Genomic DNA, 537,216 nt, shown 5'->3' on the forward strand with positions numbered 1-537,216 from the left:
AGTAATAAAACAAGGTCATCTTGGGATGATGGGGCAGGCATAGTTGGAGACAAGTTGTGTACTTGTGAACACGTGTACCAGCGCTAGTGAATTTTAATGACTTGATCCATCATATTTTAATTACATAAATCACTGAAGTGCTGACTTCTATAGGTATTACTTTCTGGAGAGATACAAAATGCATCACGGGCTGGAGATGATGTTTACCTGTGGGAAGGGACTGGAAAGCTATTTTGCCTGGTACGATAGACAGGGAAGGAGATAATCGGAGCCAGCCAGGTGAGTCAGGCAGAGAAAGATTGCAGCATAAACCCCACAGATGTTGTAACCACTCCATCGCGTTACAACATGAAGTAAACCAGTGAGCCAGTCCACAGGAGCTCGACAGGCCGGTGATGCAGGGTCTGGCTCATAGGAATGTGTGACTATTTAAATGCAAGTCATGGAGCAAAGCAACTTCCCCTATTTCAAATTTTTGCAAGCTTATAGACTAAATCTCTCCACTGCCTCTCCTCACCAAGAGCAGAACTGCAGCATGTAGCATGTTTGAGACAGATGCTGAAATCTTTCTTGTGAGCACGAAAATGGTGCTGCAGGGCAGGAGCAAGCACCATGCTACATCACAAGCCTCCATGGATGCTGAAGCTCCTTCCTCCCATCACAGGCTTCAGGAGAGTAACCTGGAGTCACAACTCCACCACAACAAATCTCTAATATATCATTTATTAAATCTCCTGTCTCTTGTTTCACATGTGCATCTGTGCCCATCAAAGGGCTCAGACCCCACAGAGCAAACAGGGACCTCCAGAAAGTGCCTGAATCTGGTACTGAACTCAACGGCCTTGGGTTGACTCATGAACACTTGGGTTGGCCTGGGCACAATATTCCTTAACTGTACCTTGGAAATTCTGGCAGAGCAGGCTCAGGCAGACGCAGGGCGAGCTTTCAGGACCAGGGAGAGGATTTGATAACCCTGAAGAGTGCCCAGAGGCTCCAGAGCACACAGACACATATGCCTGAGAAACTCATCTCCCTGTAGCAGGGGAGACAGGGCCACAGGCTCTTGCAGAGTGAGTTGGGGCTCCCCGCTCCTCCCTGCTCCTCAGGCAGCTCCCCTGGTCAGAGGAGGCAGATGGCCACAGCTCCCCCAGCATCATCTGCACACCCCACAAGGATGCTCAACACAGACTGAGCACCAGCAGTGGAGAGCAGTGGTGTTGCCTTCCCACCCCGCCAGCCAGCGACTGGAATTATGATAGATGAATGTGAGCATAGGAAATTTCATTACACCCCCCTCCCTCGCACATGTGGGCACAGGACAGCGCAGCCCTTTCTTTGCAGTTGGCAGAGAAAACAGCACAGCCCTTCACCAGCAGCTCCTAGCGGTCCCTCGGCGTGGACTGAGCCTTGCAGCCGTCACACACGGGCTCGGTCCTGTCAAACAGACCCCACACGGGACTTCAGCCAGGATTTTCCTGCTCTTACTTGGGCAACTCTTCCAGGATACAATATTGAAATGGAGCAACCCCCCCCACACACCCAAACTCCAAAATAGGATTGTGGAACAACAGTCCTGAGAGTGGCCCAAGAGCATGGGGAGGTAGCAGGGTCAGTTGGTGCTCAGTCACTGCAAGTTTTCATTTATTCAGATTCAGATAATTTTAAATCTTTCCGATGGGGACAGAATAACCAAACGTATTAAACACTGTTGCTGTTTGGGAGCTGCTGGGAAGGAGGTGTGTGTGTTTGGGATGTGTGTTTGTCTGCAAAGATTTGTTAGTTCTTGAAAGCAGTGATTTGGGAGAAACTAGCAACAGTGCAAAGTCATTATAGATGGAGGCCGGAGATGTTGCAGAGATTGAACTTGTTACAGGAATATTTTATAGCCCACCTGACCAAAACCGAACAACTGGACTGTGAAATGATTGAGCAAATAAAAAAAAGCAGTAAAAACGCTAGAGTGATAGTAATGGAAGATTTTTAACTACCAGAGCATAGGCTGGAGTCCATTAAGTGCATGAAATAAGGCCAGAGGTATGTGAGAATGTGTGGCTCACAGTGGATTTTTTTTTTAAAAGAACTCATTAAATGCCCCAGCAGTAGTTATCTGGGTATTAAATAACACAGAGAATAAATACATCTGCCCCAATGCTACTAAACTGGTTATTATTAAGAGTTGGACCTAAAGGACTGTACACATGGACTGCATGAAAACAAACCCCATCCTGAGCACACAGCCCCCAGGAACATTTCTGGGTGCCATCTCCAGGTCCCTTCTCCATAACTTCTGGTATGTGTGGACCAGCATCTCCTCCCCAAGCACCTTCCTGTGAGGGCTGCTGTGAACCAGTGCCCTGGGATATGCCATGACACAGGGGCTAGAGATGGAGATCTGGGACATCAATAATAGTTAGAGGGGCAACTAAACAAATGTGAAAGCAATTTTTCATCTAATTAGTTTCTGAATCTTTTTCACTAGTTACATAAATGTTTCACACCCATTGTAGATGTTCTGATTTGTCATCTCAGGATTTACCAGGGAAAAACAGGAAGAAGCATACTGGTGTTATTTTGAGGTAATGGAGTGGTGAACAGTGACTTAAAGACTCAGGATCTGTTCCTGCAAGACAGACGCTGACAAATGGTTCTCAGTGTATGACCAGTCTTCCATCTCATCACCTCTAATACTCTGGAAAACCTTGCCCAGCTAAGTTTTCAGTTCTGCCTAGCAAACAACTGCTTTTCTATGCTTGAATTCCCGGTGACTCATCATTACAGATTTGTGGAACTTGGGAAAACTGATGATGCTTCAGCTTTATAAAATTATTCTGGGTTTTTTTTTTTGGCCCATCTGTATATTAAAATTTACTTGATGTAAAATGTCAATCTTCTTTAAGCCCCTAATCCCTACTGAGATCTAGGGAATAGAGCTATTTTCACCTGGAAGGTAGGGAAACATTTTGAGTTATTAGAGGTGGAATTATTTTAAACATCTGTGAGATATACAAGGCTCTCAGCATGTGTTACTGCTTCCATGCGACGTCTGGCAAATGTTACAGGCACCACTCCTCCTAACTTATGCTTTCATTAAAAAAAAAAAAAAAAAAAAGTAACAAAAAAAGAAAACCGGGAGGTTTTGAGGGCAGACTACATGCTGTGTTAGCATTGGAGCCGGGACCTGCCCTGCCTCGGGATGCTGCAGGAATGGCTGCACCTCCAGCAGTGCAGCGCTGGGAATGGCCTGGATGCAGGAGGTATTTTGAGGGGTTGAGGAGAAGCACTGGAAGATGTATATTCCCTGTGCCACCCTAAGATAATTAGTCTTGCTGCCTCCGCTATGTTTTTAGGATTGAATGACTGGTCCTGTAATCAGTTGCCTCTCAATAGTCACCTCAGACCAACGTCCCAGAGACCCTGGGAGATGCTCCCACCCCTTCCCTACACACTCCTGCAGCACCGACAGCAAGTGATGGGCTTTCCTACCACGGGAAGGAGTCAAAATCCACTGCCTAAAGATTAAAAGGGACACTGGGATGGGATGAGGCTGCTAAGTCTCTGCTTAACACCACATAATCTGATAAAACAATGTCTTATAAACATCTTATATTTCTCCCTCCTGCTTGTCCTGCTGAAAGGCACATCGGTCTCAGAAGGCTGGGAATCCAATTGTGATCAGAAAATTTATTAATGGTCACTTTATATCCATTTGTTTCTCTGTCAACATTGTCCATTAGCTCTTTTTCCCTCACTTGTATTCATTCCCTTGGCATTTATCAGTGAATGATCATATCCTACCTGAGCATTTATCTTGCTGGCCTAAACAATCCAGGCTCTTGTATCCTCTCCTGAAATCGTGACTCCTAGCGCTGGGGCCCGCCCTGGATCTCAAGTGGGATCAGAGCCACACATGGCAGCTCAGCAGAAGCAGCAGGATGCCCACAGACAGGAACACCTCACTAGCACTATTCAAAATACCATCACGGCATCACATCATGGCTCAAAATCCTCTGGGACTGCTGAGCATGTCCAGGTTGCTCTTTCACCTACATGCCCCTAACCTGCAAGACTCAGCTTATCACAGAAATTGTCACTGTTTGTCCCTAAGGGCATATACTCAATCTTCTACTTTTCTGCTATTCCAGTCCCAAATTCCTTGTATACCACATCACGAGTTCTTGTACTGATGATGTTTTTAATTTTGTGCTATCTGCAAACTCAGCTAGCATTGTCCTCCTCCCCAAGGCCATTATTGGAAAAATTACACAAGATAGTGTCAAGACCAGTCTTTGGGGAATATTACAAGTAACCTTCTTCTGATGTGATGTCTTCCCTGTTAATGCAATCTGGTTTCATTTTCCACCTGTTGCTCATTCCTTATCAACCTTTCAGGTTTTCTACTAATCTCCACTGCTTCCATTTTAACTGATAATTTCCCATGTGGTGCTACATCAAATGCTTCACTGAAGTCCATAAAGATGAGACCTATTGCATTTTCTTTGTCAAGAACATCAGTTATCCTATCAGAGGAAGATATCAGGTTAGCGTGGCATGCGATACAATGGACAAAAAAGTTGTGTGTTATTCTAGTTTCATTTATACCCTATTTTGTAAATTAATTAATTAAAGCTTTTAATCACTGGTTTTCTACAAATAGCACCTATAGCCTTGTATACAGTTGAGATCAGACGATCAGGCTTTGGCTGTTGAGAACATTTTTCATCCCCTTGTCCTCCCACTCTCAAGTGCAGGTCCTATGTGTGCCAGTCCCCAAACACACAGCGCTGTCTCAAATTAGACAAATGTAGTAACCCTTCCTACTCCGAGCACACTGAGCAACCTGAGTGTTGCTTCTACTTGAGACCAGATAAATAGCCACTCAGCCTCTGTCCATACTATCACCTCTTTTGAAAACACACACACACACACACTGATTTTTGGGGTCATCTGTTGATTATTGCATCCTATCCCCTCTGTATGGCCTTCATGTCTTGTTATGTCTTCTTACCCCTAAAAAGCCTCGGTATCTCTTTTATTTTTCCTTGCAAAGTCTATTCTGGTTGAGGTTTTGTCAGCTTACTTTATCCTTACACTTGCTGAATTCCTTCCAGCACCTAACTATATCCTTAGGACCTAAGAGTTTATAAAAACAAGTTATGCATCCTCTGTCTGTGTGCATCTGTTCCCGTCTATAAAGGAACTCAGTTCATTCATTTCTAAAACCATCTGCCTCATTTGATAAGCTCCTGCCACGTGCAAATACCTGGGAGAGTTGAGTCGGCCTCCATGCCTACTATCACACAACTAAACAAGAATAAGGGGTGCAGTAACAGGATCGCAGGCCCAGCATGGGAGTAAATACATACAGGTTCTGCTGCTTGCCCAAGGTGTCAGGTACTTTCCCTACCATTTTGTGACAGTTTTAGTACTATTTTGGAGGTGGAGCCAATAAAGTCAAGCAATACTTTCCTTGGGGTTTATGCAAGTTCCTAACAGTTCTTGCTAAAATCCATCGTATTGATGAAACTCACAATGCTCTTCGGTAAAAAAGCAGTATTTGCACTCCAAGTTTCAATAATGGGATGAAGTAGCATTAGAAAAAGGAGACAAAAAAGCAGCTCATTCACCCCAACCACTGTAATACTATAAGAAACGCTGATCCTTCTCTGCGAGAACAGAATAGTGAAAAGCAGCCAGGATTGCACAACTACAAAAGATTTCATTCTCTAATTGTCAAAAAGCATTAAACATCAACTGTTTATTGTGTAGGAGAGGAAGGGGGAACAGCCTTCAGTGCATCCCTTCACCAGAGGTTGTCCCTAATTGTCATGCATAGATTGCAACCAGAGGTTACTGAGCGAAATTTGTTTGCATTTATTAATCAAAAGGAGTCAAAGGCACACAAAGATATCATCAAGGCTCCCTTGTGCTTGGGGAGGCTGACAACTAAAATTCTTGATGAAGTGTTTGCAGAATGTTTGCAATCTGTTCACAGCCTTTTTACTTTGCAGGTGCAAACCTTTCTATCTGTTACATCAAAGAAACAATTGAAAATTAAACATAGTAAACATCGCTGTACAGGTTTTAATCTCCCATTTCTACAGGACAAAGGGAGTGGTATAATTAATTTCAAAGCAATGTTTGAGTTCTTTCAATATTCATTTGTGCACATTAGCATGTCATTAGCTATGTTTTAAACATTGATCCTTATTTCCTTCTCCCACACACCTTTCTTTTAGCCCTTTGCTGTTTTTTTGGTTTTGTTGTTTTTTTTTTAAAAAGGGGAAAGTTGTACTTCCTGGGAGATGTCTTTCATGCTAAAGCATCCATGCATAGATAATTATCTTACTCAATGAAATAGATTGGGGGAATAATGTATGGCTTTTGAGGTAAAGCAGAGGCAGCAGAAAATAGATGAAGAGAGATAATTCTTTTCAGTGATTTTAAGAACTTGCAGGGGCAAAGACACTCTCACTGAGTTTTGCTATCATGCCTCGTGAATAATGTATTTTATTATATCCATTGTGGTTATCTTTTAATATGTTAATAACACTTCTAACACTCTTCCCCCCCTTGTTCTTTTATGTAGTTTTAAAACTCTTTCTTTTATTAAGATGTAACAAATGGAGATGCAATCAATAGATACTTATTCTGTTGGTGACTAACTAGTAAAAGGATTTTCTTGTAAGTTTAATTTTAAACACAGATCTGTTTGAACAATGTCTACAGGGTAATTTCAGCCATCTATCTGCAGCATTTCCTGTAGCATTTCCGAGCTAACTCTTAATAACATCCTCCCCCTTAGGTATATTAATTTTATACATCCTGAACAGGAGATTGAACAGTCCTCGAACAGCCACGCAAGGTCACTGACACTAACAAAAATAGAACCTTTCATTGTGCTTTTATCAAGTCACGCTGGCATTTATATTAGCCCGTGTGGGCCTAAACAGCACGTATATTTGCTGGAGTTTAATATACAATTGTTTTCAAGAATCATTCAGCTCAATTTGTATTGAAAATATTACTTGGGAAACAATGAGCCTTTCAGACGTTTTGGCTGTCTTTCATCTAAAGCGTGTAATTTTGGTGTTTGTAGTGAGGTATGAAAAGTGCCATAAGTGTATGCAGGCTGTCAATCAGAGAGGAAGGGCAGCCAAATCCAACCTGTCCAGTCCTACAAGGACCACTAATGCACTTGCCACGGGTAGCACCACCCTGAAGCACATAAGTGGGAACTGGTGAGTTTGCACTGGTGAAGCCGCCCCTTGATGAGTGGGTTCAGTTCTGGGCCCCTCACCCCAAAAAGGCCATTGAATGGCTCGAGCGTGGCCAGAGAAGGGCAACGGAGCTGGGGCAGGGTCTGGAGCACAGGTCTGCTGGGGAGCGGCTGGGGGAACTGGGGGGGTTCAGTCTGGAGAAGAGGAGGCTGAGGGGAGACCTCCTGGCCCTCTGCAACTCCCTGCCAGGAGGGGGCAGAGAGGGGGGATGAGTCTCTGGAGCCAAGGAGCCAGCGCCAGGCCCCGAGGGAATGGCCTCAAGCTGCCCAGGGCAGGGTCAGGCTGGCTCTGAGGAAGGATTTCTGTGCAGAAGGGGCTGTTGGGCGTTGGAATGGGCTGCCCAGGGCAGGGGGGGAGTCCCCGGGATCCCTGGAGGGGTTGAAGAGTCGGGCTGAGCCAGCGCTGAGGGATCTGGGGGAGTTGGGAACAGTCAGTGGCAGGTTAATGGTTGAACTAGGTGATCTTCAAGGTCTTTTCCAACATAGATGACTCTGTGATGCTGAATTCCCCCAATGGGCAATGGACCAACCTGTACAAAGCCTGCTCCCCAGCCCTGCCCCAGCACAGCACAGGGGCCACCTCTCCTCCTGTTAAATGTAGTGGTGAACACCCCAGCTGCCACAGCGGCACTCCAAGCTGGGCAGGTGACAGTGGCAGGCTCCCACACCTCTCCTCACCAACCTCTTCTTGCCAAGAACCAGCCTGGGCTTTGAATCTCCATCTCATCTGTGATTTCAAACAGGCACAGGGCTCAGCAAGAGCCCTTAGCCCAGGGACATCTCATAAAGCCTCCAGAAAGGTGGATCTGTCCACTGCTTTCCACTCCTGACTGCGTTGGGTGCACACCTTCTTTCCACTCTCTCCATAATTACCATGAGACGGTCACCAGGAATGGTCCAGCAGAAAGGATGACTCGCTAGGTCTTTATTTGTGAACCGATTCCTTGCATTTACATGCAGATACGGTACATGCACCATCAGATTGCTTCTCAATAACACGTATGTTGGTGATGACTAACAAAGCAACACCGCATAGCACCAACCCCTCAGTCTGAGTGCAGCTCAGGGTCACGGGACAATGCAGGTGACAACACAGGCAGTGGCAATACAGGCTAGTGAGCTGACAAATGTCCTTGGGGCAGGCAAAGAAAGAGGTGGGTATTTCATAATTATTTAATTACATGAACATCTTCACTCTCATTTCAGGCTTTTAAGCAAGAACAAGTAAATGCACACAAAAATGCTAATTAAGCCTGGATGGAACAAGAGGAGGGATTCAATTGTCATATGAACCATAAGAATATTGAACTCTCTGAGTCCTTCTGTGCTGTTCACAGGAAGGAAGGAGGGAAAAACTGTTTAAGAAGACAAAAATACCTTACTGAGTGTTTCTGAGTTTTGTTAAGTACTCTAAGTATTCCCATCCTTACTGACACACATGCAGGATAATTAAATGAGTGAACAGTCCCCTCACAGTCATCTCCTTATGCCACAAACAACAGCAAGAATTTTACTTTAGATATATCTATTCATAAGCATGATGAAGACCAGCTGACTAAATACCAGGGACATACCTATACAAAGGTCAATCTGAAGTCTCGCTACAGTGAATTTTTCAGTCTTTCTCCCTGATTTTACCTATAACTTTGCTGAGTTTGCTTATCTTCAGGAACACGTGAAATCAAGGACAAGAGACTATGCAGACAAAGCTTTGAGTCGGTTCTTATTTTTATCAGAATTGTTTTGCCCAGCCCTCTAAGCGAGATCACCCAAGTGCTCAGAGCACCACAGGAGCCCACAGATCTGAGCCACCCCTTGCAGCAGCATGATCCTGTGTGGCTGCATACGAACCAGAGCAGTGTTTGCCCCAAGGTCCCTTTTCTCCTTCCAAGCAGCCTATGTTTCTGCAGGTGACCCTCACCGCACTCCAGACTCCACGTGATCAAGTAGTACCTTGCTCCAAATGTGGTTCTTGTTGACAAGATGGGGATGACCCATCTGACTGACTTCTTCTCCATGCAAATATCATCCCCAAATCCCAGGTTTGTGTGGGGCTCCTTGGCCAAGGTGTGCTTGTGAAGGGCAATTTTCAGCAGAAGACTTGCAGAAGTGTGCAGGTCTGTGTGTATATTAAGATTCACAAACCTGTGTATTTGTGCACACACATTATCTAACAGGACTGACGTTTTCCACTCAGGGTCAGCACACATTTCCCAGACATATTTGTTTCTCCTAATGTTACAGAACTTAATTACAGAACCTCAATTTTCATACATTCAATTCATTTTCATACAGAGCGGAAGCAAATGAAATTGTCTTTTTTTTTTTAAATGTTTTACACTCAACGGGTTGTTGTTGTGATGAAATGAAATTAAATATGACATAGTTCTGAGAGAAACAGCTCCTTCAAAACAAAAGGACTGCTTTAGGTCAGTGTTTTAATTGTACGAGTATGCTCAAAGTCATTTTAACAGGCATTTCATGTGGCCATACTGTCCCATAATTGAACCTATAAAGTTGCAATGAGAATTTTCCATTTTAATTTACAGAAAGAGAGGAAGAAACCAACAAAACAAAAGCCAGATCTCTTGTTGCAAAGCAAATCACTGAAGAAGGAACCACTTCTGGAGGCTCCCTGAGCAATCCCCGTCCCCACTGCCCAACTCCCCTGCCCTGTAGTGGGACAGCACCTGCTGCCCACTGCTGCTGCTCGCCCAGATTTTAGGTCTTTCATTCTCTTTTCCTACAATTTATTGCAAAAGGCACATTTATCTCCCAATAGCGTGGCAGTATTAGAGTTCCTGACTGATCAGTCAGCCTTGCCCCGCTACCTGATGGTTCAGCAAGCAGGGCCAGCATTGGCTGTGGATCCTTCTGCCCGCTCCTCACAGCTCAAGGTCCTCTCCATCAACAAGAGGTACAAAGATGCACAGGATGGCCCAGCTGATCCAACAGCCAGTCCCACCTCCATGCAACGGGGGACATCCTGGACTTGCTCCACCTTTTTCTTCATAATCTAGCAAACTGTCAAGACTCAAGATGAGAGCCCACGAGTGGCAGAAGCAACACCAGATAAGCAAAAAGACCGTGGCCAGGAGCCCGTCTCTTTTTTGATGACAGCGAGCCATTCATCTGGCCCAACAACCACAACTTCACCCTGCACCCACCTGTAGCCCATTTTCTCATCCCACCCCTATGAAAGCTGTTCTTCCAAGAACATATCAGGCTTCTACCTTTGCTGTCATCACCACTGACATCTGGCCATGTCACCTCACTCACACCGGAAGCCAGTTCCCCCGAACAGCGCAGCCATGTCCCTCTATTCCCCTTTGTCTTCTGGATAACAATGCCATGAGCTGTTTCTGCTACTCTTCACAAAGCCTTTGCAACACACTCCTGAGCTGGAGCTTCCTTCCTCCTTTCTGAAATTTCTAAACTCTTTCAAACACTCTTCTCTTTCCATCCTTTTCCTGGTTTTACACCAAACACACCATGAAGCAGACTATCCCTGTTCTGGTTTACACCATCACCATCGCTGGGTACCATATACCTCCCCCTGCATCCCTGTGCCTGGCAGCTCCTCCTACCAAACAGGCAAATTCAGAGAACGCACCCAATTACCAGCTGCTTTGTTCTCTCCAAAAAGGCTCAGTTTCAGCACGTTATTTCATTTTGTTTCACCTAGCAGTCTCAGATGACTTTGATTACTCATCTGAAGAACAATAAAATAGCTTCTTACCAAGAATTTAAAAAATAATATACCTTGACACAGTTATTTAAGATTGAAAAGTCGGGGGTGTGGAAATAATTATTTTCAAAAGTAACTGAGTGAAGTCTCTTACTACACAGACACAAAAGAAACACAAGCTACTCCAAAAAGAAAATATCATTGAGACTGAATTTATAGGAGCTACAGGTTTGTAACTAAAATTAAAATACAGAGAAGAATATTTGATAATAAATAAACTCAGAGATGCTGCACTGCAATTAAAACCAATCTACTGAGAGGTGCATCTATGGAAGTGCAATCAGATGCTACAAAAGTTTATAAAATAGGGCATAAATCTAATTAATCTAAGCAGTAGAGACAACCCAGTTTGAATGCAAAGCATTCCCATTTGTTAGTTCCTCAGTCCCAGAAACACTTCCAGAGCCCAAGAACACCAGAGAAGAAACTCCTTGGGTGTTGTGGCACAGCTACAGCAGTAGGAAGGGAAATGATGGAGAACCTGAAGCCAGTTTGCTTCTGACGTTAATGTAAGGCAGGGAGAACTTCTCTGAAGGCCCAAGAATATAAAACGATTCTCACTGGGCAGAGAGTTGGGCCACTGCCTTTTTGAGGTATGTGCAGACTCCGAAGTTTCCACACATTTTCCACGATTATTTTGCACCCCCAAGTTACATTCAAAGGACACAGTGCACACAGCAGGGTCAGTCATCTGAACCGTGTTCCTACTGCACATCCTCACTCACACTCTCTTTTTACAAGGATGTAAGCTTATTAATAAAGGTGCCATTCCATTACCTTTATATCTGCAAAATTTAGATCACAGACAAGCTCTTCCCTGAACCAGAGGCTGAAATGGACACAGCTGAGAAGACAATTTAGGAGAGTCTGGGGAATAAGCTGAAACCGGCAAACATTTGGAAATAATACCTACGGCTTAGATTAATCTTTTAAAAGACAAACAAATCCTCGAGTCTGATATTTATAAGCAAAGAGTTAAATTTTTGGAGCTTGCAGAGATAACTCAAGTGACCACCAGCTCCAGAGAGGAGGGCTACTCACTCCAAAGTAGCTCCAGCACTGTTATTCCAAAAAGCTGCTAAGCTGAGGGGCTGGTTATGATGGGCTGTTATTTACAGCATAGCAGTCGTCGTGTAAACCCCATGGTGGGACTACATTGTTTGTTGCTTTGTTAAGTGCTCTGACATCCCACATCAGGAAGGACGTGAATAAATGACAATACAATGCATATGGAAAGGGGGCACAATGGAAGTAGTTTGCAGTTTATTTCTGGGAGTCAATAACTATTCTTTTAGCTGTAATTTTTAGTCTTTATTATTACAAGATACAGTTATTTGTAAGTGGGTGAACAAGGAAGGGCTTCACGTACTGTAATGTAATGATGCTGTCACACTGTTATAGTATTAATCAGAGGATCTAATTTTATGTGCAGTCCAAACACCAACAAATCTTTTTTAAAGGTATTGATTTTATTGATTTTAAGACACATTGTAGCTTTTGGGACAAAGACAGAGGAAAGTTCTACACAGACGTTGTGCGGCAAACGAACAGATGTAATTACTACCACCTTGTGTTTATAATGCAGGTTGGCTGTGCTGGTGCTCTACATGAAGTCAGGAGTTCTGTCACTGATTTCCACAGAGCAGGTTGGAGCTGGCTAAAGGCAGTGTTAGAGAAATATCAAATATTCTACATGTTAGAGAAAGAAATGAGCAAGCATGGAGAGCTACAAGCCACTCTGGTGAAAGTGGAAAATAAATGTGAACTGGGGCTCAAATTTACTGAGATTACCAGGGATTCAGGGAGCCACCCAGCATCAGTCACTCAATGTGGGTCTGAATTCCCAGGTGAGAAAATGTGGAATATACAGTTGAGGCTTTTTTTCATTTTCATTAACTTCTTCAGACAAGGATTTTCACTTACTACTTGGTTGTAGATTTCAGCCTGTCTGGTGTGTCTAGGGATCATTGCTAATGACAGCTAAAAAATACAAATTGATCTTCCCTTAAAGTTTCACTGAAACAGCTCCTCTTAAGAACCTGCAAAGATCACCTGTGTCTAAATGGGTAGGTTAGGATAAAGGGTATCTCTCTACTTTTCTACAGAAGGTGAAATAAAGCCAAAGAAAATAATTATTTCATGAAGTTCATAAATTGAAGGCCACAGTAGAAAACCTGAAGGTCTCTCTGTTTCTGCATATTTTTCTAGCTGAGCTCAAGCACCCCACCCTAAGGACTGTGTTGTGCACATATTGGGAATATAATGTAGTAACTGTAGGAAAAAACAAGATTGAGAAAGGTTGTTTTGGCTTTAGTGGGAGGACTGACAGTAGAAGGGATAAGGGCAGAGCAGATCACAGACTTTCTGAGACACCTTCTCAACCTCTGTTAACGTTTAATTAATCTCTGTATTTGGACAGAGGCCTTCTGGTTTCTCTCAGGAAAACATGGTACCTACCACCAAACCATAAAGCCACCTACACTTTCTTCAAGTATTTTCTACAATCTGGAACCCCACAGGACATATTGTCCAGCCCAGAAATGCTCCAGAGCTTTCTCATGAGGACACTGACATGAGTGATTGGTTCAAATTCAATTCATCATGCTGCTTGAGCTCGTATCTCTGATTTCTCTCTAACATAGAGGTCTTTGGACGATCCAATTCCTGCCATGGGGGAACTTCCCATCAAAGACTGCTGGGAAAAGGGGAGCCACTACCACCGTTGCTCGAAACCTCCTCTCTTTGATTTTGGCAGCTGCCCGACATCAAATTCAGACATTTTATTTACTAGTGAACTACTTCTAGTTTTGACATGGAAAAGTATTTCAGATTTTGTTTTGTTTTTCATTTTGGTGAGGAAACATTTTCAGTTCAGATTGGAAAGGACTGTTAAAATAAATTAACTTCATTTTTGTTCATTTGCTGAACTGGCAAATACATTTTTCACACTCTTCTCCTGTGGTCCTGCCATCAGGACATGCCAGCATTCTGCCATGCTCCATGATTGCCTCAAACAAACAGTCTTTCCTCCCTAAAATTCTCTCCTGTATATCTGAGGCCAAAACTCTCTTATCTCATAAATATTAGGAAGGCTTCTTGGAACACTAGCGAGGATGATAATAGAATGAACTTCAGGAGGAACATGATGAGTATTACAGAGAGAAATCTCCTTAACTTTATTAAAGGAAATCACTCGCAATAGATTTTAAGCATAATCCTTCTTGTTCTTTTCTAATACTGGTAGGAACCACTGAATACATCTTTTAGATTCCCAAGAAGACTTTTGTGAGACTTTCTTTGCCTACAACGTCCTGAAACAGGTCCTGCTGTGGGTCCCCTCTGTGGTATCTCCAAACAGACTGCTCCATTTCTGATTGTGCTGCTACAAGGTACAACGAGACGGTAAATCACATGAGCAACTGGTTTGTTACTTACAAGTGTGTGGGTTTTTTTTAAAATTAAAAACTATGCAGATTTAAATGCAATCAAAAATGTCAAAGCTTCTCAGGATTCACTAAAAAAAGACCGTGTCTGTTTGGGATACTTTAAGAAGTGCTCCAAAGCACAGTCCTGGCTGACGCCATACAGACGACACCTTTTCCACCTCCTTACACTTTCTCATAAATTACCAGGTTTCCAGGACTCATTCCACTTTCATCCCTACTCACGCAGACCTCATTTCCTTAACCCATCATGCTCTTCTCCATATTCTCTCTTATCCCCTTATGCCAAGGACAGCAAGTGAGGGTGCAGGTGGAGGATGGAGTTTGTTGCTACCTCTCTTGGAAAGCACTGCTCCCACAAAGCCTTCCTCTACGTTTTCCCTGTGACTCAGGTCTCCAGTTAACACACTCCACACAGGGTTTTTCTGAGGTCTACAATGTATGTGCATGCACCGCCAGGGACTATTTTTCACTTCTTACTGGGGCAGAGGAGTTTCTGCAGCAGCATTTACAGTGTTTTAGAGAAACTCGAGCATGGGGCTGGCTTGGGGCCGTATGCTGAGCGGGATGAAAGGCAGACACAGAATCACAGAGGCAGGCGTTGTGCGTAACCTGGCTGGCAGAGGACTAGAACAACTAGGGTATAATAAGATTATTACAGTGCAAAGTTATTCTGTTGAGATAAGGAAGAATTTTAATGACTTTTGTAGAAGGTATCAAGCCATCGTTAGCCAATCAGTCCGACTTTCCAAGACGGCTGATTTTGCATACGTGGGATTGCTTTGCTTAGAGGCTCCCGGACAGCTCCATGATACTGTGTGACTGAAAGGGAAGATAAATCTATCAATCTCTATTTTAATTTCAATACAATTGCCTTATTACAGCGTTATGTGAGGAATATGCATGGTACTTCCCAAGGGTTTTGCTTTTCCCAATAGCAAATGTCTCACTCACTGTTTGGGCAGAACGGTTCTCTTGCTAAATTGCTCACAATGCAAGCTATTATAGAATAGAGGTACCCTGTGGGTATGATTGAAATTTATATGCAAGGAACAATCAAGAATGCCAAGTGCACTGGATAAACTGTAGGTAGGTGGCAGAAGGCAGATAAGCAGCCTAGGAGGTTTAAGTTACAGGATCTTAAGCCGTAGAAAGATTCATTCTATAATTTACATTACAACCAGTTTCATTTGTAGAATGAATAATGGAAAGCTCATACAGATAAGTATTTGAGGTCCAATCCTGGGAGGTGTTGAGCACTCAGCTCCCACTGAAGTCAGTGTTCAAGCCAGGCTTTTTAAAATGTATGTCTCTGCAGCACAGGGGAGCTAACTTGTTGGTTAACAGCCACTGCAGATAATCAAGGCTGAGAAGCAGGGCTTCCACAGTGCTGCTCCTGCTCCCCCAATCTAACACATTTGCTTGCTTTAAAAGAACACTGCATTTTAAAGATATAAATCACTTCATGAAAAAGTACCGAGTGAAGGATTTATTTACTTGAAAAACACCAATAAAAACATTTAAGTGTTGCTATAGGAAACTATCCATTTTCCTTTTGCTGAGTAGACAAAGATTTATGCATATTTGTATTCATATATAAATACCTCTGTTCAAGTCTAACTCCTAACTAGTAAATCTCCAGCCTTCCCTCCTTCCCATGATCTCAGACCTTCACAGGTAGAAGGACAACAGCACTGAAAAAGTGATGCACCCCAGGAAACAGCAGCCTGTTTTCTGCCCGCCAGCTTCAGTTGTCACTTCCCTAGTTCCTGTGCCCAGAGGAAATATTGATGGGCTCACGGGCAACACTCATCCATGGGTTCGTGGGTCTGGTTCTATGGATCTGTGGGCTAGGAGCACGGTACTAGGTCCCAGCTGCATTAAAAAAATATTTTGGTTTGCTACATTTATTTTTCAGCAAGTTAAACTGAAAAAAACCCTATTTTGAGACAGCTTAAATATTTTCCTAATGCTTTAACTGTCCCGAAAGCATCTCCAACTTAAAGAAAGTACCAAAATTGTATACCCATTAATGAAGATGAAAGAAGGTGAGCAGTGAGTTGAAAGAATCTCCTCAAGGTCACAATAATTTGCTTTAGAGTTGAGTTCTGCTTTACACAAGCCACCAAAGTTTTGAGGAAATGCAGATATGGGTTTGATTTTGACCCCTACCCATATGTTATTAAATAAAGCTGAGAAAGATTTATAAGCAGGGTATAAGAACATGAATGTGTTCTTAATAAATAATTATTATGTCATTTGAATGAAACATTGCAATTTCCTTCAAATATGCATTAGCACAACAAAAAAAGCTTGAGAGGTATCAAAACTCCTGAAGCATAATGCATTATGCATTTCGTATTTAACATTTACCCTGTGAAACAGCCAACGATATTTGGGAAAAAAACATTCAGTTTAAATCACGAAGACATTCAGGAGCTGAAATTACACTCTCCCATCTGCGAGCTCCAGCAGCCCCTGTAAAAGGGGATATGCGAGGCACTCCAGAAGGGCGGGAGGCAGAAGGGACGATATAAAACTTGTGCTGGAGGGGCCGGTCCCCGCGGCAGAACAAAGGCAGCGGGAGATGCGGTGGGGAGTGAGCGGCAGCCGCAGCATCGGGAGAGCGCGCGAGCGGCGAGCACAGTCCATAAAGCCACAATGAATGGTAATGACAGGCAATAAAATACCCTTTTAAAAATCCAGTAAAGGATAAAGACTGTAGACTGCAGCATTGACTGGCAATGCTGTAGCTGCAAAACATCAGCAGATTAGCATAAAGCATGGCAAGAAAGTACAACTAAAAATTATTCAGTCATACCAAATGCTTGCAGAGAATCTAGGCCAAGCAAGCAATCAAAATCAAATAGAAACAAGGTATATGTAATCCCACAGTAAAAAGATTGAGCAACAGTACATTGCCAAGACATTTTAATACTCCTTTAGCCCACAATTTTTGAAAACCATTAATAGAGCTATAAAAAGTGAGGAAAGCTGCACAATGCAGTTCAGACGAACACGGGGGTGTAATTCTACACCGATGTAGCACCAGTGTTAATATAATTTCTCTCATGTTACACAAGAAGCCCAGCAAGAGCATCATAAAATGCAATATGTGTTTTCTCTACTAGCTTAAGTGTCTTTTAGCATAATTATTCCTGATGCTTCAGTTATGGAAAGGAACGCTACCAATCTAAGCAGCAAGAAGGTATTTATTTGCCCTTAAGGTGCAATTACATTCTGGAAAATGGCTTTTTTTTAATTCAATGATGTACCTCTTTTGCGTGTTAGGGGTCATATACTGCTAAGACCACAGTCCTTGCAATTACATGTTTACTCCTTACAAAGCTTAAGTTATGTATGCTGAGGTGTTGTTTGTTTAACCCTCCTGATTTTTCTCTGTTCTTTTTTTGCAGCTCATGAAGCCCTAGGATAGTGAGCGATATCTATTGTGGCACATGGAAAAGCATCAAATCATAATTTAAAATTCCAAACACTAAATCTTTGTGCTGAGGATGCTCAAGGCAAAAAGGCCACCGAGTGGCTTTCTCTGTTGAATTCACAGAGCTACCAGTTAAGGAAAAAACCCCCAAACCAACCTTTTATTTAATTTTTAATTTCAGCAGATTTGAAGCTGAGCCAACCGTCATGATTCATCCCAGGGAATCTCTCCAAGGAGAGCCAAAACTTTCCATGCAGGCTCTGCAGTGAGCCTGGCTCACTTGGGACACATCTCCTGCCCAGCCAGGCGGCACCACTGCCCAGTGACTGCTCAAGGGTGACAGCGCTCCCTCCCCAGCAACAGCCACCAGTCTTGCCAAAACAGCACGTTTGCTCTTCTGTGTGGTTGAGAGTCTTGGGAGGCAAATGTCAGCCTCTGCAGATCATAGAATCACAGAATGGCTTGGGTTGGAAGGGACCTTAAAGACCATCCAGTCCCACCCCCCTGCCCCGGGCAGGGCCACCTTCCACTAGCCCAGGTTGCCCAAAGCCCCGTCCAACCTGGCCTTGAACCCTTCCAGGGAGGGGGCAGCCACAGCTTCTCTGGGCAGCCTGTGCCAGGGCCTCACCCCCCTCACAGGGAAGAATTTCTGCCTCACATCTCATCTAAATCTCCCCTCTGTCAGTTTAAACCCGTGACCCCTTGTCCTATCCCCACACCCCTGATCCAGAGTCCCTCCCCCCTTTCCCGCAGCCCCTTTCAGCCCTGGGAGGCCGCTCTAAGGTCTCCCCGGAGCCTTCTCTTCTCCAGCTGAACCCCCCAACTCTCTCAGCCTGTCCTCACAGGGGGGGCTCCAGCCCCCCAGCATCTCCGTGGCCTCCTCTGGCCCCGCTCGAGCAGGTCCGTGTCCTTCTGCTGTTGGTGCCCCAGAGCTGGACCCAGCCCTGCAGGGGGGTCTCACAGAGCGGAGCAGAGGGGGAGAATCCCCCCCTCGCCCTGCTGCCCACCCTGCTCTGGGTGCAGCCCAGCACACGGGGCCTTTCTGGGCTGCCAGCGCACGTTGCTGGCTCACAGTCAGTTTTCCATCCACTGATACCCCCAAGTCCTTCTCCTCGGGGCTGCTCTCCAGCCACTCCTCATCCAGCCCCTTTATTTGACGGTTGGGGCTGACTTGCGCAACAGAGGAGTTTGGGGAGACCATGATCTCCCGGGATGTCAGCTTTGCATGGCTCAAGTGCCATAAATTCTACTAATACAGGGTAAGGAATAATAGAAAGAATCACTTTTTAACTTCAGGAGAAAAATAGAACTGTGCAAATGACATTATAGTGATACTGCAAATCCAAGTTCACATCAACCACTAACCACTCCAAATTATAAAGTATAAAACAGATCACCAAAGTTACGCCCGAAGGAAACATCATTTTATGCAGTAAACTGCCAAATGCTGAAAATCATGAGTGGAAACTGAAATCTATGTGCACATCTCTCTGTGGATGTGTACATGAAGCAGAGGCTCTGGTGTTTGGTACCAGATGCAAACATACAGTTACTGAACAAAGAAAGACACTACCAGAAAAAACTTCACAAGTTTTGGTAGTTATTCAACATTTATGACTTGGGTGTGTATGGCCCTACTTCCAGTTGCCATCATAAATTACATTTTCCAGTCAAACACTGTTTCTATCAAAACACAAAAATGGGGTGAGAATTCCCTGGCGTCAAGGCCAGCTTCTCATCCAGGTAGCCCCAAGACTCATGGATAAAGAAGGAGCAAAGGTTTTAGTGTAGCTGGAAAGAGGCAGGACTTTTCCCTTCTGGATCACATTCTTTGTGTAGTGCAAAGATCCTCTGGTGTGTAAAATTCATGATAATAACAAATACATGGCTAGATCTGCTTTTATTAAATAATTAAATTTTTCAGCTTCCCCTCTAAAACTGTATGCTTCAGTGAGAGGATTTGGAAAGAACATGAAAAATAATATTGAAGCAATTCCTTAGTCTCCTGCAACCATATGTAGTTATTTAATACTATTAAATACTAAACTCTTTTTTTTTAATTTCAATATTTATCTTCTGTTTTTCTCAAGGAAAAAAAAAAAATAAAGATGCCTGCACTTGATTCTCTGATTGCATAAAACTGTGTGCACTAAGCAAAGAAACTTGTTCCTCCCAGCTAAAGCCAAAATCTCCGCAGAAAAGATGGATCATGTCCAAAGAGTTGTGGACAGGGAAAGATGGAGGCAGAATCCTCTTGGTGGCTCTCCAACTGCCCCATAGCTTGGCCTTGTGGAAATGACACACGGGGATTGCCCGAACTCGGGAAGCACAAAGGGGATTTTACCATAGTGCTGGGGCCTTGGAAAGGGCCTTCAGCGGCTCTCGCTGCTCATTTCTTGAGTTTGAGCATAAGCTGAAACTGAGCCCAAAGCAAAATTTCCCACCACCAGACTGATACCCAAAGGGCGAGCCCGGCGCTCGTGGCAGTGCTGCAGATTGGGGTGCATCCCCTGAGCTGGTTCTTATTATCAGCCAGAGCATCTATGGGCACCCCAAAATGCCTCTCCCTCTGGCTTGCAGGGGGGATAGAAATAAACGTGGGCACAGCAAAAAATACACGTGCTCCTTAACCCAGTTTCAAGGAGCAACACAGCACCGCCTTCAAAAACCTCCACTTGGCAGCCACAGCTATTCCCAAACTTTGGGTAATGGGCAGAAAAAAAGAGTTTTTCACAGCAAAGTGAGGAGCAACAGCGGTCAAAAGAAGGCATCCAGGCCGTTAGTTTTGAATGGCACACGGAAAATAAGCAGGAGCACGAATGGGGAACTCTGCCTCCTTCCCTGACACCGACTGTTCACACTTGTGCAGCACTTAGTTCATGCTTTACCTTAAAGTGCTATATTTTAACCATAGAGGAAATGTGCAGCAGCTTTCATGCTCCTGCTGTGTAACCGTGGGCAAGTGCAGTCTTTTAAATGGCAGTCACTGCAAGCGAGGAATGTTATTTTTGTATGGAAAGGCTTTCTGGCACAGTACTGACGATTAGTGAGGGAATAACAGAGAATTAAAAGAGGGAACTAAGTCTCTCTTCTCAGACATCTTCCTACTGTTACCTCTCTCAATATGGACACGTAGCTGTGTCTAGAAATGAAATCTGGGACAGGGGATGGTGGTCACAGAATGAAGTTTTAATAATATGAACCCTGGACACAAGTTAAAAACTTGTAACTTGGATGGTTTTTGCATGCACATGGAGTTGTGGCCATGGTTATGAACACATTTACACAATTTCCAAGAAAACAAAGAAGTTGGGAACTGAAAAAAGAACCCAGTCCTTTTTACCATTCAGGGTCTATGAATGAAGTTGGGAATTTGCACTCTACCTTATTCATTAAAATAGAAACTGCCATCACTTTAATGAGCAGCCTGAGGGTGGACAAAGTGCCTTGAATAGCTACGTACCATAGAGAACTTGGCATCCTCACTGAAACATAATGTGGGATTGCAATTGTGGGATTTTTCCAGTGAATACGAAGTGATCAAAGATAACACTGCCCCAAAAAGAATTAAAACAGTGCAACATTGCATCAAGTTACAGCCAATGTCAATCATTACATGCCTGAGTGCACAGGATCTTTTAAATAATGTTATAGACATGCTGTGGCATTCAAAATATTCACTGAATTTCAAATTAAAATGCAAAAGCATGTTCCCCGCTCATCTGACCAGAATAGTGAACTCTAGGCACATCTTTCCAAATATTGCTCTAATGTCACATCATTTACTGGAGGACAGGCTAATATTATGCAGAGCTGGATGATGGGAGGACGGTCACATTAAATGGATTCCAAAAAAGTTACCTTCAGCTTTGCTCCTGGGAGATGAGAAACTAGCAAAGATGGAGTTACAAAAGATTGGGGAAGGAGAGGGAAGGAGAGGACTAATTGCAGACTGATCACCTTTCCTACTGTGAAAGAAAAAACCCTTCGCACAATGCAGAACTTGAACTCATCATTGTGTAGATGAGAGTTTCTGGCATATAATGCCAGCCTGAGCTGCTTACTGGAAAAAGTGTTGCTTTATTTACATGCTAAAGGGAACCACCTCCTAGCTTTGGCCTGCTGATAAGCAGCCGTGGTGTGGAAGAAAAAGAAAGAGAACAGTAAGCCATTCTGGAAAAGGAGAGGGTGGGAGGGAATGGAGTAAAGACACACATCAAAGGAAATATTTATAATATGCCTTTGTGGGGTGAAATGCAGAAGTCTTTTGCAAACATAACAGGGAGCCCAAAGTAATTTCAATTTTTAAAAAGGTCAGCGAGGAAATAGCAAAGAAAAAACTTTAACCAAGCCCAGAAATAGCAATAGAAATATTGGAGAATTTGACTTCAGAACCTCTATGAAAACTGCATGCAATTCAGTCTTCAGGTGGAAAGAAAAAAATACCTTTAGCAAAGTCTACAGAAACCAACCCAGAGTAAGATAATACACAGAGTGTACAATTGCAATTAAGGGGAGGATGGAGCGAGCATATTTAGATCCAATGAAACAATGATCAACAGAAGTGAAGGGAATAACTATGTGTCACCCACTACCATGTTCATTCTGCATAAATTGGTCCAATTTTGCTCTAATTTCCAACACTGCAAGCTCATGGATTTGCACAAAGTGCAGATTAGCCCAGAATCTGGTTCAGAAGATGATTTAAATTATCTCAGTCTTGAATAATCTCATGGCAGTTAAAGCCAGATTCTCATGTTGGAGCCCTCTGTCAAGCTCTGATGCCTGGGAACCATCCTGAGGATCCCACCACCTGGATCCAAGAACCTTCCACCATCTCCTGAGCATGGGGATCATCACCTTTTCTCTTCAAACGCCCGTACCACTTTCAAATCTATGAGTAATATGCAGCCTAATTTTCCTAAATGAATTGTAATTACAGTAATTCATGCCTATAGCAGATGCCCATTTGTGGGAGGTTTTTGCTGTGAGAGGCATTGTATCACCTTCTCCGTAGGTCTATGGGTTGAGAACTGATCTCACGGAGCTCTTATGTATCAGCTCTTCTGCAATGGCCTTGTTTGGGTATGGTTTTTAATTATCTAATTTCATCATTTATTTTTCTATGAACACAATTATATTTTATTGCCAAGATTGACTGCTCGATGTCTAGAATATGTCTGACTTCGCTCTTTGTTTTAATTGTTTCTATGACAAGGTTTATTCTGTAATGTTTGTTGAAATGAAAAGTATATCACAGACTTACATGATCTAATTTAAGGCAAATACTTAATTTAACTTTCTTATAAATAAGAAATGGAGAAATAGGAACAAAAAGAGTTTTAAATGAACAAACTTTAGAACTGCTTATTTGAAGTGGTGAGGAAGCATGGTCTAATGAGCTGGGCACTGGACAGGGAGCCAGAAACCTTCAAGATCTATTTCAGGTAAGACCCGGATTCAGACTATTGTCTCAAGCAAGCTATCAAACTCATCCAAGGTTGTCCAGTCCTCTGCCTGACAATACTTAAAAGACCAAAATTCGATGTATGTTTTGATCATTTAACTTTATGCCACATTTCATATCAACACTATTTTCAGCCTCAAAAGAAAATAAAATGTAATGGGTTGGATCTTCAGCTATTACTTTCACACAGGCACAGCCCACAGAAAGAATAAACAGAATTCTACAAACAAAGCAACGTGAGTTGTTTTACTCAGTCCTTCTGTTCCTGTGTCTGGGATCATCCTGTTTGTACATTCACTAATGAAAACCAAGCCTCACGGACAGAAGACCTACCTCATCTAGGGTCCATTCAGGGCAATGGCATGCTGGGTTTAGAGCTAAATTCTGCCAGGTCTATATTCTGCACTAAGGCTTGCCACTCACAGACACACTCATTTAGGGCCAGGATTCCCCAAAAGGCCTAAGTGCTTTAAGTGAGTGCATATTGCCATCTTCCCAGTCACCACTGGAAATCTCAGCTGGACAGTGTCTGATACATACTATATGATATATACATATATACTATATGGAGAAATAACAAAATACAGAGAGAAGGAACATGGCAAGCAGAGCTGAAAACATGGTAGCACAAGCCGGAACAAAATAAAACCGAAGATTAGGTCATTAATGCAAAGCTTTTAGGAGCAGTGTGCCAGACTGCATCTCTCTCCTTTCAATTAGAGGTTACGTGCCCTGGCAGGGATTTGGTGGGAGTCAGAAGATAGGGCCTCTCAAAGAAACAAGATGCTGCCAATTAGCTGCTTGGCAATGTCTTGCTGCTACGGGAGACAAGGGCTGCCGGTCCCACTTCAGTCTCAAATTCAGTGGGAAATGGGGGCTGTGATCTGCAGCCTCTCCCGGATACTGCAGCTCCCAAAGCCCAGCCTATGTGGACCTGCTGCCCCCCACTTACCCCCCCCCTTCCCCCTCCATCCACCCTCCTCAGCACCTGCACTGTAGATTGCTAATCCTTCTGTTAAAGGACAAAAATCCATATTTGATGGCCAAGTCACCGAAACAATGATAAAAACAAGAAAAAAAACTCCAATCCTGAAATCAAAGAAAAGAAACATTCCCCTATATAGATTCAGAAAAACGAGTCAAATTCCGTTTCTAAGATGCACAAACCCCAGGATGCCCAGCTGTGCATAGAGGATTTTCTAAGGAGGTTCCCTGATCACTACCTGAGGACAGAGGAGAGTGGTGCGGAACCAGCTGGAGGGTCACGGGAAAGCTTTCTGGACCCTAAAGCTTTTCCTTTTGCTCTGCCTTTGAGAGAGTAAACACAGACCATACACAGTCAGAAGTTATTTTTAAATTTTCTTAATCTATATTAAGAAGAATAAACGGAATTCTGCAAACAAAGCAACGTGAGTTCTTTTATTCCCTATAAACAATGGGGTTTACATTTAAGTGCTTATATGACTTTACTACACCTCAGGTCACAATTTAATCTCTCTTTAATTTAATGCCCAATTTAATCTCAATACGACAGCTAACAATTAAGAGAATGCATGTGGAGCCACTTACTGTTTGATTGTATTGGTCATGTATCGACGTCGGATACAGTACTGTTTTCCTGTAGATCATAAAACTTCAGAGCAAAAGATTGCACAGTTGAGAGAAATGTCTACTGTTCTCAGCAGCTTTCAAGATTAGGACTTTAATGAGCCATGACGGGGTACATGCATGTATGTGTTGCAAAACCCCTATAGTTTTAATAATACAATTAACAAAATGTTCTAGAGTGGACATTTTCAATGCATTACGTCAAGTACAACACACTTTTCTATATTTAAATCTCTGTCCAAAAAGCAGAGTCTGTAATAAAACCTTTATATACACTGATCTTTCACAAACTTCGTATTTTTATGGCATACTCTGAACATGCAAACAAGGAAGGGCCAGAGGTCCCAAACATCAGCGTGCACATGCAATGCTGTGGCAGAATATGGGAACAGCCACGCGGGCTCGGACCTTGAGTCCATCATTTATTTGCTCTGCTTCTTCCTCTTGGCTAGTGCAAATCCACCATTTCCAACAGGATAAATGAGAAAAAACATCTCAGCCGGGTTGTGTATTGTAGAGGTGGGAGAGCAAGCACAGGCTCTGCTCTGTGTTAGCCATGTTTGCAGATTTCCATCGGTTTAAGTCTTTCATAGATTTAAATCCATGCATGTGCCTTATCCAACCCAACTGCAGCAGGATTATTTCTAATGCACAACTTTGCCTTGACCTTATTTGTCATGTTCCAGCATTTCTCGGTACAAACCTTAAAACTAAAATAAAATTACATTACATTTTAAAAATCACACCCTGAGTGATTTTATATAGTAAGCTATTTATTTTAAAACAAGATTAAATATTGCACCTCACTGAAATATTTTCTCTTAGCAGAGAGCACTCAGATGGAAAATTTCATACATTTCAACTGATTTTTTGCCTGAATGGTTTTCACATATTTTTCTAAAACCTAGTTGTGTCAAATGATTTATTCTCCTCTAACAATATGGTACAAGTAGCTAGGAAGATGCAAGTGCTGAAATGGTTGACGGCAGTTGGCCAATTAAGTGCTCTACAGTATTCTGATTTTTTTTGTGCTTGCACATACTAATCCTTTTTTTAATGTATTGAGGTTCTATCCAGCAGAAAGAATGAGCTAACTGCAAGGCATGCCACATGAGGAGTTTGAAAATGTACAGCAACATGCTCGTATCCAGGGGAGGTTTAGCCAAGTGTGAAGTATAAAACATATCTAAGAAGAAGCGAAAGCCGAGGGGAGGGAAGGAAGTCTGGCTGGGGCTGCGGGGCGCCCCGGGAAGCAGGGGCAGGCGCTGCCTGTCCTCACTAGCTGTAGGAGGGCACCGAGCACGAGGAGCCGGCCAGGAAAGATGCCTTGCTCGGCCTCTGTCTCATCAACTAACGAGGGGCAACCCACGGGAAGTCTCCCCGCTGACCTGCAGCACATCACGAGAGGAGGCGGGTAGTGCTGCTGCCATGTCGCCACGCAGAGCGAGGCAGCTTCACTCAGCACAGCTCTGCTCGTTCCAGACCCCTCCAGTGGGGCTTTTTCTGCTGCCTCATTTATCTCCAGCTCATGAACTCTATGACTAGACAAAACTCTTCCTCAGAAACATCACTCTGTCCCAAGAACAATTTCTTGGTCCCAAGAAAAAAAAAGAGACAATATAAAATGTGGTGAACTATTCTTATCTGTATTGGAGGGGTCTGTATTGGAGTGGTAAGAAAGGTGGTGCTGGGTTTCAAATACTGTACAGAAGTAGTAAGAAGTAACACATATGTACAATACAAGAGGAGTGATAGCAGCAGACTTTTGTAAGCACTAAGTCTGCTAAAAGCCAAAAAAAAAAAAAAAAAAATCTAGTTTTATGTGGAATTTTTTCAAAACTTTAACCTTTGTGAGTTTTTTAAAAAATCAACATATTTTTCAGAAGGGTTTCCACTGAATCACACCTTGCTTCCTCTGCAACCTTTTCCTCAGCCTTACTGCTGATGAAGTAACCCCCAAAACATTTGGTAGGTTTCTGGGAAGCAAAAATAAAAAACTAAAATTTCAATGATAAAAACGTAAACTCCAATTTCAGAACCTCTGTCCTACTCAAACTGCTCATTAGGGAAGAGACACAAACACTTGTCAAGTACAGGGAAGACACCAAACCTCTGAAGGCCAATATGGAAGACAAAATGCTGTGAAGAATGCTGAAACGATTTACAACCCAGACCAAATTTATTTATTACATATCACTTTATCTAATTCCTCGCCTGGTGAAGTTATCGCTGCCTTCAGCATTGGGTGTTGATGACAGAAGTATTACCACTACTGCTACATATCAAAACATTGCTATAATTTCTCTCACAGATCTATACCAGTCACAACAGGTCGCTGTGATTTTTCCAGATAAAAAACCTGCAAGAAAACTGCTTTTTTTCTTGTTAGCCAGCTGGAGTAAAAGCAAGTGACAGCCAGAATGAACAGACACTCGTGGCAATTTCAATGAGAGGCTCTTAATTACAAGTCACAAGAGTAGGGGTCATCTCCTCTGAGGCCAGTACATTTAAATGCTTCCCTCTGGGTTACACCATTTCAAGAAAATGTATTTGCCTATTTAGGACTTAAAAAAATTTAAATAAATAGAGTCAGCAAACAGGGTCCCCATATTTTTTAAGGTATAAATTTTTGCAAGTTACAACTGCAGCTTTGACCTTTTGGAAAGAGTCTGAGTTCTAGCTAGTATGTGTAAAAATGAAGAGATATTTATTAGCATTTAAGGACTACATCTTTGAGAGCTATGCATAAAATAACATCACTTCATCACTCTGTTGCTGACATGGGTGCTGATGCTCCTAAAGAGAAATGGCTTTCTGGGTTTGGGCAGGCCCAGCAGACTCCTTTCTCCCCCACTGAGAGCGGGAGGGTTGGCCAAGTGAAAGCCTTGCTGGTGATGGGAGGCAGCTGCACGGCAATGATCTGCTGTTTCCACCTAACTCTGGTACAAGCAAACAGACAAGAGAAGGTCAGCTGAAAGAGGTATCTGAGGTGACACTGCCTTCAGGCTGTGCGTGCTGGAGAAGCACACACTGCACTTTGCTCCCAACCCGGGCCGTGGCGCAGCTCTTGGTGGGATTCTCTCCTTCCACAACACCCTCCTGTTCCCAAAGAGAAGCAATGTTCCCAGCATTGCTGGTGGACTTCACCAGCTTTTAGTCTGGTCCTTCTCTGAGGAGGTCTAACTGTTAAAACAGGAGGAAAATGGGAGCAGACATTTTAGCGCTGATGATGAACTGCAGCCCGAGTGAGGGCAGTGGTGGGGGAAGGCCAGGAAATCTGTGCTGGGAGGGAATGCTCCCAAGAGCGAGGAGGATGAGCTTTGTGCTCATCCAAATCAGACCTGGGTGAGGAGCTCATGAAAACAAATTTTCAATACATTTCACTCATTTTCTTCTGCTCGTGAATCTGTCACCTCAAGTGTATTCCTTACATGAACCAGAACTGGCTTGCTAGACCAAGACATGGCTCTCTACTTCTGGGTACAGATTTATTAGGATTACAACCCTGTCTGAGCGGCATGATATATGCTACTGAATAAAGGAGCGATTAGAGTTACAGGCTTTGTATATCAAGCATAATACAAAAATATTTTCAGTCAGTACAATAGTACTACCTCCCCTTTTTGAACATAATTCAGTCCAAATTACATATATGGAAAAAAACAGAGTTGCTAAGGATGATTTATTAATTGTACGTAACACTCCTGAAGGCAGACTGGGAATGGAATTCAGATGGATGGACACAGAGGAGGATTAAGCTGATAATGGCAATGCACAATGCAACTTCTCAGTCACACTCTCATCACATGAAATTATTTTCACATATTTATACAATAGCAGGAACTGTCCTATAGTTTCTCTCTTAAGCATTGCAGAAACTGAAATGCTGGTGGGATAAAACTTTTGTGCTTACCAGAGGCTTTCTGAAAAATTCTTTCATATCAAAATTTAACAACTAAGCGCAGTATTCCTAAAGCTAATTCCTAATTCCATAAAGGTCATACAAATGCTCAAGTGATTTGACTGGGAAACTTGCTCTTTGGTTAAATTGTGTAACATCAGGGCTAGATCGACCCCTTTCTGTATTAAAAAGGAAAATAAGGAAGCAGCCAAGGGAAGTGTGAAAAACTCCACAAGAGATCACACTTTTGCTACCTGAAAATAAATGTCAGGAATGGCTTTTTTTTTTTTTTTTCCTATGAGATTTAAAACTTTCTGTCATAGAGCTTACTTTAGCTCATGATTTATGAGTACTGGGAAGAAGTGTTCTACATTGGTCTGGCTTATCCATTAACTGGCCATGTTGCTATTTCTTGCATTTTCCCTGCATTGGCCATTGCCAGAGATAGGATGCCAGAATAAACAGGCCACACTCTGGTCCATCAAGGCAACTCTTCGCTCAAGGACAAGAAAATCCTCTTACTCAAAGTAGGAGGACAGAGCACATTGTCAAAATGCACACAGCAGTTTCAGGGATTAGATCTCTTTGTAAAAAAATAAGATCCAAACATAAGCAGGGAAATTTCAAGTAAGAAGACTGTAACTTTGGATATACACACCTGACATCTGGTGTTGTGTGGTATAGGTTGTCCTCTACAACTAGGTGAAACACCACACATAAAATTAATGTTAGATTTACTTGTACTGCAGTGTGTGGAGGTACTCAGCCAAGGCTCACACAAATGCGTCTCCCATCAGCTCTGCCCTTGTGTCCGAAGAGGAGCAAGGATTGGTATGAGAGCCATGAATGGACTGCAAAGTATTTTAAATTTGTAAATAGCGGGAAATCCCAACCACATTACCAAACTCACAAGCAACCCTCAAAGAACTAAATTAAAGCACCTCATGTCTCTCAGCTGGGGCGTACACCAACCTGTGAGGGCCTTGGAAGGGCCATTACAGCACAGCAGAGACCTCAGCGTTCTGTCCTACCAGCACCTGCCCCTAACTCGATTTCTAAACAATCTTTCTTCCAACAGGAACAAGGAAAGACCAAAGAGGAATTTCGTATTAGTAATTAAACCTGAAAGGAAACTCACACTCTTTGATCCTTCCAGGTACATGCGCTGGACTGTTCCCTTGCAATTAACCTATTTTGGAGAGGCAGAGGTGGAAGAAAGGCTACAGATGTGATTAGACAAAGAGCTGGTCCCCGTTACTGTTGCAGATGGTGGAAGCAGAATCCTCTTTCTTTTTACACTATCAATTAAGCAATGTTGCCAAACCCACATCAGCTTCTCAGTCAAACATTTAATTTCTCAGCAGTCTGTGTGAAGTTTGAAAGCTACAGTATGTTCTGCCAGCGTCCTCCAGAAAGCTGCTTTGCATTGTTTTGCTTAAATGGCTACAAAAGTGCTGTCAAAGAGACACTGTCAACTGCAGCTTTTGTGTTTATGTCTTTTTACTTCTGGAAAAAAAAAAAAAAAAAAAAAAAAAGAAGAAACAAACAAAACCTCTTGGAGTTGAAAGAACTGATTTCTGCTTGTTTTATCAGTCCTTTTTACATTCTTTTGGCAGACATTGGATTTTCCTCTCTGCTATTCACAGCGCAAGCATATTCAATATTGAATAGACCTTTTTGACAGTTTTGAACCTGTTCCATAAGATTCCAAATGCACTGATTCATGGGGACTTGCAAAGTTCCTACAACATAAAAAAAAAAAAAAAGTCTACCCTGCCTCAAGAATTGTTTTGCATCAGGATAATTTAAAACTTCTGCTCCTTCATCTGTATGATTTCTCAAAGCCAGCAAGAACACTTTCATAAATGATTTGTCTAACTTACAGAGAGGGATACAACGATAAATACTCACTGTCTAGAAGTCAAGAAAATCTAATTACGTGCAATATTATACAGGTTCTTCTGCCTTTCAATACCAAAATGGGGGCAAAATGCTGGTCTCTGAAAAAATAAAGTCCACAGATTCTCATATTTTAATGAGTACCAGTGAGAACCCACCACTGAACACACACATTCAATCACACATGCTGCATTTCAGTACTATGGTTGCAGATATTTTTATTATTATAGCTCCACAGTTTGTCATATTTGGAGTTTCCCAGCAGCCTGGGGATATTTTCTTCCTTGAGTATCCCCTCCACTCCCCTAACGCTGCCTCTCTGAAAACTAATGCCATGGCAGCAATATTACTTATGGTTAAAACTGCTCCCGTTTTCCTACTTCAGGGGATAACTCCAGCCTGATCTTCACTTTGGAGAAGCAGATGTGAATCTGTGTAAATTAATAAATGACAATACTGATGATTAGAGTAATGTGTTACAAGTCTAAACGTGGGGTAGCTATTCTCAGTCTCTTACAAACAGAGAGAGTGGTGGTTACATTTTCTGTTCCATGGCCAGTGTAAAGGAAAGAAATAAAGCAGTGGTTCCCAATGTGTTGTCCACAGATCCACTGGAGTCTGCCGACTTCTAATTCCCACATAAAGCAGTTAAGTCTACGGTCACTGAGCTTAAATTCAATACACAAGAGCCCACATGTTCTAGTGGAAAATTTTTCTGTAGCCCACAAACAAAAAACGGATGAAAACTCCTGAATACTAAAGCACATACAAGTCGAGCATTAGATCTCTCACATATGTCCTCCCAGAAAAAAACTCCCATAGAAAGCACTAGGAATTAAATCTATAGAAATGTAATACAGCTCTATGGAATTTCCTCTGAAGGCCTATAGAATTTAGTACAGCAGGGAGTCCTTTTCAGAGCCGTTTTTTCATACAACTTGCAGAAGGATATAATTCTAATGAATGGTTTTTTAGAAAAAGTCATAGAATGACAATAATCTCCTATTAAATTATTTTCCATAGGAGTATTGACAGCAATAGCTATTAACATTATTTTATAAAACTGGAGAGATATATTGATCAGTGGATCCATTCTGCACTTCTGACACAGAGAACTCAGACGATTTATGTTGCTATTCATTGTCAGGCAGACGGTTTTGTTCTTTCTTTTTTAAAAACATCTGGAGACCCATGAATAATTACTTTAATTAAAATAAGAGACTCTTTTATGTGCCCTCCTTGGCAAGAACTTTGCTTTCATGATATCTGGCAAGTCCACTACTGCTGCTGTATAAATACAGCAATGTTTATTGGTCATTTGATACTTTCCATGGATTTTTTGTGATTTAAGCTATCATCTCCCTTGGGAATTCCCAGCTCTTGGACTTTGAGCCTCCCCAGGTCACATGGAAAGAAGCAGTCAGTACAGCAGGGCTGGGCTGGCTCTACGATGACCAAGGGACTGGCTCCATACCTGTGACAAGCCTGGGCAGAGCACAGTTCCCGCAGAGCCAGTGAGGTAGAGGCAGCCAAAGGGAAAAAGGAGAGGGAACATCCCTTTTGTTTGGAGGTGGCAGAGAGGAATGCCATGGCTGAGGAAATCCCACTGCCTCTGAGGGAAGGTTTGTACTCCTCTAAGACTTGATCTGCAGGGAAACTGCAATAACAATAAGTATTCAGTGATAACAGGAGATCCATCCATCTCCCCACCAAAGGAGACAGAGGAATTTCAAACAAGGAACACCATCAAGGTCAGAAAATCTGTGGGAAGACCTACACAGGACTGAAGAAAATTAAAGCCAAGTGCTCTGCTCTGGAAGCTGGCCAGCCCCACAGCAGCACAGTGCCAGAAGACATCCATCCTGAGATGGACCCTCTGCTTCAGTTAATTAAGTAAACCTCAAGCTTTCCTTCTAAAACATGATTTTCTTGTTTCAAAAAAGTCTGTCTCCATCTTTTTTCTGCCCTTTGCAATGATCCAATTTATAGAACTTGTTCTACCTTTTCCTTTACTTTCTGCCATACAGTGTTATCTGCAGTTGTCCAAAGGACCATAACTCATACAGGGCACAAGAAGGCACTTGCGCTAAGGTGTGGGTGACAAAGGAAAGGGGGAGAAGAGGGGAGAATACAGGCTACAGACTGTCCTGAAGGCAAACGCAGGCACTCAAAGGCAGATTCAGAACATAGGATCAGAAAGAAGAGCCTTAAGTCAAACCTTAGTGGGTTGTATGTGCTTATGAAAAATATACGTCTTCATTACAGCCAGGGATACTTGATCCATTTATCTCACTTTTTTGTTTAGAAAAACAAAAGCATTTTTAGAGTCCCTGCATATATTCAAGGAACAACAAACCAACAGTTCACTTATTCTGGCTTCAGTTAAGTTAACCGAGGGACATAGAAAACTGAAAAATCACTATATCATTTTGTAAGAGCACGCTTTTGTTTGCAAGGAGTTATTGCTATAGGGCGAGATCAAAAGGATTGATGAAGACTGCAGCAAGAGTGGTCTAGAGGAGCATCCTCTGCAGGAGGAACACCACATAATTGAGGCACAAGGATCAACTCCAAAGTACCAGGCATTGATGACAAGGTTATTTGCCAAAATGAATAGCCCCGAGATCAAAAGACACTGACTTGTTACAAAATTGCTTTGACAGAGGGGGAAGGAGGAACATGCGCAGCTGGTGCAGGCTTACACAGGGCTTTACTAATGGAGTAGCCTGGCACAGAGGTTGGAGAATAGCTGTTGTGCCCTTGCTCAAGGGGTGCTATTCTGCTCTCAATGCACGTGCGCGTGGTCAAGCGTAAGTTTTGCCAGGAGCAGGTTCAGCAGGTGGTAAGAACACCCAGGAAGGGAGTTGGCAAAAAGAGTTCTTGCACTGGAAATCCAGATTCATTGTGACTTTCCCAGGCAGACAGGCTCAAAGAGACTGAAAACGCGGGTCTACAATAAACAGGCTGTCACTTGGTACTTGAGAGAGTGGAGTCTGAGGCTGAGCCTACCTAAGGGCTTGAGGAAGCTGCCAAGCACAAGTAAGGTAACATCCGTTGGACCAAAAATGAAGGAGACAAGCATGTGGAGACAGGCTTCCAGTCCCAGAAACTCCTCCCGCCCCAACCTTCTCCACTTCCAGTTGAGAAGTATGGTGGAAAAATTGTAATGAAAAAAACCCTACATGCTTTGTAGCGCAGGGTTTTGTGAAGTGATTAAAAAATCCTGCAGAAAATATCAAGTCTATTTGGGTTTGACTATTTTCTCTAGATCCTCATTAGTTTTATCCTTCTCATCTCCTTTAATGCTTTCCCATAGTGAGGTGGCAGAGTCAATCTTGTAAGGATCTATCAGACAAAAGCAAAAACCTGGGGAAGGAAATGGTGTTTCTGCCTTTGATGATGCAAATGTATCTTGAAAGAACTTTTTTTCTTTTATTTCTTGTTGTCTCCTCAGGTGTCCTTCATTTTGTCTTCTTTTCCCTCACTTACCTAAATATTGGCTTAGTGTAGGGAAGCAAAATATTAAACTCCACCAAATTTGGGGAGCTGAGAACCATGAGCACACGTCTGACTCTGCGGTTGTTTGGGGTTTTTTGGTTTGTTGGCTTTTTTTTTAAAAAAAAGAAAAATGCCTGTGCTCTACATGCTAAATCCTAGCCCCACAGAAGTCAGTGGCAAAACTCTTAATGCCTTACTTCCCTGGGAGCAGGATTTGGCCTGACAGGAATGGACAGTAGCTAAGCCTGCCACCTCCCATCCCTGGAGATCTTCCCAGGGCAGCAGTAATCAAAATAATTCATTTGCAGTTCTAAGCCTTTGATGCATGACTGCTGAGAAAGAAGATTTGCGAAAGCTGTGACAAACTTACACCTCAGCTTTCAGAAAAGGAGAAAAAAAATCTGTTACTGGAAAATTTGCCAATTTTTTCCCTCTAGCCCTTAATGCACAGCAATCCATTTGACCATATAATTATTACTTAAAGAAAAGGAGTTAGTACAAGAAGTGTAATTTATGGGCATGAATGAGGAAACAGATGAGAAATACAGAGGAAATATTAGAAGAAAAATACAGAAATAACATATAAACATTGTTGTATACTGCTGTCAAAGCTAAATCAAAGTCATAAAGGAAAAATTAGACGTTTGTGTACACAGATTATGCCACCATCAGTTTTTGTTGGAGCAGGAAGAATCTTGGCAATCAAGATCATCTGATAATTACCTTTCTTAATGCATTAAATTCACTCAGCTTCACCTTCAGGCATTTAGCTGAAGAAAATAATGACTTACATCCTCATGTTTAATGGTTAAACTCTATTTCCAAGAAATCTATTACATGTGGTGTCAACTAGAAACCCACACAATAAAACATCTTTAAAAGATGTACTGATAGAAAAGAATGGTGTTTTGTAACATAAATAGCAGTTGTTTGCATCAAAACATTTTAACGTGCAGGCTTTATTAATACTAATGAAAGTTTGATTGTCTTTGTTAATTACCTCCCCGCCCTCCTTTGTCAGGATCAGCTGCAGAACAAACCTTCTCCTGCCAGCATCTCAGGATGCATTAGACCTCATTAAACATCATTTTTAAATGAACATTTCATTTAAAAGAGATTAATTTTTAAAGTATGCTAGTGCTTGAAAATGAATCTGTAAAATTATACAGTTGTAGAAGAATACATTCACCTCCTAATTCACCAGTATTTATATACAGATAAGTCCAAGTGATGCTACTAACGCTGTTTTGAGACTCTATTTGATAGTATCCTGGTTCACAAAGGGACTTTTCCGAGTGGCTGACCCCCTTTCCACAGAATGTCCAAACTAGCCTTGGGCCAGTAGAGAGCTGAACATACATCATCTTCCCAGTCATATAAGGTCTGGAAAGGATAAATTTAATCTGAATCTGCTTTTAAACCCTTTCTACATCTGAGGACACAACCCTCGCAGGCATCATCTCCAAGACAAAGTCCTGGCAGCATGAGCCTGATCTCAGGGGAGCAGATGCTCAGGCCAGCACGTTCCCCAGCTGCTGGAGACCTCCTTCCCAGCACACTCCTTTCCCAGATCCTATCCACTGCTATTTCTAAAGGAGTTACGGAGTTTTACCTTCAAATACTTTCCAGGTAGTTGTTGGGGTATTCTGGGTGTCTGAATTGGTCACAACAGGCAGGAACCAGCCTCCTGATATGGCTTACTACCATCATCTAGTTAGCATGGGAGAAGAAAAATGGACCACTGATATTTTGTAAATACAGAATGAAAAAACATATTTACATAAAGTTTGGGTTGGCCTTACAGAAAATTTTGGACTGACCAATTTTTGGGTTTTTTTGGGGGGTTTTTTTAATGAATAAATAGTTTGTTACTGGGAAAATGGTCATTTTGACTTGAGGAAAGGCTGAGAGAACTGGGTTTGTTCAGCCTTGAGAAGAGAAGGCTTAGGGGAGACCTTATCCTCATATTCCAGTATTTAAAGGGTGGCTACAAAGCAGATGGAGACTCCATTTTTACAAGGAGTCCCACGGAAAAGATGAGGGGTGATGGGTACAAGTTACTCCTGGGGAGATTCTGACTGGACAGAAGAGGAAAATTTTTCACAATGAGAACAGTCAGCCACAGGAATAATCTCTTCAGGGAAGCGGTGAGTTCCCCAACATTGGGCACTTTAAAGATTCAGCTGGACGATGTGCTGGGCCGGCTTGTCTAGACCGTACTTTTGGGAGAAAGGCTGGACCAAATGATCCTTGAGGGCCCTTCCAGCCTGGTATTCTGTGATTCTAAGTGAGGTTTTTCTGTCTTTAGCATGCATAAATTCACATGCTTTGAGAAGAACTTGAGAAGATAGTTCTTCCCACCTGGATGCCTTTTATCTGATGGTAGGTTTCCTCTACAGTGTAAATTAGACCCCTCTGAGACCAAAGGACCTAGAAATTTAAGGTAATTCTTCTCAAACAAGGGGGCTGTGGACTGTGCCATGTCTCCAGCGAACTCCACTGAAATATGGAGATTGAAATCTATCAGTCACACCAATGTGAATAACTACTTTAATAGCGTATAATGAAATAGAATCTGTTACAGGATTTGGGAAAAGAAATTAAAGATTACTAGGACAGCTTATTTTCTCCTGTGCTAATATAAGTCTGGTGACTCCCACAGGACTACTGCCTGACATGGGCCTTAATTTAAGTCAACTCTTCAGGAGAGTCTGGGAGTACACATGGAAATTTTATAACTTTGCCGGTCTCATTGAAGCTGATGAGATTCAGGCATTATCTTTGGGCACAACAAATACTAAAATGTACGCTGAATTGGATTTCACTTGCTATCATTTTAAAGTGTTCTTGTTTGTTTTTTTCAATGTGGACTGCTTAATTAGAAACACAGGTGCATTCACTCTGCTGTATTTTGCTTCTCAATTTAAAAAGCTAATTTAAAACTACTGATACAAAGTAAAACAATTACTTGCTGTTTAATTGGTTTTACTAAGAGTCATTTTAAATTAATACATGTTTTTTGGGAATCCATTAATTCATTTTAATTACACAATACAAATATTTATATGTTAAGCAAGCACCCATAAAATTAATATAGGAAAGGAATAAAGGTATTATCAGTTATTAAATATCACTGCAAGTTACTTGGGGAATGGACAGCCTCTGTCACTATCGTAATCGTGTCAGTTACTAATGATTGGCCATTATAAATAAGATTTTCCCTTCTCTTTTATGTCATCATTTTAGATATTTGTTGTACAGACTGACAGACTAACAATTCAAATACTTTATCTGTGACTCAGAGCGTAATTCTACCCTACCAAAGTCAAGACTCCAATGTATTTTTCCACGGTCAACACCTACACAGTTACAAATTACCAGTAAAGTGGAGGTGAGTAGTCCTGACAAGCATGTGTCAGAAACATTTTGTGCTCCACTTGGAAAAAGCAAAACTTGGCCCAAGAGAGGCTGTTTATCAGCAATGCTATGCAGCACTTTGGCTACAGAAATGCCCCAGTAGCTTTCCTTGAGCTCTTATGGATTGTGCTGGCAACCAAAAGCCATTTTTATCACATAGTTACTTGCAGTTTATGATCACATATTATCTGCATATGTAGAGGCATTATCTCTCTCTTGTGCAGGATTCACAGAGAATGCCATTAAGTCGGTCCTTCAGCTCTCTCAGGTAAAACGGCCACATTTAAAGCTTGATTCGGTGCACATTAGTTACTTAAGCAGATCCCCTTGAGTTTACTGCAGGAGAAAGGCAACCCGGATTTGGTCATTAAATTTTGATTCTTTTTGCTCATCTTATTCACACAGTCAAAAAAGGTATTTGTATCATTTTTCTTTTCAATGGATGGAATAAAATTAGCTGCATAACAAGCACCCTCGATCACGAACTATATAAAACAATGCATTTATTCTGAATTCCAAATACACAAAAGAAGTAAGACGGTGGATGAGAAAATAAACCTGCCAAAAAAAGAAAGGGTCCAATTTTCCATCCGTAGTACAGATCATATTCCTAAAATGGCTGGAGTAGTCTAAAAATATTATTCTAAGGGGGATATCCTGACGGTGCCTCTGATGTACCTACCTTAATCGCTGACTGACTGAGATTTTAGGCACCTGCACCAAGGGGCACTGAGCAGGGGCAGGCAGGTTCATCTCATATAACTGCTTAATCTTTAATGCAGTTAATGGAAAACCTGAAGAATCAGAGAGAGCAATCCAATCTGTCTAATGTATGCATTTCCTTCTTCCCAACAGCTATATACAAAATTTAAGTGCCTCTAGACAGCAATCCAATCCACTAAAGTTAAACATAAGAATGGTCATACTTCAGATGAGACCACAGGTCCATCTCAGGCAGAGGCCTGTCTTCTAGAGTGGCCAGCCCAGCACTCCCATTCACTAACTATTTGCAAATGAAGGGTTTTTTGAGCAAGAGGTGGGTTTTATAGATTTACTATCCCCTCAGTGGGCTTCCTTCTGATGAGAAGATGAATGTCTGCCTCTTTGAAGCTATAAGGAAGCAATAGGAAACACCAGGTGCTGTTCTCTACCATGGATCCAGGTCTTCTAGCTCTCATCACCTCTGAGCATGCTCATCAATCAGATCAGCGGCAGTGGGGCTCTGCTTTTGCATACTAGTCTCAGGACAAAAGGGGGTGGCCCTATGTTCTAGGCATTGGGGGCAACTGAATCGACCTCATGAGAAAATGCTCTCTCCAGGAGATAATCAGATTGTGAGGACTTTGACTTTCTTCCCAACACTGCAGGTGGGCATAGACAGCTCAGGAGGCAGCCAGAGAGGAGCTCAGACAATATCTCACCCCCACCAAACACCTTGCACCAGCTGGGCAGGCAGCAACTCTTGCATTTTGGGCCATGTGTCCATGCCCGTTTTATATGACACCATCAATGGCTACAAAAAAATCCAAATGCAAAACAAAGGACTCAGTGCTGGCTATAAGGCTATGGGCCCAAAGCAATTTCAAATTTCGCAGGGAATTAGCAAATGAATTTAGGTGCCTACCAGGTCAGACAGTCCGGGGCAGCCGACTGGACTGGATTGCAGTCTGAGACCCTGGGCAGAATGGATTACAGCCAATATTAATAATTGCTTTACTAGTGGTTAATTGAGGTTCTTTGTTTAGTATCTCCAAATTATAATTTAGGGTCTGAGGCATCTGTCATTTTCTTTCATGGAAAATGAAAGCACCTGGATGACAGTATTGCTATTTTTCAGCTCTTGTTGAGACAAACCAGTTTTGAGATCTCAGGGTCTGTAACATGCTTATTTTATGTAGTTCCATGTATTCCCTGTTTTTTTGGTCCTTTGGAAATGGTCAGAACCATGAATATACTCTGGGTCACCACCCTTCACCAGGGGGAATCATTCATCAACAATGCAACTGATTTTGTTTACATTAAAAAGGAGAACTCTACACCACCATTTTTCCACTTTATTTATGCAACAATGTAAAAGCCCAAACCAACTCAAAATTATGCAGAATTCTAGGACATGAAGCATCTAATTAGATTCTGATTTTACCGCTTCCTAACACCCTAAGTCAAAATAGGCAAACTATGAAGAACGTGAAATAATTGCAATTATGATCAGATAACATGCACTGTACTTGATTTTAGAGTGGTTTGGGGCTAAATCTATCTTTAGCTTTTCCCCATGTTATAAAGGCCCATTTAGACTAGTAATACTAAACCCCAGTTCAGGGGAATGCACCAGCCAGCTAGGTGGAAGTCAAAGTTGCAGGGGTGGTTGGAGTATTTCATTCCTTTCGTGCATGAGAAACTCCTCTGCCTAAGAAATAGCAGATACTATTCGGTTGATGTTACCTCTGGCAGAGGTTCATGGAAAGCAGTGGTAAAAAATACTGATCTGAGCCCTGCTTTGCTGAATTTTAATGACCATATATCAAGATAAGAGAACTTTAATTACTTATACCTGTGCAACATTTCATGAGATCTACTATAAGCCTTAAGTTCAATCCATTTGCTCTTAAAATCAGCTTCTTAAATAATTTTTTTTAAAAACCCTCAGCTCAGCTGTACTCTTTTATCCTTTATTTATGCTTTGTTTAAAATTACCAGAGTTGATAAAACTGAGTGCGGCTGCTTTGCACCTTTCAGAAGATGTGTGCACATTAAACATATTGGCAATATTTATTTATTCTGCCATCTGTCCCACTCTCCCCACATTTTCAACAGTTTGGCCTAGAGAGGGCCAAAAATCACCTGAGCATCATAAAACGAGTCCCCGGCTGTCAGCGTAACACATTGAGACCACAGCTGCTGTCCTGCTGCCTGATTTAATGAGGTTCCTAAAGTACGTGGACAAGTATTCGGGCTCTTGGTTGCCATGGCGATGGGAGCGGGAGCTTTGAGCGGGTGTCAGCAGCATCCCGATCAATATGAATCAGCTGCCGGCCCATCAGCCGCGGCGATGTGGTGGCCACGGCAGTGCAGACCCAAGCCCGCCTCTTTGCCTGCACGGGCACGCCGGTGCGTGCGAGGTGGATGAGCAGCTCACTGCTGGCTCAGCCTCGCCAAACCGGGCTGCAGCTCAGGACACGGTATTTGTCGAAGGAGCAAAACTCTGCACTGAGATAAATGTGCTATTTTTTGCCCTGACTGCTCAGCCTCTCATTATTTTGTAAACCTTGTGTTTCTTATTCCCCCTCCAAACTCGATCACGCGATCAAGTACCAGGAAAAACTTGGTCAATACCACGTTCCCCAAAGGAAAAGGATTCTTCCACACTTGACCCAGACATCTCTGAATTTCCCATCGCTTTTCACAGCATGTTACTGTACTAGAATAGCAACATCTAGCATCCACATTCCCGAGGCCAAATGATTTTTACTGAGTCAATTCACCTCTTTTCACAAGACAAACATTCATGCACAATCTGTGTTTCATGTAGATGTTTCCTCACCCAGAAAGAACCGAAAACCAGGGTAGCAATCCAGTGACAGAGAGCAAACATGCCATACCAGATAATTCAGGTAGGATTCCCACACATTTCCACCACAGCAGACAGGGACAGACTTTTTCCCCATAGTTTAAAATACACTTAAACAGTTTAGCTTTTTTCTCCAGTGCAGAGACATGAAAGGGGTAATTTAGCTATTTAAGTATACCCAGAGGACTCAAACCTGAATGAAAGGTGGACTCAATCACCCCCCAACAGTTAAACCTATCTTAATGATCAGTTCAAATCTCCGTTTACCACCTGATAGCCTTTCAAGATTATTCTTCAGATCCAAAGGAAGCGGCTTCTTGCCCCTTTCCCACCCCTTCTGACAAGCACACCCAGACGTTATCTTTCAGCCCCAAATATTAAAGACCAAACAGCACCATATCAGACGGATTAGTCACACATGTTTACATTGCATTGGCCATTCAACTTAGCTTGTCCTCAGATGGATCTTAACAATAAAGCAAACAGTTACAGTGTGTAACAACCAAAGTGTGTAATCAAGAGCTCCGAACAAAGAGAGGAAATTAAAGTGTTTGGAGTTTAAGTAGCATGGAAAGCAGCATAAGATGTCACCAAAGTCGGTACCAACTGGCATTTAAGAAAGTATCATGTTAAGTCTCAAAAAACGGTATAAATATTATGCAAGGATAGGTGGAAACGCACATCATAATGACAAAAATGTAATCCTGCCAGGAATCACCTTAGAAAATAGGATCCACATTTCAAGCAAAGAAATTCCCTAAATAACCCACTCCTCTCCATATGAAAAAGTATCAATAATAAGACCTGTTCCTGACATGGTATTTTGTCACTCATTAAATCCTCTGCATCCAGAGAGGAAAAAAAAATTCCAAAGGAATTCGCATGGGGAGTAGGAATTTCCTTCTGTAGAAACTAATAACATCATTTTTGCTACAGTTCTGAGCAGATGTTACAGCTTAAGATGCTCACCAAAATGAAGCTTTCAGTGCTAAGCCCTTAGGAACTATGTTGCACAAGCAAAGCACTCCGGACAGCATGGTACGTGTCACTTTGTGGTATGTCACTCATTTAAGTTGGGTAATAGTGCAAACACGGCAGACAAAGCCTACGCACTTTGATTTACAGCTAGCAATTTATTTTATGCAATTTACCACAGCGAGAGGTATCATTAGGGATTTCTTACAGACTGGATTTCCTCATCAAAATGTTAACGTCTTCAGAGACAGAGCGTTGTTTTGTAAGTTTTCACGTCTAATTTTCCTGTGGCAGCTAGGGTGGCCAATGGACGTCAACAACTTGTAGTATCATTTCAGTTAAAGGAATTTGTGACTTGGAGCCAATCCCAAACATGCTGATCTACCAAACAAAATCCACTGATCTGCTGGTGCTAACTACCAGTCCTGGTTAGTCTTAGCAGTCATAGCAAGAGGAGATAAAAGGCAAAGGCACACCTACAGTCCCTCCAGTGAGAAGTGAAGCATTTCAGCAGTGCACCACAGTGATGTAGCTCATATTGGCAAACCTGTTCTTGGCAAGAAGCTACTTCTGGCATGGCGCTTCATTTAGTATTTTTCAATCAAATTGGGCTTTATGGCATCTTTGTGACATCTTTGGCTTACTTCAAGTCATTGGCATGGATTAAATCAGAAAAAAGAACCTACAATTCAATTGGAAACGGCACTAAGGGCTGGTAACACCCTGGAATCATATGGGCTTCGGTGGCTGGTCATGAAATGATACACTCAATACTACACAGCACCCCACTGAGTCCATTCATGCTTGCAACCCAAGGACAGTACCTGGCTCCACCAGGCAAAGTCAAGGCTAGAAGATCAGATAACATAACCTGTCCACTCAACAGGATGTTGATACTACTCAGATTGCCCAACCTATCAAAATCGTGTTGGCTCTACCTGACAGCTTGTGTAGTATTTTCATGATGGCCAATCCTCATTTAAACAAGAAATAAAACCAATGAAGCTGACCTTCTTGTCATTTCAAAGGCAAAAAAGCCTATTTTACTGAACTCAGGGGAACTTGGTTTGAGGTTCAGAGTAGGCCTGAAGGAAGAGGTAACATATTCCTAACAAAACCTGACTCAGCTGCCCAAGGACAGCCAAATGAAGAATTGCAATGTTGTCTAAGACATCCCACGTTCTATAGGAGCAGACAGACAGGTAGAAAAGCACCATCAACCAATCTGCTCATTGTATTTCATATTGCACTATGAGTCTTCCCTTCCACTAGGAACCTCTCACCTGGTTTAAACTTCTCAGATTGACCAGACCAGAGCATCCACTGGGATGGGAGAAGAAACCTTCTATAATACAGCACTAGGATGAATGAATCAAAACCACCCCTGAAAACCAAATGGTGCTATCTCCACTAACACCGCCAGACAACTGTCTTAAAACTTGATAGCATAATCCTACTCAGTTATTTCTGCAGTAGTAATTTCCACACAAAGCATTTCTCTAAAGCTTAGTGGTCCAGAAAACTCTGGTTTGGGATTATTTTTTTCTTTCAATTTCATGGAATATACAGAAACTTTTAAAAAAGTTTTGAAATGTTTCAGATTAAGGTTGTTCTTACAATACACAGACTTCAGATTTGTTATAGTAAATGAGAGCTCTGTTCTATCTTCCACACAAAGACACAATTCTGAATTCTCTCCCAGCTTGGATATTAAAAGTTAACTTCAAATCCCTTCATGAAATGGATGTTTATTCTTGGGTTTTTTATTTGCCATTTTTGGCATAGTGTGATTTGTTTTATGTTTACTTTTCCCCACCATAGCTATAATCTCCTCTTTCACGATAGTGAAGTGTTCTCTAATTTGCTTTTATTTTGCTTCATACACTCATTGCACCTCATAACAGAGCTTCGAAGAGCTCCCATTCTGCCGAAAAAGTTCCTATGGAGGCTGTACTTGCTATAAAATATGATGAAATTAGTTAAGCGATACGATTCCCCAAACACGCATCACTGGCATCAGTCTCCATGACTCTGTATTACAGGGAAACATCAGTCCATAATAAGACCATATACAACAGGGAGTGATGCGATCAGAGTATGTCCTACTGAAATACTTGTTCTTATGAAGTCCATGAATATTGCTTTTAAGTGTAAAAAAAGTAATCTATTCTAGAGAGAGACTTATGAACAGAGAGAGGGAAAGAATACTCTCTGATCTCTTGAGCCGAGCTCTCAAGACATCAATGACTATGCACTCATTTATAATCTCCACTAATTTACTGGCTGCCCTAGAGACACACTTTGGGAAGATCTACTGTATCTCTCTGCTTTGCAACAGGCAATAAAATTGTAACCCCTTATAATAAAGCGGTCTAAATAATGTAGTCATAGCATTTAGCCCCCAATTCATCAAGGAAGATGCCACCTTCCACTCTACATTCAAGGCATTAATATTCATCACCAGCATGGGCAGCCTTGGCTATGTACAACAAGTTTTGTGGTAGATGTCCTTTTCCTGCACGGTGTGAATGTCTCTATATTTAGTGTTCAGGATTAATGCCATGCTGAGCTCATGATGGGAAGTATCTAAATGCAGTTTGCTTCACAAAGCTGGCTCTTTGGGCAGTCAAGTTGTTGTCATTACAGGAGACTTCTGTTATTCAGGTTTATTCATCTACAGCACTGGGCATACACGGCAGCATCTCACAGCTGTGGCTACACGGGGATATGTAGTGCAGGAGGTACTTTGCAGGGGAAGAAAAGCTCACTGCAACCTCTTTGGCCAAGAACTAAGACCATGGGCTGCAGGTGTAGAGTTGCATTGGCAGAAGGATCCAGGTACCGGTGCTGAGCGTGAGGGGCAGCACCGCCTGCACGTCCAGCACTGAGCACTCTCACGCCTCCAGCTCCAGCTCCTAGAGCTTCAGTAGCACCGGTTTCTCCTTGCCACACCACTCAGACAGGAAAGAGGGCTCTTACTGCTTTCTACTATTCACTCTAAATCTTTTAAACTTTCTGCTGACTCTCAGGCTCAGCTCAGTCCTGTTTTTTCCTTGTTCTCAGCTCTCTCTCCCCACTCCTTGGTGGCTGAGCCCCACCGGAAGGCACAAAGCCCACAGGCCGCGATGGAGGCAGCGTGCCGTCTGCTGCCACCACGCCATTCGCCCTGCACGCGTGTCATACTCTTCCCTCCACCCTCCCGCATGTCTTGTCAACTGCGATCGCAAGCTCGGCAGGGCAGGAGCTGTCTGCTGTTCTGTGTTTGTACAACAGTCAGCCCTTAGGCACCATCAGGAAACACGTGAGTAAAATAAACACTGGAAAACCCATTTGTTTCAGTACTGAAATAGGGTTTACTCAGTCCTGAAAAGCAGCAGTTCAGGGATAAAACAGAGTAGTTTTTCAGGAGTTCACAACTAGAATACAAGAGTTTAGGCAGGAAGTTCTGTTGAATGTTGTGTCCTACAGTCATTGCTGGGGAATTGAGAAAAAGCAAACATAGTTTCTTAGGGTAGAGTACAGCCAGGCTAATATAATTAAACTTTTTTTTTTTTTTTTTTTAATTAAGGTGCCACCCAGTGTCTAGCAATCACAAGAGTTCACATCTCCCACAAAAAAGACCCATCTTTTCTGCCCCCCATTGCAGCACAGAGGGCTCCTCCACTTTCTAAGACAGGAACAATCCTCTGAAGTTTGCTCTCAGCAGTGACAGTGGGATGCTCTGCACTGCTGCAAAAAACAAGTCCAGAAAACCCAAACGAAGCTCTCAAAAAAGCCCCAGAACTGACAAACATTTTTTAATATTTTGGCCTAAATAATGAATAAGGCTCCCAAACAAACACACTTCCAATTAGCCAAGATTATGAATGTTAGAAGACTGTAAAAGGATAAAAATCAAAGCCAAATTTAACAGCATTATTTAGCATATGGTACAGATAGAGGAAGAATAATAAAGTAATTCAAAGAGCTAAAAGTCCCCCATTATAGCTTCTGAATCTGTAGATCCTTTGTACAATTTCAGTGTAGCACATGTAGAGAATAGCAGCAGAAAAGAAATCCAGCTATCGGGGCTGCAGGAAATCCCACGGGAGGCATTTTTCTCAGTTGAGCATCTAAACTTCATTTTGCTGAAATAAAACAGATTAAATATTTTCTGTAGTTTTAGGAAGGAGGCATAAAGCAACACCAAGAATCACAGATCTCCTCTGCATTCACTTTCTGAAACCCAAGGCCACTCTGGAAATGCAGTCCAACACAGAGCAGGATTAATGACAGCACATTTCTGTAAGCTTGGGTTTGTCACGTCGAGATTGGCTTCCTATCCTAGCGTACCTGTCTGGGAATCATTTGCTTAACAAACAACACAGTGCACACACACAGTCTCTCGGCGGGATGCTTTCAGCTCTATCTGTGGCTGAAATGGATAGCAAATTGCCCACTTCCAAGCCAGTCAATACCAAAGCAAAGGACAGAATTGCCGCTGACTTTAAAGAGATCTCGGTTGTAACAATGCAGGTGTAGCTGACTTGGTTTCTTTCTTATGAAAAAGCCCCTTTTTGGTGTCAGAAATGAAATACCACCACCATATGCTTCTATACCTGCCCACACTTGTTGATGCACGGATGCGAGAGACAGCAGATGCACAGCATGGGAAAGGAAAGAATACACATCTGGATGCCAAAAAGCATTTACTGCAGCAGTTGCTCTGGGAACTGTCTTTCCCACTGAGTAGCCAGATACACAGGGCTGGAAATATTACCGTAGGATAGGCAGTTCCAATAGCAGATTAAAAGTTAACAGAAGGAATAGAAACACAGTGGTATTTGGGTAAAGAGAACTAGAAGCACAAACACACTTCCTGTCCCCCAGATCAGACATGTGTCATTGAGGGAGTGAAGTAGAAAGAACTGGATTTTCACATGCAACCCAAGCCAAGAGGAGACAGTGCAGATGAAGCACGCTGCTCACCTGGGAGCTTGGCTGGGGAGGAATAGGGAGACTTTTGCAGAGCTGAGGCCAGACCCAGCCAGCGGGTAGCAACACCTTTGAGGTTTGAGGGGCCTGAGTATGGCAGAGACATGTAACCTGCAAACAGGCAGCCTGGCGCAGCGACAGGGCTCTACAGCTCCTGGTGCACCCACACCACCTCCTGAAAGCCCGGGCAACAGGATCTGGAGCAAAGGCTGATGCCAGATCCATGTTCTGGATGTTCCACATCAAGTGCCAGAGAAGGACCACAGACTCCAGACTGGACAGAGCCAACATTTCCCCTCCAGACTCCTGTCTCACACTTACTGAGGCTCCCACATCTTGCAGATCCTGCTACAGACAGATGGACAGGAGATTTCTCCTCTCCCTGGTCACACCTGTAGAGGTTTTATGGGAAATAGCTTAACCAGGTTGCAATGCCCATAGGGGTAAGAAGCTGCTTCTCCCAAGAAGTAGGAGATATGGACCCCCTGGAAGTGTCTTCACTTGGCCCCTCAGAGCTGCAGTCCCATGGGCTCCCCATTCCCTATCCATGTCAGTGCTGAGCAGCTGCAGAGGAAGCCACTGAGATCTATACATGCTGGATACACACATACACAACTAACAATTGTATAGGGTCACATAACAAGAATCTACCCATATGGAAACTCATTCCACGTATGGAATAGCTCTTGTAGTCACAAAGGAGAGGGAGCGGAAACATCTTTTCTGGTAGAAAGGGCAGAAGCAAAGGCCTGGCGTGATTTCCCTGCAGGCTTTCTGCTTTCTTGTAACTGCTGGTGACCAAAATTAACAACCAAACAGCCAAAGCTAATCACTCACTCTGTTTTCAATAAGTGAGCTATTCATACCTGTTACGGATTATACCTCACATTTATTCTGAACCTTTCATCCTAAGAATTTAAGTGTTCTTTACAGAACTGCAACACAGAAATGGGACCCAAACCACTAACTTCGTTAGAATTAATGATTAATATTACCCAGAAGCCAGCCCTAGACCAAACACCAATGCATACAGTCATTTTCTCAGATAGAAACAGAGATGCTCTGTAATGTCTCTTCACAGCAATAGGCTGGAGGGAAGAAGAAACCCAGCGTGATCAACTAACAAGGAGGGAATATTTAGGTAGGCAACATTTAGCTTTAGCTACAGGAGGTACGCATATAAGCTTCAAGAGAGGCACTGGAGATATTATTCTTGCAGGTCAGTTTATTGAGATATTACTGTCATAAAATGACATCCATGGCCATCGTGTAGGCATCTTACCATCACAGGTTTATGTCACAGGTTTCCCAGCTGCACAGGCAATATTGAAAGTTCACATCCTAGAGATATGAGAACAGGGTTTGGCCAGAGCTGCAGCTGGGCCATGCCCATGAGGAGCAAGATAGAAGGAAAAAAGCAGACAGTATATTTGAAAAAGAGAACTGGGGTACAGGAGGGGGAACAGGGGCCCTGGGGAGTCTGGCTGGTACTCTACTGACCACAAGATGGAAAAGAAAGAGATTTACTGTTGCTCTTGGGGAGCACTCCTTACACACTACTCCTGGTGGCCATACCTGCTGTGTTTTCCCTCTGGGGTCATGGATGCTTAGCAGTAGAAACTGCTGGCTATCCAGGGGTTTTGCTATAGCAAAACAAGCAATGGATAAGGACCATGGCCATTTCGCTCTCCATACGGTCTCCTGCTCCAGGCAACTGCCTCATTTGCTTGAGCCTAGAGGGGAACCTGCTTGGTGTTATCAAGATGTCAAAAAATAACGTATTCAGTACCAAAATACTCCTCAGCCTGACAGACAAGAGAGCATGGTATACTCCACTGCTTAAGCCGCCCTGGTAGAAAGCCAGAGAAATGATGCTCAAATAACTGAAGTATTATGGATCACACTAATGAAACATAGAACTTGATCCTGTAATTTGTCATGGATAAGTTGAGCTATTTCTTCCATTCATACCACGTCTTTCTCAACTATCCATTTTGGGAGGGCTGAATCTCTGTGACTATGGGGGAAAGAGCTGAATTTAACTCATGGTATATAACTTTCGTAAAGGGTGTATACAACAATGTGGCTATTCAGTAAGATGCTCAAACGTGTATTGATATTTTGATTTTTCAAAACTATCTGGGGTTTTTTTAGGGTGAAAAAATGAAATGTAGAGCAAATGTAACCTTGTTTATGTCCTGGAGTGAGCACACACATGGGAGAGCACAGCTCACTTCTCCTTTCTGTGGCTCTAGGGCCACCTCATCCTCACTTTTCTGCCCCAGGCCCTTTTTGCCTCCGAAGTATTTCAGTGCTGTTGTAATCTCTTTGTCAACTTTGCAACAACTACCATTTTTGAAATATAAACAGTAGGACTAGGACTCCTTCCATCCATAAGAAATCTTTCTTTCTGTGCCTCACCCCTACCACATACCAGAGTATTTAAAGTGAGCAGGATGTAGAGAAAATTTTGCTGTGGCCTCTCCATCACTGAGACAGGGTCTATTGTCTCTAAAGCTTCACGATAGCATCAAATCTCACTGAAGACTTTCAGTGGGGAAACCAAAAACTGTTCAGAGTGGTTTTTTAAGAGTTCCAATTTTTTGGTTTTCATTGTATTAAATATTCATATTTGCTACATTAAATGTTTTCTATTTCTGCCTTGCTGCACTACGCCCCTATTTTGGAATTTCAGACACCTCTGGTGTGAAAATTAAATCTCCACTTTAAAGTTGGGAGAGAGGAATTATATGCCATTTGCTGGAACAGGTTTCACACCAAAATGAGAGCGTGGAACATGCTTCTTCTTCATAATTACCATGGAATTTGTGCAGAAGGAATCTGACACAATCAACAAAAATATGAACGAGAAGAAATGTGTGTTAATGAAATATCATGTACTTGGAATCGATACAAAGATCACGACAACTCACAGGAAGAACACACATTTCTGGGAGTAGGAAACTCCAGCTGCAGTCATGCTGTAGGTTTAGCAGAAATGGCTCTATCACTGAGCAAAATGTCACGGTATAAAGTGATAATATATTGAATTAAGAAAACTTTTGGAAAATGATACTAGGGGTTCTTTTCCTAAATGGATAGTCATGTTTAATTAGGTTTAAGAGAAAATATGGCAAGGGATCCTCACACAACAGAGCAGAGTGCTGTTAACTTTGGCTGCTTCCTGAATTTTCAATGAGATTTCTACTATAAAAACCTTTTTGCTGTTGAAAACATTAAGGAAAAATTGCCTTACTGATCAAAGAATGCCCCCTTTTGGATCATCCCGATCACATAGACCGTAGGTACCACATCAAGGCAGCTCTGATCACTACACTCATGGATTAAGTCTTTTTTTCCTTCTTGGAAGACCATGCTGTTCACTTTATGTCCCTAACTCATGAACATATTATATACGCAGACTGATGTTAACTAGTACTATTTAGCATCTGTCAGCCTATCAGTGCACCAAGCCAGTTGTTTGTGTCATTTGCTTTTCCTGACCGATTTTATAATTCATTTCTAACTATATTGACTTTTCAGCATGACACTGAGCTTCATTTTGAAAACAGCAGCTAGTAAAAGTTAATGATCCAAAAACGTTACTATTTTAAGCTCATGGTGGACCAACCAATCATTTCTAACCACTGAGTTAAGGGTTTTGCTTCGCAGACATGCAAGAACACAAAGCCTGAAGGCTGCAGCAGCCACACATCCCCAACCTCTCTGTGCCCTTCTGTGCCCTGTGTGGGCAGCACCACCTCCAAGTACTTGGTACTTGAGAAGTTACCCCTCACACATGAAATACAAGCTCATTACAATCCCATCTAAGTAATACCTGCCCTTCTTCAAGGGCTATCCCAAGGAATTTACCCCAAATCTATATACAAAATCTAACAGATTTTGCAGCCTCAAAGGCAACTACACACATGTGCTTTGTAGATGGGTGAAAACCCAAGGAGGATGCCAGGCACCTACACATCCTGTCCCCCTTCTAAGCAGCTCTGCAGCTGCCTTGCAATCTCTTAACAATCTTTGACTCCAGCACCTCAACATCTGCAGGAGGAGCAGAGTGGAGGGAGTAGCTCTGTCCCGTTCAGGAGCTTTGCAAGTAGGTGATAGTCTCATTTTTTTCTTATCTATCTCCAGTTCCCATTATAGAAGAGATGGGAACTTCCTCCTCCCGTCTAGGACAAGATAATTCTCAGTGGAGCAAGTGCTCAGTGAGAGGGGAGCGCTGCAAGGGGGGCACTGGCAGTCACCTCTGGCCTTTACGAGGGTGAGAGTGACTGACAGATGAGCCAGGACTAAATCTCTGAAGACAAATCTTGGGGCTTTGACCTTTAAACAATATAAAACCCCTCAGAAAAACTTAAATTCAGGGCTTAAACTTCTGAGGAGCTCCTTAGATCATTTCAGATCCTGGGGCCCAATTTTATAGCATTTCAGCACTATCTTGCTCTGCTGGGAAAAAAAATCCAGATACTACTTTTAGACAGAGAATTAAGAATAGGAAGCAATATGGGCACATTCTAGCAACTGGTAAAATTATGCCTTGAATTAAACAATATAAGTGGACAACATAAAGCAGAGCTGTTCTCATTTGTTGTTGTTTTGGTTTTGGTTTTTTTTAAGTGCCACAGATAGAGCCTTTATTACAGCACCACATTCCACCTCGGGCAATGGATGTCCAATTGCATCTTTTAAGAAATATTGCAGAAACACATTAACACTGAAATTAAGTAACTGGCACTATTTGTTGCCCTTGATTTTTGAATTCTCATTGGCTTTTATTTTCTTTCCCTCCCCTCAACAGAACAAGATAATTAGACAGAAGCAAATAAGATGTACAGAGCTAGAAAACAGAAGAGCCTGACATGTGTAGTACATGCTGTCAGCCATATGGCATTCTATATATATTGTTACAGATGAAAATTGTACCACACACTGCGCTGTACATTAACACTGGAATGGTATACAGTAATTCATGTGCATAAACTGATACTATCCGCTGTGTTGGCTAATAGATTTTTGAAGTTTTCTCCATAGCATTTTATTTTAAATGACAGTGTTTTCTATTAATGGGTGGGCACTGTCAGTTTGTTGACCCCGGTCAGGAAGGATGTCTTTTTGTTCAAATGGCAGCCATCATTTCTGTGAAGTGATGCATGTAAAAAAGCCAGTAAATGCAATTCACCTCACACGCGGCTGTCACTCAATTTGACATCTACATGTTGGAGTATTTTCTCAAAGTTTTCTCCATGTGACCTGCAAGTTAAAGATCAGGGAGGTTACCTTCATCCAGCCCATCCATGTGTCAATCATCCCCACCTAAAAATGAAAGTTACAAATAAACTGCAGCTACTATTTATACTTGGCTGCCTGTCCCATCTTTTTCATGTCAATCTTGCCGTTTCTCATTATAGCTACATCATGCTCCCCCCCCTCACTTCTTTGTGTATCCCAGATTAAGTTTCTTTGTTTTTCTGCTGCTGTCCTTCTGAGCGTGTAAAGTCCTTAATGTCTTAGCTTTCTTTTTTCCCCTGTGATAACTTAGAAAGGAAACGTAGCAAGATATTAGTGGTCATTTAAAGCAATGCATGGCTACAAATCAAATACAAACTCCCTCCTCCATGGGGACACACAAGATGCCAGGGAAGTAAATGCAACTCTGCAGTCACCTGAAGCTGAACCATCCTTTCTGTGTGAATGATGCAAAGCCTGTTGTTGGAGCAAGCTGAGAGATCTGCCAAAACACAGAGCCAGGGACCTGTCTGTTGTCACTGCATGGGCCACCCACGGGGCTCCCACGGTGCAACACTCCTCTGCCAGCGTCAGTGGGGACGGACCAGCTACCCACCACACATCGTGAGTCTCTGCTCCCCTGCAGGTCCTCGCACAGAAATCCACTTACTGAGGATTTGTGTGCAAGAGAAGGAAAAGGCTCTGTGGAGTATTGGGAGGCATGAGATTAAATTTGATTCCAAGTGGGAAAACAGACAGCTCAATAGTTGGAGATCCCCAAGACTCACATCCTAAATGAAAAAGGTGTTTTCCATTATCATTGGTGTATTATTGTCACGGTCCATTAGAGATGAGGCATTTTATACACACTGGAAGCTGGCTTGAACAGAATTACACCAAGGAAAAGAGAATATTACTAAAAAAGAAATTATTACTGAAAACCGTCTCTCCCAGTATTCAAACTTCTCCCTGTACTTTAAAATGATGCTTCAAAAAATCATGACCTCTTCTTAATTAACACAGGCAACTCCATTCCCCAACCCCTGAAGAATAACCTAGACACTGCCCAAGAAATCTTGAATAACTTCAGCTGGAATAAAACTTGATGGGAAGATAAGAGGACACTCCTTCACACTCAAACATCTTGGGGTCAAGCTCCTTGTACTATCCAAGGACATCTACTCATCTGAAATATCCACAAAGTACAATCTAGATGAGAAAGGGGAGAGCTAGGGAACAGCTCCTTTTCAACTACAGAGCAGAAAAATGTAATTATTTATTTTACTTACGTTTTGTTACTAAACATCTAGCTTGAGTCTGGGACACTTTCTTTGTTTCACTGTTAAATTCCAGTTCACACGGGGAGACAAGGTGAGTCAGGGCGAGGCAGACAAATGCAGAGCCTCATCTCCATGCAGGCAGCAAACCAACTCACGGCCCTGTTCAGATGTGGTACATGGGATTTTCCAGCCTTGGACATGTCCAGGGAATCCAGAGGGAAGAGAATATTTTCTGCCTGTCTTCAAAGGAGTGTACTTTCAAGCACTGTCTTGTGGGAAGTGCCTTATCTGGCAGACAAAAATAAGCTATTGCAGTGCAAAGAGCAGAAAATACTTTTTGGCTTGAAACATTATGCCAGGGAGTCACTCTCAGAGTCTTTCTCTTCCGCTCCATCAATATTTGAGTACTTCCTACAAAGAACTGGCTGCATGAAAAAGACACATGGCAAATACGTGAAAATGTCTCTGTATATCCAAATATATATTGAAATACCTCAGTAGCTGGGTTATTTTCCTTAATGGTGGGAAATGCAAACTCCAGTCTTCTTGGGCAAAAGAGAGGGCTGAACCTAGCTCTGCTTCGTTCTAGGCAAGTGCTCTGTCTCTTGAACGTAAGCAGGTTGGGACCATCACTTCCCTAGTTTCTTCTTTGCTTTCAAATATTTAATTTGAAAAGGGAGGGGGGGAAAAAAAAAAAAAAAAAAAAGGTTTGATCTAACTTAGTATTTCTCTCCACTGTTTTACTCTGGCTGCCAAATCTGGGGTGGGGGAGGAGGTCACCCAGCCAGAAGCACAATGTGTTCAGCCTGCAGAGCGGCTCTGCTGTGGGTCCAGTGGATGTGGGTCTTTGGGCCTGCCAGATGGAGCTCCACACCCTCCACTAAGGGCCCTCAGCTCATATGCTGGGACTCACCCTCTAGCTGTACATGGCCACAATTCTGCTCTAAATAAAAATCGGTGGAAATATTGTCATCCTTTATCTCAGAGCACCCATAGAGAGGTTCTAACCTGCCCCATACCCCAGAGCAAGAAAGAGTGCCCAGACTTCTCTTTCTCTGACCTGTCATGTTCTGCATAAAGCTGCAACTTCTCTATTCCACTTGCTGACCCTGTAGGAGCTTACCAGGACTTCACCACGCTACTGACGTTGGCACGGTTACCTCACTGGTTTACGTGCACTTCTCCAGTGCAGAAGACAGACAGTCCATATATCACATTCACGTGGCCACACTATGCAGCGATGAACTGACTAGATCAAGTCATCATTCGGTCTCTGGTCATGCCCACCTAGTTCAGTGGTCTACAGCTTGCAAAGCAGCCCCGAGAACCAGCTGTGCTGAAGAGATTCTGGCTATTACAAGACATCTCTCTGGAGTAAGTGCACACAACAGACACCTAATGTCTGCTGAACTGTCACACTGAGTCTCAGCTCCTCACCGGTTCAGTCCACTCCTAGAAATTCAGAGGGGAGGTAAAATGTCCATCTCCTTCAGCTTGGCTCTCTTGAGGGCAAATCTCCTTCTCAGATAGGCTCCAAAATGTGAGGAATTCCTCCTGCTGACACAACTCAGAAGTGAGGATGGTATTTTCATACGGTGGCTTGTAGGAACTGTGACTGTGTTAAATGACCTATTTTACAGCTATTTTGACTGCATTGCTGTTTACATTTCAGACTTTCAAACCGACATGAAACGGTCTAAGTTTATCATTTAATTAAAGAATGGCTCCTGGAAATTTTGATTTAGGAGACCCAGCATTTGAACTTCCATTTGCAGCCCACGCTCACGGACCAAGGGGTCTGTGCTCCCCTCAGTTCACATGAGGGCTCAGGCACAAAATTCCCTGACATGGTGACTGCCCTCATCATTTTCTTGTGCCTCAGCTGGAGCACAGAGGAATGGACTGAGAAACAGGAGGAGTAAAATATTGTCGTGAACTTTTAAACTAAAATAGCAATAGAGAGTTAGATAATTAAATGGGAAACCAGACCCAAATGTCAAATAAGGAGGGAGACATCAAAGGGAAACAGCAATCTCTGATAAAGATCAAGAGAGAAAACTAAAATTTTTATGGCATATGCTGACAAATGGCTGAAGTAAAATATAACAAAGTAACTTGGTTTAGCAATATTTCTACAGATTGTCTGAACTACACTGCTGCAGAGATCAAAGGATAGAGCTGGAAACAAAATGCCAAAAGAAATGACACACTCCCCTCTACCTCCTCCCCCCACTTTAAATTCATATTTCAAACCTAAGACTCAGAAGTTGGAAATTTGTAAGAGTTTCTGGAAAGGTCACTCCATCAACTGAACAAGTGGGAACTTTTAATTTGAAATTTCTTTTTAGTTTTGTTCCCCCCCCCCATTAGAAAGGTGTTCAGAAGGCAGGTCCAGCCTGTCTCTAGCTCAGATCTTCCCTCAGCTGAGCACCAGATTGCTCTTGGGATGCACAGTTCTCCTCTGCATTTCTGTGTATGACTCAGTCACATGTCTTCAGCAGATGGGTTTTCTGCATTTTTCCCAACAATGCTCCCATTGTTCTTATTGAAACTTTTCCTCCTGCTTTGTGCCTAGTCCTCGTTATATGCAGATTAATCCGCTGGTTCTGATGATTGTGCTCCTCTATCAACAGTTGCAATTGGTGTTCATCCTCTAAAAAGAGAATAATCTCTTATTTTTGGTTTGCTTTGTTGACTTGCTCATCACTTTCTCATACACTCTAGCTAAATATATTTGTCAATTGAGGCATTTTGAATATTTTGTTAATAAAAAAGCCATCTGTAATTTATTTAAAGTTTATCTGCAGTGATCACAAATGTGTGACCTTCTCCATTTCTTTTGTTCATCTTTTCCAATTACTTAAAATTAAAAATGAAATTTCACGAGGAAAAAACCTGATTTTTCCATCCTACTTGAAAGCCACCTCTCAAGATAGCTGCTTTTCTGTAATATCAAGAGATTGGGAGATAAAGATTATCTCTGACTATATTCCTCTCCTACAGGAGAAGAAAGGCTGTTTTAATAAATGGAACTCAGATTCTTCTTCCTCAATGAGAAATGATTGCACTCAAAAATAAGATAGTCAGGTGAAATCCTGGAGTATATGTTACATGCAAGACTAAACTAGATCTAATGACCCTTTCAGGCTTAAATGAAGTAACAGATTTGCCGGAAGTAGCATATGGGCCATCTACTTTCTGCAGACGCGTGATAGTTAAAAGGAAATTGCAAATACATCAGAGGGCAAGGTTTAGCCATTTGACAGGAGGCACAAATGTTGACAGATAAAGTGGTTTAGCCAGTTTTAAATGCCTAGTTTAAATACAAAATTACTCTTCAGTTAGTTCTTGAAAGCTGGAATAGAGTACACCACCATTCTGCACCATAAAATGTGTGCAAAATGCTGTAAAGTCTCCGGTGGAGCTTTTGTCATTTTCTGCTGGATCTCAGTGTTTCACCTTGTCTGCAGAGTTAGTAAATACCAATTCCTATCACCAGCTACACGAGAGTCAGACAGCTACAAGCAGAAGACAGATCACAGGGCCAAACTCTTGAGAGCAGGAAGAGGATGTTTATCACTACACAAAGCGCCTCCATTTGCAAAGGACATGCATTATATGCAACTCAGTTTACTATGTAAAAAAACCCCAACCTGTTCACATTAAGGGGGTTGTTCAGAATCACAGGTGTTAATTGCTGCAGTTTAGAAAATGTGTGTACGTAAAAGAAAAGGCAATGAATTGAACTGGTGGAAACTCACCATGACATTCACCAATTCGACCTTTATCATCAGATATTAGCAGAGATAAGCGCATTCTAACTCTTTTTGATCCTTTAGCTTACATGTTTGCAATGAACAAAATTCAGCAAAATAAACTGTTGATTTTCAAAAGCTATTTGTCTCCTATGTGTAATATATGCTGATGTTTCCTCCCTGTTGAATTATCTTTTGCCGTTCATTATGCTGTCTTTCTTCTGATGTCTTTATAGTTCTGTGTCTTTTTTTTTTTTTTTTTTTTTTTTCACTGCCTCTTAGGACTGCAGAGTCAAAAATCAAATGTGGTGCCAGAAGAGACAACTGCCATTGGATTTTTCCAGGGCTTTTTAATTTGCTTCTGAAACATCCTGATATAAATCCTTATCTCACTGGAGTGGTACGAGCCTGGGTTGATACAAGATACGGATGAAAGCAAACTTTGGCAAATTACTGCTTAATCACAAAATAATCAAATTTTGAGGGGCTTTTTAAGGTCATTTAGTTCATCCCAAGTCACAAACAGGATCATGGTACCTAATGACTTCTGAGGCCAACCAGCTTCCACAGATGGAGACACCACAACCTCTCTGTAAGATCTATCCCAATGCTCCGGGTACTTACTGTAGAGCCCCTCTAGATGTAAAATCATTTAAAATAAAGTTTCTAGTGAAGTTCTACATTCCAAAATAGACAAAACTCCTACTAACTAAAAAAAAAAAAAAAAAAAAAAAAAAAAAAGAGAGTTTGGTCTGTGTGAAAACTCTTCATTCATGGCTGTGTACTGGCAGAGATTTTCAAACTCTAAAGAGCAAGGAAAAAAGTCTATTGTTGCTGATGACAAGCAATAACCATTCTTGGTTAGACAATAAAGTTTTTTATTTTAATTCTCTGTGACTTCAAGACACAGTGTATCAAGTGGTTTTGGTTTCACACTTCACTACCAGTTTATTCGGAAACAGAAGAGGCAGCACATAACAATACGCAGCATTACAGGACACTTCTAATGCACAGACAAATCCAAAATACCTGTTTGCAATTCCATGGAAAGTTTTCTACTTAATTTCTACACTGTACATGTATTGTGTTAGGGAAGCATAAGTGGCGGGAAATTGTTGCTCAGTGATAGTAATTAATGGTAGTAATTAAGTTTCCAGATTATAAGGCAAATGATAATGAAGTGTTGATTGTTGCAGGTGAAAGAATGAGTATGGCACTATATCCAACTGAGAGTTTGGTACCTGAAGCTCTAACAAGCTCAAAACTTAATAAACTTTTTTTCTATTCTTCTTTTCCAGCTAAAAGAAGTGGAAGATAAACAACAAACTCTAAATAGATACTGATCTCAGTTCCACCAACACTACATAACTAGTACAAAATTAAATCATTTCAGTACAGTTTAAAGCAGTATGAGTACCTTGCAGACTGGTCTTAAATCTTGTTTTCTGATCAAATTAATCACCAATGCATATCCGCCTACAAATTTCAATGTTCATCATTGATAACACTGTAGTTTCCTCTCAGTTTTAACCATTTTTTTTTTAATTTTAGGCAGAAAAAAAGGATTTTAAAGCATCTTTGTTTCACATTCTGGCTATTCTTTGGCTAGAACGGGATTTGTGATTCCTTTTACTGTCCAAGATTATATTTCCAAGAATTATATGAAGTTTCAGAAAGAAAAAATACCAGAAAATGAGCAGCACTAAGTTGTTTACAGTAAAAACAGGAAAGAGAGAAGGGAAGGGAGGAGAGAAAAACAGTAAATTGACTTTTGCTGATGTCTGAAGGCCTGATCTAGGGTTAAGTGTTGCCTAGAGCCATGGTTCATCTGTCCTTGTTCAAAGTTCACCCGGGAACTCCCAACACGAGGGTGCTGACACTACCTGTAACCCACCACACCAAGCTGTGCTGCCAGTCTGCTTCCTTTCCACAGAACAAGTTATACCAAGCCCAAACATACTAATGATAACAGCAAAGGCAGCCCAGGGGCAGGAACTGTGATCTTGCCAAAGTCCTGTCCAGGGATCTCCTTCCCAGCTTGGAGGAGTGCTGGGCACAGAGCGGGGCAGAGCAGAGGCTCGGCAGCATGCTTTGGAGTAAAACTTCTGAGAGCTGCCTCCAGGGGCAGGGAAGAAGGGTTCTAATGGCTGGATCATATCATATACACAGATGTACAAAAGGAACCTGCCACTGTGGCTGCTACGCGAGCCTTCTGCTGGTTAATGGTGCTGCCACTGCAGGATTGGCTTTCTTGTATTACTGAGTCAGTCTGTCAGAGATACACGGACAGAGAAAGAAAAGATAAAAAATTTGATGGAAAATGTTCCATTTTAGTTTAGGCAACACTTTTTCTGGCGAAGTCTCCTTTTTAGCACCACCATCTATGATAGTCATCCGCTCATGGCAGAGTGCAATGAGACCCACTTGGGCTGGCTGCCACAGGGCAGGCACACAAGCAAGGCAGGGTGGGGGACTCCTCCACCTTTTATAGAGCTTGTGTCCATTCAAATCAAGATAATAATAAGTATTCACTCTCATGCTCCAGGCAGTAAGATGATCGCCGACAGGTCTCGGAGAAGAATTTTCCCACAGAGCCATGCACAGAGGCGGTGAATATTTCTGTGAGCTCTGAGGTTTGCCTGCAGTCTGTTGTCTCCACTTTGAGATGTCAGCTGCTGGTAGGGACTGGTTAGTGCACTGCATGGATCTCCAGTCTATTCCAGTATAGGCACCAAAGCCACACATTAAAGTCAGAGATCACAACTGATGTAAGCTATTCCAAAAAAATCTTAACTGTGCAAGAAGCCACAGAACAGTCGTTACTTAAAAATTACCAATTTGATAAATTCAGTACATCTGGAAATCAGCATATACAGGCACTAAAGAGTTATAATTAATCTCCAGCAACCATTATCAGAACCACTACCAACGAACAGTTTACTGCAGAGGACTTAAATGCACTTGTTCAACGAAGGCAAAAGAAGAAAAGCCTTTGCAAACACCTACATGTGCATGTCCACAAGGTCCCTTTTAACCACAATCCATTGTAAACCAAACATTAAAATATTATGCTGGAAGGATTCAAAACCTCAGAATCAGGTCTGCAAAAACACAGAACTGAATTTGCAGTTCTTTTATTTTTCTCTGTTTTATATGACTTTATGGTAGACCTTTCTCCACAGCCACAAATACTTTATTTCCTCTTACTTTATTAAATAAAAGCTGAGGCTCTCAGAAATAAAGAAGGAACCTAAAAATCTGGAATGTGAGCAATGCAGCAAATAGAGCAAGGCTTGCAATGAAATGTGTAAGTGCTGCCAGTACTGTGATTGTCTCTGAAGACATATCGACAGACTGCTAACGCAACGAAGAGGGCACTGAGGCAAACTCAAGGAACACATTCCCCAGGGAGAAAAAAACCTCCAAAAAATAACAATACAAATTTTAGGTCAAAAATTTAATCTAAAATTACAGAATATAGTTCACAAGGAGCAAAAAGCAAGAGATGTTAAGAAGAAACCTACGGAGGAATGTAGCCTACAGTAGGATTATAGGCTTTTGACTGATTCTTACCATGAGTAAGGATTAGCTTTGATTACACAACAGCTCTGTTACTATTAGTGACTTGCTCACTTGCCAGTGGCAATAAAAGCAATGCAAAATGTATTTAGTTAATTTTGACACCAGAAATGCAGCCACAGGGCAGTTATTTAACCACAATTATGGGAAAAGAGTCCCATTTTTTATCTTCCAGAAGTAGATGTAGAGTTCAGTTTGTACTAAAATCAACATCATTATGCATATACTGCCATTCCTTCTAAAATCTCCCCTTGCTCCATGTAAATAAAACCAACCAACCCTCTAACCTCAATCTCTCAAGCAACGCTTCCAAAGCACATTAGGCTTAAAAAAGCCACTGTTCAGACTGAACCAAATCTTTTTTCAGCAGAAGCAACCAAAACTATTTCTGTACATGCACATCTCCCATGGGATTCCCCAAAACTTGAAATTTCCAGCTGTTCACTGTCCTGGTAGGTGGCTAATTCAGCTACAGTGCAACCACAATAGCAGAAAGCTAACCTACAGCATTCATTCTGTCCAAGGGCTTGCTAAATTCTTGGTCAGATGATACCACCACAGAGGGTCATAAAAAAGACAGAGCTCTATAATGCAAGTACTATGACAAGTAGATAAATGCACAAGTTGTGATCCCTCAATAAATTACGTTAAAGTCTGAATAGGATTCACTAACTTCCCAGAGACGCAGCAACTCAACGTAAAATAGGTTTTAGACTGCCTTTACAGCACCTCTCCTCCAAACAGTCATTAGATTTAAGACAGATCCCATTCAGCCCTTTTCCTTTCAAACTGAGTGCCCTCCATGCTGGGTTGTAGACGGCTGTTCCTACTAGTGTTCACTGGACTCATTAATCCTGAACAGGAAAAATTACCAATGCACCTGTCCCATCCATCTAAAACTCAAATAAATCACTTGAGAGATGAGATTTGAAATTCCCTCTTGAAAGGAGGAAATCGAACATCCATCTCTATTTGTGCAGCACATTTACTTGTAGAATTGCTCTGATCACAGCTATTTCCAAGACATTTTGGTGTTCAGATCACTTCCCTCCTTCTTCTGTCCCTCCACCCTTCACCAGCTACAGCTCTGAATCCTGTGGGGGATCAGGTTTGAGTTACACTTGCAGCTCTTCACTTGGTCTTGACAAAGCTGATACTGAGATCACAGAGGATTAGCAAACATGGGTAGGGACAGAGGCACTTAGAGACTTGGGCATCTTCAGGTCCATATAACCAGTAAGTTTTTGGGAACTCCATTTTGGAGTTCACCATTAAAATTTACTCAATATTTAGATGCCTGTGGGTACAGTGTGGCAGCCAGCTGAAGCATGCTTAGCTCTGAAAGGGGTGATCCTGACCCTCTTTCCATCCTGAGCATGAATCTCCAGTGTTTTTTCTGTTTCAGCTTTAGTGGTCCATGCAAGAAACTAAACTTTCTTCTTCCTTTCTCAGATGAGTGTGCTTTCATCGGCATCAGCTTGCTGATCTGAGTGCCTGCATGATTACTCAAGCACTGCTGTCAGTGCCAGACAGACCAGGACTGTGAGCCTGAGAACCAGGAGACAGCCCAGACTGCTCCTTTTGGCAGCATCATGGACTTAAATCATTTTAATTCAGTTGCAAAATACATTTTTAAATGCTTTATAATATTGCCCTGATCCCATCAAAGACAACTGGGAAGACAAACACACAAAAGTCTCTCGTCAGTGTACTGATTACTGGTTATTCCACGTGGGCAGGTCTCTGCTCCCAGGTCTTGTTGCCATTCCATACAAACGCTTCCACTCCCAAAGGAATGAAAGTGAAAACAGTATTGTGGCTTTTGCTTTTTACTTAATTACCATCATTGCAATGGGCATTTCAGCAGAGAGGTGTAAGTTCAGCTCAGTTTCTGGTAGGAGGGTTGTTCAAAGTGAGGTATATGATGGAACCTTAGCTGTATTTATTTAAAAGTAAAATATCTGCTAACTTTATCTATAATACCTGTGGAAGCCTGATGCAGGTGACACTTTAATCTACTACTAATCTAACTGATAAATACCTCCCTGTTTCAAACCCAAATTCTCTGAGGCCTCTAGAAGGAACAGAATCCTGCTGATTAGGGACAGTGTTAACACCTGCATTGACTATCCTGGATTTTCAGAGAAAGGTTCTGATACCAAAACAAAAGTTTAATTCTTTTAAGAGCTCTTTCCTTCCTCATTACTTGTATGGCCAAGATGGAAATTTACTATTAAAATTTTCTAAGAAAAAGCATCCAGGGAGAGAGTTTGAATTACTGTGATTAACCTCATGTATTTGTCTGAGCCTGGAATCACAAAACTGTAAATAATTACCTTTATAGAAATCAGACAAAAGGGTTGTAAGTACAGAGCCCTCTATTTTTTTTTTTTTTTGTATACCACACTATAAAGATTTTCTGATACCATAACCAGGTGAAAGGGAGCACGCATGATCCCTTCTTTCTTCTGATACGCTACTGCAGATTTATTAATAGTTTGTTTATATCGATTTAGTTCCTTTTTGTGGCCAGTAAAGGAAGTCTTTCTTCGAAGGCACCAAGACTGATGTCTTCCTGATCTTAAATGATGGAGCTGGTATACTGCTGACTAACTTTTTGTATTGCTTATTTATTAATGGGCGTACATAGCTAACATTACTGTGCTCAAATCACATTATGCTAAGTAAAGGTAAATATTTTTTTCTGGAGTCTTTGCAGGTGGAAGGGCCTCCTTGGGAGATTTGTGATAAACATCCATGCCCTAAGACAGCTCGTGTACACGCACGAAGTGTCCTCTTTGTACCTCCTGAGAGACGAGTTGTGTGTTGAGTTATGGAAAAGTTTACAGCAGCACCATCTACCGGAGAGCCCCTCATTCTGTACCACACCGTGCGTGCCTTCTACGTGTGAAAAAAAGCAAAGAAAGGAAAAGTTGTGACAACAGTTTCAAGTGGAAGACCTTGTCCACCGTTGTATGTGGTGCTCAGAGGGGCCCTCATGAAGTCTGTGCTACACAAAGATGTCTCTTAGGCTGCTGCACAGCACTGGACTCTCTCTTGGTCCTTCAGGTTACTAGAAAGGAAGAGACAGACAACCCGGGCTCCTTTCACTGCACACAGGGTGTGAGAGACAATCCTCGCGTGAACTGTGTGATACGGTGGAGGTAGAGGTGGTAGCTGTGTGTTTGTGGGAGGAAAGGAGAAAGCCTGGCTGCAACAGGTGATGTGGGAACATCTAGCCCAGCTCTTGGCATCAGTACCTTGCAGGTTTGGTCCTTTAAGAATTCCTGTGTTACGGCTTCCCTTTTGTTAAACACAGTAGATACTTTTCACCAAAGTAGTATTTATAAAACACCATGAGATCACAGATTAAAAAAAAAAAAAAAAGACTCTGTGGAGAGATCAACAGACTTGGGTTCTGCTCTGGCTTCCCTGAACACACTTTTAAAAAAAAATCTCAGAATTGCTGAAATTCTGTGCCTAAAAACTGTCTTATGTAAGGGAGCAAAGGCAATAGGACGTAGAACCCGTAAGACTGATCCTTATTGCTTCCCTAGATAAACCAGGTTACTCACAGTCTCTTATTCCAAAGGATCAGTCTAAGAATTAAAATAGGCTAAGGAATGTGGGTTGGAGATATATTAACACTTCTTCTGATGCACACCTATAAATGTATCACTATCACCTAATTTAATGGATCCGGTTCTGCTGAAAATGAACCTGTGTTCTAGGCCAAACTGTCCTCCACTTTATCTAAAGCTCCACCATTAAATTCAAAGGCAGGCAGGCTGCTCTTTAATGACATTCAGCTATTTATATCTCAGTTTTTAAATAACTAGAATTCTCTTTTCCCTGTGAATAGGAGCAGACCACAGAACATTTGTGCATGTGTGCAATTAATACAATGCACAGTGTTGTTCTATGCTTTCTGGAAGTGCCATCCTCTCAGGTGGAATTATTGGGATTAATGTAAGGACCATTAAAGGACAAAGCCCTTCTTAAAAATGGAACCAGACCAATTTGTCTCTCGGTTGCCAAGAAATGCATTTAGGAAAAATCAGCTACTTTGCATTTAGAACATGAGATGATTTAGTAAGGTCAACATCCAGCAAAATGGACTGAAGTGCTAAAGTGACTGCTGCCACGGTGTAATTAAGACTCACATCTTAAAGGTTATAAAGCAGATATACCTGTATTCCACTGGGGTTGACTCCACTACACTGTCTAATTATTTTTTAAGAACAATGGCAAACCATGTCAGACATCTTGCTGCTGATTTAATAACGTTAAGCTTCTAGGAGACAACCTCTATCTTTCAGTTAAATCTGAAATAACAAACAGGGCATTTAAAGAAAAGAAGAGAAAAATTCCAACTATACACCTTTCCTCACGCAAATACCTCAAAGCACATAATACAATCTACAAAACATCAAAGAATCAATCTGAAGCTTAAATACACACCCACACAGGAAAACGTAATGAAAATTGCATGGTTCTTTTACTAAATTTACCAGGTTTTATTTGAATTATTTTGAAAGCTTTTTATTTACTTGAGTTTATTATTCATTATTCAAATTCTTTGGGGAAGTTTTCTCCCATAGCTGTAATAATGTATGTTAGCTCTTCCATTTCCACTAAATCTTTTCTAATATAGGTTGATCAGAAACAAGTAAAGCAATTCAGGTAATGCTGTGCATAGAATTGACACAAGACATTATAATAGTTCAGTTCTACTTTTATGCATTTCTGAAAGCAGCCTTATATTTAACTACTAAAGGTTATACATCTGAAAGGTTATCCATTCACCTTCTTACAGGGACTTCAGGATCTTTTTCCTGAGGGTTTGGAATGATTTTAGAAAGTATCTGTGTTATATCTGTGTGGTTAGTTATAATGATTCATTTAAATATGCTTCAATGCAACTTTAAAACCTAATTTCTTTATTTTTTTATGATGTCCAAACACCAACGTATATCGGTTCCCTCACAGTTTCATCGGCCTCTATAATCTTCAGTAAGTAGCTAATTTGTTTCATCTGTAAATTTTACCATCTTTTTGTTCACACCATATCCTGAATGTTAAGAGATTGAATGAGATGTGATATAAATCCTTGGGATACATCTTTGCTAATTTTTTTGTCACACTAGAAGTTGACTGTTGTTCTGATGGCTTGGGTTTTTTTTTTCAGATTATAAAGTAGTTACAAAACTGAAGAAAAATTAGTTACCTCCATGACAATTTAGTTGTTCTACCAGCTTTCCATAGACATTTGAAAGTCCAAATTTATTAGACTAGATTTATTAGACTTATTATTTATTAGATTTATTTCCTGTCTACTAGACAGAAAAGGTATGATTTTTCAGAGCAGCTATATTTTTTCCCAGATGTCTTACAGTGCAGTTATGATTAGATCTGGTTGGAAACAGGAATTTTCCAATTTTTTTTATTTTATTTTATTTTATTTTTTTTTAAGACAGAAACATGAACTTTTCATCCAAAACCCAAACATTCAGTTTTCCAGGGAGAGGACCTTGATGGTGTTATTGGGAAGGCTGGCAAGAATTGAAATTTTCCAATGGAAAACAAACTGCTTCTGCATACATACAGACAAGATTTTGCCAGAAAAGGGGGCAGTTATTCACAGAAAGTTTTACATCATTCCTACTCATCGTTCCAAGTGACATCCCTACACCAAAGACATGCTTACTTAATCACTTGGGTGTTTACTTAAAGGTACACAGAATTTTTACTGAACGCCCATAACATGGCACTGTACCCAGCAGGTAGTACGGTGTATTTTATTTAGTAGTTCTAACATTTAAATGTTGAAGTCCATCTAGTTTAGCTTATCTGTTGTTTTTCAATTTTTTGGTTTATTTCAGCTCTGTAATTTTTGACATATCAATATGCAGTCCTGCTCCTGTCACTTACTCCCTGCCACTCTTGCTTTTGATATAATTGAAATAATTTGTTTATCTTTCTATCTTCAGTTGTTTGCTCTTCAATTTCCTTCTTAGTCTTGCTTGACTTTTTCCTCTAATAGTTTGTTCTTTCTAGTGGATCCATTTGGGCAGGATTTCCATTTTCTCCATTTGGCTTGAATAACCTCTTAAACTTTACCAGCAGAGGAAAAATCTGCTATTCTGATTGAGCAATTAAGATTCTTTAGGCATGTTAATGAAAGGACACTGACAAGTGACTGAGCTATATATAATCATAGCCTTTTAGAAATCGCCACCAGAAAAAAAGTAAAATAAATTCACTAATACTAGGTCTTTTAAACCCCATTAGAGAGCAAAGTCTATGAGATAGCCTGAACATCTCATCAGGTCATCCAGGTTCTTTTCTGGTTTTATCTTCATGACGAGCTTCTCATTGCCATACATGAACTTTCCAGATGAGATTCACTCATCTGGTTATTTCCCTGGGGGATGGGAAGAGCACAGCTCTAATTAACAATCTACTTTGATATGAAATAAATATTAATTGACTTTTATAATCTGAAGGTGTCTACAATCCCTGTCTTATACTATTAAGAAGAACTGCATTCTCTTCACTTTTTTTTTTTTTTTTTTTAAATCTTAGATGTTTGTTTTCCTTTTGCTATTAAATGGTCTTTAAACTTGCCTAGGCAACAATACAAACCTTCAACTTTTATTGAGAAAGCACTGGGTTTTTTAGTTCCTTTCAAGGCAGTTTCAATGCAGCGGTGCAATACTACTATGTCTCAACCTATACAAAATGGGCATTATATTGTATTTTTATGTCTTCCTTACCCATTACGCTTTCTATGTTTCCATTAAAGAGAGAGCTTATCTCGCAAAGATAAATGCTCTGGTAAAAAACAGATGCAAAGCCAGGAAACGTTCAGATTCAAGGTATCGCTCAACCTACCGTTCTGATCAGCAATTCAGGATCCAAAAATTCATCATATGCTTCCCGGTCTACTTTCAATACATGGTGTGTGGTTTATTTGCCTGGTGAGTACATTTTGGTGGGGGGGGAAGTACCTAATCAAGACGTACTAATCCAAACTATGAAGCGCATAAACAAATCTCCGTAAGAAGAGACACCAAAATTATGACAGATGTCAGTTACGTCACTTAAAGGACAACTTGAAAACGCTCAGACGCTATGGTTATGAAGATGATATAAAGTTCACCTGTAAACAGAAAATGAAATGGTATTCTCTATCTCATACAATTAATATTTTAAACACTTTGTGGTGAATATGTGTTACTTACTATTGAAAAGGAAAAGAAACCTAGCATCACTCTAACAGATTAAGCTTTTTTTCCCTTCTTCTTTCTGCTTTGAAACTACTGTAGCATGGAATGCTACTTATCCCATATTTTTCAATTTTCTGATTTCCAGAAAAATCTGTAGGATCATATTTCTAAATTAACGATCAAATGTAAACACTTAAATTCCTTAAAAGTAGACCAACAAGAGTAGATATTAGATACAATATCTATCTTTTATAGTATTTTAACATACTTATCAAAATGTTTAAGAAACATGGATTTACCCCTGTAAAATATATATCTGGAATTAATCTAACAAATGGCTGTCACTGCTGCTCAACATTTAAGGGATAAAGCACCACTTCTCAGGAAGTCAAAGAGATGGCTTACCAAGAAAGCAATTAGAAGTTATCAGTGCAGGGGAATAATTAATACTAAGGACAGGAAATGGGGCACGGTAGTCCTTGAAGTGAGGAGCAGGGGTGGAAGAAGAAAAACATACTGCAGAGAGAAAATGAAAGTTCTCGTTTACAGTCTGGTGCTATTTTTCCCCAAGTGGACCTTTTCTTCTGTGCCATGTTTTCCCTTTAAAAACAGTAGTTTCCTTATACAACATCCACAGAAATCATCTTGCTGCAAGAAACCTCAGGAATACCATGTTAGCTTTTCAACTTCTCTTCAGTAAGAATAATGGCAATCTGGCAGAAATAAGAGGCAGGCATGAAAGCCCAGGGAGGATTTTTTTTCTTATCATCACACCATCACATCTGAAATAATTCCAGGATTCAAGCCAAGATCTTTGACACAAGTATTTGTAATGTTGAGCTAAAATACCAAACCAAAATGCAGTCAAGTTCTGTTTGCTAAGTCAGAAATCCTCCTGGGGGGTTTCTAGATTTATGTCTTCAGAAGATGAAAGAGAAAAAGAAATCCAGAAGTTTTTCTGAACTGATAGAGCTTCAGGATTAAGGGTGATCTGCAGACAGAACATTTTGCAAGGCTTTTCATCCCTGACATGGCAGCCATTTCACTTGAATGTTCTATTTCTGTAGCCATGAGGGATTTTTAAGTTTGCTAAAACAACTGAGCACATTCTTCAAAACAATACAGTGGGTCTTTCTTGTGAAAGCAAAGCTAATCAAATACAGCATCCTGTGCTATTGATGTCAGCCAGCAAGCCAGTCATGGCACTTCTACATTCTCTGCTTTTAGGCCAACAGGCATATTATGAACTGTTCTCTCCATCTGTTCTCAAAGCAAATGCCAAGATGGTCAAGGTGTCAGAACATCGCACTGAAAAACGGATCAAAGAAGTGACCCAAGCTGCCATGCCAGGACTAGAGTCTTTGCAGAGACTAAATCTGTAGAAATAAAATACAACAACAAATCTAGAAAACATTTCTAAGATAACTCAATGGGCACAGTCCTGGATGGAGTTTGAGGCTTTCAAGCAGAGTTTACAACGCAAATGAATCAATGAAAGTTAAAACAAACAGTGAAAAGAACTGACCCCTTTACAAGACAAAGTTAAAAGCAGAAATTGTGCTGATAAGTAAATTTGAGTTCTTAAAATACATCTTTAGAGCTGGTGTTGATCTACTGCAGAGGCATCCCATTGCCCCAGTGAAGATAGAAGCCAAATACTGTATTGAAAATGGCACCAGGCGACCACCTGTGAGGCAGTTCCCTCTACACACCTGAACAGCCCCAAAAGCTCTATCCTAAAACACCAAAAGGTGTCATTAAGGGAACACATAATGTGATCGGAGAGGACTGGTTATTTCTTTGAAAAGTATGTTAGCCTCCCACATGGCTACAGTCCACTCTTTCTAACTGGACATTAAAGATATTCTCACTAGAGAAGGAAAGAAGGGAAGGTATAAATAGGATGGTGTCACTCAGACCTTGAGGGGCTGGAAGAAAAGGAGAGGAATGGTAAAGGAGGGAGTGACTGATGTGGACACAGTGCAAGAAAGAAAGGAGTTTCCACCCTTTAATGGAAGCAAAAATCACTTCCCACAAAACCAAGCGTGCAGTTTGCTTAAAATCTTTCTTGAGAGCAGCATAATTTCTTAGAGGCTGGGGGAAATGATACTTAAATAAGAACAAGTATCTGCAAAATGGAAGCCAGGAAAGAATGATGAGATGGACACCTACATGGATGTGCCTGTGCATCTTTGCTCTCTATATGTACTCATGTTGTAGAGGCTCCTTCTCAGCTTTGGGATGTGCTACTCTCTTCACCTGGCCTGGAGAGCACCACAGATCAGCACAGATCAGGGGAACTGCAGGTAGTACAGCTCAGCACTGCATGTTCACTCTTCCACCTGGTATGTCACCTCTAAGAGGAACTGAGCACAGCCTGGCTAAGTTTTGCCTTCCTGGGGAACCACACTGCCCAGCTGAAGCTGTCAGAACCCATCACCTAGTCTTTTGAATCTGGGTGTCTAGGTCAGCTGCCTGCTAAAAATGTCCATGCCTAAGCCAGCCTTACTGACCATGATTTCATGGCTAAGCCGGCCTTACTGACCACGATTTCACTGCCATGGAAAGAGGCACCTGAACAGGAGTGGAGGTAGCTACAAGAGGAGATGAGGACCTTCCTTTTGGCAAAAGCAGACACCACTACATCACTCCCACTCCACCAAAGATGGCAAGAACAGCAAATCCAACCTTGTAGGGTTGTCCATCTCTCCCCTTAATGTAGAAGGAGGAGCCGGTCTCTGGCACCTCATCAGAGGCAGCAAAATTCAATTTTACCAGCGCTGCTGAAACACCTGGATGAGTTCTGGACTACTGTGCCCAGAAAAAAAGTTTAAACTGGTTGCAAAGTCTAGATCATCCAGGCAAGCACTGAAGTTTTCAGTGAGTTTTATTCCATAGCGACAGGCAGAAAACACCTTGGATTCAAAACTTCCATTTAAATGTAAAGCACTGCATTTCCCTGACTGACCAGAATAGGCTATTATGATTTGTGTATTAAAGCCTTGTGTTTTCCACCTATCGAGTGCATAAACAACAGTTTAACCTTTATTCCAAGGCATGTACACCCTTCTACTCCTAGAAAAATGAATTCATGTTTAGCAGTCAAATCAGTATCAACCTGACCTTTAAACACATCAGTGTTTCTTGGAAAAATATTATGGCTGAGATGCCTACTGTGGTAAACAATATTAGCTGCTCCAACCCATTGTTGAGCCATGCTGTGCAGAGCCTTATCAAAATAAGGGGGTGGAAATCAGCAGGGACCACAGATCTTCTGACAAACTCCACAGGATATGAAGAACAATGTAAATGTAACAGTACTGGCAGATATATTTCTATATTACTGTTCCAGAGATAACAGCTAAGGTGAATCATTTCCCACCACCTACAGTACTGAATTATTTCAAATTCTGAAGGGACCATATTTATTTCATTGGTAGGTAGCAATTTACTTAGCTGAAGATCATTATATTTATGTGTCTGTGAAATCCTCACAATAATTATATATTTGAGATGTCTCAGAAGTGCTATATATATTCTCATTAGTCATGTACTTCCAAGGATATTATCATTTTTTTTTCCTTCAACAACCTTTGCAATCTGAGTGTGAAGTACTGCACTGCATATGAACCTCGATTCTTATAGTTTTCTTAAACTCCAGTTTAATCAAACAGCAGGGTGGCCTATATTCAAATGCAAATGCTAAGCGTGCTATGAAATATCTTCATTTCCTTAAATGACTGCACTGTAGAGCTTATTTAAAACAGACCACACTGTGCAACAAAACAGAGGAGGACATGGGAAAGAAAGTCCTCTGTTTGATATTACTTTTGCAAAACTTTTCCAAAAAAGGTCATGAAAATGTTTAGTGCAGGATAAGGAGATAAAGGCGAGGGGGTTTCCTTGGTTCCAAGCCTATCTTTGCCAAGTAGTTAATTATACCTCTCCAGGGTGGAGAGAGGTCCATTTATTCTCTTCAGTGCACTTCAGAAGACTCATGTGAAAAATATTTTCAAAACACAAAACACTGTATGAGTCTAAATGTAGGTGGTAGTCAGACAGCCCTCAGACCTGGGTAAGAGGATCACATGTTCCTTTACCCCACAGCTTGTCACCCTCTGCGGTGTTCCTGCAAGATCACCAGGTAATTTTTTTTATTCCCTCCTTTTTAAATGCAACAACGAGAAGAGGTGCCAGGCTGACAGTCCTGGAAACTGAAGGTCCTTGCTCATGATTAATGTTAATACTCCACCCTTTTGCATAAAGTTCAAGCCAAAGAAATCCAAGAGCTTTAAAGATATTAATCACTCGCATCACTACTCTCATTCTGTCTAGTTTCTTATTTATTTGAATACCTTCCACAAGCAAAAAGGAAATGGCGTCAGTTGTATTTTCCTCTACCATCCTTGCCAAAAACAGATAGACTTTGTAGTTTGTTTCTCCTGGTTTGGCTGACAGATTTTTCTTTTTCCTTTTTGAAAATAACTGAGTACAAAAAGATGTTAATGTAGAACTTGTGTGCAAGGTCATAACAATTACTCCTTAGCCTTAGACCTACCAAAATGACAAATTACAGTTAAAATAAACAACGAGCATACACAGAAGACACAACATTATGTCTTATGCATGCAATGTAGCAAGTGACAGTGGACAAAGCAGACGCAGCCACTGTAAGCTTGTTATAGTCCAGCAGCAATGCGCTACAATTACCAAAATCAGGAAGGAAAAGGTTAGAGGTTAAGTTCTACCTCAGACTGTATAAGCAAAGGTTGAAACAAAGATAAACAGTTCTCACTCCTTTTGCTGGTTTGGGAAATTGAGTAGCGAGGGAGATGCTGAGGAATATCTTGCCACTCTCTGTGGAGTGATGCTAGTTATCCTGGCAGAGCACACTGGTGCCAGAGACCGCCACCCTCCGAAAAGCCGTGGGGCTGAGGCACAGAAAGGCAGGCAAACACATACTGAGCACTCTGCAATGTAGTAAAGCGATTTCCGTGGAGAACATCAGGAGATGTTTTGGCTTGAATCATCATCTCTTCTTGATCATCAACCCATCGCTGCAGTAACCTTTATTCTTCCCTTTGCCAAAGACACTCCTTAGTGCAGGCATTTGCCATGAAAATTAAAACTCTATCCTATTTTTAAAAGTTTCAGATCACTGAAGACTCAATTAAAAGAGCATAACTACAAACTTTCCCTACCACCCTTATAGCAAGCGAAATTCAAAAAGGAACTGACTCTGAGGAGCTCGCTGCACCCCTCACCTTATAGATCTATCTATATATATATACACACACGATCCTGTTGACTTTGGTGGGGCTGCTTCCATAAATGAGGAGTGCAGCTACACATAGAATCTACCATTTCTCTCCAGGTGAGCACCTATTCTCACCAAAGGCATAGGAAATTTTATTTTATTTTTTTTTCCCCACACTCTATGGTTGTGAAAACAAGCATTGAGCAAATGTAAATAAGCATGACTTGGCAAATAGACATACCCATTGTGAAACCCATCCACAGCAAATTAATAAGCCTAAAAGACTCTCACAGTTTGAAACTGTGCTTCCTAATCTATGATCGCTGCCACATTTATTTTATTAGGATATAAAATAAACATCACACCTTTAAACTTTTCACATTGCTAATAAATCAGCTCGGAGGGGATGACTCTCACGAGAGGATCATGCCTGTGGTTAGCAGAGTCCCACAGATACACAAGAGATGCAATTATGCTAGAATAGCCAATTCTACAGCTCTGACACGGCTTATTATTTGACTAGCAAACAAGGAACTTTTTCAACTTAATTGCAACCTTGCTTTTCTACCACTGATCTTTTTCATCCTTCTTTTCCTTTAACTTTGGCCTTCACAGAATTGTGTTTTATTTTAATCCTTTAGTTGTTGATGTGCCCGTTTCTTGGGTCTGTGTTTTGTTCTTGGTATGGATATGCACAGCTTCAGAACAAGGTAAGCAGTGGTTGCTGATAAGATTTACCCCATCACAGCTCACTTGTTAGAAATTTGTGATTCAGATTAAAGGGATTTGCAGCATTAATTTGAGCCATGCACTGGTGGAGATTCTTAACTATAGTGGTGCCATGCTGCTGAAACCTATGAAAATACTCAGTTTCTGCTGAAATGTTTATTTTTGGATGCATCTTCAGATGGCAATGTTCCTTGTATCATAATGTACAGATGTTTCACAAGGAATTTAAAACTGCAGAGAACAGCTCTAAATATGTATCAGTAATGATGTGCCTGATCTGCTAGCGTGTGAGAGCAGCTGAGCTTTGACCAGTGTTAAAAGCAGAGCTCATACTCCCCTGAGCAGCACCCTGGGTCTGTGGAGCTGCAGGTCCTGAGCACTGTCTTAGCCACACACCAAGGACACAAACTTGTTCCGACTGTAGGTAATTTCTGTCCCCTGTAATGTAACACTTCGATCGCCCTACGCATAAGGAACAACTGATTTTCACTAATTAACAAATGGCCCTGGCACAGGGCCCAGCTGCCCGTGCACTGGTACCGGCTGGAAAGTGCACAGCAGAGCAACCGCTTTCACAGGATTGGGCCTTTAAAGGTCAAGTAATTACCAGCCTTTCAGAAGCATAAACTGCCTTTAAAGTCAACAAAGTAAACAAAAACTATTAGGAGATTCATCCAACATAGATCTTTTAACTTGTTATCTCCGATACATGAATTCATTCTTATACTGTTTGCATTGCAATGCATAAAATATTAAAATTAAAAGGCTCAGGGACTTCTGAGAGAGAAAAAAAAAAAGTAAAACTATTTTAGATTCAGAAACATTTCATCAATATGGAGTGTATTTGCATACTGGAATCAGAGACTCCTGATTATGCATGTTTATTGATATTGGCTTTGTTTTGATTAATGATAAAACTATGATACGTCTTGTGAGGTAGCAAAGCTTGAGGGAGCTTAATACAATATGAATGGTTTGTATTTTAAGAAATCCTATTTATGCAAATAAGCGGACATTCACATGCATTTTGCTCAACCATGGTTGTAACAAAGCTCTAAAAACATTCTCTTTTATACTCTGGGTAATTTGGGGAGGCATGTTTAATACAAAAATGCTGCATAACAATTACTTTTTTTCTTCATTATGAATGACTTCCATTATATCACCTTGGACAAAAGAACACGCTTAAATTCCCACTGTGTCTAATTTATTATTACTGCTGAAGATAGCGTTTTGTGTCAGAGTGCATACAGTATTTCTAGAAATGTATTGCAAAAATCCTACTGGGGGGAGTTAAAGGGAAGTGGGAGTGGGGAGAAGTAGGGAAGAAATAGCAAAACATAGCTGGCTATAAAAGTTTTTGCATCTTTGTAAAAGAGCAATGTTGGCATGTTAGCCTACAGTCATGCCACTCAGGAAAATAGGAGAGAGGTTTTCATTATACAAAGAAAGCCGTAGATACTCATGATCAGAACACAGAGAAAGTGCGATGACAGACATCTTATGTGGAGTGCACTAAGGACATCAACGGTTGTGACAGATTATATTCCCATTTTAGATACCAGTATTTAGACCATACACTCGGCAGCGGGCTGAAGTTATTCTGACTTTATCCAAGAAGACACCTGCACATCAAGATAAATAAAATTATCAGATGGCCTGTGTTCTGACACATGAACTGTTCTTGCAGATCTCAGCAGGATCTTTGCCTGTATGACAGCTGCCATATTGGCTTCTGATATCTATTTTGGCAGTAAGATCAGCATCTAGATAGTTTAAATATAAGAGCAATCAGAGAATAAGGGAGAGAATGGAGGTGAAGATGACCTTCCTCCTTAAGGTATAGTTTTGGGACAATTTGATGACCAAAGCTGTCTCGTAAAAGAAGGATATGGAACAAAAGTGTCCACAGACCCCATGACAACTTATTTTTAGAGCACAGTAGGGTTTGCCCTCTGTGGGCTGTTGGGGCTGGGGACAACAGAATACCACTCTTCCACATCACCCTCCCACGACCTCAGAATAATTGTTTCCACAGCAGTTTAGAGCTGCTTCATGCTGCAGGAAATCTGGTCGAATCCCTTCTGCAGGTGCTTCTGTGTATTTGGAGAGCAACTCGACCAGTCTCAGAAGGAAGAAGTGGGGTCAGCTGAACAGCAAGAAAGGGTCAGGCTGCCACACGGTCATTCCTGCATCTCAAAGACTGCATTTGTCTTAGAAATTGTGCCTCTTAATGTCTTCACTGCTTAACAAGCCCTCTTCCACTTCAGGGACTTCGTTATATGAGATAGATGAAACGTTCATCTTATTCTTTCAGCTCAAGATGCTGGAAATTTTTCTCCACTTTCAGAAGAAATAGTATTGCCCATCGAAAGCCTTCGTTCTACAATTATTGCGGGAAAGCAGGGCTCCCAGGTCGCAGGACAGCCTCTGCTTAACAACTCAGCAGGGATCTCCCTTTTGTGAGGCCTCGGGGTCAAGAACAGCAGAACCAAATGGACAGACTGGGGAGATCACAACCATTTTCTGAGAGGGTGTTTCTGAATCTTGCAGTCTCTTGGTGGGGACCTCAGCATAAGCTCAGCATGTAGGAAACCATCGCTGTAGCAGGGTCTCTCCCAATTACTCTGCAAGAAGGGATCATCTAAGCCGTGGAAGTACACACACACACTTCTTCCTCTAGCAAAACAAGTTGCATTCATTTTTCCACTCACTTGAACAGGCAAATATGGATTGAATGGAATTGAAAATTTCATAAGGAGTTATTTAACCCAGAGGCTAAAACTCTTTTATATTGAAGCCTGATTTTAACTTGAAGAATAAAGAAAACTGTAGCATAAATTAGCACATATTGAAAACTGAACATTGGAAAAGTAAAAAGTTGAATTAAATCTAAGTAGTAAACTAAAGAACTAATTTTGTTAATTTGCTGGATATTGTCAGTGATTAAATAAGTTACTGTAGTCATATTATAGGCTCTCAAAGGCAAAACAACTGGATTGAAAAAAATCTTTGAACTTTGTAAGCATCAAAAGTGAACAACTGGAACAATATTTGTGTCTGATTCAAGTTGTTGCATTTCTCTGACACTAGGTATCAATCTGATAATTCAACTCGCTACAGTAGTTCTTACACTAATGTAACGCTTACATATCAAAATAAAGCTGTTCAACACCTCTGCCCTCCTATGGTACCTAACTGTACTGCATGTTTTTAAGATTAAATGTTAATTCTATTTCAAATGATATCAAGTTTAATTTAGAATGAAAATTAACACCACACATGCACAGAAAACCTTCACAGTAATGCTTAAAAGCTGACAACGCGGAGTTTAACACCAGGAACAAAAATAGGATTAGGCATTTTTGATTGAAAGTATTCTGCTTCTGTATCAAGTCTTCTCCCCACCAGTCCTCTTTTTTTTCTTTTTTTTTTTTTTTTAAAGTCTTTAAACCTGGTGCTTAACTCCATCCATGAAATATTACGCAATATGTTGATCATGCTGGTTTTTAATTTCAACTCAACTGAAGAAGCATTGTTAAAAAGAATCACTATATCCCAGGGGAATCAGGAAATTAAACTTTATTTATTGGGTTTTGACTTTCCCATAAGTAGATACAGCCATATACCATCTGATTACCATCTGAGGGGAGGCACAGCTTGAAAAAGAGCACTGCCAATGTGCCACTGGGCCATTGATTAATTAAGCAATAAGATGAGAAGGTCTGTCGCTTAGGGTCATTAATGCATGCCTAAAATGCCATTTGAGGCATGAATGTCTGGTTAGTATTACAGAGCCTGATCCCACAAGAATTTACATCTGAGCACAGTACTCGATACTTCTGTTGGTCTGTTTGCATAGTAGGCACTACCATTTGTAGGCATTAGAATATACTGGACAATCTTAAAACACGATTTTTATTTGGGGGAGGAGGGGGGGATGAAATGAGAGAGGAAGATTTAAAAAAAATACTTCTGTCTCACAAACAGCATGCTTTCAGTGACCAAATTTGTCTTTCATTCCATAGAATATTGAAAGGGATCATAAAAACATCTACACAGCCATTAGTTTCTTAAAATAACATGCTAGCAGGCAACTAGGTCTCTAATGAAGCTCTAAAGACTCTATAGCAAATCTGCATGCGGGCAAAGAAGTGCTGGTTACAGCAAAAGTCTAGGAGACAGGACTCCTCCATCTTACAGGCATGGCTTTGCTGCTGACAGAGCAATTGCCCTCAGTACAGCATGCCACAATTAAGTCATCTGCAAAATTAGTACTACTACTTAAATACTTCATGGGGCTACTGTTAAGAATTAGTTCAATGCTATTATAGTGCTTTATGATGATCATATCACTATTTCTAGACATCCCACAGCAAGGAGAGAGAAAAAAAAAAAGGTATTCCTAAAATTCTTCTGATTTTCTGAACTGGTTCACATAATCTGGAGAAACAACCACTCTATATCCCTCCTGCCAGAGCTGCTACATTTTGTATGAAATGGTTAAACACAAGGCTTGAAAGCAAGCCCAGGGTTTTCTCTAGTTCAGTGGTCTGGGCACTCATCTGTGAGCAGGCAGACCTGAGTTCCAGTCCTTGCTTCTATTAATGTTTACTTCAAATTTAAAAGCCATACAAGGACCCCAATGCAGGCAACCCCCTCTCTCTGGTGGGTGTTCTAACCCCTGGGCTAGATCGTCGTGCTCACTCATGTATACATGTGAACTTGGTGATTTAATGAACATCTAAATATTCCATGCATATGAGACAGCTGCAGGAAGAGGAAAGTAAAGAAAACTTGCACCCCTGTGTAATAAGCCATAACCATCTCCCTGAAACAATGCAAGAACAGAGGAAAGAATAGAACCTATTTCAAATGGGTGTTGTAATAATTAAGTTCTTACACACAGACGTGATAACAGCTGCTCTTCATGTACCCTCTGAAGAACTTGGTATGTTTGAACATTCTCTCAATTTAAAGCACGGTGGTGACATGAGAATAATTAATTTGTGGATCTTTTCCCTGATGCAGGCTTGAGCTTGGTGCTGTCAAGTCTAAGGCACTTTAGACTTGTCCAGAGCAGCATTTTAAGCACCCATGGAAGACTTTGGGGATTTGAGTGTCTCTAATATCTGCCATCAGATTAACCCAAGTTCAAATATATATAGTCTCTGTAAATTCTACACAGTTTCCATTTTTGCTGCATACAGAATTAGCTCCATAACCTCAGAAAGAATGAGAAAATGTAAGCTCGCTCAGCTTGCTTTTTTTTTTTTTTTTTTTCTCCAATCCTGTTTTACAGACTGTCCAAACAGATGATTTCAACCCAATGGCTTCAGGAGAGATTAAGGTTTTAAGAATTACTTCCCACGAGCAAGCCGAGAGATGTTATTATTCCCTCAGTATTGTAGGCTGAACCTGCAATACAGTGACCAACTTTGGGCTGCAGCGAAACAGGACACGATCCAGCAAAAAGTAAGATGGTCAGAGGTACGTGACTTGTAATGTACAGAAAGTCTCCTCACATTTCAGAAATGATAATTTGAAATATTTCACTTTCAGGTGAATACACTGAAGTAACACAAATAGTGATCAGACAAGAAAGCAAGCTGGTAACATGCTTTTCATAAATGCTACACAGCTGCCTGCCTGGATCATAAATTGGGTGCTTTAATGACTCACTCCCATCCACTATTGCCATACATCCAAATTAAGGTCAGGTAGGATTACTTCCCTGTTGAATAGACTTCCCTTTAACTAGATATTCCAGAGAAAATATTTTAACAGCTCATTATTTTATTACTTTGTTAGGGATGCATAAAACAAGAAATTTGGGATGAGGCAGCTCTATATAGTGCTTTCCCCCTCCAAATTCAAATGGGTCTCTGTACTTGCTATCTACTGCTTATTAAATAATGTAGCAGCAGCAGGGGAGAGCTTAAGGAATAATAATAATAAAAAAGTTTGCAGACTGTGATTTGAAGATAGAGATGCCTTATCCAAAGTTTCTAATTAATTTCAGAAAATGTATTCCTTGTCAACCAGCATGGCCACTGTATCAACATAAAAATTCTTATTAGATCCAGGCCTACACTTTCAGTTCAACATAAGCACCATCACACTTTGCTCAGCTAGAGAGAAGTTAAACCAATATAAGGACATTTATAGAGCTGAATATCATCCACACTTGAACTATATTGCTGTAAATAAATCAGAACCAGTTTTGAGTTTAGACAGACGTCCAACAGTATTGCTACTGTGTAGCCCAGGGAAGGAAAAGGGCTCATCTTCAGTGCAACATTTATATCAAGTTACTTCACTCAGACTAACCTTGAGAGTACACGGTAAGAAACAACATTTCAGCTACACGGAGTGATTCGATTATGAACACAGAGTGATTAGATTAGCAGCAGATGACTTGGAAGTCAAGCTGCTGCATCCCCATCGAATTACTAGCTCATGATCAGCAGCACTCCCTCTTCCACCCGACCCTCCCTACAGGCCAGGCGGTTCAGGCTTTAACCATCTCTTTAAGCCTCTTTAGACACCAAGTAAACAAAAGGCAAAATTTAAATCTTTCCTTCTGTTGGTCCTAAACAAATCTGCTTATCATACAACGTCAATAGTTTGTCTATCAGTGTCAAAATGACTTATAAACATTTCATAGATCACAACATTTCATAAATGCAACAGCTATAAAGGCTTGAATCTAGCTTACCAGGAGGCCGCGTGGTCCAAGAGACAGCAGCTTCGTGAGACCCTTTTCTCAGGTCTAGTTGTCAGCAAACAGGGCAGAAAAAAGAAAAAAACCAACACAAATACAGTTAAAACAAGTGGACATAACCATGCAGGTACAAGTATAAGACTGTATTCCAACACAGATACACCAACTCAACACAAAACCCAACCTGTCCTCAACCAGGGTACAGAAAGTTAAGTGGTAAAGTTGCTACTTTTCAGCTCAGCCATATTAATCACCAATTGTAGACAACCGAGGGGTTCAGGTGACGAGTAGCAGCTCATTAAACCAAAGGAACTTGCAGCCATCTACCCAGCTCCTTGGTTTAACTTTTTTTAATCAAATTTGTTTGAGTTCTGTGAATTTTGCTAACATACTGAAAACACTTTTAAATTAGACAGTCCTTAAACTGATGTAGGCTCAGGCGAAAACACAGAGGGCAATGATACCTCTCCATTCAAAATGATTATAGTGCAAAGCCTGTTTCTGTAAAGACGTTTTGGCTGTGTTAAAATTGTTGATAATACCATTCAAGGAAATTTTGAAACAAACTCACTTGGTTTTTGTTTGGTTTGTTTGGGTTTTTTTAAACAAAACAAGGTACAAAAAAGTCCATCTTTATCAGCACCACCTAGAGCATAACCTCTACTTCTCTACAGTAGTATTTGGCTGAGTTAACCCATAATATGCTCATTCTGGTGAGCCTACCTACACCTATCTGATCCTAACTAAATACCAGCTGGGAGCACTTTCCTGACCACCTTGGAAACCTTTCTGGGAGTCACCAACTTTAATCCCCTCTTTTCTATCCCCCAAAAGCAAAAAAACCCCATATTTCAAAAATATTTCCACTCAATAGGGCCTTCTTCTCAGAGATGTTATTGTCACAAAATCAAATAAAATTCACAGAATGATCTCAGTTGGAAAAGCCCTTGCAGCTCCTCCAGCCCAACCATGACCCTCCCCCTGACCGTTCCCAACTCCCCCAGATCCCTCAGCGCTGGCTCAGCCCGACTCTTCAACCCCTCCAGGGATCCCGGGGACTCCCCCCTGCCCTGGGCAGCCCATTCCAACGCCCAACAGCCCCTTCTGCACAGAAATCCTTCCTCAGAGCCAGCCTGACCCTGCCCTGGGCAGCTTGAGGCCATTCCCTCGGGGCCTGGCGCTGGGGCCTTGGCTCCAGAGACTCATCCCCCCTCTCTGCCCCCTCCTGGCAGGGAGTTGCAGAGGGCCAGGAGGTCTCCCCTCAGCCTCCTCTTCTCCAGACTGAACCCCCCCAGTTCCCCCAGCCGCTCCCCAGCAGACCTGTGCTCCAGACCCTGCCCCAGCTCCGTTGCCCTTCTCTGGCCACGCTCGAGTCATTCAATGGCCTTTTTGGGGTGAGGGGCCCAAAACTGAACCCACTCATCAAGGTGCAGCCTCACCAGTTTGAGTACAGGGGTAACATCCCTTCCCTGTCCCTGCTGGCCACGCTATTGCTGACACAAGCCAGGATGCCATTGGCCTTCTTGGCCACCTGGGCACACTGCTGGCTCATGTTCAGCTGGCTGTCAATCAACACCCACAGGTCCCTCTCTGATTGGCAGAAAGGCTATGACTCTGGAATTTATCTGGGGTGTTTATCATTCATTTTGGAATTCAGTGTATTGTATCTCATGTTATTTATCCATGAAACACAGGCAAAGCACGAGATATGTGGGAATTACCTGTTTTGTTCAACCCAGCACAGTGTATTTCAGTTTGTATAGAGGTTTCACAATCTCTCCAGTTTGTCCTCTGGAATTTTTATCACAATATAACTGAGAATATGTATTAATCCACAGTTATTTAAAAAAAAAAAATATCAATCCATGCTTGAGTCAAAATGTGAAGAAAAAAAAAAAGAGGGGAAAAAAGAAATCTGGAATCTTTCTATTGGTGTTTTAAGGCATAACAAACTACAGCAATTTATTTTGCCATATCCAGTTGTAATGCTAAACCACAGATAAACATTACTAATGTAGCAAGAATGTGTTTCTTCCTTCTGATGGACGTCCAAGATTGCCCTCTTCAGTATGCCAAACAGCATGGGGTACTTCATTTACCATGTGATTGGCACACGCTTTAGTTTTGAATCAGTTTGGAGACAAAATTGTTGGCTAAAGCTCTGGAAATTCTGACTCTTGAGTTGTCAGGCAGGCTGTCTTTACTTTGAGAAAAAATAATTCTTTTTAATAACACTATGTTACTTGGCTTTTTATCTGTTTTTACATTGTTCATTAATATTTTGTATTTCTACGTATTGTGCAGCACCCCAAGAACTTTAGTAGGGGCAACTTCATAAAAAAAAAAGTCTATTATTTCAGCATGTGCTAATAAAATTGCTACACGTTTAGGGAAATATTCTAGCACAATCTATTTTGATGGCACACAAAAAGGTCAGCCATTGCAGGCTGATACAAAAAGATGTATCTGTTCACTGAAAGGCAGAAATAATTTAACATAGCTCATTTTCAAGGCTTCTCTTACAATGCAGGGAATTCTAAGGGTTGGGGGTTGATTTTTCTATTAATCTTGTAAACAAAGAAATTATCCCCTAAACTTATACTTGAATTTTTTTAGTCAATATTATTTTGCATAGCAACAAGCTCATTTCTCGTATATTTCAAGACACATCATTCGGTCTATTATTTTATTGATATTAATGGAAATGCTCCAAAAGAGGAAAACACATTATTTGGAGGTCTGACTCTAACGTCTTCCATATCCTAAAGCCAGTAAGAATTCTGGGAGTGGAGTGCTTGGAGGATTGGTTCTGAATTCACTCTTTTAGGGACATGTAATTATAAAATAACGAGTTCTTTCAGATCCAGCCCACCTCAAATGTTCCTGGTTCCTGCAGCCTTCACACTTCCAGCTTGAGCTTTTTTTCCCCCTGCCACGAACAATGCCTACATACATACACTCGTGTCTTGTGAGCGCACACCCAGGTGTGCAAACATTGTTTACAACATCCTTTCTTTTTTTGCTTATACAACCGCTGTGTTAAAACATAACATGACAGTTATTTTGCACAACAATCTAATGTGCAGCTTCTTTTTAAACCAGTTGCTCTAATGGCTACCAACTCGCCTTCATAGCCATGAAATCTTTCAGAAAAGTTTCTCTCTTACCTGAACAGGTGGTTTTGGCTCCCTGTTGTGGTAAATCCTCCCAGATCCAGTTCCATTACATCCTTCTGTCAACACAGATGCTGTCAGCTGCTTGAGGTACAGCCATACCACTGATACTGAAGTTGAAGGAGCTTTTGTATCAAGATGAGGGTCAACCAGTATCAAATAACCCAAGGACAATCACTATCTCTGTTCTCCTAGTAGAGGTATTTATAAAAATATGTAGAATCCTGCTTTTCCTTATAATGCTCCTCTTCATTAAAATTTTTATAGTAATGTATGTCTTGAATGACAGATGATTGTTGATCTCAATGAACTCTCAACTGTACAACCGCATTCACTTTACACAAATGTTTATTTCATCATCCATTTGAGTACAAAGTAGTTCAGATCTTGAGAAAAGGCTCTAATGATGCTAAGTCAGTGCTACAAAGGTGTTTTTATAATTCAGATGGCTTGTTTGGCTGCAGGTTTTTCCATTCTCAGGAACGGGTTTGTCAGTACAACATTTCTCTGAGTGGTGTTTTGGATACCGCCTACAAAATGGGCTCTCTGTATTTAGATCTTTCACAAACGATGTCTGATAAATGGTTAAACCATCCTCGCTGCTAGGAACGGATTCGTGAGCCCACAGGAAGAAGTTCTGTGAGTTCTGTTGCTGTCTCTCTGGTTCCACTTTTCTCCAGCCCATACCCTAGAAAAAGAATTGAAAGAAAAATTAATGTAAACATATGACTTACAATCACAGTTTCACAGGCAAAGCCTGTAACAGTCACTACCCCACTGGGAAGTTAACGAAGCTGTTACCACAGTGATTTCAAGAACTCATGGTTGATCTTCAGCAAGTTAAAAATAATATTGTCAGACTTGCCTGTATGAACATTTCTGGTTGCATATATAATGGGAAATCTGTTGACCTTCCACCTCTTAGTACTAATAAACCACTTATACTTTGCATTTCTGTAGCGTGCTGTATACTCAAGGCTATTTAGCTATACTCAGCTAAATTAATCTTCAGAGTAACCCAGAGAAATAGGTTAATAATTTTATGTCTGGACTGCAATAAAGAAACTGAAACAGACCATGAAATCTGAATCTTCAAAGCTATCCCTTGTGTGTCCAAACACAGAGAGACATAGCCTGATTTTCACACTCCATAGCTTGCAGGAAATTTATTTGGAATTATGGTTGATCAATATCACTAAAACTATGAGACGCTGCATAAAAGTGCACAGAAATGGAGGCTGCTCAGTGAATAATGACTACCAGAAAATCTAGGTCTGAGAACCTAAAGTCAGACAAACTTTCAATGTCACAGTTTGCTGCTTCCTCCTCTACTCATGATCTTGTGAACAGCACTATTTCTTTTGCTGACTAGAAAGATGTCAACAACCTAACTAAAGCGGGAAAAGATGAACCCATTGCACATACAGAAAAGCCCCAAACAATTTAAATTCCATTCAAAGTTGTGGCTTTTGCAACATACATTTGAATAGGTATATTATAAAAAGGTGTGGATTGGAAAATAATACATTCTGGAGATATATTGTGGGTGTCCTATGGATTTTGGTTAAACCTGTGATAAAGGTGAGTCTGAACCAAATATGTGGGACTTTGAACGTGGCTGAGATCCCTACAAAAGTCCATCACAATGCCAATCACTTTTAGCAGACTAACAGGACATGTAACAGGTTACAAAACCACGTTAAGACATAAAAACCAGGACCACTAGAAAACACCTGTCAGAGACCCAAATCATGGGTTTCTGCTCCCCTTGATTTCTGCCACTCTCAATGACCTCGTGTGTGGCTGTATACCTGTGTCAGCCCCAGGAGGCCCATCCCTACACTAATAAAAAGTGGTTTTCTTTGATGTTTACATTTTCCTCTTCTCACAATTTTTAGCACCTAGAATTTTTGTAGGGGGGAGAAAAGATACTGTGTTTAATCTCTGACAGACTGAGAGATATGAACTTGCTTGATTTTTTTAGTGCTGGGTACTTACAAAATCAAAATACTCTCCTACGTTCTGTAGACAGTGTCTGTTGTCATGACAAGAAAATGGGAAATTGTTGTTCACCGCTCTCTAAAAAAAAGAAATTATAGCAAAAAAATATGAATTTTCACATACCTTGGAGTCTACTAGTCTTAGTTCTTACATTCTGTGACAGATGCTGAAATTACACCTGCCTACATTCTAACACAGTAGTCATATTTGTATGTTGAATCTCCAACTGCACATAATTTTATAGGACTAATGTGGACCCTCTCTATTTTATTTCAGTTTTCTTTTACAAAATTGTCAGGAGGATCTGTGCTCCCTTGACTTGCTGAATATATACATGATTAATATAACAGTGTGAATTTTCAAATAAGAAATGATACATTCTGTCTGCAAGCAGCAAAATACTAGATATATGTCAGGATTGCCTTGTTTGATTCATTAGTAAGCCTAAAGCTAATTAAAATGAACTACAAAAGGGACCTCAAAACTGAATTAATCTATGATTTATGTACTGAATGTCATGTACACTGCTTGTTGCAGGGGAAGTGGAGGAGGTATTAATTGCATAACTAATTTATAATCTCATTCTTTAACATAATGTTCATCCAATGTCTAAAATGAAACTAGAGTTTTAGAAGAAAAAAAAAAAGGACAACAGCAAAAGAACTATTTTGAAAGCAATCTAACATATTTATTTTTGTAAAAGTTTGTTTGTTATATATCATTGCAATATTATTAAAATAGCTAAAAATTGAAACACTGAAAACACTTCTAGAATATTAGATTTCCTCTGTTCTTCCCGAAGCGTTATTTTCCTGCTTCATGTTTGGAACCTGATGTTATTTCTGTAAATGCTGTAGCAATTTTTACTTTTAACATTGCGGAATATATTTTTCATTGTCCAACTGTAATATTCACCTCCAAACAGAAGAGCAAATTTTAATGTAACCCAATTTTAAAAAAGGGTTTCTGGGGTAAGTGAATCTGAATCGTTCTAAAGATAAATGTAACTGGAGGCCTGATCCAGCAAGGGCAATCACCAAATACAAAATTTGCCTGTGTGGAGTCAGCTGCATGATCATATCTTAGGGTATTTGGTATACTCGACAGGCTCTCTACCTTTTTTAGGTACATGCCACGCGTTCATTTGTTTCCTCATACAGATTCCACCAGACTGTAGTTCAATGGATAAATAAATTCAACAGATACATTCTCATATATGTGTTTAAAAATAAGCACCTTTTAAGTCAGTAAAATGTAAGACTTACTAAAATATCCTACTGCAATTACACGTCAATCTTAACATTTTAGGAATAGTGTTTATTACTAGTGCCTATGTGCTGCAGGAAAATAGAAAACCAAGATGGTAAATATTGAATATCAGCTCTTGGAAGGATTTCCCATATTAACTAATTGTTAAAAAAAAGCTATTACAGAAGAATTATAGGACTATCATGTAGTAAGAAATAACAGATAATATAAGCTTAAACAGTACTATATTTCTGAGAAAATTAATTAACCTCAAGCCAGTGAGTTCCCTCAAAGAGATTAGACATCCAGCTTCACATGCAGTGAGCTTCCAACACTCTATCTGGACTTTTTAAAAATGTCACATAAACAAACTTCCTCAGATTGTTCCTGTGACATCATATTTTAGCCTTTACTGTATCTTTACCTCTGATGTAATTTTATTTCTTGATTTATGACAGGTAGGAACTCCACTAATTGTTTAACAGTGGTAAAAAGTGTAGCTGGTAAATACAAGACATAAACCATCAGGTGAACAGTCATTCTAGTGTTGATAAAAGGTCCATCAACCTGCTTCTCCTTTTCAGACAGTGGCTAAGACCAGATGCTCCACAGACAGGTATACGTAATATGAACATAATATATACTCATGTTACAGTATAATCTTCTTTTCTTTTCACTAGCCCCAAGCTTACCTCTTAAATATTCCTTCCTAGCCCATTTCTGCGCTTCATTATAGCGAAATCTGTGAAATGTACTCAATATAATTGCTACGCTTATAGAAAATGAAAATAGAAAACGTTCTGTGCACAAAGTGGGTGGGTAAAGCAAAGCTTGTGTGATGATAAAATAAGGACATAAAAACATGCTTATGAAATTGTAAAAGTTTAAATACTTGTGATTATAAAATACTATATTTTGTTTCCATAATTGTCTCAACTCTCCTCATTTTTAAGAAAGCCTTAAAAATAATTTCAAATGGGAAGCGTCTCACTTTTTAATGACCAAAAAGATAATCCTTTGCCTGAATAGACAGAATTTCTGACGTTCAATTCAAATCAGATCATTAGATTTCAGTTAAATGTTCTTATAGGGCTTTACACACAGGTTTTGGACCACAATTGGTCCTAACATATTTTGGCACATAAATGTGTCTCAAACAGCTATAGTAGCTATTAAAAGGGAAAAGTAACTGATGCTGGAACTCAGCAATAACTACAGCAGGGCTCTGAGTATCCAAAATTATAACTGAGTAACAGCAAAATGGGTTTGGTCCTTAGCAGAGCTAGCAATCATTTCACTCCCTGAGGCACAAAGTCTGCCAGTCCGCTATGACTGCTTTGCTAACTACCCTAAGTGCTATACTTATAACTTAGCAAGTGATAACTTGCAAAAAGGAGCTCTGTAAATTGACTGCAGTGCCACAGTAACTCACCTGCTCCCGAGTTCTGTACGCTCGCGGCAATCTATCCTCAATATTCTGAGCCACTCCTGAGTGCTGGACCTGCTTTAGCGCAGAGCTTGTAGCTGACTCAGGCTGACTCTGGCATACTCCAACATGAGCAAACTAGAAAATAATGACAATTGTGTCCCATTAAAAAAAAAAAAAAAAAAGCAAGCCAACAACAATCAAATAAATCTGATCAGAAATGTGGGCAAAACCGGATTTTCCTTTTTTTTTTTTTTTTTAATTATTTGGATTGCAGCAGCACCTAGCGGCCTCTGGAAAAATCAGGAGCCTTCCTCACACATCTCAAACCCTACCATAAAGACCTCATGACGCAGATCTGTAAAACAGACAAGAATCTTATTTCTCTAGGAACTTTCTGAAAATTGTTTATACAGCGATAACCCATCCATCAAAACCACTCCTGCTATAACGTCTTTTTTCCCCCCCACGCTGCTCCTGTTGTACGACCGAAGGTCTGAACACACAAAACTTTTGGGGAACAGCTCAGCCTGAACCCACGGGTTCAGAGAGAGAACAGCTCAGCCAGGCGAGCGCCGCAGTGCCCTGGGGTGACCCGACGTCCCTCTGACGAGGGCTGCGGCACTTCTCCCGAGGGCGAGAACTGAGGCAAACGTCAGCTGGCATTTTCCAGAAGATAAAGAAAATTGGCTAGAGCTAAATGTAAAATAAGAGACTGCCAGCACTGCTGGAAAACTGAAAAAAATATCCTGCCAGTTTGCTTTAGCACACTTCCTCTCAATACTTAGGGCACTTTTCCTTGTAAACATCAGGAACGAGAACCCTCGTTTCTGGCTAAAGGACAGAGCCACTCTCAACACCGTGTTTATCCCAGAGTTTAAGGATAAAAAAGGAACATTGGGGCTCCCACCCAGCTCTCACCCAGGTGCCGGTGTGCTGCTCGCTGGGGTGGGACCACCTGCCCTTGTGCATGGCCACTATCCCTGGTCCGGGCACCGCAGTTGCCATGGCGGGCACCTGTCCTGCTCAGAGTGGGGAGAGGAACACCCCCACACCCCGAGTGTGTCACTGATTCTGGTGTTTCAGTAAGATCCAAAGCAGCAAAGGCAACACTGCCTTTCCTTATTTGCTTTTACCAAAACCAAGTTGGTTAAAGTATTGAATGCTGTCTTAAAATGGGAGAGAAATGCAGTTCTGTTTAAAAATTAATTAGTTTTGTGCAATTACTTCAATGACACATTACAGTCTGAGTGGTAATACCTGAAGAGGGCCATTTTTGAGAAAAAAACCCAAAGACATTGGGTATATTATTTTTAAGATGTAACCTCATGCTCTTTTAAAAATCCTTTTACCCATAGACACTTCTTAATCTCATACACAAATATTTGTTAAGAAAAAAGCCTGATGGCACCTAAAGGATATTTTTGCCTTCGAGTTTGGGCACTGACTTGTACACATCCATGCTATTTAACTGTCAGGATGCTCTGGCAATCAGCACAGGCAGGGCTCCAGGAAACACAACAGGGACTGTCCCCCACAGGGAATTCAGGGGGGGGGCTGTCCTGCTGGGGGCAGACAGAGCTAGATGCCATCTGCGCCGTGCCACTTGCCCACTGGCCAGGAAAGTCCCCAGTCCATTCATTCCTATTACAGATACAGTCCCTAAGATGGATATAGCGGGCCTTTTTTTTGTGGTTTGTTTTTTTTTTTTTTTTTAATGTATAGCATTTGTAAGATGTTTTTATGGCTGGGGAAGTGGAGAACCAACCAAAATGTTGAGGCTTGTTTCACAGAAAGGAAAACTAAGGTACAGAGCCCTTGCTTATGGTGAAATGAGCCTGTGGGTGAACTGTAGACAAGGCAGAACTTGTCACTAAACCAAGCACAAACCAAGATTTTGCCTCCTCAGCCTCAACAGACTATAAAGAACATGACAGTCACATGGTAAGTGACCTGCTTTCCTCTATATTCAAGGCTGACTTATGTGGGAACCAGACACCACGGCTGGCAAACGGAACAATAAAAAAATATGTTACTTGTATTAGTTAATTATGAATGATTCAGTCATAGCCATTTACAAAGTGCAATTACAAAGCTCCTGCGGGAAAATCTCACTGTAAGACATAGGCAATGATATTTGGGAATGCTAGCTGCCATCACAGAGCTTTTCAGGGCTTTCTTCTAAATTCTTGGTTTCTCTAAGTATCTGTTGAACTTTTGATCATACAGATAAGATTATTTGGAACTTAGTATTAGTGATGCCATACTGCAAGTTACTTTTAAATACAAAAGTAGGTGAATAACTTTTATGATGATTTACAGAGGCCAATGTAAACCTTGTTTATGAAAAATAAGCTGTTTCAGATAATGCAATTTTGGTTAAGAAAAAAAAGTTGTAAACAATCTGTAAGAGCAACATATTTTGAAACACTTTCATGATTGTATTGTCACCTCAGCACTGACTGTAATGAACTGTACCAAGGTCTTGAACGTGCCAGGATCAGATGAGAAGGCTGGGGAGACAGTTCAGGCTATTTTTATGACTAAGCCAGTGATAGAAACAACTAGAGAAGGATAAAGAGCGTGACAGGCAGAGGAACCTGTAATTTGTTTTCATACCATTCTAGTTATTTTCAGACTCTATAACTTCAGGCCCATTATTGCAAACTCAAACAGCACTTTGGCTTTTAATATTACTCCACTAGAATCTGTCTTTTTCCTGAAGGGCTGCAACAGTTTTCTATTTACTGCTGTTTTCCAGTGAGATATGGGTAAAGCTGAAAAAGTTTAAGGATGAAACTTAAAAGGTTCTTTCCTAACACCATAAAAGGATTCTAAAGGAACATAAGGAATATATAATTAAATTAAGGAAGAGTTGAGCCAGTCTGCAATGGCAGTAGGCATAGGTCCAATATAATAAAAATTTGACTAAAACTGCTTTAGACCATTATCTGAAATACTCCTTAAGTAAGATTCTATATGTGTATTTTCATACCAAAGCGTATTGTTGCATTTATACTATTGTTGTTACTACTAAAAGACATATGCTTTGTGTTAGTAAAAATAAGCAAAAGTAGAGTATTTTAATTTGGTTCACAAAGGAAACGAGGCTTATGCAACTGCACTTTCCATCTCTGAGATGTCTTAATTTTCAAATCTTCAGGCCATTTTCAATCGACTTTAGGAGAAAGAATGAATTTCAGAAATGACCAGGACCATTTAAGCTTCATGAGGATCAGTGGTAGGACAGGAAAGTACCCCAGAAAAAAAAAAAAAAAAAGCAGGCCCTGACCCAGCTGCTGTATGTTGTGTGTATATATATATATAAACAACACACAGTATATGATGACAGGCTGTCAGCATTTGTAGTTCCTGACCAGTCATGAACTGTACAGTCTCCTGTGGCATGGGGAATAATGAATAACATCTAAGAGGAAAACAGTAAATACTAAAAATCCTTTGGGCACTATTCAAGGCACCATTTGCTTACTCAGGCGGTAACATCTAAGCCTTTGTCAACGTCAGCGTACAAGCAGAGGCCAGCACGCAGTTCTCGATCCCCACGCTCCGAGGAGCCCACCACCAAGCGCTCACTGGTTTCATGAAGGTTACACTTAGTCAGCATGTCTGCAAACCCCATCAAGAAACTCTGCTGGCCCCATCCCTTACCTAAGCTACCTAACACAGCAACGTAGCGGTTGTTTCTCAGGGTACGGTTCGGACAACCCAGGACAGCCGGGCTCCGGGAGTCCTGGGCCTGAGCAGGTCCCTGAGCCTCAGCAGCTCCTCGCCGCACAGAGACGTGCCCTGCAGACCGCAGCACCTCGCTCCCCTGCTACGGCAAAGCGGCGTAACCAGGCGGGCTGCTAATGCTGGTGCAGCCCCACCACAACCACCCGCTTCGGCTCAGCGCCCTAGGGGCCGGGAAACCGCCCAGAAAAGCCAAACCAGCACCTAAACCGGGCGAGAAGCAGCCCCACCGCCACCCGCCATTCCCGCCCTTCCCCTCAGGCCTCCGCGCGCCCCCTCGCGCGCCCTCCGATTGGCCAGAGCCCGCCCTTCCCGCCCCTGGCGCCTCCTGGGAGGTCTCGGGAAATCTCGCGAGATGTGGCTGTTCCCGGCGTGAGGGCTCCCCCCCTCCGCTGCCCTCCCCGCCGGCAGCGGGCGGTGACAGCGGCCTGTGCCCCGCCGGCCGGCCCCGCAAGGCGGGCGGGACATGGAGGAGCTGTGCGGCGTGGGGGCTGCTGCCCCTCTGCGGGGAGACGCGGAGGAGCCCAAGCAGGTAACGGCGGTGAGTGGCGGGGACACACGCTCCACCCTGCCCGGGCCGGGCTGGGCTGCGGCGCGGAGGGGGGGGGGATCGGCTGCCGGTGCCGCGGTGGTGAGCGCGGGGCTGTAAACGCAGTCCCCAGGAATGTTTTACGTTTCCTCATAGGCATGTGTCCTCCTTCTAGTTTGGCCAGTAAGGGAATGCTATTGTCAGGGTTGGAGGAACGTACTAATTATGATTAAGCTTTAATTGGAAGCAGTATTTCTGTTGTTACGCTTAAGTGCAGTGTGCGGCATTGTATTTACATAACAAGTATCCTGTGGATCTGTTCTTGCCTTCACATATAGCTGTTCAAAGCTCTTCACTGTGACAGCTGTGTTTTGTTGTATTTGAAAAGAAACATGCAGGCATAGGGCTTACTAAGGCAGGAACGTGTTTAGCTTTAGTGTCGGTTAGTGAAAACTTACTTTCAGGGCGTTCGTGGGACTTTATATTTTTGTTTCAGCTTTTCTGGGTAATTTCACGTTCCGTGTGGAGCTGGCTTTAATAGCACTTCAGCCTTCTAAAGTGGAGCATGTGCTTGGCGCAAGTGTTGGGAGTCAGGGGAACTCAAATACTCGTGAATAGGTGCAGGAGAAAATGAAGAGCGAATGCCAGGGCTTAGGTCACTTAGCATTAAAAATATCTTACCGCAGAGCAAGTCTGATACTTTAATTGCTATGATTTTATACATAAAATACCGATTTCCCTTTGAAAACTAGGGATCGGTATTGTTTCTTGGAGGCAATGAAGTGAAAAGCAGTGCTGTGGTGAAATACTCCTCTGCCCCCCCGCAAGCAGCGTTTGCCCGTCTGCAGGAGAAAACGGATTTGAAGCTTCCACCTGCCAACTGGTTGCGTGAAAGCGCTAAGCTGGGACCAGCAGGGACAACCATTCTTGGCAACAGCAAAAAAAGTAAACCATTTTCAAGGTAAATAACAGCAGGCTGTGTTTTTTCAGGCCTTTAAGAATAATTTTAACAGTAATCTGGATGCTGTGTAACTCAAAGTGTGAAATACAGGCTTTACCATAGCAACTAGCTTTTGCTTCTTATTAACCATTCTCATTCTACTTTTTAATCCTTACTTCTTACCTATATACTATAATCCTGTCTTCTTTGTAAATGATTAATGATGCTGGTAATGCTGTTGATTACTCTTTTTTTCTAATTGCACGTTGACACCTTGCCTGAGACAAACTGACTTCACGTTCTTCACTGGTTGGCTGTTGTCAGCTGGCCAAAATCAAACTAGACTGGCTCAGCCAGCCATTCTGCTTTTGATAACAGGTGAAAACGGAACAAAAGTGGTTGCCCTTGAGAGTTACAGAGCCAATTTATAGCTCTTCTAGATCTTTAGAAACTGGACCTAACTAATGGTTAAAAGTTGGTTTTGGTCATGTCAGGAGCGAACACAGAAGATGAAATAAAGGGCAAAACCAAAAAGCAGTGTTAACTTCCAGTATGGATGTTAAATATTTGGGATGAGTTGAGTTCAGAGTGTTTATAAATAGGAGGCTTAAATCCTGTGCTGAACAAGCAAATTCACACTAACTCAACTAGGTAATGAAATTTCACAGTTTGTGGAGGGTCTGTGTTTAAATCCTCATAATCTGTTCTAGGAGATGTAAATGTTTGAGCAGAGTAACATGTTTCTCAGGGCTTCATGAGTATTTCCTGTTTGTTTTAGATATTTGTTTGTTAAATAGAGGCTGATAATCTCTCTGTCTCTAGTATCAGCATTACAAAGATAATAGCAAAAGTATAATTTTGGACACTTGGACATCATTTATTTGGATTATAGCCATATCTGTTTTAATTTTAAAGAATGATCTGTATGTTGAAATACTGTGATCTAAATAGCTTGTAATTTAGAGAGGCCTTAATGAGGGTGGATGAAGATACAAGGATGTGTCTGTTACATGTAGGCTGGTTTTAGAAAACATAAATAAGAGGTAAAATGAAATGACTGCTGCTAAAATGAAAGTATTTAATATGCTTAATGCTTTAAAGAGAAACTCTTTGAAAAACTGTTCTTGTATTTAGTGTTAAAAAAAAATTCAGTTTCTCTAATTTCCTATAGCTGTCTTAAAAACCACTTTAAATAGTTCTGATTTTCTTGTTTTCAGCAAAACTTAAACTACTTTTAGAATGTTTTGAAGTTGGATCTAAACACTTCCAAAGATATCTCTGAAAAACTTCTAGAATGTAAATATGAAATGATTTTGTTCCTTAACTTTAGATCTCATTACACCTGGTAACGTTAAGTTAGACTTTTTTTTCTTCTTTTTGATGAAGAAAAAATTTTCAAAGCTTTAGTAAGCTTAAAAAACCAGGTCTCTAATGTCACACTGCATCTGTCTTGTAATATTTTCTAAATAGCTTTGGGATGGCGTATGACTTCATTGACTCAGTTGGAAATGATGTCGATGTTGTGTCTGATTCAGAGGTATGTATATTTAAATTCTATCATTCAGACTCTTATGTTGTATAAACCTTATTCTGAGATGGCTTCTGTCATCTTTGTGTCCTTTGAAGAAAAGATCCCCTAGTGAAACACAGACAGGTGACCTAACTTTTGTTGTGTCATTTAAGAGAGTTTTGATCACTGAGTAAGAAATGTAGAGGTGAAGTCATATTTCCTATGAATTTCTACAAATACTTTTCAGCTAAAACCTGTGGTTTAGTGAATGCAACACATCAGTCTTGCGATGTGGTTGTCTTGTGTGTTTGAACTTAGTTTTTTTTGATGTAAATTATTACTCAAAATTATTTTTTTCTATTCTTATCTAGAAGAGGTAGCCTCACTCCAACCTTCTAACTCCCTCTGATTTTTGCCAGCTTTTTTTGGTGCTGGTAATATCTGTAGCATTCGGATGAGGCTGTTCAGAAGAGGGAGTGTGCATGCTCATCTAGTGTCTTAGTGTTGATGTTTGGCAGATTTTTATTCAGACTTAGATCTTTGTCCAGATTCCTCTGGATATCTGACAAAGTGTTGGTATTCCTGTGGTGAAGAGAAAGCTTTTCAAATCCAAACTATTCACTTCCATGGTTTTTTGTCACGTTTGGTGATACCTGATTGTGATGATCTAAAGGGAGATCATGTATAAAACATGTATGTAGTTTATACCAACTACTTGGTCTCTTTATCCCTGTTGCTCACGTTCTCTGACCTCAACAAATGCCATTTCTTGTGGAATGACCTTAAAATCACTGGCACAGGAAGGTTTTATTCACCTGCCAATGCCTCTCCAAATGTTAGTAGTGTATTCTTTGCTTAGTTTCCTAATTGTATCGAATATTATGTCTGTTTTCTTTTCTCCTGCAAGAATATTAAAAAACTTCTGAAGATACCTTATAGCAAGTCACATGTGAGCATGGCAGTACATCGCATTGGGCGGACACTCTTGTTGGATGAGCTGGATATTCAAGAACTCTTCATGAGATCATCTCAGGTTAACCATTTGGGTTTTGTTGAGTGTGTTATATAGTCAACTTGTATTATTTCAAGAATAGTGTAGTCCCAAGAAAGCATATATGTATCAAAATTCCTGAGAACCACTTTTGAGTACAAAACGTTTGTGTGAAGCATATGCTGCTATTCTGCAGCGTTTGGCTCACCCACAAACTGCAGCTGATGTTTATTATTATTTATTATACTGTTAAGAACCATTTTCAATAAATGACCAGTCCAAGACTTCAGCTGTGAAATTATTTTTAGGGTTTCTTTTGTTGCTGTGTAAGAGTATTCAGAACTTAATAAGGCACTTGATTTACATCCCAGTGTTTCTCAATACTAATTTCATATTTATGATATTGCCTAGACAGGGGACTGGACATGGCTGAAAGAGTTTTACCAAAGGCTCATTGATCAAAAGTGGCAACGAAAAAAGAAGAGTAAAGAACATTGGTACCAGAAGGCTATACTTTCAAAATTTTTGTATTACAGGTAATGTTATGTCTGCATGAATCTTAAATTCTGTACCCATTGCTTTTGCCTGATTTCTTATCTTGCAGTAAATGTTAAAATTGCACTGCAATCTGTCTTGCTGATTTATACAGAAGAAATGGAGGGATGAGATCGGGAAATAACATGTAAAGATTTTTAATGGGAATTGAAGCATTTTAGAATAAAATTGAAGTATTGAAGTATAAAATCGTGTCACCTAATTAACTGCATATCTCAATATTCCTTCTGAGAACTGGGAAGAACAGCTTACAGTGTGCAAGGTAGATCGACACCTGTAATATTGTAAGAATTTGGAGCAACTTGCCACTATAGCGATCTTTTTGCTGATTGTCAGAGTCATTGCTTGAGAACAGAGTATCAAATATAACAATTCTAAAATAGATTCTGTTTGCATATTGTCATATGAAATTTTTAATGTTGCTTTGTCAGCATTAATGGTGATGGAGCTGCTCAGCCTGTTCCTTCCACTTCAAAACAGCACCAGGAGGGTCCTGTTTCAGGTGAGAGTGATGAAGCAGGAAGGGCCTCCTGGCCAGCTCCTTTTGAAATGCCTTCTTCGTTATCTGAAGACCCAGGTGCTTCTAATCAGGTTAGTGTATACAATGATTTTAATGGCACCTTAGTTTTTGTTGAGACAGGTGTATTGGAACCTTTTCAGAGGTGCTGCTGCAGTATTCATTGCTGGGAGAAATGAACTCAGGCATTAGAAGGACTTGGCAGTAAGTGCAGTTTAGCTTATGCCAGTGTTTCGGAGCTCAAAATTTCAGAATTTTTTTTTTTTTTCTGTCACTGTAATAGTAAATACATGTTTATCTATGCATTTTTGAGGAACAAAACATTTGGTTAGGAGTAGTCATCAATGGCTTTACCTAAAAATAGAAAAATGTGATATTCAGAAGGTATGTACAGAAGCTTAAGGTTTTGGCCTTTCTTTTTAAATCTGTCATTAAAATGATTCTGGTGTGGCCCTGAATTTATTAGGGGAAGAGGAAAGTGATCTCTGAAAATGTTTGCAGAACACTTCAGCAACATTTACAAACATTTGCCATGAGATCACACAAGCGACATACACACACATATATATATGTATAGTAATTATGAAACAAAATATGATTAGTATTAGGCCCCAGTGCAGGGTTTCAGTCGGCGGCTAATCTTATTTATGAAAACTGTTAATTCCTGTGGTTTTTTAATTATTGATTAAATTTTTGAGAGGTTGAACAATCAGTCTACATTAATATAATAACGTTTCTATAGTTACATTTAGTATTACCAGTGGGTATGCCAGGTGACTTGGTCAGCTAACCTATGAAGGCTCTAAACTACATTAGTCATGAAATTGTAACTGCACGTGCTGTGGTGTAGTAATATTCTAAAGTGAAGTATTTCTAAAGAAATATTTCAGTACTTGAAAGCTTTCAGAAAAAGGGCAACTTCTTCCACCTTCTTCAGGAACTGTTGACTAATACAGCAGACTGTTTATCACAAAGAAGCTGTTGTGTGTTTTTTACAGTGTCTTTAATTTCTAAATTAAAGACCTCAGGATAGAGGTTTTACTTTTGGGGACTGATAATCTGGTGCTGACCCTGAGGTAATAAAGAATTTCTGTAAAAACTTTGATTTCCTTTCCAAAGGGTCTGGGAATATAAAGTACAAAACTTTCGTACTAGCTATAGAAAAGGAGCATTCTAGTCACTGACTAGAGACATTTTGTAGTTCAATACATATTTATTTGAAGATGTTAGGGGTAAAGGTTTTTCCCTGATATGCTTTTGTTATATAAATTTTTTTTTTTTTTAATGGCCTAACTTTACCTCAGCAGGAGAATCACTCCTTATCCTTGTGCTTTTCACAGGGAAGTGTGCCTCTTGAACCCTCATATATAGTGGGGCATGTGGCCTCAGCCCCCAAAGAACAAAACCTGACTACTTTGTTCAATGACGGGGAAAACAGTCAGGTATGCTATATGTGAAATTTGAGCTCAAACACTGAACCCCCAATTTAATCAAACATTTAAAAATTTGGTCTAAATTGGAACTAAGAAAAACTAAGTCCCCTGTAGAAGTAGCTTTTGTGGCATCTGTGATCTCAGTCTTTTTAAGTTAATGTGAATGCGTAGCATAGTTCATCGTGTGCTGTCTTTTATTTGCTGCTTCTGCTTCTTGCTTTCTCATAATTCCACAGAATGTCATAGACAACAAGTTTTATATTAGTGATTTATAGACTTTTTTTTTTTTCTCTTAATGAAGGGACTTAAAAATGACTTTGTTCGTAATATCTTGTGGACCTTTGAAGATATCCACATGTTAGTAGGATCAAACATGCCTATATTTGGAGGTGGAAGATACCCTGCTGTGAGCTTGCGTCTCAGGTGAGTTTTGAAGTTAATGAGAGGTATATTCTAGCCTTGACTAACGTTTGCTTTGCTTCCTATTTAGCTCTCTGCATTATGTTTGGTTAACTCTTTTTTTTATGTGCAGTTTAAAGAATAAAATTCATGCTTTTGACTTAAATGTTGATGGCATTGTAAAGTGTGGGAAAACAGAGGCAGTCCCAATGCTGTGCTGCTGCACTGGGACTTGTGGTGCTCTGCTGATTTTTCTGGCTCTCTCACTAAATCTTTATTTGCTTTCCTGACTTCAGTGTGAATGTGAGTGTTAAAACATCTCTATACATCTAGTCCTTACATTCACTGTATTGCTACTTTTATAAAAGAAGGCCATAATATTTCTCCCACGGGGATTCTGAATTTCAGTAACTACTAGTTGGGCATAAGTACTTAAAACTTGTGTCTACAGTAGTTTTAAGTTCAGACTGTCTTACTGTTCACTAATACTTTACATAGATCACTTGATTCCCAGTCTTTGTGTTCCTGCTTATGCATAGGCAGAGAATGAGCAAAAACTTGAAACTTGTTTGGTGTATTTGTCACCCTTTTAAGAGACACCTAGGAATTAACAGTACCTTGCTTTGCAAGGAATTGTCTGGGAGAAGGCTTGTGCTATAATTAGTTGCAGCTAATACTGCTTTTCCTTTAGAAGTTCTTAAGTATTTATTATCTTGGTAATAGCGTGATATCTGAAACTTGTTGAAGTTTCAGTGTAAGTGTAGGCAGAAATTCAAAATTGCTGAGTGTATTCCATTGGAGAGATCAGTACATCTGTTTTGCTTGATATAACATTGTTTGCCTCTTTGTAACGGTTATTTTTGTAGTATGTATTGTTTTAATACCCATCCAATCTTGGGTGACTTAAACCTAAATCCTATTAGTAAACATCCCTCAGTTTTTCTGAAGAGTAAATAAAGGCTTAAATAACACTAGAAATATCTGTCTTTAGGGATAACAACAAGCCAATAAATGTGCTAACAGGAATTGACTATTGGTTGGACAACTTAATATGCAACGTACCAGAGCTTGTGATGTGCTTTCATGTTAATGGAATTGTTCAGGTAAGTCTGGCTCTTTGCATTATGCCTAGTTAATCCATTCTTCAGTTTCTGAAGTTGCTCCAGGTCTGGTTTTACTGTTCTGACAAAAAGATTACAAAAATCCTTTATTGCAGAATGAGAAGCATCTACTCAGCTTGCAAGAGTCATCCAAAAATAGTGTTGTGAGGTGTTTTTTTTTTCCTCCCTTCCATGCATGCAAGATTAGTTCTTCCCCTGTTGTATGAGGGAAAGCAAAAATAAAAAATGTAGCAGCAGATACGTCAGTTTCTTGCATCTTAAAATCTGTATTGTTCATTTGCCAAGATAAATGCGTACTTTTTAAACCTCTTTTTAAACCATGCATACCAGCTGAGTTGTACCTGGTAGCATATAGTTACTAGGCTGACGGTTTCATTGAAGGAGTAGGTAGATGTTGCACCTTCACCATTTTTGTCACCTTTTTTTCTCCATTGACCATGTTTATCACAGAAGTGAATCCTCTTTGAAGCTTTTATTGAGTAATGTAATCAAGATGTGCTTGCTTTCAAAGAAAATCATAGAAGCTAACTCGAAGTTTCATCACACTGTTTCATAATAGTAGCATTTGTTTCTTTTAGCAGTTGATAGAGACACTGATTTATAGATTTAGGGGGGTAGGTGGCAGAAAAGCCTCCTAATCTTGAGTTTTAACATACATTCCTTACAGAAATATGAAATGATCAAGACAGAAGATATTCCCAATTTGGAAAACTCTAATTTTTCTACCAAAGTGATAAAAGATATTGCTCAAAATATCTTATCTTTTCTGAAATCAAATTGCACCAAAGAAGGACATACTTACTGGTTATTTAAGGGTAAGTAGATTTAGATCCATTTGGAAAGATTTATGTTAATGTCATGTTGATTAATGGAAGGTCTTATCTTTCAGCAAGTGGGAGTGATATAGTAAAGCTCTATGACCTAACCACCCTTTGTGAAGAGACAGAAGACAAATACCAAAACCCTTTCACAATGCCAGTGGCAATTCTTCTATACAAGTGAGTTTTTTTAATAATTTTTGTTGTAAAAATTAGTTCTTAGTACGGTTCTGTTAAGAATACAGACTAAAAATTATGATGAAGTGAAAATGCATGAAACAGGACTTTTACACGTAAGCTTGGTAAGCCTCAGTCCCACTAAATCAAAACAAACTTTCTCCTTTTCACTATTTCTCCCTGTAAACTCTTGCTGAATAAGTCTTATAGACTCACCATAAAGTTTGGGAGATCTACATTTGCCCTAGTACTGTTTAAAGCTTTTTTTATTTCTTCTAGCATAAAAAAAAATTCCGGGGATTTACTGTTTTGTTCAACTTTCTTTTAGAGTTGCTTGCAATATGATGCTGAAGAAAAATCAGAACAAGAAGCACTATGGCACTATCAGAACATTGCTCCTTAATTGCCTTAAATTACTGGACAATGGCAGACATCCTCAAGTAAGAACGACATGTGTTCTTGTAGCTTTGTGTAAATATAATAGAAATGCTGTGTTTGTAATATACCTGGTAATATTTTGTGTGGTATTTCCTCCTCCCTTTGCATGGGAGAGGATTTAAATTTATTTATAAACTTAGAAATTGATTTATGTTTAAAGAAGTCCTGGGCTATTTTTTTTTTTTTTTTTAAGTTAGTAGCCTTTGCTTACCCTCATTGCTGCATGAGTCTTCTGTCCTGTTCTAAAAAGGAACTTGTCATTACATTTGCTCTTTTGTTCTCATTCCCAAAGACCCCTTTTGGAACTGTACAGACACTGAAGCAGACCTTAGCTAGACATTGTAAAATGTGAATATAAGAACATTTTTACTCTAAAGGAGGTTGAATGCTGGGACAGGTCAACCAGAGAGGTTATAGAGTCTCCATCCTTTGAGATACTCCAAGCTTGTCTGGACACTGTCTTGAGCAACATGCTTTGAGCACAGGAGTTGGGTCAGACAGTCTCCAGGGTTTCCCTCCAAACTCAGCTGCTCCCTGGTGGGTGGGAGAGTTAGAAAACGGAACCTCAAACTCTTGGTCTCTTCATTAAATGTCCGTTGTATCAGCCCTCGGTAACGTTGAGATGCTCTGCACTTCCTGAAGCCGTAAGACATGAAAAGGAGATGAAGCTGTGTTGACCTCCGTTGTTCTAGATACCTGATTCTCTTCTAAGAAAAACAGGAATCCAATTGATCTGAAAGATAAGTAGTTTATTAAAGATTAGGGAGGTAAAGAAGGTGTGTATGTCTTAAACTTAAGTATTTCTGCTACCAGATGCACTAGTTTCCCTTACAGCTGCAGAAGATAATGGAGGTGCTGCATTCTCACTGGGATTTTGACCAAGTCTATTCACAATCTCTTCATTGGCTTAAACTGAGAAATCTGTACGTTCAGAATGGTGTAAGGGAGTATCAGTTTGTTGAACTGAAGAAGTAAACTGGGATACTGCAGGAGGCTTGATAGTTGATTGGGCAGGAGCTGCTTTGTGCAGGCTATGGTACACTGACATGGTAGCTTTACATTTTTACTGTTTACAGGCAATATATCCTAAATTTCAAAATGAAATATCTATCCTGAAGCTGAAATCTAATCCAAAATATAACTTAATTTACATGAAAGTGGTGTACGTTTAAGCTGCGTTCAACTGAAAATTGATCCTCAAAATGTGTGAAAAATCAGAATTGTATTTAAAATGGATTACAGGATGTGACATGGCATATATTAACTAAATTAGAAGGAATCTACAAAATACTTATTAAAGTTGTGGAAAGCTCTCAAAATCCTACTTAGTAGCTCTTAAAAATTTATATTTTTTGGTTGCATAAGATCCTTACTTTGTTTGCCTCTTGTGATCCACAAGCTTTTAGGACAGGTAATACTTGTTTTTTACGAGTTGGTTTTTATTCTTTTCTAAACTTGATTGGGCTTGAATCCTTTTCCCTTTCTTATATGGAATTTTTTACTCCCTAAATAACTTTAGTAGGGCAGGAGAGAGTGGTTTTTTGAGCTGGTTAATTGAATTCATACCCCTGCACAGTGGTGGCCTCCTTTGCCTTCTCAGCAGTTGTATATTGGTTCAGAAAACAGCCTGGTAGAATAACTAGTTTTCTGGGGTTTTTTTGTAACACCTCTGCAAAGAGCCCTCCAAAAATACCCAAGAAGTGTAAGATGTTGTTTGGTTGGCAGTTCAGCCAAATGTCTAATACCCAAAGGTTCGTGTTCTGATGGAAAGTTACTTAACATAGCGTACATGGTATAGCAGCTCCCGGGGAGAACTTCTGTCTCGGTTCTCTTGGTATGAAATTGCTGGACTTGCTGTGGTCTGGTCTCACTAAACTCCTGCAGAACCAGGAGCCAGAACGTGCCTTTTATTACCAGAACCAGGAACTGTAATTACCTGTGCTGTCCTAAATAGAAGGCTTCAGTGGCGTTAAACGTAATATCTTTTTCGAACAGTCAGAAGTTGAGAGGATGTTGGGAAGTGGAAGAAAGGAATGTGGGCACAATTTTTTTTGTTACTTTTTTCTTTTTATTCCCTCCACTGCCCAGCTACCCTATTGCTGTGTTTTTTAGAAATTACTCTTTACACTGTTCTACATTCAGAATGTTCAGGAAGTGCAGGAGTTGGTATCCCCAAAGTGAATTTCAGGGGAGTTAACTGCAAGTCCTTCACTCAACTGTCACTCAGCATTTGGGGGGGAAAAAAGGCATCTTGAAAGCAAGAGATTTCACTGTAAAAATGTGTTTTAGAATATATGTCCTGTCATAATCACTTTGTGCATGAAGCAATAATGCAAGTCTTTTGGCAGCCAGATCCTTCTTAAGTGCCTAAATCCAAAAGTTCAAGCCTGAAAGCTATTACTAAGTGTTTGCATAATCCTGGAGCTACACAGGAGTCAGTAATTTAAGGTGGGGCCTAAGCACTTGATATAAAACTGTTCATTCCAATTTAGGGACCAGGTGCCCAAAACCAGGTCACTTCAAGGCATGTAGGGGTGTTGTGTGCTTCTTTTGGTTTGTTGGTTGTTTGGGTTTTTTTTTAACTGGATCTGATCTAAATTTCTTAGCAAACTTGACTCATCTCTTAGTGTCAAGATTCCTCATGGTAGGAGTGAGAGAACTGTCTGAGCAAGAGTTCAGTCTTCAAGTAAACTTGAGGTGGAAGGAAAAGGGCTTAACGTTTATTGTAAGGATTATTATTGTATTATTCTTACTGGCTTAATTGTTAGTGTTTTATAGTTCCAAAATAACCTTTTTCTCTAAGCACTTCTGCAATTTGAGGGGAAAAAGTGTGTGCCTGTAGGGTGTATATATATTTCTCATTTTGTTGTCTTAGTACGATGCTGGACTGGGTTGGCTTCCAGGTGTTCATGTTCCTTCTCTTCTGAGTGCAAGGAGGAGAGGTTATGGAGTGATATGCACAGGACTGCATAGTGCAGTTAGGCAAGAATTGAGGCTGAAAAATCTTGCCTCAAGGCTTCTTATTTCTGTATAAAACCACACTGAAACGGGGGGGAGTGCAGTTTGGTTTAGGGTATCCCCAGTCTGTGTTGTATTTTTCCTGACTTACTGTATAGTTTTATTTCCTTTCTCGCTATAAAAAGCAAGCTACAGTTACCTCTACAAGTATATGCTGTTTGTGCCCTCATGTCTGGTTTGACCTCTTGAGTTTCAATTGGAATCTAATTTGGGTTATCAGGTTTGGTTGGGTTTTTTTGTCTTCAAGAAGTTGAAATTTCTGCTCTAAATTTTTAGTGCTGTGGATGTTTCTGCTGCTACCAGATAGCTTTTAAATGCATGTATCTAATATCTCCTCAGTCATCGATGCATTTTGAAACTCCAGCAGTTTCTAGTATTAAAGTACTTAAAGGAATAAACGGAAGAAGCAGGAAGGAATAAAGTGCAGACTCCCGAATGCTTAGCCTTACCAGTACAGAGCTTTCATTACTTCCTCCTTTTTCTCCATGTGACAGCAGTCCAGAGAAAAAAAAGGGTAAATATCTCCTTATCATCAACTAAGAAGATAGCTGCTGTTTTTTTTTTTTTTCTTATGGCAGATTTTTACCTTTCTTGCCTGAATTAGAACAAAAGTGGAGAAGGTAAAACCTTATCTGGAAGGAGCAGAGCTGCAGTTTGAGGGAATCTGTAAAACTTAAAAGATGTGAATAAACAGGGAGTTTTTTCGGGTGGCACTCAAAAGAAGTAAATAGGGAGATCAAGAACTTCCCTTATTTATTTTTCTTTTAAAGGAAAAAAACCAAAGCTGTCTTAGACCTGGGTGGCCTGTATTCTCAATTTTACTTTTACACCCTCACTTGTAAAACAGGAGACTCAGCCCTTATAAGGTGGGTTGTGCAACCAAGTGTGGGCAAGCTTGATTGCAGGGCTGCATGCACACACATGGGTAGGTGACAAAGTGTCTGCAGTGACTGGTTTCTTAAATATTGTTAAAAATTCAGTGCTCGAGCATATGGTCATACTGCGTGTGTGTACGGGTTGTGTTTACACGTTATCAAATACATACTTGCATGTACTGTTTACTCCTTATTCTAAGAAAAATTAGATTGATGTTGCCTCTCAGAAAAAAAATTAACTTGAAAATAAATCGCTATTTTTTTTCTCTTATTTGAAAAGATTATTGCTTCAGCAAACTACATGTTATCAGAGCTTTTTCAGTTGGATGAACCTAAAAAAGATGACAGTACGGACTTCCCTATCAATGGAAATTCTGATGAAAGTTATAGCGAGGAAGAGGAGGAAATGCCAGACAGTGATGAAAACGGTTCTTACAGTAACAGTTCTGATCCACCAGATGACAACAAAGCAGTGGCTATAATCAAATCTGTTGGAGAGTTATCAGTACCAGAAAAATACAAGTCTGTTCATCGAATACGTGTAAGTGAAGTTTTGGATTTTTTTAAGGGTTTTCTTGAAAGATGTAGCAAGGTTTGTTACTGAAATTCAGTTTCCTGTTAGTTTTGTCTTCAGGTTAACTGAAGCATGAGGCAGTGGGGAAGGAAACTTCTCATTAGCTGCTCGTAAAAGTTAAGATTTTAAAATTTTACAGTATAGCAGGTTTAATGTAGATTTTTTTCCCCTGCCATCTTTCACATCTTTCGTGTCCTTTGTGACATGAATCTGCATAGCTGGCCACAGAAAAATATTCCTGTTATGGCAGCAAAGAAAATATTGCCAACTGTGGCCATTGTAAGAGCTGGAGGTGACCACAAGTTTCTGTGGATACCTCTGTTATTTAGTAATTTTTTCTGGAGCAATATTAATGTATGTTTGTTTTTCTGGGAGCGTCAGCAACTTCATGTCCATGGTCTTTGGTTTCCCTCTTTGATTTGTCTTTCTGAGGTAACTGGTCATAATACAGCAACTTGATTTCCCTGAAACTTTGGTTATAGTCAGTTTTGAAAAAGAGATGAAGCTTTACTCTGCACATGTGTGTATGTTGTGTCTAAGGGGACAGCTGGGTGTGTAACTTTAGTATTCCTGAAACTTCCTTGACATACATGTGCTTCATAAACAGATCAGCAGAAGTGCAATGCTACTACCTTAACAGCACTTTCTATGCATTATTATTGAAACAAAATAGAGGAATATGAGAAACCGGGAAGATCAGTGAAGAAACTGTTCATAGCATTTTACTTTTCTGATATTTTTGCTTGTCTTGCTTATATAGGGATGTGATTGTGAAATGAGTCTTATTGACCAAAACCTAGACTTTTTTTCTAATGTCTGTGCTGAGTAGCAAAGAACAAGATTTTCTAAAAAAAATTGTAACTTATTACTGTCTTAATTTCTAACACTTCAAGATCCATCAGCTGAAAATGGAACAACTTGTACAGGTGCAGAAGCACTCAGTTTCCCCTTTCTTCTTCTTCTACTCTACTCCAGAAGAAAACTATATAGCCCCCCCTGACAAAAAAAACACAAATAGTCAGACCCCCCCAAAACCAAGGCACTGAGGTGTTCAAAGGAGATGGAAGTGCAGCTTTGATTTATAGGCTGAGGAAATTATTTCTGTGTAGTATTAAATCTCCTCTTCCCGAGTCTGTATTGAGGACCATCTGTGAACGCTTTTGTAATGACTGTTATGGAAGAGAGTCATCTCCTCTTTGATTGTCTTTGGGATTACCAGGAGAGACCAAGTGTAGGTGACTGGCTATATGAATTGCTCACTGAGAAAAGGGAAGGAAATACTGTGACACTTTATAATGTAGCATTCAGATGTTCCAGCAACAGGTTTTCTCAGTGCTCTCTCTCATTTGTGTTTTCTAGCCAGTAATTTTAACATTTCATATCTTTAATGTTTATTCTCTTCTTATTCCTTCCCTGCTGCCCCCTCACTGAAGCCAAGTTGTGCCTTTCCTGTCTGCCATGGCACTGAGGAGCGCTGCAGGCTAGTGCTCAGCTATGTCCTGGAGGTAAGTTTACCATCAACTTTCTAAAGATGTTTGACCTAGTGCCCAATTACGTATCCTGTATTTGCTAAATATAGCTTTCAAGGTGAGTGAAATGATTCCTTCTTCTTGTAGGGCTTGAAGTCTGTTGACAGCAGTGTTAAAAAAGAGGGTGACCTTCCTGCAGCTGACCCCAGCACTCCAATCCCATTGAAATATGAAGATGAATCCACCAGTGGTGGTCCTGAGTGTCTGGAAAAACAGATAGCGTTGTTTTTAGACAAAAGTAAGTTGTATTGTTGTGCAAATAAGGCTTTTTCAGTGCCAACGAAAAGCGCTGCTACTTTATTTTGATTATCAAAATGGTGTACTGAAGTCACTAATTACACAATTGTATAAGCAAAAGTAGTGTACTGAGAATTGGAGAACGGTCTGTTCCTTTTTAAATTTGAAAGGAATGGCCCATTTGGCATATTTTGCATATCAAAGCATCTTTTATTAGCAAACACATAATTTTACTGCACCCTGTTTCGTTGTGGCTTGCAGATGACTTCCATAAGGGCCTAGTATTTTGGGGTTTGGTGTGTGGAGCACTGTAAGTTGTGTGGCTTGTTTTTAAATCAGTCTTCTTTTTTTTTCTTTTTGTGACTTGGAAGTTTTGTGAAAGAGTTTTTTACCTCTGGCAGGTTTTTCTCCAACGTTATTCTTGCTGCTGAATTACATATAAAATGGTAACTAGGATGTTGTTTTTGTTCTTGCACCTATACAGTTGTGGAAGGAAGCAGCAAATAAAGACTGTTTTCTTTCCTTAAATACTGAAATTTCTGAAGTTTCAGGCTATAGTCTATTTTATTTTTCTCTGGAATTCCATAAGAGGGTATAGGAAAGACTCTTCTGAAAGTAGCAGAGTTCTCTGCAGGGTGAGAAGCCATATAAGCATAATCCAGAAAGAAATTGAAGTCTTGCATACTTTTACAATTCTTTATTCTTTTTCTTCCCTTCCCCCTTTGAAAATCCCTAAAGAATAAGGAAGTTGAGTTTTGAGTCATTCATTTAAGGGTTCTCATGTTTCTCTTGCAATTTTGTGATTGTCTCTTGAATGTCAGTGACCCAGAGATGGACGCATGCTTGCTTAGTTTTTATCAGGTATGTGACTGCAGGATTTAACACCTCCATCAGAAAGCTCCATTGTGTTTCACTCTCCAGAGTCCTGTTAATCTAATTTTTACCAAGATCTACTTTTACCAAGATCTACTAATTTTAAATAATTTTTACCAAGATCTACTGAGAAATTTTACCTAGGTCATCTCAGCAGGAACAGTGTGCTTATTTTGTCTCTCCTGCAGCCAGGCTCTTGTCTTTTGCCTTCACAACTTGGAACTGATGACACATTGCAGCTGCTTGCCAGCTGGCAATGTGAATGTCTGAATGTTAACTTTCTCTGTTTAGAAACAAACGTTTCCAGGGGAATGTGGGAGATAAACATTGCACAGATCAGGAAAATAAAATTTCAGTTGATTTCTGGAGCTGTGCTTGAGTGCCTTGAAGTAGCAATGGTGCTGCTTGTTCAGGTTGTAAGGATTGAGTTCAACCAAATGTAAGGGAGAAACTTCTGTTTCTCCAGTATGTGGGTTGTTTTCTGTGACGCAAGTTACGTAGTTTCTCTGCTAGGTGTGTATATTTACATCCATATAGAAAGGGTAAGTGCTCTTAATTCTTGAAGATAACTATTTCTGAATAGTGTATGTTAATTCTGTGTCCTTGACTGCATGAGGTGTTAGTGTATTAGGTTTCTTTGTCCTAACATAAGCATGTAGTTCTTCTAGAACTTCTTGAAGATAGTGGGCTGCAAGTCAGGCCTTGTAGGTCTGTCTAGACATAAGCAGGAAACTCGCTTCTGTGTGCAAATATGGTCAGGACAAACTTCTGTCCTTTGGTATGCCTCACGTCAGTAGCTTGTTCTTTCTGGTTCTGTAAACACTGTGGCATTGAAGGAGGAACCTTCATAATCTTATTCCGAGGAGGTCTTGATAGGAGTGTGTGAAAGATGTTGGTTTTTCCTTGTGGGAAGCACCAGGTTATCCACTTCCTTCTGTGCTGGAGGCTAAACCCACAAATGGAGGTTTTCTCACTTAGAGACTATTCATACAGAAACAGAGCCTATCTCCTAAGGATTTGGTGGAGAACGTGACAAATTATGCCTGTGGCTTTCCTGTTCTTTTCTACTGCTACCTAATGGAATAGTCTTGGCCACTGCACCTCTATCTCCAAAGCTGTTTCCAGTCTGAGCAGTTAGCTGTGGTGTTACTGTGCTCACTGTATTCAAGCATCCCACTATCAGGTGGAGTACGTGGAAAAGTTCCAAGTATTGGGTCCATTTTTCAGATGAAAAATGTAGTGGCAGACAAGTTGGCATAACTCTGCTTGTGCAGAGCTGTAAGAAGGCAATTTCCATTCTGTCTGCATGCTGATGAAGTTGTGTCCAACCTCTGGCATATGTTGCAGAGATGAGATTTACTGATGAGGTTCTGTTCATGTTACAGTGGGCTCGTTTCAGAAGGGTAAGCATTCCAGTCAGTCAGGAATGATTCCTGGATCGTGGCAGTATAAAATGAAACTTCAGCTCATTCTGAAATCGTCAAAGGCTTATTATGTGCTATCTGATGCTGCTATGGTTCTGCAGAAATACGGGAGAGCATTACGATACATCAAGCTGGCTTTACAGTGCCATGGTAAGTTGCTAAATGTATTTGTCATCTGTGCCATCGCCTGTATATATCTTTCATGATATCAAATACTTCTCTTGTGCATGATTTATCCTAGTGGCATGCAGTGACAAGTCTGACAACTGCATGTTCACTTAAACTGAGTGTCTAGCTCATTACTCAGGAGGGAAGACTGTAGTAACAATAACTCCTGCCTCTGGTAGAAAGGTGCTCCCAGTTTGACAGATTGGGAAACTTAGAGCGTAGATTTGGAGCTTCGGAGCATTAAAGTTGGGAGAGTCAGACCTGGTGCCAAGACCAAGATAGAGTTCTGTGGTCTAAGTGTTGTCACTTCAAGCAGATGTTTTTTTCCCTGGAAATGCCTGGTGGTTCCCATTTCATTTAAATATATTCCTGACTCTCAGAAATACAAAACTTGTTCATCAGCTGAGTTGGATGCTCTTCTGAAATGAAATACATGTTCAAGTATTACCAAGGAAAACAGAGGAAGTAAAATCAGGCTGTTTAGAATATTACTACCATAATGAAAATTAATTGGAAAATGCCATGAGCCTAGTACTGTAGTGCTGCTGGTTTGCTTCCTTATTTGTAGGTCTTGGGGCAGGAGGAGGCTTATAAAGCAACAACACTTGATCTTAACACAGAGCATTAATATGCTTATCAATAACTCAGAGCTTTCATTCTTCAGCTTTCAGTCTTTTAAAGACTTGAGAATCAAGTTTAAACTGTACCTTTTGGAAATTAATTTTTCAAGCTGTGTCTCATTTGAGTTGATCTGTAGCAAGTCAGTTTTCCTTTAGTCAAACCTGAGATTTGCATTTGTAATGTCCAAGGTGAGCAGTGAATCTGATAAACGTAGCTGCTCTTTTGAAACCGTCAGCTGTGCAGAGCAACTCTGACTTTAAAATAAGTTAGTTCTTAGAAGAATGTGTGTTGTCTGCATATAGAGAATACATGTGACAGGTAATGTAAAAACCAGTTACAGTTGTCAGTCTGTGTCAAACCTTTTGACGTTTAATTCTTTTCTTTCCTCCTCCCTCATCCATGGGATTTTTTTTCTAATAGATACCTACTGTTGTCTCTGCGCCAGCATGCTTCCTGAAGTATTAGTATTTCTTTGTCAGTGTTTAACACTTTGTGGAGATATCCAATTAATGCTTGCTCAGAATGCAAACAACAGAGCAGCATATCTGGAAGAATATAATTACCAGACAAAAGAAGATCAGGAAATATTACACAGTCTTCACAGAGAATCCAGGTGCCAAGGTATGATACTGATACAAGATAACTGCCATAATTCAGTTATATGACAAACAGAAGTAAATTCATGTGCTTCCTCAAAACTGTGCACTAGTAACAGTTCTAGAGGAGAGTTTATTATGCTTCAGTTCTGTTTTCTTCAGAGAAAGCTTATCATGTCTGTCATACATAAAGAGGTTGTCAAGATACTGTATGACATGCCTGAAACAGTAAAATAACTAAAGACAGTGATTGTTTAAGTAATGGTAAATTTTATGTATCTGTAGAAGTTGTGGGATTGTTCTGACATGGGTTTTCATCTTTCTGGGCTTTCTAGACTATCGCAGATTTACATTTGTTTGGAAATACTGTTTGACATTCAGGTTTTGCATTTTGTCTTTTAGTGTTTGCCTGGGCTACGGACTTGTCTACAGACTTGGAATGCCAGCTTTCCGTCAGCTGTAAATGTTACGAGGCAGCTTATGAAATTTTACTTTTCAGTAATTTAAAAAATCAAAATCCAGAGCAGCATATACAGGTGCTAAAGAGGATGGGTAATATCAGGAACGAGATTGGAGTGTTTTACATGAACCAGGCTGCTGCAGTGCAGACTGAGAGAGTGGGCAAGTATTCTTTTTTTCCACTTCTTGCATCTCACAGATCTACAGCAGTGATCATCCTCACTAATAGTGTGAGGAAATCATGAGTATTTCTGATTATAAAGACATTTAAAGAACTTTTACAAAAAAAGTATTTACTGAATCGATGTTACATAACTTTAATGTCCATTGTAAATATTTGTCTACAGTAGATTACTGTGACTTGTCCACTGTACTTAATTGAGACTAAACTGGATAATGGAACCTATAGCTTTGGAGATATTCTTTTAAAGTGTGTAGTATGCCCTCAAAAAATGACAAACTTAACCCTGTTACAGAAGGGAGGGTGTGTTCCATTCTTGATGTGTTTGGTTTAGCCCAGTGTGACCAAGCATAAGCTTAATTTAAACATAAGAATAGTTTCAGTGAAGTCAGTCTATGAATTTTTTGGTAAGTAAATCCTTGGAGGCTTTGCTTTTGCTTTTTTGGGTGTTTTATTGTTTTGGGGTTTTTTTGTTTGTGTTTGTTTTGGGGAAATTGAGTTTTCCTAAACTTCCTTGTAAGGTGTTTGGGTTTATTTTAAAGCAAAATCAGTAATGTCTTGTCTACAACTGAGAGTTGTATAAACTAGAACAAATCAGGTGCTGGTGGTTCATTATAAACAGCTGTCTCCCAAATACCAGCTGTTTTCGGTGATCTTTGTCCAATTAATATTTGATGAATTTTGGTTTGGACCTTTGGTTTTGTAATTTTACACAATCTCCGTGTTTTTGCAGAACTACTATGTAGCTGAAGTCAAAGCTCAAATACTGAATTTCACTAAAACGTCCCCTTTTACTTGTTTCATACTGTGAGTTTATAGAAATAGCTGCAATACTGTGGATAAAAAAATAATCCGTATTTTTATCTTTTTGAAAGTATAGTATGTGTAGTAGCGCACTTTAGGTATTACGATGTTCACATGTTTGAGGTTTTCCTAAGAGTATTTTCCATTAATTTGGTCTTCAGAATAATTTACCACCTGCAAATTCTAAACAACATAATGGAAATGTTTTTTCAGTATCTTTCAAGAATTTGAATGAGATGGTAAGCCTTGTGTCTTAACCCTAGTGAGTAAAAATGTATCGACGACAGAGCAGCAACTCTGGAAGAAAAGCTTCTCTTGCTTTGAAGAAGGGATTCAGAATTTTGAGTCAATTGATGATGCAACCAACGCTGCTCTTCTGCTCTGCAACACGGGGAGGCTGATGCGAATTTGTGCTCAAGCACACTGTGCAACCGAAGGTGACTTCAAAAGAGAGTTTTCCCCAGAAGAGGCCCTTTATTATAATAAGGTAACATCATACTATTTTTGGAATGGCCCATACCCTAATGTGTCTTTTACCATAGAATATTTGTAAGTATCTTTGTAAATAACTGTACGTCTTGATGTAATAACTTGGGATACCTCTCCTGCTTTCATATTATCCTAATCCTTCCTGTTCAGGCTTAAGTTTTGTTGTTGAGGTTTAATTCCTTTGCTCTGATACATGAAGTGCTGTGATGTTCAGATCTTGATGTTTTAACAGACTGCAGTACCACACACACAAGGGAGGTCAAAGTGCTTGGTTAAAGTTACGACCCAATCAGATGTGTGGGAAATACTGAAGATCACTCAGATTATTTTTGAATGCTTCCTTTGACAATAAGTGAAGGGAAATTAATTTCCAGTTGCTATAAACTTAAGCAGTAACCTTGTATGTGTATTGTTTTATAACCTGTAGGCTATTGACTACTATCTGAAGGCATTAAGATCCCTAGGGAAGAGAGATGTGCATCCAGCTGTTTGGGATTCTGTGAACTGGGAGCTGTCTACTACGTATTTCACTATGGCAACGCTACAGCAGGATTATGCTCCACTCTCTCGAAAGGCTCAGGAACAGGTAACAAAGAGCATTTGTGACACCATCTGGTAAACTAAGCTATTGCCTCCCTGAAAAAACTAAACAGTGAGGAAAACTGATACTGGAATAACTTGTAAACCTTCATGAGACTGAAAAACTTCACTGAAGTAGTTCTTGCAAACCATGAAATGTTTAGCCACTTGCATTTTTAAGGTTTTGCTTGATGGAAAAGTAGTGCTGCAAATAGTTTTAACTCCTACATGTGCACATAGTGGTGTTCTAGTTTCAAAGTAATCACACCACATCTTTTATTTTGTAGATAGAGAAGGAAGTGAGTGAAGCCATGATGAAGTCCTTGAAATACTGTGATGTTGATACAGTGTCTGCACGACAGCCTCTCTGCCAGTATCGGGCTGCAACCATCCACCACAGGCTTGCTTCCATGTACCACAGTTGCCTGAGAAACCAGGTATTAGTACAAACTGTTGTGTTTTTCTGTAGAGCTTCCATGCTTAACACATCTAGTGTGTGTGGAGATTGGTTAAATAATTTAAATAAATATATTCCAACTACAGGTAGAATAAATATCAAAGAAATGTGAGGTGGTTTACTTGCAAATCACTGTGAAAGACAATATTACATTTAAGAGCAGTCTGTCCTTTCTGGCTTTAAAGTTCTGTCTATGCCAAGTAGGTGCATGATCTCATAACAGAAGCCATTGCTAATAAATAGTTTCTTTGGTTTGGTTTTGTGTCCAAGCCACTCTTCTGACACTTAAGCACACAGCCTTCTGCTAGAACGCTAGCATATGATTTATTAAAGCCGACTTGCATGTCGCTTTCAAATTTATTTTTTTCCAGTTATCATTCTTTATAGTTAACTTAGTTCCAGTTGGTGTGAAGTTGTTTGTATCGGCTATGAAATGACAGTAGCTTCAACGATGTCAGGCTGGTGATGTGTTTTAGAAACGTGCAGATGTTTAGATGAACTGTTCTGAAATGAGCTGGGGAACGATTGTTGGTACCTCGTGTACCAACACACACAGGTTTTTTCTCCAATGATTACCTCACTGCCTGTGACTTACTGTGTGCCCTACCTTGAGTGCAGGTTGGTGACGAGCATTTGAGGAAGCAACACCGTGTACTCGCTGATCTTCATTACAGTAAAGCAGTACGGCTTTTCCAGCTCTTGAAGGATGCACCCTGCGAGTTCCTTCGTGTGCAGCTGGAAAGAGTGGCATTTGCAGAATTTCAGATGGCGAGTAAGTCTGGCTCTGTCTTACTACAACAGCTTTCCAAACTACCATTACCTATTTAATTTAATTTTTAGATAACTTTGTATACAAGAGCAGGAGTAATCTGCTTCTCGGGATCAAATTCTCTTCAAGACACACATATTTTTATCTTGCTCGTTTTCAGTTGACTGGCACAGTACACACTTTACTTGTGAAAACTCTTGAAATGTTTGGATGGAAATAAAACTGCAATCTATAACCAGCCATTTGTGTCCTCTTTTTTTTTTTTTTTTTTTTTTTTTTTAGGTCAGAACAGCAGTGCTGGTAAATTAAAGACTTTGTTTGGGGCCCTAGATATAATGGTGAAGACCAAGAGTGCGTTCCAGCTCATCAAAAATGAGCTTGTGGCAGAAAGTGAACAGGTAAATGGAAGTCAAGTGGTTTGATAATCTGCTCCCTTGTGTCTCATGTTCACGTAAAACTGGTCATTTGGCAATTAAGATAAACATTTCAGTAGAACTAGTTGCTTAAATAGTGTGGACGGGGTTTGAACCTATTGCAGTTCACTTCTAGCCTTTAGTGGAAGTGGATAAAATAAATAATTACTATAGCAGAAACCTTTCACCCAGAGATGGATTAACACATGTTTGTGTGTGGATGTATACTGACCAGCTGTCTGAATGGGGCTCTGCAATTCATATTATTCCTTAAAAGTTTTCTTAAAGAACTTAATATATGTGCAGTATAAATGGGAGTTCTCTCTATGTAGTGTATTTAATATTGAAATATTAAAATGTGGAAGTTTTTCAGTAGCTAGTGTTAATAGTGTTCTTGATGCCTAAATAAATAAATACTTGCAATATGTGCTGACACATGTTCATCCCTTGCTGGCAGTTTGAGCAATAGATTGAGTAGGCAAGTCCCTATTGTCCTGATGTTTTTATAACTAAATACTCCAGTATATACATACACCATAGACAGCTGCTGTAACTTGTGTACGGTGTGGGTCTGAGCTCACTGCTGAAGCCTCATAAACAGGGTGTTGTAGCACTTGGGGTGCTGGTACCCTCCTGTAAAGAGTTAAGCTGACCTGCAAGTGCTTGTCTGACTTAACTGAAGCGTGCTGAAATGGTGGAGTTGAGTGAAGTGGCTTTTATTTTTTTTCCTCATCTTGTAGATAAGCAAGGATAAAAGTAGTGCTGAGAATACGTCACCTAACGATCCCTCTGCTGGTCTTAACAAAGAAGAAGTATTGAAACTGCTTAGTATTTTTGAGTCCAGAATGTCATTCCTTCTCCTCCAATCCATTAAATTGTTAACGTCAACCAAAAAAAAAATTGGGTAAGTTGAACCCGGATCTGTGTGTGTGTAGATGTGATTCTCATCCATAAATCCATACAAACTACGTACTCCTAAGCATGCAAGAAAGGGTGATGTCTGTTCTGTTATGGAGGTGACTCTTCTGTATGGAGAAGGAGCTGAGATATGCCTTGGCCATCAAAATTTTGCACGTTTTCTGTGGGTTTTGTACGTAACTGAAGAAATACACTCAGTAAGGATGTTTCTTGGTTATCTAGGCAGCTTTTTCCTCTCCTCTTTCCTGATGGCAGTCCAGGACTGAGCAAGGAGAAGAAAGTCAGACTGGAATGGCTGTATTTAAGTAGGAATGGCTGTATTTAAGTAGGAATGGCTGTATTTAAGTAGGAATGGCTGTATTTAAGTAGGAATGGCTGTATTTAAGTAGGAATGGCTGTATTTAAGTAGGAATGGCTGTATTTAAGTAGGAATGGCTGTATTTAAGTAGGAATGGCTGTATTTAAGTAGGAATGGCTGTATTTAAGTAGGAATGGCTGTATTTAAGTAGGAATGGCTGTATTTAAGTAGGAATGGCTGTATTTAAGTAGGAATGGCTGTATTTAAGTAGGAATGGCTGTATTTAAGTAGGAATGGCTGTATTTAAGTAGGAATGGCTGTATTTAAGTAGGAATGGCTGTATTTAAGTAGGAATGGCTGTATTTAAGTAGGAAATACTTAAGTAGTAGTTTGTAATAATCATCTGAAATGCACGAGTACAGTTACGAATCACTGATGCTTTATCATGCTCTGTGATATCTAACTTACCTTTTAGAGGATATAAATTCTGTGTGCTTCATAGCTATAAATTCGCACACAAAGCAGCTTAACTTGTACTGCCATAAGTTTGCTGGCATACTTTTTTTTTTTTTAATTTAAATCAGACTGTTCAGGGAATGGGGTACATGTATGTGGCGTCCTTTATCTTTACCAACATCAGTCTTCATCTGTGATAGAGCCCTTGAAAGCAGGGGAGAAACTGTTGTGTACTGCTGGGCTTTTGATATATCTTGATAAAATATATTGGTGACAGCACAGTTTAATAAGAAAAATACTTCAGGATAAATGTAGGCACATCAGTAATGCTATAAATAGAGAGGGATGTATATGGGGAAGATACTGGCTTTAAAGAATTTTCTAATGCCTAATGGAGTGCAGTGAAAACATCATCTCATCTTGCTGCTGGGATTCAGAACCACCCTGGTTTCTCCTTTTTGTGTTGACCTTGAAGTGCTGTTGGGATTAGCTATGGCAGTGTAATTCCTTACACCACCGTTGGTCTGTTGGTTTGATTTGAATGTGTGAAGTGTTGCTTTTGGGATCGAGAAAATAGTTTATTCCCTCAGATGTGTTTGCAGAAGCTACAGCAGCATACTGTTGCTGTTTCTATTGTTACATGAAGTTAACTTACAAAAAGTGGCCTTAGCGTAGTTCTAGAGAATTCTGTTATGGTTGGAAGGAGTGTTAATGGTTTTTCAGATTGAAGCACTGCAGATGCAAGTGCTGTTCTGCTAAAAGTAAACTGTGAAATGATTTCCTGTCTGCTGAGAGTAGGAGACAGGTACACAGGAAAACATGAGACAAGAAGAAAGCCCGTGTGCTTTCTTAGCGGTGGCTTAGGTGCAGTATGAGGTGCTTTCCCCTTTTAAAAAAGAGCTTCCACAAGGTGGCAATCTGAATATGTGAAATGCAGAGGATTAAAGTATAATTTGTTTGTAACCAAGTGGATGTCCCAAGGAATGGAGTAAATTTTTTTTAGTTCTGTTATCTCATAACATGGGTAACTGTGGTAAAACCAAAAACTCGTGGGTTTTTTGTGGGTAGTTTTCCTCCTGTTTACTTTCCCGTCGTTGTCTCTCTCGAGTGGGGCTTTGGAGAGAAGATTCCATGACAGTTCTAATATGAATACTGTGAAATGGGAGTGTTGCTGTTATGTGTTAAACTTTTTTCTTTTTAAACAACGGTGGATTGAGGCTAAGCTTAAAACTAATTTTTTTAACCTTTCTAGTACCTCGTGTACATCTTCTGTACATTTCTTGAGTTCTGCTTTGTAGAAGATGATAATGTTTGCCTTCTGTTTTAATAATAGGCTGAAAAGAGAGGAAATTGGAGCTCACAAATGCTATTTCAGGTGCATTTTGGCAGACAACAGGAGAACATGTGGTAATATTAATGTTTGATAGTGAAACTTTCAGGCTAGCCATAAAACTGCATGAAACCAGAGTTTTACCCTCTAAAAGTTAAATGCAGTTCAGCATAACTGAACTTGGCTATGTAAATTGAAGAAAGAAGTAATTGAAAGTAATGCTTCATTCTGGGAATTGTAACTTCTCCTGGAAATACTTGGCATGTCAGTGGGTTTTTATTGACTACCTGTTCTGTTTAATAAACAAACCTGTCTGATTTCTGCCAAGTGTTATGAATTTAATTTGCTTCACCATTTCTTGGTAATTCCTGAAGCATTTGCAATTAAACTGATGCTGCTTGCCCACATACACGCCTAATTTATTTATAATACCAGTGGCAGTGGTGTTTTTTTCTTGTTTGTGACATTTGTGTATTAGTCTTGGAAGTTACATGTAGCAGAGGAGGGGTGACAGTGCTGAAGCAGACAGCACATGGGTGATAAGTGATTTACAGTATTTGTCAAATGGAGGAAATGGGTGGGAGCTTAGACTACAGCCTGGCAAAGGAGAAGTGCTTTTGTGGAGAGGTATTTAATTACCTGAGTGTGTCCAGAGAAGGGCAACGGAGCTGGTGCAGGGTCTGGAGCACAGGTCTGCTGGGGAGCGGCTGGGGGAACTGGGGGGGTTCAGTCTGGAGCAGAGGAGGCTGAGGGGAGACCTCCTGGCCCTCTGCAACTCCCTGCCAGGAGGGGGCAGAGAGGGGGGATGAGTCTCTGGAGCCAAGGCCCCAGCGCCAGGCCCCGAGGGAATGGCCTCAAGCTGCCCAGGGCAGGGTCAGGCTGGCTCTGAGGCAGGATTTCTGTGCAGAAGGGGCTGTTGGGCGTTGGAATGGGCTGCCCAGGGCAGGGGGGAGTCCCCGGGATCCCTGGAGGGGTTGAAGAGTCGGGCTGAGCCAGCGCTGAGGGATCTGGGGGAGTTGGGAACGGTCAGGGGGAGGGTCATGGTTGGGCTGGAGGAGCTGCAAGGGCTTTTCCAACTGAGATCATTCTGTGATTCTGTATTGAGCATGGAACAGTCTCTGTCGTAGGGAAACAGTTTGGATGTGTGGAACAGAGGGAACGAGGGCAGAGCGCAGGCTTCAGACTTGACCTGGAAAACAAAGCCCACAGCAGTTTGGAGGGGAGAGCTTGTGGCAGGGGAGCAAACAGGGCACATCTCCCGAGCACTCAGGTGCCTGTCTCTGTTTGGCATCATCAGATTAGACACTAACTTGGACAAAAGCACAGAGTTTTGGCATGGAGACCTGGATTCGGAGAGTTTCTAATGTGACGTGGGATTACGAGTTAATAAAACGGCCAGACTGGAGCTGAATAAAAATTGGAACATCTTATCTCTCCTGCAGTATGAACAGGCTCCGACTGCGGCGCCATGAAACGGCGGGAGATGGAACTGAGGAAATAAAACTCAAATCAAAACACCAGCCGTGGGTTTCGCAGGGATAGGCATCAGTGTTGTTACCTAATAATTGGTTTGATAATTTGCAGAATAAAATGTGCTCAGTAGCTTGTAATATCTGTTTTCTTTTCAGGGGCATTAATGAAGAAGAAGTTGTTCTTAAAACAAACAAGCAAGTTTACTCCCTGCTGTTGCGTGCAACTGCTAACAAAAGCATGACTCTGCTGGAACGAATAGAGGTAATCCTAAATTTACTGGAACAGCTGACTCAAAGTAACGAAGCCGGTAATGGAGGAACTCAGTGACTGAAACGCTGCTCAGCAGTAGAACCAGTGCCTTGCTCTGCATGGGATCAGTGGCAGTTTTTCCCATGTATTTGTATTTATTGAAGGTGATAGCACCACTGTTAGGCTGTACATCTGGGAAGGAACAGGAATTTCCTTTTATCCTGCGAGAATTCTGCAAGGGTTTGGTTACTGGTGTTTCTTTGAAATGCCAGTTTGGGGGTCTGGATAGAAACGTAACAATTTTTTGTGTTGGGAGAAATTCCTGTTTTTTCCTCTTGCAGGTAATGGGCTTTGCAGTGATATAAATGTTTTGCATAAAAATGTAATCTCACAGTTGCTCTGGTTTGATATTTAATGAAATCTACCTTGTGAGCAAGGCTTCGCTGGAACGCTTTAACCGGTAACGATGAACCAAAGTTGTACAAGGAAATTTCTGTTGAATATGTGGACACACTACTTTGATTACAGTTACTATCCTGCACAAAAATCTGTGCCTTTCTAGCTTTGATGGAAGACTCTTGCAAACGTTAGCCATCACTGGGACTTCATTTTGTGCCAGAAAGTGAATGGTTTTAGCTGTGTTTGAATTGATCAAGAATAGTATTATCTTTTTCAGACTTGAAACTGTGAATAAATGAGAGCATATTTTTAAATAAAAGTTTATTTATTAAATATAAACTCACAAATGGACCTGTCTTGCTTTTATTGGTTATGACCCTCATCAGAGAAGCAAACTGCTCAACAGAATTAAAACTATTTGAAAGGCAGCAGGGGCTGGAAAAAAAATCTGCAAAATCAGGACTAACAAATGAGTGTAGTCCTAATCTCAGCATGTGAGGACTCTGCTTTTTGGAAATATGTATTATTTAAAGGTAAAATTCTCAGAAATAGAACATTTGATATCTTAATGTTTTTCTACAAATAAATGTGCTTCGTTATTGTATAATGATGGTATAAACATACTGTTTATTTACAGGTATTAACAGTTTTTACATGTGTATGTGCATGCATATGTGTTTTTAAAAAATCTTTCTGTAATTCACTACTTGTGTATTAACTGCTTAAGCTGCTGGTTTTGAGGAGGTGATTCTTACTCTCATGGTGACAGATACAGAATGATGCCTTTTTGTACGGGGCATGTTTTCACCCAGAACCCCCCAGGTTCTAGCAATTTCTATCCTGGCAATTTAGATCTGGTTTTACAAATGCCTTCAGATGAAACCTGGTTTCTGATGCAACCTCTAGAGCACAGATGCACCCAAGAGAAGGAAAACTACCTCATGAAAGGATGAAGGATGATGGGCTTTGTCTGTGTCTCCGCTGTTGCTTCTGATTTTGAACGATGGATTTGAAACAAAAGTCAGAGAGGGAGCTTAGGCTTCTGTGTCTTCCTGCCTTCCACCCTCCTTGCTTTTGGTGAGGTCCAAATTGCAGAAAAATGCGCGGTGGGTTTCTGAATAAGATAGCTAAAAGCACTCTGCTTGAAATCATTATCAGGAAGCTGGGTGAGGGGCAGAAGAAAAAAATCTTCAGAGCAGAGCTGAGGGGTGACTAAGCAAGGGCTGAGATAAGTAACAGTGTCTCAGGTGTGGAAAATAGAGAGAGATTCCTGGTTAGAGAAGGAGTTCCTGATCTGCTCTCCTCCTGGGACTGAAGCAGGTGCTGAAATCGGCTTTTTTAGAAGAGATTTTGCCTCCCCAAATGTGTTTTACTGGCAGTGCAGAGCTCCATCTTTTCTCCTGAGAAAATCTGAAGTAGCAGGCACTGTTTAGGGAGGGAAGGGAAAAGGGGTAGAGGGGTAGCAGGCAGCACTGGGGAAGTTCTGCACTTCCAGAAGAAAAAAAAAAAAATCCCTAAAATAAGTGTTGTAAAGAGTAGTTGGAATAAAAGACTCTTTACTCCTTCCCCTGTCCTGCTGATTTCAGAAGCAGCTGCCAGCAGAGAACCTGTATATGCTGCAGGTTCTTAGTGTTGGCACAGCACTGTCAGCCAGCTCAGGAGAAAAGTCTCAGCCTAAGCCCCGAGAACCAGCAACAGTCTCTTCCTGTGATTTGGGGGGAGTTGTTTAACATCCTCTTGCTTCCCTGTAACCACACGGAAGTGATATTTTACAGTACTTCAGTGAGTGACACACAATAGGTCAGGTCTGTAACCTGCCAGATTAGTTACTAACAAGTCTTAAGCTCTCTCTGGTTTATAAATGCTGTAGGGGTTGGGTAAGACTCAGCTTCTGCACTTGAACCTCTCTGGTTTCTTAATGACCGGGGCAGCAGGAAGCACGGTCTCCCCATCGTGTGTGTGCAGGGCAGCCAGGCCTCTATGTCAGCTAATTGGGCTGGAAAGGGCTAAAAAGCCATACAACTGTGGCAATTCTACCCCCTTTCCTCTTTTTTTTCTGAAATAGTTCCTGTGAACCAAGCTCTAGAGCTGCTGTTTTTCACTGACAAACAGGAAATAGTTGTGTAGGCTGAGTCACAGCCAGTGGTTGTGTGGCCTCTGCCCGCTCTGCCTCTCCCCTGGCAGCTCCAGTCCTCCACGTTCACTTTGGTTTCAAAGAATCACCCAGGTTAGAAAACACCTTGAAGCTTGCTCCTCCAGCCCAACCATGACCCTCCCCCTGACCGTTCCCAACTCCCCCAGATCCCTCAGCGCTGGCTCAGCCCGACTCTTCAACCCCTCCAGGGATCCCGGGGACTCCCCCCTGCCCTGGGCAGCCCATTCCAACGCCCAACAGCCCCTTCTGCACAGAAATCCTTCCTCAGAGCCAGCCTGACCCTGCCCTGGGCAGCTTGAGGCCATTCCCTCGGGGCCTGGCGCTGGGGCCTTGGCTCCAGAGACTCATCCCCATGTTTGCTGCAGGTGAGGGAGGCTGATGCGCTCTGATGTGGCAGATGTAGGGCAACTGTCCCTCCTGCTCCAGCCCCTGGTGGTCTCGGTTTTATATTGTTCCATTAAATGGCATCAGTCTGTGTGACTGGGTGGCGATGGCGACAGCCAGCTCCTGCTAGAAAGCCGTATAGAAAGTGGTCTGACACCACAGCGCTATCCCGCTGAAGCTGGATGTTCACCAACTTAACTTCAACTGCCTTTTTTTTTTAAAAAAAAGGGCAAAGTCAACACTTGCTGAGTAATCATTCCCTCCCTTCTTTCCCCAGGGCCTGTCTCCGCGGGCCTGCTGCTCCATCCCATTGCCATAGCGATTCTGGTACGCTACAGGATGATGTTCTTTAACAATGAAGTTTTCCTCCCACTGTTCAACATTATCTTCCAGCAATTATGATAGTTCGGAGATTGTATTTCATCTCAAGAAATTGAACTCCTTTATAAAGCAAAATGGTTGTCTCACTGTGCCCAGGCTGACTGATGACTTCACACACACACACAATTTGAAATTCCTTCAGTTTATATTAACTGGGTTCAGAATAACTCTTATTCTAGGTATGGAGCATCTTCCCTAATTGGAAATTCAGGTCATATACTCTGAATTAAGCTAATAGAAACGTACAGCAAATGAGGATTTCTCTGTTACTCTATGAACCTCAGCGCTATACTAACAACATGAATGACTTTCATGAGGATTAGAATTGAATATATTATGATTTAAATCTTTTATGAATTTCTCAGCATTAGCGAGGTAGCATTAGTGCTAAACAGGATTACTGCTTCTCCTTTCACCAATAAACAATTAAAGCATAAACCACAGCCAAAACAGACAATTCTAACGCCATTATTAATGATGATAAGCCAGTTTATTTCTCTGTTAATAATCCTCCTTCATTACAGGAACAGAAACCAAAATCTAATTTTTTAAGACCCTGTACCATAAGGATATTGAGTGGCAATAGCTGATCTGCTATTAGCTCCACACAGTGCAGCTTCACTGCAAGAATTGTCCTATTCCACTGAGACTCCACAATCACCATTTTCATATAAATATTTAAAAAGCAGAACAATGAACAAGGAAGCTTTACCACAGAAAATACTTCAGTGTAAGTATGCTTTTCTTCTACAAAGGAAAAAGATGTGCACATAAAACTGATTCTACAGAGAAATGAAAACCTGACCCTGTGTGCCAGGAGATACCTGAGGTGATACATTGAACTGATTTCAACACGCTGCTCTGATGCAGATCAGCCTCTCACAACTAGTTTTCAAGGAATACCCACATAAAATACGCTGCACACACGAGAAAAGGGCAAGAACTAGATGCTTTAAGAGATGCTGGACGCATTCTAGATTTCTTAGATATTTAGATGCAAACTTCTCACACCAGGCCCTGACAAGGACAGTGTTGCATATTCCTGAAAAATACTTTCTTGCAGGACAACAGGTCTGCAAAATGGGAAACCCGGCTACAGCACCACATTCGCCTTCAAATGCTTCTGTGCTCTTACTCAGGCAAACAGCAGTTCTGTAGGTGAAGTGCTTCTTGGATCCCAGTGGCAAGGGCTTGGGGAGTTGGACTCTCTGCAGTACAGCTCACTGGGATTCCTGCTGCTTCCATCGCTTCCGCCGTTGTTGGCCCGATAGCAGCGAACTGAAAGGACGTTGTTTATGGTTAGAATGGTGCAGGCAGGTGCAGCATCACCTCTTGCTGGTTACTCAGGTACAGATCACAGAATCCCAGAATCATCTCAGCTGGAAAAGCCCTTGCAGCTCCTCCAGCCCAACCATGACCCTCCCCCTGACCGTTCCCAACTCCCCCAGATCCCTCAGCGCTGGCTCAGCCCGACTCTTCAACCCCTCCAGGGATCCCGGGGACTCCCCCCTGCCCTGGGCAGCCCATTCCAACGCCCAACAGCCCCTTCTGCACAGAAATCCTTCCTCAGAGCCAGCCTGACCCTGCCCTGGGCAGCTTGAGGCCATTCCCTCTTCCTTCTTTGCTGACACTGTGTCAACTCGCATGTCTGAGCTTACGAAACAGTACTCACCATCTCACCTTGAAGATTTTCCATATTAAAAACCACCTATCAATTGAGCTACTTGGAAATTACTTAGGCATGATGATTATTTACCTCACCATTACAAACATTTAAAGTTCTTATTCCCACAAAACAGGAAAAGTGAGAGGAATTTCAATATGCCTCAGCCTGATTCAAGCAAGAACTACTCACACCTTCATATCACTAACAGAAAATCAAGCCTATACCCAGTGGAGACTGGGTGAGTTGGGGAAAAAAATTCTAGGTGAAAACTATTTTATTTTTAAAAGGCTCTCGGCTATATAATAACATTTGTATTCGCTATCTATGTGTTTGCTGTAACCAGATTTTCAGTGAAATAAACAAAAATGAAAGAGAAATTGAAGGTTTGTGACAGGTGTAACAGCCTTCCCATTTCTCATTCCCCCACGACAAAGTTACCCCCTATTGTATTTCACCAAGATACCTTGATATGGTTGATAAAATCCCCTGAAAGCTTCTGAATGTGCTGGAGGCAAAATTTAACACCAGATGGACTGAAGAACACGACGCTTGCTGGAATTCCCTGAGTAAAAGGTAACCATAGGTTGGCATCGATTATTCACTGTTCCTGCAGCATATTAATACACTTCCACATAAATCCCTTCAACTGTCTCTATATGGACGTGAAGTGGTTTTATTGGTGAGAAACAGCAGTTAAACCAAGGGAAAGGACTTCCTGCAGTGCAGACAGGCTGCCGATCCCCCATTCTACCACAGAATGCTGAAATTAAGGGGTGACTTTAACCAAATACTTTGTCAAACAAGCACTTGCTGATAAATGTACTGGAAGAGTTCTGGAGCACGGTCATTTTCCTGTTTTGCAAGAAAACTCAGCAAGTTATTCCCCTAAATCCATTCCCATCTATCTCAGTTCTGCACATATTCTCTGTTTCACAGCTAATGTGGTTCACCTTAAATTCTGCTGCCCTGAGATGCTCTGGCAAGGATGAAGTGTTGCCTTAAAACTGCAGACCCCTGGAAGGGCTTTCTCCCTCTCAGGATAAGCCTGCCTTGAGAGAGCAGCAGAAACATTCTGTAGCCAAAAGAAAACTGCAAAATTCTGTCTGGAGTGAAGGTCCCAAGCTCCTGAGCTCGTGGACCCAAAGCACATGCTTGCTTTATCATGATTTTCTGTCTGACAAGAAAGATACACTCGTTCCACTCAAACTACATCTGTTGTTATTTTATAGCGCATGACTTGGAAGCTAGGCTTAGCTCAGGGAGGCCAGAATGACAGTTTAACACAGTGCTGTTCATTGTCTCACAAAGTGCTAAACACTTGTCATTCTGTGTCAGCTCTCCACACACTAAACATATAACCACAATATCATCAGTTAAGAGCAACTCAAAAGCGCATGAGACACATTTTAACAGCTTTACACTGAAACTAACATCTAATTACAGCAAACAAGGAGTTCCACAAAAAGAGTTCAGAAAGTTACAACATGCATATGGACGACTGACTTACTTTTATAGCTGCTATAAACTAAATATGGTGGGGATCAGATCTGCAACGCCCACCGAGGAACACCAGGATACTACCATGTATCAGTCAGACTGGCCGTGCCATAACCTTTTAGGACCTCTTGAAACAGAACTTTAAAATCAATATGTAATTTAACAAGACATTAATGCACAGATTTTAAAAAGAGGTGCAACACGCTCAAGCATGCCAGGTTTCTGTAAGAAGGCAAGGCTGTATTTTGAATAAAATTAATTCCTACGTATCATGTAGGCTCCTACAAATGGAAAATTCAGAGAGCCAGTCTTGAAAAAATAAAAGCAATTCTTGCTTAATGACATTAGAGGGTTTTAAAAAGAGAAAAACATTAGTAATTCTAGCAAATACATCTCAAGACATTTCTCAACAGCATGTCACCTGGAATTCTAACACTTCAAATGAGATAATTAATACAGTCATAGATTTGGGAATCAGAGAAGAAACACTGAAACTATGTAAGGCAGATTACTCCTGAATTCTGATTTGTAATATACAGCAAAGATGTCCAGTGACATTTCAGTTGCACTAATAAAAATGAGTAATAAAGCTGTTCAATCAATATCCTCTCTAAATGCAATTACTGACACGGTATTACTTAAAAAGCAGTCTCGTCCGGCTCAAAGGAATAAACTGAATATGTAATTATACGTGCAGTTATTTCCCAGTGATTCCGAACGTACATGTATTTTGAAAATGAGACAAAACGTGAAAGGTTTTGTTTTTCTTCTTCAAATGGAGGCATCGTGTCTTTTTGGGCTGGTTTATAATCGCCCTAACAAGTAACTGAGAGACTCACTATCTGAAACTTTCCCTAAAGGATCTTCTTGGTCATCATCAGGGAAACAAAACAAGCAGCCTATGCAGGATGCTCTTGTACCCCCACAAGTATCATTTACAGACAGCTGGAAAAAAAAGAGTATATTCTGCTAGGTATTACCATATACCTCCAAAATTCTCAAATTACATCAGCATCCAATACCTGCTGTGAGAAGTAACAGCTCAAAGATTCTTGCAGGCCAGTGTGTTGGGTTGTTTGATAAACAGTAAGGCTTTCCAGAGGTACTCCTGGAATCAGGATATACATTCATAATTAAACAGGGTTTCATTAATTTCTGCTTGTTCAATAAAACACTCTCAACATAATAACTGCACTTAAGTGTACTATTTTAGGCTAAAAAGATACAGAAAAAATTCTGTGAGAGATTTGTAGGTATTTCTACAGTTGCGAGATCTCCTAAAGCATCTGTAATCAGAGGACCTGGAAGCACAGGGGAAAACTGGCAAGTCCTGCAACATTTCTGTGAATAAGCTACCTGTCACCTCGCAGAAGGGATCGCAAGTGAAGAACAAAGCAAATAACCTTGCTCGTGTCACACTACAGCTTGTTCCCAGAGCTGTGGGCAGCAAGCCAACCTCAAAGTTTTTATTCCCGTCCTCTAACTTCTAGCCAACATAAGAACAAATTCAATTTTTACTTATTCAAATGTGGTTTAGATACAACTTTTTTCATAACTGACTAATTAAAATGAGGCTCCAAGGGAAGTCCAACCTTTTTCTCTAAGTGCTGTAGGAAGTACTTCCCTTTTCAGGGCTCCACAAGGAAAAAGAAGAGCTGAGGAATCAGGTTTCTCTCCTGTAAACACACAAACAAGAAATTTAATTAACTTATCTTTTTAATAAAGACTAAACAATACATTTAATACATTTTAAAGGTATAAAACACTGAACACTGCAGTAAATGCCATGTGCTCCACCACAGACACAGCCCTAAGATAACTGAAAACATTTGCAGTGCAACTGCATCTACAATTCAGAGGACAGAGGCTACTTAGCATGTAAATTAAAAAATATTCCATAACTATAATATAAATACATTGGATAAAAAGATCTCATGAAAGATAAACTGCATTTCTATTCCTCTTGCCATTCTACACAGAAAAAAAAAAAACTACTGTGCAAGTTATCTCCTCCTCCTCCACAGGAACACAATCTTCCTCAATTTTTCTATTTAAAATCTTAGTCCCACTCAACACATGACAGCTCTCTCTATATAAAAGAATGCTCAGGCAAAGAAGAGGACAGAAATACTGTGCTGAAGAGTTTCAATCTGTCTTAAGGAGACCTTAGAGCGGCCCCCCAGGGCTGAAAGGGGCTGCGGGAAAGGGGGGAGGGACTCTGGATCAGGGGTGTGGGGATAGGACAAGGGGTCACGGGTTTAAACTGACAGAGGGGAGATTTAGATGAGATGTGAGGCAGAAATTCTTCCCTGTGAGGGGGGTGAGGCCCTGGCACAGGCTGCCCAGAGAAGCTGTGGCTGCCCCCTCCCTGGAAGGGTTCAAGGCCAGGTTGGACGGGGCTTTGGGCACCCTGGGCTGGGGGAAGGTGGCCCTGCCTGGGGCAGGGGGTGGGACTGGATGGGTTTTAAAATCCCTTCCAACCCAAACCATTCTATGATTCTATGATCTGAAATTCTATTTTCTTACTTCCTCAAAAGAAAAATTATTACTTCCACTGCCAGGGTGGAACTGGATATCCTCACGTGCTCTTGTCCTTAAAAATGGAAGTCACCTCCAACTTTAATTAATGTTACATTGCCAACATGTGGAAGGCCCTTTTGGAAGAACCTTTCTGATACACGGCTCTTTGTCATTTAACTCCCATCGCTTTTGTATGTTTCTAATATGTTCTCAGAGGGGTAAACAAATTCTGCTTAAAAAATACCAGCAGGTAACAGCATCCCTGTTGCCATCTCTCGGGTTTACACCTCCTGTCCCTGTGCACTCTGCGGGCACCCACACACCTGAGAGGGGAAAGGGCAAACACTGACAATACCCAGCACGTGGTGAATGCAAACACCTGGCTTGGAAGAAGGAAACAGCACTGACTATATGAGATTCTCAGTAATTTGCTAGGTTTAGGGCTTAAACCAATTGTTTTGGAAAGTCTTTCACCACTAGATTTTATCTAATAAAAGAGAATATTGACACTTTGCAAAGATAAAGAGCATTTTAATCGAGGAAGAATTAGATTTTTAGATAGGGATTTAACAGCAGACTTTTTTTTTGCACAGAGTTTACCTATTCTATAAATAACAAATACGGAGAAAATGCCAAGATTAAATTCTACACAGCTGCACACCACTGCATTCATCTTTCAAAATAAATGAGAGTTCCTCAACACATTATTTTATTACTAATTCATATGTTTAAGAGATGACTACTAGAAAAATAAACACTTTTTTTTTTTAAGTGCTGGAAGTAGACTCTTGGTTTATAACAGTAAGGATCAGAGATGCCTCGGGGTAAAAAACAAAAGGACAGCATAGTAAAAATCGAATGGTAAGACCCTCACAGGAGTCCACACAGATATATTTGACTGTCCTAACTGTACACTGAAGTTTTATTAGAAACCATAGATATGCTTGTAATAAATTATAGGAAGGAAGACTGAACTTGGGAGAGAATGTAAAAGAGATTTTAAAATAGTAAGATCAAACCTAAATATTTCAGCATTAATCTGCTACAAGTCATGTCAATTAATTGAAATGTCAATGTGGTATCTCTGAAGAAACACTAATCCTTTTTGACTTGTGTTTACAAAGCGCAGAATTTCTTTGTAGGCCTGAAGAATACAGCCAAGCATTGGCCCCGGTGGTATCTGCTACTTCTGTACCCATGGTACACTGTAATAAAACTAAAAAAATATTTGCCCTGGAAAGAGAGCAAAGCTAGCTAACTAGTTAAGGAGTAAATTCCTTTATTTTCCCAATCACTTAAGTTGAAGTGGGTAGCAAAGCGCAAAAGGTGAATAACAAAAGAAATATCATGGCTTCAGATTTTATTTTTATTCTGACAATAAATTCTAATGATAGAAAAAATTTAGAGCTATCCTCTTCACTTATTTATAATTTTATGGATAAACAATAAATATATACATAATAGGGAACATGATGTAATTTAATCTGTACTGCAGAGGTTGTTATAAACCACTTGATAAATCGAGAGTGCATAAATATGCACAATCCAATAAATCACCGAGTATGACTATATTTATCAACAGCAGGCAGTCTCCAATGATTGAAATCCACCGGTTGGTTATCAGAACTGAAGGCTATTCAAAGGCAGTCATTTCTGCAGGGATAATGGAAGTGCTGCAGCATTCTGTTAATTTAAACAGCCTGCTGGTGTTCCGGGATGAGCCGCCCTCGGGATACTCTGGGTAAAAGGCTCTTCTTTCCCAGCCGTGGCTACCAGAAGGTGCTGCTGGCTCTGGACTGAAGTGCCCTCACCCTCTGTGACTGCCGGATCCTAAGGAACCCTGCAGGAGTGTGCAGGCAAAGGGGGAATGGCCAGGGCAGCCAACACGCTCACAGGTAACGGGGTCTGGGAACCAAGCTGCTCCCAGGGGAGGAGGACGAGCCAGGACGACCCTCAACTGGACTGAGAAAATAACCAAGAAGTTGTGATGCAGTAACTGGACCCCTCACAGGCTCACCAATGAGGAATTTTTCCACTCCTGGTACTACACCCATCGTTTCCTTTAGACTGAGCCTAAGGTTTTTTCACATCCATACAACAGAAGAGATGGGTATTTTTCTCATTTGCCTTCTCAAAAAAACCCCTCCAACTGCAAACATTAATTCATTACCAGAAGCAGATTTCCTAGCACTAAAAAAACAGCTAAAACCTTTGTTTAAAAATATCTGTTGAAGAGTAGATATGGGATATTCTTCACTTATGGCATTTTTGTATTGAAAATTTCCTTTTTAATTTTCAGAATTTATTATTTAATCTTATGTTGGCAACTATCATTTTTATCCTGAAATACTCCATATAGTTACAATATTTTATTTGCCAGTGAATAAAAGCACTCTGCCCATAAAAAACAGTACTTGCCAGCTCCAATCACATTTTTCTTTTACCTATGAATCTCTGCTACTACACAGACTGCTAATCAACACTCTCTTTCATATCTAACTTATGCCTAACAGCCAAAAATAACGTGTCAGGGTTCTTGACATCATTTCCACGAGTGAAGCCTCTAGCACTGTATTCAGCAAGTTCATCAAGTGTGGTCAGCAGACGGGCTTTTAAACCAGCAGATACATTAATTCATCCAACATCTAGAATAATTGCACTGACTGTCAGTTGTTTCTCCACAAAGGCAGCCTATTTAACTGGAATAACTCTGGTCAGATAGTGGACGCTGCATCAGCCGCTAGATGAAGGTTTCTGTGTCCCTTTTTAAATTTGGGGCAGAAAGTCCTTCAGTGAAGGACATCATACCTTTGTATCAGGCTGAGAGTTACCCTCTAATGTCGCTGTGAGACTCCCCTGTACAGCTCCCTGTGTCTCACAGGAGCGGGGACGCACCCCAGGTCATATAAAAGTCCAGAGAAGGATCTGCCAGGATGCTGCTGAGACACTGAACCTCAGGTGTGATTTTCATCTGGTACAGAGGTTATTTTAGCTTATTGAGATTATTTTAGTTTCAGAGTGCTTGGGGACTAATTCTGCTGATTTGTTTTGATAACTGTTCCTCTCAGGCGATGCTCAGACAGACGCTCTGAAGGCAGCACACACCTCAGTCCTGGATCCCCTGAACACCACCACCTGTGCCAGAAGCTCTGAGGTCAAACTCACTGCGCTGGCAGCTCCTGCTTCTGACATTCTTCACGCAACTTCTAGAACCCAGGCTGTACAAAAACACAGCTTTTTTTTTCCCCACAGCTTGTACCAACCCATCCAGCCAAAAAAATATTCAGCCCCTAAGCCTAAAAATGTCTCTTATAGTATTACTATTGGAAATGTTAAGAAATTACAGTACAAAAAGAATTAGGAAATAGACTAACTACACTTTTAAATTACAATCTGATAATACATTTAGAAGCAGCAAACAAATCTGCATTACAGCTTCAACCATAACGAAATGGTTAAACAAAACATTAACCATCATCTTAACTAACACTTCCCGCAACTTCTTCAAAACCACTCTCCTTTGGTGCTGAAAAACAGATTCCTCTGAAACTACATCTTTCATTCCGAGGAAGGGAGTTCCCCTTATCTAGTCTGAACCATGCCATGGTGAAAAATCCCCAGCATCAACTGGTGTGAAGCAAGGGAAGTCAGGTATCCTGAAGTTCACAAAGAACCAGCACACCTATAGTTACAATCATTATGATTACAGCAATTCTTAGGAATATTATGAATATATTCTTATGAACATAGCAATTTCCAATCATTACAGCTCAGATCTTTTAGTGAAAAAAAACTTTGTCTACCTGGTCATATAGTATTATTAATCAATTACAGAGTCGATGATTTTATGTAAATTAGTATTTTGTATAGGTATTTCAAAATATTTTTTATCATCTTTTAGAGACATCACCCACATTCCCAGAAGTTGAATTCACAAGTTCTACATAGAAGAGATATATGCAGTATGTACTTCACTTCAGTGTACACTTGATTTCATTTATAGGAAATTCTGTAACAATGGAAGGTATATTAGCTTAACTTAAGTAGAATATTGCAGATACTTACTGGAGCAAATATATTCAGCTAATTTTTCAGCATTTCCAGACTTTTCTCCTTGTGGAATCAGACCAATTTCTTCCACTATGACCAAAAGCAGCAAAGAATGAAATCAATGGAAAGATTTCAGATTTATTATCACAGAAACACGGGTTGAAAACAACTTAATCCACGCACACAAACACCTCTCTGAAAAACAAAAAATCAGATCCTTTGAAGGAGAACCATGCTACGAAACATTCAATTTTTGTTCTAGAAAGGCATATTTGAAAAAAGTACAAAAGAAGAATTTTGGGGGATAGTTAAGCTGTTTTGGAGAGTTTTTAACCTCTCCTAGCTGAAGCAGTGAAACAGAAAGCACTGACTCTGCTGAAGGGGCTGCAGATCCTGGCATGGCTTGGTTGCAGGTGGCTTCCCAGTGAGTGTTCTGCTGCTCTTTGTAGTGAAGGCTGAAATCCCATCGGAAAATCTGAGAGTGTAACAGTGGTCTTACTTAAGTAAGTGAGTAGATAGAGGAAGAATTCCAGAGAAGTTGCTGGGCTAGTGGAAGGTGTCCCTGCCCATGGCAGCGGCGTTGGAACTAGAGAATCTTTAAGGTCCCTTCCAACCCAAACCATCCTGTGATTCTATGAATTTGGGACTTGATTGACTCACGTTGCTTGTTATATGACACTGGTTGGTGATCCAGTGTTGTTACCAGCCTGCCTGAAAAAATGTGCTTTTTATAGAGGTAGCCACTCCTTACCCAAATTATTTTTGGCTTAGAAGCAGAAAAACATCAAGACTTTCAAAATTCTCAAATGCTAAGTCTTTTCATAATATTTCCCATGTGGTTCAGTGGAAGCTACAATGCATTTTTACGGTAACAAAGGCTTTCACAAAGTAAAATCTACACTGCATTTTTATTATGCACTGAAGATACGTATTGCATCAGATTAAAACCAGTGTCAAGAAAAATAAATGTAAACCGCTGCCTTCTGTTCAGCAAGTACCTCACAGGAACACTGAGGGAACGAAGGGCCAGAGCATCTCACTTCGTACAACCTCAGACAATCACACTGCAAGCCCTTTCATCCAATTTAATTTCCAAAGTGAATGACAAAAACCCCACATGCAAATTAAGAACAAAGAGTTTTTTAATTTTTTTTTTGGCCAAATTTTTCAAGTTGATATTGTCACATTACAATAGCAGTAATGAAAAACCAGAAGCTAGACCTTTGCTTTAGTAAGTATATACAATTCTAGTGTGTATACAATTACCTGTTTTCAAAACAATCCATTTATAAAACTTACCTACATTTTTTTCTAAGCACCCTTGAATAGCAGCTAATATTCCAAAAATGGTATTTACAAGACAGATTTATCTAAGACTTCTATTTTTAAACCCCAGCTTACCTAGAGAAGCTGTAGCTTTTCCAACCACGTATGCTGGTTTGGTATTCCATCTTTGTTTAAGAGATTTTGACCAGGCTGAAAAACATTAAATTAAATTTAAACACCTGGCAACAAAATACGAATGTGAAATGAATATTTGGACTTCTGTTTAATCTACAAATACAGCAAAATAATAACAACTAATACTCCACTATGTATTTCAGCAAATCTGGATATACAAAATGAATTTTTAATGTAATTTTTTCCTTGTGTAAATAGTAGTCTACAACATGTTTTTAAAACCCTAATTTGAGTAAACACTTAGCTGCTTTTGTTAAGTAGCATTTTTAATGCATACTTGCCCTGTGCCAAATTACATGCAACTTGCAATGTTCATTTATATTTTGGCATTAAGAACTTAAAAAAGCATCAAAACTTGTAGGAAAAAAACAGCACATAGTACATAAAGGGAGATTTAGACATACAAGCTGGCATTTAAAATTGAAGACAGGCAAAACCCAAATATAATCTTCCATGACAACAAATAAAGTGGTAAAAATCTATATCAATGCATTACAGTACTCTATATAGCAACTCTTACACAAGAAAAATATAGAAACTGATTGTATTTAAAAAAACCCACAAAAGTAAGTTATCAGCTCAGAAGTAAAATGTACCAGAGACCAAAATAAAATTACCAAGAAATGGTTTTCTTCCTTCAGGCAATAAGTATGTTATATTACACTTCTTGGACCCAACTACCTCATCCCTACGCCTGAAATCCTAATGGGTCAAAAATAGATACTCGGTTACTATCTTGTCTAAAAAACACTACATCATAGGACACCAAGTTCCGGCCCAGTATCCTAAAAAAAAGAATAATTAGAAATAGAGACTAATATAACAGCAAAAAAAGATCCGAGGGAATTCTCCTAAAGAAGGAAAAAGGTAGGGATTGATTAGCTTTGAAAGGAACCCAAATAGGAACTAAAGACTCGCATTATTGATTCAGAGATGTATTTCAGCAGCTCCCAAAAGCCCTACTTGAAATTAGGAATGAACTCTAGGTAAGAGATTACATTTGACCAAAAGTCCTAAAGCACAGCCCTCTGCTGTTGAAAATGCTAAAACAACCTTACTCAAGAGTGTAACCTTACTCACTGTGCATCGATTACTACGACGACAGCCCAAACATGGGGCTGATAAAGTAATGATACAATTTAAGTGTACACAGAAACTCAGAGCAGAAGTGATCACTTAGCAGAAGAATTTCGAAGAGTTTCTAAGGATTTGATAGATCATTGGTACAGTAATTTCTATTTAGCACTCTGCAGGATTCTTACAACTAATCTGTTGGCTTTTATGTACGACCGTTTCTTCACCCCGTTTTAGCAAATGCTTAATTTACTTGAGGAATTTTACATTCAAGACAGAGAAATTTTTTTCTGCAAGACTTCATATGAATAATACAAGCACAGAAGTAACAGTGGCCAGTTTCTACAACATGCTCCTCTCTTTCAGGGAGAAAAGCAGTAAGCAAAAACTAGGCCCTGCAGTATAATATTCCTTATGCATGAGTTTCTGTTTACAACTACTTTTAGCATCAGCAAAGATAACCACAATCAAAAACCCCCACACTAATTAACAATTTGCACCAAAAGCTTTCCTTTCATTTCTAACAGCATAAATGTGGAAAATCCAACACTCAGTCCCTTAAAAACTCAATTTAGTGTGAGGCCTTCTGATGCCAAAAGAACTATGAGATAAAGCATTTTTAAAAAAGGCATACTCCAAACACCTACTGGTGAGAGAAATAAAATTACAAACTTCACAAAATACCGAAACAGAAAAACCAAGGAGTGTACTTACCTTCATTTTTACTATTCTCTTTTAAACATATCTTGATGGCTTCTAATGCTCTTGGACTGGTAAAAACTAGGCCTCCATAACATTCTGGATGAGAAAGCTACTTATAAACAGTAAATATAAGAAGTAAATTGAAAAAAAAAAAAAAAAGGAGTAAATAAAATTAAAAATTAAGTTGATCAATTCTTTATAATCTTGTGACGAACAAAATAGCTTCAATAAATATCTGAAACAGGCAAATATTTCATTAATATCAGTATCCAGAGTATTTACAGGAGAAATGTATAACAAATCTTAAATTCAGAATGACACTTGGACAGATTATATTAATTCTGAGAATCTGTAGGAACGGACAAGGATTCCCACCACTGAAATGAGCTGGAAGGATGGGAGAACAACATAAGAGGTACTTACAAATTCATACAAGAGAAACAAACTGTTACTCCAAATAGTAACACAGAGGGTCCTACCCAGACAGCTCCTTGCTCCCTGCCCCCTCAGAGAACAGTTAAGGTTACTATCAGAAACTCAAAGGTCAGCACAAAAAAAGGAAAAATGTTCTTGGATCACTTGTAAATGCAGATCATGATACATTCAAACACCTAACAAAGTCCAGTGCTGTTGGAGATTGTCAATAAAGGAAACTTGCCTCAGAAAACCTTTTCAACTTTTTAAAACTAAATACATTTATTGAAGTATGTAGAGAGAGAACAGCAATTATGCGATTGTATTCCATATAATTAGGAGATGCTGTACACAATTTCAGTACGATGTAAGGGTGAACCTCAGGGAAACTTTACTTGTCACTACAGTCTGATAATTTTTTGTTATGACAAAATGCCCCACTACCTGTAACCATCTAGGGGCCATCCACCTAAATATGAATTCTCTCTCACCAACTTAATTCTTCAACAAGTATGGGCAACATACTTGATGTTGTATACAATGTTGTATTCTGTACACCTGTGTTTGTGGAAGCACAGAAAGAGGTACCACAAAGGGCATTATTAAATCAAGACAAGACACGGCATCTTGGCAACCGTGGCCTAAATTCTGTTGCAAATAAGACAACTGAAATAATTTAAAACGTACCTTTTCAAATAAGCTTTCAAGAGAGACAAATTCAAATGACAAAACTGGAATCAAAGTTGCTTCAAATCCATATAATCCTAATTCCTATCAAAAAAAGGTTTACAGCTCTTGAAATAGATTTCAAACAGTAGCTTTTTCTTTTTCAAAGAATTGACTAAGTCAGGGCAATTATTTCTTTTTACTAAAGTAAAATATAAAAGCATCTTATTTGCTTTTACTAGAGAATCTAGTTTGGTTTTGTTAGTTCAGTATTACAACATAATACTAAAAACAAACAGCTATGGAACTGAGGCCTCCTACATAGCTACTGCAGAGTTACAGTGTACACGTAACCGCAGTCCCTAAGTGATAAACAATCACCTAGTCCTGCAAATATTCCTGTAGCCACATGACTAAAGGCAACAGCAGAAAGGACTACAGCAACAGTAATATTTTGTGCAGTTCTATCTTTGCTGAGAGCTTTAACAATGAACTCAATACTCATGCCCCACAACTAAAATACTTTTTTCAGTAACAGCAAATTTTCTAGCACGATTTTTTTTCTTAGTATAATTTCAGACACGCACTCCCCATTTTTATTAAGCACATTTTTCACTTGAAACAGTTAAATTCATCTATCTTACTGAATGCGCGATACTATTATTTAATAGTGAAGTGACACAATTGCTTACATTTTATAAAGTTTACTCACCTTAATATATGGATCTGGTCCTGAGTCTTTGTCTTTGGGATCCTTCAGCAACAGAACCTTCATTATTTACCAAATAACTGCATAAGAACTCTGAAACACAATAATGGAATTTATCTAAATTAGATCTAGAGGACTTTCTACTGAACAGTGACTTTAATAGCTCAGTTTCAATGAAACTGAGTTGCTAACAGTTGCACTGCTCCCTACACAATGAGTAAGCAGTTAACGTACATTCTCTGGACATGAATACCCACCCTGATAAGCCCAACAAATAACATGCTGCCTTTAGATAATACTGCTTAAGGGAGAAACTATAATGGAAGTCATCAAGGAGAATCCATTTCAAAGGAGAATATTTTGTAAAAGAAGTAACAACCCCTACAATGCAATCATGTGCAGCAATATAATAAGCTCCTATCTATAAAAACATATTCTATTCTATTCATTTCCATGCTAGTTTTCACCCTATGCTCATCATAATGAGTATGCAAGGGCTTATGTATCAAGCGATTTAATTGGATGCATTTGGGGTCTTACCCTTTTCATGGGGGAAAACATGTGCAGGGCAGTGTTTCAATTTATTTTTTTTTTTAAATACAAACATATGCGTGTGTATATACACACATTTATACATCTGAACACAATAGATATAATATTCATGGGCCTTCTTTGATATATCTACAGTAAACAAGGAACGGCTGAAAAAATACATTCTGCCATCACAATGGAAGATGATAGTTCTTAGTTCCTTAAAAGTTGACTTTGGTCAAAAGTTTTACCAAAAGGTTGTCTTTGGTGCTGAATTCAAAGCCTGTTACAACACACAAGCAAACATACCAAGCATCAAAGTAAACAACTGCAGTAACACAAACAAGAATCCATTCTCCAACTGCACATTAACCTTAATTATCTGTGTTACTCTCCTGACAGGTTACATACTATCAAATTATCTTTAAAATGAGTAATTATGAATATTTAATTGTACAGAACATCTTAAATGCTATTCGTTTGCATGACATGCATTGGAATCCTCAAAACTTCAAAGACAAAAAAACAACCTGTTTGGACAAAAATGAAAAGAGAAAAGACAAAAGGCAGCTTTAGACAACACTGGACAAAACAGGGTCTGGTACAAGTAACCAAAGCTCAGTGACCCACATTCATCTATAGCCAGAGCACTGCAAAATACAGGTGGTGAAAAGGGCACCAAAAGCAAACCACCGCCAGGAACTCAATACCCGTGCTACTACATTAATTTTGTGCATTTTAAACTTCATTTTTTAAAATCTAGGTTTTAAAATGGGGTGTCACTATGGAGGTGTTTGATTCTGAACGTCTTACCAGTAGACATGGAAGTGCTCATTTCCACAAGACGCCCAGCACTCAACAGTGACACAAAGGGAACTGGTGGGGCTTTGACATTCTGCAATACCAAGACCAGTGAAGTCAAAGGGAACGACTAGAAGCGCACACAGAAGAAGAAACAAGGACTTTGTTGAGGGCTGTATTCTCAAAATGAGTAATTCTCACTGGTCCTGCCCATGGCTTTCAAGAGCCTGGCTCCCAAATACTGTTGATCATCCAGTTTCTAGTAGCTTGAAGGAGGTAGGGATGAGTGACTTTTCTCAGGCACTTTAACATCGCAACAGTCGTCACTTCAAAAATCCAACATTCTTGTAAAAACATACTTTGAGCATAGCTCTTTGTACTATAGATTGTTGTTCTGATGTTACTAACAATCTGTACTGTCACTCCCCCTTCAGTGTTTACACTCTTGAGTATGATACCCTTACATTTTTACTAGTACTCTTAAAGTCTAACAGCACTAAGAAAAATGAGGTTAACTCTAACCTACCACACCTTCCTATTTCCAAACTACGTAACGTTTAATAACATTATGAAGTCATCAAAATGTAAATGTAAGGAAAATGTCTAAGAGAAGACAAATTTGAGCTAGGGAATCTGTAAGTTTGCGCATTCATGAACAACATGTATTTTGATCTGCTTTTGGTTTTATTGGTGACAAAATTAGTCTCTTTTTTCCACAGCCATAAACCTCTCAGACCGTTCAGTTCCTTCTGCCTACCTAGTTCAGGCAGGTTCACACAGGTTTGGTGAGAGGTGTGAGCAAATGAAAACTGGTGGAATATCCCCATTTCCAAACACCAGGTCCTCACCCCCAACACTTTCTTCGCACGTGTGCCCTACCCCTGCGTACACGCCACCGCGAATCGAGGCAAAATGCCATCGGAACAGGCAGGCAGAAGGCAGACAAGATCCCCAAAATGGACAAGCACGTGAGCACATTTCCAAACCAAAAATAAGCCAATATACATTCAAGGGGGGAAAAAAGTTAAAACTCAATTATGGATTGTTTTTGAGGGAAAAACAGACAAGTTTTCATAACTTGCTGCAACGATGTGGGGGTCCCACTGCACTGGGAATGGTAAGAGAAATACGGTATTTTTACTGGTTTAGTTGTGTCCTTGAGATGTTATAAGGAGTGCCCTACAAATGACTGAAATACAATTTTTGAAATAGCTAGGTTTCTGCTCAGTAACTTCAAGTCAAGAATCCTGACAAACATTCCTCCTGAATCAAAGAGCTTTAAGAGAAAGCACACAAGACACGCAGCATCTCCGGTAATTTTTGATGTATTCCGAGCAAAGTACTTAAAATACAAAGATATATTTTAGATATCTTCTATGTTTTATCTATAAATTATATCTTACATATTAAATCAAGAGAGGTATGCACAAACATCTAAACAACCATTAAATATTTCTGTTTAGAACAATGAGTGGCTTTAGCAGAGTCCAGCAGTGCACAATCTCTATCTGGAAAAGAGAATAATCTTGTCACAGTTTAACCTCAGCCAGCAACTAAGCCCCAGCTACTGTGAAGAAAATCCACTCTACCCCAGCCAAAACCAGCACAAACCTTAGTAAGTTTTACACCACCAAGTCTTTACAGGATGATGCTGCTGGCCACCCACTTTTGGCTCACTAAACAAGCACTTTGTTTGCCTGAGCACCAGTAACAACCCTGCAGAGATTGTTCTCCAAATATCCAAAGATGTTCAAAAAATATCATTTAAAACCCGTTAGGCTTGTAAACAGCTAATAAGAGGACAACAGGTTTTTTGTCTGGAGCAACCAGACACAAAGATGAAGAAAAACTTGTCAGTCCGAGGTCTGGGAACCATCTAATTAGTTCTGATAACCACCTACAGGAGTGACTGGAGTGTTTGAGGCATTACATCATAACTGAAGACTAAAACCAGTTTGGTGCTAATTTCTGTGTCCACATTACTTAAGTCCACCTTAATTAAGAAGAAGGGAAATTTTACGTCACATTGCATTTTCAGAATATTATCCTTACAGACATAATTGGAATGCTTCCCATTCACAGCATCACACATCCTGTGCCTTCAATTAAAGTATAAAGCTGATTACAATGTGTATCTCTAGGTCCCTGGTATTAGTACAGTAAAAATGAGCGATACTCTCTCATATTAAAAAAACCTTTGCAGATTTTTGATATACATCCTCGCACAGAAAGAACATGTCTGTGGGTCACTCAAATTTCTTTTGAAAAGCTGTCCCCAAACTAATTGCCAACTATCTTTAATACGGAGGACAGCTTGAAAAAAATAAATAAATGGGTCCCTTTGTTTCTTGCTGCTAAGTGGCACTGAGAACTGCAAAATTTATTAAACCTTCCTAATACTATTCTAATTCTAAGCAACCGTATGGGTCACACAATAAAGTTTGATTGCCAAGTGCAGAGGGAATTGTCTGTTCCATCATAAACATAAACGGAGATAAATTTTGAGATCCTATTGAAAGACCATTTTTTAAAAAAACCTCTAGAAATTCCTGGGCTAGGATTTTTTGATGCTATGCCTTTCTTACCAATATTCTTTTACTATGATTAGATGGGTTTACTAACCAGAGAAGAAAAAAGCCTACGTCTAAGGCTAGTCATGAAGTGTGGTTCAGAAATCTATCAAAGTCACTGATAATATAATACATCCATCATCAAGCACCAACAGATTTGAGGATAATTCCTCTATTTGGATGTCTACGTCACAAAACTCAACAGCAATTTACTCAAACCCTTCTAGTACATCATGGACTTATAGCAAAAGCAATGTTAGCAATTAGAGCCATTCTTGACTGAAATAGTTTCAAAAATAATATGGAAAACCGTATATAGATACCAACTGCATCCCCACAGCACTAAAGGGCTTTGACAATTCATCTTTGTCCACACCAAATTCTTTCCCTGTGTATCAGTATTCATATTTTGGCAATGACCTAAGGGCTGCCAAGGCAGACAGCTCTCAAAAAAAATAATACAAAAATAAACAGACATGATACTTTAAAGAAACATGCAAATTCTAACCTATTTGGTTTGTATTTATAAAGCCAAAATTACTCCAAGCCCTGTGCCTTGCCCTTCTGGCTGGCTATAGTGAATGCCCAACACTCTTCTCCGAGTGATCTCGGTAAGACCTACCTTTCTTCATGAACAAGACATGAAGACTCAAATGGAATACGGTCCACATGAATGAGCTCAAACGTTAATGGCCACTTCTACACTTTGTTTTCTCAACTCATTTTCCTAACTGATGATTTTATAAAACCCACATTCACATTGTGTTTACTGTATTCTACCTCACTGACTTTTCGGTTCATTTGTCTGGTATTATTCATAACTAGTCTGGGAATTAATTTTTAAAGCTGTAAGCACTTGATTCCTTTTTTAATTTGGCTTTCAGTAATGGGACTAATGTCATAGATGCTCAGGACAGATTTTTCGGCCCCCGTACTCTATTTCAGCCTCTGTTTGGCTCTTTTTTTCTTTACAACATAACTGACAGGTTCAACAGCAGCAGGCCACGGACAGAGGTGGTGGGTGAGAGGGGAAGAAATGTGAGGCCACTGCTTGCAGGGGACAACTATTTTGTTTGCCTTTAAACAGAGGATGCTTCAGCAGGGCAGGGAGCAGCAACAACTAACACGCACCTACGCTTCCACGTACCGTTTTCAAGCGTGCTCGGAGTCCCGATGCCTTTCCCCGAACACCCGTATTTCTTTCAAAGCAGGTGACAGCACCAAGAGGGAATCGCGGGTTTTAGGAGGGAGGAGCGGGGCGGCCCGGGACGCGCCCCCCGCTCCTCAGAGGGGGCCGGCCCGGCCCCGGGCGCCCTCCCCGGGCCTCCCGCCCTGTGTGTGACCTACGGCCCTCAGGGCCGCCTGGGGAGCGGTGCTGACCCGCCGCAAGGCCCTTCTCCCCCTCGCCGCGCCGCTCCGGCCCGGGCCCTGCCGAGCTCTCCCGGGCCGCCCCGAGCCGGCACCGCGCCTGCCCGCGGCCGGGCCCTCCGCCGCGGCCTTCCGGCTGCCGAGCGCCTGCGCGCCGCGGAGCATGGCCACGCCGGCCAAGCGGCGGGCCCGGCCCCAGCGCCCTGCCGAGGAGCCGGAGTCGGAGCCGGAGTCGGATTCGGAGTCGGAGTCGGACTCGGAGAGGATCGATGAGGTGAGCGGGGCCCTCCCGGCGCCAGCGGCCTGTGCGCGGGGCCTGGCCCGCCCGGCCCTGCCCGGCCCCTCTGTCGCGGCCGCCCCGCGCCCTCCCCTCCGCTCCGGAGCCGCTCGATAACTTGTAAAGCGGTAAAAAACGAGCAACCGGCCTCAAAAACCGCTGGGGGGTGGAGGGAGGGAGACACACACGGGGGTTGTCCGCGCTGTGAAGCCGCTTGCGGGGCACCCGCGGGTCGGGGCCCTGCGTGGGCCTGTGGGTTCCCGTGTTAAGGTGTGGGGGCGCGTAGTGGATGTCCGTAATCGGTGATGTGAAGTGTAATTCGGTTAGTTCTTGTGGAGAGTCTTAATTTTTTTGTGTTCTTTTTTCAACATTGGAATCCCCGAGGCCGCAAGGAGTCGAACAGATTCGGCCCTTGCCTGTAGGCCTGTTCACTGAAGGCAGCCCTCGAAAATTGGGCTTTCAACACTGATTTGCTCTGATTTCCTTTCTGTATAAGAAAGGGAGAAAAAAAAAAAAGAGAAAAAAACAAAACAAAACAGACCTCACAGAAATCATCAAATGTTAATTTCTTTCATTAATAACTTTCTTTATATCTCTGCACCTGGACATATGTGAAGATGCATTATTTAGTTGTGAAACACACACTGAGGGAGGAGCCCCCCTTTCTAGGAAAGGAAGAGATGCGCTGACACTGAACTCTTAAAATCTTCAGGTGATAAGGCAATCTCATTTTCACAGGGGTTAAAAGAGTTAAAGAATAGAAGTATCTATGGGTTTTAACTCTGTACATTTCAAATTAAATATTTTGCTAACCTGATTCACTTTATCTTTTTCTTAGATGAGGTCTTAGCTTATGCTAAGAAATAAAAACCCAAAACCTACCTTTTTTAAAAACTATGTCATGATTAAAAGTGTAGGTTTAATTGAGTTACTAGTCATACTAACATGATGGAAGAGCACATTTATCTTTTGCTAGAAATGTTAACCCACATTAAATGGGTGCTGACTTTGAGTTTACATGTTTGTAATGTTCTTGAGTAGCTCTGCTAGTATTTTGTGTACTGTTCTGTGTTTGTAAACTGATACAAGATGTTGCCCTGGTGTCTACACACTATGAAATTAAGGCTAATGGCAATATTTTTTTGTTGTTGTTGTTGTTTTTTTTTTGTTAAAGTGCACAGCATTCCTGCATAACATAGGTGGGACCCTGGTTTATATTGTGGTGTCTGTGGATGAAGTTTCTTGACTCTTCAGTGACAGGAGTTTTGGGGGTGGTTTCTGTGTGTCCCTGCACTGCTGTGCCCTACCGTGTTTTATTTGCAATTGTTTGTGCGCTGGGTACCATTCGCAGTATAACACTTAGTTTAATTTAGTAGTCCAGCTTTTGAGGATGATACATCACTATTACATCTATTTCAGCTTGGAAGTCTTGATACAAAGGTATACTGAATCTCCCTCAAGTCTTCTGTAAGACATCAAGGTGTGCATTGCTACTATTAAAGACATGTGCTGGGCGTTTTTAACTGTACAAACTCAGAAGTTGGTAGAGTCATGTACTTAAAGGGAGTTTGTTTCTCTGTAATTCTCAGCATTTTTAATTTAGCCATATGAAGCCTTTCTCTTCGCCTCTTACCACAAGTGGAAAAAAGGAAAATCTCTTCCTTTATGCAGATATTTTCTTCATAGAAAGGAGCGTGGGGTAGTTCTGTCAATCTGAGCACAACAATATAATTGCCAGGTAGGACCTGGTTGCTGAAAAGGAGCTTTGCTCACCTCTGTGTTGTATGTAGCAGAGTATAACAACTTGCTTTGCAGGCTCTTTCTTTGTTTTGGATGCAGCACAGGGGGAGGAGAATAAGCACACAGTAGCAAGACAGGACATTCAAAATATATGATGAGTCTTTATTTGCTTTTTCTTTTTTTTTAATCGATGAAAGATGGAGGGTTTGTAAACTCTCTCATCCAGGGCTGTTATTCTGGGTAGTGGAAAAGCCATGAAGCAAGACCAGTGCTAGAACATCTAGTGCTCCTGTGGTTTATATCAATTTTATGGCTATGATTTGCACAGTATTCAGAACCACTGTAAACTGTGTTTTGGTCAGAATTTATTGGCTTAATCATTCAGTGAGATCCTTGAATTTTAAAGCAGTCAGAAAGTTCCTGGATGCCAGGTGTGAATGCTCTATACACCGAAGATACAATCTGTTTTCTTATATAGGTAGCTTCTCGAGTAAATAATGTGCTCTCAGTTACCTCTGTGGAGCTTCATTGCTTTACTAGACCATAGAAGAATATCTGAGCATGTCTCCTGATTTTTATTACACCACCACCACCACCCCCCAAGGGGTTGTATATTTGTTTTCTACACTGTAAACAGATTTTTAAGGCTGTTCTCCCAGTGGACAATAAAGACCATGACCTCGATATGGGATTGGAGAGATTTGTGAGTCTTAATTGGTGACAAAAGTAAGGCTCAGTTGTTTGGAATGTTCAGAAAGTGGAATCCAAACCAACAATTAAAAGACACAAAGTAAATGTGGATGATCTTGAACAGAGGTTCACAGCAGAACAGGTAGGCCAGGCAGCCTTGGCAGGCAGTACCATTAATACAGAATACCAGTAAAAACCTTTGGTAGGTGCACAGCATTTGTTCTGGAAGGAGAAGCAGGAGTTCACATTCTGGTTTTGCTGTGACTGGGTCTCCTGTGACTACTGAACAGACTTCCAGAGTGGGGTTAATGGTACCATTAGGATTTGAGGAAATAGCAGAGGTATGGTTTTGGATGTAATTGTTTAAATGTTTGCAGCAATCTTCATCTTTAGCCAAGGCATTACACTCCAGTCCTGCAGTTTTAAGAGTTTAACTGCCTGGATCGAGCCTCTCTACAGTAAGAGTCTATGCGGTTACAATAAACATAATTGTGTGAACCAGATTGCAGGAACAAAGCATTAAAGGTTTGTTCACAACAGTTTGTAAGTCGGTTTTAAAAAGTTACTTTCACAGATGCTCTTTAAAGATACAGAAGAAATTATAACTTAACAATTGCTGAGATTACTGAAAGATGGAAATAAGTACCAATTCTGATGTCGACCATTACTTGTCTTCAAGCTTCTTATACTTTAGCTTTGTTTTGATACAGTTTCTTGCCAAGTATTTTTGATAATCTCTGTTTTACTTCTTCATAGGAAGTGAATATTGAATTCGAAGCACATTCCATATCAGACAATGACTATAATGGGATAAAGAAATTACTACAACAGGTACTTTGACTTCTTATTAACTTGGTTGATATGTCTATTGATAAAGAGTTAGGCAAAGTCATCAGTTCACATTATCTGTGTTGATTCATAGTTTTACTGTCCTTCAGCTCATGACTATTCAAATAATTACAGACACAGTGAGCATGTATCTTCTAAACTATCGTTTCAAGAAGTTTACCCAACGAACTGAGGGCTGTTCTTCCACAGTGTGTATAGTCTTTCTATCTTCATTGTGTTAGCTGCTCTCCAGAAAACTTGGTTCAATGTTAATCAGCTTCCTGGAGGTTTGGGGTTTTTTTTGTAAATTATGGCCCTTAAAAAAACAGACAAACAAGTGATGTATCTGTTTGACATGGCAGCTTCCAGTCTTCTTTTGGCTGTTTCTGTTGGAAACCTGTGCTCAGCAAGAATTCAGATCATATCAAGCTCAAAAGGATAGCAGATAGGCAAAATGCCAGCTTGTGGAGGGGCGAGGAGCAAGCGCTTAAAGAAGCTGGTCTTCAGTCTTGACAGTATTATATTGAGGGAAGTTAAATAAACTCGCTGGAAATTGAAAATGGAACAGAACATTGCATAACAATTTAGAGAAATTACTGACTTCATTTTCACCTAAGTGACTCATGATATATCATTAGGCCTAAAATTTCTTAATACTTGTTTCTTCTCTTCCAGTTGTTTTTAAAAGCGCCTGTTAACATTGCTGAATTAACTGATATATTAATACAGCAGAATCATATTGGAAGTATTATCAAGGTAAGACAGAATTTACATTTGTAAATGAAATACAGTACTTTTTATGTTGAAGTGACATAACAGACTTTCAGAAAGGTATGCTGTCTTTGTAAATGGTATGCTTTTTTGCTTTGAGAATAATTCATAGAATCACAGAATCATAGAACAGTTTGGGTTGGAAGAGTCCCTCAAGATCATCCAGTCAGGATGTTCTATGGGCAGGGCCACCTTCCACTAGCCCAGGTTGCCCAAAGCCCCGTCCAACCTGGCCTTGAACCCTGCCAGGGAGGGGGCAGCCACAGCTTCTCTGGGCAGCCTGTGCCAGGGCCTCACCCCCCTCACAGGGGAGAATTTCTGCCTCAGATCTCATCTAAATCTCCCCTCTGTCAGTTTAAACCCATGACCCCTTGTCCTATCCCCACACCCCTGATCCAGAGTCCCTCCCCGTTTTCTTGTAGCCCCTTTCAGTCCTGGAAGGCTGCTGGGAGACCTTAGGGTCTCCCCGGAGCCTTCTCTTCTCCAGCTGAACCCCCCAACTCTCTCAGCCTGTCCTCACAGGGGGGCTCCAGCCCCCCCAGCATCTCCGTGGCCTCCTCTGGCCCCGCTCGAGCAGGTCCGTGTCCTTCTGCTGTTGGTGCCCCAGAGCTGGACCCAGCCCTGCAGGGGGGTCTCACAGAGCGGAGCAGAGGGGGAGAATCCCCCCCTCGCCCTGCTGCCCACCCTGCTCTGGGTGCAGCCCAGGACACAGCTGGGTATATATGGTATATAAATATTCTATGGGAGCTGAAATATTTCAGCCTGGTTTCAACCAAACAAGGAAGTTGATTTTTTATTTTGGTTGGCTTCTTTTTACATATGGAATGCTTTTCACTTTTCTGTCTGAATTTTGGTGTAGTAAATTAATAATGCTGAAAATGCTATGGAGAAGTTTGTCACTATCTCCATTATAACAGGACCTTGTGCTTTCCCTGCATTCTCAGGATGTACAGAGATACAGAGTGAAAACATCCTGCGTGCAGTTTCATTTTGATCAGGGTTCTTTGGGCATAGGAAAGGATCCTGCAGTGAGTCCTGAGCACATTCTGCTCTGGCAGTGGAGTGCTGCAGGGGCTGTGTAAAGGCTGCACTCTGCAGTACTGTGTAGTCCTCAAGATGTCATGGCCATGTTGATTTCAAACCCAGACAAGCTGCCCCCACAGCACAGCTGTGCCGTTGTAACATGTTGCATGGTAGCATTCCTATACAATCCCTTTTTGTCCTGTGCCAACAGTTTTTCCACCCAAGTTTAATACGATCGTTATATTACAACTGCGTGACCCCCCAGTTCTTTCCCCAAGTTTTTCACTGCAGTTTTATTGAGCTTTTTGTTTCACTCTCTATCAAATCTCTATTGCTCTACGGTTTTTAAGACTTTGCAGGTTTATTTCCCTACGTTAGAAACTGAAGAAAATTGGTTTTGCTTAAGATATTGCCATCCTGTGTACCAAGATGCTGCTTATTATATGTGAGCTATCAAATTTTAGTGCCTTTCAGAAGATCCTGCTGTAGAAGATACATGGCCTGGCTCTCTCTGTAGCTGGCGCTAAGTACACAGAGACATTCAGTGATATGACACTTTCATAACTGTAACCAGAATTTGTAGGTTGTGTGTTTGTACAGATTAGCTGGATGGTTGTCATCTGCTGAGCATCTTCTGGAAAATAAAAAAAATCTTTTGCTGCAGAGTGGAAATAGAATGTCAATACGAGTTGTTGTTTTTTCTTTCATGAAACAGCAAGCAGAAGTCGAAGAAGACAGTAGTGATGATGATGACGAAGATGATGATGAAGTCTTTGGTGTTATAAGCTGCTTAAACTTAACGGAAAGGAAGGTTGGTATGCCTCATTAACACCTAGACAGTAATAAGTGAGACGGCATCCTGCTTTTCTGCCTTGTATAACAAGCCTAGGCAGCCAGATCAGGATTTTGAATTCCAGCATGCAGGACTATGGTCTTAAAATTTGCACATCACTGAGCTTTTGGATTGAGTCCAGCATAACTTGCTGAAGGTCAAACATAAAGCAAAGAATGGAATAGAGAGTTAAAACTAGGTCTAATAGTAATTCGAGGGTAGCTGAACTGTCAGCCTTTTGTATTTCTTGACTTTCATCTTTCGTATCTTTTGAGTTTTGCTGTTGAATGTACTTGTGTTGCAGCTCCTCGCTGCCTTCCTATCAGTTAAGAACCTTTGTTTGCCCTCAGCTTCAGGGTTGGTAAATAATTTCAGAGAAATTGTACAGTACTATAGAGACTGCTTGAGGAAGTTACCAGTAGGCCTGTAGAATATTCCCTTGAAACTCACATTCGAGGTTTTCTTGTGTAAATTGTTCTATAACGTAAAGAAAATATACCTTTTGATTCTAGGGTATGCAGTGTGCTGAACAAATCAAAGAGCTGATTCTAAGTCGGTGTGAGAAGAGCTGTGAACAGCACGTGGTTGAACAACTGAATAAACTCTTAAATGACAGTACTAAGCCTGTGGGTCTTATACTAAGTGAAAGATTCATTAACGTTCCGCCACAGATTGCTCTGCCCATGCACCAGCAGCTTCAGTAAGTTTGGGGTTTTTTTGACATGATGTTGAATAGTACTTTTTCTTCATATTTTTTCAGAAATCTTATGTATATAGAAGTGTGCTAAGACAGGTGATACTATAGATATAAGTAAGAGATGAATAGAAAAAAATATCATGTCGTATAAGGTCTTCAGTTAATTTTTGAGCATTTTTTTATATATTTAGGCTTTTCAAACTCATTATACTTTGAGACAGAGGAAATCATTTAAGAATATGTGCAGTTCTACTCCAGAAATAGCTGTGTGTATATTGTAGTTTATCTTTGTATTGCAGATTATTTTCATATTGATCTAGGAAAATGTAAAAATGAGAACTTTTTATAGCGTACTGATAACAAGCAGCTTGGATGTTTCTGCTCATGTACTAATGTCTGGCTGTGGTATGGAAGATTTGGATTGTGGGACAGTGTTTTGATTAGTTTCAAGTAAATGAGTGAAACAGGTTAGGTGCCGGTTGATCTCTGCCAGTTTATGGATTGATATCATAGCCTGGGTGACAGTAAGTAAATAAATCCACTGAGATACAACGCTACGCTGTTTCAGTGCCATGTTGAGAACCAGGAAATGATGTTGGATAAGGAGCTTCAGTACTCAAACTAATGCTTTTTTCTTTTTCCTGCGGTTTTTTTTTTTTCTTATTTTGCCTCATGTGAGGTGAGATTAGAAGTCATATTAAGTTGAGAGCTGTCATGGCTCATGTAAACAATAAAATAGACCTTTAAGCAATTACTACTTTGATACGAAGGCAAGCGTGTAGATAGGGTTGGTCAGGAAGGTTTTTAGAGAAAGACATGAGGTGCTTGAAGGCTTAGCTTTGAGGTTTACCACTAGCATGGCACCTCTCACAATTCGAATTCAGATCTCAGCCTCTTTGTCTTAAGGGTTTAGGATCTGTTGCAGTGACAACATGTGTAACACAAGGATGGACAAGAGTGTTTTCTGGCGCTTCAGTTATAGTTCCTCATGAGTAGTGTGATGTATTTTCAGGAGAGTTGCACTTAGAATCGTTTCACAGACTTTCTACCATAAAAAATGGTAGAATAACATAAAAAATGGCTTATATTGTGAGGTGTGGAGAGAAAGCCATATTTTTATTGTTTTAAAATGCAAATAGTATGTTTAAGTACTGGGAATGAATACGCAAAATTTGTTTTCTGAGGCACTTGTAAGAGAATAGGCTGCAATTTGACCATCCTTTCTATACTAACACATTCTAAAGTTTATTTACACACTTGTTGAGGGTTTAAATTGTGTATGTAAATGTATTTTTAATTTGCATGTGTAAACATTTATTTATCTTCAGGAAAGAGTTGACTGAGGCACAGAGAACAAACAAACCTTGTGGAAAGTGCCACTACTATCTTCTTATCAGCAAGACCTTTACAGAAACCACCAAGAGCAATTCTAAGAGGAGGGAAGGGAGAAATCAGCAAAAGGAGGAATTAATGTTTGCAAATGCAGAGGAAGAATTCTTCTATGAGGTAACATGGGATTGTTTGAATTTAAAATCTTTGGTTTTCTTTACATGTTGGCAAAAAAGGTGCTTCACCTTAAATTCAAGGGAGGCTTTTAAAAGGATATAGTCTTCTAATCTTTTAAATTAAATCCAGCTTTTTTTAAAGTAGTGTTGAGAGATGAGCAAGCAACCTCCCTCTGGGTATTGAGCACAACATCTTTTGTATTTAGAGAATCATGGAAAGGTGTGCTATCCATACATTCAAATTATTAAATTCATCCTCCACACTGACATGAATTTACTAATATTTGTATGGGGTCACAGTTAACCTGACCATAAGATGGTATGGCATAGACTGCCTGTGGCAGAGTTACTACCTGATAGGGTTTCCAGTGATATGAGGATAATGGAAGAATTCCAAGAGCAACTGAAATAAGCAGAGACTTTAGAGGAAAGATCGGGTGTTACTTTGTCTTGAGGCCAGTGTCTTGACCTCAAAGAATCAACAGATTTTGTCGCTTTACTCATACAGCAATGCTGAAATGATTGAATTGAATGTAACAATTTTTAGACTTGTAGAAAAACTGTGAGTGGTATGTCCACGTTTTTAGGATGAACAACTGGTAATAAATCTGGATATTGACTTTTGCAGCCTAGCTAAATGTCCCAGGCCTTCTGAGTTTAGCAAAGTTTGGAATTCCTTTTTTTTGGAGAACAGTGCAGTTGTCTACTTTAATCTGAATAATAAAAAATATCAAAGACTTGTTACATTGCTGTGTCAGTTGAACAGAGAAGACTGCGTGTGTGAAATGCAGGATGTGCAGGTTAGCTTGAGTATCTGTCAGTGAGATTCAAGCTAACATGATTTACATGACAAGTATTCAAGAGTGGCAGCTCAAATGACAGGTAGCAACTTGCAAGGGTGCTTTAACCTCATCGAGTGTTGCAGCTTTAAGCACTTAGAAGAATAAAGATTAAAAAAAAAAAAAAAGGAGTCTCAGATAGAGTCTTGATCGGCATCTGCAATGCCTGTTAATACTGAATTAATGTTAATACGGGATGGTTGCACTTAAAGATTTGGGGTCAGCGGCTCCATGTCCAAGTGTTGAGCAGTGGTGAGTGGTGTCCTCAGGGGTGGGTGTTGGGACCGGCGCTGTTTAACATCTTTGTCAGCGACATGGGCAGTGGGATCGAGGCACCCTCAGCAAGTTCACCAACGACCCCGAGCTGTGTGGGGTGGTGACACCCCGGAGGGAAGGGATGTGCCATCCAGAGGGACCTGGACAGGCTGGAGAGGTGGGATGTGCAAACCCCATGGAGTTCAACAAGGCCAAGGGCAAGGTCCTGCCCGTGGGTCGGGGCAATCCCCAGCACAAATCCAGGCTGGGCGAGGAGTGGCTGGAGAGCAGCCCCGAGGAGAAGGACTTGGGGGTATCAGTGGATGGAAAACTGACTGTGAGCCAGCAACGTGCGCTGGCAGCCCAGAAAGGCCCCGTGTGCTGGGCTGCACCCAGAGCAGGGTGGGCAGCAGGGCGAGGGGGGGATTCTCCCCCTCTGCTCCGCTCTGTGAGACCCCCCTGCAGGGCTGGGTCCAGCTCTGGGGCACCAACAGCAGAAGGACACGGACCTGCTCGAGCGGGGCCAGAGGAGGCCACGGAGATGCTGGGGGGGCTGGAGCCCCCCCTGTGAGGACAGGCTGAGAGAGTTGGGGGGTTCAGCTGGAGAAGAGAAGGCTCCGGGGAGACCCTAAGGTCTCCCAGCAGCCTTCCAGGACTGAAAGGGGCTACAAGAAAACGGGGAGGGACTCTGGATCAGGGGTGTGGGGATAGGACAAGGGGTCATGCTTTTAAACTGACAGAGGGGAGATTCAGATGAGATGTGAGGCAGAAATTCTTCCCTGTGAGGGGGGTGAGGCCCTGGCACAGGCTGCCCAGAGAAGCTGTGGCTGCCCCCTCCCTGGCAGGGTTCAAGGCCAGGTTGGACGGGGCTTTGGGCAACCTGGGCTAGTGGAAGGTGGCCCTGCCCAGGGCAGGGGGGTGGGACTGGATGGGCTTTAAGGTCCCTTCCAACCCAAACCATTCTGTGATTCTGTGATCTCATTTCCTTGCCTCTACATAGTTAGTCCTGTGTTAGAAGGAAGCAGCTGTTGAGGCTTTATTTAGATTTGGTAATGCAGTTAAATGCATCTCTCTCCGATCTCTTCCGAAGATACTTAACAAATTCAAATCTCTGCATATTTCCTTTTGGATACCTTTTACTTTCAAACAATGGTCAGAATAAAAGAACTCTTGAAGATCCAAACAAGTAGATATCACTTCACTTTTTTTTTTTGTTTCTATTCAACTCAGGGCAAGTATAAAAAATGCTAAAATACTGAGATGAAAATATTACTTCCTATTTCCTAAGGCAACCTGTCTACACAATTCTGTTTGTCCCAAGCCAGATCAAGTGAGGGGAAGATGCAGGAAATTAAATTAAAAATATACTTTGAAATGTAAAGAAGTTTTCATTGTTCTTTATTTTTTCTTTTCAAAGCTTTAAAAATATTATTCTACAGTATTATTGCTTTGTCAAGAGACCATTATTTTTCATTTCTGGCAGTGGCTACAGGATAGAGTACTTGCACATGCATCATACAGTTAATGGCAGAGGTTCCTGTGTGTAATCATTCGTAACATTCTATTAGCAGCTATGGTATGGCTGTAATTTTATTTCTTGGGAAGAAGAAAAATATAAGTGGGTGAATTCATTGTTAGCTATAGCGAATATTGTTGTAGCCTCTGTGCAGTAACAAATTCAGGAATTTCTTTTTGTGTTCCTGCCACAGCAGCTTTACCAACTGAACTTGAAAACTCTGTGTAAACATGTTATTGTAAAACCAAAGGGGAGAAGCCTGGATGCCCGTGTGCCCACGGGTGTTATGTTCTAGAAGGTCTATTTTGTATTTATCTCTGTTTTGTTATTTTGAGTGGCATTTTAAAGACTAATTGTGTGCTTTTATCTAAATTGCAATAATTTTCAGCTCAAGTGGATAGACTCAAACTGGACGTGATTTTCTTTTTAACAGTCTTTCTAGTGTTTTTAATAAATTCATTTTAAACATTATGGAGGATATTGGATTAGGTGGGTCTCCGTACTTAATACTGTATATGTGTTAAATTAGTGTTGGAGTGTATATCCTCCCTGATCATACATAACATTAATTAGTTTGCCATAAACCAGTATTAAATGTGGTGAGGCAGACATTTAGAGCCATATAAAAGCGAGAGAAGCCATTTTTGCACTTGTCAGTTCCCTGTGCTTTGTTCTGTTCCTTAAAATGTAATTGAGGGAGCAGAAGAAAAGCTCTATTATAACCAAACTCGGAACTGATTAAAGATTTAGGGCCTCCATTGGTCAAATTGTTGGTTCTTATGCAAAGCCACTCAATTAATATGATCGTTCTTCCAAAATTAAATGTACAACCTTGAGATTTTGTTAGTAAATAGCAAACCTAAAAGGAGACTGGATCTTAACTTTCCCTGCAAAGGGGAGAGGTTAGATAAGTTTTTCTACTTAGAAGTTCAGTTCCTACTTCTTAATCTGACTTGTGTGAGAACTAGGAATGTTTGTTAGGTAAGTTTTTTTCTTATCCATCAGGTATTTTGTCTAGAAAAGCAAAGAACAATCCCTTTTTTTATATCTCTATGCAGTATATATCATGAAAAGAAATAATACACGTTATGGACATCTACCTATGTGAAGAAGCATCCTTTATACATTTTTCAGTGGCTCCAGCCATCTAGAGACTTTCCAAGAGCTTTTTGAAATTCTGCTCAGGATTCACATTAGTGCCCATCCCCTTAATATTTAATTTCCATTGGCAGTGTGAAAGAGGCGATTACTGCAAGACATATTCTTACAGATATGTTAATTTTTAGGACTCTGAGCAGTTTTAGAGTAGACCATGAGAAGCACAGAGCCTGTTTGTGGCTACAGGCCTTCCATGTCTTGCCCACAACAAGCTGTCATCTTCAGTGCAGGCTCTATTCTACCTGCACTCTCTCCCCGTTCTTTTTATCTGGGTTTTGGCTGATCTGCCAGTTCTCAAAATTACACAGTTAGTGACTTACTCTTATTCCAGGATTGAAGGTCTGTTAAGATACCTCTGTTACTGGTCAAGAATCCCTGCTAGTTGGCACAACTAAGGGTTGACATTTCTTACTGTGGTAATATGGAATAAAATGCTGCCTTAAAACCATCTAAAATGAGGCACGTACGCATATAAAGAGGCATCGTTGTGGGTTTTTTTTTTTCCTCTTGAGTCTTTTTTCTGATACCAAACCATAATGACAGCAATCATTTTAGAATGTAATATGAATTATGTAAATTCTGTGAAAAGCAAATAGTTTAAAACACTTCGAAGTGGATTCTCCTGTAGGTTTTTTGGTGGACCTTTTAAGAGGTGAAGAAATAACTTCTTAATAAGCATGTCCATAACAGGGTAATTATTTTTACGTTGTTTAGACGATGTATTATCTTCATGCTAATTAAAAATTTTAATCCTAATGCATTTATTTCTGTTGTTTAGAAAGCCTTTCTGAAGTTCAACTACTCTGTGCAAGAGGAAAGTGACACCTGCTTGGGCGGCAGATGGTCCTTTGATGATGTACCGATGAAACCTTTGCGGACTGTTATGATAGTTCCAGCTGATGGAATTAATGTAATTATGGATAAACTCAGAGACTATCTCTCACTTTGAACTTCCCTATAAACACCATTTTTTGTAAAGCAGCCATTCAGAACTAGGACTTCACGATATTTTCAGAAGACTGCTCTTGAATTAATGGGTTTTTACTGCTCAAATGCTTCCTCTGTACACTTAGAGGACAAATAGGTGTTTCAACTAAAAATATCCATCAAATTAATATTTTTAAATACTGTATCTTATTATACTTCGGTATCATCATTAAGCAGTCAATAAAAACCCAGTGTTACAAGAAAACTTAAAGTTTGCTCCGTATGTTTTTAACCAAAACAAAATCCTATATTTTTATTACAAAACAGTGCATACAACTCCTTTTGTTAAGAAAAAGTGCTTTTTCTAGATATTTCTTCTGTGAAATACATTTATGTCAACAGTTTGAAATAATTGCATTGGTTAAGATGGGGCTGTATATTGCATATACTGCTTTTATTTGTATTTGTCTGATATGCAATAGTTCAGTCTAAAATCACTGAATAATACATCTTTGTTCAGTGGGAGTTTGGGAAAATTTTTCATTTTCTTTGTTGTCATTGTTAGTTTTCTGTTCCTCCTTCATGGTTGAAACAGGTGACAAGTGATTGATCACTTCCTGCAGAATATCTTTACTTTCACTAGGAGGAAGATTGCTAAAATAGTACTGAGGTACCAGCTCCACGAATCTGGTGAAGAAATAAGACAAAATATTATTATTTTTTTAACTGAATTTTGAAATGTTTGAGTAGCTATTTCTAGGCTTGTACAAAAGCCATCAGCAACATGCTGATGCATACAGCTACAAAGCTGGCATTTCAGCTCAAAACCAGAACTCTCTGCAAGTTGTCAGAGTAGTTTGTGCTTTCAGTAGACTTGCACTTAATGTACTTAGGCTGCACTTCAGGTGATTGTTGTTCAGTTTTCAATGCTGCAGGTTGCATTAAATAATATTTTTTCTGGATTTGGACATTTTTACTTCGATAAAATTATTAAAAAGGCTTTCTTATAAACATTGGAAATAGAAAAGATAGGTTAGTGAAATGTATATTCTCAGTTTAAAGAGATGTTTGCAGAAGACTGTAGTCTTGCATCCATAAATAGTTGGTATGGGATGATTTAGCTGGCTGGGTACATAAAACCTGTCGAGAAAAAGATTTGCTGGAAAATAGCTTTTCAGGGAACAAAGAAATTTCCAGCTAGATTAATCACGTAGTACAGTGCTGTGTGAACTCTTCCTTCGTTTTTTTTTCTGTATATCTTTGTAAGAGCCTTCAACAACTTGTGTTTTTTCAACAGATGAACTGATTAGTTACAGTGGCAGACACTGAGACTTCCTTCAGTACCTGAACAGATCAGCACACGTTAGGAAATACAAAAGGCTCATTGAAATGTTTTGTTTTGCATGAGAAGAACAGTAAGGGCGTGAGATCACAGTTCTTCCCCTTCTTTAATAGTTCTGAGCTCTAATGCAGTGAGGTTTCTGAAGGAAAATGAACACATCAAGCAAAGCTGCACACAGTGACAGAACAAACAGAACCATACTGACAACAGAGAAATATCATTTACCCCACATATGTTCACTAATGAATGTAGAAGGTGTGAAAAGCAACAATTTTTCACCGTACCAGTGATGTCCACTCCTGTTGCTTGATTAGGTATGAAGATTGTCCTTTTCTCTTATGCCTATTTTACAGATTTTTTTTTTTTTAATTTTTTTTTTTTTAACCCACATCCACACCTGGAGTGAATCAGTTATGCTTGGAATGTTATTCTTAACAGAACCAGAAGGTAACTGTTTTTATGACAGAGATAAAGGAAAAGGAGTAGATGACCAGAGTTGACTTCAAGCATTGCTCTCAGCATACACACACAGCCTTACCCTGTTTGTGACTTAAATTATGTTTTTTGTGGTAGAAGTATGAGTGAAGAAAGTTTCATCACTGTTAACTTACAGATTGGGTGATATCTCAGAGACGACTCTGATAGAATTATCTTCTGATATACTAAACTCGTGGAATAAAACCCACTCAGGAATCCTTCTGGTGTTACAATATGATGAGAAGGGATGAAGCTGGGCCACTTGTCTGTGTGTTAACATTAAGTAGTTACCTGAGCCATCTACATCACGAGCAATCTAAAAAAAAAATAAAAAAAAATGCAGAGAGTTATCCATTACTTAATTAAATGCACAAGACACAGATCAATGTTTGCCTATGTATATTAAAACCAGGAATTAAAGTCATATACTTTCAACTAGAGAGCCTAAACCTCTTCCCAAATTTCTGTGGGAAAGCTAGGGACTGGATGCTATGCAATGAGGCTTAAAGAAAATGTTGATCTGTATATCTGAAAGGAAACTGTAACAAATGAGGGCAGGCTTATGCAGTAAGTATCTGAATTTGGTTTTGATGGGTCTGTGAAAACAGATGTGTTCTTAAAGAGTTATAAGACTTTAGAATACAATGTGTGGCAGGGCACTTGAAGTCGTAGTTTGGAGGGGTTGTCTTTAGGTGAAGCATAATGATGTGAAGAAAAGCATTATTTTAAGTGGGATTAAATCTTTCTTGTATATGTTTACACTTACAGTACCTCATTTGGTTGAGGTAAAGAAAGCTGTATATTAGGCATACCTAAATGTATTCAATGAGCCAATTCTCTGTTTCCAGGATATTTTCCCAAAAACATCTTTAAAAAGGAAATAATATCTGAGAGAATATTGCATGTTAAAGAGTTTTTTGAGGTAAGAAGAGTTCCTTGAGTGAAAGTAATATTGAGAGTTTTCCTCTTGAAGTGAAGTGTGTGGACGTCACACTGTGATAGGCTGAACCCCAGAGGGAAGATTGGAATTGGCAGAAATGTTTGATACACCCTGGAAGAAAATGGCTTGTATCCTTTCTGATGATCGAGAGATTTCACTACCAAACTTAAGTCTCTGAAAGCATTCTATATAACTTAACAGTGGAGTAAGATGAAACCACAATATTTTCCTTACGTGCATAAAGTAACCAGATAAGAGAGATTTCTTAATGCTTAGTATATTTTCCTTTGATCCAAAGTCCGGTTCTGAAATGGGCAGTTCAATGCGCTTCATAATCTCTACTAGTTCGGCTCTGATAATTTCTGCCATCCTCAGTGCAGAACAGCTTAGAAAATAATCACGACACCATTTCTCATTACTGTAGTCTGTGGAGGAAAAACAGTATTTTGGCTTAAAGCAAAGTCTTACTGATAGGTACTATCCACAGAGATACTGCTCTGTAAAATGCTCTTTGACTGTTACAATAGATTAAAAACATTTTGGAGCGAGTAGCTGTGTCAGAGCTGTCCAAAATTCTGATAACAAGAGCCATATGGACAGCTTAGGCTCACTGATGTTGCTTGTAAAGTGAATGGGCTATACTTGATATCCTTACTTAGTTTTTTAGAATTTTAGCTATATCTTTCTGAATAGAAATAGTCAAAATCCCTTATTTGGTCTGTAAAAAGTAATAGCTTCAAATAGAACGAGTAGCAACTCTATTTTCAGGCTTTTTGGATTCAGATCAGGATATAGAACTGAAATCACATCTGCAGTGCTAGTGATGATCCTACCTGCTTCTCTTGAACCTCTCCAGCATTCAGCATGACTGAACGGGAGACATGTTCTGTTGTCATGTCCTAAGTTTTTATTGAGTATTTGCAAATTTATTAGACTGCTGTCTAAGTACTGGGCTTGGCCTAAATGAACCTGAGCACAGGAAATTGCTCTGAAGAGCTTGTGTCTGCAGTGCAGTCCCCTGGCTTTTATTTGGTTTCCTGTAAATGTGAACTTTTACTACTTTCAATTTTTTCCCTTAAACTTTCCTTGTAGTTGACAGCTGTCAGAAAAACACCAGAATTGTTACGCTGCTGGGGGAATCAAGTCCCTCCTCAACTGTGTTTGTCGTTTCACATCTTAAACCTGCATTATGTGCTCTTACAGGAGGAACTATCAGTCTGATTTTGTACAATGTCACTTCAAATGACAACAGTGTTTACATGTTGGATGAGGTACACTATCCTAGGTCATTTTCAGTCAATAAACTAAAACTAATACTCATTTGCAATGGCTACTATCTTAGGTTTCTCCCTGCAAATTAGCAATTCTAGAAGGAATATATTCAAAAAGGGTTTATGAGCTAAATACTGTCTGTTCAGATTTTATTTTTTTTTTTTCCAAATCGGTTACAATGTGCTTCCTTTTGTCTGGTGTGGGTACACTTACACATGCTCGCGGAGTTCGCACTGGCTTCTTTGAAGGCGTTGAAGATGTTGATGAGAGTAAAGTGATCTCCTGCGGGGTGTGAGAATTTTCGCCAGCAAGTAAGAGCAATCTCTTCTGTTCCAGGAGGTGCGTGTAAGAAGCAATTAGGAGCTTAGAAAAAAAATCAAGCCAGTGGTTATTAAAACACGTAGGTGCATGCACAAAGAGCAACTTCACTGGTATTTTTGTTTTCCTTTCTCAATTCCCTTTAATCTTGCTGCTGAAGAGCTGAATCTATTGAGTTCACTAAGGTTTTATTTATGTGGATGTTCTTTCAATCTGTTTAGTTAATTTTGTGTTATAAACACAAAAGAAGGTGAGCAGCTTACCCCTAGACTGATACCAAAACCACCTCCTAATGGCGTGATCCAATTTATGGAGAACCCAAGCGTTCTGTTTCTTTAATATAGGAAGAAACTAAGTATGCATATAATGCCTCTAATTTACTCCAGTATGTTGAAATTTGTGCCTTCCAGTATATTTTATTTCTGTCACGGTACTGTGCTACATAATTGTGTCTTTCGAGATAGTTGAGCTTTTTAAAAACAAAAGTGTCCCTATGCTCAATCGTTTACGTTTGTTGTATGTACTTAAAAATATTATCACGAGTCTAGACCCACTATTAAAAATCAAGCCAGCTCAGGTATGAAACCAAGTAGTTCTGTAAGGAGAACAGCCAATGCAGCTTGGTGTCCTGTGGGTTCACATCCTTGCTACTGAAGACTTCTCACCAGTTTCTGGGCCTGGGGTGTTCCCTCTGGGCAGGGCACCGTAATGCCATGCCAAAACATCCTCTACAGGCAAGGTTAAGCTGTGGCCGTTGAGCAGTAGATAGCTCTCCAGCAGTGGTTCTGGACTAGGGTAATGCCATAAAATCAGTACCAATGTGCAGTATGGTTAAGAGGCTGCTGTGGAGAGAAGCGAGACAGCTAAATATTGCTGGAGCCAACATCACTATGTAACACTGAGACCTGAAAGAATATAAGTCTAGCCCTGTCCTGCACTATCTGGTGGGATCCTGAGAAGTAATCATCATTATTTACTTCAGGAGATACAGTCCTCTCAGTTAACCTAAAATCTCTCTGCATTTTTGATGCGTTAATATTTCAGTAGCAGCTGTCGCAGAATGAATAAGTTTTAAATATCTGGGGTTTATGTGTTGGTTTGAAAGCTCTGTCACATCAAATGAAAGAAGTTCTATGCTTAACAGCCTTTTAATATAAATGTTCTTGCTCCAGACTTCATGTGTCCCATCCTTAGGACCAGTTGGTTTGTCTCACAGTGCCATGAAGGAACAGAGTGATCCATGGTATGAATACTTAAGGTTATGTTAGTTTTATAAAATATTTGAAGTGGAGAAACGAGATCGCAAAGTAATTCTTTGCAGGTCAACAGCTCAACATCGTTTATAATTAGAAGTTCCCCTAATTTGCTGTTCCAGTCTGTAACAAATGTACATGAATATGAGATAAGACAGTTCGTTTTGAAGGGGATGTTCTGTGTGTGCTTTCTGACAAAAGGCTGGAAGCTAGTGGGGCAGCTGAAGCATGGAAATGGAGTGCTACTTAGGAATTCAGTACTTGTGTTTCATTGCATGCTTAAAGTCAAGACTTAAACAGCCAAAGATACTAATTTACTTGAAATAAGCAGGATGTGAATAACAAAAGTTTGCCTTTGGGTTGCCCTTGTGAATAGGCTTTGAAAGAGTCAACGTGGATTTGGCAGGTGGCACAAGCCACGCACTAAGACATTATTTATGAATACCTGTTACCATGGCTGCAATGGTGAGCATTTCATCAACACACTCAAATTCACATGAAGCCAGAATTGACTTTGACAGTTGTGGATCCAGGGGAAATTCTGACATAATAATTCCAAATTCAGAAAGGTTTCCGTCGTTATCCAGGGCTGCTAGATAATCGAGATCTTCCAAAGCCTGCATGAGGCTTTCAGGAGCTAATAAAAAGGAAAGATAATTCAAATTCTTGAGAATGGCTACATAGAAATGAATATCTGAATTCTCATTATAGTATTTGAGTGTATATTTCCCGTGTGAAAATTAGAGAAGTCAGCTTCTATCGTTTGACAATGAGTAAGAAGAAAAAGTAATAAATAAGATGAAGAGAAGGCTGAGAACATTCTGGAGGAAGAAAATAAAGGGTAATTGTAGGGCTGCAAATAACTTTGTTGGTCTTTTTTGAGTCAGAGCAGCTTTTGTCAAAAGTCCAGACACAATGTGTATTGCACCCAGACTATGTCAAAAACACCTTCCACTATTGACAATTTTCAGGTATTTTTTTGTGTGCGTGTTTGCTCTTTTTAAAGAGGATTGGTCACGTCTGAGGGGTGCTGAGAGATATGGAGCAGCTCTAGGAAAGAGGGCTGTAACCAAAAGACAAGCATTTACAGAATCTATAGCTGCCGCCTTATTCTTGCATGTATTTGGAGTTCTCTTGGTTGCCTTTTTTTTAATTTTTTTTTTTTTTTTTACATAGTTTCTCATGATGTCAGAAGTAAAATGGGAACATAGTAAAGAGAATGTCTCCCTAGCAATTGGCTGTACTTTCTCACTGCACAAAATTAAATGTTCTGTTTTCTCTTATTGTGGGTTATAACTTCCCTAGAACTTCCACAGGTAGAAGTGACAACAGTGAGGCAGAAAAAATAGTGAGTGAATATAGGAAAATAATTAAGTAGGCTGAGAGACTAATTCAGGAAAAAAGTAGGAAATAAGTGAATTAGGGCCACACGATGTGGGAGCACGAGTATGGGATGGATTGAACAGAGGTAAGCGTGAAGGATATAATGTGTTAGAGTTTGAGGTTTTAAGATGGGGACCTGAAGAGTGAAAAGAGAGGAGAACAAAGACTGAAGTGATGGGTTTGTATGTTAGATAAATGCAAGCGGAGTCCTACCAGGAGCATTTGGGAGGGAGGTTTGCTTCTGCACACGCTGGACACCGAGCTGTCAGGCTCAAGTGGTTCACGTGTGCTTTTTCTGAAGACTGCTGGAGTATCAACAATTCATTCATTTTTGATCAATGGCATGTTAAGCTTATTCTATGAGGAGTACCTCCACAAGTCATAGGTATATCTTTCATGGATGAGGGTGAATGAAATCAACAACACACAAGATCTGAAGATCCAGAATATCTCATCAGTATTTCTGAAGAGATCAAATGATGGCATTTGCAGTAGCTCTTCTGAACCTCTCTGGATGGGAGTAAATAATGAAGGAGTTTGATAAAGACTCCCTCATTAAGTATCTTGCTGGATTTCTCCTTTACCTTTTTTTTTTTTTTTTTTTTTCAGTCTTTTTCTCTTGCTTTTCTATGCCTGAGGCAGTGGAAGACAGAATCCGCTTATGTGTACCCTAGCCCTTTTACTATTCTTGACTGCTCTTTCTTTCAGTAGATGGTGCCAGAAGAATGTGAAGTGTTATTCTGACCTTTATTTTCCCTTCAGATTTTGAAAAAATTAGTCTGTTTTCTCAGCAAGACTTTGTTCTGCTGAAAGAATGGTGTAATGAATTCAGACCCTCACAGTTGAAGTGAAAAGAAAACATGTCTGAAAGGACAGGATTAAGCAAATCAGTACTTAAAATGACAACTTGAGCAGGTCTGTAGGAAATCTGCTGTTGATGGAAGTAGGTCCCTTTGGCAAAACAAGCATAGAAGAGCTACGGTGGGTGCAGTTCTGGGGCTGAGAGGGTGAACCTGAAAGCAGAGTAGGAGTTGTCAAGCCTACGCTCTCTGAAAAGTAGTTGCTAGAGCATGAAAGAGGGTGGAAATTTGGAAACTCTTGAAATGTGAAGGCTCTTTCCTCCCAGCTCTTTTCAAAGGTAGATTTCTATTCCAGGTCTTATTGTAGTGGTCAATATTTTTTATGTATGCCAGTTCATTTAAATTTGTATTTGCTCTCCTATCACTGCAGCAACCTTCTCCATATTCCAGCTTAAGGAGCTGTTTGATAATTTCTGTTTTATGGATAAGTTAAATTCTAGTCCCACTGAAGTTGGTGGCAAAAATTCCACTACAACAGGACTTGGCCTCATCCCCAGCCAAGCATACCCAGCACTGGGAAACTAATGACAGCACTGGCAATTTTTCAGGCTTCTGTGGGCTGCTGTCAGTTTGCATATTAATGTCGAAAACAATCTCTAAATACAAAACCCAAACCACAGCCACAGCTACCCACACAGGCGGGGTGTGTATTTGTTCTTGTATCTTCATTAGTAGATGACTAGAAATAAATTCTTGCTTGAATTCATTATGAACGGGAACTTGTCTTTGGCAGGCTACTTCTGCATCACGAAGATTAAAAGCACAGCAAAAGCCTGTAAGAAGCTGGTAGGTCCCATTTAGCCATAACGCTGTGCTTCAGGTGCCCTGCCTTCCCGCAAGAAGATCTTGAGTTTGGGTGTTTACTTCATGGGCAGTGAACTGTTCGTTTATTGCCATCGCTCTATAATGAACTAGTTCTAATGAAGTAAAGAAAAAAGTAAAATGGAAAGTAAGCAAGCACCTGTTGGTTTTAACCCTTTTCTATTACTAATGTCTGAAGGAAAAAAATAATTAATTCCCCTTATATGAGGTTTTACAGAACTCCAGCATGTAATTCTGTTAGTGCTGTGACAATTTTAAAACACTTACTATTAGTTTTCAGAGGAATTCTCTCAGGAGTCTGTAAATTCCTATTAAAAACGTGGATGTGTTTCATTTCAGTATTAGAGTTCCTATCTCTGCCTGTACAACATGAGGGGTGTCTGTCTAGAGAGAACATTTGTTATCAGACATAGGAGGTTTAATGGGATAAAAGATGAGCCGTTGCAAAAGCTAAGGCACCTGAGAAGAAAATAGGAAGTTTAAAGAAGCGAAAAGTAACCACTGATGAAGAATAAGAGTGGCAGGAAATAGATGTCAGTGATTGAGAGTACAGGGAGAGTAAAATGGTCATTCAGATATACAGTAATTACTAGGAAATCATGGAAAGCTAATTTCCAGAATCAACAAAGGAGTTCGTGCTAGAACTAACAAAATATATGGTTATATGGCAGCCAATTTCAATCCCCCGATAGCATCAGTAATTTGCATTTTTATGCCCTAGAGTTAGTTGCCTTGAGATTTATAAGCACAAATTACTTCCCTATTTTGCTGTGAGGGTTACAACAAAAAAAAAAAAAGAAAATAAGACTCCTGGAGTTTTATTGTGCCACAAAGGACAAGATAGTAAAGGCAGATTAGAGCAGGTGAAGAAACAGTACAAAAAAAAAAAAAAAAAAGAAAAAGAAAAATAGAATAGAGCTTCCAGATATGGGTCTGCATTTTGAGGCACAAACTGAATCAATAAAAAGCTGTTGTAAGAACAGCAAACACTCAGTTGAGAGTTCTTTATGGTATGGTTCCATTTAAATAAAAGCTATAATAAACCAAAAGTAGTGTAAATGTTTAGATCTGGAAAGCTCTTTTTTAAAGAACAGAAACCTGCATTGTCTTATAATGATTTCTAGCAAGCAAGGGTCATTATTTTTAGGGCTGCTTGCCAACACCAACCACTGCTGCCGTCGAGGCAAACCGCAAGGCTTTGTGACTTGACTGCTGCTTTCACCGGAGCAAAGTTAAAAAGAAGCTCTCAAGATGTGTCCTGTGCTTTCAGCAAGAAACTGTCACGTTCCTGGCATTTTAAAAGGTATTTCCTTATCTGATATTTTCTTTCCCTTGCCTGTGTTCTTTGGCTACTTAACACTGGTTGCTCTGGATTTGTTTCAGGAAATCTGACCAGTTTTGTATAAATACAGAGTCTACTCTTGATCATACTTAGGTTTAGTAAAGCAAATATATAACTAAATGTTATCATTAGCACTGAAATCTTTTATCTGAGAGTTTCAAGTTGACTTAAAATTCTATTCTTCATTTGATAGTTTTTTGTAACTTTGACACGAACGGAGTAAGTCATGTTTCTAAAGGTAGCTGTGCCTTTAATCTTTTCACTGTCACATCCTACATGGCTGAAATGGAAGTGCTGAAGGTGTGATAAAATAAATACAAAAGTATAATTGCATAAGGAAGCAAGGGATTTAGCAAGTTGCCCAAAGTTCTGTAATGAGCGAATATTAGAGATAGGAATGAAATGTAAATTTAATTATTTTTAATAGTCCGTTTAACTGCTATATCGTGTTTACCTGGAGGATCTACAGGTCCTGTGTTCTGGTCTCCTACTCTATGAAAATGTTGAGTCTGTAAAATACCTTTTTCTGATAGATCTTTACCTTCCACAGAAATAACTGTTATATAGTTAGAGCTGACATGAATGTCAGCTGAAGGGATGTTGTCTCTGAAGAGCTGATTCACTGCCTGGCAAACCACACGGTTTTCCAGCTTCTGTTAGGCTTAACAGCATGAAGAACGGCCAAAGTAATTACTGCAGGGAGAATAATTCTGTGGAATGGCTTTTTCTGTTATTGTTTTTTAACATTGCTCCTTGGATAGCAAACTGAAGATATGAAGAAATCTAGTGCCAAGTTTTCTTCAAATTATGCGAAGGTTTTTCTTCTGCAAGGACAAGCTTCTGTGTGCGGGTTTCATCTTGATTCTCTTTTTTTTTTTCCCCTAAAACTTCTGAGGTAGGATTTTTTAATGATTCTGTCATGCTCTGAAGCCACCAATTCTATAACTATTCTTTTGAAATTATAGTTATAGTTGATCATTAAAAATTACTTTTCCAAACTCATACTCTGCAGTCTTTCCGTTCCCCCTTATGCTGCTTCTTCACTCCTCCAGGCTGGCTGGGAATGGTCCCTCCTGTGCCTTTCTGCCAGCAGGGACAGCCGGGATAGAGGGTGACCTGCATTTTCCTAACACAAATATACCAAAAAATATCCACACAGCACGGATAGCACTGGCTCTTTGGTGAAGTTGGTTTTCCATCCGCTTTGTGTGATCCTCAAAGCACATATATGACTGTTCAGCGTGTATATCCACAAAGAGTATAATTGAAAGTATGTTACATAATGGCAGAAAAAGTATTTTTAATCACTTTGGTTTCTTTTGTTGCTCTCTAGTAAATGACATGAGAGTCATCCAGCTTTAACAGGACTTGGCTACCCCCTCTCATTTTTGGGATGCCGTTTGGGATACCAGCTCCCAGTCCAAGCATTTGGCTACCTTCAGCGTGGTTTAGAATGGTCAGTGGGAGGTTAATGGTTGGACTGGATGATCTTCAAGCTCTTTTCCAACCGAGATGATTCTGGAATTCTGTGGTATATGCTCAGTTATGGGGCTGTACATGCTGCCCTGACTCCCATTCCTGAGCCCTCCTGTCCCCTGGATATGGGACTGCTGCTAAGGGTCAGGTTCTCTGGTCCATACTTTGCTCCCTCTGTGTGTTTGCTGTCTGGTCCTTACCTCCTCCAATTCCTTTTATGCTTTTCCACTGATTTGTGCAGTGCAGACTATGAAGTATGTGGCCATGTCTATGCTATCAGAAAGCTTTTCATTAGGTGATATATAATACTATTTAGTCAGTGAAATTCAGAAATTTAAACATCAAATAATCAACAAGTGAACTTCAGATAATAAATTTGCCATCAAGTGATCTCTGTTGAGCAGACCTTACATGGCACATAGAGTTTCTGTCTTTGACAGTCTGTTTCTAATGAAAAAAATACACAAACAAATTACTTTCTGAAACAATTTGAGATTATATGCATTTATAGAACTCTTATTATTATGGATATTCCAGAAATATATCCTCAGTGGGGTTATAATAACATAGTTCTCAAATGTCACGGTACCCATGACCATCCACAAATATTTCAATCTGAAAATTGTTTATAGTAATTCTGCGTGAATGCAGAATCTGCAAACTGCGTTCACCTTGATTTCTCACGGAAATTTTACATGGTTTCATCATCATACTGATTTGCCTAGTTTAAATAAGGATTTTCCAGTGATTTACAAAAATACATACTGTTGCTGTAATCTATGGGAAAGGAGTTCTTTTGTCCCATGATATAACAGAGTAAGGATCTAGCTGATTAACTGATAAAAATGTAAACACATCCCTATTAGAGCGGCACAGGAATTCAAATAATGCACTTTAGAACTGCAGTGCCAAATACATTTTCATATGGCTCATGAATTCTAAAAAGGGTAACAAGTCTGCTGCATTTGCTCATCTCGATTATAGCGTGAATTAAATGCAGCAGCTGTAAGCCTGACATGTTTGTTGCTTTCATAATGCAGTAATGAGTCAGAGTTAATCCAGGCTTTTATTTTTCCTCAAAGAGCAGCAGAAAAAAAACAAAAAAACCAACCTTGTGCACATTGTGGTTGAGCAGAAATAAAATGTTTTACTGATGTAATTTTTGTTTCTTATCTTGCTGTATGTTCTCTGCTTCATGTACAGGGAATGGACGCTGAAGTACTTCTCTTTGAATTCTTGCTATGAATTTCGGTGTATTTTTGATTTGTTTGTTCACCAGTTCATGTTCATATGTCTCTCTGTCATCTCAGTGAAAACATTATTTTGTTTAGGAGAAATTTACCTTGGATTAAAAAACCCCCAAAGCCTCCATCTGTTTCAATTGCAAAGAAAACTTGAGGATGTTAGCTGAACAAAAACGGTGCGTAGGAAAGCCTGTGGCATGTGTGGCATGTGGAAGATTCTGCAGTGTGTTTACTCCCTTTACTCAAAGGGAAATCAAGTCCAAGGAGGTGAAGAGATATGGAATAGTCAAGCCCAGGACAAACTGTGCTGAGGAGAGATAGAAAGGCTATTTGTATTCTTCGTGTTTGTGTGCTCTGAACATCACTTGATCTGGCCAGGTCAAATGAAAACACAGAAAATATAGAAAATACTGCCATGTCATTTTGTTGGCTTGTTTGTGGGGTTTTTTGATCCAGTTGATCTTGTGCCATGTTTGGTTGAGGGTGGGCAAATTGACTTTGTATTTATCCGTAGTAGTTGAGAATAACAACTGTTATGCCCTGGAGTTTTTCTTAGGGTTGGAAAAGCCACACTGTTTGTGAGCTCTGTCGCTCATCTTTTTCTCTTAGATCTGAACACCATCTCAGAGACACCTCCTCCTCTTCCTCAGTCTTGCTCATCACTTGGGCTTACTGAAGGCTTATGCAACTAAACTGACTGGAGCAACGATACTGAAGCCTTTTTGGAAAACTAAACTCTCTTGCTCAGAAGAGGATGGATGCTTTCCATGTGTGATAGCTCTTCTCTTTGCCTCCTCCACAACCCTCTCCTGCAGTACATAACCCAGAAAGGTGTAACATCTGTTAGCAATGAAAAAGCTTCAGGGCCACCCTTTAACTTGGTACCAGAGGTGCCTGGAGCTGGGCAGGAAGGACTCCGTGGTGTGGCTTTAGGGCCACTCTCTGCTTCTGTGTGTGGCAGGTTGGGGCAATCTCAGCACAGAATTGAGAAAACTTGGGCTTTCACAGGCTGAGATCACTGACCCAAAGCTCTCGGGAGGATGAAGGACCCAAAAGAAGGTTTTATGTGCTTGAAAGGTATGTTTTGATTTCTGTAAGTTCTTATAAATAACTAATTCCCCTTACAAATTTGCTTACTTCAGTATTCTTGTTTCTTTCAAGCAAATGGATTTCACACTAGGTACTTCAAACTGTCTGTATTCTGATCGTGTGAGCTTTATAGTCATCTCTGGAGAACTGTGGTAGGCATATAACTTAAGTGTTAATAGGAAAGAGGTTTGTTCCCTGCTCAGATTTGGGAAAAAGAAAGCCCCAAGGCAAAGAAAGCCTGAATGTGATCTATCCTAAGATAAAGGAAGAGTTGTTAAAGCAGTGTTTCAAATATTTAATTGTGTGAGGCCTTAAGATGGGAAGAAGACCAGGAAATTGTACAGACTTTCTCATCTCCCTTTGTGGGATTTTTTTTTTTTTTCTTTGTTCAAACAGTTTGTCTAACATTCCTCACACTGTTTCAGTAATTTCTCAAAATTTTCAATACCTTGACCTCGCGTTTTGAGCTGGTTAGCAAAAACTTTTTCATATTTGATGCCCATCCAAGTTAAGCTGATGCATTCATCAAATGCCTTTACAATTTTGTACACATCAGCAGGATGCTTTCTTCAGCTGCATTATCTCAAAAATACAGACAAAACTTAGAATTCCTACATCTGTGAAATCCTTAAATGCCTCTACCATTTCATTCTCTCTGAATATCAACTGCCTCTATTGTGCCTTTAAATCACAAAATACTGAATGTTTTTCCTAATATAACTTTACTAATTCATTGTACAGTTCAAGAGCAAATTTCTTCATATCCAGTAACGGCACTAATACATTTTAGGATATTTCTTTTTTTTTAGTAAAATACTTTCTAAATTTAAATAGAAGCCAACTGTATTCCATAATCATTTTCCATGAAGGTTTCCTAGATTCAACGCAGGAGGTGACACTCACAAGGCCAAAACATTTTGGTTCTCATCAATCTTGAATTAGTTACCACTCAGACTGACAATGTTTTTTCACATTTCCTCTAGGCATGTTTCTTCCAAAGAGGCAGTCAAGGGGAAAACAGAATAAATTCTACTTAAAAATTCCACTTACAATCTATCACAACATCCAACAGCGGGAATTAAACTCCTTATTACTGATTAATTACAGTGCACAACACTTAGAAGGCAAGTGACCATTCTAATTTTGTCTATGTGCATGAGAAAAGGGAGGATAATACAAGAATTTTTCCTCATGCCCTGGAAAATTATCGTAATGAAGCTAGCCATATGTCACATGATCCTCAAAGTGGTGGAATCAGTGCTATTTCCCTCACTTTAATTGGCTTCAAACCATCAGCAGAATTTGCAGTGGTACTTGGGTTTTAGGTCTGTGGTAGGTCAGAACAGAGTAAAATATCCTTCTGTACAAAAAGTATAAAGATATGAAGTCAGAAAAATTTTAAAAAATAAGCAACCACTTTCTTCATACTCTTACCTCAAAATTCAGCATATTCCCTCTCTAGTTTCGAAAGTTTATTTGGGTTGATTTTCTAAATAATATCATCCTTAAGTAACAGCTTATTGTAAATTTGAGGTGGGAGATGCTGGAGGATAAGAAGAAAGCTGATTTCCTCCAAATATATCTCCTAGGTAACAACAGTAGTTTATTTGGATTGTAAACTTTTGATTAAAGGAATATATTTTGTTAGATATCTGTACAATGCCCTGTACAATGGGACACAAATTTTCTTTGTGGGTTCCAGGAAGATAATATGAAAGCTAGATGAAAAGTTATTTGGAATATTGATTTTTTTTTTTTTTCTATTCCAATTCTATTCAGATACTTTATGGTCTTTTTCAGAGCAAACAGTTCATACTTGGTACCATTTTTCTAAGTGCAACTATTGCATTGTGAACTGTTCTGGTGGGTAAATGGTAAAATCAGTAGCGATATTATTACAAGTACTTAAATAAAAAACAATACAGTGAATAACAGGGTGAAATTAACCTTTAAATAACTGCAAAAATAAAAGTAAAAATATGGAAAATTTATGCATCATCATTACCTGGCCTACTTATGAAGTCACAGTGTCCTAAGCCTGCTATATCCATCCTCTTCAGGAAGAGAACCATGTTAATTAGGTTTGATTCCTGTATTTTGGCTGGTAGCTGTGGTTTCATTTCTTTGTATGTAAATTCTTCAGGATACAAGCAGAAGATTTTTCCTGGAAGAGACGTTAGGAAAATTACCTTTTTTTTTTTTTTTTTTTTTATTTCATTGCCACTTCGATTCTATTAAGAATTTGAGCTAATGAATTGAAATTTTGAGCTAATAATTCTACCTGATGGAGACATGCCCAGAATTTGTTTATGCATCTCTGCTTGACTTTTGCTGATAGGCTGCGTTATAACAGAGTCTGCTCTGATTCTAGGATTGTACACCTTTAAATGAAAGAGATATTAAGCATCAGATAAGTGTGTGAAGACTACAAAAATATTAATGGTCTTGTATTGAATTTTTTGTCTAGGTCATTTTACAGAAAGTGTAGTAACAGTTTCATTTCTTTTTATGCTACGTATTTCACCAGCTTGGAAATGAGAGCAGTCAGCACTTTGATAAATTGACAGACACGTTTTGCAATAACTCTGTAAGTATACTCTAAGATAAATGTCTTTTTCTGAAGAAATGTACTTGAGAGCACAAAATGTATATCTATGCTATCATCAAGAAAAGCATCAAAAAAGATTATTTATTTCTTCCAATGACAGAATCCCAACGTTGTCTGATGACATTTTGTTCCATAACTCCAGGTTTTTGTCTTAATGCTGAAATCTGTCGATTCAGTACAGGAGACAAGGACACTAACAAAGGTGTACAATGCCCCGTTTTATTTTTTTCTTAATTGTGCTTTATTTTGATTAAACTGATGAACTAATTCACTTGCTGTTCTGACCACTAGATGATGTCCATAAGCATCTGGAGTATAGGCAAGACATTAAATAAGGCAACTTCCTAGTCATGTCATCTGAATCGACTTTGTCTACTTTAAGCAGGGTTTTAATAAAAAAGATAAAATGTGCTTCAGTACAGGGAACAAATTTCTTTTCCTCAAGGTAAATTTATTGTATATCCCAACAGCGAGACTTACACAGGATTTTTGTTCTGCACAAACCTTTGCCTGTTCCCTCTATGTTCAACTGACTTTCAGCCATATGGATTGAATGTGAATTTGAGCTGCTGAGGAATGAACATTAGAGGACTAAACTTTAACTGTTAGGACAAAATAGTTGAATTAAAGGGTAAAAATAATGTAACCCATAGAGGTGTTGAAACTGATTTGTTCCCATTGCTTCATATTTCTGATTCGCAGAAGTCTGGAAGCACTAAAATTTGCTTTGGGCTTCAGATTACCATGGAAATGAGATTCATTTCCATCATTCAAGACAACTGTAGCTTCAGAAATAAGTTGAGTTATGCATGGCCTAATCAAAAACTGCTTTTTAGGCTTTCATTTGTTTCATACAAAAGTATGACCTTTTTTTTTTTTTTTTTCCCCTTGAATTGAGGCTGACTTAGTTTATAACCTCCATATGAGAACCTTTAAAAATGACAGTGTCATGTATCTGGAAGGAACACAAGCAGCTTTAAAAAGGAGTGATTCCCTGTGTGGGCATCTCTTGCTGTTACATGATCTGTGGCACTATGCTGATTACCAAGTTGTTAAATGAGAGATGAGGTTAATCTACTAAACCGGGTAATTTGCCATTAGGTAGCCAAGAACTGATTATATTTTGCTCTGTCTGTAAGATACTCAAGAGATAATTATGACTGATAGGCTAAAACTAAGGTGAGATACAGTTTTCAGAGGAAAAGTCATTGGTTTGGTGCCCAGATGAGTGGCAGTTTCAGCTGAGAGTGTTAATCTGGCTTTAGAAAGTTGAAAATTTTGTTTTCTGGTGGAATTTAGGAAGTAACTATGTTTTCTTGCTTGGTTTTCACATGACGTGTCCATGAAATTTATTTAAAATGTGTTAACACGAATGTTAATACTATCATAGAATCTGACTTATGAAAGAATAAAAAAATATTTGATCCTTTAGAAACCATTTGCATCAACCTACTAAATGCACATTTCCCTTTCCCCCACCATGAAAAAAAAACCACTTTATGCATAGTTTATTTGACATACTGATTCTGGTTAACTTTACCAACCTTTCTTCTTTCAACACCAACATCAATGACAAAGGTTACATTTTTAATCCAAATCAAAGATTCTCCAAAGCTTGTGGTGAGTAGCACTTTTCTTCTGTATTTTTTGCAGCATTTCTGTTTGTCTTGATTTGGTTTGGGAATTAGATCTTGTTTTGTCGGGTATAAAGGAATAGGGATGAGTTCTCCAAGGTCAGGGTTTAAATTAGACTGTTCCTGTCTAATCATTTGGTAAGCTTTTTCAATTTCCTGTAATCAGGAGAAAGATTTGTTTATTTTTTTTTCCCTCATGAGTATGAAAAACAAATCTCAATATTTAATTTTAAATAATTTTTTTTATTCTGAAGTGAATTTTAACTATGTATCGAACTATCAAAGCATTTAAATCTTACATGATTAATAATTAAAGGGAAAAAACCAGAGAACTAAGTAGGTACAGTCAGTACAATCTCATACAAACTGTAGACCAAGGGAAAGCTGGGCTGGTTTTTGAAATTTCTTTCCAGCACTTTTCAGAATAGTCTTCTTTAGCTTTAATCATATTTAAACCAACAGTGGGAGCCGGTCACTACACTTTATATATATAGGACATGTAGGATGCATCCACATCAGTGATTTAGTGCCAAAGAGTTTGGTAAAAATTTGCCATGTGTGTAGGGCTGGCAGTGCTGTAGCAGATACTCGGGTACCCCCTCGTGTGCCCAAAATGTTTTCTCTTCTGCTGGAACCAAGGTGGGTGCCCTGAGTGTCCTCTGGGAGAGAGCTCTTTACGAGGGCACAGCGTGCGCCGGGGCTGGCAACGGGGTGCCCTGTGCTGCTGGCCACGGTGCGGTGTGCACGGGTTCCCCTGAGTCGGGAGAGATCACAGCAAATCCCTGCTCCAACCCCCTCTGATCCCGGCTGTCCCCATGACTGGAAGGACTAAAGTGGCAGAGCCCCTGCTTGGGTCACTGTGGGAAATACTGTTGTGTTCTTAGTCCAATTACAATACATAAAAAGATCAAAGTATGCAGAAACCTCCCTACTTTACCTTAATTATTATGTTTAAGAAGATACAAGTATTGTTATGGTTTTTATTGTGTTTTGTTTTTTGTTTTTTTTTGTTTTTTTTTCCCTAATGATTAATAAACTCTATGAAGACTTTAAAAAGTCAATAAAATGTCTCTAAACTGTGTTAATGGAACATCACCTTTAAGACAGTCCACAAATTCAGAAATCGAATATAAATTGCAAAAAAGGGTTGTTTATTGTTGTTTTTAGTCTTTAAAATATAAAATCGTTTGTGTTTGTGAACGATTTGTTTTAAAGGTATACAAAAATCGATCATAGACTTGTTCAGTTTGAAAGGGATTTTTCTTTTTCAAAAGCATTTTTATTAGCAAACATTTTTCAAAATTGAAAAACCAGATTGAGTTTCTATTTGACAGTGCCACTACATTCATAATAGTTACATGTTGAAAGTATTCTATAAAAATTCTTATAAAGATATGACAGTGGCATCTAACAGCAAGGCTGTCATGAAGACAACACATAAATCTTAATATTCTTAGTTTATTCATATTTTTGTTCGGTTTAAAAGACAGTTGAGTGCTAGGGAACAGTGAGCCATTAACAATATATTAAAACTTTAAATCACGGTTAAGCAAGAATGCATGGGATGTGAACTGTGGAGTAACAGTTCATAACGAGTCTTTTGTTCATCGTGGGAGCGAGAACTAAGTAATCTCGGTAAGAAAGAAACTGTTATTTTAGTATTGTGTGGGACTTGACCATCAAATAGTTTTTCAGCAGAAATAAAGCTTTCTTCCCAGCCCTTTGAAAGGGAAAGACTATGTGTTTTCTCTCTAACATTACTTACTGTAAATATGGGAACTGATACAGAGAATTCATTAATTCATCATTTGTAAAATTGGTGTCTATAAAGTTTACAGCTGATCCTTAGCATTATTAAAAATGTTACATGTCCATCCCTTTTTACAGTGAAAAGCAATACCACCTGGGTAGATGATGGTAATTGGTCTGTGCTTGTGGAAACTCATTCTCTTCTGGAGCTACTAGGGCAAATTTGTTGTTCTAAATGAGATTCAATGTTACAAAGTGGAAGGTTGAAGATCACTATCGGGAAATTAATAATTTATAAGAATTTCAAGTCTTAAAATGTTTATTTGATGGGCAGATTGCTCTGACAGCTATAAAGTACTGTGAAATTTTTTTCAGGAGGACATGATGATGCAGCAGTGAATTTGGGGTGTTACTGCTGTCTTGAGGGATTTAGAGATGCCGCTATTTAGAACAGCCAAGCCCATGCAGATTTCTGCATTATCTGTAGCACATCTGGACTGACATTTGCCTCCTGCTGTGGTGCACACAAATGTTTGGGAAGTTTCGAGCCATAAAGGAGGATGGAAGTGGAAAAACCTTGTAGGCAGGTTTAAGGTTAAAACATTCATGTGAAGCAGGACATCTGTGCAAACTGGATACGTGTCCCTTCCTGCAAAACACGGGTAACACAAAGTGTGGGGTACCCGATGCCAGAATAGGTTGCCTGTATCTATGGCCCCGTCCCTGTATGCCACCTTTCCTACTTTTTGCATGATGCAGAAGGATGATGGCCTTTCTTTAAGCCTACAGAAAATCTACAAATTCCTTGTATTAGCTTAGGCTATATAGATAATACAGTGTTATGTATACCATAACTTCTTCATAGGAAAAACCTGAAATGATAAAAACTGTTGGCACTGTCTGCTGTCTTAGATACTGGCAGCAAGATATTTATAGATCATATAAAAACACAGATGTAAATTGTTGCTTGATTCAAATCAGAAATATTGGAATTGGTTAATAACTTACTTGCTCACATGCCAGAAAGATCACAATGTCACCCTTCTCTTTTGTGTGGTGTATCTCAAAGAGCAGTTTTAGTGCAGACAGAAAGTGGTCTTTCTGAACGCTGCAAGAGTATACCACCTCTGCGTGGTGTTTGTTTTCCACCCTTATGATGGGGATGCTGCCATAATAATTCTGCAGTTTGCTGGACATATGAGGGGCAGTGAGTATTACCAGCCTCAGTTCTGGTCTTGAAATCAAGACATCTTTAAGTAAGCCAAGTAACGCATCTGTTGCAACAGTTCTTTCGTGCACATCATCCAAGACGATAACACCATAATAGTTCAGAAGAGGCGTAGACATCATTTCCCTTTGGAGCATATCATCTGTACAATATCTGCAACATATGAACAGAAATCTCTGCAAAGTTTCCTGGAATATTCAGATTTGATTGTAAGACATTAATTCAGGGTCTTGGGGGCAGCTTGGTTCTTTCTTTTCTAACAAGACAGATTTGGTAAGAACAGGGAGTCTATTTTGTGGACGATATCATGATCTCAACTGTATGTTTAAATCCTCGAAGTAGCTAGAAACGCAATGTAATTCAGTCACACTAAGTGGACCTATGGCTGAAAGGATGCTCTAGGCAAAAGAAGAAATACTTCTGCCCTAAAATCATAATTTATATGACCCTTCATCTTCCAAACCATCTAAGCATATCGCATGCCATAACCAATTCTTCATTTAGGAGCTAATACTTTTAGATGAGGAAAAGGTGTACATGTGCACTTGAGGCAGTGCCAGAACCAAGATGACAGATTAATTCATACCGTAAGGCCCTCCTTACTTTTATCCCTATTATCCCTGCTACTGAAAGTTTTTTGAAAGGACATTGGTTTTTGCTGTGTTGCTCAGCAGGACTTTGAATTCTTGAACCAGGTTTCAAAGTGTGAGAGGACAAGCTTCATCTCGCTTTCACGTCAGGAGCAGCTGCAGGAAGATGTGCTGCAGGATGAGGTTTACTCCGTAAAAGAGAAAGGACAAACAGGAGGAAGAGCGTTTGAACTTGATTTTCAGAAGTGGTGAGTATCCTCTTCTCCACTGGAAATCAGTGGCTGGGAAAAAGGCTTATGATCTAGATTTTATAGTTTGTGCCTGCCATATGAAAGAACCAGAGGAAATAACTCCTAACTTTCAGAGAGGCTCAAAATCTGAATCCCTGTGTTGCTGTTGTCACCTGCCTATATTTAATACATTAAGTGCATTTCTTATCTCTTAAAAATCCTCCTAAATGCGTTTTTTCTCTCATTACTGAATACACTCTCTTCTAGCCATGATTTTTGATTGCTTTTAAATTCCAGCTTTACTTTGTGATAGATTATCCCATGTTCTCTTATGGTAATGAACACTGCTGTACTGGAAAACAGAGAAAGAAAATATAGAATGATATGGAGGTTACTGAAGTGCTTAATGAAGTTTTGCACAGATGATAACCTTGCCCACTTAAATCTCTACTACAATTTAGCACAGAATAGCTCCTTCAAGCCTTTTAGAGCTTAGTGATTAATCATGAAATCTCCAGTATCTGCATTTAAAAATATTATACTCAGCTTTATAAAGCAGTGTTGGGGTTTTTTTGTTTTCATACTGAATGGAAAAATCTTTTGCAACTATAGCAATGTTTCCCCACAGTGCTTAGGTTATTGTGAGAGACAACTTGTAAAAATAGGTCCCGAAAGAAACAAAGACTGAGAAAAACAACCGGAGAAAGAGATAAAGGATAGCTGGGGGAGTGAAGGCCCTCTGAGCTAAGGATTGTCTCAAACACTCACAGATAATGAAACTATAGTTGTGGGGTGGATGGTGTGGAGGCTGAAGCTGATCAGGCTGCCCCAAGAACACAGGGTGCAGCTGGAGGGGAGAGCCCTGTGGGGACAGGACGGTTCTGCTCCGGGGCACCTGGTCAAGTTTCAAGGGCCATTGGTCTGGTGAATGACCTTTGCTTTGTTATCCATGAAATATTAAAGTTAACACCCCTGGATATGCTAATGAAGGCTAACAAGATCATGCTAATTACATCATCCCATGAAACACCTTACCCCTCCCCATCCATGGGTATGTAGGTGTGTGGGTCGACCTATGGACCCAAGGAAAGTGGGTGTAAATGGAGGGGGGGCAGAGCACGGAGAGGGGGAGCCTGGAGAGTGAATGAATTGAAGAAGATGGATGCCTCCTGGAACCCTCGCTGGTGGGACTGATGCAGGCACCCAGACCACTGATCTCTATTTCTCTGCTCTCCCCATCTCCCTCCTTTCCTTTTTTCCCTTTTCCTTCACTACCATTAAGCAATGCAAGGCACACTCTATTGCTTGCCGCAATTCGTTATATACTTAGCCAATTATATATCTAATATATTATATTATTTTTATAGAAAAATATGTATTATGTAATATTTAATATGTTTATCTACATATATAATATTTTATTATATATATTATTATATATAGTCCTCTATAACTCCCTGAAAGGAGGTTGCAAACAGGTGGAGATGAGTCTCTTTAATCAAGTGACAAGCGCCAGGCCCCGAGGAAATGGCCTCAAGCTGCCCAGGGCAGGGTCAGGCTGGCTCTGAGGAAGGATTTCTGTGCAGAAGGGGCTGTTGGGCGTTGGAATGGGCTGCCCAGGGCAGGGGGGAGTCCCCGGGATCCCTGGAGGGGTTGAAGAGTCGGGCTGAGCCAGCGCTGAGGGATCTGGGGGAGCTGGGAACGGTCAGGGGGAGGGTCATGGTTGGGCTGGAGGAGCTGCAAGGGCTTTTCCTACCGAGATGATTCTAGGATTCTGTAATTATTGTGTATCCAATTAGTACATTGTGGGCAGTTAATAAATGTTTAGACTTTGAGACTTGTCTCACCATTATCCACTCTGTTGGGGATTTACAAATCTGAGTCACTTGTCTCCCTCATCTGAGCGGGACGTGACATTTTTCTGTCTGACCCCGTTCATGGAGTGGTGCAATGAAGAGCCAAGGACGGGAGTGCCTGCACCTGCACACTTTTGCACTTGTAAAGAACTCTAAACCACATAATAGCTTGAAGGCATTAAAAACCAAACGCACAAACCTCAGGATAGTTTCTGTGGTACAGCAGCTTTCAAATGGGACAAAATACCCCACTTCATGGCCAACATTGACATCCATTTCATCAGCTACACGCAGTGCCAGCCACACCGCTGTCTGCTTGTGCACCTGGGTGCATACGACCACGCCGTGTTGGTAGCGGGCAGAAAGGCAGTACTCAGCACACCACTGAGGAATCTGTAAGTAAATAAGAAAATGGATGCATTTGGTATTTTACACATGGAGCAGAGGCTGTAACGCATAAGAAGTAGACAGTGTGGAAGAACTAAATCAACCTGGGCACCCACTGCTTACCGTCTGCCTGACTACTGACAGATGAGCTGAGCCTAACGCAGAAATTACCTGCCTTGATAAATGTCAAGATCCAGAATCTCTGAAATAATCAAGAGCTGGAGTGACGTGGGCTAGAAGATTTAGCTGGGAATTTCTCAGCTGGACTCAGCTTAGTTTGAATGTATTGCAGGAAGGACAGAGTTGGCCTCTGGGGAGCAGGTAGCACTGGCAGTGTCATTCTTGAGCATCTGCTGATTGATCCAACAATATTAGAGCAGTTGTTGTCAGGGGCTGCTCAGCTGGCTCAGCAGTAAACCTGCCTGTGCTATATCTTACTCAGGTGCTTGACATGAGAAACATGTCCCAGGAAGAAGAGGATTTCAAACTGACAAATACCACAACAAATGTATGTAATTTCAGATTTATTACTCTATAAACAAAGATAACTGAAAATGAACTGCTCCAGAAACTTACGCAGTAGCTCTCTAATGTATATATTTACAGTAGAAAATCAACACATGGAAACATTATTATGTTGTTGTAATAAGAAAGTAAAATCACGTTATAAATATTATTTTAGTGAAAGTATTAGTTTTCAAATCCTTAACATATATAAACTGGGTGCATCAGCCCTCTAATGTATATATTTACAGTAGAAAATCAACACAAGAAAATATTAGTGTGTTATTGTAATAAGAAAGTAAAATTATGTTATAAATATTATTTTAGTGAAAGTATTAGTTTTCAAAACCTTAACATATATAAACTGGGTACATCAGCCACATATAATCTATTTCCATATAGTTATTTACATTTTTAAGAATGTTTAAAAAACAGCAATGTGGCATCTTATTTTTAAGGACAATTAAAAAAGCTAACATTTCTTAGCAAGTAGTTTATTATTATACAAAGTTTGTTTTGTATATATTACAGTCAACAGCAAGGAGTAGAGACTTTGCACTCCCCAAAATATTCTGGGCACCAGGTGGGTGTTTATGCTTTTTATAGGAACATAGGAATTTTCAGTGAGAAGTGTGATGTCTCTGGTTCAATATATGATCTCTAGCTGTGTCCAGCATCAAAGTCTCTGGCAGGTATGAGATGCCCTGCAACCGTAATTATCCTACAGCTTCACCTGCAGGAAAGTTTTCTCCTGATCCCAGTCATAAACAATAATATTTTGGTTCATAACACTTGCTTGGAAATTCTCTGCTTACTGTGGTAACAGACTTAGGTTGTTATATATTATTACAACAGAATTTGATAGTCCTACTGGATATTTGTGTATTTAGAGTCAACTGAGATCTTGCCTTCAGTGATGTCTTTTAACATGAGTTTTGTCAAGTAATCGTGTGTTCTTGGAAAAAACATTTGCTCTTGGCTGAAGTGAGGGAAAGACCATTCCTTGACCCTGAGAAACAGCCCTCCTGATTTCAATACTTCATTCTCTGAGAACTTTTTCACCTTCTCTTATGACCCGCCTGCAAATCCACTATATTTCTTTCCTGATACAGCACATATCCGAACAAAAACACACATTCCAAGTAAGAATATGCATTGAACCCAACACAGGCATTGCAGAGTTTACCTTTTCCACTGAACATTCAATGTGATGATGGACAGAAGGAGGATAAATGACAAGTTTAGTCATTATTAAGGAGGTGGCAATAAAATTCTCCAAATGAACAAAACAGTGGCCCGCCAAATGTACAAGGAATGATTTATTGATAAAACACTAAAACAACCTGAAATAAGTCCTAAGGTATTTTACACTTAGCCTTGCCCTCTGAAGACAGTGAAAATACACCTGTAATTTCATCAGGGAAGGATTTTAGCTGATGCATTCTGTGTGTCATTTGAAAGTGTGTATTTGATAGGTTTTCAAGTTGAGATGTGATGTTGCGATATTGAAACAAAGCAAAAATTTACAGTGCGCATATTGATACAATAATACTTTATACATAATTTTTTTCAGGTTATGTGTATATTTAGTTCTGAATTTTGATCTATAGTAGCTAATGCATGTGGCTTGTGGTGTTCAGAAAGGGCTCGATAGTTTTAAATTTAGTATTTAGTACAAAAAAAGGCGTAGTTTGAGATTTTTGTTAGTTGTTTATAACAGTGTGTCAGACAGTCAGTCTGAGAAGTGTTACTCTTCAGTGCTCAGCTTGCCCAGAAGACATCATCAACCAAGTAACAATGCCTTGTAACGGCCAGATGTAAAGTGTCAATTGTGAATATTTGAAGGAAGTTATTTAAATGTATGATATCATGTACATAATTTTCATTTTTATATATATGATGTATATATCTTTTAAATCTATATTGGACTGCATTAATCTTTATTCACATTCTGTATTTCAGTTTCCATCTTTGGCCTTAATACCTCAGACTGAAATACATGGCTGCACATCTGTTTCTACACTGAGAACTGCTAAACTCAGTACAACCATGTGTGCGTACACTGCAGCTGGGCTCTTCAGAACTGGATGTTATTACATGGTGATACCCTATAGTACTCAGCATAGCAACAGCCCACTACTAACAGAAACCAGATACTAGTATAATACAAAACTGGATATTGATGTACCTAATCTAAGTAAAGGGCAGCAGGAGTGAATAGTAAATTCATTGCAAAAGGATTTTTCTGTTTCAAAGTATGTACTATCAGCAAAATGGTAATAGTAACTCTGAAAAATGTACAACATTCAACGTTCTAAAAGTAACAAAAATCCCCCCAAGTATGTTGTACTGACCTGGGAGCTCTTGCCAGTCTTAGCATCTCCAGACACAATCACAATTTGATTATGAAGCAAACTTTCCATAAAAGTGTATTTCTCTTTCCATACTGGAAGTTCTTCTCTTTCTTTCATAAGTTTATAATAACGGGAAGAGTAAGGCAAGCCATCAAAAGGATTAAGCTCTAAATCTTCTCCGCACACTAGTACTTCCTCTTCATCACCATCGCTGCAGTCAAGCAATTCTGAAAAGCAGTGGATCTCTGGAGAAAAGGTTAAAACCTCCATTTTTCTTACGTATATTATTCCCAGCAAAAACACATTAGTAATGGGAGGAGTCCTTTGTGTACTGATCGATCATTCAGGCCCCCCAAACCCTAGGAAATCCATTTCTGCTTCCTTCAGGATTAGTATTTCCCAGCTCTTCAGTTTAAAAGTTCAGGCTTGGGGTCCAGCAGCCTTCTTTTGTGTCAGTGGTTTAATAACCCGAATGAGCCTCGAGAAAACAACTTTAAAAAATTGTCCAAACTCTTCAGAATAGCAGCGATTAAACCAAAAGGTGTTAAACAGAAGCTGAGTAGTTTTTGCACTTTAGTAGCATGTTAAAGCCAGACCATGAGTACCAGCCAGTGTGTTTGCTCTTGTCTGCGGCTGCTCGGCCAGGCTGGAGGATAATTGGGAAAGAGCACGCTGAGCCTGACCTTTATCGCTCCCGCCTGTGCCCCGGCTGCCGTGAATAAGAGGCTACAGGGTGATTATTGTGATTGCAACGGCGGTCATGTGGCCAGCTAATCCCGGCACAATGGGCTTCACCCCTGGGTGCTGCGAAAACAGCACAGGGGCTGCGAGCGTGCAGCTAACGGGAGGTAGCTGCCCCGTGAAAGCCTCCGTCAGGAACAGCCACTGCTGTTATTTTATCGTCTTTGCAGTATTTTACAAAGTCGGAGTAGTGAAGAGTCTTTTTATATACTGTTTATACTGTTTATTAACTCTACTTGGAAATCTGGCGAGTTTTTAACAGCTTTTGCCGCCATTAAAAATATAAAATATACTTAATACATTAAAAAAAGCAGAGAGATGCCAATTTTAATCCTTCAAGGGCACCAGAAGTGGCCTTGAAAGATGGAAGAAGAAAAAATTACTCGCATAAAGTAACTCCAACTCTTAGGCTCAGAAGTAGCAAAGTAAAGTTTCCTAATCTTGACTGACTGTACTGTAACACAAATATTACATCACATTTTTTACTTTAGTTCCAGACCAGCGTCCTGTTGAACAATGATGCTGATAATGTCTTGATGAACAGACTATGAGCACAATGCTTGTATGATTTTTCTATATCAAGCTTTTTCTGCACTAAGTAATATAACAAAAGTTATTGCTTCTTCATACAAATTTTTTTTGTTTCATAGCTTTGGACCATATTGGGTACAATGTTATTAATGCATTCTCTGCTGACAGCAGCATAGAAAACCGACAAAGAGAAGTAGGAGAAAATCTTTTGTTTATCAGTCTGAATATCTCAATCCAAACGAGATAAGTCTAATTACATGCTGCTCACAAACCAGGCTGATTATTGGCACTTAGAGTGGCTGGCAGCAAAGACTGACGGGTTGCCCATTTTGAGGGCCAAAACCAAATGTGATCTTCTGGAAAAACATCGCTGAAAGGCAAAAGGACCAGGTGACATACCTGCCCCCTCTCTGGCATTACAGTACTGCAGAATGTGCTTCGGGCTAACCGCCAGGGAGGATGTACCCCATACCTGTGAAGATGACAGGATGATAGATCAAGATATCTTTGAAGATGACAGGAGTCTGGTTTTTGTGTTCAATGACACTGAATTAGGTCACATTCACCTGAATTTTTCCTGTGATCTTTGTGGATCCTTTCATAACTAATGGTTCCTCTGATTCTGCGTTACACCCTTCCCTATTTTTTTGTTGCATACTCACTGCCATTGAGATCTCCAGCTCTCGTGTGCTTGAAATCACTCTATAAGGCATCAATGTTAGGAGGGGATTGAAACTGCAGTCCTACAGAGAATTTTGTTGTGTGAAATTCAGCTTAAAATGACGTGAAGCAAAAAGGTGAAATGTTATTATCCTGCATTTTACTTGTTTTTCACATGCTTAGCAGCAATATGTGCTCTCTGCTTTCCTCAACTGCAGTATAGGCTTGTGTTCAAAACATTAAGAACTGGACAGCAATATTTTCTGGTTCACTGAACAAATTTGAATGGTCATACCACAGCAATATTTTTTGGTTTTCCTTTTTTTTTTTGTACGTGTAATGGAAGAGAGCAAATTTAAATGTTACTAAATCAAGATGAATGTTTACTATTTGAAAACCAAACACTATGAAACTAATATTTCTTTCAAGATACTGAGTGCTTTCATCGAACAGGTTGTTAACAGGTTTACATTATTTATCTTTGTTAAAATTCATGTAAAAGCTCTATCCTGATCTTTGGCCAGGTATCTGATTGAGTACTTTGAGCCTCTTCCTGGAGCATCAGCCCAGCAGCTTTGCAGCCAGCTCCTCTGGCAATCGAGGAGCCTAACAAACAAAGCCAAGCACGGGGTTAGGGGCGTGATTGAGCGTTGCCTTTGCAAATTGAGACATCTAAGCAGTAGCTCTTTGCTGCTCAATATGCCTCATGGCTATAACTCTGCCATTTTCTTCCAGAGTGCTGCTCTTTCCTCTTCTAGTCCTTGATTTTGACCTCCTGATGTCTGTCTATTCTGTCCTGGTTCCCTGTTGCTCCACCTGCTTTTGACAATTCTGGTAGTGCCACTGCAGTTGTTCTTGGCTTTGGTTTTGCTATTTAGCACAATCTTTTCTTCCCTGTGGAGCGTTGCACCCTTTTCTGATAAGCCTTCTTGATCATCTCTTTTGATTGTTGCCATTATAGCAGGTCCTTAAGGATTTACAAGATATACTTCTTAACATAATACAGAAAGATTTAATTAATTCTAATAAATAACAGAAACACTCGCTGCAGATGAGTGCTTTTAGTAAATTAGAGTATAAGCTGCTTTCAAAGATATCAGTGAGAACTTTGCTATTGATTTAAATATGTTGCTGTGCAAGTGCTTATGATAATGTGCTGTAGGAAAGCAGTAAATGCCACATAACACATTCTGTATCTTTAATAACGCCTTGCTAATATATAGGTAGTGTTTGCAGCTTTAAATCTTTCAGAGGAGGAGGATTTTCTGTGTGTAATTTATACAGAATTTGGGTTTGTAATATCAATGATATGACAAAGTTCGTTCTTCTCTGTTCTGTTTTTCTTCCCCCCTTTTGGCAGCAATAGTTTGCAATAGCAATGGGAATTTAAGGATGTCACTTCTTTTTTTCCACAAGAATGTTTTTTAAATAGAGGGTTTCAGATTAAATTTACTTTATAATGAAGCAAATGAAGCCTATGAAATATGAATGTGAAATATATCACATTTTAAATAGCAAAATTGTAGTTTATTCTTGTTAGATGAGAACCAGCAGATGCTGTCAAGAACAGTTCCTCTTTCCATCCTATTTTCCAGCACAAAATCTTTTGATGCCAAATCCCTCCAGCACTCCTGTGTGTGTCCACTGGGATGTGGAACTGCATCTTGCAGCTGAAAGTGGAGGGGTTGTTCCTAACCTTGAATTACATTTGTCCTGAAGGCTTCACTAATTCTCCCTGTTAATGTAAAAAAAAAAAACCAAAAAACCGATGTGTGCTGGTAACATATTTCTGTTTGTGTGCTTGGTACAACGCCCAAGTGCTCCCCCTGCACTTTAGACCAGAGCTGTCATCTGTTCGAACTCTTTGTTTCTCTTAATGAAACCAAGCAAGGGTTATGTGGAGCTCAGAGGGCAGATGGCCTCCACAAGTAGATGTCTTTCTGGTTTACTTACCCACATCGCTTAGTTTATTCCCTGGGTCTGGATTACCTTGCTGAGCCTCTCGTTTCCCATGGCCTGAAACTGGTGGCCTCAGCTGTGGGACTCCAGGACCACGAACCAGGACAGCCGGCCTGCCACGGCAGGGCTAGCAAGGACGGGAGTTGGGCGATAATTAGATTTTGGCCCCTTTTAAAACCTCATTGAAGAGCTTTTCTGTGATAAACATAGGAGAGGGGACAGGAACAGGGGTCTCCTTGTGTCTAATAAAAGCTGAAGCAGTAACCTGTATCCATAAACCCACTGGACCTGATTGCAGGGGGAGGCAGCACTAGTAGAACCCGGAGGTGAGAACATCACCATGATTTATGGAGTCCTATTACTAAAAATGACACTTTAATAGTCTCTGCAGGATTTTTTGGGGGGAGGGGTTGCTTTTTATACTGCTATGAATATGAGAACTTGGTGCCTGGCCAATAGACAGCAAAAAATGTGGAAAAAAACCCCCTCTCATTGGAAGACACTGTTAACTTCTCTGTTGGACTACTGACAGCAACATTTAACCTTGATTATGCTGTGACTATACTACAGTTTATTGAGCAACCTGTAAAACCAAAACAGAGAATTTCCATAATATAAGAGAGATTGTAGCGGTACAGACGAGTTACACTTCTACTGTGTTTTAATTTCCACTTAAGGTTTTGTTGGTGGTAAAATATTATTAATTTTTTGTTACTGCTTTTAAAAGTACTGCCAGCCGCTGATAGATTGGTCTAGAACAAATTGTTTCAAGTCAGCAAATAAAAAAAAACCACCCTAGATTTAACTCACTGCTTGCCCAGTATTGAATGAGAATGTTACAGGTTTTGAGCTGAAATTGTGCATGTGTTAGCAACATATTTGCTTGGTTATGAGATTCTTCATTTTCACATTTATGTGACAGTGAAGTAAAAATATGTGGGACACTTCTTGTTTGTTGGGGGTTTTTTGTTTGCTAATTGTGGACTGTAATTGAAATTCACTTAAAAATCACAATGTAATTGTTTTACATGTTCAATAATTTTGAAAACAATAACAAAAACATAATAATTTAAATTTACAATCAGATTTATTAAAAGGAAGCGTGGCCTAGTAGCTAGTGATGTGAGAAGATAGTTTCAGATTAGTATAATCCTACAAGATTCAAATCAAGAAAATATTTTCACATGGAGTCTGTAATGGTCAGAAGCTCTATTATCATTTCAGCAGGCTCTGGGTACAGTGAAGTGACTTTGCTCAGTTCAGTAGGGGCAATATATTTAAACTGCTTGAGTATTATTTCTACCAATGGGTTACAGTGAGTTCAGGACTTAATATTGTTTGTCATAAGTTGACGTGAAATTTGAGTAAGTTTTATTTTTAAAAGGAGAAAAAGTAAATGAAATATACAGATTCAGTATTTTATTACTTGTTCCATATCCCAGCCATCCCAAATCAGTATCAGGAGCAATTCTAAAGATTTTCCATTAGTGATATCAGTATCCTTTTGTAGATAAGGATACATAAAATGAATTTATGTACCATATAAACCTGAACAATACTTCTGGAAAGACCTGGCATTTTGTCCGTGGGGAGTAGCAGGTGTTAGGTTCCCGTTAGTGCTGCAATTATCACACCTGCTGAGGGGTTTTGCTGAGTCTAATGAGCATGTTCATTTCTGTGATGGGCAGTGAGGAAAGAGTTTGGGAGTTTGTGATGGGCAGTGAGGAGAGAGTTTGGGAGTTACAACCATGTCATCTCCAGGAAAGGAGGGATGGACCAGATTGGTATGAGGCTGAATGCCCTTAACTTTCATAATTAGGAAAAAAACCCCCAAAAAAAACTCAAAACAAGCTTTTCTTCTATATTACCATATTTATCACCACCATTTGCTTAATAAAACCATCGGCTATCTCGTTATCTGTTATATAGCTGTGTTAGGACATTATCCACAAAACTGTCAGCCAGGCATCAGATCTGTTTGATTACTCTTCATTTGAATGATGATGTGAAAGGCAAGCTAGTAGCTATATGCATCTTTGGCAAGTACTTTTCTTCCCGAGCTGTTCTAGAAAATGGCTTTAAGTGTTATTTAAACACCAAGACATCTTAAGAAGACAGATGATAGGAGGCCTAAATGGAATTTTATTCTAATTTATTGATAGTTTTTTTAAATGTAATGGGATATCTTCATCTGTTTTCTATTGTCTTTATGTTGTTTAGAAAAAGCAAGACCAGCATTCTCTTCTCGATTCATTAGTATAATATTCATGCTTACGGTAGACTTAACGCTTTCCAGAGCTGGAACAGCAGGAGGAGGAGGAGGAAGAAATAGAGATAATTCACAGGGAAGAGAATAAAGGATGTTTTGAACTTGGATTTGAAATGAGATGAAGAGTGAGCTAGACAGTATTAGTACAGTTTGTTCCAGATGACAGGAACTACAGACAAGAAGTTTGGGTAGGGGCCAAAATGTCTGATGGGGCGGCAACAAAAACTAGTGCTGTAACAGTGAGGGGAAGAGAGAAACATCAGGCTGTTTGTCAGAGACTGCTTTTGCTTTCTAAACTGATGAAAAATATTCTCTGGAAAGTCTCTTGGAACAAGTTGGGAACTATGTTTGTGAAGTTATTAGTGATGTGGCTATATTTTTCTTAGAATGAGAAGGCTGAAATATTTTCATGGCCTGGAATATGAATTTCTGGATTTTTGGGTAGGTAAAGCGGAGCATATGGAAGGGATATTGAGCAATGAAAGAGAAAGGTGTGCAATGTAATGGAAAATGAACAAGGTGAAGCATTTACAGATAGTGGGAAATAGTGGTGGTGATAGATTTATGGGCAGCTGACAAGGGATCAAGTGGAAGGCAAAGCTTTAGTCACCCAGCAGTCAGCAGGCCTATGCAGCTGATGAAAAGGAGCCACGATTTAACCCAAGGATCTTGAGAAGGAGTTATATGGGTTCTTCAAGTTACCTAACCCAAACCCAGAAGATATTTCCAGCTGTAGAAGAGGTTACTGATTGACGAGCAGACCTGCTGTGTCAGCCGTGTGGCTGGGCAGTTGTTTTGTGAATTCAGGGCTTCAGTTTTCTTTACAACTTTTGGCAGCAGGCGTGAAACTTTTAGAGTGGTCATGGCTGCTCTGATGGATGATAGAATGAAGAAGTCTGTACTCTAAAATGAATTTTCTGTATTCTAATATATTCCAACTGCCTCTTTAGGACTTGATTGATGTAGCTATTTTTTATATTTGCCCAATAAAATGCATTACACGCGCCGTCCATCCGTCTGTCCCCCCCTCCCAGGTGTTTTTATATCTCAGATGTCTGCCTTTCTCTACACTGAGGTTTATTCCTTTCTCTGCGGGTATGGATTTCTAATGTTTTAGGTCATGCAGAATGGAAAAAACGTGCATAAAGTTAATCTAGTTTATTTCTTAATAGAAAAAGAAAAAGCATTTTGTAGCTGCTTTGTTGCAAGTACAAATTTTATTGATTTTTTTTTTTTTTTTCCTCATGTTCCAAAAATTTTATTTATGAGTACTTGTTTATTCTTACTAACTTTTAAGGAACTTGTAACATAATAACTTATTTAATGAAGCATGAGATGTGAAAGTGTTGTACATTGTGGATGTCTTCTGATAAACGAATACTGCAGTGCTGCGCTACTGCAAATAAAAACAGAGGCAAAAGGATGAGAACTTTGCCTTCATGAAGGGGTTGACTTTGCGCGCTGAGGTTGAACATTTTTTTTCCCAGCACTGTTTGAACTGGGCTGAAGTTGACAGGGCTGTTTTCCTCTGATCACACAGTTACTGTTACTGGGAACTGGCAAAGATCAATATGCTCCGAAATAAAAGTTTGTTTTGTTTTGTTATGAGGAGATTTGTTTTCATGTGACACTGCCCTGGCTCAGTGCCTCTCAGCTGCACTTGGTCACTGTCACTGTTGGGTTTCATTACAGAGTTGTTGTAATGCCATGATCATTGACTTCAGACCCAGAAAATCCCATGTCATTGCTTTGGCCACCATTTTGCGTTGATTTTGCCTGAGGTGTTACAATATTCCAACCCTAATCAGGCCAGTCAGTTTTGTTGCAGACATAAATGGAGTCAGCCTTCATTCTTTGGCTGTTACCCTGCAGTCATTATTCAAGACAAAATGTTAGGGAAGTCAGTGTGAATTGGCGTCATTATACTCTGCCAGATCAGGTCCTTCTTGTTGTTGTATGTGCAGATATTATTTAATATGAATGTCTGCACCATTGCAGATGCAGAACTAAATGTTTGGCCTTTGAATTTAACGGGAGTTTTGCCATTGATATAAATCAAGCCAAATTTTCTTCCAGAAAATGTCGTTAATATATCTGGGAGATATATGTGGTTAAAAAGGATTATGAAAATGGGTTTATTTTCTCAAGGTAGAGTAACCCTTCTGTGGGGTCAAAGTTAATTACGGTTTTCAGATGCAAGCAAAGAAGTAAATGTTAGATAATGAGTGATCTCTTGATCTTGAATTTCTGTTTACCTCTGTAGAAGGAAGCAAATATCATTTTTCACGTTGATTAAGAAAAATACCTGCTTTATTATTTTTTTTCTTCATTCTCGGTAACTATGTTGCTCTTTCTAAGAAAATTTCACCTTTTATGTCACCTTAACTTTCAAAGTTTCTAGAAAGATAACTTTGACTTTTTCCTTTGATAGTGCTAAAGCAAACTGCAGTACCAGAACCTTTTTGCAATGTTAGGAAGGGCTATGAGGTCATGATAATGAAATCTGGTGTCTCTTATAATAATAAATACTTTGATTAAAAATTTTTTAGAGCCTCTGAAGCCAGAGGCAAATATATTTGCCTTCTGTAGCGGTAAAATTTAGTATTTTTATTTTACAGATCAGAATATGATGGGATTGACTAAATGGTATTTTTTTTTTTAAGATCTGCACATGTTTTCACGAGCTTTGAAAGAACTGTTGAATATTCAAATTCACCTACTCGTTAATTCTTCACTCTTTCTTTTCAGTTACTTTCAGTCATGGCCTTTACTGAATAAATCATTAAGAACAGTTTTATGTGAGTGGGGCAATATATCACAGTCTTGGCTCTAGAAAGGTATAAAGCGGGGGGTGGATGTGGGTGTTAATTGGTTTCTTTTTTTTTTTTTTCTCCTGTAGGTAAAATATGTCTAATACTAATCACAGTGTTGTATATGCTTTCCTGCTTAATAAAGAGCAATGCACGTTTGATGAAATAACAGTGAAGTGAGACAAATGTGATTCAAGTTAAGTGGCGGTGGGGAAAAGCTTTTCAGAAATATAGTTAAAGCAGTAAAATCATACCCAGTGAAATCTGTGGGCAGACAAGCTTTGGTTTCTTAAGTGAAAGAAACTTTTTTCTTCACTTTTTTCCAGTGACCAGATTATGTAATAACTTGAGCTAAAAACCCCTCAAACCACACACTCATCCTTCAACCCCTCTCCCCATCTTAATGTATGATTTCTGGTCTCCAGAGCAGGAGCAGTGACGTTGCATCCAGCTTTGCTCTGTGCCTAGGGCCACAACCCGAGTTGTGTTCACAGAAGCTGCTGAAGAGAGAGAGAGCCCAAAATGGGCTAAAATTGACTTTTTTCTCCTGTGCTTATTGTTATTCAGTGGGTTCAAGTGTAGAAAATTCTGTGATTTCCTTGACCAAAATGGCAAGATTTTTTTTTTCTAATTCTTTACACGTACAGTGGTTTTAATAGCATCAATACAAGGAAATTCTCAATTAGTGATTAAAACTGTCTTATCCATAGCAATAGTTAGAGGATGTGCTATTGCTAAAATACATCCAGTGGACAGAGATTTAGCTAATTTGCCTCTTAACTATTGCCAGTGAAGACAGTGTTTTCTCTTCCTTTAGAGAAAATGAGATTTAAGTGAGAGCAAATAAGGAAATGGAAATGGTAGAGGTATGTATATGGTAATAGAAATGCAGTGTGTGTGTGCATAATATATTCCTTTATACACAAACAGCTGTAAATGTTTTAGGTTAACTTTGAAGAAAAATAGGCTCACTGTTCTTGTAAAACTTTGCTATTCCAGGCTGCAGAAAAACCATAGGTGGGAGTGAGTGGGGGAATAGAGACTTCTGATAAATCATTTGTTTGTACTGCTTCTCTGCGCTCCAAAAATAAAGAGGTAAAACGGGATTTGAAAATCATTCAGGAAATGTTTGACTTTTTAAGTTCCTCTGAGCAGGACCTAGTTACCTAGACAGGTTGGCTGCAGAAATGTAACCATAAACCAGGGGTTGGATTATGTGATCCCCATCTCTTTCTGAAGGTTGCTTTGGCCAGAGAACTCTAGCTGGATGGAGAGCTCAGTTCCCACGGGATGAGGTTGCTGTTTTTCTGTTTTTTAGGTTTTCTGAAGGTGGTTCAGAATGTCTTGTCTTGAAGGCTTGTGCTCAGTAATACACCATTCTCCATTGTATGCTTCTGGAAACTATGCAAATTGTAGTTGACAATGTGTGAAAGTATAATGGAGGAGGAAGCTTAGAGGACTTTCCTTTAAATGAAATGCTGCTTCATGGCTTTGTAATGAGAGACAACTCTTCTTCAGGGAAATGAAACCATTTTATCAAAAGGGCAGGCACCTACCACGATAGCTCAGGTACTTCTAAGAGTAAATTTAGACTCTGTAATAATTCAGACTGTATGTTGAAAGGGAATGTGCCCTGAAAAAGGGATGTCTTACACAGAGGGGATGTAAAAACTTGCTCGAAGCATTTATACCGCCTGAGTGGAGAACATTAAATCAGGTAGTTATGCTGTATGGATGTTGCTGAACGGAATTACTTTCCATCTAAGCCCATTGCTTTTGGTGGTTCCCATGTTGTATGAAAATAATAGAAGTTTTACAACCAAGGGGTATAATTAACTAATAACATGTTAAGAATATATTTGTAATGTATTTTTGTCATAAGTAGCTGAGTTGATGTTTAGCTTACATAAGCTTAAATGGAATGAATGCAGTATAGTGTGAATCAGAGGGAGAATAAATAATGAGTGGGTTTTGTTAAATGCAGCAGGACTCATGTTACTCATTGGCTTAAAAAAAAATACAGCATTCATACTGTTTTGGTACAGCTCACAGAAAACACTACCAGCTTTCTCATAGTAGTTTCAAACCGGTATATATCTTGCAATGTTTTAAAACAGAACTGAAGAGCAATTTACATTTTTTTAAGGTTACTCCATTCGCAGCCTCTGTAAATGGAAACTTCTTCAGGAAACCTAGCAATATTTTTACAGAGTTCAGGTAATATTTATATTACTGTCACCTGTAGAGTTTGCTTTATTTTCCTTTGTGAAAGAAAATTTATGTAAAAGTGATGTTTTTAAGAGTCAGCTACAAGTGTTGATACGATTGGGCATCCCAGCTCCTCAGGGGCGTAGGGGTTGTTTTCAAAGTTTGACTCACCCACTGGCTTCCTGAGAAACACCTTCTTGTCAGCCAAACATCCTAATAATTTGCAAAATCCAAGGTTTTCCTCATCATTCAAAATGCTCCTTCCACTCTTCTGCCATTTTTATGGGATCTTGTTTTCCCTGAAGGTCTATAATGCCAAATTTTCTTGTCTCTTTTCACCCTTCGTAGATTTTTTTTTTCTCATTTACATATTTTTCTCATTCTATTAATGCTTATCAAGAGTCACGTTTTGTTTTCAAAATTTTCTATATCCAGATTTTTGTTATTGGAAGTAGCTTAACCAGAAACAAAAATGCTGGCTGGGTTTTAAAATGGCTTGCCTTAACTGAGTATGTCTTGCCTAATTTAAAATTCCTGCATATGGATTTTTGTGGTCCTCACTTTTTTTGGGGGTGTGTTTGTAAAACAGTGCTTTGCAAGTACAGGGGACCATGTGTTTGTCATCCAGGCTGTAACAGCAGGAGAGCAACTATCGCTGCTTTTTGCTGTCATCCCCAAAATAGAGATTTTCTTTTTACACAGTGAGGAAACTCAGTATTTGAGGTGGAACAGTTATTGGTTAATTAGGCAGCTCTTTGTAGACCCATATGTGCATGATAATTTACATTATTCTTTAACATTATATATTATAATACCAAAATGTTTCTTTTGTCCAGACTATGTGTATATGCCTTTTTTTTTTTTTTTTTTTTTTTTTTCTTCCCAGGAAAATGGGAGGGAACTTCTGAATTGTTATTCAAAATTTTTGGTCGTCTTGTTTCCTAGATTTGCTTGCTTTGTGACTTGAGCTGCATGTTGGCATGCAGCAGCCCAAAACCTTCCTGCAAGCATCTTGGATTTTTTGAAAAGAAATTCAGTAAGAGCAGCAGTGTGTATAGAAAGATTTATAGTGAGAAGTAGAGACTGCATTAAAATTGAATGCATAGGCTCAGCATGCTAGTATGGCAACCATGCCAGACTTCTAAAGTAATCCAATGCAATAACTTTAGATATTATTACTCCATGAAATAGTGAATTTAAGAGTTGATTCTGCTACTTAAATATAGATGCAAAATACGTGCGTAGTTTTGATGTGTACTTATGGTTCTCCAAACACCTATTTTAAGTACAAGTGCAAAATCAAATGACAACATAATTTATTATTGAATGTCCAAAATTCATTTTCTGATATGTGAAATTATTTATACACACTTTATTATAAAAGTAACTCTTTGAAATATTTATTCAATTTTTAGGAGAAAGAATCATCAATAAACCTCATCCTCCAGTTAAAGAAGTGATACACCACGGTATTCAATTGCTTTGGGCCCCAGAAGAAGCGACAAATAGAAGAAGATGATAAGGACAGTGGTTAAAATACGCAGTTGAAGAAAGGTGATCCAATGTTGCAAACTTATGGGGTCATGTATGTGTTGGTACAAAGTTCATGTGGTACTGTCCTCAGATTTTTAAAGTATTTTAAAGCCAAGAGTGATTGAAGTGCTGAATATTTGCTGTAAATGTATCTTTTGCAGAATTAAAATGTAAAATTAGAATTCCACGTGACGTTATTAACATTAAAAATAATTTCTTGATAAGTATCTTGAATAATAACATTTTTACTTTAAATATTATCAAGGCATATTTTTCTACTCTGCTGCGTGAGGATTATTTATTTTTTTCAGAAGGGGATGTTGCAAGTCCTGAATAACTTCAGAACTATTGCATAGCTAGGAATCTGCCACATCTTCCTTCTTCAGCTCTGTCATGGTGTGATTTCTTACACAGAGTCAGTCCGTGGAGGGATAACACGCACAACTTCTGTTGAATTCACTGGAGCTGTTGTTTGGAGGGGTTTTTTGTTTGTTTTTGTTTTTGTTTTGTTTTCTTTTGTGGTTTGTGTTGGTTTGGGTTTTGGTTTTGGTTTGTTTTTTTTTTTTTTTTTTACCCTGCTTATGTGTTAGGTATCTCCCAAATAATATCTTGGCAGTTCTGGAATCACTTGTAACAAACCAATACTTTCCATACGATATATTCACTTTTCAGGTGCTTTCACAAATGAGTACTGAATCTTTCTGTTTCCCTTTCCTTTGAACTAAATATGAAGTGGTGGTGATAGTAAAACTCAGAGTTTGCTGGTTTGGTTATAAAGACTGCATACTTTGGTCCTTTTCCTACAGATGGATGTGTTTTGTAGTGCCACGTATAGTGACACCCTTTGAAATTTTACGTAGGAAAATTTGTCACTAGGTGGCAGAATTAGACTGTAGCAGTACTAACATTTTTTATGATTTGTCCAGTTGACTGCTTCTTTCTATTTCATAAATACCACTTTGACTATACCCAGCATTCAAAAATAATCTAAATGTTAAAATAATTTCTAATAAATGCAGCTCTTTTGAAGGAGGGTTTGTTTTGTTTTGTTTTGTTTTGTTTTGTTTTAATACCAGGTCTAGTATGCTGTACCTCAGAATTGTAAATAGTTGATTAATACTTCACTTTGAATCTGTGGTAAAACCTGCTGATCTACTGAAATCTTCACTCCCACATTTTAGAAGTATTTCAATATTTAAGTTTGCAGATGATCTGTAAATGAAAACATACTGTTCCCTTTCAGTGTTTTCCAAATATATATAATATTCAGGTATTGCTTTAACTATGTGTGCAGATGAGGTATTTCTATGTGCAAATGTCTTTTCTTGTCTCTAAATGTCATTTTTCTTATGGGAACACCTGATTCACAGGCACGGTTAAGGTCAATTACAAATTAGGTTTTCCTGTGTGGGACAATTTTAAATCTCCCTAGTCGGCGACATAAGCAAAACAGAAAAAGCTCTGCTCTAGTTGGAAAAACAGTGATTATAGCATTTGAATTCTGATCTTAATTTATGACTTAGCTTATATTGAAAAAAAAAAAAATCACTGTATTCCAATATAGATTAAATCTTGGTGCCTAGATTTGACAGATGCATCCGTATGGGAGCAGTGATGCAGAACTTGAAGACGTTTTGTTTTGAGGGATAATGCATAAGTTTTGAAAACATTATAGAAACATCTCTGATCACTTGCTGTGTGCTGAAATGTTTGGAGAGTGTTTGGAATATTTGAAGGAACATATGAGACTTTCTTTTCTTTTTAGAGGATGTGCTACACAACGTGCTGTAGGTGGCTGGGAGCCAGGACTGCCCTGCAGATATTGATTAAGGGTCACTAGCCCTAAAGGAGCTTTTATTTATAGTCCAGTTATCTCTCTGTTCCCTACTAAAAAGTAGTACAGATTATAAATTATAATGGAGTGACTAATTCAAGGACTCCTTAGACAGATTAAAAAAAAATTAAATAAATAAAATGCTTAAAGAAATACATTTTCTGAGCAGACATTAGAGGAATCATAATTTTACTTTAATACTCAGATTAACTAATATGGACTAAAGTTATTATTTAGATTAAATTATAGTTATGATAGTCTCTAGAGTGCTTTCTGACATAATTTTAAAAACAAAGAGTAAAACTTGATTGCCTTCTTTCTTTTTTTAATTATTTTTTTAAATCTTTTTTCCTGAGCCAAATATCGGTTGTTGAAGGTTGTTGAAGGTAAGCAGGTGGAAAAGCAGCTGTGGGCTTTCTATGTAGCCTATCTCGTACCTTCTGGATTTAGGGAGAATATTATTATGATATAATATTATAATATAAAAATAATAAATTAAATTATAAATTATATAAATTATATAATAATATAATATTATTATATTACCGGGAATGTTCTCTCAATGACAGTGTAGACATGCATGCTGTTCCCGGTGGCTTCCTTAGCATTTTCTTATTGAGGATAGAGGTTACATTTCTTTACAGGTGTCTGAGACACTGCGCAGTGAATACCTTGCCTGGCCCATGTTGTACTTCTGAAGTTCTTAAAAATTTCTGTTGGAGGTGCCCAGTGGGATGAGACCAACTGCAGAAAGGGGGTTCTTAAGCAGACAGAGGCGAGAGTAACTTCTGTAACTAGCAGATGTTCAGCCATCATGAAAATAATATGAAAATCATTAACAGTGAAAATAATAAATAGGGTTTTTTTCCTAATAAACATTTTCAGGCTTGACTAATGTCTACTTGGAATTAGGCAACTCATTTTCAAGTTTTTCAGAAATTCTAATTTTGCCTTTTTTTTTAGCTAACACCTGAAATGACTTCAGGAATTGGTCTCTTCCCATGAGCCTTTTTCATTAAATCCCCAAGTTGGCATTGCAGATGTTTTTTCCACAGTGACGAAGAGCTCTCCTAAAAGGTGAACATATGTTTTTATAGATGCTTTTGATGTTTAAAACTGATAGAGTTTAAGAATTGTTGTATGGAATATTTGAGAGACTTAGATGCAGTAAACTAAGCTTAAGCAGATTCATTTGTTTTGAAGCAAATCTTCCAAAGATGAGACTTATTTCTTCACACATTTTTAACAAACCTTCAACTTTTCAAGTAATCAGAGCTTGCTTAAATTTTTTTTTTTTTTTTTTAGCTGAAAATATTAATGTACAAGTTGCCCAGACCATTACAGGCAGCTACTAATCTCTGGCATAACCTAAGCAATAGGATTTTCTTTTCAAATTCTTGCTCGTGGCTCAACTGGAATAACTGTGGAGAATCCACTGCAGTAGTAGGCAAATTGTTTCAGAGATTAATTACCCCTGTTAAAAAGCTACACCTTGTTTCTGGTGTTACACTGCCTTAGTTTCAGGCTCCAGTCAATGCATCTTACTCTGCCTTTGCCTAGTACGTTGAAGAGCTGAGATGTCATCATCAGCTTTTGCTCCCTGTGTAGATACTTTCCAACTGCAGTCAAGCTTTTTAGATTTCATCGCTGCACAAAGCAGAAATCTCCTTAAGTAGTTTTTTTGTAGATTGGTGGCACTGCAGATTAGACCGTGCTGGGTCATAGCAGTCCTCAGCTTGATCTAACACTCAGAAAGTCTTTAGTAACATGTTAGTTCATATGCTCTAATATACATATATATAACACATGTGTGTTTGTGTGTCTGTATACACGTGTGGACTAAATAGAAAAGGAAGTGTAGTTTAAGCCTGAAACAACTTGTTGCACCAATTGTTTTTTGTTACAGTTTATTTCTGATTAACATTCAAAATATTTGAACTCTGATTTTTAAAATACCGTCTGCATATTACGCACAACAAACCAGAATAGGTTTCTAATTTGTATTCAGCTGGAAAGATGTTCAATAAATCAGGAAAGAAACTACTCCATTTGCAAGAAGTTTTCTCTCCCCCTTTGGTAAAGTACAAGAGAATTCTGCTTAAATGAAGCATGCAATTTTAATCAATTGTAGCCTAAGAAAAGAAGACAAACAGCTGCTGCTTGTTAATTGGTGAATGTCTTCACCAATGGACTCATCATTTATTCACTGCTTTCGGTGCAGCCTTGAATTCTGTAAATAAAGGTGTTATCACCATGTGATGTGACTGCCTGCACATTCGCAACTGAGTGGCTCAGATAATACACAAAGAATTTATTTCGAAACACAAATATGTGACCTTCACCCTCACAGATTCATTGTTTTCATCTAATAATCACATTTCCTGTGAAAGGTCAGATCTCTTCTGTGAAACCAAGGGGAAAACATATTTAATCTCGCTAGCTGAAAGATTAATTTAAAGAATTAATTGAAAGAAAGATTTGTTAAAAATTATACCAATCTGTGAAGATTTCCCACTCTGAAAAGGGCTCTCGCGCAGAACCACAGACTCGTGTGGGTTGGAAGGGACGCACAGAGATCATCCAGTCCAGCCTGCTCAGACCAGACCTACCTACAGCAGCTCAAGGCCTCCTCCAGTTGGGTTTTGAAGCTTTCCAAAGATGGAGATCCCACGGCTTCTCTGTGCTCCAGTTCCAGTGTTTTACTGCCTTATGGTAAAATAAATTGTTTCCTTGGATCAAGTCAGAATTTCCCACCATCCAAGGTGAGCGTGTTACCACCCATCCTTTCACTGTGCACCGGGCGGAGAGTCTTTCCACCTTCTCTGCACCCTCTGTTCGGTAGCTGAGGGCAGCTGTTATCTCTTTTTTCCTCTTCTCCGTAGGTCTTCATTTAGTTGTATTTATTTTCTACAAGCTCTCTAACTTTAATATATAGCTTCTCTTTTGGGTTGGGATTTTGTCTTGCTCCCTCTTTCCAACTGCTCATTTGCAGGTTTGCAGCGGAGTTGCAAAGTTTTCCAGGGAAGTATAAGACTTTAATTCAACTTGACAGAAGTTTGCGTCTTTTCTTCTTCTTTCCTACCTGTTCTTTCATACTTTTTCTCTCTTGTTTTTCTCCCTTCTGTATCTCCTTTTCTTTCCCTCCTCGCAAGCAATTTCTGCAGTTAAGCACTGTCACTGGACTTAGTTGTTATGTTCTTATCTTGTGTTTTGCCCTTGCCTCTAGGTTTGTTCTCCATATTTTGGTTTTGCAGCTTGTTTCTTTGAGTCTTCATTGTCCTTGTTTCCCCTTCTCAGGCATGGAATGGCTGGTAGAAGCCTCTCTACATGATTCTGGGACTATTTCAGTGTTATGTATTTACCTGAAAAATATTTGCTTTGGGTTACCTAGCTAATAAACACAAAGAACTATAAAAATCCAAACATAAGCTCTGGTTTTGTTTTAATAAAAAGAAGTTAAAAATAATTGGCAAGCAAAAGGATATAAACACTTCCTTTGGTCCTATTTTGTTTCTTTCAGAAGCAATTTTAAAGTCTCCTAAAAAGGCCATATCTGGAATCTTTTGTCATATGAGTGATATCAGATCTTAGCACAACTTTGAATAATATATTACATGAAACATAGCTAACAGAAAATTGTGTTATGGGTTCTGTTGTTGGAGTAAGTAAACTGGAAACCAAAAGTTATCAGAACATTGTATTATGAAACGTGAAGGTTAATCATCTACCAGCAGTAGCTTAATACTATATGACTAAAATGAATGTGTCCAACTATTTTTTTGGAACAAATGCTTTGTGCTTTATTTTCCATAGGAGAACAAATGAATGGAGAACAATTCCATCAGCTGTTAGGGTAAACGATGTAGAGGCAGATTTTTACATTCTTCAGGGAGGGCAAGAAAATATTCTGGTCTAAAAGAACAGATTTTGAAGTGTTAAATAGCTTTATTATGCTATTTAAATGTTTTAATAATGGCATTATACAATATTCTGTAAATGTTATTTACATTATAATTGCAATTATAATGTTAAAATACCACAAATGACTTGCTATTGTACTTTCAAAATTCAATTATCAGTCTATCTTCTTTCATATCTGGTTTAGCTGTTACATTTGCAAATTTTATCTAAAACTTGTTTTGCAAGCATTCGTATTGAAGCAAAAAGGGAGAGAAGTGGAAAAGATGTATATTGTGAATATATTTCCTGTATGATACATAGAATCTATATGACAGATAAACATTGCTGTATATATCTAGAATCATATCAATATCTATATTAAAATATATGAAGTACTTTTTATGTCATTGCTTTTTCATATCTGGAGATTGTTGTGATTTATAATTAGTTTAGATCACAGTTTAAAAAAATACCTTGTTAGTTTTTGTTTTGGGTTGTCTGATATTTTGCAGACCTTACTATAGGTGTTGAAGGTGAAAACAATTAAAGGCGCGTTCAGACCCCTGGCTGGAGGTTACCATTCCCTTACTCCATGCGTAGGATGCAGGTTCTCATCTGCTTAGTTTAAGCCACTTAGTTTAATATCCAGTGAATATGGTTGGAGCTGGTTGAACTTGCACTGAAGCAGATTAGAGTTTCCTTGCAGACTCTCCGGAGGGGATGATTATTTCCAGCCAGAGAATTGGTCTCAAGCAGCTGAGGGATAATAGCACACAGCCCCGTAGCTGTGTCTGGCACAATTGTGCGTCTGTGCCTTCATGTCCGTGTTGTTCAGGAAATTGGGGGGCTTTGATAATCTGCTTTTGCCTCAGTTCTGAGCACTGAACGCTGTAGGTCAGAAGTGATGTCTTTTAGGTTGGGCCTAAAGAGAGGAAACTTTTCCTATATATATATTACTGAAGGTCTGTATGTACTTGGCTCTAACCAATAGTGATCTTTTCCCCCTTCACAAATCCATGCATGCGTTCTTAGATTTGCAAAGAAAGAAATAAAATAAAATTAATATCCGTATTTAAAATGTCTGTCCCAAGTAAAACTCCAGCAGACTTCCACATAACACGGGACCACTGCCGGATAACCAGCAGGCATCCTTTTCTGTGTCAGACCTCTCCCCTTCATGTACATTTTGTGAGCGAGTTGCTTGAAGAAAACCTATTTCTCCTTAGTCAAAAGCAAAGAATCACTGTACATCACTGGACACAGCACTGTGTATCCTACTGGTTATCTTCCCTTGTGTCCTGAAAGTAGCATTGTGCTATTTTCACTGAAAATCCAAATTGTAGTCAAATGCCAGTTTCTGTTTGTTGAAGGTCAGTTTTCAAGTCCCTTTTACTGACGGATTAAAAAGCTGCAGTTAAGTAGCTCAGGCAGGTGAGTTCAGCGTGCTGGATGTACAGAAGCACTATTTAAAAGCCTAATGCCAAAGAAAGAGGGAGGTGGCTCTGAATTAAATGAATCTGCGATAAGCAGTGCTCTTCATTTACAGAATTTAAGGAATTTTTTTGCCCTCCTTTTACAGAATTTAAGGAATTTTTTTGCTCTCCTTTTACAGAATTTAAGGAATTTTCAGTAGACTAGATGATACCATCCCAATAATGTCACTTTAGGTCTGATGTTCTGTAGGTGGGTAATTACGTCTTTAATTTGGAGGCTGTTACCAAACTCCACCTCCATGCTGTGTATGGGCATCAGCTCGGTAGTACAGAACCTCAGCCTAAAGACTTCTCTTGGGATGGGGCAGTTGTTTCTTAGATAAGCTGTAAATCCATAAAAATCTTGTGTGCTGATTGCTGCATTGTTTGACACCTATTCAACCCTGATGGTTGGCAATCACAGAACTGGGGAGCCTCATAAAATTGTTGTTAGCCTCCAGCAATCCTATGCTTAAAGTCTGTTTTCCTTGTGATGATTTTTGTTAACTGTCTTGGCTTTTTCTTCCCTGGGCTCTGGTCATCCACAGAAGTTATTTCTCCTTGGTACTCTTCGGCAGCTCACTCATGTGCATGTTCCTGCAGTGTTGTCAGATTTACTTATCTGGTGAGACAATCACCCAACTTCTGTAGGGCTTTCCCTTGGAGCATCCATGTGTCGGTCAACTCCCTTCTGCTGATTTTCCCATTATTTTGGTAAACAGTGCTGGTTTTACTGGGCAGATTTATGCCCTGCATGCAGCCGTGCTGCCCTGCATGGACATTTGATAAATGGTGCAGGAGGGAATGGTGGTGCTTGGTTTCTTTTGTGACCTGTCCATCCTTCTTGGACTGATTAAAATGTTTCAAGAGCTGGTGGGCTCACCCTCTTGTATATATTTTCTTACACATATTGTCCCAAAGTTTGTGAGATTTCTTTTGTATTCATTGAAGAAGTGGATGTTACTATCTACTCTCTTTGCCTGAAAAAAACCCCCACATTGCATCATGTTTTCATCTGTCAAAGTACATATTTGCCGTGAAGGAGCTAGGGTTTGAAAACTCCCTGAGCTTACAAAGTATTTTCTAGCTAAAATCACTGTGCAACTCAATGGATACAGGGTGTTGTAAAACAAGATAGTTGCTGTTGCTTGCTGAGATAATGTTTTTAGACTAAATATCTGAATTGTGGATGGCATTTACCCACTCAGCCAGCTTGTTTGAGCGGGGTACATGACATGCTTTCAACACTGTCCCATGGGACCCACGTGCAGTTCTTTCTACAAATCCGTTTTCTGCAGTGTCAGCTGGACTGTGACTCTACGGCTGACTGAGGATGATGGACAGTGATCATACTTGCATTTTGCTTTCAGCTTAATTTGCTTTATTTACAATTTTACTACATATTTACAAAATATATTAATGTGGTGTAGAATTATTATATCAGTGATGGGTTAAGCCAGTATAATACTGTATTTTGAATCCCATTATACATTGCTATATCCAAACCAACAAGCCTTTTAATGTGAATTTAACCATAGCATAGCTGAAACTTTGCATATTAATTTCCATGGAGGTTGGTTTGCTTACTGGTGGGATAAATACATCCTAGTACCTGGAAAAGCACTGGGATAGATATAAATGATTTCTCATTTAGAAATGAAAAAAAAATAAACAGAAAACTTCAACTATTGCTAACTGGAAGTTGGTTTGGATGTGATTGACACAGAAATGTTATCTGGCCAAGTGCTGCATTGAAGGCTCGTTAGTTGAGAGGGTCCTACAGTTTTGTTAATTATAACCTCTGAGAGATAAATGGAGATAATTAAACAGCAATCAGATTTGGGTCTGAGTCTAATACACAGAACTGACAAAAGATAACTGTCTCACTAAAATAAGAAGGTTTTCTACATCAGCATAGTGAAATTTTTGGAATAGCTGTCCAGCTAGCAGGGGAAAAATTCTTATTACGCTAAGGACTGTGCACTAAATTTTTGAAAGGCATAAGATAATACAATTCCTTGTAATAGCGGGAGGGTGGAATTCATGACCTGGCGGATCTCTTTAAGTCCTGCATTCATAAATTTTAAGATACGTGTATGTGTATATATACATCTACTTTGTGTAAACATATAGTATCACGTGAGAGGTGCTGCGGATCCATGCTAAGGGACAGGAGAACAGTCACAGGAGCAGTGGATGTCAGCTGAAAACCAACATAATTATCTGATATTTTAATCATTTAAGAAAATAAGTAAAAGAATAATCTCTGATGAGATATTTCTTTAGCTGAAGTACTACAATATTATAGGGTTCTTTCACAGTAATTAAATTTTATTTGAATGTATTTATTTATTTATTATGAAATTGTTGTATCTATTTTCTTTTCCTATTACAGTTAAGGTTTAGAGAACCAAAATGATTTTAAACTAAATGAAGTGGATCAACCAAGAACCACTGGTGTGGTGATGTTGAGAGCATCTGAAACTCAGCATTCAATAAAAAGAGGGAAAGAATAAGAGTGAAAAATGCAAGACAAACACTAATGTTTTAAACTTCACTGATGCCTTCAGTCTGTCTAATCCTATAGATGCTTAAAGTCCAGCGATGATCTGACAGTGGACATGAACTCAAGCAAGAGAGTTTCTGGCTGCGTATGAGAAAAAGCTCTTCACCATGAGGACTGCCAAACAGTGGCATGGGTAGCCCAGAGAGGTTGTGCCCCATCTTCATCCCTGTAAGTTTTGAAGACCAAACTAGATAAATCCCTGACCAACCTGGTCTGACTTCAGAGCTGACCCTGCTTTGAGCAGGAATTGGACTAGAGACCTCCTGAGGTCCCTGCCAGTTTTTACGATCCTATGATTAAGGGAGTTCTAGACATTTGCTGAAGAAAAGCTGCCGAGTTTAAGATCTTCTGGAGATAAGGCTTAACTAGAGAGCTGCTGGAGATGTTAAACAGCTGCTGAAAGCTGTTCCAGGCACACACACTGGACTGTGCTGAAGCATGCAAAGAACTATCGGAGATCTCCAGCAACAGGTTGTAGAGAAACGCAGTAACAAACCTCCAGAGAATAAAAGCAGTTTAAATACCTTCACCTTTTTAGTATGGAAAGGGTGTTTTAAGAATTTACCCAAGGAAAAAGAAACCTATTTTCAGAGCCACGCTCTGTCACTTTTGGAACAGCAGCATAAGTCCAGGTCCTTTAGGTTTCAGTAGTTTCCAGCTGATATCTGGAAATAGAAAGGTCACACCCTTGTGCCAGAGTAGGAATTGAAAATTCCGTAGGAAGAAGGATGACATTTGGTGTAAAATGTAGAAGTTGTAAGGACATCCCCTTTTTGAACTAATGGATAGTTAAGGCAGTAGGAGAGTTGAGGTTTGCCTGTTTCTGTGCTTTTGTCTGCCCTCTTACCCTCTTCTGAAGCGAGGCAGCCCTTCAAGAGGTCTCAGAAAGCTCTTAGGTGTGCAGCAAGCTTTTAAAATATTATTTATAGTGTTATTCCTTGTTTTCATAGTCATGCATTTTCAGTTCTCTCACCTATTAGTTAGGCTACCGCTGGTACGTTTTGACTCTTATTTATCAGAAATTTACATAGTAGTCAATACACCGAAATTTTTTTTAAGAGTGATAATGATGTCCTGGTTTTGCAGCAGGTTAATTCCCTTTTCTTCTGTATTTTTAACATTACAGGCTGATGTTAGCTACTTTTGCTGGTCGCCTGGATGTGGTTAAGTACCTGAGATCACAAGGTGCTGCTTGGGAAGCCAGAGATCTGGGAGGCTGAGCAGGTTTGTGCTGGGCTGCTGGTGGAGGATGCTGTCGTGTTATTGAATGGATGATGGACAATGGCTGTAATGTGGGTGTTTCATCTATACATTTTGCAGAGAAGACAAATGTGAAGAGGTTAATTTTTTATACTCATGTTAGTCCTGCAGTGACATATTTCTGAATCCTTTGGGCAAAGAAGTGCTGCTGCTAAATGGAAACTAGTGGATAAAACCCTAATAAAATGAGAACAATATATAGAATAACCTCTAAGTCTTTAAGACAGTGATGCTTCTATTGTAGTGGTTTTGTAATTAGATCTCTCTTTAGCTATATTTAATTAATGGGAAAATAACAGTTCCTTAATAGGAAACAGGGAGTAAGGAAATTTTCTAATTAGTAGTTGATACAGGATATAATATAGAACCTTCCTTCCCTCTAATTACACATTTTTAGTTTTAATAGAAGTATGATATTTTGTTTTATTTGCAGGTATCCATGAGACAGAAGATAGGCAGGACTGTCTGTATTTGGTTTCACAACATGGGGAGACACAAACATGCATTAGCAAACAAAATTGGACATATTTAGTAATGGCTCAGTAAATATTAGCAAATGGTTGGTATAATTTAATCAACATGGTTGCAGTTGATAAGGTGTTGAAAAGCTCTGATCAAGACTGCTGTGAGGCTAAATGAAAAGCTGAAGATTCAGAGATAGGGATTGATGGATATAATGTTATTCTAATTGAGAATAGTGGAGAACCTAAAGCACTGAGAAATTAAATTGATGACCTGTAAAACAAGTTTAGATTATGAAAAAAAGTCGGATTGATGGAGGCTGCTGCAGAGTGCAGACAGAGCAAGGGGCAAGAGAAGTCTGGGTATGTGTTGGATAAGCTTAAGTTTTACCTCATGGTTTTCTTAAAGATAGTCAGGATAATATGTGTTATAATAATCTAGGTGTCACTCAAAATTTATATGCCATGGGATAGAATTTAGTCTTGTATTCCAATTCTAGAATTGAGGGCGAGGCTGGGTTTTTCTTCCCCCTTACAAATCTGCTTTCTCCCCAGTGCTGTGTTGCTTGGGAGCTAGGAACTGTGATGAGATTCTCTGTCCCTCAGCTCACACCCCTCTGCTCCCAGCACTAACCTAAGTGTATGGCTACTCAGTTCTCTGGGGTGAGGGAGAAATGTTGCTGGACTGTCGCTGGAAGAGAGTAGAAGGGTGTAAACTATGAGATGGGGATTTGGTGCATGTAGCAATGACCCGGCTCTGCAGAGCAGGATGGAGCACATCACCCTCGTTATTTACTGGGTATTACTGTCCCAGACATCAGTAGCTTGCCAGAGTTTCTGTCTTAATAGTTTTAATGCTGCTGGATATTGGTTATACTACTAATTTGATGGCTAAGGTGCTTACAATTACATAACTTTTATTACTTAATGTATTTTTAATGCTGTATAGTACAACATGCTATTCGTGCTTATGGTTTGATGCTTTTAGATGAGAAGGAAGGAAAAGTTATTTACTGGGAACTGCAGTTCTCCGTGAGGCATTGCCCCTGGACACGGTCTGCTGTGGGTGAACGTGTCCCGGGGGGTGAAGTTTGGAAAACTTCCCATTTAGCAGTAGCTGCTGAGAGGAATTTGTCTTGACTTCTTTCATGCTGTTTCCAGAGTATAAAGGGCACTAATGTTTTCTGTTCCTCAAAAGGCAAGAGGCTTTGAAGAAGAAGGGCAGGATGCGAGATCGTACCTCTCTGAGAACTGTATTGCATTGGGAAATAACCTTTCTTTAAGCTTTAGCCCATTTTCTTGTTGTGCTGTGGCTGACGTAGGGCTGCTATTGGAGTTGAATATTGACTGGAAAACTACCAAATTTAACAGATTCCCTGGAATATCCTTGCAGCCATAATGTTTTTATTGTTGCATTTCTGCATCCTCAGTACTTGCAATAGGCACATTGTGTAAGAAAGGCATTGAAGTCGCTTGGTATCTGATGAGATGAGCTTTGTTCAGAATTAATAAAATTTCTGAACCAATTCTATGTCTGTAAAGCATTCCAAGACTCCAGTGACTGTACTGTCACTCAGGATAGAGATTGTTACGACTTTCGATTTCCACTGTGGCTGTGTCATAGACTTCTACAGAAAAGTTTTTCCTTATTTTTTTGGTGTGCACCGTTTGTAGCTGTACCCATTCTAATAGAGTCGGCTGGTAAATATGTTTACTTGGATGAGTTTCTGATAGCACTAACTGAGCCCTCAAGTAGGCCTTATCGACACAAAAACCAATTTAAAGCAGCTGTGATTAGAACTTGGTGCTGGAAATAGTACTAGCTTTGCACCAGTAAAGTTTTTTGGACAGAGGGAATTGTTAACAGTCAACATTGGCTGAAGTGGTGAAATAAGGTTAAATTAAAGTTCCTGCAGTAACCAGACCTCTCACTGGAAAAAAAAAAAAATTGGTTACAACCTTCAGAATCCTCAGTACATTCCAGATGAGGGCAATGTGAACAGTCAGCACTGAGATGGTGTTCAGGTGCAGCTTCACAGACTGAAGCAGCAAGGTCACAGGGCATTTCAACAGTCTGGAAAAGTCAAAGCTGTAGGAGAAGAGAAATCTGAAATGTGAGCATATTGAAAGTGTAATTCATCTATTCCAATCAATCCGTTTAACTCTCTTTCCTGTTATTTATAATAGTGCTTCTGGAGATTGTTAATGTACATCTGAAGTTGCAAAGCTTCATGGCAGAAATTAGAGACAAAGGAGAGGGGAAAAAAAAAAAAAAGATTTCTTAGAGAGGCTTGTATAAAATCTCCTTTGTAATGACCTTTAGGTTTTGGATTGGCTTGAATAGCTGAAAAAAAAAAAAAAAAAAAAAAAAAAAGTGTCTGGCAAGAGAATTGTGCTCCAGCAAAATTTGTGCTGCTGTACTCTGGAGTTGAAAGCTGACACTGGGAATTACTCAAGTAGTAAATCTGGAATTTGGCTTTATACTCTGGCCTGACATAGCAGATGTGCTGTACCCAGAGTGTGCTTCTAGGGACCTGGGGCTCTCCTCACTTAGAGAAATACCAAGTGTGCCCATTCGTGGGAATTACTCAAGTCTGTGTGCCTCGGAAAAAACAAAGATAATGCTCAAAAGACAGGCCTGGCTGAAATAAGAAGGGAAAAAGAAGCTCGTTCATCTAGAGAGTTTAGATAAAATTGTCTAGGGGAACTGTAAGTCTATCAAAAAGACAACAGAGCACAAAGAGGACACAAAAAAAAAGAAGGAATGAGTGACAGAAAAAGCCCCCAAAATCTTAAAGGGGGAATATGTGAAGAAAGGGTACGCTGGATGTGGAAGGGCCGAGATTGTACAGACTTTCTTCCAGAGACCTGAATAGCAAAATGCGAGTCTGAATGTGCTTATTGCAGGGCTGTGAAGGTGCAGGTGTGTGCAGTGTGGGTGTTGCCAGGTGAAATGCTGGGGTTTCAACCCCAAGCCCCAGATTAAGGTTGACACATGGGTGATTCCCCCAGCCCTTCCCAAAGGGGGGTGAGTTTCCCTTTAGGCTTCCCCCCAGGGTGGGGCCTTGCAGGGAGAGTAAACGAGCCCCAGGGGTCCCGCAGTGAGTAACCCAAGGTCAGGGCTCCCCCTGAGGGATAAAAGCTGGGACCATTGCAGGAGGGGCAGTGTCTGTGTGTGAGGGGGATGCCCTGTGCAGAGTTCCCTGTTGGGGAAGGACCTCCCGTCTCCCCGGGACTGGGCTCCACTCAGGTCTGGCTTTTGTAAACGCGGGCTGTGGAGAGATTCAGTGTGTGGCTTCCTTGGTCTGATGTGTTTGGCTGGTTGACTCGGTTGTCTCCCGTCCCTTCTATGGCAGACTGCATGTCACCATTTATCCCACCCGTTGCTGGTCGTGCGGTGTCGTTGTTGGGGTCAGTGGGATTGATGTCGATTATGTATAATCTGACTGACTTGTTTGTCCCCCCAGCGCTCCCCCATGGACTGACCCTTGTGTATCAAATACAATCTGGTTATTGGTTCATCTTTATGCTGCCTGTGTCCTTTATGCTAGGCCTGATAATTGGTCAAACACCAGGACAGAGGGATCTCTGAGAATGTTGCAGTATGTGCTCTCCCTCAGGCGTTGGGTGAGGATTCCTCATGCTTGAAAGTGGAAATGCAAACTTCATAAGGTTAAGAACATATGAATCTTATTAAAACTATTGTCCTGTAGTTTGTTATGTCTTACTGAATGCTTGAGAATGATGGAATTCTAGGTGATCTCTCTGCTTCACTAAATCCAGAGGGTTTTCTGTCTTCAGAGCTGTTATTTTTCTTCAATTTGGGTTAGTAATTTAGGGTAACAAGTTGAAAAGAATTGGAAAGGGAAGAATAGTCCAAAGTTTATCCAAAATACATTTTTAGGGAAAAGAATTGTAAGTGCTAAATAAATATATTTTTCATACATTCCTAATACACTTCAGGACTATGCTAGTGATAAACAAGGAGTTTGATTAATTTTGCAGCTGTTCCTGACCTATCTTTTTCTATAAATATGTAAGTCTCATGCAGGCTACTTGGGCATTACCTAAAAATTCTTTCAGGCCATCTGTTTGATGCAGTTTCCAAGTTCCTAGGCTTTACTTACTGCCAAAATCAAATTAATGGTTTCTGTACCGATCTAATGACTTTGTGTTGCATCCTTGTGTGGGCTGTAAGTAGCAACGGGGGCGTTAAAGTGCTTTGGTACTTTATGCTTTGTGAAAACCTTAGTCCATACTTTAATGCCAGTCACCAGCACCCTGGATTAGATTGGTATGGAATGTAGATTATACCTTTCAAACAGGATTTAGGGTTATTGTTTCAGTATGAGCTCCTTGGGCTCCAGGAGCAAGTACCCAGACCTGTGGCTGCAACGGCTAGCTGTTGGGATTGTTGTCTTGGGTATTTTTTAGGATCTTATTTCTGATGTTGATGATTCTGCAAAGTATTATGGTTCTCCTTCATGTCTGTAGTCGTGATTGGGGCTGTGCAGTATGAATGTGTGTTGGCACACGACTCTTCTAAAGTGCCCTTCATCAAGCTTACAGCTGTCCGTATTACATGGCAATAAAGAACTTGGTCTGTTGCTGCTGGAAAGTGGAGGAGAAACTCCTGTTAAAATGAGATAGCTAAAGTAAACGTAGCTTTATCTCTCCTTTTTTTTTTTTTTATTGTTAAAAGGGATATGCTATTGCTTTTGCCTTTCGGTATTATAAAGGACTCCTGGAAGACTAAAAGTTTTCACAGGCAGATATGAATAATTCCTATATATTGATTTTCTGACTCTGGGTTTATTTTTTTAATGTATTCCCTTCTCTGTTTTTTATGATGTTTGTTTGTTTGGAGCTTGGTCAATTTGTTAGAAGACAAGAAGAAAAAACGAAGAGAAAAACTACTATTTCCCTATCTTCCAGCTCAGAGATGGTGTCGTGGTTAAAACCCGGTCAGCAGCTGAACACCACGCAGCCTCTTGCTCACCTGCCAACATCCTGGAGGACGGAAGGTGGAATTGGAGGTGTAAAGGGAGACTCGTAGACTGAGATAAAAACAATTTAATTGAAATAAAATAATTTTTACTGATAATAAAAATAATTATGATAATAATAATATTAATAATAGAAAATACGAATGAGTAGTGCACAATGTAGTTGCTCACAACCCCCACTGACCGATGTTCAGCCCATTCCTGACTAGCTATACCAGAGGAGAGAAAATCCCAAAACCACAATCCCAGAAGTGAAAGAGAGTCTCCCCATCAACCCTCATCTCTGTACTGAGCAGGATGTTGCAGGATATGGATTGTTCCATTGACCAGTTTGAGTCTGGTGCTCTGCCCGTGCTCCCTCCCAGCTTTTTGTGGACCTGCACACTAGCAGGATGTGGGAAGTTGGAAAGTCCTTGATTTCTTAGCAACAACAAAAAACCATCAGTGTATTATTGACATTATTCTCATACCAAATCCCATCCTGAATCCAAAACACAGCACTATTCTAGCTACTAAGAAGAAAAAAATAGCTCTATCGCAGCCAAAACCAGGACCGATGGGGGACTCAGATAATTTTGGTTTTTTCCACAAAGAAAGTGAAAATGTGAATACTGGACCTCAGTTATATCCTGCAATTTGCCTGTTTCACCTCTAATACTCGGTTTTCTGTGTCCTTGGCACCCAATAAATTGTGCCTCCTTTTCAGCATGCTTTCCTGTATTTAAGCATATCTGTGGGATTTAGAGTCAGCTTTCTTATAACAAAACCAAAACCTTCTTGCATGCAGAGTTAGATGTAAAGCAAGAAATTCAAATAAACAAACACACTTTTTGGCATTCCCCTGAGGATATTGCAAACTGTCTTTAAGCTGCTGAAAATTAAACGCTTTTTTTTTTTTTTTCTTCTCTACTGCTTCCCTCTCTTCTTCAAGACCTTTTTCACTTTCATGACCGTCCCTTTAGTAAACAAAAAATTAGCATTTCTACCCAACCTTGTTAATACTAATCTTTAAATTTTCCAAGGAAATGCTTCTTTACTTCAAATTATGAGCACAATGTTTGTGCAGCAAATTTAGCTTCAGCTCGAGAAGTGAAGAAAATATACAGTGTGCTGAGGCATCTAATATTCTTTCAGAAAGGTGTATTAGGCTATGTAAAAAAAATATACTTTACCTTTTGGCTTTCAGAATTAAAAATTTATGACTTTAGTAGTAAAATAATCTGATATAAAGGATCTGAGGTCTTTTCAGACCTGTGTGACAGTGACACTGATGGGAAGGTAAAAATGAATTGCCACTGTTCAAGTCTACTCAGAAAAAGATTCTCTTCCCTTTAAAGGTGTAAAACTTGTATTCTTGCTTTTGACTTTGCGTGGTATTAAATAATGTCATAACTTACTTTAAATTATTGAATTATTTTATGTCAGGTATTGTACATACCCTACGCTGAAAGAGTCATTGAATAAAACCTTGGAGAAAATTATATTTTTATATCAACACAGCTTTAGCAGGAGGCCGTGTCGACTGCACAGAAAGAGGGAAATGGTGGTTAATGCAAGTAGACTGGTGAGGAATATTTGTATTTTAATACAAATTGCATTAAATTTTCCCAGCAGGAGGACTATGTAGCAGGTAATAGGACACTGTAAACTTTGAGAACAGGAGTAGAAATGATTTGTCTTAACCACAGCTAGTATTTGATGGTTGTCTGCGTGTTACAGCATGAAATACATGTAGACTAGCATTAAAACTTTTTCTTATTTTTAATGCTTTGTAATGCTTTCCAGTTTATAAAATGAAGTGCTATAGTGCTGTCAGGTACTTGCTTTAATGTGTTTTAACTGTACGTTAAAATACTAAGTTTGCTCCAAGAAGAAGTCACTTTCATTTTTTGATAAATTCCAATCAATATTTGTTATCTTTCATGATATTGAAAAATGTAATGTAGCTTTTTCTTCTTGTTTGTTATGTTTTTTCCCAAAGATGCTTATACCACTAATCCTCAACACATCATTTGTTTTAAGCCATGATGTGGACAAGTTGCCAGAACAATAAATATCTTCATAGAAAAATGCTACTGAAAATTGAATGGGGAAATTAAAATACAATTAAAAAAAATAATTCCGTAAATTATTTGAATACTTTACAAGGAGAAAGCTTCTGAAATTGTTGCAGAAACACTTTACTGGGCAATATACTAGTATCTCCCTGTGATATTACTTTACTATCTGTTTCTTAGGCATAGATGGCTCTAGAAAAAGGACCATATTTCTAGGATATGCTTTCATTTATTCCTATTTTTTTAGGTAATTTTTAAATGAGGAAATATTTCTAGCATTCCTTCTACTTTGGAATAGTATCTGCAAGGAAGACTGTTAACTCAGCATTTTAAAAACAACAATCAAAACCTTCCAAAGAAACCACAGCAAATTATGGAGCCCAGTTTTCTGTTAATTCTTCTTTATGTGATGCAGGCTTCAAACTACAGCAGTTTGGAAAGTTTTAAGAGAAACCTGGACATGGAGAAAAGGCTCCAATTTGACCAAAGCAAATAAATGGGAGGAAACAAATCAGGAGGATGCAAGTGAGACTGGGAAGCTGCTGCAAGAGGCTTGGGCTGGGTCATGGAGATCAGGAGGGAGCTGCAAAAGTCAGTCTGGCTGTGACGGAGTCAAGATGTGCCAAGATGTGGCACAATTCTGTGGTGTGTTTGCTGGCAGCAAACATCTGTAACACTGATAATCAAATATAAATCTTCTACCCACTGCTGCTTCTGGAAGCCCATCCATTGCTGGTGCTTATTACAAAAAAAAAAAAAAAAAAAAAGGGTGGTCAGGTAGATTCAGGCATGCCATAAGGTCTGATTGTGTATTTTGGGGGTTTAAATCATAGTCTTAGATGTCTTTATAGCAAGTAACATCAAGATTGCAAAGCCAAGCTTTGAAAAGCACAAAATTAAACGTGCTTTTAAAAAAAGAAATAGTCTTTTCCTCCAAATAAAACATAATATATATCATAATCAGGTTTGGTTTTTTTGTTTTTTTTTCCCCACGGGATCATTCACACAGCAATAATGTAAAATAAAAGTACTAGTATGTACGCATTGCTTACATTTCCTCCAGTGGAAAGGGTCTGCAGGTAACGATTCCCCCACTCTTGCAAATTTGCCAAAACCTGAAGGGTTTTTAAAATTGCTGGCATGCTCCCACACGGCTGAAAGGCAGCTAATGGGAGTCCAGGCAACGCCACAGTCTTAAAATCTTGAAAAGTGCCCTGTCTAGTGTACTCGCCCGAAGGTAACTCTGGCCCATGGAGAAGCAGGTAAGCTACTGCTGCAGTACTGAGTTTCTGCTCTGTAATTGCTGGAATAAAGGCTGCTGCGTGAGACTTTCTGCTTAATGGTAATCACTTTATTTTCTGTGTCTCCTACATGCTCCTTCTGTGCTCCGCTCTGAGGTTGTAGTTTGCAGGATAGCCAATGCAGCTAATGGCTTTTTTTTTTTTTTTTCTGAATGGGTTGCTTTTCTTGATTTAACTGAAGTTCTTTTATACTTAACAAATCTCTCCTTTTTCGATTCTGTTTAATAGAAGGAAAATCTCCTGGGAATATCTACACGTATAAACATCCATGACATGTCAGTGAAAGGTACCTACAAGGAAAGGGCAATCTATTGCAGAATATTTTCTTTTGATAAGTGTACTTGGAGCAGTGAGAATGTACACGCAAAAAGGTGTCCTTTTCTCTTAGCACGTTGTATGTTACGTTGAGGAAACTGGCATTTTCCTAACCATTTGGGTAATTACATAGGAAAAACACCAAATATAATTAAGACTGTATTTACTGATAGTACTTAATGAGCAGATAGTTCAACTGTCAAATTACCAGATTGTGTTTGCTTGAAGAACTTTCAAGTGGAAGATTCTATTAGAAATGTAAAATATAAAACCTGCTGCATTGGTAAAAGTCCTCTACATAGCATAGATAGTGAAAAGTTTAGCAAACTTTTTTTTTAACAGCAAGGACTGTAAATGAATGGCTCATAAAGATGGTACGCTGGTCTGTCTGCATCCATACCATGAGCAGTCCACAATAACTTATTAAATAGTTAATTACCATGCCTAAACGTTGTGGCAATAACAGCTTTTCAAATAAAAAAGTATGCTTAGTGTTTTTAGGTAGCCTCCCTTAAAGTGTTTTTAAAATGTTTTTATTCCTTCTCTTGGTTTGATTGTTTAGACTCATAGGAAGCACTTTGTAGCGTTATATTTAAAAATACATAAAATTATTCTTCTGCTGATGCTACGCACCAGAAAGTTGTGTATTCCTAAGTACGTTAAAGGATATAAATTGATATGTAAAAATTAGACATGTAGTAAAACATTAAAAATTTATTGTTCATTTGTACAGACCCACAATACCTCTATATTGCTTAAAAAAGAAAAAAAAAAGAATAACGGAAAAGAAATAAATCTTTGTCCTGATGATGATGTTGGGTATTTGATTTCTGAATCTAACTGCATTCCAAGAGTTCAAAACTTTATCTCAATATGCTCTAGGTTTTTAATGCTTCTCTCTTAAAGGTATTATGTGAAAAGGGCAGCTGCCTATGATGTGTCTTTAATTTTTGGTACTGCGTGGTATAGTTATCTGGAAGGATGGGCTGTGTGCAGAATGAGTTTTTGCATTACCAAGTTTATAAAATTATGTTTTGGAGAATGTTTGCAGGATAAGAATTAACTTGTTTACAGTTACATGGTAATTTAGAGTTAAAAAATACTGGTATTTGATTGGAAGTTGATAAAAGAGAACTAATGTTGTACACTCAAATGATCAGAAGAAACCAGAATTGAAGATAAGAATAAAGCTATATATGTTTCTTTTGTGAGCTTTTGAAAAAACTCTCAAATTATTCCATGAAATTAAAAAAAAAAAAAATCTTACTACTTATTTTTTTTAAGCTATCAGTTATCAAAGAACACTAAACCTAGGAGGTTTGATGGCTAAATATGCATTTTTCTTTTGGTTTACTGCATATTTATTCCTCTTCTTTGATGGTGTTTTGTACTTACTATTCTGTTGATCAGGATAATAGCAGCACTGTCATGCAGTGCTTTAGGGAGAGCAAACTATGTTCTTGCCTTGCCTCTGGAAAGGGCACTAGCCTCTACCAGTGTCTTGTGTTGAGTAGGCAGGAGGCTGAAATATGTGCGTGGAAAAAGGAGATGGAAAGGAAGAGTAGGGATCCCTACAAGAGTAGGGATCTATTGAGAAGATCTGTTCCGCAAAGATACATTGAACGTTACAAAAAAAAAAAAAAAAAAAGGATTTAAAGGATGATGTAGCTTAACTTTTAAATCTCCTAAATTACGGTTTGCTGAGCATAGAGATAGATGAGTATCTTAGGACAGGACTTAAAGGCCGGGCTGACAGCACTTTGAAACCAGATACTGCAGGTCAGTAGTAGATACACGGAACAGCTACCACAGAGTAGCCAATGTGGCATTTCACATCCTGGCGTATCCCCCGGTAATTGGTTTGCTGACACTGTCCTTAATGTCAAACCATTCATCTGGTTTTCACAATGGAATTTTACATGACATCTGCATGTCTAATCATAAAGACACTAATTCGGTATGAAAACAGCACACAGCCAGCTACTGCTCACATCCTGGGGAAAAAAAACTGCAGCAAAACAAAAGTAGTACTTGATAGCTCATTAGGTTCCCCCCTGCCCCTTCTAAAAGCTACAGAACCTTTTCTGCCTGTAGTATTTTGCATCTGAATATGTATAAATATATTTGCATACCTGCTAATTGGAAGGATTCCAGATTACATGACTGTTATATACATTGCACCTACTTGTCTGTTTTGCTATGAGAAAGGAGATAAAAAAAATAAAAATCAGCTTGTAGTATGCTAGTAACTACCTTTTGTTGGTTTTGAGTAATGGGAGTAATTGTTCAGGTTTGCTTGCCCTTGTTTCAGATGGGGGCATTACGATATTTATTTTCTATTTTTTTCCAAATGGCTACAAATCTCTAGCTTTAACTAGAGATAGTAACTCAGATAACATGTACGTGTAATCATGCACTCTTAAGGGTAAGACCACATTCCACATCACTGGATACATATGCTTCAGCTGCTTGTTTTAGCAAAGTGTTAATAGTTAATAAATTTGACATATGCTTTCCTGCTTAGTAATCTGCTTGGTTCACAGCTTGTTTAAACATATTTTCTCCCAGATTGCACGTGCTCGCGCTCTCTCTCTCTCTTTCTGAATTGTTAAAGACAGTAAAAAGTATTATGTTAATGATGCCCCATTGCCTCTGGGTTCCTGCTGCTCAGCTACAGAAGCCAAGGATGGCCTCTCGCCTCATCCATGGTGAACGCCTGGACTTTCCCGTCCTCTAGCACCAGCAGACGTGATGCTGGGCAGCGTGGAGGGTGCTTGTGCTGATCGGGAATACACTAACAGCCAGGTATGGGGCTCTTTGAGAGTTACGAGCCGGTAAAACCATCCAGGCATTTCAATCTTAGACCTCTGCCTGGCGGTGGGGACACAGAGCAGTGTCCTTTTATCATTCTTCTGTCATCTTCCTCCAGATGTGAACACTCCAGACGTCCACACTCCAGTGTGGGTGTTGTTTCTCTAGGGGGGGGAGCAGGCACCCACCTGCATGTCCAAAGGGCCCTCAGCATCACCCCAGCAAGGTCCCAGCTTTGCTGTGCTCGGGTCCCGGGACTGTGGTCTGTTCTGGCCTCGGTGTTGGTGAGATGGCTGCTGGCTCTTACAGGGACAAGACTGCAGGGATCCCTCTATGGATATTTCTATTTCTGTACTTCTAAGACTGAACAGGTGGGTCACCTTTATTTTCAACCTAAAGCTTACTTTAAATCTTTAAATTTACACATGTGCTAAGTCTTACCTAGGCTGGTGCCGTTACATTCAGATGTTACAACTTCTGATGCAGATAATACAGACTCTTTAGTCATTTAACTTCACCGCCTTCTTTCGCTACTTACAGCTTCAGCTTGTGATTTTCAGCATTTCGATGCAGCCCGATGACTTGCCATTCTAAAAATGGGAGAGTATTCAACCAAGCAAACTGAGATCATGTGTCTCCTTCAAACTGAGATGCCCCCTTCACTTCCCCCTTTTTAGATCTAAAGCTTGTTGACAGGAAGAAATTAGTGTTTTAAATACAAAAATATGTAAATGATGTAAAAAGCATAATTTTGGTTTCAATGGCATTGCTGAGCCTAGGGTGAGTTACCATCCTCCTGTTGTAGTGATTCTCCATACATAGAGCACTGTTGTTGCTCTTAGAGTTGCTTTAAGAATTTAAATGCTTTTGGGAAGCATTTACTTTGCTACTCAGCAGCAAACTAAACTATGGTTTATTTTGGTTTCTTTAGTTTATCAATAAACATAAGTGCTGTATTGCTACAACGGGGAATAACTGGGAAAATTAAATACAATTACACTCACTGAAATGAGATCCAAGTTTCTATCAATGCTTTTATTTTTGCTTAAAGAAACAAAAACTACAAGCAATGAGGAAACTAACCTATATAAGGTAATACTTCCTTCTCCCTCTACTCCAACTGATATTTGAAAATTGTTTTTATTACAGCATAGGTGAAACAACTGTATTCAGCAGTGCTACTGAGAAGGTACAGAAGCGATCAGGTGTAATGCTACCACATAGTAAAGAGATGATTTTTTTTTTTTTCCATGTTTCCAAGTCTATGTATTAAAATAGGCATTTTGATTTGCACATTAAGAAACCCAGAAAAAATATTTTAGAAGTTAAATACAAAACAGTAGTAAATATGCGAAATACAGTTGATAAGCAGAGCGATGAGGCAAAAGAAATAAGTATAATAGTTGATTCCTAAAATGTAAATCTTTGTAACACATGGCTTCCCCCCCCCGCCCCCTGCTATGCGACATAGTGAGATACTACTACCTTACACAGTGTAGGTGAATTTCATTACCAAAGCATCAAGAAGTTAATGACACTGGGAGGCCTGATATCTGCATTAATATGTACTAACCGTATTGTGTTTGAGGAAAATGAGGTTAAAAATAATACAGTTTTATGATATACAGTACTTCTTCAGTAAGAGAACTTGTCCAAAGTGAATTCATCCTCTTTCAGCACAGATTTCTTGACGATTTCAAACAGTAATGTGAAAACTGAAATTACAGTACAACTACTAACACTGAGTGATACTTTGGTTAAATACATACGTTACACATTGGTGTGCAGATATCGGGCATTTCACCATGTTCCAGAAGAGATTTTTTTTTTTTTTTGTACCCTGACATATTTATTCAAAAGTTTGTTGTGAGCCATCGAGATTGAGTTGTTTATACATTTGATTTATCCATGAGTATCGGCACTCCTTAAAGAACAGATCAAAACTAAACACACTACATAGGACCAATAGAGCAGAATCATTCAAGTTCAATGAAATATTACAAAAAAGGCTTCCTTTTTAGGAAAACTCAGCTATGGTAAAAATATCTACTACAGTGCACTGCACTGTAATAAATATTCAACATAAATTAATAATTTACAAGTACCTGAGCAAGTATACAGAGCACCATAGCACAGCACAGCACCAAAGGCAGTAGCTCAGAATTCTTAAAAATAATGCTGTTTTAAACATTAAAAATTCTAAGTATTGTCATAAAAAATGAACTCCAGCTGGAGTTTAAAGATAGTGCAAACTTCTGTCTTCACTTTTTAAAATAAAGGTGTCAGATTTTCTTGTCATTTCACATCAGCAGTGTTGCTGGACCTGGATACCTGTGGTGGATGCTTAGGAGCTGGTCTGTTGGAAAGAAAGAAAAAAAGCAAATTTTCATTTAAACTTTTGTTAGTTCTCACTGCCAAGCATCATGCTTGAGGCATGAAGATGAAGGGTGAAACTTCTTCGCGTTATCCAAGTTAACTTCAGACACGTAGCATGGGACTCATACTGGGAGGAGATCAGACATATTACTATATACACAAGTCTCATCACGAAGTGTAAATGGAACCAGCAGACTCCTTTTTTTTTTCAGTTCATGTTTTAATTGCTGCCTGGCCAGTGGGATAAGCCAGCTGAATGTTTCAAGTGTTGTTCTTTAAACTCTTTACTTCTTTGGGCGCTCATCAATTTTGCACCTGTTCAGAAATGCTGCTTAATGTTGTAGAATAGCAGTTAGTTTCAAAAATTTGTAGTACTCATCTTAAAATATTACTACTTTCAGAATAACTTACTAGAATGGACAGCCAGGACCTTAATCAAAGTTCACTCTTACAGTCTTTTTGCTGGAAGCATTAGGAAACTAACTTGATTCTATTTTTAATTTTTCTGAGCAGTTAAATGCCTCATTAATAGAATTCCTGTAGCTTAAAACACTGCTTTTTGTCTTTCTTTGAGCTTACTTTTTTTTTCCATGGGAAACTGAAGAATGTTGGGTAAAAAAAATATCATTGGGCATAGGCCCAGTGTTAATGGGCATAGTTATTTCCCTTCCAGATTATTTTTTTCATCATCTTTTTCTTTGAAGTGTATGACTTGTGTGCTTCCTGAACATTTTGGGTATTATTTTCAGATGATGTAAATTGGTGTGCCATCGTGAGATGTGTGATTGGAAAATTGTGTTTATTGGTGATTGATCTTAACAGCGTTCAGTTCTCAGCCTGATTCTGTAGGTGGTCTGAGTAGGGAATTTTTTTCTGAGAGCACTTTGTGCTTCTCTTGAAATCGATGCTTATTAACACCTTTCTTTTGCAAGGAATTGTATTTATTGGGCAGTTTTTTGTAAATATGAGGTCAGGTGCTTACAGTCAAACCTTCATACGTAGTAAAACTTCTCTTACTCCTGCGGAAGTCAGTGCAGTTGTGCTGACATACTCCCAGTGAGAATCAGTCCGATACCGTGTGCTTTTATATAAGTAAACAGGAAACGGTTGTTGCGTGGCTGTCAGCAATAGTTACAACAGAGCGTAATTACTGAAGACATTTTGGACCTGTCACTGAATGAAGCGTTGTAAATCAAGGCGTTCAGATCAGGAGAACTCACCTCAGAGGAGTAACGTGAGGCAGAGCTTTTGTGTGTCCAGACACTGCTGTGCACGCGCTGCTATAGCGGGCTTTGGTCAGAGGGTCTGCTGGTAGGGGCTTCCGAGGAGGGTTTGGTTTGTGCTTTTCCTTTTATAAAACATAAGGTTGTATTAGTCTTTGGGACTGACACAACATACTTAACATAGCAACAAATGAGCTAAACTGAAGGTAAGTTCAGAGTAGTTGTGAGCAGATATATTTAAATGAGTAAGCCATATCTTATTTTTAATAAACAGGCACTTATATTTTAAAACAAAGCTTTAATACTATCTTTTAATTATTTTGTTTCTTTTGGGTTTTGTTTTTTTTTTTTTACTCAGAAATCCTGGGTGCAGCTACACTGGAGTTAAACATTAAGATTAATTGGTGGTAAATGAAACAACATAGATGGATTACATAACATTGTAAAAGTAGTTATATCAAAAGATGGAAAGACTAGAAATGACTTTAAAATGCAAATTCAGATGACCACAAAACCAAACTGCTCAAGTCCAGTTTGTATTGGTAGCATCTGTGGAATTGTTTTTAGAGATGCTGCTGTGCTTTCATTCTGTGGAATTAAATGATTCATTAATAAAGAACAGAAGTCATCTGCTGTCAGGCATGAGCTAATGTCTCTTCTGTGTGGTCCCTGAAACACTGCAAACATGGTAACATCTCTATTTGTGGTCTTCATTATGAAGAACTGGGATAGATTAAGTGACTTGCTCAGGGCACAGAAAAACTCTCCAATATATCCAAAAACTCACTGCAGATCCTTCTATTATTTGAACTGCGGAGTCATGCTTTTTCAAAGTAATTTTACTCTTAATTATTAGTTTGCCATAACTATCATTAGTAAAGTTGACCAAAAAGAACAAGAGCAGCTTACAGGCATAATATACTTTAAGATCCCCCGAAAAATGTAATCAAAACAAGCAATCAGAGGCATGAATTGCTCATTAACAAAGTACAAGTTTTCATTATTCGCTTTGAGCATCCCTTTGTCTTCTTAGTTTTCATGGCAAATGTTTGCTCTTTCAAGAAGAAAAGGCAGGTTGACTACCCATAGGCATTTTGATAAGGAAGAAAATATGGGAGCTTAAGTAAACTTCATATATAGTAATTTCAAATTTACCACAAACTACATTTTAAAGCTGTATATAACGTCCTCCTTCTTTTTCACTCTTGGCATAACATGTACTAGTTCTTGAGTAAGTCAGAAATAACAACATGAAAAAAAAATAAATTCTTATTTTCACTTATAGCCAAATCTCATATTCAGTATAAAAATTAGTCTTGAATCCAGAAGAACTTGTACTACAAACCAAGATAAACATATCTTCAATAAGAAGTTTGTCTGTGAGCTCTGTCTTTGGGGGTTAAAAGAATTGCAAAGATTATTGAAATAATCAGGCCTGGAAAAATGATAAAATAAACGGCACGCTTGTAAATATGTAGCTTTATCTCACAGGGCTATCCTGTTGAAAGTCACGGAGGTTGATTAGATGCTAGCAAAGGAAATTCTTCAAAACACAATAATTTCCCATGATACAGAACTAGAACCTTAAAACTATTAAGAGATGTTACCATCAGGAATTCTTAACCAAAGTTTATTTTGTGCACTACATTTCTTACACAATGAAATCTTATTGTGTGTGTTTTGAAGTGGAATATACCAGTTTGGAACAAGTTACATCACAGCAGAAACTGATGCTTTTTCAATACCTGAATTATCTGTACAGTAGAAGATAAATTGGATTCTGTAATAATTTTGTTAAAAGTTGTAATGTTTATTACATGGGAGAGTATATGCATGATCACCTCAAGTGGACAGCATTTAAAAAAAAAAAAAAAAGTAACAAACACACAAACATCAGCATTATAAAGACAGCAAAAACCAAATGTGTCTTTGAACACCATAAAGCCTTTAATTCCCTTGAGTGCCTTCCCTCGAGGACTTTTACACGGTTAATCACACGAAATAGTCTGATCACATGAGCATTCAGCAGTTTGCCTGATCAGCCCCTAATTGTTATTGTATGATTTGTATTTATTCCTTAATTGGCGAATGCTTAGGTCCCATAATTGGGAAGAGGAACTGATACAGGCTCAGCAGGCTAGAGGCAAAGGTCTGATGAGCTCAAGATCTGGTAAGGATGAACGAACAAAAAGAGAGCAGAACTGTCCTTGTTTATTTGTTTGTGTTTATTAGCTGTGTCCTATGTCTAATCACCACCTGCAACACCTGATAGTAAGGAAAGATCAACTTTCTGAGAAGCTCAGAGCAGCTGATTGCTGATGGGACCCTATCAGCTGCTTTTTTTTCCCTTATTTTTGCAGGGGAAGCTGGATGAAATGGCTGATCTAGAACAGTTCTTCAGCTGTGGAGTGAGCACCTTCTCACTGCTGAGCATGATGCCTAAGACAAACTCATTCTTTAGGGCCTCTTATTCCATAAGAAGCAGCCATGTGAGGAAGTACGTTGAAATAGAAATCTCACTATAAACATAACTCTGATGGGTACAAAAGCCCAACACCTGACTTTTTTTTTTTTTTTTTTTTTTTTTTTTTTCCCCAGAGCTTGTAAAAATGTCATCCTTGAGTTAATATCCTTAAGGAGGAAGCAGCAAAGTGGCTTGTCAGAAAGTCTGTGGCAAGATGGTAAGAGAGGGTAAAAGGAGGAAAAAAAAAAGAGGTAATTCAGATAAAAATGGAGATGGAGACTGTGTAATGGCTGAGATGAAACTCAGAGGAGGAGCACTTCACAGAAAGGAGATGCCAGCACTGGAAAATGCCACCAGGAAAACATATATCCTTAGAAGCAAAGGAAAAAAAAAATACTTGAAGAAATAAATCCCCTCCCCCAAACCGATTACAGGAAGGTCTTTTATATTCTTTATGTGCGACAGGAAGATCCAAATTGATACAACTTTGTATGTGAACACGTGTGGAAACTTGCTGTAGCCTTTGATGTGCTGGCAAGTCCGTAGCTCACTCCTAGTCCCACCATGTCGGTGCTTCCCTGCTTCCCCCCTTTCTCCCAGCCCACTCTTTGCCCCTACAGAGCTTCAGGTCTTTTAATACAAAGACTTTATGGACTGATTTCTTTGTCCAGTTTTCTATCAACCACTTAGCATTTAATGCATTCAGTCTCTGTATTTCCAGAAGTATTGTTTTAAATATTATGATCTCTCTTTACAGCTCTGCTAGGAAGAAAAACATAATTCTCCTTACTGAGCAGCTACAAAGACATCAGGTGCGTGAAGCTTTAAATTGTTTCACTGATATATTTTTTTTAAAATAAGCAACTGGAAGAAGGTCCTTGCCTGAAATGCACTGGATGAGAAGGGGTGTCTTCCTCAATCTATTTAGATAGGAACTTAATTTGAGTTAGCTTTCTGTGTCTAAAGCCAGTCTGAGGTGACATAGGGGAGGTATTAGCAAGAATAACTGTGGCAGAATGAGCAGTGAGGGGGGCTCAGCTCAGTTGTACTAGAGGAAAAATAAAAATATTAAGCTATATTTCCTGTAGTAAGGATGACCTGTAAAATATGAGATATTTTGGTAATAAGAAGACGACAGCGTCAGAGGCAGCAGTGCCAACAGTAACAAAACAAAATGGAAGTGATCAAATCAGAATGCACGGACTGAACCCATGGTTAGGATAAACCTGTGCTGTTTCCTCGATTTCAGTGGTGCTGTGCTGATTTATACTGACTGTGAATCTGGCCCGTAAATAAAGTATGTTTGCCTCGTGAGAGCAACTGAAAGAAGAAAAAGCTGTTTATCAGTCAAGATTGTTAAATATTAAACTTGGCAACAGTTCATCTGCTAAGTGGTTTGTTTCCTGGTTTTTGTTGTTAGTGGTGGGGGTTTTTTTACTATTTTACTTACATCTGAAAGGAAATTTTATAGCAAAATAGTAATCCATTCATTGCTGTCTCAACAGCCACTACAGGGAAGAGAGTTGTCTCAAAATCTATTTGGTATGTTGTGCCTCGGCTGTCCGCTGCTTGAAGCCCAGAGGCAGCAGGAAGGTAGCTCCTGCTTAAATACTCCTCTCAAGGGAGAAGCAGGAGGTGGCAGCTGCCGATCCATGGGTGCAGTGAATGGTTTCAGATCCTCTTCTTCAGCGCTGTACCGCGGCACCCAGCATCTGGATGATATTAGGAATGTAGCAATGATTTTTAAAGGGCTTCCTCTTGATGACCTGATGGATGCAGTTCCAAGAGAGTGCTGAAGCAAGACATTAAGTAGTATCTATACAAACTAGACCAAAACTATTCTTAAGTTAATTTACTGCTTCCAAGCTTTGAGGGGGTAAATTTGTTAACTTCAGAAGAAAAGATTTTCTTCCCGTACTGTGTTTTCTGTGTCTCTAGGATATAAAAAGTCGCTAGGATATAAAAAGTCGCCATTTCTGACAATCCTGAATTGAGGTTATGCACATAATTTAGAAAGAAGCCACTTTTGCTTATTTGCTGGGTTGCCTTGAGTTGATCCCTTGTTTGTCCTACTTCTGTTTCACGCGGCAACTGAAAATTGCAAACAGCAATATTTTGCTTGATGGAGTAACTGTCACAATTAATTTAAGCTGCCAAACTCGAAAGCTTTTTGGCAGTTTCGGATCTGTCAGTGTTTGGTAATGACAGTACTAGAGATTTGGTATTCTAACTTGTGCTTTATGTGGGGTTTGAAGGGGAGGGCACTTAGGAATGTGAATTGTAGTGCTGAGTTGGGCTGCTCTGATGTGCCATGACAGCCTGGGGCAGATACTGATGCACCATCGGAATGAGAAATGGTTACTTTTTCTTGGAAAGACTTTTCTCCATCTGTCTTCTGCTAGTGGGAGACAGTGTAAGCTTATAGATTGCTAGGTAAGAAGAAATAGAAATTTTTTTTTTTTTTTTAAATGGAACCATTTGATTCAGAAATAGAAAATTACTTTCACTTAAAATGTTAACTTTGACCACTGTGAAATATGCAGAATGTTTTAATTAAGAAAATAAACAAGGAAATCACTGGAGCTAAAGACAAAAGCAACAGACAAAGCCAATGCTACTTCAGATTTTCTATAAAATTGATTTTGGAAAAAAACAGTATTTCCCATTCCTCTGAGAAAGAAAATAAATGACTAGCAAGATGGAAAAGGAAAGACAAAAAAATCTTAAATACTTCAAAAGCATTTAATAAAGTGGCTACACTTATAAAATATGGCCTGAGTGATTCAATGTTCAGCTTTAGACAAAATTAAAACTAGATAGATTTTTTTTTTTCTGCTGTCATAAAATGTAAGCACACTGCCATGACACCTCAGCACTGTCTCACCCCTTTTTGTTTCTGTGTTATTTTTACAATCGTTTTTCAAAGCACTGTGCTTCAACAACTGTTTCTCATAGCCATACCCTCCTGTAAATCATTGGGAAAGTGGCTCGGAGTAGCTCACAAGGCTGCTGCAGGATGAAGGCACTCTGTCCTTCGACATCCCAGCTAGGTTCAGATAGGCACAGTCACTCAAGACACAGCTATCTGAGTACGGATTTGCAGTACGTGCATCCAAATCTATCTGATACTCGTTTAAGCTAGCTTGGTGATAACATTCACATCATTTTAATCTTGAGCTATATCCAGAATAGCACCATGACTACAAAACAGAACTAGCTGGGTGCCTGATTCCTTTGCTCAGACACAGTCACACTACAAATGCAACCAAAAGAGAGAGGCCAGTGACAAGGAAAGGGACAATTTAATACAAACAACCCTGAATATCACCTTGAGATGCATCTCATTACCAAAAATAGGGTTGCCAGCTCCATTTACACATTGCAATGAAAGGTACATCTACATGAAATAGCGTGGGTAATTACAAGTCTGCTTTTCAGATCTGGAAAGATCTCTAGAAAAAAAATAATAACGCAGTTCATACGCCCCCTTGGCAGAACAGAAGGACATCAAGCTAACATACCTTTTGCCCTCGTGCAAGACATCTGCAACTTGACTTCCTAAACTCTATCACTGTATTTGGCACCTTGCTAACAAACCATACAGTTTCCCCTCCAGTTGGGCAGCTGGCAAAATGAGCCCGTGCTTGCCTGTAATACGGAGCTTGTTTATACTCTTGTGTCTTTTGACTGGTGAAGAGAGAGTTTAGGATCCTAAATCACAGCCTCAGCTGGCATAAACCAATATATCTGTGCTGCATTTCTAAACTTGTACAAAGGAACTACTGTGGGAAAAGGCCAGTATGAAAGATGAGAAGACAATCCATTCTTCTTCACTACATGCAGATACTCTCACACTAAATACTAAATAGAAGAGAAGCTTAAAGAGAATGAACGGTTACCTGGGCAAACCTCAGCGAAGGGTTAGCTGGCAAGGGTCTTTCAGGCACAGCTTGGTGACAGGGCAGCTGGGGAAGGGGTGGCAGGACTCGCTGCGGTGTTTTTAATTGTGGTAAATCGTGTGTCTTCACGGGGTTACTAATGTCAATGATCTGATATGGCAGTGGTCTTCTTGGACCCTCTCTCTATAAAAACAACCCCAACCAAAAGTTAGAAACTTCAAGAGTTGACATAAGCGTTACTACTTTAAAATTTATGTTTTTCGCTTGCTTTTCTCTTCTACTCTGCTTTCATCTACCTTCAGCACCTCTGCAACCAGAGAAGCGATTAACAGCTTCCAGAGTCCTACTCAAGCACTAATCCTTCACTGTTCAGATGTAGAATTCTGGTGCAAGTTGGCTGGCTCTATCCTGGAGACTAACCCATTTCTTTTCTGCACTTGACTTCTCCACCTGTCTAAAACTTAGAATCCATAAATGTATCTTGAAGCCTACATCTCCCATTTTACCTGTTGTTAGTTCTACATCATATTAAGCTCATGTAACAATTGTGTTATAATACATTACTTAAATGAGATCCAAAATATATAATATGGGTTATTTTTTTCGTAAACTATTTAGGGACTCACTTTTTGTATGTTTGTATTTTGTGGCTTCGTGATGAGATTTTTGCTGAGAGATGTGGTATGAACATGATTAGGGTCAGATGAACTGGAAGGTCTTGCTGGACTCACAGACCTGCAGTACAAACAGATTCACTGAACACAACATTCTGCTTTAGAACACTTTTTTAAACAGTAGCGTCTTCTCAGAATGAGATTTTGCAAGGACTTTCTGACTTTTTGTAGTAAACAAGGAAAGTAAAAATTGTCTAGTGCTCCTGCAAGAATAAAAATAAATATTGATTTTTTGGAAACCAGTAGTCTGTTAAATTAGCTTCTGCAATCTGTGGATATGCAGCTTTGTAACACCCAAGAGACTATTCTAATGAATCTAGCATTTAAACAGTAATGACCTCAAATATGAAAGTTTCAGCTCACTCGACTAAGTTTAGATAAAAGGCCATGCAATGTAATAAAACTATTTCAAGCAAGTGAAAATAAAGCCAATACTTCCTCCAGTTCTTAATTTTTTATCACAAAAGAAAAGAGGTATATAGTCAAACCAAAACCAACATTATTTACTGGCAATCAGTAAAATTAAACCAAACACTGCTGTTAGTACTTGGTGAATATTTTTGTTGAGGCTGGCTCTTTCTAACATATTCATACCGTTCGGTGATGAGTGTCAAGATGAGAGCTGCTATGTTTACAGCTACTTTCTACTAATATCTATTATATTAGAGTACAATTAGGGAAAATGATCATACCTTAGTTTCTCTATTGTTGTCTTTTTACTTGTAAACAACCATCTCATGAAAGTCTTCCTTTTCAGATACATGATTGATCCAGCAAAGATAAGGCACAGAATGGTTATCAACACTCCTATGGTTAAACTCTTATTATCTGCAACAAAACACATTGAGTTATCTTCTCTCAAGAGCCATCTCTACTGAAGTGTGTTGTGTATATGGATCAGCACATTACTGCCTGGCCCGGGTTTATAACTGCAATGCAGGTGAAGTGAATAAACTGTGAATAGAAGACTAGTAAACTCTTTTTTTTTTTTTTTTTTTTTTCTCTCTAGACTGATACTTGAATTTTCAGCCTGTTTGAAAGTTATTTCTTTAAGACTGGGGAGAAATTGGTTAAAATAGAATGTTGTAGGTCTCTCCCAACTGAACCATTCAGTTCTAGTCTAGTCTGATAGCTGGGTCCAAACATGAACACCTCCATGTATGCTCTCTGCACCTGTGGTCAGGCCTTGCTTAGGTTGTCACCTCCAAAGGGAGCCACAAGTTGTACGGGCTGTTGGCCTCATCCAGACACCCACAGGGTGATGGCTGGAGCACTGTTGACCGGCATTTTCTTCATGGGCTGTCTGCTGTCAGGGTGGGAGGGAGACAGAGGCTGAGAGGGAGAGGAAAGGGGCAGAAATACCTAGCTGTCCCTCAGACATAAGCAGTAACCCTAGCTCCTTTATAACCAGATTTAAAGGGCTTCGTTGTGCTTTAACACTAGGCAAAGAGTCTGAAATCTGGACTACTGTGGTCTTGTCCAGATGGCTGTCAAGATCAATCTGGGGGCAAGCGAGGAGCTGAAGGAAAGCCTTCAGCAATGGTGTGTGCTCTCAGAGGGATGTTCTGCTCATCAAGGGCCTGCAGCCTTCTGCACTTGTTTCAGTTTTCAGAATGCTTTAAGCTGCTTCAAGTCCTTTGCTGGGACCTAACTGAGGCACAACAGTGAGATGAACCCTGACTAGATGACTTGCAGCTGCAAGAAAACCTCATGGCTTGTATCAGCAATAGTGTGGCCAGCAGGGACAGGGAAGGGATCTGACCCCTGGGCTCGGCACTGGTGAGGCCACACCTCAAATATTGGGTTCAGTTTTGGGCCCCTCACTGCAAGAAAGACACTGATGTGCTGGAGCGTGTCACAGGTCTGCTGGGGAGCAGCTGAGGGAACTGGGGGGGTTCAGTCTGGAGAAGAGGAGGCTGAGGGGAGACCTCCTGGCCCTCTGCAACTCCCTGCCAGGAGGGTGCAGTGGGGTCTCTTCTCCCAAGTAACAAGTGGTAGGACAAGAGGAAGTGGCCTCCAGTTGCACCAAGGAAGGTTTAGATTGGATATTAGTAAAAATTTCTTCACTGAAAGGGTTGTCAAGCATTGGAACAGGCTGCCCAGGGAAGCAGCTGAGTCACCATCATGTAGATATGGCACTTAGGCACATGGTTTAGTGGAGGCCTTAATCATAAAGGTCATTTTTCCAATGTAAATGCTTCTATGATTCTATGATTTTTAGGAATAGGTAAGCAGCAGCTCTGACCGTTACAGATACGTGATATGATCACTGCCTGGAGAAGAGGATGTTGAGATTCTTCAGGACTGCTGACCTAAAAAATGCACACTCCCACAGTAGGAGAAGCATCTTTAATCTTTGCTCTGGTAACCTGTCATCACTGTCTCTCTTATCCTGACTGATTTTCAGCCAGCTGGCTCTCATCTACTGGCCTAAACTCACTCAGATGCTGGTGAACAGTCAGCAACACTGAGGGAATGAACTACATGTGGGGCTTGACGGGGCATGAAGTGCTACGCTCTTTACCTTAGAGCACTGCAGAATAATAAATCCCTCACCACCTCTAAAAGTTTAATAGAATTAATAAGCTAAGATTATGCAATTTAAATTAATGAACTTGACTACCTAACAATTAAATACTTAGGGCTTCTTTGTAAGAAAAATATAGAGTGTCAAACACATAGGTTTATTCTAAGTCAGCTGGGTAAAATCAGTTACAAAATACTAATGAGACCATGTGCCTTGTTTGACTAAGATGAAAGTATTTTATTGAGCTAATCCTTCTGTAATTTGATTTAGAGATGTGCAAACTACTCAGATCATGATCCAAACCACCCCATCAAGTGTTCATATTTAAATCCAAGTGTCAGTGATAGAAAATTAGGTCCTCTAGCAATTTCCATATTTTTTTAATCCCAGTAAAATTGAATGTAGCACTGTCTTTTGAGAAAAATGGTGAAAATACCACACTATATTCAACAACTGTTAAAACAATTTTCTGTTAAATTGAAGTGTTGGCTTCCAAAGCACAAAATGCAAGAATTATCAAAGATGTCCTGTATTTATCTTCTCCGGTTAATGTTCTCTATGCAGCACGTTATTAAAATATATTTTGTGGCTCCCTAGATGCTTAGCTTTCAGGTAAGCTGAAAAAGGACTATAATGCTTTAGAGAAAATCTTAAAAGAAAACATTTAACAAAGAATTAATCACACTTGTTCAGTGCCTGAGCACGGTTTCTTTGCTATCTTACGGACTGGTAGGTATTTTGAAAAAACATCTTTCAACAGTGAAATCATAATGTAGAGCTTTGTCATGGAAATGACCGTGATGTCATAAATCCAGTATTACAATTCACTGCAGGATCTGGCATGTAGAGAATACGATCAATTTTGGTTTTGAATTGTATTATTCATATGAAAACATGCAGATCATTTCCCAGCAAGTTTCAGTTTATATATGTACGTGTGAGTAGACTGTTTGTCCTGTCACATACTCAGACATAAATCAGAAACACCTCGATGGAAGTCACTAAAGTTACAGTACTCTGGAGAAAAATTGGCATGTGATGATTATCAAATCCTAGAAAATTCACAATGTGTAGAAATAATTCTTTCTGAGTTTGGCCAAAGGTGAAGTAAGATACTATATAGCTGATGTTCTGCAGACTGAAAAGGGGAAATTGGAACACAAATTACAGAAAATGCATGTCTCCTGCTACTATCATATGTGAGGGCAACTTCTGGCAAATGTGTGGAAGCTATCTGTAAAATCTAGTTTTAATCTGATACTGTCAGAAGTCTGATATTTTCCACAATACAAAAGCTCCTTCTTGGAAGAGCTATATGAAATATATTTTTGAATTTTGATTAGGCAATAATTTTGCATTTCTAATCATTGCAATATTCACTCTCCATTAGGTACATAACTATAGGAGCAGGTTGTGTGTACAAGAAGGTATTTCTGGAGAACACTGGAGCTTGGCATATCTCAAGGTGAATCCAAGAGTACTGCAACATTCATCTACCATGGCAACAGGATTAGCACAAGTGTGGGAGTTAGCTCCTCATCCTCGGCTTAAATCAATACCATTTCCTATCTACTGCACTCAGCTACTAAACTTGACCATGTATCTTAAAAAAAAAAAAAAAAAAAAAAAAAAAAAAAAGGCAAAGAAAAGAACCCGCCAGGACCACTGTGCCTTTAGTTATGAAGAAAATTGATGTACTCTGCATCCTTGGCTTAGCTTCACTAAATTTTCAGGTTGGTGCCAATGTGTTTGGATTAAGCCGTTTGATTTACTGACTCATTTCCCAATCTTGCAAGCTCATTGCTTACAAGACACTCTGTATTTCCACTCTTTATCACGGAAACAACAGGTAAAGCATGAATTACTACTAACCGGCTTGTCTAATTGGTCCGCTGTCCATACTGCCACCAAACCCTGGCTTGTCACAGTAGGGGGGTGCCCAGTCAGCCTCGCAGTGACAGTTCTTTTTATTGTTGCAGACCTGCAAAACAAGACAAATGGCTCAACGTGGAAAGGCTTACCCTATACACATATATATCTGAGAGCAGCACTGGCTGATAAGGCCTCCTAATCAGGTAGCGACACATCTGAAAGAAATAAAACTTCGAGAAGAAAAGAGAGGTACTGGGATCTGCCTATTGGCACAACTAAGATGGCACAGAGCAACTCTGAGTGTGAGACACCATGGACTAACAGGGATCCTAAAAAAGCATTATTTATTTGGCAGGTAATCGTTTGAGTTGCACCAGCTGACAATTTCAATAATATAAGGATAATCACACACCTCTTAAGTCTTATTCTCTCTTTGCCTCCAGCAGCAACATGATCTGCTTTCTAACTTCTGTTCCTTCTGCCTTCACAGGAACAAGAGTCTCTCTGTGCTGTTAAGGCTGTAAAGCTTTGTCAGCCCACTTGAACACTCCTATCCATCAAGGGCTTGCACTAGGCTGCATACTGATTTTTCCACTGCTCAGATCCCCCAGCTCTAAGGTGAACCAATTGCTGAAAGAACGTATGAAACTGGAATCAGGGCTGAGGAAACCCTCCCTTTGACATCATCACATCTGCACTGCCTATACAGATACAGTCCTCAGTGTCCTGGTGGTTTTAATCTGAGTGAAGGAACAACTAGCGAGACCTGATTTACCAAATTCTGCCTGCAGAATAAGAGAGCTCTGAAGGACTGGAGTCCATCGCTAACATCAGCCTGTTCCTGCTGCACAGAGCAGAAGGAGCTGGAAGACTCATGGATTTTTCCTCAGGAGGTCCCAAAGTCCCAAAAACCCACCCAAAAGAAGGGCTGTTTTTTATTTCCTTCTGCGGCCACCCAAGCAGTAGCTATGAAACTAATAGAGAGGCTAAAGCTTTGTGTTGTATCAACAAAATGCACAAACCAAACAGGCCAAAAAATCTTGTTGCACAGGAGAGAGATGGCACAGTCATATGTAGCTGCTCAAATTGATTTTTAAATAAAGTTTCTGGGATTAGGGCTAGTTGTCAATAAGGTACTTGCATCTGTGCTAACACTGATCTGCCACCACCATGGAGAAGCCACAAAATAGATTAATAAATGGGTTTCTGAGTAAGACATTAGTGAGTTCACAAGAGTTTGCAAATATGCATTTTTCTGGCAAGGTCAGTTGGAAGTCTTTCAGAAAGACTATACTGGTTGTGTCTGCAGAGTATTAAAATATCATTCACATAGATTAGACTGGCTATGGTCGTGTAAAATGAAAAAAAAAAAAATTATTTTCAACGACAGCAAGATAATAAAAAATACCATTCCTTAAGCATTATTTTTAAAATTAAAATGCTTCAGAAGTTCCTATCTACCGTTCCACGAGGTCATTTTTTGCTAGTCAGGAGTCAACAGAGGGTCTCCGTTGAGCAGACACAAAGATGCCAGTCTAAGCTGATGCTCATTCCAGCACAATGATAACGTGCAGCACCATCAACACTGCACAGTTGTTCAAATGCAGGAGGATAAAAGAAGTTAAAGCAAATTAAAATCCCTTCTCAGGAGAGGACAGAGAATTTCCTGTGGCTCTTCCAATGTGGTCGCCACAGCTTTTCACAGAAACAAACAGATCATCAGCAAATCATTAATAAGGCATAGCTTGACACAATTAACATGTTCATAATATAAACGAGGTTTCAAAACACTTTGATATTATGAACTGATATAATCAAATTTTTCATCCTGCACCGCTTTCATACCATGAAACTCATCAATATGGTTTTACTTTAATACTTTTGGAAATGCTTTTCCATTTGACTGTCAGCTCAAATGCATATTTTAACTTCTCTGTACCCACACAGAAACTGTATTTTTTGAAATGTTAATGGAATTCTTCATGAAGGGAGGTTAGATTTAAAATTGCTTTGAAGATGACAAAATTCCTTTTTATCACAGACTGTTAATTAAGAACAAGATAATTACTACTTGATAATTTTTTCTTTGTTAAATAAAAATACTTTCATTTCTTGCAGTTCATATAAGGGACACTGAAAACAGAAACATATAACAAAAAAAGATTGCAGTGAATTTGATATATTACAAACAATCGTAGATCCCAAAGCTATTACATAAAATTATTTCTTGTCCAGTGTTTATTGACTGATTGTAAAAAAAGTGTTTCTATAATGCTTACTCCACGTCCATGGCACTTTGTTGCACATTTATGTACACCAAAAACACTTGTATTCTGGCACCGGCGATTAAGGCAAATCTGCAAAATAAGAGAAAAGGAGTTTTAATAGGGATAGAACTGCTGGCGCTCCCAAGGCATCATGTCCTCCTCTGTACGTCTGCTCATCCATCAGTGGTTCTCACAGCTGTTAAAGATTTCCCAATACACATGCTGCATTGACAGTATATTGACAAAAAGATAAGAACACCAGAATTAAGTGGTGTCATCTTCTTCTGCTGCCTTTGTAAGTTATTTAGATCCAAATCTGTGAATTCTGCTCTCGATTGGCATCCTGGCCAATACTGAATTTCAGACATAGCTCATGTTTGGTTGATATGCTGAGCTTGTGTAAATAAACACTCACAGTTTCCCTGAAGTGGAACTTGTGGTGAGCCACTGGGGTTTGGGTTTTGTTTAAGACAATTTAAAAACCAGTAATTTGCATTTTTTCAGACCTAGGAATGCACTGAGTAGGATTCTTCCATGTACCAGGGCTGACTGCATTCATGTCTTCACAGCAGCAGATGATTCCTCAAGGAAGGGTTCAGGTCCTCTCGTGGTGTTAATTAGCATAATTCTGTTTATATTAATAGTGCAAGCCAATAATTTTTTATGCTAGTACTGAACTTGGAGGCCGGACAGCCTGAATATTTAACTGAGGTCATTGATATATATGGGCTCATCATTGTTCTTCAGCAAAACTCAGACCTTTGTAAGAGTTTTGCCAAACTAAACAATTTTTTTAGTGTCTAATAGAAACCAACAATCTTTAAAGTGTAATAATATTCTTATAGGGAACGGAAGTAAACAAATAGCATATGCAAAGTAATATTTGTTTGTTTGTTTGTTTTCCAGTATGGGTTAACTTTTCTAATACCACTGAAAACTAAGGTAAAGCAAGATTAGCACCATCTAATAATACCATCAAACATTCAAAGGACTGATGAAGATGTCAGTAATGAGAAGTTATTCTACTGAAAACTGAAAAAAAGAAGAAATTAGGGCTGGAATAAGTGTTAATATGCTATGTTGACCAAAAAAAAAAAAAAAAAAAAATCACTGCACAATTTTGCTCATGTTTAACTGCAGTTCAGTTCAGTAGTACTAAAAGTCAGTCACAATAATTAGCATTAAGCAGGGAATAGTGTTGAAGGAGACGACAGGGATGCTTAATCAGGGCACTTATCCCCTGGGGAAAAGGAAAAATGGAAAGGAAATTAGAGTGAATTGGCATCAACACGCATGCATGTAGAGAATATGGTCTGATTACAGCAGTATTCACAATTCAAATATTCATAGTGCAGTAGCACACAGAATTTTGATCACATTAAAATGGCTGCATTTCAAATTGTGTATCTTCGGCTTAGAAAACTCAAGAATATTTAAATTCATATTCTTAATCCATAATACAAACGCACTAATGTCCTCAAAGTAAAACATACAATTTCCTAAGTATTAGCCTGTGTATTCTATAGTGTGTATGTGTATGATTAGATAGATTAGAAAGATTAAATACTCATTAGTAAAACATAATGGGGTGCTTTCCCAGCGTTGAATTTTCTTTGAAAAGACATTTTATAACAGATTGACTTAGAAATGTTGTAAGGGTTGTTTTCCTGTAAGAGAACTGTAGTTTCACTAGGGATGTATTTTAAACCCATTCCCAATGCAGTGTGATAATCCAACATAATTCAAAAGCATTCAAAAATTCAGAAGCTTACTTGAATTTACCACAAATTATCAAAGAACTTTTTTTTTTTTTTTTTTTTCTTTTTGCAAGTAATCCACTGAGGGTATGGAAATCTTCTTCATTTCAACAGTTCTTGGGCTCCTTTCCACTCCTCCCCCTCTGTAAACTCATGGCTGTCTCTCATTTTTCTCTGTTCCTTTTCTCACAAAAGAAAAACTAAGAATGAGACATTTGAAATCTGGACTATGTTCACTTCGGATGGTTCCCAAAGTTCGTAAAATATGATTGAAAAAAACCAGTTTTAGTGGCTGAACATCAATGAATTTATATTTTTCTAATAGTGCCTACAGAGATGTCTTTTCCTGCAAGAAAAAAAAAAAAAAAAAGGGGGGTGTGTGTGAGCCATAATCAGCAGATATAATAAATTTTGAAACATGAAGTGAACGACAATTTTGAAATGCTATAGTAACTGGGAAAGTGAATGCGTTGAACTCTTCATAAATTCATTATCAAGCCTGTAACGTATTTTGCTGTACTTATTTAGCAGAAAACCTCTATCCTACATGGACAGATACTTGGGACTGTCCTCAAAAAATCAGTTATAAAATGAAGCAACTTGCATTTCATCTGCAAATCTGTAATCCAGAACAGTGGCCAAAAGAAGAAGGGAGTGAAAATCTGACTCAGTGTGAGCATGAGAAACAATTCTTCTGGGGAAAAAAAAAAATCCCAAGGCCAACCCCAGCCAGTTTAGTACAAAATACTTGGCAGCATGAGCGTAGTGATGTTCTTGTTTGGGCGTGTTTTGGAACCTTACTTTTCCATCTTCGCACTTGGTTCCTGACAGCACGAGACCAGGATCGGGCATATCATCACCCAAGTACACGTGGGTACCACGACACAGAATCTTGCCACCTTCCTGAAGTGGGATATTGGTTTCTATGGAAACAGCATTGGTACCAATTACAGGTCGATTTGCACCTCCTTGACACTGGATTTTTCCACATTTAGCATCTCTGCAGGAAATAAACAAAGCCAAAGATTAGTTAAATAACGTTAAATGTTATGAACCCTCTCCCACCACCCTTGCATCTGTGCCCGTGTTTGCAGGGAGACACCCTACCTGGGTTCACATTTAGCAAAGGAGCTCTTGGAGTCTTTGCCACAGTTGCCGTAAGGATCACCCGCAGAATTGACTCTCTCAAAGCAGATCCCAGGAGCAGGTTTCGCACCTGAAACAAAACCTAATCAGAACTTTCATCTCATACAAGGTGTTTTTAATAATCTTCTTTGAGCTCCGCTGATGCTTTAGGGGAAGGTAGGATGTGATCTGCGTATTGATGAAGCACAACAAAACAGTTGTGCTGGATCAGCATGCTAATTGAAGAGCCTGAATGTGCGGTTTTCCACTGTTATTTGTCTCTGTTGGCAGTGCTGAGAAATAGACAATGCAGAACTCAATCTCTTTCAGAATTTCTCTAGATGATATCCCCCTTGTGAATCCTCCTAGGACACAAAAACTTTTAGCAAATGCCAAATCTAGTTTGGTGAAGAAAGATGAAGGCCAGCTGGTAAGTTAACTCCCTTCTTTTTACAGGAGTCCATCTGACTCTAGCAAGCCCCCAAGAGCTAAAGCCAAAGAAAATACTTTTCAAGAAAGGCCTTTTTAAGCGCAATTCAGAACAACAAGAAATCAGAAAAAAAAAATCCACTTGCAGACTAGTGTGCTATGTGTCTGCAAAGACATGACCACATGAGTGCCATCAGCTCAAGTAATGTACTGGGGAAGGAAGGGAACCCGTCCCCACCTTAATCCTCAGTAAATCTACCCCGAGAGTGAGCTGAAAGTGGAGAGAAAGACTGACTTGAAAGAGGGGTTGTTTCTACCATGGTGGTAGAAGGAGGAATCTGGGAAGACATGCAGCATCTGGTTCTTATCTACTGTAGTCTTTTATGATGGAGACATATCCTAACGGCAAAGGAACTTCCCTGGTGGGAGTAGTACTGGAAACGTTTGTGCAGACAGATTACTCATCCCTATGTTTTAGAAGTTAAAAGGTACTACTAGAACATCTATTCCAACGTCTTGTACAGACACTCTCCTGTCCATTTTCCCCCAGATTAGGACCAACTATTGAATATCTTCTAGGGGAAGATACATGTGTTCATCTGAAATGTCTAAGAGGAGGAGGATCTACTACCCTGCTTTGACTGATGCAATAATTAATTAGGCCATGTATTAGAATTTAATCCCTTTGTTCTATTGAGAAGTGTGGCTTTTATTTCCAGCCAATAATTGCTGCTCTTTGCAAGATTAAGAGCCCCTTTGCAAGGGCCCTTTACTACCCCATATTTTCTCTCCGTGAAGGTAACTAATAGCACAATCAAGTCATTGCCAACATTTCAACTACTGCAATATGCAGACTTGCTCTGAGGAGACAAGGTAAGGAGATGCACTGGCTAAAACTCTTAACAGATACCTGCTAGATACATTTTTATACTTTTGATAGATCAGCCAAACTAAAACATAAAGAACTGGCAGCAAATGATGTGATAGCCTAAAGGCCGAAAATACACCATTTCCACAGTGTTCCCCAATCTTTAACAGAGACAGAATATCTGAGTTATATTTTTTCAAATGTTTTGAGCCACTTCCAATTGTGTATGCCTCTAACTGTGGGTAAAACAGATATTTTATTTAAATATTCCTGAAGATTTCATTTGAAAGCCTTCAGCGAGGAAGAAGGTTTTAAGAAAAAGGGGTCAAATGCTTGGAGAGGAAAATACAAATATGATTGTAAAACTACCAGTTACTGTGGATCTTTTCAGTAATAATTTAGAGATTAAAGCCTCCATTAATTATCTGCATTTCACAGTCGGAAGCTTGACTAATACTATATACAGCTGAAGAGCAATCTAATGCTATTAAGGACAAAATATTAAAACTTGGAGAGGCTTAAGATGGCACCCTCTTTTCCTTCTTACATTTTTACATACTGAAACTGGAAAACTCAGAAAGAAAGGCACAGAAGGAACAGAATATGAGCTGTTGGTTCCCTGGAGAGCAGGACAAGAGCTTGAAATTCTTTGGAAGATTACGATCAAGCTTGCTGAGTTCAGAACATTTCTCAAGTCTGGAACTATTAAAAGGGACTCCGACAGGAGTCTTTCACTTCTTTTCATTAAGCCACAAGCAATAATCAAAAAATCAACAAAAGCATCCAGACAAGGCACTGTGCAAAAAGCAAAGTCAAATTTCCATTTTCAGCGTGTAGATTCCTCCTCATCTTTCCAGGGCAGGCACATTAACTATTCAGCTTGATACAAACATTAACATGTGCATATGCTATGCCAGCTTTAGGAGGAAAGGGGAGGGAAGGAAAAAAAAAAAAGCTGTAAGTGAGAGGCCAAGGAAAATTGTTTTTTCTCCCACATCTGCAAAGACCGACTTGCTCAGCCCCGCCCTCCCCTGCATCTACCATGATCCTATGCACTTGCTATAGGTCTCATTTTTTTCTTGGCTGGGAACTTTGTGCCCCACATAGTTGAGGCAATGACATATCATTGCAACGACTGGAGGCTCCCTTGGAGCTGTGGCAGCAGCAGCCCAGAGCACAGCCACACTTTCCTCAGAGCGGTGTGTGGCTCCAAAAGCTGCCGAAAGCAAAACGAATGCTCACGTCCTGTGCTCTGACTGTAAATGACCTAACAAAAACTTATTAAACAAATGGTGTTAAAAAGAGAAAAAGGCTCACTGAAGTACTAAGAGAGTTTGAGGTACTTATCTTCCTCTTTCACCTGGTGGAACTTTTGTTTGGTTGCTTTTTTTGAATACAGAAGTCAAGTGTGCGACACATGATGGAAAGCAGCCTGCAGGAAGGACACCACATCTGCAGCATCCTTGCAGGTCTCAGACAGTGAGTTTTAACTCCAACCAATAATACTTGACAAGAAGAAAGATCTCACGGAGTACAAAAAAATGCTCCCTTGGCAGGCTTGGAGCAGCCTGTCTATGAAAACACCTGGTACCCAATGATCATCTGTGGCTTGGAAACCAGAATCTAACTTCAATTTCTGTCTTTGGTATCAAACCAGAACACGTTGTTGCTTGGGATTCAGATGGCTCTTCCCTCTCCTGACTGGTTTCTCACAATATTTGGACTTTTTAATAGATGAAAACATATCGGAGTGTAAGAAGCTGAACAGATGGAGCTACCAAGTTAAAAGGAGGTTTGCAGAGGATGCTGAAGGAAGAGAATTGTAATGCTGTGTTTCTGGAGAAAACCCATTTATCATGATTGCACCATGTAAACTGAAGCAGAAAGTCCTGTCTTTCTCTATTTCACTACCTCTACAGGCAAAGGCAAAATGATTTGTGAAAGATTTCCAGTGGTTATTAAGTGCTTTGAGCTGGATAAGCAGAGTTTATTTCACTTTGCTATTGATAATTATAGTATCATGACCCCGTAATTAAGGTCCTGTCAGCCTTTCCATGCCAAGCCTTATTCGAGGGATTAAATCAGCTGTTTGAAACTGCAGAAGGTCAAGGCTCACCGCTGCAGTTGTCAGCCTGGAGACTATTTTTTTCTCCAAATGTGTATACCGATGAGCCCAATTCTTTCCCTATACGGCTACGAAAAAAAAAAAAAAAGAAAAAAAAAAGATAAAAAAGAGATGTTCTATGCTTTTGGAAGTGATACAGAAACGCTGTGTCATTTCAGATCAGCGCAAAACCTGCTGCAAGGAGAAAATACCGTCACGGTCTCCCGAAAGAGAAGAGAGAAATTTCTGACCATGGTGCTGATTCCAAGAACAGAGAATCACCCGTTATCAGGCTGGCAGCAGAAAGGAAAACTATTTCAATTCAGCTCCCAACGTTGTCTCAAGACATTAAAAAAAAAAAAAAAAAAAAAAAAAAAAAATTAAAAATACAGAGTTTATGGGTGTGGAAGGGAAAAAAACCCCAACCTCTGAGAAACAGACTGGAGTTCTGTTGGTCAGGCTATGCCAACTAGCACCATGAACAGCTGTATAAATAAATATAAGCATAAAAATACAGTTCTCTGTCATGTGATTTGCACCTGGATTTTACATGTCATTAAGTTTGTTTTACTGCACTGATGGTGCAAAGCAAACTTTCTACAAGCTTCCCTTGGCCGCTCTCTTCATCTTGTTGATTGCTGTTGTTAAGTCTGTGCATGAGCGAGATGGGGGGGTTGCATTTTTTTGCATTTAAGGAGTATGCTAGTGAAATGCTGGGGTTTCAACCCCAAGCCCCAAATTAAGGTTGACATCTGGGTGATTCCCACAGCCCTTCCCAAAGGGGGGTGAGTTTCCCTTTAGGCTTCCCCCCAGGGTGGGGCCTTGCAGACAGAGCCATTGGGTAAAGGAGCCCCAGGGGTCCCGCAGTGAGTAACCCAAGGTCAGGGCTCCCACTGAGGGATAAAAGCTGGGACCCCTGGCAGGAGGGGCAGTGTCTGTGTGTGAGGGGGATGCCCTGTGCAGAGTTCCCTGTTGGGAAGGACCTCCCGTCTCCCCGGGACTGGGCTCCACTCAGGTCTGGCTTTTGTAAACGCGGGCTGTGGAGAGATTCAGTGTGTGGGTTCCTTGGTCTGATGTGTTTGGCTGGTTGACTCGGTTGTCTCCCGTCCCTTCTATGGCAGACTGCATGTCACCATTTATCCCACCCGTTGTTGGTCGTGCGGTGTCGTTGTTGGGGTCAGTGGGATTGATGTCGATTATGTATAACCTGACTTGTTTGTCCCCCCAGCGCTCACCCATGGACTGACCCTTGTGTATCAAATACAATCTGGCTATTGGTTCATCTTTATGCTGCCTGTGTCCTTTATGCTAGGCCTGGTAATTGGCAAAAGATCTAGCTCTCACTGCCTCTGAGAATATGGCTTAATGCCTTTCCAGTCTCCAAAAGAAAAGGCCCAGCCATAAACGTGTGATGATCAAATTAGGTTTATTTTACTGAGTTCAAATCTTTATGGTGCTTGGATAAATTATTATTTTAGAAAAAAACTAAAAAAACCCCAAAACAAATGTTTAGTAATGATCTGGTCAGCTAACTTGGATGGGAAGCCCATCTACTTTGCCTATAGGGTTGTACCTGGAAAAAACTGCAAAGCTCTTACACCAGTGACAGGCCTTTGTAACAAATACTGACATTAAAATTAAGATTGTTCTTGCCTGAACAAATGGCCATGTCTGTGCAACAAAGTTAAGTACGTTCTAATTATTAACTCAATGCCTGCCACTGGCTCCCCCAAATCATTGGGTTTTTTCCCTCTCAGGGAAGGGTAGGAAAACACACTGACAATCATCTCCTTTCCTTCCCTAAAGAATCATTTTCTTGTCAATGTAGAAAAAGCCGTGAGTCTAAAGCTGAGAATCTTCTATTCCTTGGTAATCGATAATTTCTCTCTCTCAAATAGCTTTATCTGTGTATCTAGTTACTCCCGAAAAATGCCAGTGGAGTACCAGACACTACACAAATGCATTACTATCGATGTATCTTTCAGTCACACTACTATCAATAGGTCAGATCCGTGCAATCTGATGGTTCTGAATATGAAACAAAAAAGATGACAAGCAATTCATGCATGTTGCTCCTTAAGGATAAAAATGACATGAATTAATGTGAGAGAGTAGAGAAATGTGTGTGTTCTGGGAGCAGCCTGGAATGAACTTGGTATTTAAGAGGAGTTAATCGCTGTTTTCAGAGACTGTCCCCAGGTGCTCCTCCCCTCTTTCACACCAAGCTTTCCATGCTATTGCAGATAGGGAATAGCAGAAAGTATTCCACTTTTGATTCGAATTCATCTGTTGAAAGTAACAAAAACTGCCCAAGGAAATGCAAGTACTTCTTTCTGGGAACAGGTTCCTATTGCTCAGCCCAATGTAAACAAACTCTGACAGCGCTCATCGTTTTTCTTTAACTAGATCTAAAAATATTAAGATTGACGTTTATCATTGGGCTACTGGACATCTGTAACCTGATGAATAAAGAAAGATATACAAAACAATACACTGATAAGAAATTCAATATACTGAATATTATTTTAAGAAAAGCTATTGTATTTTGTTCTCCATGGCTTTCTCCTACTCGGAAAAAGAAATTAATGCAAATGAACTGTGATCTGTTTTTTTCGTTACAGTACAGATTTTTTTTAATCCACACAACTAGTCTTACACTCCACTCCAACACATACAGTTGTTAAAAAAAATTTCTAACAAATTACAACAATCTGGTAAAAGGTTCAAATGTGTATTTTGGATATGAAGCCCAGAGACAACATCTTAGAATGTCAAGTCCCTCTGCTGTAAGCAAGGCTGAAAAGTTTTTTTATCTGTACCATGATATTTTTCCAACTGCATGGCCCACTGAGCCCTCTCCTCATTCCACCCTGCATCTGTCAGCTCATACTCCAATCAGATGTAAGTGGTTTCAAAACCCTTTCAAAATCTTTATCCTTGGGTATTCCCATGAAAAAGAAGGGTATTCCAATTAAAGTCTGTTTGAGCTCTGTTCTTAATGAAGTCATCTTTCTCAGAAGCAGACTCACATAGCCTTGACCACTGGAGACTCCACGCACAGCAGTGCCCATACTGAATAGTCCCAAGAAGGAAGACAAGAAAGAATTAGGGGAGCCTGGGGGGTTTGGAGGACTCGCTGAGTTAGGAAACAGCCCTGGCAAGGGAGCTGCAACAATTCAGCTCCCTGACCTTTAGCTGAATTTTTCTCAGCGACTGAAATTATTAACAGTCTGACCGAGTAACTTTCCATGGCATGGGAAACTGGTTTGTACGGAGACTTTGCTTTATACAAGGGAAAATGTCTGGGTATCCAGGGGATTAAGAATCCCAGTATGACTAAGACTGGAGGCTGTAATTGTACATGCCTATACGAGCTCATATTAACTCTGTGATGCAAGTGGGATTCGGAGGAGTATATCAGATGCATCAGTTCCATGCGGGGAGTTAAAGTTTGCTAACATGTTCTTATACCCACATGACCAAGTTAACCTGCTATCTGTATCAGTGGCCTTATTTCCTGAGATGCTTTAATGCTCTTTAAAACAAAAATCGTGAATGGTCCAAGTCCCTGTGAAGATAACAGATGGATCTTTCAATAGATTTCTGATGAGGGTTTTGACCAAGGGAAACATCTGTGTCATTGTATTGATACATAAATTTTGAAAGAGAGTTAAAGGCAGAGAGATGTTGAATTAAGAGGCTAAGGGAGCTGAAAAAGTTAATTTAAAAGACATAATTAAATCTAGCTCTAAAAAATGTTTCTCCTCAGAAGAGGTAAAAGTAGTTTTCCCATTTGAGAAAGGGGGTGAGATGCTGAAGGAGACATGACATGTCCCCAGTGATGCAGGAGGCAATAGCAAAATGCTGAGTTAGTACTTGTAATTCAGTGGAAGAGCTGCAGGACGTTGTAGAAAGGTGAATGGCTTTCCCGGGATATCACCTATTTTGGATAACCCAAGAACTCATGCTATTAGATTTTTGCAAAAAAGTAAATTTCCATAGGAGAATAAAATATTTTTCCGCTTGAGCACGTCCTGTGCTAAGTGTACTGTCAGGAGGCAGGCTTACAGGGTAACACCAATTAATAAAATACACACAATGATACAAGAATTTTATGTTAGTGTCAAATACTGAGCTCTGCTTTGGGATGTAGACAGATGTATATGTTTTGCAGATGCACAATTTAGAGCACAGAAGGAAGCTTCCATACCAGTCTGAAAAAGAATGCAATTTCGACCTGTCAAGAGCATTCAGCACTTTGTAGGATGACATAAGGCCATATCAAAGTCAGTGTTAAATGATTTGTCTAAGTTCACCGAGCCATTTGCAGCATTGTTGCAGAATGAATCTAGTTAGTGTTGCTCTCTACCTCCTGCTGCAAGAAATGAACATGACTGCAAATCAAGGATAAAATGAATCACAGAATGATTCCCTCATTATTCAGTTTGCCATTTCAGAAAAGAATAGATACAGATTGGTGCCGTATAAAATTCCTCCCAATCACATGCTTTTTTTTTTTTTTTTTTTTTTTCCCCAAGTCTATCTCATAAACAGACCTCCTGGTTCTCAAACTCACCTTGGCCCCAGAGGGTGATGCACTGCTGCTCATGGGTCTGGCATATGCCGTTGTAGCAGTAACCATCCACCCTGTGGCACGCGTGCCCATCGTGCAGGTACACGTTGGCCGGGCAGTGAGGGCTGGCTCCCGTGCAAAACTCTGGCAGATCACAAGAATTGCTTGACTCTCTGCAAGAAATCCCCGCTGGTTTTAGCTGCAAAACAAACAAAACCCCTTTACTGCTGTAATTCCAATCAATAAGAGTTATGCAGCGGTATAACCCATGCAGCGCATGAACAGCTTTTTCCACTGGCTCTGCACCAGCTGACCGCAGAGGACAGTTTAAGGATTACACAGCTCTTTAAATACATTTATTTGACACAGGTTGAGAAGGGCTTGGCAGGAAGGAGGGCCAAACTGAAGTTGCAGCTGCAAACATGGCTCACGTGGCTTGGGTCAGAAGGTAAATCCAGCTTTTCATTATGTTTTCAAGTAGGAACCAAAGTTTTCAGCTTGCCTCCTGCAATCATGTCTGAACACAGAGGCACAGAAACAGTCTGAGCTGTACTGCAAAGGATGCTCTGCAGCACTGACCAGAAGTCAGAGCAGAAACCTTTTCATCCATATGGCTATAAGCACACAGCAGCGACCAGGGCAGCCAGCTGAACACAGAATATTATATTTTTTTTGTTATATTATGGCTCACCAAGCCACCAGCCCACCTGCCTCTGGATTCAGCTCCCTGACAGCTTCCTGGGATGGAGATGCATTTCCTGATGGAAACATCTCTCTGTCATGGTCAAGACCTTCTTCAACTTACTTATACAACTGGTTCATATAACTGTTCCTGTCCTGATTTCCCTGGATAACTGCATTTTCTCAGAGTTGAAGGCAACTCGTAGTTAATGGTGGAACAGGGCAATCTGAACAATCATTTATCGACAACAACCACAAAAGATGGGTGTGCTCTGAGAGCAGCGCTGATTTTTAACTGCATCACCACAGCGCCTTTGGTAAAAAGCAAAAAGACATGAAGATTGATTTTGCTAAAAAGCATTTGCTAGCTCTTTTGATAGCTTGCTGCTACTGAGCTTTTAGGCAGATGGTTGCCACAGACAATGGAAACTTGCTGAATGCTTTATTAGCCCATATGCAAGAGATGGGCTGAGAATTCAAGAAGGTGAATGCCTGCAGCAAGCTGGCTTTTTTTAGTACATTAGGAGTCCACAGGAGTTGATGATCTGCCATTAAAAATATATATGCTGTTGACAGAATTAATATCTTAAGAGTCTTCCCATAAAAAGAGGGTCCAGCATTTAATGACTGCTTGCCAGAGCACAACATCCATATAAGCATGAAAAAAAACCCCAAAGCCTACAAAAATTCATGAAAAAGAAGAGGTTTTGCACGAGTTGATGAAGTGGCTACAAATAGCACAGACACCATTAAAAGTCTGTTGATCCCCTACTGCAGGAAAGAACTGTGACAACTTGAGAATTTTTGGAATTGCTTACATGAAGTGCAAGTGTCTTAATGCTTAATGATACCAACTTGCTTATTCTCCATCCTTGCTTACTGCTCTTCAGTTGGGAAGATTGTGGAATTCTGCCCACCCCACACAGATTAAAAAAAAAAGTTTCCGTTGGTTCACCTGGCAGTCTTCGCAGCAAAGTCCATGTGCACACACTGCTCCTGGTTTCAAAGTACAGGTAGTGGCATTACAGCACCGGTTTGTACATTCCTAGATGGACGATAAATTTAGAGCAGACAACTTTCAGTCACAATAAGCTGTAAATTAAGAGGCTGCCTATAGCTCCGCCAAGAAAAGCTAGGCATGAAATAATGAATTATGCATGAAATTCTACAACTTGATCCAAAAAGTCTTGTCTGTCTTCAGATTCAACAAGCACAGTAATTGTAGTAAAACCAGAGAAGCCATTGAGGAAGGCTGGTTTATTCCAGCTATGGATCTAATCCCAAATATCACAAACAACTCAAGTATGCTGAAACCGATCCCGATACAGTAGTACAGTGGTTTATTTCCACAAAAAAAAAAAAAAAAAAAAAGTCAGTGGAATGATTCCACTGCCTCCACTGAGGATCTAGGACCTGTGTTGCGGTTACTGAGCATCATGACTGCAGCTCTCTACTTTGTGATAGTTGCTCACCAGACTTCTGTATCATGTGGAGACTGGTGGCTGCCACAAGGAGAGATGATGACAGTATTCCATGTAATCTCTTATCAGGGTAAGCCAGTAATAGAGCTCTGAGAAACGAAATGAGTATGAATTGCATTCTCACTAACTGATACATCCCAATTTCACACTTACGGATTAGATGGTGGCATGTGTAGGCTTTCGCAAACTTTATTCTCAGTAGAACGAGCTAGTAAGAAGTTTCAGAAAATAATGGTTTTGTTTTTCCAAGATTATGCTCACAAGCTGCAAGTTACATCAGCTGTGCTGGAATCTCATCTCTCTAACAAAAATAGCAGCAGATAAAATTGCTCTTCAGCTGTGTTAAGCCAGTTCGACTTAACAAGGGATCACTAACAATATAGGGAACACAGGAAAAATAAGTGGGTTAGACTGATGTTCACAGCCTCTTGTTACTTTATTGGCTTTTGTAAAGCTTTCCAACTGGAAGATAGGGCTACCAATGCACTCACGAATAAACAGCAAAATGATTTTCAGCATTTCACTGTTTTCTTAGATAATATCTGGCTGAATATACCACGCTAACTGTGCTGCTCTGAAGTAGTGGAACAACTTGCTGCACCTATTTTTGATCATGCCGGAAGGCAGCAGGCTACGCAAATATTTCTGTGCAGCTGCTGTATTTAAGAAGTAATGTTCCTTTGCACAGAAAACATTTTATAAATTCACCTCAATAGCAATCTGAGAAAAGCAGAGTGGAGGAAAGCAATGACAGTCCAATTAAGGTACTTCTGAAACAGTCAGCTCCTATACCCCATCATCTGGCCCTACACCAGCCAGCCGTGGAAAGCAATCGGCATTCCACAGGCAGGCTGGGATAAAGACACAGCTCTTTGAATGATGTTACCACAGCCTTTGAAATTTCCAATTGCTCACTCACTTATTACTCATTGTAGGGAATGAGTTTGGTAAATAGCTTTTGTGCCTGGGCTATTAAATTGTCAGGAATGGTTCGAACATAAACAGGCAAGCAAACAGAAAAGGCTCACAAGGCTTTTAGAGGCTGGAGGCTGCCACCTGAAACTACTGCTGCGTTGTAGTTTGTTAGTAGTAGTTATTATTAGTAACCACAGCAATGATGGGAGTTGGGTTTCTTGGTGTACGTCTGGGCTCATCAGAGCATCTCAGACAGACTAACACGGCAGCAATTCTAGCATCATCTACGTGGTGTTGGATACTGTAGACAGGACATCTTGTTTTCAACCCCACTTTTCTAAGAACACAAGACAGACTACAGTGGGTCACCCTATAACCCTTCTAGCCTTGTGTCCCCCTGACAGCAGCCAGCAGAAAATGCTTAAGGACAAGAATATGAACACCCATACATGACACCTTCCCAGCCTCCTGGCTTTCCCTTGGCTCCATGGACAATTTTATCCCCTCTAACCTTCAGTGGAAAGGAACTCACAAGTAATCGACAGTCTGGAGAACAGCTCCTTCTGCTTGCTTCAAACCTGCCACTTTCTAACTTTATGTGCACAGTTCTTGCTGAAGGGCAATTGCTCCCTACTCATCCTTTCCATTTCACTCATGATTTTATCATCTTCTGTCACGTTTTCCTTCATTTTCTTCTTTTCCTGCCACAGCCCCTCCAAAACTTTGAACCTCTGTATTGCTCCTCTTTCAACATTTTCATTCTGCTTTATCCTTCTTGAGATCTGGGAGGGGTAGGAAAAAGCTGCACATGCAGCTCCAGACGCAGGACGCTGCAGATTTATAGAGGCCTACTGGTGCTTTGTTTTGTTTTCCTATTTCTTCCCTAGTAATTTCTAACAGCCTATTTACCTTTTAGACCACTCTTGAGCACAGAGCTGACATTTTCATGAGACTATTTATTGCAATATGAAGTCTTGTTCCTCTATGGTCAGAGTCAGCTCAGAGTCCATTATCTTATATGTGATGTTTGGAATGTGCATCACTCCGCACTGAATCCCATTTGTCATCTTAATGCCCAGTCCAGCTGTCTCAGAAGGTTCCTCTGCAGTTCTTCACAGACAGCCTTCATCTTCGCCATCCTAACTAATATCATCAGCAAATTTAAGACTAGTACTCTTCCCAGGCTGTTTATGAATATGCTGAGTTGTGTGGTTGCCAGGACTCATCTCACGGATACATCGCAGCAGATCCCCTTCCACTGCATAAAATGGATTATTTATAATGGGTTGTGTTTCCTATCTTTTAACCCAACTTTTGCCCATGCAATATTCTCTCAATCTACAGCTTCTTAGTCTCCTAAAGAGGCTTTGGTGAAAGACTTTGGTTCTAAAGCTTCTCTGGACTCTTAACAGGCTGCAATAACATCATTGCCCCTTTCCATCCACTTGCTAAGTCCTTCAGAGCACTGCAATAGGTTTGTAAGACAAGATTTCCTGGCACAAAAGCTGTGTTGACTTGTCCCTGGCGTGTCACAGCTGTTCAGGCACTAGCTCTTAATTACATTTGGAAGTAATTTGTCTGACTTCTGATTTACCAATTTGTAGTTTTCTGATTCCCCTTGCAGCCTGTTATAAAATTAGCCACATTTGTCACCTTTCAGTTCTCAGGGACCAAGGATTTTTTTTTTTTTTTTCCTTCTTCTTCCTTTCTATGTGTAACCTACATTAACCCTCCTTCCAGACACTGTAGCACATCAGACATTTTTGGTAATATAATTCAAAATTAAGTTGAAGCTTAATAGGGAATATAATCCTTGGTCTGGTCTTACACTCTTGGCCTGGTGGTGGGCATGCTGGCATCCATTATACTCAAGAATATGATGAGCCCCAATGCACATGAGACCACAGCGTGGATGGAGATGGTCAGAGTCCCTACAGCATCAGCATTTCCAGGGGTGTCCGAAGGGTTGGAGGTGTGCTACAGTCACAGCTCTTCACCCTCCATGAATCCATTGCTGTCCAACTGCTGAGGAATGTCAGTGAGCACAGACCTCAACATGGGGCTAAGATTTTACTTAAAGGAGAAATATCTCTACCAACCACCTACATGTACCTATTAGACTGGTGCATAACAGTCTAGCATATGTTATTGTACAGCTTTCCATGACATAAAATACTGCAACACTGTTGACAAAACTCAGCTGGTACAAATGACTGGCCAGTGAATTATTTCTGTGAATTGGGCCCAAGCTGCAGTTGTCCAATATAATTAAAAAGGAAAGACAAGAAAGAAGAGCCAAATCAAGTCAGTGTTTGTTGACATTAAGTGGCTTTGACTTGAAAAGGTATCACTAACATTCAAAAGTGAAAATGAGAAAGATAACCAGGTTAGAAAGACATTTGCAAGCTGCTTGCACTCTATTGACTTTAAACAAGAAGATAAGCCTGCTTCCTCCAACCTCGTTACCCTGAAGAATGAGTGAACTGTCAGGAAATCCTTATGGCTTGTGTAAATCCAATACACTGTATAGACAGGATACAGCAATATCTCGCTGTTTTAACTGCCCCGATCTATTTTGTCTGTAAAATCATATTTATCACAGGAAACAAATCCCTCATCTGCTGATGTATTTAATTCAGATATTCTGAAAGAAGGTCAATACAGCCAGTGAGCATGGGATGCCAAAGTGATAAGGATGTCAGCTCGGATATTATTTGACCCCCAGGTTTTGCCCATTTCCTACTGATCTGAGCAGACCTCTGACATGTTTTCTAAACTAAATGGAACAATCTTTGAAGTAGTAGCAATTTTTTTTGAGAAGAAGTAAAGGCTATTTCTGTTAGTAAGGTAATTGGCTAGTGACAAAGAAAAACCTCATTGGGAAGGAGGGAAAGGTCTTGTACCTAAAAACTGAAACTGTCTCCAATGAAGAATACCTAGACACTGTTAATATTTATATAACTATTTATTAATATATGAGTGGCTTCTCATATTCTCACACCTTCAGTTCACACATGGTATCTTGAGAAATTTGAGCAATGTTCACAAATGTATTTTGAGTTTAGCTTATGGTCTAGTACTTAAAGGACTTTCTGTTGTTAGAAATATGACAGTTAGTCACGGTTAGTCTGTTGGACAAGCCATGAAAGGGTTTGTTCTCTAATGGTGAATCGAGTCTATTTTTAACTAAGGCCCTGCCTCAACTTTAACAACTCAAATTGAAACTCCCTCTACTTCTGAGGACTCTGAAGTTTAAGCTAATAAGATAGAAGCAGGGACGGGAGAGTTTTGCTTTACATCAAGTAGCATTAAACATGCCAAACCAATTCTGCACTGTTAAAAACCTGCACAGGAGGTGAGCGGTAATTCTCAGACGGTGTCTTACATCAGGCTCCCCGCAGTCGCACTCCTCTCCATCTTCCACATAGCCATTCCCACACTTCTGTCCACCAAAGGACTCCTTGACTTCAGGCAAGTTGAACAGACACATTCCCACTCCTTTTTCCAGGCTATTTTCCAGGTCCTTTCTACTGCAGCTACTGAATACCATGGGAAATGGATAGCTAGAAGAAAAACACACAGAGGCAAAAAGAAAGGTAGTATTATCAGATGAAAACATCCCTCTCCTGTCACGCCGGTGACCTTTTAGCACATCTGTGCACAAACAAGAAGATTGTGTGCATTTTTAAAAAAACCCTTTAACATAGAATGGAAATACAGCAAGTCAATGTGAAATTAAGCCCCAAACATTTACAATAATTTCTGACTATGAGTAAGGGCATTTCCATCTTTTTCACTTAAATTTGTAGCTGCTGTTAAGGTTTGGAAGTGTTCACATCTGGAATCCCTTCTACCTCTTACACATATGTAGATACAGAGCAAATTTTTATCATGATCCTAAAGAAATTCTGGGCTTGCAAGGAGGATTCCTGCATTTACAGGACTGCAAAACATCCTAATCCTTCTTGGAAAATTTAGCTTCAAATGGCAGATTCATTTATCTTGCTCTGCAGTATGGCAAACTTCCTGCTCTTTTTGAGAAAAAAAAAAAAAAAAATAGAGAAAAACACCAGGTTACTTGATAAGAGCCTACTTCCGCAATTCATCAAAGTCAAGCTTGGGAACTGCATGATTAAAGCAAATACAGTTCTTATATGAAATCAGGATGACTGTACAGACACTACTGAAAATACCTGTATTTTGAATTCCCACTGCTGAGAGCAGGATTTGGCCCTGCCCTGCAGGCACGTAGTGTCTTTGATTTCCTTTCCAAAACACAAGGACAATGTTAGCAAAATGATCCGGTGTAGTACCAATATCACCAGATAACCTGTATTTTTCTGCTGGAGGACTTAATTCCATTTTTACTAACGAATACTTGCAGTTTGACCCACAGAGAGGTCAGCTGGATCTGGCCATCAGAATCACGTCCTAAAATCTCTCGTGCCCTCTCCACACTGAGATGTGCACGTGGGTATGCTGGATCTGTATCAAAACCGAGTCATAGAACAACATCTCCCCTGAGACTTGGTACCTTCGTCACTGCTGCTCCATGGTCCAGCAGTAATTCAACATTATGGCAGCACAGGGAGCCAACCTGATAATGACTGGGCTTTATTCACGAAATGCCTTGTATCACTCATGTTATTAGGGCATAATCTTTACAGACAAGCAAGGTAATGGATGGATGTTCTGCAGTGCTGAACTTCAGACTTCGATTAATCTACTGTTGTTTCTCATATCCTGAAATGAAAAGCTTGCTTTGTGAATGATGATGCCTATAGGCATCAGAAAGGGATCATTTCTATTAAAAAATAAATGTTTGACAGTTACAAATGCAATAGGGCTTCCTATGCTGACATAAGGAGGTTAATTAGGATCTTCTAGAGGGGTTATGGGTACCTCACAGAACAGAATTTATTTTGTGCCTATTTAAAATTACCTCTTTTACCGATTCTTTTGCAATAAAACAGCCGGCTCATTGGAAAAGAACATAAACATGACTGAAGAAGAAAATAATTTTTGTGTATCACTACAGGGCTTGTCTGGTTAAACTAATCAGTTCTGTGATTCACTGACATATGACTTCAGAAAGTTAATAGGCATCTCCACTTAAAAAGCTGATTTCTGGAAAATATCAATGTTTAGGCAAAATGACAGAGTCTAGGATAAATAAAGAGAGGTCAGAATAGCATGAGGTAGGAGTCAGGCTTCTAGCTGCAGCTCTGGCCCCAAGGGAAAACAGGGAACATATTAGAGTAATGGAACAGAAAATAAAGGCACTTGGGAAACCTCCTACTGACCATTTTATATTGAGCAGTTGGAGATGTTCTTAAAAGGACACCCCAAACTCCTGTCCTGCTCTTAGTTTGATTGGAAAGAAAACCCCCACGAAATTCTGCGTATGTGACTATGAACAAGTAGATGGATGTACACAACGATAAACCACTAGAAAATAATCAGGAAACCCTGAGACATCTGACTGATCCTGCACAAAAGATGAGTGCTTGATCAGACATGATTCTCCTTTCAAATGATGAATAAATGAATACTGCATCACCCAGGCAAGACCCTTCACGTCAGTGCCACAGGTTTACTTTGATATCCACTGAGGCAGGGTGACGTGCATACCTTACACAGACTGAAATCAATACAGGAACACAAATAATGCCTTTTTCCCTGGTCCAGATGTCTCAGCCACCCACAGATCACGAGAATAGCTCACCAGTCAAAACTGCCAATATTTTAGGGCCATTCCTTTGTATCCATGAATGCTCAGGGTCATTTGCATGAATGTGAGATGTGTCCGTCTGTCACCGGGAGAACAGAATCCTTACTTTGTACCAGAGGTGAAATAATGTCATTGTTAATGAATGAGGTTTCTGTTTCCCCCCCAGAGGAACTTCAAGCTGTTTCCTATTTTGAACTAAGAGATCCATTCATCTTCTGGCTTTTCCTGCTCTTGACACTGATTTCCTCAGCTGACATCCGTGCAGCACATGTTATATGATGAAATTTTCTGAAAATACTTTTTCTTTACCAAGTAAGCCCAAAATAAAGCAATACAAAACCAGAGATGAACCCAACAAGAGGAAACAGAGAGCAACTGAAGGGTAACCACACCATGCAAGAGAAGATCCCACATCAATTGATGCCAGTTAGCATTTCATTGGAAACATAATTGATCTTTAATACCATGATAATCTGACACACAATCATTCTTCATTTTTTTTTTTTTAAAAAAAAAAAAACAAACCCATGTAACAGCCACAGCATTTGATCATTGTGATTTTAGGCTACATTTTTGGCTGTCTTTGCAATTTTAAAGCTCTTTCATCAGAAGCATGAAATCCCTGGCAGATGGGAAGGGAAGCTATAGATATCAGATGTCAGCAGCATTAGGAATCATGTTTAAGTGAATCTGGAGCTTGTGAAAAATGACGAAGTAATGGTCATGTGAAAGAAACTTGTCCCCTGAACAACTGCAGCAATCTTCCTCACACTACCCTGTTAAGAGGCTTCAGAACTCACCTTTGGGTGGGAAAAGGTAATGGAGTCTCCACAATAAAGTCAGCCCTTGACCTGTCTCCAAGATTTCAGTAACAGGCTAAACAGGGATATTTATTCTTTCTGTGGTAGCTCAGACACTTATCCTATTGGAAAAAGCCTCGTATACCAACTCATATAGGCACTGGAGAACCTTCCAGAGGTAAAAAATTTAATTAGCAATCAGTATGTTCCATTATCCTTCACTCAGGACATTTTTTTAATTTTTTTTTTTTATTATTTTTTTTTTTTTTACAGATGCTTATTCTTCTGCGGTTGGGAAGAGAAAGGAAACTTTAGTCCAACCTAATTCCTATTCTAAGATGCTAAATAGCCCACACATTTTCTGCACTGAATCTGTAAATTTAATACACAATGGACTATTCTGTCACACCATTCTGGCTGCGGGTACAACTCTACAGAACTCAAATTGTGCCCAGCACTACATCAGTCTCTTCAGTAAGTTTACAGCAAGGAAAATAATTTCAGAGCCTTTCTACCCCTCCTGAATCCACAGCATCCCTCAGTGTCTTCTTGGTGCTTAAAAGATGTACTTAATCTCGAGCCACGAATATCCTAGTTCCCAGCAAAAATAGCTTTGACTGCTCCTGCAAATGAGAGCTTCACAATAGTAAGAGGATGCCTGGTAACTGATGTCTTTAGAAACAGAGTCTGGTCGTGTCCCATTCATTTATATTTCAAGCACTCAGGCCATTCAAATGCCCGTTTCCTTTATGTAGTTTTGCATTTAGCCTGTATTAGATGGCTCCTGTCATTAACTAAGTGAAGTGGCATCATCACTGTGTCAAGTTCCTTTTAAGAGTAGAGGGTTCTTTGTACTAGCACTGTGTTGCCCAGCATAGGCTTTTTTTGCATGAACTATAAAAGTTCATCTCCATCACCTCCATTTCAGAGGCATTCCCCCTCCTAACGGGTTGAATAACAAGAGAGTACAAGCACAGAAACAGAAAAGTCACTGTCCCAGAAAATTATAGTCTTCAGGGATCAGACAGCCAGAGAATTTAGGAGAAACAGAGTAGCTAGTGATTCATGCAGGGTAATACAGGAGATCAGATACAGACCTAGGAGCAATACCACCACTGCGGCTGGTGTGCCATGTTTGCCATTGCTGTCCTTCCCACTGCTCCAGGAAAATTCCTGGAGAGGCACTGACTTGCGCTGCAGGAGGCCTCAGCTCCATTCCAAACGCTACCACTGCATTGCAGCAATACCTTGGGAAAGCCATCTGAAATGAAACTCCCTTGGTTCCTACAAACCACGTCTATCTACATCTTCAGGCATTTAAATATTTAATACCTTGGATCTAACCTGCTCCATGTTCCTCCACCATAAAACACGACATACTGTGCCGTGTCTCGAGAAGCATCACTGAAGCGGTAACACCACCAATGCTCCTGGCAATTCTCTGCATTGCACAGGAGGAAAAACTGCAGGTTCACAATATCTTCAAAACTAACATTTTGATTATTACCATTATCGCTATCCAATCTCAGGTTTTTTTCCTTATTCAAGAACTGTAGGACTTCTATAAAGTAACTGCCTTGCTCTCTCCAAAATGTTGGTATATACACACACATGTATTATACGTATATATAAATTATATATCTATTTATAGGGTTCATTTATTCCAGTTCATCTTGCAGCCTGATTATTCAGCATTATGACAATGTTTATACAGAGCCTTTTACCAAAAGGCCCTGCAGTGTTTTACAATTATTCACTCAATTAAAATGCACAACAGCCCCAAAGAGCTCTATTAAGTACCACCATGCCTTCCTCCCTGAGGTAATATGATAATTGGAGATTATATTAAATTTAAAAGGGCATTTTGATTTTCTGGAGCATACTTATTGAAACAACTGTTGACTAGATAATTTCCAAAGGTGCAATAAACTGGGACAGGGTTTTGTCCAGAATATGCTTGAAAAATGAAGCCTGAGAGGCCAGATTTGGAAATAGCTAAGGCACCAGCCGTGCTTTTTAGGAGCATGAGGATCCTCAAAGACAAGAGGCGTGCCGAGTCCCAGCCCTCTGCATCAGAAATGTCACATCAATCACCTGAATTTCAACCACTTTCCATGACAACACCTTATCTGAACTGAATATCACAGTGTCTCTCTCTGTCTGTCTCCCTGCTAGGACCCTTTGACATTCACAAATATGAATACTTACTCCACTTGCTTTCCAATATTCTTGATTTTTGGCTGCACAGTGGCTCACTTACAACTGGAGAGGAGGAGAACAACTCATATCTTTTAATTGGAGGCAGATGTGAGTTGGAGTTCCCTCTTGTTCAGACTCTACAGAATGACTTACACACAAATGTGTAGGTTTTCTGTTGCATATTCCAGTCTTACATAAAGAACCTAAAAACAGGCGGTTTTTAAACAAAACATAGAGATAAGATTGCTTTTTAAAATTCAGGTATAAGTGATTTTTCCCTGAAAAAAATGTCAGCAGTAGAGAGAGTAACGCAAGACTAAACCTCTAGAAGGTAGCAGCTCAAGCGACACGAATATTTCTAGACCCAGTGAGGAGCTGCTTTTAAGGAACTATGACAATTTTCCAGCCTCCTCTAACTCCTGATCTAACTGACATAATTCTTTCTCACTAAAAAGCATCCCCCTTAGTTTTTAACCTTCTAAACATTATTATTGCTCTCCAACAACTTCTTATGGTCTCCTGAGAGATATGAGCCTACCCGAATAAAACTGAATTTGCTATTAGATGACATTTTTTGACACTTCAGCTATTCTGTACAGCGTGTATGTTAATGAATTAGTAAGCATAAAGAACCTCACAGAATTAGCTATCAAGCAGGAGATAAAATCCAGTTTTCTTTGATATTGAAAATACCACAGATTCCTTCGTGTACCAGGTTCTGTCATTACACATTATTTCACAGGCCTCATGTTTTAATACCAATTGTTTAAAATTAGACAAGCGTGATAACGTGGAAGGGCTTTTTAATGTACTGTTTAAACAATGTCTTCATTTCTAAGTATTTTTGAGGGAGAAAGACACAAAAGAAGTTTTAAAGTAGATCCCACAAGCACAATAAAGTAAAGGGAGAGTCTAAAGTTATCCGAGATTCCCTCCCACCCAAAGCTTTTGCAAATGGTAAAGAGCCAGGACAACGGGAGGAGTGGGTAAACTGGAGGATTCTTTGGGCCCCTGGAAGATGTGCAGGCCCTTGCAAGCAGCACACAGTAGAGCTTTGTACAAGATATCAGTCCCAGAAGCGATCTGGCACAGCTTCTTCAGCAGTGTTGGAAGTATTTAGCTAAAAATGTAGAGTGGTTTTTTTATATATATATATATAAAAAGTATTGAAATGGGAAGTTTGCTTCAAAAGGCACTAGATGTCTGACAACTCATACTTATTTTCTAGCCTATTTTTCACTCTCTTGCTCCTCTTTTATAGTTTTAATCCCTAGAGCATCAATAAAGTAGAACACGGAATTGGGCCATGTAGTTATACATGACATCAAAGCTCTTGCCGTCTGAGTTCATGGTCAGTGATTTAAAAACAAGACTAGATTTCTCTTAGTGCTTCTGTGATGTTCACTAGACGGTAGTTTTTACACTTCCAATAAATGTGAATATGTCACACTAGTGGTTCATTTAATTGATGTGTAGCGGCAATGGCTTGTTGTGCTACAATGAAATTTCCAGGGTTATTGAAAAGAAAGTCTTTCCAAGGCAACGCTTAAACTTCACACACAAATGCTTGAGGTTCATTTTAATTTGGCCTGGGGATAGTGCAGATTCTCAGAATGCATTCAAATAATCTCACTTCAGGTGCCTAGACTGCATTGTCATAGCCCCATCTGAGACGACCTCTCCCATTAAACTGAAGGTGAAAATTTAACTACCCGAAATATACAAAAAGGCAGATTTATAATATTGTATGTGGGACTTCAAGGCAGAAAGCAGTGATGAAACAAATGGCTGGATGGTTCAGAAAAGTCCTTTCTGCAAAGGAACAACGCTTGATGGCTTTATACAGTACACACTGTCATGGCCTAATATTTGTGCAGTCACAAAACTGCCAAATAAAACATTATTAGCAGTTACTTTTACTTTGACAAATGTACGGTCAGAGAAGTTTTTTTTCTTGTTGAGAGGCCTATTGTGACTTTCCTTTCTGTGTTCTGGGGGTGAAGCAATACTAAACCAATTTATCAATCCTGACAGTATTCTGACTACACGCCGGAGCTATCTGCATTGCAAAAGCTCTATGGGAGCTGAACTCAGGCAACTGTTCTTCCTGCTGGAAACCAGACAGCCAAAGAAAGTAGCTATAATCAGTTTGAATTTGCCTCTGGCTCATCTTTTGCTCTGTTTCCTTTTAGACCACTACCTCATTAATAAAAATTTGCTGGATTGCTGAGAGTTCAGGTTTCACAATCTACTACTTAGAATTTGAGGTTAATCCAATGCTGACTACAGTAAAAGGGGGAAAAAAGCAACAAATAGCTGAGGAAGGGATGAAAAGGCCAGGTCAGGTCTGGTCCCAGGCTAAAGAAAAGCAGGGCAGCAGGCATACCGTGCCTGCCAGTGATTACCAGCAACGAAGGAAACAGTAGATAAGAAGCACAACCAGAATGCCCTGTGTTGAAATTTGCCACACAGAACACAACATCCTCAGCACGTGACAGGCAAATAAAGACAAATGGTCCATCCTGTAGCTCAAAATACCTTCCTGAAGATTAGCTTCCTACAGATTTCTGGCTAAATAAAAGGCACTGTCTGACCTGGCTTGAAATGTTAGGGCACTGCTACCTCATGATGACACTTCATTTGGTTCCCAACATGATTTTACAATCAGCTTTTGTTTCAGGTAGTTACATTGCGATTTTTTCCCTTGAAAAACCTTGGAATTGTTTTTTTTTTAAATGGGTCAGGAGCAGATGGGAGAAAAAAAAAATTACTTTGGGAACTCGGTTTTGAGAGGAGTACTTTACAGAGAGCATGTTTGGGTGAGGGAGAAGAACAAAATCATTTTTTAAAAAACAAAGCAGACCAAACAGAAGGGAATATCAAACCCAGATTGTAATACAGAAATATCAACCCATGATATTTATGGACATTTCTCCCTTTCACCAGTACAATCTCCTGTCCTGCCTATGTGTGTCCTAACCACAAGTCATGACACACTGCACCCCAAAGAAGGAAAGCAGCATACACAGTTATCCCCCCAGCCGATGTCATCACCAGTGTGACCAGCTTGATTTAAAGTCCTGCCACACTGTGGGTACTGGGCCTCAGCAGATGGATTTGGGTGAGGAGGAGCCTGTACATCAGGTGAGCAGTTCGAATGACAGCATGTTCAGGGAAGGGAGCTCCGAGGAGGGCTAAACCCCACAAAAAGTGATGCAGGGCAGGGAGAAGGGATTTGGGAAGCAGCCCTCTGGACAAAGCACACAAAGAAGCTGCCCACTGGGAAGAGCAGTAGCAGAAGTGCTAAGAGAATGAAGCTTAAGGAAATGGGAGTTGGAGAGATGTGGGTGCTAGAGGAAAACATCTGAGCCCTGCAAAAAGGTGGAAAGAATATATATACACCTGGAGGACAGGCTCATATTGATTTCACTTAACATCTGTACTACCTGGTCTCTTAATAAATCAGGGCTTCAAGACAGGAGTATCTGACTTGCAAGCAGCATGGCTCAATTATTTTTTTTCCTTTTAGACGATCCAAAGGAAAGACAAGTGAGGCATAATGGTGCCAGAAATCAGACTGCATTCTCCCAGCATTTCCACTTTCCCTTCTTCTACTACAAGATAAACACTGAGGTAGAAAAAAAAAAAAAAAAAAAAAAAGAGCGCAGTTTATCCCATATCACCTAAATCATCTCAGACAAATGGAAGTGCAATTCTTTAAAAAAAATTCATAAATATAAAATAGCAATGTATCACTTTTTATAGCTTCCCTTTTCTTTTTCACAGAGCTTGAACAAAGAAAATAAACCAATTAGTAGCAACGTTGTAAGTACCATTCTTTCAAGGCATAAGAAAAGAATGGATCCAGCCATGATCTGAGACTTAAGGATGCTTGAGCGAGCAAATTAAAACTTTCACTCATAGGAATTAAAGGCTTCTGAGAAATTTAAAGGAATCCATAGGTATCCTGATGAAATCCTGGCCTTATTCAAGTCCATAGGAGCTTTTCTACCAACTCCGAGGGAGTCTGGATTTCACATCTAGCACTGGTTGGCTGCCAGGAGAACATCAATGATGAAGATGAACAGAATTTCCATGCTATGTTGGAAGCAGCCAGAAAGGCTCCCTGGGACACCAAAGTTATCTCACCTCTTTATTTTCAGTGATTTTACACTGAAATAGGTGGTTGCTTATCTTCACCTCACCACTGGGGCTGTGCCATTCAGTTTTAAAAGATGAAATGGAGCCTACCTGCATTTCTGCCACAAGAATCCCACTGTAAATGCGTCCGGGACTTTGTAATAGGCTCTGACATTAGAAGAGAAAAAGAATGACTTTGCAGGAACCAATTGTCGGGGTAAAATGGACATCTTCCCTCTCTGAATTTTAAACATTTTGCACATCCATCCCAGGCACAAAAGATTCTGTGATTCCCATGACAACTGTGGCAAATGCAGCTGTAGGCATCATTTAATTACAGTGATTCAGCCTTCCAAGTCAACATCAATTCCTTAAAGTGCTTCAGGGCATACAACACATGTTCAAAAAGGAGCATTCATGTGACCTTAAGAATATGGCCTTTAAGGTATGTTTCCATTTATACTCTGGGAATTTGGAATTCATTAACACCAATTAGAACTGGACATTGTGTGCTTAATTCTCCAGGCAATGCACTACAGATTTATCCCTGCAGGTTGAAAAGTTTTTTTGATGAAACAGAAAGCTAAGATAAAGGGAAACGTCCTTGTATGATTTGTTCTCATGGGTCATGGCAACAGCAGTATTGCAGGAGAAAAATGTCCCTTACAGAGCTATATTTTCTATGGATATTATACCGACAAGACAAAAGGCAGCTGAGCTCTCACATACCAGCATCCAAGCCAGTAAAACTGTACCCGTTCTGGATGCATCGCGTAGTAGAAACCACGACTTGTCCTTAAGTATCTGCTATAAATAATCACACCAGAAGTAAAATGTGTTTTCATTTGAGAAGTAACCTCTCTCCTTGTCAGCTTCACTTACAGAAAATGCACGCTGTAAATCTGTATGAGTTCTCCTCTAGAATACACCAGAAAAGCCAAATATTTTCACTTCTAACAGCACATCTACTGCAATGTGAAAGACTGAACTAAAATAAAAAGCAATCCCTTTTGTTTAAAGACCTGCCCCATAGCTCTGCGTGTTAAATGTTAACAGTGACCCACTCCTGTAAAGAACTGAGAAACACGCAATGTCTTGCAATCGATGCTACTAATTCTTCAACGCAGATCTTATTTACCACAACAGTTAAATATATCTGGAATGTATGGAAATTATTAACAAAACCTAACACCAAATGCACTGCAGACATGGGGCTACTTGGAGTTAAGTGAAAGACGGACCTAAACCTATTCTGTAATCTCGTGGCTGTTTCCACCTTAAGGAAGGACCAGAATGCAATGTGCTAAATTACTCAGGCGTAGGGATATGTTGCTTAAGTTTTTTTTAAAAAGCAGTTGCACTGCTGGCACAACAGACCTAGCCCTGTCACAAGCAATTTATTACATCAGTATATCAACTTTATTAAAAAAAGAAAAAAGACGATGAAGTCTGCCTTTGTGCAGAGCTCAGCTCAGACTGGTTTGGAAACATAAACAGCTTCAGAGTTTAATTAGAAACTGTTTACATCTTAAAGATAATTTCATTTTCTTCAAATTGTAACAGAGGTAATTCCAGATAGTTCTGCTGACTCCACAGTTTAATGTCTCTAAGCTGCCAGACTTAAAAATGCAAAGTGAGGTCTGCACAGCTGAAAACAAACTGAGAGGGGTCAGGAAATACCGTGCTAACTAATAATGGCTTGATTATCTAAAGTTTAACAGGTCTGCAGCTACAAGATGCTGCAAGATGTTTCGGAAGAAGAGAGCCAGTCAGTAAATTAAAGTCCTTTTCCACACTGTATTTCTGATTTCTATCCCATTTCTAGCATAACCTTTTGACTTTTTTTTAAGGTTGTGGGGTTTTTTTGGTTGTTTTTGTGTTGCGGTTTTTTGTGTTTTTTTTTTTACCTTGTGAAGTGTTGGAATAATTAGTGTTTGCTTGAAGTTGATTTGGTACCAAAGCCAAGATGCTGTTTTCATGCCATACCTGACTGTCTCCTGAAGCTAGAGTGCTGGAAATCTCTGGAGGGTGTATGTTTTCATAGCCTGGTTCAGTAGATTCCATTTCAGAGTTCGAGTAACCAAAATCAAGGTGATCTTACATCCTGCTTCCTTGAGATCATTTTTCAAAAAGAAGACGTGTGATTGAAACTAAATGGCACATACGATTAGTACTTTCCTAACTTGTCCTTAATAGATTTAAACTATGTTTTATTTAACTATATTTTTATAATGTAGTTAAATATATTTTTTATGTGGCAGATTAAAAAACAAAAATCAAACAAAAGCAGATTACAAAATAACAGGGCTCCCCACAAAAGCCTTTGTGAGGCAACCCTACTGAGCAAAACAGTTCTCCAGGAGACATCAGCCACCCATCTATCATGCAAATATATATTTATGCATTATAAAACCAGCATTACTGTTACTAGCCTCCTTTTGATGTGCAAGCCTAAATCTCCTTAATGGTAATGGATGATACAGGAGGGAAGAACAGACCTCCAGCACCACCAAAGGACATCTGTTGTGTAATACACTTGAAGGAGAGCGACATCCCCCAGATGCTGCCCTTGGTAGTGAAGGCAGAGAAGCTGCTGAGCATCTCCTCACCCTGACCCAGCCCTGCTGTTCACAGTTACCCCAGTTGCATTGAGATAACTGTGCACCTGAACCACTAGACAGATCACTAAATAATCATTAATATACATTCCTCTCCACTGGTTTTTAACTTGGATGATTTCCACCACCTGGATTATCACATAGCCCCACAAAATGCTATTCCAGTTCACCAGAGGTAGAAGTAAACTGCAGGACAGGAGCAAATCAGGTTGGGGTTTAGATCCACAGGCCAGTTTCTCTGACCAAATCCATATTTCATGGCGTTTGCTGTGGGTGTAATGTGATAATAAGAAATGGCTTTTGGATAGACACCCTGTGCATAGATTCTATAACTCACATGCCCACGACCCACCATTTAATTTTACTTTAATAGAGAGAACAAATACCTAATTGAAGCTGTGATGCCTCAGTGGCTCCGGGGAGCAGTTCCAGAAGCATTCTTAGACCCCAGCAGTTTGTGGAGAGGGAGCACTGATTGCAGGACTCCTGAAATGTGAGTGCTAAAACTAGCCCTACTCTTACACTGAGTATGAACGCTGGAGAAATCTTAAAAGACAAAAAAAACAAAATAAGACCTTCAACAATGTCAAAGTAGCAGGAACTGGGGATGGGGGTAAGAGGATAAAGCAAAGAAATAGCTATTTTAGATGTCTCTGGTATACACTTGCTACCACAGCGGGCTGTCAGTAGAGGGTAGCCAATATTTAAAAAAAAAAAATAATTTCTTTGCCAGAGAAACGGATGCTATAAAGGACACAAACTAAAGTGTGATGCACATCCCCTCGGCCACTGAAGTTAATGCATAAAAGGAAAGTGTCAAATATAGCTCTTTCTCACTTGCAGGAAAGCTGCCTTTCAAGCATACCTTCTCGTCACGTATCTTCTTGTCCCAGATCCCAGCACTACACTTTCAAAACAGTTGGGAATTGGCCTGTAAAGCGCAAGAAAGAGCAAATGTTTCCTAACCTAATCCTTGGATGCCTGGGCCACTTGTATAATGAACCCATGGACCAGCTTATCACCAGTGGGGCAAAGAGGAACGTTCACATTTCTGGTATCTTCTGTGTAACTCATGGTCTTGCTTGGTGTCACTTTTCAGCTACTCATAGACATCTGGTACTATTACTCAGGAAAAAATGCTATGTTTCTGCTCAGATATTTTATTTATCTTTAATTGTAACTAATGCACTCAGTGTTCAGTGCAGAATACCTAACTGTTCCTACAGGGAATTAAAATATTGTACCTACCAATGCTCTTTTTCAGTGGTATCTGGAAGAAGCCCACCTGATGGTCCTTCCCATTTAATTTTTCACCATTTCTCCTCAGCAGTATTTTGACTGAGTCAATTAGTTTAATTTGGGACTGTCACTCAGCTGATTCTTAACAGACTGTATTTTGCTCACACTCTCATTCACAAATATGCAGCTTCCCATTGGCTGTTTTAATTCTAACATAAATGTTGTAGTTTTACTTGAAAACATACTGATGACAGTGAGTGGGTTTTGGATTGGTTAAAAAAATTCATCTTCAGGTTTCAACAGTAAACAAACTAGTATTTTTCTACGTACTTTGTACAATTTCTACTACGTGCTCTTTCTGAGTCCAAATTGTTCTCCTCCCCCAAGCCCTGCCTCCAAAACCTCAATAATTAAAGTGAAATTGTGTACTGAAAGGCAATTACTCAAAATTAGCTGTTATTTTCTACCGAGAAGCACAGTTCCATAAAAACCCTCTAAAGTGATGATCAGTAGCTGAGAGGTTAAAGAATTGATCTCAGTTCCATTTCTCCTTTTCCTTCACTTATGATCACTACACAAAACTCGGTCCCCTGGCTGAAGCTGAGCCCCAGGCTATCCTGCAGCACAGGCAAAACAGAGGCATTTCCACCAGCATGAAGTCACAGTGTCACAGTCCAAGTTCCACTTCCCTGTAACACACGCAGTCGTATTTATCTGAGTAAACTGAATTTAAAACCTGACCGAACCAGAAAGAAGCATTGACTTTAAATTCTAGCTGTGAAAATGGAAATGGTAACAAAAGATACAAGATAAGAATGGGAGGGGAAAATAAAAAGCAGGCATAGAGGGATTAAATTAATTTTTTGACTTTTCAAAAGGAACATCACACCAAGAGGAACATGACAAGGAGGAGTTGTGTGAAGGAATTATCATGGAGATGCTGCTTCCTTGTTTATGTTACTGGCCCAGACCTTCCTGCGTGGCACCAAATGGCTTTCTGCCCCTAATGCTTCGTGCCATCACCGGGATGCAAACCAGCATATGCCTTGGAACAGAGAAAAAACAAGTCTGCTAGGGACCTAGATGAAAATAAAAGTTTCTGAAGAGATATTCTTTCATTCAAAAGTCGGTTGAGCAAATAGCAATGGACATGCACTCTCTCACACATCAGGTTTTGCACTTCTTAAATATATACCACTTGTTTCATGTCTTGAAACAATAAGCCATGCGTTATTTTGTTTTTCCTAAGGATTTATTATTTTAAATTATTTTGCATTTATTCCATCTCTTCTTCATTGTGGTCTTCGAGAAGAAGCAATTTACAGCCAAGGTAGAAATAAGAGTTGAAGTAGACTGACATGATGTGCTGCCAGGCTGTGCTTGACGTGCAGGAGGTGGACTGGACACAAGGTGACGGTGCTTGATGCTAGAGTCCAAGGGCATCTGAAGGCATGGCCTTGCAGACACCATCACAGTTCCTCAGCACAAACCCATCCTGCCTTCCTACTCTTGCGCTTGTCTGCAGGGACAAACTCCAAGGTGGTTGCATCTTCCATTTGTAATTTCAGCACAATGGGGTAAGTGGGTGCTGCTGAACGGGTGTGTAAAAGCCCCCCATGACTTACAGCTGTAAAGACAGCTTTCAGCCTATGGTTAAAGCATGCACCCTTCCAGGTCAACGTGATGTCAGGTCATCTCACAATACACGGATAGCAAAAGAAATGGGGTGTGGGCTGTAGGACAGACCTGGAGGAAAATCTCTTATTGCCATAGCAAACGGGACTGGAGGAGAGCCTACAAAGCAGCCCTTTTCCCCTCATCCTCTTTTCTATCAGCACGGTGAAATGCTTTTGTCTACAGAAGTGCAAAGAGAGATGAAACAAACTGCTCTACCCTAGGAGCCTGCCTGGCATTTCAATTAGCCATGGCCAGGATGATTCAGCATCAAGACATGATCCTGGTAAAAGCAACACACTTCTGTGAGAGGACAATGAAAGAAGCTTTCATTAGAGAGAGTCATGGGACTCCGCAAAGGGATGGAGACCACAGGAGGATCAGCATCTGAATAAGCCTGGTAAAACTAGCTGTCCTTAGTGGTCTCTCATTAACACCTGAACTATGTGGGGTGAAAATGGAAAGGCACCGAAGAGTATTTTCTGTAAGAAGGAAGGAAGAACTTGTTTCCAGTATGCTCAGCTTCCCTGATGACGTTAGTTGTGTAAGTCACCTATATATAAACTAGAAGAGTATGCTATTGGCAAGGACACAGACGTGGCTGAGGGGAAGTATTAACCCTTGGGATTACAGGAGGGGAGAGCACGAACTGTAAACATTTTTCTTCTCTTAAGGCTGGCAAGAGATTTCAAGCATATACTAATGCATAAACTTTCAACTGCTTTGGGGAAACTCACCCAGTTTCAACCCCCATGGAGATACCTGATGAAAAAGCACATAAAAAGTGCGTTTTGAAAATTATTAAATAATCAAGTACTCCTAATTGGCATAATTTTGCTCCATAGTTTGTGCTAAATTCCACTTTTAGTTGCAGTGGTATAAATCTAGAGTAATGCCTTGGGTTTCACCAGCACTCTTCTGTATTTATCTAGCTGTCAGGAAGAATTTTTTCACTCCTGAGTGGAAGCTTTAGGGAGATACTTGAAGAAGAAGTACTGAAATGGCCTCGCTGCTTCAGCCTAGTCCCTTAGTCTTCAGACTGCGAGCTTGGTAAAAAGATTTGCAAATTTCTTTAAGGCTCCTTATATCCTTTTTCACTTGGAACAGTCTATGGTCAAACCTGTCTAAAAGAACTGAAGGAATATAATTTAAACATCTGCATAAAAAGGGGAACAATGTGTTAGTATTAAATATTTCCTTATTGTTACTATTTTTACAGCAAAACCCCAGACTTCTACAGTGGGATTTCCATAGCAGGTATTTGAATTTTTAAAAGGCCTGGAGTGCCACAAATTTTGTGTTTTAAATGCTTAATTCCATGTTACACAAAATATATTTTGCTAACGTAGTGGGTCTTTAAAGGAATTTGTAGCTCTCACACAAGCGGTCCACATCTTGCTGGTATATTTTAAGACTAAAAGCTATAGGAAGCTCATTAAAAGATAGATCCAACAGAGTTTAAATTCCACACTGATCCCTGGAGATTTTTTCCACCAAGAAGTAATTTCCAAGGCCTCTTCAAAGACTGAAACTTAAGAACTGAAAGAAACGGCAATAATTAATGAAATCACTTTTAAGTAAAAATCCTTAAAACATTCCCTTTTGCTGCACAACCACACAAGTGACTCCACAGCTAAGTGTACAGAGGCCTTTCTGTTACAACCCAGATATTTCCTATTCTTTTTAGGTATCAGATAGGGACTTCTCAGGGGCTTGGACTTTTTACACTAGCTTCAGACCAAAGATTTTTTTTTTTTTTTTCCTTGAATTTGTAAGTCTACCTTAAACCAACAGAAATTAGAAGGGCACAGAATGAGTTCCAATGAGTATACTGAGATGAGCAGGCTGTGTCTCAGTGTGGCTTCCCTGGGATACTCTTTGTTTTGATGGTTTTGCTATTCTAAGAACGCATTTCAGGTAGGGAATATTCATCTGGCCTTCCATTAACAGACACATACTTCTAGAGGTGAAAATTCTTCAGTGTTCCTTGAATAATGGTGCTCAAAGGAATACTACTATCGGTCAGATGTTGGGTAAATATTCAAAGTGTTAATTTTAAATTGGTAAAATGCAGTTTGGCTTAAGGCTTAAAGTATTCTTCTGGAATACTTATTACAGATTGACAGCACAGTATGAAGGTAAAGCCTAAGGCTATAAACCTGATGTTAAAATTTCCATTTATAAATCAATAATCACTGCAAACAAACCAGTCTACTCAGTTCTGTAAATGCCACAACTCTTCCTCAGGCACAAGTTGTATATAAAGTTTGGTAAAAATCCAAAGAGAGCGTTACAAAGCTGACATGCACCTGATGGCCCCCTCCTCAAACTCAGACCTGTGGGGTGCTGGAGCAGGGCACGGCATTGCTGAAGGACGCCTTTAACCTGTGAGGTGAAACCCCTGGACCAGCACACCCAGCATGGAGGAGAGCTTCACATACACCCAAAGGATGCTGGTGCAGAAGGCAGAACCAGGGAAGAGCTATCTAATCTCACCTCAGAGACACCTTCACGAGGTGAGTTCAGAAAGTGTTGAGAAATCTCAGTCCTGAGAGCATCTCCTGTATTTACTTCCAAAAGCGGAGTAACTGGATGCCCAACCCGGAGCTCAGCTGAGATGACTAAAGCTCGCGTGCATCTTTCAGGAGCTCAGAGCCCAGACCTGCCTGCCCACTGCTTACCAGCTATCGCATCACCTCACCTCCGAGCCCTGTTTACAATTTCAGTTTGTTTTCACAGGGTGCACACAAGCCCTGACGTGCTGCAGAAGGCAATTCCATATGGATATTTACTACCTATTGTTTTAGAAGAGCCAAGTTATTTTTCTTTTCCAAACTGTAGAAATCACTCTCATTCTCCTCCACACAAAAAAACTCTCTTTTGTTTGTCTCTTAATTTGCTGTGCTTGGCCTCTGGCCAGAATCCCTTTTTCTGCCTTGAAGGAGGGTGACAGCACGCCTTTGAAGAAACGCCAAGGCTGCTGTTAGGCTGACCAGCAGGGAGCAATCCTGCCCAACACTCCCTGGCCTCTCCCACATTGGTCTCCTTTCCCAGAAACATTCAGTCTCAGAGAAGGCAGAGGTTGAGCTGATCACAATTCCCAGAAGAGATTTTTAAGTAACAGATGAAGTTTAAGCACACGCAGAGAATGCTCGAGCTGGAAGAGACATCAGAAGATCAACCAGACCATCCTCTCACCCTAAGGCAAATCCAGCTGTACCTACAAGACACTGCTGACAGATATTTGTCTGACTGGTTCTCACCAGCTTCCAGTCACAGGCAGTAACATTTCTGCAGGCAGTCCAGTCCAGCACATCACTTCCCATCAGAAAGCCTTGGTAAATCTACTCTCTTACTTCAGTTTAATCTTATCAGTCCTCGTCCGATTATGGACACAAAGAACTTATTCATTACATCGTTCAGTTTCTAACAGTACTTTAAAATACAGAGCAGCAAGCTGTAACCAGCTACCCTGGTCACCGTGCCTGTACTTTTTGTGTCTATAAAAACACTCCGTTGACATACAGTGCTTTTATCATCAGCAGAGTAAGCGTTCAGTACTGACTCAGAGAGATGACCACAGGTTCTTTGGTTTTATTTCCCAGAGCATCTTATGTCTTTTCTTGGAAGATCTTCCTCTGGCCGCTGAACAGCTCTAACCCCACTGACAGTACAGATTTAATTTGCTCACGTGCTAAAACTGCTACACATTTATAAGGGGTGAAATGCAAAAGTTTGTGCAAAACTAAAAACCTGCACAAGACAAAGGCTTTACAGAGAGTCTAATAATATATTTCCTGCATCACTTTATTTCCGACACATTCATCTTAGTCTTGGCCTTGGGATACTGTTCATTTTCTATTATGACTGATACTCAGTTGGAAAGATGAGAGAAGGAGAAATTGTGATTCAACACTTGCAATGCAGTTTGGTTTGTTTTTTTTTAAATTAACCACTCGCTTACAGCATTTTTGTCTCTTACACTGGTAACACGGAAACAGAAAGGTACAATGGTACATCTTGTGCTCTGATAATAAGTTTAATTGTTTCAGCTTGAGGGGGATAACCGTGAGAGGATTTGCCAGGTGTTGAAAAAGCTTTTCTTTTATCCCTTTAAATGTTTCTGAGACACAAAATGAAACCAAAAATGTTCCACTATAACTGTAACTTGCCAGTGCTTACCCTCACACTTACCCAGTCGAGGGGTTCATGATGCAACCCCCTTTATCAGTGGATGCTTTACAGTTACAGCCCCTCTCCAATGTATCATGATTCATTCCAAAATTGTGTCCCAGTTCATGAGCCAGTGTGACTGCTGCACCTAGAGGGTTTTCTGAGTGATCCTTAAAGAAACCAAAAACAACTAGTCAAGTCAACATACAAAACCAATTCAAAATACACATTCCCTCTCTAAGGTCCTATTGCCTGTCCTTTGAAATGATTTATAAACTTACCAGCTGTAGTTACACTGTTAAATGGACAAAATTTTAAATTCATCCATATATACTAAGTGCAGGCTGGGAATTTCGGGACAGCCTATCCATCCTGGCCACCCAGTTTCCCCAGCACATTAGACATTTGAGATCACTGGGCAGCTTGGAACATCTGGGTCATCTCTTCATTTAGGGCTTAAAATTGCTCTGCTCAGTAAATCCCCCAAACTCACAAGTCATGGCAGTGGCAGAAAACAGTCAGCCAGATGTGGGGTGTTGGTAAGGGTAATCGCTTAGGAGTGAGGAGGAGTGTGATGAGGGAAATGTGAGAAGATCCTTCATGTCAGGAGGTAAATTATAAATGCATCAAGGGACTTCACTTGGCCTATTAAATATTCTTCAGACTGTTTCTTTAATATCAGAAAGTCCAAGATTTCACAAGCCTTGTAAGAAAAAACAAACACCTTTGAAAACTTCGTTTTTAAAATGAAAGGACAAAGCAAGTCAAAATCTTCAATGGCCTCTTGTTAACACCTATGATTATTCCAAATGTTGCAAGTGTCAAAGTGAAATATTAACATTAGTGCTTGCTGAAAATACTGATTTTTGGGACAATTATTTCTGAGAAATTCATTGCACGATCTGATCGCAGGCTGCTGATCAGAGTGATGTTTTGGCTTAACCACAAGTAAGAGAACTTTCCACATCGATCATTTTTCTTGAGGGGAAAAAAAAATAATCCACTGTACTCATATGAAAGCTTTCCCTAAAGGCATAAACATGTAATATAAATGCATGATCCACTATTTATCAGTCAGTAAATGGAATTACTATGTACAGCTGCCTGCTCTAAAACCATACATGAATATATTCAGTCTAAATAAGTCTTTTACTATCACCTAAGCCAGCCTTCAGACTAAAAAGACGTAAAAGGTAAAACTGTCAAAAACATTAGCTATATATTAATGAAGCCCTTAATACATGACTTGGGGCGGATTTGTGTGTTTCTTCTTTCACCTGTTTGTGCCAATATTTTTAGTAAATCGTTTCTCAAACAGAAAACAAAATCAAAAAAACAGTCATTCTGCATTTTGAATAAACTCAAAAGAATTTTGTCTTTTAACAAAGTATCTCATTTTAGTTTTTCCTGAATTTTAAAATTCTAATATAAAAATCTTGTGACTGATATAACAGCCAGTTTGCTTGCAGGTATATTCCAAGATGTGTTTGCTGAAAGAAGCTGTACAACTTGTCCCAGTAAAAGAAATTAGAGTGAACCTATGCAGCTAAATAATCTGTAATAACCAAGAAAATATATACTCCTGCATAATGCCTACATGTGGAGATGTCTTTTCTAGATACTAGTCACAGATTGATTTATCTTTGTACTCATAGTAATTTATGAAGTATTTAGAGAATTCAATGTAATTGAACCTGATGACATAAAAAGAGCACAACCTCTCACTCAACTGCAAAACAATCCAGGACAAAAGATTAAGAAAACAATGAAATAATTCCATATAATTTACCAGCAATACCTTGGAGTGATGCCTTGAAATTAGGGCTGTGTGGTCAAGTCAGAAACTCCTCTAAGCTTTGAGCTATCTCGACAAACAACAAACTGAGCTCAGTTTTTCTTTGTTTTGCCAGTATTTCTTCTACTTACTGAACAGAGATTATATTTATTTGAACACCTCTAAAGCTGTTAATTAAAAATCAAAACAAGGATTCACAGAGTCCACTCCAGAACCTGAGCGATAAATGATCTGAAATGCAATTTGGGTCTTGAATAGGCAAACAATTATTATAGCCCATGCGGTTCTCATTAGTTGCTCAGATCCACTTGGAATGCAATTTTATCAGTTTTTAGAGAGGGTTTTTAAAACAAGGAATGTGATGTCTCAGCAAAAGAGGTTATTTGAAGACAGCATAAATGAAGATTATAAAAACAAACAGCGACATGTCCCATTTGATACTGACACCATTTAAGTATCACAAGGACTAAAGAAACGAATAGCAATGTGACTTTGATTTATTCCATCGGGGTCTTTGAAAGTTAACTTGAGCAGTAAAAGTCATTACCAAACAGTTTCACAACCACTGAATAAGCAACCATCTACTGTTAAGACATTATAAGCTGTTGCACAAAACATGCAGCTGCTTTCAGCTGGACTCTGCTTCAGTCCGCTGAGATCCAGATCAAATTGGATTAATAAAACACTGTCACCTACAGCTAGAACAGGTAAATGCCCCAATTCTGGTACTTTCTATGCAGTTTCAACTAGTTGTAGGAATACATTTCCTAAAACATACTTCTATTACATTAAGCAATTCATTGCAATGTAAGTGCCCCAGTTCCACACTTGTCATTTAGTGTAACTTCCCACTAAAGTCAACAGAAATTTGACATGAGAGAGAATACTACATTACATTACAGCAATATTTTACTTTTAAAGCCATGAATTTAGTGAGCAGCCTTTTGAAAAAGAATGAAGACTGAATTGTGTGTCAAAGACTTGCTTTAATGTCAACTTTTGTTTGGTCTTTCTGTAAGACAACAGAACCATCACAGTAAAACAGAATTACAATGCTTTTGATAGACCAAAAGCTTCTCGTACTCAGATGACTGCTCTCCCCACTTTGAGTTTCTCTTACATTGAGTAAGTTGGAGACAGGGTGTCACCTACCCCTGCGAGAATTCAGCCTTATATAAAAATAGAAAGGGGCAGGCTCTCAGGCAGGCACGACAGAGGAATTTAGATTGTGTAGTAGAGCTGACTAACTTCAAAACCAGTCAGGAAAATCAGATCATACAAGGATGACTCCAGTTTTTGTATTCAAATGTAATTTCTCACGCATTCTCCCCATTCTTCTTTCAGATCAGTTTTGAGAGTGTGGGAGCTTTTTGGGTTTGAGTATTCGGGGTGGGGTAAGAGGTTGGCTGAATTATAAGGATGGTCAAGTGCTGAATTACCCAGTCTTGAGCTGGTTGAGCATTACAGCCAGGTTAACAGTTATCCATTCTTCCATTTGTGTATCTTTCAAATTTAGAGCTGTCTTCTGTAGGCACTGGTATACATAAAAACTTTTATTTTATGCACCCGAATTGGCCTTTGTCAACTGGGGGGGAAGGTTGGGCAGCCAAGCTTTTGGGTTTTGGGGGGGGAGTGTTTGCTTGTTCTGAATTTAGCTCCTTTTCAAGGATTTGTTTGAAGAACAGGAAAACATTTCTAGCTCTGCTGTGCAAGCCTCGAGTTAATTTGCACCTCAAAAGTTTCAATTCACTGAGGTGGGATTCTCTGGGAAACATCACACTCCCCTGCACAACTGAAGCTGCAGCCTGGCCCATGATTCATACCCAGACACTGGGTTTCTCCTGGACATATAAATCAGTCTCTCTTTGTCAGAGCCCAGAGAGCACTTTAAAGAAATGCTGATTCTTGTTTTCTTGTTACTGGAATGAACTGTTTTTTGTTGTTTCTGTTTAAAATGACAGTTTCCAGAGCAAAGAGGACTGACTTAGCAGTAAAACATAGCATAGCATATTTTAGCTTATGCTAAAAATTAAAAAGATAAAAAAAAAGTCATCATTAGGGTATCTCTGACTGCAGATAAAGCCCAAGCAGTGACTGCTGGCCTGAGGGTGAAATGGATACTATGGGGCTGTCTGCCTCATCTGTGCTTTTGCCAAGATTTGGAAGCGCACTGGGAGACTCCTACAGCTTTTTCTTCCACTTTTCCTCCTTTTCCTTTTGTAACTATCCCCCAGGTACCCAGTGAAAAGCTGTAACAAACACCAATTAGAGACCCAGCTTCTAAAGCTACCAAGAGACTAAACCCTTTGTCTTTTCTACAATTTTGACAAGACTTTTCTCCAAATTATGTGATTTTTCTTTCCCACTCTTTCCTATACCTCAGCTTCCCCGCTCACGTTGTAAATCCTCCCACTCTGAACCATCCATACATCATCTTCCACAAATGCACACATCAGCCCAGCTTGGCTTCTTGCCTACTTGTCCAAGAGACCACAAAGGAGCCCTGCATTGTGGACCAGCCTCAGCTTCTGAGCTAGTTAACAAGGAAGGAAAGGGAAGACCTTCAAGGGGCTTCAACTCTATGATTTCCCCACTACATGGATTGTCTCGAAGCAAAAGCCTTAGTGGCCTGGGCTCCAGGTTAGCCCCATGAAGCTCTGAAGAACTGGGAGTTTTGAGATCAGGCTGACTCTGAACATTGTGTGTTCCAGAGCTCCCACCTAGTTTAGGTTGGGATTTGCAGCCGGGGTGTCCAGCAGAGCTGGAGAGAACCACCACATCATCTAAGGGACTGGAAGTCTAAACAAAGCTGTGGGAAACACAAAGGTTCTCAGCACAGGCAGGCTGAGCTCAGAGAATATCTAAGAGGTTTTTAGGGCTCCCCGGCTTTCTGCTCTGGAGTTGAGCTCTGAGGTCACCAGCTGAGCTAGCTAGTGGCCTGCAAGCTCTGTGAGTCCACATCTAATTTTATTTAAAATACTTCTATTGGAAAGCTTAGTTAACACAAAACTTCTTTCCCCTCCTTTTGCATGAAACAGTTAAGAATTGGAAAAAAAAAATAAAAAAAATAGAAAGAAAATATTCCAGAACTCTTTCCAGAAATTGGCTCAGATGTTTACTTGTATGTTCATCATGTCTAGCATCTAACCACAGCATTACCAGTAATATATCTCTGAGAGAGGCTCAGGTAGAATAAACGCTGCTATTGTTTGTTCTCGTTGTCTGGCAATGTAATATAACCACTGTGCTGCAAAGATGGAAAATAAGGCTTTACGCAGGAAACTCTGTAAATACAGAATAAAATCAATATAATAAAAGATTCAGGATAGATTGTTGTTGCCTGTAACACTAGTATACCCAAGTGTATTAGAAATACATCTTCTGGTTCTCATCCTTCACAGCACCTCAGCACGTGATTTAATGATAATTTGGAGTAGAGGTTTCTTGCAAAGAGGTCATGTTATATTTTAATGTAATATTTTGATCTTTTGTTCACTATGGAAACCATCATTTACAAGCAATGTGCATATAGATAACACTGAGACTGAAAATGGGACAGATGGGGCTGAAGTTCTGGTACAGGATACGGTACTACAATACTTGTGATTGTGTCGCACCAGTTGGGCCAGTTTCAAGCCCTGTGCTTTTACCACTTACCATGACGACCCCTCCAGACTGCTCTGCAGTGCACATGCTCATTATGGGCGCCATGCCAATGGTGGTCCCTTGGAAGTACACCCCGCTGCAGGAGGGCGGGAAAGGAGAAGAAGAATAACAGAATCACCATTCAGTGCCAAGATAGTGCCCTATTATTTCCAGTCTTGTATTTCTGCCAATCTCAAGACAAAGATCCCATTTCAAATGTGTCAGGTCCAGACATTCAGGTTTAAAACAGGTTTAAAACAATGAAAAGCACAGATTAGTCATGTCGACTTGCTGAACTGACAATGACAGCATCCCTGCTACGAGAAAGATCCATTTGATCTCTGTCCTTTGGGTTGACCACTGTAAGAAGACCCTTCTTTCCTTTCTTTTTTTTTTTTTTTTTTTTCCCGGAGCGAAGTTGGGAATAGAAATACAAACATAAAAATTAAGTCTCTAGCTCAAAGAAGGGTCATTTTAATGCAGTGGGAAGTTTATATACTACTTGTTATAATAAACAGCCTAGAATGTAATAGTTCCAAACAAAGTATTATTATACATAGAAAGTAATCAAATATCTCATGTGGGACAGTTTGGAAGGGCTCGCTCTATTCCTACACAGGCAATCTAAGAATATTTATGTGACGCTAAAGAGCTCCTTTTAATTACTAAGATGCCAGGTATGTTTATCTGTATAGTGTAAAGACTGGCTCATTGATCAAAATAATACCTGGTTCAAGAAAGAGGTGTTTCTCTTACGTTTTTTTTTTTTTAAGAGTGCTTTTACTTTGAGCATGTTTACTCAATTACTTTAATCCAGGAACCAGCACCAGGGTAAAGGATGTGTATAATTTATTTTTTAAGTCACAAATGCAAACAAATTGTCCAATTTAGACTGCATTTTAAAGTTTACTGAGGTCTTTCTACTAACAAACAGGCCTCACGTAGTGTCCCCTTAGCCCTACTTTTTGGGGTGAGGGCAGAACTGCCTTTTACAGTAACAATTTAGACCGAAACCAGATTAAACTGCATGTAAATTCATACTCTAAGTATCTACCAGATTATTACACATCTACACTTCTACACGAGTTGTACTCAGGAAAGGCCTAAAAGTAACAGAGCTATTGCGAAGCTGTGGAAGGAAATTAATCTGAAGCATCTGCTGAAGGGCTCTGCAAAATGCTTTTATGTTTGATATTTGCAGAGGGGAAAGACAAACCCTCAGGAGCACAGATGTTCCTCCCAACAGCTTAGCAACTGGGGAAGAATTCATTACAGCTATTTCAAATCACTGAAATCCTGGCCGATATTAAAAAGAGTGTCAAGTCTACCTTATCAGCTGTGCATTGTCATGGGGTTTACGAGGTAGTAGTTTTAGCTTTCTCCAGTCCAGAAACTCATGGAGGCTGGTGAAAGGGTCTTGAGAAATAGAGCACTTATCCATGTCGTTCCATACTTCCACTCCAACCAGGGCTACACGAATATTTAGTGGCCTATAGAACTAATGAGAAAAGAAAAATAGACTCATGTCTCTAAAACCCGTTTGAGACCACATTGGGTTAGAATATTTCAACAGAAGCATAACGTGCATATGAACCTTTCTTGCAGAGGCTTAAATGGTCTCTTCTCCAGGGCAGAAGGGAACACCTGACAGGACTGACTCAAAATATTTCCACGACTTACAGAAAACAGTTCTGACCTGACTAAACACCCGTAAGGCATTCAAAGCCATCCAGAGATATGCTACTTCTCTATGTCCCACCCCAGTCTGGTATCTTCCTTCAAGATGGAACGTTACTGCAACTACCTTTACACGTCCTTCACTTCCAAACAAATGTGTTGCTATGGCAGATGACTCTCTCCATGGCTGCCCTCCATCACCAGCACCAATGCAGTGCAAGAGGTAGAAGCAGCTGTGATGTACTATGATTGTGGTTCAAAATAATAGAGCTGAAAATTAGCCAGAGTCATCGAGTCTTGGTCCCAGCAGATAAAAATAAGCGATTTTAGCACTGTGGGCCACATACACTATTATCCCACCAGTAAATGCCACAGTTGCTACCAGAGGGGAGCCACAGCAGCATTAACAACGGAGCAGAGGTAACAGTTCCAATGTGAGACTAATGTGAAGAAAAATTCAAGAATCAATCAAGTACAGATTTGGCTTACAGGCTAAGAAAAGCATATCTTTGTCTTGTTTATATGCATTACAGTCATTTGGATAACATTGGCATTTGCTGAGCATAAATATAGCATGAAGCACAAATATATTATAACATGGAAAATTAATTTTGAGCAGGTAACATATAAACACCTGTCCTCCAGTAATCAGTCAGCAAGACAATTATGGAAGAGGTGGAGGTGTCTTCAGCAGGTTGTTTTTAATCAAGCATGCTTCTCCTTGAGTTATTGCCCTTGAAGTATCACTTGATAAGTTCTCAGCTAAATGAAGACTCCCTCAGTTATAATTTCACTACTGGACTCCTAATTTTTTTTGGCCATACAGCACAACAAAAAATACCTTTAATTTGTTCAAAAAGTGCTGTAGAGGACTCTTAGCATTTACTGATTAGCATCAAGAAATTACTTCAAATAGAAAAAAATCCAGTGTATGTCTCTTTCTTATTGCTCTCACTCAGCCATCAACTTCTGCTTCCTTAAGAACTACATATTTTTAATTCTGCCATCTTCCTTGAGTTATATATTTTATTGACTGCGTCTTCACAGGCCCTTTCTTGGCTTTACAATCGAACCATCCCTTGCTGCTGCAAAGGACTTTGTTCTCCAAATTCCTCCACAGAATAATTCTCTTGCTAGGGGCTGTTCCATATGTGATTATCTGCACCCTCTTCCCAAGTTAGTAAAATCCTAGGGCTAAATTGTACATCTCCTTAGGAATAGTGCTTCCAGAGATATCTGCATCCCATATACAGCGGAGCAGAGCTCACAGCTTAGTATGCTGAAGGGCATATGAAAGATTTAAGTTTACTTTTTTGGTTTTACTGGCTGGAGAAAAACGTTGCTCTGAAATACTGGAGTATTAGGAAAGCAGCAGGGTTAGCTCCTTGAAAAGGTGGGTGGATAAGGAGATGTGTCAAAGGTTGTGAAAGCTGCTGATCTGAGCCTGGCAGCTTTCTTAAGTTACTAGTAGAAGGAACACAGATTTCACAGCAACGTCCTTCAGAAAGCAGAGTAAGTTTGGAAAAAGTGAAATAATGTTCATGTTCTTACCTTATCAACATAGTTCGCAATTTCTATCAGTCTCTGCTTAATTTTTTCCACATCCTTGCCTTGTCTCTGAAACTTGGAACAAAAGGATCAATGTACTAACAGCACAAATAGCACAGAGCATCCCCCCAACAGCCACCTGACTCTGCCAGCATTGCTGGTGATGTCTGGGAATTACACTGCGCAACCAAAGGCCATCAGCAGACTCCTGCTAGCTCCATGAGAGCATGATCTGCCTTGGAATAAGCACAGGCTGCGGGGTAGGACTTTGGTTCCCATGAAAGGATTTTAAAATCGCTAAGTCTTACATAAGGATCTTTCATGGGCTGATGTTTTGTGAAAAAGAAAAGGCTCTTCTGTTAGCTGTTTCAGCTCTTGCAGCGGAGGGACTGTAATTCCCTAACTAGCAGTGTTCAAGGAGACAGAAAAAAAAAAAAATGTAAGTAGCAAAATAATTCAAACCAAGATTTAGATCTTTGGCTGACATTCAACTCACTGGAACATTTCCACAGCCAGTCCTGGTTACTTGCTTTGGAGCTCTTTTTTGCAAACCGTCAGGAAGGCAGTCGGGCCTCATGCAGTGTGATGCTGAAGTACTGCTTCAAAAGCAAGTGCAGGATCCCACTGTGTCTTCCAAACAGTGACAGTCCCACCAAGGGCAGAATTAATGGCAATGAAGACTTAACTAGCTCAAGGAGATCCCGGGCAGTGAATTCATATTTCTCTCTTCTTCAATTACTGCCATATATCCCAGTTACTTGAGAGTCAAATTTCCTTGTGAAGTATTGCAAGAAATTTTACAATTATCAGTGTTGTCCTATCTTAATAGTGCCTTCCGTTGCTCAGCACTAATTAGGGAAGAAGCTTTACTTTTGAAAACCACCATATCACTCTGTGACGCACATCACTTGCAATACCATGGCAGCTGAACTGAGCTACTCATTTCTTGTCCATGCTTCCCATAACATTTTAGTTTGAAGTTTCTTACCTCACGATTATCTGCCACAATAACAAGCTCCACATACTTGGTTGTCTTCAGAGTCTCCCTCTTGTACTGCCAAAAAAGATGAAAATAGTATTTTGTTTCTGCAATAAGTGACCCTTGGAATCAGCCCTGCCTCGGTCCAACAGAGTACTTGCAAGAGGAGATACACAGCATCTCATACTTCCAAAGATTTCACTACATACAAATTTTATTGTATTCCTTCTCCTCATGGACGTTTTCCTTTATCTGCTACAACAGAAAGAGACTCAACCTTTCAGCTTTCTGCAGTTGAAATGTTTGAGTTATCTTTCCTCACAGGAGAATATCATCTCTAGCAGAAAGACCTTTACTATTTCGAAGGCACGTTTAAAGAAATGATGAGATGACTTTTAGCAAACATTTCACACAATAGACAAACTGGCTACTAAGAAAAATGAGAGATAAAGGGATATTGAGTGAAGCAGAGAAGAGATCAAGTGCTCAACTGCTAAATTATGTAGGAAGAAAAGCCCAGGAACAAAAACTGCAGACAAAAATGAAATGAACTGTCAGTGTCTGCAGAAGTAAACTAATACTCTAAAACCAGAAGGCATACATTTAATTTTGCATCTGTATATTCATATAAAACAGCTGGTCACACGACTTGCAGTTCTAAATGCAGGTCTAAAGGAATCATAATGCTTAACTGCAAAAAAGATCACTGAAGAAAATAAAATTATTTTGTAATAGTACTAATCACAGCACAGCTCCTCTGCTACCTTAAATTTAAGTGACCTATTAATGCCTGTAAAAGTTCTGTGGTTTACAGCAGCTGAGCATCCATTCTGTCATTCCTCCCTTGTTTCTGGAATAAGATAGTTAAGGGAAAGAGGTCTCAGCAGTATATCTGATCTTCATGCCAGAACTTAAGAAGCTTAAGCAGATGTTTGACCTGCTAATGACCGTGATGTCTTGAACTAACCCAGTGCTCTATAACCTAAAACGTGACTAAAGCTTTCCAAAGAAAACTGTTCCAAGGCAAACTGTGTGATCCCCTAAGCTAAGCCAGTGCTGGACATCACCTTCCAGCCGAATTTCAAGAGGTTTTCTTCACATTACCAAAGCGTTCCTCTGTTATCTGCAGAGTAATGATTTTGAATGTTTTGCAAGCAGCACTGTGTTTAGAGGAAAGTGTAACCTTTAGTAACTCTGACTTTTCAAACTCATATTTAATAGTGTTACTCAGCCTTCGAACTACAATAATTGGAAAATAGTTAAGTTCCATTTGGACAGTATTTATGAACCGAGAAAGCAGTTAAAGCTATCATTAACGAACTAAACATCAATGACACAAACACTTCACAGGACTACACTTATTAGGGGGCCTGGAAAATGAGCTTGGGTAGATATTCTTACAATTTCTCGTGGAACTGGGGTTCCCTGTCACCTTTTTTGTGCTCCACTGGAGGCAACTGCCACCACCACGGGGTCATGGTGCGTGCACAGACTTGGTGCACATGCCCATGTCTTGCCAGCCACACAGGTCACCAGCAGGGCCTGGTAGTATGCTGGCTGGGAACCAGGACACCAAGGAGGCAGCACGTCCCCTCCTGCTGCTCCTGGAACAGCAGCAGATGCAATACAAAGGACTTGCCATGTCTCAGTAGACTTCAGCAGAACCTGGAGTGCTCTGGCAGAGCTCCATTTACCTCCCTGCGAATACATCAGACACGAGTGAGATGCCACATAAGGCAAATTACCAAGTGGGTGTTGTCTGTGGCAGGATTGATCTCTCAGACAGTAAAAGTCTACCATAAATCTGAAGGTTTTTATTATGCAGTCCTGATCGGGCTCCCTACCTCCAAGGTGCCTCTAGTCCTCTTCCAAATGAAGAGTAAAAGATAAGACATGAAAATGCAGGTACAAAGGTATAAGAGCTCTGTTACATCAGTCAGTTTAAACCATTTACTTTTTACCAAGAGTAGAACTGTTTGGACTTGAGAGAGTTAGCCTGAGAGAAACTGGCTAGCAGGGTACAAACGTGTAAGCCTCTGGTGACTGACTTGCATAACGAATCCATTCCTGAAATTTGCCCAAAGGCTATGTGTATTCCTTGGATACAATATTTATTTATAAAATATACCTAATTACGACTTCTTTCAGCTTGCTTTCTGCAGTCAGCTGCATCAACTGCACAGTCCATTGCCTGAGTTAATCCTTCAGAATTAAAATGAAGAGTCAGTAATACAGCCATGATTGATACACAAGATGGAAGACAATATGCTTTGTTCCACTGACCGTTGTCTTTCTCCCCTGCTTCTACCACATCTGATCTATCACAAAACTGCTGTCCATGACACTGTAGCCCTTCCTCCTGCTCGATTCACACTCAGGTGTTGCAGCTTCCCTCTTTCTCCATGATCCACTTGCCCTGAACAGCTCACCTGCCTGACCTGTGGACCACCAGCACCACCAAAATGGCTTTTTTTGCGTGGCTACAGAGAAAAAGCCATACTGTAGGGGCTGTCTCACACATCAAGCTTGCTTTCTGTAGGATCCTATCTCTCTGGAGCTCAACTGAAAACACACTCCCTGCTGCAACTTGAGAGTCCACTGCGTTATGAAATGACCTGGTATTTAGAGACCCAGCTCCAGTGGGGCAAACCGTGTTTGCACACATCTGCTACCTTCCCTGATTTGTTCTATTAAATCTAGTGTTTGGATCTGAGAAGCTGAGTCTACCGTTTGTTCCATCATTTTTCTGTAACCCAAAAGTAGTCTAACTTTGTAATATATTGATCTCACATTTCAGCTCTGCTCAATAAGAATTTAGTGTAGATAGTTGAGTGAAGGGTCAGGGGAGAAAAAAAAAACCAAAACCAAACAAAAAGCTTCCCCAAACCTGTCAATAAATGAAAAAGTTTCATCATGCCCTGAACCTGAGACTAGATTTCTGCTCCCTCCTGTCACCCAGTGTAATTTGCAGCAGCCTTATGTCTCCATACTTTGCAGGTCATCTTTATTCAGTATGCCCTGACAGCCTACTTAGCTGATGACAACATTGAAATGTGAAAACTCGCTCCACACATTACATTTGACAACTTTCAAAATTCATACATTAGAAGCGTATCCAACACACTCATTATATATATTGTACCTATCCATATGATGTGACCGTTGACAGGTTTTATAATTATGTCCACGGAACCACAGCAAAAATATTTTTCAGATATTTAAGGGGAATTCTGGCACATAGTTGAAGCCATCAACAAAATGTGAGAACCGTAAGGGTAATAGTAAAATTGCTTTGACTGTATCACCTAGTTGTATGCACAAATTTTATTTCAGTTTCCTAGGGTTACATTGATTACTTCAGGGAAATTCAGTCAAAAGTCCAAAGATTCTGGGGAAACCTTAATAAAGTTGTGAAAAGTACTTTTCCAATGTTTTCAACCTGCACACATTTTTAGAGATATACTTAGCCCATAAAATGATATATGCAAAGGCTAATGCATTAGATGTAATAGTTGATATTCCTAAAATGTAAAATAATTCCACGACATAAATAATATCTAGGGATGCCCTTTAGGTTGCTTTCCTTACAATTAACCTGATGCAACAGTACATGCAAGTATAAATCCCAATATGTGACATTTAATAAGTGCTGAGGGCAGATTTGTATCACTGTATAAATTCGGAACACCTAAACCAGTCTTTTCTACAATCCTTCTCCAATATTCAGATGAACTTATTACAGTATTTCCTCTTCCTGATTTTTAGCTCATTTAATTTTCTATAGTTTCCATTACCTAGATGCATTTCACATTATATAAAATTCTTCCTACATAAAACCAACTACAATAATACATCTGTAAAATAGTACGGCGAGAACTTGTTTTGTCTGCGTAAGATACTTTCCCACGAGAATGTAAAGGTTCAAAACCTAATATTAGCAAAGCACCATAGCTATCATGTTCTCTTCCACCTTGGGTGGGCAAGAACTTTACCAGACTTTGCTCAGTGTTCTTACGGGGTCTTAAATTTTGGCTATGATCATACATGAACCGAAATATATTACCATAATATGAAACCATAATTTTTTTTTGTGCCATCTTCTTACCAAAAATAAATTAGAAAAGCAAGTAATGCATGCAGGATCGAGAAAAAGTAATAAAGCTTTAACAAATCATGTAAGTATATGCTTAATTTTAAGCATGCACTTAAGCACATTTCATCAACAGAAGTTGACTGTATGGTTTAATGTTTTGCTCAGGAGGGACCCTTTGTAATAAAGAGTTATGGTAGGCAGTAATATGGAAATACTACCAGAGATGTACTCAGCAAACCAGAAACAGAGAAGTGCATCATCCACCTACCCTGCCAGCTTGAGAATGGTGTGATGTGTCACTGTCATTAGCTCTCATGGCAGAGATGTCCAGCTGGTGGCCACAAGATCCTGGGGCTATTTTCAAATTCCCTGCTCGGTAGATCTTGTGTTCGCTTGTAGCACCTTCTAATGGCTCCAGAATGTAGCTTTTGTTTTCAAATACAATAATTCCCCTGTTACGGAAGAGAATACAGTAAGCTGCATGGTTTCCAAGAGCTAACGTATGCTTGTCTACAACAAAGTTACAACAGGTTTTGATAATGACGGAGTATGAAAAAGCAAAACGCTGATTTACAATGTCATGGTTGAGTGGAGCAGGAAACATCAAAGCTGTGTATTTGTCATTGCAGCACACTATACTTTAAAAGAAGCAATGGCTCAAAGAAAATTTTCCTCTTCTGAAGTGCCATACTGTAGAGCAAAATTATTATTTGTGTTTTACGTGTTTTCCATTCTCCCAGTGATGCATTGCCATCGCTGAGCAGAGTCATGATGCTTCTGAAGACCCATGGCAAACGATAATGAACAAAAGCGTGCTGAAATGCTTTTGTAAGAAAAGGTGCAGAGTGAAAGTATTCATTATGATCTGCGGTGTGCATTATACCTTTTAAACCAAATGCTGATGCAAGCATCATTTCTGCAGGATGGAAGAGGCATTGCAGTATCAAACTGGATTATTAAATATTGCACAGTGAGAAGGCAGAATGAAGCTCAGACATATTAACCAGTGGATTCCTGTTTAACTCCTTTTTCTACCCAAAATAATTATTTTTACAGCAATACCACCTGCTCTCTGAGGATCTCAAAGATTTTTCCAGCCATGAGAGCACTCTTGCTGCACTATAAGCTACAGTGTGCAAAGAGGAAAGAGTAACTTTAGTAAGAGATACCCCACCTTGCTCCACGAAACCTGTGGAAGAACCTAGGACACATGGCCAATTCTGGGCTTTATGTGATGACTCCTAACCAAAAACCGCTCTACCTGTACACTCCAGACAGCTCACCCAACAAAAGCCATGCTTGGGTTCTTGTGCTGGATCTTGCCCAATTCTTCTGAGCTACTACAGTAAAACAATGTAGACAAAAGGTTGAATATCTCTCCAGTTCCTTCTGCTGAGGAAACTGCTGGCATAAGGCTGCTCTTTCAGCTCAGCAAAGGAAATATAGACAGTGTGGTTTGGATCTCCATGGTCTGCACATGCTGGAATAGGGTTTCTGGTACTACATGGCATAAAGTAATACGATCTCCAGCAATACCACCGGCATTAGTAATTATAATTGCAACTGTAGGATCACAGAGTAAGAAGACTCCTCTGCTGTACCTCAGGCCTGGCACAGCATAAGAAGGCATAAAGTAGGTTTACAGACAGGGCTCAGGTAGAAATTATTGTCAGAGAAAGGAATTTAATATTCTGTGCCTACTTTACAAGTGTCTAACGTGCATCCTGAGCACATACTGCCAACCACACAGGAGATATCCGTAGATAATTCCTACATCAAGGTGGACATCAGATTTAGTTGAGGAACTGCGTGACCAGAGAAAGGCACCTTTAAAATTCCCTATCTCTTTTATAAACTAAGGATAAGAATTTGCTTGTGGGGTGCTGTAAGCATTCATCAATTAGACACTACACCGAATAGTGCACTGCATTACTAATTTCTCCACTGTCTTTAAATTATGAAGGCGTTAATCCCCAAGCACTGGCAAAGGTTTAGCAGCAATAATTACCTGGAATTCCGTGAAACTTTTAATTGGCCAAGGCATTCTTCCTCAATTCCTCCTCTAAACTGCTCTATATGCTATTAAACAGCAATCATTTTCAGCTGGCTGTATTTTATTAGTGTGTCTTTTTGATGTATAGGAAGTGTCTGCTCTTTTTATTTCCGTCTGTACTGCAACAAAGGCGAGATGCTACAACCATTGTGAGACTGATACACGTCTCTAGACAATTCTCCTGCATAAAGCTAAAAAAAGGAAAAAAGAAAATAGAGGAAGGACCCAGAAGCAGGTTAATGACACCATAAAGACTGGTTTAAACATAAAAAGTAAAACGGTTAGAAAAAAGCTGCCCTAGCTATGCTGTTCTTAGCAAGATACGATGAAGAAACTCAAAGCCTTTGGCCTCCTAACCAGTTAACTGAAATTTTCATTCCAAGCTGACTGCACAGTTTTGGTACAAAACATCATTAGCATCAGTTCGGCCAAGCCAACAGATGAACATTTTACTGTTAACTACAACAGCAAGAAGTCCAAGAGAAAGGGAAAAAAAACCAGACAAACCCCATGTTATTAAAGGCTGTGCAAGAGCATTTGCAGGATCCTGCTTTACAGATCTGAACCAAGAATCAGGGGCTGATAATTCATCTGTAGCTTCGTTAGTACCTTTGGTAAATGAGGTAAGATCTATTATTTACCCATCGGACAGGCGTGCTGTGTATGATGGATCACAGTTGGAAGAGCAGGACTGATTTATCCCTGCAACCCTTGCAGCTACAGTCAGGATACACGATGGCATGCAGGACACATGAGGGACCTCCGAGCAGGTCACCCCGTGATTTGAGTAACCTTACACCCTGTAGTTTTAAATTATTTTCAGATCTCCTTCATTCCTTGAAGAATTTAGGGAACTAGGACAATATATTCCCTTTACTCCGATAATCAGCAACTCTGTAATCAGCAAAATCACATAAGGATTGTTGTCTTTCCCTTGTGCAATTAATCATTTAATTTTGGAGGCAGTTGGAACAGCAATGGAGGCAGAAGTCCATTAGTCACCGTTTGAAATGGGCCAGCCTGACCATCTCCCTTTACTAGACAACTCAAAACCAACAGAAAACCATGAAGGGTTTTATTTTTAATGCTAAACTGTATCCTGCTTAGAACATTAACTTAAAAAAACCCCCAGACCTGGACTTAAATAATTTTCTTTAATTTATGCTGAAAGGGAGGGACTTAGTAGTATCCATTTACTGGGTAAAGCTCTCTTTTTTTTGTTTGTTTCCTTAAGATCCAGCATTATGTTGTCAAGAGTTCATAGCCAAAACAGACCATGTCAATGCCAGGTTTCCAATGTACCCTTTGTATACCCAGCTACTGTCTAAAATAACTAAATATCCATTTCTTTACACCTCATTTTCTTTAGGTGCAGAGGACATGGGCAAATGATCAGATACCAGAGTGATTAATTTTGTTTTCTAGAGCATGCAAGAGCCCAAGCTGCCTACTGAGGCTCAGGTCCCTGAGCCTCCCATCTCAAGTGACAGCATGAGCCTTTAAGAACAGTTCACTTTTGCATATGAGGCAATGCCATGGTAAAAAAAAAAAAATTAAAAAAAAATAATTATCTGCATATTCAGCATAAAGGAAAGATATTTTTCATTTAATGCACACTTATCCTTTGAGTGCTGCCTACAGGATATCAGCCCTTGGCTTGTGACCATCTGTAATAAGATAATGAATATCAAGTATGAATTTTCTTGGCCAGCTCTCTGTTTCTGACTAATTTTCTTTTCCTACAACTGCATTTTCCCCCCATTGATCACTGCCAAGCACAGCACCTTAAAAATATAACTAGTCAAAAGCTATGGTTTCTTTCTTTTTTTTTTTGATGTGGCAGGATTAGATGAACAATACCTACCAGTCATTCAGTACTAAGAATTTGATGCAAATAAAATAAATCCATAATTATTTTTTCCTTCCACTTTTGTCAGGTGTTTCAAAAAAGCCACTGTTATTCCCAGACCATTTCTATGTCTTCCTCATGAACATGGTTCTCCCACACTCCTGAGTCAGCCTATGTTCCCCAAAGAACAAGATGGTGCAGCTTTTCCATTTTTCAGGAGACATTGTTAAATTATATAATATTTTCCAATGTGGCAATTAGTATATTAAACTAGAGATCCCCAACCAAAAACTATACAAGGAACCTTGAGGGGATTTCAGCAACTCTGTGAGTAATTGAGAAGTGGCCATTCTTTAAGATCAACTTTTACTGAAATCTGTGGGATTTCTACCATTACCTCTACCAGGCAAAAGACTACCAGAATTCCAAAGGTTGTAAATATTTGGGAAAAATGCAATATCAAGTATACACTTTTTGGGCCCCAGCTTTCTAATTCATGGCATCTGTGTCTTCCCCAGTCCCAAACCATGCTGATGCAGGGAAGTCAGAAAGATCTTGCAAATGAGCCAGGCCTGAAAGACAAGAGACAATTCAAACCCTATTTAAAACTATCAGGCTGTCCTTTTCATCACTGGTAGTAGAGACAGAGGGGAAAAAAAAAAAAAAAAAAAAAAGAAATCTATATCATACAGCATGTCCAGACATCAGTTCACAGGCTCCAAGCCAACTGGAAGCAGTTTCAGTGTGGTCTTGAGCTTGAGCTAATATTTTACTCTACCTCTCAACAGGGTTTGAATCCTGTTCATGTCTGGTGGTCAGCACCAAATAAACCACATCCACATTGCTGCTAATCAGCTCTAAATATGAACGGCTCATTGGTAATTGCCTACTGTACACCAGTATGTGCCATGTGGATGCATGGGGAATGCGTGTATGAGATGGCCTGTGATGGGACAACTCTCTCAATCTCAAAGAAGCAGAAATTAAAACATAACTTAATTATTTAAGTTGTTCTTAATTGCTGTTTAACTTGCCAGGAACCTCTCAATTAGGGAAATGGAATTTGATGGAATAATTCCACTATTTAAATTGTCGATAAAGTCAAATGTGGTATTTTTTTTTTTCTCTGAAAAAGAAAAAAAACAAAACAAACTTAATGCAAGACCAGTCGTATTTCATAAATCAACAGGCTTTAGGAAATCTCAAAATATAAATGGGATTTTTCTTTTCCAACTTGTCAGCAGAAGCAAAGGCCCTGCCAACATAAACTATCAATGCATACTTGTCTGAGAAATTGTGATGCTGAAGTAAAACTTGGCTAGGATAGCATTATATGAAACTGTTATATATTATTCTGCTGTACTATACAGGGAAAGTTAAGTAAATCAATAAATTTGATATCCATGAATGCAATTAAACATTTGGTTTTAATGAAGCCCAAAGTTATACTCATTTCTAAACAATAATAATAAAAAGCTCTATTACCACTGGAAGAGGAATGTAGATGTTTTCAGTTTGTAGGAAATTAATTAGACCATAGAGGGCTGTCATGTTTACACACCACACATTCACATTAAGTCCGTCTCTGCCCACAGACACAGCCAAAGACTCTGCAGTACTCATGTGCCACCTAAAAACCTACAGGGCCTTCATTTCATAATTAAAGCTACAGCTTCAAAAGTAAAAAAAAAAAAAAAAGAAAAAAAAAATCTGATCACAGTGATTTCAGTGAGAGTTTTAGGAGAACAGATAACAGAATTGGAGCCTTGTGGCCCTGGAGTGTTGTTCTCATGATGCTCACGATGGAGGTAAGGTAGAAACACCGCAGTGTTTCTCAGCATGCATGGCATCAGAAGGTGATCTGTTAAGGGATAGGGCATTTTTATTTATTTTTCTTATACATTCCACATTCTCAGGACTTTGTATAACAAATTCCCAGGCAAATAAGCAGGCAATGAAACAAAAGAGGAAGAAAAATGAAGCAGTGAATGAAAACTTCACTTTTAGACTGTTTTAATAAGTACAGATGAATACTATTGGGATAAATGAACAAGATGATCTATTGACTGTTTTTCTAATGGGACGGGTGATATTAAGGAATTTGCTAAATGGTTTGGTTATTCTTTAACTTTAAAGGGCTGGGAAAAGCAGAGAATGGGAGCTGAACTCCAGAGACAGAAGTACTCCTGTCTCCACCACTGCCCCTGGGCAGCCTTGGACAGGTAATTCACCTCTTTCTGCATCACCTTTAAAATGGGACAAATTTTAGTAACCACATACAATAATTATCGATAGATGAAGAGCATCACACAAGACCCAAGTAATACCGTTACCCTACTATACTGCACATCAGGATTCCATTAAAATAAACAAGTCTGACCCAAATCAACAAGGGGCAACATCTCAAAGGAAGGTTAAAGCAGAAGCATTATTGGTTTTACATATTGCAGTAGCGGCAGAGGTGTTCTCACACAGACACATCATTACTCAAATACGTTTTATTCCAGCCAATGCCTTTTATTAACCTGAAAATAAATTCTACAGCACAGTGTCTAAAATGCAGTCATACCCAGAGACTACTGTAGCATGCACTTAATCCTTTCTCAGTGCAAGACAGATTTGTCCAGAGTGAATACATATTGGTCTGCAACTTGGGTGCCTGGAATTTAAACAGGGAGTTACTTGAATTGAAAGTGATAATGCAATTTCATGTCCAGCATTTGGGTTGCAAGAAACAGTAATTGTGTTATCAGAGAAAGTGTCACATGTGAGCTCAGCTGGGAGGGTGACAAGACAGACTGAGGAAAGCAGAGAAAAATGAAGAAGGAAGGGGACGTTGGCATCAGTGCCAATTTAGAGAGCACATTTTACAGCATTGTGCAGCCTAACGGTAAAAGAAGGCTTGCTTCAAACTTGAACTCCACATTAAGGCTCATAGGATGCTTTTTCAAGTCACAAAAATGTATGAAAATTTTTTTGTTTTAGATTTTTTGTTTGTTTCTTTGTTTTGGGGTTTTATTTTTTAAATTAAGTGCTGTCAGACATAGATCTGATGGAGACAGGCTCAGACAGCCAGGTACGGGTCATGTCTCATGCTTGTCCTGGTTGTAGCAGCAATGTCTGAGGGTGTGTGTGTGTTACTGTGCACCTGGGGACAGTGTGCACAGTTGTCAAAGAATGGACATAACCTTCATCTCAGATCACAGAGGTGATCGTGATCCAGGAGCTGTTTCCCACTTGAATAGTCAGAATACAGAAGCTGTGAAACCCCAGAAGCTGAATGCTTTCTAACGTTAAACTCAAAAACCTCCAGTAGTTTCACGGTCAGATAACTTACAAACCATGCGAGATGTTTATATGAACTGAAAGCTCTTCAGAAAGTATGGAGAAAAAGCACACATCCAAAACGGTGCTTTTCTCAGCTGGGATTTTCTCCAAACTTCTTTTTTGGATGAAATCTCCCCCTTTTGTGGGGAAATCGTGCTTGAGGAGTCAAGAGGAATTTATATATTTTTTTTTTTTTCTCACTGGTTTCCTACTTCCTTTTTTAAATAGCTGATGTCTGGAGTGTCATATTTAAATCCCCTCTTCAGCTGACTGTGTCTGGGATGCAGTGAGTTCAGCCAGACCATTTGAAAAATGGATGGCTCTAGGACTGGTGGCCTCGTGGAGCATACATAACTATGTAATCCCATTAAAAATGACTGTCTGTTCAGTTCTGGGGCCCTATCCCCTGCCACTGTGGACACAACACCTTTCAGTTGCTGATGAGGTTGGACAATGACAATATTTTTTGTTTCCGTTAATTTATCTAGCAGTTAGGATTTGAAAGAGTATTTTGCTGTTGCAAGAAGAAAAGGCTTTCCTGTGAGATTTGTATCCTTAAACTCCCGAGGGATTTCTGGGAACCGTCCTCAAGCTTCCCCCACCAGAGAAGATGCCTTTGTAGCTGCGCGCCCCCATGCCAGCATCCTCTGCCAGCCCCTGCACCATGGAGATTGTGCTCTTCTTCAGGCTGCATTTTTGTGTGCATTTGCTAGGTTCTGCACTTGCAGAGAGATTAACGGGAAAAAAAATCATTCAAGTCCATACAAATTTATCACAGAAGATGTGTGTGGTGGCTCCAGGCCAAAATTATTTGCTAAAAACATGAAGAGCCTCCGAGCTTGATAAACAGAAGGGTATTTCCTGAGGACAGGAAGGAAATGCCTTGACTTTGTCATACGTTCACTTTCCCACAAGCTTTGACGGTCTAATTGGTTTTCTTAACCAGACGGAAGTGCCGGAAACCCTGATTGCCCATTGTTCCCATTTCGTGCATTCAGCATTTACTGTCTTCTCCTCGCCATTCAGCTCTTCCTCCTCCGGAGGAGCCAGCAGGATACAGATTACAGCACGATTATATTCTCCTGTAACCTGCATTTTAGGCAGCTTTCAGCGTCAATCCAACTATTTATGCTGTTGTAATCCTACGTGAAGTGAGGCACTCGAATGTTATGTCTGAGAGGATGTAACTCAGCTGAAATACGTGAGCATCTGTGTATGAGAGCCGAGTCTACTTCTCACTTTCCTTTCCATCTTACCCCCTCTATCTGTCTGAAAAATGTAAACTAGTCAAACCTGCCTTACTTTGCAGATTTCACACTTGATTCTTCCTGTAGCTCATCATAGAGTAATCATGTCATATTTACAAGCTAATAACACATCTCAAATGCTCAACCATGTGGTTGCACGCTAAGTAAGAACTTGACGGTTGCAGTAGGTCAGAGCAAGGCTGCTCCAGCTCAGCACCTTGTCTCTGGCCCTGGCCTACGGCAGATACTTAGGGGTAAGATATAAGAACATAACAAGCACACCCCAGTTGGCACCCCCAGCTCTGACGGCAGGGACATCTTTGGATTTGACAGCCCTGGAGAGGGTCCCCCCTCTCCCCTCCCCATATTGTCTCATCTTGTTTGAATCTACTGATACTTTTTAAATTGACACCCACCTGTGACGGTGAGCTCCACAGCTTCATTATGTAGTGAATATAAAGGCACTTTCTTTGGCTCTAAAGTTTCATTTGATGTCTCCTAATTTTGGGATTACAAACAATACTCAGCAATTGTCCCCTCTTCAGCACAACATTCATCCTCATTTCATCATACCCCTTTTCTCCGTCATCTCCTTTCAAAAGTGACAAATCCTGGTCTATTTTCTCTCCCTGGATAAAAGCTGTTCCGTACCTTTGATCATAATTTTTGCCCTTCTCTGTACCTTTTCCTATAATGCTTCCTTTTCTGAGATGGGGATGGGAAAACAAGAGCTACATGAAGAATTCAAGATGAGTGCAATACGGATTTATAAAGTGGTAATGAGGGGTTTTGTTCTATCCTCTATTTCTGTCTCAGTAATTCCTATGATCCTTTTTTGCTTCTGTGACTACCGCTGAGCACCAGGCTTCAGAGCATGCTAAAACGTGGAACTGATTCTTTATGACTAGTTTCATGTCTTTTAATGAACTCTCCTAATCTGGAGGAAAAAGACACAGTCCCTACCCATCCACACCTGGAACGATGCCTGAGGTGCCTGTCTCGTAGGAATGGGAGGGTATTCATGCTCTGAGATTTCAGTGAGCAAACAGCTTGCACTTCCTTTCGTTAGATCTTTTCAGGCACTTAAACTTTAGCCCCATGCAACAGCTGTGTGGGGTAGGTAAGAATCACTAAATGAATTTCACAGATGGAGAAACTGAGACAGAGAGATTTGTCCAATTCACTTAGAAACTGTCACAAAGCCAGGAACACACCCTGAGAAGAAGACCAGTCTCGCCTTCCACTGGCTGCTTCAAGTGAAATGGCTGCTCCAGGGACTGTCCTCACCCAGGGCTCCATGGCCACATCATGTCTTATGTCTCTACCCAGCAGTTTGCAGTCTTTATCCTGCTGGGGAGAAACCAGAGTCCCTACTCCAGCATATTGGTGGGCAAAAGCACATCATCCCGTCCTGTCCTGTCCATAACTATGCTTTCAACCTGTAATACTAGTACAGTTGCCAGCAAAGTAAGCCATGAAGTAGTTTTGAACTGTCCTATTGTGCCTCATATCATTTCAGACTGGATCACGTGCAGTAAATCATAGAACTATAGGATGGTTTGGGTTGGAAGTGACCTTTAAAGGTCATCTAGTCCAACCTCCCTGCAATGAACAGGGGTATCTTCAACTAGATCTTTCCACCCAAATTCTCAAGGGATGCATTGTCACAATGTTTTGGTGTCAGAGGTAGATGATGACCTGTGGGCCTGATTCTGGAAGATGCTTAGTGTTCTCAGGACCTCAGTGCAACTACTTGGGATTTCACACCACCCGGCCTTCTGTTCCTAATCAGTTTTTATAAGAAGGCCTGAATGGTTCAAGGAGCTGACAGTGCATTATGAAGCCTTTCAAATAGACATAGCTGGCTCAGATCAAGCACAGGTAATGACTGGAAGTTATTACTATTGACTATCAGGCTGTGAAATAAGTTTTGTGGAGTAAGTCAACAGGCACACTTATCACAAACTGTTCTCGCTCATGGACGCTCTCTCAACCAACCTCGGCAGTGAATGCATCAGCTAAATGGGCACAGATACTGAGATGCATCCTCAGTTGTTCTCCTGCTAGAGCAAAACATGCATTGGCAGGGAAGCTTACGAAACTTGGTACTGAAAAAGATGCTGCTACATTTTTCCTATGAGGAAGGAGCCTAATACTGTCAGCTTGCACTTTGCGGTTTTACCTGCAATAGTGCCAGATGAAAGAAAAATGTCACTGCTAGCATATGTTGCCTTGACATACCTGACTCCCTAAACCAGGGAAAGCACTCTGTGAGCTCAACAATTGTAAAAAGAGCACATTAGAGAAGAAGGAAAATGCTTTTCACGTGGAGAAGAGTAATTTCTCCTGAGAGTTCTTAATTTCTTAGGTAGCTCTGGAACAAGACATTGGTGCAGACCCTGTCCCACATAGTGCAAACTTTCCCTGTGGACCTTGCAGCAGTGTGATCCCTTCATCTAAAATACCAACAGCACTGCACTATATTTTTACAGACAGTGAGAAGGCCTGGTGAATGCAGACTGCATAGTCCATGCAAGGGGTTAACCAGAGTAAACGCGTGGAAAACGTCAGGTACATACCCGAGCACCCATAAAACTCCTCTCCATGTGGGAATGAGCCCCAGGAATCCCACCCACTGCAGCAAATGGGTCCCTCTGATGGGGAGAGGGCTCCTGGTAACAAACTGCTTGCTCTCTCTGCTGCTGTCTGTCCTAGAGCTCTGTTATAAAAGCCTTGATAATACCACTATTGCACAAAACACAGAATCAAAGGAAAAAGACTCCAGCTACTCATGCTGTTTGTAGATAAATTAAACAAACCCAGAAAAGGTTGAGACAGCTGGAAATCTGACAGGAAAACTGGGTTTTCCAGGGAGAGCACTAGAGCCAATTTACAGTTAATTACTGTGATTTGGAACAGCTCTGTGAGTAAATACCAGTCTCTGATTGTCCAAGTAAGGAACATAATTGTTTCCTGAACTGTGTCCATTGTGTATTTAAAATGTTGTCAGCCTGTTCCTTTCTCAAACTCAGAAGAGGTTTCATTTTCAGCAACGTGAATCTGCTTCTCTTCTGTTAACAAGTAGCTAAAATCCTAATGCTGAGCATCCTACCTGCCATGGACACAATTTATTGAGCTCCACAGCCCTATTGATAAAGCGAGCTCTCCTAATGATGAGGCTGCTGGACGATGCGTGAGTTTGCAGCTGCAAAGCAGTCCTGCCATCGCTGCTGAAAGAGCTTTGAGGACAAGGAGGACTAGAAGGCCACCGGGCACTGCCAGCCCAAAACTGTGCCAAGCACTGCGCTGCTGCTAAAGGATATAGAGAAGGATGGGCAGCAAGAGAGGAGGACGTCATGGAAACCCCCCAGATTGCATTATCTTTTTTTTTTTTTTTTTCTCTTCAGAGCAACTAAAGGGAAAATGCTTTTACAGAGATTGCACCAACATTTGAATAAAGGATATTGATACATTCTTTAAAAAGCAAACTGAGAACTCAACAAGTAGTAGGATGGTTTCTTAAGGAGCTCAAGTATTACTGAAATATTGACTCACCTGAGTCCAGAGCAGGTACTGAGACTGACTGAGGAGTCGGGGTACCCCCGTACATTGCCGTGGTAATAGCAGTGACCCTGATTGCAAAAAAGAGATAACAATTCAGTAGTCATAAATGCAATTTGCACTCCAGTTTTCTCATGGTTTCCCATCCCCTTTATTTCAAAGTGATTATCAATTTCAGGCTACAGCATTCAGAAACACACTGACAGCACCTTTCCTGCCCCAATAAATAGTCCTTGTACTTAACAGTCCAAATAGTTCCTATATGGAAACGTTGAGCCGTTTTATAAACCCCAAAGCGTTGAGGAGGGGTTTTTTTGTTTTGTTTTGTGGGTTGCTTTTTTTTAAAGATGGTCAATGGTGTTTAAATTGCACGACTGACCACCCTTTTCTGTGTTATTTAAAGCTACAATATGGAATATTTTATAAAATTAATCAGATGAACAAGTCAGCTGACACATTTTACTACTTTCTATAGAGAGACATATTTCTATTTAAGGTCATTTATATCTATATATGTCTGTAAGAGGTAGCTGTGTGTAAAAAGGAGTATAAAAAAGCCAATCCCAGCCCTATAGTTTGGAAAAAAAAAATCACAGAGCAAATGAAGGGGAAGGGAAACAGGTTGGAAAGGAAACCTTTTATTGAATTACCCAACCGAGTGGCTGTATGTTATTAAGAACAACCAAGAATAAGAGGGTCTTCTGTTTTGAGAGGCAACAATCCAATTTCATTTTGTGGCTAGGTTATTGTATTTCCTTAATAATCCGCTCCTTGCAAAAGGCACCCACAACAGAGAGACTTTCTCAGCACATACACATATCTGTCTGGAATCAAGGTTAATTTTATTGTTGACTAAAGGTTATATTACATTCCCAATTACGTGACTGGCTGGAAAGCAATGATTGTGTCACGTCCAGCCTTTCTTTTCTCATGGCTCCTTTGAACGCCACCTGGAAACTGAAAACACTGTTGTAAAGGGTTCCTATCTTATTAGTGCAAAGGAAAGTTATCATTCACGCTTCAACCTGACTGTCATCTCACCATGCCTTTTTATTACTCGGTTCATTCACATCCCTCTAGCTGCATTAATTAACCTTTTCAGTTTTGGGGCATGGCTTTCACTTTCAAAGCCTCACATAGCAGACTTCTAAAGACCACCTTGATTTTGTTAAAGAAAGCAATAGCCATGAAAATGCTGGGCAAGATGACACAATTCAGATATGAATTTTCTGCAAATAAGGTTATACCATGAAGAATTCTTGTTTAGAGCATTTGTATTTCCAACATGAGCAACTGAACACAGAACAGCAACATCTGACTTTCTAAATACAAATCTCAGTAGCTTTTTTTCAGTGAAAGGAATGACAGAAACAGGGTAATACTTTTTTACTCTTGGGTATTTTTATCATCAGTCCTCATAAAGAGTCAATAACACATTAGCAAGGATAAAACCGCAACAGAAGGGAGGCAGTCGTAGACTGTTTTTTTGTGATGATTGCTTCAATCACAATTGCTACGGACATCAAAGTTTTCAGTGTGAGTGTACTATTTCACTTTATTTTAATATCAACAGTTACATGCATCCAGTTGATAAGAAAACACAGCCTCAGTACCGACTCTCATACAGTGACCTTGAAACAGTCTAAAATCAAAAATAAAATCGGTTTATTCTCATCACTTGAAGGAAGTATAAGGCAGAGGTGCCGCTCAGAGCTCTTAAGGCGGCAGTCTTTGGGGTTTAGCACCACCAGTGTTAAGCACAGTCCTCGGTGAAATGGGGAGGACAAGCTGATATCTTGTCCCACACCGGCTGCTGCTGCAGTCTAGCTGTCTTTATCAAAGAGTGAATTATGGCAAAGGTCCTCATTTCTTTCCCTCTCCACATACAACTTGTCATTTTATTAAGTTTGAGCTCCTTGTTGTGGCCCATTTCACAACTTCTTTGAGATACACATGCTATATGATGCCAAAGTTCAATACCGAAACTGTAAACTTATCAGACCATGGCCTGCAATTGGACTGGTAGAAAATTGATTTCTAGCTCAGTAACTCCACTGAACTGCAGGATATTTTTTTTTTTTTTCTCCTACCACATTTTTTTTATTCCTGTAAACTAGTATACGAAATGGATGACCCTGTAAAAACAAATAATTACCATGGCTGATTTGTCATACTTAAAACAGTACTCTACCCTTGGTTGAGATCATTAAATAAATACCAGCTTTTGACAACTGCGAATTTTTCAAGTCTTATAAACCAGAAAAATAACCTAGACACTGACTCATGTGCTAGAGAAACTCCCCAAAGGACAGCTCCACAAACCTGACTTGGTTTGACCTCCAAGCAGAATTTGACTAAGCAACTTTTCAATGGGAAATTGGATTTGGCTCCAACTGCAGACTATATTGATGTCCTCGGTGAAGAAGAGATATAAAAATAAAATCACAGAGACTTATCTTTTTTAAACCATACTGCAGCATTTAATGAAAAATGAATTCACTGATCTCTCTCTCAAAAAATAAAATCTTTTAGGCAGCAAAATGCACTGTCAGTATTAATAATGACTTACTGCCTTTATGAAAACAGGTTTTTCTTTTAGTAAGGGAAAGCCTAGCTATCATTAGCTGTACACATATTCATGTTAACGTAGGTTAATCTGTCAAAGACTAGTGTGCTTCATTTCTTGCCTTTTACTTCCTTTAGGAGTCTATACAGCCTTCCTTTTTTTCTAAAAAAAGAGACTATTTTCTACTAAGTTGATTTTGAAGAAGATATGAGCATCCAGCAACAAAGAAAACACTGAAAGCTTTCAAAATGATTCCTTTACTTGGGAGGTCTGGAGCTATAATGAAGATGCTTTTTCAGAAGTAAGACGCTATGCACAGAAATAATGCCTTTCGCCAATACCAGCAAAGCCCATTCTGCATGGGAACCCAAAGCACGTTGCCTCTTCTGACAGTGTCAATAAATAAATAACGTAACATAACAAATACTTTATAGGACTTAGGCAGATAAAAGATAAACTTTGTAATTAAAATCACATGCTGCATTGTTTCTAATTAAGGCATTCATACTGTCAGAGGAGGAAACCATTACTGCCTTAAAGCATTTTTTATTTATGAAAAGCAGTTTTTAATTACTGTTTTTAACAAGGATCAAATTAGCCATATACTTAAATATATATATACATATACACATATGTATGTATAAAGTATATACATAACAGTCTTATGGTCTGGATTAAAAAATAAACCCAACCAACCCATCCCCTCTCCCAAACCTCAGACATGGTTTCCCCAATGCAGAAAGACACCCAAGCCTTCAAAGCCTCTGATGTGAGCTTCTGCACTATGGAAATCAGATATTTAAGGGCTTTCTTCCTAACTGAACCAGGACTTTCCTCCATAACTGATCAACAATGGCAGCGTTTATTATAAAATTTTAATGGCTATATTTCCAAGAAGCTGACTAAATCTTACAGATTTTAAAAGTCACCTGGTTGAAACCCCACAGCTTTCCTTTAAATTCTCTCTCTAAAAATTCATGTGTAGGATCACAGGAGTCAAAAATGTACTGAAGGCAACAATAAAAAAAGATCACACATCGAGTTGTTTCATCCCATGGCTCAGATCGCGGCAGAGAGCACTTTGGGTTTTAACGATGAAGCATCATCTACCCACGAAACACCAACCTTACCGTGTAATTGCGTGCGAGAACCACATGAGTGCCGTCTCTCAAATAATGTGTTTCTGTGAAGCTGCTGGCTAACAGGCCCCTGAAAAAAAAATAGAGCACACGTAATATTAAGGCCACATCACCTTGACATTGTCCTTCCGTTGTTCCGTTTGAGACAGCGATCAAAGCCAGGCATTAACGATACAATGACTACTGGGGCTGTGTGCAAAATAAGGAAAAAATATAACTCCAAAACCTGAAGCTGTGGTACATGAACACTTCCTTTGTTAACTGTGAAAGACTACAAGTTTCCAGACTGCTTTCTCTTCCAAATGAGGACTGCATGCCAGCACATTTCAGTATTGAATCTTCCATGTAATTTTCAACACGTTTTACGTTAAATCTGAAATCTAAGCGTTTGGAGTATTGTTAAGTAATGGCGGTTTGTGGAAAAGGAAAATGCTTTCCCTGTGTTATTTATTTTACTATGTAATGTGTTGTGTTCACTAGCAAGTGACCACCCAAAGACTAATTTAGCTCTTGGTAAATGAAACAAACTTCTTCCACAGACACACAAGGAAAAACACTACAAGAACATTACAGAACTTAAAGTACTGGATTTATTCTGATAATCAGAAAAGGATATTCACTATGAACATCTAACAACTTGAGAAGATGTATCAGGAGATGGTGAAAGATCATGTCTGTGATGAGACATTTTGTTCTCATTCTCTCCACACTTCCCCACCTACATTTGGCAATGATATAAAAAATTTTGACTTGCAATTTTCATTTTCCAGAAATCTCTAGAGACGGGCATGTGCATGACAGCTATGAAAACATATTCACATTTACTTCTAAAGTAGGGCTTAAGCTATGCTTCTCAACACAAACGTGCTTTGGTTTTCACAAAACATTCTAGTGAAATGCAAAAGCACAATGTAGAAGATTCCAAAGATGAATGCCACCATCACCTTCAGAAAAATGGGGAGTTTGGTCTATCAAATGTCTTTAGCACACCATTTCACAATATTCTTTTTGTTCCACTTCAAAGACATGTTTCTCCCTTGGGTTTTCGTTTGAACAAAGCAGGCCCTTTCTTTTATTTAAGGGTGGTTAATGCTGCACTCCTGCATATATACTAGGGTGAATGAGCACACAGTCTCAGTACACATTTCTTGCACTTTATATAAACATTAAAACTAGAACATGAACAAGCTTTTAATTTTCATTACTGATTTATTTGCAGCACATTAATATCCAATGGCTCAGTCACAGTCAGGACCTGGCTGTGCTAGGAACAGTGCAAACACTTATTAGAGAGAAAAGCCATCTTTAAAAAGCCTCTGTCTTAAGGTAGAAGAAAACAGATGAATGAAACAAGACTAAAAATTAAAAAATAAAGAAGAAAGAATAAAAAGAAGGAAGTAGCAACATAAAAAGATGAAGATAGCGAAGCCCCAACACACCGAATATTCAAGCACGGATTCTCACTTTACATTTTTCAGCTTGTGGGAAATATTATCATATTAATAGATATAGTGTTAAAATACTGCGTTGTACAGGAACTGCTCTGGATCTCATCCAACCACCACACCTAGAGCAGGATTTGGTTGCCCAGCCAAGCATCTAGTGTTGATTTAGATTATGCATTTCACCACCCAGCTCTGTCAGGACACCTCAGACCCCCTGTTGATGTCTTGGACAGCACTTGATGCCAACATCTATCTCATCTCTTCTGTCTGCAGCCTCTAGAAGGCCTGTCTGAAACAACACGTGCTGTATCTGTGTTTCCTACTGTCTCATTATCACAAAGAGCAGCTGCTTTCTTAATTATCATTTTATTTATATAACAACACTGCTAAGTTCTGCATTTAGCAGGCATTAATTACCTTTGTAAAGGCAAAAGATAAGATCCCATTGTTGCTGAAACCAACAGAGTTCTGCTGTGTGCTTTTTGGAAATGAGATTTCATACAGGATACTGGAACAATTTTTATTTAATGGGACAGGGTAACAGATGTAGCATAAGGGCAAAGCGATTGAACAATATACTCGCTTTGTGCTCTGCTATTTCCAAAGTGTTTGACAGCAGTGATGATAAAAGTGACCTTTCTGCTTCTGTTCATTCTACCCTCAGGCACAGGTTTAGAAAATATTTCATCGATTCACAGATTTTAATACCAGAAGGGAGCGCTGTGATCAGCAATCTGACCTGCTGCATTACATAGGTCATTTGACTTGAATTAATCTTCTAGTACAACGACCACGATGGAACCAGATCCATTTCCTTGCTGTATAGAGCCCTTGTCTAGATCTCCCAAGATAAAGAAGCTATCATAAGCCTGGTAAGTTATAACATTAAGCTCAGCGTAAAAACTTTGTATCTAGATTCACTGTGTCAACATTCAATCTCCAGCCACTAGATCTCATTCCCTTACCTCAATGCTTCATTTTCATTTGCGTCTTTCATGGACAGTTCTACGTATTAAGTGAGGAAATATAGCAAATTCCTGGTGTGACTGTCATCAGTCTCTCTATCAGGATGAAAGTTTGCTCCCTACCCTGATGAAAATACTGGCTGAACATAAGAATTCCCAGTGTGAGTAGTAAAAGACTGGTAAGAGCACCAAGATGATGGAGTCCCACTATTGGACTAACTTAATAAAATAAAAAGTATGCCCCAATGTAGAAGCCAAAGTAGAATTTCAAATCATGGAAATTTCATGTACCACTGGAGGACCCTTTTAAGGAAATGAGAAAGTTTTTCAGGAGTCTGCATCCTTCAGTTTAGTAACTAAGACATCATTGGCAAGACATCTGTTTTCCTGCCACGTACGGTGCTAGTGCTAGTTTGAGAGCAAGCCAGAGGAAAGGCTTTCTCCACGCTGTAGAGGCTGGGGACCTCTACAAGACACGTTGCCAGGGAGTCCAACACTTTCTGGCAGAGAAAGAAGCTGTTAACCCCGCTTTCAAAATGTCTAATATCTTAAAAGCTGTATAGCCATATAAGCATGAAGCATTCGTATCCAGGGACAACACATCATGTAAAGGCATTTCTTGAAAGGTTATGAAAACTAAGTGTAACAAGCACTCAAATTCCACAACTGAGTGTGCACCACTTCACTTTCCAATTATGGCAATAATGTTTAACATACCAAACAATGAATTCAACATATGTATCTATTAGGCAATTTAATTACCCCGTCCCCCCGTCCCCCAAAGATATGCAATGTGATAGATTGATTTACATTTCTGGTTTTGACCCACGGTAAAGGAGATTAATAGAGGAAAGTAAATTAATTTAGATGGCAAGCTACTTAACCTAATTGGATCAATGTAATTCTGAAAGAGCAGGGATCAAAATAACATTAATACATCACAGTGCAATTCATCACCATGTCTGGAGTTTCAAATGTTGTCAGCTACAACGCTCAGCAGTACCAGATGATTATCAATTTTTGCGCTGCATGAAGAGACAGAAACAAATGCTATTGCGAACTGCATCAACTGCTGAATGTGATTAAAAAAAAATCAGTTGAAACAACACCACAGCTTTCTCACTTATTCTCTGAAGATGCAAAAGTGCAATTCTTAAGTTAAATTACTTATGTTTGTCAGCACCACGGATTTTTTGGTTTTTCCCGGAGACAAATTAACAAGTAGAAGGTTTGACGGCCCAGAAGGACAAGTTTTATCCCTCCTGATCTATGACAGACACAGCACAGGCTTCCTCATCCTCTGTAAATCAGTAGGAAGCTTCCCTGTCAGATTTGCTGAACCATTTTCAGGTGTCAAGCAGCTTCCACTAACCTAAGCCTCAGGGAATATCCTGAATGTTATTTAAACTTCTACCTCTCACCTTCCCACCCCCTTGCAACATGAAGTCTTAGGTGGTTGGTTTGGGGTGGGAGAAAATGTCTTGTTTTAAACACATCAGATCTTTTACTCAATCCATTTAATGACAGGAATGGTAATTTAACACACTGCCTCTCACTTGCAAATGAGAAAATCAGTCCCTGCTCTCCAGGCACCAATATATTATTTCAAAAGGTTATAATGATATTTCATCACCCAGGGAGAGTCAGAAAGACAGACTTGCAGAAGTAAGAGAAGGAAAAAATCTAGTGGATCACACAGACGGCCTCCCTGGCAGCCAAGTATGTTATAGATCAAGTCAGGTTCTGTCTCATTGAGCTTCAAATGTCAGAAGCAATGCTGATCCCACCACTTTCAAAGGGAGTTTACTTTGCATTCCAACAGACGTTACTGTCATGATGCATTTCCTGATATTCAGCCTTTCCTAGCCTGTCCCAGTTACACTTCTTTCACTAGCTGAAACAATTGCTTTTCCTTCATATATCACTCACGTAAGTGCAGATTATTATCAAATCTCCCTTAACCATCCACGTGCCAAGTATAGAATATCAGGCTATAAAAAAACCACGAGAACTGTGTACTTTTCATGTTAGAGCTACTGACAAAAAATCTAAGCATTGTCACAGTGGGAGCAGACACCAGGATTTCCCTTGGTGATATAAGAGAAACTAGTAGACAAAAGCCTAAGGAGCAAATCTCTAATCGCACACAGGCTTGTTTTTCGATCCGTCTTTTAGGATAAAACTTCTTTGCCTGCCCTCCCTGCTCCAGGTCATCCCCCTGCAATACAGATAGAAGGGGGAAGGCACCAACATTGTTATCCATGAAAAGAGATTTATAAGTCTCTCAGAGCTGCTCTGTGAGACTGAAGTGACATTCAGCAACCGAGATTCAACAGCTCTGCTTTAAAGCCAAACAATGTGATGCCTGGATGGTCTGGTACACGTTTTGTCAACACCCTGGGTGGTGTGTGGCTCACTGTTACATGTCTCAGAAGAACTGTGCTTTGCTCTGGCATGACATGGAACATAAAACTTGACCTTTGCTTCAGCAGGGAATCAGGGTCAGCAGAAGAGACCCAAGTTTTTACAACAATAAATATCTGCTTATGCTAGCACTGGCTGGCTGTTAGTGCTAGTGAGTGAGCAAGGACCTGAGCTGCTTCTCTTGGGTACCCAGCCTGAACCCACCCAGCAATCCAAGGGATGTAGCACCATCTGCCTGCCGCCATCGAGCCTTAACTAGGACTTTGAGATGGGGCAACACGAAGCATGAACTGGACACTTAGCTAAAAACCCACACCTGAAACAGAAACACCACGAGCAATTTCTAAAAGTAGCACTGTGTTTTCTTTTGAATCCCATGGAGGTGTAAAGCAGCCTCAAATCTGAGCTAGAGCTTTGTCAGTTTTTTGATTCTGAGGTCTGACATGCCTAGGAATGAACCTTGGGTACTCTGCACACACACTGCCAGACGCACTGCACTGAGATGTATGATCTGATTTTTCTTTCTGCAACTTCTTATCCTGTGGAGAGGTTTGGAAAGGCGGCCCCTGATCCGCACCTTAAATCTTGTTTCAAATATGGTCACGCATGGACATCTCTGTTCTGGGGTCCAACATCACAGCAACGCACTCTTTGGTGAGGAAGTTTCAGTATAGTTACACTGATTTAAGAACTGGTATTTTAGGAAGAACGTTAAATATGCCTGTGACGTCTTAAATGATGACAGCCAGCTGCTCCACCCACTTGGTGGGAGCACTGATCATAACAACCTGCTGGTAGTGCGAGGCTGACTCAAACCTGACTGTGGTGCTTCCCTTCTCCTCAGACATGCTGCCTGCAGCTCAGACAGACACCTGACCTTTACTTATACTTGTTACTCTTTCTCCTCCTTCCGAACGATTTTTCCCCCATCCAAGTACTGCCTCACTCTCTTATTAAAAGCCCTCCAGCCATGCATTTTAAACCTTGCCTACAAATAGGGGAGGTGAGGAGGGTGAAACAGGTTGGCACATATGCAGTTATAAAAAATGTCATCTAAACCACTGCCTACTGACACCAGCATGCTCCATTAATTCTTCAGCATCTCAGTTCAGGTCGTTTTGACCTTTAGACTGGAATTAGTTGTTATTTCTTCGATTGCTCTATTTCTTTGCAGGTATATCCAGAGGAATAAACAAGTCTTTTAAGCCTTCATTCCTTGCTGCTTTTGCAGTGGTGGTTCTCAGTGCAAGTACCTCCTGATATGCACAGAGGCGATACTCACAGAGGCGGGTTTTTGTTTTTTTTTTTTAATTCTTCTTTCTCATTACAATATAACGAATGAATGAAGCATGGGTAATGAGTTTCCCATGCACAGGCACCTAACATCATCCTATTCGCAAAACCACCACATATTCTTTAAACACGACACATTCTTTCCCCTTGTTTAATTATCTTAAGTGATTTGAAATGCTTTTGGACATTTTCCCATTGAATGTCTCCACTTCATAATATCCTATCTGCTACACTCCAGTGTGCTGCCATAGAGGGACTGCAATGTCATAATTGAAGAACCTGAGAGATTGAAATTTGCAGAGCTTAATTAGCACAACAATTCTGAGGAAAAGACAGGAGCAAAATAAAACTGTAATAGCTAGGAAATCAACCAAGCATCCAAAGTTTCAATATTAACTCTATGGTAGTAGCCTCTAGCCTGGTTCACATGGTCTGTAGATAGACAATTTGAGTAGATCATACGCTACATTTCAAAAATATGTCTCTGTGCTTCTACCCAGTTCTTTTGATGCAGAAATTCATATAATTCAGTGTCTACTGGAGACCACGTCAAAATCACAGTCCCATCCCTCGCATGAGCAGAGCAGTATCCGGCACAAAGAGAGCAAATTTTCATAACCGCATGCTACAACATCAAAAGCGAGAGCCATGCTCTGAGTTTTCCCCGGGCAGTCTGTTCAAACACAGGTACTCTCACGGACAGCTGCTCTCTGCTGTGCTGGGGATAGGGAGAGAAGAGGGACAAGCACAGCTTTAAAAGCCTACGAGCATCCTGTCTTCAGAACTAGTCACTACATGTGGTTGTATAGAAAACCAAAGAACAGTCTGAGCAAACAAATCTGAACAGCTACGGGAGAAGCACCACCTCCCTAGCTGGCAGTCACCGAATGATTGAGAGCTTTCTTGTTTCCTGACTGCTTGGAAAATAAGCCATAAACCTCACTTCCCCAAACTTCAATGGAAAAACATCGAAATGAAATTAAGCACGTCAGTGGCCTCCCGTGCTGTTCCAGGCTCTCGATGCACACCCCGCTTCCATCACTCATTGTAATGTTTACAGCAAACATTTACTTGCCAAAACTGTAGCATTTATTTTATCATTCTAATTCCAAAACGTTAATGAAGAGACTACTGCTAACCACTGTTGCGGTGAAAGCATGTTCTCCCTTGGAAGAAGATAAACAACATGTTTTCCAACAAAGCAGATGGGTAAAAACAAGTTCTCTCCCTAAAGTGGCTTAAGCTTAGCCAAAACCCTCAGGATAGTCATAATGGGACAGCGTTAGGTACCTTGCACCTCAGATGGTCATTTAGGGAAGAAGCAACCCACGTGACATGTGGTGGGGAATGAAAGGAATACCAGCAAGATTCCCTCTGTCTTCACAAGAGTGCCTGGAGACAGCAAAACTTCCCTGGCGTCGTTTCCTTCTTGTGAGCTTTGACTAAAACTGCTCATCTCGCACGCACTGAAAGGCAAAGTCAGAACTGGTTTCCCAGCATCCTGCCCATGTTAACCTCAAAGATGTTCTGACTTGGTTTTTTCACCGACCAACTCCAATATACCAGAGCAGCATTTGACAGTTTTCAGCATCTCTCTCAGAATTGTCCCTGGAGGGCTCCTTGTGAGGAATATTTTATATCACCTCCTTGAGCTTCCCTGTGTAGCAGAATAATAGAAATCATGTTATGAGATCTGCTTGGGCAGTATGCCATGAAAAGCACACACCTTCAGCGAAGGCTCCAGAGTAACACCAGCCACAAATTGTTGCCAGCTATGGTGAGATGACAGCGCTTGTTGACTAACTGATTTTTTTGATGGAAACCCAAAATTCTGTACATTTAGGCAGACTACGTAGGCTGACTGATTTAGAGATACTTTACTGTGTGAGCTACATTAAACAGTTTTAACTTAGAATAATGGAAGTGGTTGCGAAACCCTGAAGCAATATGCCAAAAGTTAAAGCATTATGCTGGAAATAACCACTGAACTACTACACCTCTGAAGTTACTATGGCAAAGATCAAAAGTAATGTGCACTGCTACGCTGCAGGCTGAACCCGGACAAATTTATGCAACTCAGTATTCTGAATTGGCTTTGACTAGACTAAAAACTAACACAGCTCTGAAACTTCTGGCTCCCCTTTCATGGATCTGTTCCTCAGATGACAATACCGTGGTTTCTGATGAAATGCATACTTCCTATTATTATGCTTCCACTAAAACTTGTACAAGATAATCTAGGGGTTTTTTTTTTTAACGTTCTGACCTTGCATGCAGAATACAGCATTAGAGTTACAGATAGAGGCAACACAGACAGTACCATAAAATCAAAAGATTCACCAGAAAACATTGAGATGTTTCAGAAGCTAAGAAGCACATACATCACAAGTGGCAGGCATAACATCTCAATGCATTATTTTCCAACATCACGGTACTGTCCTCCATAAAACAAATTCTTTATGGTCCCTATAACACTCCTAGGACTGCATATTTTCATTTAAAAGTAAGTTCGGAGATACTAGGCTGGAAAGCTGTCAAATTCTATTTGAAATGTTTCATTCAATTAAATGTGTCATTTGTAGCTGAGTAAAATTATGCTGCTGAACAGACATCATCGGGCAAATTGTCTGTCAGTACTTTCACTGGAACATTTTGAGACTAGTACAGAATTCTATTTAAAACATCCAAGAAAACTAGTCCCAACATGAAAAATTTATAAACATAGAAATTTAAGCAACTCCAGTGAAAAATCAGAACTTATTAAAATGTAACTAACAAAATGTAAACAGTGCTGTGGGATTACAAAAGGTTATACGTAAGCGTCTGCAATACTTTTAGAAAGGCGGGTTCTTACATTACTGAAAAGTCACTGAGCCTAGGTTTATTCTTAGACTCTAACCAACAATCACATCCTCTCCGTATCTTATTTTTGCTTTGGAGCGTGCGCCTGTAGGTTTGCATTTGCATTTTTAATTTAAATGAAGTTGTCTTGCCATTTCTGCCGGTTTGTTAAAACATAAATCAGTATTTTTGCTTTACTAAACCCATAATCTTTTCCTTGTCACCACAATGAGCCATTTGCTCTAAGCAGGCTGCACTCATTCTTCCCTTGCAGAACACCATTGACTTTTACAGACACGCCTTCGTTTTGCCCTACCCGTCACTGCCTCTCTCACTGACCTTTTAAAATTCAGGATGAAGAGGGCAGAGACGTGGAAGGATATTTTTGTGCAAAATCTGTGTTCAAATCTCAAGCCTACAAATCTGGTACGCGTGCTCATTTAAAATGAAGTAGGTGCAAAAGCCATGAGATTGCCTGCAGGTTGTCACACCAAAGGGCCGCCTAGTTCTATATTCTGCCTCCAACAGTGCCCAATACTGGGGAAATAACTCATGAAGAGGACAAGCATGCTACATTTCCCTGAAATACTGCTCCCACTCTGACTCCAAATCCTTCATGTGCCATGGACAAATGTGGAGTGGAGACTCTGAGATTAAACAAGAGCTCCAAAGGGTGTTCTCACTCTCCCCTGACATTCTTCCTTTCCAATTAAAGCAGTGACTTCCATGAAGATCAGTTAATTTGGTAACACAACAAGACTGCAGCTGCAGATTTCAGGCAACGTGTTAAGGCTAATGGCAGCAATTACAGCGTGGTGCGCTCTGAAGTGTGCTCCCATGGAAGTCGATGGATAAGGCTTTGATTTCTGTGCCTAACACAATTTTACTGGGACAGAAAAACAGCCAGTAAGACACCCGCTGTCTCAGTAACCTGTATGCTTTTTTTGGAGACTGAATTTTTTTGGCTACGAATTTTTTGACTATACTCTCAGAGGATGATGCCTCATTTCCAGCTAATTCTGCTTCAATATGTGACTTGAAATCAGGATGTGGTGATTTGGGTGTTTGCAGAACAAAAACATGGGCCTGAAGTACTAAGCAACAAGCAAGTTTATAGGGGGGAGGCGTCTGAGAGAAAGGATGGGGATTGAAATATTCCTCCTTCCTTTCCTCTTTCTTACTCATTAATTACTTTCCTATGTTCTCTGCATTGTACCTTAGCCATTCTTCATCATCTTTCCACTCCCTCTCCCTTTCCCCACATTACCCCTCCATAGCCATCCTTTCATCACCTCTTACACACCTATGTTTATCATTACACCGTTAAGCAGGAGACACATTTTTCTTAGTAAGCAAGACACAAAAAAGCACCACAACCACGTTGGTGCTTTTATTGTACAAACCTCAAATCTGTGGGTACCGCAACACGGTATGTGAGGCTGGCAGTTGCCAGGGCAGCAAGCGACCAACTCCACAAGATGTGGCTTACAGTGGGACCTCTAATAGAGATAACACAGATCATCATCCCTCTTTGTCAGGTCAGGCTCCATGTTTATATTTTTCAGGCAGGACAGGAAGAACAACCAGCAAAATCGGAACACTGGGGTAAGGGTAAACTAGATTTTTAGCTTTTTCTTTGTTTTTTCACCCTCTCTCTGCTGCACGCTTCCGCTGTATCTAATTCCTTGACTCTGACATGTGTCGGAACTCTGCATGAACCAATTAAACCCGTTAATTCAACAGCAAATGACTGCAGGAAAATGTCAGATCAACGCCTGTGGCTTTAGCTAGGTGAGCTGGCTCACTGCAGACTATGAGCACGGCAGAGCTGCAGCAGATGGATGAGGGAAGGGAGGGCAGGCAGCGGGGCTGGGGCATCAGGATCCCTCCTCCCCACTCCAGCGGCAAGCCTGCAGTCAAAAACACAAAGAGAAACCCCACAGCATCAGCTGCTCTGCCTTTACTTATTTAGGGATTTATTAATGTCAGAAACAGATCCTGACTTCTTGCCTCAGTAAGGTTTTCTGCTGGCCCAGGGGTCCAAATTTGCTTCTCACCCACTACGAGAGCATCTCATTGCACTGAAGCTACTGAAGATATGCTGGTAAAGAGCCTGGGCGAGAGAAGGATCAGACTGTCTTTTAGCAGTTAAGACACAAAATTACAATTTTCTTTTCAATTCAAGGAAGTAATTAGTTTATAATAACATTTAACATTTAGTTGCTGACAGAGATATGACACTTATCTTACATAAGTCATTTTAATTATTCCTACTAACCAAGATCTCAAAAATATTGTGTAGTCTAAGCTAACAATGCCTTTCCAGATATTTTTGGTTCTACTGTGATTTGAAAAATTGATGCCTAAAGCATCAGCATTTATCAAGCTCATTATAGATTTCATCCGAATGACTACAGATAATTAAAAGTATGCTTCATTTTTATTGTAATGTTTCCCCCCTAACACTGCAAAGTAATTCTGTTGTTGCTCAGGGTTTTAGGAATTAATGTAGACTCATCTGCCAGAAAATAAAGTTCCACAGGATTATATACAAACTATTCACATACACAAGTCAAACATGCAGAAAGGATACGTGCATACACACATATACTTCGGAGCACTATATGTACTTGCACATACATAAAATAGTCTTTAAAGTGAGTGGCTATTTCAGATACACAGCTTCAGGCACTTGGGTATCCATCCTTTGAAAAATCAGTCTTCTCTAAGGCACTCGGTAATGTTGGACACACAAAATCCCTTTAGAAAATATTTATCAGATTTATCAGTTACCTATATGAAATACATGCACCTGATGCCCCATCATCTGCACAGAATTACTCACACTTAACTAAAGCATATGTAGGCTACTACTCCAGACGGGAGTGGAGAAATTTTGGCAGCATATTGCTTTATTTTGCGTAGGTGTTACTAACTTAGAAGACGCCCAGAGTGAAGAAACAAATCTTTTGAGAAATTGTTCAACAGGATTCTGGAAAGCCATCCTTCCTGAGCTAAGATTTAAGTGATATATCGAAAGTTGTTCAGTGACGTAAAACCCATTAGGAGATTTCTGAGCTACCTCGTCTTCCTCTGCACTGGGAACTACGTCATTCACACATAAAAAGCTGGAGTGCTGTATAAATGTAGGGCATCCATTTCCACACAGCACTGAACTAACATCAGTTTAAATATTTTTTTCTACTATTCATGGATCGGGCTGTGTCAGTCATACATGGAACTGCTATGATAATAGTTAATAATGCTCATACAAAACATACTTTTCTTTTTTACACTGTTTATGAGTTTGCAATCGTTAGTACAACACTGAGTTTGACTTGCACAAGTATAATACGTTAAGTATAATACATTGCACCTAGGAACCTGCTTCATTTTAGGATCCTTAACAGTACTTCAATTAAATAACATCATGTATGATGAATTTTCCTTGGCACACCTTTATCATCAAATGCTTTATGTTTTTACATGACTTTACAGGTTACTTTGAAACTAAAATTACCCATAAATAGCAATGACATTAAAAAGCAATTACAGATACATGCCTTTTTAATGCCTCTATTATAATCCACATTCCGGTGAATCAGAGAGAGACTATTTAATGACACAGGCACAGAAGAAACTCTAATGACTTAGTATTAACATCCATGTGAAGCAGTGCTAGCAAGGGGTTGGTGAGGTAGTTTCAGACTGAGGTAAGAAAGCGGGAAAAAAAAAAGGAATAGCATCTGACATAAATATTAGCAAATAGATCTATATTTTATAAAGACCATTTTATCCAAGACAGTTTAGGTTTCCTCCCACTCACAGAATGAATTCACAGTGAATAAACCCTTGACTCATGAGAATATTTCACATGCAGATTTGGATTTTATGTAAATTATTTAAGTGTGTTTTAGAAAGTCTGGGCAGCGATGTAGAAATGTTCCCCTGACTATGCATATCAGTCAAAGAAACAACATTCATCACCAAGGAATTCATAAGGGTAAAAATTCTGCCAACAGGCTTAAGACTAGACTGTGGCATAGAAAAGATAAGACTATATTAACCTATCCCTTAAATTTGCCTCCTCCTGACAACAGGAGGAGAAGGCAGTGCCTTGGACTGGGCTGTGCTAGCAGTACAAAAACCTCTGCCCAGAACTGGAGAAACCTAAACCTGGAGAATGCGGAGACGTATGTTAACGCCAGTCAATATCCAAAAGGAAAATTTTGCAACCTTCACATCTGGAATACCAAAAGAAAGGCTAATTACATGAAAGGATAACTTTTTTTTTTTTTCTTTATCTCCTGTTTTTTTCCAAGCCACTCAGAATTATCTTTATTTGATTTGAGTTACACTCAAGCCAGGATATGTTTTGGTGTTGGATAGTATCAGATAAGGCAAGAGATTGTTTTTAACAACAGGGAACTAAAATGACAAAGCCCCTAGAGTAAGTCCCTCCAAAAGGAAAACATTACCAGAGGCTCAAAGTAATCAATGTATAATCATCCACTGCACTGCAAACACAAAAAAAATCTGGTTGTTTTCTTGCATGTAGCTGAATTTTTACTCATTAAATTTACTCATGTCCAAAAAAACCACCACCATATGATATTTATTGTTGATTGTTCTACCTAAAATAAAGGGTGTTTTTTTAATTTAAGCTGGGCTCTGCCATGAGGTCAATACTAACAGGGAAATCATGAGGCTCTTTTACTTGAGAGATGTTACACTGTGCTGCACCACAGGAATTGGCTACGATGCTTCATAGCAAAAAGCAGGAGATAAAACTTTTTATTGTTTTTACTGTTATGACCAGCTGCCCAAACAATACAGCACACACTGAAGGTGCACAGAAACTTTTTACCACTCCTGCGTCCATCTGCTACCCAAACCTGGACAAGCCTACAACAGTGTGGTCGACAAAGGTTAAAAAGAAAGCACACATTACAGAAGAGATGCCAGGTTGTCAGGGAGATCTAGATAATACTGGATAAAAAAAAAAAAAAAAATCTCTAACCCAATTCAGTTAGGCAAGGGAATAGAAGACACAATCAGAGCTACTAACAAAATAGCAGAGAGCTCAACAGTTTGGGAAATGTGTAATGGGATACTGAACCTTTACCCTCCAGACTTCTGTTTTTAATTAGATCCTTGTCCAAAATATGGGAAAGGTTTTTAGCAACTGATGGCTGATGTGCAGATTGAAAAAAAAATGGGCTGATCTGAGATTAGACAGTGATATTATAGTACAACACAATCTAGCCACATTCCCCTTTTCCCCCTCAATTCTGCCAACTGTCTACTTTGTTATCAGTCTGAGCAGGAAGGAGATACCATATAAATTCCCAACTCTTCTCTCGCTATTAGGAGGCAGGAGGCAGGGCACGACGAAAGCAAACGTAGTGCAGTAAAACTGGCCTACACGTTCTGCGTGCAAAGCTCATCAATCCCAGGGATGTTAGTCCCGCATCTCAGACAGCTAACTAACGCAATAAAAGAAACAAAACAAAAATAGAAATAAATACCTAGGAAAACCAAAGCAACAACCACCAGTGGAGTACGTAGAATTTTTGGTAGGCATTTTTCAGGTGTCAGTAATGCTTTGGGACATCCTTCTACTGCTTTGAATGTTTTTCTTCCCTACTTCCCGACTGTTTTTTATGGGAAGTATGTTTCTTCTTAAATAAACACGTTCATTGCATACACATTTTAGCCTATGATTTTATGATAACCACTGTTACCATAGCCCTAACGTTTTTAGATGCCGTTACTGAAATACCTCTACTTGCTTCTGCCCTTTAAGGCCAAACTGCTTGGTCCTGGATTTCCCCGTGGTCTGCTCCAATTTGTCACGCTCCAGAGAGGATGAATATTCCAGCTGTACTTCAGAAAGTGCAATGGCTTGCTATTCTCATGACCTTCTGAGACATGCTGTTGCCCCATATCATAACACGCCAAGAGAGATGAGCTTGGTCTGCAGCCCAAGATCCTTTTATTTCCAGCATCGAGAGCTATGAGGAAGTTTTCCTGGGAAGATGGTCCTCAGTGCAGCAGTTCATTTCTCTACCTTGATCTGATAGAAATCTTTACTCTTAAAGAAGGCATCAACTGATGAATGTACATAGTTTCATAAGCATATTTTGAACACACCTAGAAAGTGCACAGGAAGCAATATTTCAAAAATATTATTGCAAATCAGCAGAGGCTCCTTATCACCTACTGAGCTATGGTGATTCACATTAGTTGAAAGAGATATGACAATAAAAAATAGAATGCAAAAGAGACTGGGTCCTTCAATTAAAATCAGGCAGCAAACAAATGAAGCAGAGTTTTGAACCCAATGCAAGACAGTAATTGTACCTTATGAAAGATGAAAAAACCCCATCACAGCACTGGAATTCCAGAAATCTGCTCTCCTAAGAGGAAATTTTTCTTATCCTTTCTGATAGATGAGAAGCTCAAAGTACAGTGTCACTGAAACAGGAAAGTAACTGCAGCTACACAGACCCAAACCTGCCAAGATACAGAGAGCACTGCCAAAAAAGCGTTTTAAACTTTAACAAGACCTGACCAGAGACTATTTGGCTTGTCTCAGCTTCCTGATGGTTAAAAGCTGGAAAGGTAGCAGAACCTCAGTGAAAATACCTGGAAAGTCTAGGTGGAAGAAAAATAAGAGCAGTGAATCTGGAAGGGGGAGGACACAGGAACAACAGTTTTTAGTGAGGTTTCACTGCTGGACAGTTTGTTGATATCTACAGAGTTTTAAAGATATTGTTTACTTGTAAGCTCTTCTACACCTATCAGTTTGGCTTGTGACTCTACACCTCAAAAACCAGAAAGTGAATCTTTGCCTCCTTCTCAAAATGCCCCTCCACATCTCCCTAAGCTTAGTTTTGTTCATGTTGCTTCACATATTTTTTTTTCTTTGATGATATAGAAGCAAAAAAGTCCCATAAGTTTTTGAGAGGCGAATGGCTCCAGTAGGAAAGCAATGACCAACCACGCTATGAAAGGATCAGCAAGGAAATGTTGATGTGTATGTTTGTTTGTATTTGAAGAATCCCCATTGCCAATTACAGTTGGCTGCTGTCAGAGAGCATTACCCCTAACCAGATCTCTAGAAATGCACAACAAACATGATCTTGAAGTTTCTAATACTCCAGATCGGTAGAAAGCTTGAGGACAGTGATATCATGCTGCCAACAGCTGTCATAAGTAGTATGGTTTCATCTTGTCGTTGGCCTAACAACTGTCTTATCCTTTTCTATTTCATGCTTCAGCATATCTTCAGCTGTCATAACAGATATGTCAAGCAATATTACCCTCCCAACAATATCAGTTCAAATTATTTCCCAGAATATTCCTTTTCTGGCCTCTCAAAGGCATGAGTCTATTTTCTCAACTGCAGTCAGTGCAACAGTAGAACTAATTCACTCTGTATCAGTGTATCTTTTCCATAAAGTACCAAATTCAACATGTCAAAGATTAATCTGAAAGGCAAATTCATATAAAATTGCTAAATCATAGCACTTATGTGCTGAGTTGCTATGGAAAGCTTCCTAGCTAAAGGAAGAAAATCTTGTGGCATCAATGCCAAGGTAACAAAAAGATGCACTCTGCAGCAGTCCAGAGCGAGCAACTACCTGCAGGCTTTTGCCCACCAGCAGCATTAGGAATGTGCGATGCTCTGTTTAAGCTTTGCTACTTCCTAATCATTATCTGCTCCTGGAATCACAGATGTGAAGAACATAACGGTTTGTAGAGAAATCCTCAAGAAAACAATACCTTTCCAGAGGTACAGATTTAAACACACCTACAAAAAACCATCCACGATGGGGGAGGAAGGGAAACCGTCATCCTGAGGGCGGCAAATTGAGAAAGAGCTGCCACACGTAACAAACACATTACAGGTCAGCCTGCATTCCCTGATGCAGCTCTCGGTGGACTGTTAAGATCCTTTTTTCCCCTATGCAAACTTCAGTGTTTAGGAATCCTGTTCTCTCATGAAGACACAGCTCTTGCTGTGGCAGAGCCTTGAACCTACCCTGTATTTATCGAAAGGTGTCAGCTGCGGGTAGCAGTGAAGAAGAAAGGCTGACAAATCCTCTTTCTCGCTGTACAACGCTATATTAAAAAAGCAGGTGTGCCATGGCATGAATATTTTATTTCCACAGAGAAATTATTTCCTCATTATAACGTACTAGCTGCTTGGCACAGCCGATTTCACACTTGGTTGGTGTAGATGATGCGACAGGTCATACAGTCGCTTTCCGACACACAAGATAAAAACCTTGTCTGCTGGAGTCAAAACCCAAGCTGTCTTCTTCAGAGTCAGTATTTCACTCAAGTCATTACAGCAACTATGGTTTATCTGTAGGTAGAAGAAGGCAGGAGTAAGCCAGCAGACAGCATTCAATCTAAGACAGACATCCAGAAACATATCAGATAATACATAGGAGAGCTAAATCGTGTCTGTACAGAGGTAGACATGCATCAAGTATCCCAACCCTGAACTGCCGCCAAGAAAATGAAGTCTAGTCAATTTAAGTTGCAGTGAAGAGTATTTTCAAGTTTTCTCTTTTCCCTTTATTCGCCTGCCAGTTGTGTGTGGGGGGGTACGATTTCATTTTCCTGTTTTGAAAAACATCTCCTCCTCTTCCCAATGGGTAAAGCCTACCAAAACTAAATAGGAAACTGCAGAATTATGGCTAGGATCCAGCTGAGATTTCAGCACCCATTTAAGTAAAAACACATGCTTATTTCCAGCCCTCTTCAGAGAAGTCTTTAAGCACATAGCCGCAGCTTTTAAAGTGTTTTGTTTTGTTTTTTTAAACTGTTTGATAAAAGTAAATGTTAAGTAATCAAGCCGTTCAAAAGAGAAGCAGCACTCAAGTGTGCAGGTCTGAACTGGGACTTGTACAGCATATAAACCTAGGTTTAGCTCAGGGCACTTTCTGCCAAGACGTTTCTATATCTAGAAAGCCAACATGTAACAAACAGGAAGAAAAAAAATGAACTGTCCTTGATCTCCTTTGTGCACAGTAACTGTTGAAAACAGCCAGACAGAAGTATGACTCTTAACTGTGGCCCATTTAACAAACAAAGAAATCATCCGTAAGACACAAAGAGCAACAACAGAGTACTAGCGCTCAGCACACCTATAAAACACGAGACCACAGTTTGGACTGCAGCAGCTCTTATATCCAGGAACAGACAGGAAAATGTTGGCTTCTCTGAGCACCTCTGAGCAAATCAAACTTCAAGACAGGAGAGCAAGGCAAGTGCCACCCTATCCTATCATGAAGGAAGATGGATGAGTTAGCAAAGTCATTCAGCAGGTACAGACAAGAAAAAAGTGCTTTCATTAAAAAAACATGTAAAAGAAAATCATAATCTGGCGTCTCTATTCTTACTACTTTGCCTGTTCTCTCTCTCCAACTATCCATAGTAGCTAAGGAATCAGTGTCCTCTGACCACTTGGCTCCAGCCTCCAAAAAACCAGGCGGGCCTGGAATGCCAGGGTAATGGGTCACCAGCAGTTTGGTTTCAATGGTCTTTATGCTGCTGCAGGACTTTGGCAGCACACGAGGCAAGGCCAGCTTCTGCTTCCCCTAGGTATTCATGGTCATTGATAAGCATCAAAAGTTTTCTACCTTGCATCTGATTAACTCCCATACGAGTGTGGAAAACACTACAAAAATCTTCATGAAAATAAAAGAAAGGATAACTACAGAAAAGAGTCCCTTTGAAACCATCGTGGTATTTACAGTTCCAATAACAGCAACTTCTGTACTCCAGGCAGAATGAAATCCAATGAAATTCACTAGAGAAATTTCAATATATGTAGAGAAAATGGTAGAGACGAGGATTATGGCTCTGAAGAATCAGAAGACTGCTGAAGCCTTAAAGTACAATTTACAATTTTCTCAGTTTATTTATAGCAATTTTAAAGTATCTGGAGATTGCACCAGCAAACTGGTGGGTTGCTTCTATAGCTCCTCACCCGCCTGTCTTCTCCAGGCCAACACCAGGTGCTACCTAACCCAGCAGCCTGCAGTAGCAGTGAGCCCCACAACATTCAGGTTCTCCAGCATCTTAAGCCAAGCAGTGCAGAATAGCAATAGAAATTGTGGCAGAGTACAAGGGAGGATCATTATCCTAATGGTGGTCCAAATGGTACTCTGAGGTGACAGTGGTTACACGATTTCCAGAATTTTCTGTGTGGCCTCCAAAATGTTCATAACCAGCTCAAGCCAACCACTATGACTTCTTGAACATGTGACTGCAGCCAGTTCGCTGTTTCTTACCACTTTGCCCTCTGACATTAATATCTCAGACTTCAATAATACGGTGACACCGTGTTAGACTTCTGTGTGGCTTTGTAAAGTGCTGAGTCACTATAAATGGATTTAAAACATCAACTGATAACAGAACAGGATTTTCAATGTAAGCATAAGAAAAGAAAAGGAAGTGGCAAGAAAGGCCATTAGTCTAACTGCTATAGACCAGGGAGGGCGTTCATCCTACGTATTGATCCATCCTTATAAAATGAAATAAGTCAAAGGGTTAAAGTATAAAGAGATACTGGCAGGCTTTCATTTATGGAATTGCACTACGATTGTATCTCACAGTGTGAAGGTGAATGAGTTTTGCTGTTTTACGGGAAGACTACTAAGGAAATTGAAGAGTATGTCTTTTGGAATAACTATCAGTCCCTGCTGAGGTTTGGTTATACAGGGAAGCTCTAGGATAGACTTAACCTTTCTATCCCTTACAAGAATAACTATCCACCATCCCTGAAACACACACTGAAGCTTCCTTAATATGACAAAGAAGGGAAAAAAAAATAAATCTAATATTTAAAGGTCAACTAAAAGAGAAACATCTGAAATAATACTTGAGAGTAGTCAATAATGAGGGAGACAAAAGAGAAAAACGAGCAGCAAGAGAACCCCTTGGCTCCACTCCTAAATCCTCTATACTGAAGCACTTTCAGGAACTCTCTTCATTGTCCAACTCTAGATTCCTCATCTGTGAAATGCAGTTACGCTCTCATGCCCCAGTACTGCAGGCTAGGCAGTGGTACCTGTAGATCTTCACTATTTATATCACATAGCCCTACGGAGTCTGGTGCTAGGAGACATATACAGTTACACGGTTACACAATGTGAAGTGTTTCATATCTAATTTCATCACACTTCCAACACAAGATCCTAAAGAGAAATAAAACTGTTAATTAAAACTGAAGCATAATCCAGACACTTAACTTGGAGAGGAATAATGAAAATAATACTAAAAATCAAACAGCATTAGGGGACGTATGTTGCGGTGTTCTGCTGTCAGGTATTCATGTTTCAGCAGTTTTAGACTACCTCCAACAGCTATGATATTCTATTACAATACTTGGTATTCATTACCTTTTAAAAAAGTTATTTAGCCAGTAAGAAACAATGAAGAACAGTGTGAGCACAGAGGAAGAGCTGGCAGCAAATGGCCTCTCTTCTGTTCTCAGTCACAGTAAGTTTCCAAGCACTCATCTAAAAATCTTATTATTACATTCACGCTCTTATCCACCACCTTTGTCCCATTTCATCAAAAGGCAAAGCTTGGATTCACATGACGAGTTACAGGTAAATAAGTTCTGACTTTTCATGTGTAAAAACTATTCTTATATAAATTATTATTAAAAAAAATCTTGCAAAGTCATTTATTTTTCAAAGAAATAAAGCCCAAACTGTTAGTTTTAACATCAATTAGTTGGCTGAAGGAGAACCTATAGAAGAACTCAGCATTACCAGCTAAAATACTTTAAAATTATAACTCACCTCTCCTATCTTATGTATTTTTAATACATGTTTAAAATCATACTCTGTTCTTCAGGAGGACAAGGCTTTCAAGTGGTTTGCAAGGTGCAGACATGTGCAGCACAAAGGCAATACAAAGCAGCCAAACCTGGATTCTAACATTTTTATTGGTTTCAGCTCTAATTTTTGCGATGGTTCTATAGAAAGTGACTTCACCTGTTCCTGCACTTACAGACTCTGTGATCATATCATCTTGGCTGCGTCTTACTGAAGATCTCTTCAGCTTCCCGTTGTACGCTCTGTCTTGTAACTTCAGCGTTTTACTCTCCTCAGCTGTATTCTAGCCTTTCTTCTACTCACATATTCACTATTATGTCTACCTGACTGGCATCCATTTTCTTCACATATTAGCAAACTGAGATTTTAAAAGTGGAAACGTGATGCAAGTTCTGTCACCGATACCAAAAGGCTCAGAGTTTGACCATTTGCTGGGTACAGCTTAAAACCCTGAGCCAGTGAAGCAGGCTAAAAGTTACAGGTAAATAATAATGATAATAATACGATTGTATTTCAAATCCAAACAAGAAAACATGTTAATGAGTTTAAAACAACCAGCAGGAAAATTTTAGATGGGGCTGTATTAAATCCAGGATGTTTAATAACCCAGCCTTCATTAATGTAAGAACATGCCTCTGCACATTATTTCTTAAAGCAGAATCTCGGAAGCTTCCATGTGCTTTATTTTTATACCAGGGCATATTTCATCCCTCTAATCGCCCTTCCTTTCTTTCCCCCATTATCAGATGGCTGTAGAAGACACTGAACCAACAGTGACTTCCAGCTCACCGACCCCACTTTACGGAGCAATATTATAACATTACGCCTGCAGGGTTTTCACGATGAGCTGCTCTCCCTATCTGAAGTTCAACCTGGATTCAGGACAAAAGCCATTGAATTAACATTTTAAAAAGCCTGAGACCTATTAAAAAATTATAAGCAAAAGGAAGTTTTGTAACTGAGTCTTTGTCAGCACTGTTGGAGGAAAATAGGTCATGTCAAGCAAACCTGATTTCGTTCATTGATATGATTATATGTTTGTTTTTATAAAGATGATTACATGGTTTAAAGTGTTGTAAAACATTTGACCTAGTACCGTACAGCGTACTGACTAAAGATCCATGTACAAGCCACGCTAAATGAAACACGGATTAGTGAAGCAGGAAAAACACGAAAACTGAATGTCAGTGAAGAATGCTCTTATTCAGTTCCTGGTGGGATTCCACACGCTTTTGTAGCGGGCACTGTGTTATTCCACACTGCGATCAACAACTTTGAAGTAAACATAAAATATGCAGCTCACTCAAACTTGGAAGGAATTTCATATGATGAGAAAGAAAGGGCTATGCTGTTAATTGGGCCGCTTCAAAGCAGATGTCTATTAGTGCAGCAAAATACAAAGACACTGATCCATTAAAAAACATCTCCACAGCGGGGGTGGGTTTGATTTCCTTAAATAAGTATGAATGCAGCACAGAGTAGCGAGAAAGAAGATGGGAGTTTTTTCTCAGAAAGCAGTGACTGTAGAAGAATACCGGGTTTTACAGAACAACATCAGCCATCCAAGTGTCTGGATGTGAGAAAAAGTGGCCAAGTGAAAGAATGACCACAAATTGAGCGAATCAGGAAAAGTGGCCCCACGTAGTAGAAAACTGAGACAATCTGGTGAGTAGTTCCAACTATAATTACAGGACCTCTAAGAATACAGCAAAGAGGAGAGAGAGGGGCAGCTTAACAGCTCTGAGGGCTTCCTAAAAAAATAAAGAAAAATATTGAAGGAAGATTCTTCTGATCTAGACTGGGACTTTCTGGAAGGTTTGAGTTATCTCACCAGGCATGTCGGGGTGCTCTGTGGCAGCCGAGGGAACTCAAGTAAAAAAGCGTGCTGCAGGCAGCTAACTGCCAACCACTCCAGCACAGGCACAACTGAATCACATCCAGTGGTCCGGAATGAATAAAAGGTCAGACCAGAGAACGCAGCAGTCGGACCTCATGTTCTGTACACACCTGTGCGTGAATACCCAGCTTGGAGGCAGAAGGAAAACGTTATTAGTGTAACTCTTGCAACCAAGAACAAAGAGGTTGGACGCCAAAATATTTCAAGGAGAAAAAAGGCTGATGGGAATGCATCTCCCAGGGCAACTCAGCATGAAGTGGGAATCGTGGATACAGGATGCTCTGGTCTTTTTTACCATACTCATGGAAGGGACAGACAGCAGCATATTAAGTGGCTTGGAGAATACCAAGACACTTATGATGCTACCGAGTACCAAAGTTTTAAAACAGAGCTCATAAAAGCAACATCTCAACTTGTGTGTCACACCTGACCTTCTGAAAGCTACAAATTTCTTATGCAGACAACACCAAGATGAGGACCACTGCTGGCAATAAATCTGGTGACTGCTCCTACTTGGTGGCATCCTTCCTCTTTGAATTTAATGGAATCCTTCTCAACTGCTATTTTACATGTTGCCTGTAATTACTACACATCCATTAAGTCACTGTGATGCAAGTGAAAATATACAGCAGGAAAAGTTGATTTTTTTTTTGGTAATATATATATATTTATTTAAATTATACCGTGGTGTGAAAACACAGTCAGTTAGTCCATGTATTAATTTCCAGTAAGGACTTTTGCTCAGAATTAAGATGAATTCACCACAAACACCATTTTCTGTTTGGATAAACAAATGGGATATTGCTTTTCAAATGGACAAGTAGCAGAGAATAGCATTCAGCGTGCCTGCTGGCTGCCTGGGAATGCAAGGTATTCCAGTATAATGAGATATTGCAGAGCATGAGACTTGATACTTCTTTAACAAAATAGCATTTTTCTGACAGAAGTCTTTCAAGGTTAAGTATGTAGAGCAGCTACAATTTATGGGAACAAAATCTATCCCGATTCTCTGAACTGATCACATCTATTTTCTATCTATCTCAAGCATAATCTAAAAACATCAGAACCATCTGATTTACCTCTTCTCTCTCCCACCCTGCCCTTTCCTGAAAATAGTGGTGGTGCTTGTAGGAAAAGATCCATGAAAGCACTACTGTTGCTCAGAGTTCACTTGTGATTTTCAAGTGTGCTTCTTTTGACAAGGTATTACTTATCTATTTTTTGGAATATTTTAAAACCACTGAGCATGTTGCAGTGTATATCTCTCCCCTGCAAAATTCACCAAGGAGCAAGTTAAATAAAAATAATAATAATAAAAAAAATTTTTAAAAATAGCTCTATGTAGCTCTATGTGCGATACAAAATAAGACACAACTATTGACTCTTACTAAACACAATTTGACTCAATAATTTAATTTACTTTGTTATGTTAGTCTCCCTCTTCAAATATCCTCCCTTTCTAAAGATCTTCCCTTTACCACCAATGTGAAGCAGAAACTCTTGTACCATTGTGAGTTTTGTCATAATTTAATGTGTCCTTTAAAAGACACCTACTCTTCCTATATGAACTCATCGATAACATTTGCTACCTCACTTTTCATTCCATCAGCCAGTAATCAAATTCTTAGTGTCATAATATTAATGCCAAATAGATTTCACAGGAAGACATATGAAAACAATTTCCATATGCTCCATTCTTCCTGTTTCTTGACGCTTACTAGCTGACAGGATGCAGAAAAAAAAAAACAGAAATCTGAAGGCAATATGCGATGCTCATTTCAAAAGTTCTCGGTGGTGATGTAAGCAATAAAAAAAACCCCAAAGAAATAATCTGTGTTTTCCTGGCTACCCTAAATATGAAAGTCTAAATCTTGTAAAATTGGTAAATCAAGCTAGTATCTTTGCTGTGCAAAGCTTCTGAAGGTATATATATATATATATATTAACCATCTATTTACAAGATAACTCTGTCTTCAAATCACAGATGATCACCTTGGAAATGAGCAGATCTCTACTTACGTAAGTGAAAATTTTACAGGAAAATATCAAATACCGGTCAAAGGCACATTTGCTCATTGTTTGAAGATGTCAGATGAAATACGATGTCAATAAATACATTTCATTCCCTGCTATACATCAGAATGAGTAAAAGCTATCAGTAGGTTCGCCCAATGAAGTGTCAGAATGCAAAATGGCAAAAACTAGAAATGTAGCTACAAGTGTTTAATAGAAGACCCTAAATTTAATATCGTTTCCCCTTTACTGGCAAGAAAAACATGAGGGTGGGCAGATGCAGACACTGTTTTCACTGGCTCTTTCAGTGAGACATTTGCCATCTGGTTTGTCGAGGTAAAGTGAGTTGAGAGGAAAAAGCCAAGATCTGTCTTTGAATGTTAAATGAGTTGTTTCTGTTGGAGAGTCGATATTAAAACTTAAACTGCCTGAGAAGAAGGTTCTTTCTCTTCCTTTAAACAACCATTCAGTTGTTAATACACTATTCAATTATAAGTAATGCAGCATATATGAGAAAATATAACGACACTATAACATTTATAAGTTAAAAGCAAAGGCTTCGTATGCTGACAATGAATTGCAATTTTTATCTCAAGGTATGTATGCTTATCCTTTCCAATGTTCACTTTCAATTCTGTAAACTATTTTTTCACATTTCATGTATATTTATGAATATACTATTACTGCCAAATTCCTAGCTTAGCTATCCTTGCAGAGCTTAATACATATTCAAAAGTCACAGCTGTGACTAGGAGGAGATGAGTATTTTTGTGGAAACCAATTTTTCTCACATATCAAAATGTATTTCCTTAATTTATTGTCACATGCTTGTTAAACCATCTTTTAGATTCTTTTCCTAATGCATACTTATGCAGAATATATACTGCGGTTTAGAAGACTCCTACAATTGCAGTCCATACTTATTTAAGGAAAGATTTCCTTCAATTATGAAATACTGTGGGCAAAACACTGGCAATAGCATTGGGTGCTTAACAGGAACACTTGGAAAACTAACAAAACTCTAAAATTTTATTAACATGCAGAGTGTTGATGACTCTCCTACAATATCCGTGACAGTTATTAGGGCTGCTCTCAGAAATTACTAATTAAGTAACTCAGTAATAAGGATAAAGGATGACAACTGAAATAGATTTAATTCAAGATAAGAATCCCTGTGTATACTACAGAATATGCTTGTGCTTTATAAATTTTGGAAGATAGAAACTTATTCTGAAGAGAAAACAAGGAAATTTGCTGCTTATCATTCAGACTTAACTGAATAATTTACTTTTGAAATCTTGATTTCCTGAAAAAATTTGACTGTTGGGATAGTTGTAAATATCTGATGCATGTGATGCTACTCATAGGTAAAGTGAAATGGTTATTGCTCCCTTTGGCAATGACCCCATATCATGGGAAGGCTTAAGTAGTTTTGTGGAATATGTAGATGCTAATCTTCTCGAAAAGTGCATCTAAACAGTAAATTTAAAACATTACAAATTTCAGTTCAGTAAAATCTCAGTTTGGATCTATAATAAAATGGAAATTTTCAAGTGGCCGTTCCTATCAGGGATGAACTTTCACTCAGACAAAGGCTACAAGACGAATCAATGAGATGAGCGAGGCCAGCAGAAGTGCCTCACCTAGCTAATTAGTGCCTAAGCTATTATCTTTCCAGGTGATAGAAACTCCCATTTATTCCAGTGGACATGGTTGTCCTGACTGGCCCAAAAGCTATTTTTTGCAGCGTTACTAATACCATGCTTTAAACCCAAGCATGGACAAACCAAAATGATTTATGTGTTATTCAGGCAATATGAAAAACCAGGAGAGAGCTGGTAGATAGATTAACCAGCTAGAACCTCCTTTGTCCGTACCAGACAAGCATTTAGCTAGCACATCTAAAATACACATTTCCTTTCCTAGTCTGGACAAAATCAGAGAACAGTAATTGTTAAGTTACAACAAGATATGCAAGAATAAAACATCTGGCATTAAGATACAGTCTGTTCTGGAAAACAATATAGATGTAATGTTTTTGCATACTTTGGACATTTATAATGGAATGGCACTATCTCTAGAGCATGGATTTTCCCAATATCATTTTCATCTGGTGAGTGAGCCAGAGTTTGTTAACCATCTGCATATGTGCAGTATAGATTTTAAAAAGTAATTATTTTTATAGCATTCCAAATTGCTATTGCATAAAATAGCATATATTTTTCATTTAAACAGCTGGAGGTTACCTAAGTCATACAATACCATTTTGCATTCATTTGAGTTTGGATGTTGTGCAACTAGAAGACTGCGTATACATATTTTGTCTCAAAGAATTGCAAACATTTGGGTTGATGTCTTAAGGTCCCTTGCTGGTGACCGTATCTGAAGGGAGAGGTTTTGCTGGTTTATTTTCATGCCTTTAGGGACACACTTGGGATGATGTCTATCATGACCAAGCCTATACAGATTTAATTCAGATGGAAATTATTCAGGTTGGGTTTTGCAGGGGAAGGGGTTTCATTCAGATACATGACTCTTCTCTTTTTACTTTTTCCTGCTGAGTGAAAACTACTGAAATTCTGATCTACAAAGGAAAAAAAAACGATGTCTACAACACCCATTTAATGCTAAACATGGTTTGTGATTGTGCTGTTGTCTTTATTGTTCAGGAATGCTTGTGTTTTCTGGGAGGGAGGACTCAATCTAAAGCCTTCTGCTGTATAATTTGTGAATTAAGGCATTAGAAATACCCTAGTTTCTGAAATATTTACAAATATAAATAAACCAGGGCAGAATTGCAACTGAGTAAAAACGACTTGACTTCAAATGACAACTTTCAGTAGGCAGATTCATGGAAACAATAAAATTTAAGCTGTAGTTAAACGTTCGTAATAAAAACCTCCACTGAAAACTAAGTGAAATCTAACGTGCATTTAAATTTTTCACATACCCAAAGACAGAGTAATTCTCTTCAAGTTAGCCATCATGCCCCAGTCCCAGACTGCCTGAGTCACACTTTCACTAGGACAAGCTACTTCAAAAAGATCTCTAATTATTTGAAAGGTCAAAATGAGACTGAATACCTCAAAACCACTGACAAAAGTTACCAAAGGTCCTTATTTTCTTTCAGGGAAGAGCACGGCTGGCAGTTAAATCCACATAATTCATACAAAGTTAGGAGGTTTCTGATAAGCACGTTTTGCAGAATACTACACTTTTTTGGCCTCAGGAAAGCACATTTTTTTCTGGTGGATAAACAACAATATCATCCTACTAACATGTGTAAATTCTATTCCTTCATGCACAAATTCCATAATTATTTTTCAGGCTTTGATAAATAGCATGAATTCTATATTCTGCATGGTCTTCCCCTGTAATGAATAAATTTGCTTTTAGAACTCTGCAGCCCTAATAACTAAACAGGAAGTAAACACGAAAACCAGAAACTGTTCCAACATGCTGATTGTAAATAAGTTTAAAAAAAAAAAAGGGCAAACCCCCTAAAGTTTATTCAAAGTTTGATAATGATTTCCAAATGAGACTATTCTAAATGTAACACCTTCAGACAGCTGTAAATTTGATCTACAACAGTAACAACTGTAGCAGTGATTTCTAATCAGGAATTACTAGCCCTATCATGTCTGGTACATATTTTATTCATAGTTTTATGTTTTTCTTTTAGCATCTATTTAAACAGAGTTACATATTTTTTGAAATAAAATAAGAAAACTGTACTTTAGCTCAATCAATTTAGAGCAAATACAGAAATTAATATTTTTGCTTCTGAACTGCCACTGTAGAGAAACTCCTTTTCCTTAACAAAATGTGTTCACCGGTGCCAAGGAAGTTTTAAGATTTTAAGAGCCGTTTCTCTTATAGGTGCATGCAAATGCCTCCACTTCCATCCCCTCACCCACACACCTCAAGAGAAAACCAAAATTTGATCAACACAATGAGAATACAAAGAATAAAGATCCGCCTATATGATTCAGACTGCAAAAATCAGGAAACAGGATTAGGAATTAATTAATTAATTAGGAATTAAGTAATATAAGGTGTATTAAGCATACACAAGCTAAACTTCTCTGAGCTTTGCAGGTCATACCTGCTGCTGTCATCAACCAACTTGGTTGTGGAAGAGTACACGTTTTTATTTTTTATATATTAGGACTGATTTCTCCAACTAGATACTTGTATGCAGAACTATGAGTGTGCAAAAAGTACCATTGAAATCAACATTATTCACATGTTCAGGGTTTGCACAAGCAGCAGGCATGGGCCAGGATATGGTACTGTGGACTGGAAGAGAGTAAAACACTGACTTTTTTTCTGCTCTACAGAAATTTGCTTATGTTAGTCTACTACTACTAATTATGACTTTGGAAATAAAGTCAAGGAACCTGGGCTACATTTGAAATCATTTTCTCCTTGGTGGTAAACAAATGAAAACAAAGAGTCCTAAAGAGCTTTCAGTTAGTATCTCTGAAATTTATTTATCATAGAAGATGCCTATTAAAAAGTAGACCAATTATCCACACCAAAGAGAACTTGCGCACTATATTATGTACTTTAAAAATCAAATTATTTTTAAAGAAGTGTTTAAGTGAAGGGATCCCTATTCCCACCATTTGGGAACACAAGGAGGTTTCTTGTATCTGCATCTTCTCTTCAGTGACAGTTACTGCAAACCAACAATTTGTTCTACTCTGTAAACCAGCTATTTCTCTTCAAAACTACATGAGGGTTTGAAAACTATGTGCAAATGGCTGCACTCTAAAGCTCTGATAATATTAGTTGAGAAGTTGATGTATTACAGTGATCTGATCAAAATATCTTTTTTATCAAAATATCTCTTTTTGTGCAAAATGTAACTGCTTACATCTATGTAGGCTGAGGTGTCTTTGTACTTTTCCCCTTCTGAAAAGGTAGTGCAGAAATAAAGCCAGGAAATAATAATAGTTACAAAGCTGGTAACTCCCACCTGGCAACTACTTTGGGTGCCATTACAAAGTGCTGCCATGACCGCGTAAGGTAGTGTCACTGCTAATAATGTTTCATTAAATCAGGATTTAGTTCAATTACAGCTGTTCTCCATATGACCAGTTCACTTCACTGGAGAGAAAGGATTTCCCTCTTCATATGTTTAAGGCAGACCTTGTGTGCAGTATGATTACTCAGCATTGCAAGATGACAGATAATTCAACTTTTGCTCAAGCAACCCCATAAATCTCTGCTCACATCATCCAGATCAACAAAACACGGTTCTTAAAATACACTGCCTTTTGTTACGCTTTCTTGATTTCATTCTCCTTTCTTGGTTTCCCATTTCTTCTGGGATTCCTCTCTCTGCATAGAGTTGTATGTGCATGAGGAAAAGAGAAAGGGAAGGCAAGGGAGTCTTGCATCGATACCCACACTGCAAACAATAGAAGAGGGCTCAGAAAACAATGTCAACTCTGCCCCATCACCTCGGTGGTTATATCCCCTCCACGCAGAAGAACAAGATTCAGTTTTGAAGTCATTCCCTTTTTACAGAAATACACCTCTCTCTGCCTTTTGACTGCCCATCCTTTGGGGATGCCTTAGGGCTCACAAGTGCTGAAAAGCCTAAACGAAGACGCAATTATAACGATACTCACCATAAAACCCAGCAAGTCGACAACACTGCCTCAACACAGAAAAGAAAACCCAAATCAGCAGTTCACCACACAAGAAACACTCGTGCCCCACCAGCAAATGTCAGGTTGGAAGGGCTAGAGCAACCACCAAACGCTGCATCTCTTCAAACCAAATCCTGCTTTTGGTTTCACCCCAGCACAAGTGTTTTACCCCAAATACAGTAGAAATGGCAGGTTCTTTCTCCTCTCTCGCAACCCAGCCTATTTTCTTTTAGGGCCCAGTCCTTGGAGTAATTGCAGTGCAATGAAGGGCAGTGTGCTGAACACCCTCGGTCACAGCTCCCTGCCCCAAACCAGTAGGTTTCCATCTTGGAATCCAGCTGCAAAATCAAGGTTTTGTGTACCACATAGCACAAAGCTCCTTGTTCCTGCAAGACTACCCATCAAAGTCCATAAAATTATTACAACTGACAGCTACTTATGTATGTGGAAACTGCATTCCTTTACTGGCATATTTTAGTCCATAAGCCAAAAACAATTCTATGAATGTCCAAGGGTAAGAAGATTACAGCAAATTAAGGGCACTTTACATCTCAATGAAAGCATCTGCTGAAGGGAGGGTGGTGAGAGTGGGATGTAGATATTTTCACTTAGTCTGTATTTTTTATTAATTCATCTTAACTTTCCGAGCTTCCCTGTTTAAAGAAGTCCCCAGACAGTTTACAAGACTGTCACTCTTGCTGCTGTAGCAGCTCCTGTCACTGGAGGGCACACTGCTGCTGCTTTCACAGGTTTTCACAGGCTCATCACAAAAATTTTTGGACAGATAATATTTTTTCCTTTGGAAAAAAAAAATTATCTCCCTAAATTATCCGAATGCACAATTCTTCCCTTTATAAATCTCTGACTAACAAATTGTGCAAGAAAAAAAAAAAAAACAACAAAAAAACCCCACAAAAAATAAAAAACCCAAAATAAAAAGCTGAAAAAAACCCAGAGTTTTTATTTCCTGTGAAGCATTCCAGCCAGTGTAAGTATTTATTAACTTTTAAGCACACAGTTTAAAATTCTGTTTTTCTTTTGGTCTCGGCTCTATATCCTGGAGTTCATTTAGACCAAAACCAAATCCCTGGCTCTGATACTACTCTTAATATTAGGAAAATTGGGCTTCCATTAATTTAGGCTGTTATGCTTATTCAGCATTTCCTCTAGATACTTGAGGAAAAACCTGACCCAGGTAAAGCTCCTTCTTAAGAATATTAATTGAACTCCAGAGAAAATCTTTTTGATTATGCCTGTGCTGCTCTGGCAGAGATCTCTTGGCTGTCAACTGTCCAGATAGCGTGAAACACTGAGCTGTGGTGCAAATTACAAAAGATTTAACACAAAAAAAAGAGGAAGAGTCTTTCTAAGTGTTTAAAGATCAAACGATAGAAATTGTAAAGCAATGCATTCTCTGAGACTACCTGTCTTATGCAATCCCTGTGTTGTGTGTAGGGGTACTTGCAGCATCCCCCCGTACTCCTGCCAGGTTCCTCCTCATGATGCTTTTGCTCCACCAGACCTGAAGAGGGAGACCACCGAGGCACATGTGCAAGCAGATTCTTCCCAAGTGACCCTTCTGTGTGGTTTCTCCTTCCTTCCACAGCTTATGAGATGCAAATTTGAGCCACCCAGGGCCAGGAAATATGTTTCACAATGCTGAAGGGCTCCTGAGTACTCTTGAAATCATATTGTGACCCATGGCTTGGAACAGTTGGACACAACTACTGGAGAAGCATTTTGGAAAGCAATTTCATTAGCACACATGATTGGCCTGACTCTGCCTGAAAACTCAATGGTAAAACTCAAAGTGATTTTAATGAGAGAAGAAGTAGGTCAGTACTGGAAAATCTCATGCACAGCCTTTATATTCTGTCACTGATTCCTTGTGATCCCCAGAGAAAGAGGAATAATTCTGAATCTCCACAAGCAAAACAGGGAAATCAGTTTTACTGGCCTAGCTGGGTTTTTGCACAATTTGTAGAAAAGTCGTTTAGAGCACAAGACTTTAACTGAGACTCTTGCAAATAAATGGCAAATACATCTTTACTGTCATCCCAGCCTTTCAGACCATTTCACTGTCACAAGTTTTCATTAAAAAAAAAAATAAATCTAAAAGAGCCCAACATTAATAGAGTTTTTGATTAAGATATTTTAGAGTGTGGTGTAAGAAGTCCCACGTAGATGTACGTGTCCTCCAGCGGCTTTTACAAGTGTCAACAACTCAGAGCCGGTCCCTAAAAGGATCAATTCTTAATTCCCTGACCAAATCAGGTTATAACACAGCCCATACTGTTCAGACTCGAAGGGTTTCTTAGCTCCATTTACAGTCTAAGTTTGTCTTTGCTTAGAATGTGGGTTATTCGATCCTGCATAGCTCCCAGCCCAGACCCTGAATGCTTCATTTATTAATCTGATATTATTTCCTCTATAGGCAAAGGAAAGGATTCACAGCTGATGATTCGGACTGGTTACTAAGCAGCTGGGGCTTCTTCCAAGGCTTTTTCACGCTATGCCTTTTCACATGCTTGAGAGTTCAGCTACAGATACGTTACACAAACTTTTCAGCTAAAGGAACAAATTAAAACACTGGAATCCAAACCACTTTAGATTGGCAGCCACATACAATTGCTGAGTCTCCCTAAGCCATAACAAAACTGTCATGGAGATCAGACCCCTATTTCCAAAGCCTCCATGGAAGTTTTCCATTCTGGCCCAGCTCATCGTATGGCTGCTATGCAGTGACACTCCAATCCCCACGTCCTTTCAACAATGCTGTACATCGCAGTCCCCGCTCTAATTACAGGCTGCGCCGACGTAGAGAAGGACCAGCACTGACTACAAGGCTCCGATTCACTGCACGCTGTACATGCACAGCTTGTGTTCCCCACTCCGACCCCACATGGTCCCCAGGAAGGAGATGGTCTTGCATGAAGGATAGTTCATCACCCCACTTGGTCAACCCCAGAAAACGCCTCTGGAGAAAAGAGCAGGTAGACAGGAACTGCAGGTCCACCCTTCGGGGTCCCATAATCCCCAGCCAGAACTGCATTTCCAAAGCATCAGCTACCTACCAGTGAGGCACAGCACAACAGAACATCTGAAATTGGATAAACATGGCTAATTATCAAGGGAATGATAATTGTGACAGTGAAATATGATGATCTACTAGGTCAAATATTTTCTTCAAAGAAATATGCTTGAAAATTATATTGAAAGCTTGACTTAGACAGATTGCATGGAACTGATCCAACACTATGTTCAAAGATATTTTTCCCCTGAAGAAATCAGTCACTGCACTACACAAGGCTTGCACAGACACAAAACACAAAAATAATGTTTATTCCGACTTATCTTCCTGTGTTATCATCATTAGCACCGATCCATACTGGAACATCAATCAAATCTTGCAAACATGTTTTCTTGCAATACAAGTTGAGATCTTCAATGATATTCTGAAAAGTTGAGTTCAAGACAAAATAAAAAAATAAAATGCTAATATTGACTATATATTGCTAATATATAGTATTTTTAAAGCACCATCTATAGATAATTTGTAGCCGATAAAGTAATATTTTCTATTCTGCAGACAAGACCTCCTTGTTGCATATTAAAAATGGATTGTAACTCTGCTTTCAGGGAGCCTAACATTTATATGCTTAGACATCATTCAACAGGCTACAAAGGTTCACCCAGTATCCTAGGTCCCTGATCTTCACATTTCCACCCTCAAATCACTAAATTACGTTGTTGCTTGATAAAAATCACGTGACGTAACAGTTTGCAAAAGAGTTACAGGAACGCAGGACTGGAAGGAATCACCTGGTAATAAATGTTCATTTCAGAAGGGTGTATATAACATCAGCTTCATTCATCTCAGCTTGAGAAATTCCCAGAATCTCGTAATAAAACAAAAGCCTTCAGAAAAAAAATCCCAGAAGACATAAACCTCTGCTGTGCCACAGGTTGACAGCAGGAGTGATCAAAGATATTGCCACTGTCTTAGATTCCTCCATCAGTGACAGATTTGCTAGCTGAAAACACCCAGACAGCTAAATTATCTGGAGAGATTTGTAAAAGCTCAACTACCTCCATATTATAGAGGAACTTCACTGGAATGGCACAAGGTCTCAAGCATGACAGAGAGTGGCTCAGCCACTTCATCCCTCCAGACCCTCCAATGTATCTCATCAAGTCCCACGGACCTGTGCCCCTTCTGGTTCCTTAGATAGTCTCAAACATGATCTTCTCCTACAGCGGGTGGTGGTTCTTCTCCCAGTCCCCACTTCCACCTTCTGTCTCTTGGGCAGTGTGGCTGGAGCTCCTGCTGGTGAAGACTGAGCTAAAAAAGTCACTGAGTGCCTCAGCCTTCTCCATATCCCAGGTGACCAAGTCTCCCATTCCCTTCTGGAGCAGGCCCACATTTTCCCTCATCTCCCTTTTATCACCAACGTACCTACAGAAGCTTTTCTTGTTGCCTTTGACATTCCTGACCGGGGTACATCATGATATTATGAACATCTCTGGAAATCATGATTATAAATTCCTTAACCTAATATGAACATGAGGTCAATTAATCATTCATTAACCTAGCGATGAATGCTAGGACATTACATCTACTCTAATATGCTTTTTCTACTACCTGTTGTATGAGATCACCAGCTATTGTAAATCAACATAGTTCAGATAACTGGTGTAGGGCCACTGATTTTATGTCAATGACAGATCGACTCTACTGGTTTCTTTGCTCTTACTTTTCACCTTTGCCTAACTTATGTTACTGCCTCTGCCATGCTGTCTAATACTGTAATACAGTGTCATTCTGGCAAGCTGATTAAGCATTAAAACACAGAAGAAGTAAGAAGGTGGAATTTGTTCAAAAAAGGTGCTGGCAGCTGCAAGATGTTAGCTGTATTTGTAATAATAAAGCACTCTTCTGGGGAGCACAAACCCCACAATTTTCAGTAATTAATATCAAACCCAAGCTAAGTCAGTAATGCTAGCCAAGGGTGATAACATGAGCAGATTTTATTGTAGAATTTCATCCATTTTTTTCTGGCATACAGTATTACTGCTTACATTCTTTCATGGCATCTGAATTTGTATTATGGTCCTACGTGCTACTCCACCCTCAAAGCACAAGAGCTTCTCTCACCATCATTAAATGCCTATCTGTTCTTTTGGCCTGTTGAGCTTTCATATTGGATAAAGGAGCTTTTTTTTTTTTCCTGCACTGAATTCTCACCTCAAAAGTGCCCATTTGGAGAAGCCTTTTAAACACATCAAGCAGCAAAGAGTGCTAAAAGAGTGTTCTACCCTTCCTTGCACAGGGCATGCTGAAAATCCTGCTGAACCACTGATTACCAGAGAGTGCTCCAGGAAAAAGGAAAAAGGAAAAAAAAAAAGAGTCCCTTGTAAAAGACAAAGAAAACTGAGATTTCATATTAATATCAACAGACTTTGATCTAGCAATATATCTACCAAATGTTATTCCAGTATCACATTCTAAATCTTTGTCTCTAAAATGATGTGGATTGTCAGAACCTCATACATAAATTTATAAGAGACCATCTTTAATTTCATGCAAATGACAGACCTAAATGGCCCTAGTAAAATAGTCATTGTCTTCTACTATCATAAATTTCAAACTTCTTTCAGTTTTTCATGAACTCTGAAGAAAAATGACATTCTAACTGTTCTCATAACACGTTGCGATGGCCTTGGCCTTGCACTGTGTTGCCATGCTGAAACATTAAGTTCCAACAAAAAAGCTGAGATCAAGCAAAAGTTTTAGCAGTTCTGAAATAAAATTCTCTACAAAGTTGGGAAATTTTTTAGTGTGCTCTAAATGGCCCTCCCATTCCCTAGGTAAAAATGTGTGCCATATTCAGTTCAAATTCATGATTATTTTGGAGACCCATATACTATGCTTTGATTAATTTGTTAACTTGAGGATTTCATCCAGCTATCCCATTTTTGCTACACTAATGACGTTATCTACTTCTCCTTCCTGACTGACTGGTTAAATGTTTTCCTTCAAAGTTTTTTCTCAGGAGAAAAAATAGGTTCTAGAGACTTTTTCCAGAAATGCCTGTCTTCAGAAGAGAAAAACAGGAAGCCAAAGGATTTACCAGCTCTGTTCCTGTAACCATGCTGCCACCCTACGTATTTACTAACTGCGTAGTGATAATAAAGGTGGCCGATCTGATTCATCATGTGGCCAGGTTATGGTGGGAACTTACCGAGACCCAAACATGGCCATAATTTGGAAGACCCCTAACTAATAGATGAGTCTTACTGAGTCCATTAACACACTACTTGCCTCTCAGGATTAAAAAAAAAAAACCCTGTTAGGTCACCAAGGGCAAAGTATTGGTTCTTGAAATGCACCCAGAGCTGTGACATGTTGTAACAGTTGGGTCACAGATATAAATAGTTTAAACCAATTAACAGTATAGAGGTTCATTTACTACAGCTATGGGGAGCAGTTCTACATCCAAGCTGCCTGCAGAGCTTCTGTGGGCTTTAGGGCCATGAATCAAACATAAGGACCTCGCAGGTCTTATTCTACACCATTACAGAAATTTTACTGTGGCCTTTCAAGGGTAAGAGAGACAGAAATGAACTGTTGATGATTCAGGCATTCAGTTCATTCAGGCCCACTGAAAAATCACAATGTCAAGTCTTTCCATAAAAAACATGACAAAAGTTGGCCTTGGAAGTGACCACTATATAATTAGTACTTGTAGTATAGAATAGAGTTACTACATGTATGGTTCAGGGTCTATATGGATACATGCAGTGAAGTCCCCTATGTCGTGATGATAATAAAAAAAAAAATTGAGAGAGACCCTGCGAGGGAACGTGGAACCAGCAGAGTATCTGTAGCTGTTCTTGAAAAGCAATGATTAATTTTCAGAAGGAGGAAACAAATCAGTGGCAGAAATGAATGGTACTAGAATACCTTTCACATCCAACAGAATAGAAACAGAACAAATCAAATTCACTACTGAGAACATGAAAATGATAAACAGACCATGACTAAGGAATCACAGGAAACAAGAATAAGGGTAAAGCATGCTCCTCTTTCCTATTTATCCATGAAGAGATTAAAAAATGAAACATTTCTTAACCACGACTTGATGCCTTTATTTCAGAATAAGGGTGTTATGGTCATTCTGTATTTAGAGCACCGCTGCTCAAAATATACTTGTGAGTGTAAATAAAAGAATCAGTCTTTAAAATCTTTCTTTTACATTGATGATAGATGTATCACATGAAGTAACTGTGTCCTAGCAACAACATAACTCTTGCTAAACTCAGGCAATTGGAAAATCAGTCAAATTCAGACACAATTAAGATTAAATGTCATAACTGACAAGGTATGAAAAATACTAGGCCTTTCCAATTTAACTTTTTTTTATTCTCATCTTCATATCCTTCGCAATGATTCATGCGATGACATTAGTAATACACAGAAATAAATTAGAATTGACTTTTGCTAAAATATCAGAATAGTACATTAGCTCTTCTCTAAGCGTGTCTGAGTGGAGTTTCCATTCTCCTCTGAATCAAACACATGCAGCTGATACAAAGCACGAACGTACCCAAGCTCCAGATTTGGCTATTTTAGCACTTAAACTTAAGTTGCATCCTGAACGTCTTTCTAAGCCTGAAGGCTTCTAATTTTTCCTTGACAGGACCTCAAGTCAACACCGCTGCCAGGCCTTTGTTCATCTGCGAGTGGACGCAAAGACTTTGGTCTGTGCTCCATTTGAGAAAATGCTTCTGAATCTTATGTTTCTATCCCTCCTAAATATCAAGGTTTCTATTTTCCTATAGAAATCAGAATTGTTTCCCCATCTATAAATGCTTCAACAATCAAAATCAGTCAGCCAATTCTGGTATCAATAAAAATGTTTCTTCAAGGTCCCAGAGAAAATTTAAAATTATACATTATTATAGAACGAGCATATTTTCAAGTCTCTTATTAGGTTTCATTTTACTTCTACGGCATATTTTCCAGTACTTTTCTCTTTAATATAAGATTTCTAAAGCAAAGAATCTATCCTGTGACCAATTTGTTTTCTCCCAGTGATACCTGTGTTCTTCCTCTCTACCCCTAATCTTCTTTGAAAACATGTTTTTATTTAGGTGGCTGAAAATAATTATATGGAGAACACACAGGAATTGCTCATGGTTGACACTATTACTGCTTGACAAATTAAGATGACCTTAAATGAGTAAAGTGTTCCCTTTACCTAACCTATTCTTCCTGTACAATTTTTAGGCAGGAATTATCATGTTGTGTCGGTTTCCTTATATTTTATTCCTGACATAATTTCCTAAGGGGAAAGACAGTTTCCCAACATCCTCTTCCAATACCAGCTGGGCACTCTACCATGTACCCGGTGTGCAACTTCCAGGCTAAAAGTAATTTGCATATTTTAGTCCTATCAATAATTGCACTGTCAATCACACACTTGACATTCTTCCTTTGCTTGGACTGAGGTATTATCTTAATTTTTCCTAATCTCTGCATTGCAATAATTCCTTCCTAATTAATTCTGTTCTCAGAATCCCTCCAGGAGTGAAAACCAAAACAAGTTTCAGCAGTCCAGCTGGGTGGATACATGATCTCCTGACTTCTAGGGCTCATCAGACTGACTCTGTTTTCATTAAGGGTAGTTCTGTGCGACTTTCCTGTGCAAAAAATGTTCTCCATAGAAGATTCCTACGCATAGAGCTTGCCTGAGCCGCTTTTCCTTGCCATCACCTACACAGAACATACATCTGCCTCTCTAGCACTCCTTAGCTTGCTGTGAACAGCTGGTAGTAGTGTCCAGGGCAGAGTACTATACGGCATATACACTGTATTATGTAAAGCAGGTTGCAGTCACAGCCTCCTCTCGTGCCTTCCTGGGAACCACCTCACTGCATGATTTCACACCTGTGTGAAAGCAGGTGAGTCAATTCTGTGATCTTGTGACTGAATCCCCCCAGCATCCTTACCCTCACAGTATCAGCACTGCCTCTTAGACCTTCTGGACTCTTCATCACAACTTCTCTACCACCTTCAGCTCTCTTTCACATACTCTTTTTTTTTTTCCTTTTATCATGTCAATAGTATCAAGTGTTTTCTTCCTGCTGACCTCTTTACCTTTCAGTGCTAAACTTTTACCAAAGGGGTCCCTGTTTTTTTTCCTCTTTTCCCCTAAATCATCAATGATGGTGAAAGTCATCCTCCTTCCCCCACAAAAGACTTGCCCATATCAATTTCACTGTCTACTCCCAGTTCCTCCCTTAGACTCTTTTGTGACTGCTCCACCACATTGTTTCTCTACCTTTGCTCACTGAACTGTTAAACAAAGAACATGACAGCCTCATTTAATGAGTTTCTGCTCTGTGTCTGATGTTCCCATTAGTTAACTTATGTCAAATATATTTCTCCTAACAATGCAGAGCTCTAGAAGAGTTAGCTGGATTCTGATCCAGCCCATGTCCAAAGTGAATTACAGATTTATATGCAAATGGAGACGTACTTCTGTTTAGTTACTCGCTAGGTGCTTTACACTCCCAAAAGGGAAAATACACAAATATTTTACTACTCAAACGCTAAACTTTCGATTATTTCATCACTGGGACAATTTTCCCCTGTGCCACCACGCTGTGAATTCAAAATTTCACACTAAGCCAAGGATGGCATTCCTGAGAAGCGACTATCAGTCAAAAGCCTCAGCCCTGGTGGCAGTGGTTTCATTTGGTGTTGATAGGAAGTTATAATCACAGCTAAAGAGTCTGCCTATATCCCACATTCTTATCCTATACATTTCCTCTAACTCATGTGTAACCTGTGCAAAAGTCCTTTCTTGAATTCCTCCTCCAACGCTTCTAATAACGTAGAAGCACTACACTGTGTTTTACAGTCCCACAGCAGTGTCAGCGTACTGCTCAAGGCAACTGTCAGAAGCACTACCAGTCTCTTAAGTGATCCCTTTATCTAAGGGAAGGAGGAGGAAATTGCATCTGGTTGACTTTTAAGATTAGTTCCATTTTTACGGTAAGGAAGACCTCAGGTTGTAGACTGCAGTCATCAAAACACACCGATTCCTCAAAAAATATACAGTAATGCAAAATTTTGGAATCCTGGGGGATCTGCAGTTCTTGGGGATTTCAGTTATCACCTGCTGAGTTTTCACAGATGTACCTCCCCTTGCATGGTCTTGAGGAAACACGGCCAAATCCATAGAGCTGAGATCACATCTCAAGATCTGAGTCTCTTGCAAAACATCCTGTCCCGCAGGTTGAGCACTCTCCCCATAGCCTACCTGTGTGGGAAATCCATACATTTCCTTTATAAAGAGGACTATGGGAAAGTCAACAAAACAGTGATTTTCTCCTTTCAGTTCTATTGCTGAAAATGATAATGTTTTCCTGCTGAACTAAAAATAGTTTAGGTCACATCCTGCTCTATTTTAACCCTCAGATGTTGACAGACCATTCAAAACCTACCTGGTAAGACTACTCAAATGAAAGGGGTATTAGGGTTTCAGCTGACTATGTGAATGAAAATAAGGATGAAAAGCTAACTTAATAAAACTACTACACCCCTAATTGTCTTAACAGTAGGTGGGTCAATGTTAGAAAAACCTAGAAAACTCACCCCAGCACAGAAAGCCTGTGCAAAAATCTAAGAACAGCAAAAGCCCTAGAGATGTGGTTTCGGTACACTACATGATCCTCCACAGTCCCTCTGCTCTTCAAGTGATTCTCACCCTGCTTGAACTTTGCAAAAACCATGTATAAAGAAGCAAAGAAAAACATTTGAGATGAGAAGAGCAACGATGTTATGATTAAATATGTATAGTAATGCCAGTGCTTCTTGTGGAAGTACACAAGAAAAGCAGCTGGCTATCAAACCAAGTAACACAAGACAAGGCATCCACCTCTCTGCAGCTTTCTAATATTGTAAGGACAGTTTCCAAGGAGAAAGCTAATATCACTGTAATACTTTTTCCAGTAAAATATATATGCTTTTGCACAACAGGATTCACTTCTGAAGCTGTACCAACAAGTAAATTATTCATCACAGAAGACATAAAAGACAGAACATTTCACAGAGTAAAATATTTAGACTTCCCCTACCTCAGAGTGTGATCATACTCATACGAACTGGGCATACTGGGAACCAAAATGAACGTAAATTAAGTGCTACAAAGTATGCATATAAAATACATCAAATTGATAAAAAAAAGAAGAGAGCTCTCCTGTATCTACATTTCATCTTTCATGTTGAACTAGTTCAAATAGAATTAAGCAAAGATGCAATTATCAGTGCTCTTACATTGTGCTACTTATCAATATGTGAGTGTAAGACTTCAATAAAATAGGATGCTTAAAGGGCTGCTAAATGTATCAATATTCAATTAAATAATGTTAATAAAGCCATTAAAAGAGAATTAACAGGGGTTTACATGGGAAGTGTCTCTGTCTGACATTAGGTGGCTCTTTAAACATTTTCTAAAGAAGTACTGTAAAAAGCTATTAAAATATTTATGCAATGCTTGCATTAGTTCTATTTAAATGGCATAGCAGCAATAATATCAGCAGTTTAAAAAATGCCTTGCTTCTCAGCACCACATGATTATCCACCAGTTACGAGAGATAAATAAATTCCCGGTTTTAGAATTTTAATGCTTTTCATTATAACAAAAAGATCTTCAAATCCTTCATTAAAGCTCATAGCTTCACCAAAATTGGATGCTTCCAGCTATCTCCTGGGAAACTAATATTAGAGTCTGCTGCAGCAGGAACCTGGGCTGGAGCTTGTCACCAGGGCTCTCACCTGCTGCTCAGCAGGTCAGGTAGCCCCAGAGGAAACTTGGGTCTCGCCCCAAATCTTTGTTCATTGTGAACTCAGGCCTCAGAGGCAAACCCTTCATGGAGAGCTTAGAAAGCAAGGAAGATTATTTCATTCAAAGAGATTGTGCTGGTGCAGCAGTTCTGGGGTTTGTGGCTCCTCCTCTATTACCGAGTAACAAAAAGCCTCCCAGGACTTGTTAAATTAGCCAATGTAATGAAGTCCAATTCTGTGTTATTTGCACAGGGACTGGAAAAGATTTCATGTTTCCATGTACATAAACAAAACCTGGCTCAGCACACCAGGGACTTACGAGGTTTATAAAATATAAAAGACATTCACATTAATCTGTTAAACAATTCATTCTCTACCCTGCCCTTTTCTACTAAGTGAATTCATTACTTATTAAAAATATATATTTGCTGCTGGCTCTTTTGCTCCCAGTGACTCACTGCTGGATCCCAACACCTTGAGGCTCACTGGTGGGGGCAGTGATGCTGCCTCTGGGGCACGTTCAGCTGAGGGGAAGGAGAAGGCACTCCCTGGCAGAAAATTGAAACCACAAGTCTATCTCTTTCTATTATAACGAGGATTTGGGTCCATAACCATGTCAGTCTTGCTGTAGCAAGGACAGACAGTCTTTGGGACTGCACCATTGATTTGAATTAAATTATTAGGAAGTGTGGAAATGAAACAAATTAATTCACCCCCTGGAAAACAAAAAATAAAGCAGTCCCTCTGATGCTAGACAAGGGTGAGTATTTTTCTTCCAGGAATTGCTAAACTAAGGGAAAATGCTCGTTTCTTTCAGAACAGCTCGGGCAAACTTTGTCAGGATAAACCCATCTTTACATTCAGGCATCTGTGACTCCTCTCAAGGAACTGCTGCTCGCAATTTTGATGGATACTCCTCTACATTTGTACAAAAGTCTGTTTTTGTGGTTTGTTTTATTTTTTTAATGGCACTTATTTAAAAAGATCAAACAGGTGCTACTAAAAAACTTAACAAGAACCGGTTCTGGTTTTTTTTCAAATTAAGGTCTTTATACTTCAAAGAACGTTAAATGCATGCCCTACTTGAGCATTATCCTCACAATAGTTTGGAAAGACATTATTTTGGCACAATTTATATTCACAAAATAAAATGATGAAGACTTTTACAGATGATACAACTCTTCTATGAGCAAAGATTGCACTACTCTTCAACCCAAACGCAAGTAAAAGTGAAAATAGTAGCTACTTACGTTTAATTCCTTTAATTTCAGAAGACACTAATAGCTACTCACTTAAAACAAAAAAAAAATCTTATCACATTCCCTCCTCTCCTCCTCAAATATTTTTGTTTGATAAGAACTTGTTACAATCTTTCCCATTTTTCATGCTACCTCAACACTATCATCTAGCTAATAAAGAGATATTTTCTATGTTTTTTTTTTTTTTTCTGTTTATGCAGGGATAAGAGATATATTTTACTTTTCATTTCTTGTGTAGCATTCAAAATTCCTCCTGTTTAATAAGTAAGATTTTTTTTTTGGTCCAACTAAAACTGCATAAGCTATCCAATGGGTCTGTGGAACAAGTTAGACTATCGTAGCTTCCACCAAACCAACCCAATCTCCAACTAGATTAGCTTCAAATCTAATCAAATTATGACACACCTAACAGGCACTAGCCAGTCTGTAATGGGAGATTCACCCATTTTCCAGCCAAATTCAGTGGGTCCGAACACTCTTATTTTCATTTTGAGTCCTTTGCCAAGTTATTGTACAGTCATCTTTCATCCAGCGATTGTAAGAGTGTCTTTTTTAGAGCCCATATCCAGCCAGGGGACACATCTAATACAGGAAATGGTGTTGCACTGGACTTGACACGTACTGCAAAGAAACAAATGTGTATGTTGAATTTATGAGTCAACCCAATACATTTATTAAGCATTAAGTTGTGCTTTTACAACTGGTCTTCATCAAAGATATTTCATCTGTTAGCCAAAGCGTCATCTTTTCTAATGACTCATAATGAAGACTCATTCCATTTAGCTTGATTTTACTGGCTCATCAGCCTCTTGTTCTCAAGGGGTAAGCTGTTCTTTTCAGCATGTTCAACCCACATATAAGTGGCCATTAACTATAGTTTCTCATTATGCAAGAATCAGCTAATCAAGACTGACCAAGAAATAACTGATGTTGTGATTAAAGAAAGAGAGACATCTGCTTGGAATTATCCAGACCGCTGTTTCAAAACTGATAAGGCATTTACTGCCTTAGTATTAAAATCTAAGGAGAATAAATGATTTTGGGGGGTGGTGGGGAGAATGTAGAGTTCACTTTACCTATCACTTGGAAGGGGAAGAGATGAAGAGCACAAAGGGCAAGGAAAGACCTATCTTCTGGAGAAAATGCAGAATGTGTCTAATCTGCATCAGTACAGGTGACAGAGGGAAGCAGGAAAAATTCTCGGCTTATATTTGAGGGACTATATGTGATATAGGGAAACCTATAATTTCTGTGGTTTTCAGAGATGTAGTAAAGGCTAAGTTGTAAAAACATCTCTGTTTCCATCTCCTAATTCCCATTCAGAATATTTTTCTAATATCCAGAATAAAAATAACATTCATACCTATATAATTCTTTCCTCATGTAAATAGACAACCATGCACCTAAAGTCAGAGTGGGCTGCATTTATGTAGTTCTGTTTAAGTCTGACTATGCCGCCTGCTTTAATTTATTTCTAGATGTCATACGCAACTTTCCTTCTGTCAAGAGTTTACTTCTTTTGATCAGCGTGCAGGAGATATACACATCCTCTTATTCTTTCTTTTTACAGAAGAGCTGTAATAAGATATGATCCTTTTATACATAAGCACTAGCAAAACACAGATACCAGAATGCTAGTCAGATAAAATATGTAATGTGATAGAGGCTGTGTTGAAACCGAACCACGACTAGAGCTGTAACTGAACATAGATTTTTTTTCCTTAGGGGGAAAAAAGAGCATCAGATAGGAAGAGGACAGTGTGCTTTTACTGGACTAACAACACTGAGAAAGTGCAAATATGTGGGTCAGAAGAAGGAACAGGCAAGCTCTGCTCTCATCCCGAGAGGACTTGGGAAGCATAAATTGCCAAGAACAGTCCCATTTAGGGGGAGTATTACAGTGTACTCAAATTACCTTTTTCATACAAAAAGCATACTTCTACACACAGCCAGGTACTCGATTTTTTTCACAGCTACTTCAAATGAACAAGTAGCAGGTAGTAAGATAAAAGCACAAAAATAAATTGGACCAATTTCTTGAAGGAATCTGTCTGGATTACTGAGGCTAGACATCAAAGAGAGGAAAAAAAAAGTTCCCTATTGCCAAGCTTATGTTTCCATATATGTATTTCCTCCACACTCAGACTCTTCATATAGACTCTGCTTTTTGAATCATCCCTCTTGGCTGATATTGCAATACTTAGCGCTCATATGCTGCTTTTCATCTTCAAAATGTGAACAAATTAATCCTCAAGGCTCCGCTCAAAGGAAATGAAATAAATAAATACCATGAGCCCCATTTCCCAGCCGGGCAGCTGGTGGTGGCAAGGTGAGGTGACTTGGCCCCAGGGCTAGCAGGGCTGGACGTGGCCCGAGCACCTCCCGGCCACGCGCTCCCACCCCACCGTGCTTTGCAAGTGGGTATTTATTTCTTCGGCAGTGCTTTCTGCCATCCTCTGCAGCCCTGAGAAACTGCTCTGTCACTTGGACAGGAACTGACATTTTCTGGAAAGAGTCTCAAATTTAGCGTCCAGGAAAGTATCTGCTTCTCCTCTGAATCCAGCTCTATACAGAAGATTCTTGTCCTTAAGTACCTTGCATCTGGCTTTTTCTTTTTTTTTTTTTTTTCCTTTCTCCTTTTCCTACCTTTTTCTTTTTCTTTTTTTTTTTTAAAAAAGGAAAACCTTCCATAAGTAGATGCAGAGAAACAGCTGTTGCAGCAAGCAGCTCTGCAGACATGCCTGCTGCCTGAGTCACATATGCCTCTCTCAAAAAATGTAAAAGAAACCGTTACATCAGTGATGTTGAATCAGATCGTGCCCAAAGAAACATCCAAGGTTCATACTCTTCTCCTGTCGATGCAGGGCATTAATTTCCTCCTCCTGCTGGCCCTCCTCTTCCCCTGTACTTTGTGAGACAGGAGGACCCAAATATTTTGAGAGAGGGGGCCTGTGGACACTGGCCTCCTGCACCCCTGGCAGAAGAGAAAAGCTTGAAATGCTGAAGGCTGCCCTACTTTGTCTATGGAAACTCATACACACCTGGAAATTCCTCTCAAAGGAATTCTGAATAATGACAAAAAAGCAAAAAAGGAAAAGCAGAAAAAAAAAAAAAGAAGAAAGAAGAAATATAACAAAAGGAAAAAAAGAGAACCAGATTAGATCAAAATTTGTGTGGAAGTTCCTGTACTCAATTCCTGACTTCAGATTTTTAAAAGAAACTAAGGTATGAACTCTTCACTAGAACAGGATGACTAATTTCTCTTTAGCCCCTTCAGAAAATTCTTACACTTAGTTCTTCATAAACGTTTGTTCTTTTAAGGCTATAGGGGATGTAAAAACCAAGTCCCAGGACCTCAAAACACAAATCACTTGGGGCAGACTGGCGGGGGAGGAACAAAAGTCTTCTTAAACCTTCATGTATCTAAACTTCATGACCACAGGATGGTAAAGCTGCCAAACCTTAGGATTTTTACCATGGCTGTGATAATATATTATCAGGGGTTTGGCTTTGGTTTTGTTTTGCGGGTTTTTTTGTTAAAGTTATGATGGAGCAGAAAAGCTTGAAGATATGAATCTTAAGTATCACAACAAAAGAGAAGGTTAACAAGAACCTCACATACTTGCATCTTGCCTTATTTTTTTTTTTTAAGTGTTGTGATCTTTTTCCAGTTTGTGCTGATATGGACATGTATTATTAGGACATAGGTCTCCTCCTCTTGCTGTTATCTCCCTTCTGTTACATCCACCACCCAACTAAAATCCAGTGCAAACTCCAGGAAGGGATGATTACCTGAATGGACCACAATACAAAGAGGTGCCAATTGCAGCAGCAATCTGACATATAGATATTCCACCAGACTAAAATATATCTGTTTTATGGAAACAATAAGGTGTACCTCTTCCTTGCAGATGTGTAGCTTGTGCTTTGGGGATGTACATGGTGTGCCCTGTGCCTGGCAAGGATGCTGATCAGGTTCCCATACAGGGATTATGAGCACAACTAAATTGTTCCTTTTGAATACTTCGTTTCCACATGCAACATAAAATAATGGAGAAATCATCTGAGGAACTGTACTTCACTGTACTCTGTATTTACTAACCCTCTAAATAAATACATGAAACAGTGAACACTATAAGCAAATTAAATAGCTGGCATCTTTCCCTATAGAATTTTATGAGGGCCACACTGTACTTCTCTCCGCAAAGTCTTCAGGAGAAGCTGAGATCCTACGAACCAAGCATGTGCCAGCAAAATGCCACTGGATACAAAAAAGACGACAAATTCTAGAGATGCTGGATGTACTGTCATATATCTGCTCTTATTCAAAGACACTGGACCCCTGGGACTGAGCATCAAAGTGAAAATTTCTAATAGAAAATTCATTAAAAGCAGGTTCAGCCTCGATTTTAACTTGAAAACTCATTTACAGTCCTCCCTGTGTTTCTGAAGCCAGAAAGCAATATCCACAAATGTTTCTGCAAAGCAGGAGAATCCTCTTGGGTTTGGCCTGGTATCTTTACATGTGTTGTGGAAAGGGGACAAAACCTCCTGGATAACGATGGGGCACGTGACGATGCAGAGCAGAATTCAGTGCTCCCCCTTCCCTGCTGTTGAGACGCTGCTCACTTTTGTTAGAAACAAATTTTCAAAAACCCAGCAAACAAAAGCAATCTGAAACCGGCCCAGGCAGCAGACAGCAGAAACATGTGAGGAACACCCAGGAGGTTTGCGAGCAAAGCGTGGGTCCAGCTGGATGCACCCGAACTTCACCCACCAACCGGCAAAGCAACTCGGCGTCGGCTGAGAGGCCGTCGCTCCTCGGGCGCGTAACGCTTCTGCACCACCTGGGCTGGCATGTGACTATCAGTGGGAGAGTACAAGGCTTCCAGAAAGTTGGTTTTACCTCTTGCCTCTCCCCTAATTATTCATTTCACAGTCCTGGATGATTACATTTTGCCTGCGTGTTCGTTATCATCATGATCGAGCTGACTCCAGCCCACCCGCCGGAGGGACGGAGCACACATTCCTATTGTCTTCTGATAGCCAGATCTCCTCCCCAGCCTCTCTGCTGAGCGATCTCAAAATGAAATGCTGAAAATCTCATATTCTGCAGTACAAAGGGAGATTAAAACACGGGTCTGAAAATATAATATTATTGCTGCAATATATGTAGAGAGCGAAATCTAAAGCAGGCACTTCTTTATTACATTTATTGCACCAGCAAGTATATTTCCTTCTCCATTATCGTTATATATTTAATTGGAAGGTACAGCTCTAGGGTTGCTCTGACTGACAGACACTGAACAAGCAAAACCTTATGTTAACTCGGTTCAAACCTGTCAGCTGATGCAGCTCTGGAAACCACTATTCTCAGGAAAACATACACACAGAGAAAACAGTCCCTGTCCTCCCCATCAGACTCTTTGCATGCTACGTGAACAAGGTTTGTACTTCTGCGGTACATACAGAATATTAAACTTCCCCATATCTCAGTTTTCCCATCTGAGCAAGGGGATCATTCCCCCAGAACACACACCAAGGCTGCAGGGAGAGGACAGAGCAGCGCTGACCCTCCTGACCCCACATACTCCCCTGGACCCAGGGTTTGGGCTGTGACTAGGACACAGTCCTCTCTCCAGGGGACTTGGCACAGCCTCACTGCCCTGCTGGTTTATGGAAGTTTGGCCATGTGAGAGATTATGACATTCAGCCACAAGAAGGTCTCCAGAAGAGAAATTCCAGCCTTTTTATCATCTCCACTTCCAGCATATTATATCAGCGTATAAATATCTTCTCGCATTGTTCCTTTCTGCCGGTGTATTTATGTAAGGAGAGGAAAAACAGATCAAGCAAGCAGCAATTTCTCTCCTGATGCAGCTGAACCCTTTCACTCCAACACACAGCTCCAGAAAAAACAGCCAAAGGTAGCCCCAACCACGCAGCCTCGACTACTACTGCTAACACCAACCTATGCTAAGACACTCAATTACAGAATAAATGTTGGTATCTCAATGCCCATGCCAGATATGCCAGCCTTCTGCCACAAATACCTGTACCCTTAGAGCCACGGATCGGTATCATCATTACTGTAGCTGCCACAGCTGAATCTTCACACTTCAGTGTGGTGTAGACCATTTGACTGTTGACATTATGGAAGGAAAAAAATTGTTGCTTCCATTAAAGTAAAACTTTTACTTCAATTAAAGTGAAACCCCAACTGTCAGCTCATGCTGAAACACTGCAGTACAGCTGCCAGCTTCAGCATTTGCAGATAAAACAGTCAGGGGTCAGAGTTTTTTGGCTAAGTTACAGCACAGAAATATAATAGCAAGTATATTCTGAGAGGTCCTGTTTCTTTGGTGTTTGTTTAGATTTGTTTCCTCTATCTGTATTGCAAGCCATTGATTGTATATAAGCATGTCAATTCATTAATGCATTTTGTCAGCTATTTTTTTCTGGCACGGGAAATGGGTTGTTTCCCTGCTAAATTAATCCAGCTAGAATGTCACTTGCACACCAATCAGTGCTCATATTCAGAAAGGTCAGGCAGAAAATGAGAGAACTACTTTTCTTTTAACCAGAAAAGAATACAAAAGAGTTCTGAACACTAAGGCCTCACTGGAACAGGTCACGTTAGCACTATGCATGAAGATGCCCACTGCCTGCTTTTCAGACAGAGGGAATACTGCTGGCACCTCCTCTGTCCTGGAGATAAGCTTTCAAAGTGACCTCCAATACTGGACCATTACATCCCAATACTTCCCTGGTACTGTGCCTCCATGTAGAAGTGGTGAACACGCAAGGGGAACAGTTAGAGATGCTCTAAACTTCTGGAGATCTCTGGGATCTGAGGGGATTTAAAGGATAAGACGGAGACTTATACCATCGCCTGGGGTGGATTTTGCCTCCTGATAAAAGTATTTTTACTGAGGGAATAAAAGGCAGCAATCTAACCTCATATATTCCGTTTTTAGATTGCTTTGTAAAAGGCTATAAACCTGTTATAAACCTGATGAAAAAAAAAGAGCATGAATAGGGAAAGTCCACTTCTCTAAAATACTTGAGCTTTTTCTTTTAATTTTCACATTCCCCAGACACTGCCAACGGCCCGTCAGCCACAACCTCACTGATCACACCCTCACCGCTCCCTCTGCAACGCTGGTCAGTGAAGTTCCACCAGAAGGAAACGGTACAGGACACCCCTGAGATGCTGCTGATGCCCTCAGGGCAAAGCCATCCCACCTCCATACTTGCCCTCGCATGCTCTTGACTTATCTCGGCTTTTTATCTTTATCTGCTGCAGACTCAGGTATATACGGGATTCAGCACTGAAAGAGCTCTCTAACATCTGTTCAAAGTTACATTTCTTTGACATTCATAATTATGACCTTTGTCAGCAAATCATTTAAGCATGAAATTAATTCTGAAAATAAGTAATTCTACTGACTTCACCTGGATTACTCATATGTTTAACGTTAAAGGAACACTTAAGTACTTTGCTGTATACAGACCTATTTCTGACAGAGTGTAAAATGTTTCCAGTTGCAGAAAAACAGCCAGTAGTCACATACCGTTCCACTCTCCAGCTCAGATTTAATCTTACATGGGTTTTGTTTCATTTACACAATGGTAAGCCTACTTTCCTCTAAGACACACGTGCTGCAATCAACTTTAAAGGAATTTATATGTGCATACATTACTGTCCCTTGCACAACAGAAGCACATCGGTATTGTTGATGTAATGCACACCAGTACAGTCAGCTGCTCTGAAGAGTGGTTTATTTTGCAGCTGATCGATGATTTGCTGATTCTGGAAATCTCTCCATATGACAAGTGTTTCTAAAACATTTAAGGTACTACAGAGCTTAAGGTTCTCAAGAGTGCAATCATATTTCGCAACTAAATCATAGTAAGAAATGTACTTGCAACACAAGCTTGCTAGCAAGTTTTCTATGACTGACAGATTGAATTCACGGCAAATGATTTTTGTTTTGCCACTACAAATGTGCAATGCCTGAGAATTAATCAGTAAAGTATTTAATGAATATGTAAAAAATAATATTAACAGCTGGAAGCCATAGGGAAGATTTTAAACCCTAAGCTGTGAAGTTAGGTACCAGTAACTCTTCCAGAACTAACATAACGTCTTGCCCAGTGCATATGAACACGTCTTGCTGAGTCTAAATATCAGAAAACACCAAACTGACATTAAATATTTCCATAGATAACAGATGGTTTAACACATCAGTCCCCACTTGGGTTGCCTAATGCATCTGAATCATGTTTTGAAATACAACTCAAGGTTTGGAAAATCTCTAAGGTTTTCAATAAATGGAGTTTAATGTCAAGACTACTCAAAGCAGCTGTTTCTACTAACCATGGAAAATCATATCCAGTTTTTTTTTGTATGACCCAATGCAGAAATTATGTCATTTAGGGGTCCCATCTACCTCCACCCCCACCATTCTCCAAGGAATAACATGCTTTACATGAAACTACAATAAAATAACAGTACACATATCAGAACTTTGTAGGTGTTGTCACTTATTACTCAATAATAATAATAATAATCATAGCACTCTACTTCTACCTGAAGCGTGCTGATTGAATGCCTACTCCAATCTCAGCATCAGTGCTTTCAAGGTATTGGAGCTGTAGGCGCAGGAAGATGGAAGAGGCTGGAAGAGACAGGGTCTATATGCACATCTACAGCCCTGGAGACTCACGGGCAGGAGCCGCAGCGTGGAAATATTCCTCCCTCCTCCAGGTGTGTGATGGCCTTCTCACCTCTGGAGTCCATAACCTACCTTAGGGCCAAGCTGGCCCGCTGCCACCAGCTGTTATTCCCCATCCTCTGCTCGGCAGAAATACATTTATGTCCCAGACATTATTTTTCACTCCATGAACCTGCAGGACACCCTGGAAGCAACAGCACATCCAGGCTGCTTGCTTCACCCCAAACGCCTCTCTCCATGCCAGTGACAACATGCCGACAGTGTCGTTACAGGCAGAAGAAATGCAACCACATTCCACAGGCAGGCACAGAGGCCTTGAGATTGGTCGCCCTGGGGAGCGCAGACCAGTCGTTACAGAAACAGGTAACAAATAGACCTACACACACACCCACTGAAGCAACTTCTGCATGGACTTGCATCACTTAGACGATTATTTCTTCTGAAAATCAAAGTCGGTAATGCTGGAGAAGCGGGGAGAAATGATTTTGCAAAACCATGACCAAGTTTTTCTGGGTTTGGGATCTAAGAACTGCCTCCTATACTATAAATGCCCAGCACAGGCAAGGCTAATTGCCCCATTTTTCAATATTACCTAGGAGCTCCCTCTAAGATGAGAAACCTCATGTTGTTAATACCACCCACAACGCTCTTAGAATGAAAATCTTCTGTTGGAGATCCCACCATAGAGATAGCTAAACTAAAAAATAATCATTGGTAAGTACTATATTTCTTAAGAAGCAGATCTCAACATCTCCAAATCTGCTTAGTCAGACAGATGATCACGGAGTTAAATTTACTGTACTTTCATGTCCTGCTTGTAAAAGAGGTGGAGACTGCAGTTTACAATTTTCTAAATCTGACTTTATTACAGGTACAAGACAGTTTGGTATGTTCAGCAAGGCCTGTATTAGCAGTTTTATGTTCTTTTAATCGCTGACATGGAATGTAAATAGTTTCCTCAATTGCTGCATGCTTCCCATTCCTGAAGGAAGGCACACCCTTTGACAAAGATTAAGAGAATATAAAGTTAAATCCCTGTTTACTAAAGGAATTAAATCCTCCTCTAGTTACTGAAACAGAGCAACCTACGCATGGGGGGATCTACATACCCTTCAAGGATAGGAAATGAACAACTAAGGAGCATTAAAAATAATGCAAAGAAAGCTCAAGATTCAGGTCTGATGTTGAATAATGAAGTGAACTGGATTTTACTACAGCTGGGTAATGTTAAGGCTCATCCAAATGACTGGAAACAAAAAAAGCATTTTGTGCTGTTTTACTACAGAGGACTAAAGAGGTGCCCTGTCGTTTTCCATTGAAGTTGTCCATCACCAGCCCGAGGCAGCATGTACCCGGCCTCCCTTGGACATTTGCTTTTGCGTGCACATTCCTTCCTCTTAACACAGAAAGCTGCACCGCTTACGTCTATGATCTCTCTATTACAGTAAAAAAAAAACCCAAACCTCTGCTGCTTTTATTTCACAGCAGGGAAACCTACAGAACACAGAGATCCTTGCTAACATTTATAAAAGTTTTCCCTAGGTTGAGAGTGATCTTTGGTTTTATTTTGTCAAGCAGCACAGCACATAGTTGTCCTGATCTGGATTCCCACAATACATTCTTGAGACAGTCTTAGAGGAAAAGCAGTTTAACAGCTGAGAAGGCAGAACAAGACTTGGATGACTTTGGTTCCATTTCTCATGTACTTCCAGGGTAGTGACTTCATTTCTGTATGGTTCTGTACCCCTTGGTAAAAACTCTGATAGGTTTCTTTCTGCCCAGGGGACCGCCTCTACAGCAGCCCCTGATAACCCCTCTCTGAAAGCTTATGGACATGAGCGGGAGTTGTTAAGAGCACACAGAAGAAGATAGAACATTTACAGTCCCCAAACATGGGCTCAAGCTCAGCTCTGGTCACGAGCCTTGTGAGCAGCACAAACATCCCACCATCAGCCCCTTGCCAGAAAACCCAGAGAGCTCCTGTTTAAAAAGCCCAGCAGGGCTTAAGCCCAAATTCTTGACTCATCTTCCCTGAGCAGATGCTGACAGCCACTGCACGGAGCCAACCATGGTTGCAGGCAGCGTTAGGAGGTGTGAATCCTCCAAAAAAAGTTAGAAAGACTGTAGGATTTTCCACATTACTGTAAATAAAAGGGCTTACCACAATAAAGGAGGACAAACCCAAACCAAATAAAAATAATGACCAACAGGAAAACATGGAGAGGCAACACATCCATTTTCAGTCCCACATAAATGCAGATGACCTTAGAGATTCTTGCGCTATTAGCAGTGTGCAAATACACATCAAACTTGAGCAAAACTCTCTTGGCAGGGGCCTGTTCCATAAGGGACCAGTAGCAAACTTGGCCCCAAGTTACTTTTAAACCATCAGTTTTAAAATTATAACCCTTCTTTGAGAGCCTTCAGTACAAAGTGAACATGCAACAAGGGTACTTACTCATTCCTCTCCAGATCGATGACTAGGCGTTTACTTTCAGCTTGTATTACAAACTGCAGCAGCGCTGGGTGCTCCTGAAAAAGGAAAACAGCATTGGCTGAGTCCAAAACCCAGAGCCCATCATCCTGCCCCCTGCTCTGACAGGCAGCTGGACATGTTGCAGGATCAGGCCCTGCTTGGGAGGAGCAAGCAGTCCCAAGAGAGGTGTTTGTGGTCCCACAGCTCTTTAGTCGTGGCTCAGCAGGAACACACACCGAGAGGCAGCACGGCTGCAGGATGTCACACCCGGGTCTTCGAGACACCACGGTGCACCCTGCCGCAACTGCATCACTTGCAACTTTGCACATCAGAGGGCATCTTGCCCGGGAAGATAAGCATCATGACTCAGAACACATCAGCTCGTGGAGTTTTGAATTTTCTCTTTTTCCTCTCCATATAATAGCATAACTACATTAAACACTAATATAATCTCTTATTAATGCTCAATCTTGTTGTATTATTCAAGGTACAGGTAATCAGGTTTGGGCTTGCCTGACCATTTTCATTAAGGTATCGACGTGCAAAGCCAGTACCTCCCGCATTAAGGGCAGACAGCAGACCTGTAGTGCTGTGATCACAGTCAGCAGGGTGGCTCTAACAGAAATTATTTTTCTCTTAAGGCCAAATATGCTAAATATTCACATGCAGAACTGTACGTGTGATCTAAGACTTTCATGGAAACTAAACATAAAGCACAGTCATGCCGAACTATTTTTTTTTCCCCCCTATAAACAGCTAAATATTTTAATATGTATTTTAAGCCTTTCGTAAGGGATCATTTAGTTTTAGCTTAAAAAAAAAAAAGCAATTCGTGCTGGAGCAATTAGAAATATGGTCAACAGTATTATCAAGTACCTCTGTGAGGACTATAGACAAAGTATTGGTACGTATACAAGTTTTTAAGAGAATTTTCTAAACAAGACAACAACAGCAGAGCACGTGGAAATCCCAGTTGCCCTCCAGCAAGGAGCAGGGATCAGGACTTCATTTGCAGCACCATCATGAGTGCGTGCAATCTTCATATTGCCATTCCCCTGATTATATAACAAGTTCTTTTTCATCTCAAGCATCCAAAGGTGAATCCACTCTTTTTTTTGGAAGCTGTGAAAGAGCATTAGAAAGGTCTGGTGATCCATTTGCCTTCAGAGGTAGGGTGGAGTGGAGACCCAAACACTTGTTTGCAGAAAGGGGCACTGCACTTAGATCTTGAAACTGTACTTCAAACAAGAAAACACAGTTTACGATATGCTAGTTACTTGTAATCCAAAAGACTGAAGTCTCATATTTTAAGACTGTTTACACTTAACTTACATTTCATTAAACAAACTTACTGGATTGCGAGACAGAATTTCCTCGTTTTGAAATTCTGACAGTAGCTCAATAAATCAGTAGTTCCTCTGCACGCTCAGTATGCTTTTCTGAAGATTTATGTCAGCCAATTGCGGTGGTGAAGCCAGATAATTCTAGGGTTATACTATTTAATTGATTTATCGAGAAATGTGTCTGAATTTGTGATTGCTACAGCAGTGCCTCGATGGAGCCCCAGCTGCGTGACAGTCAGAGCACCCCGCCCATGAAATGCCATGATTTTTTAATGATTTGGAAAATTGTAGATGTTTATTAAAAAGTGAAAGTATGAGGAGGCTGTCGTAGACTAAACAAAATTGTAGTTTTCTTATAATAAAAAATAGCTGACAGCTCCCCAGTGCCCTTAGACATTGTTAAGCAGATTGCGACTGAGAAACCATTGCGTTCTTCTACGTGTCCTGCCCCACTGCTCGTGCAAATTCAAAAATGTTTTCCCTTTCCCCATGCATAACAGCAACAATATTGAAATTCTGCGTCTATGTGAACTTTGCGGAAACTAGATCCCACTAGAATGCTAAATAAATGCTTCAGACTATCCTTGGCATTCAGCAAACACATGGGAGTCATTTATTGGCATGAATATTTAGAAGCAGTGTTGATTACCGCCTTAATATTAGTGCATTGGTTCCAAACCCCGTAAGATATACATACTATAGAGTTTTGAGAGAGTAAAATACAATTAATTACAATATAACACAGTAAATAATTAAGATACTGCAGTATCACAAATGGATTCTTTTCAGCTAAAGGCCCTCTGTTAGTATGTAAATGATAACTATGTTTATTCATGAGTTCACAGTGGTACTTATTTGACAGTCAATTGATGTTAGTAAGTTGTAAAGTTAAAAAAGCAGCTGCAGAACAAAACAGACTGTTACAAGACCAAAAAAAAAATTCTCTCAGAATTCCTAAAGCTCAAACTTCTTATTTTGAGCACAGTGATGTCCCCAGTTAGGATGCTGGACTGCTTTGCATGAGACCCAGGTTCAGATTCTTGCTTTACCACAGATTTTTCTTTCAAACAAATGGCTCGTTTCCTTGTTTGCCATCTGGAAAGAAATGAAACTATACTTTTTCTTATTCTGACTGGCAGTCGTAAGCACAAATACACTAAAAATTACACACTGCTCAGGTGGTATGATGATTGGAAACACATAAGCACTTAAAATGATACATTGCCAATGTCAAAGAAAAATAAATATAATTTAGAAAGGGCGTTTTAGGTTTGTGGAGTTTTTTGTTCCCTTTTTTTGATGTATATACTTGTGAAACGAACTCGGATCTTTTACCTTTTGTTTGTTTGGTTTTTTTTCAGCGGTGGTGGAGTCTCCCCTAAAGTATTTGCATGCTTCTGCTACAAGACCTTAAAAGCTCATTTTAAATCTCAGGAAGCACCGTAGTATTCTCCTCTTACGATCAATATTTTCAAAACTGTGTTGCAACATGAAATGGGAATGACTATAAATACAGATATTAGATATCTGGTTTATATTTTCTGTTTAGAATAATCAAAAAAAGCACGTTGTGAGGGCATATACTCTTCTCATACTCTTCTGCTCCGAACATTTCAGGAAGAACTACTTGTTATAAGCCTTTCTTAAGAACCACAAAAATTAACTTCCCTGCTCATACCACAACTTATTCCCACACTGTTCCCTTTAAAATTATCAAACGTGAAAGTAAAGTGAACCTTATGAGAGTAGCATTATTTAAACCATAATAAATAATCTTGTATGCTTTTACCTTCTTCTCTCTACAGACTTATGTTTTCTACGTCTTTCTACTCAAACTACAATTTGTTGCTTTCTTTTTGGCAATGTATTTTTATGGCATAAGACAAGATTTCATCAATGCAGGTAAACTGTTCCCTATTATCCTAAGGGGCAGAACAGACTTCAGGATGACGGAGGTAGTACTCTCTATACATTTCCCCTCTTATTTAGAGGATTTACTTTCAAAATCTACATCAAATTGTATCATCACAAAAGGAAAAGTATTTCCCCCGTTAATTTGCCTCTTGCTTGTTTGCTTGCTGAGGGATGTTGGTTTGAATTGGCATTAGTGAAACTTAATATTCTAAAGGAAAATAGTGAAACAGTTAAGGTTGAACAAAAATTCTCTCTGGTAAAGCAGATAAAAATATGAATAAAGCTGGTGAGACAGTAGCCTATTTATGAGTCAGAGAAGTTCTCTTGTTTTCTTACAATGAAATTAAAATAACTATGCACCAGTAAGACTAGCTTAACTAGTATGTGTTTTTCAAATATTACTGATTTTTCGCCTTTTAAGCCACATTGATCTTCAGATCTTCATATAGAAAAAAAAAAAAAAGAGATGGTTTAGGGAATAAGAGCTTCCCCTGTGAAGCTGGAGATGGTGTTGGGAGCCCACCTCTACCACGGACTTATGTCTTGGCTTGGGATGACTGCGTTCCATTGCGAGAAACGGCAAAACCCTCCAGTGGAGGCAACCTGTTACACCTCAGCTCCTTTTGTGCTTCACTTACCCTTTCTACTTCTTTCCTCCAACTTGCCTCTGCAAAATGGACATGGCAACAGTCTTCATTCTCCTGTCTTTGCCTGCTTCACACCTAAACTGTTTTAAAGACATGCTTCCTAAACACAGAGGAGAGCAAACAGTGCCCTTCCTTCTGGAGAAGGCACCAGGGAATTACAAGAACAGTGCCTCAAAAAATAGCACAAACACTTTTTAAAAAAATTTTTCCCTTTAGTTACTTATGTTTTATCACATCACCATGAACACCAAGATAGAGTGTCAGTAGCAGATTTTGAACTCCTCATACTTTCAGGGACTGCTTTCTAATAATAATAATAATGATATGATAGACAAAAAAAACCCACAGTTTTTATGCCTGAAATACTAGTAGCTGTCCATTTGGACTAGATTTGTTCACCTTGGTGGGATGCCCACTCTGGAATTTGAAAATAAAGTAGTTGTCACTGAGCATATTTTTTTTCCATATTAATCAAGGAAACAGTCTTAATCATTGCTGGATCACCTCTCCCTTTGGGCTGTGAAGTTGGCATGCACTGTGTTCACACTGCGGGCTGTAAGCTTTTCCCTCGATACTGACTGCTGAGATTGGGTAGACTACTTCAAGTCATTTCTTATTACATTTGAAGAGGCAGAAAACTGATGAAGTGGACACTCCTAATACATACATCTTTGCACTTCCTTTCTATAAAAAATAAAGGATTTTACTGGATTAAGATACATGAGTTAGACCAGCACATACAACTTTAAATAAAAAAAAATTCTCACAATTACGTAATAGAATAAAAGGAAATGTCTATAGACAAGGGAAAGAGTGTAAATAACAAAAACAGCAGCATTAATTTATTTGGAAAGAGAAGTGAATTTTTAGCTGTTTCAGATGTCCAAATCCAGTATTGGAGATCTGCACAAGAAATAGAACCAAAAGGGATGATTTTGCTTCTCTGGTTTCAAAGTTTTAAATTATATCCTAACACTGTAGACTGAAATAGGCAGGGCTGTTTAATGTAGCAAAGTGGTTTCCAGTCCCTCCAGAGCTGCTGGTAACTTCGCTAATGTCAACCTTGCAACAGGGTCAACTTTGCCAAGTATGTTCAAGTTGACCCACACCCACAAAGCACCTGTCACATGCCAGGCCAGAGTGCACAAGAACCGTCCTGGCAAGTCACTGGTGGGACACTCCTAGACTGAAACAGGTCAAAATTGGCAAGACTGTAAGGAAAAAAAATAATTATAAGGAGAACTATGGATTGCAATTAGTTTTATGAAATGAGGCTCCTGACATTCAACGGGGAGCGAAAACAAAAACGCAGCAAAAGCTCATAGACTGTCACACATAATAATTAGTTGCCAGGGCTTTAGTCTGAAGTAAAAGTCACATCATCAGTGACAAGCACGGGAGAACAGATTCTGGAAGCCACTCCAGCCTTGCACAAAGCTTGTCATCACTGTACCAGACCATGGCAACAAAGTCTAATTTCCCCATAGGATGCACAAAGAACATAGAAATGCAAGAGATCAGTGTCATTTATTTTGACCAGCCTGGCTCTGATATGTATGTGGTCGTGGATGGTAGTTTAACACGGTGTTAGAGAAGGCAGTTGGATGCAGAAGTAAATCAGTGTTTGTTGATGAAAACAGTGAGAGGAATAGTGAAGAGACATCTCCATAATATGGAGAAACTGGAATATGTTTCTGAAACTTCAGCATCGATTTAGAACAAAACTAAATACATAGCTCATTTCTGCAGAAATTACCTACTCACAGCTGGCCACAGCCAGCCAACGAGGACTGTTGCCTTTCGGTTACCTGGTTTCCCCCAGTATTAACACACCTCAAACCAGACTCGATGATGTAATAGTCAAAGTACTCTACCAGGGGACAATTTGGAAACTTTTTTTTTTAATCCAGAGCCTTAAAACTGTGCAAAAAGCACCAACATTTACTCTAAGGATAAGACCATTTGTTTTCTCCTCTGTGCTCTGAAAACAGAATTTCCGACAAAAAAAAAGTAAGGGTCATATGTTTATGTTATCTCTTAAGCAGAGCTCTGGAAATGAAGGACTTTTGAGATATATCAGATAGTCACATTACACACATCTAGATGCATTTTCTTGTAGCTGAAGAGCTAACAACAGGAATTAGACACTGCATAACTGAGGAAAGAATACATTATTTTCAGTAGGGGTAAATTCTATGCCATTTTCTGCTATCTATGTGAAAATACCTTTTATTTTCCCCCCTTATTTATCACACACTGACGTTCTGTGTTGGTGCTATAAGGTATGTTTATATGTACCAGATCTTTGGGCCAATACTACTTCTCTACTATCTGTACTACACAAAGAGGGAAAAGCTGGGAAATCTATAAGAACTAAAGCCACCTAGGGAATCCTACCATGATAACTGAAATTCAATCCAACAAATGCAAGCTGTCTACAAAGTATATACATTTAAGATAATTATAATCACTAACAAATACTATAAATTGCATGCATTGTTTTTAAATCAATCAGTACTTTTTCCCTGTTCTGCTGGTTTAGTTTAGAAGCGAACACAAGAGGCTGTTTCCTGCAAACACCTCCAAAATCAAGCGATATTTCACACAGACATGAAAAGTATAAACATTTAATTCATATTGTTCTGCAAGTTCCTGAGGGCAGGGAATTCAGCTGTGCTTTCCTTACTGTCAAATGACAAGCATGTATCCCTGTGGCTGTATATAATGAGTAGCAACAAAGAAAATCGAGTGTTTTGTACTTTTTTTTTTCCTAATGGCGTAGCAAAGAATCACAGCCCCTTAACAAATTGGCTGAGCCACTCCAATGATGTAGGAAACCAAAGAACTTACAGGTTTGTTCCCAACTTTAAAATAAAGTTTTTCTTTAAAAACAGACCGATCATACCCTTCTTTTTGATGACTGTACAAATAGATGCAAGATTCTTCTATCCAGAAGGCAGAATTTCTAATCACAATTTTTTTTTTTTTTTCTTACATCCTTCTACAGCAAATCAATCTGCTGCTTGGAGGTAGTCAGTCTTTTCCACCCTTGTCTTTTCCTTCTTCCTACACTGCCAGTCAGCTATATGCAACCTGCTGCCCACCACAAGACACAGCAGAAATCATCACACATGTGGTCCTAAAGCAGGGACCGGGCAACAGCAGCAGCTCTTCTGCTCCTTCCCTACAGGAATGATAAATCCCACCATTGAGCTCATGTGACAGGCATAAAATAGGAGCAACAGGACAACTTTGGGAATAACCCAAATTTAGCCGACTTCATAAGCTAAACATTTTCAATTACAATTAATAAAAAAATAGTTTAGGTGCTCTGCCTCCATACCACTGGCAGTCCCAGTCTCTGGACATCAGGTTATTTGGCAACACATGCTGAAACCTCCTATGCATCTCTATATAAAGGGTTATTTAAATTAACAGCTCTTTGCTCACTGTTGGTGTCCCAGGATCCCTGGCCAGAGTTAAAAATTCAAGCAAACAACTCTCAAGAAAGAGGAAACTGAGAAGTTAATTGTGCCAGACCAAAATCAATAAAACTACACAGCTCTAGCACACAGTTTCCTGGTTTCCATGCAGAAATACAAAGCTAATGACTACTCTGGGAAAGGGAAAGCATGTTTACAATTTAGCTACATCCTTTTTCTGAGTTATTCTTGATTTACTTTTTTTTTTTTTAAAATTAAAGAATAACCTAGCTAAAACATGTTCAAAATGTCATAACATTATGGATCAAGTATTTCAGGAGCAAATCCAAAATAACCAGTTTGATGTTTTTAAGAAATCTGTATCTTCTGAGGCTGAGTTGTTATGCTATGAATTTATTTGGTGTCAGAAAAAAGTCAGGCATGAAAGCTGAATTCAACATTTATACCGTATTTTCATTATCAGGCACTGAAGTTGCACTAAAACATATTTATGTGCATTTGGCCAGCTAAACAGGGATTAACAGAAAATTAATGACTTTTTTTAAAAAATGTATAAAGGAAAGTAAAACATGTCCTTTCTTTCTTTTTAATTAAACCTAAGCAGTGCAAATAGGGCAGCCTTGGTTTTTAAAGCAGCTCTCCAATTAGCTGCTGAACTATAGTGGTTAAAAATAGGTCCAAATCAATACTCCTTTTTCAGGAAAAACTTTGAAACAAAAATCCTCCAAAGATTCCTAAAAACAAGTTCAGAGAACAAACATTAGTGAATTATGAAAAAGAGGACTGGTGTTGCCAACACTTTGAAAAAGCCGATGGGGAGTGAGCGCCGCTATCCTCCGTTTCAGGATGTGGTTTGGGAGAAGGATGCGTGCTGTAACACAAACCAGCCAGTGCGAGGTATTGAAGCCTTTCCTGTATCTTCGCAGCAGGATGGATGCAAACCAACATAAACCAACATTCGGTGTGTATTTATTACACTTCTCTGTGTGCCTGATGACCTGCAAGGAGTCTGCTCCGCATCTGGGAGCGGGTGGTTCGTTAAGCTTCATGAATCGCAAGGGAAGGAAGAAAGGAAAATGCAACAATATATGGTTTTGGCTGAATGGAAGTGACTGCACCAAACTGTGAACTCAATTTCATATTAAGAACAACTGATAAAAATAATAAAAAAATACATATGCTTTTAGCCAGCTCATTTTTTGCAATGTATCCCAAATAGACCCCGCTTAAGGTGTTGCCTGCCATGTCTTTGAAGGACTATCTCCACAAAGCTACCTAAAAGCCACCCAATTTTGTCACTCAGGTACTGATCTGACTTCACGGAGCACAGAACTTTCCACCCAGACCGTCAGGACGATTGGTAGGTCCTCAGCTTGGAAGCAGGTCAAGAGCAGTAGTGCTTTTTAATTCCACTTTGATGGAGGGGTGTGTTGTTTGTTATCACTACCTGCTCCCTAAACTGGCTGGAAAGACCAAGCCTTGCCCATCCCCTGACAAATGGCGACCCCGCCAAAGAGGTCAGGCAAGAGGTTGATTGCACTAATGCAGATTTTAGCTTTTTGAAAGACCTGCAAATATAAAGGTCTTTTTAGAAGAAAAAATAAAAAGACTTGTTGAATAGTCTGGTTAAAAGAATAAATCCTCCCCCTACACTGTTTTTTTTTTTTTTTACTGTGTTGTCCCAACAAGTTAAAATATAAATACCCACAGCCCTGTAAGTCTTTGGGGGAGTGTCTGCACAGCCTTATATCCAGAAAAGGCAACCTGATGCCACACAGCCTTGAAGGTCCGAAAAACATGTGGTAACTCATCCTCCCGGTACCTGCTGCACCATCCAGCCTGCTCATGGCAGCCTTTTATTATCACCTCCGGACGATGACAGGTCACGCTGTTAGAGAGATGTTTAACACCTGAAAAGTTCAGGCCCAACATCAGAAGTTTTTCCCTGACTCAAAAATGGACAAAAACCTGGCACAGGAATTAAATAACCTGGAATTTGCTCAAAGTAAACCTATAGTCGTTATACAGCATTTACACTGTATGTATGAATCACAACTGTTCATTTTGGTATCAAACAGATGGGAGCAAAAAGTACTTCATTGTTGGAATACATTACGTGCTGCTTAAACAATGCTTCGTGGAAGGCTGTGCAAGGAAAACAAACATGCCTGTTCTGTAGTAAAGTGGTACAAAACACAACTTAATAGAGCTGGCAGCAAGGAAGCAATTGCAGTGGGTCTGCGTAGTCTTAGTTATTGAGCAGAACTTGTTGTAGACCTTTTGCAATCTGGGTAATTATAATGTGAACAAACAGCTGTTGATATTTGCTAATTTAAAATGTATGTGAAATTCTTTGAGGTCTAGGCCATGTAAATTTAGTAGGTCCCATTTGGGTTTAAAACCACACATAGCTTTAAAAGTAAAATTCCTCCTCTTTGTCCGGACACTGAGGACTGTGACCTCCTTTTACTACAAGTTTGATTACAACATCATATTCTGTACTCAAAAAAAATCAAGGTCAAGCACGGACTGTGTCAAAGACTGTATGTCAACTAGTCATTCTATTTTATGCACCTGACTCCCTCTGTCCCACATACCTTCTGTGAGTATTCCTGTCTAATAGCTCTCCATTTCACCACCCACACATCCACTCTGTTTTAACAGAGCTGGAGCTGAACAGCAAACCTGACCCTCTTTAGAAACATCTCTCCTTCTATGCACGTAATTATTGCAGCATACATTTGTGGGGAACCTACAATGTGCTGTGCACTGTGGAGGATAAGAATTACGATAATTACTTCTAAGTTCCCAATGATAAGAAATGATTCTTATATCTGAAAATAATCTCCACAGTGGGAGCTGTCTGGCATGCTGAGGAGGGCACAGGCAGATGAGCTCTGTCTCACGCACGGGGACTGCACGCACAACGTATTTGTGTATGCTGGGGAAGCAACGGATCAAGAGAGCTGCGTTTCAGGGGTAAGAACAAATTAAGTCCACTAAGTGTCCATTATTGACATCATCTGAGCCACCTGCCCACCCCTTACACCCCTTCAGTGGTACCTGCATCATCAGAGCCTCCTGCGACAGCCCCAGGATGAAGGTTTCTCCACATCCATACAGAAGGGTTACAAAGCCGTCGAAGAGCAAACCCAAAACCCACAGTCAGCCCCATTCCCAGTATTTCCACAGTTCAGCTAACCAACACGGAAAGAAATAATGAAAAATACAGTAGTAACTGGGTCCTCTGAGAAGCAAACCGAGATGGCCACCCATTTCACAGAACTGAAAGTCAACTCACAATGCTTCAAGACACCCATAAATTATTCTATCACTGAAAGAGGATTTCAGATGCTTTTTGTCTCCCATCAATACAAATCTGGCTAGCCTCAGTAAGTTATATTAAATGCACATGTATCTCCTTCAAGCCACATTTCATGCTCTCCAAACATCTTTCTCTAAATTAGATCCTTTCATATTCCTTGAAAAGCTCAGTTCTTAATTAGGAAAGAGTTCTGAATTTCCATTTTCATTAATTCATTGGATTTCAAGATTTTTGAAGCCAGAGTAATTGCAACTAAATGAAACTTATTGAAAGGCAAAAAGATACAATCAGTTTCAGACAACAAGAAATTTAAGGATTTTTTTAATACAAGTATAGGGTAGGTCTAAGTGTCCTGGCTAACTGAATGCTTGACATTGGAACAATCTCCAGAGAAGCAGTGATATATGTTTTGCTTCTCTGAATGAACTCGGAGGGTTGGCTAGATTATTGCTTAAATCACTTAATTATTTGGCTTAATTCATATGCTGTTCTTCACTCTCAGATCCCTCCCGCTCCCCTCCAATCACTCTGCTCCACTGCACCACGGCTGTGCCAAGATCTCTGAGCTCAGACTTCATTCTCTCTAAACATCTTTTCATATTATGTGGCTAAGATTAAATCTTCTTCGCTAATTTGTTATTGCAATCACAGATGTGCTTCTGGATTCAAGTTCCCTTTTGCATCACAAATACTGGAATGCAAACCAGAAGTGAGGAGTCGGTATCTAATTTCCACTCTTTCAAACTCTAATTTGTCTCTGATGATATTCTGAAGATGACAAATAAGTTATACAAAGACAGATAAAATATTAATATTTCTTTAAACTAATGGAAGAGGAGATTTCACCCCAGTCTTGGGCTACTCAAGATAACTTGACAAACTTTCCAGAGCTGTACTTCCAAGACATATGAATCATTTTTATATCCTGGAATGTGCCCTAAGAGAAAGAAGGATCTGAAGATTTCCTAGTAAAGCAAAAGATATTGCAAACCTGTGGGCAGCATCTCACATTTTTCTACTTAATTAGAAGGAGTCTTTACTCATAGATACCCCATCCATACATTTACATTCTCATAGAAAATAAATTATACAAAGCAGTGTGGAAAGCTCAGAAATCTAAAAAGTACTTCCTAGAACAAAAGCATATGTTTTATTCTGAATGATACCCAGAGATTTAAAGTATTAATGACCAGCATATTTCTCACCACAAAGGCAAAGACAAAACACAGATTAAGATGCCATTTCTAGTAATATATATAACAAAAAAGTAAACAAAATGTATCTATGAATTATAAAATACATGTTAAAAGATATCTAACTAGATTATAGAAGGCCAATATTCATCTAAATGCTCCCATAGATATTTTGCTCAAGTATTTTCAATTGCTAACTGAGCTTATAGAAAATGTTTCATTTCTTATTACTCACAGGTTCCATAAGAATGAGGTTTAAAATGTTATTTCTAGAACAAGCTCTCTCATGATGTATTAGATAAACTTCTGGGTCTAAAAAGTAATGCCTGTATTGAGGTTATATAAATTGATATTAAAGCTCTGGCAAAGATCTGCTTTACACTAAATCATCTAGAAATAGCACACCCTTTCACCATTGAAGGGCATGAGGTAAATAACTGAAGAGGAGGTAAAAACAGATAATCAATTACTTCAGTTGGCTTCAGGGTTAGTTCTGAAATTTTCAGCCCCTTAGAGAAAAAGAAAAAAAATCAATATAGTGCAGTATTTTGAGATAACAAAGAAAGAAACATCTCAAAGGCATTTGCAACATGTGATAAAAGTATAAAGAAAAGTCCGCTGTCACCTTCAGCTGCTCTACCACAGCGTAAATGAACACAAATATCCCTGTTTCTTTGCTGAACTGACTGCACAGAGTTAGAAAACTGAAAAATGGAAATTCTGTAGAAGGCTTGTAAAATGTTTCAATTACCCAACCTCAGCCTCATTGACCAATGCAGCAAAATAGAATGAGCAAGAATATTTTTCAGTTCAGCCAGTGGATGCTGGACTCAAACTCCCACAGGGACTGTGGGCAAGTAGACCTGACAGTAACTTTGAAATTATGGGAGAAATCAGCAGTCGTTCATGCAGCTAAAAGATGAGGAACAAGTGGAGTTACACGCTGCAAACTCTACTTTAATCATGCTCTGTGTAACCAACCTCTTTCCAAGATGTGCAAAACCCAGGCTACCAGAGCATCCCGTCACGGGAGAAGACTGTCTATCTGCCTTTCTGGACACTTTCAGTTCCCTTTATGTTAACATATCATTCAAGCATGTATTTACAGTTTTTCCCCCTCTTCTTGTCGATCTATTATTTGCATGAGTCCTTCTCTGTTTTGCCTGCCTTCCCCAATATCAGAAGCCAGTGAATTAGCACAGGTAAGAGAGAATAATAAAGCCTCCCTGAAACAAGTCTATTTTATGCAGTTTTGTGTGAGAAAACGCTGTAAATCTCTGACACCACACTGATTTAAATGTTGGTGATAGTCTCAAATTCTCTGTTTCTTATTTCAGTTTCACAGATATTCCCCCCCACACTCCTCAGGATTAAACCCCAATGGAAATTTAAATACAACAGTTTTCCCAGGGATGGGCTATGATTCACAGAATATTTAGGTATTTGCACTAAATGAATTGTGTGCCATATGCTGTTGGTTTTCCATCAGCTTTGGAGATTTATAGTCTTCTGAGGGAAAATTCTCACTTTTAGACACAGGAGCATTCATTTTGGATGTAGAACTACAAACCACCTATTCTTTGTAGCAAAAAAAAAGGAAAGATAAAATGAAAACAGAAAAATCATATTTTCCAGCTTAGCGTTGGGAAGAGTTAGTAACCACAAAAGAGATATATTACTGAGGAGCACTCACTGAAAAAATCTGTTGAACACCTGAAAATTTTTAACAATAGGCCAACCACAGCCCCAAACACACCATGCTCTGCATCCCATCTACTTCCTTCATAGCTACTGACACAAAACTGCAGAAAAGATATTGAAAGGGAGAAGAAAAAAAAAAAGATTCCTAACCAGCTCTGGACTAAACATGTTTTCATTCAGATGATAGTTCAAAAAAAAAAAACCCAAACCACCAACCCCAACCCCATTACCATGTCTCTGTTCACTGCTAATTAAAAATAAGACAGCTCTGCAACACAGCCCATGTGATCTACGGGGACTTTACAACCCTAATGTCCCAGAATGTGTTTTGAATTACTTCACGCTTATTGTAAACAGTTGAAATTGTCATCTCAGGATTTGGTCTACTCATGATGCACTGCAGTTAAACCCTCTCCTCCCTTCCCCCTTCCTGAAAATCTTTTGAAGCTTTGATGCTTCTCAGAGTAACAGATGAGACAGATACGAGTCGGCTGCTGCCACCCAATATTGTTTATGGCATTATACTTCCAGAAAGCCATCGAAGGGCCTCTGGTGAAGCCTGATTATTTCTGTGTAACAAGTTTACCATGAAATTCAGAAAGATATACAGAAGAGACTTCACCCAACTTCCAAAAGATTAATCTCCCCATGCAAGTTTTGTTTACAATATTTTATAGCATATGCTCTGGAAAGAGGCAATAAGTGCTACTACAGGACACAGTCAACAGTTCACACGCACACGGTGTTTTTTCATAACCTGGCTCAACAGAATGGCTTATCCATCTCTTTCTTGAATCTCCAAAATTCCTCAAAGAAAGGATTTCCTCAGGCTGTCTACTACTGTTTTCTAAAACTATTTTGCATGTTTGTAAGAGCCTCCATCACTGCTGCAGCCAAGCACCTATGAGGCAGAGACGTGCCTCTATCTCCATTTACAGATGAGCAACGACAGCATGGAGAAGCTAATTGATTTGTCCGTGGTTATGTGGGAAATCTGCAGCACAACACAAAATTTAACAAGCCCTTCCAGAGTCAGAACTACTTCCTCCCTAAACCAAACCTCTTCAGGTTATAAATATCCCAACCTCCACAGCATCTTGATCCGCCTCTGTGATTTCAGTGTCTATCCTTGAATTAATAATAAAATTTAAAAGAAGAAACAGAAGGGTCAACTTCTGCTAGGGCATTTTCTCTTCGTCCAGTTGAGACAGGATTATATTTAATGTTTTAGTTGTCCATGTACTATTTAAAGTCTGGTTCTAAATTGTGCAAAACTAATAATTAGAAAGAAGAGCTATGGGGCAACAAATTCTTCACCCTAGGCAAGAGGCTGGAGTGCTTTCTATGAAGTTTAAAGTACTTAAAACCCCAGCAAAACGCAAATCTTATTCTTTGAAGTGTAGAGATGGTAAAAGTTTGCAAAACAGGCTTTTATAAAGGAGAAAGAATGGTCTCCACTTTACATCAAATCATAGAAAATGTGGTTTATGGGACCCCAGAGATTCCTGCCCCATGTCAGGATCAATTATACCTCTCTCATTAGCAGCTGTTTCTCTGGCTTTTCTGAAAATCAAGTGCACTCAGAGACTTCAAAGCTTCCCTTCCTCACTATATGCATGTAAATACATCCTTTTCTCATTATCTTCATTACTGAGCTCTTATTTGTTGCCTTGTAAAGCCATTCTTCTTGTCCCTGCTAGACGGGGAGCATATCTAACAGTGACACAGAAACTAATTACTCCCTCGTACTTGCCTGCAGCCATTTACATACTGGAAGATTTATCATGTCTCCACCCAGCTTCTTCCTCTCTAGACTGACAGTCCCAGCTCTTTGGTCCTCATCACAGGCCACAGTTTCAGACCTCCAACCATTCCCTGCACTCCTTCCCATCTTCCCCCCAGGTGACCTATCTCTCTAATTTATTTTAATGGCTGTTCTGCTTGCCGGTAATTATTCAGTGAGGATCTGGCATGAAACACGTACAGACTGTGGGGCTGCAGTCTCCTGTGAGATTTGGTGCCTCAGTGGTCTGATCCACAGCCTCCCACCTATACATGAGTGCTCCAACCACTATGTTACTAATGAACAGGTTGGCACAACACTCTTGAGCCATTCAACACTTTTTTTTTTTTTTCAGAAAACAAAAAGTCCAACCCTTCATTAAGGTATGAACCTAAACTACTGAATTACCACTCCTTTCCAACCCTTAAAAAAAAAAGCCTTCATGCTGCACCGTGTTGCATATTTAAATGAAATTCAACAACATGAGTGTATGAAACTTTGCTTGTTAAAACATGACACATTGCACCAGACTTCTGGTTTTTGTACTCCTGAGTCAAATAAGTTAGCAGAATGCAGAGGACGGCTTCTGGAAAGGTTCATTAGTGTCTCTATAAATAGCAAGTGTTTGTCAGATATGGGTACCACTATGCTGTACCACAAAGTGTCAGCAAACACGGTACGTTTAGAGCAGGACTTAGAAGCACAGGAGCAAGTCAGATTCTTCTGGCAGGTTTAAAAGCATATATAGACTTTTTGGAAGTTTTCATTGAGGCTCATCAACATATAAATTGAGAATGGCTCTGCAGGGGTTCCTCCTACTGTCCTGATTTCCTGAGATGATGAGGGAAAGAGCTTTTTAGAGCCCTATCACAAAGCTTAAATGAGAAGTCTTACTCACCAAAAGACTGAAGAGTTTTAGAGAGGAACTCAGATGGACAACTTATCGAGGTGCACAAGAAAATAACAATTGAGGACTGAATAAATTGGATACACTTAGAGAAAGAGGAAGAGCAAAGATGCCACGTGTGTGTACTCATTCCCTGAGGGACTCCTGAGCAACTGATTGAACTGCCTTACCTGAAGGATGAAGCATTATTCCCTCAGACAACAGTTATTTCCTTTCACATAGAGGCTTTTTTTAAAGAAGACTAAATTTCATGAGACACTTCATAAAGAAGGTATATCAACTGCCCCCCCCCCCCATCAAATTTTAGTTTGCAAATCAAAATTCACTGATAAAAATACCTTGCACACACAAACTTTACCTTAGGCTAAACACGTGGGACAAGTTATTTCCTTTCCATAAACGTGTGACAATGACGTTGCCTCAACAGACAAGATACAGCTCCCTAAAACTGAAGAAGTAAACTTGGCACATTCTGGAAGGAACAATTTTGTGGGATATGTAAAGACAGCAATAAATTGCCATATGACTTTGTTTTATGCTGAATAAACTTCTCACTAGCTCATGGTAGACTGTCAGGTGCCAGACATCACACCAAAAGAACAGATCATGAACGCAATTTCACTGTGGCTCTTGAACTTCTGAAACTCTCACAGCGATGACAAGAAAATCTACACATACAACTTAAAAATATAGAATGTAAAAATGTAAAATGGCAAGGTGGTTGATGAAAAAACAAAGCACAGTGCAGTATTTCCAGAGCATTTGACTTAGTTGTGATGGCTAATGTAAGAATTCACATTCAGCTTAAGATTTTGCTGGAAAAACAAACCAACATTGCCTTTGAAGGCTTCAAGCAGAGACTGGACTTGTCTAAACTGCTTGGTAATGAAGGCTGGGAAGAATTTTGATATTTCTTTGAAAAATAATAAATCAGTGTCTTTGTTACCTGCCCCAATTATTAGAATTAGAGGAAATATTGTTCAGTTCCAACACACAATAATGGGGGGAGCCCCACAAGACACTTACTTTATATACATCAGTCAAAATGTCCATAGCAGCTGATCCTGCTGCAATTTCTAAGCTCTTTAATGACACAGATATCCACACTTTCAGTGACTGAATACTGGTTTTATTTCTTTCACAATACAGTTTTTTTTTCCCCCACTGCCTAGTCCTAAAATTAGAACAACACTATCTACATATATGAAGTTCATGACATTGGCAAGTGCGCTACAAGGACACACTGATAAGCTCTCTGCTTCTAAATGTAATTTCTTCCTAATAACATGTTCTAGAAAGCAGAAACATTGATAGGAATTTCACTCAATGCTATATATATCTTCCCTCTCAACTGCTTGATTTTATGATTAGATTTCCACACACAATCTTGCTGTGACCTTATTCAGCCATTTTCTCCTCACATATTGTTGTAAAAAATTTTCAAACCATGATTTAGGAGCTGAATCCTGAGACAAAGTTGGAAACAGAATCTGTATGTGTGTCCAGATATAGATGATATAAGTATAGACAGCATTATAGATATCGACATACCTACTATATCAAGATAGATACAGATATACCAACTTGGAAATTCAGCAATGCAATGGGGAGGACTCGGGAATCTCTTTTAAAGAAATGGCTCAAATCTAGCTGTCATTTTCTCCATCACAAACACACAGATTTGGAGAAATCGCTAAATACTAATTCTGCGAAGGCTGAAGTTAGAGTTCTACACACAGAGATTTCTTTTTAAATTAATAAAAAATGGATGGGAGTGTGTTAAAACTAACTCAATTTGAAGAATAAATTGATGTTTGATGATTAAATTGCATATTTGAGAGCAGTAAAAATATAAACATGGAAGAAAAAAACATAATACACCAAAATATTTTTTTTCAAACTTTTCCTTAAAATAAAGTGTTTTGATGTCAGCGTTAATCTCCCTCAGAGAAAGGTGATCATGCTAAACTTGGACTGATGTATAAAGCTCATCATACACTTTAAAAATCCCAATTGATGTTCTTCATAGTACTTACAAGCTGCTCTTAAATTGCCTCCAAGATTGTAACAGTGAAAATCCTTGTACACAGCTTTGCAAACACTTCTGCTCTTTAATTCTCCGAGAAGTAAAATCTTGAAAATATTTGTTCCCTTGTTCTGACAACACATGCGTGATTTATCCACACATGCGAGACATCCCTCTTTCCCCTAGAACAGCAAATCCTTGCTCCCTAAAAGTTGTACAGCAAGAGTATGAATACAAATAACACTTTTAATCTGAAAAGGTCATTACCAAAATCAAATTGATGTCCTATGGCTTGGATTAAACTTGATTCCCATTTTCTAGATGGAAAAGGGCAAGACAATAAAAGTGCAAAGTACAAAGACTGTACAAAGCAAACAATTTAGGTTTCCATCTTAAAAGAAACCCAACTGTTTGTATCCATTTCTTAAATTTGCCCTCTGCGACTTGCCATGTTCCCAGGCTCTTGATGCTTGGTCTCCATAGAGTCACCGTTTCCTTTCCTCTCTCCCTCCTATGGGGATCCTGGGAAACAACCACTTTGGTCTCAAGGGCTCCCACAGATCTCAGTTTAAACCAGTCCAGCCCTATTCCCTTTTTTCCTTTATAATCAACACACCATGGCAGTAAGAAATTCTGCACTAAGCTTGCCATGAAAAAAAAGGTCAATATTTTGAAATATCTTTTTGATGCAATTGAAGCCTTCTACAACCAGAAACGATAAAGTCATAAATAGAAACTCAATAAAGTATGAAATACAGTACTTTATGTTTAATTATGGGCATTTAAATTGATTTTAATTTCTCTCTGCAGGGAGTACTTTTAGGGTTTGGTTTTGGTTTTTTGCATACACCACTCGTTCACAGTAATTCACATGCCTCAATGTATCTCAATAGCTACTTCACTAACAAACATAACATGTCTTGGCAATAAAAGGTTAAAATTCACTTTGCCCTCTGCCTATAACAGAAATACCTTTGCAAGCTAATGACTGTAACAGGCTGGTCTGTTCCCAAATAAACATTCTAGGGATTTCCTGAGGTGTTGTTTTGTTTTGTCTTTTTTTTTCCCCTCCATATTTTTAATTGAGGGAAAAGAATTTGGAGGGCACAGCCAGCTTATATGCTATTTCAGTCGAAAATGTGTATATGCTGTCTTTATATACCCTTTTTTAAACAGAAAAAAAATACATTTACACAGCTTCTGGATATTCATTTTATAGGAAAAAAAAAAATCTTTAAAGCTTATCCAACTCATCTCCTTCTGCCAGCTTTCCTTGCCAACTCTTTCTTAGTAATGCCAGTAAATGCCAAAAAAAGTCTGCTTTAAACAATGTTTCTGTCTGTTGAAACCAAAGAAAGGCAGTTTCTGTTGGAGATACTCAATTTAGGGATCCCACTTTTTCTTCTGCTGCTGAAAACGCACCCTGACCATGTCAGCGTAGGCAGAAGGGAGTGTGCAGTGTTAAAACCAGTAATATGCTAGAAGTTGCTTTGAGGACGAAATTACACAGTTCCTCTTACTGGCTTTTCCCGCAACAGATTCATTTCCAGAAACTCCCCTCTCCTTTGAAAAAGGCAGATTCAGTATCTGCCAAGGAAACGGTCCTTTCTGGGGCAGGGATACTATGGCTGTTTAGATTAACACATCTAAGAGCTTTTGTCTCATCATCACTTGCCAGGAGTTGAAGCAGACCTCCTTCAGCAGCATTTCTTTTTCAGTACAAGATGTACTTAATGGGAAAACATCTAGGGAAAGATGATGGAATGGGTGAAACTAAAGTAAATAATGTCATCTGAGAGACACCAGTGTAGAATTTCATCCAAAATTGCTGCCCGAAGGAGCCTGCCATCTCCAACACTCACACAAATGAAGTGTGCCAGAAAACAGCATCCACCAGTGTGCAAAAATGAGGCATCTCAATGAAGATCTGATCCTTCCCTAGCTAGGCAGCTGCTTTGACTAAAAACATTTCCTCCCATGCCCATTTAAGTGGCCTCAGGTAACAAACACAATTCTCCTGAATATTAAAATTATCTGTAGGCTTCAATTTAAACACACAGTGTAAAACGCTGCTGCCTCAGAAGGCCAGGAATCACTCCAGACAGGGATGACTGGTCGGGAAGGGTTTGGCAGGTTCACCCCAAAAAGACTGTTTTTGTGCAGGAATGCTGAAGCACTCCTCAAAGGATGCGGCCAGTGGAGAGAGAAGGAGCAAACAAGATGAACCCTGCCAAGAAACCGCCCCATAGCTCCTGGTGGAGGGAGAGGGCCAGAAGAGGAATGGGGGACAAGTTCATTCAGAAGAACCAAAATGAAGTTGATCCTAAGGCAGGAGACAGAGTAAGGGCAAAGGAATGAGGGCAGGAACTAGGAGCACTCAATTTCCTGAGAGTGATCCAAACTTCAGAGAAAACAACGTATTAGCATCCTGGGACTCGGGGCAGAGGGTGAAAAGGTCAGAGCTGGAGATCTCAATGTTGCTTAATGCATCCTGGTCTGCTGAGGAGCAATGAGAGGTGACAGGACCCCTCCTTGGATTCAGTGGCCCTGTCGAAGCAACCACGTGTGTCTAACTGCTGTATCAGGGTGCGCAAACACATATTTCAGTGCAACCAGTATCACTAGCAGATTTACCATTACACTGACCAGAAATACCACCACCACATCCGTGCAGGACAGGGATATGATCAAGACCAGTAAAATGCCTGCAGACTCTGGCAGCACCCCCGCCACACACACACGTATCACACACATGGAAACGCAGCGCACAAATTATCACCAAATGTATTTCCAGTCTCACTAAGCTTCTTCACTCCACCCCGTCTACAATGCTGTAAATTGCAATCGTTTTGTTAAATTAAGCTTCAAAAGTTCAATTATACTTGAGAATTGTGTCCTTGAGGAAAGATGATGCACAAAAGGGACACACAATTTCCTCAAGAGAGAAATTGAGCACAAACTCTCTGCTACGATATCGAATTGATATAGATCATTTTTACCTCATCTACACAAGCTTTTCAAAAACAATTGGCGGACTTTTTGGCAAGCCATTTTATTTCTAGAAAAAATAGCAACCCTTTGAAATCCTTTTATTGTCAAGATATTACTACTGCATTTCACAAAGGCTTATTAAATCAATCCTAATTATTTTTTTCTTATCAAGCTTTAAACTGCATATAACCTCTATGAGTTCTCGTTACAATTCTGAGAAATGAGAAATATTCCTATAGAAGAGATAACTCAACAGGGGTTTGAGTAAATCGTATTGAAATAGAATTATAATTCAACAACAAATGCATCGGGCTTACTAACAATAGGACTTGGTGAACTGACCAGCTAAACTTACTTCTTCATCCCCAAAAATATACATGGGATACAATTCCATTTACTATGCCTTCCTAAGATAAGGGTTTTCATCACTGCCTGTGTCAGCAGCTCTTAGTTTCCATGGTGTTCCCCTCCTTCGAAGGGTCCCAAGTTCTTCTGCTGTTACCTGCAAGCCCTCAAAGGACTCCGTGCAGGATCTGAGCATATGGTGGGGGAGACCCTGCTGTAGGAATAGTGCTGCGTTCAGTTTGACTCAAAGCAATCACAGTAAGAATTAAGAACAAGGGAGATTCTCCTTTTGCCTGTAAAAAATGATCACATGTTCATAGCTGGAAAGAAAAGTATTATTTTAATCCAACACTGAAATTCATACCTTACGCTCGCAAGATCTGTTGCAAGAGTCATGAAATAGCCAAGTATAAGCTAAATTAATTCAATATGAAAATGCCTCAGTACAAGCACTTTACAAACCCAGCATAACGCTGCATAATTGCAAGAACTTAGTTTTAGATTTTAGCACCATGTTAAAGGGTTGCTAGCATTAACTGCATCATTAAGATCAAAACATTTTTTTCCATTTTATTGTGGAAAGTATGATCTGTTTGCTTGTTGTTTTTTTTTTTTTTAATACCAGTCTGAAAACTCGTGTCAAAGAACGTTGCTTCAGCCCCATCACCTTACAGAGGAACATATGAATGGATTCCTCAAGCTCAAATCTGAGACACTACCTCATAGCTGGTGGGTCCCAGGCAGCAAACGCAACAAAGCACTTCTGCAGAGTCCCATCGTATACAATTGCTGGCAGAGGAAGGCCGGGTGGTACGGGGAGACAGAGCTTGCCCAAGACTATTATATCACTGGCCATCTTCACTGGCCAAGTATGACAAAATTCCTCCCAACGGCTCAGCGTGATACAAGCTCATGAAAGGGACTTTCACCCTCTTGAGGGCTCCAAGACGCTAAGGGGAGGGGAAGGGTGTCTGGCGGATAGTTAACAAGAAACTCTCAATTTGCTGTTTATTGAAATAGTAATCTCTTTCAATAATATCTGCTATTTATATTGTGCATAAACTATCGCACAGAACTTTACAAACTTAACACACTGTATCACTTAAGCTAAAAATGAAGTGGACCGTTTTCTGGGATGAATCCCAACTGCTTAACACTTCCCAGTATGCCCAAACGTTTCAGGCAGGAAATGAATACTAGTATATCTAGTTGAAACTAGGGCACTGATTCAGTACAGACAGAGAAAAGAATTTCCCCTACTCAATCACCAACACAAAGTTTTTATTGGTGGTCCCAGCTCCAGGAATTTCTCAAGCCTGTAGCTGCTATGTAAGATCCAGCACATCCCTAGAACCAGGATACACCTACTGACATTTCTAAAAACCTTCATAAATGAACTTATCAGATTGATTGATTGGTTAAACACAGGCATAGGGCTGGTTGAGAAGAAGGGAACATGCTTCCCCCCCCCCGCCAAGGATCTTGGCTTGCACAAGATAAGGTGAGAGGGGTGGCTTTAAACTGCTTTTGCTCACGCAGTGAAGCAAGCCAGCCCTACTAGCATAGTCACAAAAATAAAACCGAGTCTCAGAGGAGCTGACACACTCCTTTTCCTAATAGCTTCCATGCAAAAATTACGCTATTTCTGAATTAAAGAAATGCAGAAGAGTTATTAAATAATAGAGCATAATTGAACTAATTAGCCCTCACAGTGGCCCTACAAGGCAGGGGCATAGGTATAATAAAAAGCAAAAGAAATAACAGATTGTTTACTAGGCTATTAAATTAATGACTACCAGGTTATTAATTAAAGGCTCAAGAAGCAGATCTCCCAGAGAATTTTATCGAGGATTAGTGCAGTTTCTCACACCGTTGAGGCTGTCTGTGCCAAGCTACATTCCCAGCTGATGACACAGCCTTAGCAGCAAGCACAGCTCTGCCTCTTATATTTGATACTCATGAGTCATAAAAATATGGAGAGGACTATAAATTTTGTTTATGCCTCTCTCTCTTAAGATATGTAAAACAACTATGTAAAAGAGCTATGAAAGCTGTCCTCTCAGTCTTCAAAGACTTGTTTAAGCAGCACTGTATGATTCCCCTTAATACAATTGTCTGGAAGTCTAAACTTTGGTAATTATTTCAAATGAAAAAGAACAGCAGGAGGCTCTGTTGAAGGGAATATAAACAATTATCACTTGCACGAAGGCTATGCCAGTTATGAAATAAACTTGAATGGGTTTGCTCTTGAAAACTGAGCACTAAATTAATTAGCTGACATAGCAGGCCTCTCAGCTGTACTCCATGCATCAAACCCTCTATTAGAGTCACACGAGAGAGAACACCAAGAGGTGCAGCAAAGAGGGGAAACGTGAACCAGCGCAGAGATCTTGTTAAATTGGGGTCTTTCTAATGGGTGCACCAATAACTTTATAATAATACTGAAGCTGGTGTACATGCCATAACTCCAGATGATGGAGTGGACTATGATAGACTGTGCCTACTCTGCCCGTTAGTAATGAAAGAGCATAAAAACAGGATTGGATGGGTAAGGCTCATCCCTACTTGGTAGCTTTGAATATGTACTTGAATTCTGTTTTGTCAGTTATCAGGCCTAGCATAAAGAACACAGGCAGCATAAAGATGAACCAATAACCAGATTGTATTTGATACACAAGGGTCAGTCCATGGGTGAGCGCTGGGGGGACAAACAAGTCAGTCAGATTATACATAATCGACATCAATCCCACTGACCCCAACAACGACACCGCACGACCAGCAATGGGTGGGATAAATGGTGCCATGCAGTCTGCCATAGAAGGGACGGGAGACAACCGAGTCAACCAGCCAAACACATCAGACCAAGGAAGCCACACACTGAATCTCTGCACAGCCCGCGTTTACAAAAGCCAGACCTGAGTGGAGCCCAGTCCCAGGGAGGCGGGAGGTCCTTCCCAACAGGGAACTCTGCACAGGGCATCCCCCTCACAGACAGACACTGCCCCTCCTGCAATGGTCCCAGCTTTTATCCCTACCTGGGACACCTGACCTTAGTTCACTTAATGCAGGACCCCTGGGGCTCGTTTACTCTCCCTGCAAGGCCCCACCCTGGGGGGAAGCCTAAAGGGAAACTCACCCCCCTTTGGGAAGGGCTGTGGGAATCACCCAGATGTCAACCTAAATTTGGGGCTGAAACCCCAGCATTATGCCTGTGACTTTTAAACAAATTTAAAGTTATTTCTTGTTCTTTCCAGTGATTTTTTTTTTGTTTCAATGGCAAAAAAATACCTAGAGCCTTACAGTGAAGGCATGAAAAAATGCAAAGAGGTGAAAAGAATCAGTGTAATATCCAATACATCTGACAAATCTGGAGAAGCGTAAAAATAACTAACAACTGTCAGAGCACATGATACTTTTATAGACAGTGGAGGATTTCACATTGAGATTCAAGTAATCAGTGTCCAGAATGACATACAGATAATCAAGATTCTGATGTTTGTTTATGAACGCAATCCATAACACAATACTTCACGAATGAGGCAGGCAGAAATGCAAAAGCTACTTCTTTGCAAGCCCAATGAGATGCAATGCATGCTAAGCAGTAAAAAATGGTAATCTTCTGCCACTTTACATGCAGAATCTTTTGAGCTGTGACAAGCATACACTTAAAAACCAGAAGAAATATGGTCTAAGTATATATTTATAGCTGGCCTTCATCTTTATCTTTGCATTTCATTGCTAGAGTTTATACTCAAAGTATAACATAACACCAAGAAAGAAAAAAAAAAAAAAAAGAGTGCTGCAACAAGAAAAGAAACTCTGTCCTCTCATCTTTCTTGTTTCTTTTTTGAAAACACTTCTTTAAGATTTCAATTTGCAAACCTGATTTATACCAGCCCAGCCAAAGGAAGGAAGCTGATTCACACCAGCACAGAATCTGGCCTTGAAAGCTTAAAGATGGTGAAGCAGTTTTAATGTTCTCCGAATCCATCCACCCTTCCCCCAAGGGATAACGAATTTCTGATTTATTTGGATTTAGAAGTCATCAAGGCTGGAGTCATAGCTGTTCTGAATCAGGGAACCCTCTGCAGGTCTTCCCGGCCTCTCTGCCCACCACAGGCATCTTTCTTTTCCTTCACTTGCCTCTAATCCCAACAGCAACAGATCTGAATCTCCTGGTGTGAGGAAAGACATCCAGCATCTGCCACCGAACGAGAGGTCTGACTCTCTGCAAGCTGGGGCAGAGGTTGCTGTTCCAACATATATATTTTTATATACTGAAGGCAGTGGCAGTACTTTGACTCAGGTGAGACTCACTATGATTCAAGTGGGTTAAGAGTCTAATCCATTGACAGGTGTATTGTATCTACTTTCTCATAGCAAATTATTTTTAAGAAGTTACACACCAAAATTTCCTCATTGTCCTCTATACATCACCCAAATTTAGTGTTAAAAACCAAATTCTCTGCAGCGTTTGAAAGCAACCGGGACAGGCAACTTAGAAACCCAAAGCAACCTAAAGCGTTGCAGGATTTCAGGGCTTCCCAGCTTCTCATGTGGCTCTTCAGAAACTATGTTTACCTCTATGCTGCCTAGCCACAGGTCTTTCAGTAAATGCCCAGGCTCAGCTACACTCAAATTTGGTTTTATGAATGGTAATCATGGCCTGACTGGAGCACACCCCCGTGTCTGGAGCAGTTTGATATCACATTCAGACAGATACAGAGATCAGAGTTACAAAAGTTTGGGCATAGGCATTAAAAGATGCAAAGCATCACCCAGTAAGGAGAGCTGCACCTAACTTGCTCATATGCTTTTAGAAACTTTAGAGGATTGAATCTTTCGAAGCACTGGACTGGTCTCATGATGATATTTGAGACCTTTCAGGTGCCAGCAATGGCGTTATAGATCCTGCAGAGCCAAGGCTGGAGAAAAACCCCACACCTGAGTGACAGGTGCCACAACCTGAGGACTCTATGTGTACTTGCATAATTGAGCCTATCATATATGCACAAAATGCTTTCAATTTCCCAGAAACTTAATGCATTTTAATATCTGGACTAAACCTTGGATACAAAGCCAACTTCATTAATGAATGTGTCACTCTGGGAGAACGAATGTCAGCTCGGGGCGATGCCACACTGGGATCCCCCACCAGCTTTACACTATTTCACGTCTGCCCTGGATGGTCTCTGGCAGGCAGCGTTCCACCACAGTTACAACCTTTTAAGCACAGAATTGGAGCCAAGAAACCCTTAATGCCCATGTGAAAAGCTTCCTGCCTAGCGCTTGTCTCTCCAAGAGAAGGCACATGCTTCAGGCTCCAGTCTAACACAACCAATATTACCTGACCTACAGCTCCTGTGATGCAGGGATCTGGCACACATTAACCAGTGTGTGTCCCTAACAGGGTGTGAGGATAAATGCTGAAGCCAAACAGATGGTCTTCTAAAAATCTTCCCTAAAGTGTTCTGTGTACTAAAACATCACTTACCCAACTCTCATCAAACTTGGCTTGATTTGTAAGTCTCAAGCCAAGTTTGAAGAAAAATATTCAGCTGGAAACATGAAGGGAAAAGAGTCATTTTCCTGCACTTGAATAATAGAAAAATGAAACAATTTTGTTCAAACCTTAGAAAAATTTAAGAAAAATAGAACCTAAGCCTCCTGGGTTTAAACCAAGCACTGGGAAAAAAAAAAAAAAAAAAAAAAAGAATCTCTACACCGAATGCAAAGTGATGAAGAAATGAAAAGGAGAAGTGGAAGGAGAACTGGAGCTATAACGTATAATGACCTCTCAACACATTCTATAATGCGCACAGAATTTCAGCGAAGACGGAAATCACATCTGCAGTGAATATGGGCCGCTATTGTTTGAAAGCACAGAGCAACGTTGCACAACATTTCAGGGCCCTGATTTTGCTGTCACATGCCCACAAATACAGTTACTCATCAGTAGTCCTGACTAGCAACAACTGGGTACTCAAAATAGTAGCCGCTAATTTTAGCGGCACGTTCAGGATTAGCAACAGAATATTATACCCAGTTAATAAAAGAATGTAACCGGGCACCACTAAAATATTCCAACTGAAAAGGATCTAAATTTTCTGAATTCAGCAAGCGATGCCAGGAGAGATGTTAAAAACCACTAACTAGATGAACGGCATCATACAGTTGCAAAAACATACATGCATTTCCATAGTAACTTCTCTTAAGTATACATATTTTATTTTTTAACTGGGCTTCCCTCTATAAAGTGTTTGCACGAGCGTGTGCATCTTTTTAAACAAGAAAGAAGCAACAGCATTTCTGAACTGATACTACCACAATGAGATCCTGGTCTTGGTCTCTCATGGCTTTGACTTAGGGTGGCAAGGGCAAGGAGAAAATCCATCCACCCAGTAAATGATAGGTTCTCTCCAGAAACAAAACATTAAATTGATACTTAGGGAAACCAAAATTCTTTAAATATAATTTGATTACATGCCTGGTTTTAAAATTTGATCTTTCCCACCATTTATCTGAACTGTCATTCTTAGGAATCATTAGATGTCCTTGAAAAAGTACACCCTAACTGTATTAAAGGAAAACCAGGTTATAGCTACGTAACTTCTTTCTTTTTTTCTTTTCAGTAAATGTAATTTTATTCCTGCTGGTGAGCAGGTCTGTGTGATTAAACAGTGTGACTGATTTCAGCTTTTCTCCTTCTGCTCTGCACAGTGTACAGATGCACAGAGGCACAGACAGCCCTCAACGAGAAAGTCATTAGCTTAATAATAATTCCTGACAGATTCTGAATGAGATACTCCAACAGATATTGTAGTGACTCCTGGGGTAAATAAAAGGACAGTTTTATCTTCAAGATGGGAAAGAAAGAGTATGCTGCACTAAATGACTAGTGTGGTTTCTCGGGGACTAATTGTTAAGCAAGGAGTATTTACGATCAAAGGATTGGAGAATGGGACTATCATTGTGAGGCAATTATCTATACACAAATAACTTTAATACTTTGGCATTTTTATAACCACCACACTATTTATTTTACTATATATTCTGTTGCAACGCCATTCCCCTGGTTACAAGTACACAGTACTTCATACTTTTTTTTTACTTCGTATAAAATGAAAATAAAAGGGAGGAACACTTTGAAATGTGTTGAAGAACAATAGGTCCTATTTAACAGTCAAATACAACAGTATTTAACTTTCGTGCTTTTGATCAATATTTATGTGACAAGCTATTCATTACTCTTCCCTTCTACCAGTTTAATGCTGTTGTTCTTCCCACAGCCTGTTCTGCACTTTTGTGTATTTAATTTATAACAGTTTCCATGGAAAAGAAGTATTCAAAGAAAAAAAAGTGCTGATACAGCACGACGATCTTTCTACCAAACCACAAATCTTTTCTAATGTTCATCTTAAACTGAAAGCAATTCTGGGAAACAAATTAATGATATAAATCACATTATCATTACTCACATAAAGATACTCTGTTGTAACTCTTTCAGAAAGCTACAGTGAGTAGCTAAAAGGACTCTATATGGAGAATGCCTGTTTCTAATTAAATGATCTAAAAATAGAGTTGCACATACATCTAGGACCAAGCCATCTGTGTTATCTCTCTAAGATAAGCCATTATACACCCACAACGATATCCCTTTCATCACCGCAGATATTCAAAACCAGGACTGGCCTTTCTTTCCCATTTAGGAAGGGAACAAGAAAAAGGAAACAAAATTTTAATCCAGACAAGATTTTTTCAAAAGTCAGATCCCTTGTTTTGAAATCTCCTTTCACACCTAGTTCTGTCAGTCAGCAGCATGATTCAAAACACTGTGTCCCGCAAACGGTGGCAGTAGTCAAACAGGATTTCTCCCTGAAACACTTTCCCAGTGTAGTAAAGAAAGCTGTTCCTAATGGGCTGTTCGCATTGTTTGTGTGTGATGGGTTTTACTTGTTGGTTGTTTGTTTTTTTCTTTTTAAATAGGTAAAAAAGAAAAAAAGAAAAAAAGTTAACTTTTTTCTCCTCATTCTGACAATTAAAAATACAATATAAAAAGTAACCTGGAACAATACTGGATCTGAGTTAAAAAGGTTGAGTAGGAGATTCCCATGACATCTTCAGTGATAATAAACAACAACCACCCGTCTTCATACTTCAAGCTGGAGACCGAGGAGACAGAAAACAGCCCTTTTCCCCTAAAAACAGCTACCCATATTATCTGCCAACGTCTGAGGGATAAAAAGGAGGAAGGCTTATCAGGACCTGTCAAGAGGGGGAAACAATTCCTGCTTAGTCAGAGCCAGTGACAGATTATGCCCTTGTTAGGCAAAGGGAAAGCAGCCTGTGAAGGGAGACTCGCCCCCGATTCCCTCTGCAATACGTGGGATGGCATTTGGGGCCCATCTCCCATGACAGGCTCCAGGTAGTGCCTCAGGCTGCAGACAACAAGGCAACATTATTTACACTTTTCCTTCAAGTTCTTGCTGTCAGACTGTATTTCATCAAACAAACGTGTTTGTTGTATTTGCCCCTCCCTCGGTTTTTGGGGCTGTTGTGCTGTTGTATGATCCAACCTCAAGCAATGTATGTTAACCTTGTTAAGGAAATTATTTAACTTTAAGCTTCCTTTTCTGCCATCAGAAAAAAGAATGCCACTTTACAGTAAAAACATATTCATTTCAGCCAAAGTTGTTATCCATTTTCTTAAATTAGGTAAGTAACACTTTTAGTCAGCGGTCTACAGAAATATAAAAAATACTAGTATAACAGATATGATGGAGTAAGTGCATTTACTTTCCCCTAAAGCCTTCCAATTGTTATATACCTTGGAATAAAATAATTGGCAAAATGAAGACTAACCTTTGAATAAATGCCATTTACTGGTCTCCACTGGTCTCCATTCAAAAGGAAGGGAATTGTTATCTCATAATCTTTTGACTGGTCCTTTGGCATCTGCTGTCTCGAGGACTCCAACTTGCTGTCCACATTCTCACCTAGGGACAGGGAGAAGCACTTCATGTTAGTCGGGAACAGCATCTGACAACACATGAAACTTGTTATTTAAGGGACCTGGCAGTATATTTGAAAAGGAAGTAATTCAGGAAAAGGATTAAATATTAAAACATTATGGGGTCATACTGTCGGTGTCAAAACGTACACAAATTTTGAAGGTAGCTGGGGGTTCTGGGAGAGAAGTGTCAAGGTTGATTAGATGGTGCACTTCTGTAGCAGTAGAAGACAAAGACTACACATCAGGAGTAGAGATACCAGGATGCACAGATAAGGAGTTGGTATGCAAGACTTAAATGAAAAATTTGAAGAGATTTGGCACCATTATTTAAAGTATTACATTAATCATAGAATCATAGAACAGTTTGAGTTGGAAGGGACCTTAAAGCCCATCTAGTCCCACCCCCCTGGCACAGGCAGGGCCACCTTCCACCAGCCCAGGGTGCCCAAAGCCCCGTCCAACCTGGCCTTGAACCCTTCCAGGGAGGGGGCAGCCACAGCTTCTCTGGGCAGCCTGTGCCAGGGCCTCACCCCCCTCACAGGGAAGAATTTCTGCCTTAGATCTGATCTAAGTCTACCCTCTTTCAGTTTAAAACCATGACCCCTCATCCTATCATGACATGACATTGTAATTGCCATAACTAGAGTTTTAGATTTTTTCTCCATTGAAGGTGATAGCGGGGGGAATGCAGAAGATCACTGTCTTTTCAGTGTCATCATTAAGAGGGTAAGAAAGCTGCAGGGATTTAAAAGAGGCAAGATTTTATCAGGAGTATTTTCCTGTAATTAAGGTAAGAAATTAGCCCCAATCCCTGTTCTCCCATCTCGCTTCCCAGATGCGGCCACATTGGATCAGATTAAAAGTAGAAGTGGTGGTAGGAGGGGGGACAGTGCCCCAGGGGGTGTAACTGGGGCCTTACCCTCCCTGGGGTGAACAAACCCTGCGGTTGCATAACACAGGCTCCCTAAGGGCAGACAGTGACTCCAGATTGTCCCTCATGTCCTTCCCATTTCTGTGAGGGGGTCAGCTAGTCCTCACGCTTTGCCAGTTGGAGTCACAGCACAGATGTAACCACACGGTCTGGGGTTCCTGCAAGCTCCAGTGTACAGTTGTACTCCATTTTAACTAGTCTGTACTCCATTTTAACTACTCTGAACTGTGTACAGTTAGAAGTAGACTGAACAAAGCAGCCTCAGCATTTCTATATGGACATGCAAGGAGGTATGAAGTTCTGGGAACCCCGTAACATCAAGGAGGCACATTCTTATTAGTGGGAAAAAAAAAATAAAAAAAATCTGGAAGAGAATAGAAATTGTCATTGAAGTAATGCTCTACTCCTACACAGTCAGATGACTTCAATTCATACTACAATGTCAAAAAGCTATTTGCATGCAACATTTATCAAGTATTTTTTCTTCTCACTAAACATACTAATGGTATTGTGCCTGCGAAAGCAGAGTCCTAAAAAACGGTATTATAGTACAAGAGCTGGAAATGGTACTGAGAATAAATCTTAAAGAGAAGGTAGAGATGGCTTCCAGGTGCTGTGGGACAGTCAAAACACCGGCAGAGTTTGCCACACTCTTGACCTACCATCACACCAAGCCCTCTGGTGCACTTGTACCCCACGAGGATAAGACCTGAGTCTTCCCAGGTGCTCTAGAGATGTGTCCATCCTCCACTAAATGGAGAAAGGCCAACGTCACCTTTCTTCCTCCTTCCCCCCATTGCCTTTGTGCTAGGAGGTGCAGAGGGAAGGTGATGGGGCAGCGTTTCAGCAGCTAAACCATGGCTCAGGGCTGAGCTGTGTGGGAGAGAGAGGAGAGCTGTAGGGTCAGACCTGCCCCCAGAGCCCAGTGCTTGGTACTGCCATCCCAGCAACCTGACCCACCCTCTTGGGTCACACAGGATTCTCTGAGGATCAAGAGTTATGTTTTGAGCAGAATGACCCCAGTTTAGTCACTGTTAGAATTAGCTTAAAAACATCTATGTAGTCGTTATGGTTAGGCCGACGTGAGAGGAAGATAAGTTCAGTATTTTCCATCACGCTTTTAAAAATATGACACTTTCCCTGAAACACCAAAAAAGACTAAGATAAAGTATATTGGGGAGGAGGAAAGTTGCTTGTTATAAAGGTGTTGCTGTAGAGAAAAGGTTCTCACAGCACCCTCAGCGCAGCCCAAACTCATGTGACAGGGCTGAGTCTAGAAGGGATGCTCCAAACCTTGCACACGACTGGGTTCACCCCTGCAGAGGCAGGTGAGATACCATCTCATCTGCCTTGGAGGGTCTGGACAGACCCTCACAGTTCTTTGTTCTGATTATCAGGCATGAAGCTCCCTGCACAGAACAGAAATTTATGAAGCGTATCTCAGAGAAATGAGAAAAGTTTGGCTCTAGCCCCAATTTTTTTTTTTTTTTCTTGGCTCACTAGAACAGTCTCAACTCTATGAATTAAGTGACTCAGGCCCTTTTATTTTGTAGGATTTGCGTTCTGAAAGTTTCATGAGATCTAAATTTTAAGAAACCCTATGAGCATAGTTTTGCTCCCACGGATGCATTGTCTACATCGCTTCCACGCAGTCTTACACCATGGAGCTGCAGCTAGATATCAGGAAGCATCACAGTCTTTCTGGTATTCATGAATTTGAAACTTGCCTTTCTCGTTAATTCTGCAAAGCATTAACATCACAAGATTACCCAAAACAGAAGAAAAAGGGGAGGGGGAGGGATCAGCATTTGTACACAGATGTGTTACTCCCTCATTACATGGCATGGTCCAGAAAGTGCAACTGCTATAAAAACATCATGGGAAAAAGAAAAAAATATCTACATGAAGTGTGGTTCAATTTTGCCACTTCTATTTCATCACAAGAGTGATGCTTGTGGTGCATAACAAAGTATGGTTACAATGAGCAGATTTAATCTTATACACATGCTTATTTATCTGCACACTGAAAATGCATATTGTGCAGAAGTGTTGATAGTCTGGAGACAGACATCAAGACAGGTTTATAGGCAGCAGTTATATCTTTATTGGAAAAGACAATTTATTGGGGAGAAACAAAACAGAGAAGCTTCAGGGTTTGCAAACTCTTCTGAAGACATAGCATTTATAAAACACAAGACCATTTTCTGTCTAGTTGCTTTCCTTCAGCCAAATATTTTGCTGCTTATCTGAATGTTTTTATTTAAATTATTGGGTGTGACAAAAATCACAGCTTCCTGCAAGAGGCGTAGAAAGCACTGCAGCCCAGTCACGGGGCCTCAATCTAAAGAGCACTTGGGCACATGCTTAATATTATGCACTTGCTTAACTCCCGACTGTCCTCAGTGCACATTACAGTTTCTTTTGTAAATCAAATAACCATGTTTTCCTGATTTAAGGTCATTATATTTACATACTATGTATATTTCTGAAAGACTACAAAATAAAGAAACCTGTATGACTGATAGGTAAACTCTAGATTGGTCTTTAAATATAAAAGTAAGGGGAAAATAAAAAGGTAAATCCTTTCAATAGGATTCTGAAACCTGACTGCAAAGTTTCAAAGAACATGCTGCAGAAAGTAAGGGATCACAGCCAACGAAGAGCGACCCACACACATCCCTCTGAGATGGGAAAGGTGACAGCATCTGAAGGGCCACTGAGCCTGACTGAACAACAGGACATGGACAGAAGAGATTCTCCTAGTTGAGGAGAAAATAAACCGAACATAAAAAACATTAGAAGAGAGTCAGGTCCAAAAAATGTAGACAGAGAAACTGAAGCATGAAGGAAATTCTGAAAAAATGGGACAAAGAGATGGGCAGCCCCAGAGCAGCCCGAGCCTGAGCGGTGGCGTGGGGTCCTGGGTAGGTACAAGGGTGGGATGGCTGCTGGCAACCTCGGAGAGCCTTTGGCATGCATGGCCCTCACCTCAGGCAAAGCTGGGAACACCACAGAATTTATCCCAGTGGGGTTACTTCACTCAGTCTCTTGCACAAAGGCTGAACAAAAGACACTCCCAGTTTTCTCGGGCTGGTTTCGGGCCACCCATCTGTGAGGGTAAGCCCGGCCCTCCCAGAGAGCATCCGAGGGGCACCAGGAGAGGAGTGCAATGAGACCGGACTGGACATCTGCACTAACGAAGGGTTTCCATCACCTTGATCACATCCCGTGAGCTCCCAGGGCTGCAGTTCTTCATGTGCGCAGACGTGCTGGTATTTCCTCTCTGCCACTCTTCATCTCCTTTACCCATTTTCATTATGATTTCTTTGAAGCTGGAACCATTAGAGTTGTTTGCATTACATTAATAACGAGGCCTCTTCTCTATGGGGACTCTCGGTATTACAGCAATATAAATAGTGTAATAATTGAAATCAGAGAATTTAAATTTCGGTAACGTGTCATGAGAGGGGAAGAAAATCAGGCCATCTGTACTACCAGAAACTTTTATTAGACCCAGGTTTCCTATCTTTTGTGTCACATGCACCTACTTACTCACCTACTTATTTTCCATTTCAGTGAAATTCTGTCCAGTTCTTCCTGACGCAAGCTTGTCTCCCACTTTTTCACATGAAAAACTTCACAGTTGTGTCTGTTTTCTATTTTCAGCCTGCACTGAAGGTAATGCTTTTGATCCACAAGCAGCCCACAAGCTGATGTAGTGCCTTTTATTCTTTTTTTTTTTTTTTCAGTAATATAAAAGATACTTTGTAGAAATAGTGAGATGAGTAGATGTTATCTGTCAGTGACTTTTGTGTGGCTTAAATATTTTTCATCTGCCACGTACTTCTACAACTTTTCTTCTTTGCACGGTATCATATGAGGACTTGTTGGCAAAGAAGTTAAGAATAGTTTTCATCTTTTTGCTTTGTATTTCAGTTCCTCCAAGCTCTGTGCAAAATAAACTCCAAGCATGCAATGTGACATCTTTGTTTAACGGCCGCTGCCTCCTGAAGAAGTGCAGACACACTTCAAATTTGCATTTACTTAAAATTAATAAGCTTTTAGTAGGGCAGTGCAATTTATTTGTCCTTATGATAAACAAAAAGGTGAATGCTCTCAATAGCGAGTGGGTCTGGATAAAACGGGCTGAAGTGGAACGAGAAAAAGAAAATATTTCTCCAGCGGCACACCCCTGCCATCCTTCTAGTGATGGTTTTGCTCCCTGCTCCCCTGGCACGGCACAGGAGAGAGGAGTCAGACCTGGGGCAGTTTATAAATCCCATCCGTCTATTAACACGCAGATTTATAATAAACCAAACATATGACACCGTGTTTCCTTCCTGTGGTGGATATTCATGTCCTGGGAGTCCCATCCCCACGTCTTGTCCCACACATGTTAACATGATTCCATCAGGGTCCCCAGGCACCCAAGAGCTCTAATAGCCCCAGCATCCTCCTAAAGCCCAGCCCAGGGCTGACAGCCCCAGCAATCCCACTAAAGCCCAGCCCAGGGCTGACATCCCCAGTGATGCTGTGGGATGCCCATCTCCAGCCCAACTCCAGCCCCCTCCCCATCACGCTGCACCCAGACACTCTTTCTGTCTCCCACTGCAGTTACTGCCCAGTTATGAAAGTAATGGACACGGGGAGATTTAAAAAAAAAAAAAAAAAAAAAGCCTAAATTAAATTAAATCATATTATCCTTGTGTTACCTTTCATATTACAGCTGGGCTCAGCATTGTAAATCACAGCCTATCTACTTTTTCCTCTGCCACAAAACACCAATGCACCGGAATAATCTTAGGATAGAAAAGAATAATAGAACAGAGTAATCTTTCTGCAAACTGAAAACAGCTAACGGCACTGCTCTGTATCGCAGGGCTTTGGCAACACCGTGGAAGACAGAAAGGGCATACTTTACCCATTTCCCTCCTTGTTTTCTCCAGCTTCCTCAGCTTAGTGCAGTCAGTGGGTTCCATGATTTGGAGGGGCCGTTTCTTGCTACGGAGGATGGGCTGTGTACACGGCTGCATCCAGGACTCACTGGACCACTGGCAGTGAGTTTTGGGGCAGGGAACTGAGGCATCCCCGCAGGCCCTGCTGCCAGACGGCTTCCCCTATAGCCCAGGCTACCTCTGCTCTGTGCCACCAGCCCCAGCGAGCTGGGCAGGAGTCCCAACAGGGCCACCACTGCCTGCGCGGAGCCCCAGCACATGGGAAAGGGCTTTGTCTCTCCTACTGGTTGCTTTTCTCTCGCGTCTTATTTGGGACAACTCTTTTATCACCTCCAGACTCAAAATCAATTTTTTAAAAATAAAATTACCAGGTTTGCAAACTGAGAGAGGAGGACTGAGAATTAGCCCTTCAAGATGGGGGTGAACTTAGGAAATCAAGAAGGGAGTGAAACTACATAAGGAGTAGAGACTATCCACCAAGCACATCGCTAACCAACCAGGTAAAGGGAGGTTTCTACCAAGGTTCAGTAAGAAGATGTGTTAGGATCAGTTTTAATATTTCTATCAGCCACTTTTACTCAATGTGCACAAGTGTCCTCCTGAAACGCAGTGCTCCAAGTTAGGAGATGACATCTGCACAGAGAAGGACTAGAGTATGACAAAAGAATCCAGTAACCTGCAGGCTGGAGCAAAGGATTGAAACCAAGTAGTACAGAACGGAGGGTCATACCCTTAGGGACTAGTAAGTTTTCTGCTCTAAGCAGTAATCTTCAAACGCAAATGACACCGGAAAGACCCATACACGCTGTTCAGTGTAACACTGATGTCGGCTGAAGCAAAGGCAGTCCTGGAAGAATGCATCAAAAGAGGTGTTTCCAGTGAATATCAGATATTGAAGTTACTCCTGAGAGTCAGCGATAGAAGCACATCTGGAATAGTGTGGGCATTTCTCCTCACCTGCATTCACAAAAGATTAATTCAGCCTGGAGCTGGTGGATCGGAAAGGCTGCCAGGGTGAGCAGGGAAGTGGAAAGACTGAATTACAAGAAAGGAACTAAAAGAATTAGTTTGCATAATCTAGAAAACCAAAGATGACAGGACCCATGATTGTCTTTTAGCTTTATATACCTCTTGGTATTTATCTTGCCAGTGCTGATATATTTATAGATGGCAAGACTATAAAGTGGCTATACATAAAGTTAGATAGGATTGCAATGCAGAACTTCTGAGCAAAGAGGATCACATCCAGCTCTTGTGCATCAAGGGAAAAAAATAAAAATCAACTTCCTTTAAATGGAAATTGTTAACATTAGGACTCAGACTATATCATGCCAAAAAAAAAAAAAAAAAAAAAAGTATCAGCTATTCAACTATCTGGCCAAGGAGCAGGGACGTGTGCTCCCAGTCCTCTATTTCAGCTTCCAGCAAAATCCAAAACATTACCCAAGTTAAACATTATCCAGGCACAGATCTTGCTGAAACCACCTCCTAGAATGGTACCCATTCTGTTTGAGGCAGGAAAAATAAGAAATTGTCACTTATTAATATAACAAAAATGCAAATTATAATAATATCTGATAAAAAATAAGAAAATGCTGCAAAATAAACCAGTACAAAATTTCCAGTGCATAATGGTTAAAGAAAGAAAACCCATTAACTTGCAGAGGGTTAAATAAGCAATAGTTTGCCTTAAAGCCAACCGTCCATCCATCTTAAATTTTGCGCTAGCCACCAGATAAAAACACAGACACCCTCTCAAAAGAAAGGGCAAAAATCAGAAACTCCACCACCACTGATAAGGTACTTCTCATTATCCCACTAACAGCACTTACACAGCTTTAAAAAAAACCCCAGCACATAACATGCCAGACTCTGCCCTCATCTGTATGCAAGCACAAAAGTCTGGGCAAGATTTGACTGTGCATAAAATAAAAATCTTATCTCTTGCAGTAAAGTTCTTATTAGTTCAAAATCTTAAATTATTTTTCCAACTAACCTTTGCACATATAATACATTGATTCTCTGTACAAAATCTAGTAAAATTAGTCTTTTCATGGCATGCCTGGAAAATAATTATTTAAAAAAAAAAAAAAAAAAAAAAAAAAAAGGCAAGCCACCTAACTAAACACAAAGTTTTACTTGTTTTCTCACTCCTCCCCCCATTCCCAAACCTAAGACCTCAGGCATTTAAGCACAAGTAACTTTTGGAAAACAACTAATTCCGCAGATCTTCTTGGGCTTCAATCTTGTCTCTTCCTTCACATTGCAAAATTACTACTCATGTGTAAATTTCTGAAAACATCATAAGTCAGCAAAGGTCTTTGATGAGCCTGAGGACAGGCAGCAGCAAGACGACTCCACGCAGTCCTGAATTTAATTTTCTGTTCTTTGAGTTTCTAATGGAGAAAGATCGCCTCTCCAGCTTGACAGGTCTGTCAACTCTGAACTGATCTCTGTGTGACTTTGCAGCATGTCCACTTGATCTTTCACACTAAGCAGCTTCACGAGCACCGAGTGCTCAGATGAGAAACATGAGTCGGAGGTGCACCGATCCCCTTTAACTAAACAGCATTAAAAACATGCTTTTTAATATTTCAGTTTTATAATTCTAAGAACTACCTCCTGTCATCACTTGCTCTTGCATGAGTTATTCCTTTCCTAAATCTAATTCTGCTGATGAAATAATCTGCGACAGGAAACAGCCCTTCCCTCCCCCACAAAATCCTATAAACTCCACGGAAAAAGTCACATGTTCAACATTTTAATATGGACATAGGAGTGGAAGCTGAAATTTGAAGGTAACTTGCTGTTCTTCTCCACTAAAGGCTCTGCGGTCAGTGTCACTGCGCGACCAGCTGAACAAACTAACGACACATTTTAAGGCGAAAAATAGAGAGGGGGAAAAAAAAAAAAAAGAAAAATAAAATGTTCATTGTGGAACATACCCCCTAAGCAGTTGGATCATCTTAATCTTCAAGCTTCTGTAATACAACTGTTGGAAGGCTCTAAGTCTGCGCACAATAAAGTGCTTTATTCAGGGAACCATATGACTCCATCAGTCATTCAAGCACATGTTTGGCACAGATTGAAAGTGAAAAGCATAGCTAAGTCAAATATTTCAAAACTGAACTTGTCTTTCTAACACACATGGTTTATATATTGGTGTAATATCTATATAACTTTTCAGTCCTCGTACACGGTAATGTCATGGCGAACGTACAAAATGATGTCTGCTGTGCCAGGCAGCACCGCGCTCCTTGGGAGTAAACACATGCCAAAAAGCCATTTACTAGAAAATTAAAAGGGAACTATCACACTTGACAGGTCCTCAAGAAAACTGTAAAAAACAGCTTTTGTTCATTCTAATTCTTGAATATCTATTTCTCAAATCAGGATGCCACACCATTCTTCACTGGAGAGCTGCGCTGTAACAAATCCAGGACAGCCTTCCTCATCATGCGCCCGAGATCTGTCTCCTCTCTGCAGATGAAATATTGCTCATCATCCAGAGTTACTCCTGCTGATGCAAATGCGATTAACGCAATCTTGGGAGAGCACAGCGTGATTAAAGCATAAGTAATGTGAGAAGGATTTGGGCTCTCATTATACAAAATACATATTGAAATGCACTCAAGGAAAGAAGCCAGTGTATCTCAATATCCTCCCTGTTCTCGAGAACAAAATGTGACAAGTGGAGTTTTGAGAACAACATTTGCCATTGACTGCAGGAGGGGGCAGGGAGACTGCAGAACTTTTCAAATAGCGAAAACTAAGCCTTATTACGTGTATAGAATATATACATAAACTGTATTTGGGAAACAGCTGTCCAGCCTCATTTGTGATGTTATATTTGACTGAAGAATTACTATTCAGGACCAGTCCAAAGACAGAGTTGTCGTCTTTTTTTTTTTTTTTTTTTTCCCCTCTAGAAGAGAACGTTTCAAAATATGAGAGAAATGAAACAGTGAAGCATTGAACCAGAGGACATTTCAGCACACCAGGTGATGGGAATGTGTCAAGAGGTTCCCCCCATGGAAGAGCTCAGCTCCTGGAGTTCACAGAAGAGGGCAAACTGTAAATGCAAGATTCAAACCCAAAGCAGCTTTTGAAAAGTAAGTGACATAATGGCTTAGGAGAACTCCTGTCCTCTTGCTGCAAATCCTGGTTTAAGCTTGCTTCTGTTCTAAGTCCTGATGCACACCACATAAATTGGCCCAGTCATTCTTTCTCAGGAAAACTATCAGGAGAGGACTAATAACAGGTGAAAAATATTGAGGGTTGCACAATGCCTTTCCCACAGGTATTTCCAGGATGCCATAGTACGGGATGTCCCATCTTATCTCAGCCTCTCCCCAGCATAACATCTGCTTCTTCCTCCCCTGCTGCTCCTTCCCCAGTGGACCCAGTCCCAGAGATTCTCATTTTGATTATAAACTCGGCATCAGTGAGGCAGCACTTAACAAAACCACTTATTGAAGTAGAGAAATAATAACCTGTGCTTTACAAGCACAGGCACAACTAATCCACAGAGCTCCAATGTCAGAGAAAAAAAGGTACTGAATATATTCACTTTTCAGCAATGAGTCCACATAATTACACAAAAATCCAGCCCCAGCGTCCCTCTCCAGCTCCTCCCCTCCAAACCTTCAAGAAAGGTGACTTTCCACTGAAGGAAGTTCAAAATTACTCCCCAAACTACAGTTTCCTCTCGGTCTTTTAAAAGGTACCGTACAATCCTTTTCTCCAGTGATTTCCCAGCCTCCCTCACTGAGTACAAGGAACCCTTAGCATAGCTGTATCGAGGGATGTTCCTTCCCATTTACAATCATCAGAGAAAGGAACTACTGAGTGGGAGTTTGAGTTGTGCTCGTCGCACACACACACGAGCACAAATCATCCCTTTGGATGTTTGCTGGGAAATCTCACTGAAAACACAGCGAATCCAGCAGAAGCAACTTTCAGTATTAATTTAGGTAAAGATGCATGGGAATGATTTGTAGTTCTTTCCCCGAGTCTAGCAGATGAGCTACTGGGCTGCAGAGATAGTATCATATCCATCATGTGCTTCTGTCTGTCTGTCTGGGGAATACCTGCTACCCGCATTACACAACAGCAGAAAAAAAAACCATTAACTGCACCTGTACTAACATGAGCTGTCACTGAAGTCTGTCTTCCTATTTTTTGAAACATGAATGAACAGAAAACGGAGTCACTTAATGTTCTTGAAGCCACCTATCCTGCTCAGGTTTATGTCTGTGACCTTACAATAAATGTCACCATAAGCATTGGATCGGTCCGTAACTCCTGACTTTCACAGGCTTCTTCACGAGATGAGCTACAGGAGTAATGAACATTTATTTTTATTGTTTCCTCAGGGCAGGATATCTTCCCAGGTCACTAACACAGCTTTGCTTATCTAGCCTACACATCCTCTGGTCCTGTCAAGCAGATTTTAAATGAACAGCACAGAACATCAGCACCAGGTTGTACAAAGGAGCCAGATTCATGGAGGCGAGACAACTCATCCCAGCTGAGGATCAGACCCACAAACGAGGAACACGCATGACACAAAATAAATAGACAAGCTCTTTCTTTGTAAAGTGTGAAGATTTAGTGCCCCTGCACTTTCCCCTCAACCACAAGCGTTTACCCGAAGTGTCTCTTCAGTGGGGTGCATTTTCCTCACTTAAAAGGTAATAGATGAAGAAATAAATAGTATTTCACTTGGAATGCTTACCTCATGCTTTAAAAACTGTGTCAGAACACAAGAATGGTTTTTAACCTGGGTGCAGTTTTATGATCTCCAATCCAAAAAGGAACATGGATCAGCAGTGAGATGCTGCATCCTTCCCTGTAAACTGCAGAGGCCACGTTTTATTCTCAGCTATAGCTCTGTCCCCGCTGTGTGCTCAGTGGCAGAAAAGGAATGCAATATAGACTTAAATAATCTGGACTAAACAGTTCTCCTCTAATCGTTGATGTAACAGGATCTTCAGCACTTTACCACTGCTGCATACAGACAGTGTATTCAGTGCTGCTGAATAAAGATATTGGGGATGTTCATCTCCACGCATGATCAGGCCCACATGTTCACCTTAATAAATGTAGAATTACGATGATTTTTTTGGTCTTAATTTTTACATGACTATATCAAAACAAAATCCCATGAACACTTGGATTCGGTGAAGTTCATATCCTAATATTTTCTTTCAGAGGTAAGCAGTCACACAATCTTGCTTGATCAGCTGTTTTCAGAATTAGAACACATTAAATAGAAGCAAGAAAACAGCAAACTTTCACCGTTGTCAGAAGAAGGTTTATCACTTAATACATGACATACTCCGTTGGACTAAATTTACAGGGACTGACACAGTTCCTCTTAACATATCTCAAAAGAAACTAGTTAAAGATTTTTTTGTTCCGAATTCTGCGCCCAGCTGTGTATTATCCAGCATGGTTAACAGGCCATGAAACATTTTACTTCTTGCCTTATTAGATCATAGAGTTTGGACAAGAAAGAATGTGTTCATCTAATCAATGGTTACACCATGTTGACCTTGTGAATGGACAACCCCTCGCCCCTAATCTAACAAAGTATTTCTCATCCTAGCTCCAAGTCATGGAAAGCAGCAAACTCATTCAAATGGGGTGAAAAAAAAATTAATGAAACACCTCCAAGTGATTTAACAGAGTCAGCATTTCTGATTAGATGATTTTCTAAAGCACCAATGTCAACATCACACTCAATGTCAACATAGTCTCAAACTCTTGTGTGACACTAAAAAGAAAGGGGTCAACATCCTAGAGCAGAGGTGTCCTAAGAAGCAAAACCTCTTCTCAGTGTGATACGTTTTGACAGAAAGATAAAAAAATTTATTGAAGCACTTTGTTCTGTGTTAGCCAGAAACAAAAGGGATTGTCCTTTTGGACTGCAATGTCCTACCAAGAATCAGCTTCAACCCTCTAACAGACTTACTCCAGCTGTGGATTTTTAATTTAGTTTGTCATAGATTTGCCCTAGAGACTCAGCAGGGCCTAAGAGAAGCCTCTGCAGGTGTGATTTAGGCCTTTAGTACTATAAAATTGTGGACATGATGCGCTTTTGTCCTAGGAGTAATCTGAAAAGCTACTTGAAATACAAGTACAATGTGCATGCAACAGGAAGAACAAAATCTGAGATGATGTGGAATAAAACACAAGAACTTGTAGAGGGGAAAAAAAAAAACCCCATCAGATAAAGGGATTAAATGAAAAAACCCTCCAATATGAAGAGCATGAAGGGCGTGCCTCGCAGAGCGGGGGAGAGCCTGCTGGTTTTGCAGAGCCTGGCCACATAAACGTAGCAGCATTTCTGACCTAACTCCAAACACCCTAGAAATGTCCACTTCTTGCTTTACAACTCTCACAGCAAAAGCCAAGGCAACACCCCACCCCATCGGCAGTCTCCAAAAGCCAGGCTCTCAGACAGGAGGCCTGGCAGCACCCCCAGCAGAAGCCGGGCTCTTAAAACACCCAGGACACGCGCTGCTCGCCTCCGAGACCACAGCCCCGGAGCACGAACTGGGCTGCGCAGAAGGATGCACATGAATCCTAATAAAACACAGCCCAGCTGGAATCCTCAGACAATTTGCACTGGCAATGTGAGAGATGTTAGAAACCTAGGGACCACTAGTGATAAATCTGTCAGGATTAGGATATGCGAGGTCTGAACAAGGCTGGTGGTGGACCAAATAAACTTTTACATGAATCCAGCCTGCCTAAAAAAGAATTTCATGATCAATAGCATCGGCAGCCGCTGAGAGCCTGAGTGGAAGTAACAGATAAACACGGCCCTGATCCACTGCAGTCACTCATGTGCTGTTAAAAAAGTGCCACCGGGGCAGCCGCTGCGCTGTGTGTGGGATGAAAAGCTGCCCAAAACACAGCCTGTCAATCACTGCTTCAAGGATGCTCTTTGTGGCTGGCTGGAGACCTTTCCAAAAATCGCAAGGAAAGCAAGAGAAGAGAAACTCAACAAAACACCAGCAAACAACGCAGCAGCTCCCCAGCAAGCGGGAGAGTTAACGATGCGAACATGATTTGAAGAGTGGGCATAATAACCTCAGCTGGTTGCTTTGGCAGGGATCTGTGGAGCCCTGTGGACAGTGACAGCTCATGCCAGGCTGTCTGCAGGGGACCTGATAGGGATAATCATCAGACAAGAAGATGATTATACACAGACTGTAAATATCTGCCACAAACCCTGGAAGAGTTTGAAAGAAGACAGTGTTTGAAAGTAGGCTCCAAAACACAGAATGTGCTGGAGAGATCAGGCTTAGAGCAAGAGAGAAGGGAAGATTTCTTCATCTCTGATTTATTTCCATTACAGCCAATGCAGTTGCAACCAGTAACAAAACTAAATTCTGACAAAAAACTATTTTAATGGAGGATAAAGACTTCTCAACTGAAATTTTAGGATTTGCATTTTTCCACTGTTCTTCAGCTAACACCTAATATCCAAAAGAGATTTAAGAGTTTCCACACACACACTACCATGGAGTTTATACACCATCACTGTCATTATCTGCCCTGCAGATACAGGAAGGCCTCAACTCTGCAAAAAGCTTATACAGATGTAGATTTCTGGGCATTTGACTAAATCTATAAGATTAGATATTATCCTACTAGTTATCCTCCACCAGGACAGCAAAGTTAATTTTGCTTTGTTAAGTCTGGTACTTCAGTCAGTTTTCCTTTTTGTCCATGTGGTCCTTGAGCCAGCACCCAAGAGCTAGCAATACTGAAAAGTGGAAAAGGCAACTGTAAGAACGTAAAACTTGGAAAGGAAACTAAAAGTGAGCAGCAAGGCTACTCTTATGTTATCTAGCCCATAACCTGATATCTGTTCAATACTAGAGTTGTTACTAGGGCAGTCCCACATCAGGCATGTCTCTTGCCACATTTCAAACCTAGTTTTCAAGGCGTATCGTAACTTAAACTTCTGTTTTAATCACTAAGCCTGTGTTTATGTAAAAATTGGGATGTCCTGGCAGCACCTCAAATCACTAACACCAGGCCCAGAGCAGGCACGGCAGTAAAGCCAGCTGAGATAGAAGTTGCAGAGCTTCAAAACGCCCGGTCAAGATGTGTGCCAGCACAGCTAAGAGGACTTTTCATCACTGGGCAGCTTCGCCGGGTCTAGAAACACGCGGCTGTAACTTTCAGCACCTCTGCGACCAAGAAAGCAGCACATGCTCTGGCAAAGCTAAAGCTGTTCTCTACTTCCACAGGAAAAAAAAAAAAAAAAAAATCAAAAACCAACGGAATTAAAGGAGAGGATGCTCGCTGAGCACACTGGCTGCAGATACAAAAGAGCAAGTTATAGACATGTTATGGAAAGCAGAGGAGTTGGAGAGGTGTAGGAAGGCAAACCCAAAACCCAGCTGAGCTGCAAGGGCCAGCAAGCACCATCGTCACTCGAGCTTAGACAGCCACAAATGGGCACCGTAAAGATGAGCAGCTGACACAAACCTAGCCCTGATGAATTAAACTCTCTGTAAACACGACCTTAGAGGTTCAGCTTGGCTCTTAGGGAATCCCAAAAAACTGGTAACAGGATTTCCATCTCCACGTACCATTCCACTCTCTCATCTGTATGCTAGAGCTAAGCCACCTACAGTTTGCCCTCAGACTGTAGGGACAACTCCTTTGAGGGATGTTAATTTCTTCATTTCCATCGTATGGGAATGCTTGAAGCACCTTGCCGCACACTTTCCCAAATGTGCAGTCAGGTTTACCCTCTGTCCTAGAACACCTCCAAAACACAGGGTGGCCTGGCCGGAGTGGCTCCTGGGCTCAGAGAAGGGGGACGTGCTGCCTCGACCCACACAAACCCTCCCAGGCAGAGGGAACAGCCACAGGGGAACCAGGGACCTATTTCTCCTCACCTACCTGAGAATTTCTGCAGCCTTAATCCCCCATATGCTGACCTGGTGTAAATGCAAGTGTTGACAAAGAGAAATTAAGACCCCTCACCAAGGCAAAGCAAAGCTTCAGCTCCTGCTAATTCATTAGCATAAATTCTAGGGGGGTTAATTAAATGCAACAACTTGGTTGGGCTACCCTAAGATTTCAATGTGCCGGTTAACATGATAAAAGTACATCTTCATCTTTCTCTTAGCAAGTCCAGAGCTAAAGTCCCAGTGAAAGTCGCTGCGCATAAATTTGGAGACAAGCAAACATTTACAAAGTTTAAAGTTACCATGAAAAAAAAAAAAAAAAAAAAAAAGAGACCCGAGACAAGAGTTTGTAGTAACACACAGGGACACACGCGCTCTTCAGCGCTGTTACATATATTTATACAAGAGAATCTCCCTTCCTCTCTCCCATAAAATATGCATTGTCAGCTGCTGCTTAATGAAGAGGACAGGGCCTGAGCCCTCCACTGATTCCCAAATAAGCCCCAGAGCTGCCGGACAAAGAGACAAGTCATTTTTTTCTAGGCTGTTCCCCCCGCCGTCTGCAACGTGGACAGCAGAGAGCCAGTACTGCAAACCACCTTTAAAACCGCATCCCTGCGCCCCGGCTTGTGTTCGCTCCCTCTGGATGAACAGTGCGGCCAGTAAACTTTCACCCAGCGAGGCCGCTCTTACCGCCAGCGTTTGGCTTTTGCAGGCGATTCCTCCCGCCTGGAAACAAGACTCTGAACTCTGACAAGACTCTCAAACCCTGAATTCAGCCCCAGCCCGCGGGGGGGTGTTTGGGGGACCCCCCTCCCCGGCCATACCTGCCGCAGCGGGGACCCCACAGGACACCCCCCCACACACCCCGGGAGCAGCTCCCCCCAACCCGGGGGTCCCCAGCTCCCCCCCCCCCCGGGGCAGGGAGGGGGTTTGGGGGTGTCGGGGGCTGCACAGCGGAGTTTTTTTTTTCCGGGAAGAGCTTGGAAGTCCTCAAAGTCCTCAGGCCGCGCAGGGGAGCGGGAGTTACGCGGTCTCAGAGCGGCGTGGCTCCGCGTATCCACAGCCGGGACGTCCAGGCTGTGTGTGTGTCCCCCCCCATCCCATCCCATCCCATCCCATCCCATCCCATCCCAACCCATCCCATCCCAACCCATCGCACCGCGGGGCACCGCGCAGAGCGGAGCTGGAACGGGGAAAGGCGGGGGGGGGGGGGGGGGGGGGAGAGGCGCAAAATAAGCGGCGGGAGCATCCGGGGGAAGCGGCCCCCGCGCAGCCGAGCGCGGCTGGGGGCGCGCACTTTGTTCAAGGCATTTCTGTGTTGCTCGTCCCCTTAAAATGGAGCGTCGGGTGAGGAAGTATTTCAAGGAAAAAAAAAAAAAAAAAATGTATATCCATAGATCGTGAACTTACCTTGAGCTCTGGGTGATGCTAAAAAGAGCCAGCTGAGGCTGAGCAGCAGCATGGAAACGGGGGCTGGGGGGTGCGGAGGAGGGAAGCGCTGCTGCTCTGCATGGAGACGCTTTGACATCTTAGCCCAGACTGAGGGAGACAAACTTTCATCAGCTGGGGCTGGAGAGCAGCACCATAATATACAGTTACAGAGAGGAGCGAGCTGGGACTCAGGATGTGAGAGATTTCCTGCATGCAGTTAACTCCAAAACCCCTCCTGCTCCTGCATGAGCTGCTGATGAGTTGGGCTCTGCTTTCTTAGGGAAGAAAAAAAAAAAAAAAAAAAAAAAAAAGTTGTGAGTTTGTTTTTTTTCTTTTAAAGAGGTTTGGATTTTTTTTTTTTTTTTTTTTTTTTTTTTTGGCAAGGAAATTTCTGTTGACCGTTGCAATAAATGAGCAGCTTGTCCATGCTGGCTTGTGCTCCTCAGCATGGAACAAACGAGCCCCTCTGTGGGGTCCCACCACCACGTAGGCAGCGCTGAGCACCATGCAGATTTGGGGGACTCTGGGGTCCCCCCCTGGCCCCCGCAGCAGCTCGCTCCCCCCCAACCTCCCCATCTGCCAAGGTTTCCCCATTTCTGCTGCACACTCAGCCCTGGCTGCTTCCTCTGGAAAGTCATCTGCATACGTTAGAGCTCGGGGATTATTTATTGGTTTCATAATTATTTCAGAGTTGTTTCTGGTGCCTCCAACTTATTTTATATTGTTGGGGTTTTTTAAAGAAAAAAAAAATAACAAACACACCCACAGAGTTGCCAGATGCATTTTTTAAAATCTTCCTCATTCAAATTATTATTACTGACTGTCTGGGAGAATAACCAAATACAGATCATCTATTCCTTAACCTAGCACCAAAATACATATAATGCCCACATGTTGCACAGAATGCTGTAGAGCAGTAAAAAGAAAAAAAGAAAAAAAAAAAAAAAACAAACCAAAAAACCCCAAACAAACCCTAATCCTGTAAATCCTCACAGACTTTTATTGTGTGGTTTTATTTTTTAATTCATTAAGATTCTTCCCAAATCTCACTGTTTGGATATTGATACTTAATTCTGCAGATTGGCCCCATGTTCCTTGTGCATGAAACAGTTGGCAAAACTGGCCTGATGTGTGTCTGTACGCCAGCATGCACAGCAGCCATGCAATCCTGCTTAAAAAATTGATTTTGGAACCACAAATTTGATTCTGTTTCTGGAGCAGGGGCTGGTAGCTATTCATAGTGATCTGGACTATTCCTTTCCCTGGTTCAGAGGATAAATGAGGCAGCAGAAACTCAATGGGTGCAAAATGCTGCAGTTCCCAAGCTGGAGCCCTGCACCACATCTGCTTCGCGGCGTCGACAGCATCTCTGAACCTCCCCAGGGACAGCCCCATCCCCAGAATAACGGATCACCTCAGCACAAGGTGACATTGTGATAATCTCACATCATCTCAGCACAAACCAGCCCGGAAAAGAGCTGGGGTTGTGAATGTGCTGGGTTTGGGTGTGTGGCAGCGGTTCTGGGAGCAGGGGAGGGGGCTACAGGGGGGGCTCCTGGGAGAAGCTTCTCAAAGCTCCCCCAGCTTCAAGTCAGACCCCCCCCTCTGGTCGAGGCCAGGCCAATTAACGATGGTGGCTGCGCCTCTGTGATAATTTATTTAAGAAGGGAAATCTGGGAGGAGGAGTGGGAGTTGTGAGGAGGATACCTGTGTGAACACAAGGTCAGGGGCAGAAAGGAGGAAGGGGAGAGGTGTGCTGGAGCAGAGGCCCCCTGTATCCCCTGTGAGATGGCAGGTCACTGGAGGGGCAGAATTAAATCGATATTCTTTTTCTTCCCCTAATAAGTCTGGCTTTCACTCTCTGTCTTTCACCTGTGACCATAATGGGTGAGTCATCCCTCCCTATCTTGATCTCGATTCCCAAGCCTTTGGCTTTATTTTTCTCTTCTTCAACGTTCCTGAGAGGGAAGGGGGGAGAGAGTGGCTGCGTGGTGCTTAGTTGATTCTGCGCTCAAATCAGGACAGTGAAGCATATGCAGAAAGGGCTTTTATCAGCTGCTTTTCTTCACATTTTCTCCCCTTACCCCTTCTGCCTAAAACTAAATCCATGGATTCACCTCCAGTTGCTCTGAATTTTGAACTCTGCCTACATTTGCCCCTCAAGTCTCACCTCAGCAGCACATGTTTTCTTCATCATGCCCCTTCCCAGGAAACCCCCAGCCTTGCGAGCAGTTGGAGACTATCCAATGTACAGCTTTAAATGCCCAAATGCTAATTTTTTCCTACTTAGCCATTATCAGTTAGATTTTAACAGCTACAGTCAGCAACATTTCATCCCTTAAAATATAAACTAATGAACTCTTATCGACTATCTCATTAAAGACATACGTGCTCCACACAACACAGTGGTTAAAAACGTTAACATTGTTTGTGGAAGGCCACCATAAAAGCCATCTTTATTCTTTGATGGTATTTTCCCCATTAAAAAAATCAGTCAAAGGGAACTAAAGACTTCTAAATAGAGATTTGATAATCCCACATGGCTTTTCATTTAAATGGCATTTTTATTTTGAATAACAATATTTGCTAACAGAGTGTGTGGAGCCACTTATATCTTGGTTATTCACTAGCATCAATGAACCAGGTATTCTCAGAGTTCCTCCTCCTTCCCCCAATACTTAACCAGAAAGGAACACTTGCATTTTACCACACTAATTTTACAGGCTTGAAGTTGATAAAATGATAGTTTATCACAAAAATTCCCAAATATTTTTTAACAACATCCATGCAGGAGTGCTACAGAATTAGTTACCTCTGGCTCTGGAGAACAACAGTGCAATTTCACAACAGTTTCAAGACTTTTTTGAAAAAAAAAACAGAAACAAAAACAAAAAACCACCAAAACTCAAGGAAAAGGGAAATTAATCTGTAGTGCCCCTTCTTCACTACTGTGTACGTAAGAGAGGCCAAACCTTGACTTTTAATTTCTCATGTCAAACCACCTCCCACAATTAGTTTTACGAGGCTTGGTTTATCCACTTCAGAAGAACAAGGCTGAATTTCCCTGCAGGAAATGAAAATTGCATCCAGGTTGTGTGGCTGCTTCAAAGGAGGCCACAATCCTGATTGTCCAGGTTAATTCCTGCGGGCGATGGCCATCCATCCATCCATCCATTCATCCATCCCTCCCTCCCAGCTTTGTACTTTAGCACTGTCAGGGGAAGAGGAATGGGGGGTGGGGTGTTGTGTGGAGGTGTCTCATTGCTTCTGGGGTTTTCCTGACCTTTGTAACCTTTTTATCTTTAGCTACTCCTTCTTTATGCTCCCCCCCTCCCACGCCGCTTTTTGTCCTCCTTATCTTCCTTACTCTATGTATTTAGCTTTTCTATACTTCAGCCACCAGTAGCTTTTCTTTCCAAAGCATGCACTCCACTCTATGCTAGTTTAGGGCTATCCTGCAATAGAAACAGCATATGAACAGCTAAATAGTCTTTTTGCTCTTTATTTCGATCTCCTCAGGAAAGGCAAACCTAACACGTCGCTACTTCTTCTCTATTAATGTAGACAGAGGGTGGCATATGGCAGCCTGGTTTGCTCTCTGCGTTAAGCCTCGGCTTCAGCTCTGCAGAAAAAGCAACAACCACGAGGTACAAACCGAAGAGCGGAGATCCACTGCTGTAGCGTTTCTGTGCTTGGAGATGTGAGGGAGAAATTTCTCACCCTGTGGCTCCGGGTCAGCTGTGGCTAGAGGAAAGACAAAGGAATGAAGTGACAAGGATCTCTGAGATCCTATCAGGATCCCTCTTCAGGCATGTCTTTCAACTACATCGCCCCCGCTTCCCCGCCAAGTGGTTTGGAAAGATTTAACACGCCTCTTTCAGCAGGACGCTGAGAATTGGCAATGCTTACTGGGTGCTCAGGAATGTGTCCTGCATTAATCATTACCTCTTGTCATTCACGAAGCAGGGCTACAGCTCCGAACCCTTTTCCCCCAGCTCTCATACCTGCCTCTGACTTGTGTCACTGTGCCACTTTAATAGGTCAAGTCGAAGCAGCTTAACTTTCAGTCTGCATTTACATATGAAAATAATTTGGTGTAAAGAGCACTCATGATTTTTAACAGTTAATATTTGACTGTATGACAGTACAGGCAGTTGGCTTGGACTCTGGTTATCAAATTACTAATTCATGCAGGAGCTTTAGTTCACATGGCACTGAAAAGGTCAATTCAGAAGAGAGCAATATGGAAGGGCGCAGTGTGGAATAACTTACCTGGAAACAAGCATAACATATGGGTTAGTACAGACACCAGAAAGGAGGAGGATGCACTGAGGGAAACGTCAGCTTCTATTAATTTCCCCTTGGTTAAAGAAGAAGGAGTTTTGAGAAGGAGTTAGTGACTGATGGAGACAACAGGAGGAGGGGAAAAAAAAAAAAAAAAAAAAAAAAAAGGAGTGGAGGGAACATATATTAAGTTTAAAACCTCCAGACTATGATACTGTATGCTTTTGTGACATTAGATGGAAAGCACTGTAACAAACTCAATGGCACCTGTGAGATGGATTATGGTATAATATAGGGTATGGATTATTGAAGAGAAACAGAAGAAAAAGAAAAAAAAGAAAAGGAAAAAGAAAAAAGGGAACAGAAAAGCTATGTCTGCTACCCTTCTCTGCTAGAGCAGGAATTGCATCCCTGCATTACAGCCTGAGTTAAATGAAGAGAGGATAAACCACCTCAGATACAGTATCTCAGATACAGATAAACCACCTTGAACAGTTTCAAGGGAAGAGATTCTGGTGGGGAGAGAGCACCTCTGTAACACTGTTCTCACATCTTCCCAGATCAGCCATCATCTCCTTTGGATATCCAGGAAACCTCACTGTAATCACAGCATCGAGTAATATCCAGAAATCCAAGTCCTTTTACTCCCATATGTGCCAAAATGCATGAAGACTTGTCTGGGTTTAGCTACAGGGATCTACAGTTTTGGGGCCTCCGGGCTGAAGTTTTTGCTGCTTCGAGTAAACAAAACAAAACAAAAAAGCTTTTCCCTTTGAAATCTGTGTGTCCCCTAGCCAGCTGCTGAGACTTTGTGTCTCCAGTCCTCCCTCACTTCATTAACTCTGCAAAATCAAGATCCCGCTGAATTGTGACTGCAGTGGCAGATTACAGTCCTCTATAATTAACAGGCATAGATAGAGCACAATACAGCGTGACCTTTAGCCACAGAGCTTTGCTATAGACCTCTGTCACAACATTCAGACATAAAATAGCTCGCTCCCGAGAATAGCATCCGTCAGCGCTGCATGCTGAAATAAAATACTGGCTGTAAATACTGTTTACTGCTCATACTTGGGAGAAATTGCATTCCATAGATTTCCTAGTCTACGAGGGCAGGTTTCCATCCTCCGTATCTTTAGGCAGCGTGCGCCCCAGCACGCCTGGGCGGGCCGGCGTGCTCTCCTGAGCAGCACAGCCAGTCTAAACCGAGTCGTTCAGCCCGTGGAATGAAATGCAAAGTCAGCAATCTTACCTTTCTACTACCAGTAAATATCTCCCTACCGTCCCCTCCACGCCCCTTGCAGCTCCCCGCTTGGGTTCTGACCTTTTTTCTCTTCCTGTCCCAAAGGTACCATCACGTCAAATTCATCTGACGTTTCTGCCCTGAAGCCTGGAATGTGCAGAGGGCAAAGCAGCCAGCGCCTTGCTGCAGCCAGCCCTCACATCTCCCCTCCGCCGGCCGTGAGGCCACGGTCTGCCCCTGTGTCCAAGCTGGTGGGCTCCCGGTGCCTGGCTGGTGCCCTGTGACTTTCAACAGTTTAATTACAAGGATAGACTTCTCCTGACTTTGAGAACCAAGGGTTTGCTCAGTTTCTCCCTTGTTGCACACACGAAAGGGACACGCTTAGAAAGTTGGGTTTCTGTTGAGTGGAGACTGTGTCTTTCCGAGACCTACCTGTGAGCTATTTGATGTAACAGGGTCCTTTGTAGAGAACCTTGCACAGCTACAGCCAACTGACAGGACATAACACAGAATTAATTCTAGCATGGATCACAGAACCCCCAAACTGAAATGTTTCTGGATTCTTTTTTTTTTTTTTTTTGACAGAGAAGAAACTAAACCAACCCCTACGTTGTTTGAATGATGAAGTGTTATAATATTATATTCAAATATAAGCAAAATTGACAGAGCCATCCTGAAGTTTATGCGTTTAATGAGATGCAGTATTCTTAATCTGTCTCAGGGCTAAAACGTAATCTGAGGGAGCGAACCCCATCCATGAAGCCGTGTTTGGAGAACCCTGACTGCTAGAATCATTTCTACCTGGAAGAAGGATGGCAGGGCTGATGGCGAGTGGTACATGCTCATCACGTTCTCCCCCTCCCTGCTCTGCCCAGTTTGTCCTATCCCTCCACTGCAACATCATTTTGGAAAACAGCTCCTTTCCTCTAACAAAGCAGGGGAGTAAGCTCTGCTTTAATGCTGATTAAGCTCTATATACTACTTTATAGGGAAACTACACAGAGACTTCTGTAACAGGGCCAAGGGTGAAAAAGCCAAGAGGAGCTCAAGCAAGAGCAAACAAAGAAACCCACCACTCCAAGGATACAGGACCTTAACAACAACAACAGCAACCCCCTAAATTCTTCAGCAGTTAAAACACAAAAACCCAAACCTCACACGGTCCCTAGTTACATTCTTTTCCTGTAGCATAAACCCTCGGTCATGCAAACACAGAGCTCTCCATGAGCACAGCCACCACCGGCAGCTGAGCCTCCCGTGTCCCTACCTCGCAGCTGAGGCTCCCTTGGGGCACCTCCCCCACCTTGGGGCACCCCCCCAAGGCCCCCAGAACTCTGACCCAAGTGCCTCAACATCCCGGGGATGTAGGGCTCAGATCCCAGCTACACCCCACACCAAATCAGCTGTTGACATTTTCCTCTTCCTGCCTTTCTCCAGGAAGAGGGAAACACCACAACAGCTACACTTTCTTCTGTTTCAGTAACACAGGACCAAATACTCATAAATAATAAATAATCAATCTTCTTCAGCATGTCTACACAGCTCTAAAACGCCACTTTTCCTTCTGGAGCTGCCATTTCCTTAATCCAACCTATTGCAGTAACTGCTGACCCCGGCTCTCCTTTGCAGCGCACAGGGAGGACACTGGCTTGGTTAACGCCACCTGACAGGAATTAATATTCTGCAAAATAATACTTAAAAAAAAAAAAAAGCTTGCTCTCTCTTCCCACTTGGTGCTCTGCTGTGGACCAACCCCTGTTTACTGTAGTGAGAAGGAAATTCTGCCACATAGGAAGAAGCACCAAGGTTTTTCTGCCCAGCAGCCTGCTACAGAAAAATCCAGAAAACATCCAAACCAGAAAAATTTGGTCCTGTGTTCTGGATATCCCATATCCTCTCCCTGAGGACCTGAACAGCTCCTTATTTTTAAGACCACCTGAATAGAACCTTATTATTTTTCCATGGTGGAAGAAACATCATTTTAAGCTTTCCTACTAATTTCAGTACTCATTTTGAGAAGTGATGATTCCCCAGCAGGATCCTTATATCAGGCAGAACATTTCTGAGAGCATGGCAGGAAGGTGCCCAGTGCTAAAATCCCATTAAATACAACAAATAACCCATTAAATATGCTTTTTTTTTTTTTACTTCAGACCAGACATTGAGAATAACCACTTTGATCTGTTGCTACAAATTTCACTGTCTCCCTGAAAACAAAAGAGAGAAAAAAAACCCCACAAATTTTTACATGTCTCATAAGAGGACAGTATTCAACTCAGACTAAAAATTATGAAGTCATATATTTTTAACATTCCTGTCTAGCCCTCTGCAAACCGCAAAACAATGCAACATCCATCATCATAAATTCTGGGACAGCAAATTAGGAGGACAGCATATTTGGGGGTATTTTTAAAGAAAAACAAATATTCCTAGTGGGAAATTTGAGAGAAATCATTAAAAAGTGCTGTGGCACACATCATGAGAGAATGAAACCGATTAGGTCTTAATCTCATATTATTTATGAAAGGAAGAGTGAAACAGAGCTTTTTTTTATTATAGTCATGTTCTGATTGTTAGGTTCTGTTGCAAAACTCTCATTTGCTTTGGGTCACAAACACAGCAAGTGAAACCTCTCGAAACTAAAAAAAAAAAAAAAAAAAGTAGTAAAATGTTGGTTTTGTAACATTAGCTAATAGTATTAGATAGAACAGTCAGCCCATAATTATAGATCTTTCTTGCAGTTAAACTTATGCCATTACATAATTAAATTTAGACCAATGAGCCTTCAAAGTTATATTTTTACGTAATAACAAACACAAAAATTATATATGTGCTCGCAGTAGCATTACAAGTTAAGTATATATTTGGCGACACTTTACAGTAAGTGGGTATTCATTACTAATTCCTCTGGTATTCATTGTAACAACATTAGTCACGAAGAACTAATGTGGATATAATATTTGAGCGCTGGTTTATTTCTCTATAAATCGGCAGTCTAGAATAGAGGGGTAATTCCCTTTCCCTGACATCACTGCAATGCTGTTGACGACCACACCGCTGTCACTGGGAGATTATTCAATATACACTGGGTTATTGTTGTGGGGAGCAGCGTGTCCAGCTGCCCCGGCTGGGCAGTCTCCAGGTGGCTGCACCATGCATCCAGCCTGTTCTTTATCCGCGGAGAGGATCGTTGTCCTTTCCTCAGCATTTCTCCCCCAAATCGTGGCACGTGCCCGTGTCAAGCCTATCTCCCTGCCTCCTTCTGCAGTGCCACAATTTCACAGGACAACCCAGTTACAGAACCAGACTTCTGTCCTGAACATGTTTGGTTTTTTAACTCTCTGGCCACGGTTATATATTACAATTAATTCAAATTATTGCTGAGGGACCTTTCTTTCAGACACGATTATCAGTTAATCTTCTGATTTAGTCCAAGTTCAACCTGGACACCGTTCCCATGACCAACTTTTGGTCACGATCTCTATTACTTTTCCCCACATCACCCCAGAAGGGGATACAAAGTGCTCACTTACTTTAGGGAACATAAAGTTCTAAAAAAGCACAGAAAGGTGAAATAAAAATGGAAGTCTCTCCATTCTTCAAGTGCAGCTTCAAGAGTGGCGAGAGCACATTGGATGGTATATTGACAGATGGCATGAGCGACAAACTGAAGCTCAGCTGGTTTCAAAAAGATCTTTGCCATTTTCTACTGGCAATTTCCCAAACCAATTGCAAACCTGCAGTAACTCATGTCATAGGTGTTTGCATAATGATCCTCCTATAATTATATATTAACTAAAGTCTAGTCACTGTAAGATATCCCAGAAGATAAAAATATTTAAAACATGAAGTCTAAAAATACATTACTGTGACCAACTTCTAAAAAAAATTTAAAAAAATCCCTGCAATTAAAGGCTCTTTTGCATATTCCTATCTATGCAACACAAACCTCAGGCAATTCATCACACTTTTTCTATTTACTAATTTTATATAATTGTGTGTACCGTGAGCACATTTGTGCAGTTTCTTCCTTTTTTTTTTTTTTTTTTTTTTCCCAATTACTCTGCAGCTGGTAGGGAGATGATACGCCTCATTATCTTATTCTGTGGGTCATCTGAAATGGATATTAAGTAATTCTGCCTCCTACAGCTTTGGTACAGAGCCAAGGAGAACTTAAAAAAAAAGTAAGATGCCTCACTTAAAAAAGAGGATGCTCTTTATTTTCAACGTAGAAATGTCTTCTCACATGACATGCTTCTCTCAACTGTTTTGTCATAGCTAAACAGACATTGCAAGAGAGATGATAATAACTTACCAAAACACCTCCAGGTAGTTCAGCGGGAGGACAAGTTTCACTTCCAGAGCCCAAGACACTACTACACCGTGATCAACAGGCAGACTGGCACCACTCAACGAGCAGCGCAGGCTCCTCTCTGAATAAGGGTTTTGAGCAAGGGTTTTCGTGATTGTATTATCAGTAGATGCATATTTAAATCAAAGCTTAATAAACATTTTCATACATACATTGAGCTTCTCTACCTACAGTATATTTGAAAGATTTCCAGTATCTTCTTTTATCCCAATCTGGTTTTGTGCTCAGGTGTCCTTAGTTTGTGCCACTGCTTTCTAATCACCTTTTATTCAGAAGACTGCAAATTGGGAATGGTCTCAGCTGAGGTGGGGACTTCTCAGCCCCCCATTGCCTGGTGCTGACCTGTGCCCACGACAGCGGGGGAGCACAGTGAGGACATCCCACAGGCATCCAGCCGGCCATAACCCAGCTCAGCAAGAAGCATACTGAGTAATAAATGACCCAGGCTTAAGTCATAGTGCCTGAAGAAATACGACCCTGAGGGACAACCCTGCGGACTGATCTACTCCATCAGTGAACAAGTGGCCAGTCAATGCTCCCAGAAAGATAATTACCCACCCATCAAAGCACACAGGCGTTTTTGTCCCTGAAGTCAAAGGGGCAAACATCTCTATGAATGAGGCAAACTGGGGTGTTTTAGCCATGGAGCTCTTATTGCAATGGATGTACTGGGGAATGGTTTCCTCTGGAGAGAGCTGCCAGAAACTTTATCCATGCTTTTCTGTGTTGTTTTCCTTGTAAATCATCTCTCTCACAGAAAACATAACCAATCCCAGATACTCAACAACAAAACTCCTGAAAAGTCTTACCCGGACAGTCTCCTCATCTATCTGACCAGCTGAGTAAACTCGAAGAAGTAACTAAGGACTTGCATACACATACACAGGAAAATATTTGGGTTTAAAGTAAATCCCCAGAATACTGGAACCCTCAGTGCTTTACACTGCAATGACTTTCAACCCTTAATGAGGTATTTCTATCAGATGAAATTAATGGTGCCAGCAAGCAAGCAAACCATGTCTTGCACACCTAAACCACTGTGCATTCCCTGTGTGGGATCCATTTTGAATAATGCAAAATGTCAACCCTGCGGAGAGGCTTTCTGTTTTGGAAGGGGAACATTGAGTCAATGTGTTGGCCAACCTACACAGGTTTTGTGTCTTAGCACCCCAAAACCATCTCAGCATCTCACCCCAACCAACGCTCATTATTAAATACTGTTCTGCAGGCCCGTACAGATCAGCAGTGAGAGAAGCGATGGCCCAACAAAGGACATGGGGAACAAATGGCAATGCCTATTACCAGAGATCCTTGTATAGTTGTGCCAGTTGGAAAATATGTCCCTCCTGAAGGCACATGGCATGGGCTGACAGCCAGAGACCCTGAACTCAAACAGCATCCAACAAGAAGGAAAACTCCAGGATTTGACAGGCGTGGGTGATGTCCAATTTAGGCTGGAGAATTTTCTGTGTTGAGTACTGTCTGATGGCAAATGTGCTCTTTACTTTGAAATGCCTGCAAGTCCAAAGTGAAATTATGCCAATTTTTTTTTCCTGACTCTAAACTTCATTAAGTTGATGCCTGCTTGTGTAGGGCTCAGTCTGTGAGGCTCATGTTTTTCTGAAGTAACATTTTCCTGTACAGTCTATTTTCTATTACAATGACTGGATTGTAGAGCTGAAATGAATGTCAGAATTGTTTGCTGGATACATTACTAGATACCTTCTTTTCTGAGGCCCAGAAACAGAAATTAGGTTTGCAAGAGAGATCATTTTTGGTTTTTTGAAGCAAAGGTTTCATATCATATAAAACATTCCCAGAGAGTGATTTGCATTATGCATTTTACACACTAGGTATATGCCCAAGCCTATTTACACAAGAGAATTTCCACCTCAAATTGCCACATATTTGTCCTCCAGATTTTGAAAATTACATTTAGAGAAAATAAAAGTATTTGGACATAACCCTTCTACAAACCCCAAAGGTTTTTTTATGAATAGTGCACCAGGTTTAAGTCTGTGAGAAGGTGGAGTTACTCATGAGCCAGGGGAGGTGAGGATGCAGCAGGCCAGTGCGGTGCGCTGTCTCTGAGGATGGCCAGAAGAAATGAGGGGAAACCAGGTCAGTTGAGAAGTGTCCTGCCCTGGTCTGCATGCTGATGGGGGTGCCAAGGGGCAGAAACCAGGCTGAAGCATGTCACACCAACCCTGTGCCGTTATCCCAGTTGCTCACGTTGTTCATTTCCTCACAAGGACCTGGATGCTGTGATTTCTAAGGAGGATCATCTCCTCTGCTTGATACTCCCAGCCAGACATTGGAAAGCATGTCAAATATGTGTATGTAGTTACATGCATCTACATACGCATATAAAATTGTATCGGCATGGAGGAGGAACTTATGGCAGCTCAATTAAGCCATCTCCCTTTAGATCCTGGTCATCCTGCAGCACAGATTCCTGATTTCCATGTAGAATCCTCTCTTACTCACAAGGAGCAAGACTCTGGCTCTTCCAATCTGCTGAAGAAGACGGAAAAGTTTTGGGGCTCTTCTCCTGGTGGCACTAGGTCTCAGCTCCACGCCAGGGAACATCCCTGACCCAGGCGGGGAGTATCTTGCTGTATGCTCCATTGATACTAAAGACCAGATGTCTCCATACCAAAATGTCTTGCTGTGGCTCTAGGGTAAGATTACAAGCAGGCTTAAATGCATAGAGTAAAGCAGGCTTAAATGCAAATAGTATTTCTCTATGGCTGTGCACAGGAAATAATCCTCCTGAAGGGTACAAACTTGACGAACAAAAGCTGCATTTCTCTGAAGTCAAGAGACTAAAGAACCAAGGGGCAAAAATGCTACGTTCCTACTGAAATCAAAGGGGATTTTGGCACCGACTTCTATAGAAATGTCTCTAGTTGTAGTGAGCTATAACCGGACAAAAGCTCAAAAGATATTATTTCAGATTCAGTCTAGGAGACTGTGTGGGGGTGTTTACAGCTATAATTTATCACTCTGTGGTGGAGACCCAGAAGTCCACCAGAGAGAGAAAGGCCCTCCTGTTTGAGGCCGGCCACATGTTTTTCCTGGAAAGCAGCAAGGGGGATCAATGAACCCACAGGAGAGCAGATCTACCACAGAGCTGAGCTGTGAATTTTGGAGGATGCTCCTTCTTGCAGTCCCCTTGTACAAATTTACTTGGAGCCATTTGTGGGCCAGCCCTGACTTTGGTTTCCAACACAACATTACTTGCTTGGTTAAAAAGGGTTTTTTGGGGGAAGAACCCTGGCAGTTTCTTCCTCACAGCCAGCATTACCTTACCCTGCACGTCCTCTCGAAATGCACTGAACTAATCGATGAGGTTTTTTAAATATATCTATCTGGAATGCAATATATTTGTTCAATAAATATATTCTCTGTGAGCAAAAATTAACATCATTACTCCTACTGTACAAACTGGGAAGCTGAGACAAAAAGAGGCAAAGTAATCTAACAGAGACAGAGCACAAAATATAACTCGGTTCCTTGTGTCCAGTACAGATCACACAGCTGGAGGCTATCTCAGTGGCCAAAGCCCAGCTCACAAACATCCCTTTTCTAAAAAACCTGACCTTACATCTCAGGCTAGATTAGAAAAATAAAGCATAGATATCAAAGGCCAAATTCCAGCCCCCTTCAAACACACTCAATTGACTGTTTGTGCAACAGAGGTTTACACTTGCAGTGATTTTTATGGGCAATATTTTTTACCATAGGATTTGTGGCATACAAAGGCATGACTTCTCAAGCAGTTTCCATAATAACTGTGTTATATTTAACAGTACCAAATAAAAACATAGCAGTTGGATCAATATTATATTCATATTTTGTTCCATAAATAAACTTCATTGGTTAGTAAGCTGGTTGTTTTTACTTCCAAAATGTACAAATAAAGATTTAAATATTTTTGGAGGAAACATTACAGATGGTTTTAGTTCTGCAGTTTTGATGCAAACATATTTCTTGGCACCACTTCTTAATATGCCATTTCTATAAATACTTAACAGAAGTGCAGTAAACTATATATTACAATGAAAAACACGAAAAACAGTGCTATAATCAAAATTTTAAATATTGCTCTTTAGCAGGTAAGCTCGCTATATAGATTCACTATATAAACAGGAATAGAGTTGTTCAGAGAGCTAAAATACTGGTCCCTTTTGGTATGTTAGGTATTAATGTGAAACTGCTGCCACTATGATTTTGTGGTAATGCTATTTCAGCTAGTTTCTAAGCATAACAAATAATGATATTCATTTTTCTTTACTTCAAGGATTTAACTCACAGGAAATCAATTAATAGAATACTTCAGAGAAATAAGTTTTCCAGATCTTATAAACCCAGTTCTGTTGCTACAGAGACGTATACTTTTTAAAAGATTAGATAAATAATACCACTGTAATTCAGTATTTGCATTAAAAATTCTTAAAATTATTTCCTCTGGGTAAACTGACCAAAAGGTGATGCTCTGAAACAGCTGTGTTCCCTTTGAGACTGTTTTTGATTACTTGAAAGATGCCTTGAAATTTCAATTGAAATATAAATGAACTTTCTTTATATAAAGAGCCAAAGATAAGAAAAATATCTCCAGGTAATTGAGATAATAGTAAATTCTATGGCTTATCTAGCAGTCAAAGGTATTCAAGATCCAATTAGGATGATGGGCAAGAGAATCCTTTGTCACTCTGTGTTTCTTTGAAGGAGCTGGTCCAGTAATTGCTAGGAAAAAAAAAAAATGCAAAACAGCCTTAAGATACCATTAAAATACATGAGATGGATATAATGGTAGAAATCTTCAGTGATACTCTAGGTGAGGTGGTATTAGCATTTTCAGACTTCAAATCTACTGGCTACATTGCTCGGGAAAAAAAAAAAAAAAAAAGCACTGAAAGATCTTCCATCTTGGACAGGAAAGGTGTAATTAGATGGAGCAACAGAGCACTTAAACAACTGGTACTTGTGTGCAAGGTGGAGCAGGATTACCTGGGAATGCCTCAGGTATGCACCTGGATTCACTGCACTAATGAAGCTTTCCACCACAACTAACTAATTACTCATTTTTAAAACCCCAAAGTCTAGGGCCCTTATTCCAACACGAGGTTCAGCTGTTAATTCAAGTTTAAAGAAGTACCTAGCCTCAGGATCAAGATTTAAAACACATCCTTTGCTGTCAGGGTTTGCACATGGTTAGCACGGGCTGCCCAGGCAGGTGCGGCCTCTACGGACCCCATTCACAGGTGAAGAAGGGTTACAAAACTATCCTTGGCACTCACAGGAAACCCTTACCTTTTTAAAGATCTCAACACGCAGTCTGTTACTTTGGATGATGATCCTCTTCTGTTTTTCTTCTTGTTTCTTTTTTACTTCAGGTAAATTGTCGTAAATCCTGGAACGAATTTAGAAAGTCATCCCTAGGACTCACAAATACTTTTTCCTATAGGAAACATTTGCCTTCAGTGCAATACTTGTCATTAATGGGCATCTCTAAAGTACCTGAATTTATGAAATTGGAATTATAAATTATCAACAATCAAGATTTTATGTAAAATACAACTTGTTGAAAAACACTCTTAATTGTGAACTAAAAAGTAAAAGACAGGATCAGGTTATCTCAATGCAGCAACATAATTCTGGAGTAGCTTCTAATGAGCTCAGTGGAGTTGGTTTCAATTTATAGCAACATAATTCAAACCAGAATCTGGCCTGCACACTTTTTTTATATTTATGTCACAAAATTAATACCAAGCAATTATTTTCAAGTATTTTTTAACATACAAGAAAGCAGTCATTATAAGACTGGAGACTGTTAACATTTTTTCACTGTCATTAGGAACACTTTTTACCAGGGAGAACATAATCTGCCCGTTTTAAAAATAACGTGAGTTGCCCTCAACGAGGTGATTTCTGGTCTGATCTTTTTTCCATTTAAATCAATGATAAAATTCCCAGGGGTTTAAAAAGAAAGTCAGACCTTCCTTCACAGCAGTCCTGTTCTTTGCATGCATACAAAGCCTGTTAAGTTCTGATTTTTCCCTCTGAATATTTTGTAATACCAAGTTCTCGAAGCAGACTGTTTTGGCTGGAGGTTGTATTTTGAAGAAGAGAAACGGGACATATTTTAGGCACTTTTACAAATGGGATGAATTCTGCACGGTAGCCTTTAGCAGCTTTTCTTTCTGTAAACAACTGTATGAAGTGCAATGCAACTAAAGATCAGATATCATGTTCCTAGTAGCTTGCTGTAATTCCCATAACCATGTGCCATAATCGGGGTGAAAAAAAAAAAAAAAAACCAACAAAATGATGATACTGCTTACATTTTTGAATATCTGACATGAGATACCTGTCAGGGACTTAGTTTTCACACCATAGGTTTCTCCATGCTGTCTGAAACTGCTAGAAAAGGGGTGCTCAAAGGGCAGGGCTACCCCAAATCTATCAGACTGATGCAGTGGAAGAAAACCATGAGAACTGCACAAAAGGGTGGCAGGCAGTGTGACACTCCCAGTCTGAAGGTGATGTGGAAATGCGGCGCCTTAGGCGTGAGATGGCAGCGATTCCCAGCGAACTCTAAACCCAAGGGATTTGTACCTTTTTGATCTCATATGCATCTCCTTCTCGGGGATGAATCTTTCCTTTGGTCTGAAGAGGTTATCTAGCAGAGGGAAAATAGAGTTAATATTGGAGGAATCTGCGTTTACTGAAATTTTAAATGTCACGTTCCGTGTAGTCAAGATGTGCCATTTCTGATTAAATTTTTGATGGCTTAAGGCCAGATCCAAATCTCCACAGGTCAACGGAAAGGCATTTAACAACTTCATCTGGAGCGGAATTGGTTCCCAGAGCTGCCCTCCAGAAAGGGAAGGATGGATAAGACCCGTAGCAACCACCTTCATTACAGAGTTCATGTATTTTAAATGCACGTTGTCGTTGTCACAGACAGCTGTGTACACCCTTTGTTCAGATCAAGAACCAGCAATGATTTCTGCTATATCAAGTTATCCGTTTTTCCCACATGCTCGTGCAAGGAATTGCACCCCCTCACACTGACTGCATCCTCAGCTGGTGGGTGTTGGGAACCTGGCCTGGTATGATAGTTTCTGATTCAATTTACACCTGTTTTGCAGGGCTGTGAATAATTATGCCAAGCATCAGGAGGAGAAAAATTACATTAGTCTTTCCTGATCAAATATGAAGATATTTGCGATAATTCCAATCAGCATTTCCCTGGATACAGGAAAATAATTACTGATCTTAGCAGTTGGTGAGTCTCAGAAATAGGTGATTTTAACACCTTCCTTCTACAAATGGTTTCTGAATGGGAAGGGAAGGCCTTTGTGCAAGGTGGGAAGCCAGTAAATACATAATCAGAACCGATTCTCGACAAAGGAGACTGTGCCTGATCACATTTATCAGGGAGAGGAGGGAGGAGAAGACTTGCTGCCTTCACACCTACATCAGGACAATGGAAGAAAAAAGGGGAGGGATGGGGCAGGGTCCCCTCTTGGCAGCAGGACACATCTAGAGGAGGGGATAGAACATCCCTGTGGTGCACAAGCCACCGCCCTGATGCACACAGGTGATGTGGATATTTGTAACAAGTTTTTCAGCTGAGGTGTATGAAATAAATGGTTTTACGTTCTGGCCTCTGAACACAAGGATGCCCAGAGCATTGCCTACCCCCAGCCAGGTCCAGGAGATTTCCCCCGGGCTCTGAGGACAGGGTGTGATTCCCTGCGTAGTCACAGCAGTCTGAACATCAAAGGTATTTCCCAGTATCTTTGCAGAATATATGTATAAGGTAAATACATGTGCAAACTTTTAAGCCCTTCCATTTTCCAAGGAAGTTTAGAAGACATAATATATATCACAGCAGGCACCACGTCGGCCTCTTTTTGCCATCTCACTCACGAGACAAAATACAATAATCAAGGCAGAGAAGTAAATACAGAGAATAATTTGTTCCAGAACTGCCCAGTGCAGACACTGGCCTTGAGCAGACCCAGTGACCACTGCCCCAAAGAAGGCCCTTCCTCACCAGCTTTGCTTCCCTGCTGATTAAGACACCAGATATTTCAGGGATATTTATTGGAGAATTGTTAGCAACCAGCACCAAGCAGCTTGTGGGGCTACATCTAAAGGCAAAGTCATGCTCAAATTACCGTGTTTCTGAGGAAAACACTACATGTCCTTTAAGATCACTGTTGTACCTCGGTGTGAAAAGAAAAGGGAGCTTTGCAGCAGTTCCTATTCTGAACTGGTACAGTTTTCAAAACACAAACTGAAAAAAAGAGGGGAGGCTGCAAAGCCTCCTCTGCCCAAGGACTAACTTTTCTCCACTCAGTGGCTGTCTACACTTAATCACTCTTATTAAATCTTCAGCACACACAAGCAACATGCTCAATTTGCTAGGAAAATATAATTTGCCTTTTATTTATTAGTGTTTTCATGTTCATTTACATGTTGATTAATTTAAAAGGAATAAACACTTGGATGCTATCGTTGCCCAAATAACCCTGCAACTTAAGGGAGCAGATTGCCTGTGACCCAAGCGGTCCTGGTGAAGGATTGGGGCCCAGAGTCATCGATTTTCTGGGACCAGTGTGGATCCCGGCACGCTCCAGAGCGGCCTCAGCGTGGTCCCTTGCTGCTCGAGGTTGCACACCTCATTCTGACAGCTCAGCGTGGCAGGATGCCTCCCTTCCTGCAAGACATGTCCTCCAACCTGGAGAATGGCACAGGATCAGTCTGACATCACATAAAACCATCACTACGGGTTCTCTGCAGTGCTAAAGCAAAAATAAGAGGCACTCCAGGCTACACAGCAAATTCAGGCATCTTTTTTGTCTGTGTGGCACCATATGGTCCTCAGTACGAGATCTCTGGTGTGACAACCAGTTCCTTGTGTGTTCTTGCGTCCTTGGGCAGAGAAGAGCAGCTGAGGGCACTGGGAATAACCCCCCAGCAGATACCTGTGCTACCTGCACCAAGCCCTCACACAGTAAATCAAGGAGGACCTCCCACAAGATGCGATGCGATCAGACAGCATGAGTGGCCAGCACAGAGCCTGGGCTTTATGTGATTTCATATGCACTGTGAGTGACAGCTGCTCAGATTTATGAATTTTTATTCCAAGGATTCTGAGACACAGGATTTCTGGAAAATAATTGTTTTAGGGATCCCCCCTCCTGCTTTTTCTTAATAAAAGCTGTTAACGACACATTAACATTTCCAGACCTCTGTGCGTAGCCACGAGAACATGCAAGGGATGAAAAAAAAAAACAGTCGGGGATTTGCAGACCTGTGACCTATCTTGTAAACAGCGTGACAAGCTAATCTGTATTTATTCTACGACATGCTAAGACAGCCTGGCCTCTGTGTTTGAGAGGGGAAGCACCACAGAGGCCGAGAGCTGTACGGGTGCTGGCACATACGGCTGTTCCTCCAGAATATTCCTCTCCTGGTGGCACAGAAATGGTCCTGAAGGGTGTGAGACCCATCACTGCCAACGATTCTGCCTGGAACTAGGTATGCGGCTCTGCCAGTGGCTTTGAAGGGAAGGATTAAAAAGAGCCTCTGGGGAAAATCCTCCAAGAGAAAAATCTACCTTGGTTATAAAAATTCCCTTTGTAAAGCAGTTTGGAGTCAAAAGGTTAACCCTTAGGGGTAAACATTCAGATAGTATCTCTCAGCTCGCTCTCAGGTCACTACATATAAGAAAAAAAAAAAAGAAAATCACATGCAACCATCAAGCAGAAATAAAGCTAATGGTCAATAGATTTGAGGACTGGAATTCAAAGATTAACTGGAAAATAAATAAAAATTGGTATTGAGAAAATAAAAAGCATGTGTGCATTTAAATATTTGTTAATATTCAGTACTGAAAAGTGTATTTTGAAGTGGAAGAGCAGCACACATTCAGGGCTATAATAACCTGCCGAACATGTCATGAAGACCTGAATTAACATTCTTTCCTACTAAGTAAAGATCAAAGTGGGGCATAAGGTGGACAATTCCCCAGGTTGTTAGTCTTCTAAATGATATTTTATCAAAGTTCCTTATAAACTTGCATAGGCTTGTACTTTTGGAGAAAACTATGCTGAAGGATAGAAAAGAAGGGATTTCAAAGCAGACATTTAGCACTGCAGTTAAAAAAAAAAAAAAAGGTATGAACAGATAAGCATGAAACACTTCCTTCGTGTTTTATTCAAACCTTGTGATACTACTGAGCTGCTGGTATTTACACCAACACTGTGTGCAACAGTGGTCTGACACCGCCATAGCAGGAGAAAGAAGCCACTTATCAAGTTGTAAATGAAGGTAAATGGGTCATCACTGTAATATATTTTAACTAATGCTAAACGGCACCTCAGACAGGATGAGTAACTTTCCTGCTCAGGAAGATAGTAAATGTTTAGACAGAGCAAAGATAAAATTATTTTGTTGGAACCGTCTCTTGGCTTCTGATCTCCCACTAAATCACCGAACCATTTTAAAAAGAGAGAGGCAAAAATTATCAAAGGCTAAACTCTGAATCTCAGAATATACAGACATTTTCCTCCAACATGAATGGAAATTCTCAAAGTTTGTTAGGTGCTAAAATGTGCTGAAATGTGTCTTTGAGGATGCCAGTCCCTGCAAAGCAAAGCACTGAGAGTGGTCGTTCTCTAACTAAACTGCTCTTTTACTGAGCTGAAAAAAATAATTCACCAAAAGGCCATTTGCCTAGAGAAGTTCTAAGAGACAAAAGATTTTTTTTTTTTTTTAAACACTGCTTTTTAAAATCAATAGTCCCCTAAAAAAATAAATTAGCCTTGAATCTAAGCTGAACGTCAAGGTGTCATTCAGTATAGCATCCCCACAGCACTTCTCTGGGAATTCATCCAGAGAATATAAAGCAGTGCCTACACCCAGGGGTGCTGCCCAGACTTTTGGACGTTGTGTAGCAATGACTTCATGCAGTGAATTACTTCAGTTGCAGTCAACAGATGAGGTTTTGGTGTTATTTATAATTTCCATCAGTTAAAGGTTTGATGGCCAGCCTGCCTGGACTTTCTGCTCATCTCAGAGAAATGCTGAAGCTCGAAAGTGGTCCTTCACCCAGGAGGACCCACAGGAAGGTGGTTCATGGGCTTTCCAGCTGTTCAGGTCTGTCCTACACTATGGCTATTAAGACTTGTGATCCTCCTTAATATTTCAGTATTAACAATGGAAAACATCGCTAGTATCTCTTAAAAAAGCTGTACATTCTACAGGCTTATCAAAACATTTTCATACTAAATTTGTTTTGGGCATGATGCAGGAAATTTGGTCCTTTCTGTCCAAATGATACCTGAACATTCATGGATTCCACCCAGAAAAAAAAATAATTAGTATCTCACCTGGTCTTCCTAAATCATTCTTATTTAATTAGAGCATGTAGTCATGAAAAGCATAACATTTCTTTCAAAAATTAGCAATTAATGAAGAAGGTATGACAGATCTTGGTAAAGTCATCAAAAGATTAATTTAATCTTTAGTAAAATATTCGCTAGTTTCTTAATCCTGTCTTCTTTAGTTTCAATTTCTAATCATGGGTGAAATTAGACTTCTTACTCCTGGATTAAAAAGTCCATCATCAAAAACTCTTTTTTTTATTTGGTTCCTTCAAGACTCCAATGGAGTTATCCCCCAGCAAACTGACTGAACTTCATGAGTCTCCCATTATAAGGCACATTGTTTCCCTGCTGTCATCATCCACACAGAAAACTGCTCGTATTTGAAGATTTTTCACTTTATTGCTACCTTCCTTGCAGAGAGGCTGGCTATCTCCCCCCTTTGCAAGGGTGAGGGCGCAGAGGGGACGTGCTGGTCAGCCCATTCACTCCATCACCTCCTCCCCTGTTGTCACAGTGAGTCCAAGCATAGGGCTTCCAAGGGACAGTATCACCCACTGCCGGGGACTGGGCAACGTGCTGCCGTGTTTGGCTGACTCATAGGCACTGCTCTAACAATGTGATGAATAATAATGAATAGGTCATTCCTCTTCCTAATTCAATTACCTGACTGCAGCTTAGTCTTTACTCAGAGCTGTCAGCCTTAACCAAGAGGCCAACAGGTTCAGCAGCACTACTGCTAGCTGTGAGTTTTGATGGGGAAAAGGAACCCGAGAAATGGCACGAACAGAGATGGGCTGGTGGCCCCAAACATCTCATCAACCGCCAATCGCATCTGAAGACCACGAATATGCATGTTAGGGGCTGCAGGATTTGCCAGCTGCACACTTATTGCAAATTCTCTGACTGCCATCTTCTCCTCTCCAAATAAAAACCTCCCCGGCGTGGAGCTTCTCAAGAAACCAGCCCCTTGAAAACACAAACAAACAAACAGCAATCCTCACCCTCCAGGCTTTTGCAGTTACAATAAAGCTTTTTGGAAAGATTTAGAAGCACGACTGAGGAGGTATAAACTTGTTTCCAAAATATTACTAAAGATACAGGATTTGGATACAAATCCAGAGAAACACAGCAGGCACCGCGGTAGGGGTTGAATGGGAACGTTCAACTTATATTGCCATTTCCAATGAACCACCGCCCTCTCAAAGGAAAGGAAAATGGAAGGTATGAAAAAAACCATATGTGCCTGAGAAATTTTTTTAAACCTCTGAAAGTGCTTGTGTACACTAAGATCACAAGGCTGTTCATTATGCAGATTTAAAGGCCTATAAACAGCTGGTAGTCCTGTCACTGAAGTAATTACATTACGGTTTTCGAGATTTAAATCCAGTTATTTGAACATTGTTCCTATTCAGTTCGTCACAGTGGGATCTCTAATTTGTTCAACATAGTCAACAGCAGAGTAGTCTATCTTGGACTAATTAGCACTCTCAAAATTTAGCAGTACACATTACACAGCACAAAGGCTAGCGTGAGAGTTGCAGGTTCTCTGCCTTCAAAGTGCTCTTGTGACGATAAAAATCTTCTGCAGGATAAACATTTTCATTTTTCTAAGATTACTTTCAGCATTTCGTAAAATCCTGCTCATGAATTACAATTAAAAATGGTAAACAACTTGGGGTTTTTTTAAGGATAAGAAGGTAAACGGAAACCGCACAGATGTTGGTATTTATATGGAAATGATGTCAAATGCAAATTATTTCTTTCTCCTACAAGAAACTGGCAAAACATTGGAAAATTGTACTGGCTAATAATTTCATATTATCAATAAAGACACTTTAGTCTGATAGAATAATCTCAGGCAGAGAAAAACCTCTAAAGGTCATTGCTCTTTTTTTCTGGGTAAAAATTATTTTCTTGAAATAAAAGCAGCAATTCCAGAGTGAAGTGCATGCAAGAAGCTTATTTCAAAGAGATATAATTGCAGCAAACTTGTCAAGTGCAGAGGGAAACATCTCAGGTTGAAGTTTAACCCCCATTTAAGCCTGCATAAAAGCAGCTGCTGCCCAAGGGGACAGTCCCATCTCTCCCCGTCCTGTGCCACCTTCCCAGGTGGGCATGGATGTGCACATGGGGAACTGGGCCAGGGAATGTCCTCTGGTGGTGGGAAGCTAATCGAATAATTAATGTTATTGCCAGGGCTTGTGGTAAGTACGTTGCAGCGACCTGCTCTGCGAGCACCTTGGGGTTGCACAGACACACTCTACTCCTGCCCAGCCACAAATGCACTTATAATCCATCCATGGGGTCACTGTGTCGGGGTGAGTGGAAATTAAACTCATCAACCAACCCTGCCTTTACGTAAAAGACCATCGGAAAAATATATGAGGGATGTGCTGGCAGCGAGCCCTGTGAACCCCAGAGCCATGCAGACCTCTACCACCACCAATCCCAAAAACATCAGGGGACAGGAAAAAAAAAAAAAAAAAACAACAAAAAAACAAGAAAACAAGAAAAACAAGAAAGGAGGAAATCATCAGACTGACAAAAAGCAACCACAAGGTCACACCCGGAAGCCTAGAGGTGCCATCAATAAAATGCTGTATACATAAACAAGTTTTCAGGTAATTTTACCCTCCTGGGTTCTTAATTTTAAATGTTGTTTCAATGTGTGTTGCTGTGAAAGAGCAGCCAGCTTCCTGAGACCAAGAGATCTGCAGGTGGGCTGCATTTGGTAGAAGATTTTTAAGACTAGGAGGGAGAACAGGAGACCCAGTAATACTAATACCAAATAAAATACCAATGGCTATCTAAGCAACTGCCCTGCGTGTGCGGAAGTCTTTGGCACCCATTTCCCTTGACTTCCTATGGCAGCTGAGGTCTACGGTCAGGTTTGGCCTTTATGAGTGTCTGCCACAGGCACAGGCTTCTAGATGACTACGGGAATGTACACGGCATCGTAGGGAGGACACAGGGCAGGTCTGTGCCCTCTGCTGCTGCCCAGTGCACCCCAGGCTGTACACTGGGAAGCAATGGTTGAGGTAACTCAACACTGAGCCTCAGTCACCACCCCTGTCCCAGCTCTGGTGCCACAGTCTGCTGCTCCTGGACCACGACCAACCCACAGCCAGGCATAGCCAGAGATGGAGGTGGTATTCAGGACCTACAGGCACACCTTAGGATATTTTTCCTCTTCTTTGTGACCCGCATATATCTCAGGCTCTCTACCACTTGAAAAGCTGGATTTGAAAGACACAGTCAGGGATGAACCCTGCCACGTTTCCTTTGCTCAGCCAGCTTTGGCTGGCAGGCAGCTTTGGGTGTCATTTGTGCATGGGTGCGGTACACGAGCAGCCTGGGAGCTCTCTTTGGGAAGGGTACGGTCTCGTTACACCCATAAAAATGGGAGGCTGGTGCCAAGGGAGGCAGTGCTGGTCTCCTCCCTCACCATCTCACACCCTCTCTCTCGCCTCCCCCACGCCAGCTCAACCGATCACAACACTGAGGAGCTGGAGCAGTCATCTGATCTGATAAAGACCCTAAGGGAATCCTAATTTAAAAATAAAAAAAATTAAAAAGTTCCTGCTAGATTCAGCTGAAATATGAGGTCACGGATGGGCCACACAGTGACAGAGCAGGGGGTGACACTGGTGTCCGTGCCCACAACCTCCTTTGCACCATGTTATAATGCGAAATGGCATCCTCAGATCACTGGGATTTTGATGTCCACTCCCCATCTCAGTAAATTAAACTGTGCTTGCACCCCCTACATGGACTACAGCTGCATTTTCCATTTCATTTTACTTATGTTTTCTAAAACGTGAGACAAAATCTTGCTTTAAAAGCACATTTTACATGCTAAAATGGCTTTTCCAAAGAACACAGAATAATGGTGACAACAAACAGTAACTTCTTCCAACTTTGGGGGCAGGCAGAAAGGAAGGAGAAGGTTGTGACCCTGGTGTCATCAGCAGAGACATCAGAAGGAAACAGGCAGTCAAGGCCCTTGGTGAGCATGAGGGAGAAGCCCTTGTCTCTTCTGCAGGAGGGATTGCAACTAGAAGAGTTTGGAAGCATCTGTAGGAAACAAAGATCCCCCACTCTGGAACTCATTACTGGTACTAATCCTTCTGCACAATGGTATTCACCAGAAGAAGTCCTAAAATACCAATTGTCAGAACTTAGACCAAATTCAATATGCTCAGTACACTCCTACACAGCCCTCTGAACTGCAGCCTACACATTTGTGCTTTATCAAGAATCTAGGATTTCCAATATTAATTACAGTTCTGCTTAAATAACAGACATGTGACACTTCTGTCATTATAAAAATATTAAGATCTCACAAACAGAAAATTACATGTAGCTACAGGAAGGCAGATGAGTTATAGAAACAAAAGATTCTCTTTAGGCAAATTTATCTTTAATGACCAACCACTAAAAGAGGGAAATAGTCATTCACTTGAATAATTAATGTATATATTTCAGTATTATCCTTTTATTACTCATTAAACAAGCATAAAGATTAATCTTTAATTATAAATTAAGGAGAAACAGGTTTAACCCTTCATTCTTTTGTTCTGTAAAGTATTTGCAAAGTTGTGTGTGGGACTTTCGAAGATGACCAAAGGGGGATATATATGGACAGTGGGGTTGAGGCACCTCAGCAAGTTTCCCAACGACACCGAGCTGTGTGGTGCGGTGACACGCTGGAGGGAAGGAGCCCCCAGCTCTGGGGCACCAACATCAGGACACGGACCTGCTCGAGCGGGGCCAGAGGAGACCACGAAGATGCTCGAGGGGCTGGAGCCCCCCTGTGAGGACAGGCTGGGAGAGTTGGGGGGTTCAGCTGGAGAAGAGAAGGCTCCGGGGAGACCTTAGAGCGGCCCCCCAGGGCTGAAAGGGGCTGCGGGAAAGGGGGGAGGGACTCTGGATCAGGGGTGTGGGGATAGGACAAGGGGTCACGGGTTTAAACTGACAGAGGGCAGATTTAGATGAGATGTGAGGCAGAAATTCTTCCCTGTGAGGGGGGTGAGGCCCTGGCACAGGCTGCCCAGAGAAGCTGTGGCTGCCCCCTCCCTGGAAGGGTTCAGGGCCGGGTTGGACGGGGCTTTGGGCAACCTGGGCTAGTGGAAGGTGGCCCTGCCCGGGGCAGGGTGTTTGGGACTGCATGGGCTTTAAGGTCCCTTCCAACCCACACCATCCTGTGATTCTATGGTTTGCCACTTCTAAGGCATACGACTAGCTCCTGGGCTGTGTCACTGCCTGCTGGGAGGGCTTGCTGGTGCTGGCACAGAGCCCCCAACACCGCAGGGCCCAAGAGATCTGAGCCCAAGTACATTAACCTGGATAGTTGAAGTGGTGAATGAATTTTACTGACTCTTTAAAATATAATTCATGATTTGTGCTTTGTTTACTTATGCTTATTTTGCTCTTATTATAAAAAATACGTATCTGATGTAAGGTAGACTGTGTCCTAGCACAGCATCAGCACAGATGTAGCCATAGAAATTGGTACTCTGCAATACAAAACATGTCAAGAGCCCGGAGATGGGGACTGCACCCAGCTTTCCTGCACCCAATCTCATTCCCTGGGGAGAAAAAAACATACATGTGTTTCTCAGCATTAAGGACAAAGATTTTTTTTTTCCTGCTCCCTTCATGTGACCCATCTAGTTGTTGAATGTTTTCAATTGATTTACTTTTCAGTAGAATAATGTGACTTCAAACAGCCACAGATTTAAAACCAAAATGTTTTTGCTTTTAAAAAGAGGAACGCCAATCCATCAAATAAATCTTTTTCTTTAGTCAACTGAATTAACTAACAGCCAGATGGCAATTAAAAAAAAAAAAAATAAACAAAAGTAATTTGTTTAAGATATTGTGCCTAGATAATATTTACAGAGGTGCTATTGGGAGGGAGCTGCAAGGGAGTTGCTCAGAGAAAAGTTTTACTCGCTGGATATTGAGTGTGTTTACCACTAGGGTAATAAAACAACCTAATCAACCTGAATTAGGAAATCACAGAGTTTAGATGCATTGATTTAGCAGCCTTGCATACAGCTGCCAGGCAGACAAGCCTTCTTTCACAGCTAGCTCACTGCTGAGGTCTTCATGAGCCAAGTGGCAACTTCACACCTGAAGCTGCTGAGAAGATCAGATTGGGCCTCCTACCCCAAATCTCACCTACCACCCGCCACTTCTCTCCCCACACTGGTCTTTCTGTGAGCTGTGAGAGATAGGAAATACCATTTATTGGTATCATCGCTACATCTAGCAGCAACTTGCATCGTGCTGAAGAACACAACTGCATGTGACAATGACAAAAGGTCCTGAAGGAAGAAGTCTCCTTCCACCATCACAGAAAACACCTCACCCCCACAAACACATCTCTGTGCTTCTGAGCATTAGGTAAGATGCTGGAGCGTTGGTGGGGTGAAACAGGAGTAGCAGGTCTCATGTTTTTTTCACAAAGTTAATAACAGAAATACCGTACGCGTGGCAAGATTTCAACGGCACCCACCAACCCGTTGCTGGTCACAATTCAACTTACCACTGAGAGGGTGAGGAATGGTGTATTGCTTTTTTTTGCTTGAAGTGGACGCCGAGGAAAGCCTACGAACAAACGCTCCTTGGCTGCCTGCAGGAGCATCACTCTGCTGGGCTTTCCTCAACTGGACCATATGCTCAAGTCTCTTCAGCCTTTCTTGTGAACGAGAGATGAACTGAGGCTTATGGATTTCTAGCGCTTCCTAAATGAAACAGAGAAAGTGCTTTGTTTTAAAAGGAAGAAAAAAAAAAAAAATTATATGCATCTAACTTGCTTCAGTAAGAGATTATCGCTGAAAATGATTGCTTGTCTGTATGAAAGTTAGCTAACTGCCTTCCTATCTGTCTTTACTGCCTTTTACTCTTAGAAAGATGTCTTAGTTTGAAATTTCCAGATCAGACAAAGGAAAATTTCTAAGAAAAAAAAACAACTTTCAGAAAACATATCCAAAAGGTTTTGAATTACATACTTCTATAAGTTAGCCAAATTCAAGTTCTTGATGTTTTGCCTATTTCCTTGTCTCACCCCGTCGCTGAAGCAGCTTGTCACTGACAGTTCACAAACTTTCCTGTTTATTTAGATTGTCATGCAGATCTATGCATGGATAATCCAGAAAGAAAATGCTTTCCAGTCAAAGGCTGCTTCAACATTTAAGAATGACTTGGGACAGAAGCGGAGGTTAGTCTGCAACATGCGCTGGAGGAGAAGGCAGGAAAACACGCTTGCTTCTGGGGCTTGGGATCAACCTGGAGTTGTGTCCATACTTACAGCTGCTGCTTGTGGTACTGGATGTTGTGCCCATTTGAGAAATTGGCAGTTTTGAGGTACAATTTCAAAAGCGTCTTTGGGAAATTTGCAAATCCCCAAACTTTCACCATGTTCCTCTACAAGACTAGCAGATGAGGCTTAGAATAGGGAGCTTTTACAACCCAATGGCCTAGCAAGTCTTGACAGCTTGTGCAAGCTACCAAAACGTCACTGGAAAGGAGAAAAAAATCAAGGAAATATGAACTTCTGCCCTCAGCTACTTCCCTGGAAGCAAACACCATCCATGAAGAAAAAAAAGAAAAAAGGGAAAAAAATTTTAAAAAGAAAAAAATGTAAAAAATTAACAATAAATCCCCATATTAACAACAAACTTATATTTTACCCTCAGCGTCCGTGGGGCTGGTGGAGTTTTCTCAGGCTGGGAGACGATTTCTGGCCGGGTGAACGCGTCGTTTTTCTCACGAGTAACATCTGGCGAGCGAGCCACGGATAGTGTTATCCTGCTGCCTCGCTCCCGTTCGTCCTCCTCCTTGAGCTCCTTTATTTTGTCACTTGAACCACAGAATTCATAATCACCTTCGAGAGATTTAAAAGTTCATTAAGAGTGCATGGTTAATTTTTTATTGGGTTCTCCACCTCATTAGACATAGAGGGCAATTTCTGAAATAAGAATGCCAAGGTATTATTAATAGGCCTCATTAAGCAGAATAGATCAAATCTAATCATAGGTGCTACTCACTGCCCTGTGACACCCAGAGTATCTTTCACATTAAGCCAGACATCACATTGAAGCATAATTAAGCTGCTCGGATGCTTAGCTCCATTTGCGGGTATTCGCTTACCAAAAGCAAGACACTTCTGTAACACAGTTGCATCATGGAAAGCAAAGGATATCACGCTGCGACTTGCAGTTTGAATTCATTTCAAATTATTGCACACATTGTAGGAAATAACATATTGTTATGAGCCTTAATCACATATCATTTCTCTTTGACCATACTGAGGCTTTCATAAACACTACTCTTGTTTTATTCCTTACTGATAATACCGTTTGCTTTCTATCATTTATATATATTCATTAAACAGTGGAATGACTCCATGAAAAAAAAAAAAAGGTTTATATGCATTATAGCATATCATTATGAAAGCTGTCAATTCACCAAGTCCTCCACTGAGAACAAAAAGATTATTTTCTACACTTATAATTGTGCTTTAATGCTCTATGAGTGATACTCCCTGCATGAATTAGGGCCAAAAGAGCCTATGTGCTTAAAAAATCAGAGCTGACAAGTTTCTCATTTAAAGGACAGAATGAATCCAAAATAACATAGGAACTTCGAAGAACTCCATATGAACTATTTTGAAAAGTCACACTGGAGTACCTCTTCCTTGCCAAATAATTTGATTTCTAGAACTAAGTATCTGGGAATAAAGCCCATTACTGTTTTATTTCAATTTCTAGTTACAATAAACTTAAAATATTTTCCTCTTTATGACATATTGTACATATTATATTGTACTTAAAAAAAAAAAATTAAAATGATCTGTGTTGGGTACATTTGCCTTATAAAAGCCTGAACCATATTTCCTCCCTAATACTGCTCTTGTTAACATTTTGGAAAAAAAAAAAACTTGAAACCTGTGAACATGAAAATAAACTCCTCGATAAGCCAGGTTTACAGAGGTGTTGATTAACTTTATCTTTGATAGATCTCAGTGGATGCCTCACTTTTTTAAAACTAAGTCACTTCCAGTTAGTGAAATGGCATGATTTAACGTCAGGCACCGAAAGCAGAACGTAGGCTTCTCTTGTGTAAATGGGTGTTATAGTCGGTAGTTTACAGTCAATAATGAAAAAAGTTTTGTTTACCTGCCTACAAAAAATCTGTAAGAAAAAACACTGTAAGAAAAAAAGGCTACGTGATCATTATAGCATTTTTAAGATATTCTTGGAGTAAATTTCTCACAAACTCATTGACACTAAAGCCAAATTAATCCACACTTTATCTCAGTTGTCCGCTGCAAAAATATCTTGTGCATGAATAAAGCCGCTTGTGTCATCTCCATTTTAGCTACGTGAATAAATGTTGGAAGCAAGACATCGCAACAAGTGCTGAACTAGAAAAAATTATGTTTTACATGCTGAAATTTGTTGATAATCAATTGTTAAGCTTTTTTTTTTCTTCTTTTTTTTTTCTTTTCTTCATAACGATCTCTTTAAACGAGGTATTTCATGCTGTGCCCGTGCACCACACAGTTCAGGCTGTCGTGCCAAAAGAAAAGATTGCAGAAGTAAAAGAGAGATATCAGAACAAGGTTGTAAAAATAACCTCATTTCTGGTGTTTCTTGGTTGGACTGGGACTGCTTGACTCTGCAATTTTAATGTTTTTTCAAGATTTTCTTGAATCTACTTGCAAAGTAAGCCTATCTTTCTCATTTTAATCTTGTTTTCTATTAACCATAGCAATGTATACAGTCAGATTAGTTGATTGATCTCTCACCAGATGACTCATACTCAGCACTTAAAGCTGGACAAAAATGGACTGAATTTCCATTATTTCACTTTTTTCTTTGAGACTGATCTCATCTTATTATTGAAACCATATTCCTAACAACCACAGTAGGATTTGTACCTTACTTTTTAGGAGCTGGTTTTGCCTGTGAACTTTTTCTTCCGAGAGGATTCTTGATGAAGCTTTTATATTGCACATACTACTGGAGACAGACATTTTTGGTTTCAGGATGCCCTCTGCTTGGATCTCTTTGGATTTGGAGGTGCCTTTGGAGGGACCTCTCTTTTTCGATGACCCATCAGTAGCAGCAGCGATTGCCTGTCTGGATGCTGTATCTGGAAGAGAGCCAGAGGCCGTTGTGCTGCTCCTGCCCGTGGTGCATTGCTGCTTCTTGCTTCCTGACAGCATTTGTGTTCCTGTGAAAAACAGAAAAAACAAGCCCAAATTCTATAATAAAGGATTTTTTTTTTCCTTTCAGCCCTCTAGTCCTCATAGTTTTTGTCTCCTGCAAGACTGCTTTCAGTCGTCTATTTAAAAAGTTGTGACACAAATTTTATCATGACTGCCTTGCAGCTGTACTGCAACAAAATGTTAATGATAGAAATAATCACAGAGGACACTCTTCATAAACTGCCATTCTAAATAATATATATACACTCTGATGGGCAGCGTGGAAGAAGACAAGAGGGTAAGCTATGTGCCTTTGTCTTGTCTCTTATTCACTCAAGAGGAACAATTTAGATTGGTTAAACCTGGTCACAATTACAGTCACGGATCCAGCGGTGGCTGTGTTGAAAGCTGAGGTCCAAGTGGTTTTGGGAACAGCGTTTTAACCTTTCTGTAGTGGAGCAGCTGCCTCAAGAGCATCACCCATTTCCAACATTTCTTGTGCCCCCGTTCTACTCTGTGCAAAGCCGCAGCAGGAACCAGCAGTAAAAAGGTCCAGTTTGTACAAGATATGCTTTCCCCTGGAGTTGTGTTGATGAGAGGGATGTTACACAGCAGCTACAATTGCAGGACTCTGCCATGTCACAAGTGACAGAGCTTGTCGGGTAAGCTCTGCACTGGACAAACCTTGAAGGATGATTCAAGCTGACCACTGCCACTGCCAGCAAAACTCTAGAAAACAGAGAGCGTGGGCAAATAAGCACACAGAAGTGTACATTTTCCAAGGTGCATTTTAAGCAGAGTTTCGAAGGGAGGAGAGGTAGAATAGTAAAAACAACAAAAAACAAAAACAAAACCTAAAACAACAAAACAACCCAAACCTGAAAATGAAATCCAAATAATTAGGGCGCGCATGAAAAGGGCATCAGGAACAGCAAGGGAGGGAGAAAGAGCGAGCAGACTGTATTTATTTTATATCCCTATAAAGCACTCAGCAGTGGTCACTGGTAGGGAGGGACCCACAGGGCCATGCCCACAGCATGGTTCGGCTCTTCCTTTTTTATCACGCGTATAAATTGCCTGTTGGCAGTTCTAGTCAAAAGCTGACTTGAGACCTAAAGATTTGTGTAGATGGAAATTATCAATAGCTATTAAAAAACTCTGAAAGAAGGCAACCAAGAGATTTGGGGGGTACAAGGGAAGAAAGTGGAACTGGTTTCAGACTTAACCATAAACCCAAACAAACTGGCCAGGGATTTTCCTGTTCTGTATTGTGGACATAAGACATTTAATAAATGACTGCTCTTTCATGGCAAACAGTTTTAAAAGTGGTCACATAATACTTTTCTCTGATGATTCATTCTCGGCAGCTGCCCCTCTCTAAACACTTCTATCCAGTGTCTTGGTTGAGGGCAGATGGAAGCTTAGAATTGTTTTTCACCGTTGATCCGATCCATGAGAAAGGGTGAGATGGCATATCATGTTAGATGCTTCCTTATCTCATAGTCATTAAATAAAATTAGATCCTGCAGTGTGGTGTGGGAGGTTTTCAGCTCACTTTCCCAATCCTTACTCCACTCACAATAGATGAGAAATATTCTTTGCCACAAAACGATGGTATCCTACACATTTTAGTGATCCGAATGGCTCATGTTTCTTTTAGATCATCCTGTGTTTCGGAGGAAATCAGAGGCATTAAGGTACAGCATATAGTGTTTTTCCCTTACCACGCAGATCAGAAAGCTTTTAACATCTTAAGTTCCCTTCTGTAACTGCCCATACAGGGAGAAGGAGTCAACTTCTCAGGGGATCCTCTAGTGAGGGATCCCTGAAGATCAGCATAGACAGAAAAAAACATACTTTTTTTTTTTTCTAATTAAATTAATTGAGATGAACCCCATCCTAAGCAATTTCACAGCCATACAGAAAGTCTGGTCAAAGCAAGGAAGTGCACACAGAGGTCCCAAATTCTAGGCTAGCATCCAAGCTCTCCCTCTTATCCCTGGTATAACTAGTTTTTCTCCTTGCTTTTCACACAATGCCAATATTTGCCTTATCTTTGACAAAACTTAGCTCTCTTCACAGATGAAAAGAGTTTTGATGCAAATACTCTCAACAAACTGGGCAGACTCAATGCTGTATGTACACTCGGTTAGAGCTCATGCATACAGTGGTCTGTTCCTTCATTCCCTGACTGATCCCATACCTGCAGTTACACACTGTTTCAACAAATCTTTTATGACATACAGAGGGGAAAAAAACATTGGGACAGGTTAATAGGGTCATGGGCATCAAAGAGTGTTTGTGGGAGGAGGTAGAAACAGGCAGCACGGTAGGAGAAGATGAAGAAAGCAGCAGGTATCATTAAGTAACTGCAGAGCAGCAGAGAAGGAAGTCTTTTCACGAAGGCAGCCAAGATACTAGAAGGATAAAGGGAAAAAAACCAGAGGGGAGCTAAGCCACAGAAAGAACTTGAATGGAAAACAGATTATCTCTTTAAATCATCTTTTAAATTAAAATAGTTTACTAGCCAGCAGAAAGCAGAGAGGAAAAGAAAAGAAAGTGGAAAGGAGAAAAGAGTTTCTGCTCATCCAAGGCAGCATCACAGTAGGAGATAATTTGCCTTCATATCAAGAAACGGTCTGTGCAGCAAATGTAGGTGTTGTGAAGCCAAACAGCTCCTTCACTGAGATTGTCAGACCACTCACATCACTGTTGTGTCCCCAGGGGAGGCTATTTGCTGTGGCTGGGCATTGCTATCCAAAACTACAGCACAAATTGTCAGGGTGATGAAAACGGGCAGAACAAAACCATGGAGGCCAGAGCGAGTGAAGGAGTTGTCTCTAAGTCACATCTCTAACGTCTTAGAATATGGATCTGAACAAAAGAAGGAAGAGTTGCCTGAGTATTCACACTCCATTTACTCCTAACTACCAAACTAGCTATTTGTGGATATTGGCTTCCAAGTGTAAGTACAGTAACCATCAAAAACTGTGAATTAAGCACCAGGAATTTTCTTACGTGTAGTGCAGATGTGGAGACAGCCTTCCCTTCTGTGCTGCACCCCTACCTTGCTAAAAGGAATGCCAGCAGTGGCATTCGGTCCATAAAGTTTGGGGAATCCCTACAAAGCTGTGGATTGGAGAGAAAGAAAAGGAAAGAAAGCAAGAACAAGATTAGGAATGGGGTCTAAAAGGAGAAGAGGATGATGGCTCCTTCTTAGCATTTTATGACAACAAAAGGATGTCTAAGAAAGAATTTTAGAAAGCAAGATTCCTTATAAAATTCAGGTATAAAACACTACATCCTTTCTGCATGAAAAGTGTCTTCCTTAGAACTTGTACTAATATTATAACTAAATCTTAATCCTCATTAGATTCACAGTATGGCGGGGAGGTTTGGGGTTTTTTTGGTAGTTAATTAAGTCAATAAGAAAAGGTGAGCCTTGTTCTTGTCTAACATCAAAGGCAATCAGAATAATAACTGAGCCAATTTGCTAAATTCTTTCCTCTAATTCCCTCTTGAATTAACCTTTCAATTCAAAAGATACACCCAGGCGCAGTCAATCCCCAGGAAAACACAGCAAAGCAAACCAGAGATGGGCTCCAAAGATCAACTCCCTCATCCTCAAAGCAGTTGTCAATTATCTTAACTAACGAATGCAGATGCAAATGAAATTTAGGAAAAAAAGGCAAAGGTACTTACAGGTAAGATCACAGAGTTTCCCTCTGTACATTCTGGATCCGTTTTTAATACACTGTGTGGGGAATTAGGACTGTTAGTCTCATTAAGACTATCTGGAATTGTATATCTAAATCCCCACGCACCAAACTTGAAATATATATGCCCCTCTGAGAATAGCTAGAATTGCAACTGGATGACTAGCAATATATGTTTTTTCTATTATCCCAGCTGAAAAAGGGCTTTAAAACTAATGAACAAAGACATGCAAGTGCAATGCTTTGGGAGATACAGGAGAACAAAAGTCGAAGAAACAGAAAGCAGAATGACTCTGTTAATAAAATTCAGCAAATACAGATCCTAGTTGTAACAGTTCAGCTGCCTATAGGAGAGAAAGTTAAGGAAAAAAAAAAATCATAATTACATTTGGAGAAAAGTAATTTTTTGCCCTATGCAAGAAAGAAAAAGACAACAGTTCAGTTTTTAAATAATGATTTAGTGAAAACCATTACGATATTGGAAGAGTTAAAAATACCCCTGTAAAACCAGGGGTTGGTTTTCAAAAGCTCTTTTATTAAAGAATCCTTGATCTCCGAGTAAAAGAAGTATATTGTTTTACTGTAAAGTATCTTTTTACATTTTCCTCCCTCTCCCTTCAGGGGGTTTTGCTAACAGGAAGTGACCCTGCATTACAGCAGGTTAAACTTGCCTTTCCTTGAAACATGGATAATCCAGGCAAACTTACCCTTTTCCATTGTTACTTTTTTTTTTTTTTTCCCCCCCACTTTACAACAGCATAATGCAGCTTTTCCAACTTTTGTATAACACTCTTCCTAGTGTTTCAGGGTGGAATTTTGATGCTTCATGACAAAGTGCTGCTCTGAAATTGGCCAAGGCTCATTTTCACAGATGCACAGCACCACAAATCCTCCACGACCACCAAGCAAGCCTGACAAGAGGTGGCCGGGGAAGGAGACACACAGCGTTGATTCACTGTGTGTCATTAATGAGATCAGACATCACCACTGTAGGTAAGCTTTACATTATAGACCACCTGCTGGGTTGTTTTGTTTTGGGGCTTTGTGTTGTTTTGTTTTGTTTTTTTATAAATTTAATAAAAGCCCCATGGCTCTGGGCTGCTGAGCTCTCCCAGACCTCCATGATGGGAGCGGACGCTGCCAATACCGCAAGCAGAGAGCAGCAACAATTAACGTTCCTTAAATGTAAGAAATTTTTACCTTCTTCAAGATTTAGATGCAGGCATACGTAGGCATAGGTTGTACAGAGCCCACACATGCCTCAAGCAGGCAAGCAGCCATCCATAATCCAAACCAAGATTCCAGCCTCCTGATGACAAAGACTGATGACTCAATTCCTATCATGAATCAAGTATTACCACTCCTAAGCCATACAATCTTAGATATAAGTAAACAGCCCGCATCATCTCAACAGCCTGGTAACACAGAAAAATGGAAACATTGAGAGCAATGACAATATTATTAGTTATTTCAATGTTTGTCAAGGGATGGAAGATAGGACGGATAATTTATTGTTCAGATCACTGCCAAGGAAAAAAACATCACTTTTAATCATTCAACAAGCTGCAGTCAGCAAGGAGTACTACAAAATTCAGGTGTTCGTACTAAAATTTCTGCTGACCAGCAGTGAGACCCATGTTCTTAACTGCCTTCTGATGGTTGTCAGATGACTCGTTCGCAAGAGGCAGTGTCAGCTGCTGTTCAGCATTAGCATCCATGGAAACTATCTGTACTGCAAAAAATCCTGACAGCAGTGTAGCTCTTCCCGTGCTCCCTAATCAACATGTAGTGCTTAACAAGGTCTTGGATTTACTTTTCAATAAAAACCTGGCACTGGATCCTGAAAAAAAGGGCTGGGCCATATCCTCAGCTCCATTCCCAGAACTGTCAAGACCCAAAGTTGAGGCACGTTTGTAAGCTTGAATCAAGAGAATCAGTCAGACTGTTACTCCCAATTAACATGTCGTTGTACCTACACTAACGCTTCTTCAAACAACCCTGCCTGGTGAGGATAAGGCTTAATTATCTTGGCTATATCAATAACTCCTCAAGCTAAGAGTCTAGATTAAAAAATTAACAAAAAAGGATTTTTTTCTTCTAGCTAGCTCTTTTGTTTTTTTTCAAAATGATGTTGACAGCTGTGGACACATTTCTGGGAAGGAAGATACTTTTGCAAAAGCTAACATTTGACTGCGGAAAGTCATAATAATTTAAAAAGGAAATCTTATCAAGTTTACCTAAGAGCTATTAGGTTTCAAACCTATAATCAGTCCAAAATGGGAAGAGCCTCTTGATTTCAAGAAACATCTTGTTTACTTTTGGCTTTTGGCAAAATTAATGTAGTCCAACACTTGGCTTCAGAGCAAACAATTCCATAATGCAGCTAATCAACAGCACCTAACAATGTCTCTCTGTGGTGGCCTGTCGTTTTATTTTCTCAAAACGCTTTGCAAATAATTAATCAATCTCCTCCCTTGGTGTTAAATAAGGGAACACCACTTATTTCAGGGAGGTAATGGGTAGCTCAGGACAGGATGTGACACCCCAGCTCCAGCGGCGCAGGGAGAGGCTCAGTGGAACAAGAGCGTAATTTGCAACGACTGCACCAGCAAAAAGGAAACGTTCCTGCCTGGCACCTGCAGGAGATCATCTTACACTCTGAATCATGAGAGGGTATTATTGCTGCAGAATATTTTAGTGGTCAGGAAATAATCCACCCACATGATTTGATTCGACTGCTTGCACCACTGAGTTCCCGATACCCAGCTGGTCGACAACAGCATTTGTATATTTTGCTAACATTTTTCCCCTTTTCTTCCTATGTGCTGGGACAGGATGAAAGGAAAAATATTCCTTTTTCATTAAACCTTTCATAATTTGGAGGTTGGTCAAGCACCTGCTAACTATTTTCTCACTGAAGATAGTCGGTCTTAGATTTTAGACTCACGTCTCAAATCATCACTGGTTGTCTTGTCATGCCTTCTGGCCACGCGACACCAAGTCCATGTCTTTAACAAACCCAACACTCCGAGGCAACTGGTTCTCAGAGAGGATCTCTGTTCATATGGGTAAGAACCATGGAAGCAGTTACTGAAAACACTTTGAAATTTGCTGCTGTACTTTCAAGACATTCTCTGTAACATCCACGTAACAAAAAAATCTCGGACACCCATGTTTGCATTTCAAGGATGTCACGCTAGAAGCTATCAGGCACTACTGTAGTGATTCAAGGGGTAATGTGATGCAGTGTGGCTTTAAGAAAAAATGTTCAGGATGATTCAGAACATTTAAATGGTGATTTGCAGGGTAAGAAATGTATCGACCACTTGGTATTCTCATCATGTCAAAGACACCTAGTTGTTCAGCTCTTTCTGATAATTTACTGCAGCCAGACTGAGCCAAGTACTCATTTCACAGACTGCAGAAGAGTTGCTCATAGTTTAAACCAAGTGTGAATAAGGGGAAAAAGAGGCCCTTTACTCCAGTGGCATAATGCAGTCACTGAGACCACATAGCCCATTTCTTTCTCTTAATCATTATCTTAATAATTCTAGTATTCAGCCCTCCACTGCTCGCCCTGAGTGCTAACGAGTGACTTGCCTGCTCCAGAGTCTTTCACTTCAAATTGTCTCACATTTTTACCAAACCTGACAGTTCAAGATAGAAATGTCCACGCTGCACAAGATGGAAAACAGTGGGGGGAAAAAAAAAAAAAAAAAAAATCAAACCCTTAACTTTCACATGCCAAAACAAGGAGAGCTGAACTTTAATTTGGATCTTCAGCAGACAATATGATCATACTTGGGAAAATGATTCTAATTTATGAGTTTCACTCGAGGAAATGTTGTTCATACCATCATCAACAGGGCAAACATCCTTCTGTCTTCTAGGACAACAATGGCCTTTCTATCCAACAGGTTCCTCGCTATGCCCCATAGTTTAAAATCAAGCCTTTGATCTGCAAAAGGCACGTTTCCTGAAGGTAAGGAGCTCCTTCAAACTCCAGTCAAGTTATTTTATGGTCATGCCCTTAAACAAGTAAACAAACAAACAAAAATATCTCCATTAAAAAAAAAAAAAAAACAAAAAAAAACCCCCAAAAATCCCCCACAACCAACAACAACAACAAAAAAAAAACCACACAAAAAAACCAAACAAACAAATCAAAACTCAACTGTTCCCCCAACCATCCATGGCTGCTTGTTACCTAAAACCACAGAGAAATTGTGGAAGAACAATTAGCTCCATAGGAAAATATGAGTGCTTTAGTTGCAGCCAGGGTCACTGTGACATCACAGTGCCACTGAATCACCGGTGTCATCATTGAAAACCAGCATAAGAGCAGCCTTAGCTCACACAGCCTTGGGCATCATCCAGCCTAGGACCTCCAACAGTACCTACACATCCATATGACAGGGCAGAAGGCCACAACGCTCTTCTGAGTCCTGTAGTTTTTCTAAATAAGTGGTGTAAGAAAGAAATCTCCTCCACACTGATCCCTTGCTTCACCTCTAATACCCAATGAGCATCATCACCCCTTCCCTTTTTCACAGCAGATGATGGGGAAAGTGGCAGCAGGCATTTGAAACTAAGAGCAAAGCTCAAGAGCCTGGTACTCCTTATATAAATGTAAAAGGACCCTCCAGAGAAGAGGAGGCATCCCCTTCCTTCTAAAAATGAATTAAAAAGCTCCAAGATAAGGAGAGGCAACTCCTATTGCCCAGCACACAGGCTGCAGTTTGTCTTGACGGCTGAAAGCATCTTCCAGAGTCACTAGTAACTGGGGACTGACACTGTTTTCAACATCTGTAAGGCCTGAGCCCTCAGTTTCTCAGCATCCGATATAGTACATGAAGGTCACACTTCAGCATGACACAGACCCAATGACACAAAATGTCTAGACTAAGGAAAATTGACAGCCTCCTCCATTTTAAATTTATACCAGATGAAGTGAAACATCAAAGGAGCTCCTTTTAATGGGCTTTTTGGCATGTGGTCCTTTGTTCTTAACAAGTCGGCACCAGCTGCTATGTCCATAATGCCAAGTCAGAAACGTCCCCGGCCAGATTCTCGGCTGATGTAAATCAGTGTCACTCCTCTGAAGGCAGATATTTCTATTGGTTGACATCAGCTAAAGATTTGGCTCCCCGTGCTTAGCAGGTGCAAGCTAAAGTAAAATCTTCTGTGCCATATTTCACATTTCTCCTGTCTTCACCATCACTACTGCTGTACACATTCTCAGGCTGGAGAGTTAATTAGCATCAGCTGTAGCTACTCAAGTTTCTATACAATAAATTCCATATTGTAAGGAACAGCTTTCCTCTAATTATATCTTGTTCGTGTGTGTATATATATATATATTTCCTCCCCCCCCCCCATACACCCACACTCTTGTACTCCGGGTTATTGTGTGGTGACTTTCCCATAAACAGACAATGAGGTGAGAACACCAGATAGGCCACATTCATTCACTGCAACACTTCAAATACAGTTTAATAACTGAAAGTAAATACTATTAATAGCCTTCAGTCTTAAGATTGCCTACTTTAACCCATCCTGATTACCATGAATATATCATAGTTTAAAGGTGACCTACAAATATTTTCTGATATACAAATGTCTCAAACACCAGGGGCTTTTCAATGTGTATTTGAAGTCAAAACAATTTTTTTTTGCTTTGCAGGTAGCAGCATATTGAAATTCCTCAGCATCAGCTGTTCTGATTTTACTCCAGTACAAGTACAGAGTGAGAGGGAGATATGCACACTACAGAAAAAAAATTAAAATACCTCTTGAAACAAATTAAAGTCTAGTTATTTACCCCTTAGAAAACATGCTGCTGGCTTCAGCACTTGTTAATAAAACTCTTGTTTAAGAAGAAAACAGTAGCCTGTAATCATCTGGGGCCATTCCACACCCCAAAAGCCCAGATCCCATCTCAGTTTTCCCTATTCACTGTCTTGGGTTGTTTTAATTAAGTAAATTATTCTTTCAAGTCACCTGCCGCTCTCTGGGAAAAAGTATAAGCAACTACAATAGCAGCTCTCTGATCTGTCTTGTTCACCAATTTAAAGATGTTCTTCCCCTTCTTGAGCGCTTCATTTCTGCGTTCTGAAGGAGCAGGGACACCAGCAAGGCAGGCCCCACCAGACACCCCCGTGGAGGGGCTGGCTCCCAGTGCCCGCACCGACCGCCACCCGCATTCACAACCATCGCCATCACCTCCCACTGCTGACTCACGCATACCTCATAATCCTGATTTCCCTACTTCTGGGTAGTTTACATAGCAGTATGATCCATCAGGTGACCTTTTGTCATCTCCCTGCTCCACATCTCCTGTATCTCAACATAGGGCTACGGTAACCCGCACAGCACCTACCATCCAAACTGGATTTACATTTCTCTCCACCTCAGCGGATCTTCCTTAATAACTCTGCACAGCAGTTTTGGGCATGACAACAAAGAAAACCAAGAGTTTAGTTGTTATAAAAGTTGAAGCGTTAGCAGAAATTATTTCCTTTTATAACACAGCTGAGGTTTGTGGAGGTGCTCAGGGATCAAGTTGTTTATGTTTATCTAAGCTTAAACAGATTTAGATGTTGGAATTTATAATCTTTCATCATAAAGTGATTATATTGTTTAATCAAGAGGTCAAAATGAATTTAAAAGTTGTCCCATATTCTTCTCTTTGCCCCTTTTTAATAATTCAGCATAGAGCCCTGTAGGTAATAGATTGTAGAAGATGGATGGAAAACTAGATATTCACGTGGAATATATCCTTCATGAAATGTAGGTGAGAAATTAAGATTAAAAATGCTCCTGTCTTCAGCAGAAACAAGACTAATCTTTTCATTTTTAACTTACCTTGTATTTATGAGACATCAGCTATAGACAGTAAAGGAAATTGCAACATTTGCCTAAAAGCAGGGTTAGCAAGTTCTGACAGCTCGTTAAAAGCCATGACCGAAGGCAGGGTGATGCACATCAATCACCTGTGACAAGGACCTCATGGAGCTTGGCCTGGGCTTACCCTTGGTCGTATCTCTGAGGTGGGTCATGTGGCTCTCAGTGGGCCATTTCACGTTAACCAGTACACGTTCGTTAAACTGCCCAAGGGATTGAAATGCTGGCCACTCATTAAACACAATCATGCCCTACGACTTTACGTCCTCCTGCAGCTCAAGTGTGACTTCACGTGTAGCATGGATTTTCCAGCACTTACAGTCCAATTCCTTGCCAGACAATGGAAGTAAAGTACCCAAAGTAACGGAGTCAGTAGAAGATACAGTCCACAGCGGTGAAATCACAAGATCATGTTCCATCCTTGGGATACCACAGCATGAAACATGGCTTTAAACACTAACTGAGTCTGAGAGATTTGGATTCCTAACTATAATTACCATCCATGAGCATAGCCCAAGATTTACATTTCATTAATATTCCTAAAATATCCTTTTCACATGTGGCACATTGTGGAAATATATGTCTCTGGAGATTATCTGGACCAACCTCCTGCTGAAACAGGGCCTTAGATTAGGTTATCCAGGTCCATGTAAAGCCAAGTCTTGAATACTTGGATTTGAACATGAAATAGTATGAGTAATAGTATAAGTAAAGTGATCATTACTTTAGTAAAGCCACATGAAAAATTAGGAAAAAGACACTCCAAAGGGGCCATCACTCAACCGGCCTTATAGGAAACAGCAAACCTGGCCAAAGTACCTGTAAAGCAGGGAAGTATTTGGGTGCTCATTCCACTTCAGGTCCTAATAAAGCAGCCTATGCATCCTGGAAACTACATTTACAGATTTCATATAAATAAAGTCTAGTCCTGAAAGTAATCTTTTTTTTTTTTTTTTTTTTTTTTTTACCATGGTGATGTTATTACCACTTGTATTTCTGCTGGCAGGAAGGTATTGCCTACAGCTGCAAACTAATATAAACTCAAACTTTCTGGGTCATCAGAAATGTGATGGACAAAGTGCTCTCCACAGTTCCTTAAGCCACAAGATAACTATGTTAAAGTATTAACACTGTGCCAAAAATTGTTCGTTGCCCTTTCTTTGTTAGTTCTTCCTTCTTTTTAAACATTTAATTTCACAAACATTTCATTACACAAACATATAGAAGACCAAAGCTTAACATGAATGGATTTGGAGGGGGAAAAAAAAAAAATCTAAAAGAATTGGGAATCTGTAATGGTATAAAGGACTTTGCTGATGGGATAGTTATTTTGTTGTGCTGGTAAAGCAGCATCTTGCAATATAGGTCTTGTAATATTCAGCTGTACAGACAGAAGTGCCACAGCAAAAAGCAGGAAGGCAACAGTGTTCCATTATAGATTTTGTTAGATATTTAAGACTAGTCTAAGAAAAAAAAAAAAAAAAAAAAACACAACACATAACGGGCTGTAGGATTGTACCAGATTTACACCAGAACGGAGTATTGGACCTAAGAGATCACTTCTCTCCCTCACTTCACCCATTTTCAGGACTAAAAGGAACTCACTTTTTCATTTTCTCCCAGGTTAAAATCATACCAATTGCCTTTTATTTCAACGAACAGTGCGGATGTCTCACGCATTTAACTAGGTTTCTTATGATTTGTCACATTTAATGGCTGATGGCTATGCAAGACTTCATTACTTCGTGGATCCTGGTGAGAGACTGTTGTTTTGAAGCATTATTCTGGCTGTTTACACGAATTTCACACAGGAAAGTTGTAGTAAGCTGATAAACACCTTCTTATGTATTACAAAGGGTCTGATTAGGAGAAATATATATCTTTACATTCTACATTATTGCTCACACAAAAGGTGGAAGCAGTTAAAAAGGTAACACTTCCCATGTTTATTTACACCTATATTCTTGAGTACACAAATGGTGGAAGTCATTTTTCAAAACCACTATTTCTCAGCTGGTTACCTCACTTATTTCCCCTTTCAGTAAAACTGTGGAACCATGAGCAGTGTCCTGTTTCACTTTTTAATTACTTCTAGTAAAAGTGATTCTTTCATGGCCACCACTGTATCACCAAGCCCAGGGAAGGCTCAATATTATTCTAATCCTTGTTTCTGTGATATATCACAGAGAGACTTTAGATGGTGTTGAACGCAGCCTTGAATACATATAATTCCTATCAAAATCTCAGAAGGACATTATTATTTGAAATTAGGTTGGTATGCAATGAAATCCAAAACTGTAGTAGTTAATTTTCTGGTGTCAGCCAGTGAAAGGCCCTCACCAACCCTCACTCTTTTACATTCCTCCCCCCAACTCTTTAGCACTGGTGGGCATCTTCAGTCTCCAGCTCCCCACTCTGCCATCTCCCCTTCAACAACAACCTGAATTACACTTATAAGGAAATATTTTATCTCAGCCTTTCTTCAGCAACCAGTCTGAGGGGTGCTTCACCCTGTGGACCCATGCAGCTTTCATTGAAGGACCTGACTCTGCAGTTACTGATGCTGCTGGTTTCTCTGTGGAAAATCCTGGCTCTGTGGAAAATTTTCTTAAAGGTTAAGGCAGGAGGCCTCTGAATGAAGCAGTGCCTTCTCACTGTTTGCACCCTGACAACAGCAAGAGCCATCCCACTGCTTGCAGGCACGGGAAAGTGAGTGTAGCAGTGAAAAGCAAGGTGTAAAGGGATGTTGCAGCCGGGGTTTTGTACCTTGTCTGGCCCATGAGACGGCTTGCAGCTTCTTTTTTTCCCTTTGCACATTAGGAAGATGAAAGTACAAATGAATCTTAGAAGTAGCTTATGTTCTATACTGACCCTTAGAGCAAGAAAGCCATATAAGAGCAGGGTAGTTGCAATTAAACACATCCCAAGGTCACAGGACACGTGGGGGGTAAGATTTAACCTTAGTGCTTTTGGTAAAAACCAGACTCACTCGTTGACATTCTCCCCATCCACACTCTCTTCCTGGAGAGTCAATAAACTCAGCTGTGGTTATTCAAGCGCACTGTAAAATAGCTGCTACAACCCAGTGCAGCAGAAGCTACGCCACTCTGGGTATGAAGCAATCCCCACAGTACCTTTCCGCTCCCTGAGAGCAATGTTGTGAAGAAAATATTATGTTTGCAAAATGCTTGGAGATGTTTGAAACAAATGTGTTCAAGATTTGCAAGCCATTTACCTAGAGCCATTAGTTATAAAAACCTAGGCTTATTACTATAGCCTTACTAAATAAAAGCTGAAAACAAGATTATTTTTAATTGCAAAACCAAGCATAGTGCAGCCATCTCCTTCTTAATCTCACACCTTGAAATTCAGCCCTTATACAAGGAAAGACCTAATAATTTTCAGGGGCTAAGTGCTTGCATGTTGCTGGAAGAAAAAAAAAAAGTTATAAATGGTTAAAAATACAAATTTAATGCAGAAGACACAGGCAGAGTTTTCTTTATCATCTGATGAGCAGCACGTATCTCTAGCATGGCAAATATAGTCATGGTAGTCCTGGAACTGAAAGTGTCTGGGTTGTGCTCTGACTCACCGTGCCTTTGCAGAAGCAAGGATTACTACTGCTATCATCTGTTTACATAAAATCCTTGTGGTGGGTCTGCTCCAGCCCGAACCTCTGCTCCACCAGACTGAGGTTTATGGAAATTACTTACCTGCCTCGTCACTTGAATTAGGAAGCTGGAGAGAAAATGTAGTGTGATAGCTGCCAGAGTGCTTAACATCATCTTTCTTTGTTGTTACTACATTATTAGGTCCTCTGGGTATATCCACAAATACTGGAAGTTCAGAGACAAAGACACTTTGCAAAGGGTATTTACTACCCAAGGAGCCTTCCTTTGTTTTCTCTTTATTAATTACATTATTTTCTGTTAAGCCTGCACTCAAGTTTGATCTGAGTGGAGTCTTGTTTTCTCCTAGGAGCTTTGTTTGAGATATCTCCGCTATTGGCTCTCCATTAGCTATGCCATCTACTCCATCTGCTGTTAATCTAGACAAACTGCAATTTATATTGAAGGACAACGTTGATCTGTGAATTTTTTGGCATTTAATTCGAGGTTGGTCAATGCACACATTGAGTGACTTATCTAAATAATAGATGGTATTTGGACACCGCTGAGAAACCTGAAGGTGGACACAGGAGATGAATGAAGGTGATACTTTCTCTCTCCCATCATTGCTTTGAAGACCCATGCTGTTCTTGTTTCCAGGGTCAAAAAGCCTCTTTCTTGGCTCTTCACCTAACTGTGAGCAAGACTCAGAAATCTTCAATGGAGAGGCACGTTGGCTTGCGTGGCTTGGTGGAGACCAGAGATGGAGGGCAGGAGGGGCTCTGCTCGAGGTGGGGGACGTGGCGTTGGGCTCTTGCACAGCTCCAGGTCCACGTGCTGGCTCATCGGAGCCTGCAGCAACACGTCTGGCTGTAACTGTTATGGAGGCAAACCCTTTCTGCTGGTTTTGACACTGTTTTTCCTCTGCAGCGGGAGAATCCGATGAAGATGTGGTGTCATCTAAAGATGCCTGAATTTCTAATCTGCTGGGAAGCACCATAAATGCTCTGTCGATGTCTGAACCACGGTTAACCAAAGATTGCTTTGTGTGATAAGCACTGGGCTGGAGGATTGTGGACTGCATAGACAAAGCAGGCCAATTTTCTTTCGATTTATTCTCATCAATCATCTGTGAAATGACTATCGGTGAAATCAATGTCGTATTTTGTGATGGCAGAGATTCCTGCAAATGAAAAGTTTCAAATTATCAACATACTCTATCAGAATATCACAGAATCATCTCGGTTGGAAAGGACCCTGGAGATCATCTAGTCCAACCATTCGCCTGGCACAGTTCCCACCTACAGCATATCCTTAAGCTCTAAATCGACCCGACTCTTGAACCCCTCCAGGGATGGGGACTCCACCACCTCCCTGGGCAGCCCATTCCAACGCCTAAAAATATGTGTAACTATCTACCATGTCTCACACCAAACAGTTTAGTTCAAGTTTTCTTCTTAACTTTCTATTCATATTAACTTTTTTGTCATTTAAAAATACATGCTCTTGAAATCAGCTCTTTATTGTCTGAGACTTTAAGGAAAACCTTATCATTCTGGTGCAAACAAAAAAAAATTACTTTAAAAATGTGTATTCTATAGTATTATTTTCAGTATTGAACCCATTGTTGCAGTTGGTATTTGTGGCTGCTATGTTTGTTGAAAAATGGTCATGTCAAAGGCAATTGCCAGTTTCAGACTCTAAATTGTTCTTCCAATGGCCTGCTGGAATTAAAATGCATTTAAGCATATTATAAATCATTAGCCTGAAGGTCCACATTTTCCATCACATGCTGCACTGGACACGTGAGCACCAGGGTCATGACTGCCCTACAACCTCAACAGCTATAAAAGTGGAAAACCTCCTCTGTGATCTCTCCCACAAGAGTGATGTAATCACCAGTAAGGGCTTTGGGTACTATTTTAATTCATTATTTCCCTCTTGCTTAGGATTACTTAGTGGCACCTATCAGTGATGTAAAGCCACATATGTCCAAGATTGATTGACAGCAGCCCAGATTCATTTTTCCAACCATGACAGTAAACATCTATCTTGATATACCATACAGTACTTCACTGGACGTGACAAAGGAGGTGCTTTTACGTTAAAGCTATCTGACAAAGAGTAAACCTGACTTTAAAATCTCCTGCTATTTTTTTCCACTCGGCTGGTCACAGAAGTCACATGCAATAAAGCATCTGGCCTAATCTCACTGCTGCTGTAAATTGGCTGATTAGATTGCTCCTGCCCTGTGTTCCTAGATCTCTCGATCCTAATAGAAAAAAAACCACCGAACAGGCATGCAAAATCTGAGGATTAGCTTCATAATGAAAGTTCATCCAACTTCATTTGGAGTTTGGGTGCCATTTGCTGTACTGCTCCTGCTTGTTATGAATTCATCTCAGTCATATCTGGGGTCTATTATCTGATAATCAATGCCAGTACTCGGCAAGCATTCCACAAAACATAATATTATTCTTCCTCAAGGAAGACAGCATAATATTCTTCTTCTTCAAGAAAGAGCCCTATGAGTGACAGTAGTGACCTCCTGGTTATCCTTCTCAGGGCTTGGGTGCTGGAGTCAGGACGCTGCACTGGAGCCCCTGGGGAAAACCATTCTTGCAGTCCTGTCCTCAATGCATGGAAACAACAAGAAAACGGGCTCCTTTCTTCTTGGGAAGGCTGATTTGGGAACCCAAATATGTAGAGGTAGATTAAGAGTTTATTAATGAGTTGAAATGCCAAGTAAATTTTATCAACTCTCTGAACCAGCCGCCTGTGGTTTTGACAATTCAATAATTTCACAGCCCCAGGAAAAGCATTTTCTTCCTTCTTTGCTTCTTTCATGGTTTGGAACAATATTTGCCTCATATTTTCTGCATTGCATTTGCTTCTACCTACAGGTTTAAGACCTTTGCACGCCTTCCAAAACCCTCAACTTCCTCAAGATTTCTACAGGGCACCAAAGAACGTTCCTTGAAATACTTTATTTTGGATACGTCTCTCATGCTCCAGTAGTTAACTTGACATTTATTTCTTTTGTTAAGGGCTGCACAGATGGAGACATTCTAGAAGAGTCCAAAGGCATGTCAAAAGTGCTCCTGATTAGCTTCAAACTCATGCACCAGTATTTTTTTTTTTTTCCTTTTTCTGCTTAAGTATATGCATTATTCTATCCTCCCAATCTCTGGCAAAGAAATGGATCTTAAAGGTTTGACCAGCTGATCCTATAGCTCGTTGAGTGCTTTCAAGCTTCACTGCATCTTGTGAAAAAAAAAAAACAAACAACACACACTTAAACAAAGTAATTGTGGTGAACTGAAAACCTCAGGCTTTATCCTGAGAACATCTGAGACAGACCGCATTGATATTTGGGATACCACTTGATTTCCTCTCCCGGGGTGTTTTGAACAACTTCTTTTCCCCCACAAAACATGCAAGTTTTTTCTCCCCCCCCAAGAACACACAAAATCACAACATTTAGCCATCATTTTATTTGGCTTTTCTGCTGCCTAAGCTAAGCCTAGATAAACAAACCAAGTCCAAATGTACTGCTCAGCAATCAGCAATTGTTTTTTAAACCTGCTGACTGCTATCTAAACATAATTTATTTATTTTACCTTGGTCGATCTTGATTTTCTCTCTGCAGCACTCTCCCGCTGAAGGCCTGTGCATGTCCTCTGACCATCAATGCCCCATTGCTTTTGTGTCAATCCTGGGGAAGAAACAGAGAAAGTAACATTATTTTCATTGTCCTAGAGGAGATGTGGTTTTAAATGGAGTTCAAGCAGGAGGGAAAGAACTACTGTAAACGATCTGATTGCACTGGGATCTGGTTATCAGAGAGATCCTGTTTCTCCCTTTTCCCAGGAGAGGCATTTGAAACACCCCAGGATCCTGTTGCAAAGATGCGTTTGCAGACAGTCTCACTGTGTGTTCAGGGCTGCTCCAAAGCTTGAATATGTCTGCCTTTGATTTCCGTGCCTTCAGGCATAAGTGTGGAAGAATTGGGGAAGGTGGGAAATGTGGAATTCAACAAACGTCACTTTTGTGTAGACTCCAGAACTGGGAGCACAAATCAGCACGTTAATGGGCTGGATGCTGCGAGTAAGATTTCATTTGAACTAAGTCACCTTCACATTTAAAGAACTACATTAATTTGAAATCATATTCACACATTCTACTACATTATGACTTTATTTCAGTGATAACTATTACTTCAGCACATCAGACTCTGATTTTGTCATCTTTTGTTTTCTGTGAGCACTAGTCTGTCTGCATCTTTTTACACAGAGCTATTTTCTATATAACACAGAGTCTGGGCTATTGCAATGACACATGACGTCTGCCGTCCACCGTTCTGCCAGCAATTACGTTACTTTCAATTTTGTAATAAGCATCCAAAACTGATTTTCAAAAACTCTCTTGAAATAACCAGCTGTTGCTTTATTAGCAACAAGTCACACAATTGCTAAGACCCTTCGTATTTTTTTTCTTTCACTTAGGCAGCCTGCCACAGAAGTTGATAATTTTTTTTACTAAGCAGAATTTCAGTTTACATGTAACATTATATTAACAAAGGAACATAAATCAGCTCCGCTTTAAGAAGTGTTCATTAAAGCATATCCACCATAGAAGGCTTAATGGTTTCATTGGCTTGGGTGCCGCTAAAGTAGAAGGGGAAGAGGGGGAAGGTATCAGGTCTACCCCCATCGAGAGAACTTGAGTCCCATGACACAGCAGCAACCACAAAACACTAATAGGATGTTTGATGACCCTTCTGCTTCAATAAAGAATACTAAAGTACATTTTAATACTTTACTGGCACAGCTCCAAGATGCCAGTGCCACTATGTATATTCATAGCTGGCATGAAGAGGTTTGCTTTTGCCATTGAGCAGCAGAAAGTCCAGAGCAACAGAGAAAACAGCTGGACTCATTAGCCACAGTGTGGAAGGAAAGAGAATCCAGAAAATAGCTGGAGCAGGGGGCCCACTACATATTTTTTGGCAAAGGAATAATGCACGGCTGCAATCAGTGAAAATGCAATGAACCTGATCTAGCACTGGGTCATGGTAACTGCGGGCACAAAACACGGGAGAGATGCCCTTGGAGCCTGCCCCTCACCTGGTCGTGGTACACAAGGAGAAGGAGGTGCTGTGCCTTCTGTGAAGGACAAAAGCCACCTGCATCCACAAGCGGTGGGATAGGGGCAACCGCTGGGTGAGCCTCATGGAAAGGTTTTTTTCAGTGTATCAGTACACTGGTGAACACCTTCACGATGAAGAGCTGCTACATATGCTGTCTTATTTACTTTTTAAAACAACTAAATAGGGAATAGTTTGCAGAGAAGGATAAAGAAGAAATTATTGGACTGAGTTAGGGCAAGACCTCAAAAAAATCCAGAAAGCTTGATTTAAAAAAAGATGTAATTAAAGAGACAGCTTCAACTAAGTTATCAAAATTTTCCTCAAATGCTTTACAATAAGAAAACCACAGTGGTCTCGGATTAAGCTGGAAAGCTACAACAGGAGAACATCAACTTGTGAATGTCAACCAGTGAGCAAGAGAAACCAGAAGGCTGGCTGGAGATAAATCAAATCCAGGCAGGTGTGTTTTGCCAGATGGCCTTTCATGAATTTAATGCAAATGTATTTTCAGCACAAGAGAAAGACTGAGTGCTACAGGGTCAAAAAAGAACAAGTTATCAAAGTCCACACCATAGATTACATTTAACATGTAAGTTATTCTTATCAAAGTAACTCCGGTGATTAGCAATAATCGGTAGGTAGGACCTTCCAATTTCCCACAGATCCCTTGGAATAGATTGGTTAATTCTTGCTTGTCTAACCTTAAAAAAATAGCTGTTTCTGGAGCAGAAGAGATAGGAAGAAGTGGGGTGGGAAGAAGAGGAGGAATTTTTTTTTTTCTTTGCTAAATCTTCCAGAGTGGAGTTTTGCATCGCATTTTGTACCATATCCTGTGCAATGACATTCTCATATTACTATGGGAATCTTATTGTTGGAAAACACTCAAACTTTTGGCAAGTCATTTAATCTAGTTGCTGAGATAGATTAAATGGCATTGGTGGCAAAAGCTCTGGTATTTTTCATGATATTATTAAATCTATTCTTGGAAGCTTCACATTTGTTAATTCATGTCAATAGAAGAAGCAAACCCCCAAACCTTTAAAAAGGGCTTGAATCTGTGTTTGAAATGAAGATACTTCAGAGACCACAAGGGTTTAGCTCAGATGTGTCACATACAGAGTTTTCATACAAATTTTCATTGCTGACAAAACACATCGCACTGTAGCTCTTGTTACACAACGAAATTCAAAGTTCAGTTTTTCCCTGGTGCGAAAGCATGAAAGAAATGGCATTTCAAGTACTTTCCATCTCTGTGGGGAGTATGAGAAACTTATTTCTATCTGAGTTGAAATCCTGAGGGTTTGTTTAACCTCCCCAGACCTTCCCTTCTCCCCCCCCGTGACCCACCTCTCCAGCTTACAAACAGGAGATGCGACGAGGAATAGAGGAGCAACTGCTGGTACGTGAACTTTGACCTATCGCATCTTCACTCTTTTTATTTTTTTTCCTCACAAATACTGTTTGTTGAACCAAACGATACGCTCCTTGGCAAGGCATCTGGACATCCGGCTACAGACCAGGGTTTTCCTAATTACGGAGTGCAGCTGGAACCGATTCTCCCAGTCTCGAGTGCCTGGATGTCTGCCTCCAGCCAACTGGCAGCCGGCTCAGATAATGATTCAGAAAAGATGTACTTGTAAATCAGCTTGCTAAAACACAGATAAGATTGCAAAGGTGAGGGTGCTGGTGAAAAATAGCGTACCACAAATATTTGGCATGCACAGGACAGCCCAGTTCATAGCCAGCTGAGGTTTGGTACAAAATTTGAGACACACATGAAAACAGCCCATGAATAATGTTATTTTGCCAGTGGTTCAAGTCTTTGCTAGACACATACAGACTGCCATACTGGGGTGGGTGTCTGCTGACACCCAGAGTGACACTGGGCAGAGCTGGAATGACATTAGACCACGGGCCCTGGCCTCATCTCCAGTTTTTGTCATGAAAGTTGTGTATTTCATTCAGTTACTATCCATACGCTGACAAATTTCAAACGTCTGTCAGCACTTCTGATCTCCTCTGCTCTGCTGCAAGCCCTGCTCGCTCCACACTGCTCAGGTCTGCCACCCCATCTGAGCCACCAGCATCACCTCAAAATGAACTTCTCTGGAGGCTCCAGGAACCTCCAGCACTTCCCTCAAAACACCAGAAAACAGCATCACAGAACAAATACCCTGGTATGAAAAAACTTGAAAACCTCTCCACTTTACCAAAAAATGATCTTTTTTGCTGATCCTTAACCCTCCATCTAAGAGACCCGCGAGGGGAGCTGGGCTCCCTCCCAGGTCCATGGCAGCCAGGGTCCCTACAGCTCCTAGGTCAGCACTGTTGATTATCCAAAAAATGCTCAAATTCCTCACTTGGGACCTGGGAGCTAAAGGACATCATCAGTGGCTTGGCTGCAGGGTCAGGCATCAGAGCAAAAACTCAGCTAATATAATGTCTTCAGCAACACTTAAAAATTTCTTAAGGCTTCTTCTCCTTCTCTGCATTATTCCTACTGTAAGTTATCAGCAGATAAACCATATCATTAAAATCAACTTGGAGAAATTAATTTCTCTTTTATTATGTTTAAAACATTAGATTTGTTTAAATATTCTCGTGGCTTTTTAAATTCAAATACCCGAGGAAGCTTTGAGGAGAAGAGTGTCATCATTAAAGATTCACCATGCTCCCTCTCAGTAAGGGCTGGGCGAGATCATAATTCACTTCTTCAGATCTGAAGTGAGTCATCCAGAAAAACCATCCAGACATCACAGATACATTAAGATGAAAGGCAAATCAGAATGAACACTAGAACCAAATCCACATCTTCTGGTCTTCATGTGTCATAAAGAAAGAATATCATAAAATTGCAGAGACTATTGTCATCTAAAATAAAACTGAACAATGAAGCTAAAGTTCACATGCCCGGTACTAAAAGTAGAGGCAGATTAACACTGAAAATCCCACCTTACACCAAAGTTCCTGCTGATATTAAATTGATTTATAGGGAGTCAACTGACCAATGTTGTGTTTACTTGTTAGTAGAGTGATGCATCTCCAGAAAGCCTTGGCACAGGCACAATCTTACCATCCCTCAAGGATGTTATGCTGTTAAGTTCAAAGAAGAGTTGAGGTGTTGCATTGATGATGGTCTGAAGGCAGCATCACGCTGAAGACGGGGCACAGGCAGGGCAGGAAGGCAGCCCCGTAATCACACATGGGTTTTACTCTCCTACAGTCGCATGAAAAACAGGTGTATTTTTATCTCTGCAGAATTAGAATTATAGAATTGTTTGAGTTGGAAGGGACCTTAAAAATCATCTAGTCCCACCCCCTGCCACGGGCAGGGCCACCTTCCACCAGCCCAGGTTGCCCAAAGCCCCATCCAACCTGGCCTTGAACCCTTCCAGGGAGGGGGCAGCCACAGCTTCTCTGGGCAGCCTGTGCCAGGGCCTCACCCCCCTCACAGGGAAGAATTTCTGCCTCATCTCATCTAAATCTCCCCTCTGTCAGTTTAAACCCGTGACCCCTTGTCCTATCCCCACACCCCTGATCCAGAGTCCCTCCCCCCTTTCCCGCAGCCCCTTTCAGCCCTGGGAGGCCGCTCTAAGGTCTCCCCGGAGCCTTCTCTTCTCCAGCTGAACCCCCCAACCCTCCGAGCCTGTCCTCACAGGGGGGGCTCCAGCCCCCCCAGCATCTCCGTGGCCTCCTCTGGCCCCGCTCGAGCAGGTCCGTGTCCTTCTGATGTCAGGGGCCCCAGAGCTGGACGCAGCACTCCAGCAACCTTTGACATTCAGCAACCTTGATGTAAGACTAGACAGCAGTTTTCACTAAGAGACTTCAGGAGCACACGATGTCATTCTGGTAGCTTGAACACAGCTAAAAACCAGACAGTACTTACCCATCAAGAGAGGATGACAGAGGGAGAGTACAGTGGTTCTGTAAAAGCATCTTTGCTGAACTTCTTATAGGAAGGAGCATGCACCTACTTACAATGGGGGTCAGACAGCAATAAGGACTTAAAGGAGGTGGAAGCGGCTGACAACGCTTTCCTTGAAACCCTTCTTGTCATGAAAAAGGCCAAACCAATACAAACAAGTACTTCACCACAAAAGAAAGTACTTGAACACAGTTGCACAAAGATAACAGTATTTTAAGGCAGCTTTGTTGGGAAGATCTTCAAATCAGAGTAAGCAAAACAGCCTGAAATCATTTCAGTCTGAACAGGATTCATTATGTAAACAAAACAGAAAAATATTTTTTTAAGATGTCAGGATGGATTTTCTTCTATTACAAGTAGCATCATGAGATTTGTTAAGTGAATTATCTTTCCTTGCTTGCACACCTTGAAGCTGTAGCTGGCTGCCTGCAGAGATGATTACAGGATCTGCCATGGAACGGACAAATGAGTTCTGGTCTGCTATCAAAAAGCCAGAAGTCATAAATCTCTCATTATCCATGCCATTAGAAGCAAGGTGCTCATCAGGGGGCTAGAAAGAGCACAGGAATTATATCCTGAAACCCATGCATGAGAGAAAAAATATTGTATTTTCATTATGCATTGCTATTATTCTTTATCTTCACTTATAAAATAAAGTGGGGAATCACCCCCAGCATATTCATCACAAACACAGAGACAAAATACAACAGATTCTTCACTTTCTTCCTTTTCTTTCTCCTCTTCTTCCAAGTTTTGTTTTTTTTTGTTTTTTTAATATATATATATATAATTTTAAGTGGTATGGGGAGGAACACGTTCCTAGGTTTCTCTAGACAGCATAAGCTTACACTAACAAATCTCAATCCCTAGAAGCACTGACTAACCAAACCTGCCAAAGCCCAGCTGTGTGGACATAACTCGAGCCAAGGACACAAATGGGAGTACACAGCAAGATTTAACCAACATAGGTCTGATTTCTTCAGTCTAAATAACATGGTCTGTCACTGGAGCTACCTGCTGGAGCTCTTCTGAGATCTTTAAAATGTAGTAGGAGGGAAATGGAGAGCTCAAACCCAGGGTATTAGAAGGAGGATATCTGTAAGGCATGGAGAATTGGGGTGGATCATGAGGGATAATAGTGTTTCATAGCTAAATCATTCTCCTTCATGATTTTTCTTCATTAGGTCATTGTTGAAATGGAAGAGATGCCATAAATGTCATAGGTTCCTATTCCTGTGGCAGCAAGAGGAAGAACTGGAAACAGGATCTCCCAACACCGATGAGCCAAGCAACGAAGGTCTTGAAGCTCCACGGTTCCCCCCACTTTGGTGGCACTGGCTTCCACCCATCAGTTTGCACTGCTAAAAGAAATGGGATATTGCCCATATATTTCACCATGATTCTGGGAAATAGATACTTTTGCATAATTTGGACACATTTTCCTAGGAGGATTTTGCAAAGCAGTGAGGGATTGTGTATAAGCAGCAAAAAACCCAAACTCTCCTGGGAGAAGAAGAGGACTCCCTTCTAGGTAATCCTGGCAAACTCTGGCTCTTGTATGAGGTGCTCTACACTCAAACCAAGGTAAGAGGCAGCATAAGGGAGATGACACTTCTGGTTTCTTGTTACAGTTCCTACGTGGTGCCTATCTTATCCTTTTGGAAAGCTGATGATATCAAAAAGTTATCTGAAATTTTTTTAAACAAGTCCTCCTATGGCATCTTAGCTGCTCTGAAAGCATCATCTGCAGAGGAATCACTGGGAAGGGGTTTTGTCCTGGATGTGATGTTTGGGACCATGCAGGAAAAGGCAGATCAGTGGCAACCAAAAATAGAGATGAAGTGCTGAGAGGCTCTGAAAGTCTGTCACTGACATGGCACAGGAGGCAGGAGAGGAGAAAAACCAAGAGAGAGACCGTTGTTGGAGGCTGTTTCGTATAAGAAATATGTAGCACTGACTTTTGGGTTAGACAAATTTGAATAAAACATCCAAATATGAACACTAGATGTGCCTGAAGTTTGTACAGCAAAGAAGGAGACAAAGAAAGGGGGCGAGTCCAAGCAACGTCAACATTTACATTTTTCAGGTTCCACTTATCTCTAATTTTAAGGCATTCTGAACAGTATTCCTGGTTCAGATCCTTGCACTAAGATTCATTAGTACTGATTGTAACATTATTTGGCTTACTGACCACTGAGAACCTAACGCAATCTCAAAATAAAGATGTAACCAACAGAAATATTTCACACACAATGAGCTACCGTAAGGCATCCTCCACCACTCCGAATCCCCTTCACAGCGTGTTACTAAGACATCCGCATTTTAGTGACCACATCCATCTCTGAAAGTACAAGAATGTTTGAAATAGCCAGAAAATTCTTAAGTGACAGCAAACATGACAAATACTATGCATAAGCAAACAAAGAAAAAGCATTTCTGCAGCCGGAAAGTATATTTTATGGAGTTATTTTAGTGCCATTACACGTATTCACGTAAAGGTCATAGTACACACAGAATTCGATGGTGCAAATGGGTTTTGTAAATAAAAATTCCACCTGTGTTACTCATAACTGGTAGCGATTACAAAATGTGCACATTTGCTCAAGTTGCTTATGCATAATAAGAGCTAGAGGTAATAGTTTGGCCTCAGCAATTCAACATTTCTTACGTTTATCTGCTTTTGTACGGACATAACTTTAAAACAAGAAACTGTAGAGAGGACAAGAGAAAACCTGTGCACTGTCTGTTCTGCATGCATTTTATGACTCAGTACATATCCTGCTGCAGGGATTTTTTCCCCATGCTTTTGCTTAACAATGGCATTTGCTTTATTGATTTTTTTTTTTCTTTTAATACTCTTAATATAGTGGTGGCTCCAGAAAATGATGTGTGCGTGGGTACAGATGCTTTTGCAAGACATCAAAGTAGCGATTCCAACACACATCCATATTAGTCCAATTTTGTTTCCAAAAAAACAAAGAAACAGGATGTTCACATGAGCCAAATTTGACACTGAATGAATTGTACAACGGAACTACACTCAGTGGAACACCAGTCGTGCCAGATTTAATATAGACTTTTCATGTTACTTTTGTATAATAGAAGCATTCACTTTTGTGTAATACTTGGGATATTATTTCTTCCTGGAAAGTCTTTCACATTAACTGCTGTGATTACTGACATCAGAAACTGCTTGATAATAGGGGATGCAGTAGGCTAAAGCCAAGAGAAAAAAAATAAATCATCAGCGTTCCAAGGATAAAAACACAATAGCTAAGATTTAAATAAGTATGAAGCCTAAGAAGTTTAAGTCAATAGTTTGATCACAAATAGTTTTATTTCAAAAATTTAAGAACACTGTGCAGATCCCACTAATTTCAGTTGCCACTGACTTGCCTCGACTCTAAATCTAACTCCTCCTCACACAGCTGAACTTAGTAGTTATTCTACCACATAAAACTTTTTGGTTGGTGAAGTATTACCTACTTTTGAAGGGAAAGTGAAAAACAAATCGCTATTCACAGCATGCTTTTACCATACAGCCGTGCTTTGTTTGATCTTGGAATTAGCTCTTCTGAATTCCATTGCAACAGGTTTAGAAACACAGATCATGCTAGAGATTAAAATAAAAACATAGTAATACAAACATAAAACAGGGCATGGTGGATTTTAGTTTTATCACCAGATTCAACAAAAGATAACTGGCAATTGCCTTTTTTTAAAAAAAAAAAAAATCACTCGGGCTTTCAGTTCAGAAATGGAGGGTGCAGAAAAGCTTGGCATCGACGATTAAACGTTAAAGAACTCAGAATCTTAACCTTTGGCATCTTTTAAATACTGGTTGGCAAGGAATGAAATATAGAATTCTCAAGCTCTCTTTTGGCTGTGGATGTCACCTGTATGAGAAAGAGGAAAGCTGGGAGCTGTCAGCACCCCCTGGCCCCCCCCAGCCGAGCAGCCTAGCCGGACCAGGCAGCCGTGGCCGCTCTTCCAAGGAGCAATAACCTGCTGCCTAGCAACAACCCAAACCTCATGATTGTTTGTATATTCCATTTCTTGAGCAAAACTAAAAGCTCAGATCCCAAATTACTGCATTCAGCAAGATCAGAGCTGCAAAAGATGGATAAGAAAATGCATTTTCTTGCTGCAAGACTTCCTTGCTCTGCAGCGTTGCATTCATGAAATATACACACACACCCCAGCACATTTTGATGCAAGACCAATCTGAAAAGTATTTCAATATGTGGATAGTTATTTTCACATTAGTTGTCCCCCAGGAGCTACATTTTAATGATGAGGTCACCAGGACTGATTTAGGGCCAAACACAAAAGGTCACGTTCTCTCAGGCATGAGTATGCTGGATAGCATGACACAGCTACGCTTGTAGGAAAGCTGTCCCTGTGTTTTCAAAGTCCTGATTTTTTCCTAATTATTATTTACTCCATGTAAAAAAAAAAAAAAACAACACACAAAAAACAACAAAAAATCCAACCAAACAAAAACAAAACAACCAAATAAAAAACAACCCCAAAAAAAACAAAACCACAACTCTTTTGCACTGTACTCTCTACCTGGATCAAATTTTTAGCCTGATTTCCAGAAGGAATTTGATTTATGCCCTATCCTTCTGTCCATCTAACCTGGGGCTTTTGAGCTTGTGGGCTGCTTCAAGCAACATGACAGAAGGGTCGATAGCTGATCTCTGACAAGCTTACTAAAAAAAAAAAAATAAAAAAAAATCAATGGCTTTGTAGAAATGAGAAGCTGCGACAGAAACAAGTTCATGGGGTCTCCCCAGTTTGATTCGTAGCCACGCATACCAGGCAGGCAGGACATCCACAGTGCCACATTGCTCACGGCAGGTGCTGCTCCTTGCCCTGGGAGCAGCGAGGAGGCACGGGGGGCACCTGGAAGAGGGGATGGGCAAGGAGATGTGAGGAGGAGGAGGGAGGAGCACCAGGGTGATACTTGGGTCTCAGGGAACCGACCCATCGGCTTCATCAGTTCTGCTGCTCATGAAATGATCTCTTTCTTGTTAGCATGTATTTTCAATCTCTTTGTTTTCGTTCTCTAAAAAAATATGGAAATCTCATGCTAACATTATGGAAATTGAGAGGCTTAAAGAAAAGTTAAGTGCTGGAGGCCAATCTAATAATGCTGTATCTGCTTGACTCTGGTATTGTTGTACCTTAGACATAATCATGTACAACATCTGTCCTGTTTAAAGTCACATAGCAAATCATTACCAGAGTAGTCACCTTCCTAAATGTGCCTACTACGATAGACACAGCATTGGATACCCAGGTTTTACTACAGAGAATACCTGGAGTAAAGCAATGTGAAGTAATGACTGAACAGCTTTGGTTGGAATGATGAAATGCTGAAGTGACTCTCTGCTAAAGGAAAAATTAAGTTGTTACAGATGATAACCACCACCACTTTGTTCATCCTGCAGTTGTTCTGTTCAACGACAATCTCAGAGCCAACACATAAGCCATTAAATAATTTAACTTGCACTCTTCATCCAGCACAGCTCACCCAGCCAAATTCTGGCCCCTCTCAATTTCAGTCTTTCCGCTGGGTGCTTTGGGATGAGATTGATCCCAAAGGTCTCTTCAGGTCCACCAGTTACCTGAGACAGACTTTCCTGAGTGTGCTTTCAAAAACCTCTTCAGTCATTATCGATATTCTCTCTAACATTAACTACCATTAAATCCTCCAGCTAGAAGCTGCAAAATGACCTACAAGACATTACCAAGCATTTTCAAGCACAACAAGGTGTATGCTAAGAGCTCACAACCCCATACTGGCGACACCGATGCGCAGGTGGGACGCGACCAGGTCCGTCTGAAGCCAAGAGCAACAAAATTTGTCTCGGGAGTGGTGGAGATTCATCCTTGTGCAGAGAGCAAGTACAAGCCTGGATGCTTTGGTAAAGGAGAAGTTCAGGTGGAATTTTCGCTTAGGGAAGTTTCAGCTGGAAATTTAATTGAGACATAAAATTCTACAGCCTATCTACATTGCTACAGCCCTGTGCGAGCTGTGTTTTGAGGTCTCTACTCTCCATTTTGGGCTGGCTCCCAGCTGAACTCTTTCATGACACAGCACAACTCTCCCCTCTCACCCTCTCTAGCCCGAGCAAAAGACCCAAAGAATTCCTTGGCAACAGTTGGAATTTTATGAAATATATTGTAATTATTAACCCGACCTCCTTGAAATGGACTGGCACATGCACTGCCAGTGGATTATTCACGGCCAGTTGCACTAACTGACTTAGTTAACGTGTATCAGCAAAACACAATAACCAGTTCTACTTGGCTTCTGAATCCCTGTGAAAATACAGTCCCACTTTTTCACCCCACATCCGTACTACTGGGTAACACCCTACTGTGGGCACTGTGCATCTGTCAGTCTACTGCTGGCCTCACACTTCCCTGTTTTAGGATGGCGTCCTGGCTAAATTCCCAGCCACAAACCCACTGCAGGTAGCTGTGAGAGGCCAGTGAATTACTTTGTTTCCACCAGCGATGCTGTCCCACCTTCCAGAAATAACAATTTCTCTTCCCCTCTGAGTAGCATGTACCCTCCCTTTCTCACAGTACAGCTACATCTTCTTTTCATCCTAATTTTTTTGGACCAATAGGCTCAGGTAGATGTCTTCATTGGATTACTTGAAGTTACTTTAGTTAATTTCAAATATTTTTTTAGGATGGGATGGAGTTTTGGCTGCTCTGCCGTTTGCTTTTTTGATTTGTAAAGGACATTTTTCTTACATTTCAAAAAAGGACATCTTTTTACTACTCAAAAAAGTTACCTTGGTGACTTTTGTGTCCAAAGATGAAATGAAGAGCTTGGCCTTTGCTGGGACACATATAAATGCATGCTGAGAGCGCTCTGACAGCTGCCCCTCCCCGAGGAGGCAAACACCGTCACAAACCAGTAACGTTTTATTTTAAACCGTGGACGTCTATTCTCCTGTTAGAGCTTAGAGATCCTGCATTTTGTTTCCCGTGATACATACATGCAATCTGCTTAGTGAGAACGATAAACAGATGTGTATACACAGGTATTGAATCTATGAGTACTGCATTATTCAAGAGAGTTGAGACTAAAAGGCCAATTTTTAGAACAGAAGTATTTACTGTAAATTAAAATCCTGCCATTGAAGCCAACTTTAGAGGATTAGCACATGCTGCTTTAATCGCTCAAAAGACTGAGCTCAAATAATGGCGAGAAAGGAAAAACAAGTTCAGGGCTACTCTTTTGTACATTGCTTAATATATTCTGATAATTGCAATCCTATAGCACATACTGATGCTAGGCCCAGATGCACTGCAGGGAGACCTGCAGCAGCAGGCACAACAGCAGGCTTAATCTTATGCTCCTTTCTGTTAAAGGTTTTGGCCTCCTTTAAACAGATCCAAAACCAGGCTTTTAGGATAGTGCCGTTTTAAAAAGAAAAAAAATTAAAATATACTCTTAAGTACGTATCCTATTCAGATGCTTGGTGGGATAGAAGTCATTTATGACGTCAAAGAAGAAACAAAAATTCCAGCAAGTCGTTCGTGTTTTTCAAAATAAAAGGTCAAAAATGCTTCTGATAACCTTAGGCTGAAAACATTATTTTGGAAGATCAGTCTGGTTTATGTCATATTGATTTAGGGCAATCTTATTACTCTAAATGTATTACTGCATTAGTTATAGTAATGCTGGGATTAACACCTTGGCCAGAATGTTATTGCTGATAGCTGTATAAATGCAGGTTTATATACTTCATTCAACATTTAAGGAGAATTTATTAATCCACGATTAGGTGGTGGGTTGTTGCCTTCTTTAAAAAATTTAAATAAAGTTCTGAAATCAAGCATAAAATATTTCTGTACCTTGGGTGTAATTGTTTCTGGCTGTAGTAGTCATAATGGTAGCACAAGGATTTTCAAGGTTGGGGTTTGGGTTTTTTGCTGTTTTGTTTTTCGGTGTTAGTTGTTTTGTTTGTTTGTTTGTTTTCCCTCCAGACAGCGCTGCCAACTTCTTTCCCTGTTGCTTTTAAAAAGTAATAGCTAAATCAGCAAGGTGCTATTGACTTCCCTGAGACTAGCCAAGGGAAAGTTTCATCATCTCCAAAATTTATTCTTCCAACCCCCCTGCTTTTTTAACCAAAACTTCCAGTTAGCAGCTACTTATTGGCAGAGCTGGATTAAGAACTGGAATATACTAAACCTAAATTATTATAACTTCATACTCGGATTCCTGGAATAAACTCCTTTGGGAAGCTAACCCCAAGGTTAGTTTTGACCCAGCCTGGTGGAGCTAATAGAGAAAGAAGCAGGGAAGAAAGCCTATATGGCATGAAGTAATGCCCTAATAAAATAGAATATCTCCTTGAATGAGGAGTTTCCAAAACCTTCGCCTACAGCAAGTTATGATAACAGCCACTGCTTTGTATGAAGAAATAAACAGCTTTATGTTACTGACCTCTATCACATATAGCCATGAAATCAGAGTGCAATTGTAGTTATTTGCTGCTTTTTAGATATTCATTTCTCTTCCCTGGTGCTTAAGAGGGCTGACTGAAGGCAGCTTATACTAGATTAGGCTTCCAACACCTTCATGCATTATAGACTTCCAAATACATTTTTTCCCTCTCTGAAGGTGAAAGCGTTGAGTCATTTCTTTTAAATATCTGATGGAGGTTATTGCTCATAAAAAGAAAAAGCCGGCGGTTCAAGGCAGGGCTGAGTGAAGCACAGCCAGGCGGCTGCAGCCCCGGAGAGCAGCACGCACGCCTCCCCGGGACTCGGGCTCCCAGCTCCCCTGCTTCACTCTGCTCACCCTCTCCTGGCCTAAATCAGCCAGGTGCTAGCAGCTTATCCGAGATCGTAACATGGATTAACAAGGGCTCATCGGATGGAACCGCGTGCCAGAAATAATTATGGTTTAAAATGCAAGAGCCTGGCAGGAAGGGATTGTCATTTGTGAAGCCAGTCCAGTTAATGGCAAAATAACCCACATAGTACAGTAGAGGATAATTTGGCAGTTACAGTTTCAGTGGCTCAGAGACATAAAATACAGTCTCATCAATGTGTAAGATTAGAAGTAATTAGCCCCTATATGGTAAAGTCATCAGTTAGAAACTAGGCTCCATCTGGGGACTTTTTGTAATGATGCCTCAGGGACAAGTAAGATGGGACCTTTGACTTACATGATTTGGAAGGGACTGAGACCTAATTAAATCCACAAAGATGCAGTAACTGCAGTAAAAGGGATTTTAAAATATGAAACATATTCCCTTTCTCTAAATAAACTAGGTATATTACTCTCTGGAACAGTAAGAGAATTACTCAAAAGACAGTGAGCAAACAGCTGCTGTGCAGCTGCCAAATAGAAGATGATACAGGATTATACAGAATTGAAGAACATTTAATAAGAAGTGAAGAATATTTAATAGTTCTTTTTTTAGGCACAAGGTTTAATTGTGAAAACCAAACATACAAGCCCCATCATAAATCCAAAAGAGTATGGATTGTTTTAAATCTGTTTCTCCAAATGCACATTATAATAAACACTAATTGTCTTAAATAAATAAAAGCTAATTCTCTTGCAGAAATAATATACAATTTACTTTTTCACTCATTACAAAAAAAAACCCACAGTCTTGCAGCTTTTCAAAAGGGGATACACCGAGCTACTATATCTTTGCTACTAAATTCCATAAAGCACTTACCATCTTCCATTTTCTTAAAAAGGCTTGGCACTTTGTACTGGAGTAATGAAAAATTTTAAGATACCTTCTCAGCAATGATTGCCTCATTTACATGATCTATCTTCTCCCAAGAATAAAAAAAAAAAAAAAAAGAAAAAAAGAAAAAAGAAAAATCACTCTATGATATTAACATTTCTCTACCATAACTCAATATTCTGCATTATTTTGTCAATGCAGAGCTGGATCATTAAAGCCTGGAAGCTAAATGGAAAAGGGTTTTAAGGCCATGAACTAAGAGTGGAGCAACAGAAATACACTACTAATCTCAAAGAGAAAAGACTACATATATATATATATATATATAAGATTACACGCCTCATCATGCTGCTTAAAAAGGACTAATTAAAACGGCATCAAACTCACATGTAGGCAGGTCAATGCTGAAAGAAGATCCCATCTAGCCAGGAACTTCAGGGTACCTTTTTTTTTTTCTACATTTTTAAAGTCTCAGAAACAATTTGATCCTTGTACATGGTGGTGGGGCTATATTTTTATTTCTTTTATAAAAGAACCATCTTCAGCCATTCCTGAATCAATTCAGTGTTGTAATCCACCATAAAATGTCTGTGAAATGTTACGCTATTTGGAATTGCCTGTAGAACTGTGAACTCAATTGTCCTTATTTCAGCCAGATTTGGTAAAAGGCTATCAAACCAAGCCTCCAGTTATAAATACATTATTCTGTACAACACATCCACAGTCAACTATACAACTAAACACATGTTATTAGCATGATGACCAAGACCATTCAACTCAACAGGAAGACCCATACAAACCAGTCACCAACATTAAAGAAGCCACCATGGCATCTCACTGGGAACGTGTAGAGCTATCGTAACTCAAACACTGCCATGCTGGTCTGTGAAAATGAACCAGCCATCATAAGCATTTCAAAATGGATCAGTGTTTTCCTTTAACTAACCACAGCACACACATATGAAGCGGCTTCTCCTATGCACAGCTGGATCTACACTATCTGGTCTGACCCATGTGTCATTTCTGTGGATATCCATAATGCAGTTCCATCAGCAGCTTTATCAAAGAAGTTCAATGGGCTCTTTCTTTACAAGAAAAAGTAACCACTTACTCTGTTTCCAGTAGAAGAGCATGATGAGCTTGATGGCTAGTCAATCACCATGAGAAAAATCAACAACAATCTAAACGCTCAAGTATTTCAAGCCTTCAAGTGACCTTTCAAGAGGATTTCAGTTTGAAAATACAATATGAGGAAAAGCTATGGGTTTTGGAATTCACCTTATATCCAAAGCCTTTGCTAAATGTCTCTTAGAGATTGCTAGAAATGTAAAATAAACACCAGTGGGGATCAAAGCTAGGAAAAAAAATGAATTATGAAAAAGGTGGGCTGGTGTCCAGCTGGTGACGTGGGTCAAGCAACATATATAACTATTTGTCTTTGATTACACGTGTTGGAAATACCTCTCAGCTTTCAGGACTCTCTCCTCAATCAGTTTGATGAGCTAGGAAAGACAGAGGTGGACAGGAAAAAAAAAGATAAACCCTCACAGGAAAAAAAAAAAAAAAGTCCCACCCTAATAGAGCAGTCCCTGTTCAGGAAAACGCAATGGAGAGGAGGACAGAGGAGAGCTTTACTGGGGAAACCGTGGGGACTATGGAGGAGGCCTGCAGAGAAAGCCTGGGTCCATCTATGCCAGAATAGAACAGCACAGCTAATGCTTTTAAAGCTGAGAGAGTTTTCTTGGCTGATTTTTTTTTTTTTTTTTCTTATGGTTTCCCCCCTCCCACCCCAACTAAAAGCTAAAGAAAAATTGGCTATAAAAGCCTCTGTATCTTTGAACAGAGTGGAGAGGGACACTCTCAGGTTAAAAAAAAATAAAATTGCAAAGAACAGTCAAGACAAGGAAGACTACAATTATACACGGAGCATAAAAGTAGCAACTGAAGCAACACAAACTGTGTGAGTCCAAATAAGAACATACAGCATAGAAGCTGTAATTCAGAATGTCTGCTTATTTTTAAAAAAGGCATATTGATGTCACAGGCATCTTGGAAGCACGTTGGGATTAAGATAAATCAATGGACACTATGAAAAAAAAAAAAACCAGTAGAAATCATATAGAAATGACAGAAGACCAACCAGGCTGACAAAGAAGCAGAGCCAAGAATCAAGGAAAATATAAATTAGGTAAATAAACAAAATACACACAGCAGTACCTCAAAATCTCCTTACGCTCAATTTCCATCCTAAACCAGCAGAAGCACACTAAGAACTAATACTTTCCCACACTGACCCAGAAAGGGAACTACTGCCACAAAATACTGACACTAAATAAGTCGGGACTTGTCAGCAAAAGTAAAAAAAAGAAACAAGATGGTAGAGATCTGCAAAAATCTCAAACATCTTTCAAAAGATGCCTAGGAAGAGGCATGGGGAAACGTGAAGCTACAGGGTAGAGACACCTCTGTTAGAAGATATATTTTCTGAACAACGCATAATTAAATCGTGAACCCAAATGACCAGAATCAGGATAATGATGTAAGTGGATCCTTCCTCTGCACCTGTGTTGCTGTTATGTTCCCATCACAGGGCCTCTATAAAAGGCACTGTGGGCATCCTTTAGAAATACTTAAGAAAATAAGACCTTAAGAAATAATACAAAGGGGGGGTTTCGGGTGGGATTTTGTTTGTTAGGGGGAGTTTTGTTGGGTTTTCTTACAGATCAATTTTTGTTTTTTTTTTTTTTTCTGATATTCAGTGCCATGACGGTAAACTATACACAGCTAAATAATACACCGCAAGTGTTCATGGATGTGAGCAACTGCAGTGCTTTCCCGTGAGAAGACACATCTAGGAGATTAACCCACCTCTCGCATAAAGACAACCTGCAAGAAAATTCTCCCCTTTCCAAGGAGTAAATTGTTCAAATAACTCCATTATGCAATTATTTTAGTATGTATAAATTGCAAAAACCACAACAAAAGGAGTTCAGAGCTGCTGTTCCCTTTGATGTATATTTACAGAGGAATTCAATAAATTAACCAAACAGAAACAAGTTTAGAGGTTCCACTTCAAACTTATTTGTGCCAAAACAAGATGTGCTGGGCCAAAGAAGAAATCTCTCTTTTTGAATAAACAGCATTTTAGAAGAAAGTGGAATATGCAAGACTTTTGCCCATCCCATATTATGGGAGGAAACTCTAGAGAACAAGGTCAGAAATTTCATAGTCTGTATTGCTGTTAGGAAGCAACGACAGATTTATTGTAAAGATCCGTCAGCCACAGCAGTGAGGTCACCGTGCCCCAAAACACAGAAAATGTTCATCTACCTGTAACCCTATTACAGCTGCAGGCTAAACATTTCCTTACCCGATTCTTTGGCTTGAGAAAACATGTATTTACCTTATAAAGCTGTAATCCTGCATCAACATTCAGCTAATTGGGGGTTTACTGTCATTAATTTAGATAATATACATTCATCTTACAAAAATAGCTTCTAGCGGCTTCTTTAATTTAACCTTTCTTTTAGCCTTCTTTTTTTTACTGTCACACAACTAGCAATTCAGTGCTCACAAATGACCTCCTGTGCCCCAGTCACGCCATAACAATCAATGGTAGAAAATTCATAAAACAGATTAAATTCTACAGCGTTCCCTTTGATGAATTAGTGGAATTTGTTCCCTTCGGCAGCTCAGGGTTTGATTTTTAGCTGAATGCACTGCATTGGAAAGAGTAAACTAGGGACACATGGTATTTTTGTTACATGGCTGCAATGGAAATAGAGCCACAGCATCCATTACAGTAAAGCTGACTTTTAAAAATATTTTTGCCGTTTATCTCAGTTATCTCACTCCTTAAAGCAATACATGAGGAGGAAATCCCATGACACAGTTTCTGTATAAAATTTGACATTATTACATTATACTCTAATAATTATACTTTCCTACCTGGTGTCACACCGTGCCAGAATGAGGAAGAGCTGAGGATTATTTTTCCACAAAGCTTTAAAGGTGGTAAATGATCCCAAAGTAAAAAAAATTAACTCCATCACTGTAAATCACATAACATGTTTTGTTCAGCGTAGGATTATTATTCACCATTTAAATTAAAGGATTGCAAAGGAAATTCATTCTGAGCTTTTTCCATTTCCCTCATACTCACAATTTGGCTAATGAACCAAGAAACCAATTAGTGAAACATCTCAATTTATAGCAGGTTGAGGTAATCTTTAGCCAGGGCACAGTTAAAACTCCTGCACTGTGAAAAGAAGACTTTTCATGTTCAGAAACAGCTCTGTGGAGTTAATGAGCCCTCTTAATACAAAGCATCAGTGATGGCACTATTTGCCCAAAGCCAGAGACTTCACCTCTTCCCAGCAGCACCTACCAGAAAGCAACAGAATCTGTGTGAATTCTCTACCCACATACAGCATCCTCTTTCTGTTGGCATTTTGTGGATCTTGGGATATTTTGGCACATGGATGTGCAGCCCATAGCAGAGGTTGGATGTCTGCAGAGATACGGCTTTTGGAGAAGCTTCCATTTCATGCAGCCATTGTCCTCTTGCACATCCAGTCCCCTCTTACCACTATGCCTCAGTTTGGCATCCAAGGCATTGTGCTGAAGACTTTCTCCCAGTTTACAGCCCTACGCACCAGGTAGGGCTGTGCAGGTTGATCTGAGCCTTGGGCTGGCTGAGGAGAGGGACTATGATAACAGACACTTTCCAGCTGCAGCACTGAACCAGGTGCATCCTCTGAGGTTCCCTGGTCCCATAAACCAATGGAAAAAGTCTTACACTTTAGAGACAAGAAAATCAAGAGGTTTAAGGATTCAAAGAGAGGAGGCAGTGCTCAAACCAGCTGATGGGTTAATGAGGAGGGAATATCTCAACTCCCACCTTCTTCCCAGGTGCTGGGATCCACAGCTCAAAGCCGGTCCTTCACATCAGGTGCCTCAGCTAGTTTCTCTGGTTATATGTAAATGGCTCATTAAAGGGCTAAAGAAAGAGAAGATGGACTCTAGACCTGAGATTCAGAAGTGTATTTTCTCAGTTTCCAGAACAAACTCATTAGCCAGGCTGGAAGGGGGATCAGATAAAACAATAGAGGGTTCACGAGATAAAAGAAAGCACATGAAGGAATAGGGGAGGCAGTCTGCTGCTCAAAAGAATTCTTTGCTCCAAGGAGTGCTCATGCATTTTATACTACAAAAAAGTACTTTAATGAAGTACATTAAAAAATAAGAACCAAGAACTGCAGCCCAGACATTCCCTTCTGCTGCTATAAAAACAACATGGGTGGCGCTAAGCTCTCTAGCACAGAATATGCCCTTGTTTGCTAAACTACATTTCTTCCATGGAGCTTGATTCTCCTACCACCTGTTTCTTAACATTGTTTTATCACCCTTGGCTAAACAGATTCAAGTTATATGCTGTCTACCAGAAAGGCATGTGTGCACAAGTGCAAGATGTGCTGCATCAACTGCTTCTTCCTCTATTAAAGCACATCAAATCCTTACGTGCCTACCTAGGACCCCAAAAAACCTCCCAGCTCCCACATTTCCTACCACTTCTCGCATACCTCAGTCCTCAATACCACCCTTAACATCCAGAAGTCAAATCCAATCCCACCTCTTCACGCATCAGCCTGAATGCCTTGCAGTTAATCAGGGTAAGTGTCTCAGAAGGGGAGCTCACCTGAGCTGGAAGAGGGGTAGAGTCATAGGGGTGTGAAAGGACCTCTACAAGATAAAAAAAAAAAAAAAAAAAAAAAAAAATTGTAAGTACTGTCTCTATGGAGGCATTTATCTCATGCAGCTCAGTTAAGTCCTTCTACAAAGGCATTTGGAGCAACCCATCCGATACTCTAGTACGGTGTGCACTTCACAGCTGGGGGATCCCAAGTTTAGAGGAATTTCATTTCAACAGGAGAGCAATTCCCGGGATGATCCTCTGCTGATACCCTTCCTTGCAATCAGCTCGTGCAACCCCAGTTAGAAAAGGAGAGAAGCAAGAGAAGGAAAGCACTTACACTGGGAATGGAGCATGCACACTTAATAATCCCCCAGATTGGACACAATTCAGAAGCTGTATGTAGACACTGAGATCACTACAAACATGAAGTGCAAGAAATAATTTGAACTACTCAAACATTATTGAGCTGCAATCAACTAACCACTTAGGAAAAAGACCAAGAGTCACGAACAGCTTAATGTAAACATCTTTTCAGCACGCAAGAATAGGCAAAAAGAAAAACAAGTATTAGGCTGCATGAGGAACAGAATACACTATGGAAAATACAGTAGCACTAAACATAGTCTCGTGGTGTGTACGGTGCCTACTACTGATTCTCATCTGTAAAATTTTAAGGGGACCTAAGTTGTTTTGGTATATCTGTTATTTTTAGCCTTCATGTCCTGGGCGCTCTTATAGTGAGAATTTGGCAACGGGCGATAAAAATGGAGGCTTTGTTTTTTGGGGAAAAAAAAAAATTGCTGAAAAATTATTTAATTCAGATTCAACCAAGAGTTCTTCTGAGGCTTGTGTTGTTTGATGCTAGGTGGAAGAAGTCAGCCACTTCCTTTTTCCTTGGAACAGTAAAGAAAAAAGAGAATGAACTTGGCTTTATTTACAGCAATGGTAATATCTTGAGAAGCATGAGGCTTGGTAATTTAGTCAGGAGTAGAAGTGGAAGTCTCCTGTGACAGCCCGTAATTGTCAGAGCTCCAGTTAAATTCAGCAGACACAGATTCAAGTAATATATTGAATGCCTGGATAGTACCTGCATCAAACCTGGCCTCCAGACCTCTAGAGATTTGCTTCTCACTGCATTTTGGTTCTTCCATTTTAATACAGCAAATATTAACCAGAAAACTGTATGAGTAATTCTCCTCTTCATGCTAAAAATATTTAATATATAAGTGCATTAAGAAATTCCATCCCCTAGCAACTGCGAGATCCCTGCTTGAAATGGTGATGGGAAAGATGGGGCTCCAGGAATGTTAGAGTCAAGCAACGATGCTGTGGGTGTGAAATTGTTGGCAATTATGTCTGATCACTGGCTGCACATGTTTTTGCTGAATGCTTTCAGATTTACTGCAGAAATTGGCCTGAAGTATTACCAAATTCTGGGAGCCCTGATTAAAATAAACTGTGTTCAAGATACATGTACTGCGGTGAGACTCTCAAGTCCAGGGAGAGCTCTGCATGAGCAGGTAGTGTCAGACACCAGAACAACAACAAATTAAAGAAATGAATCGTCTCAGGAAATATTATTGCTGGTTTCTGAAAACAAGCTAAAACGCAGTTGCTACCTGAGGAGCACAAAGGGGAAAAGAAACAGCATTAAAAGTAATAAAGCAGAATTTGGACGTGAATAAGAGGCAGAGCAGCTCACTGAAGATCCAGACAGTAAATGAGCATAGATGATTAAGAGCAAGTCATTACCCAGTAACCTGCCGTGACCGTCTATGTGCTGGAAGGTTGGGAAGGCAGTCCCCGCACAGGAGAAACGCCCCTCGCTCTCTCTTTCCTTTGCTGCTTCTCACAGACCCAGAACTGGACTTCATTTACCAACCTGCAAAATGCAGACAGCAGCCCAAGTTTCCTTGGAGCTCGCTGAGCTATTCCTCAGGTTTCTCCCTCCTGGCCTTTTCTGACCTTTTTGCTTTGGACAAGCTCTGGAAGGACCCACAAAACCAGCTCTTTAACTCTGCACAAGCCTACCGACCCCCACCTCATTCAGCCCTTTTTCTTCGGCCACAAGCACTCCCTGAGCAGTCCTCTTTGTTCAGGGAGAGGTTTGCAGACAACGACACAATTTGGGAGCCACAGACTTGCCCCAGCCAGGCGCTGCAGGAGCCGTGGTCCTGCCCCATTGCAGCCCTTGAACCCTGTGCCAGCCTCACGGGGTGAAAGCAGCAGAGGTTGTGCAAGAGGGGACCCTTCTCACAGCCCCCCGTGAACCCCAGGCAGGAAAAGCCTCCCCTGGTTTTTTGGAAGAGGGCTCAGAGACCCATCGACAAGCCCTTTTATCTTTCCACCTGCAAGAGAAAAGGGACCTGCGGTGGCGTTTGGCTCGCGCTCTCACATCCTCCTCCCACGTACAATAACCAAGTCAGCCCACATTTCCCACAGGAGAGCAGCGCATGAAAGCGATTGTTAATAGCTCAGCTGCTGGCGGGAGGCTCTGAGAGCTGCCGAGGGAGGTTTCGGCTTTGGGCAGCGACGGCAGCCTGGAAATTGCCATCAACCACACAAAGAGGAGTCGAGAAACCAACGCAGATTGCTGGCCAGCGAGTCTGGTCTCCTGTCTCCACAGCAGATGCAAAAAAAAAACCAAAAACCAAAGAAGATCAAACCTTATGTGACGTTCTGATCTTGCCACTGTGGATGTGGGTATCAAGGAGATGATACAAGCGTGGTTGTATTAGGGACGACTCCCTGGGCCACGGCTAAATTTTGCACTTAAGGCAAAGCTTCAGCCCTTTGGGTGAGGAACAGGAGGTCTTTTCCCAACCATAAAAGTACTTATCCTTTGAACACAGAAGCATCTTTTTTTCTACCGTAATCATAACCTTTAGATTAATTTGCTGTTCTAAAATGTTTGTAGGTGATATCATGACAGTTTCCTTTTAAAAAAATCTATTTTATAACTGAATTGCTGGGTTTTATTTTGAAATCTCAGCTACAAGGTTCCACAGGTTTTGGTGGGGGGGTCTTTGGGATTAATGTACTAAATTTCTGTTTCTCAGACTGTACTATCTGCTTTTTTTACTTATCCTGCTATGAGGCATTTCTCCAAGCAGGTGGTTTTCCCTCCTGCTTACCATATCTTTGGCAGAGAACGCATTTTAGTTAGCTAATTAAATATAGTTGTATTGTACATCAAATATCAGTAATAATATAAGACAGTAACGTTATGTCTACCACGGGAACAAGTTGCAATATACATCATGCCTGTAATAGATCACTGTGATAACAATTTGATGCAGCTGTGCTTTTAAATCTTTGCTTGGCAGAGTGACTAGCAAGCACTAGGATCTGGCCAGAAGTTTTCGGGGAAGAGGATGCTAATGATGAAGACAGGGATCCTCTTCCATGCACCTTGGCAAAGATAATGCGAAACCTTGACTGCCTATAGAGAACCCATGGAGCCACAGTCCAGGCACCTTAGATCCAGCTTTTTTTTTACCAGCACTCTATGCAGATGCACCCGTGTGCTGTCCTTCCCTGGGTTTCTCCTCCCAGACACTTTCCAGCACTGGTGTGAGGCTGTGTGCTCAGCTTTCTGATCCTCCTCCAGCTCTCTAGAGTATTATCAACTCTCCTTTCCTTCATTCTACATCAACTGGTATGATATAAAGAAAAACACTCACCTTGTATGAGTATGTTTTGAGTAGACCATATGTATCTCAGAAAACATTTTTTTTCTATTTGCAGTTCCCTTAATATGAACTTCTACGCTGATTAAATGCTAGTGTATCCCAGCATTTCAAGATCTAATCTAACCTAAAACAGCTTATGTTTTTATAGATGCAGTTTTTTTCCTCCCAAAGGATTCCAGCATCTTTCACAAGCTGCAATCATAGAATGATTAAAATTAAGCCCTTCCTGGAGCAGTCAGTAGAAGGCATGTCGAAAACTTGCCTTCACTAACCCTTTCAGTGGAGCAAAAGAGGGAAATCTTAGCTAAGCAAAACAGCTAAATGTCAGCTGATAGAGGAAATCCGAGATGCTCAAAATGCAATAAATGTAGGCAGTGTTTCTTCTAAAGTGCAGGGAAGTAAAGATATTTTTTTTTTGTGAACAGAGTTTATATTGTTCCCCAAACCGTACTTTTTTGGAACATGCTAAATCTAATACCCTGTTCATCAAGTGGTGATCTTCACCAGAGGCATAATATGTACAATTCTTGATGACCCACTCATCTTCTACCACCAGCGTCCCTAAGTCACCAAAAACAGCCATGAAAAGAAGCAAAATATTTCAAGTATCTATAAGCAGAGATGGGCTCCTAGAAATTCTCAGTACCCATAGCCTGGTTCACTTGGGCACGGGAGGATGCAAGCATAAGTCTCACATTTATCTCCATTAATATTTTTAGTTGAAGCTTAAAGAACAGTTAAACAAACTAAGCTGTAAGAGAAAATCCATATTAGCATTTAGATTAACGGTTATTATCTCCATTTCCCATCACCAGACAACAGTGAAATACATGATGATGGTTTAAGATTTTTTTCAAAAAGGTTAAGGGATCCCTGAATTCAAGGCCTGAGAAACACTGGCCCGTTAAATAAATGACCCTGCCCCTGACATGTGCTGCATATCCTCAATACATCTGGACTCTAGCTGGAATTAAAATTCATATTGCAGTAGCAATTAAAAGACAGAACTAGGTCATGAGCTGTTGTTCAAGGCAATATGCAGGCAAAGGAAGAAAAAAAATAAATAAATGAAGCAAGCAGCATTTGCCCTAAAAAATTCAGCATTGAGAAATTCAGAAAGATAACAGAAAGAGGATACAAGAAGAAAATAACGGGTTGGGTGACTTAGCTACGCACTCACCTTTTCACCAAGCAAAGGCTGCTACCACTCAGCAGTTCTCAGGCTGCTTTAGGACAACTTAATTTTAAGGAGAGGACAGGGAACGGCTCAACCGGCGATGTCCAGCACCAGCCAAGCACCGAACACTCGCTGGTGTCCCTGGCCCCGTACGCACGGGCTGCTGCTGCTTGTGTGATAGTTTCTTTACACCTACATACATCATTGTTTGCAAGAGTAATTTCTGTGGCTGGAAGGTTTTTATAAAAGAAACCATAGCAACCCCCCTAAATCTATGTCCATTCTAGCACGCAGCTTTTTCTTTTCTCCCATTAAGTTCTGTATCTCCATCCAGCTATTTTATTCTATATGGAAAGGACTGTATGAGAGATCTATCCACAATGCACTCTATGGTATATCATACTCAGTGTGACAATGCACACTGTATTACCCACATTCAATTCCAGATGTAGAGAGGAAGAATGAAATCACATTGCTTCAATTCCTTTTTTTAAAATTGCGCTGAGAAATTTGGTGCCGTTATCTGCAGGTTAGCACGGAACCTCGCTGCAGACTGCTGCTCTGGTTTTGCAAGACTGCACAATATTATTAATGAAGGTGAGCACGCGCCTTCAGTTTAATGGGTGTCTCATTTTCCCTCAGTCACATGAGCAAAAAAGATGGTTGAATGAAATTTTAGCAAAGTGAGAGCCAGCCACATAGTTATTGACTAAACCTTGTTTTCAGTATAATTTAGCCTAAAGGTGATCTGCTGACAAAACTGACTACATAGGAATAAAGTACCCTCCTTCTTTAAGTATTTGAGAAGGAACTTTGCCTGTTAAAGCCTACTATTATTGAAAAAAATTAAAATCAATTTAAATGCGTTTCCAAAACAGCCCTCACTACGCACAATCACTGTGGGTGGGATTGATTTACAGGTACAATTGTCTGACAGCTCTGGATGTATTTGTTTCTTCTACATGTCCAAAATGCTGGATGTGAGGAGAGCTGTACCAGCACTGTGCTGTGACACGGCGAGGAGAGCGGCTCCTCCTCAGCATCCGAAAAGTGGCAGTTGGTGCCTTCAGAAGAGGCAGCAGGCAGAGGAGTCACAGAGAGCACAGCCACCGGCTCTGCCTTGCTCTCGCTTCCCCCTGGGGATGTTCGAGCCAAGCCGTGCAAGAGATCTCCCCATCCTGCCCGGTTGTTGTGTACTCGACCTCACAACTTTATTTTACGTGTATGCAGCTCTAAGAGACGCTAGAAGTTTAGATCACCAGAAGTATCAAAATAAACACAATCAATGAAATTCAGACAGATTTGAAACACAATCCCCGAGGCGCTCCACACCACCCATGAGGACTGCAGCTAACGTTACCTTCTGCTCTTAAGACTTCTGGTTTTCCGTATGTTTATCCTACGATATACTACAGATACAAAGGAAACTGTATATTCTCTTGACTTGATTCTTTGTCTTCCAAAAGATGGTCGAAATAACTGGAATTTTGTGACTTTTTATTGTATGTTTGTTCTGCACCATTACATCCTCTGTCCCTTATAAAGCCTCCATTGACTGTCTTTAATCATCAGGAAAGGTTTATATAAAGACAGAAAAGACATATCTTCAGTTCTTTGTGCTACATCCCTGTGCAGGACCCTCATTACTAATGGTAACACACCATCAACAAACCAGGTAACAACACTCGGCATGAGGCTGCACATACTTTGCAGGGAGCGGAGGAAAGATTATGCATGTTTAAAATAAATAATGGTCATCACTATATGCCCAACAGTAGTTTACAGAGAATTTTCCCAGTTGCTCCTGATGAACTGTCAGATGCATGACTGACAGGTTACACCATCACACGGCCGTGATTAATGCTTGTTGCACATCATCGATGGAAATCTGAGGCAGGTTTGGGCCTGGGACCACACACATAGGTTTGAGTGTGACTGTCCTCTGCTCTCCTCTCCCACTCCAGAGAGATACAGAGGCAGAAATGTCACATGAAACAAGACCAGTGTTGAAACACGCCCTGGGGAGATACCAGCTTGGGGCTGGGTTGGACCGCAAAGAGGGAAAGGAGTGCTGGTCCTCCAGACCTGGCTGCTCTCAGAACAGGTTTTGCAGCAAAGGAACACAAGGAGAACAAGTAAAAACCTTTATTTTAAGAAGTTCATATGCATTGCAGTTTTATCTGTGCTGTTGTCATACTTAATATGTCTAGTCATACCAGCTCAGCTTTTCCACTGAGAAGCCACTAGGCAGCTACTCATAAGCATATCATTAAGGTAGTTGTGTTGGTTTAGCCTTTTGTTAAGGTTAACTGAGTCATCCACAATGTCTTGTGGTTCCCTTCTGCTGGAGATTGTTCCTGGTCACGCATGTGGCTCTCCAGTGCCCAAGGTCCTACACACAACAAACGTGTCACGTCCCATCACAAGGACGTGCTGGACCACGGGACACATCTCCCGCTCCAGGCTCTGCTCCACAGGCTGTGACCACATCGTGTTACCTTAGCTGAAGTTTGCTGCATGGCTCTGACCCGGGGGACCAGTAAATAAGTGGTTGATATTCAGCTGGTGCTCGGCTTCACCAGGGCCATGCTCCCAGACCTTGCTCTACCTGCACCCTGTGCGGGCTCCACGCTGGCTTTTCCAGTCTTTCTGCTTTCTCTGCCACAAACTCCCAGACAGCCACAAAACGACCGCCAGAAAATTTCCTCTACCTGCGCTTTAAAACTTGCCTTTTATTTTGTGTACTATTTGGGCTTAGAACTGAAGGTTGGTATTGTTCCAAATAACTTAGCCCAGCGTAACTGCCATTTAGACAAGCTTTGCAATGGAAGCCCCAAGTAGGAAACCTCAGCACACTTCCACATCGATGCAGCAAAGCCCATCAACCCTGGCAATGCCCACAGCCAGGCAGAGCAGCCACAATTCGCTGCCTTCGTGTCACCGACCCCAAAATGTGGCAAAATACATCTCACACAAAGGAGGGAATGCTGCCAAACCACAAAGAACCTGCTCTTGCCATCGCCCGCAGCACGCACACCCATAGCTTTGCTCTCACAGAGATTCTAACCTGGGGAAAGAGCGGAGACTACACATCCCCCTGCCCTCTGCCCTGGGTGGGAAACAAGGAGAGACAAGCAGCCTCTAATGAAGAGAGACATGAAAGTGACATGTCAGTGATGACAGAAAACACCTCTTGCTCTACCTAGTTTTTATGCACAAAGAAACAAAAACAACAAAACATGATGCTCCAAATCACCACAAACATGATTTTTTTTTTTATACAAAATGAGTTGAACCGCTCTAGAGCACTTTATTTGGCCGAGTTTTAAAGACATTTTAAAAGGTTTGCATGAACAGCTACCTCTAAAATTCACAAAAAGCAGTAAAAATTAAAATGGGCACCTGACCTCTGTCCACTGCCGGAAGGAGATCCTCAAACAAAAACAACTGCATGTGAATTTTTTTTTTTTTTTTAATAATACCACAAAGGAGAATGGATGTAGAAAAAAAGTACCCTCAAAGCTGTGGTTATAAAGTTCAAGCTAATGTCCAACCAGTGTTTGTGGCGTTCCTCAAAGATTAGGAATTGACTCCGTGGGCAGGGAACAGAAAAGGACTTACCTGGAGGGGTTTAATGCTCCTGCTGGGAGGCTGCATGGAGTAGGTGAAAAGAAAAGCTGCTGCCAAAGGCCACTCCAGTCTCTCCCCGGGCAGCAGCTGCCAGTCTGCCCTTCCAGCCTTGTAAGGGTCATTTTATTCCCTCCAGCACTCTACCGTCCATAAGAGCCGCGTAGGCTCAGCATTAAACTGCTCCAGTACCATACCTCTGTGTAAGTAGATGCTAATAATATAGTATACCTCATCTGAAAATGCAAACCACCAAAACCTTTGCCATGTAATGAAGCTGATTAAAGAACAATCAGTTCATTCTTGGTGTCTCAATGCAACCAACAAAAAGCTAACGGGTACTTAATACCAACTTCATTAAGTGTAAGTTTTTCACACCAGCTGGAACCGTCACCCATTGCATTTTTACTTCATTTCTATTTTGGCCCCTTCAGGGTGCACACAAGAGAATATTTCCACAGAGGAGGCATCTTAACACAGCAGTGAGTGCAGTGGTCATAGGGTACCGTTCACATCCACACTAACACTGCTGGCATCCAGCACAAACACAGGTTGATGGCTTGCAGAGCACCAGGAACAGTTCATGACTATTTATACTTCTCCACCCCCTTGCACCAAAAGCTTTTAAGTAATTAGTTTTCCCTTATTAGCAGATGCACTGCCTGGGGAAGGGCACACAGGTGCTCTCAAGCCCCATCCTGGATTACAGGGCAGTGCTATGGGGTCTCGGAGTGGAAAGCTCAGAAGTGCCAAGCTGGGCTGATGAGGAGGGTAAAACAACAGCAACATGGATATAGAATATTATTTCCAAGGCAGAACTGCAGGTGTTATTTTAGCAAGATCAGGGACCATTACAGCACTGAAGACATTCACAGGATGTTACTGCAAACCCCATGTTATTTAAATCAGAAAGATGAACGATATTCATCAACATCACTTTTATGGAGACCCAAATGTACTTTATGAGACATCAGGTGTCATAGTGATTTTTTTGCTAAAGTTGTATCCTATCCTAAAAGAAGCAAAGTTTATATACCACATGTACCAAAAAGTAATCTACCAACATAGTCGACAGGGTGAGTAGTGCTCTTCCACTGCAAGCACATTTCTAATAAAATATGTGGTGTTTGTACCTTCTTACTGACACATCTAATACATTATTCCATTTTTCTCTTTTATACTTTCAGAAGGAAAACAGACATTTGGTAAAGTCTAATTTAGTATTATCACTAATGCATTCAAACACATCACTAAAAACTGTGCTGCTAAAATTACATTACAGAAAAAAAAAACAAAAAACCACCCACCAAAAAACCAAAACAGGTAAACCAGACACTGTTATCTCCCTGAAAAATATGGGCCTTATGCTACAGCACCTACTGATGTGAGTCTATCGAAACCAACAGGATTACTTACGTGAATAAGGATTACTCCCATGATTAAGGAGTGCAGGATTACATCCATTGTTTGCATATCTCCTGCTATTTACATATCCCTATTTTCACCTCTTGGTTTTTTTTTCTTAAAAAATAGGGCATTTAATTACTGTTAGCACTAGATATCATTATGCAGTACTTTTATCCCTTCAAAATTTGGCTGTCTTTTGGATGTCAAATAAAATGCTTTTATGATCAAAACAAAGAAAATAAAGTAGCAGCGGCAGAATCTGGACTATGTAATTAAAAACAAACAAACAAAAAAAAAGAGGGAGAGCTTTTTATCCGCACTCAAAACTTATTCAAGACTCGTTTCATATTCATGCTTCTATCCATGGCCTCTTGCTCTTGGGAGCTGATTATTTATACCAATTTTTTAACTGTGCCAAGTAGTGAGTTACCTGAGAGTTCTCAGGCAATGCTGATAGTATTGCTACTGGAAAACATCACAAATCAGATAAACAATTTGAAACAAATATTATAGGTAGGAATACTGATAATGTATAATAAAGCAAAGTAATTTGATGCTTTTCACCTTATAAAGAAGTGGTAGGTCTAGCCTCAGTTCATCACTGCCATGTGCTTTACATAGAAAATACATCTCCTTCCTATCCTTAGAAAAATTGGGTAAATTACCAATGCTTTTCAACTATTTGATAATACAACAGAACAGTTAATGCATGATAAGAATGTTACGCAGGTCTCAGCTCCTGTTCCCAACCTCTGAAATGTGTTTAGCTGAATAAAGAGCAGCACAAGTTACACTTATAAGAAGGAACAGACATTTCTTGTGAAAAAGAACACATGTTCTTTCAGATTCTCCAGTTTATCACCGAATTACAGTAGTCTTAGTTTTGGCTGCAAGAAATCAGACTTGGATCATAAATATATTTTGTTTTAGTAGCGTGCTACAGGGATTCAAAACTTTAAATAATAGAAGTTAATTTAAGAAGACTTGATCGTAACTTTAGTGTCGCTTCCATATATACTGTTTACACATTTTATAGAGTTAGAAGTTAAGTTATTGAGTGCCTTTTAGGCTTCTTTAAGTCATTTTAAAAGCAAAAAGAATGTAGACTACTTTTAGCTAAAACTGCACATTATTACTGCAAACTGAAAAGAGCTCACAGCGGATTCAGAAAACGTCACAAGTTGCACAAACTTACCAAAGCAACCAGTTTTCTTCCAAGAAGAGTAGTTTATGGTCAAGTACATTTGAGTTACAAAAGACTGTGTTTCCCGGGTCCATTTTGCATAAGGCTTAACCTGAAAATCCACCCGGCTGTGTCGGGCGCAGCGGAGACACGGAGTTTTTCCCCCTCCAGAAGGCATTTTGGCGCTTTCCGGGGATGCGCGATGGCCCGAGCGTGGCCGGGCCAGTCGCCACTTGTTGCAGTGGTAACAGGGAAAGCCAGGATCTGCCTGCTCAGGCTGCTCAGGCATGAATAATTCATGCCTTCCACCTCCCCGCATTAGCATGCTGCTCAGGCAACTCCAATGAAGCAATTCATTTTGTCCTTTGTCTTCAGGAAAAACTTGCTGGATTAATGAGGGTTATCTGTGATGATAAAACCTGGGCCTGCTGATTTATTTAGTCTGATTGGTTAGAATTTGTGTCCCTAAATGCAGGTTTTATGACCAGAATATAAATTCAGTTGTGCATCCTCAACCTCAGGCAGGCACGGGTTGTTCGGCTACAGCAACAATATCTAGCTACAGCACATGAATGTTTCATTTTCTTGACTTAAATATTGAAGCTGGGCTCTTTGTTTCTGAGTGCTTCTTGAGCAAAGTTAAGAGGAAATCTCCAAGTACGCTGCTCGCACGTGGTTCTGTGCATATTTCTGTAATGACCTCTTGGACTGCTAAATAGCTAACACCTGGCTTCCAAACTGTTCACGTTCAGAATGCAAGTTATGGGGAAAAAAAACCCAAAACAACACAAACCTGCAATGAAAACCAGGAGATTTATAATTTACTTTTAAAAAAATAATCATACACCGCGGTGCTATTTTGAAAAGAAGGTTTTGAAGGTGATTTCTTTCAACGTGACATTTTAACTTTTAAAGTTTTTTGAATAATTGGCAGCAGCACCGTTATTTTCCTCAATATTTACCATCTAGAAATGTACAGTGACTGAAAGTAATAACAATAAAATAATCATTATTCCGTTTAACTGATCACAAAACTAATAACTGAACACAATGAGGATTTTTTAATCAATTACCTATGCAGTTATATAGTGCATTATTGGGACGTATAAACACACATTTTTATCATTTTATCTGATACTGCTAAGAGCAGCACCGGAATATTGTATTAGTTTTGGTATCCATATTCTAAAAAGGGCACTGGCAAATAAGACAGCGTAGAAAATCTCTGCAGAAATTATTTGAACTCGCTAAGGAAAAAGGTCTTAAAAATATGTGATCTGAGCTGGATTGCTGTCAGAAAGGATATTGAGAGTTGAGTACAGTGTACAAAGGGCTTTACAAGGAGAAAAATATCTCAGATATAAGTACTTCTGTGGTACATATTTCTAATGGAGGAGGTGATTACCTACTACAAAAATGTATTGAGCACACCAGTGACCTCTACATTTCCTAGATACCTTTCTAGAGGGCATGCTTTTGCCAAGCAAACAACAAAATGTTCCTGGACTCAGAACAGGTTTAAAGACTTAAAATGCAGACAATATAAGAACAAATACCTTAAAATCCTTTTAGCATCGTCCTGTGTTCCTGTAGTTCATTGGAGTCTACGGTACAAAGTTTCCTATCAGTTGCATGTAGTGATTTTGGTCATCTTTAAATCAAAAAATGTTGCAATGATTTCAAGATTTCAACCAGAGAACCATTACACTGTAATGCCAATCAGGCTGGTGAACATTTAATGGCAGACTTTGTAATGTTTGCTGCCGAGCCTTTCTAGAACAACCCAGGTAGATGCACTTTTCCTCCCACCATTTTCTCATCATTCCAGTTAAGACAAGAAAGAAAAAACAACTTGGAGCACAAGGATACGAAATAATTTGATTTTGCCTGAGAATTTATAAGTAAAGCTTATTTCTGCCTCTGATATTCTCGACTGTTTTAGACTGAGAAAAACACAACTTTATACAGAGTTTGGTGTAGATGGGATTGAAGGCTTTTTAAGACTTTTGATCACAAGCTTAAAACTGCAGCAGGGACAGAAGAGTTTGTGATAATCTGCTTGATTTTGGCACAAACTACAGTTTGCTGTTTCTTCCAGATTGCAGGTGTGGTTTCAGGGTGGTGATTACAGAGATCACTGCTGAGGTTGCCCCCTCCCATGGTGGACTTCTAACAATGGCCAAAAAAATATATTTTCACCTGAAATAACTCTATTTTTTCACCCGCACTAAACGTTGAAAATGTCCTTTAGGATATGTGCAACATTAAAGGAAAGGTTAGGCAGAAAGGAGAAGATAGCCAGACAGATACTGGCCAACTCGGTCCTAGGAAACGTTTCCCCGCAGGATGTACCGAGACCGAGTTTGCTCTTCATTCTGTATATATAATGATATCTCTGGCTGCAGCTGTGGAAGGGGATTATGCAGGTCGATATCAGCAAAACAGCTTCAGCAAGGAAGTTGGCATGTCCTGCAACTTCCCTACAGGTCTCCGGGTAGATGGTGAACAGGAATGAGTGCAAGAGGTACAGAGAAGAAAAAGGGAATAACAGCCTATTGATGCTATGTGAGTTTTGCCTGGAAAAATTGATTGACACAGTTGTAGCTCAGACTACCTATTCAGCCAATGTCACGTATGCAAGTCAGTGACAAATTATGGTTGACTGTGCTTGAAAGCTACAGAAATGTTGAGTAGCGTGAGCAGGAAGATGGGGTTCCTATCCATTGCCATCAAAATATCATCTTTTACTGCTGTTGACAGTTTAATAGCTACTTCTGTACGTTGGAGAGCATTGTGAAGTACTGCCACTATATTATTAAGCTAGGCTGGAACTTTCCTGCAAATGGAGTTGGAAAAACCACACAAATGGAGCTTCTAAAATAGTTTAAGATTAAAGGTGTGCTGTTCACAACGTGAATAGTATCTCTCTAATTGCATTTTGGGAGGACCCACTAACACTTTAACCCCCAATTACATGATCATATGTTTTTTCACATCAAACTGATTCCGTTCCCTTTTAAACATCTAGATGATGGCATTCAGTTCACATCAAGCATTTTTAATTCTGTTTGTTTCCCTAGGCAGCTGAGATGGGACGTGGATATATGGGGGAGCTACACAGCCTCCCGCTGACCGGCGAGATACGGGGTGGAGTGCTGCACTGGTGACTGCCAGAGCTACAACCCTTTAGTAAAAACTCCACTGTTCATAAAAATACATCTTTGTGCAAAGTTACATCCAGGTATGTAATAGTTTGAAATCACTCCTAGAATATACCAAGTTGCAAACCTCCGAAGTGGTTTGCGCAGCCCCAATCTGTCACAGTTCAAAGAAGATGTGTATAATATCACACAGATGAAGCATACTGTGTAGCTGGGGAGGGACAGGGTGGTTGTGTGACTACGGAAAATATTTGGGATTCAGGAGACTGGAGTGTGACTGTCTATTGATACCTTTAAATTAGCTATCACTGTAGTATCTGGTTTCTGTCAAGGTATTGCAGAAAATCAGTGAGATGCATCTCAGAGGTTAGTGAATCAATTCTCTGCTCTGCCCCTGGGCTGACCCTTCCCTGTGTGCTGTCTTTCAGCTTGTCATCTCAGTTATTTGTCTTTTTTGTTGTTGTTCCTTGGCACCTTTGGCAGCCCACGTGTTCCCTGCTGAGAGGCCTGTCTACGGCTGCCACCTACCCAAGGCGGCACCTCTCCAACGTGGCCAAGCTGGCTTCAGAAGGAGACACCGAAGGGTGTCTGGGTGGCTCTTCTGGCATGTGGCACCAGGAGGGGCAATGCTCCAGGATGACCGAGGACAACACCATTAACCAGCCCTGGAGAGCTGTGGTAATGGGGTGGCAGACTTGCCAAAGCCAGGGCTATGCATTCTGCTGTGACATTATTCGCCATCTGCTTTTTTTTGAAGTACCAGAAAAACAAAGCATTACAAAAATGTCAAGCTGTGAAAAGAAAAGTCAAAAGCCAGAAAATTCAAAGTTAATGCTGATTCTTTAACTCAAGTCATTAACTCAGAGGCATGCCTGAAGTCTGGGCAGAAGCCTTAGCTGAACTCTGGCTAGATTGTGTAACCGGCTGAGGATTCGTACATCCAAGGGGGCACAGGTTCATACATGAATAGAGGAGGGGAACAGGGACTGGCTGAGTCAAGGGGCTGGCTGCCACTGGTATGGGGAAAAAGAGGGACAATCAAGAGAGAGATTTCCCAAGAAATTAGGTAGGGGAAGGGAGATGAGAGAAGAGATCATCTCATCCCAGAGACTGGCAGAAAAAGAAAGATTAAGGATGCTGACAAATGAGAAACCCAAGAGAGAAAACATGAGTTAAAAGGTGGCTGGGGAAAGGAAGAAGCTCAGACAAGAAAGATAGGGAATAATTGTGGGAAAAAAGGCAGAGAGTGAGAGTGACTTGGATAGGGATCTGGTATCGATCTGGCACAAAGATGGGGACTGAAGTGAAAAGGGAAGGAGGACAACAGTCTCTCAGAGGGGAGGAAATGTTATTAGTGCTGTGGGAGACTGAAGATGAAAAATCAAGAGGAAAAAAAAAAAGTTCACATTTAGTGGCAGTGGGCAGGAGTCAAGGCATGTGAGATTTGTTCCTCTTTGGCAGCAGGGGTGAAACAGGATTCAAGTCTCCATTCCTCCCTCTGCCCAGGATGCCTTCCATACTGATCCTCGTAGCTGAGTCCTATCCTTAATTTCTGCTTATTATTTCAAAAATTCAAATTACACACGAGAAATAGAAACTAAAACAATCATTAAGGCTGCAAATGAAACACCCCCAAGTAAGGGAATTCTAAGAAAACTGAGGGAAGATTTTTGCAAACCCTGTGATACATACATACATATATATATATGTGTATATATATATATATATATATATATTTTGCTCCTCTGTTCAAGATCTTAGAGCATTTTGGCTCTTTGAAAATACACACAGCTGGATACTTACATTTAATTAAATAGTTTTTAAGATAATGACTACAGCAGCTTCAGCATAATTCACAATTAAAAGCAATCAAACCCAAAATTCAAAATTGCTCTTATTCAAATATCTAGCATCAGTAATAGCCTATATAGTTCTCAATGAAATGGGAGCTATAAAACTACATTCCAGAGTTTACAGTTGTAATAAGTACAGATTTATGGGCAATAAGGAAGTATCTATGTGTACTTTCTCGTGCCTCTCATTTATTAGGCTAAAGCTGAGACATCCCAAAAAATGTCTTTAATTAGTTTAAACACTTAATTTAACAAAACAGCCAGTTTAAACAAACACAAACTACTATTCTCCTGCCACTGTGTACATGAAACAACTATTATTTTTGCAAGATTAATAAAGTCACAGGTGATTTTATAACAACCTAATTAAGGCATAATTTAAACCTAGGAGCAGGGATGTTTTTGCATCAGAACTGAGTCAAGGGAAAGAAAATATTATCTGTTAATAAAAACCATGGTACTGTTTTTGTATAATTCCTGTATATTTGTAATACGTGTGAAGACACTTTAGAAAGGAAGTTGCTTTGCTTATAAAGACATGCAATAAAAGAACTTGTGTAATTTTTCCCTTGAATAAACAAGAACATATTTTCTGTTCCATCATGTAATCCATGCATTAAGGAAGAACAGTGCAATGATGAGAAAATAATTGAAGTTAGAAAGTCAGGAAAAAATACTGATAAGTGGACTGAGGGGATAGTTTGCTGGCTCACATTTCAGACGCATTACATAAAGTGGCTAAATATTTGTATGGAGTGTAATTCACTTTTTTCTTTTTTTTATTTCCTATAGTAGGACATGGCATTACAAAATACCGAGCACATTCAACTACACTAAAATTGCTGGGAAATTAAGAGACACAGCATTTTTCTCAACACAGATCAGAGCCCTTTTGGCTGCAATCCATCACTGGATCTCTCGCAAGCCCCCTTCGTCACAGGCAGACTCAGGCAGCGTGTTTCAGGAGATGAACATGGGCTCAGAGTTCCCATTAGTGAACCCAACTTAATTCCCATGGCCTTTTGTAGCCTTCTCAAACGATGATGAAGTTTCTCTAACTTATCAATAAACAATGCAAAAATGGGATTGATGGCAAAAGAAAGGAGTGGCAGCGTAATTTTGTGAAATCACCAAGAAAATGTGGATAACAAATGTCTCCCTGATAAACATTCGTACAGCAGCAGCGAGTTGAACTGTGCTTTATTTGTCCTCCACAGTTCCGCAGCAATTGTTCCCACAATGGTTTCTTCCCCTCATTATTCATCAACTCACTTCTCTAAACTTCATTTAGATATCATTCTGGGAATACTATTATTTTAAGAATATAGATAGTAGTTGGTAACTTCAAATACCTTTCACATGGACTTTAAAATTCTAAACGTCGGTGAAGTATTTTACTTCATTTAAGAGTTATTTTCCCCAAGGTCTGCTATAATGCAGGTGAAAACCTGGGTCTTTCAGAGGTGGTGGCAGATCTGCCTGTACCTTTAGAGGTGATCAGACTATACCAGAAGCCTTATTTACCCCACATTTCAATGCCATGCACTCATTACTTAGATATCAGGGATATCTTTCCTTTACAGACCTCCGCAATGCCCATCCCTGTAGGCCCTCGTTCTTTGTTTAATACTTACCGAACAAATCATTAATCACCACCACCTCAGCCAAAGAACAAGGCTTCAGACCTGGTGCTAGATAAGAGACAAAGTGGCAGTTGCCTCCAGCTGCAGAAGTAGGACCCCGAGATGAGCAGCATGGGAGAGACCCATCCCCGGTGCCTGATCTGACATCCACCACCAGAGACCCTGAGGAAGACTTCGCGGAACTGCTGCAGTGGGGCAAGGAATAAGGGAGGGGTTTTCTCATTAAATTTACTGTGAACTGTGCTGAAGGATGACATCACATTCACAGATACGAGAGAGAAACAACGGGCTTTGTTTACGAGTGTCCTTAAAACTTGGAGCAAAACACCCTTCCTTTTTGTTATTAAAAGATAACGCCACCTAGATCCTTCGTTATACTCCTTCGTTATTGCAGCAGAGACCATTATGAAGAACTGTCTGTATTGCACAGCTGGACTGTAGCAATCAGCTGCACAGAGCAACTCTTCTGTTGCCTACCTCTTAATGATTCACTTCATGGGCAATTTGTACAAAGAGGAGGCATTTGCTTTTTGATTCATTTTAGTTTCTCACAATAAATTGAATAATAAATTGGCACACCAAGTAGCTAAACTGAGAAAGCACCTGTAATAGCCTCTATTTCCTCAAACATTTATCCCTCAAATATTTTTAATATGTAAACATAAGCTATTTATTGCTGATAAACCATTTGATATTAATTGGGTTCAAGTAGTAAACTGGAAATATATTTGGTAACTGCCTGTGCCATTCATGGGTCCTGATTAGCAGTACTGCTGGACTTGGATTATACTTTCATCACGGTATCACCAACAGTTTCAAAGAATCCTAAATGCTTAGATGAGAGTAGAGATACGGAGATGAAGTTACGATCTCTTACATAGATACAACAATTTAATATTAATACTGATTCCCAGAAGCACTATTATCCAAGTTTATGAAGACAAGGCCTATCATTAGTTCACGTAATTTGATGTAAACTCCACTGGATTTAAGAGTCAAATTCTGTTCTTTTTCCTGCACAACATTATTAAGATCTTTCCTCGACAACAAATGTCAGATTTTTGCTTTTTAACTGCACATTGCAAAGTGCTCATATTGGTCTTGATTAACCTCTGTCTTGGACTATTAAAAATATCTCTCTGACCCTGACAAATCCCCAACCACCTCACTTCTCGCCATCCTTCTTTGCAGATAATTTTTCTGGCTCATTGCTTCAGCCAAATGACTCTGCTGTTTGCAGCCCTCCACTGGCTGCTCTTCCCTATTGCTCCAAACACAAACTATTACAGAGATGTTGATTCCTGCCTCTGCTCTGATAAGAACACCGCCTTGGCTGCTGCTATGTCATACCTCTCAGTTCTGAATTGCATTTCATGCCAGTCTTAATGGACTGAAAGAATTCCCCTCAAAATCTTCCTCTTTCAAACCCTCCCTTAAAGGTCACTTCTGCTGTGACTCCTGGAGAGAAAAAAAAACATCAAACACCTTGATAATGGTCAAAGAACTGAAGTTCGGGGACAGTGCTTGTGATCCTCACAGTAACTTTGTATTTCTCTCAGTTTTTGTGAGAGCCACCCATGTTTTCCCAGCTTTTACTTTGACAGTAAATTCTCTGGCACCACGTTCCAGTCTCTGTTAAGCGCGATCCCAATGAGCTGAGACGCCTGGCCGGTGCCGCAGTACAGATGGGACCGTGATTCTCAGTCTGGCAGCCACACCAATATAAATAGATCATTTCAGACCAGATCAATTTAATGCTTTCCCTTTCATATATTCATGGGTTCATTCAGGGCTCACAAGAGAGGTCAGCAGAGAAAAAGTGGTACGTGTGAATCAGGAGCAAACCTTCACAATACCTATAAAATTTCTCAGCTGATGTTTAGCAAATAGTTTTCTTGGATCAGAGGATAATCCCGGTGGGAAAGGACTTGGGAGGGCTCAGGTCCAAACCCTGCCCCAGGCAGGGCTGGCTCTGGGGTCAGACCAAGCTCTGTGGGGCTTTATCCCAGTGGGTCTTGAAACCTCCAAGGATGGGGATGGCACAACCCTCCCCAGGGATCCCATCCCTCAGCCCCTGATCATGGTAAATCCACAGATCTGGCTGGGTTGCTCAGGAACACACAGATTTGCAGCCCGAGATGCTGAACTGATTTCTAACAGAAACCTACATGATAAAAAAAGAAGAGAAAAAAAAATCCTGTTTGCTCACTACAACTTTGGAACTGCTTAGATTATGGAGTAGCGTTAGATCACAATTTTAATATTACCTGTGCTGTTCAGTTCTCTCATTACAGTTTAAAACCAGATTTTTTTTTTTTTTTTCCGAATGAGGTTATGAAAACATACATGCTAGCACAAAGCATCAGAGCAAGCCCAGAACTTCATCCTGCGCTCTCGTCTGCTGATCACCATTTCCTACTGCTGTACCTTTTCTTTGGGTCTGTTTTAGTCAGAAGCTCTTCAGAGCCATCCTGGGTGAAATCTTGGCCTCGCTGGAGCAGATGGAAAAATCTCCCATTGGCTGCTACAAGGTACAAATCCTGTATCATCTTGGCTTTGCCATGTAAATTGCTAAGGCTCCCCAAGGTGCATAGGTTTTGATTACTTTGTTGTCTGCAGAAACTGGGTCTCATGTAAAGAAATTTACAGGCACAGTAACCTACTCGACCTGAAACAATGAGAGACAAGAAGTAATTTCATTGCGTAGTGTATGGGGTTTCACATTTTCCCTTTGGTCATGGTGCCATCTCCCAGTTCAGGTAAGTAAATTAATTCCCAGACACAAACTTACAGAGAGCTTGCTTCTCTTCTTGGTGTCTTGTTGCCTGATTTTCTAAGAAATTCATGACCTTCATAAATAATTCAAAAGGGAAGAGCGAACCAGGTGATGACAAAAGTTTATCTGACTGCAATTGTTGCTAGGTAGGGTGTTATTTCTTCTTCGGAAGGTCACATTAATGGCAGGCCTCTAGTAAATTAAAACTTAAACAGGTCAACAAGGTTGACGGCTACAATTATGGCACTGGAACTCAGGAAAACACAACAGTGATTAACGATAACGCAAATGTTATTCCCATCTCTAAGTTACAGGTGACTTCATTTTCAGTTTTTTTCTCATGACACAAATAAAGCATCTGCAGAAATTAAAGGCAGAGGGATCTTTTAGATTAAGAAATTATGCTGTTAATCCATTTTAAAGTTTTGCTATGCTTAGGAAAAAAAAAAAAAAAAGGCAGACAAGGAAGGAATCCCTATTTCACAGAAGATGGTCCACAGTTTATGTCCTTCAAACTAATACAAAAAACCACTTAGGGTCTACAGGTCTGCCAGCTCATCCTCATAGGTATGTACAGTTCGAATGTACATTTTCTCTGGGACAAAGCTCATGCCAGACTGTCACGTGAAAGACTGATGGACCTTTCAAGATTGAAACATATATTAGAGGGCTAAAGTGTGAGATAAATATATACATATTTAACATACAAGTTTTGAAAACTTCAGGTTAATTATTTAAATTTAATTACATACCAAGAAAATGTCTTCCAAAACGTCTTGGAAAAAGGCAGCTGCAAGCTTGTGTCTGTGAGCCTGCTGTGTATACACAGAGAGTTGGAAAGCTAATGGGTGGTCAGATCTGTGACACAATGGGACATCTTCCACTGAGTCACGAAGGTAAATGTATGAAGGAAAAAAAAAAAAAAATTAAAAAAAAATCCTGTACTGCTCTTTAAAACTTCCTATCGATGTCTTATAGGAACTGTACATATTTTACCATTGTCTGCTCTTGTAACAGTTATTTAATTAAGTCGCTCTCCTTAATGCACTGTTTCAGTTGCTCTTGGTATTGAGCAGGTTCTTCCAAAAGAAGCAATCATAAACTGCTAGATGGGTTTACTCAGCTGTGGCACTTCTAAGCTGATTTAAGCAGTCTGTCAAAACGGAGTGAAATTAATTAATTCACTGGAGAGCTTTGCCTTCTCCAAACTTAAGTAAAAAAATGATGCAAACTAGTGGTAATCAGATCCACGTTTTTCCAGACAAACTGATCTAAATTATTTTAATAATGTTCAAACATGTACTTTTTGTAATACAGAGGGGCAGATCACTGAAGACAGGATACCTCTCTACTGCAGAAATCCAAAGGAAGACAACCTGGTTCCTATTTCACTGGAATAAATCTCCTCCTCGGAGGCAGCTTCTGCATTTTGGGTGCTCGGCTACACCACGCAGACTCCATTTAACAGCCCAGACTGTTGCAGGACTGTGAAGAGCATCGCAAGTACAGAGTAAAAGACAATAGTAGCTGGATTATGTCCACGTCCAACTGTCGGAGATGCTGGAGCGGACAATTGCCTTCTGGTCCTGACTAAGGCTTTTTCAGTTTTTAAGTGCTTCCCTGATAGCTTGGTACACAATTATAGGTGGATTAGAGAAAGTGGTAATAGGGTATTTTTGGTCTAATCTTCTCTCAATTGTTAATATTAATTAAAGGACGGTTTTCCTCTTCATTATACAATAAACATGAACCACTTCTTTAAAATGAGCATTTTAGCTTCCTAGCTACTTAGCACTGGGGTTTTTTCAGCAATTTTTTTTTTTTTTTTTTTTTTTTGTAAAGGAATCATACTGAATAGCAGGATGCCTCTAAGAACAGGTGACAACCCCAGCAGAAACCACGGTAGGAGCATGGTACACATTACAACCAGGTGAGGATGACCTCATCGTTGACATCACTGCAACACCCATCTCCTCAAGTTGTTTTTTTTTTCTTAATACAACTCTCAAACTCTTACACAGAAAGACAGCAAAAAACCTACGAAGTAACCAAGCCATTTCAGCCAAAACTGGGAAGAAGGGAGATACAGAATTATTGTTCTAACTGAATACCTGAGGAGGTTTTCAGTCTCTAGAGTGGTCCTATAGCTGTGTCAGAGAGGATTTGGCTGTGAGATACGAGCAGCTGGCCGTTCTCTTAGCAACCTTGCAGCATATGACCGCAACCACAAATCTTCAGCTTTTTATGTTATTTTAAACATACCCTTGATGTGAATTATGAGCATTTGCCATTGAGTGGATTGCTTTGGTAGATGGTTTCATAGGTGAGTTTGCAACCTTTTACTGCAAAGTAAACATTGAGTTGACATTTATTACATACTCAGTCATGATTTGCAAGAGGGATTTTCCACCTTGCTTAGGGAAGATCCCACAATACGAGCTAGCTTTCAGAAAACATTTCTTTTTGGCTACTCAGACTGATAGCATAAAAACTAGAAACAAAGAAAGAAAGAAGTAATAACCCCCCCTACTATTATTAGGGGCGTACCTGTAACAAGATGCAATGATAGCCAGCCCTGGTCGGGTATCAAATCAGAGAGATTATTCTTGCAGGTTGGAATAACTCTGGTTTAACTCACTGGTTGAAAAAAACCCACCCTATCTTTTCGAAAAATATTACACGGTAATAAGCTCTCCTAGTTATGCGGAGAGTTGGAGTAATGCAAACCCTCACTGTGTGCCAAACACATGCAGATGCAAAGACTTCTGAGGTTGGTTTGGGACATTTTGCACACTGGGGGGGGAAAGAAATAAAAACAATTAAAAAAAAAAAAAAAAAGGAAAAAAAAAAAAGGAGGAACAGTAAGAGAAGGCAGCAAAGAAGCATTACTCAGGGCCACAGAAGAGCTGCAGTGTTGCCCAGAGATAAAGCCAAGGAAACTTGGCTGGTACTGAACATTGAGTAGAGGGAGATCGGTGTGGTGAGTGAGGAAACGGTCTCCTACAGCTCAAGCGCTGCTGCGCTCAGAGAAACAGGAGGGTGAACGTGCCCTATAAACAAACAGGGGCTCATCAGAGGAACGCATGACTCTATCATCACTTTCTCTTCCTAATGGAAACAACCTGCAGGACATCAAATATTGGCTCAGCGCTCAGAACAGAAGGGATAACATGGTTATTAGACAGAGCCATACCTTTAACTCATAGAGTGCATTTTCTGTGATTGCTTCTCAGACAATCACTTTTTTGGTTGCCAATGCCCTAGGTAGGGGAATAAAAATGAATACTATTACCGATTAGAAAATAGCTGGGGTCACCATATACAGAAGAAAAGAAAGGGAAAACGAATGATAATTGCATGACAGGCAAAAAAAAGCTAAATTGCAGGGCAGAAGTAACAGTTTATACTAGTATAATTTATATTTATAAAGTTATATCTATATTACACATCTAATTTACCTCTATACATCATATATAAATAAACTACATAAAGTGAGGAAAACAGTCTTGAAAAGACCTTTGCAAACAGTCTGGTTTGGTTCCCAAATGCGGGGACAAAGTAGCGTAAGCGCTTCATAGCGAATCAGAACAAAACCTTTTCTGTCCTCAATTCAGCTCCAGGTTACTTGCCCCAACTTCTATTTTTCAGAGAAAAACTGTTAAATATAGAAAATTGCCTTGCTTTAGACGTAAACCACAATGAAAAGCGTAGACGGAGCATCAAACTGTGTTGACTTCTGGAGCACGGGATCACAACCAGCGCAGTGCAGCAGCAGATCTAAATCTGAACCTCCTCAGCATCGCCTTACAGAGGTGGGATGCTATTACAGAAGTTATGTCAGAGCTCTGATTTGCTTTTATCTAGTGCTGTATTTCAAGCTCCTTTTCCTGATAACGCTATCTCAAGGATTCGGCCTATTAAAGTTATCTAAAAGTGATAATCGTTTTCTCTACAGGGAGTACGTGATACACTTCCTCTCCTTCTCTCCTACCATTTTTCTCTTTGCTGATACCTCTCCATCCATCTCTGCGGTTTTATGCCAGCTCTGCCTCCAATAACCTCTTTCTGTACATCTTAATTTTTAAAGGCACCCATTTTTGTCCATTAGTTTGCCTCCGTCTGCAGCATGACCTCATTTCACTGTAGGGTTGCCATAAAATCATCTAGTATTGCCTGTTTGCTGTCCAAACACCTGCTGTGTGTTCCCATCCCAGTGAATCTGCATTTTGCTTTGCTTCTCTTATTCTGTCCCTCCCCTGCTTTGTATTCTGACACTTTTTTCCTAATTATTTTATTTGTGCATATACCTTTTCCACTCGGTGCTCCCATCTTTACAGTACCTCTGTCACGGATTCACCAATTCCAACCTCACTTTAAATGTATTTAAAAGGATTTTGATTTTTCGCCCGTTTGTGGATGCAAATAAGGTGGAAGGATGTGTTACCAGATTTGTGGAGACAGAAGCCTTTTTAATCTAATATCGCTAATATGAAAGGGTCAACTGTTGCAATTGCAGTTAAATGCAAAATTAGGTGAAGACAATTTGTCAGTTTTGAAGGACAGATTTGAGATATCAAATTATTCAGAATTACCTGTGCTCATGCTTTGTCGTGTGGGGGTGTTGCGGGGGTCAGCGAGAAGTGTTCAGGTCTAATGCTGGACACACATGATACAGTCTTGCTTCCAGCTGGCACCTCTCTGCTCCCACAACACAGCACAGAACTACACTGGACTGGTCAAAATGCAGAATTATCCCCAGTTCTCAAAGAAAATAAAAATCTGACAAAACAAACAGTCAAAAAACCCCAACCCTTCGTGCCCTGTCTCACAAGGCATGTTATAGCCCATATTCCAGGTTGGAAGGCTCTTCTAAAGGCCTTGATAACTCCATTTCTCACAAAGATGTAGGGAATTAACCTTGCAGCAGGTCCCAAGCCTCCTGCTTCCAGGTGTGTCACCGGTGGCAGGCACGGGTGAATGGCAGCTCGGTGGGAACCAGAGGAACATGCTCTTGCAATAAGAGAGTGCTGCTGGAGCCCGGTATAAAAGCCACTGGATAACTGTGTTCCTCAAATGTAATTTCAAAGCCAAGGCAAGCTATTATCTTCAGCTTTGATTTATCTGCATGTCACTCTAAATTAATTAGGCCAGGGAGCCCTCACTTCACCTTTCCATCACTGCAGGACAGAGACGCCTGGTGTCGCAACCACTCCCAGTTCTTCTCCATATGGCGACGGCCAGGATCTGATCCCTCCTGCCTGCAGCATCTGTCCTCCTCACTCGGTCAGGACCTCGGGGGCAAACTCTGCACCTCCCCAGCAAAATCCTTTAATTGCGGTTCTTGCAGCACTGCAATTGCTCCCCAGATCAAAATCTCCAGGCACCTCACCTGGCTCTCCCCCATCTCTCACTTGCAACCCAAAGGGAACAAGAGCAGTTGTGGGTTTTTTCTGTTCTTCTTGCACCTCCTGAGTGGCAGCTAAACAGCCTAAAGTTTCCTAAGCTCTTTCCCAGACAAAAATCCTCTTGTGATTCTCCAGGTCCATTTCTGACTTTCCTCTGTGTCTGCAGAGAAGGAGGCTCTCTGCAAGGGGCAGCATTAGCCCAGGGGCAAGATATTTTCTTCAGAGGGAAGAAAGCCTACAGCAGATCTCATCGACTTACCAACTTTAACTTCCGTGGAAAAGTTCTCAGGACTAGAGGATGGAGAGAATCCCCAGTGACATGGAAGAAAGTTATGTATCACTTCAAACAGCCCTGAATGCATTGTCTTGATGGTGTACCAGCGTAGAAGCCCTGAAGAAATCTCCTTTCTCCCTTCAACTGTCTTCACAGCCCCCATACAGGCTCCCTCCATAGGATAGCTGCCAGTAAAGCCTCAGAAGCTATAGAGCCCTCTTCCACGTGGAGTGTGAAAACCTTAATATCCTGCATAGCGAAAGGCAGAGGGGACAAACCTCTAAGCAAAAGAGCAAAAACCCCACCACAGACAATAATTCTGTGTTTTGACAAGCTGCTATCCCAGCTCTCTTAATTACACCTCTCCATTAAGTACAACAACCAGCAGCTGTTCTGTGAAGCCTTTTTTTTTTTTTTTTTTTTTTCAAGAAATTAATTCTCAATGGTCAAACACTCTAGTGGATGGAAGGAAAGGGAGATTTTAAACAAACAAACAAACAACCCCAAAACAAAATAAAAACCAACCAAACAAAAAAACGCTAGCAAAAACAGAGAGGGAAAGAGAAGGCACAGCTAAAGTTCGAATGAGCTCAGTCCTCACATGCCTGATAACATGTCTGCACTCTGGGTTATCCTTGAATGTCAAAATAAAGACTCTGAGTCTGAGCTTAATAATTTCCCCAGAGCACCATTGTCCTGCAGAGACGGTTTGCCTTTCACTTCTTGGCTGCTGCCAAGGGAGAGGTGAGGGAAGTGAACCACTTTATTTATTGAGTTGGTTGTTGTAACAATTTAAACTAAGCTCAGCATCACTGGCTGCTTCTTTTGGGTCAGTTCCTGGAATTAGTGGTTTTTCCTTCAGATCTGCATGCTGGAGTCTCCCTGCTTTTATAACACAGTTTTGTCCCAGCTTCAACTACATCTTCTAACCTGAGAAAGGATTACTCCATCTTTGATATCACAATTAAAATGGTTCAGGAGGGGGAAGTAACGATTGATCCTTCAGCCATTGTGCTGATCTGCTGAAAGTGCTGACTTATGCCCATGAGCAAAAACACTGAATCACAGGGATCGATAAACAGAGCTGTAGTGGTGCAACTGCTGCGGGCTGCACTCTTAGACTTGTAGTGGCAATTACAGAAACTGGGTTGGCTTTACAACTGCTTCAACAAATGCCCTATATCCCTGATTCTTCCGCTGCAAAAAACCCTTAACTTTCCTTCGAATTACCAAATCAGTATACTGCTTTCTGCCTTCCTAAAGTGAAAAATACCCTCAGTTGTTTGGCAAATGCTTATAACTCTGTGTTGTGCTTGTTTTCATTTTAAACTAACAGGTATTAAGATAGCTGTTCTTAAATCTACAAAGTTGGATGTGCTGTGTAGAGAAGGCTTATAAATGAATAAAGGATTCAACTTTTTTCTTCCTGATGCTGCGGGCAGGCAATTAAATGGGACTGAACTTCATAGTTTAATAGTTTGGAAGTTAGTATAGATGATCGCAGCTACAAAATACTTCATGAATTATAAAAGAGGCTAAGGGACAGATCACTATAGATTTGATGCTTCTAATGGCACTTGTAACATGCCTGCAGGAGAAGATACCGTGGTCTTAGCTGGGACCTAACTGAAAGAGACCTTAAGACTAAAGGATAAAGGCAGGTGGAGGAGGCTCTGCATTCCATTTTGGGTATGTCATGCTCTGGACAGTGAACACGTCCTCAGACGTCTTTAATCTACATTTTTCCCCCGCTGCAAAACCAGAGTACTACAGTGATGTTAGTAAATGTAATATATGTTGACTGTATGGCAAAACAGAGATGCAAAGTGTCTCTTCACTCTGAGATCAGCTCTGCAAGACAATATTTACATGCCTGCGCAAGAGTCAATACCAAATATTTGGGATTGGTATGTCACTGGTAAACATCAATACCAAATATTTGGTTAAAACATCCCAAATATTCAATAAAACCAATTCTACTGACTGCACGTCAGAATACAGATAGTTAATGTTTTAAAAATAATCTTTAATATTTCATGTGTTATTTTGACCAAAAACCAGCAAGTTATCACTATATTTTTTGATTGAAACTGGTGCTTCATTTACTCCAAATTTGCAACCCATTCCAGGTTTTTAAAAACTGAATTTTTTTTTTTTAAATCAGATATTCATCCAAGAAATGATATCAACTCTTCCTCTGTGTAGGAATTTTATCTGTTGGCTTTAGAATACAAGGAAAACTGAATATGAGATCAGTGTCCATCAAATCACAGAGGAGAATCTATTCATCTGATAATCCTTCCCTGATTTGGCTTTTTTTTACTGTTTTTTCATCCATTTTTTTTCATCTTGCTTGTAATTGTTGTTCATTTACCCCCAAAATATCATCATGAAAGATTTCACCCCCGAAGCTTAAGAGCACTGTTGGGTAGTTTTCTCTATAAACTTCCACTACATGGAGCTCATAGAAAAGGCTTCTGTTGATTTTTCCCATGACAGAAGATTATGTGGTTTTAATGGAGTATTAGTAATATGGCTACATTAAATGCCATTTAAAACCTCTTTCAAATTGGTATTGACCATGGCGAAATGGGACTATGTAGATATCCCGGTGACGAGAAATATGAATGAATATTGTATTTTCATCAGTATCAAACTGATACAGAACCCCCTGGATAGCATTATCTCTACAGAGGAGCTAAAAATAGACTGGTTGCTGTATTAACAACAACAAAAAATGGCTTCGAAGTAATTATCAACTATCACCATGTGTTGAAATACCATTTTGTTTCATAGCTGCTTCAATCAATACGCTATTTATTTTCAAATAACCATGCACTAAGGATCATTTGGACATATATCCCATAAATACACATTACTTCATTATTGACTCCTTCTATCCACTGTTGCGTTATTAACAAGCAATCTAAAACAAGCAATCAAGCAGTAAACAGTAGGAACTTATGGCAGTAAGAAATTGTAATGGCTCTTCTACAGTAATTGCTCCCCCAAATATTTTTGCAAGGGATGACCAGTTATTATGGGGATTATGCCCCCAGGAATTATTTTTCTCTGTGACATTCTTTGCAGATAGGTAAATTTAACCAGTAAGCCAGTGAAGTGGGAAGAAATACAATATTTGCAATGAGCTGTATCAGGGAATGTACACAAGACAGTTAAATTGTACTTTTTATCCAAGGATCCAATCACTTGCACAAACATGAGACTGCTGAATTTCAGTGCCCCAAAAAAACTGTTGTTTTAATCCTATAAGTCCAATTTCTGCAGTTGCTCAGTAGCCTAGAAAAGAAACCAACCAGCCAACCAAACCCTGAAAGAAGAATTGTTTCCTCTTTTTACTTTTCTAGAGCACCGGGGGCTGTACTCTGCCGAATATGCAGTGCCATCTTTATGCAACTCATGCAGGGAAATTATCCTCCTCCAGTATTGTGGGATGACTGATGGCTTTCTCATAAAAGATGATCTACTCAGGGGCAATATCAAAGGCTGCAGTGGCAAATTGCCAAGAGCTTGAGGGCTGCACCTAATTTGCATGTAAATTTACATCAGTTTTAAAGCCATAAAGAAGTGCAGCAGTAGTACTTGAATATTTCTTGATAGGTTTAAAAGCGTGCTGTGTGATCACCAGGAATAAAAACCTGAATGTGACCAGCTTTACCGCCTTCCACACTGAGTTCAGGGCTGTGCCTTGAACCCTCTGATCTCAACAGCAGATGTTCAGCATCCCCCAGGACCTCCGCTGTAGCAGCCTGAGCTGTAAAACCCCGCTCTCATCATCTTCATCTTAACGCCGTTTAATATTATTTTACTGTCCCATCATTAAAGCCAGATGCCAGCTTCATCTTGAAGACCTGTTGACATCTGTGCCCAGAGAGGGGTGCAGTGGAGGCAGAGGGGGGGGCAGCTGCTGCTCATACCTCCCCATTGCCTTTCTCTGCACCTGGGCTCTCCTATTCCTCCCCCTCGAGGCATGCTAAGCCCAAACCACCCTCCCTGATACCATAGTAATAAAATTCTCTGGGTAGAGAGACTGTATTAAACGGCTGACTTTGCAAAATGCACTCCCATGAGTATAATCTATAGGAGCTAGGAATATCATGAGCATATATATGCTTTCCTTCATTGCATGCTCTGGCACAGTGATGCAGCTCTGGGAGGATTAAGTCCATTTTGCATAAACCCAACATGAATTGCAACAAGTTAGGGGAGCAGGTGGAGGGGGGTGCTAAGTGGAAAATTACTGAGGGAGGAAAAAGATCGAGAGGGCAGAGGCAGGCCCGTGTGCCAGCTGGTCTGCAGAGGGAGTAAATAGGAAGGATGAGTTCAAATCTTTGGATTTTAGATGCAGACTGAGGAAGGGTATGATGCAGAATCTTCCTGGCAGCCCCTGGTTGCCTGAGGCCAGAGTGTGCATCCGACCACGGGAGCTGCAGTCTAGGTGATCTTCTGGGTAGCTGCCAGATTCGCTTTATTTCCAAACCTTTCACTCATTTTCCTTCTGTCAATAAATTCCCTGCTTGAATAGATAAGCTGAAGCCGGGTGTCTCATTAAGCCTGAGAATTCAACCCCCTGCTATGCTACTTTACATCATTAAGAAATATTGCCCAAGCTGATCCACTAAATCCTTGTATTAGCCAGCACAATTAAATCTAATACAGAGGAAAAAATGGGATCTAGTGGGACTTCTTGGGAGCTGAGCGGGACCGAAGCAATGTAAAACGGCCAGTTACTTCACCTATTCAGGGACTTAAACTGGGCGGTTTGATGGATGAGATATCTTAGAAATGCATCCAACACAGCTATAGAGCACAGCCCTCTATCAATAATGTTTTTGTTAAATGTTGTTAGATGAGGTGAATGAGGAAGGTGTGTTACAACGCTGGCGAACCCAGCAATGTGATAATTGTAACGTCCCCATGTACTTAACTGAAAAGTGCCCAAGCAACAACTTATAAAGGGTTCTACTTACAAACCCTAAATCATTCTATTTTAAATTGCTCAAGAAAATGCTCAGAGTTTCTCAAGATGAATTGTGGAATACCTTGAAGTGAGAACATAAATCCCAATGCTGTCATTCTTTTTCTCCAAGGAGTTATTAAACAAAGAATCCAAAAGAAAAAGTCAGGCAGTTGTGATTCTAGCATTCTACTTCTCTGTCAGATGTAGACTTTGTGACTTCTGAGTTTCAAAACAATGCCCTAAACATGTCAACCATTAGCAGTGATACTTAATGAGATTTGCAGATAACCCCTTAACAGAATACATAGCGATTAAGTTAATTTAAATGATTCATCTCCACCGCAGCCTGTTAGACTTGTACATAACAGTCATTTGCATAGCAATAAAAATCGCCATCTATCCACAAAGGACAGTTCTGTAAATTCCTTTCCAATTTTACTAATGTTTTCTCTTAGTTGTTTGCTTGGAAGATTCTTTTGACCACTACATTTTGCCAGGTGCTTGTTCTGGTGAAGTAAATCGGAGATCTCACAGACGAGTACCCACTTCTGCAACGCCACAGATGAGTCACTTACCAACGGCGTTACAAGACTGGATGTGAAGAGCCCTTCCAACCGAGGCTTCGGGGTGGATTTTACTTATGTGGCATTACTGAAATTGGTATGTGGCCAAGATATTCACATTAGCACTTCACTTTCACACATGCATGCACACATACACACACGACGAGCCACAGAAACTCTAATGAGCGCGGTTCCAGCCACTGTGTCAGTCTGCATTAACCCAGGATTTAAGCTCCAGTCTTGCCCCCATTGAAGTAAATTGCTAAACTTGCTCCAACTTTGAAAGGTAAGAGAGCAGATCCTTACATCTGAAATAAATCAAAGAGAAAAGCTCTGCCAAGCTGAATCGTTGGCAAGTTTGTATTTTCTGGAAGATCTTGTTCCCTGCCGCATGGAGCCGCTTGGCCAAGTTGACCGCAGCAGGAGGTGACACCGCAGGATTGTGTAACACCCAAACTCCCCCTGCTCCCCCCAGCCCAAACAATTAATGACTAATTGAAATTACTTCTCCTGAACTGACCTAGAGCCATACGGATTAAAACAGATTTCTGAGTGCTAATTACACTACATCATTTTCCAAATTATTTTTAAAATTGGATTATGTACCGGGAGACGGGATGTTTGAAGGAGCCACTAATGAGCAAATCATGCATAAAAACTTGTTTGTTGTGTTGGTGATTGAACAAAATAAGGTTGCGGGCACGATGTCGTGTCCAAATAAACAAGAGAAACCAAAGAGATTCTGGGAGTAGCACCAATTTGCAAGCTGTAATTCAGGTAGCTTCAAAAGCCGTGTTAAAGCCAGAGAATGTTTTAGAGTATTTTAACAGATATTTCCCTCTCTAGAATGGCTCTAGGAGGACAACCAGCAGTTCCACCCATCAGGCTGGGAGCTGAAGCAAAGATGGGAAAGGAAAAAGGTAAACTTGAAATTCAGATGAAAGATGGAGATGGGAGCAGGGCAGGAAAGCAGGAGGCACCAGAGGATGCCTGTGTGCCGTGAAGTGCAGAAGGTTTGTGATTCTTAAACTGTGTGAGCAAAGGAAGCGCTAGCAGCTTATGAATCACAGTTTTATCAAGCAACATAGGTGTAAAAAAAAAAAAAAAAGTCATGCTGCATTACTGACTCCATTCTGCTTGGCTGCGAGGCATCCAGGACAACGGGGACACGTTGCTATAGCAGACAGTGACTGTGTTGCACTACTCAATGGGTTTTTCTTCCTCTTTCTCTCAATTTCCAGGAATGACTGATGTTATTACCGGGTTATTGGGGGTTTCAGGGTATTTTCCTAAGAAATTATGATGTTACCTAAGTGACTAAGTTGCTTATAATCCATTTTCAAAAGTTACTGAGGAGCTTAAGAACAGAAATCTGATTATCAGAGAGACTCCAGTATTGCAATTTTCTAAGCGTTTGCTCCAGCTTTCTGATGTCATCAAGAATAGCATCATATTTAACTGCTACAAATATTCTATAGATTCCCTGCTCAAATTATTACAAAATCTAGTTTTAGACCTTTTGTGCATTTCTGGCTGAACAGTTTTGCTGTGACAAGTTAAGGACAACACTCCAGGGTAGTTAGGGGCAATACTCCAAGCGAGTTTCCACTCCCTGAATAGATCTGTAGATCTATCAATCAGTTCATCTGTCTGTCTGTCTACCTGCTTTCAAGTGGCCATCAAACTGCATGAAAAGATTTATAGTTAATGTGTCCCAGAAGTTCGTATAATGCAATTTCACGGCCAATTTCAGTCCTGTATTTTTTTCCTCAAGGAATTAAGACATTTACTGCTTGAAAAAAACAACCAAAACACCCAACAAAACCCAAGCCCTATATGCAGTATGTAAAGAATGAGGTTTCTAGCGTACTTGCTCCAAAGCTTCAGATTTAAGTCTACAAATAGGAAATAATATTCATTTCTCAACTATACAGAATGTGTAAGTGAAGATGGGCTTAGCTTTAAACTTAATTTTTCCGAGTATCATTCCTAACAGAGAATTCCGAGTTCTTTGCTTTGTTTGAAATAAGGTTTTTGGTTTGTTTGTTTGTTTGTTTTTTCTCTTTAAAGGACATAAATAAAAAGATACTTTCAAAAACTCTGGATATTTTTTCTCCCTGGATTGATAAAGCTAGTGAGATGTGCACCACTCTTTCCTCATTTACAATTCTCCTTACCGTATTGCCCACAATTTTTTAAAAATCTCTTATAATTACTGAAAGAATTCTTTTTTGTTGTTATAACTTTGTTGTTATAACTTTGAAACTTAAGTTAATTTTCTATTCTGATATCGAAAAAGGCATATAGCAAGAAGAGAACGAAATTATAATGCATTTTGTAGCAACAATCAATGTCTTTGAGTCAATCTCCCATTTACATTTTTAAAACTGTTTCTCTGGTAAGCCTTGAGACAAGATTTCCATATCAACAGAAACAAGAACTAACTCTACATTGCAATGAATGCTGATGAAATTGCAATAAGAAAAGAATAACAGTGGTAGATTATTTATTTTTAAGTTATTTGAATGAGGCAGAGTTAACCTCAATGAAAAAAAAAAACCCCATCCCAGTGTTTTCCTTCAGCCCAGCCATCAATTAAAACCTAAATAGCATGTTCTGTTAATTGCTCTGTTCAAAGTATTCTCAAAATTTTCAGTGGAGTGCAGTGGTAAAGGACAATTCTTGGATTTTTGGGTTTTATTGCAATTTTAAACTTGAGATACAAAGTTCAGTTTCTTCCTGATTAAATTCTGACCTCACTGAAACACCAAAAGGAAAGTCAAAGAGCTTTTGGCATTAACTTTGGTGGCCAAGATTTGACCTAGAAGATGCTTTTGTTTCATCACTTTGCTCTGCTCTGGTTACCCAGAGAACGAGGTGAGCGCCCAGGAATGCATCCAGAAAGCAGCATCACTTCACCAGGTTTCACCCTTTATTAAGGGAAATTCTTTACTTGGCACCGATAGCGTAAAGGACTGCAGTGACCCACAGAGAAAACTTATGGGCAAAACCAGAGCCCTCAGCACTTCAGTGAAGTCTGTCTTCAAACAGCCAAACCTGGCTGGCGTGGGCAGAGTGAGAGCTCTGCCAGACGAGCAGAGCTTGGAAAGCCGATGAGTTTATCGCTTCCTATCACCCATCTGGCTGCCGAGGTAGCTCAGCTCCTCCTCACCCACACCCCAGGCTGCTCCCCCAGTCCGGCGTGTGCTGGTGCTGCTGAAACTGGGGGAGCCACATCCCCTGAGGCTGGGGCTCTTTTTCCCAACAGGATTTTCCATTATATTAATAAGAGATGCAGCAGCAAATCCAATCACAGGCAGTAATTTGTTATCAGGCTCCTTTGACTCTTGCGTGTGCCTGGCAATGCTGGTTGACTTTGACAGTGAGTTTGTGTCAAGAACAAGGCCATCCCAAGAATTAAACACTTCTAATAAAAGCTTTTGGTGGTCTTTTTTCCAGGTTAATATTGCCCCCGTTTCTCATGGATAATCTCAGTTTGCCTCGTTTCAGATTAAATGACCAGCAGGTCTTCAGGAGTCTTAAAGCTGCTGTAGGAATGGGAGGAAAATGTCTGCCTCAACTATTACCGCCCCTTACAGGGGTTCATGTTCAAACAGTAGGCTGAGAAACAAGTCATCACTTTCTGCTTGAGAACATGACCATTGCTTTCATTTCAGGGTTTGGATTTTGTTTGGGTGGGTTTGTTTTTTTTTACTTCACTCCTTCTGAACAACAAAACAAATACCGCTGGAGTAGCTGTTGGATTAATTGTGCAGATGCTCTTCATGTTTTTTGTTCACATGAACTGTGGATGATTGCAGACAGTAAGGTAACACTAAAGAAAGGATGAGTCTTTTATCGTTTGTACCTGCCAAACACATTCACGCAGGGTCATCTTTGAGTTTTATTAAAGGGATGATGCCCAGAGGTTAGAAATTTCACTCAAGCATCACCGTGTTAGGCGGTCACTGGAACCATCAATGCGAGTGCTGTCTGGGAGAGATCTCTCCAACGGGAGCTGTGCTGGCAGATCCCCACCACCTGCCCGTTTTCCCCCAGAATTTAGTTTTACCTGTCCTGATGACTGTCATGGAGCTCATTCCTGAGGATTTCTTTGAGAAATATGAGATAAGAAGGTGGAATAGCGTTAGCTTCAGTGAAATCATTTCGCATCCACTTAAAGGACTGTCTCCATCTCCGTGTCTTTTTCTCCTTTCTTCACTTTAGTACTCCCTCTCTATGTTTCTTGTTAGCTTTTTAAATTACATGCTAAATAATTGTATATGAAAACCCTATAAATGTGCTTTTTTGGGGTACATTTAACCTTCTAGCTAACATAACATTGCTTTTCTTGCCTTTCTGGTAGGACTTAAATAATTCCACTGTTTGAGACATTGACAGCTCCTGAGACTCTTAAAAAGGAAAAAACACACAGAAAAGCTATTGCTACCTGCAATTCCTTCCCTGCATGTAACCTCTCTGCCCCTAATCTGCTCGCTCTCTTACCTATTGTATCAGAAATTGGCAAAATCAGGTCGAGCAGACCTGAAGGTGTGGGAGCACGGACCCTGCAAAAGCATGAGCTCCCCAGCCAGCAGCAGGGTAGAGATTTTTATTCTGACAAGAAGTTGCATAACTCTCATCTGCTGTGTGTATTTTTCCATGTTTCTTAGAGGCTTGGTTAGGGCATGGCGAGGGAGATGTCAGGCAGAGAGCAGGGGAGGTTAGTTTTGAAGGTAACAAGGATTGCCTGAAACAACCACCTTACCATGCCATCGGGGAAGTCATTGTCTGCCTTTTGGACCTGTTGAGATGCTCTCAAATCTTCAGCAGTTTGAGATGACCAGCTCAGTGAAGACTAAACATCTTTTTATACACTATTATACCTGCCTCTGAACTGCAACTTTCCTTTAACCTAATAGCGATGTTGGGGAGTTTGGCCCTCACAGACAACACCGGTCTCACTCAAGGAATGGAGCTGGATTTGCAAATGATTTACAGTGACACAGAGTGGATAATACTGGTTGTATAACTCTCACTCGTGTCACTGTATTTCAGTGATGCTGGTGCGCTGCTAGTTATTTTTTTAAGTGGTTTGTAAGAAAAGATTGACATCCATATTTAAAAATTTTTTTTTTCATGAAAATTTAATTGCGTGCTATGGTGATTCTAATCTAATCAAGTTGGCAATGTTTTGATAATCCCAAAAGTCAGCAACTGTACCCCAAGTGACCAAGATTTTTCTTGCGTTATTTTGCTTGTATCTGCTTTACCATTTAAAAATGTCTTGTTTAGAAATCCAGATTTACCTTACGCCTTGTCATTGCCATTACATTACGCTCTTTATGTGTAAACAGAGTGGACGTCAAAGAGCACATATCATTATTAATAGTTAATATGAGAAATGGGAATAAAAGTTCCACAAGCTGGTCTTGTAGCTAGGAAGTAATTCACCACGCTTTATGGGAAAGGCTTTCATTTTTGCTAGCTATCTTTTCAAGACAAGTTGACTCTCTCGCAGGGACATAAAACCAACCCCCTATTTTTGCACTTACTGGATATGTAATCTTCAAATAATGAATATCAGGATGAAAACAAGTCAGAGAAGTATCAGGAGCATTTTCACCCTCTCTCGCTAAGGACAGCAGTTTTGCTTGATTAAGGGTTACAGGATCAGAGTCCCAATAAGCAGTTAGCTGTGGAATTGAATGCGTGATAGATTCCTTCTCCTCTCCTCTGAACTAACTCTGCTGCAAAATGAAGCTGGGATATTGATGACTTCAAAAGAATTGTAAAAACGAAGCAACAAGCCATGATCAACCAGCATACTTAAATACTCCATGACAGAGAAAAACTGTTAGAGGGGAAGAATGATTTTGAGCCCATGATACTTTTCTACGAGGTGCCATGAAGCTAGCAGGGTTGTATGCCCACAGCACACAATGCAGCAGCATGGGAGAGGTGAAACATTATTTATTCACATTTTTGTTTATACAGTTATGAGCTCAGCAGGAGATGCTGTGTTTAATTTATAATCTATCTCGCTGTGGGTGGTGGCTACAGGCAAATGATCAGAGTGAACTTTTGACTCAGCCAGCCCCCACGAGTCACAGGACTTCTGTGGTTTCCCTGAATTACAGCAGCTCCTTGAGGCCCCGCTGGAAATGGGTCCCCCGGTGCTGGGCAGTATGCAAACATTTGTATAAATTACATTTTTGAGGCTGAATTTTCCAGTGCACTGTATGCCTGCACTCATTGCTATTCAGTGAAAACAGCAAATGAGGAAGCTGTCTGTTATCTGGTTGGGACTCAAGCAGAAGTCCTTGATCAAAGGACAAATACCTTTATATTTAGTGATTCCCTAATCATTCTCTTGAAAAGGTTTAACACCAGCATGTGTCTTTGGTGATAGGATATTTATTTAGCTGTCTATATTGCTCTCTTCACATTAATGACATGCTATTTTTCCTTCTACTTAATTAAGACTATCTTCAAAGAGACCCTTTTATAAACAAATTAGGGTTATCTGGCTCAGAATTTAAAAGGGAGCACCGTTTGGTCAATACAATTGATTGAAGAGATTTAAACACATCTCTGGGATACTTTTTTTCTGTCTTGGAAATTTCTGAATGCTTTGCTTAAGCAGAGGTTGAAGTGTGTGACAGCCTCGCAGCCTTCTACAGCATTAGCCGGGCACTTTTAGAATGGGGGCAAACAGCACTAAAAACCCTTCAAATGGAGCCATTGCCTTTAAATAAAACTGTGTGAAAGGGAGTTGGTGAACCTTTCATGCTTTCGGAAGAATTAGGTATCATGGAGAAGTTGATGCTGATGACAAGGCACCCGCTCATGTATTTTTAGCTTCCATGAGAAGCAGTTTAGCAGATAAGGAAAACATGGAACCCTTCATCCATCTACCTATTCACTGATCCATCCATCCATCCATCCATCCACCCCCCATCCCTTCATCCCTCCATCCCTCCATCCCTCCATCCATCTATCCATCCCTCCATCCCTCCATCCCTCCATCCCTCCCTCCCTCCATCCCTTCATCCATCCATCCATCCATTCATCCATCCATCCATCCATCCACACACCCCTCCCTACCTGAATACCAAGTTGTGTATGGACAGAACTGGAAAGAGCTTTAATCTGTCTTGTAAAGACAACAGGCAATTCAGATCGAGCACGTTAACATGTAAAGATCTATGTAGATACAGATGCAGTGGATTAGATGCACTATTAATTTATATTTCTTATGCAGAATGCGGTCTTGGAGTCATGAATCTCATTTGGGATGCTTTGGTATCGCACTTTTCAGTTTTATTTTACAAATAATGTTGAGATTGAAGTAAAATAATGAATTTAGAGAAATTTTCAATATGTCCTCCAGGTCAACTTTTCACCTTGTTGCATACCTGAACACTGTGTCTGTATGTGAGAACTTCCTAACCAGAGAATCTGTATTTCTACACACATCTCTTATGTTTATTTCGTCATGCAGATAACATTGCACTGTACAAACTTCTAACAAAAAGGCCTAATTACACTGCAGACCTACAAGCAGATAAAATTAGCCTAAAGAAGGAGCAGCAAGAAGTAGCAAAAAGAAAGTACCTGAAGAGTTATCAGAGGCAAGGAAATTACACTTTTGTCTCCCTAATTAAATACTGCCACAAAATTCATGAGAGTAACTAAAATTTCATGATAGTTGTCCACCAGCTGAGCAGTAAATTCTCCTATTCTGGAAAAAAAAAAAAAATAGTCATGCCTGCTCCTGGGTAGGCTCAGAAAAGTAGTTACCATGTCTGTACATCACTAGTCTCTTCATTCTCATTTACTTCAACAGAAGATTAATATTTTCCAAAGGGAAAATTAGAGTTTACAGATATCCTTCCTGCATTCCCAACATCTGGGTAGAATAGAGGACTTGGTGTTCAGTCCACACTGGGAACCATTTCCATGCTATGACAGTAATCATTTCAATATGATATTGATAACATACATTTTTTGGATGGTTAATTTAGTTCAAATTTATCTGTGCCAAGATATCAAGCTGATAACTGATCTCCAACTTTGTTCTGCAGCATTAATTAAGTTTTGGAAAAGCTTACAGATCAATTTATTTTAGTTAATGCAAATCTGCACCTATAACAACACGACTCAGATATTTATCACTCTACTGCGATTCCCTTTCCATGCTTCAGCAATTCATGTTTACATCTGGTTTAAGTTTTTCTAATCTAAAATAAATCAGCATGAAAAAGCATTTGATTTCGCATTCATATTCTCAATTGCCTTTTATTACAAAGATAATACCCCTTGTCTGATTTTAAATGGTAGAATTGTTAGGTTAAAAAATAATGAATAAAAATGTTGTCGCTCCATAGTTTTTGCAACTAACCTAAATTTTATTTGCCTTTAAATAAAGTAAAAGCAAAGGGGGATTGTTTTCTACGGACAAGATAGTGTCACATTATTTAAATAAAGCATAACGCTTGCATGTAATTTCAGCTTTATGCAATCAGTTACAACTGGAATATTTAGATGGTCTTTATTTTATTTTAACCTATGGGGGCCAGACTGAAAATCAGTATTTAGAAAGATGTTGCTGCTGCACTGAGACAAATTGCTTTACCCATGCTGGCTTTTCCGAGGGCTGTACCCAGACCATGCCTGTTATTCACCCCAGGTTGACACGGCATACTCATTTCACGTGGGTAAGAGCCTTTTCAACAATAAACTGACAGCTGCCTGACATCTCTTACAGGCAAAACTCCCTCTCCTGTGAACACCGTGTGCCTGAGCCATGTTGTGTGGGTTTGAGCAGCACAGAGCAAAATCTCTGCCTTGGCTTGTGTTTCAGCCAATCTGGCTATAGCCACGATTAATTTATTTGCTCTAACAGTATTGACTTCAAAGGCATTTCAAAGTTGATGTGAAAAGCTCCTCACCGTCAGGACCTGACTTGACTTCACTCCCGCACAGCCCTTCGGCTGTGGATGGAGAAAAAACCAACTTGGGTCAAATCAAACCAGTTACAGCAGCATCAGGTTTATAATCTTTTCTTAGAAATGCGAAAGGAGGTTGTTTTCAGGTGAGCGTAGACCCTGCGCGTGGATCGCTGCCTTTGCAGAGGGATTTGCTATACTGTTGTGTTTAGACAGAGCTTCCATTTGCTTTAAGCACTGCCCAGGTCTGGAGTTAAGCCCCACCAGCTCCAGCCTCACCAGAGTTTTGCAGATGGCACCGTGGTGGGTTTTAGTGGAGGGACACGTGGGGTGGGCTCCTGGCATGAGCTACCGTCTCGTGGCACATACCGTGGCACTTCTTTCCCTGGAAAGTATTTTATGATGCTAAAGAGTCACGACGGCAAAATGTCCCTCAATTTTCTCACAACCTCCTTTGCAGAGTCACTGTTTTCTCAGTTTTGTTTCAGAGCTTTTAAAAACATCTAAACCTAAGGTGGTCTCAAAGACCTTTCAGCACAGCACGCAGAAAACTCAGCTCTTTTCTCTGTAACTCCCACTTTAACCCAAAGTTGCACCACAAGTACTCATTTAAATAGTTTCAGTATTTCTATAATAACAGATCTGCAATATGTGGAAGAAAACATCTGCCCATCTTAAAATTTTTGCTGTAGGCAACTTAGATTTCCTCAACCTGTATCCATTATAAATGGGTAACTAGCACTATACAAGGGAGGAAAAAATTCAGTTTGTAAAACATGAGGTCTCTTTGTTTTTCATTAGAAAATTTTATGTACATTGTGTTATCTCAGTGAGCTGCGATTTGTCACATAGTTAATGGGGCAGGATACTACTAATTAACCAGATGAGGTACAAGCCAGTAGATCCACCTTTATCAGGAGCAGAGCTGTAAAAATTTTCCCAAAGTATCAGATTCTGGGGTCTGTGTAGTGTGATATATCTCTGCCAAGCTGTGAAGCTGTAGCCATAGCCAGTACTACAGTCACCGAAACAGTGCAAAGAGTTAAAGGATGCTTTCTGAAGATACTGGTGAGTTTTTGCCATGCGGGTCTTGCCTTTTTATTTTTTATTTGACCTTTTCTGAACATTTCAGAGGGGTTTTTTTTACAGCCCACTCATCCAAAACCCCATGTAGATTCTGCACTGTATTGATTTTGTTCATTGTAGAAAATGCTGACTGAAGATATAGAATAAAACTCTACTCCTCTTAGCTTTTTACAACTTCCATTGGCTCATGAAGGTCAGAGGAAAATGCCATACCCCACCCTCCAAATTGAGCGGTTGCTTGGGAACTGGAGAATAATTTTGAGATTGTTACATACATCCTGAGCTACTGTTCAAACAGCTCCACAGTTCTGAAGAAAGTCTGGCAAGACCAGCAAATTCAGATTTTGGTCATAGATTTTTATTTTTTTTTTTCCTAGTCCCTGTGATAATTTTAGTTTGCATGTCAGGATTGTGTCTTAAGGGTGCCTCTTCACTTCTACCATCTGCTTATCAACGCAGATCAATTATCAACAGGAAGCCTTAACTCGAGAACGCACTACTGCCTGCAAAGCGCCATAATTAATGAATCCTTCTTTTGCATTCAACCTGTGGAGCGGGTGAGAAAACAGGGACCTTATACAGCACTTGGTTTAATCTCGATGAGTCAAGCTCCAATTTTTATATCCTCTCTGGAATTTGGGTTGGATTTCCACCCCACCCCCACCCCCCCCGTAAATTATCTTAGCCATAGTGATAGTACAGATTCCCATTTCTATATTTGATGGGGGTTTTTTAGTATGCAGTTTTAAAACCGGGAATAGGACAGCTAAAAGCCAAAATATCACTCTAGCTTCCTCTGGCTATAATATCTAAGGCAAAGGACCCTCTTTGAAGCAATAAAGCGTTTCAGCACAGCGTGAAAGGCATGATGTGCCGAGGGAAGACGGTGCCACTCACTCTCTGCTCCTCCTCAGCTACTCCCAAAGTGCGGGGCAGAAGGAAGGAAGAGCCCAAGCTACTAGCTACTCTCTCCTGAGTGAGTTTGGCATGAAAGGACATGTTATACCAATAGAATCAGCAAAGAGACAATCCTTGCCCTTTCCTCCTCCAAAATTATACTTTTCCTTCTATTTTATAATCAAAAATATTCCAGGGGGCTTTTTGCATCGAAGACTATAAAATGTTGTTCTATTCTTTAGCTTTTATTGACAGTTTTGCCCCTCTGGAACACAGGATTAATTTATTTTTTTCCTATTAATAGGCACATTTCTACAGTGCTTGCACAACTGTGGAAAATGGGCACCACAGCGTTATTTTTCAGTCTGCTTACTCAATTATTGCCATACAAAATAAGTTATTTCAGAAATGTCTTTCAAAGTAGGTCAGGACAGAACTATATAAGCAAGTAGTCTGTGCATACCTTTCCAAAAATAAGTGATATACCCCGATTTGAGAGAGGTTCTGGGTTTCTGAGGGCCTCATTGGCTATACTACTGCATTTAGAGGAATTTTAATCAGCAGTGTAAACTAATTACCTTCAGCTGCCTGCTCTGGAGCTGTAGGTGCTGCTGACAGCAGGGCCCTGACAGATGGGCAGTGTTAATGCAGCCGTCGTGATGGTAAAGGTGATAAAGTTTAGACTATTTTGTTTTCCGTTTCTGATTTGCTTCTTTTGGAGTTGTTGTGGATTATCTGTTTAGATACTCGAGCAGATGTGCTGAGTTTGACTTTCAGGGGAGGTTTATCTCCTTCCTCATCCACAACAGTCTGTTCGTGGAGCTACCAATTGGGGTGCTGGAAGATTTTGGTGAGATATTGAATGAGGTTGGGGTTTTGGGGGTTGATGTTTTTTCTTTTAAACTTTGGAGTGGCACTGGGCATTTTACGATCTCCACAGATCTGAGCCTTGGTTTGTCTCTGCATCAGTTCCCTGCCTGTAAAATAGATTAATCACATTTACTCATCTCACAGGAGCATTGTGAAAATGCATACAGAAAAAGATTGTCAGATGTTCATATATCATTTAACACAGAAATATTGGTACCTAAAATAAACATCTGAAAGCCTTCCTGTCCAGGGCAGAAAAATACAAAGAACAACTTTCCATGCTAGCAGCCGGCAAGTAATTCTGAGAGTGAGTAATTCTTCCCTTCAGAGACAAGCACCAAACACATCCACCGAGCTGTAGATTTAACTGAAAAATATGTAGTTATCAAATGTTCTACCAAGTCAGGGGGCCCGTAGGCTGGCCTTGTTCATTAATCCTGAATTTGGCACCAAAGGCATCAGAAAATAGCATGTTTCTGTAATTGTTTTTTACTCTGATCCCTTTCAAGTCCATCCTTTCCCGTTAACAAAAGTCTTTAAAGCATTTCTAGCCAGGTAGACACCGGGAATTAATCCCCTTGATAATGTGAGTTTCTGGCACTGCTACGGTGTTGCCAAGTCTCATAGTTGCAGACTTGTTCCTAACTCTGTGCTCTTAAAGGCAAGTGACTGCACTCTGTCCTTTGCTTCCCTGTTCTTGTTTTTTCCTTTTTTTTTTTTTCTTTTTTGTTTTTGTTTTAGGATGAACATCTGTTCCAAGCCCTGACATTCATGTATATGCTTCCAGGTTTTTTGAGTAAATGCATCCTCAAGCACTCAAAGCCAGAAAATAGTATCATTTAATTTATTATATATGTGTATACATGTAATTATCTTAATCCAGTGATTTTTGAGCCAATAACCTTTCTGTTGACCTGATCACAATTTTAACAGAATTGCTGCTTTCACCCTGCATATTGGCTACGACTTTACCACAAATGAAGGAAAGACAAGGAAGTTCTTGTCATCTGTAGAACAGCTAAAATCTCTGTATTTCTGCAAACTTAAAATGAGAATTTTGTGTCGCTAACAATTTATAGAGCTTTTTTTTGGGAAGTGTGTCAGAAGTTTTTTAGTGTTAGAGCAATGCAAAGGACTTCAAGGTCCTGGAGGTCTGAGTGAGAATTAATTACGCTGAAAAGTTCTTTGGTGGAGTTGCTCTCATCATGTCTGAATGAGGACTGAGCCAACCCCTGATGGTACTGTGGTTTTTAAGAAGCTCCTTTACTTTAAAGCAGAGTTACATAACTTGTTTGGAGGTTTCACAAAGTTCTAGCTTATTTTGAACATTTCTATGAAACAATAGCGTGACTTTTCAGTGCTCTAAAGACTTGTGGAAAAATCTATTTACTCTTTCACTACCTCCCCAGCTCCTCAATTCCTTTCCAATTCCTCCTGGCCGGAATGAAATCTGAAATCAAGAGTAGATGTCTAGGCTTGGGTATGTTTTGGAGCAAAGTCCTTCTCTACCTTGTCAAATGAAATAGTCATGGCATTGTCAAGCAAATGACACCTTCTGTTTCAGTCCTCCAGCTGTTTTATTTAGCAGGACAGTTGTGTAACTCAGCAAATTCCGACTCTCCTTGCATCCACCAGCCCACATGTGCTGGGTTCATCCCCTGGGGTAGGATAAACCAAGAGGGAATTTCTCAGAGAGGTCGGTTTAGTGCTGTTACCCTGTTTTACCACTGATGCTATCACATCAGCACTTCCTCTGCTACTCAGACCCAGCCGATGCAAAGGTTGATTCCAGCACCAGGGAGGATGTGCACCCACCCCCTTGTCTAGCCCCCAGACCAGGAGCCCATTCCCAGGCCGTGCCATTGCTCCTCCAGCCCCACCTCTCCAGGCAGTTCATCTGGCCAAGATTGTTAAATCCTGCAGTCAGAGGCACAGGAAAATGGACCTTTGGGTGTGAGGACATCACTGACTGCAGTGTGCTGCACTGCCCTTGAGGACAGCAGGGGGGCTGATGTTTGAAAAGCGTTCTGACCTGATAATTAACCCAAGCAAAGAACAGTCCATGTCATGAAATGCTGCCTTTTTGTTTTGTTTTGTTTTGTTTTTTTCCCCCTTTGCCAAAAGATCTCCTTCTAGCTTTGACTTTAAATAAGAACAGAAATGTAATCCTTCAGATTTCCTTAGGATTTTCTTCTTTCAAAGTAAAAATCTAAAAATCCTCACCTTTAGAGATTTAGATTCTCACCTTTAGATTCCTTTTTTGATGCCAAGGAAGGAAAATGAATATTTTTGCACAAAAAGAGCATACCCATAGTTTCAATCCCATTTATCAGCAAATGTTCTGTAGCAAGACACGTGTCTATTGCCTTGTAGCCCTATCAGACAAGGTATTAGCACAAACTACTGTTACACGGGTACTTGTGAAAAGCTTCCAGCAGTCTTCTTTGCCAGCATTTCCCAAGTGGGGATTGTCAGTTCATGTATGGAGTGGCAAATTGAGATACTTAAGGAGTTCTTCCCTTTCTGAAAAATAGCCTTGCTGGGTGACTGAAACTGAGATAAGTATCCCAAATCATTTATCTTCAAAGAGTTTAGCCATTCAGCATGAATTTCTATCATCCAGCACAAGTAAAATAGCTTTCCAGTAATTCCTGTGGCTGGTGAATTAGGACTGACTGCCTTCCAAAGAGTGCACTAACCGCAGGTCTGACCGCTTTATACTGTTATTAAAATTACTCGAAACCTTGAATTCTTTGACATTGAGAAGAAAATTTATGACAAGACTGAAGTCTAAAGAAAGTTCATTTGTACATTACTAAGAAAGTCCCTCCCCAAGAAGAGGGCTTGCTTGATTTAAGAGAGACACAGAAAGGTCTTTGAATGCCTGTCATCTTTCAGAATAACAGCATCAATATGCGCGAAGGTTAATGTCTCACAAAGGACTAGGAATCTGCATAGTACATTTATCAAAAGATGTGTAAATGAGCCATATAGGAGTCTACTACAATGCCTTGCATAATTTATTCCATGTACAATAAAAAGGTGATCAGATTTCATGCATGTTTACTTTTTGAAAGATAACTGCCTGAGTGTTTGAACTAGCTATGGAATACAAATACAGTTCAAAGTAATGTGTTTATCTCCCTGACATTTTAATCTTGAAAACTTTCTTATTCTCATTGTTTTGACAAAGCGATTCTCTTTTGTGCAAATAATCTCTCCCAAACATGAGAGGACTTGCTTTGTTTCAGACACACAATATATCTGAAAGTTTATTAGATATGCAGAAGTGAAACAAAAGACCCATAGTAAAAGCATCTATACTTTTGGCATTGTTTTTCTTTCTAGAACTTTTAAAACAGGGAAATTAATTAAATCTGGGCTGACATGCTGAAGTTTTAGAAACAGATAAATCCTTGTTTCATAAATAAGTGATAATGTGCAGAGCCTGATGCTACAATCCCTTGCTCTTGGAGCAAGATCCTTGACAGCACCGGTGGCAAAGTTGGGCCTTTTCTACCATTTCCTTCCCCATGGTGGTAAATAGGTACTAATGCAAACTAGCTCACATTTATCATCTCACTGTATTATCTAAAAGAAAAATGCAATTTAAACTTTTTATAATGCACGATTTCACATTGTTGTGGCATCAATTAGTGTCTGAAGCTTCCTCTAGTATCTAAACATTTCTGATTTCAGCACATGGACATTTTTCCCCACAATTATGAATTTACCCTTATCTTTACCTTCTACTTGTTAGTTGTTACGTCTTTGTTCTCCAGTGTCTAGCAGGTGCAGATGAAACTTTTCTTTTTATTAGTTTTCCTTTTTTTCAGTTACTTTCCACAAAACAGGTTCTCACCATACGAACATCTTGAGACTCTCTACGTGAGGATCATACCTGGTGTTTCTTGAGCACACGTTCAGCATCGCCTGAAGACTCTTCCCTGCAACAGATGCAGCAGAGTTTCCCAAACCCTTTATGCCAGTGGAATGCTGTTGCTGTTGGGAAGCCAGGCGGAGGAACAGACCCCTCTTTGTTTTCAGTTCAGGTGTTGAAAGCTTTTTGAAGCTACTCGCTCATTTAACCTCCCCGCCCAATTATTTCAAACCCTGAGATAAAGTTTTCAAGCCCGCTATATCTAAACCTCTGGAGAGATATTTTGGCGTGCAAAAGCCTCACCCCCGGTATGACACTGCCCTACCAAGTCCCTGAGAGCATCGGCTGGCCCACGTTTCACCCCTCGTCTGTGGTGCTGCTCCATTGTCCCGTGGTTATCAGGTATCTCCCACCGTTCTGGTTTCAAAGGCGTGACCTTATTTCACACTGAGTAAGATACTCTGAGATGAAGTATTTAATTGCAAAGCAAGTAACTGTATTTTTCAGTCTCAAAACTCTGGTTTTAAATAATTCTTAAATGTCTTTTAGAGAGTCTCCAGAGCACTAGAGTTTTGCAGAGCTCTGCAAAAGCTTTTTTCCTTAACATGACTGATATGTGAGCATGCATATAATAGATGCAGTGTCCTTACAGTTAAAAAAGATATACACTTGAGTAAGAAATAACTTCCCACACAGAGTACATTTTGTATAATTATTTTTTAATAAAAGAGACTCATGTGTAACAACGCTGCAGTAACAAATTCTGTATATTCCTGTATGCTTTCAGGCCAGCTGAATTCTTACAGATTCACAGAACTGTATTAGTAGATATGTCTCATAAAGTATTCCAGTTTACAATAACAAAACCTCTTTTCTTAATTTGCATTTTCACTGATACTCCATAGCCTTCAAGAGGCCATGTCTTTATGCGTTGTAGCCAAGCAAAGAGCTACAGTTTCAGCAGGTCTAGAGCACCAAGCCCAAATGGATTGCATAGTCAAAGGGTCACAGCAAAAAAAAAAAAAAGACGACTGAAACCTTAGGTAATAGTGTGAGCTGATGAAGTTGGTTAGTGGAACTTGCTCATTTAGAGGAACCAGGATTTTCCTGCCTGCTCTAGGATGTAAACTCTCCCCCACCACACAGAAGTGCTGCTGTGGCTGAATTCCAGAGAGGATGGTGCAAGGCTTGCAGCAGTTGGGTGTACAGAGGAGAATTCAGTGCCAAATCCAAGCAGATTCACTTAAGCAGGTAAAATAAAAATAAAGAGACATCATTTAAAGTGCTTGGAGAAAAAAACAAAAAAACCCAAAAAAAACCAAAAAAACCACACGAACAAAAAAAACCCCAAAACAATAAAACAACCTTTAAAAAAACCCAAACAAAAAGCCAGTCCTTTCATCACAGCAATTCTAGTGAAATTCAGGGTTTGGCTGTCGTGGCCTTCATTAGGTGGAACTGGCTTTCTTCAAAGACAGGCAGCACCTCTTTTGTACGGCTCATCTCATTGTCCTGTTGCAAGTCTCACACCATATTTTTTTTTTTCAGGAGATGTGGGCATTAGGGTACAAGCAGCATTTCTTCATCAGTTCGCAAATGCTCACAATTCCAATGTGTCCCGTTAATGTAGTCACACGGCTTGAAAAATGTCAATTACTCATGTCAAATACTTTCATGCGACTATATGAATGTCAGCAATATTTAATTTTATTTTGAAATATAGGGTTTTTTCAGACAGGGAGATTTCATGAGGAGGAGCAGAATGACCCGAACTAGCAACCATAGAAACCACACAGAGATAATGCTGTCTCAGGAGACAAATTTATTTCTCATCCAAATTTAGATGGCCTATTAAGGTTTGTGGCTTCCTCCTCCAGATTGCTTCAGTGGGAGACTATCCTTGCTAGTTTATGTACAAACTTAGAGCTTCCAGATACTGCATGAAAAGTTACACTGAACATGGATTATATATATTAAAAAACACAAAATCTCGTTGAAGAAGGATCCCTGAAACACTTGGCTTTTATGTGAAAAAAAAAACAACAAAAAAAAAAAACCTGCTACAACAGTGTTTTATTCTGGGAGACCAATTGCTTCTGTGTGAGTCATCAGAGGAGTTGAAGTCAGCGAAAACATTTGTGATAATACAATGAAGCAGCAGAACAAGTTTTTCCACAATGAATGTATTCAGAAAAGGCCTGTATACTTACACGCAGTAGACTCTGGCTATGTTCACAGCATGCTGCAAGATTTGATGCAGGTGTATGTGTTGCTTCTAGATACACGTTGGGCTATTTCAGACCATTTTCCATGCTAAAATTGATACTGGCCTAGGAAAACCAAATAAATAGATGAAAAATACAACTTAACAGCAACATGTCATATGAATGGAGAAATACATTAATACTGTTCCATAAAACCGTTATGTCAGTGGTGTCAAACCCCCAGGATTTCTATGCTGGAACCATTCACAGAGACAGAGAGACCTGCCCGGGGCACAGTGGAGAAGAGAGGGTCATCTAGTGTGCAAGGAGGTCTGGGGATTGTAGCTTTGTATACCTGAGGAAATCTACTCTTTCTGTCAAAAATCTTAATTTATAAATGTAATTTCTGTAATGGTATTGTACGTGTGTCTGTTAGGAATGATATAGCCTGTTCCTGAGCTGCCCTTGGACTGAAGTTAGCATACTGATTTATTTCAAAAAGGTGTCCTGTCCACGGAAAAGAGTTTTCCTGCCCCTTGAGAGCTGACCAGAATCTTACCCCCCTGCTTTTTACACACTAAATTACAAGGGCTGGCTACTAGGTGTGAAATTTTCCCCTCTGTGCTGACGGAAAGGCTTTCCCTGCGAGCTGTGAAATGCAGCATTTTGTTCTGCTCTAATTATGTCCTGGATCTTGGGCGGTCTTTCCGGGCTACGTCCTTATGTTCCTACTGTCTGAGGAAAGCAGCCAAGTGCTAAGGTTGGACAAAGAGCTGGGAAAAGACGTCAAATCTATGATTTATTCTGCTGCTTAAATGGAGAGACATATTGCTCTGTGAGAGAGGCCAATGACATTGCAACAACAGCTTCAAGGGAAAGAGAAGGGTTTTTTCGTAGCAATCACCATGTATCTCTCACTGAGTTAAACGAGCTCTGAGTAAGGTACAGAGTGGGACAGGATGACTTTTTCCTCTGCGTTTCTCCCTGGGGAAACCTGTGGTCTGGCTGCACCAGCAGCCTGGTGCTGCTCCGTCACATATGGTGTGTCCACTGCTTGGATAACCAGGGCTCACTCAGGGGCACTGCTTTATTTTCTAGTCCTCCTACACCTCTACAGGAAAAAAAAAAAAAAAGAAAAAAAAGAAAAAAAAGAAAAAAAAAAAAAGTCTGGCCTTCCAAACCATTCCCTAGCTCACCCTGTGAAAGAAGAATATATTCACAAATTCATCTTTCAGTGTATGATCAGGGTATATGAGCTCTAGTGACTGGGGAATAATCTAGTCTCCTTTCTCTTGCGGTGCAATAGCACTTGCAATATTTAATATGCATTTAAGCATTTAAACAATGAATTATTTTTAAAAAGCAAAATAACTACAAGTGCTATATGCCAGATATTTATGCCTCTGAATTCTTTAATCTATTTTATAATGAGATTAACATTCACTGCTATGAAAGATCTTCCACTGCAGGTTATGCAGCATTTCTGTGCTTATCTGCAGGGGGCTGCGCAGATCCAATAAAGCATTAAACTGCAGGAAAACAGATTACTCTGAATTCATAAAGTGTTAACTTAGTTTCTTTTGAAATGCTGATGACATGCAGTTTTTTACTTCCAGGTGCTTCATGGGCATCGTCAGGTATGTGGCTTCATACAGCTTGTCACCTTCTCAGAAACAGAGTCCCCGAGGCAGAAAATGCAACTGGTAGTGAGTGCTTTTTATGATGCCAAAGTCTCCTTCAGCTGCAGATATTTAATTGCTGCCTCAGCCAAAAGTCTCTTCAAACCTCCCCAAACCTGCTGGGAAACAATGGTTTCTTTTATTTTGCAAGAATCATAATGTGAACCGGCACCTCCCGACACCGGGAGGTATTGTTACCGAAACTGGGAGAGACAGAGAGAAGGGATAGATAATGATTTCTGTGAGAGGGCATGAACTAACTCTTCCTTGGCTTGTTGAATTCTGTTCATGATTGAAATCCTGATGCATCAGCTAAGGAAAAGTAATGGCTTCTTGTCAGATAAATAAATTGTGAACAGTTTCAGCGTGTATGACTGCCATAAAATGAGAGTCACTTCTGTGTTGTCCCGCTTGTGTTTGCCTTTTAAAGAACAGAAATCTTTTAACACTTCTAATGCTTTTAGCATTTTCAACAGAAAATGTGGAGATTTTATCCTCTGGAGAGGATCACCCATAAATACTAAAACTACCGAGCACTCTAAAACAAAGAGATAAGAGCTTCGCTCTTGCTGCTCTCACATTAACTTCAAGTGAATTCAGCAACAGTCATTATCATATTTAGTGGGTTTTCTATCCAACCTTTTTGCCTGAAAATACTTTTCTTTTGTATCTGTGACAAGCATTTTCCTTGAAACACTCTGCAAATCACTTAGAATCTGGAAAAAAAACCTCTCGTGTTTAGAATCTCTGACAAAGTTTACTCTTCCTCAAACAATTTACAGCGTGTTACGAATCCCAGTGCGAAAAAATGACTCTTGTGTTTTCTCTTGGTGAACAAAGGCAGCTCTGTCGCAAGGGAAAGAGCAAGTTGTGCAGATGGGGTGGCAGGGGACGACTGTTCCTTCACAGAAAGTTGGGTTGGTATCAGAGTTGGTGTTGTTCTGCTTCTGGTCCCTGGGAAAACAACAACTGCAGAAATTCAGATACAGTTGCTCTCATTAGCTTTTTCTTGCTCTGAATTAATATTATGCCGTAATGTTTTTGGATTTGGATTGGAGGGCTGATGAAATGTGGTGGGAGGAGCAAAGTTTGGCTGTTTGCACAACAACCTCATTTAACTATCTGAGTTGTCCCATCAAAGTGCCTCACTGAATCCCAGAGCAGACCGTGGCCCTTCATGTGGTGAAAGAAGTTGCTTTCTAAATCGCTTCTAAATTTGGCCTCAAAACTGTGTTGTTGCTATTAATGAATCAAAAATACTCTACAAACCCACTATATTTTCTGTGCTTTTCATCAAGCTTTTGGTTAAAAAAAAGGAAGAGGAAATTTTATTACCACTCACGGATCTAATTTTGTAAACTACTTGAACCATTGCTGCTCTGAGTGTATTTACAACGTTCACACACACACTGAAAATGTCGGGCAGCCTTAGGTTTACACCCTTTTTCTTGCTAAGAATAAGACTTGACACAACGAGCTGCACTACAGCAGGTGAGACATTAAGTTACAGCAAGTAAGGGCAGAAGACAGAATCCCACCACCTCCAGATCTTCATATATTCCATCTCGAAAGGAAGAAGTAGTTAGTAGAATTGTAATCCTACAACTAAATATAGAAAACTGATGGACCTGACAGTGCAGAAACCACAAGCAGAATGAGGCCAAAGAGGTAAAATAAGAATTGCAATTGTGATCTGTTCATCAAATTAGAAATGCATGCACTCTGAATCCATCTCATTTAAATATATATATATATATCCATTTGAAAATTTGCACTGCATGTGTACAGAATAACACCTCAGCTCGCTTGAGCTTTCTGTCCAGACTCTGCCTCCTCCCCTTGTACTGCACCTTCTCCAGTATCAGTAATTTCAGTGACCTTTTAGTTGGCATGCCATTTTAGAAAGGGCTGCTGTCTTTGGCTGTAGACGCATAACTTAATGCAAGAGTGATTTAATTTAAAAGTAATTTGGTATTGTGTGTAGTAACATTAATCACAATGACTTTATTTGTTATAAAACAGGATAGGGTGATTAAATTAATTTTCATTTCACTGTAATTTAAAAATGAAATGAAGCACCAACATTCAGAATTATTTATTTACAAAGTTGGATGTTGTATCGTAGAATCACAGAATCACAGGATGGTTTGGGCTGGAAGGGATCTTGAAGCCCATCCAGTCCCACTCCCCTGCCCCGGGCAGGGCCACCCTCCACCAGCCCAGGGTGCCCAAAGCCCCGTCCAACCCGGCCTTGAACCCTTCCAGGGAGGGGGCAGCCACAGCTTCTCTGGGCAGCCTGTGCCAGGGCCTCACCCCCCTCACAGGGAAGAATTTCTGCCTTACATCTCATCTAAATCTCCCCTCTGTCAGTTTAAACCCGTGACCCCTTGTCCTATCCCCACACCCCTGATCCAGAGTCCCTCTCCCCTTTCCCGCAGCCCCTTTCAGCCCTGGGAGGCCGCTCTAAGGTCTCCCCGGAGCCTTCTCTTCTCCAGCTGAACCCCCCGACTCTCTCAGCCTGTCCTCACAGGGGGGACTCCAGCCCCCCAGCATCTAGATGTCAAAGGACTTTTGCAAGTCTCCCTTATTTTCATATCACAGACATGACTTTTTAAAGTATTTTACCTCTAGATAATTCATTTGAAAATAATAATATTGAACCGTTTTTTTCACTTAGAGTCATATTAGAGGACAAAATGAGTGAAATGACTCCTCCCCTCCCCTCCTCATCTCCCCTGCCTATCCTTCCTAAAGAGCCTGTACCCTTCCATATCAACACTTTATATTATAAAGTTATATGTCACATATTTGGGTAAGAAGGGAAGGAATCCTAAAGTATATGGCCACTAGGAAATGTATCTTGCCATTTCCATGCCATTTCCTTGCCATTTTCAGTATATTCCAACCATCACAAGGCTTTGTTTGGGGTATGTTTTAGTCATAATTATCACAGAAGCTGATTCCTTTCTATGTCCAATTTATAGGGAAAGATGACACAAGTATTTAAAAAAAACCCAAACCTTTCTGCTTTTCATTGACAATATATAAATTGCCTGCCCTATCTCCATGTTTGCATGTGCAACGGTTCTGTACATGTACGGCAGAACTGAACTGACACATGGGTGTTCCTGACATCAAGCAAGGGAGAATTGTCTCTCTGCTGTTATTGTTAAAGTCTAGATAAAATATTACACAGCTGGCATCATGTTTAAGTAGTTCTTAAGACACTACTTCTTAAAACAGGCTATCCATGTAACCTTTAAAGCAAAATAAGCTGTAAAGAGCAACAAGGGTGAAAAATGTTAGAAGTAAACAATGCTGAGAAGGATGAGCTCCTCTGTGCTAGACTACCTCAAGTGACTTGATTGATAGGACGAAAGCAAGTGTTAGACAAGATATTATAAATTTAGAGTTTAAACCTATTAATCAGATTAAAAAAACAACATGAAAAGCAGCACAGATTCATAGACTGAAAGAAAAAAGATATAAAATGCAGCTATAGTTGTCCATCCTAGCAGGAAATTGGACAATAATGGGCAGTTACTGAAGACTGAATTATTGAAGAACATATGGCAGGGGATCGATGCTGATCCTATAAGGCTCTTGTAATGGCAGTTCTGGGGACTTCACTGGTACGTACCTTTTGCAGTTAGGGAAAGTGCTGGCCTTTTGGGTGAATAATCTCTTTTTCCCATGCAGAATATATCACTGAGGGTTTCAACCTGTGCTGTTTTACTAAGTTTTACAGTGAAATAGCATCTCTTAGGGTTATAACGTCCATGGATCATCCCATTGCATTTTGAAGCCAATGGCATGTACATTTACAGGCTGTAGCAAGCCACGGGACCTGAACTGCCCTACTTGGGGGCTTCTGTCCGTTACTCAGCCAAATTTCCCCTTCTGAGAAATGGAAACATGAAGGAGCTGTTATGTGTAGAGTTTTTCCCTATCAGAGAATCCAGACTTGGCCAAAATACCCCCATCTTGTTCACCTTCAGGCTCAAAGCCTGAACAGGACACAAGGACTGGGTCTGGGAGTTGGAGGGGTGTGAGCAGAGAGGCTGTGGAGCATCACAGGACTCTGGCTGCCACGAGCACGACATCATGAAGCTTCCACTCCACGACTTTAACCTGCATAATGTCAGTGGCAGAGCTGTTTCAGCAGCCTTCCTTGTCTACATGGTCCCTGTTGCAAATTATTTAAAAAAATGTTTTGGCATCCACACTCCCTGTGAGTAGGTTCACATGCATAACAAGTGTTGCACCAGCAGCACCTTTCCCTGCAAGCCAGCCACATTGCAGTTCATCTGTTCAGCAGCTAGAATAGCTGTTGTGCATCAGTGGAAGGGTTTCTCAATGGCAGGGCTGAAAGTTTGTGTGGCTCCAGGTCACAGCTCCATGGGTCCCTAAGCCCTGGGGGGAAGAGGGCGGTTGGTTTGAAACCACCTCTGCCTCTCAAGCACATCTGTTTCTTGATTTTAATTTGCTCTGTATCAAACTCTTGCTCTCTTCTGATTTAAGCTATTTCTTAGAAATGTGTTATTTATCATGTTTTGGGAGATTAGCCCATTTGCTGGAATTCAGAACAGAAAAGGCTTCTTTTTCTGTTCTCTAAACTCAAACCAATGTTTGTAACTCAGAGAAATAATTAGAGAAGTAGTCTGTGAGTTAATTTCAGCCCCAGCATGTTAATATGTACTTCTGTTTTTTTCCAATCTCCTTTTATGCCTTGCCTAAAGTCCTAATTGATGAAAATTCATTGAAATTATGAATAAAACAGAATTAATTTTTCATCTCATGCATAGCTGGTATTTATATCTCTTTGCCATAAGAAACCATTGAGGCTGAGTTTAATAAGATTTAACAAAGATACTTCCAGGGATGGAAAGAACATCTGGAAATGTTAGACAGCCTTAAACAGAATATTGTCCTGTATCAAAATAGCTGTGTTAGGAAGAAGAACCATGGGCAGCATCCTTGTTTAGGCCACTCAAGGGATGCTTGCTCTGCTCTCGCTCCCACCATGTGCAGCACCAGTGGTGCCATGGCCCATTGTGGCCATGGCCATGCATTCTCAGTGTCACTTGGAATGAGACCTCTTTGGTCTTTCTCTTGGTTGAGAAAATCTCGTTCTATAGAAAAATAAACTAGCTGTTGATCTCGGTGCTATTAAGAATAAGAGACTTGTCTCCTACATGTGGAGATCTCAAGCCAGAAGATATTTAAGCACCAAACAAATCAATAAAGTTTATTTACATGCTGAAAATTTACCACATTCTACAAAGGAAAATAAAGCAATGAAAATCCTACATTTTCATATATGTGAAGGATCCATATCTGGCTTACTTTTTTTTTTCATTACTCGTGAAGTATACAAATCATAAGAATAATGTGTGAACATAATTGTGAAATGGAAGCATACAGACAGGTTAAGCAGATTCTCCTGAGCTCCACTGTTATTTATACAGAAATAAAACTGTAACATAAACCTACGCATCACATTAAACTTAGTTTTCTTTTGGACAACGGACTGTAAAAATATGGATTTATCAATATACAGTAAGATATACCTCACTGAAGCAGGTATGGATTTAGACATTAGGATCAATGGGCAATCAAAAGGAAGATTAGTGTTTAAAGAGCATTAAAATATCTGTATTATATTAACAACGGCAGGGAAAAAAAGAGATAAAGGCTCAGGAAACTGGTGGAGCTTTGTTCCCATTATAGCTACAGCTTCAACACTTGCTTGTAGAGAATTAGGATACTTTGAAGAATGAATATAAAATCACTTTTTTGGACTGGTAAACTATAGGATCAAAACCTAGTTCTTTTTCATCTGTAACAGTTTTATTCTAGGATATTATCTGAAGGAGAATTTTTACATTGCTTTGAAAGCATTTTATAGCCAGTATAGTATAGGGCCAAGAGTGCAGGCTTACGGTAATTAAATATGTGCCAATTATCATCCAGTAAACAACGCAGCGAGGTACTGGAACAGGAATAATCATGCACCCCCGATATGGCCATGCCTATTTTCTGCAGATTCACGTTCCGACGTGCAGAAGAACTTTATGTCCTTACTGAGCTGCTGCCTACAGATTCTTCACGTATGTACTCAGCATTGTCTGGTGCAGCTCACTTGATTTAAACTGGTGAAGTAGCAGGTCTGACTCTCACTCACTCCAAGGCCATTTAATATATGCAACCTATTATTCAGTAAATCACACAAAACTCCCACTTTTTCCTATTAAGAACCCCCGTAATTAACTTAAAATACTTCCTCGCACATCTCTGTCACTTTGAAACTTGATCATGATTTGAATCTACTCGATATTTAAGACCTGAATCAGAGGATAATAATAACTGAAGCAGTAAAAAGACAGAGGACCAAGCTTACCTATTAATCTGTTGGAGATGAACAAAGAGTATCGTACCAAAAGGAGGAAAGCATGAATATACATCTCTATCCTATCTCATAGCAGTTTCCCTAAGCATAATGTCCTTTCTCAGAAAACGATTTTTTGAAGTAGCTATGGTGATACATAACCTATCGTTCTTTACAAGCATATTCTATTCCCATAACTTCTTTTGAAAATACTTCTTGTATCAAAGCAAGTACTTAAAATACTTAAATTACACTAAGGCTCCCAATAGTGACTTTGGAGTACATTTGTTTTTTTATTGACAACCTGCTTCACTGATTTCAACAGGGCTTTGTGCAAGCAGGAGTGGTATTTGATTTTGAACGTCCCCAAAAAATAAAAGGAATAGTAATTATGTGCTAATCACTATAGTCTGTAACTCTGACTATATGCCAGTTGTCATATCACCTAGGACATGGGTTCACTTTATTACCCACTTCACAGGCTCCGGTTACGTAAGAAGTAATATTTCATTTTCTGGAGAAATAATCACAGAGTTTAGTCCTTCTTAAGTGTCCAAAATATATTTCTTTACAACCCAGTTACTCCGTTTCTTCTATCATTAGAGATTTCATTTCTGTGCCGTGCCCATCCCCTGGCAGTATCAGATAAGGAGGTCCCTGTGACAGAGCTCACGGAATCGAGCAGGACCAAGGTCTGTGACAGCGGCGCTGAGTGATTCTGCAGTAAAGGGATGCTGCTCATCTGCCAGCAGCTCGGTGAGAGTGGCAATCAATCCACAGGAAGGCCTGCGATGTAAATCACTTCTATTTTGGAAAGTTGGTTGTTTGGTTTTTTTTCATGCTCTGTACAGAATTATAAAAGCTCATTATGGAAATGAAAAATTAACACACACTTAATTACATGCTTTTTCGAATTAAGCTATACACCATCAGGGACAGCGCACAACACACAAAGTAGCATCAGCAGCCTTTTGGTAACCTTGCCCAGAAACGGCAATCGGAGCTGTGTGATAAATATCTTGTTTGTATTGTCACTTCGCTACAAGTGCAATGAACAAAATATGGGAACCGACCAGAGGGACAAACCAGAAACATTAGACCTGTACTGATTTCTTGAAACCGGGCTTAAAAAGTTGGAAAATGTTCACGCACAAGTGCAAGGTGGTTTTTTTTTAAATCTGGTAGTGAAAATGTGGTTTTGTTGTAAGGATCATCTGATGATACACCTCGTTTTCCTTAGAATGTCAGCCAATGTGTTTACTTCGCCTACAGCATTTTCTTAATAACCTCTAATAATAATTGAATTCGACCTTTATTTAGTGCCAAAAATGGACTTATCTGCAATCCTCTTATTCTACTTTTAACATTCCTGGAGCTCTCATTTCTCTGTCATGCCTCATAAAAGTATACCTTACTCAAAATGAATGCATGTTCTCATCTATCCGTAAAGATATATTTTCAAGAAAAGAGAAGAAATTGAAGTTATCTATATAAACTAGAGAAATTCAGTCTATCAGATATGCTCATAAAAGCCAGTCATGCATTAGAAATCTTCATGGGTCGTTTAATAATTAACTGGATTCTAAAAAGCTGGTTGATGTTTTTTAGATCAAGAGCCTGTGCTTATTATAGGCACAGTTTGGCATGTTTGTTTGTTCAGCAGTGTTTTAGCAGAGGAATATAATACTAGAACACCATCTGTATTTTTCACTCTTCCCTGTGCAAAGAAAAATGTTCACGTGCATGAAATCCTTCACCATCAAATTGTTTCAAAGGCAAATTAAACCTCAAATGCCTGGTTCTACATTGCCGCACACTGCGTATGGTAATTTCTGTCCATGCACAAGAATGACAATGCGGCTGTAAAAATTTTGGTTTGGACATATCACAGGTTCACGCTGCATTGATAGGAATAACAAAAGAAAGGGAATATGATGAAGAATAAGCTAAGTTTATAAACTTAAGCTCACAGTACTTACTAGTTAAGAAGGTGTGATCATACTTTATCCCACCCATCACTTGGCAAAAATGACAGTATGTGGTTATTTTCTGTAACTCAGGGGAGCTGGTGTAGGTGAAGATCAAACACTAGACAATCATACTATACTTGGAGTGAAACAAGCAGTATTTGGGTGATGTTTTACACCGATGTCCACAATTACACCTGAAAAGCCAACCTACACCAGGACCTGCTGGGCGGGTGGACTTCAGTCCTGGGGCACCCACAGCTGCTGTATGGACCTGGGTCATGAACCAGCTGGACTGTAACGCCCTCACTTCACACTGCTGCCATCTGAAAGTCACTGTATTGCAACATTTTTTCTCTAAAATCTTCATTTTCTTCAGCTAGCACTTTCCTGCCACTGGTCCTACAGAAGATAAATTTTAACCTCAGAGGTCTCATATTGTAAACTTAATTTCTCTCTAAATACCTGTGCCCTTGCCTAGATGATGGCTTCCTCCGTCAATGTTTAATCTTTCTTAACTGTTCACAAATTTGAATAACAGGATTTTAGGAAAAAAATATTTTCCAGTTTTTCAGTCAAAGGAAAAAAAAAAAAAAAAGCGCACAATCAGGAAAATTGTAACAAATGTGTATTGGAGAGAACGGAAGAACTTTGAATGCTTCGTGTCCATTTCTGTTTTCCCTGTGTCCCTGAGGTGGCCTCCTCTGGTGCTCGTGGGAATTATCTGAAGTTCTCCAGTGAAGCATCTCCTACTGACCGTGGCTGTTGATCTGCCTCAAATGGTCTTTCCTTTTTTGTTATAATTTCCTGCAAGTTTTTTCCTCTCAAGACAACCAATATTAGTCCCTTCCTTAAGACAATTTCTCTAATTTATAGATTACTATTTATTATTTATTATTTATTAATTTATTTATTAAAAAACTAGTAACAAGAGTAAAAAGATATTTGAAATACAGGTGGATTATTTTACTTTATTCTTTAAATATGGATGTTCCTATTTGTTAAAAAAATCCCCAAACCATTAAATATCTTCAAGGAAAAAGAACAACTCAGACAATATGTTAAGCTAACGGATGAATTATATTCAAAAAACTTATTTTAGATCATAAACTATATTTATGATTGCTGTGCGCTTAATCTGTGGTCCATGTATATATCCCTCGAAGAAAGGTTTCCATTCACTGTAATAAGCACTATTGTTGAAGAGAAAAAGTACTAATCAGAAGTAGCTGAGGGAAAGATTTTCTGCTGTAAAAGCATATTTAAGTGAGACATGAAAAGGCTGTCCTCCACGGTGAGAAAGTGCTCGGAGTGAGCACTCAGCAGGGGCAATAAAAAGCACCATGCAGTGCCTGGGCATAGGGCTGGGTCCCAAAATGAAATCTCTATTCCCGGCCTTTTCCCCAAGTCATGGTTTCCTGATCGAGTGCCCTTCATCTTGAAGGAATCACGTCACTTCTCAGTTTCCGAGTTTCCTATTTGTAGAAGCATTTA

At 40.2% G+C, this 537,216-nt stretch overlaps 7 protein-coding genes across 9 annotated transcripts; 2 read left to right on the top strand and 5 right to left on the bottom strand.

Moving 5' to 3' along the window:
• Positions 1-84,623: 84,623 nt before the first annotated feature.
• On the bottom strand, positions 84,624-92,489 carry TEX36 (testis expressed 36). The gene is given in 7 exon segments (XM_074908043.1): positions 84,624-84,661; positions 84,664-84,877; positions 86,188-86,268; positions 88,871-89,002; positions 90,266-90,298; positions 90,300-90,335; positions 92,367-92,489. Coding segments are annotated over 7 exon segments (657 nt in total).
• Positions 92,490-93,014: 525 nt separating this feature from the next.
• EDRF1 (erythroid differentiation regulatory factor 1) lies at positions 93,015-121,582 on the top strand. Its single transcript, XM_074907943.1, has 25 exons — positions 93,015-93,155; positions 93,896-94,104; positions 95,554-95,620; positions 96,501-96,626; positions 96,996-97,120; positions 97,571-97,730; positions 98,997-99,098; positions 99,391-99,512; positions 100,480-100,591; positions 101,277-101,424; positions 101,499-101,607; positions 101,933-102,044; positions 106,216-106,476; positions 107,943-108,014; positions 108,126-108,276; positions 110,534-110,722; positions 111,782-111,982; positions 112,360-112,578; positions 113,665-113,888; positions 114,318-114,476; positions 114,757-114,906; positions 115,545-115,698; positions 115,978-116,093; positions 116,858-117,012; positions 120,739-121,582. Exons 1-25 carry the CDS (start codon positions 93,081-93,083, stop codon positions 120,908-120,910), a joined length of 3,690 nt encoding a protein of 1,229 aa, XP_074764044.1. The 5' UTR covers positions 93,015-93,080; the 3' UTR covers positions 120,911-121,582.
• A 3,001-nt stretch (positions 121,583-124,583) lies between these two features.
• UROS (uroporphyrinogen III synthase) lies at positions 124,584-144,341 on the bottom strand. 3 transcript variants are annotated; one of them, XM_074907945.1, is made up of 10 exons: positions 143,960-144,340; positions 138,914-139,003; positions 138,223-138,306; positions 137,134-137,230; positions 135,286-135,360; positions 133,900-133,974; positions 128,907-128,990; positions 128,337-128,422; positions 126,281-126,379; positions 124,585-125,429 (listed from the first exon to the last, which is right to left on the bottom strand). In XM_074907945.1, the coding sequence occupies exons 2-10, from the start codon at positions 138,974-138,976 to the stop codon at positions 125,283-125,285; spliced, it is 810 nt and encodes a 269-aa protein (XP_074764046.1). In that variant the 5' UTR covers positions 138,977-139,003; positions 143,960-144,340; the 3' UTR covers positions 124,585-125,282. The 3 variants fall into 3 exon arrangements, with proteins under 3 accessions (XP_074764047.1, XP_074764049.1, XP_074764046.1); XM_074907946.1 differs by lacking the exon at positions 138,223-138,306 and having other exon boundaries at positions 124,584-125,429; positions 143,960-144,341; XM_074907948.1 differs by lacking the exon at positions 126,281-126,379 and having other exon boundaries at positions 124,584-125,429; positions 143,960-144,341.
• Positions 144,316-157,476, top strand: BCCIP (BRCA2 and CDKN1A interacting protein). Its single transcript, XM_074907949.1, has 7 exons — positions 144,316-144,454; positions 147,644-147,718; positions 148,391-148,471; positions 150,225-150,320; positions 150,854-151,041; positions 152,367-152,544; positions 157,090-157,476. Exons 1-7 carry the CDS (start codon positions 144,344-144,346, stop codon positions 157,258-157,260), a joined length of 900 nt encoding a protein of 299 aa, XP_074764050.1. The 5' UTR covers positions 144,316-144,343; the 3' UTR covers positions 157,261-157,476.
• A 207-nt stretch (positions 157,477-157,683) lies between these two features.
• Positions 157,684-184,466, bottom strand: DHX32 (DEAH-box helicase 32 (putative)). The gene is made up of 11 exons (XM_074907944.1): positions 184,197-184,466; positions 181,151-181,344; positions 178,056-178,428; positions 175,209-175,454; positions 173,338-173,437; positions 173,062-173,220; positions 163,286-163,477; positions 161,483-161,632; positions 160,232-160,422; positions 159,192-159,373; positions 157,684-157,925 (listed from the first exon to the last, which is right to left on the bottom strand). The coding sequence occupies exons 1-11, from the start codon at positions 184,464-184,466 to the stop codon at positions 157,733-157,735; spliced, it is 2,250 nt and encodes a 749-aa protein (XP_074764045.1). The 3' UTR covers positions 157,684-157,732.
• Positions 184,467-221,929: 37,463 nt separating this feature from the next.
• ADAM12 (ADAM metallopeptidase domain 12) lies at positions 221,930-406,000 on the bottom strand. The gene is made up of 23 exons (XM_074908490.1): positions 405,776-406,000; positions 388,388-388,521; positions 357,890-357,963; positions 303,170-303,248; positions 299,468-299,544; positions 287,705-287,888; positions 283,353-283,418; positions 282,368-282,439; positions 280,468-280,637; positions 279,152-279,236; positions 273,721-273,869; positions 254,511-254,688; positions 249,685-249,774; positions 248,052-248,247; positions 240,057-240,165; positions 239,751-239,949; positions 237,205-237,282; positions 234,926-235,034; positions 231,219-231,354; positions 230,479-230,587; positions 229,853-230,035; positions 223,487-223,614; positions 221,930-222,246 (listed from the first exon to the last, which is right to left on the bottom strand). Exons 1-23 carry the CDS (start codon positions 405,891-405,893, stop codon positions 222,186-222,188), a joined length of 2,784 nt encoding a protein of 927 aa, XP_074764591.1. The 5' UTR covers positions 405,894-406,000; the 3' UTR covers positions 221,930-222,185.
• Positions 406,001-420,092: 14,092 nt separating this feature from the next.
• C5H10orf90 (chromosome 5 C10orf90 homolog) lies at positions 420,093-487,322 on the bottom strand. The gene is made up of 9 exons (XM_074908491.1): positions 487,157-487,322; positions 455,170-455,264; positions 451,655-452,732; positions 437,058-437,348; positions 434,801-434,994; positions 433,654-433,852; positions 422,317-422,380; positions 421,012-421,111; positions 420,093-420,444 (listed from the first exon to the last, which is right to left on the bottom strand). The coding sequence occupies exons 1-9, from the start codon at positions 487,320-487,322 to the stop codon at positions 420,406-420,408; spliced, it is 2,226 nt and encodes a 741-aa protein (XP_074764592.1). The 3' UTR covers positions 420,093-420,405.
• Between the last annotated feature and the right edge of the window lie 49,894 nt (positions 487,323-537,216).

Source organism: Athene noctua, chromosome 5, assembly GCF_965140245.1.
Source record: "Athene noctua chromosome 5, bAthNoc1.hap1.1, whole genome shotgun sequence".
In the NCBI taxonomy this organism is placed as follows: Eukaryota; Metazoa; Chordata; class Aves; order Strigiformes; family Strigidae; genus Athene; species Athene noctua.

What these genes read in the sequence shown, in the direction of transcription:
- DHX32 (XM_074907944.1), bottom strand. Translation starts at nt 184,466, where the DNA reads ATGGAGGTTTTAACCTTTTCTCCAGAGATCCACTGCTTTTCAGAATTG. An exon ending in TCTTTCTGGCATGTGAGCAA is followed by an intron (nt 175,455 to 178,055) that starts GTAAGTTATTAA and finishes TCCTGATTACAG; the next exon opens with GAAATTGAAAAAGCTTACCA. An exon ending in TGCGAACTCCGCGAGCATGT is followed by an intron (nt 160,423 to 161,482) that starts GTAAGTGTACCC and finishes TTTCCTCCACAG; the next exon opens with ACTACAGTAATGAGAAATGG.
- C5H10orf90 (XM_074908491.1), bottom strand. Translation starts at nt 487,322, where the DNA reads ATGCCTTCTGGAGGGGGAAAAACTCCGTGTCTCCGCTGCGCCCGACAC. An exon ending in GAAAATCAAGATCGACCAAG is followed by an intron (nt 452,733 to 455,169) that starts GTAAAATAAATA and finishes TTTCATTTGCAG; the next exon opens with GAATCTCTGCCATCACAAAA. An exon ending in GCAAAACCAGCTCCTAAAAA is followed by an intron (nt 434,995 to 437,057) that starts GTAAGGTACAAA and finishes AATCTCTCGAAG; the next exon opens with GTGATTATGAATTCTGTGGT.
- EDRF1 (XM_074907943.1), top strand. Translation starts at nt 93,081, where the DNA reads ATGGAGGAGCTGTGCGGCGTGGGGGCTGCTGCCCCTCTGCGGGGAGAC. An exon ending in ACCCAGGTGCTTCTAATCAG is followed by an intron (nt 97,731 to 98,996) that starts GTTAGTGTATAC and finishes TGCTTTTCACAG; the next exon opens with GGAAGTGTGCCTCTTGAACC. An exon ending in CAGAGAATCCAGGTGCCAAG is followed by an intron (nt 111,983 to 112,359) that starts GTATGATACTGA and finishes TTTGTCTTTTAG; the next exon opens with TGTTTGCCTGGGCTACGGAC.
- UROS (XM_074907945.1), bottom strand. Translation starts at nt 138,976, where the DNA reads ATGAAGGTTCTGTTGCTGAAGGATCCCAAAGACAAAGACTCAGGACCA. An exon ending in TACAGCACTTAGAGAAAAAG is followed by an intron (nt 128,423 to 128,906) that starts GTTGGACTTCCC and finishes TCCTGATTCCAG; the next exon opens with GAGTACCTCTGGAAAGCCTT. An exon ending in GCTGTTACTTCTCACAGCAG is followed by an intron (nt 126,380 to 128,336) that starts GTATTGGATGCT and finishes CCTTTTACTCAG; the next exon opens with GGAATTCCAGCAAGCGTCGT.
- BCCIP (XM_074907949.1), top strand. Translation starts at nt 144,344, where the DNA reads ATGGCCACGCCGGCCAAGCGGCGGGCCCGGCCCCAGCGCCCTGCCGAG. An exon ending in TAAAGAAATTACTACAACAG is followed by an intron (nt 147,719 to 148,390) that starts GTACTTTGACTT and finishes CTTCTCTTCCAG; the next exon opens with TTGTTTTTAAAAGCGCCTGT. An exon ending in ATATTGGAAGTATTATCAAG is followed by an intron (nt 148,472 to 150,224) that starts GTAAGACAGAAT and finishes TTCATGAAACAG; the next exon opens with CAAGCAGAAGTCGAAGAAGA.
- ADAM12 (XM_074908490.1), bottom strand. Translation starts at nt 405,893, where the DNA reads ATGTCAAAGCGTCTCCATGCAGAGCAGCAGCGCTTCCCTCCTCCGCAC. An exon ending in ACCATTCTCAAGCTGGCAGG is followed by an intron (nt 283,419 to 287,704) that starts GTAGGTGGATGA and finishes CTTTTTTGGCAG; the next exon opens with TACAAGAGGGAGACTCTGAA. An exon ending in CATCACCCTCTGGGGCCAAG is followed by an intron (nt 240,166 to 248,051) that starts GTGAGTTTGAGA and finishes GTTTTGTTTCAG; the next exon opens with GTGCGAAACCTGCTCCTGGG.